Source organism: Sciurus vulgaris (genome assembly GCF_902686455.1).
Source record: "Sciurus vulgaris genome assembly, chromosome: 6".
NCBI lineage: Eukaryota > Metazoa > Chordata > Mammalia > Rodentia > Sciuridae > Sciurus > Sciurus vulgaris.
In genome coordinates, this window is record NC_136466.1 from 59,857,996 (window position 1) to 60,434,711 (window position 576,716).

The 576,716-nt window shown below is 35.3% G+C and overlaps 1 protein-coding gene across 1 annotated transcript; it reads left to right on the forward strand.

Moving 5' to 3' along the window:
* The first annotated feature begins 21,214 nt into the window (after nucleotides 1-21,214).
* CHSY3 (chondroitin sulfate synthase 3) lies at nucleotides 21,215-290,903 on the forward strand. The gene is made up of 3 exons (XM_079145974.1): nucleotides 21,215-22,353; nucleotides 24,755-25,038; nucleotides 288,508-290,903. Exons 1-3 carry the CDS (start codon nucleotides 21,546-21,548, stop codon nucleotides 290,068-290,070), a joined length of 2,655 nt encoding a protein of 884 aa, XP_079002100.1. The 5' UTR covers nucleotides 21,215-21,545; the 3' UTR covers nucleotides 290,071-290,903.
* Nucleotides 290,904-576,716: the final 285,813 nt, after the last annotated feature.

The following is a 576,716-nucleotide window of genomic DNA, read 5'->3' on the forward strand; positions in this document are numbered from 1 at the left end:
ATGTCAAACCCTAAATGCAAAAAGCATTTTAGAATTCTCTACCCATCCTGCAGTCACTTCAAGGGTTTGATATGTTATCCTAAAGGCAGGATGTCTGCACTTCTGAATATATTCTTTTTCTTAGCCTGGTTTTGCACTGGCAAACTGCTAACAGTTGCTGTTATGGGGACTGTGCCTTGCCTTCAACCCTCATCCCATGGCCCTTGCTCACACCCCTGTAGCCTCTGTACCTGCAGTGACATAAAATATCTCATACAGGGATATATGTCCAAGACCATGGATGATCTAATTTATAGACAATTAAGTTATTTTAATTTTTACTCAACCTAAGGGTCCATTTGTTTTCTAAACCAATGTCTTATAAAATGTAACCCCAATTTGCACTAATTTTAACCCCCATGTGATTTCAATGTGCCTTGTTTTCACTTGGAGCGTCAACGGCCATATCTGTTTATATTTGAGCAGTTTGTTAAAGAACCTTGAAGAAAAAGGTCGTTCTTCACCTGACTTAAAAATTCAAGCTCCTATGTATCAACTAACCAAAGACTGCAGCAGCAAACTGACCTGCTCTGAGCCTGCTCCTAATAGGCACAGTTGTTCAAGGTGCCATCATAAGGATACACTGGGAGTGTTAAAATAGAGCCAGCTTTATCTCTCTTTCCAAATTGTTGGTGCTTCTTGTCTGATTGCTATTTTGATGATGAGAGCTGTTTTTTGATGGTGTGAGTAAAATCAAATTTTCTATTTCTCTTTTAAGAATTTTGATCAGTGTAATTTTAGAGAGTCCTAGGATTGCAAGGTGAGCTGTTAAAATTTGCTACTATTTATAATCACTTATCTGCTTGAAACATGATTTTATTTTTTGAACTAGTCCATCAAAAATCCATAAATTGTAGTCTGGATCTTCTCTTAAACTATAATTGTCATCTACAGTCTCCAATGTCAAAATCATTCTTTCCTTTTGTCTATCACATTCACCAAAGCAGACTCCTTACTCCTGATTATTTTTAGGAAGCAATCACTAAAATTTTTAAATTAATTTAAATAAATATACATTTATTTGTTTTAAGCAAGTAGTTTGGAGCAAGATGTTTCTCTCTCTCTTTTAAAGTTCTGCTACTGAAAATAGTTTGAAAATCACTGCTGTGCCCAGGATTTTGTCAACTTTTTATAAAAGAGCCAAATATTAAATATTTAAGGCATTTCAAGCAAAGAGGCAAAATCAAGGCAAAAATCAAGATTTATATAATATTTAAAATATGAAAAATGTTGGAAATAAAAAATTACTTTAGAATGCAAAAATCATTCTTAATTTGTAGGTCATACAAAAAACAGGAGAAGGCATGGATTTGGCCTGTGGACTATCATTTGCCAATCCCTGCTCTAGCCCAATACCTCCCCTTGTACAGGTGAAGGAATTCAGAGTAGAACTGCATTTTCTGTGAAAGATTCAGGGATCCAGTAGCAGCCCTAAGGGAAGAACAGGAACTGCAATATAGGGTTCTTGATGTCTGACATCTCTGGATCATTAATGAATCAGCTAAGAAGAAGAGAGGCACAGATACAAATAGCAAGAGATGCCAAACCATAACTGAGGCCAAAACCACATAGAAAACAACCACATAGACACTCACTGTAAAAAGGAACCATGTTTAGCAGGGTTTTTCCTTTCTCAAATTCAACTCAACTGAGTGCAAAGCAAAATTTCCTATAATTCATAAATAATTCATATGTAACATACCAGAAATTCCAGATGGCTAAAAACTGTGTGTGTTTTATATATATATATATATATATATATATATATATATATATATATAATATCTTTATATATATGTAATATCTTTAGACCGTACCTTAATATTCTGCTTATTTCCAAATTTTAGTTCAGCAATGCAACTTATTGATTGCAACAATAAAAATACAAAGGTAAATTTTAATTTTTTTTTCAGAGTCATAACTTCATATCCTAATATGTAGTTCTGAATACTAGCGATATGACTAGGTGTCACATAGAAGAAAATGATACTGTTTCTAGTAGGAACAAACTTCCATTCGGAGATTATTTCAATTAGTCTTTCTGAGCAAGGCTCACCACCTTTTAAAATCTCTGGCCCAGCATACATTAAGGGCAAAGGTCAAACTATGTATCTTGACTTTTAAAAGACTGTACCAATAGATAATAGTAAATTTTTGTAAAAAAAATAGAAGTGTTCCAATTAATAAAAAAAAGAACAATGGCAGGATTAGAATATGGCTATTTGTAATATTTAATGAATTAATAAATCTAGGAATGCAATATCAATAGCTATTTTCATCAGAAACAGAGACAACGATAATATTCATGAAGTACTTCTGTTCAAAAAGAAAAACTGAACCTATATTCACAATTCTCTAGATCCTGCTACCAATTTACCAATTCATAGGGTGTACAGAATATAGAGAAGCTTGTTAAATGACACTACAGAGGTGGAATCTGCAAACTCTCGTGGTGTGGGAAATCCCACAGGGCAAATGACCCAGTTTTTTCTTTTGTAACCAAATATAATACAAGGGAAATAAGAGAGTAGGCAGAACCTATTAGAGATGCTTAAGAGACATCTCAAACCATACCGATGATATGGAATGGACGGGACTATTAGGGATTTGAATAATTATTTCATAATATTAGGTAATGTTTATTGAATTTTTATACAGTTTTAAAACCTTGTTTATTTTTAAGTCCTTATCTTTTACAAAGTCCTTATCTTTTAGATGAAAGCATTTGTGGGTAAATAATACCATGTTTTTTGTTTGATTTTAAGTTGTCCAGTGTGATTAGGTGGGTAGCACCACAGATAAAACAAGATTGGTGATCAATTGAGATGTTTTTAAACTGGATAATGGGTACTGGAGGTTCTAGTCCATGTATGCCTTGTATATGTTTGAGATTTTCCATACTTTAAAAAAATGAAAGAGTCAAAGTTAATCCCTAAAACTAAACTGGCCATAGTGGTCCCCCCACAAGAATTCTGGAATTTTAACACAGATGGCGAAAGGAAAACATCAACAACTCCTTTAGCTCCATAAAGAAGATCCTTTATATAAGAGAAATTCCTCAATTAAAAGAAATCTGAATCTTCAAGATATATTTTTTAAAAATATCAATTGATACATGTGGCTCACATCTGTAGTATGATATAAATTCCAAAAGTTTGGTTTCAGGTGTGACAATTACCTCCAACTTGTGGGTTAGAACAGTGACATCCAGAGTCCCATCCAAGTCTCCTGCCTTTACCACTTCAGTACGTGCCAATGGCCTATCGTCCAACTACTGGCCCCTCCAAGACTTTACCAAAGGGCTTTCACTAGCAGCTGGAGTGCACTCTGACTGTGTAAGGGGCAGGCTGGAAGTGTTGGGGAACCAGTGTGCCCAGGGAGCAGCCCTGATTAACATTTTTTTTTAACAAATGCTTCTATCAGTGCATTATAGTTATATACAATGGGTTCATTTTAACATAATTATGCATACATAAAATTTAATTTGCTCTATTCCAGTCCCTGGTGCCCCTTACCATCTCCCCTCCTTCTTCCCCTATCCCTCTTCCTCTACTCTACTGGTCTTTCTTCTATTTATTCATCTATTTATTTTTAATTGATGCTTTATAGATAAAAAGGTGGAACCCACTGTGGTGTATTTATTTACACATGCCCATAGGGTAAATTTGTCAAGTTCATTCTGCATTTCCTTCCCTTTCCTGTTGCTCCTCTCTCCACCTCAGTCTCCTTCTTTTCCACTGGTCTTCCCTCTACCCTTATGAAATCTGAGCCCCGCTGAGTTTTCCTTCACTTTGTTCTAGCTTCTCCATATGAGAGAAAACATTCAAACCTTGACTTTCTAAGTCTGGCTTATTTCGCTTAGCATGATGTTCTGCATTTCCATCATTTACCAGAAAATGCCATAATTTCATTCTTCTTCATGACTGAGTAAAACTCCACTGTGCATATATATCACATTTTCTTAATGAATTCATCTATTAAGGGTACCCGGGCTGTCCCATAACTTGATTATTGTGAGTTGCACTGTTATTAATATTGATTTGGCTATATCACTGAAATATGCTGATTTTGGTTCTTTTGGATAAATACCAAGGTGTGACATAGCTGGGCCATATGGTGATTCCATTCTTCATTTTTTGAGGAATTTCCTTACTGCTTTCCAGAGTTGTTGTACTAGTTTGCAGTTCCAACAAAAAAGTGTGAGTGTGCCTTTTCACCCACGCACATGCTCACCAGCATTTACTATTATTTATATTATTGATAATTGCCATTCTGATTGTAGTGAGATGAAATTTCAATGTAATTTTTATTTGCATTTCCTTGATTGCTAAGGAAGTTAAACCTTTTTTTTTTTTTCATTTTTGTTAGCCGTTTGTATTTCTTCTTTTGAGGAGTGACTTTTTATGTCTTTTGCCCACTTATTGATTGTGCTATTAGTTATTTGGCATTGAGATTTTTAGTTCTTTCTTTATTCTGGATATTAATCTCCTCTCAGAGGAGTCACTGGCAAAGATTTTCTCCCATTCTGTAGGCTATCTCTTTACACTCTTCATCATTTCCTTTGTTGTGCAAAATTTTTAATTCGATCTCATCCCATTTATTGACTTGGTTTTATTTCTTGAACTTTAGGGGTCTTGTTGAGAAAGTTGGTATATATAGGAGGGTTGGCCATACATTTTCTTTTTCTTTTTTTTTTTTTTTTGTTGTAAACAAATGGGATACATGTTATTTCTCTGTTGGTACATGGCGTAAAGGCATACCATTTGTGTAATCATAAATTTACATAGAGTAATGTTGTTTGATTCATTCTGTTATTTTTTCCCTTCCCCCCACCTCTCCCACCTCTCTTTACACTCTATACAGTACTTCCTTCCTCCATACTTGCCCCCCTCCCTAACCCTAACTCTAACCCTAACACTAACCCTTCCCTCCCCCCCATTATGTGTCATCCTCCACTTATTAGCGATATCATTCGTCCTTTGGCTTTTTGAGATTGGCTTATCTCACTTAGCATGATATTCTCCAATTTCATCCATTTGCCTGCAAATGCCATAATTTTATCATTCTTTATGGCTGAGTAATATTCCATTGTATATATATACCACAGTTTCTTTATCCACTCATCAATTGAAGGGCATCTAGGTTGGTTCCACAGTCTGGCTATTGTGAATTGAGCAGCTATGAACATTGATGTAGCTGTGTCTCTGTAGTATGCTGATTTTAAGTCCTTTGGGTATAGGCCAAGGAGTGGGATAGCTGGGTCAAATGGCGGGTCCATTCCAAGTTTTCTAAGGAATCTCCACACTGCTTTCCAGAGTGGCTGCACTAATTTGCAGCCCCACCAGCAATGTATGAGTGTACCTTTCTCCCCACATCCTCGCCAACACCTGTTGTTGCTCGTATTCTTGATAATCGCCATTCTAATTGGGGTGAGATGGAATCTTAGGGTGGTTTTGATTTGCATTTCTCTTATTACTAGAGATGTTGAACATTTTTCCATATGTTTGTTGATTGCTTGTAGATCTTCCTCTGTGAAGTGTCTATTCATTTCCTTAGCCCATTTGTCGACTGGATTATTTGAATTCTTGGAGTAAAGTTTTTTGAGTTCTTTATAGATTCTAGAGATTAGTGCTCTATCTGAAGTATGATTGGCAAAGATTTTCTCCCATTCTGTAGGCTCTTTCTTCGCATTGCTGATAGTTTCCTTTGCTGAGAGAAAGCTTTTTAGTTTGAATCTATCCCAGTGGTTGATTCGAGCTTTTATTTCTTGTGCTATGGGAGTCCTGTTAAGGAAGTCTGATCCTAGACCAACAAGGTGAAGATTTGGACCTACTTTTTCTTCTATAATCTGCAGGGTCTCTGGTCTGATTCCGAGGTCCTTAATCCATTTTGAGTTTAGTTTCGTGCATGGTGAGAGATATGGGTTTAGTTTCATTCTGTTGCATATGAATTTCCAATTCTCCCAGCACCATTTGTTGAAGAGGCTATCTTTTCTCCATTGCATATTTTTGGCACCTTTGTCTAGTATGAGAAAATTGTATTTATTTGGGTTTGTGTCCGTGTCCTCTATTCTATACCATTGATCTACCTTTCTATTTTGGTACCAAAACCATGCCGTTTTTGTTACTATTGCTTTGTAGTAGAGTTGAAGATCTGGTATTGCAATACCCCCTGTTTCACTCTTCCTGCTAAGGATTGCTTTAGCTATTCTGGGTTTCTTATTCTTCCAGATGAATTTCATAATTGCTTGCTCTCTTTCTGTAAGGTACACAATTGGGATTTTAATTGGAATTGCATTGAATTTGTATAGCACTTTAGGTAGTATGGCCATTTTGACAATATTAATTCTTCCTATCCAAGAACATGGAAGATCTTTCCATCTTCTAAGGTGTTCTTTAATTTCTTTCTTTAGTGTTGTATAGTTCTCATTGTAGAGGTCTTTCACCTCTTTTGTGAGATTGATTCCCAAGTATTTTATTTTTTTCGAGGCTATTGTGAATGGGGTAGTTTTCCTAATTTCTCTTTCTGAAGATTCATCACTTATGGATAAAAATGCGTTGGATTTATGGGCATTGATCTTGTAACCTGCTACTTTACTGAATTCACTTATGAGTTCTAAGAGTTTTCTGGTGGAATTTCCGGTTCCTCTAAATATATAATCATGTCATCAGCGAACAGGGATAGGTTGAGTTCTTCTTTTCCAATTCGTATCCCTTTAATTTCTTTGGTTTGTCTAATTGCTCTGGCCAGAGTCTCAAGAACGATGTTGAATAGAAGTGGTGAAAGAGGGCATCCCTGCCTTGTTCCAGTTTTTAGGGGGAATGCTTTCAGTTTTTCACCATTTAGAATGATATTGGCCGTGGGCTTAGCATAAATGGCCTTTACAATGTTAAGGAATGTTCCCACTATCCCTATTTTTTCTAGTGTTTTGAGCATGAAGGGGTGCTGTATTTTATCAAATGCTTTTTCTGCATCTATTGAAATAATCATGTGATTCTTGACTTTAAGTCTATTAATGTGGTGAATTACGTTTATTGATTTCCTGATGTTGAACCAACCTTGCATCCCTGGGAGGAAACCAACTTGATCATGGTGCACTATCTTTTTAATATGTTTTTGTATGCGATTTGCTAAAATTTTATTGAGAATTTTTGCATCGATGTTCATTAAGGATATTGGTCTGAAATTTTCTTTCCTTGATGAGTCTCTGTCTGGTTTAGGTATCAGGGTGATATTGGCTTCATAGAATGAGTTTGGGAGGGTTCCCTCCTCTTCTATTTTATGGAATACTTTGAGAAGTATTGGAATGAGCTCTTCTTTAAAGGTTTTGTAGAACTCGGCTGAGAACCCATCTGGTCCCGGACTTTTCTTTGTTGGTAGGCTTTTGATGACTTCTTCTATTTCAGTACTTGAAATTGGTCTATTTAAATTGTTTATGTCCTCCTCATTCAGTTTAGGCAATTCATATATCTCTAGAAACCTGTTGATGCCTTCAAAATTTTCTATTTTGTTGGAGTATAGATTTTCAAAATAGCTTCTAATTATGTTTTGTATTTCCATCCTGTCTGTTGTGATATTTCCTTGTTCATTCCGAATTTTAGTGATTTGGGTTTTCTCTCGTCTTCTCTTTGTTAGTGTGGCTAAAGGTTTATCAATTTTGTTTATTTTTTCGAAGAACCAACTATTTATTTTGTCAATTTTTTGTATTGTTTCTTTTGTTTCAATTTCATTGATTTCAGCTCTGAGTTTAACTATTTCCTGTCTTCTACTACTTTTGGTGCTGTTCTGTTCTTCTTTTTCTAGGGCTTTGAGCTGTAGTGTTAGGTCGTTTATTTGTTGAGTTTTACTTCTTTTATTAAATGCGCTCCATGAAATAAATTTCCCTCTAAGTACTGCTTTCATAGTGTCCCAGAGATTTTGATATGATGTTTTTTTGTTCTCATTTACCTCTAAGAATTTTTTAATTTCCTTCCTAATATCTTCTGTTATCCATTCATCATATAATAGCATATTGTTTAATCTCCAGATGTTGGAATAGTTTCTGTGTTTTACTCTTTCATTTATTTCTAACTTCAATCCATTATGATCTGATAGAATACATGCTAGTGTCTCTATCTTCTTGTATTTGCTAACATTAGCTTTGTGGCATAATATATGGTCTATTTTAGAGAAGGATCCATGTGCTGCTGAGAAGAAAGTGTATTCGCTCTTGGTTGGATGGTATATTCTATAAATGTCCGTTAAGTCTAAATTATTGATTGTGTTATTGAGATCTATGGTTTCTTTGTTCAATTTTTGTCTGGAAGATCTGTCCAGTGGTGAGAGAGGCGTGTTAAAATCACCTAGTATTATTGTGTTATGGTCTATTTGGTTTCTGAAATTGAGAAGGATTTGTTTGACATACATGGATGAGCCACTGTTTGGGGCATAGATGTTTATGATTGTTATATCTTGCTGATTTATGCTTCCCTTAAGCAGTATGAAATGACCTTCTTTATCCCTTCTGACTAACTTTGGCTTGAAGTCCACATTATCAGAAATGAGGATGGATACTCCAGCTTTTTTGCTGAGTCCATGTGCATGGTATGTTTTTCCCCATCCTTTCACCTTTAGTCTATGGGTATCTTTTTCTATGAGGTGAGTCTCTTGCAGGCAACATATTGTTGGATCTTTCTTTTTAATCCAATCTGCCAGTCTATGTCTTTTGATTGATGAATTCAGGCCATTAACATTCAGGGTTATTATAGAGATATGATTTGGTTTCCCGGTCATTTGGTTCATTTTTTAAATTTTATTTATTTATTTGTTTGACACAACTTGTTTCCTCCTTTATTTGACAATTCCTTTAGGATAATTCCTCCCTTTGCTGATTTGCTTCTTTGTTTTTCATCTCTTCCTCATGGAATATTTTGCTGAGAATGTTCTGTAATGCTGGCTTTCTTTTTGTAAATTCTTTTAGCTTTTGTTTATCATGGAAGGATTTTATTTCATCGTCAAATTTGAAGGTAAGTTTTGCTGGGTATAAGATTCTTGGTTGGCATCCATTTTCTTTCAGGGCTTGAAAAATGTTGTTCCAGGCCCTTCTAGCTTTTAGGGTCTGGATTGAAAAATCTGCTGATATCCGTATTGGTTTCCCCCTGAATGTAATTTGGTTCTTTTCTCTCACAGCCTTTAAAATTCTGTCTTTATTTTGTATGTTCGGTATTTTCATTATAATGTGCCTTGGTGTGGGTCTGTTGTAATTTTGTGTATTTGGAGTCCTATAAGCCTCTTGAACTTGATTTTTCATTTCATTCTTCAGATTTGGGAAATTTTCTGATATTATTTCATTGAATAGGTTGTTCATTCCTTTGGCTTGTTTCTCTAGGCCTTCCTCAATCCCAATAATTCTTAAATTTGGCCTTTTCATGATATCCCATAGTTCTTGTAGATTCTGTTCATGATTTCTTACTATCTTCTCTGTTTGTTCAACTTTGTTTTCAAGGTTAAATATTTTGTCTTCAATGTCTGAGGTTGCGTCTTCCAGGTGTTCTATCCTATTGGATATGCTTTCTATGGAGTTCTTAATTTGGTTTATTGTTTCCTTCATGTCAAGGATTTCTGTTTGTTTTTTTTTCAATATCTCTAACTCTTTATTGAAATGATCTTTTGCTTCCTGTATTTGCTCTTTTAACTGTCGATTTGTGCGATCAATCAATGCTTGCATTTGCTCTTTCATCTCTTCATTCAGTGCGTGCATTTGCTCTTTCATCTCATCGTTTGCTTCTCTGATCATTTTAATTATGTACATTCTGAACTCCTTTTCTGTCATTTCTTCTGCCATGCTGTCACTGGGTTTTATTGATGTAACATCTGGATTTGTTTGCAGCATTTTCTTTCCTTGTTTTCTCATATTGTTCAGGTATCAGAGGACCGCTTAGATATTGCAGATTTCCTCTATTGACTTACAATGTCCCTGAAGATTTCTATATATATCCCCCCTTAGCCTTCAGTAGGCTGAAGTCTTGGAGGAAGTTGATAATGCGGTGCTCCACAAGGAAGCTGCCTCTCTAGAAGTGGTGGACTTCAAGTGGGGTATAATCCCTGCTAGTGGGCAGAGGTGCCTCCACTTGTTGACCAATGGTCATCCAAAGGGGACCTAGGCTGTGGGCTGAGGCAAGGCCTGTTTGGGCCTGAGTCTCTGGTTTTACCGTCCTTGTGGGGAAACCTCACCCAGCAGGGAATACTCACCCGGTGGGGAGGTCTCGCTGGTCAGTTCCCTCCTAGAGGTTCCCCTCAATTTACAGCTACTGCCTGGGCTGGGCTGCCTTCCTCTGCAAAGTTCCCAGGGGCCCGGCCCTACCTCCTGGGCCTGGGAGCCTCACCCTTTGCAGATGACTCTCCTTAGGCTGCCCTTCCTCAGAGAATCTGCCCGCAGGCCTGGAACCTTCGCTCCACCCTAAGCCTGTTTCTGTGCGGCTCTTCCACCAAGAAGCCTCCTAGATCCTGGGACCCTGCTCTGCACCTAATCGCCTGGCTATGCGGCCCCTCCTCTGAGCAGCCACCTGGGGCCCCGAACAATCGCTCTGAATCCCAGAGACCCGCCACACGCCTCTTCCTCCAGACAGCCGCCCAATATTCCGGTGGGGTCACTAGGAGTCCAAGAAACTCACTGCGTGCCTCCACCTCCACCAACCACCTGTAGCCCTGGGCAATCAATCACTCTGAGTCGAAGTGACCCTCCCCGTTCCTCCTCCTTCTCCAGATAACCCCCGGGGTGTTCAGGAGCGGTCGCTCTGAGTGGCTCTGAGTCCACGTGACCCGCAGCACGGGTCCTCTGGGCAACCGCCCGGAGCTCTGGTGCGGCCACTCAAGACCAAGCGTCCCACCACGCTTCTCCTCCAGGCAGCCCCCCTGTGTTCAGGAGCTGTCCCTTTAAGTCCAAACAACTCACCACTCGCCTTCTCCTCTGAGCAGCCGCCTGGAGCGCTAATGCAGTCACTGCGAATCCAAACGACCCGCCGCGCTCCTCCTCCTCCTCCTCCTACTCCTCCGGGCAGGCCCCGGGGTTCAGAAGTGGTCTGAGTCCAAACAGCTCGCCACACAGCCCCTTCTCTGGCAACCGCCTGTAGCTCTGGTGTAGTCACCCCGAATCCAAGCGGCCGCGCTCCTCTTCCCCCTCCTTGTCCTCAGGGCAGACCTCGGGGTTCAGAAGCGTCGTTCTGAGTCCAAACAGCTCGCCGCATGGCTTCTCCTCTGACAACCGCCTGTAGCTCTGGTGCAGTCACTCCAAATCCAAGTGGCCACGCTCCTCCTCCTCCTCCTCAGGGCAGACCCCGGTGTCCTGAGTCCACACAGCTCTCCTCGCCACTCTTCCCCTGGGCAGCCGCCAGAGCCCCAGTGGTGGCTCCGAGTTCCAGCGCTGTGCCGAGCGGCCTCCTTTACGGTGCTCCCAGCTGTCCGAGTTCACTGCTCCAGCGGGGGGAGGGGTGTCTCGCCGGCAGTTCTACTTCACAAAGTTTCTTGCGTTCCGGGACCACCGTCCCATCCGGGATGCCTCCCCAGGGGGTGAGAGTCACCCGGCTGCTTTGAGTTGGTCCCAAGCGTCTCAATATCTCCTCTTTTGAATCCTGAGTCCTGGAGCAACATGAAATGCAGTCACCCTCTAGGCCGCCATCTTGAAACCACATTTTCTTTAAGTAGTTGCATAGTTTCTGATCCAGTTCCTGGGTCTTTGATCCACTTTTATTTGACTTTGTGCAGGGTGAGAGATAGAGGTCAACATTTATTCTTTTACATATAGATTTTCAGTTTTTCAAGCAGCAGTTTTTAAAAAGGCTATCTTTTCTCCAACAAATGTTTTTGGTGCCTTGGCATAAGTTTTTGTATAAATACTTATTCAACTCTTTCTCTTCCAGTAAGATAAGCCTAAGGGCCATGGCCTACATTGATTATGGGAATATTCTGTGGAATAAAACTGTAGCTATATATAGTGGTAACAAACTTCAGAATTTGTCCTTTATTGGTTCCCCTAGCTTCTGTTTTTCACTCTCTCACTCTTCTACCAATTTTTCTAAATAGGTACTTGCTCTCTAATTCTTGTCTCAAGCTCAGCCTCTTGAGGAACCCAAACTGAAATGCAAAGAATTTCACATGCATTCAATTTGGGGAAAAAAAAAAAAAAAAAAAAAAAAGGTGAATGAAGGTTCTATCAATTGGGGCTGGAGAACCCAGAATTTAGACATCTATCCTTTAGTTTTATTTATGTCAATATAAGAGTATAATGGTTGTTTTTTAATGCTTATTTAATTTAATTTAATGTTAAGAATTTGGATTATTCTGGTTATCAAGAAATATTTGAACAGTAGTTCCTAAACTTTAATATGCTTAAGAATCATGTAAATGTTGTGTTATAAATATGAATTCCTGGCCCCGACCCTCAGATTATGATTCACTAGGAATTCAGATATATAATGAATGGTTGTGTCACAATATAGCATTAACAATCCATATGTAGGTATTCTGAGGATATCACATGAAGAAGTAATGACCTTAGTGCCAATATTTTAGTTACTTATAAGCTATCATGGCCAATTGGGTCCTACATGGGTACAGAAGGTTGAGCTGACCCTGATGACTATACCATGTTCTGGAGTCCCAATTCTGTGCTACTAATACTAAAATCTAAATCTAATTTTAATATGATTCAGATGGCACTGTTACTATTCCTGTCTGCTTTTCTGTAAAGGTGAATATCTGAAATGCAATCTGAAAAAAAAAAAAAAAAAAAAGCATGGTGTAGAAAGGAGGGTGTGGTGAGCAGGATTGTGGCCCTGGCCTTAGGAATGTCATGCTCCACCCCTCACTTATTTCTTGGGTGTGCCTCAGTCATGTGTCCTTTCCATTTCTTTGCTGCCAGGTTGGGAGATGAAAGATCACTGGCGAGAAATCACATAGTTATGAGGCTAACACTTGCCCCAGTTCCTCATTTGAAGCTTTTCTTCAGGTCCTCTTTGCCCAGTACAGATTCAGAGGTAAGATCACAGGGACCCAGTGAGAGAAAATATCACCTACCCTCTCCCCTGTTCCATATTTTTAATCCCATACAATATTATTGTAACAATTTTCAAACAATGACAACCTTTAAATTCTTCTGGAATTTCATTTAGGAGAATCAGTTTTCCTTTTTCAATTAGTTCAAACAATTTTATTTGGATTTAGTATTTGGCATTCCCTCTGTTCCTAGAGCTCCAATTGGTATCAAAGGCAAATGATTGTTCCTCAATTTTATTGGTAAGGCAATGTTCTCTTCTTTCCTCACTAAATTGCATGATTCTCCAACTCTAGAATTAACTTGCTATTCTTTCTTGGATATAGTAATACAAATTTGGTAGGAAGTTGAGAATGATGAATTGTCCATTAGTTTACTTTTGAGGAAATGAAAATATACCCTAAATGTGTTTTAAGATGCTAATTTATATCCAGATTCAAATTAGACACAAAAATATCTGAAATGATTTACATTATATTTCTCTCTTAAGATTAATTTCCTTTCAATATAGCCTTTCTGCCAGTTCCTTTTAATAGCCATACATGCAAAAACCAAAAAAAAAAAAAAAAAAAAAAATAAGTCAAGCTTGAATTCCTAGACTATGATAGATGTGGATCTAAAACCAGGGAGACATAATGCACTTTAAAACATTTCAAGTGATTTGGGAGGCTGAGGTAGGAGAATCACAAGTTCAAAGACATTCTCAGCAACTGAGCAAGGCTCTAAGAAACTTAGTGAAGTCCTGTCTCAAAATAATAAATAAAAAGGGCTAGGGATATGACTCAGAGGTTAAGTGCCCTGGGTTCAATCTTCAGTACCATTTAAAAAAAGTTTTAAAATTACAAACTCAAAGACAGTTACTTTCATGTCATACATGTCATCCCAGACTGTAAGGGATCCAGCATCAGTTGGGCATTCTAACTTTTGACTAATCCTGTAGAATGTTTTGTGATACTTCTAGTAGAAGGAAAAGAAAAATGAAAATATTTCCTTGGACCATTATTCTCAAACATTTTGTCATCGAGACCCCTTTACATGCTTAAAACTTAGTGATCATTTCAAATATCTACTATATGAAAAATGAGAAAAAAATAAATGTTCATTCATTAATTGATGAGTTAACAAATGTATTATATGTGAACATGAACAAATAAAATATTTTATGAAAATAAGTATATTTTACAAAACCTAACAAAAACCAAGAACAGTACTATACACCTGTAACCCCAGATATTTGGCAGGCTGAGGCAGGAGGATTGTAGGTTTGAGGCCAGCCTCAACAATTTAGGAGGACATTAAGCAACTTAGAGAGACCCTGTCTTAAAATAGTAAATAAAAATAAAAGGGGCTGGGGGCTGTAGTTCAGTGGTATGCATCCCAGTGTTCAATCACTAATACCACAAGCAAAAAAAAAAAAAAACCCAACAGAAAAAGAGTGGCAGAAAAAAATTTCTGTCCTCCCAGTGTTAACTTTCAAGAATATTAAAAGACTTGAGTTATTATTAGTTTACCATGGACTTAATAAAAGCCCATGCTATATGCATGACTTAAATGCAGCAGTCTTAAAGTAAAACATAAAGTATACCTGCCTCACTGAAGGCACAAAATCTTAGACTACTCAATTTGCTACATCCAAGGTATGTCCACTTGACAATCAGTTGAGAGATATGATACCAAAACTCTCCTACATCCTAGTAAAATAACTTGAAATTTATTAACAGTGATGATATTTATTTTGTAATGATAGTGTGGCTATGAAGAAATACAATAGCACATGCATGCATATGTATCACATTTTATATATCAGTATATAACATATTTATTCTTATGAAAGCAGGCCAATGAATTCTGTAAACATTCTACAATCCACGTTTTTGTTACTTAAAAAGTGTGCTTTAGGCTTAATAGGACTAGATATATTAGTAAAACAAAATATATTATTCAGATTAATTTCACCTATTTTTACTTTTTTCAATGTATAGTAAAAATTTTATATTAAATAGGTGGATAATATATTCCTATTCAGCAGCAAGTAATCCACAGTGATCGAAAACTAAATAAAAAAAGAAAGGTTGCCTGTGCATTTTAAGTTTTCTAAGGTAGAAAATACTGAATTGGAGTTTCTTAATATTTTAGGAGAGTAGTGAAAGGAGAAAATTAAAAGTAAAAACTTTTTCAGAATACATTCAGATCAGTGATTAAGAACTCTAAAACTTTTTCTGTTCCCTGCTGAATCACAGACTATTACTAGTTGAAGAAAATCCTCAAGTTGTAAATAGTGCCTCTTTATTTTTAAAAGAGTGACTGGGCATTTTGTTTATGTCTGAGACTGTCATTGGGCCAAAGAGTATGGAGGGAGTGGAAGTTTTGGTTTTGATATGGTCACCACTTGACCCTAAGTGACAGCAGTGGTCTCATTTTCTACTCAAGGGATCTTCTTATTCATCCTCTGGAACATTGGACCTTCTCTTGGTCAGATAAAGCTATAGAAAATAAATGTTGAATGTATGCTAAACTTAAATAAATAAAATACTTTTAAAAATATTTAATTATAGAGTATTACACATTTATCCAAAGGTTATCACCCAACCTACTGTTAGTCAATGCCCGGGGAATCAGCCTTCACACACCAACATCTGCTTAGCCCACACTCCATCCCATTTTATTGGCACCCCAGACATCATACCATTTCATCTATAAAAATTACAATGTGAATTTGTGAAAATAAGGGTTCCTTTAAAAATTCATATCTTTAATACCATTACCACATATAAAAAAATTAAAAATCTCTTCACAGCATCAAATTTCCAGTCAGGGTAAAAAAATAACTATGACATTCTCATGGTGATTACCAAAATATAGATTAATATTAGGTCCTGAAACTTAGCAGGTTTTATAATCTGCTTTAAACAATTACCTTTTCTTACTTTAGTACATCTACCTTGATCATCTCCTCATGTGCTGATTTCTGAAGAAATAAAATATAATCAAATGGCTATCTCACTGTATTGCTATGGTTATAATATTCCTTGGTAATATGGAAAAATACTTATAGCATAATTTATCCCTCAGAAACAAACTGAATTACCATTATGGTTATTAACCACTAGATGCCACAGTTGCTTCACACAAATGAAATCAACTCAGCCTTGATCTGTCAAGAAAAAATAATATTCAATGTAGCTCAATAAAATCCTGAATCCAAGTATCTGTATCAGCTTAAACATGATTATACTCCCTAACAGATGCATATGTTGAATGTTTTCTCTAAATATTTATTTTCACTTTTCACAAGTGATCAAACTGTGATATCCCTCCCTTTAAACTCGTTTGTACTTTTTTCTGTGATTTTAAAGTTATGATAACTCTTGCCAATCAGTTAAAATACTCAATGTAGTACCCTGAGAGCAATCTGCCAAAGGGTTCTCTGTTGTGGTAGACTTGGTCTCAGGCGTTTGACATTAATGTCATTCTGAGGCCAGGAATCAACCCAACCCTGATAGGATGAGCTATACATGAATCCGATGACTCTCAAGTTTCAATGGCTTCTGCTCCATTTATATGCAAAAATAGCAAATATAGATAAACTTCAAATTGTTAAAAGATTTGACGGGGTGGGGGTGAATAAGGAACCAGTTTTGCTGCATTGTAAACTATTATAATTTTAGGTGTAGTTACTGCTTTTCTATTGTAACATCCATATCTATTGTATTCTAGGAATACAAGTTTGACTTTTGTGCTTGCATTTGTGGATATGGAAAGGAAATGGCAGGAATTAATCTTCAGAGAGACAAATATAATGTAAACAATTACAGCTATCCCTGAATCTAATTTGAATCTCTTAATACATTAGCATCTTAAAACTTCTTTAGGGTATGCTGTTCATTTACACAAAATTAAACTGCAGGACAATTCATCATTCTCAACTTTCAACCAACTTGTATTATTGCATCAAAGAAAGAATGTCTCAAGTTAATTCTAGAGTTGGAGAATCGTAAAGTTTAGTGAGGAAAGAAAGAGCATTGCCTTACCAATGAAATAGAAGGAACAATTTGTGAAGTGGTTCACAAGTTTACTTACTCAAACGTTCTTGTTTAGATAAGAATAACAATTATATTTATGTATTCTCTTCTTAATTACAGTATACAGATGTGAATATATTTGGGTATGTAATTATCATTCTTCTCCTGCAGTGATAGTTTCCATACAAACTTATCTCTCAATGCATCTCTTATCCAAATGAATTTTTTTCTTAAATTCTTTCAAGACTTTATTACTTAAAAATTTTTTAAAAAACAGTCCTTGGTAGAGATTGCCCAGAAAGTTATCTACCCGAAAATTTATACATCTTCAAAATCAAAGTATGAGAAAATTATTTCACTCACTGGGAAATACCAAATAAGTAACTTCAGGAATCTCAATCAATAATCTCACATTAAACAAAACCTTTCCAAGACTTTTACTTATTGCAAATGAGAAAGAGGCATAGACTCGGTGAGGGAAGAAGAAAAGGATGTTTGTTTTTCTTCTATCTCAAAAGGGCAGGGTTACTTCAGTAATGTTTTATTGAAGTAATTGAATATTGCTTTCCTGATTCCCTTCTTTTCTACCCTAGTTTGTTTCTCCACATAGGCACTAGAGTAAGCCCATAAAATATAAGAAGAGCAATCCTATTGTAAAATATTTTAAAAACTATTCTATACAACACCTTTTTTACCACTCAGAATAAAAAGCAAAATCTTTACATATGTATTCAAGGCTCTGAGTAGGCACTGTTCAATTCAGTAGCCACCAGCCACATGAATCTATTGATCTTCTGAAACACAGGTAATGTGAATTGAGATTTGCTGTTAGCATGAGACACACAATGGCTTTGAAAAATTAGTGCCCATAAAAAAGAATGTAAAATACTTCAGTATTAGTTTTATGTTGATAACATGTTATAATGATTTTTGGATATATTAATTTGAAAGTATCAAAATTAATTTCACCATTTACTTTATTAAAGTGGCTTCCAAAAACTATTAAATTATACATCTTGCATTGGTGGCTCACATTAAAGTTTGATTTAACAACTCTGAACTACTAAATTGTCTGTCATCAGCTCCCTCTTATCCCAAACTACATTGGCTTCTTCTGTCCCTAATATGCCCTGACTGTCTAAAAGATTTTGTGTTGATTATTTCCTCTTCCTGGAAAATTTCCCTTGGATATTCTCATGGTTAGATTACTCCCTTTTTCCAGTTCTCTGATAAAATTATGAGAAAGAACTTCCCTGACCAATTTTAAATGATCTCATTCAATATAGGTATATTCCAATACACTGTCCCTTTCTATTTTTTGAAAACACATATCCAAAATATATGTTGATTTTTCTATTTATATAAATATATTTCACACATGTAAGAGGATATATGTGTGTGTAATCTTCCCTTAGTATAATGTAAGCCTTGGGAATTCTGGGGCTTATCTATTTTGTCTAGTCCTGTTTCTTTATGAGTACCTGGTTTATGGTGGATACTAAGTAAATATTTTTTAAACAAATGAAAGGATGAAATATTTTTTAAAAAAACCAAGAGTATAACTAAGAATTTTATCACGAAGGGAAGGATTGGAAAATGAGAACTAATATTTCCTGTATCTCCAACAAACTGTACGCTATACTAAGCACTTACATTTAATATCTTAATAAATAAATTTTCACAGAAATATATTTATAGATGAGAAATCTAAAACTCAGAGAATTTAAGGCATTTTTCAGGGTCATCCAGCTAGTATCAAACATCAATCACTTCAATACTTTGCCTTATTTCAATGTCTTCCTGGTTCCTTCTCTGATTTCCAGACTAATCTAGAAGCTCTTTTACACAGTCTCTCAGAGTACTCTGTATTTTCCCTTCATACCACTTATCAACAGTGCAATCACTTTGACTATAGTGTGGTGTTTAATGTCTGGCTCCATTGCACTACAAACTTCATGATGGAAGGCAATAAATATCTTACTGACATCTCCATGTCTAAAGCTGTCAACCTCCTCTAATGTTAAATCTCTAATACAAATCTTTAAATAAATTAGTGAATGAGATGAACTTTCTTCTCAAATATTTTAAACAGTTTACAAATGGGTTGCTTGTGTCCAAAGATAATACATGATTTTGTAGATCAATTGCTTGAAAGGCACCCATTAAAGTGGAGCCCAGTTGAATACTGGGGTGAAGAGTATGCTGATGTTTAGGACTATGTGTTCTTTATTATTGGTCATATCTTTTGGGAATCATCAACCTTAAAACACATGGGGTTCTTTAAATCACAACTAATTAAAATTAAATAAGACTGAAAAATTTATTTTCTCAAATTACACTAGCCACATTTCAAGTCCTTAATAATCATATGTGACTCGTGGCTTCTTTCTCAGACAGTGATAAAGAATATTTCCATTATAGGAGAAGGTCTATTGAATAGACTGTTGTAGAAGAGTTATACCATTCTTGGGAAAATGTATTTTTAAATGAGAAGGTTCCTGTTCTTAGTTTTGTATCTAACTAAAATTCAACTTCAAGAAAGAGTCCAATAATATTTATTCCCACGTGTCTCTGGGCAAGACTTAGACATGGAAAAGGAGCTTCATTGTCCAGCAGATGAAACATTTAGTCAGACGTGTTCATGCACAGCCAGTGACTGGTGTGGAAAGAACCACTCCTCCAAGGGCTCCAGGCAGGCCTGCTGTTCCAGGGATGCTGCCAGCACCTTGCTGGATGGAGCCATTATGTCTAATGCCATTCAATACCATCCCTTTCATTTTGATGTATAAAACAGAAGACTTAAATTTGAAGAGGAGGCAAGGGTTTGGGATGCCACATGTATCTCAGACATAGACACACATTTGGGAGAAATTTTTAAATGCTACCTTCATCAAAATGTCACACATCTTCATGTAATTTCTTCACTTAAATTATTTTTGGCCAATGCAATTTAACTTTTCTAAGACTCCATTGCTGACGATTTGATTTTTCTTCACTTATTGGAGAGGTAACATGTCTCCTGTCATTGTCTTAAAATTAATAAACAAGAGTAAAAACTGTATCTTCTATTTATTTTCTGATAAAATTCATTTGAGTAAGAATTTCCTTAGTTTAGATTTTCAGAGTATTGACCCCATGAGTTTGTCCACATTTTGCCATCATTTGCCAACAACCTTCTGCTAAGACTGAAAATAGTTCATGGTTCTTACTTCTAGATGAGGGACCACCAGAGCTAAAGAGGGGAGGATTAGGCAGCCCATTTCCCAATTCAACAAGTGGAGAACATGGGACGTTTATCTTCTTTGAGGACTGAGTCCCTATTCACTTTCATCTCCCCTCAGACTTTCAGAAAAGGTATTTTGAATTTCTCTCAGAATTGAAAAACCCAGTGATGGTGATGCTTAAGGGAGGGGTGATGAAAGATGCCATTTGGGACAGGGGAGTTAGGCTGGGACAGATGGTTGGTTTCCTGAGCAGTGGGCGGGACAAGGAGTGGAGAGAGAAAGCTAGGAGTGGCAGCGGTAAGCTCAACGTGAAAAGGACAAAAAACCGCCAAAGTGGCGGACAGACGGACCTGGGGCGGGGCAAGTGGGGAAGGGTCAAGCTAGGACATAACCGGCTGTGGACCTGGGTAGACGAGTCCCGAGGAATATGAAGGTGCTTTCTGGGGGCTCAGGGACCCGAGCTCCGCCGATGAGGTCAGCGGAGCCAAAGCGTCGGGAGGAGGGCAGTGGAGCCTCCGGACACTGGTGTCTGGAGGCCGGCGAAGGGGCGGGACGGGACGGGAACTGGGATGGAGAGTAAGAGCCTAGGGAGGAGGGACGAGGGGGCGTCGGCGCTGGAAGCCGGAGGCGGCCCGACAGGCATCGTTTCCTTCCGGAGAGGAGGCCGGCTCAGGACCCAGGCGCAGACCAGGGGCGTGCACGGGCGGGTGACGGGGAAATACCGCGGCCCGCGCGCTTCCCCGGGCTGGCAGCAGTGGTGCTTGTGGCTCCTCCTTCGGGCCAGCTGGGAGCGGGGTAGCGCGGGGAGCAGAGGCGGGGAGGGAGGGCGGGGGCTCGGGAAGGAGGGAAGAGGGAGGGGCCAGGCGCGCCAGTGACAGGGTGGCAGCCTAGGAGCGGACGCGTTGCCGCCGCCGCTGCTCCTCCTCCTTCTCCTGCAGCTCCTCTCGCTGCCGCCGCCGCCGCCGCCACAGCCGTTGCCGGGAGAAGTTTCACTCCTCACCCTCGCTCTGAGCCCCTGCCCAGAGCGGAACAGGGAGCTTGGCAGGCAACTGCAGCCCACGGCAGGCGAGGCGCCACGAGCGCTCGAACCCCGAGCCGGCGTCGGCGCCTAGGCGTTGTGCTGAGGCCGGGGTTGGGGGCTCGAAGGCGGAGGAGGGGCGGGTGTGAGCCCCGGGACCCGCGCGCAGCGTCGAGGCCGCCCAGCGAGCGCCAGTGTACCGGGCAGCCACGATGGCCGTGCGCTCTCGGCGCCCGTGGATGAGCGTTGCATTGGGGCTGGTGCTGGGCTTCACTGCCGCGTCCTGGCTCATCGCCCCCAGGGTGGCCGAGCTGAGCGAGAGGAAGAGACGGGGCTCCAGCCTCTGTTCTTACTACGGCCGCTCGGCTGCTGGCCCCGGCGCCGGCGCGCAGCAGCTGCTCCCTCAACCCCAGTCCCGGCCGCGGCAGGAGCAGTCGCCGCCCCCCGCGCGCCAGGAGCTCCAGGGGCTGCAGATGCCGGAGGCAGCGCCCGGAGTTACCAGTTTTCGGAGCAGCCCCTGGCAGCAGGCACCTCCGCTGCAGCAGCGGCGGCGAGGACGCGAGCCTGAGGGAGCCACAGGGTTTCCAGGCGCCCCAGCGGCCGAAGGGGAACCTGAGGAGGAGGACGGGGGCGCGGCTGGTCAGCGAAGAGGCGGCCGGCCGCGGAGTAGCCACAACGGCAGCGGGGATGGGGGTGCCACCGCCCCGAGTGCCAGACCCCGGGACTTCCTGTACGTGGGTGTGATGACCGCGCAGAAGTACCTGGGCAGCCGTGCGCTGGCGGCGCAGCGAACCTGGGCGCGCTTCATCCCTGGCCGCGTGGAGTTCTTTTCCAGTCAGCAACCACCCAATGCTGGGCTTGGCCAGCCCCCGCCACCCCTGCCTGTCATCGCGCTGCCGGGGGTGGATGACTCCTACCCTCCCCAGAAAAAGTCCTTCATGATGATCAAGTACATGCACGACCACTACCTGGACAAGTATGAGTGGTTCATGCGCGCAGACGACGATGTCTACATCAAAGGTGACCTCCCAGCGCCGGCTGTCCCACCTGCCCACCCCCCGACTTCTTTCTCTGCAACAAGCCCCAGCCCCTGCCCAGCCCTTTAAGCTTCTCTTCCAGCACGTGCTCCGCGCTCCCTCAGCCCCCGGCCCCCGTCCACACCCCTCGCATCCGCCTACCATTATCTAGCCCGCTCCTCCTCTTCTCCTGCAATCTGGACCCTCCTCATACCTGTCCAGCTTTATTTGCCTTGCAGACTCTTGCTGTTTCCACCCGGCGCTCATCCCTACCCTTTACTGTGCGGGTGAGGTGAGGGAAGGGACCTTAGAGCTAAACCAAAAGCCATTCCTATTCTGCCCTCCTAGGAAAGCCCCCAGTGGTGGTGGTTTACCAAATCTGCCCAGAGGGGCGTGTCTTCGGTAGAAGGCAAGTAGCAGGACGCTGGCCAGAGCCAGGCTGGAGATCCCATGTTCTTTATTCCTCTTTTGTTTCAGCTGAATCTAGCGCAATTTAGGAGGTGTTGAGATTGAAGAATGAGGTTCACTCTTTCGGACCCTACCCTATACATTTCCCTCCCTTTTGCACAACTTGTGGCACACTGGGAGTCCTTGAGCAATCCCACAATCCCAGCGCACCTTTTCTTCCAGCCACAAAAGTGCATCGCCAAGGTGTTCACCACCCCAGTTACATCTCAATAAAACTCCATGGAGTTTTATTGTATTGTCAGGTGGGGAAGAGGGGAAAAGCATGTTTGAATTATACAAACCCTCAGAGCTCCAGGCTTACTGTCGCGAACTCGTATTGGATCTTTTCCAGTGTATTTTGGTGGCTGTGCAATAAGCAGAGACTGGAAGTCCTTCACAGAACCACATGCAGCCACAGCACGAGAAAACTTTGTCGGTTCTAAAGGAGGCGCTTTCCTTTACCCAGAGTATGGGTCGCTCTGGCCAGAGAATTTCTACACTCAGCAGATCTAAGTTCTGTAGAGTACAGGAGTCAATCTTTCCAGTCCAGAGAGTTGCCGAGATGGGGAAGGACGCAAAGGAAGTAACTTGTACTGAAGGAGGTTTCTGTGTTTTCCACATTTCCTAGCTTCTTGGTCAAAGGGGGGCAGCCCTTCCTTAGTTTATGCCTCACTATCTGTAACCTCATTGCTTTCTCCTGATCCAGATAGTGCTTTTCACATAATGCAAGGGAAAACAAACCAACGGACACGTTTTGACACAAGGAGTCAATGTTTTGTTAATAGAGATTGCTTGAGTTTGGGTTGAGAGGAGGAAAATTGCTGTAATGTTGGTTGGAATAGGACATTTTGGTAATTGGACAAAAAAATAAAGAATGGTGTTCTTTGTTTGCATTTTCCATATGTACTATTTAGGATTGATTCAAAGAAAAATGCTTCCACTGTCTTATGATTCCCTTGTCTTCTGTGTCTCATTTTAAAAAGTCACAATGCTTTCCTGGCATAAGTGTCAAACTTCCCAGAGAATTTCTAAAATGTATTAGCAGCACCTACATCTATCATTTGCTTTAATGCTTTAAAAGGTTGTCCTTCAGAACTTTGAAAGGCCATATTCTTTGCATTTCTATTAGAATGAGATAACATTTTTATAATTAAGAACACAATAATTGTCAGCTGAAACTCATTGAGACCCAGGCATGGGATCAAGATAATGACTGCAGATGCCCAGCTCCTCAAAATTGATAGTAAAGATGCTGACTGAGAATGTGAAGACAGAGACTCTCAACTTGTTCTGATGTATCACTTTATGGAATGCCAAATGCTTTGAACTGTTTACGCTGTGTAATTTTATTTTTCAGTTGTTTTCCTGGTGAACTTAACAACTGTGAGTGAAATCAATTCATCATTTAATTTTTACCAAATGTTTTTTTCTAAAATGATGTCTTCCTATATTAAATTTCAAGATATATTAGATTTAAACATTCCTTAAAACAATATGGGTTGTATATGATTGAGATTTGCTTAACACAGCACCTAACTAAATTAATTATCAGGAAAAGTAATCATCGGACGTGAAAAGGTCTGTCAAAACAACACTAAATTTCAATACTGAATATATTTTATATTTCTGGGATTTTTGTTATCCCATATATACCAGGGATATATTCTCATTATATCTTTTACTGAAAAAGTGATCATTGTTAGACTTATTACAGTTTTACAGTGACCTTGATCATGAGTCAATAAAAATCTTATTAAGATTTAATAAGTAACTATGAGTTAGAATTTTTAAATAATATGATATTCACTCTTTCAGTTGTTACAAGGAGGGTTATCAGAGATTAAAGGGTTAGGAGGGATTTAAGAACAATGTTGAAAGTTCTGTCCTCTACTTTGTACATTATAAATGATTGTGAAATTAAAAAAAGAAAGTAGTGATTATTTTCTTTCTCCTTGTAGGTGATAAATTAGAAGAGTTTCTTAGATCGCTAAATAGCAGCAAGCCTCTGTACCTGGGACAGACTGGTCTTGGAAATATTGAAGAGCTTGGAAAACTGGGGCTGGAGCCAGGGGAGAACTTCTGTATGGGAGGACCTGGCATGATCTTCAGCCGAGAAGTTCTCAGGAGGATGGTGCCGCATATTGGTGAATGCCTAAGAGAAATGTACACCACTCATGAGGACGTGGAAGTAGGAAGGTGTGTTCGCCGTTTTGGTGGAACTCAATGTGTCTGGTCTTATGAGGTAAGCCTTGCACTCTGATGAAAATGTTCATATGTTATAGGTTTCTGCCATTTCACAGTCTGGGCCAGGGTTTTTGTTTATTCTCTCTGTTTCTATTTGTTTAAAAAAGTCACAGTAGCAACCTTTCATGGATATGTAGGTGATTGTGGAGGATAATTTCTTATTTGATCTGAGCCTTTGTTATTAACATGATCTTATCATTAAGTAGCAGCCTAGATATATTGTCATGGTCACCTCTCTGAAAATACTATCCTCCTTTATTTGCTTTATTGATGTTTATATTCATTAGGTATCTCTAACAAGAGGACTATTTTTTTCCTTCCTCAATTGTAGCTTTTATCATTTGATATCGTGCCATTGCCACTTCTTTCCTTTTCCTTTTTTTTCTTTCTTTTCTCCTTTTCTCTATCTTTTTCTTTCTTTCTTTCTCTTCCTTTCTTTTCTTTCTTTTTCTTTCTTTCAGTACGTGATGACATCTCTTTGTTTTTACATAGTTAGAATCTGAAGTTTCTTTGAAGGTTTTCAAGTGGAAAGTGGACATTTAAGATTTTTAAAAGCACAGGAAGAACTAATAATGTATCTCATATGATAGATTTATTCACAACATTTTAATTCCTCTATTTGATCATTTGCTGGGCATCTTAAAGGCATGACTTATCTGGGGAAAAAAGTTCTGAAGGTGTTATGTAACTTCTTAGTATTTTGACTAGTTCACTAGACTGTTTATGTCTGCCCTTGTGCCAAATCTGAGCAGCAATCATTATTTAAATAATCTGAGTTGTGAAGTGTTATGTTATTGAAGGAATTAGTTTTATGAAATACTCTGGTTATTGCAGTGATTAGTTTTATGAGATACTTTGGTTATTGCAGTAATTAGTTTTTATGATATCTTCTGGGATTATTTTTTCCTTAGGGAGTTGGTTTGAAACGAAGTAAAATTTTATTTAAAATTGATTTCCTAAAAGATAATCTTAGTAAACATTGATTTAGCAGTTTTAGTATAGTTGATTTTCAGGTGTTTGGAGTTTAATATTATTTTAGCTACCCAATACACACTTTTATAAATTATATTTGAACTTGCTTATCTTTTCAAATTTTTTATGTTACTTATTTTAGAAAAAAAAATTTCATGAAAATGTGTTCTCTACGAAATCATCATACTGCAGTTATACAGTTCTATTTATTTTTCTTTCAGAAGTGTGATATCACTTTAGGTAATTTTGCTTTTTGTAATATGCTTTACAGTACTTATGCTTCAAAGAAGTATTTTGTATACCTATTATAGAAAGTGAAAATTATTGACATCTCTTTACTTACAGTATGTATTATGCATATTAAGATGATTTCTTTTGACAATGAAATAGTAATTTTTCTTTTATAAAACTATCCTGCAGCTACTTTATAGAATAAAAATTAACATAAACTATTATAGTTTAAAATAGGTAGTTTTTAGAATAAGTTCAATAAAAAAGATTTCTCTTAATATAAAACTCTGAGAGACAAATACTTAATGCACAAAAGACATTCAGCTGATTTTGTTTACATGAAGGTATTATTTTGCACACTACTGTGTTTTATTTGATAATTCATTGTCTTGAGGCTGGGGAGATAGCTCAGTCGGTAGAGTGCTTGCCTTGTAAGCACAAGGCCCTGGGTTCGATCCCCAGCACCAAAAAAAAAAAAAAAAGTTCTTTATCTTAACAACACATATAAAATTTTAAGAAGCATGTCTAAATGGCCCTCCTTCCAAGTATTCAGTGATTCTGCTATGAAAGTGCAGTATTCATCTGGTGGTCTACTTGTTCATGCTCCAAGAGTTGGAAATATGCTCAAGTGACCTACAACCTCAAAAACTGATTTAGTGTTTTATATATGGACATTTGTTTTAGTTAAAAGGAAGCAGTATTATCATAGGGGGCACCCTCTCCTTTAGAAAAATTGGAATCTTAGATACTTTTATGAACTAAGTCTTATAGGTTGTAACTTTGTGAACACAAAATTTTGAGTAACTTTTAGACTGATGCTTGTCCACCACTGACTTTAGAATTTGTGAAAAATAATTTATTTCAACATTTTGCCTGGTATTAGAAAGTATCTCCTAGAGGAGCATGGGAGGAGAACACTGGCTTGATGTATTATTAAGCTTTCATATAACACTCTGATTTGAAATTTGGTCTTCAAAGTGCTATTTAAATAGTATTGATTTTAAAGGAGGCATTGTTTTAATCCTAATTCAAACTTTCAAAATCTTATTTAAAGGAACAGTGGCAAATTTCATTACCCAAAGATATCAAACATCATCAGTTAATAAAATTAGTAAAGTAAAATATAAAGAAATTACACCCAAGAATTTGAATATGAGGGGTGTGTTTTATGTTTCCTGAAACACCTGAGTAGATCAGTTGGGGCATAGCTAAAATAAGGGAGGACATGTGCAGATTCCATATATCCTTTTCTAATTTGTATTTTAGGTTAGTTGAAATGGTAACCATATATATTACTGTTCACGTTTTATAGAAAGATTGATCTATTCCATTTGGGGTTGGCATCTTCACTGAAGTGGAAATTTCACATCTGGTGATTTAAAAAAAAAACTATGGTATTGACCATTATTTGAGTTTTCATATTTCTTTAAAAAGAGCCATCTGTGACAGAATTTTCTTAAAATTTTAAATTTCCTTCCTCTATATTCTTCACAGATTTCAGAATTTTGTTTGGCCTCTCCTCCAGAAAGATGTTCTTTCAGAGTTGAGAGGGCCATAATAAAGGTCTATCCATGGTTTTCAAGTTTGTAATAGGTGAAATATTCGTGCTGAAATGTTCTTTTAAAAATGGTGAACAGACTTGCAGATCTTATGGGAAGAGAATTGTATACATTGTTAAAATACATAGATTTTCCAGTTTTCCTTGAATATATAATATTTTTATAAAACCTTTTCTTTACAGCTAAGTCAAAGTTCACCTTCTCTGTATTGTATGTAGTATGAAGAATGTATTGTGTGAAATGGAGTGTATAGCAGACCACGAAAGGGGTGTACTTGAACTGGGTTTGAGCCACCTTTATACCACTTGTTGGCCTAATTGTCTTTGGCAAATTACTTCTTTAAGTTTTATTGAATTCAACTGAAGGAAAATTGTGACAGTGTTTGCCTTATAAATTTCAGGGAAGATTAAGTGAAATGGTGAAATAATCCATATAGAGCTCTTATTTAGTGTTGCTAAATAAGTTGTCAATAGATATGATTTATTCCTGTCCTAATGCTAGAAAAATTATGTACTATATTATAAAACAAAGATTCATAGATTTCGCTTACCTAATCATTACAGATAATGGTGATTCATCTAAATAAAAAATATGAAACTAAAAATAAACTTTTCAGTTAGAGATTCCAAGTGTAAGTTGTTTTTTGGGAAAAGAATAAGAAATGAATACATTACAGTATTTCAGAAATATGAAGAGCCCAGCCTAGTAAAACTTCCTATGAAACATGAATGTCTTTTTATAAAAAACACATTACAAATATTCATTTTATTCTGTCCACATTAAGTTAAATAACTGACCTTAAAGAGATTATATGGAAAATGCTATTTAACAAATTAAGTGGTATACATATTTAAGGAATTCCAGACAGGTTCGACTCTACATAAAGAAAAAAGAATTGCCATACAGATTCCTAGATTCATTGCCACAACAATGACCCATTTTGCTGAGTTCTGCTTCCATCTTCAGTAGGAAATGAAGTTAGTTGTGTCCCATTCTGCATTCAACCCACAAGAATGCCTAGGGGCTTGTCTCTTAGGCAGCTGAAACCTTCTCTTGATGTACCTCAGGGCTTTGAGGCAATGATGTGTAACTCCATCTCTTCATCACAAGCAAGTCCTGGTGGTCTGGGGAAATATGTCTCGCCTATTGGCCTCTTGCTGTGTTTCTTTGTCTTCTCCAACTGCTTTCCCCCACCCCCACACCCCCCCACCCCCGCCCTGCCCTGCCCCATGTTGCACCTAGATTACAGTTAGGCCTGCTTGTCTTCTGATTAGAGAGCTCTTTGGCTGCTGGAAAGACTCAGAAAGAGTGGTACTGTCTGCCTGAGATCACTTGAAGAGTCTTAATTGAGATTCTCTCTTCCCTACCTGGTTTCAAGGCTACATGGTTGATGATATTAATAATCAACAGAATCCATAAGTTGCCACTGTTATAATCATGTATACCTCATATTTTATATGTGAAGAAGAGTGCTAATTGAAGCATGCTTATGAAAAAAAATCATTCTATTCTATTCTCTCTGTGAGTGTTGGAATTTATTGGCACCTCCTGTTGGCTAGGATCACAGTTTTGGTTGAGATCTGTCTTGGCTACTGTTTTTCTAGAGCTGCAAGCTGGCAGCTTGGGAGGCTGCATATGGCTCTCAAACATTGTTTGGCACATCAAGTGTTTTAAGGTTTTTTTGTTTTTGTTTTTGTTTTTTGTTTTGATATCTTTAGCAGAGGCAGACAATCTTCAGTTTCCTTCATGTCCTATTTTACATCAGGCTACCCTTCTACTTTCATTTTAACTTCCTGGCCCAGTCAGATAAAAAAAGTTTTGATTTTTGAATCATATCATCCTTCTGTTGCAAATTAAATGAAAATTCTCTCTGTGAAATAAAATGATTTTCTAGTGAGAATTAAATGTATATTTCAAATATTTTAATTTATAGAACATTAATATTTTTCAAATTGTCCCACAAATTGTGTATTATATAATATGCTTTATTATAAATATGTTTTTAGTAAATAATAAGAAATTCCTTACAGTTAAAAACTTGTTCATACATTTGTGTTCAGTTTCATATGAGCAGATTTGGGAAAGTTTTGCTTTTTTTTTATTTGAAGCAAGAACACTTATAGTCAAGTAGTAAAATAATTTTAATTTCAATTATTGTTCTTCTCCCTGTGAGTTTTGTATCTCACTTATCAAGGAATCATTTTAAGACTAGTTTATATTTCTCATTCTAATGTTTGCTGTAAAATGGAATCAAGGAATCAATCTTTCTTCTTTCCTTCTTTCTCTTTCTTTCTTTCTTTCTTTCTTTCCCTTCCTTCCTTCCTTCCTTCCTTCCTTCCTTCCTTCCTTCCTTCCTTCCTTCCTTCCTTCCTTCCTTCCTTCCTTCCTTCCTTCCTTCCTTCCTTCCTTCCTTCCTTCCTTCCTTCCTTCCTTCCTTCCTTCCTTCCTTCCTTCCTTCCTTCCTCCTTCTTTTCATTCCTCTCTTTTAACTTAATGTTCTTTCAAGAAATCCAGACTTTGGCATTGGTAAAATATTTATCTGTGACTGGTACAAAATGCCTCCTATGACGAACCCAGTTTTTTTGTTCTACTCCTTAAAGACTTACCTTCAGCTGGGCACCATGGCACAAGCATGTACTCCCATCACTTGGGTGGCTAATGCTGGGCAGTCCCAAGTTCGAATCCCAGCCTCAGAAATTTAGCAAGGCCCTGTCTCAAAATAAAAAGTAAAATGGACTGGGGATGTAGCTCAGTATTTAACTAACTCTGGGTTCAAAGTCCAGTAACAAAAGGGGAAAAAAGCAAAAAAGAGTTAATATCAGAATGTTTTATGTTCACTCTTTATCCACCAAAGGCTAAAGGCATCCTAGTAAATTCTGATGTTTCACTAAAGGAAACAGTGTTTTTTCTGGGCTTCTAAGTAGTACCAGAGAGCCATATCATAAGAAATTAGGCTGTATATACTGTCTTCATAACATACCGATTAAAGCTAAGATTTGTGTTTTTTCTCATAGGACTGCTATTCATCCTTCTTAGCTTCTTGCTGTTCTTTATAACTCTTCTCTAATGCTAGTTTTGCTCTATTATGAACATTGTTTATGCTTTCAAAGTATATTAATATATGTGATAAAGTGTAAGACTTGAATTTTGATCTAAAATTCAGTCTTTCAAAAATCTTTTCTTGGTCTGATTCAGTCACAATTTGAATTTAACTTTACTAAAGCAGTAAGCTTCTCACACCTACTCTTTCCGCCCCCGTCCCACTTGTCAGATGAAATCATCCTGCATGCTTTTATGAAATTCCTTTGCTGCCATACTGTTTTCTTCATCACACAAAATAAAATTGCATTCAGGGTTAATGGAAAGGACCAGAATAATTTTTGTGTATTTTGTAGGTTTCAGTGGTTCATTGTCATTGCTAACCGATGCCTGATCACCTGAGCTGTGATAACTTATGCTTTCCAAGAAGATGATTTCCAACAGTTGTGGAAAATGTTGAATTAGAAGGTTGCATTCAGACAATTATAAATAAACTCCATAATAACATAAATACTATATTACTTTTAAAAGTTTGAATGCTTTTTCTCCTCTTTAGTTGATCACAAGTATTCTAATCTTCTGAAAGATTTCCAAGTCAGTTTTCCTGGTTCCTTTCATTGTCTTGGTCTCCAAAAGGCTTTATTTTGAGAAAAGAGTTATTTTAAGCTCTTTTCTACTTAGTGACTTAGTAGTCAAAGAACAAAAAACAAAAAATCTATTATATTGCATTTTATTTAGATCATAGTATGTTTCTTTTGCACAAAGATGTATCAACGAAACATTTCATTTACAAATTGTTAAAATTAGAAACAAATCAGTATCTTGAGTCTTATGATTCATTATTTGATATTTCTGAATAAGATGGAAACCCAAGTAAACTGATAAATTGAGGGGTTGCAGTTCCTTACAAACCTAGTATTCTTATTTAGAGTTATGACCGTTAAACACACTCTAGTTGGATTTAACCACATAGAAATCAATTTAAGTCATAATGAGCATTTAAAGTTACTCTGCTTTTGAAAATATTGGACAGTAATATATTGCAAGTTTCTAAATTAAATATAAAATACATACACAACTCTGTAGTACTATTTTAGAAGTAACAGGTGAATAAAATAGATTTCTTAATTGAGATTCTAAACTTTTATTTACTATTTATAATTTTGAAAGCTGTGTCTTCATTAATCAACAGTATCTGATCTTTATCTTATGCCTTTCAGTTTCATTCATTTTTACTATAAAGTTATTTATTTATAGAATTCTCATATTTGCAAAGAAGAAATTTAAATAAATGTGTTAATAAAATGTAATAAATAAAATTTTAATGTGAAAAATCAGAGGAAAAGAGAAAATGCACAAAATATGATTAATCTGAAAAAAAAAACATATGGAATTCCTTCTTGCTTTCTTAACATTAAAGAGAGTTATAACATATGTTGATGCTGAGACCTAGTAAAATCTCCTCCATAGGACAGAAAAGAGCCTTGAGGGATATAGCTGACCACATTCTCAGTACCACATCTGTAATAAATTGAATTGTGTGGTTCACTTGGATGATTATGCAACTTCCCTCAACTTAAGTCAGGCTACCACATAAGGGCAATTCTGTACAAGGAATTCAACTTGGAGATAATATGATTTTTGTCAAGTACACCATTGTTTGATGCATTTCTTGACTTTACTTTAAAAGTTAGAATTCTCTTCAGAGAACCTTCATGCCTATTGTGTATCATGCATGTATTTTAGATCAGACTGTCCAACAGGAAGTTTGAGATAATACTTCTCTGGTAAGAACCTAAATTGCAACTGTTGTGTTGTTGGTTAAGGTGAGATTCTGTTTTTGCTTTGCTAATCAAGAGGAGACAGAAATACCAACTGGAGAAATCCTGCAAAGATAGAGGAGAGGATGACCATCCCCACCCAAGGAGCAATAAAGAGGTTCAGGAGGGTTTCAAACAGTTCCCTAGAGTTCCAAATGTGGTTACATAGATACTGAACCAGTTATTAGAAATGTCTGTTCTCATAAATAGTAATTTATTTTGAGGAAAACCTTGGCATTCCCAGATTAAAATATGAAAGGACCAACATTTAATTAAAATAATATATTTTAGTATCTATATTCTATAATACAGAAATAAATTTGATATAAAATAAGGATATTTATGCTACCATGAGTATCTCTCATATAACAAAAGAAAATGTAGTGTTAAAATAATGTAAAATTCTGCCTTGAAATTCAATCATATCATCTTGGAAATAACCACCTATTTAATTGCTGAAGTATATTTATGTAGGCAATGAATGACATATATGCCTTCCTTGTCCTTGTGGAGTGCACAGGGAGAAGGGGTAAGGCTCTTTCTATCTCAGATATCCTGAAGTCATCCATCCATCCATTGATTCTTTCTTTTTCTTGCTTTCCTTTTTTCTTTCTTTTTTGTATTCTATATCATGAAAGTTCTGTTAGGGTCCAAAAGTGGAACAAGTCTCAGAACTAGGATTGAATTATTCTAATTTCAATTTTCTAAAGTTAGCTTCTATTTTTATTACTATTCCTTGAAGAAGAGAAAATAAAGGCATTTATTTTGTTGTATACTTATATATTTTGTTACCGTTGCTTACTACAAATCATATGAAACCCTAGCTAGACTGTATATCTGCAGATCTTGGTTTCACCATACTAGCTCTATATCCATAGACAAGTTATTACTTTCCTTAGCCTTAGTGTCCTCATTTATTGAATGGGTATAGTAATAGTATTCATTTCATAGAGCTGTCCTGCACATCTAATGCTAGCATGTCTAGTAATTCTGAGTATTCTAGACATTCTGAGTAATGTCCAGCAGTGGTAAGATTCTACATTGCTAGTGACTATTGCAGAAGCAGAATGACATAATATAGTGCCAACAGAGCCATTATGAAGAATAAAAAGGTCATAGATTAGAAGCTCTTAGAATACTGCTTGACACATAATAATTGTGTGTTAACTATTATTCATATTTTCGAGATCACAATGCTCACCTTATTTCTTCCCCTATGGGAATGAGATTATGCTGTTTGGAAAGGGTTTAATTGTGATTTCTTTTAGCAATATGGGCTTTGCTTTAGTAGGGAAGATGTTGATTTAATGCACAATGGGATCCCCTGGGAACTTTGAAAAAATTCTGATGTTGAACGTATCCTCTAACCCACTGTATTGGAATCTCTTACAGGTGATGCCTGCAGCATGGATAGTGTGCAGAATTTCCTAGTGACTCTGATTTGACTCTAGGGTTTAGATCCCTGTATACATTTAAAATTAATTTTCATATTTAAATATCTAGGTCTGTTTTAATTACTTCTTAAAAATTATATTTGGGGGGGAGGTCACAGGGGAGGCAATCAACACTTTTGCATTTCTGTTGTTATCTGTACTCATCTGCTCCAAACTGCTTATCACTGGATTACGGCTATCAATATAATGCATCACTCACAACTGTCTGTTTTCTCTTGGTCTAACTTTTGTGTTTCAAAGCTTGCTCTGCTAAAAATTCATGGTAGAGTTTAATTATTCTTAGAATAGTATTGCTTTTTACATATTCAAGGCTTAAGATATTTAACTGTTTTGAATTCATCTGAATGATATAATAGAGTTATGCAAACAGGTGAAATATTTTTGTTGATTTGATTGCTCTAATATTGACTCATTGACTTGGAGCTTTAAAAATAAGAAGATATCAGAGTGATCTTATTGATTGCAGAAATGATGTTTTTAGACTTAAAAATGCAAATAGGTAGCTTTGATTCATCAGTCATTGTCACTAATATTCCATGACCACTGCTATAGCTGACTGCTATAATGGAGGAAAGCATAAGGCACACAGGGGAAGCAAAGCTGGAGAAGAACTGAAAAATGAATTGCTTCCTTCACACCTAAAGTAATGCCAGGTTATCACTGGATGATCCAGGAATCACGGGCAGGCAGCATGGTAGTGATTTGGTTCAAGCATATGTAGAGGCAGAAGAAATGAGGATGGAAGGTAGAATTCAATTATGTAGGTAGAAGTCAGTTATGAAGGAGTTGTATATTGTGCTCAAGGATTTAGATTGTATGGTGTAGATCAGTGATTCTCAGAATGACCTGGGGTGGTGTAATTAGTCTAGAAGGGAGCCCATGCATAAGGTCATTAAAAATATTCCTGGATGTTTCTAATAAGCAGTTGGCATGGAGAATCAGTTCTGCAGATAATGGAAGCTTTGAAGAGTTGTGAGCAGGTGAATACCCTTGAACAGCTTGCCTCTAGCAACTGAAACATGGAAGGATACATTTGAGGCCCTTGCGCTTAGGGATAGAGACACATGGCAGTAGTGTTGCCCTAAATCCCAAGTGAGAGATGAGTATTGATGAAAGGGTCAAAGAATCAATAGAAGTGAGGAGATGCACTTAAAAGTTTATGAAGAGAGTGAATGGATAGAACTAGTGATAGCTTATGAATTTAAGAGTGGATTGGGGAAAACTTTATGGTGATAACCTAGGTTTTGGGCTTGAAATATAATAATTTTCATAGAGATAAGTATATGGGAAGAGTAAGTTAGGGTTATTGATATATTTGAAATATTGGTAGAGGATATGGGAGATTTTTGCCTTGGGTATATTGAGTTTCTTTTCATTATTTGTTTATTCAACAATTACTTATGGAGTGTCTAATACTCCAGGCATTGTTCCAGGTACTGGAGTTTTAGCATTCAAAAACATACACAAGAGCTCTTTTCCTTATTTTCTAGAGGGGAAAGAAATAAGTAAGCATTATAGGGCTAAGGAATGTAGAGTGATGGATGTGCAGTTTTAAATGGGTGGTCAGGTAGACCTTACTGAGAAGATGATGCTTGAGCATGCAGATAGCTAAGGGAGAAGCTTTCCAGTCAAGGAACAGAAAGCAGACAGGTCTCTAGAGAAATGCACTTGGAAGATCAAGAATTACCCAGAAGGCAAGGGAAACAAGTTGAGTAGGGGGCCAGAAATTAGAAAATGTGAGATTGGGGAGGAAAGAGGATGGGAGATGTGGGCTGATACCCTATAAGTTGTTGCAACCCTTGGTAAGAACGTTTTGGGGCTGGGGTTGTGGCTCAATGGTAGAGACTTGCCTAGCACATTTGAGGCACTAGATTCCATTCTCAGCACCACATAAAAATAAATATAATAAAGGTTGTGCCCTTCTACAACTAAAATAAAAGAAAAAAGAAAGAACTTTTTAGTAGAAACACGAGGCCCTCAGAGCTTGTACAACTTTCCAAGATTAGGGAGGCAGAGAACTGATCCATAGTATTATCACACCATGTAAATGCATTTAAGAAAACTTCACTCATATCAGCATCAGATACCATTCCCATTCTTTTGTTTTAGTGCTGCCTAACATTTCAAAATAATTGAATTATTGTTTTAAGAGAAGCACATGTACTTCTGGGAGAGTGCAAAAGAAATGGACTGCACAATTTCTAAGGATATTGTGCAAATATGCAAATTCCTACCCTTGGTAAACTTATAAAATATTTTTCAAAAAGAAGTGAGATAAGCCAATCTCAAAAAGCCAAAGGATGAATGATATCGCTAATAAGTGGAGGATGACACATAATGGGGGGAGGGAAGGGTTATTGTTAGGGTTAGAGTTAGGGTTAGGGAGGGGGGCAAGTATGGAGGAAGGAACTACTGTATAGAGGGTAAAGAGGGGTGGGAGGGGTGGGGGGGAAGGGAAAAAATAACAGAATGAATCAAACAACATTACTCTATGTAAATTTATGATTAAACAAATGGTATGCCTTTACGCCATGTACAGAGAAACAACATGTATCCCATTTGTTTACAATAAAAAAAAATAAGTTTAAAAAAAAAAAGAATAGTCAATTCCCCACATACTTATCATTCTTTGACAAATGTATTCCAGATTTATTGCGTACCTACAAGAAAGATACTTTGCTGGGAGGTGGGACAGGTGAATTCTCTTGTGGAATTTATAGTCTCATGGAGGGAGATACACAATAAAGAAGTAAACAAATACAAATGTGTCTTCTTCTGTGAAATTGAAATTTTAGATTTGTTAACCTAATTTTTTTGTCTTTATAATTATGTTGTAGGTGTGTCTACCATGAACTGATTTAAATCAAGATGAATTAAGATTATTTGCAGTCTATAAATCCATCATCCTTCATTTCCTACTCAGAATTGCTTATATAAAGGTTCTTGTGACTTCCCACTGGTTGTTTGAATTCTCTGCATTTCTCATATTTGACCTTCATCTTGTCTTGGTTTCCTTTTTTTTTTTAAATTAAATAATCCTAAGGATTTGTGAAATGATTGTAAATCAAATTTCAGTAGGATATCATCTGACTTTGGAAAGTTGATGGCAAGAACCTTTGTTAATAATTATTTGCTCCTCTGAGAACATATTTTATAGTAGTTTGTAAATATTTTATTTTCATTAATAACACATATGTACCAGATGATTACTCTTGCTAATGTATATGTATGTTACTGTAGTAGTTATATATTCCACACAGTAAATTTTGCATATGGATTATTTAATATCTGGTCAATTGTAAAAGTCATTTCAAATCCATTAAAATTGATTTGTTGTCTCATTTGCAGAACACTTAATAGAGTAGTATTTCTGAAAGCTAGGAGTCTAAGGAATGGTATTGTTTGAATTAAAATATGTAATCAAAATTATAAAACAATTATGATACTTCCATCATAAAACAAAATTACTTAAAGCAAAATATGCATGTAAATATTTCATTAGACCCTGTAAGGCCCTGATTTAAATAAATGTTAAGATCCCATCTTTTCCTCCCTAAGTTTTGACTTACTTAATTTTAATTAAATTTTCATTTTCTGTTCTTTATTCCTTAATATTTCTGCATTTTTTTAGTGTTAATAGTGTTCAGTGCTATTATCAGATTTTATTTTACCTCAGTCTATTTTGGAAATAATTCCTTGGCTGTCAAACACAGACTCATTGCCCTACTATTTATGACACATTATGAATTTTGATTGCACTTTCCTTGTAAAACTTTTGACACTTCTAACAAATGGTCCCATGAACTAGGCTTTGTGTTTATGGTGCTTGTTCTTAGATTCCAAATGCAGCCTACTGAACTCTCCCTGGCTTGTAAAACTTAAATCTTATTTGAATTACACCAAAGTTCCATTTCATCAAGTATGTCCTTTGGAGAATTGCTTGAAACAGTTATAAATAAATGAATTGATTTGACTGGATTTGGAGACAGTTGTAAAATGTGTCTGGGAATAATTGAAAGAAGGCGTTGTTTTGTAACTTTCCAAGTTTTCTTGTAGAATAGTAATTATCAGATTTTTTTGGTATGAGATTATAAGTAATGATATCAACAATTTCTTATTAGGTAAAACATTTGTACATTTGAGTTTCAAAAGAACACCTGCTTTCATCATATTATTTGCCCCCTACTCTTAGAAATTGAGAACATCACATTAATATTTTTTCAAGAATTGGGATAGTTAATCCCTTTTTTCATTTCTGCATGCTAGCATTAAATTCCAGTATTTCACATAGTTTCTGTGATATCACAGCTTCCATAGCTTGGAGGGAAAGAGACTCAAGTTTTATGATAGTGACATATGATCTTACATACATATAAGTCACATATTTTAGAATATAAGGTAACTACAAAGATGCTTTTTTTTAACCTCTTATAGGTGTATAATATTTTTATTCTGTTGAATATAATTAAGGTGTCTTGGGTAGATTAATCTGGATCTGAACTAGATCTGGGATCTAACAGATTTTTTTTTTTTTTTAAATTGCTGGATGCTGGGCATGGTGGCACACACCTGTAATTCCAGTGGCTTGGGGAGGCTGTGGAGGGGGAGCACAAGTTCAAAGCCAATCTCAGCAAAAGTGAGGTGCTAAGCAACTCAGTGAGACCCTGTCTCTAATAAAATACAGAATAGGGCTGGGATGTGGCTCAGTGCCCAAATGCCTCTGAGTTCAATCCCCAGTATCAAAACAACAAAACAAACAAAATTGGTGGATAATGCTGGCATCATAGTATAGATCTGTTCTGGTTAACTTTGTTATTTTTAAATGTTTTACTTACTATTGAAATAAATTTAGATGAGTGAATTATTTTAACAATTAGGGTATTATGAAACTTGTAGATAGATTAGGAAGCTGGAGAAAAGACTTATTGTAGCATAAAAAGCAGTGTAGACACTCTGACCAAATGTTGATTTTTAACTTGGTGTGGTTCTGTAAATTTCTGCTTTCTTTCATTATAGAATTTCCTATGCTAGGAAATTATGCTTATGATGAACAATAACCTAAACTTCTGAACATTTCTGAGTATATAAATATAATGGCACCAAGTGTCATATTGATGTATATTGATATATAGCCCCAAACTATTATAATATACTATCATATATAATAGTTATTTAGCTATTATATAACATTAAATATTTACAACATATCATATTATATAATAATTATGATATATAACCATAACTATTGACTATTAGTTAAATAATAGGCCCTGCTCTGAGTGTTTTGTACTGGGTGCTTTTCCGAGCTATAAGCACAATAAATGAGATGAAATTTCTTTTGCCCTATGTTACAAATGAGGGAGCAAGAGCATAGAAGTTTAGTAACTCGCCCAAGGCCACACAACTAGAGATTTGTTAGGGCCCTTTTATAAACTCTGATTTATTTGGTTCCAAAGACCATATTCGTCTCAAAATGTTGCATAACATTCTGCCTATGAATTCAAAGGTTTGCATTTGATTTTTGTTTTAAAACTATGTCAAATTGGAATAGACAAGTTAGAGTTCATACAACAGGAGGAAATTAGAAAAGAGGTATGTGACACAGGTCAGACAGTAAAGACTCTGCATGGGGCACTGTTGTCATCAATTTTAGCCTTCTCGTCACTAGACATGTTTACCTGTTGGAGATAAAGAATCTCTTTATCTTTCCAAGAGAGCTGTGAGGTGTGGCAAGAAACCCAAATTATAGTCCTTCTAGCCCTTAGCATGTTTACAAGAAAAACTGTGTAAGAATAAAGTTTTTCATTTTCAGTGGAAACAAAATTATTATCTTTCACTGTGCTTCAGGGCAAGAATAAAAAAATAGGCTGCCAATTTTATCTAAAGTAATTGTTTTCCTTTCAGCTGTACTGTTAAAGAACAAAGTGCATGTAGACATATCATACTAGAATGTCATACTAGAAGTATATTTGGATATACTCTGAGAACTCATCATTTCATCTGAAAAATATTTCTTGTTCTGCTAATTAATTTATGATACAACCAATGATTCTCATTTACTGCTCAGAAATACAGAGTGGAAATTTCTTAGAAATATTTAAATAGTAAAACAAAATAACAATGGCTACAACTTTGTAGAAAATCTTTTTGTTTTAGAATTTTAAATATGGGTATTTCATATTATTAGTTTCTATGAGTACCTTTTGTATTGGTAACAATATATTTTTAATTGATCCTTGTGAGAATTCCTATGAATAAATGGGATTATTACCATCTTTGTTATAATTATCATAGCAAGCAGGCTTGTGCTGAGTGCCAGCCATATGCTTAACTGTTGAAAGAACATAAAAATAGACATGGTGCTCCAGATAACCCTTTTGGAAAGGTACAGCCATTTCTAGAGTTTGAACAAAATATGAAGTCAAACTGTGCAAATATCAGGACATCAGACCACCTGGATGAGCAGAAGGAAGCACCTACCAAATATAAGATGCCATGCCTTATTTTCTAACAGACCTTTTTCCTTGAAGAGTATAGCTAGGGGGAAAGTTTAGGCAAGTAAGAATATGAGTAACATAGTAACAAGTCCAGAATTGTGAGTCATACAGAGATAAGTGATGCAGATGTTTAAAAGAGACCATCATTGGAGCTTATGGAGTTTAGCAGAAAAGTTTCATAGATTAGTTTATCTAACTTGGAAAAATAAGGAGGTAAACTTCCCAAGCATAGAGATGAAGTGACAAGATGGACTGCACATGATGCTCTGAGGGCAGCTCTGTCCTGCTAGCTTTCTCTAGGTGAATGCTATAGATAAGTGGGTCCCAGAACCAAAAAGAAAAGCAGAGATTCTCAGCCACACAGGGCTGACTGTGTTACTGACTACCAGAGAGTTGAACTGTTGGCAGAAAGTATGGAAAGACTGCACGAAGATGACAGCCACAGAGGGGACCATGGAAATCATGAGAGAGAATTTTATCTTCTATCCCAGGTAAAGTAAGGGCCTGGATTCTGGGAACCTTAAGGCCACTAGGTTAATTTTAGTCTCCTTTGGAGAATAGCTTTCTTCAAATTTGTGACCAATGTGCTTCAGTCTTTCCAGTCTAGCTGATTTTAAATTGCATCTATCTCAGCCTCCTTGATTTCATAGCAACCTGCCTATAGCAAAATTTATAGGCATTTGTAGAAGGAGACTTTTTTTTTAAGGAAATTGGCTCACATTATTACGGGAGTTTTTTGAGTTTTCAAGTTTTGAAATTTCAGGGCAGGCCTGCATATTGGAAACTGTAGCAGTAGTTGATGTTATGACTCATTTCTGAAGACAGTATGGAGGCAGAATTCCTTTCTCTTTGAAAACATCATTCTTTTCATTTAACGCCTTCAGTTGATTGGATGAGGCCAACCCACCTTATAGAGGACGGAGGATAATCTACTTTATTCAAAGTCTACTGATTGAAATGTCATCACATTTTTAAAATACCTTTATAGCAACATCTTTGAACTGGTGTTTGACCAAACAAGTGGACATTATTATCTAGTCAAGTTAACACATAAAACTAACTGCCACACCTACATTACCTACTAAGGTTTGGAAATAACCAATTGTTTAAAACTCTTGGTTACTAAAGCTTCACATCAACTTCTTTGGCATCTTTCTGAATCATGTAGTAGTTTATGTATACTAAGTGCAATGGCGTTTCCTTGTATCCCAGAAAATTCTTATGTTAATTCTGAATTTGAATTAAAAAATTGACAAATATCCATTTTAATATTAGGAAGATTTTTTTTTTTTTTAAAAAAAAGGTATAATGAGATTCTTAGACTCTTATTTGGTTCCATGGTGGTAAATGGCTTATAACATTTGAGCCCATTGTAATTACTTTTACACAATTGAATCAGAGACTGTAGGAAGCAGAATTGAAACATTGACTGATCTGGAACTGAAGACATGTGGGTTTTTATATCACTTCTGACATTAGCCAGTTTATCACCTAGCTTTCTGAACCAAGAACTAATCGTAGAGGCTGGTATGTAGCTCAGTGGTAGAGTGCTTGCCTTGTAAATTCAAGGCCCTGGGTTCAATCCCCAGCACTGCAAACAAACAAAAACACCCAAAACAACAACAATAAAAAATAATAATAGATCCTCAACCTTTCCTATCAGATTGTGACTGTGACATAAGAAAATAGATCTAAAAAAATGTTTCAGGGAGCAGGGAGTGTTAAGTGTATGAAGAGGCACTAGAATGTAAAGATTAATGTCTCAGATTAGCTGGTCTGGGCTGGAGGGTGGCATGGCTGACAAACTGTCAAGGGTTAGAGTTGAACATGGAATCAGAAATGATCTGTTTCAAACTCTGAACCTCGGTGATCTCAAAGGAACATCCACCATGCCTCCGATAGTAGTGTGATTCTGCAGAAAGAAAGATCATTTCTTGGCAGAAAGAGGAATGTTTTGAAACTAGCGATAGACTCTCAGGTTTGGTCAGCATGACAGCTATTTCAGTACATGATTTTTAGATGCCTGTCTTTGGAAATGTATAAACAGTTATTCAACTAATATTGGGAAAAATCTAGTTGAAAAATATTTCATTTTAAGAACAAACTTCTAAAGCTAAACATTATTTAAAAAAATTGAAGTGGATAGCAGAAGTGTCTGTGTAATGTACTTGTTTATTTATTTATTTATTTTAGTTGTAGATGGACACAATACCTTTATTTATTTATTGTTTTAAGTGGTGCTGAGGATTGAACCCAGTGCCTCACACGTGCTAGGCAAGTGCTCTACCACTGAGCTACAACCCCAGCCTCCTTTAAATAGTCTAAAGAGATTTTACTTAATTTACTCATATGTAGCGTAATTAAGCACAACTGAAGCAATTTCTTCATTTATTGAGCTAGCATTTTAAGCATATTAAATCAGCAAAACTTCCAAAAATAATTGATAATAAATATATCCATGCAGTGGGACTTATATAATCCTGAATACATACAGTATTTCCTCTGAATTCTTTCATATAATTCTAAAAGTCTTTGGGAGAATTATTTGTAGTTGTACCCAGCAATTTAATTCCTTTAAAGAATAATAATTTTGAAACTTAAGCACAGACTGTTAGCAATTTTTCTTCATGTGCATGTGAAGCAGACACCTAAAATTTCGGTTTTCCTTTCAGGTTTTTGGTGTTGTTTATGTGTAATTTATTTTTTGACCTGGCAATCTCATTTTAAGTCATTTATCCTAAGAAACCTGAGATGATTTTAGATTTGTATGTCATGATATTTATCACATGAGACAACCTAAATTATAGAGGGAAATGTTTACATAAACTATGGTACATCTATTTGACAGAATTATAGATTATTATTAAAAATTATTTTCTACATTTACTATATAGAATGGAAAAATCCTGTGACACAATATTACATAAGAGAATGGGATGAAAATAAAATATAAACCATTATCTCAATTCAATATGCAATTATATACTGCAATATAATTAGGACATGAAAGCAGTATCTTGTATTCTGTTATTCCTGATATATGTATATATGTTTGTATGTGTATATATGTGTATATATTTGTTTAACTATTTGTTTATATATGTGTATACATGCACACACACATTTATAAATACTGTGGGTGCTTTGCCTACTGTAATTCAAATTTCTTTTTGATGTGAGGAAATGAAAATCTGGGATAGTTGGGTTTATTGTCAGATGATAGGAGTACAGTAGACTTAGAAAAATTCATTTGAATTTGATTTAAGAGACACTGAAGGATGTTGTGCAGTAGTAAGTGCTGTGTTTATGATAGCATTTTAGAAAGATAACTGTAGTTTGTGGAAAGTTCTGGAGGAGTAATTCTGGGTTTGCAAAGGTGAAAAGGAAGTTTTTGTTATTAGCCAGGATAGCTGGCTCATTTGCGCTGAGTGTGAACAGGAAAGGCTAGTGCTGGTCCTGGATGGAACTGGTCATTAAACCTAAGTATCTCAAGAGCACTTAATTTCAAGTTATCACTTCAAATGCACAAAGTAATTCTTACTCATAGCAAGAATTAGACCCTTACATTAAATGAGTCATACTAAAACTGGGCTGTAAAAGGAAGACAAACTACTAAAAGGAGATGTTTTAATTACTGTGCTTAGAAGTATGCCTCTCCTAAAGATAGATAAATGCCATTGGTTACAAAATGTTTTCTCTTATGCACTCATTCTTTTTTATTATTGTAAGAAAATTTTAATTTACATATCCAAATATTCAAATTTACATTCCTGAGGTAGACTTTCAAACATATTTTGTTTTGAGCAGTCTGTTTAGTGTTAAATAAGCTCTCTTTCTGAACACAAACTTGAGAAGGGCTATAAAATTACGTATCATTTTTTCCTAGTCGTCACATAAAGTCTTATATAAAGTCTTATGATATGAAATAGATGATCAAAGACATTTCCTGTTTAATTTTGGTAGCCTACATTTTTATTCATTGTCCTAAGTTAAACTTACTACACAGCTGAACCTCAGAACACAAGTTTTTCTTGTGCCAAATAAAGGGACAGACTTTACTCTGTGGCCTCTATGTTCATCACCCAATTGGAAGATTGGTTCTTGAGAAGTTATCATTTGGATAAAATATTAATTTGGCACAGTTTGCATTTTCAAGTTCATTTATCCATAACCAAGATAACCTATAATCACATAAGAGGGATTATTCACAAATGGAATTGTTTTGAATACAAAAGGAAGAATAGATGGAAAAGAAAATTTTAAATTACTTCACTTTGGAATGAAATGTGTGTACTCTAGATTTATTTACCTTACACAAAATTCTGAGTCAATCACATGGAAATATTGCATTTTTAAATGAGTGTTACAGTACAATATTCATAGCTCTCAAACTCTAAGCTAAAGCTGCCACGTTAGGTATTGACTTGCATAGCTCATAAATCACTGTCCCTTAACTAGACAGTTTTCATCTACAAAGTTGGTACAGGAAAGTGGCCTGCTCAATGGGTTTTAAACCAGGTTGCTGCAGAGTATTTTCTGGCTAGCCTTATCTGGAAACTGGACTAGGATAACTCTTATCTCTTGATTCAGAAGATAAATTTTGGCAAAAAGTAACTTGAAGGTTAAAAAAAAATCAGGATTTCAAAGCTGTCGCAAGTACTAATTACAGGATAATCTATGTTCATAGTATTTATAACCACTGATTAAATAATATATATGTCCTATGGAATAGTTGCGGGGAACTTGATAGGCTATGACATTCATTAGAGGATTAAAAAGGATAAACTTTTAAGTCAAACACAGATATGGAGAAATTAATTTGTCTAAAATTGACTTTTGATTCTATGTATCCTACAAAGTAAAGGTGATTCTGAAAAATTTCATGGCATATTAGTCACGACTCTTGGTTGAAGGCAAAAGGACCAAGTCTCACTAATTTATAGGGGATTCATTAATGGATCTTGTACCTAAGAACCTGGTTGGGTTTAGGCTGCCAGGGATGGGGTCCAGGATTATGCTCCAGCTCCTAACTGGTGTGAGGTCCAGTGCTACAGACCTCAGTTACCAGTCACTCTCCCTCGAAACACTGGAAATCAGAGGTAGCTGCCTGGGTGCTCAGCATCCTTGTAGGGAAGCAGCCTGCACTGCTTTTGCTACTGGGGCTCCAGGGTCTGATCAGGCATCTCAAGTTAACTTTTGTACCCTATCTGTAAGGAAGGTTTTGAATGAGTATTCTGTTTTTGCTTCTTTGACAAAAAATGGGAATTCCTCAAAACTGAGAGTAAAGTATAAATGATGAGAGTCCAGAAAGACAATTAAAATGTACATGTCATATAAGACCTTTATAAGAATGTTTTAATTTAGGACATTATAGTTTTACATAGTAATTGGATTCATTCTGGCAAAATCATACATTCATGGAATTTTATTTCAGTCCCCTTTGCCCTTTTGTCCCCTCCTGTGCACCCTGGACCTATTCCCCTTCCTCTACTCACTGATCTTCCTTTTGCTTATTCATCCAGGATCATAAACTACCAGCTTTATAGCTTACTCTCTTCCACTCTCACTTCACCCCCATAGCCTGCATCCTGGCCACAGGCTCCTTCTCAATGCTTAGGTATCCCTGGTTCTTTTCTGACCCTGTGGCTTTGCTCACATCCTTCCCTTGGCCTGCAGTCCTCTCCTTCATTTATAAAGAATGTCCTTCGACAGTTATCTCAGTACTCCATAAAGTCTTCCTTTATCACCTCGGTGGAAGGAATGTCTTCCTTCATTTGGAGTTTGCTCTCTTTCACCCTTATTCTATTTTTTTTTTTTTTTCTCCTGTCTCATCTCCATTGAGCTAAGCTCTTCGGGGTCATCTCCTAGAGTTTCAAACCATCCTGAACAGTAGGATGAATTCATTTAGTCTCTTGTCAAGAGATTTTTTTCTGTGACTTTTTAAGACTCTGGTTTTGTTGTATATGAATTGAAATTTTCCTTTTGATTTATTTTCTCCCAGCACTGTTTTATAGATAGCCCTAGGTACTATCTCTATGCATAAATTGTGAAGTTAAAAAAAATAGAAATTAAGTACTTCAAAATTTTCTCTCTAAAAAAACATGATATTAAAACATTGTCTTGATTTACGAAGTATGACTGCTACTTTCTTATCTAAAAGTAGATTTGATTGTATTAGTAGGTGATCATATATAGTTTTTCAGATTAAAAATAAAAGAGAAATAAGAAACCTAGACTTTTGCCAAAGGAAGACTTAGAATATGGAAAGCTTTATTTTTTAAAATTTTATTGATGCATAATAATTGTACAGAATTGTGGGTTTTATTGTGGCATATTTGTACATGCATATATATCTGTGACCATATTTACTCCCCAAGACCTCTCCTTCCCTCCATGATACCCTTTCTTTACCCTAGTAATTCTTCTTTTACTTTCCTGGAGTCTTTTTCCCCTCTGACTTCCACATATGAGAGAAAACATCTGATACTTTTCTTTCTGAGTCTGTCTTATTTCACTTAACATGATAGTGTCCAAATTCAGCCATTTTCTTGCAAAGGACATAATTTCATTCTTCTTTATGGCTGAATAAAGATCCATTGTGTACATATACCATATTTTCTTTTTCCATTCCTCTGTTGCCAGGCACCTAGGCTGATTCTGTGTCTTTGCTATTGTGATTGGCAGCACAATAAAGTTGGGTGTGCAGGTATCTCATTTGTATACTGACTTCATTTCCTTTGGATAAATACCAAGGAGTGGTGTAGCTGGGTCATATGGTAGTTCTATTTTTAGTAAAGTCTTATTCTATATGAATGATGCTTTGAATTTGTGCCAGGTAGCCAACTTTATTTCAGTGAGTACAGATTTACACTTGAAACATGAATAATCTTCACTAGGGTTAAAAATGATGGGCTAAAAATATTGATGCTCATAGTTTTTTTAATACAGAGCCTGTAATATTGATTAACACTTTTTAAAAATTTGCCTCAAGATGAGATAACTTAGAGCCTGAGGACGTAAGAGACAAAGATCAAACATATCTTAAATTCTGACTATTCTGTTTCATATCATAGTGGAAGATATTCTCATTTACTAGGGATTATTGTGTTTTGAGTTATAGAGCTGTTAAAGAAATTATGATCTCAATGCATTGTCTTAGATTCTATAAATTATTATGCTAATCAGATATAATGTTATTGAAGTGTTTTTTAATGGCTTGACATTCAATAGAAATTTTCATAGTTCTCTCTCTCTCTTTTTTTTTCCTGTTTGGATTACCTTACTCTCTCAGGACATGGGAGAATATGCTCTCATTACTTAACTACACCACACAGGATCTGTGTATAAGAGTCTAAGAGTGGAAACCTATTTTTTTGATCTAAGGGGATATGAATAGGCATCTTGCTAACTTTTTTTTTAAGCAAGCCGAATTCTCTGTTTGCTATAGCTGTGAAGTAAATTTCTGATCTTCAGATTATTTAAGATGTGGAGAATCTTCTTTCTGTCCTTGCTAACTGAACTGATTCTTTGCATCTGCAGTGAAGCCATAGATTTGAATCAGAAATTAAAATTTTTAGAGGAGGTAGTTGTCAAAAATATGTCATTAGATTTCTGAGGAAGTTTTATTTTAGAAATTTATCATTAGATATTATCTTAACCTTTAAAAATATGCTGAAAACAAACCCACACATTAGTAATTCAATACAGATTCTTAAAGATGTGAGAATTTGTTATTTTATGTTTTGGAAAATTACATAAATTGATGTCCCTCCTTTTTTATTTGATATTTATGTTATATGTTATTATATACAGGTCAGTAGATCCATGTGAGAGTTTTTATGCAAATGGCATATATATGTGTGTGTATATATATAAACACTTATACACATTTATGTATATATTTTCATTGACCTAAATAATAATTATAGATACATATACCTATATTGTGTGTGCATACATGTATATATGCATGATTTAGGTAAGTGAATATAAGAAGTCTACATTATTGGTATTTATTTTATTAAATTATATGAAATAGGGTCATACTAGTATATTTCTCCCATTTGTAAGTAGCTTTAGTGGTAAATAAATTTATGTCAGTGCTTTGTTTATGATTTTTATATGATGTTTCTTGGTATTAGTGCACTTTCCCATACTGGGTGCACTTTTGATGAAGCCTGTTTAAATTCTCATAACATAAATACTAGCTCATAAAATCCATCTACAATGAGGATTTCCACAGAGTAACACTTACCAATATAATAAAACAGTGTTAATTTATTTTAAATGAGTACATTATTTTCTTAAATATGTTAGCCTCTAAAATTTCTACTACATATTTAAAAAATTAACATTTGTCAAATTTTTTAATTATTCTTTTTTGTAGATGGACACAATACCTTTACATTATATATTTATTTTTTTATATGGTGCTGAGGTTCAAACCCAGGGCTTCACACATGCTTGGCAAACACTCTACCTCTGAGCCACAACCCCAGCCCACATTTGTCAACTTTTGATAAATTTCTTAAGATTAATTTTACCTTATGTTGTTGACTATAGATTTCATTCAGGAATAAAATAACATCAAATAGTTATTTTTTATTATTTTAAAATTACATTTCAAAATTTATAGTCCTATTTAGCTAGAATAAAAGAAGTGACACTTATTGTTTCGGTGGTCATGTAAAGCTTGATCTAGTTACTTTGTTTTAACAATAATCCCAGGTATATAGTTTTATCTCCATTTTTCAGATGAAGAAACTAGTACTTAGAAGGGGTTAAATAATCTTCCTAAAATCTAACTTCAAAGTGTTTGATCTTTGCATTCTATGTCACCAGATCAGGAAGGGAATGCACACTTTGATTTTAATGTTGAAAGGTATCTTTTGTTTGATCATGGATTGGAGACATTCATTTTAGCATTTTCTTTACTTGTATTGCACATTGAGTAGTTATTAACAAATTTATATGAGATTAACTTTAAATGAGTCTTACATTTATACTGTATCCAGTGGAAGTTTTCACGGGGATATTTTCTTGGATCTCAAAGTGTTGAGGTTCAGGAATACGTTTGTATTCTTTCCCTGCACCTTTGGTACTGGAGATTGAATCCAGGTGCGCTTTGCCACTGAGCCACATACCCAGCCCTTTTTATTTTTATTTTGAGACAGTGTCTTACTAAGTTGCTTAGGGCTTCACTAATTTGCTAAGGCTGGCCTGCAATTGTGATTCTCCTGCCTCAGCCTCCCTAGTTGCTGGGATTATGGGTGTGGCTACTGCATCTAGCTGCAAATTTTTATTCTTACAGGTCTGAATGATTTTAAGTAAATTATTCTGTGTCTTTAATGATTGACTTGAAATGCAGTATCAGCATCCATATTTGTGCCCATTTTATTCTTTATTGGAGCCAAATAGAACTCTTTTCATTAGCATGAGCTAAGAACTGCAAAAAAGTCAGACTAGTATGCCCATAGTATGTTAGGACCAAAAGAAACATTAAAATATAATTAATGCATTCTATGAGAACTGTTAGAGGAATCAATTACTCAAATGCAGAGATTGTATATTCACACTGAAATCAAAAGCCACCTAAGTACCCTAATGAAATTGCGAAACAATTGCTATATTAAATTATGCTGAAATTAATGTTAATTCGTTAACAGTTTTCCCGGTTGGTGTTTAATTTGTTAATTACATATGTATAAATAAAACGCTGTTATCACACAGGATATAAGTCTACCAATTTTATACTTAGTGATATGTTTGTTCATGTGTAATATATTGTACCATAATGTTGAGTTTTGAAGGTTTTTAGGGTTAAGTACTACACATTTTCACAAAATTTGGAAGGCATTACCTGGAAACCTCCACAAAGAGATAAATACTAGGGAAGTTGCACGGAGCTGTGAAACACACAGGTGTGAAATTTTCAGGAAAGTAGCTGTCAGTATCCTTTCTCTTCCCGTTCTATTTCTCTTTCCTAATCGTAGCTCTTCAGTGTTTCTTATCAAACTTAGAGTGTCCACTTGGAAAATGATAGTCATCGGTGACTATCATTTTCCCAGAAGCTTTATTGCTCAGTCTACAGTATCTCCTCCTGTGGTACTTGGAAAAGGGCCATCTGAAATGAATCTCATTAATCTGAGGAAGAGTCAGCATAGCACCCTGACCTAGAGGTCCCTTTGTTTTTGTGTAACCCATCTGAACATCCAGGAGAGTTACTGGTGGGACGGGAAGGAGGGAGAAGAGGGATCACCCTAGCCTGCTAATGTAAGTTGTCAACAAAGAGTTCAGTTCCAATTTGCTCGAACAGAATTACAAAATAAGTGCGAAGATGGGTTAGAGATTGCCTATGGTAAAAGGCCTTTAAATCACTCATTTGAGAAAAAGAAATGGATTTAGTATTTTGAACTGTTGACTGAAGTGTATATTTCTAACTGTTTGATCTAATTTTTTAAATCAATATACTTTTGAAAGTGTTACTTTAGAAAACAAATCTATATTGCTTATTGATGAAAATTCCAGATTCTGTAGTTTCTCTTCCTTTTTTAAATTATAAAAAGAATGTATGCTTCTTATAAAATAACAGAATAATACATAAAGGTAAGGAGTACCAAGTAATAGTATCCTTTTTTCTATAATCTTTACAATGTGCACATTCGTATTTCATCAAGAAATGGATTTGGGATTAAAAATGTTTGCAAGAGACTGGAAAGGGTATATGGTAGGGCTGATGCAGACTGGTAAATGCAGTTACATATGAGGAATAATTCTAATAATAATGTCCTGTGGCACAGTAGGGTGATTGTAGTTAACAATATTGTAGTACGCATCGCAAAATAAGTAGAAGAGAGAAATTCTGAATGTTCTCATCACAAAGAAAGAATAAATGTTTGAAGTGAAGAAGATACTAAATTCCATGATGTGATTTTTACACAATATGTATATGTATCAAAACATTGCACTCTACTCCATAAATATGTATAATTATGATGTGTAAATTAAAAGCCAAATAAAACAAAAATCAATATATGTCACTTCCTTAGTAAATGCTGATGTCAAATGATAATTTTAGCTCACTAATATTACATGCAAGAAGTATATTATTTAAAAATATTGTTTTCATTTATTGCAATTAACTAAACTGGATATTAAAATGAGTCAATATGTTGGACCCTTGTGCTTTAGTAAAAGCAGATGTCAGTTTAAATACCTGATTACTCCAATATTCAAAGACTGTGAATCATTCTAAAGCCTTCTGTAAGCCCTGGCTGCTGTAGGTGAAGATGGCATTAGAGACCCTGTAGGTCTAAGGAATGTGGAACGTGACACATGTGTCTGCAAGGACAAAACAAAAATTGCTAGTTTATTCTTTTCAAATTGGCCTCACCCCAAGAAAGCCCACAGAATGAACATGGTCACACTTCCCGAATTATCAACTTGCTTTAAGTTTTGAGGGGAAGAAGTTGTAAATAGACAAATAAGGTTATGTGAGGGAATAAAATTAAATGCCTAATTTATAGGAGTTTTAAAGTTTTAACATGAAACAAACTTATTTTTAAGCATTAAGTTTTTACTGTCAAGTACCTGAAGATGTATATTTCAATTCCTCTTCCAATAAGGATACTCATGTTTGGGAAAATTCGTCTATTAAGGGTGTAGGGAAAGAAGAGACAGAAGAGACTTGTGGGATTTTCCTTTTTTACAGTATTGGAGGAGAAACAGGTACATGAAAATTGAGGATTTCTCTTTCATTTATTTTTTATTCCCTGCAACATTTAGCATAATACCTTGCAGATGGTAGGGCATGTACAAATGCTTGTGGCTTTTTCAATTCAGTTTTTCTTCTTATTAAGGAAAAACTATGCTGTATTGAACACCAACTCCCAAACTTTGCCAGTAAATTTTTTATAAATAAAACTTTTCAAATAGCTAATATGCTCTTTCTTTTTCTTTTTAATTCTGTAGATAGAAATTCTGACTCTCTCAGAAAAAAAAGGAATAAGACTTTAAGAGGAGTGAACCTGTAAAAATATTATTCTAACCACAAAACTTATTTTTAACAGTCTTCCCACACTTGGCAGTGACTTGAATAGCAGCAGAGAGTGCAGCTTGACTAGGTGAAGTACAATGAGGTTGCAGGCTGAATCTTTCACCTTTGTGAATATTCCTGCTTTGTTCATGACCTGTGTTTCTGCCTTTTGGTATGTGGGTTGATGTTAAGTAGTGTAGTTGAACTAATTTTTTTTTTCTTTTAGAGAAAATAGGCATTTCCAGAAATTTTTATTTCTCATTTCATAGCAGCTTCTAAAAGAATAATTTTGAGGTCAGATTAGGGAATTTATGAAGTAAATATATTTTCAAAAAAGATCTTTCCATGTAATGAATTATCCAAAGTTAGATCAAGTTAAAATTTAAGATTGTAGGATTAGGAAGTTTTTTAAAGTATATGTTTTAAACTCAACAATTCAAACACAATAAATTTATAGAAATGTTTTGCTTAGGTTGAAATAATATTAAGTATTCATGTATAATTTTGTTTTAATGTATATTTTTGCAGTTTTTAAAACCGTAACACCATAGGGTACATTAGGTCTCCAACCTTTCTTCATCTTATAGCTAAAGATTTCTACCTTCTGAACAATAGCTCCATATTTCCCCCACTACCCAAACCTGGGTAACCACCTTTCTATAGTCTCTATGAGCTTATTTATTTATTTATTACCGTACTGGAGATTGAACCCAGGGGTACTCTAACACTAAGTTATATTCTCAGTTACCCCCACCTCACCTTTTTTATAATTTTTAAAAATTTGAGACAGGCTCTCTCTAAGTTGATCAGGCTGGCCTTGAAATTGTGATCCTCCTGCCTTAGACTCCTGAGTTGCTGGGTATATAGGCATGCCCAGCTGTGCCCAACTGAGTTTGACATTTTAAAATTCCACATATAACCTAGATCATACAATGAAATCATCTATGCTTTTGCAAATGATAGGATTCCTTCTTTTATAAGACTAAATAATATTCTACTAGTTGTCATCTTTTGAGTCTTTAATAATAGTCATCCTAACAGATATGTGGGGAGAGCTCATTGTGTTTTTGGTTTTCATTATCCTGGCAATTAGTGAAATTTGGCACCTCTTAATGTAACTATTAGCCTTCGTATGTCCTCTTTGGAGAAAGTCTATTTTGGTACTTTGTCAATTTTAAAATCAGATTGTTTATTTATTTTTTGCTGCTGAGTTATGTATGAGATTATTATATATTTTGAATTTTTTAACCTTTTACTGAATTAATTATTTGCAAATTATTTTTTCCTGTTCTCCTGGTTGACTTTTTATTTCCTTTATTGTTTCATTTGCGGTACAGACATTTTACATGTGCATAATGTTCTGTTTAGCAACAGCAGAATACACATTCTTACACACAGAAAATTCTCCAGGGATGATCATGTGTTAGACTATGAAAAACTCTTAACAAATTTAATACCTTTGAAATCATATCAATCATCTTTTCCAAACACAAAAGTATGAAATTAGAAATCAATAGTACAAGGAAAACTGGAAAATTCACAAGAATATGGAGTTAAACACACACACACACACACACACACACACACACACACACATATCCCTGAACAACAAGTAGGCTAAAGAAATAAGCAAAAAGCTTTTTAGTTTGAGTCCGTCCCATTTATTAATTCTTGATTTGATTTCTTGTGCTTTCCGAGTCTTGTTGAGGAATTCTGATCCTAAGCCAACATGATGAAGATTCGGGCCTACTTTGTTTTCTATTAGGTGCAGGGTCTCTGGTCTAATTCCTATATCTTTGATTCATTTTGAGCCGAATTTTGTGCAGGGTGAGAGATAGAGGTTTAATTTCATTTTACTGCATATGGATTTCCAGTTTTGCCAGCACCATTTGTTGAACAGGCTATCTTTTCTCCATTGTATGTTTTTGGTTCCTTTGTCTAGTATGAGGTGACTGTATTTATGTGGTTTTTGTCTCTGTGTCTTCTATTCTGTACCATTGATCTGCCTGTCTATTTTGGTGCCGATACCATGCTGTTTTTTAACTATTGCTCTGTAGTATAGTTTAATGTCTTGTATTGTGATACCTCCCATTTCACTTTTTCTACTCAGGATTTTTTTGGCTATTCAAGGTCTCTTGTTCTTCCAGATGAAGTTCATGAATGATTTCTCTATTTCTATGAGGAATGTCATTGGGATTTTAATTGAATTGCATTGAATCTGTGTAGTACCTTTGGTAGAATGGCCATTTTGACAATGTTAACTCTGCCTATCCAAGAATATGGGAGCTCTTTCCATCTTTTAAGATTTTCTTCAATTTCTTTCTGTAATGTTCTGTAGTTTTCATTGTAGAGGTCTTTCATCTCTTTTTTTAGATTAATTCCCAAGTATTTTATTTTATTTATTTATTTATTTTTTGAGGCTACTGTGAATGGAGTGGTTTTTCTAATATCTCTTTCAGAGGATTCATCACTTATGAGTAGAAATGCATTAGATTTACGCGTATTGATTTTATATCCTGCTACTTTGCTGAATTCATTTATTATATAATGGGGCTTGGGGGTGGGAAGGGAGAGAAGAATGGGGGAACTTCAGATTATGTAGAAGGAAATGAGGGGAGGTGGGCATGAAAAATGGAGGAATGAGACAGACATCCTTACCCTATGTACATGTATGAATACATGAATGGTATGAATCTACATCATGTACAACCATAGAAACGAAATGATGTACCCCATTTGTGTACAATCAATCAAAATGCAGTCTGTAAAAAATTAAAAGATAAATAAAAAATAAAAAAAGAAATAAGCAAAAAGGAAATAGATATATAGATATTTCGAGACAAACAAAAAGGGAAATGTAGCATACCAAAAATTGGAGCAGCAAAAGAAGTTCTAAGAGGAAAGTTTATAGGTATAAACATCTACATGAAGGAAAAAGAAAGATCTTAGTAAACAACTTAACTTTCTGCCTCAACAAAGTATGCAAAGAAGAACAATTTATTTATTAAAAGTAAGTAATTGGCTAACATCAAAGTAGGAGTAAATAAAATGGAAACTAGGAAAATAATAGGAAGATCAACAAAACTGAGTTGTTTTTTTAAGTGGTCAACAAAGTTGACAGACTAAAGAAAGGAGAAAGACAGAGGACTTGATAAAATCAAACAACATGAGGAGATATTACAGCTGATACCCAAGAAAGACAAAAGATCATGAGACTCAATAATTATACACAAATAAATTGGATAATCTAGAAGAAGCAAATAAATTTCTAACCCCATCAAGACTGAATAGTGAAGAAATAGAAAATCTAAGTGGTTCAATGACCAAAGAGATTGAATCAGTAATCCAAAATGTCCCCAAAGAGAAAAACCCAGATCAGAATTCTTCCCTGTTGAATTCTTCCAAAAATTTAAAAAACAACTAATATCGATCTTCTCAAGCTCTTTTAAAATACTTCCAAACACATTTTATGAGGCCCAGCATTTTTCTGATTCCAAAGCCTGGTAAGAGAGAAAATTTCAGATCAATATCTCTAATGAAAATAGATGACAAAATCCTCAACAAATCCCCAGGAAACAAATTTAGCAGCATTACAAGATCATTCACTATGGTCAAATGAGATTTTTTTCCTGGGATACAAGGATGACTAGAGAACAAAACTGGAGGGATAATATTTCCTGATTTCAAACGGTATTACAATTTATCATCATCAGCACAGTGTTATACAGTCATAAGCACATATATGTAGACCAAAACGGTAGAATAGAAAGGCCAGAAATAAACCCAATCACATGTAGTCAAATAATCCTGGACAACAGTGCCAGGAAAGCATTAACTCTTCAATGAAATATTGGGAAACTGGGATATCTACACATAGAAGATTGAAATTGGAACATTATTTTACACCATACACAAAATCAACTCAAAATGGTCTAAAGATTTAGTTGGAAGTCCTGAATTATAAAATCCCTAGAGGAAAACATGGGGAAAATTCCTATGACATTGCTCTTGGTAATGATTTTTGGATATTACAACATAAGCACAGGTAACAAAAGGAAAAATTAAGTAAGTGTGACTACATCCAGCTAAACAGTTTCTATATTTTAAATTAAAAAGGTAAATTTAAATAATGTAAAATTTTTCTATTGACATTCAGTATGCTCTATATTAAATATCAAGCCATCTTATGTGTAACTTGCTTTTCATTGTTTAGTATCAGTATGAATAGTTACATTTAAGCAACTGTATAAATAAATGTGATCAGATAGAAAAAGTGGTATAAAAATGGACTCAATATTTGTAATTTTTATAATTTCTATGTCTTGAGAGTTCATCTTATTTCTTCAAGTTTTTATCAAATCTCATAAATTCAAATTTGCAATATTGGCAAATAAAATAGCATGTGGTGCTTTCTCTGTGGTTAACATTTTTGAGAAACAGTTGAAAGCGCATATGTAGAAAGCAGAGAAATGTATACTGTTTAATTTATATTTATATATGTTAGAGTATCATGACTACTTTGGGTATAATTTTTATAATATACCTCCATTCAGGATAGTTAAACTAGTACACAAAAAATACACAGGTGTTCTAAGTATATTTTTTACATCTTATTGAAAAATTTTAAATCAAATCTGAAAATTTTGTATGATTTCCTACAGATGTTAACAGCGAAACTATGAGTCATCTTTCTCCTGGATGTTTCATTCTGTAAAACTCAGTGTTCTGGTAGGGAGGAGAAGAATGGGAAGGCAGACCCCTTTCAGAGATTCTGGGGAGCAATGTACATAACCACCAGTCTAAACCATTAGCCCTCTGTGTAAATACTTGACTTTGCCATTTGCATTTTCTTAAAATTCAATATCCAAAGATTAATCTAAAGGCAGTTGTCTGAAGGCATAAAGATTTAAATAGATATATCCATTTTGGCAAAGAATGTAATTTTTGCCTTTTGCTTTTACTGTTTTTCTGGCTTACATTACTAGCCCAGGTACTTATTGAACATCTACTGAGCACTGGGTGCACAGAATGAATGATACTGTCTGGACAGGAAGAGGGGCATCCATGTAGAAAAATAAGCAATAGCATAATAAACTTTAAACTAATTACCACATATGATATAGGCAGTAGGAACACATCAACATTCGGGAAGGAGGCGAAGGACAAAGAGCTAGGAAAGTTTTAACAAACAGCCATTTCTTAAGTGATGTTGGAGGAAGGGAATCTGTATTGAGTAAAAGTAGAAAGAATTATGAACATCTTGGAACAATAAACAGAACCTGCTGAACTGGAGGGTTTTGATAGGAGTGGTAAGCACTATCTAGTTGAAAAACTGAAATGAAACCAAATTTTAAAAGAATTAATATTGGACTTTGAAAATTTCTGAAAAGCATTTTAAGATATAGTAAGATATATAGGTTTAGTGACTTCTTATTAATAATTATGTATTAATGTGTAAATAATGTGATTTAAAAATAGAATTATATTACTTTTACTTTTGAATATTTCCAATGAATTTGTAACCTAACCTGTGATTTATGTTGTCAGCATTTTCCTAGTAGCTACTTTTCTGTTTGGCTAATTCCAGTCCTTTCTCTCATTTATGTATCTCATTGATTTGTTTGTCTTCCCTAAAACCTGTTATAATTGTCCTTAGTTTATAATTTGCCAATCTGATTATCTGTATTTCCCCTTTCTCTTTAAAAATCTTTGAAAATATTTGATGATTCTTATTTTCTACCTAATGTCTCTAATGAAAATGTCCACTTCATTCTTTAAATTCTGTGATTTCTTCTTTTGGGGCTTTTTCTTGCTTATTTCCTGAGAGAGCATTTTATTTCTACTTTAGTTCTGATCATGAGATATCTTTTGCATCCTTTGGGAAGGCATGCTGTGGTAGTTGCCTTGGAAACACCAATAAAGGTAGGGTGTACTGAGATAAGAAGGGGGAAAAGGAACTTTTAATGCCTATTGTATATCAAGGCTAGGGCTGGCTGTTTGGGATATATTGTTTCATTTAATCATCCAACTCTGCAAGGTGAATACCATTGGCCCCACTAGACTATTGATGACAATTATTGATGTTAAATTTCTTCAACGTGGCAAAACAGCTAAAAACATAATTCATACCAGTTTTTCCACAAAGTATCTGTAATTTCCAATTATAATTGAATGATAGCATAATTGTACATTTTGGAGAATTGTGCTGAGAAACATTTTTGTACATGTTATATTGATATTCAGGACTTCTTTCTGTTGCTGTCCTTTGGTTTCTTTTACCAGGTACATTCAGATATACTAATGAATCATGATACTATTACTATATGTACCGGATTAAAATTAATATAGATAAGTTGTATTCCTGAACATTGACTACTGAGCTCTGATGTTCACAGAAGTATTAAATAAATTATATTTCAGAAAATATGGAATTATATGAAATTTGCAAACTAGAGAACTTCATTTGGTAACTAAAACTTAGTGTCAATCTTCCCTATTTAAATAATCACTCGTTTCTTGATCACTATGAAAAATTCAAAAAAATTTGAATTGGGAAAGTTTTCTTTCTTTCATTTACACATTTTTCATTTTTTGAAGTTAAATGAGGTTTTCTAATATATTTGTTTGATATTTTAATTTTATTCCTTTATTATTTAGCCAATTGTGCTCAGAAGTTCGGAAAACTCACTCTGGCACTCAAAAGAATGTTCAGAAATTCTGATTTACATTTTTAACAAATCTGTGGCAAGCGTTTCTTTCAGATTTGAAAAAATGAACAAAGTTAAAAATAATTTTTTAACAAAGTGACCTAATATTGTATTGCATCCTATATCTTCTTACAGAAAAATTTTAAAGAACTTTTTGGGTACTTTAATTTTTGCAGAACTTTTATTTACACAGTTTTTTTTTTTTTAACCAAATTGTATCAAAATTAAGTATCTTCACTGGATGTGGTTGTGCATGCCTATACTCCCAGGGACTGGGCGGTTGAAGAAGGGGATTACAAATTCAAAGCCAGCCTCTGCAACCTAGCGTAACTTGTCAAAAAAAAAAAAAAAAAAAAAAAAAAATTAAAATAAATAAATAAATAAAGGGCTTGGGATGTGGCTCAGTGGTTGCCCCTGGGTTCAATCACTGATACAAAAAAAAAAAAAAAAAAGTATTCTCACCTTTTCCTGCATACCTCTACACCTCTCCTGGAGCCCTGCATCCTCTTGCATAAATCTATAAATCTGGATCTGCTCTCTCAGCTGGCCACACAGCTCTTACCAAGGGACCTGCCTTTATCCTTTTTTTTTTTTTTTTTTTTTCTTATTTGTTTTTTTTAATATTCTTATTTAATATTATGGCAGAAGGTTGCATTGCATCCTAGAGCCAGGCACTCATGGAAGTTAGGCTCCTACCCAAAGACACTGAGAAGTTTATATTCCAAAGATAGGGCTCACAGTTCCTTTTTTTAGAAAATGTTTTATATTTTAATTGATTTAGTTCTCGTACATATTTGTGAAGAACAATGTGACGTTTCAGTAAAGAACATTGTGACGTTTCAGTACGTGTATACAAAATGTGAGGATCAGATCACAGTAATTGGGAAGTTCGTCACCTCAGACAGTTTTTGTCTGTGTTGGGAACATGCCACAATTTCTCTACTAGCTATTTTGAAATATTCAATTAATTGTTGTCAGTCATGGTTCCTCTGCTGTGCTGTGGAACGTTGGAAGTTATTCCTCCTAGAAGTCATTTCTGTCCCATACCCATTAAACATTTCCTCTCAGCTCTCCCTCCTTCACGTCCATCCCAGCTCTGGTTTCCACTATTCTTCTGTCTACTTCTTTGAGCAAAACGTTTTAGCTTCCACACACAAGTGAGAACATGTGGTATTTCTCTTTCTCTGCCTGACTTATTTCATGTATCATATCATAATGTTCTCCCATTTTATCCATGAAAATATCTTTATTCTTTCCTCATCCTTAGTATTTCTGCTTTGCATAGAATTGCAGGATCCAGTCTTTGTTCTTCTGGATTTGAAGGTATTTTTCTACTTCATTCTATTGTTGCAGTGGTCTGAAAATCATTCCTTCCTGGTACCACATGCCCTCAGGAGGTGTTAGATTCTCTTTGTACCAAACTCTTTAAAATTTTGTTATTCATGTCTGGATATTGTGAATTCACATTCACTTCAATATAAACACAAGTACCTTTCAGATTTGGGATTTGTCTTTTCCTAAGTAGCCTCACCTCTGTCCTCTGCTCCTGCAGCTGCCCCTACTCTTTCCTGGGGGAAAAAAAAAGTCCCTGGGTCAAATATTTTACCTGCTGTGTTAATCTGCATACTTTCATCTTTTCTTTCATATTTTCCTCCTCTTTAGTTTTGCATCCCGGCTGATGATTTCACCTTCATATTCCAGATGTTCTATTAATTTTTAAAACTAATAATATTTAAACTTTGTCATATTTTAATGGTCTTTGCTTCTTTTCAGAGCATTCACTTATTTTTATGGATATGCTACCCTTTTTGAATATTAGGGAGCCAATGGTTTGCATATTCAAGTTTTCTTCTCTGTCTTGGATTATCAGTTTTCCTGTTCCTTCCTGCTCTTGTTTGCTTGGACTTTTGGTGATGCTTGTTTGTCTGTTCATACTTGAGTGAGAGCTGTGTTTGATTATTCTAATTGGGTACCATGGATTTTTTCTATTGATGTATAACCAGGGCTCTTTCCTGCTGGGCCTTTTTTTGGAGTGGAGGATCTCTCTGGGATCCCTATGTAGGAAGTATTGAGTGGACTGAGAAGTGTCACTTAAATTAAGTGGGCAGGGAAGCCACTGCCAAGCTGTTTATGCCTGCATTAGAAAGCCTTTCCCTAGGCCACTTTAACATTTTTTTGTAAGTTATGTCCTTCTATTGAGGTTTTTTTTTTTTTTTTTTGGTCATCCATTAAATATCACTTAACTCATGTTTCTTCAAGGGCAATCCCACGTTTTCACAAATAAGAGACACTATACTCAATCTGCAAAGCAGAATCCAAAGTAAATCCAAAAAAAGGACATGTGATTTCAAAGTGTCTGCCACAGAGACGTTGAGGAAAACATGAGCTTCACCACTCACCCTTCATGCAGTACTCTGTTGATTTGTAGGTCTCCCTGGTTCTATAGCAAGTTTGCTTCCTTGTTTCTATATGCATTGAAAAGAGAGGCGGCGGGAGTGGGGGGAAGAGGTATAGTTAGGTGTAGGTGATTTGCTGAAGATGGAAAGCAATGTCAAAGTTAAACCTTGTTCATTTCCTTCTGTTTAGGAAGATAGGAAGAGTTTCTTTTAGAGAGATTATTTTTGAATGCCAAAAATTTATAAAGATTAATGCCTCCAAGAACAAAATACAGCACTCAATGTTTTCCTCCTAGCCCAAATAAATGATTTGTTACTCAAGTTTGTTAGCTAAACATAGCTCAGTCTGCTCTTCATTCAAGTTTCAGCTTGAATCTTGTCCTTTTTAATGAAGTCTTGGATAAACTCCTGCTGAATGCACTTTCTCTAGTCTTTTTGCTAACTCATAGATTTATTTCTCTCTTTCCTGTGATAATTTCCATATTTTGTGTGCTAATGTTATAGTTACTGCTAGCTGTTAATTTTGTCATGAACAAGATTTTAATATATATTTATCTTTGTTCTTTCCTTGGATACTTTTTCCTAATAGATAATATAAACAATATTGGCCAAGTGATTAAGATGATGCCAATTTCATCACCATATTTCAGTAGTAATTTGTTGCTTGCTTTCTAAGCAAAATACACTGCTCACATATCCAGAAAGTTGCTTTCCTTTCACATTTCCTAAAGGTATCTCTAGGATTGTAGTTGGTATTTTAATTTATGTTTTATATTTTAAAACTTCTGTATTGAATTAACATTTGAACACAAATATTATCTTCTCTTTTCTCCATGTTTATATTTATTATAATTCAGTAGATCAAAGAAATTCTTAATTTGCACATAAAAATGTGGGATGCATCAGTTTCATGATTGTGAAATAGGGATAACTACTAATAAACATATATTTATGACCTGGCATAGTTGTGTTCATTGTTATTCAGTTTGACTATGTACCTAAACTGGCAAGGTTATAAGTGGTTTCCATAAATAACATTTTTAGATTTATTTGTATTAAAATTTCTATATCACCAGCATGGTAAATATGCTGAGTGCTACCATAAATTTGTGATTTTTCTTCATTTGTGGTTTTTATTTTGTATATTTTGTTGAAGTTTAATATTTTCCTATTTAATTGATATATTTATTTAAATTTCTCAATAGGACTGGAGCACTTCTGATATCATATTTGATTATTATATTGCTATGAAACATTTCTTCGTGTTGCATGTGTTAGGTGGTGTTGAATGTTTAAGCATTTCTGATGCAGAGTATCTTATCAGACAAACCTTAGAAATTCCCTATCCCTGAGAACTCTGAGGAATCTTAAATTAGTGGTATGAGAACAGATGACCATTTGATAAAATTAGACAAATGGCTTTTCCAGGATGCCCTCAGGTTTTCCCACCCTCCAACCAGGGATATTGTCCAGTTTTCCCCTGCTCCCAAAGCTCCTGGCCTGTGCTCTTTATGTGCCCTATGAGCCTGTTTGTGCTACCTTGTCCACAGAAAGGTGGATGGACCCTCACTGTGGATGAATCAATGAGTGACTGAATTCTGATTCTCAAACTTTGGAGGATATTTGCAGAACTGGGGCCAGAATTAACATGGTGAAGACAATGTCTCCAAATTTTATTTCCTGATACTCTTTTAAATGGTAATTAGTGTGCTCATTTTTAATTACTTGGTAAAAAATCTTAATAAATTTTTAGAACTTTAAGGATTGATATGTTTTATTATAGAATGGCTCAAGAGTTTTAATTTTGTACCACTTACAAAAGATAAATACAGTGAGATGAACAAAGATTTAGACATTTACTTGAATTTATGATGAAATTGGAAATTATAAAAAAAAGGTTATTAAACTCCAATTTTGGTTTTAATTAGACCTATTTGTTTTAAAGTTTTAAAACTCTTAATGTAATCACCCGTTAATCTGTCAAATAAAAACTTTGTATCAGTTGTGTTTTAGTCAATTGTTTTACATATTAGGATATTAAAAAAATAATGACTTTGTTTCATTCTTTAAGACGTAACATAGATTTTATTTTACCTAAAATATATTTATCAGAATTTTATGAAACATTTTATATTCACCCTTAAATGTTAGCATAAGTAGGGAAGAATGTTATAAAGGACTTCCCTTGTGTTTATTTAACTTTGTGTTGAATGTTCTGAGTTATTGAATTACAATTTATTTTCCAAGCTACCCTGAATGCTGTGTCCACCAGTGAATATGATCAAACCCGTAGAAAATTTCCACAGTAGGTTCTGGGCTTAAATTTTTCCCAGAGTGATTTGAACTGGAATGTTTGTTTGATTGCGGCAAGTCTGACTTGCTTTGCACCATACATGGTCTGGACGAGTGTTCTGAACATTGACAATGGAAATTACAGCTAATGCATGGCATCCACCAAAAGGGGTAATTGCTTCCTTCCTTCCCTCTTTATATTCAATATTTCTGACATTGCTAAAATTGCTCAAAATGCTTATTTTCCTAAATGAACATATCAAGTTAGCAGGAAAGGTATAAAATAGTGATAAAATATTTGAATTGAGAGGAATAAAAGGTGTGTCCCATTGGCCTATTATCTTGTAAAATAGTTTTATGTGAAACCATAGCAATATAAAGAAAACTATTCCTTGAAATTGTCTGAACTTTTCAAGTTGAAACCTTTCACTTGAAAATAAAATTTTAGATCATTTACTACCTGCTTTTAAGTAATGCTAATTATGACTAATATCTGAACACACTGTATGCAATATACGATTAGCTCTGGGGATTATTCTTGTGATACCCAAGACTCTGAAACCACCCCAGAGCTTCCTAACCCCCCTGTGTTTCTAATTTCAGTTTAGTCTGTATCATAACTCCCTTTAAGCTCTGACTTTCTTATAAAAATACAAAATAGCATCAACTTGTACAATTATACTATTGTTTTTCCTTTAGTCAGGATTTTAAGCTTTTAAAAACTATTTCAAGCCTTCTTAATCTCACACTTTTATTTCTCACTTCATTCTCTACAGACGACCTTGCTTTCTTTATCCCAAAGAAAATAAAAGTCACCATTTGGAAACTCTCCTTTCCTTAGCCAAAACTAGGAAAGTATCCATATCTGCAACTATCATTTCAACTCTCTGCCCAGTTACATGTATAAGAGGGGTTCTGCTCATCTTACCAATCCCTGCTTGTGAGTTTTGTTTCTTGTATCCCCAACCCACTCAGAAAATTCAACCATCAGACACTTTCTTTTATCATCTATCATAAATATTCTATCTCAAATAAATCATGCCAGTCAGAACTCATACTCAGCAGCTCTGTGATTGAACACATTACTTTCAACACCAATTCTTTCTTTTGTGATTCTGATTTCAGCAAATGACTCTTCTCCAAGTTGCCTGTCAGAAACTGGAGTCATTCATGAGATATCTTCCTCTCTGACCCCGGATTCAGTCTGTCCGAAGTCTTTTTGATACTGCCTCCTAAATGTCTCCAGCATGTCCACTTCTTTACTTTTCCCTTCTAAACACTTTCTTCTGTGCTAGCATCATCTTACCAGAGAGAGTATAAGAGCCTTCCAATTCATTAGGACTGTTTGCTGATTCACAGCTATATGTATCTTTTCCTATTATAAATAGAACCTGTCACTCTTCTGCTTAAAATTCTTAGTTGCTTCCATAACACATAAAATGGAGACTAGACTCCTTTTTTAAGATTATGAGGTCATGCATGGTGAGGTCCTATGTACATGTGCAGCCTCACCTCCTTCATCCTGCTCCTTGATCTCTAGTCATGCCAGCCTCCCCTTTATTTATTTATTTAGTTAGTTAGTTACTGGGGAATTGAACTCAGGGGCACTTGACCACTGAACCACTTCCCCTGCCCTATTTTGTGTTTTATTTAGAGATAGGGTCTCACTGGGTTGTTTAGCACCTTGCTGTTGCTGAAGCTGGGTTTGAATTCTCAATACTCTTGCCTCAGCCTCCTGAACTTCTGGGATTACAGGTATGCACAAGGATGCCTGGCCAACCTTCCCTTTCTAGTGAAGGAAAGAAATTCTGTTTCCTCCTATTTGATGATGACATTAAGGCCTTGAACTTGGATATTTTCTACATATTAACTTGGTAGCAAAATTCTAGCTTGAAGGAGTACTTTCAAATGATAACTCCAACAGAAGAGAGGAATTACGTAGAAGGAGCAGTTGTCTCTCAGAGAGGTCCAAACACCTGGGTTATGATCTAGAATGCATCTACTTTGGGTTCATTAGCCTATTTGAGAGCAGGTACATTCATGTTGTACACTGTGCTGCTAGAGTTCTGCTAACTTTAAGGGCTTTGCCAGGAACCTTTAGGTGATTTCTGAGGTTCCAGTTGCAGTCTTGAGGTCAGAATGACCAGAATTGATAGTTACTTATTACCTGTCTTGCAAAATTATGGTGTGAAGAATACAATCTTTATGCTGATCCAAGGGCTAAAATCCTATTGATTGTTAGAGAAATATGGCCTCATGTTAATTTTCAGGGTAGGGCAGTAGGTAATTGCTATTAACAAATACCTTAAACTTCTATCCTTTTAATGTTTAGGAAAGTATTTTCATATACTACCTTGGTTGACAGCTCACCAGATCCTTAAGTTTGGCATGACAACAATTTTTAAAATTTCTTCTTAAATGAAGAAACAAAAAAGTGATGGCTTGTCCATTTTACTTGAGTGTTAAGGCCAGGATGGCACAGCCTCATATTCTAATTCTAGGCTGCCCTTCATGGGCTTGGTATAATATTTAGCACTATCCTGGTCACAGTCTGTACTATTAACACATTAGTGAAGTGTGATTTAGTGGGAAAATAACAAGCAGATGACATTGAGGAGTCAATTCTTGGCTGCTTTAGACAATGCAGCCCTCTATCCAACAGTCAAATTGACCTATTTTTAGTCATATTTGGGACCAAGCCCAGAGTAGTACTGTACAGAGTCTACAGCCTTCTATTGGGTGTTACTTGCCCTTAGTCATCAATTGAGTGTCTCTCATGTATTCTGACTCAGAAATGCCATGTTTTCATTTTCTTCCACATTATTGGCTAAACTGATCTTGGAGCCTATATAATGCCAGGATTTTCTTACTTTTAGCATGTGAAACAAACCTCTGTGTGTGTGTGTGTGTGTGTGTGCGTGTGTCTATATATGTGTGTCTTGTCAGTGACTTATGAAGAGAAAGGTCTCAGTCCACGCTTACACTTACTTCTTCCTCCATCTTCATTTGAGAAGGGTAGGTGTTAGTCAGGAACCTCATGGGCATCAAGGAAGGCCAAACTGGGTGAGAATAAATAATGGCTTGTCTTCTTCCTCCAACCAGGCTTTCTAATGCTGGCTGGAAGTTGCTTTCAGTGAAGACACTCTGCAGTGCCTGCCAGCCATGGGATCCTGAAGTAACTGGTCACAGATCTGTTTGATCCTGAATTTACACATTTCTATAGGAGAGCAAGTGGGTAAGGTGGAATCCCCAGGATTGCCGCCATAGCTTCTTCTGCTCCATCAGTTGGGGCTCTTGCCTGGCTTGGGAGGGAGAAGTTGGGGGAAGGCAAAGGGAGCCCAGAAAAGAGTAATTTTAACTTGTCCTGAAGCTAGAAGCTACCATAGCCCAAGCTGTGTACATCTACAGAGGAACTGGGGGAGCTCTCAGTCCATCCTGGCCAGTGTTATGTACCTCTCTTTGGTGTGGGATTGCCAGCTGGAAACAGTGCACTGTTCCATCTCTCTTTATTTTAACAGACACTATTTAATAGTCTAGGATTGAATTATTCAGGATAATTTCCCCCCCTGTGTATAACAAATAGTTTGCACAGAATCTTAATCACTTTGGAAATAATCTTAATTAATGACAAAAGACAGGTTATTAGTAATCCTGGTGTGTTTAAAATTCAAATGAATATGAAGAGTCTTTATTCCTTCCTGTGAAAACTCTGGAGCCAGGAAGCCTCTCACAGTGCAAACCTTTTATTGTTTTTTTTTTTTTTTTTTTTTTTTCTTTTTTTCTCTTTTAGAGCTGTGACTGAAAACACTAAAAGGTTCTTCATCTTTCCTTTTCTTCCTCCATCTGTTTTCTGTCATTTGTATAGAAATATCTTATTTGAAATATGTTTAGTCTGCTACCACAAAATATGGGTTGAATCATTTAATCATTTATAGTCTTTCATTTCTATCAATTTGAACATATTTTTAATTAAAAGGCATTTTTAAGTGCTTTATGGGAATGCTGTATTAGTATCTACTTTATTACTAGCGTAAACAAATTAAAAAATGGTGGTCTCTGCCCCAGGGACTGTGGAAATGCTTTTTGCTTTATCATCAGAGCACTAGCCTATGAGTGTATTCTTGGCTGCAGTTTAAAAAGTAGATGCCACTGCTGGTGGCCACCCCGTGTCAAGAGTGTGTGTGTGTGTGTGTGTGTGTGTGTGTGTGTGCATGTGTGCATGTTCACATGAGGGTGCATGTGTTTGCATGTCTGTATGTGTGTGGTGGGGGATGGAAGATTGGAAGATGGGCAGTAGGTACCCCTGTCAGACTGCCAGACCATGCCCATGTCAGGACCCATCCATCCCTGCTGGTACCTGTTTCTTGTTGTAATTACATTATTTTAGTTAAAAGTAATACCTCTCATCTCACTAGAGATTTAAGTAACTGAGATGGTAACTATTCTTTTAGAAAATTTATACAATATAAACCCACGAGGAGAATTTTTTAATCTGTTTTATTCACTCTGTAGCACCTACAGTCATGTGTATGCAGAACACAGTAGGCACTCAACTAACTTCAAGGAGTGAAGGAAGTGACTTGAAGGAATGAGTCAAATACCCTGGAGCTAATCTCCTCTGTAGCTAGAGCACAAACAGATATAGGTTATTTCCTTCTAAAATTTAATTTCAATCTAATTTTCATGAGTATATTAAGATCATTAACCAAAGCTTTGCATATTAAACTTATTTATTCAAAATTTCAAGTGCCTATTATAGGACAATAAGTGTTTTAAGTGATAGAGATTCTGAGATGAACAAAACCAAATCCCAGCTCTCTTGGAATTTACATTTTAGTTCAGGAGCACTGACAACAAACCAACAAACAGATTAACAAGTGCTATAAAGAAAAAAAAAATCAAGAAAGCCCTCTCTGAGGTGACATTAAGCAGAGAGCTAAAGAAAGTGTAACCCTGAACACTGTGACTGTCTAAAGAAAAAAGGTTCTAGGCAGAAAGAGCACAAAGGCTTTGTGTGAACAGCATGCTGGGTGGACCCAAGGTTTATCGAGAAGTGAGACTCAAGAGAAGGGACCATGGCTGAGAGAAGTCGTGTGGGATCTAGAATATTGGGGTGGGGGCAGATCATTGTAGGCTTTAAATCCATTATGATGATGTTTTTTTATTCTACCTGAGCTGGGAAACCGAGGGCGTCTTTCTGAATAACTTGGTACTGGAATCAGCAAGAGGAGGGAGTAGTACCTTTTCATTGGCTATGCGGTTGATGGACTAATGTAGCAAACCCATCCCTGTATCTGTTATAGACATCTGTGGTGTTATTATAGTTACCCAAGACAATGTACTTATAAACACAACTAACACTAGAGAGATATAGAGGAAAGATAGAGGGCATCCCTGATGACTCTAATTTCCAGCATGCACTTATTTTAAAAACTTTTCCATTTAATTTTTTGTTTCTCCAATTTCTGAGATCAGTAGGAGTTTTCTTGGTGTGTGTTCAGTGGGGAAGTGTTTTTTTTTTTTTTTTTTTTTTTTTTTTTTTTTTTTTTTTTTTTCCCCAGGAGTAAGAGACAGAGTTTTGGGCAGTGGTGAGGTACATGATATTTTATGGAAAAAAGCTCTGAAACAGGTATCAGATATCTGGTACTCCTGAATTTCTAGTAAACATTGCCTTTTGACCTTGCTCAAATGATGCTACCTCTTTAGAATTTAGACTCACCATCTGTAAAATTGGCAGAACATGGCTAGATGTGTTCTAAGGACTTTACCAGCTTTAAAAATCTCTGACACGGTCACATTTTTCTTCATTTTATTGCAGAATTTCCACCTTACTTTTATCTATAATATATTTTGTTAAAATACAGCTGATCAAAATTTTGCTCTGACAGTCATGGTGGTTAAATAAATATCATATGCAGTTTGCTGTGTGGACTCTGATTTTAGTTATTACATGCTATTTTGGTGCTGCAGTGCACCTTGAGGTTACTTCATTTAGACACAGTGCATATTAAAACAGTGCTTCTGTGAGTCATTGAAGAAAAGCTTTCATTGTACCTATTGCTGCAATTAGATAAATGACAGGTTTCAAAAATATACTTGGAATAGTAGAGAGATTACTAATTTTTAACATTGAATAGATGAAGATAATTGTCTTTCCACATTTGTGAGAAGTTTCTTCAGTAATTATTCTTTCAGTAAGAGGAAAGGAAGTATAGGGTGTTCTCGTATTGAGTCACCAGAGATTTTTTTTTTTTGGTAACGGAGATTGAACCCAGATGCACTTAACCATGGAACCACATCCCCAGCCCATTTTTCATATTTTATTTTGAGACAAGATCTTGCTGAGTTACTTAGGGTCTTGCTAAGTTGCTGAGGCTGACCTTGAACTCACTATCCTTCTGCCTCACTATCCTCCAGAGCTCCTGGAATTACATGCATTTGCCACCACCCTTTGCAAGATTTTTGTTTTATATTATGAAATATTGATTCATCAATTTGCCCCTTGTAGATTTGCTCATCGAAAAGCATTTGATTAGTAAGACCAGAATTTTAAAATTTTGTTCTCAAAGTTATTGGCTAAGGAACAGGTGACTGAGTAACTGTCCTTTCTTTCCATCTGTTCTGGCTTCTTTCCACTAGAAATGTTCTGTTGGGGGAGATCTGTACATTCATGCAAAGATGAAAAGGTCTGTCCTAATATTTGGGACAACATGCTTCATTCCAGGTGACATTCTATATTTGTATTGTACGCTATTAGAGAAACAGTCTCTTTAAAATATGAGAAACGCCACAGATGGGAGAATAACAGCAACTGAATCATCAAGGAGTGTTTGTGTAGTGGAAGCAAAAGTAGGAAGATGTCTCTTATTTAATCTGTGTACCCAAATATACTTATCCTTGGAAACAATCCAGTGTCTTGTAGAAAACTGGAACTCAGTAAATGATTGGTAGGTTGAAATAATCAGTGAACAGTTCAACAGATAGGTGATTCATTTTGTAAAACCTTTGCACCACACAAGTTTGCATCCTGGCTCTTCAACCTTTATCTCTCTGAGATAACCTTTATCTCTCTGAGCTTCTGTGTGCTGAACATGGGGACAATATAAGATTCATGTTATAAACATTCATTTGGACAATAAGATGTTAATAAAATAATAAATTTTGATAATATATAAATAATACTTTTATTTTTGGCTTAGCACTGTTTGGAGGTACAATAACTAAGATATTCCCAGGATATTCCTAGAAAATTAGTTTGGAGTTTATAGAGTCTGCACATTCAACAAAGGTACTTTTGAATGGGTGCTTTTCAAGTTCCAAAAAATGTTGTTTTGTCTAGTGACTATCCGAGAGAAAAACTCTTACTGTTTGAATATTAGTATTTGCTTTGTAATGGGTTTAGTTCAGACCTAAAAAGAGAAGATAAAAAAAGGCCTTAAGAAGTAACAATAAGGGAGCCAATGCCTGACTTTATTTTCTTTCTCAGTGACCAAGTTGTCCCTCCTTCACTGAGGATACTGTAAGTAACTTTATACTTAAAGTCAAAGGACTCCTTGTGTAGGGTCTCAACGTGTCTAGTGTTACTTGTGCCTAAAGCAATTTAAGAAGGCAATAAATGAATGATTCTGACCATCTTCTATTTATATAACCAATTTGGAGTGACAGGGTTGTAATGGAAAAAACACTCATAATCAAAGGTCCTTGTGTTTAAAATGAGACTTCACTATTTAACTGACCTCAATGTTCTCATCTGTAAAATAAAATAATATACTAATCTCATAGACTCTGTGGTTTCATGTGCCTTGCCCACATTTATATAGGGTTGGAAAGAGTTTAAAAATTTTTGTACCTATCTAAAAGGTTAAAATTTGATCTGAAAGGAATTAAGAAAAGTGAATAGATTATTTTCAAGTGCTTCCACTTGATATAAAAGTAGTATGTGGAATACCATTATGTTTGGATCTGCAATGTCCTCCAAAAGCTGCTATGTTAAAGGCTTGATCTCCAATGAGTTAATAATCATTGATGAATTCATAACTGACTGGGCTTTTGGGAGGTGATGGGAAATTTGAGAAGTGACTCTCAGTTGAAGGGAGTAAGTCATTGGGGGCATATCCTTTAAGTGTGTATCATGTATCTTGTCTCTGGTCCCATCCTTTCTCTCCTTCTGCTTCCCGGCCCCCATGATGTGAGCAACTTTCCTCTCTCCTCTGAAACAGCAAGCCAAAACAAATCTCTTCTACCTTCCTTAGGTAACAAATCTGACTAACACAAATATAATCATAGCTATGTACATACACGTTTGCATCTTGCTTTCTTTTAAATGTCCCCTAAAGAGAATAAAATAAATTTATTTCTGTAGAAATTGAAAGGTAACTTCTAACTGTTCTTTTTCTGGCTAATATGACATTTATTTAAAAGGTCTAATATTTACCAGTCACTGCTACTATTTGGTTCCATAAAAGCTTTACTAATTATCTGAGAAAGCCAAATGTGATCTGGGCTTTCTTGGCAAAAGGATATTGACTTTCATTAAGACTGGATTGCAGTGCAGACCTTTAAGCCTGTATCTGCATCTTATTAATTGGCATGTGATTTGGGAGAGTGGCTATTAATTATACAGAAGATGGTGAGTGAATAGAAAGGATCATTCAAAGGCAAACCACGCTTAAACCTGACTGCGTCTGCGAGCATTATGCACTTCATCTGGCAGCCATTAATTTGCCTAAGTGTTTGGAATCAGCCACAGTAAGGGGTTTTAAAGGGCACATCTAGAAATAACATTAATGTCTAGATTTTTTCACTTAATTTAATTTAATGCTAAGTCATTTTATTTAGCTTGCATGACTACTTGGTTGAAGTAGCAACAAAGGAGAATATATGATGTAATAAGAATAAATCCTGAGAAGCTACAGATCAATTTTTATTAACTCAATTCCTCTTTCTTCACCATAAACCATGATGGTGTGCTTTTCTAAAATCTGTTGTAACTTGAAATGTTTCCTTAGTATGAAGTCACAAGAAACAAGCCTCACACCTGTTTTTAAGATTTCAGCACATAAATTGTGTCTTGTTAAATATAAACCAGAAATGTACATTCTGCTTCCAATTCTATTACAGTGACATCTTATAATATACTTTGATAAATACACATATAAAGTCCACATATAAATCAAAATGAATGATTAATAAATTCTATGTGAATGCTTAAATATTTAGTTTTACTTGCATAGTAAGCATTTTTGAAATTGGTCCATGTATTTGCAAGATTGGTGTCTTCCTTTCATAGTTTGTTCTTAAAATTTAATTGACATATAATTGTACGTATTTATGGGCTCTAATGTGACATTTCAATACGGACACATAATGCACAATGAGATTAGGGTAGTTTAATTGGCATACCCATTACCTCAAACATTTATCATTTTCTCAGCAGCCTCCAAAATCTTCCTTCTGAGCTATTTTGAAATATTGCCAATCATAGTTTTCCTCCTGTGCTATAGAACATTAAAAGCTACTTTTCCTATCTAACTAGACCCTGTACCTGTTAACCAACCTGTCTCTGAACTCTTCTTCCCCACCCTCTTCCCAGGCTCTTGTAACCACTATTCTACTTTCTACTTCTATGAGGTCAACTTTTTAGCTTCCACATGTAAGTGAGAACATGTATTATTTATTTTTTGTTTGGCTTCTTTGTAAAGTCTAACATTTGTGTGCGAAATCTATATCATTTCTAATATTGAATTTGTTTTCCATGATGAATTCATTCAGCTGACATTAAGTATTAAGCATAACATTCACTGTGCTACCTTCAGCCATTTAGACAGAGAACTTGGAAATTGGTACTCCAGCATTTACCTTGGGAAAAGAAGGGTAGAGGACTTTCCAGTTCCACTGACGATGCCAACAGTGTTCAGTTTCTTACTAGTTTCTTACTAATTGTGGTGCAGCTGTGTCTGTAAAGGACAGATATTTCTCACATTTTGATGGATCAGAGACAAATAGGAACCAACAAGAATTCTGTGACAGAATTACCCAGCGAACTGGCCAATGTGTGTTTAAACATTATTTCTAAAGATTTTCCCAGCTCTAAAAGGAGTTGTTTCCCAAAGGGCAGACCACAGATAATCCACCTGCATCTGAAAAGTATGGGATATTTGTTAATGCAGATTCCATGCTACTCCAATACTTAGAACCAAGTCAAAATCTCCAGAAGTGGAACCTGGGGATCTACATTTAACCCACTTCTTGGGTGATTATTAATCACAAAATGATTTAAGTTGTTTTTCTGGAATTTTGCAAAAGTGATTTTTATCTATAAAGAATGTTTATAATTAATGTGTATCACTTGATAGTTAAGTTAGTGTTATATAATGATATATAGTTTACAACTTTCATACCTTTGCTATTTGCATGTATGAATATACCACCCTTAATCTTACCACTGTGTACATCCACAAGACTGGGGTCCTAATTAGAATAAGATATATTCCAATTCTAATTATGATATATAAAATTCTAAGTAAGAAAATATCTAAGAACTTAATACTAATCTCCTGTCATTTTCATAAAAACTGTGAAAGGTAATGCAATTGTCATTCTCATTATATGGAGGAAATGGCACAGAATGCTTGTTACCAGGTAGTAAGAAATGGAGTTGTGATTTGAATATTGGGGAGATTGACTCTATTTCTCTATACTTTTATGCTATTTTAATTTTTTTTTGCAAAAATCTTTTTTTTTTAATTTTTACAGACTGCATTTTGATTCATTGTACACAAATGGGGTACAACTTTTCCTTTCTATGGTTGTACACGATGTAGACTCACACCATTTGTGTGATCATAATGTACATAGGGTAATGGTATCTGTCTCAGTCTACTATCTTTCCTTCCCCTACCCCTCCCGCCCCATTTCCCTCCACACAATACAAAGTTCCTCCATTCTTCTTTTGCCTGCCCCCTGCTACTGCTCCCCCTCATTATGTATCATCATTCACTTTTCAGAGAAAGCATTTCACCTTTGGTTTTTTGGGCATGAAGTTGGGCAAGTTCTGTAAACTGTGCCTTGTTCCTCTTTGCAAAAATGGGAATAATAGTATCTATGACATGGAATTGTTGTAAATATTAAATAATTTAACACTTTATATCCCTTAGAATACTATCTTGCTCAAAGTTACTATGAATGTAATTTTATCTGTTGTCTCATTAACTTCTTAAATTTTGTCAGATCCTTTTGTCAATTGTATTCCATGTGAAAGTATTGCAGTTTTGCAGGATACCAGTACTTCTCTAGGATAGTTCAGTTTTAGGCTAGTCTAAATATACATAATACCCAGAATTTGTATTCACGTGGCCTGAACAACCAATTATCTATCTTCCCAAAGGAAGAGAAGTATTAGATTAATTAGATTAAGAAACTAAGACTAATTTGGAAACTCCTGAAAAATCAACTGAGAAAAAAAAAAAAATCTGCAGAGCTTTCAATTCCTTCCACAAGCTTATATAGCTTACCACTTTTTTCATGTCTCTAATATTTCTTTGTATTTATAGTTTCTTGAGTTTAGCAGTTTCATGTTCTTAAATCTTGCCTATGTTTCTTCTTGCCCTGTTTCTTTCTAGCTAGAAATTCCCATTCTGAATTAGGATCAATTTGGAATTTTTTCATTGCTTTGAGGAAGTAGAAATACTACTACTACTACTACTACTACTACTAAATCTGCATTAAGACATAAAAAAGATATATTCCATGCTTGTATAATTATATCAAAATGGATTCTACTTCATGTATAATTAAAAAGAACCAATAACAAAAAATAGGTAAATGTAGGTCAGTGAAAGTAAACTGATACTCTTCTGATAAATTCCTTTCTATTTTCCTATAAAATACCTTTTTTTAAAATTTTTACGTGGTGCTGAGGATTGAACCCAGGGCCTCACATATGCCACGTAAGTGCTCTACCACTGAGCTACAACCCCAGCCCGTATTTTCCTATAAAATAATACTTAAAACTTGGTACTTGAGCACACAAATACACCCATATACACAGAGTTAAGAGAGCATAGGTAGGTTTAAATAAATTGGTACAAATCTGGAACAGTGTCTAGAATCAGGATAAATACTACTACATTTAAAATAAATGATATTATGTCCATCAGTAGTATAATGATTTACTCATTAATGTTTAATGATGAAACATTATTTAATGTCAATAAATGGGTTATGTTTTATGATGAATATTTTCTTTAGCTCAGCATTAGCTAATTGTAGTTAAGTCATTAAGAATACTGATTGCATACTAAACACATTTTCTTGCTCTCTACAGTAATTTTAAACACTTTCTGTGTGAAAATCAGTTATTTTTCTTTACTCCTGATTTATCTCAAGCCTCAATCGAAACTTTTAAAGAATTTATTTATTCTTTTTACACAAATAATATGTATTTTCAAAGTATCATGTAAATATTTTTGTAAGATTCTTTGAAGAAATAATTAGAAAATATATACTATTCCACCATTATGAAAATTTAATTTTGGTTTAGTGGTAGAATTGTTTTATTAAGTTATTCTTTAATGTTATATCTTCAATAGTTGAAGGTCAGGAAGAAATAATAAGTTTGAGCAGAATTTTCTACTTTAATTCATGAATTAGGGTAGTTCCTGTTGAATATAGAAGAAAGAAAACTTTTCAACTGAAAGACTAGTGAGGTATTATGCATGTATTATTTGCTGAATAAATACACTTCCGTTTCTCCAGCATCAAAACATTTCCTGTCCAAGGGTACCTGCCACACTCTATCCCTCTGAGTGTAAAGAGTCCCCATTCGAAGTCTGAAAAGCCCCTCTTTCTTCTCCTTTAGGTTCCCACTGAAGGAGGTCTTCCCATACTACCCTTATCTTTCTACTGTGTTTAACAGCAATCTGCACTTCAGCCTTTAATTTGCTTCTTTCTTAAGACTTATCACAACTTCTAATTGTTTTATTTGTCTGTTTACTCATTTCTTGTTTGTCTTTCCCACTGGGCTGTAAGCAACTTATGATAAAAGAAAATAATTGTCTCATAAACATTGACATTATTAGAACCTAACAAAATGCCTGGCATATAGTAGGAACTCAGCATTTTATTTTTGTTTGACTCCAGGTGTGTGTGAATGGGCAGATGGACAGATAATACAATTCCTTTGAAGAGAGAGAAATGTCATGCTAACATGAAATAATATGTTCATTTGCTCATTGATGAGGAATGAATAAACTTTTGATTCATTTTATACTTGTCTAAACCATTTAAGTAGAATTGTACTAATCAGGCTGGAGAATTTTGTAGCTCACATTGCTCTTTTGAGAAGCTTGTATTTTATTTACACTGTGTGTGTGACTTGATTGATATTGTAGATATAGTTTTCTTTGTGCTCCTGTGAGCATACTTTCTCTACTATTTGTAAAAAAAAAAAAAAAAAAAACACATGATTTGTGGGTATAATTTGATTAATAATGCCATCAACTATACTGTAAGCTGCAAAACTATGGCACCAGAAGTCATGTTGTGTTTTGAATTTGGTAAAGGTTCAAACCTGATGGAGTATGTGATGACATAAGGAAAAAGTGAGTTACTATTTGCAATTCTAATTTTTATAGTGAAATATCAATGCATTTGCCTCTAAAATACAGGGAAGTAACTGTATGTATATATATTTTTTTTATTTTTTATCTGTTCTAATTTGTTATACAAGACAGTAGAATGCATTCATGCATTTTGATAAGTCATACATAAATGGAGTACAGTTTCTCATTTTTCTGATTATACATATTGTATAATCAGATTATACATATTGTATTGTATTGACATCAGTCATGCAATCATAGATGTACATGAGGTAATAATGTCTATTCTACTATCCCTCCTATCTCCATACCCCTTCCCCTCCCTTGACTCCCTTCTACCTAATTTAAAGTAATTCTATTCTTCCCTAGTGCCTTCCACCTATTGTAAATTAGCATCAGCATATCAAAGAAAACATTCAGCCTTTGTTTTGTTGGGTTTGGCTTATTTTGCTTAGCACGATATCTCCAACTCCATCCATTTACCAGCAAATGCCATAATTTCATTCTTCTTTAAGGCTGAGTAATATTCCATTGTGTATATGTAGCACATTTTTTTTATTCACTCATCTGTTGAAGTACATTTAAGTTGGTTCCATAGTTTAGCTATTGTGAGTTGAGTTGCTATAAACAGTGATGTGGATGTGTCACTATAGTATGCTGATTTTAAGTCCTTTAGTATAAATCGAGGAGTGGGATAGCTGAGTCAAATGGGGGTTCCATTTCAAGTTTTCTGAGAAATGTCTACACTGTTTTCCATAATGGTTGCACCAATTTGCATTCCCACCAGCAATGTATGAGTGTACCTTTTTCCCCACATCCTCGCCAACATTTGTTGCTGCTTGTATTGATAATTGTCATTCTGATTGGAGTGAGATGAAATCTTAGAGCAGTTTTGATTTGCATTTCTTTAATTGCTAGAGATATTAAACATTTTTTCATATATTTGTTGATTGATTATTTATCTTCTTCTGTGAAGTGTCTGTTTGATTTCTTAGCCCATTTATTGATTGGGTTATTTGGGTTTCTTTGGTGTTAAGTTTTTTGAGTTCTTTATATACCCAAGAGATTATTGCTCTATCTGATGTGTGTCTGGTAAAGATTTTCTCCCAATCTGTAGGCTCTCTATTTACATTATCAATTGTTTCTTTTGCTGACAACAAGCCTTTTAGTTTGAATCCATCCCATTTATTGATTCTTGCTTCAACTTCTTGCATTCTGGGGTCTCATTAAGGAAGTCAGATCCTAGGTCAACATGGTGAAGATTTGGGCCTAATTTTTTCTTCTAGTAGGTGCAGTGTCTTTGTTCTAGTGCCTAGTCTTTGATCCATTTTGAGTTGAGTTTCATGCAGGGTGAGAGATAAAGGTTTAACTTCATTTTGTTAAATGTGACTTTCCATTTTTCCCAGCACCATTTGTTGGATAAGCTATCTTTTCTGCAGTGAATGTTTTTTGGCACCTTTATCTAGTATGAGATATCTGTATTTATGTGGGTTTGTTTCTGTGTCTTCTATTCTGAATCACTGGACTACATGCCTGTTTTGGTGCCAATACCATGTCATTTTTATTACTACAGCTCTGTAGTATAGTTTGACATCTGGTATTGTGATGCCTCCTGCTTCACTTTTCTTGTTAAGAATTCCTTTGGCTATTCTGGGACTCTTATTTTTCCAGATGAATTTCATGATTGCTTTTTCTGGTTCTATAAAAAATATCACTGGGCTTTTAATAGGAATTGCACTAAATTTGTATAATGCTTTTTGTAGTATGGCCATTTTGACAATATTAATTCTGCCTATCCAGGAGCATAGGAGGTCTTTCCATCTTCTAAGGTATTCTTCAATTTCTTTGTTCAGTGTTCCATAGTTTGCATTATAGAGGTCTTTCACCTCTTTTGTTAGATTGTTTCTCAAGTTTTTTTTTTTTTTTTTTTTTTTTTTGAGACTACTGTGAAAGGGGTAGTTTTCTTAATTTCTCTTTCAGAGGATTCATTACTGATGTATAGGAATGCATTTGATTCATGGGTATTGATTTTATTTCCTGCTACTTTGCTAAATTCATTTATTGGTTCTAGAATGTTTTTGATGGAATTTTGTGTGTCTTTTAGATATTGAATCATGTATTGGCAAATAAGGATAGTTTGAGCTCTTCTTTACCTATTTGTATACTTTTAATTTATTTCTTCTGATTGCTCTGGCTAGAGTTTCAAGGACAATGTTGAATAAAAGTGATGAAAGAGGGCATTCTTGTCTTGTTCCAGTTTTTAGAGGGAATGCTTTCAATTTTTCTTCATTTAGAATTCTGTTGGCCTTGGGTTTTGCATATATAGATTTTAAAATGTTGAGGTATATTCCTATTATCCCTAGTTTTTCTAGTGTTTTGAACATGAAGGGGTGCTGTATTTTGTCAAATGCTTTTTCTACATCCATTGAGATGATCATATGATTCTTGTTTTTAAGTCTATTGATATGATGAATTATATTTATTGAAATTCATATGTTGAACCAACCCTGTATCCCTGGGATGAACCCCACTTGATTGTTGTGAACTATCTTTTTAATATGTTTTTGTATGCAATTCACCAGAATTTTATTGAGAATTTTTGTATCTATGTTCATCAGGGATATTGGTCTGAAGTTTTCATTCCTTGATATGTCTTTGGTTTTTGTATCAGAGTGATATTAACCTCATAGAATGAGTTTGGAAGGGTTCCCTCCTTTTCTGCTTCATGGAATAATTTGAGGAGTATTGGTATTAATTCTTCTTTGAAGATCGTAAAGAACTCGGCTGAGAATCATCTGTTTCTGGGCTTTTCATAAATGTTAGGCTTTTAATGGTGTTTTATTTCATTACGTGAAATTGTTCTATTTCAATCTTGTATGACCTCCTGATTCAGTTTAGGTAGGTCATGTATCTCTAGAAATGTCTTCGATATTCTCCATTTTATTGAAGTATAATTTTTCAAAATATTTTCTAATTATCTTCTATATTTCAGTTGTATTTATTGTGATATTTACTTTTTCATCATGTATTGTAGTGATTTGGGTTTTCTCTCTTATTCTCTTTGTTAGTGTGAGTAGGGGTTTATAAACTTCATTGATTTTTTTCAAAGAATCAGATTTTATTTTGTCAATTTTTTTAAATTGTTTATTTTGTTTCAATTTCACTGGTTTCAGCTCTGATTTTAATTATTATTTCTTGTCTTCTACTGTTTTTGGTGTTGATGTGTTGTTTTTCTAGGGCTTTGAGATGTAATGTTAGGTCATTTATTTGTTGACTTTTTATTCTTTTAATAAATGAGTTCAATGCAATAAACTTCCCTCTTTGTACTGCCTTCATAGTGTCCCAGATATTTTTGTATGCTGTATAGGTATTCTCATTAACCTCTAAGTATATTTTTATTTCATCCTTGATTGTTTCTATCCATTGGTCATTCAATAGTGTATTATTTAGTCTCCATGTTTTAGAGTAGCTTCTATTTTTTATTTTATAGTTGATTTCTAATTTGAGTCTCATGATCCTATAGAATGCATGTTATTATCTCTATTTTTTTTTATTTATTAAGAGTTGCTTTATGGCATAATATATGGTCTATTTTAGAGAAGGATCTATGTGCTGCCAAGAAAAAAGTGTATTTAATTATTATTGGATAAAATATTCTATATATGTCTGTTAGTCTAAATTATTGATTGTATTATTTAATTCTATAGTCTCTTTATTTAGTTTTTGTTTGGAAAATTTATCCAGTAATGAGAGAGGTATGTTAAAGCCACCCAGTATTATTGTGTTGTGGTTTATTTGATTCTTGAAATTGAGATGATGTACATAGATATAGATGCTCCATTGTTTGGGGCATAAATGTTTACAATTGTTATGTCTTGCTGCTGCATAATTACCTTCAATAGAATGAAGTGTCCTTCTTTGTCCCTTCTGATTAACTTTGGCTTGAAGTACACTTTGTCACATATGAGGATGGAAACCTCTCCCTATCTACGCAATCCATATAAGTGATAGGTTTTTTTCCCATCCTTTCACCTTCAGTCTATGGATGTTTTTGGCTATGAGTGAGTCTTTTGGAAACATCATATTGTTGGGTCTTGTTTTATAATCCAATCTGCCAGTCTGTGTCTTTTGATTGATGAGTTTAGGCCTTAAATATTCAAGTTTATTATTAAGATATGATTTGTATTCCAATCATTTTGGTTTATTTCTGCTTTTTAATTTGTTTTAGTTTCTCCTTTGATGATTATTCCTCTAGTGTAGTTCCTCCCTTTGCTGGTTTTCACTTTTTTTTTTTCACTTCATGGAATATTTTGTTGAGAATGATCTATAGTGCTGGATTTCTATTTGTTAATTCTTTTAACTTTTGTTTCTCATAGAAGGTTTTTATTTCATCTTCAAATCTGAAACCTAATTTTGCTTGATATAAAATTCTTGTTTAGCATCCATTTTCTTTCAGAGCTTGAAATATGTTGTTCCATGACCTCCTAGCTTTGAGGATCTTGGTTGAGATCCAGATTGGTTTCCCCATATATGTAATTTGTTTTTCTCCTCTCACAGCCTTTAAGATTTTATACTTATTCTGTATTTTAGTCAGGCTTATTGTAATGTATCTTAGTATGTGTCTGCTATAATTTTGTACATTTGGGGTCCTGTAAGTCTCTTGTATTTGATTTTTCCATTTCATTCTTTAGGTCTGGGAAATTTTCTGATATTATGTCATGGAAAGATTATGCATTCATTTGGTTTGTTTCTCTGTTCCTTCATCTATCCTGATAACTCTTAAATTTGGTCTTTTCATGTTATCCTATAATTCTTGGAAGTTCTGTTCATGGATTCTTACCATCTTCTCTGCATAGTCAACTTTATTTTCAATATTAAATATTTTCTCTTCATTACCTGAGGTTCTGTCTTCCAAAAGGTATAGTCTATTGATGATGCTTTCCATTGAATTTATAATTTGCTTTATTGATTCCTTTATTTTGAGGATTTTTGCTTGTGTTTTTTTCAGAATCTCTCTTTATTGAAGTGATCTTTCACTTCCTGTAATATCTCTTCGATTGCACTCTTTATATCATCTTTTATTTGCAGATTAGTTTAACTGTGTGCATTCTAAACTCCTTCTGGGACATTTCTTCTACTGTGTTGCCAGTGGATTCTCTTTTTAGGGCTTCTTGGTTTAATTGGAGTGCTTTGTCCTTGTTTTTTAATGTTGCTTGTGTGTTTTTCCATCTAGTTGTATGGATCTAACACAGTAGATCCATGTAGACCTATATTGTCCCTGAAGATTTCCAGTACTCCACCTTAAGAGGAAGACCAATATCAATGGCACCCAGTGTAAACAACATAACCCTTAAATCTAATAGCTCCCACCAAGGTATCTATTGCTTTCTTGCTATAAAAAGAAATGATGAGTTCAATCACTGTCTACAATATAAACAGGAAATTTGTTAAAAGGGTTTACAATTTCAAATAAAGGAAGAGAGAACAGAAATAGTGTAGGATGTGATGTTCATGAGGAAGAAAGAGAGAACCTAGAAGTAAAAATACACAGGAAGAGTGGAAGAGGAACTGACAGAGATTGGCTGTTAGGTGGAGAAAAGGTAGAAAGGAAATCCAGGAAAACAAACAAGTGAGAGGAAGAATACATATAAAGAGAAAAAAAATAAAAATATAAGAATATACAACAGAACCACAAAACACCATGCATATATCGCAATCCTGAACAAACTGATATATGAAAAATACCTTGCTCCAAATATGGTGGAGAGAGATGATAGAGAAGAAAAAAATAAAATAAATTTCAATGGAAAATTGAAGAACTGTCTCTGTTGTCATTCAAAACTTTCTCAGCCCTGTCTTCGACTTCTCATGGGATTGCCTGGCCCTTACCAGCCATGGCAGACCCAGTCACTATCCCACCAATCTGACCTTAAGATATCCTGAGTTTGGCCAGTTTGCAGTTCCAAGATCTCAGTGTCACTGGAATTTGAAAAAAGACAACCAGGGATGAGAAATCCTGAGAAACATTAACTACATGGCAGCCACCAGCGCTCTCAGGAGGAAGACCCCAGGTGCAGCCAAACCTGCAGGTACCTTGACACTGAACCTCCAGGTCCTGGCCAGCTTCCCCAGACAGGGGTGGCTGTGCATCAAGATGGTGGTGGCAGCAAACCTGCTGGCACCTCAACCCTCCAGGCCCTGTCCAGTGTCTCAATATGAATGTGGCCATGTGCAACCAAACCTAGAGTCTCCCTGGCAGTGGACCTCTGGGCGGTGGTAGAAGTGGTATTGGTGGGGTTTGGTGGCAGCAGGCAGTGCTTCAGTGGTAGCTGCAGTGTGTCGGTGATTTGGCAACAGGTGGGGGGTCAGTGGCAGCGGCCGCACTCAGAGAGAAGACCTTCAGGTGACCTCCAGGGACTGGCAGCAGCATTGGTGGCATTAGTGTTCGCAGCAGAGGTGGTGTCAGCAGTGTAGAGAGCAGCCACGCCCAGGGGCATGACCTCCAGACGTCTGCAGGATCGTGGACAGCGCCAGCTGCCGCACCCCAAGAAAAGACCTCTGGGCCTGACACTCTGAGAAAAGTATTAATTTTAATAATAATGTGGGGACTATGAATTTCAGAGTTGGCATAATTTTATAGCAAAAGATAGTTATATTCAATATACTCAAGTCAAAATAGAGTGAGTTGTCTTAAGACATACTGTTGTTTTAAAAAAATTTTTTAGTTGTAAATGGACACAGCATCTTTATTTTACTTATTTATTTTTATGTGGTGCTGAGGATTGAATGCAGTATCTCACATGTGCCAGGCAAGCACTCTACCACTGAACCACAACCTCAGTTTCTCAGATGCGTTTTAAGGATATAAATTATTAATAACAAATATAGGGGCTGGTTCCTAAATTCATTTTTATACAATATTCATTTAGCCCTATTATTCTTCAAGCATTGAGTAATAAAAGTCTAGCATCAGAATACTCTGTACTGTAGGTTAAATTTTTATTACTAGGCATTAAAGTAGGCAATTTTTTACATACCTATCTTTATAGCAATTCTGCAAGTTAATATTACCTCTATTTTAAGAAAAGAAATTGTATCTGAAGTTAGTCTAAAGCCATTTTGTTAAAAAGTTGCTGAGTCAAGTTTACAAGTTTATCTATTTTCAGACTCCAAATACTTCAAGCTGTATCACATAACTTCTAGAAAATAGCTTCAGTAACTTACTATAATATTCACAGATATTACTAACATAGGCTGTATTTCTCATTTGGTCAATCAACAAGCATTTATAGTGTGTGACTAGTCACTAAACAGAACTTGGGATGGTGGAAAATTAGATATGAGTCTTGTCCCCTGAGACCTTATTGATGTAAAGCAAGAAAATTGTTGGTGGATGTAAATATCTTCACATGCTTGGATTCTACTAGGAATCCACCTACAAAACTTTATGTATCTATTCATCTCTAGCTACTTCAAAACATTGAAAGTGCCTCTTCCCTAGGGCAACCTTCATTGGGCCTTGTTCATTCGACAGTGTGCTAAATTATTCTTGAAAGAGACAAATTTTCCCTTATGAATCAAGTTGGAATTTTGACTGAATTAAAGCTGGTATTTTCAACATATAAAACTTCAATGCTGCCTGCTACTGACAGAGTAAATCAAATTATTTAAAGGAACATCAGAAATATGTCATAATCAGTTTCCAAGATGAAAACCATTCCAGATTATTTCCATTTTTATCTTTCTGAATATCCAAGCCCCAAAGGTCAGTTATCTTACACCATATTCCTTAAATTTATCCTTATGATCCTTGACAATGTGTTTGGCCAAAGGGTTCTCTTGCTAGGAGTAATTTTGTTCTTGGCAAATCTTCCTCATATTTCTTATTTGGCTCCAGTCAAATTTCCTGGCAAAGTATTCTCAACTATGCCCATCCCTATCAATCATCCCTTCCCAGAAACTCTTTCAGCCCATGTTGTTTCACGGTTCTTTGTTCCCTAATCCTTTGCATGGTCATTTATCTCTATCCCCAGTGTGACTGTATATTCAAAAAGTCTGAAAACATCTGATGATCAGGAAATCATATCATACATTACTTTTTTGTTATTGTTCTTACAACACCCAACTGGGGCTGTATACAAACCTGGTATTTAATGCTTATATGTTTTCATTAATAAACCCAATTACTAGGTGAAGATTTATAATTTCTAGGGAATATTAGCTTTAGTTATTTAACTTCTTTCAATTTGAGACATCATTCCACTAAAACTAATTCATCAGACTGTTTCAGTATGGAGAGATTTTGCTTGTGAGAATAAGGAAGAAATCCTAAGCAGAAATAACCTGCTTATTACCACTTATTACCACTGTCAGTCATAGGAGACAGAAAGCCAAGGGCACAAAGTTTTATTTGCAGAGACTCTACAGTGATATAATTTGCACTTATATTTGGTTTGATACTTTAATTTTGAAAATCCACAAAAGCTTAATTGATTCCACTTAAAAAAGAACTCCTCATGTTGCAATCCATTAAAAGCTTAATTGAACATAAAATGTGCATATAACATCATCACTACCAACATGTGGACTCTCATCTTGTTCCATTTAGCCTAATTGTCTTTCTGACAGTGTCATCATGGGCTGTATGTCTTTGTTTTTGTTTTTGCCTTTAACTAGATAATAAAGCTTAAATGTGTCTAATTTCCTTTAATAACTCACTGCCAGAGTACAGTCTGCAAACTTGTATACATATATTTTCATCTTTTTTTTAGTCTTTTTTATAACAAAATCCATATACAATATTTATGACATAGAATAATATTTCCTTTATTTAATCTAATACTGAGATTTAGATATTGCAATATCTAAATATTTAGATATTCCAATACCCTGTGGTAGGTGGGGTGGCAGGAGGTGTCCCTGAGGACTGAGGTTAATAGTGCTCACCTGTGATCTTGCCTCCCACATGGGATAGCCTTTTGCCATCCATTGCTCAGCAAGAGTGAGTTGGATTAAATTCCTTCACTAGACCTTTTCTATAAAGGAGAAGTGCTCCTATGCCCATGGTTTTCTCTGTATTTTAGCACAAATTACCTATGTGAAAACCACAACAATGTTTTTTTTTTTTATTTCTGTTAAGAATTTATTGAAAGGTCAAGTCATAACTAGATGAAAACCTCCTAAAAAATCTCCATGTCTCAACAGGCATCAGGGTTCCAGAAAGAAAAAAGGATGAAAAAAAAAAAAAAAAAAAAAAAAAAAACAAACAAACAAAAAAAAAAAACTCAGAAGAATGAGAAGGAAATGACCTAAAGACCCTGAATCCCCTTCCCTGGAAGGCTTCCCTTTTGGATTTCCATTTGTAATGTTTAAGAATGTGTGAAAAAAGCCCAGGTTAGTCCCTTCAGCCTGCAGGTATAGCAGGAAGCATCCCTGTGTTGTTGTATAACCTAAAAATTCTTGATAGTAGTAACCCTTCATACTAAATGAACTCTTAATGTCTGTTTCAGAAGCCCTCATCCGACCTATCTGAGTCATGAAAGCAGCTCCTGGCCTTCTCTCTGCCCTGTGTGTGTGTCTGTGTGTCTGGATGATGTGGGGGAAATATTCTGCTCTCCTCCACCCACGAGGCTCTCAGAACCAGACCTGTAACAAGTGAGAAATGAGCAAGAAAGCCCTGCTCCTTGCTCGTCCTTGAAAGCCCAGTTCTCACGCTTCGCCATCCTCAGTGCTCTCTGTCCTCAGATGCCTGTGTCTCAGTTTTGCGCCTTGTTCCTGCTCATGGCTCTCATCTCTGTTCCTTAGGCCTATTTTGCCTGCTCTGCCCTTTTCCTTCTCACATGGTCTGTAGCCCACTGACCAGGTCCTGTGCCGCCCACTCCTGCTTTCTCATCCCATGAGGAGTCTCATCTTTTCTGTTGCTCTCACACTGTGGTTGGCGCTCTCTCATGTGACACTGCTGGCTTCTCCAACCTTTTTGATGCCTGTCTTGTCAGTTGTGTTCTAGTTGTGCTGTTTAGGGAATGCTCTGTCATGCACTCTGTCTACACTGATCATGCCTTATCAGGGATTTAGTCCCATCAGCCGTGGTGGTTGATGTATCACATTATTCACTGCCAGATTACAGGCTTTCTGAAAAGAACTCAGTCCTGTTTTATTTATTTTAATTACACGTTTTATCGAGAATTTTAGAAAATCTAGAATTCCGTACATAGTCCAAACTTAGCTACTTCTAATTGCATATTCAAGTAAACTGAGCAAATTTTGCTTATTTTTGTCTTTGAATTATATTCCTGTATGACTAGCTATTTTCTGCATATAAAACTCTCATTCCTATCCTAATGAATGTAAAGTGTTCCTGTTTAAATTGCTGCTGAATTATTCTAGATAATTTCAAGTGCAATTCGGTTTCTCCAGGATTTCAAAATGATCATGAATATATATATTTGTGTGTGTGTGTGTGTGTGTGTGTGTGTGTGTGTGTGTATGGAGAGAGAGAGAGAGTTTCTTTCTAATACCTACTGTTGTTAGTGATTTCTTTTGGAAATTTTGAGTACTCTATTGTCATTTTGTAAAATTCCCCTTACTCAATTTTTTTGGCAATTCCTTGATTAGAGGCCTATTATGTCTCCTAGCAGGAATGATGAGCTGTATCCTCACAGGCCATCCCCTCTCCAAGTGATTGCTTCCAAAGCAATCTCTTTAAAACACTTCATTCTGCATAAGACACTTTTATGCTTAAAATTCTTCACTGTCTTGACCAAAACCAGATTCTATAGCAAAATGTGCTCCTGCTTACTTTCTCAGTAAAATTTATCCCACTCTCAATAAACCCCAAATACTTGTGGTATTTTTTTTTCCTACAGTGACATTCTATTTCACAATACCATGACATTTCTTGGTCTGGAATGCTCTTATTTTATCTGTCTGACAAATTTCTATCTGTCCTGCATTCTTAATAGATTGACGAACCCTAAACTTCTATAATTGTAGAAAAATAGCTTATCATCTCACATAACTTAATATGAAATTTAGACTTTCTTCAGATCTATTTTGGGGCAAATGGGATTTTCTGGCAAAGAGCTTCTTTCTAGTAGCCCTTAGTTGGAAAGGATGCCTTTGAACAGTTCAGGCCCATTACACTGAGCTAGTTACACTCCTGCGTAGTCCTGCTTGTGAATCATGCACAAGGAATGGAATGTGTTGTGTAAATCATGCACAAGGAATGGATGTGTACATTATCACCATAGGAAAGGGAAGCTAACTGGCTCTTACATGGACTGATCCTGGCTTGATGATATGAGTTGTACCTGTCAGAAGAACAGTAATTCCAGTTGAAATATTTAAAATGTGTTTATGCTCGCCCTTACCTTCCAGTACCTCTGATATAGTTACTAACTAACCTTTGACCTAGGATTGTAAAATACCAGAATCCTTTCAATTGCCTCTGATGAAATAAAATACCATGGTTGAGGATAAAAAGCATAGACCCCTGTGCATTTTTGGTTCCTCAGAGCTGTCAAGTATGGGTAGGTAGTTGGTGCACTGCATATTTCCAGAGGCGCTTCATTTCACACTGGTGAGGGTTGGTGCACAGAATGAGCTCCAGAAGCATAAATGTGAGCACATTTTCTGGTAACTGGATGTTAGGGTAGGTAGCACAGTAGAGAGAGAAAAAGTCACAGCTGCTGATATCAGGTAACTATAGAGTGTCCTTTGTGTTTTTCTGTAGAAAAGATTTAAGTTGATAATTTATATTGGAACATTTCAGGATAAAATACAGTGTAGAGAAGTAATGTTAGTCATGATGATGTGTTCCGAAGGTCTTGTAGAAAATGGCATGGTGGCATTCCAAATCTGGGTCTCTATGCCTCACAGATTACAAGCTCTTCATTGTACCACACTAGTCCCCAGGGACAAAATGAATCCAAAGATAGGTATTCCAAGGATAGTTTACACTTTAATTACTGATTAGCCACAAAGTGATAAAGTTAAAGCAAGCTTTATATGGACAATGCTTTATATGGGATTAACTATGGGATTACTTGGGATTAACTATGCCCTTGTGAATCTTTGCTGTTCACCACTGGGACAGATCAAAACAAAGCAGTCTTTTGGACACATAATACCTCTGTATTAAATGAGTTGAATATACACTTACCTAACACCACCCTAATCTGGTTTAGGTCATCTGTAAAATAGTTTTAACATCATAGGTAGACAATAAGGAGCAAATGCTTGCAATTCATTGAGATGTATTTAGAAGGAATGCAGTAGCATTTAACCTGGTATAACCATCTCAGCGGTAATTATTTCCCAAGAGTAAGTTATCTTTTACTTTGAGGGAAAAAAATAACAGAATGAATCAAACAACATTGCTCTATGTAAATTTATGATTACACAAATGGTATGCCTTTACGCCATGTACAAACAGAGAAACAACATGTATCCCATTTGTTTACAATAAAAAAAAAATAAATAAATAAAATTATGATCCAGGTTAAAATAAAAAAAAAAAAAAAAAAATGGAAAGATATCAAGTCTTACCATGAATATAAATCTATTAAAAGATTAATGGTGCGATTATTAGAATTCTGATTTTAATTTGAAGTAAATTTTTAAGCACATGTAGAACTATCAAATCATTTGACTTGCTCAGTATGACTTATTATAATAAGTAAAAAAACAAAATAAAGAATTACTTCAAGAGAAAAGAAAATAAACCAGACATGGGTATCTAAATGAGGAGTTTAACAAGCAAGGACAGAAAGAATTCTATCTGAAATTCACCTTCACCTAGTCTCATCTGTCCTTTTCTTTTCCCAGGCTCCAGTGGGGCTGTTTTCCATTTCGAACAGTGTCCTGCCTTTCTAGAAAATACATGTGTTAATTACTAACACAGGAGCTTACAGTGCTGTGAATTAATCCTTAACGTCCCTTACTTTTAGATGTTCTTTTAATTTTAAACTTGGATGTTTTCTCATTATTTTGTTGGTTTTCAGCACAGTGTTTTGCTTTTGAAAAAAAGATTGCTGTGGTTCCGCTTCCAGTGACATATTTTAAGTAATATTAATGGCATGTCTTTGATCTTGAAACAGTTTTAACTTATACTAATACCCAATAAAAAGATTCATTTTACTGGTATCTTAATTATTTAATATATGGTGCTTTGCCAATGAAAATTATGCTGTTTTTTAAAATAACTTAATCTTTTTCTTAAGTTAGATACATACAAATATGTATCTTTACAAATGTTCACACTCAGACTTTAGGAGATATATATAGATATATGTAATTCATAACTTTTAAATACTCTGACCATGTGCAATTTAACAAACATTTGAGGATCCTCTGCCTCTTAGAGATTATACTCATTTCTGAAGATATTAAAAATAAATTATGTTTCTTGGGATCAAGGGTTTCCACTTTATGCATTTCTGTGTACAGATAATCATGCAATGAGTAATTGGTCTTTTTTCATTTAGGCTTTTATAAATTTTCTGTAGTGAGTACCTATTATTTTAGTTTATCTCAATATACAAAATATTTTAATTTCCTGGGAAAACAAAAAGCACTAAATGTATTTGATAATTTATTTTTAAGCTTGAAATTATGGTTAACTTTCTAACTAAAATTGGAATTATTTACTTATATATTTATTTAGTTATCTACAAGGTCAGAGAAATGTCCTTTAGCTGTATACTATCATTCAAAAAAATTGATACTGCTTTACCTATAAGCAGAATAAATAAAAAAGTAATGGAGATGAGAATATTATATTACAAAGTTAAAATAATAAATGGAGTTTAAAAAGTAACTTAATATTTAGATAATATACTATATACTCTTTTGCTATATGCTATCATGGAGTAAACTTTTCAGTTCATAAGAAGTTGTTAAATTAGAGTGAGATTCTGGTTTGCCTTTCTTTTTTATTAAGACTTTATTGTTTTAGAGCAGTCTTATGTTCACAGCAGAATTCAGAGGAAAGTACTGAGATGCCCCCTCTGCTCCTACCCCATGCATGCATAACCTCCATGCTGTCAGTACCACAGCCCAGAAGGTGCATTTGTTATAATTAATACACCTCCATTGACAGATGATATCATCCAATCATACAAAGTCCCTAGTTTACCCTAGACTTCACTCTTAGTGATATACATGCTGTGAGTTTAGACAAGTATAGTGACATACATCCCTCACTTTTGTACCTTAGAGTATTTTCACTGCTCTAAAAGTCCTCTGTGCAATGCTTATTTATCCTTCATTCACCATTCCCAGAAAACTGCTCTTCTTTCACTATTTGCCTAGCTTTTCCTTTGCCAGAATGTCATATAGCTGGAATCATAGAGTACATAACCTTTTCAGATTGACCTCTTGCAATTAGAAATATGTATTTAGGGTTCCACTCTCTCTTTTCATGGCTGAATAGCTCAGTTTTTAAATGATGAATTATAGTCCATTTTTGGGATATAGCACACTTTACTTATTCATTCACTTAATGAAAGACATCTTGGTTGCTTCTTACATTAAGTACAATGGTTGATGTATGGATTTTTTTTTTCATAGATACTCTTTAACAAGTTGAAGAAGTTTCCATCTTTTCCTATTTTACTGAGAGTTTTTATCATGAATGGAGGTTAGATTTTGTCAAATGGTTGTACCCTATCTATAAATATGATATTGTGATTTTTCTTTAGCCTGTTGATATGATCAACTTCAATAATTGATTTTGAATGTTGAATCAGCCTTGCATACCTGCAACTCCCACTTGTTTGTGTCATGTAATTCTGTTTGTTAATATTGCATCAAGGATTTTGTGTTTGTAAGAGATAATGATCTCTTTTAATAAGATTTGCCTTTTAATATGATTTGAATGCCATGTATATTTTTAATTCTACTGATGTGTTTGACACCATTAGATTATTTATAATGCATTATGCATTTTTGTGAAAAGAATTCACTCTGCAGGGTTTCTTCTCAACATCATTCTGTAATTGACTGTTTTCTTTTGACATAAAAACAGTCCATCAATGAACTCTGCTCTGAAATGCTTGCCTTGATTTTCCCTATAATCACAAAATGTTTTTAAACATAGGAATATCAATGTATTTGTTACCCATCTAACAACATGTGCATTTTTGGACCCATTACTATCCTTTTACCTGTCTTTGTTGAAAGTGGAATGATATATTAAGAGCAGTTATATAATTTGATCACAATTTTTTTTGGGTTGTTATCTTGATTCTGTAGTTTTCTTTCCAATAACTTAGAAGTATTTTTAAATGAAAAGATAAAGAAAAATTATTCTGTTTTCCAAGAACTTTCATTTGACCTTCCCAATGTATTTCAGATCTATCATCAAATTTAAATATGAATGAAACATTTCATTTCTCGACTTAACATTAGTTTAAGAAAACTGCCAGAAGCAGCATTCATAGCAAGTTGTATAAACATTGGTAGAGTTAAACTCGATCATAGTGTATACACTTTTAGTGACTAATTTAAAAATGTAGTTTATTTCACCTGTTAACTGCTAAAATAATAGCTACTTCAGAATAGAGTTTTAAGAATTACTTGAATCAATGTGAATAAAGGGCTTAAGGTAGCACCTGTCATATAAGAAATGGTCAATATATGGTGGCTTTTATTTATGGGTAGAGTCAATTAGAATTTTCTGATTGAGATTCAAATTTTATTCTTTTTTTTTCAGTATGCTAACCAGTTTGTATCTTTCCACTGTTGTACTGAAGCATAATGTTTTCCATTTTAGATAGAAATTGGACTCGTAAGGTATACTTTGAAAATGACTGTGTAATATGTCCACCATGTAAAAAAAAATAAAGCGGTCTAATAAAAACTAGGTGCCATGTAGCACTTTTGTGCTATTCAGGACTTGAAGACGGGGGATCGCATGTTTGAGTTCAGTCTGAGCAACCTACTGAGACCCTGTCTCTACATAGAATAAAGGAAGCCAGGGATGTAGCTCAGTTGTGGAGCACTTGACTGCATATAATCTGGGTTCAATCTCCAGGATGCCACTGCCCCAAAAAAAAAAAAAAAAAAAAAAAAAAAAAATATATATATATATATATATATATATATAGTAAAATACACGTTTTGTGTGTTTTTAAGTTTTACTTTTGTCTCAACTGTTTTTTTGTATTATCCTAATAAATGTTCCTGAAATGGGAAGATTAAATCACTAGACATTGGTGTCTCATTTGGGTTTTTTAGTACTGTGGTAAGTTGCATTTCTTTAAAAATTATAGCCATGGAGACAGTGTGATCACATCTTCTTAATTTTTTAACTCAGCATTTTTGTCCTCCTAGAGTCATCTTTGTCTATTGCTTATAAATATAGGCAATGCAGTGTTACTTATTATGATTCATTAAATTTCTAATTTGTTCCACTTTTGAAGCATTTCTGTTGTTTTATTCTACTTTATGCCCTTATGTTAAGCTTAAATATTCTTTGATCTTGGAGGAAATTAAGGAAAGAGGGCTTTTCCTTTTCATTTTTCTCTGATATAGGTCATGGATGATTCCGTTCCACAGGTTTATTGAATATCAACTATACAAGGGTAGGGTAGATGTTAATGATAAAACTGTGCAAACTGCCTTTAAGATGCTCGGGCACATGCACATTTATTTCAGTCATAGTTTATTTATTTTATTATTGAAGTATGCATTAAATGTGAGGTGAATAGTGTGTCAGAGAAGCGCATGACCCAGTTCCAGGAAATGAATTCAGCCCAAACAACTCTTCCTAAGGTAGAATGGTAATTATGTTCAGAATTATTCCTCTAAATTATCACCAAGCCCTCATTTATCAGTAGCAATTCAATTGTGATCATGATAGTTTCCTGAATATTAAGCAAAACATCCTGATGCATTTTAGTAAAAAATTCAAGTGTAGTAAATACAGAGCTTTGTCTGTCTGATGATTAACTAGACAGTAACCATAGCCTCCACTCTTAAGATTACTACTAATCAAGGACTCACACCTTGTTTGAATATCTTTCATCTTCTAATAGATTACTGATTTTAAAATATGAGCATGATTAGTTTATTACCATTTTTTATATTTCCAAAACATTTTCTTATGAATGAATTTCCTTTGATTAAAAACAGATTAAACATACTTGGGAAACTAATTTCATTGTAAAATCATAACATTTAAATATTTTTGTTTATTTTATAATTATTTAAACTGCTAAAAATTTGGTTTTATCAAAGGTATACACTTTTGAAAAAAATAGTATTTGTATTAGACCTTGATACTTAATTTCATCAGTCCCTAGAATCCAATATAATATAATCCAATTATGTTTATTCATCTATTAATAAAAATCTTTGGGTGATAGGTAGGGAATTCAACACTATGTTCCTGGTAAAGCTTTTTGGAAAATTAGAGGAAACTCACAATATAACATTTGCTTCAAATACACATCCCAGTTAGTGTAGTAGAGAATACCAAATGTTGTTCTTATATGAAGTGAATGGCAAATGTTTGTATTATAACGGATTCTGTTAAGCTAATTGGATTTTAGGACAGATTCTGTGTATTTAATAATAGGTAATGTTTCTTAATTCATGATATTAACTCCTTTATAACCATACTTTGGAGAGTTATTTCCTAATTAAAATATACTGGGTTTCTAGCATAGATTTAAATTACTCATGTATTTTAAAAATGACTTCTCATGGTTATGATCTCATACAGAGGTATTAGACATTTGTTACTGTTCTATAGCTTATTTTCCCATTGTTCACATGCAGAAAATGGTATATTATGTATTGTTAGAGTATATGCTTTATTAATAGTAACTGACCAGTAGAAAAAATTGATGCCTTTAGAAAAACCATCTTCCATTTGGACCATTTCTTTTTATTGGTGCTAAATATGTAGAAAGATTTCCTAACTCTTCTAATAGCAGTTGAAATGCTTAAATAATTTCCTTTTGATTTAACATCAAGTGAAGATGTTATGACTGCCTGTTTCAGATCATTCTGAAAATCTTTATGTGCTTCCATTGTTCCATGATATCTATAAGCAGTAAAAAAATTTAGATAGCTTAAATAATCTCTGTATATGTTTGTTTAGTGAACCAAGACATGCAATAAAATTAATTTATAGAACACTTATAGACATAAGGTGACATTTGCTTCAAAATGGCATCTGGACTCAGGGTTAAAAACAGGTTATTTTCCTTGCAGAGAGAAATGTATTATTCTTAAAATGACATATTGTTTCTGGATTTGGGATAATAGCACTAAATCCATTTTATATGTAAGTATGTCCAGATCTCTTAGGTTCTTTTAATCCTATTTAATCACTCTGAAGGTGAATATACAGGATGAAAATGTTATTGATAAAAGGCACATGTTGATCATTTATCTCAGAGGTCATCACTTTTTTTTTTCCTACCTATCATTCAAATTGACTTTTCAGAAGCAGACCTACTTATGAATACTATTCAATAATCAGGCAAAGGTAAGCATTTCCTGTAATTGGTGATAGACAGTATTGGCCTTTCCCATTTCAGAACATGAGTAAATGAATCCATGTGCATGTGAGCAAGGAGGACTGCCCTGAGATCTGCCTTTCCCACACTGCAGGCCCCGTGCTTTCTCTACTGTGTGTTTAACTCTGCAGTCAGTGTGCTGCTACTGAATCCACTTTCATAGATTATGTCATTTCCCCCCCAACTTATAACTTTTACATGAAAGAGGGAGCAGATTAAATATTAGTATTTTAAGAACATCTGTAAAATTGCCAAGGAAAAATCTAGTAAATGGCAACATATAAAGCCAGAACGAAAGTAATATCTATTGGAAGGAATCTTACAGTTTAATAGCATGAATGATAAAACTTTTATTCTCTTTGTTTTGAAAGAGATAAGTACACATTCACTATAATTTTTCTTAAAATCAGATCGGGTTTTTATTCACAGCTAATTTAGGCTGTAGTTTAAATGAAACTTTAGGACACTAAGCAGGAATTCTTATCAATTTTGTTCACTGCTATATTCCCAGTACCCAGAAAAATGACTAGCACATAGTGAGCACTCAACAAATATTAATGAATAAATACATCTTGTGATAATATTCCATTCATTGTCCTTTGTGTGGGTCAGGTAACTTTCATTAGATTATTGAGCTAATCAAAGCAAAGATGTAGCCATAGGGAGTTACTGACTTTTCAAGAGAGAACTGTGATCTTTTTCAATAATTTTGTAACCCTTCTTTAAGATAATAACAAATGTGATTTTGCTGGATGTATATAAATCTATGCTATAGAATTTAAAACTAGGAAGAAACTTCAAACCAGTACTTCTGTACCAGGATTATCAAATGAGCCCATTAGCCTCCTGGAAGGGCAGCTAGGAATATTTCTCTGTGCTGCTTTTCACATCTGGTTTAGTTCTTCACATAGCTGTGTTCCAGTAAGGGATGGCTTCAGAATGAAAGAGGGTGCACAGGAAGGGGTTTTTGAAAAGCATTCTTTGCTCGGTTCTTGTCTTGGTTCACTTGTGTTGCTATTACAGAAAACCATAGACTCTGCAATGCATAATAACCAGAAATTTAATGGCTCACAGTTCTGGAGACTGGGAAGTCCCAAATTGAGGATCTGGCATCTGGCAAGGCCTTTTTGCTGTATCAGCCCATGGTGAAAGAGCAAAGAGAGGTCAGAGAGAGAAAGAGGGAAACAAGTTCATCCTTTTGTAAGGAATCAAGAATGCAGTGTCCTCATGTCCCAAACACCTCCCATAAGGGTACACCTCTCAACACTGCCTCATTGGGAATCAGGTTTCCAACACATGAACTTGGGGTACACATTCAAACCAGAGTAATTCCTTTGTACTAAGTTAGCTTGACAGGTGAAGATTAAGACATAGCTTGCAACCAGTGTGCCTTTGTCCCTGCTCTGCCACTTACTAACTATGATATTGGGCAAATTACTTGACCTCTTGGCGCCTCAGTGTATTTTTCCTAAAATAAGGATATTTCTAGCACCCACTTCATAGAATTATTTTTGTGCTTTAGTGGGCAGGTTCAGCAAACTTATTCTGCAGAGGGACAGATGGTAAATATTTCATGCTTTGTAAGCCATATGTCCTTTATACAACTACTCAGAGTATTGTTGAAGCATGCAAGCAGAATAGATGATCCATCAACACGTGATTGCAGTTATGTTACAGTCAGGCTCATTCACTCATGCAGGCACTCGAGGACCTGAGGTTTGCTGACCACTGGTCTGAAATATTACTTCATATATAATCATATATAATGAAGTTTTAAAAGGATCAGTTTCTCTCATGTATTAGAAGTTTGTCATTGATTAATACATCATGGACACATAGAATTATTCAATATATAAAAACTACAGCTTATTTGAAACTATAATTTTTAACAAAAATAAAAATGATTATAATTATATGAAAGAATGAAAATTTCTTTTGTCTTTTTAAATTTGATCTAATGAGTAATACATGACAGTGGAATGCATTTTGACACATCCTACATAAATGGAATGTTTCTGATAGGAAATCCTCAAATTAATTGAAGGATTGAATTAGAGAATATTCTAGAAACTGGTAATATAGCTCAGTAGTAAAATACCTGCTTAGCATATGTGAAGCCCTGCACATAATCTACGGCACCATTAAGTAAAAAAAAAAAAAAAGAAGAAGAAAAAAAGGTAAGTAAATAAGAGAATATAAATAGAACAGCTTTAGAGGCACTCAATGATTTCAAGTCAAGCAGCTGGAAGGATCAAGACTAAGGACTGAAGTGGTGTGGAAGTATGTGTGTGTCTATCCTGCTTTTTGGTCTTTAGTTTTTTCACATGCTAATCATAAGAGTGATTAAATCCAGAAGGTATGTTTACTTTTAGGCCATACAGAAATTGAATGTGAATCAATGTGCATATGAAGATGACTAGGTAATATATTATCAACCTAAAATTTTGATTTTATAGAACTTTACTATCTGATTATAACTAACCTAATGCTAGAAATATTATCCTACTTACATTTATGTCCAGGTTTGATGACTATGATCCTATTACATTTGTATTCTGTAGCAGTTTTTACTTGTATTCATTCATTTGTGTGTGTGTGTAAAACTGCATTGTTGTTTGTATTAAGTTCTTATTTTTTTCAATGTGCCTCTGACAGTTTTTGTGTCTTGTGCCCCAAACCCATTTTCCATGCGTTTGCAGTTTTTTGTTAACACATGGTACATTTTAATGGGATTCCATATACCTGGGCAGTGTGCATTGAACATATCCATCCACCCTTCTTCCACTCTCACCCACCCCCTCACTTCTTTCTTGATTCATTTGTTTATTTGTTCATTTATTTAGTAACCGTTTCTCTAGGTTTAAATCTGAGGAGAAGAAAATGGAAAAAAAAAAAAAAAGTCTCAGGGATCAAGAAGTTCACAGTAGAACAGGGTCAACAGAGAAGAGAACACAGAGAAGTGACAACAGAGCAGTTGGCAAAAGTAGCATAGAAGGACTCAGAGGGAGATGAGAATGTGCAAAGCACATGACTTGGTCTTTCCAAGGAAGTGACACTTAGGCCAATACAGTGGAGGAGGTTAGTAGATCTAGGAATGCCGTGAAGGGCATTTCAGACTTAGCACCCATGTGAGACGGGGAGAAACCTAGCAGATCATTAGGAGTGAGAAAAGTGAGAGTCCGGAGAGGTCAAAGGTCTTTGTATAACATCAGGGTTGGTGACTAAATAATTTGAGAAAGAGCATGACTGAATTTCCCCTTGAAGAAGAACCATCTAGTGGTAAGGAGGAGAATTAACTGGAAAAGAATGGGATTGGAATTTGCAATGAGGAAGTTCTGGTAGTAGTAATCCAGGTGAAAGATAACACCAATATGGAATTCTTGAGGAAAATTTAGAAGGTAGAGTTAAAATATGTGAAGATTGGTTAAAAATGGGATATGAGAGTCCAGAGGGAAGCGGCATGACTTCAGGGATTTTTGTCTCTTTTGCACTAATTTGTTTGGCAGCTCAAATGTGACATTTCTTCTATACATTCTTTACCTTTTGGTTTCGTTTTACAAAGCAGTAATTGTATTGCTATATTTAAGGGTTCGTTCAGTTATGATTGTAATAGTAAAGCTAAACAACAAGTAGGGTTGTTGTATTTGATCAAGAAGCTTCTGAGCTTTTTAAAACATCTTAAGCTATGCTTACCATGACCAGTGTCTGTCATTGTTATAATTATGAAATTCAGGTCCTAATAAGTGATGTAATTGGGAGGCGGCCATGTAGTGCATTAAAAACAGCATGGGCAATCCATCAGTGGGTGGAGAGGAGTAGGAGGAAGAGGAAGAGGAAGAGGAGGAAGAGGAGGAGTCTTCTTTTGAATCTGAATTTTGGTAAGCAGATACTTTAGCTCTTTGGATTTAAAAAAAAAAAAAAAATCCAAGGAATATTGTTATCCCAAGAGATTTTAAGGGAAACAAAGTTGCTTCCTGCACTGGTTGAGTGCCCATTCTCTGTATAGGATGCATGGATAGACTCATCCAATAATATAAACTATTTTTTGTTTGTCTATTCAATTCTCACCAAGAAGCACTGGGGGTAATCAAAGATGAAGAAAGAAGCTTTTAATTAATTCAGGTTGTTTTGTAGCTTTCCCTTTGGATTTTTTTTCCCTATTTTTCTAGGATCTCCTGTTACACCCTTGCTGAGGCACTCACACTTGACCTTTCAGTCATAGCAGTTAAGTGTAAACTAAAATCTGCCTCGAGTTCTGATTACTCTACCACCCAAATGATTTCCTAGATTAAACCAGTATAATTGTCAGAGAGAATATGAACATCTTCCTGACTTGTATTTGTTTTAACAGCATTTTATTTTATATAAACTTTTTAGTGAAAACTTATGTCACTGCATTTTTCGATATTTCACTAAAATGTAGAGAAACATGCTACAAATACAAGATAAAGAATGAAAGAAATTGCCATTCTTTGGTACTTTAAAATTTTGTAAAGTCTTGAACATTTCAGACATTTCACAGACAATCTAAAGATACTTCACAGTCTTTTGATTTTCAGGGATATTTTTTTTTTATATTGTCCCTGTAAAACAGGAGAACAATCTTGATGTCTGTTATTGGCAGTGCTATAAGCAAAGGAGATGGATTTTTACCACTTCTGCAGTCCTGTCCCATCGATATGTGCTGTTTTATGGCTGGAACAACCATTTATAGTGTTGTCACCTTTTGTGGATCTGGCTTTTAAATATTTGATTCACCTAAAGGTTTTGCTTAAAAGAACCATTTCTAATGACAATATGCTGGTCTATTTGAGGCAATTGCCTGGTCATCAGTCATGCTATGTTACATAAACTTGCACCTTAGAGCAGTAATTCTTGGCGTAAATTCTTATACATACTTGTTATTACTGTTGTTGTAATAGGCAAAACACTAACAAACTATTGCTCAGTGTTTGGAGTATTTTGAATAAGAAACTTTTGTTCTGTGCTTTGGCACTCAAAATACTGTTTTGAATGCTTTACAAATATCGTTGTCTAATTTTCCTTCCAGTTCTGGGAAGTAGGTACTGTTATATGCTATTTCAGATGAGAGAAATTGGGCTCAGAAAATTTAAGGGACTTCCTTTGGTACTAGCTTTTGTTCATTTGGCAAATTAGTCTATGTTGAAGCCCAGATCCTACTTCTAGTCATTTTTCTAATTTCAACACCTACACTGTTACCCACTGTTCTCTCTCTTAAGGATGATCCAATTCCAAAGCATCTGTGTATACTGGAACAAGCAAAAAGTACTGCAATGCATTAAGGTTCTTCTTTCCCTCTCTTCTCTTCCTTCCTCTTCTTTCCTTAATTTATTCAACTTTTTACTTTCTCTCTCCCTTTCCGTCTTTCTCATTCAATTTCTCGATCCAGAATATGTGGCTTAGAACCAATTTTCTCTTATTATAAAGCCTGGTTCTGTCACTTGCCAGCTACCTCTGAAAAGGTTAGTGACCTTCCTCTGACCTTGGTTTCTCCATCCTAAAAACAAGGTACCCATGCCCTGATTGGAGTGATTTCTATTTAAATTATTTTGTGTCTGGGAAGTGTGTCTATACACAATAGCTGTTGTTATTTTGATGAAATTTTGTTGTTATTGTTCAAGTTACTTCTTTAAGTCACCTTGGAGTGATTTTCTATGCTGGTCTCATCTATACATCCAGTCAGTGCAGGGTGGTTGCATTGACATGCCTTTAGAACTGATGGGATAGCTTGCTTGTAAGATCTTTTGAGAAACTGTTTTACTTCCTACACCATCTGTGAGTGTCCTACCACTCCATGCATGAATTCCAGCAGGACACTGTGGCATTTTTGCCTCTCAGAACCTTGGAGCTGCTTGGAAATATAGATGTGTTTATTTTTACAACATTCTGTACAACATTTAAAAATGTTGTAGAACTTAATGCCAGAAACAGTTTCGGTCTTCCAAAAATATACTGAATTTCTTGATTTGCCTTCTCTGTTCATTGTTAGAAAGAACTGGTTTTAAAGGTGGACTGCCAAATTCCATCTAAAAAAGCTATCATAGGTAAGTTTCATGCAGTGCACTTTCTGTGGGAGAGGCCTTCTAAACCAGGCTAGATGCTTCAAAGAATCTTATTATCGTAATGTTAAACACATTGCAATTCTGAGGTCCACCACACGGAATATGTAGTCACACAAACATACACACATGCGTTCTAACAACATTGGCATTCTTTATAGCATTTATCATATTGTAACAATTTATTTATTTGCTTGTTTATTACATGTCTTTTCTGCCATACTTAAAATCCAATAAAGGTAGAGATATTACTTGACTTGCTTTTAATATCCCTAGTGCCAAACACAGTTCCTCAGTGTATATGAGTCTTTTGAACTAAAGAAATAATCCATGTAAAATGCCAACACTTGGCCTATAACTGTGCCTTCTGTAAATGTTTGTTAGTTTCTTCCTCCTTCTTGGATCATCTTTGCAGGAACTTCTGATGATCGAAGTTTGCCGATGGGCACAGTCTTAGATGATTCAAATCGTGTTAAAAACCAAAACCAAAAACAAAAACAAAATACTCCAGCTCTTCTGTTTCATTCTTCTGGATGACTTTTTGATCAAGTTAAAGAAAACTAGAGCAATTCATTTCTGTGCTTATTTTATCAAAACAAATATATGATACCCATCTAATTTTCCTTTTGACAATAAAGTTACAGCAGTACTGTTATGCAGTGTTTAAGCCAACATTTTCCAAGTTCATTATTTAATTGATAAAACTATATTTGCATATAGTTTTAAAAGTCAAACAAAAATATTTGTATATCAACATGTAAGTTTCCTTTTCATCTCAGACCTCCTGACTTCATGCCTTGTTTTAACTTACAGTAATTTAACAGTAAAATATTCAGAAATATTTCACTCTTATGCTAGCATATGTGTGTGTATATTTAAATAAGTACAATGCTCACCGTTATAACCCCTAGGTTATTGTTCCTCACTTAAAACTGATATATTTAAGATTTTTCTAGTTTAGCAATAAGAATTTAACAAGAGCTTCCCAATGTGTTTCATTATATAGATATAATTCCATAAATTTGATCATTAATCTCCCAGTGAGATTTAAGATTGTTTTCATAGTTAAAATTAGTACTACAATACAATAATAATGTTGTATACACATTTGAATATCTCTGGGATAAATTCTTGAAGCAAAATGTTGGATCAGTTTGTACTTTCTAAGTGATAATAGATCTTGCTAAATTTTCCTCTTAGTTGGTTGGACCAATTTATAGTCTTGAGAAGAATCTATGAAAATGCCTTTCATGCCAACAGCTGGTCAATAGTATTTCTGATCAATCCTTTTGAATTTTATTCATTTTGGTGAAAATGGCAGATTCAATTTAAACCATTTTAACTTGCATTTTTTAATCATATAAAAACCTCAAGATCCATACAATTGAAATCCATTTATGTTTCTGTTTTGTTGTTGCCCATTTTTTTTTTTTTTGTGGTTTTAAAATTTCTTATTGATTCGTAGGAGTATTTCATTCAGTACAGAAATTGGTTCTTTGTCTACCATATGTTGAAAATTATTTTTTAAATTTGTAATTTGGCCTTTTATTTTAACTTATTGTAATATTTCAAGCAGTTCTTTTGAATGGAAAGTTATTAACCTTGTTAATTCTTCTGTGTTTTTTGATTTACTGAGAAGGAACTTTTTACATAGATTAAATGATACTATTTTATTCTAAAATTTCTCAGGCTTTTCAGAATGTTTCAATCCTTCATCCATCTGAAACTTATTTTTTTGGAAAGATTAGGTAGAAATGAAGTCTTCCTTTTTGTTTACACCATGTGGGTTAGCTAGTCATCCCAACATTATTTATTAAATAATCCATCTTTTTCTTTCTAATTTAAGATGGTACTTTCATCATGTACTCAATTCCCATGTATACTTGTACTTTTGAAGTAAAGAGAAGAAAGAAAAAGACATTGTTATCATTGAAAATAATGTCAACTCCTTGCTTCTTTTTACTTATAGTTATGCAGAAGTGGCTCAGAGAGGACCAGGACAGTTACAAAATACCTGAAAGCATTTGCATTCTGTGTGGTCACCATGGTGTGCATTACAATAGAACTGAGACCCCAGACAGGATTTGCCTAAATGGTGGCAATGGCCATGATGAGGTGTCTGTCCTCCTTCTTTGGGAGGTCCTAAGAAATATAGTGATTACTTTAGAGAACAGGGTCTGTGAACACTGCCAGTCACAAAGAGGATGAGGAATTTTGTCTTACAAGGTTTCACATTATCAGATCCTTCCTTTCTGTACAGTCCACATTGTTCTCTCCCTCACTCAAGGGCCTTCCAGCCACCTTGAGTACTTTTAGTTTCTTGAACACACCGGTTTTCCTGCCTTTGGGATTCATCACTCTAACTGAAAGAGTTTTTCCTCCTGCTCTTAGGAAAATTTGCCTTAAAATAAAATTTAAAATACATCACATAGCTACATAGTATTTTAATTTAAAAATGATGCAACTGCAAGATATATGTGATAAACTAAAGACTATAATAGGTGGATATATCTTTGTGGCAATAACTAGGTTAGGAATTAGAACCCCGCAGTAGGATAGAAGTATACTAGTCCCTTATTCTGAGTCCATTCTCTTTTCTTTCCCTCAGAGGTAGCCATTATTATTCAGAAAGACAAAATACATTTTACCAAGAAATCCCTGATGAATTTCAGCATTGTGTCTTAGAAACAGCCACCTTTGAAACTTAGTGAAAAAAAAAATATGGTTTTAAAGATGATCACCTTATTTAAAGAACACATAACTACAGGGAATAGACATTATTTTTATAAATGATTATAGATAATGTGTATTTTACCTTCTGTGGCTTTTTATGAAATCTGGGGAAGACATAGTAAGTATGCTTTTCCTTCTCATAGTTAAAAAGCATCTGGACTTTGGCATAAAATTTTGAAAAGCTGCACTATGAAAAGAACATTTTTGATAAAATAAAAATGTAGACAGAATAAGAGTATATAATTTTATTCCACTGTCAGTTTCTGGAACAGTTAATGACTAGAATTATCTCTGATTTTAAATTTCACCTCAACACAAATTTATTTTAAAAATGTATTTTATTTATGGGTTTAAAAGATCCTTCTGACTTGAGCTACACTGTGCCTGTTATCAAGGATGATTTCTTCATGTGTCCTCTCTCTTTTGTAGTCTCTTTCTCTCATGTAACGATAAAAGCTGACAATTATTTTACAGACTGTTGTAGAATCAGGTACCCTCATCACCTTCCTTTTTATGTGTGTGCTCATTAACTTAGGCAAAAGGGCACCACTTCTCAGTTGTTGGGTTCCTTGGAGATTGAACTTATCCATATTCAAGGAAAATAAAAAAGAAATTCAAAAAGTTTTAGAATCAGGGTCTGGCTGCAATTCCCCCTTTCTTTAAATGTCTGCTTCCTCTGCTTTTTTCTTCTCCTTCTCCTTCGCACTGAAGTGGGTCACCAAAGAAATTACCAGATGGTGGAGGTGCAGCCATGAGCACAGTAGGTGTTTTCTCTTTGTGCCTGTGGCAGACGTTGGTACCCGGGTCCAATGAAGGGCCTGGGAAGGAAACCATGATAGCAGGGCTCCACTGAGAGTGCCCAGCCTTCCTTGCCTTTATTCCTTAAGAATAGTACTAAGTGAGCATTCTGTAAGAATTTATGTATTATTGCTTCTAGTTAGGGCATTGACGATATACAAATTGTTTAAGGAAAATAAGTGTCATCATTTTCTAAATATCCCCATGTGCATATAATGGCACCTTCTGTTCTGAACATGATCTCACCAGTGTAGTTTCCTGAATGTCTAGGTTAAATAAATATAAAATCTTATAGTCTTATAATTAACATTTAGAGATTTAATCCATTAACACAATCTCATTACACCAAAAGAGAAAAAAAAATTCACTGAGACAATCTTTTAAAGTTCTGTCTGATTTCCATTAAGATATTGATTAACATAGAAGCCAAAACTCGTATTTACTTCTGAATTACTGTCTAAGTCTTCGTTCGGTCGTTCTTGACTCATGATTTTAGTGATAGATGAAATTCTCTTGCCTGTCTCTGAAGTCGGTACCAGATGGCTTACTTCTGTGTTTCTGTATGTTTTTGTTTGGACCAAATCAGCAAGGTTTTTCCCTTTTATGCCACACAGTTCAGGACAAATTCTGTGGTGCTTACACAATTAAGGAATATGCTCTGTCAGAAAAAAAACTTGGTAGCTCAGGAGTTGCAAGAGAAGAGAAGATGTGCTTGCCCATGATCCTCTATCTCATAGAGAAACATGGCCTGTTCAGGGCGCCTCTGGGCCCAGGTATAGTGGGAGGATACAAAATCTGATTTGTGCCAGGCAGTCTGGGTTTAGGATGCCAGCTATTGAATAGCCCTGTCTGAAAATGCCAGCTGCTCTATGCTTGCAGATCTTACAACCCATGGGAAGCTACTCTTCCCTCTTCCAGTAAAGGTGGAACCTGAGCTTGGATGGCCCCTCCTTCCAGGATGCGGGACCCCCAGCTAGCTACCTTATTGTCCAGGAAACTAGGATACTCTTAGTCATTTTCAGGCAGTCCTAAGCCTCATACTAAAATGAGGGAACCACTTACAGCAAATTAGACTCTACAGAGACATAGAATCTGAAGAGAAATAACAACGTTTTAATAATTAGAAACTAAGATACCTATTAAGTTTGTTATTATTACCCTTTTTTGGGGAGTGGATGAGGGGCGGGGGTTTTATTACTTGGAATCACATAGTCACACTTTCAACCCAGTTGCTATGCTCCCAAATGGCTCCAGAAACTTTTCATTGCTTTGTTTTTGAGTTACTGTTTCTTTCTACCTTTTTAAAAACTTCCCGTGCTCCACGCCAGTTTCCTTGGGTTGCTTTGCACGACGTGTATATTATCAGGGCTTCTCGGATGACTTCCCTACTCAAACTGATTTGTTGTAAGCTGTTCTTCAGCAGCTGCAGATCAGATGTGCTTGTTGTCAGAAACTTGTCCTGTTTTCCGATCTTGCTGATAGGGTTGTTGCTAATTAAATTGTTAGGACTCTGGATGGGATATCGATGACAGTTCAGGTTCTTGTTATCAAAACCATAACATGGTTGGGAGCGTTATTATACAAGTGATGAGTTTTTCATGAGGTACAACGCCATGCTGTAATGGAATTTGCTAGTATGTAGAAAGGATGTCTAGCATCTTCGTTTCCTTTTGATAAACAAGAGGCTTTCAATGGAGTGGCAGTTTTAGTTTCTTGTGGGGTTTATTATGGTCAAAGTGCTCTTTCTGTTCTGGGATTAATAGATCATCTGCCTCAATGCTAAATTGATTTTAAAAGAATTTACCCTAAGCCTAGTTGTAGGGACCATCCATAGGCTAACGTTAGGTTTAGTAAAAGACAGTATGTGTACCTCCAGGGTACAGTTGTAGCTACACAAAGATTCCGTTTGCTTCTGTCCTTTCCATAACTACAGGTTTGCAAGTTCAGTGTACGTATGTGTAAAACACACAGGGTAATGTAATATTAATTAAAAAATAATAACAAAGAATGAGAAAAATTATCCCAATGTACAAGATGAGTGACATTTTAAAGTGACAGTTTAAGACTCTGTGGTCTGATTTTATCTAAGCTTTCTACAATGAGCAAATTAAATGTCTGGTTGTAAAACTGGCCTATGTACTTTGAACAACTCAGAGTTAGATTCTGATTTACATAAAACCTGGTAGTGCCCCATATGTTTTGGGGAAATAATCAGTCTTTTAGATGTTATGAGTTTGTTTTTGTTATATCTTTTAGAATTGTCCTAAATATTTCGTATTATGTAGGTTTTTATGTTACATTAATTTGACGGGATAGCACCAAGCCAATTTTTTTTTTCCCCTTTGAGAATTTTACTTATTTGAAACCTCTATCTAGAATCATTAATAAATTGTATACTTTTCAGAATCTATGCGATTTTTAAACCTAATCTAATACATTCACACTACATGTAGTTCTTAAAATTCATTCAACTATAGGAATGAAGTTGTCATGCATTTGTTATTGGATCTTCCATAGAGTAACCATTCAACTCACTTTTCTTAACCAAAACTATTTTTTTCCTAACTGAACCACACAACATGAAGTTGACTATAATGTGGCCAATAATGCAATCAGTGTCTTTCATTAAATGTTTGTATTTTATAATATTCAAGATACTTATATGTTTGAATCACAATGATATTGTTTTGTTTACCCTGAAATGTTTTTAAGTTCTCAAATGTAGATTGGAACTTGATCTTTACTTGTACTGGCTAAAATTAAAAGTAAATACATAGAAGGTACAGTTGTCCAGATATTTGCATTTGTCCTGTTTTTATTGGTTAATAATATCTGCTTGGACAAGGAAAGTCAGTAATGAGGCAAAAATATGAGGTTTGTTAAGGGTAAAGAGAAGCCCTAGAAGTAACCTAGTTTTAAAAATTGTTGTTTGGGCATTGAAGTGACTCTGAGTTATTTGCCTATCTAAAAATGTGATCATTTTAAAAGTGAATTTCCAGAACTAATTGGAATATTGTTTAGGAGACTGGGAAATAATATTCACAAGACTGAAAGATAATGAGGTATGTTTGAATCGTCTTGTCACTTTAAAATTATATTTACCTGTGGTTTGATTTATTTTCTTTATCACCTAATATCCTCATATAATTTCAATCTTATTTTATCTGTGACAATTTTTATGTTATCTTAAGTAAAGTTGTACCATTATATCAAATAAAATAATGGGCCAAGTAAATAATATTCAAATATTATTCAAAGGTGATAATTTGTGTGTGCTTAACAGTATATAATTCTATTTTAATAACACTTAAATTCACTATATTAAAGTGTTTTGAGGTAACATAAAGTTAGTTTGGCAAAAATACTAATTTCTTATCTAAACAAGTACATAATTACATTCTTTAGATAAGGAATCAGTTGAGACTTTTAAAAATCACCACTCTAAAAAATTATTGTCACATAAAGTTTTTAAAACTCACCTTTATGATAATACATTGCTATATATAAGCCAAAGCAATACTGAATTCCGGTTTAAATTCAGTGTAATATTGTGAAGATATTGTAAAGTTTTAAAATCTATGACCTTGAAGAGTTGCCTGTTTATTTTTTATTGTATTTTCTATCTAAGAATAATTCCAGTAAGATCTTGAAGGTAATTGCATGTCTAGGGGTGCTTTTTGTGGTAGATTACTCACTTAGAAAGCATGAGGCCCTGGGTCTAAAAACATGCAATCTTTATTTTATTCTTTACCTGAGATATACAGTAAGGCAATAACAAGCAACTTCTGTCCTAACCACTTTAGTAATCTCAACTACAAATTTTAAATGTCAACTATAAAATATTTAATGGATAGAGGGATAGAGGGAGTAATGAACATATAATAAAGTCTATTTAACTATAGAACATGTTCATTCATTCCTTTGCACTTTTCGATTTGTTTTCAATGTACTATCAACAGCAAATATTTCTTGCTTCCATAGTCTGTTGCCGAAAATAATAGGAATCCCAGAGTTCTCAGATATGAAACTTAGCCTACTGAGCAAATTGTACATGAAAAGATGGTAAATCCAGAAAAGCACATACTGTGTTAAATGTGTGTCCTAAAATTAAAAAGTTGGAGTGTATGTGGGCCACCAGAATCTGAAGGTAGTTGATGAAGTTGGTTTATACTTACATACAACTTTGTTTTAAGAGGAGCAAGGAGTAGTGTTTTCCAAGCAGTAGAAATTTGGGTAAAGCCATGGACTTAGGAATGTGCCTGGAATGTTGAGGCTCAGGAAGAGACACACCTGGAATGGAAGGGGTAGATCCCGTACTGTGTCCCAGAACACCAGGAGGAAAAAGTATCAGGTTGAAGAGCTGGCATCACATAGCTCCTAAAGGTCTCTGAGCTGAGAGTGACAAGACCCTGCTGTTTTGGATGATCAGAGAGCATGAACTCTATGAGGATCTGGGTTGAGGAAATGTGTTTAAAAAGGCTTCATATAAATGATAGTTTGTACCTCATATTTCTATTGCTAGAACTCATAATATTTAAACTATCAATACAATTTTATCATTTTTAAATGCAGTATCGGATTACCAAGGAAGCAGATGAAGCAAGGTGCACCACATAAGTAAGTGCAGATACCCCTCAACAATGTCATGTGAAAGGATTTGATGTTTTTTAAGAAATCAAAATAATCTTAATGGGAAAATCAGAGTGTTGTATTAAAAAATATCCATTTTCAAGTGCTTATATGAAGGGGGCATATTTTCAGTGCTTAGAGCCTCTAAAGAATTTATTTAATTAAATTCACATTAATTAAATTTCACATTATTTACCTGGAAATCTTGTTAAAACATAGATTCTGAACTCAGTTGGTTTGGAATGGAACCAGAGGTTTTGTATTCCAGCAAGCTCCTCTCAAGTATGATGTATGTCCTTGGATCATACTTTGAGTAATAATACAATGAGATTTTCAGTAATTTGTTCTCAATAGACATGGACAACAACTTACACCAGGCTGTTTCAGGTTAGTTTGCACTTAAAGAATTGTTCTCAGATTCTATCCAAAACCTCTGACTACTAGTACGTATTCAACATTCTCTTACTCTTTTCTTGATGCTATTTTAGATTGCCTCCGCTGTGAAGGATAAAAATTGTACAAGATTATCATTGCCCTCAGGAAATTTCCATTTAAAAGGGGAGATAAGACACAGGATTAGGACCTAAGGCTATGCATAGATTTTATGATAGATGGTATCTGGTGGAGTAATCAATAGAGCAATGTGCCACAGCTGATTATTTTATCAGTTCACTGTTTTGGAGCATTAATAATAATAACAATATTTAAGGAAAGAAAGGGGCCTAGAATGCCTGAAATATAGAAACCATGTTGAATACTCATTAGGAAACAAAAATGGTACATTAGACTTGGAAGTTCAGTTTGGATTTCGTTTAGTGGGTACTGACCATTAAAGGTTTTTGAGGTAGCAGAGAAGATTGGGAATGTTGGACATCACCAGTCTCACTGATAGGGAGACTCCCTGCTCCAGAAACATCTGGAGTCAAATTGTTGGGAAAGAAAATAAATTTTAAGGCTGGTGTTGTAGCTCAGTGGTAGAGTGTTTGCCTAGCATGTGTGAGGCACGGGGTTAGAGCCTCAGCACCACATAAAAATAAGTAAGCAAACAAATAAATAAATAGAGGTATAAAAATAAGTTTTATTCAAAGCCCACTTCCAAGAAAGATAGAAGAAATTTATTGTTTGTAAAGTTCCATCGATAGAGCAATGAAATCTCTAAAGGTGAGCAGAACTTTTAAAGGGGAAGAGGCAGTGGCAGTGAAATGAGACAGAAGGTAGAAAATGTCCATATGTAAGGTTTAGTTGGCCTGTGTTAGGCCTGAGGAGGGAGCAGGCTCTTCTCCCAGCTTCTGTGGTGCCTGTCAGGGTGTTAGAGTTGCAGCCCTTCAGTCTCCATTCTCTAAAGGAGGAAGTTGCTCCCCAATCCAGAGGAAGGTTCCCCATTTCCAGTATGTTTCAAATCCTTCATTTAGTTCATCCCCCCATTCTTGAGAGAATCAGGTCTCTCATGTCAACTGGCTGGCAGTTCCTTGTTGGATGGGCGTGCAGAACATGAACTTAAGAGGGCAGATGCTTATTCCTGAAGGAGGCAGAGTCTGAAATATTTATTAACTCTGCCTAAAGGAAAAACTTTAATAATACTTTGCATAAGAACTCTCCTTTACTCCCAGCTCTGTATCATTTTGGTGGGCTTTGACAAGTAGCTCCACATGATTTCTCTGTCTCCGAACAGTTCCCTCTGAAGATTCTGTTGATCACTTGCCAAACATCTTGGCTTCCACATTGTGGGAGCTTTGTCCTTTTTTTTCATCTGAGTCGTCCCACTTCAGAGAGGAAGTGACAGAGTTTGAGTCAGCATCAAAAGATGCCTTTTTAGCCAATTTTAAGTAACGGAAGGTTTTGGGAAAGATTAGTCCTTAGGAAAGAAAAATACTAAATGCTAATCCAGTCTATATAATAGATTTGAACTAATAAACACAATCTCCTTAGTTTTATCATCTTTACCCAAAGAAAAGTAACTTGTCTGTTAAAAAGCAATCCTGTCAGAGCTGTATTACAATGCCTGTCAGCTACAGTCTTCCTCCTGCAAATCAAGGTTAACCAAATGGACATTCAGTATTAACCCACATTTCGTGTTTAGAATTTAGGTACATTTTACAGAACTGTACAAAGTTTGAACACAGATTACATGAATTAATGTCATACCATTAATTAAGAACATGCATATTTACTGAAATATTCTTGGTATATGAAATCACAATGTAAACAGTTAAATTGAGAAAACCCCTTTATAAAATAACCAGTCTTACACATACCCTATAGTAAAACCTTTAACTTTAATCTGTCTTAAGATGGAGGATGAACAAAACAGAAATTCTCTTTATTTACTACAGAGACAGCTCACATTATGGAAAAAATGACTACAAACAATATTGAATGCATTCTTTTTACTGAGAGAACTTAGCAATTTCTTTGACAACTTAGTTACCTATACCATATGTGAGGACAGCAATCCTGATTCCCATCATTAGATTCAGGTTGTCAGATTTAAGAAGCTTTAGAACATTTGCATCAATGAAACATTTGACATCATTGGAAAAAATAGTACTTCATTTAACTAGAAGTTCAAACCAATGAACTATCAGAACATTTAACTCTTGTAGGACTTAATTTTCTTTTAAGCAATAATAAAAAGAATAACTAACATCAAAAAAGGAAATTTTCTTAATAAAACTAAAATCTTTGTTCTTTAAGCCAGTTCTTTTGTAAACTTTACTAAGATACTAGTCATTATCAAACTGTTAGATCTTACGTATAAATCAAAAGTCACTTTTAGTTCCTCTAGAAATTAAAAAATGACCATACTACCAAACGTTTTATACAGATTTAATGCAATTCCTATTAAAATCCCAATGACATCCTTCAAAGAAATAGAAAAAGCAATCATTAAATTCATTTGGAAAAACAAGAGACCCAGAATAACCAAAGCAATCTTTAGCGAGAAGAGTGAAGTAGGAGACATCACAATAACAGACCTCAAACTATACTACAGAGCTATAGTAATAAAAATAGCATGGTATTGTCACCAAAATAGACATGTAGACCAATGATACAGACTAGAAGAAACAGAGACAAACCCACATAAATACAGTTATCTCCTATTAGACAAAGGCACCAAAAACATACATTGTAGAAAACATAGCCTGTTCAACAAATGATGCTGAGAAAATTGAAAATTCATATGTAGCAAAATGAAATAAACCCTGTATTTCATTTTTGTACCCTGTACAAAGATCAACTCAAAGGGAATCAAAGACTTAGGCACTAGAACAGAGACCCTGCATCTAATATAAGAAAAAGTAGGCCCAAATTTTCACCATGTTGGCTTAGGACCTGACTTCCTTAGCAAGACTCCTAAAGCATAAGAAGTAAAATCAAGAATCAATAAGTAGGATGGATTCAAACTAAAAAGCTTCTTCTCAGCAAATAAATAATCAATAATGTGAAGAGAGCGCCTACAGAATTGGAGAAAAGCTTTACCACATGTACCTCAGATAGAGCACTAATCTCCATGATATATAAAGAACTCAAAAACTTAACACCTAAAAATTAAATAGCCAGGGCTGGGGATATAGCTCAGTTGGTAGAGTGCTTGCCTCACAAGCACAAGGCCCTGGGTTCAATCCCCAGGACCGCAAAAAAAAAAAAAAAAAAAAAAAAAAATTTAGCCAAATCAATAAATGGGCTAAGGAGCCAAGTAGACACTTCACAGAAGAAATACAATCGCTTGACAAACTTATGAAAAAAATGTTCATCATCTCTTGTAATTAGGGAAATGCAAATCAAAATTGCTCTAAGATTTCATTTCACTCCAGTCAGAATGGGAATTATCAAGAATACAAGCAATAATAAGTGTTGGCGAGGATGTGGGGAAAAAGTTATGCTCATATGTTGTTGGTGGAACTGCAGATTGATGCAACCACTTTGGAAAGCAGTATGGAGATTCCTCAGAAAAGTGGGAATAGACCCACCATTTGACCCAGCTCTCCCACTCCTTGGCTTATATCCAAAGGACTTAAAATCAGCATACTATAGTGACACAGCCACATCAATGTTTATAGCAGCTCAATTCACAATAGCTAAATATGGAACCAACCTAGATGCCCTTCAACTGATGAATGCATAAAAAAAATGTAGTACACATACACAACGGAATATTACTTGGCCTTAAAGAAAAATGAAATTATTGCATTTGCAGGTAAATGGATGGAGCTAGAGAATATCATGCTAAGCGAAACAGGCCAAATCCCCAAAACCAAAGGCCAAATCTTTTCTCTGATAAGCAGATGCTGATCCATAATTGGGGGGGCTGGTAGGGAAGAATGAAGGAACTTTAGATTGTGAAGAGGGAAGTGGGGGGGGAGGGGGTGTGGGAATGGGAAGGAGGGTGGAATGAGATGGACGTTATTACCATGTATAATAGGGAATATGCGTAGTTGTCACATTACTGGTGTGACTCTGTACCATGTTCACCGAGAGGAATGAGAAGTTATGTTTAATTTGTGTATCATGTGTCGAAATGCATTCTACTGTCATGAATAACTAATTAGAAAAAATTTTTAAAAATAGAGTTGAGTTACAAATATAAATACCATATTCGAGCTTTATTACAAAACTGAAACTAATAAAAACTCGAAACTTTAAAAAAAGAAACCAAACATTACTAGACTTTTCACGTCAGCCATAGCACAAAATCCATTTGACATTTTTAGAAGGCAGTGAAGTACTTTGTGTATTATAAACAATAAAATGTAGGCAGTTCATGTAGAAAAATATAAAATCATAATTAGAAATTACTTGAGTTGTTCTGTAAGCTATACCATATAAAATCATTTTTAACTCTAGGTTAGTAATGTTAGTTCACAGAGAATTGTAAGCAGGATTTTAATTTGTTTTTGACTGAAGGATCATTAACATTTGATTTTAGTTTCAACAATCCCAAATTTAGGATCTTTATATCATTGTGAAAATTTTTGAACAGGACTATTGTGAAAATTAATTTTAAAGAGGTAAACTGGTTTCATAACATTTAGGTTACTGAATGAAGATATAGGCAGATAATTAGTTTTTGAAAGTACTGCTAGGGCATATGATCAATTAAAATTTATGAGCCTTGGAAAAACCCCAAACACCAAAGGTTTGCTAAGTTTGGGTGACCATTCTTTTATTGTACATCTTCCAAGTGAACTTCCCAAAGTTTCTTCCAGGGCAGGAATGGAGTATGTTCTTCTGAAATGGAATTCCCTTTGCTAGTGTCTAAATCTTTTGCTGTAGTCATCAGGATATAGCCTGTTGAAGCCAGTTGTCAAGTTGATAAACCATAGGAAATGTTTATCCTAACTCAGCATGTACTTTTGGATGTATAGGCCACATTGTAGTCTTCCAAATTAAAAACAAAAGAACATTCAACCAAACCTAGATAATTGCTGGAAATTTTTTACATCCTCTGAATTTTATGTCACTGACTAGTACCTGAAAAGCGAATGCTCAAGCAAACACCAAGCAGCTTAAGTTTCGCACAGTTCACAACAAATCCAAACAACTCATTCAAGCCCAGACAATTGATAGCTGATATCCACTCAAGACCCAAATTGATGCAGATAAAATCCTCAGTGTGCAACCTGATGGGACTACCAAAGTGGCCTGTTGATCACTTCTAAAACCCAGTTCTTGCAAATGAAGAAATTTTTAAGTAGCTGAGACTGCAGCAGGAAGGAAAGAAAACATGCCCTGGAATTTACATATTTCTCTGGGCAGCTGTTGAACTTCTCGCTGGTGCACCATCTGCAGGCTTGGCTAATTTGTAAGAATGTGTTAGCCCTGCCACCTCTCCTTCTTAGAGAACTTTGCTTGCCTGAACTATCCTGCAGAAGGGCAGGACATTTACTCCTGGCTGGCTTGCCCAAACTGTTACCAGTGAGCACCTGATAGGGGAGACTAGGCTGTAATGCTTGCTATTTCAGAAATATCTGGCATTGGATTGGTAGGAAAATAGGTTTTGTTCAAAGCTGACTTTCAAGAAAGAGAAGAAACTTACTGTTTGAGAAGTTTCATCTTTGAAATCCCTGAAGGTGAGCAGAACTTTTAAAAGGAGAGGAGACAGGGGAAGAGGCAGTGGCAGCGAAGTGGGACAAAAAGGTAGGAAATGTCCATATGTAAGGTTTAGTTAGCCTGTGTTTGGCCTGAGGAGGGAGCAGGCTCTTCTCCCTGCTTCTGTGGTGGCTGTCAGGGTGTCAGAGTTGCAGCCCTTCAGTTTCCATTCTCAGAAAGAGTGGAATCCCTCAAATTCAGTCTGTTTCTTGGAAGAGGTGCTAACTGGGAAAGGAAGATTGCTTTCCTTATGGGGGATGGTGTGGTAATACTGGTGGTAGATTAAAGATCGTTGCCCATTATGGGATACTGCTGTACCCTCCAGTTAGGAGATAAGGTTAAGGACCAGGATGAGAATAATGACCTTGGGACTGAGAGTTTTATTTATTTTTTATTAGTTTATAAAATTGTAATGCTTTGAAGTTTTTTGAGGATAAGGATAAGTGTGGGCAGTTTCTTTGTGGGTATGTTTTGTGTTTAGGCTATGTAGGTGTGGAGGTCTGAGAGGAAGTAGTCTGCCTGAAGATATTCTGAATCTTATCATCTGCACTCCAAGTGGCAACCTGCTGCCTTTTCCTGCTCTAAACTTGAGATCCCCTGACAGACCACTGCCCCAGGCTTTCCTGAGTCATTAAAGTTCCCACTGCCTCTCCACCAAGGTCTTTAGCAGTCCACAGGCAGTAAGAGGGGAAAACTTTCCCATCATGATGTTGGTGGGAGGTAAAGAAAGAGGAAATTTTACTTGGCTGAACTGATTTCCTGAGAAGTCTTTTTTAAAAATCTTATTTCCTCCAAAAAGTAAGTTTGACAGGCTTTCAAAAATATCGTTTTATGAAAATCTCACTCTAGATTCCTTCTTTCTGAACAATGTTTACATTTCCTTGTTACTTCCTTTAGACAAGTAAAATGCTAACACATTGAAGTAAAAAGTTGCCAAACCACAGCTTCTAAACACATTTAAATAAAGCATCCTGAAGATACTAAGTAATGATATTAAGTGGAATCAACATAAGAACTCTAGAAAGTAACAGAAGCAGTTTGTTTACACCTGCTTTTATGATATCCCTGGGAGATGAGGTAACTAACAAAACCCTCTTGAAATCTTTTGGAACAAAGAAACTTACTCTTGGGAGAATGAGCTTCTGGGATTTGTGATTCCTTTGTAGGGACAGCAATGTTTCCTGTTAGGTGACCTGGGGTTCACAGATGAGTGCCACTACTTGGCAATCATATGTGGGAATGGCAATGGAAAAGAACCAAAGTAGATTACAGAGTTACATACACCTTTAAGTCCTTTTTTTGTTTTCTAGTAGAAAACTTTTTCTGGTTCAACTATTTTATTATTCTTTTTAAAGTGAGAATGTGATTTCATAGTCTTCTTAGAAAATAAAAACATGAAATCATAGTAACTAAGTGGAAGCATAGTAAATCCTTATTTACTCAATAAATCATTGTGCCTCTTGCCTAGATAAATATCTCCTTGTGTTTTAATAAGTATCTAGAAATGGTACTGTTTAAATTAAAATCAGCCATGTGGCTCCATCTATTTAACATACTTAACAATTAACTCTGAAATGCTGAGTACTTGAGACAAGTACTTTTGCAGAACTGTACTTCTGATTCTACCTATTCAATTACTACTTTTGTAACTTTGTACCTGTGAAAATTTTCTTCTTATGAAGAATTTTACAATGATAATATTACATGGAACAGATTTCTTGGAGTTTTGCTATTTACCAAATGGTTTAATACCTTAGCAATTGACCAGCCTTGTTGACTCTTTATGGCTCCACCCTAATCCATCATATAGAATATTTCAATAAAATGTGTTATATTCACATTTAAATAGCTGTCCTTATATCTGTTAAAGAATAACTCCTCTTAAAATTACCATCATCATGGTAATATTATTAGGCTTTACCAGATATTCCTTAACATATTTTTCTTCTTAGTCTTTTCCCTTCTCTTCTCTTGTCTTCTTTATCTCTGTGATTGGCAACATCACCTACCCACACTCCTTAGAAACCTGCTGGGCAACCATCCTTTGCCTACAGGTAACTCACTCATTTCCCCATATTATTGTTATATGTTATTGTTATAAAACTGATATCTTTATTTATTTATTTTTGGTATTGAGGATTGAATTCAGGGGTGCTTTACCTCTGAGCTTTGTTCTACATTCTCAGACCTTGTTTTTCTTTTCTTTTCTTTTTTTCTCTTCTTTTTTTTTCTTGTGAGATAGGATCTATCTAAGTTCCTGTGGCCGACCTTGAACTTGCTATTTTCCTGCCTCAACCTCCTGAGTATCTGGGATTACAGGTGTGTGCCACTGTTTTCAGCCTCATATAGTCAACCTTATTTCCTTAGTACCTCTTGATCACCTCATCCTATCTCTGCTTCCCCAGTTGACTTCTCCTTAGTTCAAGCCTTCATTTCTTCTTACCTACCTCACTATGTTTTCTACCTAACTGATCCCCCATGTCCCATCCACTTGTTTCTAACACAGGATTACACGACAGAGTAATGACTGCTTCTTCCTTCTCTGTTAGAATGCCTCTTAGTTTTTGTTACTAAAACTTCATAGAATATTTTTACTTGATTGACGCTTGTATCAGAACATTTTATTTATCTTTTCAGTCCTGGGAATTGAACTCATGACCTCACACATGCTAGGCAAACAGTTTAATATTGAGCTATACCCTCAGCGCAAATGTTATAATTTTTTAAAATTTAGCATAGTTGCATTGGTTTGAGCATCAACTAATAGTTTATGCATCTCAGGATCTAATAGAGGTCCTGTTACTCTTCATAAAGCAGTGTGGTTTAATCATATTGTTTGATCAGGAAATACTACTTTGTAGCTATTTGTTTTAATCAGCTTGATATTACTGTTACCAAAAGACCTGAAGAGAACAACTTAGACAAGGAAAAGTTTATTTGGCTCATGGTTTCAGAGGTTCAGTCCATTGTCAGTGGCTTCAGAGCCCTAGGCCAAGGTGAGGCAGAACATCATGGCAAAGGGGTGTGACAGAGGAAGGCAGCCCAGGACATGGCAACCACAAAGCAGAGAGAGAATTCTGCTTACCAGGGACAAAGTAAAAATCCCAAAATCTTGTTCCAAGGACCAACTTCCTCCTGCCACACCCTTTTGGCCTAAGTTACCACCCAGTTAAACCCTATCAGTGGATTAATCTACTCATCAGATTGCAACTCTCATAATCTAATCATTTCCCCTCTGAACATTTTTGCTTTGTCTTATACATGAGCTTTTGGGAGACATCTCATATCTAAACTATAGCACTATTTTAGATATGCTTTAGAAAAATGTTAGGGATTAGGGTGATATATTATGCAGTGTAATTCTTTCCAACTAAAATAATGTACAACATACTCCATTTGACACTTTGCCAAAGGACGTTAAAACATTTTGTTTTCACAAGTTATTAACATTAAGAATGGGATGTATATACTTTCTTAACAGTGTTTTCTTAGAGATCTTATTAAAAAACAAATTTGACCCTCCTCTTCCACAGACTAATTTTTTTTTTTTTTTCTGACTCTCTCACATCCTTTTGATTAAAGTTTCAACTTCATCTCACTTGGAGAAAGCCTTCTAGATACCTTCCCCATGAATTTTCACGCTATCCTTTATCCATTTATTTTTATTGTATGAACATGTCAACCCTAATCCCTAACATTTTTTCTAAAGCACATCTAAAATATATACAAGCTATTATTTCCAGATCAACATGATTGCTAAACCACAGTCCTCTTTGTGAAGAGCAACAGGGCCTCCGATAGGCCAGGGTATCTGAGACACCTGAGATTTTTATTAAATGTGTGGGTCCTAGACTGTCTCACAGACATACAGAATCAGAGTTTGGGGCAGAGTCTCTGCACCTTCTCAACAAAGCTCATAACTTTAAATCTGAAGACCTTCACCCAGGCAATGAAGTCTTTGTCTAGTGAAGTGCTGTGTCCTTAGTCTGGGAAGCCTGTCTCTTCTCCCTTTCTCCCCTACTTAGTCTATCAAGATGATTTAAGTCAGTGCACACCTTTATCTAACCCCCTCCATAGCAGTGTATTCCAGTTATTTAATTTTTTTAAAAATTCTCAATAAAGATTCTCAAAAGAAGGAACCATATTTACATCTGCAATATTTGGAATAGCAAATGTCTGTATCTATTTGCTTTACAAATACACTTTACCTGCCCAAGTGATAAACCTTATAGGTGGGTCCTCTGTTTATTTGCTGTTACGTTACTAATATTTAAGTAGCTTCTGCTCTTACATTTTATTATTATGTGCTCACTGTGGTGGTTTTAGTTACAAGAATTTTCTTCTGATTCACAACTCCACTAAGCAGATATTAGCATTATCTATACACTCTTAGCCAAGGGGTCATGGCTGATATTGTACAAAGTATCTTCTGGTTTCTATACCTACACTTCTGATTGTTTTGTTGCCCTTTCTAGCACCACAAATAATGTTCTCTGAATACCTAATACCTAACTAGCAGTATTGGAGTGCTTTTTTCTTACTGATTTTATTTATAACTGAATTCCTTTTTTTATTGGATCTTTTCTTCATATAATGCTAAACATGGGGAGAAAACACGCACACACACACACACACACACACACACACACTCACATTCTTTTTCTGTCAGTTTCCATGGTAATGGGGCTTTTATTTGTTTAATGAGGAAAGAGCACTAGCACACCTGTTTTATTTCCTACACACACACACACACACACACACACACACACACAAACACATACACATACACTCATATACATATAAACACCACAAAAGTTTATTCTGTCAGAGCTTGCCAAAACTAGAATAGATTTTAGTACCTCTTTCTGCTCCATTTATTTTGTCTAACCCATTGCTATTTCCCTTATCAGAAAAGATAGACACTATGTAAATTCATGTGTATGCTAAATATTGAGAAAGAAGCAAATGTGTCATATTTTCAAAATTATATATTTAACTTTCAGGGTTAGTTGGGCTTTTCTAATTACTGAGATTTCAATAAAATTAAAAAGGAATTATTCTTCACGTCTATGGTTTACTCATTGTCTTGCCAGTATATGGACCATGTAACATCCACTGGAAAGGCACATATCATAGCACATTTGTTCTATAACAGCACTGGTCAGAACAGAAGTACAGTAGTACTATACAGAAGTAATTAAAAGACTGCATTCTTGTTATTTGCATAAATGAATTAAGTCATTTGCTGGGAAATAGATTGAATTTTTTGGTCCTCTAAAAGACTGACGATTTTTCAAAATAATCCCCAGTGAAGGATGAATGAATTTGTTAATTTGATTTATAGTATTGACATAAAATAATTTAATTCTATAATTATGAGTTTGGTGAATACCTATTTCCACCTATACCAGTTTGTTTTTCTCAGTAATTTGAATTTACCATGGCTGCTATTTAATTTGTATTCTAACGTGTTTATGAGTTACACCCTTCAACATATTTACATTGTTAGCATGCATTAGCACTGTCTCTACAGGCCTTGGCACATGATGATCACTAAGTATTGTACTAAGAAATTCATTTGGTTTCCATGGCTGGGTTTTTCTTTTGGTTGCTGCTGTTAATATCACTCCTAATCATGTGCAGCAAGTATAAAGAGTCAATGATAGATAAGCTGGCATTTGATCCCAGGAAAATTGAAAATACAAGAAAGTCAAGAGCAGTACGAATCCTGTTTCTGTCCATGACATCTTGCCTTATTTTTTTTAACCCTGTTCAGTCAGCTCTAATTTATCATTTGCTCTTTAAAATCCTTTTTTTCCTAGGGAATGGAGTGGTAAATTTAATGAATGATACCCTCAGTATCATTATTTAATGATACAGTATCAGAATTTAATCATTTTACATTCAGGCATGGTCATTTGTTCAAAGAAGCCTTCCATGAAATCACATTATTTAAATGTTGCCTCTTTAACTTTCATTTTACTTAGGATATATTTCAAAATTAATAGTAAATATATTATGTTGAATGTAAGTACAGTGTAGTTTCTTTTCTCCTTCCGTTGGTGTCTTCAGGTTTTTAGAGAGAGTGTGTGAAGCTTCCAGTAAAATGTGGAATTTAATTTACTTGAAATTCAAAGCATAGAAATATGCTCTATTGCTCTATTTGGGGAAAGGATAACTTTGAAGTTAAATAATGATGCACTCATGCACTGGAGATAGACTGTGTCCTTGAATGTCCTTGAATATTCCTAGAGGAAGACTCTCAAAATTGTTGAAAATTTTCTTAATACCTCTAGAATTTCCAGAACAAAGTGCTTTTCATGGTACACTCTTCCTTTTGAAATGGACATATATCTATAGAGCAGTACATGGTCTTTGAGTTGTTTTTGTTTTCTCCACACTTTGAATAAAATAAAAAAGAGGTTGTAGGTGCTACAGATGTTAGTAGACTAAATTATATAGTTTCTAATAAATAGTAAGAGTTTTTGGTGTACATTTTTTCCTATAGAAATTATACGAGGCAAAAGGGATCATAATTTAATACTTGATTCTGATTATGCTAAAATTTTATTTCTCCAGAGATCTGTTTCTCAATTTTTCTCACAATAACTATTATGAAGATAAATGTAATGAGAGTTATAATATATGCAAAATATAATGGGAAACAAGTGTTTCAAAAATGAATATAGGGTGTTTATGAGAATTTTATCAACTATTTAAAACTGTTGGAAACCAATGTGTTTTAAACTCATACACTTGTAAACAATGTGTTTTAAACATACAGAAGGAAAGAGCTTGACCAAGGTTCAGTGAAGACTCATCACTGAGCTTTGTGCTTTCAGATTTGCAAGCGCTCAGTGAAGTGTGTATAAGCAGTGGGTAAAGAATACTGAAGTCTAAAACCACCATCAGAGGGTTAGCAAGTCCTGAGAATAGTGTTGTAGAAATAAGCACCAGAACTTCCCTATAAACCTCTCTGTCTTTTCTCTTTCTCTGGTCATTGTATTAATGAAGTGTACAGAGAGGGTGCATGAGTCAGGCACTTGAGAGTCCGGAGGAGGAAACACTCTTTTTCCTATGCAGCATTCCAGAACATTTTAATTAAGCATAAAGCAACAAAACCTTTTTTTAATTTATATTTTCAAAATGCCCTTTAAAAGGAAATGCAAGATTTGGGAGCATGAATTACCACTGTGTTACATTTTTTTAATATCAGGTATCAGAGCAATTCCTGAGAGTTTTTTTGGGTGGGAGGGTACTGGGGATTGAACTGAGGGGCACTCTACTACTAAGCCACATCCCCAGCCCTATTTTGTATTTTATTTAGAGACAGGGTCTTACTGAGTTGCTTAGCACCTGGCTTTTACTGAGACTTGCTTTGAACTTGCAATCCTTCTGCCTCAGTCTCCCTAGCTGCTAGGATTACAGGCGTGTGCCACCATGCCCAACTTTTGAACTTTTGAGCAATTTATTACACTTAAATTATGCAATTAATTCAGACACTTCTTCTACTACTTATATCTCCTATTTAATAACTCATATACTTTCCTCTTTCATCTCTGGGATGGATGGCAAAAAGACATCAAAAACTTGTCCCCCGTGGGACTCTCTCCTTGCCAGTCTTATGAGTATACAAGTGTGTGACCCCACCATCAGAGAGAAACAAATTATTTCCACATCAGGAATAATCTGTCTTCAAGACTTTTTCTAGCTTTTCCAGTATTGATATAACCTTATTTAAATAATCATAAGATTTCTTATTTAAACAATCGTAAGATTTCAAAATGGTGATAATTTATCTAAATATGCAAGTCCACTGTAGCAGTCTGTATTTTATTAAGTGTTTACTTAATTAATTTAAGAAGAGTTTCTTGCCTGCTTTGAATATACAAGTAATTAATTTGTGGAGAGTTTATTTATAGGAAAAAAATTAATGTGCAGCCTTTGACAAGCAGTCTGCAGTGTGCAGTGGTCTCAGGGCCACCAATCTCCATCGTAACCCACTGTAGGGACCCAATACAAGATAGCCTTAATCAGAATGTTTGACAAAATTTACTTTTGCTGATTTCTTACTAACAACCTGGAGAGTTAATTTTCTTCTACCTGCCTGGAGAAATATTGAGAGGTTAGAAGTTCTTTATAACCATGAATAACATGAAAAAAATAGACAAAACACTGAGGTGGTATTCAGAGAGAATCTGCATTTTGAGATAAGCAAATTCCAAGTGGTACCTAATGTTACTTTCTAAATTACCAGGTGTAAATATAAGCTGGAGATGGAATATTTCAAAAGGTAATTGATAATTATTGAGCACAGAACTGGACCTCCCAATCCCAGTTTTAATACTGTCTGACAAAAGAAATGTGTAATTCTTGGGAATTACCTGAATAGATTAGTGATATTGACAAATATTAAAAAGTATTTTGCTGAGTACAATGGCGCACACCTATAATCCCATCATCTAAGGAGGCTGAGACAGGAGAATGGCAAGTTCAAGGTCAGCTTCAGCAACTTAACAAGACTGTCTCAAGATAAAAAAAAAAAAAAAAAAAAAAAAAATATATATATATATATATATATATATAAAGAATGGAGGATGTAGCTCAGTAGAAAGTATTTTACAGGGTTAACTCTCATATTTGTAATCTCATTTAATTATTTGGAAAACCCTGTGAAGAATGTTGGACAACTATTATTTTAATTCTAGATTTACAAATAAGTTACTTTAGGTTCAGAGTTGAATAGGATCAAAACTATGGTAGTAGCACTAGAGTTGAGTTTTATTATTCTACATTCATTGATTCAGCAAATATTTGATGAATGATTAATTTATAGCCTGGAGCAGGTTATGCAGCGGAAAATAAAAGAGAATTCTTCCCTTGAGAATTTTTTATAAATACACATTTTTTTTCACCATGTAACACTCATTTCAGTGTCATATTCAGGCCTTTTATGGATTTAGTGCTATGGGCATCTCCCTGGCTGCTCAGCCCCTTAATTTGGCTCTGCATGAGCGAATAATAGAAGGGATCTAATTTGGATTTGATTTACGGATCAGTGAAATCCTCTCTAAGGAAGTAACCTTCAGGTTGAGACCTGGTGAAGTGAGCCATGAGAAAAACCCAGCGAAGGGTGTCCCAGGCAAAGGAGCAAGTGGGGGAAGGCCCAGTGGTGGGAGTTAGCAGCTTAGGAAAGAATGAGGCTGAGGTGAGGGATTCAAGGACTAGGTGGGCATGTCAACAGTCAGCAGGAGCCATATCACTATGGCCTTGTGGGCTCAACAAAAAGAATTATCTTTTAACCAGAGACAGTAAGGCATCAAAGAAGGAAAGTGACATTGTCTTAGACTGTTGGGGCAACTACATACCATAGACAGAGTGGGTCCAAAACAACAGAAATTGATTTCTCATAGATAGTTTGGAGGCTGGGAAGTGCAAGACCAAGGTGTCAGCCAACTCAGCATCTGGTGCTTCTTGGTTCATAGACCACTATATTTTTTCTCTGTCTTCAAATGGCAGAAGGGCAAGGAAACTCTCCCAGGTCTCTTTTCTGTTGGCACTGATTCCATTCAGTGACCTCTCTGCCTTTAAGACCTAACCTCTTCCCAAAGGCCCCACCTCTTAATACCATCATACTGGGTATTAGGAATTATCAAATGAATAGGGGGCATAATCTATTGCATATACAATACAGTTTATTTTTAAATGAATAATTTTGGCCACCACAATGAGAATGGATTGAGAAGCCAAGAAGAAAGTGGGGGAAGAGTAGTTTCACTAAAATCTATGAAACCTCACAAGCATTCAGGTAAGTAATGGAGGGATTCTGAGGACCAAGGAGAATGAAAAAGAGAAATGAGGTATGCCAACAGAATCTTAAGTCAAAGAAGTGTTGCCTCAAACCAAGAAGGGTTTCTTGCTCATCTTTTTTTCTGATATTTCCCATCTCTGCAGCTCAGCTTTCCTTTCCTTGAATTTCTGTATGACTATGCATGGATGTCTTAACAGTTCCTTACAAAACACATAGATAGAAATTATATAGAAATTACTGTAAGTCTATAATATCTCCTCTTAATTCACAATCCAGCATTTCGATGAACATCACATTTTATTTGGACAAATATTAAAATATGAGTAATGAAGTGATTAAAATGTACACTACACTCACAATAATTAAATTCTGTAGTAAAGAAGATAATCATTTTTTAAAGTAAATTGCTTGCAGAAAACACCAGTCAACAGGATTTCCTTCAATACAATTCATTGCTTCATACCAGCAAAAATGTTACTGTAGACTGTCCAGTGGGACCTATAAATAGGAGGGATATATGTTAGTGATACAGATTTAGATGGATTTATGCCTTGTAATTTCATAGCCAAATTTTCCAATTTAAATTCTTATAAGGAAATTTTGTTGAATAACCAGTGTCTTGAACCAATTTTCTGGAAATGGGGTTTTGTGTCCTTAAATTTGGGGAGTGAGTATTTATATTGGGTTTTGTTTAAAACTTAAGTCATTTCAAACAATTTATAATAAAAATTTACCTTCCTTCTGAAAGTTTATTAGATTAACTTAGTAATACTTTTAACTAAGTAAGAACATGGTGAGTTGAAATGCTTATAATATTTTATTCTGCTATCACATTTTTAAGAAAAATACTCATTTACTTTTTTGTAATTTGAGATAAGAAAAATATTATTTTTCCCAAAGACTGTGTGTGTTTACATGGACATTCATGTGTAGTTAAATCTAATTTGAAATAGTGGGGAGTCAGGTGCTCCTGCTTGTTCCCTCTGTTTATGACCCTCATCACTAGGGTGTCAACTGGGAATGTGACTTGCCCTTGAGGACCCTGGGTAACACTGAGGAAACCTTGGCCAGTCACTCTGGTAAATGCAGCCTTTCCAGTTTTCTAACTGTGGTATTTCCTGAGACATGGGGAAGGAGACTTATGCTGGCATTAAGAAGCTCTGTTTTGGCATTGAACTTAGCAAATTTTATAATGAGTCTAACAAATGTAACACATAAAGGATCTACTTTTTTGTTGTTGTTGTTGTTGTTTTGATATTTAGAAATGTCCAAACCCTAAACAACTCTTTGAAAGTAGATTGTAGTTAAGAAGCAAAATAGCCATGTCTCTGCTGGTCATTAAACCAAATATGATCTGGGGAGAGCTCTTCAGCTGAGCAGTTATTTTATCTGTAAAAATAAATGTGATAATAGCCTTCCTGCAGGGATTAAATTAATCAAGGTATGCAGCCAAATATCTGATAGAAAATGTCAATATTTATGAGCCATTATTGTTTCACTTATTATTCTTTTGGTTAAGGATCGGGCATATTATCTTGTACATACTGGCTGCTTGAAATAACTGTATTGAAAATGAAAATGTATTATCTTACATACTGAGAAGCACAGGGGTGGTCCTAGTTCTGGGCTCATTTACTTCCCTTGGGAGGGTGCTGGGGTAATCAATCTCTATGCTCCCCTTTCTGTCTCCTCTATTACTGTCTACTTTTTCATTTTCTCATTTGTTTCCATCTCTGTTTCTCTCTCTTTGTACCTCTAAAACATTGTGTCTTTTTAACAGGTCTTCATTTTTTAAAAAAAATGAATATAACTAATTGATGATAAGCGGTAAATGGTGTAATATAAAGAAGACCAGGACTCCACTACTCTTAATGATTTCAGATAGGTCATTAAGTTCTCTGTATGTTTACTGACACAATAGGGGGCTGAAAGTCTATTTAAGGACGGATATCATTAGAATATTCATTTTATTCATCCAGTAAATATACTCATTTGCTGGCATCCCATCATTTAATGGATGTTATGCAAATTTGTATGATATACAATATTATTGTAAAACTATATAACCAAAGTATTTCATAGAACAATACCCAAATTGTCTTTTCACTCATTCAAGAATTATAAAATTTCAAAGATTTTTGTGTACTTTGTTTACAGCATTCCATGTGACAACCTAGCTTTGCCTAGTAACCAGTGAAACTGTTGTTGGTCATCAGGATACATGTGACATACACAAATTTTGAATTGGCACAGGTTTGCAGAGGAGATAGCTTGAATAAAATGTGAACATGATGTACATTATTCTGTACATTATTTTAAGAACCATTCATGGTTTGAAAATAGTTAATTCAGCCCAGTGTACATGAGTGCCTGCGTTGTATAAGATGGTAGAATATGAAAGATAATCATATAGACATGGTATCATTCCACACGAAGCAGGAAGGATAGTGTTGAAACCTGTCATTTGGGTAAATATGTAAGGATCTTCTATTTTTAGTTTTGAAAATAAATAACTTCTGTTGAAATAAACTTAGAAGAAATATGTCCCAGCCAAATGTTTTTGATATTTCACCAAGGCAGGATAGAAATTTGTAGAAGGAAGAAGTTGTCTTCAACTTTGGCTTAACTTGACAAATTTACAGTTTGATTAATTAGAGAACATAGGCATTTAGGGAAACATCAAGCCAATTCAAAGTATATCTGTCACTTGCGTTTCATTTGTGGTTAATTATTCTATGTGTTGTCAATAAATCCAACTTCATAATTGCAGGCATGTGAGTTTGAAATTTATCTGTTGAATTCCTACCTATATAGTGTGTTCTGCTCTATTCCCTGTGGTTATGGTCTGCTCTGAGTGCCATCTGGACCAACAAATCATTCCCCCCATATATTAGAGGTATGAGAGAACATTGGGCAATAGGAAGAATTTTCTCCCAAATTTTTATTGTTTGTAAGATAGTATTCATCATATCTAGTATGTGTGTTATTATTTCCACTAATGTATTAATATTTTGTTAGACTGTGCTTATTTGTGTGATGGGGTATTAAAATAGACACTTTGGCTGAGACACAGTGTAAAGGCAAATTTTGTCTGTTTCCTTCAGTGAGAACCCTGCTGTTACTCAACACCCTCTTATTTCTAAAATTAGAAGGACACAGGATGCTATCATAGACCTGTACCCTAAGCCTAATTAGAGGGTCTTCATGGAGACTTTTACAAAATTCTGCTGTGCATCCCATCCCTGCACCTTGCCAACTGTGCTACCCACCTTCACCTCAAATTAAGAGAGAAAGGATTTAAGGAGAACACTCTAGGGGGTTTAAGATGAGTCTCCTGAGATCAGTCATATGCCTGGGAAATCAAAGCTGAAGAGGAAAAAAAGAAAGAGAGGGGTACTTTGGGAGAAAATTGCACTCCCAACATCTATAAGGGTTTCTCAAAATGAATCTCAGAATGATCATACAGCTTTAACCCCTGTGAAGGAAGAAGTAGGAGGCAGGACTAGTTGGACAATGAAAGTCATCAGACAGTCATGCAGAACTGAAAATCTCTCCAGCTCAACCAGGAGCATGGAGCAGAGTGCACTCTGGAGGTGGTCTAGCCCTTGTACCAGTCTCGGTCATAGACTGAGGCCACCCCAAGAAGAGCCACGCCAGACTTTCTGGAGTTGGTCAGCTATCCACACTCCTCACAGGTGGGTATCTGTGATTTCATGAAAGAAATTCTGGGTGGGACATCTCCATTTGTAAAAATCCCCTCCCATTCCTGTTGATATACATGTAATAAAAATCTTTTGTGCACTTTTAATCATTAAACAGTCTTGTTTAAGTAATTAAAATTTTCCAATCTAGTGTAATAGATTCAGTTTTCCTTCTTCCTTGAACCTCAGCACATATTTAACTCTTCCTCTCTTTGTTCATTAATTTTTCTTTTCTTCACTAGACGGAGGTAGTTTCTAATCCTTCCAATTAAGGACTAGATAGGAGAGGCATTAGTGGAAATAAAAGATACTATTGGGGTCTCCTGACACAGGCATGCTACTATCTCATGACAAATGAAATTTTATTGAATAATAAAGATATCAGATGTTTTCATTAGTAAAAACAATCACCACTTATTTGGCAGGCACTGTACCAAGCACTTCACTTGCAAACTCTATCTCATTTTAGTGCTTACACTAATTTTTTATTGTTGTTTGTTTATTAGTTTTGGTACCGGGGATTGAACTCAGGGGTTCTTGACCACTGAGCCACATCCCCAGCTCTATTTTGTATTTTATCTAGAGAAGGTCTCATTGAGTTGCTTAGTGCTGTCTTTTGCTGAGGTTGGCTTTGAACTTGCAATCCTCCTGCCTCAGTCTCTGGAGCTACTGGGATTACAGGCATGTGCCACTCTGCCTGGCTCTTATACTAATTCTTATATAAAAGAAACAACTGAACTGGTTAATGGAAGAGCTCTATCTGATGTCTGAGGATCACAGGGTTTTGTTTTTAGGCTTTGCATAAATGTGGAAATTTTAAAATGTTTTCAGTATTCCATACTTCTTAAAAAAATTTAAATTTTTAAGAAACGATTTAATTTTTTTCTCCATGAATCTCTTGTTTGATTATATTTACCTCTTAATGATCTTACTATTAATACAAATCAGTTCAGTAAATACAATTAACCATCTCAGAACAAATTAAAGAAGTTTTGCTTGGTTTTTGGGGATTGGCTTATTTCCCTTAGCATGACATTCTCCAATTTCATCCATTTGTCTGCAAATGCCATAATATTATTATTCTTTATGACCGAATAATATTCCATTGTGTATATATACCACAGTTTCTTACAAACATCATAAATGAAATGTAAGCAAATTTCAGTTCTTTTTACCATGACTACCTCAGTAGACTTTCAGCTTTTAATCCTGGATGATGTTTTTTTTTTTTTTTTTTTTTTTTTTGAGATGTGACATTTCAAATTTTTGTCGGAGACAAACATTATAAACTTAAGTTACTCAGAATTCATCTTTTGTTTATTTACGAAAAGTACAGCTTCCCATTTGTAAATGAATGGATCACTTCTCTAGGTAGAAATCTGAGCACTGACCATTTTATCAACATTTTACGTAGCGTAGTTTGCACCATTCCCATCAACATTTACATGGATTTCTTTCAAAACCAGAAAAGGTCCCATTTAATAGATCTTTATGGTTCAAGTACAGTTTGTAAGAGCTGTGGATCAAATGATGAGAAAAACAAACAAAATCCTTCACTTTACCATGCTCACGTTTTGAACATGTGAGATAAACAATTAAAAATAACCAACTAAGGGCTGGGGCTGGGGCTTAATGGTAGCATGATTCTGTGTCATCTACAAAGCCCTGAATTTAGTCACAAGCACTGCAAAAAGAAAAAAAAAAAAAAAAAAAAAAAACACAATATCTAGCATATAATATACTCTGGTAATTAATAAATACTATAGTATAAAAAAATGAAGCAGGATGTCAAAGTAGGGATGGAAGTAGGCAATGTGTTGCAATTTTAAATAGTTATCACAGAAAAAAGTAACATTTGAGAAAAGACTTAATGGAGTGAAAGAAAGGAGGTAGAAAATGTCTAGGGTGTGAATATCCTCAGTTAGGAGAAGACCAAGTGCAAAGGTCTTGAGACAGGAACTTACTCAACATGAGTGAAAGAGCAAGGGATCAATAAGGCTAGAAGAGTGACTAGAGAAGGAAAGGATAGAGAAGAATTAGGCACACAGTAGGTAAGGTCTTATGAGTCATTTTAAGAATAAAAATATTTACAATGACCATTTATGAATGCACAGAAGTATTTTAACTATAAGAATGACAATGATCTAAGTTTCATTTCAGTTTATGTTGAAAAAATACTGTGTTGCACTGAGGACAGAAGCAGATTAGGTAGAAGTCTGTTGCAGTCATTCAAGAGAGAGGTGGGAGTTGTTGGGACCAACATGGAGGTGGTATACATGGGGAGGAGAGGCAGTTTTCTCAGTGTTTTGAAGACCACATGGGATTTCCTGAGTGACTGGCGCTGGAGATGAAGGGCATAGAGGATGAATTTAGCTTGACTTCAAGATTATTGGCATAAACAATGAAAAATATGGAGTTGCCACAATATGTGAATATTTACATTTCAGTGAAAATCTTGTGTACATTCGGTTTTTACTTGTCATTGTACAAAGCATTTCTAGAAAAGAAAGGAAAAATACAAACTAAACTGGCAATAGTAGAAGCAACATGAATCCTACAGATGGCCCCAGAACTGTGCATAGCAGTAAAAAATGTGGGTAGAAATGAGTGATAGGACACATATACCTCAAAATACAGGAAGCAGAAAGAACCTGGGTCAGTAGCCAGGTGAGAATTACTGTGTTAAAGGGGGTAATCAATACTCTTCATGAAAGTTCTTTGAAAGAAAACACCTCTAATGAAATTTTTTTTCCAAATTCAGATGATAACTTAAGATTTCTGAAGGTGAGTCCTATGACATTAAAATTAAGAGTAGGATATGTAGTTGATCAGGATATTGGCATTTTCTGAGTACTGGTGACTGGTGTTCTCTGCAGCATGTGCCTATGGTCTGATCATTCACTTAGTTGTCAATTAGTTTTGGTTTAGCAAGTTGTTTATAAACATCTGTGTCAGTCATGATCATTAGATTTCTTAATTTTAAAACTATACATTTTACACATCTCACCCTGATGTGTATTCACATGGCACTAATTAAGAACAAAAACTACATGTAAATAGCACAAAGATCAATAAAGGAAAGGGAAAGGAGAAGGGAGGCAGGGAGGGGAAGAGGAAATACTGGGGACTGAATTAGAGCCAATTATATTCCATGCTTTTATAATTATGTCAAAATGAATCCTAATGTTATGTATAACTAATTTAATTTATACTAATTTCATAAACAAAAACTATACATGTTAAAAATGTGACATGGCACTTTATATGATCCTGGGCAGTGAAGAGGGTAGCTTTGGTTATACTAGCACTGGCTGTCTTTAAAAAAATGAAAGGAAGATGGATTAGCATCTCAGTGTTTCCACACTCTACTAGTATATGACAATAATTTGTGCACACTGTTCTACACTCTCTGTGATGTTGCTGAGAATAAGAGTGCGTAAGAGTGTGCACTCTAGGGGATATGCCAAGCAAAAAGAGGAGCCATAGCTCGCCATAGCTCAATATCCTTTGTTAAGTGTGTCTTCTCACTTTGTCTTTTTCAGGGAATTACCCAATTTAAAATCTTGTTTGCATTTTAAAATTCTATAGATATTTTCCTAGTCTATCTCTTTCATTTTTCTGCCAAGGAATCATAAGGCATCATGAGCATCCTGTTTAAAAAGTTTTGAAAAGGCACAAAAATTGCTCTAGAAACGTGTAGTAATTACATTGACACTGGGTGGGTATGTTTTAGCCACTCTCCTTGTTCAAGGCTTAAATATCTTCTTCTCTGTTGAACTGCCAAGATTGCTGAAAAAGTGGAAAAATGATGTGAATAGCTATTGAGGAAAGAGCTCAACCAGACTCTCTGCTGATGAACTGAGGTCTGGATTAGAGCCAGGAAAGACGCCAGAGGAAAAAGAGATCTACTAACTCAGACAGGTTGGAGACTTTCTGACAGAGGGTCCAATGGCAAGCCCAAAGTTGCTTATTGAATACACAGCAGTGAAAAGTGAGAGAGAGAAAGGTGCACAGCAGCAGAGAGGGTTTCACTAGGTGGGATAGCAGAGGAGGCAGACTTGAAGAGAAACTGTCAACACAAGCTGTACTTTACCTCTGGAACTCATTACCTGCCACCACCTCCTGCTAGAGAAGAGAAGGAGAGCACAGTGAACTTCACCACCTAGATGGCTGAGGACAGTGATGGGCAAATGACACATCCCAGAATGCAGGGGCCCCTTCTCACACCCTCATTCCCTTTCTGCCAAGGAGAATACAGAGAGAGGGAAACTGATGGCCAACAGGACAGAGTAGTGGTTACCTCTGGAGAATGAGATGGAGAGGGGACTTTCACTTCATAAGCACTTATTTTTTTAATTTTTAAAATTAAAAATAAGACTAATTTTCTCATATTATTTAAAGTTATAATAATGAAAAACAAAGTTGATATCCCCCAAATGTCCAGCACACTGCTGGTTAAATCTTGGTAGGCAGCAGGGGTTATCCTAGACCTCAGTTTCCGAGAAGAGATAATCAGCCTTCTTGGAATTGGGTAGTTAGATGGTTCAAATCCTACCATACTTAAAATCAGCCATTTGATCATGTAGAGGAAAGAATGCAATTTAAAAAATTCAAGAATCATTGCTATTGGAATGAGATATTTATTTTTAGAATCACCTACCCTCCTGACCCTTAATTTGTGGTGCTATTTGACTATTGAAAAATGACTGTGAGAGGATGGTGAAATAAATATTATTAACCTGAACTTGATCTTTCACTGGCCCCTGTGGTATGCATTGAGAAGGACTTCAAAAGATACCTGTTTAAGAGGTTAATTTCTGCCCCAGGGGAAGTTGCTGAAATTTACATATGGCTTTGTATTTAACTATCTGTAGGAAATGACTTTAGATAACTCTGCTTAGGAAAAGGGCAGAGTATTAATGTTGTATAATTACCCTTTCATTTATGTTCCCAGGATATTTGTCCCTTAAAAGATTTAGGGGCAGTGAAAAAGGCACCTCTTTTTGCTTGTCTCCTGGAAAAGTTAAAAGGAGTACCTTCTTGTAATAGTATAATTATTATTAAAACTGAAGTAAAATTCTTTAACTTTCACTATTTATTCTTTGTCATAGTTATGACTTATAAAAAGACTTGATAAATGTTCTCTTTTATATAGTCATGAATTTGTATTTAGTCAAAAAGAGCAATTAATGTAGGTTTTCATGTGTGAATCCATACTCTGCAGACCTGGGTTGGGAAGGGGCAAAGTACATTCATTTTAGGGATGCTGTAAAGGGGTGAATTTTTCTGTGGATGGAATCTCTACTTTCTTCTCCCATTTCAGTCTACTATTTCCTTACCAAATGCTTAGTTCTGTTTTATACCTGCGTCAAAGACAATGTATTGGGCAGGAAACGGTTTATCTACAGTAAACTGCACAATTTGTTGTTGTTAAGAGTGAGTACCTGGTTTTAAATACAATTATAACAGAAGCCATCAGGAAAGAGAAAGTGAACATGATCACTAGATTGTTTTTACTTTTTAATCCTGTCTCCTTTCCTATCTTTTTGTTCCACAGTACTAATCCCAACAATGAAAGACATGCCAAAATTTGGTCAGATGTTCCTACAACATAATTGTTTCTAAAAATTTTATTAAAAGTAGAAAAAAATTGAAAAATTAGGGAAAAAGGGTTAAATTTTTTCAAATACTTTTCTGATTTGGAATGATCTTTGATTATAGTGCCCCCCAAAACAGTGTCAAATGTGTGGCAGATTCCCTTCCTAGGACTTTAGAGTTATTTAAAAAACTTGTAGAATTCTGGGAAGAGGACAGTTTTTAGAATAAAAATAGATCAAGTAGATAATAGATTTGTGTGTGCATGTGTGAATGGGGCTGGGGGAGTAACAACTTTTTGCTTCTTAATGTTTCTGCAGTTGTGTTATCAAATGTTAAAAAATTGTAGGAGATGTGTTTTTTTTTTTAATAATTCTTTTATTTATTTATTTATTATTTTTATGTGGTGATAAGAATTGAACCCAGTACCTCACTGGCAAGTGACAAGTGCTCTGCCACTGAGCTACAGCCCCAATTTTGTTGCAGTCAGTAGGTTTTGGAATTTCATACCCCACCCCTTGCTATAAACATTTCCATCCTTAATAGTTTTTGAAGCAAAGAGATTTTTTCCTATAAAGATCTTTTATGGTACCCTATTATTTTTATAACCTTTGATTTTCCAGGGTTCCCTCTTGAAATTTTCTGGATATTAGTCCAGGTTGCTCACATTCTGACACTGACACTGTCATTTTAGGGAGGTTAGCTAAGGTAAAATTATCCAACTTCTTCCACGTGGAAAGTGAGTGGTGTTGATGGTCAGCATTTTCAACTTCAGTTCAGAGTTTTATGCTGCTGACCACAGTATTGATTGTCACTCATCATCTAAATACAAAGGACACACTTGAACAAGGGCTCTCGTGAGATCTTTGGTTGTCTTTCCTCTAAATCAGGGATAAAGCTGCTTTGAAAATAAATTCAACTCTCAAACACTAATCAGTGGCCATTTTCATGGGAATCCTAACAGTCTTGCAATTAGAGTCTAACAGATGAAGACATGTCTCAGGGAAAGATCTTTTTGTTTACCTGTCAGCTCCAGAGTACCAATTTCATCAGACTTCCAGAGTACCAATTTCCATATTGTGTGACAAAATATTCATTCTGAAATTTGGTCCCCCCAAATTGTTCAAACGTGTAATAATATGTATTTGAGACTATGAAAATGTTTGAACTGTCAAATCTTTCTTTCTCTATCCATTTTAATTTTGAGAAGTTGGGGAAGCCTCAACCTGGCCAGGAATTTACTCACTTAATGGTCTATAAAGAATCCTCTGTGGCTCAAATGCTTCCAATCTTATGTCAATCATAACATGCAACTATGGTAGTGGAAATCAGAAAGGTAAACTTTAAAATTTGATGGGCATGAAAAATGAGCTAATGATTAGGTTTCAGAGAAACTGATTCTTACGTTGAACACCTCAGTGAACAATTTGCAGCCTATCTACATTGACTGTATTTCTTGAGGAAAGAAGAAAAGTGGCTCTTTAAAGACTCTTCTTAACCTCCGCCATTGTCTATTTCACACAGATCACTTTGTGAAGCTCTGGTTAAATACAAAATGTGATTGATTTATTTCAGAAGGGAAAATAAGATTTTGTAAACTCAAGCAAAAAGAAATGTGCTTGGCTGCTTCTTTCCCAGAAGCAAACTAGTACTAATGAACAGATATGATAACAGGGAAGGCCCTATTTGTCCCAGCTTTTGGAATGAGGTTCACTGTGCCCATTGGCAAGTTGCTGCAAGTATTGGTTGTTAACAGTTGGGAGTTGTGCCCATTTCTGGATAATCACCCTTAACCCAACAGTAATTGTCTTATCTCTAGAGAAAGTTACACTCCCTTCCCCACCTACTGACTAACTTACTGGGATATAGAAAGCAGCCCCTTTGCCTCAGTGAAATAAATTCAGATATGTATTTGACACTTCTTGCTCCCCAACCAGTCAGACTGAAGTTAGACTCAGAGTTTAGCTCTTGTCCACTTCCCTGGCTTGCTTTTTCCTACGTGTACTTCCTCAGGAAGATGTACAGACCTAAAGCTGCCTCTGGGCAACCCAACCAGAACACAGGTGCTGCTGCATCCCTGCAACCTTACCTTGCATTCCTAGGATCAAATGTCGGAGTACCAGGAGTGACCAGAAAGCCATTCGTTACCTAGCTTCCTCTAATTGTCATACTAACCCGCGAATGATAACAGCAATGGGTGCTTTCTCAAGAAGATGTCCTAATTTTGGAAAGACAGTGCTCAGTGAAAAAGAGAGGGAGGAGCACAGATTATGACTATGAAATACGTTTTCCTTTTGTTGATTTTTTTTTTTTTTACTTTGCTGGTTTTGAAAGTCATGAAGATAAAATACATTTTAACATGTGAAAGATTAGCAGTGTGGTGCTGGGGACTAAATGCAGAGTGATCACATTCTAAATATTAAGAAATATAAAAATATTTCTTCACCCATCTTTTAGGGATGGTGGTGTCTTCATAAATTACAAACGAGGAAGCACAGAGAAATGGTGATGGTGGTAGAAGTCATAAGCGCTTCTAAGAACATTTTTTAAAGTCTGGGATTAAGATTCAACGATCTCCTTTTATCAGACAGCATTGCTTTCTTCTGTCTTTTAATTTATGTATGAATTTATTGTAGCATAGCATCTCACTAATATGAATTTCCTTCCAGACAGTAATTATTCAGGAAAATCTTTAATTTGATAAAGACAAACTAAGTATTCATACAGCCTAAGTTTGAATTATTTGCAACTTCTACTAAAATTAGAAAATGACAAATTTCCATTACAATATCAATCTGTTTTGTCCACTGGTTTTAAACAGCCAAGTCCATCATCTCGTTCGATCATATTCTGCACATATGAAAGAGAATTTCAATATTTATTTGTTCTTTGATAAGATAGTTTATGTTCTCAATTTCCTAACAGTTACCTGTAAGATTTTGTTCTTAATTTATTTAATGATTGGCATTAAATATAAAATCAATTATTTTCTTCCTGGTATATAAACATGTAACAGTTATGGTTACCAGAATGTAGTTATTATGAGACAAAATGTTATATTACTATTTAACTTCCTCACTCTGTATATTGTAAGTAAACATTAATTTAGCATTTTGTTTCCAGTCTGCAGTACCCTAGAAGAGTTTCTGCTTGTTATAATGGCATATATTATACAACCCTCATTAGTGGAAACACAAAATACATGTTCAGAAAAAAATAATTTGATTTTCTGATTCCTCTGTAGGGTCATGATGTAACTCAAAGAATTCTACCACAAAAAGTGGTGTAGCCACCTTTATTATAAAGTGTTAAGTAACTAGCCTCAGGTAGTTATCTTTTTTAAAAAATATTTTTAGTTGTAGTTGGACACAATACCTTTATTTTTATTTTCATTTATTTTTATATGATGCTGAGGATCGAACCCAGTGCCTCACATGTGCAAGGTAAGCTCTTCTACCACTGAGAAACTTATATATAGTTATTTCTGGTCCAATGCTTTGTTAAGCTAATCCTTAACTTAAGTCTTTTCCTTAATTGTGATATAAATTCCATGTTAACAAGAAGTCTTTTTGATTTTAAGACTGTTCTCTAAACTAGGTCAGAAATGCAAAAGTTTCCCAAGTTAGAAATTATTTTTTGTTCAGGAGGTAGTATTTTTGTTTTGTTTGCTGTACTAAATTGGAACATTATTATTACATGTTCAGACTACCAAGAGAAGTTACCCATTTGTCTGTACTATAATTTATAGTACAAAGTGGGTGATTCCTCAGCTCTTTTCCTGAGAATAGAATTTAATAAAAGAATAAGAGATCAGAAAGGAGGGATTTGCATGAATTTGGGTGTGTAGAGAAGGAAGGACTTAGAAATTGGAGGTGAGTAGCAGGTTACTTAAGACAGTGGCCTGTTTCACAGTCTTGTCTGCAGTGATGTGTTTGCATTCTTTGTTTCAGCAGGTAGGAATAATGCAGCATCCTCTCTAAATTAAGCGTTAGAATATTAGCCATATACCATCCTAAATGAAGGGCCTTGGCACTGCAATTATCCTTGTAGTACCACTGACCAGTATTTGCCTTCTACTTTGAAAGCAAATAAGTTATGTATAATGTCGGTTATTCATTTATTGTATTAGCTTTCACGTCATAGGATTAGCTTAACAAATCATTGGCAAAGCACCTGAGGTACATGCACATTTCATGATGATTCTGGGTTCTGTTAAAGAGAGTAGAAAAAGAATAGTTTTTAACTACTCTGGAGAGAATATTGACTTCTGGTTTTAATTACAATTTAGTTCTGAATTCAAGAGCAGATTTATTTTATGTTGAGAAGTACCTCTCACCATGCAAGACCACCTTTGCCAGCTTTGTGGTTCTGTCACAAATGAGAACTTCCAACAAGAATTGCACAATTGCATGCATTTCTTCATTTATTTTACTCATGAAGCAGCTATTTATTGAATCTCTATCCTGTGCTTTTCACCTTGATAACTGCCGAGGGCACAGGAGTACAAGATCCCTATCCTTCTGATATTTAAGGTCTTTTAAGGGAGTTAAACAAATATGAAAACAAATAAACAAGATAATTCTAAATATTGATAAATGTAGAGGATGAAAGAAATGAGATGATGTGATAGAAATTAATGGCTACTTTAAGTGAGTTGGTTAGTAAGGAACCTACCATGTCTGGGATGGTAGTTGGTGTGTTTGGGGAAAGCAAGAAATCCAGGGTCCTTGGTATGTACCTAGCCATGTACCATGCAGAGTGTTGGAGTATGAGCCCAAAGCACATAGTCAGGGCCCATATTCTACAAATCCTTATGTAAAAATGTAAGAATTTTATTGTAAGAACAGTGGAAAACCATTCATAACTTTAAAGACAAGGACAAACAGATCTAATTTGTTTTAAAATATGTCTTTGATGTTCTCTGGAGAATGAATCATGATACTCTCTCAAGAAAGAATTACAGAGGAATAAAGGAAGTATTAAGGGAATGAAAAATGGATGAATTACTGACAGATTTTGGACATAAAATCAGTAAGTCTTGCTGGTTTGGAGGGAGAGAGAAAAGAAATTATCAAGGGGATCAAGGGTACTCCTGTTTTTACTTGAGTGAAGTTGTTGAATGGTGTCATCATTTAAGGAGATGGTGGTAGTTAGAGGGAGAGTAGGTTGGGAAGGTTGCATAAAGATAGGAATCGAGACTGGGATTTGGCCATGATGAGATTCAAATGCATGTTAGCTATCAGTGTGAAAATGTCAGGCACTCAGCTGAATCCAGTCTGGAGCTCACAGAGATGAGTTGTAAATACATGTGCTAAAATACATAGTTCTTTAGCAAATATAGATAACATTTAAAGACTCAGGATCAAGTAAGTTTACTTTTAGAAGATAGTGAGACAATCTGAACAGTCCAGGACTAATTATCAAGGAACTCCATTATTTAGAGGTCAGGTAAAGGACAGTAAAACTAAGGAGTCACTAAGATAGTAAGATAAAAGCCATCAAAATGTAATGTCATGGAGACAAAGAAAGAAGAGTGTTTCATGAAGGGTAGAGGAGGTCAGCTGCATCTGTTGTACTATAAGTGAAGGCAGAGACATTCATCATTGAATTTAGCAGCAAGGGGCTTTGTAGGTGACCTTGGTGAGAAGTTTCAGAAGTGTGGTTGACAGATATCATATAGGCATGTACTGAAGCGTGAATGGTAGGAGAAAGAGTCAAGATTTTAAAGACTTTCTTTGAAGTACAAGGAAGAAAAATGGTTGCTGAAGAGAATATGAAGTCAAAAGGCAATATATATTTTTTAAAGATATGAAACTCAATCATGTTTTTGCATACTGATTAGAATGACCTAAATGAAAAAGAGAAATTCATGCTACAAGGCAAAGATACTGTCTTTTTTAAAAATATTTTTTAGTTGTCAATGTACCTTTATTTTTATTTATTTATGTATTTATATGTGGTGCTGAGAATGGAACCCAGTGCCTCACACATGCTAGGCTAGCACTGTACCACTGAGCCACAACCTCAGTCAGAGATATTATCTTTTAAGGGAAAAAAATTCAGAGGAGAGAAAAGAAGGTGGAATACAGAAATTAAGTGGAGAAATTGACTTCTTGTAAAAGAAAGGACTCTTCCTATATTGTGACAGGAGATATGGATACAGATGCACAGTTACAGATTCAGTGGTAGGAAGATGAGGGATCCTCATCTGGTGACTTCTGTTTTATCACAGAGTAAAGGTATAATCATTAGCAAGAACAACCAGGGGGAGGAATTGGGACAATTTAGGGGAGAAGAAAACGTGTTAATCATCTTGGAGTGTAGAAAGTTGAATTTATTAGGAAATGGACTTCCTGGCAATTTTTAAACATTCTTATCAGTGCATTATCATTATATATAATAGGGGGATTCATTTTGACATAATCATGCATGCATGGACTATAATTTGCTCCATGTGGTGTTTGTTTGGGTGACTACTAGGAGCCACTCAGCCCATTGCATGCTGTGCTTTTTTGCCTGCAACATTAGATGTTCAGATACAGATGCAGATAATGGCAGAAATTGTATTAAACTAGGTTAGGATTTTTATAGGGTTGTCAAGGAGTCAGAAATAATCATAAGATTATAACTATAATGATATTAAAGTGATGTAAAGAAATGAATGAACCAAAGAGAATGGTGACAGGTACTGAAAAGGTGAAAGGGTCAGTGAAAGTCAACCGAATTCTTTAATGTGATATTTGAGTAAATGAAAGGGAGAAGTGTTCAGTGAGAGTGAGATAGGTAAACTAGGTGAAGGAGGTGAGATATTTCCAGGTGAAGATTAGGACTAGGATTTTATTAAGGGATTGGGAGGCCATCAAGGAAAATAAGAAAAGGTTAGTTTTAAAAGTGACAAAGTGAAGGAATTAAGAGATCAACTATGATCATTTACAGAATATGGATCATTTACAGGCTGTTTATGTCTCCCAGAAAAATGACAGAAGTGATCCCAAGGTCTTCAGTGAATGGCCCAAGTTTGATAATGACACCAGTGAGAAAGTCTGGTAGGTAGTATATGGGTGGCATATGTAGTTTTGGTTTTTAATGGGACAGAATGGATTATGAATTGAAAAAGTAGGACAGAGAGTGCTCACTCTTACCTCCTGGACCTGAGGCACATAGAGTGTGCAAGTAAATAAATAGCTTACTAAGGAAGTCTATGAAAAAAATCCAGTGTGCTCAGGGTGCATTGAAATTTTGGTTATGGCAAATTGAAAGGAATATTTAAAGAAAAGATTTAGATGTGAGATTGGGATCAGAGAAATGCTGAGTGATCATAGACAGTCTTAGTGTCCCTCCTTGGTGAGGAGATGGTAAAGTGTTCAGAATGAAGTAGAGGAGTGGAGAAGTGGAAATGGGCAAAGAACTGAGGATGAAGGACAGACATAGTGAGTGATGTGATCCTGGAGCTTTGTTTTTTTCTGGTGACTGAGGATGTGGGAGAAGAAAAAAATGAGTCCTGAGAGCATCAGAGAAGAAATGGCACTGATCAGTTCTGTCTGTATGCCTGGAAACTCATCCAATGTAGAAGACTTGGTTCACGCCATGGGAGCGCATGATGATTCTAGGGCTGTAGGCTGCTTTTTCCCACCAGAGATGCTGAAGTGTTGTGCTTTCTCCCTTTAATCTGCCTGAATCTGCACCCTGACAAATTGGTGAGTCTTCTGTAAGACAAAATATGTCACTCTACTGTCAGCAAATATGACATTCTGAACTTGCCCAGAGTGGGTAAAATCTCTCAAAACTGCCAAGGTATACTTGCTGCAAATCTGATTGCTTTCATAACCCTGTGCTTCAATGCAGAGCAAGGAGTGAAGAGAATGAATTCTCATTGAATATCTAGGTATGCCAGACACGTGGCCACCTTGTCTCATTTATTGTGGCTGCAGTTCCCTTTTCTGCTCATTTTGTAAGCAAGAGTTTCAACTCTGCTAAGGCTAGTAGAACTGGAGCACAGGAAACAACTATTAATAACTCATGTCATTGTACCCATGTGTTTAAAACTATCATGCTAAAGGGAAAAAGTGCTGGCAAGGGAGGCACTTTATTAATATCCCACAGCATTTAAGTAGAAATGATACTGTGTTTGGAATTTAAATTTCTTGCATCCTAATTTTTTGAAGGTTATAAAACAGTGTAGCATACAAATGGAAGTGAATTATATTATCCATGACAAAAATCGGGCTGGTTTATAACCAAATGCTCTGTTTGCCATGCTGTTCTTTTAGCATGGTCTAAAGTGTAGGATGGAAGTTTGAGGAGATGCTGAATAAAGTGTCATCATGAAAAACAAACAAACCAATCTGACCAGAAATTAAGGCATTTTAAAACTTGACATTTTCACCATGGTTTGGTGTGGCCTTAAACTTGTAGACTGATAGATTTGATTTTTTTTTTTTTTGATGCCTGAAATACCTGTAGAACAACTATCTTGAGGGAACCTGTAACTTCAGAGACAGTATTAAATATAGCATTCTTTCTAATGTGAATGAAATTACCATCTAGTAAGATACAATTGACTGGTAATTATAACACCCTAATCATCTGCATTGGAAGGACAAGGAAACTAAACTTGGGGACAGGATGACCTCTCAAATAAATGAACATTTAAATAGCAATACATAATTTTAATAGATCCCATGACATGAAATGAAGAGTTCACTTGTTAATTTATACTATTAAAATGTATATACAGTCAGATTTTTGTGACCCCTTACATGACAGCAGGTTAATTATAAATTGGTTCACTGTATTCAGTTGCTATATATTTGAAAGACATGAGATTTTAATTATAAAATTGTTAAATTCACTAAATTTTTAAAAAATACTATTGTTTAACCTATCCTGTTTCAGTAGGTAGTTATTCCTGTTTTCTATAAATACAAGAAAAATAAGTCAAATTAAAAAGCAGGTTTGACAAATTGCAAGATCTGATCCTTCAAGTCTTGAGATAATAAAAGAGGAAATATTTTCTGTTTTGTCTTTGACCAACAAAAACTGTGTTCATATTCATAAGTGTATTGAAATGACTTTAGCTCACCTCACCTTTTATCTAATATATATCTCAGAAATTTTAACTGCTTTTAGAGTCATAATTGTTCATTCATTCAACAAGTATTTTTTTTTTTTTACCTGTAGTGTATAAAGTATCATGTGAGCTCTAAGAATGATATCAAGTTAAACCAGACAGGTCACAGAAATCTTAGAAATATATCTGGTCTATAATATGTCAAATGCTACATCAGAGGAAAGATTCACTTTCCAAAATATTTTAGATAAATAATTCATTGATCACCCCAAGATACTAATAATCCCTGTTCATCTTTCAGATTTTTCCTTGTCCAGATTCCCCCTCCACATAATGGAAAAATTTTGTTATGTGCAATTTATTTGTTGAGATGAATAAAGTTCAAAGAAAACATACTTCTCACATAATGTATTCTAAAAAGCCTCAATAACAACATACTCAACTGTTGCCAATGGCAAAGCCATAGTAGTATTTAATTCCACTTGAACTGTGGAAAACAGGAAATAAAGAACAATACTTTACATTTTCTCTTTTCCTAATCAAACCAAATAGAACATTGTCTTTACAATATAAATGTACATCTGAAAATATGTTTTCAGTATTTTTATGAATTCAAATTTCAATACAACTTCTCACTTTTTGTAGTTACTGAACAGAATATGTTATCAGATTTTGTCTTGTAAATCTTAGGAATGCTCATTACTTTTTTTCTATTTAACATAAAAATAAAGTATGACTTTATTTCCTTTGCCAATATGTGACTGTAAAACAGAAGGAAGCGAATAACACAATCAATAAATGGGTTAAGGAACTGAACAGGCACTTCACAGAAGAAGAAATACAATCAATTCAACAAATAAGTGAAAAAAAGTTCAGCATCTCTGGAAGCTAGAGAAATGTAAATCAAAGTCACTCTAAGACTTCATCTCACTTCAGTCAGAGTGGCAATTATCAAGAATACAAGCAATAATAAATGTTGGCAAGGAAATGGGGAAAAAGGTACACTGCTGGTGGAACTGTAAATTGGTACAACCAATCTGGAAAGGAGTATGGAGATTTCATAGAAAACTTGGAATGGAGTTCCCATTTGACCCAGCTCTCTCACTCCTCAGTTTATATCCAAAGGACTTAAAATCAGCATATTTCAGTGACACAGCCATATCAAGGTTTGTAGCAGCTCAATTCCCAGTAGCTAAATTGTGGAACCAACCTAGATGTCCTTCAATAGATGAATGGATTAAAAAACAATGGTTTACATATATATACAATGGGATATTAATCAGACTTAAAGAAGAATAAAATATATCATTTTCTGGTAGATGGATGAAACTTGAGAATATCATGCTAAGCAAAATAGGGCAATCTCCAAAGAACCAAAGGCATAATGTTTTCTCTGATATGCAGATACTAATTCATGATAAGGGGGCAGGGTATAGAGAAGAATAGAGTTACTCTGGATTTGGTAGAGAGGAGTGAAGCGTGGGTAGGAAGCATAGTAGAATGAATCTGACATTACCCTATGTACATATATGACTACATGACTGGTGTGATTCAATATCATGTACAACCAGAAGAATAAGAAATTATATTCCATTTATGTATGATGTGTTAAAGTACATGCTACTGTCATGAATAACTAGAACAAACAAAAATTAAGGAAGAAAGAAGGAAAGAAAAAAATTTTGTTTGAAAATATTTTGTAGTTGTAGATGGACAGAATGCCTTTATTTTATTTGTTTATTTTATGCAGTGCTAAGCATATAACCCATTGCCTCACACATGCTAGGCAAGTGCTGTGCCACTGAGCTACAGCCCCAGCCCCAAAAAAGTTTTTTTTAAAGGAAGGAAAGAGCAGAAAATGAACAAATTATATAGAACAGATTGTAGATTTAGTATATATATGTAAAGATGGGCTCTTTTGAAGTCCTTTATTCTCTACCTCTTGGGTCTTGGGTGCTTACCATTAGCTCACGCAGAGTCTACTTTTATTTAGTTTATTATTTTAAAATACTATACAGCCAAGAAGACCCCACATCTAAAACAAAAGGTAAGAGGTTTCTTTTTAAGGTCTATTTCACAAATTAATAGATAAAGGCTACTCCCTGAAATATATTCCTACTGTTCAATTAGTTTCTATATATTTCTTGTAAATCTTTGCCCTTTTACCATCTTTTATGATTCTCAGTGTATTTTTGAACAGTAACCAATCTCTCTTTGGTCATTATTATCATAGAAGATGCAACTCTTTTCAGTGCATAAAGTGCAGCCTGAAGTAGAGGCAGAATTGCATGGGGCAGAACTGTGTCTCCTTCAGGTCTTTAAATGTGTGCCTGTCTTCAATTATGGAACAAATCACTGCCAGATCTGAATTACTCTGGTACGTCTCCATCCCTTTCTCTGTCTCTGTCACTCTGTCCTTCCTTCCTTTTCATCTTCTTTTATTCTTTCTCTTGCTTCTCTTCTGTGTTTCTTCTTCTTTGCTCTTGTTATTTTTCTTTCCTAGGAGCTCTTCTCTTTGCTGTACCCTCTTCCCACGTGTGAGTGAGATGACGAGGATGAATATGAAAAAAGCAGAGAGTAGAATGGGGGTAACCAGAGGCTAGGATTGGGGGGGTGTGGGTCAAAGGGTACAGAGTTCCGACAGACAGAAGGGGCAAGTTGTTTGTTTGTTTGAGACGGATTGAAGAGCATGGTGACTGTAGTTAATGATAGTCTATTATGTATTCCAAAATTGCTAGGAGTATAAATTTCAAATGTTCACACCACAAAAACAAACAAGTAAACAAAGATTTGGATGGTAAGCAAAATCCACTTTTCAGCTTTACGTTTTCCCTTTCACTCAAGTGCAGGAAATGGGATAGGATAATGGTTATATAATAAACATTTAAAAGTCAACCCTAAGTCATGAAGTATATCACTATGTCTCCAAACTCTCACTTTACAACTTGATTTAGAATTTCTAAATAAAAGATAAAGTATAGCACATACTTGATCAGAGGTGGGAAGTTTGGTTTTCAGGAATAAAATTATCCCAGGAAGAAAATATCACACCAAGAAATTATTTCTGAAAATCCTTTCATTGACAAGAGTGGAGCTTCTTTTTATGTCAGCTGAAAACCTACTTGCGTAGTACCAAGAATTATTTTCTTCTCTTATGAAAGAAAATAATTGGTTAAAGCTGTGTGCCCTTACATTTTGCCTTCAGATAACTGGCACATGCCATGAAAAAGGACAAGAAATCATTCTCAGATGTTCCCTTTGGCTTTGCCAAAAGCCAAAGGCCACCATGTAGCAACTCCTCAAAATTAGAAAATTTGGGAAATATCTTCAAACATGTTTCATTTAACTCTGAATATATAGTTTCATTTAGAAGAGATGGCTATCAAAGTACTCAGTAAAAGATAAGCTTGTTCGGCTGACAAACTACAAGGATAAAATCCTCCATGAGGATGTACTTTATAAATGTCATGATAAAATACTGTTTTAATGCATTCATTAATTAGTGTGTAATTGGTGGTTCTCTTCCACAGCCAACAATCAATAATATACATTTGTCTACTATTTTTCCATGTCCTTAATTGAGGTTGTCAATAGCCATGCCCTTGCTTTGCAATTTATGCAAAAAAGCTCTATGGCTTTTATTTATTGGAAAACTTTGTGAAGGGGTTTAAAGAAGAGTCATTCTCTTAAGATTGCTTCTTCACCTTTAAAGATACCTTTGAGAAACTTTCATAGGTATGATTTGAAAGTTGTGTCTCTTTACTATTTGGATATTAATAACCACAGTATTTCAAGTAAGCCACTTGGGGTTGTAGGGTATTGTTGATTAGCTGCCCCTACCCCAAATAGATGATTATGCATAAAAGTATAATAGGATTACATTTAAGTGATTCTCTTTTGACTAGTGCATTTTCTCCTGTGTTATAAAGTACTGACAGTTTATGGCAATTGTTTTTTTTTTTTTTCACTCTTGTTAAAGATTTTTTGAGACTAATTCAAACAACTTTCATTTGTTTTATTTCCTATTTAAAAATAATTTTAATTTCATTTGTGGTATCTTCAAACAATATGGTGAAAGGGGGCATTTATAGCTGAAATTATTTGCCAACTAGAGGGGAACATAATGCTCTCTGCACAAAGAATACAAATTTATTATTATACTATGAAATTTTGATTTGACCGAATACTTTTTTAAATGGTAACAATTTCTAAAGAAATAATGCTAACTAGCATTATACTATAATTTATATATTCATATATATAAACACTACACTAGGTATTATGTATGTGTTTTATGTATATAATTTCACCCATTAGAAAGACTTTAATAAGCACTTATATTAAGGATAAAAATTTTGAAAACATGAAACCTGATAAAATGAAAAGAACATGGGCACTAGAATCACAGTTGGGTCTCAGTTGTAGATAGGAGCATTTGTGAATTGTCAAGGGAATGAGATTTTCCAGTTAGCCTGTGGAAGTGCACTCACCTTCAGTACAGACTCATATAAATACAGAATAACAAGCAAGACTCATCAAAGTTCTATTGAATTACCAAACTGCAGTGCTGTCATTAAACTCAGCTGACAAATGCAACAGTACAATTTATTTATCTTTTTCATGACAAGCATTGTTTCTGTTGTCCATCATTAAGTTAATGGTTGCTATTAACTGGTACATATCCATCTTTGGGCTATTAATGCAGCTATCACAAAAATGTGGTATATTTATGAACTGGTCATAGAAAGATGAAATATATTCTTAAACAGAAAACAAAAAAATTAAATACTACAAAGTAGTATCCTATTTTTGTTAATAGAATAAAAATACATTCACATATACAAGTAAATCTTTAGTAAATGATGTGAATGACATATATCAACCTCTTAGCAGTGGTCATTTTGTGGAGATGGGGGATGGGCCTGAGGAAGGGGATGGGTTAATACATGAAGGGAGACTCCATATTCTGTATAAATCTCAATTATTTGAATTTGTTTTTAGGACAAAGATGTGTTCACCTGTTGCTTCTGTAAGTAAAATATCAAGACTATAAATTCAAATCACCCAAAATAGTAAGTTTCATTATGAAATTCCTATAGAAGAACTTAAAAAAAAAAAAAACCCTGAAGTTCTTTAGAGAGTCTCTGCCAGATTCTGCTAAATTTGGATTCTTTCTAGGCTGGTTTCCTTTTCTAATTCAGGAAGACTTTTTTTCCATCCAAGTACTAGGGATTGTAACCAAGGGTACTTCACTGCTGACCTTCCTCCCCAGCCTTTTTAATTTTTATTGTTTATTTTTAGACAGGGTCTCCCTAAGTTGCTCAGACTGGGCTCAAACCTGCAGTTCTTCTGTTTTACCTTCATGCTTGGGATAACACGTGTGCACCTCAGTGCCTTGCAGAAGGAAATTATTTTGAAAGGAAATATAACATGTTTTACTGATTTTGAGCCCACAGTGAGCCCACAGTGCTCATAATGCCATCAAGTTACTAGGTACCAGGAGAGAAAACTGACACCACATGGATATATATGATAGAACTCAGAAAGATGATCTCAAAAACTATCACAGGATGGCAAAAATACCTAAGGGATAGGGCAAACTCATTTTCTGTGAGGAGGACAATCTTGACTACTTGGAATGTTAGATCAGAATCAAGCATTTGAAGAAAGGAGCAAACTTAAGGGCAGAAGATAAAGATTAACACTTAAAATGCATTCAGGGAACAAAGACCAGGACACATATTCAGGGGACAGAGACCAGGACACATAAAATGCCAAAGTGGAAGAAACTTTGGGGAGAAAGGTAAGGAGAGAGAAACAAGCGTTGGTAAATTGTGTATGTGTTTGGAAACCAGATATAGAGTTCCACCTATATCAAAATAGATGTTGTATATTGAAATGATAGAACAGACTCCAGAGTGGAATTGGGAATGACAGTTGTGTTCATTGAGGTCCTTTAGAAAGAAAAGAAATCTCACCTTGTAAACAAAGTGGAATGTATTCAGAGAATTAGGACAGAGCAAATCAAGAACTGTACCCCACCTCCACACCATATCCCTGGGTGTATCTGCATCATTCTTTTCTGCTAATGAGCTTTCCTTGGATGCTCACTCCACACTGCCATGGATGCTCACTCCCATAGCTCCTGCTCAGCCTGGTGTAGTTTCATAGGCATAAGTTCTTTTCCCCAAATCTCTCCTTACAGGGAGAGAAATCTGATTAGCTTAAGCTTAATCCAAGAACCTACCCAATATCCTACCAATGAGAAGGAGTGAGCAGCTCAAAAATCAGTCATGACTCCTGTGATAGAGGTGAAGCTCTGAGAGCAAGTGGGGGATGAGCTGTGGACACAGAGGTTCTCCATCTACTAACTAGATAGTAGCCATTGTAGAGATTTTTGCTTTTGGAGTAATTTAAAATAAAAATATATATATATATATACTGCTTAAGAAATATTTTGCACAAAGCTTTTGTTCCAAGGTATTGGTCATGATAGTTCACCATGAAAATTAAAATTCCTTTATGGGCTTCTTCTCTGCTCTAAGAGAAAATAAGCAGGGAGTTTCTTTGAAGAGAAAACAGGAACTTCTACCTAAACAAGAAGTGCTTATACCACCCATTAGAAAAATTTCCCTTAGTGTTCTAAGGGAGCCCATATCTTTACCTCTGGCTTTCTTCATCTCAATGTGATTTTACTATTGTAATCTGCTCATAGCTACAGAATTTGATTTTTCCTTCCTGCTTCTATTTTACAAATGGAAAAGATGAAGCATTTACATTTTCTCATTGCTATGTAAGATAGAAAAAAGAAATCAATAAACACATGACTTTCTATACTTTGCAAAAGGTTTCAGTTACTAAAATAAGAATGTCTAGAAGAAATAAGAAACTATAAACCAGGATAAGTAAGCGGTATAAAAATATAATAACTATGAAAGACAGCAAACAAGGAATGAATTGGAGAATAAATCCATGGTTAATCATAAAGTCAGTTGCGTAATGACAAATATGACAAGTTCAATATCCTAAAGATTAGAGACAACTCATCAGTTTAGGTATTCCCATATAATAGAAATATTTCCATGGAATTAGACAATAAAAGAGTTTCTTGTAGCAGCAAAAAAATAGCCATTCTTGATAGACTCAGTCCTACAAAGGAGAAAAGACTCACAAGAAGACTATGTAATTGCAATCAAAAGTAGACCATTCTAGATTTTAAGTAACAGACAGTAGAGACAGGAGAGCACAATGTCAGCAACAAAATAAGTCATAGCAACTCAAATTAATAAGGAATCAAGAACATTAAGCAGAACTTATATAGAATGAAAGGTAAGAATTAGTAAATTGGAGGTGGGAGGCCCAAAGAGGTAGATCTGTACAAGTAATCCTTAAAGCAGAACTGAATCTGTAATAATGATGGATGTTCCTATGCTTCTGATTCTCAGACCCACAGATATTTTCTTGTTTTCAGAACTGTCCTCCAGTTGCTAATTGGAAGGCTATTCTAGATATTCTGATATATTTTAGGGAGAGGTTTTTTGAAAAAACTTTTTTTAGTCTTTGATGGACCTTTATTTTATGTATTTATAATCACTGCTGAGACTCAAACCAGTGCTTCGCACATGCTAGGCAAGTGCTTTATCACTGAACCACAACCCCAGGCCTTGGATGTTTCTCGACTGTGAACTTCCACCTGATTCCCTCACCTTTACCAAACTGTTGCCATTGACTATGACTTTTATGCTGGCCTAAGTAAGTATTTTGACTATAATTGAAGGAGTCAAAGTAGAACAATAGAATAAATATGACCAGAAAAGGGAGAAATCAAGGGAGGACATTTTAGTCAGCTAGTTCACTGCTGTGACCAAAAGACCTGAGAAGAAGAAAAAAAAAAAAAATTGAGGAGGAAAGTTTATTTGATGCTCATGGTTTCAGTGGTCTCAGTGCATAGACAACCAGCTCCATGGCTCTATGCCCAAGGTGAGGCAGAAAATCATGGTGGAAGTGGGCCAAGAGAAAGGCAGCTCACGACGTGATAATCAGAAAGCAGAGAAAGACTAAACTAGGTTCACCAAGGACAAAATATACACCCTTCTACAGCTTCACCCTACTCACCTACAGTTACCTCCCAGTTAACCCACTCAAGGGGATTAATGCACTGATGAGGTTAATGCTGTCATCAACCAATCATTGTGAAATCTAAACTTCCTTGCATTCTCTCACACGTGAGCTCTTGGGGATAGCTCATATCTAAACCATAACAGAGGGCTTACCCTTAAAGCCTGGATGATTAGAAAAATATTAATATTAACAATGGAAATAGAGAAATTTAAGGCTATTAAGTTAGATAAAATCCATTTAAGGTATATTAATTTTTAATTATATTCATTTTGAGATGATCAAAAATGAAATTTAAACATCTAACCAGCCTGGAAAGTTCATTGTGGGGTGTCAAGTCATACCTAATTTTCTTGTTTACCCAGCATTCATTAGGAAACCTCAATTGGGGAACTTAAAACGTTCCTCAATTTGGGGATATTTTGTCCTATTAGTACTTCATTCTCCTTTCTTTCTGGAAAGCCTATTGTCAAATATTGGAGCCAGTCCTCCACATCCTTTGGCTCTTCTTTTATTCTTTGTATCTCTTTGTATTTCTAACTGCTTCTGGGAAAATTCCTTGGCTCATTCGTCTAGTTTATTCTTCATCCATGCCCATTCTCTTATTCAGTTCATCTGTGAGATTTAAATGTCAATGATAATTTTTTGGCATTTCTCTGAAAACTGGTTAATCTTTTATTATGGATGTTACAGTCTCATATTTTCTAATGATTATTAATTGTACTTAGTCTAAGGACTGGGGATGTAGCTCAATGGTAGTGTGTTTACCTAGCATTGTGTGAGACTCTGATTTTGATCATGCGCATACACACACACACACACACACACACACACACACACAAATTAATCATGCTTAATGTAGATTCTTGGGAAATCCTATTAGCTTTGTTTCCATAATAATTATAGAAGTCCCCTCTTATCCATGAAGGATATGTTCCAGGACAACCAGTGAATACTTTAAATCAGAGGTAGTACCAAATACCAAATCCAGTGTATTCTTATACACACACACACACACACACACACACACACACAAAATATTATGCTTTTCCACCTTAACTAAGCACTTATGCACTGTTCCATAACTTTGCAGTTTGAGGTCGGACAAGAAAACTAGTAAAATTTTTTTTGTTTCACAATTCCATGGATAAAATATTTGTTCTTACTATAGATCTTAACAACCTCAGCTTATGATGTTTTTCTTTCCTTAAGTCATGAACTTTTATCTTTTCACTTAAAGGAAGCACTTGACAGTTTCTCTTTGGCATATCTGATTTGTGAGCCTCACTACTCTTAAGCTTTGGGGCCACTGTTAAGTAAAATAAAAATTGCTTCCATGCACTTACTGTGATACTAGGACAGTGGATCTGATAATGAAGATGGCTACTGACCAGTGGGCAGGTAGTGTATACAGAATGGATATACCAGACAAAGGAATGATTCTGTCCTGGGCAAGATGGAGCAAAAAGGCACAAGATTTTATCAGGATACACAGAACAACTTGTAATTTAAAACATGGATTATTTATTTCCAGAATGTTTATTTAATATTTTTAGATTGTATTTGATTGTAGGTAGCTGATACCGTGGAAACTAACTGTGGACAAGGGGAGACTACTCTACAATGTTTTTATTCATAGCATTGGCTTTCCTCAAATGTAGGTGTTCACCTTTGTAATTGAGATTCTTTTATTAGTTCAAGAAAAAGTCTAGTGAAGTGATTGGACTGTGAGGTCTGGAGCCCCATTGCTTGTTAAGAAATGCCTGCTGTGCCACGTACTGCCCTGTAATATTATTATTACCTACCTTGTGGTTAATGGCTTCATATTTCTATGTCTCAGTTTCTCATCTGTAAAATAAAGACAATAATAACCTTCACTTCATAGGAATTTTGTGAGACTTAAATTATTAAAACATGCAAAGCTTTTAGAAGGCAAAATTACCACTCAATAAGCATTAGCCTTCAATGTTATAAGAATAATGAGGTGTTTTACTGTTAACAAATACTAACTTTTAATATTATGTGAAAATTGAAATGCTTTATTTCATCCTGAGTCCAGAAGGTATATGGGGTTGGGCTGTTAAGTGGTGTGTACTGGTAGTTTGTCCTTTGGGTGTGGAGACTTTCTGATCCTACTGAGTGCAGTCAGTCACCTGAGGCATGTACTGCTCTAGCAGGGCCAAGTGGGATCCAGGGATGGCGGTGGAGAGCCTGATATCTTTCTCACTGCTTGTGGAGGTAGACACACCCTGGCTATGCCAGTCTGATACCATTACTTTTCACCCTGCTAAGAATGTGTCTGCTGTCAGTCTTTTTATTCTCACATTTATAGGGAATTTTGATTGGGAAATGAAGTCTAACCTGTGTTCTGTTGCCCACTTTGAGTCAACTTTTAGAGATTGTTTTGAATGCCAATTGCATAATACAATTGAGCAAAGAGTTTTGTATTTTTGCCATGCCCTCCTCTCTGCCAATAGGTCTTAGAATTTGCCTGTTGGAGAAAGAAGTAGTTTTTAGCTTTGGATATGGCAGTCTAAAAAACTGCTATGAAGATAGAACTTCATTTTTATTTCCATGGTAGTTAATGGTATGTGGTCATTACTAACATAGATTTCTCCTGGTGAACTGGAGTTTTCCATAATAAGTAAATTTAGAAACAAGAGTTGGGAACAAATGGAAAGCATTTTAAGTCCTTGTTTTTTTTTTTTTTTTCTTTTGTACTGATGAAATATTAGAGGAGACATGGCAGTTTCTTCAGCCATTAGATGAGCTGTCTTAAATTTTTTCATGGAATCAAATGATATCTGTAAGGGCAGACAATGTGAAGACAGAGGTACCCTAGTAATATAGAGTCAGCTCTTCACCCTTCACATATCCCTGGGTTCTGTGTCCATAAATCCAACCAACCACAGATCAAAATTATTCAAAGAAATACTGGATCAGTACTGAGCACGTGCAGACTTATTTTTCTTGCTGCTATTACCTAAACAATGGAGTGTGACTACTATTTACATAGCATTCACTTTGTATTAGGTGCTATAAGTAATCAAGAAATGATTTAAGGTACATGGGAGGAATAGGCTATAGACAAGAACTGCTCCATTTTATTCAAGGAACTGCATCTGCAGATGTTTGTAGGCACGAGGGCCCTGGAACCAATTCCCCACAGATGCCCAGCAATGGCTGTATGTATGTACTCTACATCCTGAAGCATATTTTGAATAGGAGAGCTGGGGCACAGCAACAGCCGCCACAGCCAGAAGCACTGTGGTGGGAAGGGACTTGGTTTTCCAGGCAGGGTGCCAGTGAGGCTTGGGCATTTTGACGAGATGATGTATTCAGTGTCTGAGCTCATGCAAGGCCATGGCAGAGGTACTTTTGCCCTTCCCCCTGCAGAGCTGCCATTGTGGCAACTGGTCACCAACACCAAGGAGGAACATATTATAAAAATAATGCTGATAAAAACATTTGGATGGGGAATATAAATTGATGTTGATTCTCTTTTGCTTTTGATCACAAATATTAATGTTGCCTAGAATTTGGTGGTAGGTTTATCCATAGTGGACCAGGTGAATGCCTATAATATACCCTATCTAAGAATTGAAGTTTGTGTGACATGCCTTGAAAACCTTGAACTTTAATTTTTTTGCCCTGTACATTCTAACGTCTCTGGGTTGGATGCAATTCATTGACCCAGAAAATATCTGATGGCATGGATTTGGCACTTAAACAAACTCTCTGACTCAGCTGCCTAACGAAAGTTCTGGTTCATCAGAAATAAAAATGTTTATAAAAACCAAGCAATTCATCTGACAGTTCATTGTTCACCTCGATTTAAGATGTGCTGCCCTTTTGTTAAGATGATAACATTGCATTTATTGTTGTTCCCATTCTTAGGCTTTTTTCTTTCCTTTCTTTTTCTTTAATGAATTTTGATAGAGTCAGGTTGTAGCACTGTGGAATGTTAAGTATAGCTGTGATTTTTAAGAAAAAAAAAATAATGAATGAAAGATGAATCTTCTCTGAGATTTGTGATAGAACAAAATATAAAAGCAATATATAAGCTTGACTTTCGTAATTGTTCTTGTGATTTTACAGCTTGCTTTCACTTTAGTAAAAAAGGGGGACACTAAGAACACTGCATAATGCTAAATAAATCATAGTTTACTTACAGCATACAGTGTATAGGGTAGCATAGGTTAGTATTTTGTATCATGGGTAAAGTCTTGACTCAGCCCTTAGTAGCTATGTGGTCTTGGGCAAGATTCTTAACTACACTGTGACTCAATGTCCTTGTATATAAAGTAGGACAGGATCTACTTGATGGACTGTGAGGATGACTACATAAATTGATACTAGGAAAACATGAAAGAATGCTAACTACATGGAAGCTCTATGTATGTGTTTATTATAGCATTTCCTTTAAGTGAAACCACCTTAAATTATGGAAAATCTTAAGTTCTTATGATATAAAAATAAATTTATTTCTGAAGGTGTTTGTAAAACTGTTTTATGATGGTGCCATCTTGCACAGTAAATTAATACTAGATAACTTTCCCAATTTCTACTAAGAACAATAATTATTCTCAGTATCACTGCTTACTGAAATTAAAATATTTTTCTTTCCTTTGGATTACTCACAACATCAACAGAAATGACGTGATACTTTCAGAGGGAAAGTGTTACCAGTGATTCCATAATACTAATATTTGTGATAAGTATATGATTACTGTTAGGGCACTTTTACTCATATTTAGATCTGGTAGCAAAAATCATTTTAATCTTTTATATTTGTTGGATGATAAGAAGAGCAATCAGTGATGGAATCATCTGATTATTGGCTTATTTTCTCTGTACCCTCTTTAGTAGCAGTAACTATTGTTGAAAACACCTAGGCAAAGATTTTTATTCCACTTCCCTTCAGTATATTCTGAATTTCAGTCTTCATCATTTTTGCTTACTTATCTCTTTATCTGAGTACCACTTCTCTCAACACCTCTCTTGTTCCACCCACATTAGCAACACACACACACACACACACACACACACACACACACGCATACACACACACACACACCCCCCACCTCTGTTCAACTTCCTCATCAGATCTACCTTTGTTTTCCTGATCATCTGATTCTAAAGATTTAGTTATATTTTATGCATCATCTCTCTTCATTCTTTTCATTTAGAAAGCAACTAAATTATAATGAATCTTTCTTTAAAATAGCTCTTGTTCCTATTCCTTATTTTCTATCACCACTGTCACGGCTGCAGATCAAGCCCTCAGTTTAGGATTTTCTTCTTTCTTGGTGGTCACTATATTTAACAATCTGTATTTGTTGATCAAATTACTTTTTATTATCAAATCTGTATGCAAGATGCTCATTGCTTTTAAAATGTTGCATTGATTAGCTATTCGTTAGACATGGGCAGGTGAAAAATGAACATGAGAAAATAAACCTCATATAATATCAAAAAATTGTAAAATGATAGTATTATTGAGAAATTTAGATTGACTAGAAGTAATTGCCTGCAATAAATAAGACATCAATTTTCTGTTACTAGCTATTGCATTAGTTTCCTGTGGCTGGTGTAATATGTTACAGCAAACCAGTTGCTTTCAAACACAGAAACTTGTTCTCTCATGGTCTTGAAGGCCTGATGTCTGAAAACAAGATTTCCACAGGGCTGCACTCCCTCTGAAGCTTTAAGGAGAATCTCATCGCCTCTTCCACCTTCAGATTGTTTGAGGTTCCTTGACTTGTAATTACATCTCTCTGCTCTGCCTTCATTTGGCCTTCTCTTATGCATCTCATATAAGACACTTGTCTCCAGGTTTAGGGCCTGTGCTGGTTGATTTTATGTGTCTACTTGGCTATGGTGCCCATTGTTTGGTCAAACACTACTTTAGATATTTGTGAGAGTATTTTGTAGATATTATCAGCATCATAATGTGGCAGATCTCCATGTGAACAGAACTTATGCCATCAGCTGAGGTCCTTAAGAGAAGCAGCTGAGGTTTCTAGGAGAAGAAATGCAATCTTGAGACTGGAAGAGCAAAATCCTGCCTGTTTCTCCATCCTGGTACCCTGCTGTATAGATTTCAGACTCAAGAATATAACATCAAGTTTTACCTGAATTTTCATTTTGCCAGTCTGCCATATAGCTTTTGAACTTGCCGGCATCTACAGTTTCAAGAAGCAATTCCTTTTAAAAACAAACCCTCTCTCTCCTTCTCTCTTCTTTCTTTTCTACTCCCCTTGCCCCATCTTCCCTCCATCTCTCCCAATTGTGTTTTACCAGAGAACTCTGACTAATATAGAGCCCAACCTGGATAAACCAGGATGATCTCATCTCAAAATGGTTGACTGAGTTACATCTGCAAAAACCCTTTATCCAAATAAGGCAACATTCACAAGTTCCAGGGATTGATGTGAATATCTTTTGGGGTTGGGGGGCATTTTTCTGCTTACCACAGCTACCCTGTGAATTAGGAATTCCTGAGTCTGTCTTGGATGCAACAGTGAATATTACCAAGGATCACAAAGAATCACAGAATACTCAATACAGTTATCAACACAAAATTAATTTTATTCACATCAAAGAATGAATCCTTATGCCAGGGGGAATTTATGAAAGAAGAATATTTTAAGGTGTAATAAAAATACAGTTAATCATAACTTTAAAATCCATGTAGACAACTCTATTTGTTAATGTAATCTAGAGTCTGAGCCACACTTAAAAAATGAAATAAAATGAAATTCATTTATAAGGAACTATATCTTTATACAAACCAGAACTTCTAAGCATTAGGCCTAGAGGGTAGCACATATTATATTTTCTATTAATTTGCATATTTGCCAGATTTTATTAGGAGTTTTTTCCACTGAGTAGCTTATTCACTGGCAAGTTATGTTGCAACTTACAACTTATTTAAACTCTTTATAAGTAAATAACGACCATATTTTTAAGGTATGTATTAACTCCCTCTGCCTGCCTAAATTTTTTTAAACATGTGGGGAAAATGCATTTTTTTTTTTTCTCAAATGGGATTCAGGGTCCAAATGCAAAACAGATTTCTATATAAAAATAATTTTTCATTCAGTGAAGAGTAAACAGCTCCTGGATTCTGTTAATTGTGTCTTCTTTTAGCATATTCTTTTTATCTTCCTTGCATTTCAAGACCTCTTTTTTAAGATTTAGCAGTAGAATGTGATTTCCTATAATTAATGGCTACATCTTTTTTCAATTTTAGTATTTTCTCACTTTTTTTTGAAACAGCATAAAATTTAAAGCTTTTCTTATTAAATGGAAATAATCTCAGCAAAAATTTTGTGGATATGTCTCCCGATCTGAATCTCAATAGGTACTTGGGTCTAGGGGAGGGGCGAAGAGAAAAGATAGAAATAAAGAAAGGACTCAGCATTAGTGAATGTGCCCAATATCTTTGTAAGAAGCCTTTGGAGCCTGCCTTTAACTATACCTCTGCAGTAATTGTCAAAAGTTCCAGTTGGTAGTTTTAGTAGTGCAATTCCATTCTACTAAAATGTCCTTCATCTGATTTTTTATTGTGACATTCAGTCATACATTCCCGTATTAGTTTTGTATCTCTTCTCACTTTTTTCTCTAAATCTCCATCTTCATCCCTGTTCAGAAGCTTTCATTGATGTTGTCTATTATTAAACATCTGAAGAGGACATCCAATCTTTTTCTAGAATCAGTATTGTCCTTTCCCAGAGGTTGTACGATGCCTTAGTACATCTGTCCTCCTGTGACAGAATGTCACCTATTGCATAATTTATAAACAATAGAAATTTATTCCTCACAGTTCTGGAGTGTGGGAAGTACAAGATCAAAGCCCACACATTTGGTGTCTGGTGAAGGTCTTCTTGCTGTGTCTTCACAGATCAGAATGTGGTAAGGCAAGAGAGCAAAATAGCCCAAGGCCCTTTGAAACCTCTTTTATTAGAGCCCTAATCCCATTCACAAGGGAGGAGCCTTCACGGCCTAATCACTTCTTGAAGGCCCTTTAATAGCATCAGGCTGGCATCACCCAAATGCTGGAGTGGACATTCAAATCGTAGCCAGTGACAATTAAGGAAGAGGGACTAGTGAGACACATTTCTGACAATAAGTTTCATGGAGATATCCACAGGAGAAATCATTCCTATTGATCAAGTTTACCTCTTGTTCAGACTATACGGAAGAGGAGTCTCTGGAGTCTTGGCAGATTTACTGATGAGAACTTACAAAACAATTACTTTGCCATTTGAACTCAAGACAGTTTCTTATTTAAAAATATTTTCAACATTATCCCATAAGATAACAGATATTCCTTAACTAATAATATATTAGTGATCATTTTAAAGTACATACTGTGTGTCAGAAGCATGCTGACATAATTTCCATATGTTCACTCCTGTCCCACTGAAAGACTGCCTGTCACTTATGTATAAAGTTCATTTTACATGGAGAAGTTGAGGCTGACGGAAGTTAAAAATTTTTACACAATTATATAGTATCTGTGGTGGGCCTGGAGATAAGTCCCTTTATTGCTTCAAGTCTTCATTGATTATCCCTTTCGTGTTTGGATAGGGAAGGTGACTTGGGAATGATTTTTACTTGCTGTAGGTAAGTTTCAAAAGCAAACCTACTTCTGTGGCTTATGTTAAGAATTTAGAAAAAAGTTCAAATAATTTTGCTTAATTTGGGAAACAGATGAAAGCCTTGTCTGCTAGTCATTGACTTCACGTTTTGTATAACGAATCTGTATTGTTTAAGTTCGCATATGTCTGAATCTTTATCTAGAGCCAAATCTGAGAGAATTCCCAAGGGCAAGGGCTGCTCCCAGAATTTGTCCGAGTAAATTGCAGTGTCTAGAAAGTTAAGTCCAAAGTCATTTACCATGGGAATACAGAAAAGGCAGATAGGTCACCAAATAATCCTGCTGAGTGTGAAGCACTGTGATCTTTTCTCTTCTGGTGCTGCCTTTGTGTTAGGTTTAAGGAAGAGCTTCTCTCAGTATCTGCCTGCAGGAAATATTTTTAATGCAAACAGTCAGGGATCCATGTATAGTTTCTACTTTGCATGCCTCCATTTGGAAGAGCACTTTATTTTTCTTCTTTTCTTTACCCTCTGTGCAATGATTTCCTGCATATGCTGTGAATAGAATTTGCTTTCTGTAACTCATTCCTCTGGAAGAAGTCCATTATTTTACTACTCCTGAGTCAACAGATGCAAATGCCTCTGAACAATTGAATTTATTTAAAAATATGCTGTTGCTTTTTTTTTGGGGGGGGGGTAGTTGTTTGAATTTTGCCTTTCAGATATGAACTTAGTGTTCATTGTTCTAAAAATATAAGTTTGTTTTGAAGCAAGAACACTTACTAGCTAATAAAAATTCTGACATTTAGAACCAACTTGTAAAAGTCCTCTCTTAACAATGTTTGAAAGTTTATTAAATAATTAGTTTTAGTCCTCATCATTTGTGTAGTGCATTTTTTTTTAAAGTCTTATAGTCCAGTGATCTATCATCTGTTACTTTCCTAAGAAAATTCTGATTATGGAGATGTTAAGGCATGTCATATAAAATGAGGTTGATTGCTGGTGGTTGTGAAGAGTCCACCAAGTTCCCTCCTTTTTGTGACTCTGTTCCCTGCTTTTAATTGGGTGCATCTGAGAAACTGGTAGCAATCTACCAAAGATTGTCATTGACAACCTTCCTGATTCCTAACTAAGAAAAGCTGGCTAAGTGTAAAATATCTAAAATATCACTATGGTTTTACTAGTGTAAAAGGATCAGAAAAAGATGTATATCTAGCCTGATTTTTTATTTAGTTTGTTAATATGCTCCTAAATTTATTGTGAACATCATTGTTTAATCACAGCCATTCAATGACTCTTTCAGTTTGGTAAGATTCCAGCCCACTAAGCGAAGTGTCTGCTTCATACTGAGTCTCCTCCCTCATCACATTGGTTTAGGGCTCACAAGTTTCCTAATTCTAAACAATGTCCTTGGTCATGCTGCTTTGTATTATGTTAAGATCTCCCCAATGTGCTTTCAGTTATACCCATTAACTCATTGTTCCCGAACATATGCTGGCTCCTACCATGGAAAATAACCCCAAACTTGGACACACATGTCTGAGACTACATCAAGAAATAACAACAAAAATCTTTGCCATCATTTCAGCATGCCTCTTCAAACCAGACTTTTCTACTGCTTTGGTCAAAAAGTTCTGCTAATCATTACTTCCTTTTATTTTTTTTTAATTTGTTTAGTTATCAATGGAACTTTATTTATTTATAGGTGGTGCTGAGAATGGAATCCAGTGCTTCACACATGCTAGGCAAGCGCTCTGCCACTGAGCCACAACCCAGCCCCTCATTACTTCCTTTTATATATTTCTTTTTCTTTTATCATATACTGGAAGAAACATGATTATCAAATTCATGACAAAACTCTTCTATTCCCATTGATTTTGCACACAGCTATGCTGGATATTTTTTCCAGAATACTTTGGGCATAATCTTTTGCTACCTCCAAAATAATAAAGCATGATGGAACCAGAGAGGCTACTTGGTCAACCACACTCCTTTTGAATTCAAAGAGAACTAAGGTGCATTAAAGTTAAGGCCCTTGTCTACAGACTCATAGTTAATTAGTGACAGAGGTAAAAATTTGAATTTAGGATGTCTCACTAGACATCCAGGGTCATTTCCCTACTGCTCCATTCTCCAAACAAAATGCAATTGTTACATTCAACGTAGTAGGAGTTTTAAAGAGAAAGGGAGGACAAACCAAAGCATAGCATCCTTGACAACTCTAGGAATCTTCACCAAAAAGGTTTGCTTATTCCTGTTTGGTATTGTGATTTGCAATTAACTTGCACAGTACTTTGACACTAGGTGATTTTCAATATTTAAGCTAACTTTTCCATGAAGAAGCTGAGGAATCATCTTCTCAGAGTAGTCAGACTTACTCTTAGTCCAGGACAAAACCTAAAATGCAGGGCCAGCCAGTGAGCACAGGGGAAGTCTCCCTGCAAGGACTCTTCTCAGCACCTTTCAGAATCCAGCCTCTGATAGGCTCCTAGTGGTGACTTCAGCAGTGCCTTGGATTGTCCTGTGTGAGGGCCACTGCTACTGCCAGCCATGCCACCTGCTAGTATAGGAAATGTGTTTCATAACAGTGATTTAGAATTTTGTGAATTAGCACCTCCATTTCTTTTCCTGCCTGTGTTTCATTTTTTTGTGTGTCTTTCAAATTATTTTGTACAACACAAGCTGTGGTGACTTTTGGTAGGAAATAGTTCTTTACTAAATCATTGGGGAATCATTCTCTTCCTATTATGTAGTATAGTCATTTTACATCCTATGGTGTCTCTTTGACTTTGCCAACTTTCTTCATTTTTATTAAATTTATCATTGTAGTACTGTTCTGTACTGTGATTTGAGTGCCAGGACTGTTAGAAAAATCATCATATCCTTTACACCCTTAGTGGAATGGTTTGTAAACATTGGGTACCCAAATATTTTTTAATTGAATGGACTTTCAATTAATGATTTTTTTTCTCTTCCAGTTTCTCAAATAGCTGAGTGATAAAAGCATGGATCTTAAGCGTTCATATAAAAATATTAAGTGAGAGAAATGTCCATTTGGAAGAGTTAAAGCTGTTCATGATATAAAACTAGCAGAGATGAGAAGGAAACTGATATTTTGAAGTAACTACATGAAATAATTATTACTTGTCAGTGTAAAATTTGAAATAGTTTGTGGCCATGTTTGACCTCCTCCTCAATGTTTTTATCTTCCATGTGAAACATATGCTACTGTTAGTAAGACCAAATATGTTATTATGTGTCACTTTGCTGTATTCAATAGGGTATGTGCTGGTCTGACATTCTGTAATGAATGTGGAACTTTTCTTTGGAGACTTCCCTTTTGAAATGGAAGTGCATCATGGAGAATTGAGGTAGAGGTGACTGAGAGGTGGCTGCCAATGCAGGACCTGTAGAAGGGCTTTGTTCATGGACCCTGTATGGACAACGTTATATCAGTTGACATCCATGTTAAGTCAATGCATTTATGAGGTGTCTTTTCTTGGAACAACAACACAACAATACTCATAAAGGCTGTTACCAAAATGCCAGCTTATTGATCAAAAATAATGAATAATGTCCAACATATTTACAACAGTAGTCAGCACAATTTTTGCCTGTAAGCAAATGCCAGGGTTGCCAAATTATGACAGTAATGATGACTTATTGAGGTAATGAATAAAGAGAAAACACATTTATGTTACTAGTCCATTCTGTATCAGATGGAAAGCTTCATGAAAATCCAAAGTATGAGTTAGATATTTTCATGGGGAGCATGGAATTAAAATGAAAAGTTATGTGACTCAAATATTTAGTATTATTGAGGGCAGTCAGGGAAATTACCCTGAATCCATTGATATTTTAAAAGATATAATGACAATTAGAGAAATCCTGACTAATAGGACATTCTTTTCTGTGGGATTTCTTTGTTCATTTGTTTTTCTAGTTTTCATAGCTACTTATCCTTGTTTGGTTCATCTGGTTTTGTTCTTACCACCTAAATGGACCATCCACATGTTCTGTCATATTTTCTCTAACCGGTGTATTGGGTCCCACTTTCTACATTATAATAATGCAATTGACATCTACCCAGAGAGTGTAATCCATGTGACTACAAGGAACAGGACATTTCAGGAAGAGGAAGAGGTCCTAACTTATAGCTTATGCCTGGCTTACTGCAGAAGTAACGAAAAGTTTAATGTGGCTCAGACAGCGAAGAGGAGAGCAGTAGCAGACAATGTGTTGAAAATCGACCATGGTGGGGCAAGGAGGAAGCAGGGAGTGTCCATCCTTATTCATGATGGAGACAATGATGGGATGGATCAGCATGGCAGCAAAATAAGAGGAAGTAAGTGGTTAGAAGCTGGATATGTTGTAAAGAAGGCCAACAGAATTTTCTGGATTAGATGAGGGTGTGAAAGAAAGGCAGGAATCAAAGACAACTCTAAATATTTTGGCCTGACCAGCTAGAATTCCATCGAGATGAAGAGGATGATGTGGAAAGTGGAGTTTTCTCTCTCTCTTTTTATTCACCTTCCTGTTTGTTCACCTGTGCAGATAGAAAGTAAGTACAATGTTGGATGAATTCACAGATGTATTCGCAGATGTGTGTGTGTTTCTTTTTTAAGTGAGTAAATGAATCAAAAGAGTGGCAATTTTTGAGGCTACATTTAAAAGAATGACTACAATAATGGGCAATAGATCTTTTATTTTTGTACCAGGGGTTGACCCAGAGTACTTGATCACTGAGCAATATCCCAGATCTTTTAATTTTTTTTTTTTTTTTAAGTTTGAGACAGGGTCTTACAAGCTGCTTATTGCCTGAATAAGTTACTGAGTCTGGCTTTGAACTTGCAATCCTCCCGGCTCAGCCTCCTAAGCTGCTGGCATTACAGTTGTGTGCCATCATGCTTGACTGGACAATGAATTTTAAGCTAAGTAAGAAGAGAATAATGATTGGATCAATTGATTATTGGTTCTAGAAAGGCTGAACAATTTTGGTGGTACTCAAATAATGAATAAGAGTTAGAGAAGATGATGGTCATAGGATGGGATAATGGAAATTTTGATTATGGGTGGGATATGCTCTCTTCCAAGAGAACCTTACTTGGGAATGAAGGGCTGTGGTAAAGTGGTGGGCACATTTGTTAATCATGAGGAGGTAAAGTAGGACAGCTTTGAAGATACTGCAACCCCAGAGTAAAATTTTCAAGAGATGAGCAATAGTGGTCCAGAGTTGCCACATTTAATTGTGACAAGGAAACTTATCTACTCAATAAAAACTTATCTACTCAATAAACACGAGAGCCAATACTCTTTTTTTTTTTTACATGACCAATGTATTTCTTTTTTTTTATTGTAAACAAATGGGATACATGTTGTTTCTCTGTTTGTACATGGAGTAAAGGCATACCATTTGTGTGATAATAAATTTACATAGGGTAATGTTGTTTGATTCATTCTGTTATTTTTCCCTTCCCCCCACCCCTCCCACCCCTCTTTTCCCTCTGTACAGTCCTTCCTTCCTCCATTCTTGCCCGCCTCGCTAACCCTAATCCTAAACCTAACCCTAACCCTAACATGAAATTGGAGAATATCATGCCAATACTCTTTTTATGAGAGGGACTATGACAGGTCTGGCTATATCAACTCTGGCTTCTTATACAACAACCGAGTGGCCCAACTCTCCTTTATTTATAATATGCAGGTAAAAGGCAGCAAGGACCAGGAGGAGCTTCTTCGGTGATGCACAGGATAGGGTGGAGTTGGGGAACCATTCTCTAAGGGGGAAAATTCCAGAAGGAGACAGGGAACTATTCCCACGCAGTGCCACATGCTTCCCGGCAGTTCCCAGAAGCCAGGCCTCTGGGTCCCATTGCTCAACCTAGTTTGATTCTGCTAAATAAGGATGACATCCCACACAAACCCATCTGCCCTTTGTGATATTGAATTTTTATCAGAGAAAATAGCACTTCTGGAGAAAGACCCCCAAAAAGCAGCAGCCTTGGAAGAAAGATGTTCAGGCAAGAAGGCAAACACAGGTGAGAACAAGAAGGTGAAAGGAATGTATGTGATAGAGTTTGAGAAATTGAGTGATTATGGATGTTCGTATGTCCACTTAAGACATAGACTATATTTTATTTGTTTTTGGATTCCACACATCTCCCATAATAAAGCATTCTTGAATGCTTTTTATGTTGTATAGGTTCATAAAAATAATCCAGAGCTTTTTAAAAAATCAATCTCAGCTATAACTTAGGTATGTAAAAGTTGAATGTTAGTCTGCAGATCACAGTCCCAATGTATATAAACTGGATACTGAGCATATAAATGTTCAGGAAACTATAAATAGATTTCACATGTAACTATCTAGTATTTAAGAGGCTAACACCTCTTATCATTCTTCAATGTGGCCTGTCTTAATTCTGAATTTAATTTCATTTGTGATTCTTTATCAGTTTTCTAGCCAACAACTAGATGTCATTATCAGACACAGAGCACCACCAGTTCCTGTTAATGAGCCCTGTAATTGCAAGTGAAAGAATTGAATACACTTGAGTTTCCCATGAAAATTAAAAAAATAACATGGAAAATCCACTAATTACCTATTTCACTTTCAAAAGATTTCATAATTACTGAAGTATCTCTCTGCTGCTTTGAATTGATGCCTCTCACCATACAATATGGTCCAGGTGCTCACAGGACAGGCTGTCTACAGTTGTGTCCATTTCCTATTGCCAGCAGTCAAGAAAACACTGCAATAAAAATACTACTCTGCTAAAGCACAAAAATACTATGTGACAAATTTTTCTCTCCCTTTCCTAATATGGAAATCTTTGTGGGGCATTCACTTAACATCTCTGAGTGACATAGCAGGGCAAGGGGATGCCAATGCACAAAAGTTGGAGAAGAACCTGCAGAACCGATTGATGGGACATAAGCATCAATAATACTGTGTTTCCTCATGGAGAACACAGATTTGAATATTTTCGTTCTATAGAGCTTTAATTTGTTTATAACCCACCACTATCAGGTTCTGGCTCAAAGAGCTGGTCTTTCCCTTCCATCCACTTATATGAATAGTTCCACAACTACTATAAAGCAGCTTGTTGAGGAAAGGGATTGTTCTGATGATTTTGGCATCTGCAGAATGGAATACCATAATCCATTACCAGTCTAGACCTCAATAATTCTTTACTTTTTGTCTGTCTTTATCCCTCCCTGCCCTGCCACCCAGTACTAGGGATTGAACCCAGGGGTGCTTTGCCACAGAGTTACATCCCCAGCCATATATATGTATATATATATATATATATATATATATAAATTTTTATATATATATAAAATTTTAAGACAGGTTATCTTGCTAAGTTGCTGAGGCTGACCTCAAAGTTATGATCCTTCTGCCTCAGCCTCCCAAGTTTCTGGAATTACAGGCATGTGCCACTGCACTTGTCTAATAATTATTTTCTTGACTAAATGAATAAATAGGGGCAGTACCCAAAATATGTATACATTTCATTCTATTTGTAAATACATTGTCATAGAAATCCATATTTTTAATTCATCTATCCATGGTGTAGTAACTTTTACGTCGAGGGAACTGAGGTTGAAAATGTAAGTACTGGGGTTGGGGATTTAGCTCAGTGGCAGAGCACTTGCCTTGCATGTACAAGGCCCTGAGTTCGGTCCTCGGCCCTGAAAGAAAAAAGGAAATATGGAAAGAAAATATAAGTACTATTTCACTCATAAGGTGGCCAATGTTACTGAAGATCCATACAAGTCTAAATCTAAATTTCAGTGATGTATCACAATAATTCCTATGAATTTTACTGTCTTAAACTCATTGAATTAAAAAATTCTAAGTATAAATGCATAATCAATAATAAAATTTATGGTGCAGTTTTATAATATTTGAAATAATTAAATGCAATTAATTTTATTAGAAGTTGAAATTGGAAAATAATTTTAAGACCAATATTTCAATTATTCGGCTAAAGGCCCCTTTCTTGACTTATTTATTATAGTTATATAAAAATAAATTCAGCTTTTACTACTTTGGTAAAATATTCAGTTATTCAATACTGTTGAAGTGTTAATAAAAGTAAGATAAATCTTACTAGTGTTAAAGCTGGTTTCAGCAGCCAGAATAAAATTGGCAAGGAATAAACACGGTAAAATCAGTGAAATTTTGATTGCTTTAAAATCAGACCTGTTTTATAGGTGTTTTGGAAAGATTGGGATAATTTTTATTCATTTTCTGTTTGTGGGGAAGGATTTTGAGAATCATAGACATAACTATGTGTATCATTGTGTTCACTTATCTAAATGTCTATCCATTTATAATATGGATGGATGGATGGATAGTAGGCAGACAGATGATGGAGTTTTTTAAAGATAACTCCAACTTACAGTATGGTATCTAATATTTTGACCAACTTTGACAATACTTAATGCAGTGATCTCTTTGTAATAACACCACTGAAATACAGAAAGCTTTATGAGCACACCTGTTATAACTAATTTGGACATTAGTACTAAGGCATAATTTTATAAATGTGTAACAGGAGTAGAACTTGTTACTTAAAATATCAAATAATTCTTGGTGGCTTGGAATTTTCAATTTAGATGTTTGCATGGAAATAAAGTTTTCTGTCCAAATAAACTTTCAAATCTGTTATTTGCATATTGACAAAGAAGAGTTGCATCCATTCTCTGAAGAGTTTAGATGTTATAAGTAAATGAATGAAAACATTCATATCTGTGAGGGGGGAAAAGCAGTTTATTTTACTTCAGAGAATAGGACAAAGTATTTCTGAGTAGAAAGATATCAGTGTTGTATTTCTATACACACACACACACACACACACACACACACACACACACATACATATACACTCACATACAGAGAGCTACATTTTCTTTATGCACTCATTCGCCGATAGACATTTAGGTCGCTTTCATATCTTGGCAGATTTGAACAATGCTGAAATGAACATAGATGTGCAGATATCTCTTCAACAATTTCAATCCCCCTGGATATATACCCACAAGTGAGTTTGCTGGATCATATGGCAGTTCTATTTTTATTTTTTTGAGGAAAATTTTTTATTATTATTATGTTTTGCCTAATTAGCCAAACAAATTTATATTCCCCCAAACTGTATACAAATGTTCCTTTTCTCCACACCCTTCTCAACACTAACCACTTTTCTTTTGGATAATACCCATTCTAATAAGTGTGAGATGATATCTCATTGCAATTTTAATTTGCTTTTTCCTGATAATTAGAGTTGTGGAGTATATTTTCATATCTCTGTTGGCCACTCATCTCTTCCTTTGAGAAATGACTGTTTATTAGGTTGTTTTAAAATCAGGTTGTTCTATTTTACTGAGAGGTTTCAGTTTCTTAGATATCAGTCCCTTAGAAGAGGTATGGCTTGGAAGTATTTTCTCCCATTCTGCAGGCTGTGGATGGTTTGTTTGCTGTCCAGAAGATTCTTAGTTTCCTTCCATTTGTCTGTTTTGATGGTTGTTGCCTATTCTTTTAAAGTCCCATCCAAGAAATCATTGTCCAGACCAATGTCGTGAATCTTTCCCTTGTTTTCTTTTAGTAATTTTATATTAGGTCAAATGTTTAAATCTGTACTTCATTTTGAGTTGGTTTTTGTACATGGTGTTAGATAATTTCATTCTACTATATATGATTATCCAATTTTCCCAACAACATTTATTGAAGAAACTCTCTTTTCTTGGCATGTTGGTCAAAAAGAAATTAACCACAGATGCAAGAATTAACCATAGATACAAGACAGACAGATGATGGAGTTTTTTAAAGATAACTCCAACTGCCAGTATTGTATCCAATATTTTGACCAATTTTGACAATACTTAATGCAGTGATCACTTTGTAATAACACCACTGATATACAGAAAGCTTTATGAGCATACCTGGGGAAAGAGGAAGGTGCATCAGAAAGTAAAGATGTTGATCAAAGGGTACAAATTTTAGTTAGACTAAAGGAATGAATTTTAGTGGTTTCTTGCACTGCAAAGTGATAAAAGCTAGTAATAATATAGCTCATATTTCAAAATAGTAATATTTCAAATGTGAAATATTCTACAAATATAATAAATGTTTAATGTCCTCACCATACACAAAAAGATGATAACCTGGTCAGTTGATACATATATCAAATCTTTCCACAATGTACATATAGATCAAAATCTCATATTGTAAATATGTACAATTATTATTTGTCAAATAAAAATAAATGCAAAAAGAAAAAAAAGAAAAATACTACAGCATTTGCAAATAAATGGATGAAATTGGAGAATATCATGCTAAGTGAAATAAGCCAATCCCAAAAATCCAAAGGCTGAATGTTTTCCCTGATAAGTGCAGAATGATATATAATGGGGGTGAGGGAGGGTGGGGAGTGAGGGAAGAATGGAGGAACTTTTGATTATGTAGAAGGAAATTAGAGGGGGGGGGGTCATGAAAAATGGTGGAATGAGACAGACATCATTACCCTATGTACATGTATGATTATGCAAATGGTATGAATCTACATCATGCACAACCATAGAAATGAAATTATGTACCCCATTTGTGTACAATGAATCAAAATGCAGTCTGTAAAAAAAATTAAAAATAGGTAAATAATTAAAAAAACAAAAATGTCACTGTCAAATGTTGTTGAAATCAAATATAATAGTATTCTCTAAAATTTCCATGTTTGAAAATAAATTGTCTATACTTTTCAAAGTATATTTTCACTTATTTCTCACCTGATTTTCATGGCACGCTTCCAAGAATAGGAAAGAGAGAAACCATCTCCTTATGTCTACAGACAAGAGAAACACAATGGAGAGTTAGAAGTAATAGCTCCAAGTTTATTAAACTTGTATGTAATAAGGAATATCCCTCAAAGTGGAGATCAAAGTTTTTTCATTCACCTGTTTTTTGTTTCCTTATGTATACTACTGAAATTATATCACACTGGAAATTTTTAAAAATTCCCTTTCAACTAGAATTCAGGTATCCATGGCATAAATCTTAACACTTTTCGTTAATAGCATATGCCTACTAAAAGATATGATACACACTCATAAAATATGAACAATACAGTAGTATAAAGCTGCTATAACACAAGGAAATAAGAGGATGGATTTATTATACTCAAATGAACTATTTTAATGTCTAGAAACTGCTGAAAGTAAAATCTTGATATAATATGAAATTTCTACATGGTTTCCACAATATCTATATATAAATGTTCCAACTCTGATTCCTGGAAAATATTTGGAATATTTGTACTTATTGGTTCTAAAAATAAACAGTTTTCTCTAGCAATGCTCTTGGGGGGAAAGAGATAATTTATTAAAGGTTGTAAGGCTATTTCTTTCTTCACTTTTTTTGTTGATCTTATATTGATATAATGTTCAACAGTGCCACATAAATATATCATTACCATATTTAGGATGCAATATTTATTGACTGCAATTGGAAGCCTGGTTTTTATACCAAATAAAGAGGAAAGTTAAATTTCTGAGAGAAAAGAATTGGAGTAAAATAAACAAATGCATAATGATAATAATCTAGCTTTTCAACTAAATAACCATATGACTTCATACAAGTTAGCCCTGAGCTTTAGTTCCATCAGTCACAAATGAAATAAGAATTCTGCTGTTACTGGAATATTGTCAGGATTAAATGGAATAAAAGGCTTTAAGGCTATAGAGTCTCACAAATGTTTAGCATGATACGGCATTTGTTTTAGAACCAATGTTACTTTCCCCTCAAGAACAGAGAAGTGATCTTGTGGTTCACCTACCTTAAATGTACATACAGATTTCAGGCTTAGTAATAATATCCAACTCATTATTCTCTCTTCACTTCTATTAAAAAAATTGAATACCTTATTTTTTTTAAATAATCTTGAACCAGGCTTTTTTTTTTTTTTTAACCTTGCTTTTTAGAACATTCTGGTGTTCAGAATACTTTAAAACTGACTGAAATGTAGTGATAATACAATAAAGCAATATAACCTGCAAATAAATTGGTTGTATACATGCTACATACTTTACTCACTTCAGTTTATGCAATTGTATTCATGATACCAAAAATACTCCTGTTTGAACTTACCTAATGCCTTTCTGTTCCTTTTTATTTAGATTCCAGGGGTAAACATATTTCCTTCCCTATTCATTCACACTTTTATTATTTGAGTGACGTTTACTCAGATAAGACATTGTGTGACATTACAAAGACTACAAAGTGAAAATATTAATACATCTTGACCTTGAATTGCATAGCATCTAGTTGGTTTTTTAAAAGTAAATCAAATAAAGATGCATAATAAAATGCAAAAAGCAAAGAAGACAAGATTCCTTGGAAAAAATAAAATAGTAGTGCTTGCTATGCCATCCACAGGGAAGAAAGGGCCAAGAGTGTCTGGAGTTTAAGTCAGACACGGGCCACCCAAGATTCCATTAAGCTAGTGTAATTTATTCTTATTACTTTTAATAATTATGGTGCCTTTCCAAATACTTTAAATTCAATGGTATGTAACTTGAATTTATCGATTTTCTAAGAACCTTATTTTTGCTTTACTTCATTTTCCTACAAAGAGCATCACTACCTTCTCAGACACTAAGGCTTAACATCTTTGTAATCTTAAACCAGGTCACTGTCCATATTCAAACTCCACAGTATAGGGCTCCATGGCTTTTTGAAACTGTATCTATTCCCTTCCTGGTTCAGCTTTGCCTTGAACTAACAACTTCCCACTTGGTGAACCCACCTTCTGTCACTGCATTTCTTTGCACTGCATCTCCATCATTCTATACCTGGGATGCTCTTCCTCCACAGTTATTTTCTGAGAGCTATAAGCAACGAATTTAGGTGCAGCCTTGTTCACGAGCCTTGCCTATTCTCTATCTCCCCATGTACCCTCACCCACCATTATGTAGGATCATATGTACCAATAAAAACTTATCTTAATTTTTCAAAAAAGTTAGATATGATCATTTAAAAACTAATAGTGAGTAATAGGGATACTTCTGAATCATTATCATTGCATTCAGATTTCTCCAATAATCTCAAATTTCCATTTACCAATATAGAAGATCCTCTGGTATGTACAACATATAATATGCAATGAGAAAGAAACTTCCAGCTCCTCTCTTGCCTATTTTACTAAATTATACACAGTGCTCTGCGTAGTGGAGAATATCAATGCTGCATACAATACATAAGGAATAATGCTGGGCCAACTCTCCACAGTGAGAATGTCCTTGTTTCTTCCAGCCTCATTTAGAACTCCTGCCTTGGCTTCTGCCACAATCTAACTGTTATCTAACTACTTCCAACTGGGAGGAGATGGTAGTGCCTATAGACTTTCCTACTACTTGGTTCAAATTAAAATCACTAATGGTGAGGGGATAGGAAAGTTTTGAAAGCAGGCCTTAAGGCTCCCCCAGCCATTTGTAGGTACTATTTACGTGTCTCTTCTGACTATTCTTGGTACTATTTTTTCGAGTTTCAAAAATTTGGCTGTAAGGAAAGATCATTGACTGACCTCTACCACCACACCTAAAAAAGATGGTTATATTTAAATCTTCAGTGAAGCCATGTAGTATTCTTAGGAAGAAGAGGCATGCTTTCTTTTTTTTTTTTATTACTAGGAGTAAACTTTGAGAAAAGTAAAACCATATGTGTACATCTCTAAATATATATATATATATATGTATATATGTGTGTGTGTGTGTGTGTGTGCGTGCATATATATAAAGAGAACTTGTTAAGTGTGTATATAGAATGTTTCTAAAATATTAATATCATGGAAATGTCCATAAATCATTTAAGTGTAAATTTATCTACAATTATGCATTCATGTGTGTTGTCATTCATACCCAAACATATATTGCTATAGAACTACAGAGGACTCAAGTAGGATACAAAGTAAAAGAAATAGTTCCTTTCTGGGGGGGGGGGGGCTTTAGAAGCTATTTAATGAATAAAGTATGTTGTCAAATAATTAGAATGTAGTGTAGAATGGGATAAGGCCACAAAAGAGTTAGAAGCTAAGGGCCATGGGATTTTGAAAACAGAGATTTGAGTTTTACTAGAGGGGTGGGGAGTTCTGAAGCTAAGATATGAAAGTACATACATATAACATAATTTGGTCAAATTCATGCCTAACATTTTAATTAACTGACTTGTATGTGTATATATATTTTTGCTAGAATGTATATTGAAGTAAATTTCATGTATTTTAAGGTGTATAACAAATATCCCAGCAAGACTAGTTCTAAGGAAAGTTAAAGATGAATATGTAGTCATAACCACTAACATCTATAGAACACTTACTACCTGACAGTCATTCCGCTAAGTAATTTGTATATATTCCTCAATTAATTTGTACTTTAACACTTTGAAGTGTTATTTTCTTTTTCATAGATGAGCAAAGTGAGATTTGAAGACTTTTTAGGAAATTGATACAAGGTGAAATCGGTTGTAAGTGGTTGTGGCAGGGTTTTAAATCAGGTAGTCTGACTCAGACCCAGATGCGCCATGCTGGGGAGCCATCCCTGCAACCTCACCTGGCAGTCTCTGTGCTGCTGAATCGCATGTGCCCTTCTGCCAGCCTATCAAGTGGGGCTTCAGGACACCAAGTGTACTTTCCAAACTTCCCCCATCACCAGGCCATGATGCTCATGCCACAGGCTCACATGCTGTTGCAAGAAGACAGCAGTAAGTCCTCTCCTATCGGGCTCTAGCTGTGATCCCTCCAAGGCTGTCTCAGCTCTGTATGTATGATCACTCCAGGATTAGAAGAGAAGGATTAGAAGTCATTTCTGAGATCATTTTTTAAAACAACTATTAACAACTATTAAACTATTAACAACTATTAAACAACTAAAACAACTATTAAATGTTTAACACATCACTTTTGTCATCAATGGAAGCTTCGATTTTTTTTTATCAGATACTTAAAACCATAAATATCACTTGTACTCATTGCTCTACCCAGTCATTCCTAACCCAGACTGTCCTTCTAGTCACTGTTATAGGAATAGTATATTAAAAATTGTTTGAATGGAGGGTGCACATAGCTGATCCTTAAAAATACCACACAGAAAATGCCACAGTAAATTCCACTGACTCCCTCAAAGCAGGCCAGATGGTTTTACTCAGTGCTTGAACCTATGGTGATTCTCAGCAGGGATGCAGGGGGAGGAGGAAGAGAGGCAGTTTTCTAGGGATCTGCTGTTCCATGGGGGAGCCCCTGCAGAGCAGATGAGGATGAGGCAGTTCCATGGGACACAACCATGAACCCTGTCTCTTGCTCTCTTCTTCTCTTTAACTCCCCTCCCTCTGGGGCTCACTTGTCTAATATGCTGGAGTCATCAAAGTAGGACATTAAGCACTGAGATTTTTTTTCTTCTAAAGGTTATTATGAGGATTGATGAGATTACCTTTGTGAAAGATTCCTGCAAACTTCAAATGAAAAGCACCGCCAGCATATGAAGAGCTGCTGTGTTTGAAGCAAAACATCATTCCTTCCTTTTTTTCTCTTGTCTGCCTCAGGGACCCATAACAACATTCATTCTTCCATTTCCCCAGCCTGAATGTAAGCTGGAAAGAGGACAAAGCTCAAAGCTGAGGTCGGAGCGGCTTTCCTTTGACTTTTAGGGTTGACTTGTACTACTGTCACCTCTTCAAAGAAGAATGCTTCCTTTCAATGCATTTTATGCACTTAAAAATGTATTTAAATAAATGGAAGTTTCATTTTTTTGTAAGGACTTGAAGCCAAATCTTATAAGAAAAAACTTTTTTCCTAGCTATGATATATTTGTGTTTTTAAGTTGTAGAATGTATGTGGAAAACAGAACATTGTCTCTTTAGTTTTATAAGCAATATTTTTTGCTACTTTATGATTTCAGTGATTGCTCTGGTATGTAGACTGGAATCCATTTTTATTTCTGTAGAAAATCGTTTGAGAGAGGCAGAGTAGGATCATAGTTAAGAATGCAAATATGAATTTATGGACTTGTGTTCAAATGTTGAATCTGACTCTTACTAGTTGCCTGACTTTAAGTAAATGCACAACTTTTCTAAGTCTGTTCTTTTCTTGTAAAAGGAGAACAATAACATTGTCTGCATAGAGATGTTTTGAAGAAACCAGATATTCACACAAAGTTTTTGACACAAGTTTTAAATAAATGGTCATTGTTGATGATGTTCATGTTTTTTTAAATCCATATAAAAAAACTAAATTTGTCAGGACATTAGTATGAGAATTCAAGGGTTATCATTTATCTCACTGTCCTCCCTTTAATGATCCATCTGACCTTATAAAGTTATTTTTCTGTTTTCTGATAAGATTTGTACCTAGACTTTCTATAGAGAACGTTTTTAGCTTTTCAGAAATACACCTGAACATTTATGTACATATGCATGCATGCACATACACACACGTAAAATGTCTATCTTTCTTTGTAGAATTTAATCTATTCACTGTTTGTGGACAGGGTGTGTTCAATTGTTCACAATTGTTTGTCTATTAAATAAAGAGTTTGTCTATTAAATAAAGAGTTTCAAGTAGATGAATACCCAGTTTAAATCTTTAAGGCTTTAAAACCTGTTCTTCCTTTTCATAGTTATATAATACATACTATACTTATATAATACAGGCAACTTCACCAAGGAAACCTTCCTTTAGCAAGTCAACCCTCCAACATACACTTTCTTTATACTGTGTGTCGGTCTCTCTGTGTGACCAAGGCTTCACGGTGGGTCTGTAACTTCTATAATATCTATTCTGCCTATCACTATCAAAATGCCTATATGTAGAATGTTGACTGCAGATTTGTTTTTATTTCAATTCATTGTATGCAAACGGGGTACAACTTTCATTTTTCTGGATGTATAGGAAGTAGAGTCACACCATTTGAGTAATCATACATGTACATAGGGTAATGATGTTTGTCTCATTCTATTATTTTTCCTTCTCCCACCCTTCCCACCCCTCATTTACTCTATACAATCCATCCTTCCTCCATTCTTGCCTTCCCTTGACAAACCCCCCCCCCCACATTATGCATCATCATCAGAGAAGTCATTTGGCCTTTGGTTTTTTGGGATTGGCTTATCTCACTTAGCATGATATTCTCCAACTCTGTCCATTTACCTGCAAATGCCATAATTTTATTCTTCTTTATGACTGACTAATATTCCATTGTGTATATATACCACAGTTTTTTTATCCATTCATCCATTGAAGGGAATCTAGGCTGCTTCCACAATCTAGTTATTGTTAATTGAGCTGCTATAAACATTGGTGTAGCTGCATCACTGTAGTATGTTGATATTAAGTCCTTTGTTGATAAACCAAAGAGTGGGATAGCTAGGTCAAATGGTGGTTCCATTGCAAGTTTTCTAAGGAATCTCCCTACTGCTTTCCAGAGGGGCTGCACTAATTTGCAACCCCACCAGCAATGTATGAGTGTACCTTTTTCCCCACATCCTCACCAACACCTATTGTTGCTTGTATTCTTGATAATAGACATTCTAATTGGGGCGAGATGAAATCTTAGGGTAGTTTTGATTTGCATTTCTGTTATTACTAGAGATGTTGAACATTTTTTCATGTATCTGTTGATTGCTTATAGATCTTCTACTGTAAAGTATTTGCTCATTTCCTTAGCCCATTTATTAATTGGGTTATTTGTATTCTTGGTGTAAAGTTTTTTGAGTTCTTTATAGATTCTGGAGGTCAGTGCTCTATCTGAAGTGCGTGTGGTAAAGATTTTCTCCCACTCTGTAGGCTCTCCCTTCACATTGTTGATTGTTTCCTTTGCTGACAAAAAGCTTTTTAGTTTGAATCTATCCCAGTTGTTGATTCTTGCATTTATTTCTTGTGCTTTGAGAGTCATGTTAAGGAATTCTGGTCGTAAGCCGCCATGATGAAAATTTGGACCTACTTTTTCTTCTATTAGGTGAAGAGTCTCTGGTCTAATTCCAAGATCCTTGATCCATTTTGAGTGTATGGATTGTTTTATAACTAGGGGCTGACTCTGTGAGCTGTCAGACTAAGCCCACTAGAATCTGGTGTTTTTCTCACAATGTATTCTACAAGGAGAGTATTTTGTAATATGCTTGCTGTTTTATTTATAATGTTTTGGTCCTTTTCTTAGGATACTTGTTAAAGTCCGGGAATGTAAATAAAATTTTAGCAATTATTTAATGTAATACTTGGAAAATAACCAAGACTAGAAGTCAGGGTGTGCTGAGCTGAACAGATTGGCCTCTCTTTTAAAAAGACCATCTGTACCCCATTTGTTTACAATAAGAAAAAAAGGAAAAAACCCTGAATTTTTCAAAGCAATCAGAAAAAAAAAAAAAAATGACCATCTGAAGTTTCATTACATTAGCACCTAAACATGGTGGGCAGCACACAGGGACAAAAGAGCTGAGTGGATCCAAGATGCTTCCTTCCTTTAGAGGCTGATCTTGGTCAGTCTTTTAGACTCTCCATGTCCCTGTTTCTGAATTAACAATTATACCCCATGGGCATAGTGTGATTAGATGTGTTAGATGTGTGATACTTCAGAACAGCACCTGGCGCCCAACCTGTATGCTTTTCCTCCTCCCCTTTTAAATGTCTGTCACAAAATTTAACAGAAAAATTAAGGAAATTTTTCCCAAATTATTAAAGAAGAAATTTCTTGTACTTATATATCTATTATCAAAAGTCAATCTAAAAAAAGATGTTCTTCATTAAACACAGTCTTTATCCTACAGATACCTACAGACTGGTATGCACATCATGGGAATAAAATGAAAAGTCACATTTCTCACCCAAGTTAGACTGACTAGAATCCAAGTGTCAGATCCCACCATCTCCACTGGAAGCTCTTGGAATTTTTATAATGAGGGTTCTTATTTTACAAGCCCAGCAGAGAATCAGACTACATTACTAAATGTTGACTCCTATGTTATGTAAGGAAGGATTTTGATTTAAAAGAATAACAAGTTGTTAATGGTTGTGAATGCTTAATAACTTTCAAAAACCATGGATTCTCTGTAGAAAAATTAATACAAGGGTTTCTGGATATGACAAATTAGAGAAGCAGCCACTAGTATGTTTTGTTCAGTGGTAAAAAATCCAAACTGCATTATAGTTTGTTTCAAACCACACGTTTTATCCAGTAGAACATTTTCTCAAAATGCTTTATCATAAAACTTTGTCTTCATCAATGAATAGGTCCTCTTCTATTATTAAAAAACTTATCCAAATTAATTTCAATAGTGCTAATCCCTAGATTAAAATATCTGGCTAAATTTCTTCTCTAGGGAATTTTTAAAAATGACTGTTATCCTATTGTGCATATTGTGTTTTGTCTCCTAAGGTCAACGTGTGGTTGAGTGGGAGTGGAGTGTGGGTGAGAAAGTCATGTTGACGTGTGTTTGCACTTACAGCAAATGTCTCCACAAATGCATGATAAACACACATTTCCCAGTTAGAAATGGGGTTTGTCTAGTCACTCACACATACTTAGGTGATGGGTGTTCTGAGATGCAGGCAACATTTTACTAAGGAAGGAAATGTGTTAATGATAGTAACAGAGGTGACAGAAATAGGTAGCTTTATCTATTTTCCACGTGGTAAGTTCCCACTAAAAGTATTGTAAAAATCATACCTTCCCCAGTGCCAGAATATTTTTCTCTTTCTTTCCTAATGCAAATTATTTTTGTGATTCAAACGTACAGTTTGATTCCTTATTATTTTATTTTACATTAGGGGGTTGTACATCTGCTCAGCAGAAGAGCTAATTCATTTCTCAATTCCTCTTCTTCCTTCATAGGTACATATGGGAGAATAGAGCAATCTCTGCACTAACAAAGCTTCTTTTTTTTCCATTGCATCCTCTATTATTTTTTTAATGTGTCTCCATCATGTTAGCATTTGATGAATTTGTATGCATAGGGAAAAACATTACATTTTTCTCTTTTTTCAGAACTCATTTTCACTACTCCAAGATTAACAATATCATGTTATAAGGTTTCATTACTGAGCAATAAATATGACAAGAAAAATATTAAGCCAATTTGAATCATCAAATGTAGTGATATTTAATTTATCTAGCAGTATTTAAGAAATTAGATATTAAAAGTAAGTGAATGTTTGAGATAATGAAGGGTTTATTTCATTATGCATTTTTTCATTTTAGCAAATTGTCTCCAATGCATCTTTCTAAAATGCATTTATATTTCTATGAAATATTAAAATATATGATCCTGTATACCAGCAAGCATTTTTATACTAATGCAAGATTATTATCATAACTAAGTTCAATTTTCTGTATTGAAATATCTCAGAAAACTGAGGCATGTACTTTTCTTTTGGCCTTTTGTAAATTGACTTATTCTGGGTATTCTGTTTTTCTGATCAATCATTCCAAAATGTAAACATGTATCAAAATATCACTTTGTACCCCATACATATACACAATTATTATTTTCCAACTAAAAGTAATATTTAAAACTTAAATATAAAAAGTAATACATATTGTTGGTCAGTATGTGGATATGTTATGAAAAGCAATCTCGAAAATATCACTAACAAACTTTAGATTACATAGAGGGAAATGAGAGGGAGAAGGGGGTGGGGTATGAAAAATGGTGGAATGAGACAGACATCATTACTCTATGTACATGTATGATTACATGAATGGTTTGAATCTGCATTGTGCTATACAACCATAGAAATGAAAAGTTGTACCCCATTTGTGTACAATGATTCAAAATGCAGTCTGTAAAAACAATAAAAAAGAAAATATCACTAACAAGTGAAAATGAGTCAGCTGTGTGTCAGGAAAAATAAGGATGATGACTTTTAAGACCTGAGCATTTTCTATTTCAGCTGACATAGTTTTTATTTAACTACCAAAAAGAAAATCATTGTAATAGATGAAGTATCAAGTGACCAAAAGAAAAAATGCTGCTTTCAAATGGGTATTAACATTGCGCTTATCACTGGTTTCAATTTGCAAATGGTCTTTTATATAACTGCAACTTAAATTGTCAACATTTGATCTGTTTGAAGAGTGGACAAGTGTTGGTTGAAAAATGTTTATAGAATTGCTCTTCAAGTAGTACACTTTGGTTGGCTTGACCTTCCTGTTTGATTTCATCCCATGTATTGGAACTAGATTCCTCTTATGTATGTGTGTGTATACATGCCTTTTTGTGTGCATGCTTCCTGGCAGATAGGTAAAGGAAATGCAGAGCTCTGTAAATTTTCCCCCTGAAGCCCTGATGACAAGGGAAATGGGCGTTTATGACTGTCGGCCTGTGCCCAGATAACAACTGGGGACTAACAAATCTTGTTCATCCAACATTTATACTTGGATGTGGAAATGTAGTTGTAGCTGATTCATTGCACTTGCTGAACACGGCAGGAACACGGGTCTTCATTCTTTCACAGGACTATCTTTCCTCCATGCTCCTGGCTAAAATCTCTTACAGTTCCCAAGACTTGCCTTCACTCCAGATATTAAAATCAAAGTTTCAGTCTCTTACTAAGTGGAAAGTTCCTGCCTTCACCTAGTCAGGTCAGCCTTGGCTGCTTCTGTATTTGCCCTCCTCACTCATCAGGCTGCCTCTACTTTGGAGAGTTGTAGGGAGGAGAGAGGGAACAGAGCAGAAGTGACCTGGGAAGGTGTTGGTGCTTTCTGAGAGATGAATATCCAAATGCATATTTTTTTTTTCTTGTGAGATATCTTTGTGGGTTCTTTGGAGAGCGTTTTTCTGGGATTTTCCATTTTCCCGGCATGTGGAAGCCCCCTCCAGCAAGCTCCCTACAACTAAGTCTGCCATAGTGCCCACCTACCAAATCTTCTCCAGAAGTCCCTTTTCCATCCACCTTGTCTAGCTGGCTGGATTCACATTCAGGAAAGTAAGGCTGAATTCCTTCCTCAAGGGTCTACATCCAGTCTTTCTCCTCTCACCACTGTTTTTCCCTCTTCCCTCTGCAGGCTCAAGAAAGTCTCCTGAGTATTTTAAAACATTTTTAGCTTTGAGCAGATGCCAACCTCTACATCCCCCAAACTTTGAAGGACATGTGTTATATTATAATATTCATACACTTCTCCCCTCAGCAGTTATAGCTGATGTCCATAGATTTTAATCTACATATTTTATTTACACAGGATACACACAAAATCAAGTTGTTTGCACATAAGTATCATGCTTACTCAGTGTAATGGCACCAAAGGGAAAAAGGAAGCAAACACTTAATAAGAAGTGCCTCCTCTTCTCAGATTAACACCTCTCAACAGGGGAACATTGAAAATATTTTGAGAATAAAGGAAAATTTACTTTTGCCTATGAAACAAGTAAGTGAATATACTATTTAAGGCACATTGTTAGTAAAGCCTGCTAGAAGTTGTCTATTTGACACATGGGTCCTTTCTTCCTTCTCAGATTTATGTTTTTTTTTTTTTTTTTTAATTTTAGGATGTTCTATTTATGAAGTATTTATAATTCCTGTTTACCAGAAATGAATTTGGACCATTGCCAAAAGTACCAGGTCTGCTGCTGTTTCTGAACTTAAAAAAAAAAAAAAAAAGGTTTTGCTTTTGTTCTGTTTAATTATGTAGGCTTTTGCTTTCCTCTTATCAGGACTATGATTCAGTCCTTTTAGTGTGTAATTATCCCAAGTGTCCTCGATTTGAAAAAGTGAGAATCTCTATATTTTTGTCAGAAAGCAGAGTTATCCAGCTTTGAAAAACTTTTGTGGCTTTTTATTTTTAGTTGTGCCTTTGTGATCCTGAATGTAAACAAATGTATCTGAATCCCTACTTGGTAAAGAGAATTAATCTGGAAATAAATGAACCAAAAGAAGCTTTTCCTTCTTTTATTTTTTTGAGAAAAGTTTTAAGTATCTATTGCCTTATCTGCAAAACAACTGTGGATACCTTAAATGTCAGATGATAGGAGCAGACCAAATAGGAGCCATCTAAAGCTAAATACTCTTATATAGGACATGAACTGCTGAAAAACATTTTTTTAAATTTTTAGGTGATTTATCTAAAGGATTCAGGAAGCTACACTTCACAAAGTTCATAGGACCATTATATGACATAATTGCCACGCTACATGGCATGAAACAGGAACCAAACAAATGCTAATCGTAACATATTATGTTTAGATAGGGATAAATGGCCTTTAAAAGCTCCATTTAAAGAAAGAATGTTTTGGAAAATTTTCAAAAAATCCCAATTTTTTGACATTTTTGCAGTTAGTTGGTATTTCTAGGTACCCCATGCTTTATAAGGTTGAGAAGCCTGGAGGTTTAAAATGAGATCAAACTGTGGGTAAAGATCCTATTTTGCTGACTTTTGCCCAGGTTAAATGACCAAAGCTTGCATTGGGAAATCCCCAGAGAGGGAATCCCTCTCCCCTGGTCTCCTGAATAAGCCTAGTCAGTGACTGTTGGGGTCTCAGTTTCTTCCTATGCTCCTGACCCTTTGAGGGAGGTCTATTGCTGAGCCTTCTGAAGGCACAGGGCTCACTGACTGCTCCTCTGGCTGCTTTGCTGAAAAACTCTGCCACTGCGCTGAAGTCAACACCGCCAGGAGGAAGGAGGCTTAGAGTCCTTAAAACTCTCTGATGACCGAGTCCACTTGTGATTCCTTTTGTATGATATGGGAGAATGAATGATTTTCTCCCATCCTGCCACATTTTATCGCATCATGAAGAAGGGGTTTGATTAGACACAAATCTGTTACAAACATCAAAGTATATGAAGTTTGGGAGGTCTGTGCCAAACCCCCATGTGAATTCATCATAGTCTTGAGCTGACATCTCAACTACACTGATGCTTAGGTTTGAGAATCTGCATGACATTTACCTAGATCTTTGTTTGCAAAATAGACTCAAAAGAACTACATATTTCATTATTCTAAAATGAACTACTCTGATTCCTCAAAGAACTGAACTTTTTCAAGTCTGAGGACATTTCCTGATCATCTTTCGCTTTAAATACTAACCTTCACTATGATCTGAGCATATATTATTCAGATGAATTTAGAGGATTTTCTTATGACTAGTGTTGGAAAGCCCCAGAGTAGCAATGAAGAATTATGGTTCAGTTTCCAGGAACTTCCACAGCTTTCAAGAAAGTCAAACATACAAGTCTTGAGACATACCAGTACATAGCTCATTGTTTTTGAAACAAACACTTTATTGGAACACTGAGATTAAAAAAAAAAAAACAAACTGCATGTGTGGTTATAAATATTTAATTAATGTGTATGTAACTATTTCCATGTAACTATATTTTTCCTATCACCTAAAAAAATGTACATGAATACTACAAATAAAATAGTTATCATTAATTTGCACACTTATTTGTACTAGGTGCATCCTATGATTGAGCTTGCTTAATTATTGTAACAGCTTTGATAGTTATGTATTTTGTGGACTGTTTTACGTAGAAAGAAACTCGCGAGTGATGTACTAGGCTGCGCAGAATCACATGGTGGCTGACCCTGAATAGCTGTGAAGTCTGTGTCATAGGCATTTACCTTCTCTGCTTGGTTTCCCCTCATTGAGACAGTATCTTCTCAAAGAGTATGCTTATTTTCACCTTTGTATGTTTTTGTCACCACTGGTAGTAACTACCAAGAAATTCATTTTGAGAAATTGCTATTTTGGCATAGAAGAAGAAGTCCATATACTATAATGATCCTGGGAAATTATTTTAAATTATTTTCTCTTTCCAGTTAAAAAGTATCACATTTCTTTTATTTCCTTCTTTTAACACTCCACTAATCTCTTCCTTCCATTTCACTTGGCCATTATATACTATTAATATTCCACAATAACAGTGTCAGCCTGCTCTCTAAAGGGTCTGGTAGGGATAGGTAATGGCAGCCTTTCTAGTTGTTTGGCAAGTCCCCAGTACACTTATTTGCATGAGCATTGCTTTCTTCCACCACGTGGAAGAGAAAGACAGAAGACAGGTATGTCCATTCCTTTTCAGTAAATAGATGATGCTGAATTATGGGCTATTCAAGAAACTCAAAATGTAAGTATTCAAAGAAAAATTACCAAGAAAGATATATATGCTGTAATTTTAATTTATTTTCATCTAATTAGTTTTAAAGGCCAAGTCTGAACAAATATTAATGTAGTTTAAAACAACAGAAGCTTATAGCTTTACTGATTAAGATTTTTTTTACTGTACTGACTTTCAGATATATTCATATTATAAGATGGTTAAAATGCTCTCTGTAATTCTAATTAATTGCAAACACTGTATGCGATAATTAAGGCAAAAGGTTGCATTAGTTTGGAGTTGGGAGAAAGGGTTTTCTATACAGGGGTACCACATAAAAATCTTGAGGGTGACAAAACTGGCCTGTGTAGAACAAAGGAGGGGGTACACGTCTCCATGCCTTTGCAAAATCCATAGAATCACACACCACAAAAAGTGAATTTTACTGTGTAATTTTTTAACAAATCAATTAGGAGCTGGAGGGAAACATAAAACACAGACCTGGCAACGAATCTAATTGTGTTTTACACATGAACCAGGTAACTACATTGAAAGGAATGGGGAAGAGAGGAGCTGGCCTACCTTCCTTTGGAAAACAGTTTTGAGTGGATATTATAAGCTAAAGAAGCACTGGAATCTAGTTGGTTAATTTGTTTCTCATCAGCATGTTAATAAGGAATTCTGGGATAATTTTCTTGCATAATAGCATTGAACAAATCATAAATTTATCATAGATCGTGAGAACCAAGATTGTCTCTCAGGGTAAGAAAGGGGAAGAAGAGAATGGTTCTGGATTAGAAAGAGAAGTATCAATGTAGACATGTTTAAAAAATGTAGAAATGTAGGTGCTTATGTACGCATGAGTTAATATACATACGTATTTTTCCTAGCTCTGTTCACTGAGAAGACAGTGATTTCTCTAGTAGCAAAGAGCACACTTGGTGCCCATATCTTCGTTTCTAAAAATACCATTCTGCAATGAAAAAAATCTAAAATTTCTTGGAGAACAATTTGATTTCAGTGCTGGGATGGGGAAAATAGAAGGTGAGACTAGAGCATCCTATAATTCCAGAAAGTGAGGGGGTCAAAAAATAAAAAGATATGAGGCAAAATGAAAGCATAGGTGCCAAAAAAATCTTAAGCAACAAGATAGTGACCATAGTGGATTATAATCTGAAGAATAGAACAGATACCTATGAGACTATATCAATAGCTGAATAAATAAATAAGAAGGTGAAAAATAACTTTTTCTTGCAGAAGTATCTCAATTATGAATAAAGAAGGAAAAAATTACATAAGAGATACAAAATTGGAAATAGACGATCACTATTAGAATGGCCCAATAATAATTGCAGCAAGACAAGATCCACCAATGGATGCTAAAGCTGATAGGCAAAAGTATAAGCAAAAACAGAATATTTGCAGTGTCCGAGTATCTCTTCCAAAATATGTCATTAATTACAAGTGGAAAAAATATTAGTTTTACATTGGACAGTCTTGGCAGACATCATTTCAGCCAAAGTTAATATCAGCAATAAAACATGCTGTCATGATGAACACCCTGTTGTCATGTTCTGAGGAGAACATCGCCTGTGTAGTATCACTCCAGGCACTGCAATCTCTCAATACGATCATGAGGAAAGATGAGACACAATGAAACAGGAGAACAATCTACAAAATAACTGCCCAGTAACATCCAAAGATCTCAACATTATGAAAAATAAGGAAGTTTGAGGAACCGGTAGAGATTGGAGGTGGCTAAGGAATATCACAACTAAATGCTTCTGAATGGAATTCTGCAATAGAAAAATTACATCAGTGGAAAAACCGGAGAAACCTGGAAAGTTCTCTTCTGTTCTTTAGCTCATAGCATTGTCTCAAAACTCTAATAAGTCTTATATGGCTATATAAGAAGTTAACAGAAGGAAACTGGTAAAGTGTTAAGGGAATTCTCTGCACTCTTTCTGCAACTCTTCTGTAAATCTAAAGTGATTGTTAAAAGTTTCCTTTGATTTTTTTTCCTCCCTGCTTTTTTTCTTGAATATACAATTTTTGCCATTAGAAAAAAAATTTAAATGAGTGACCACCACCTGTGATTGAAAGCAGTTGTGCTATCTTTCATCAGTAGCAAAGTTCAGGTTTTTTCAAGTACAGAACTGATGACTTCCAAATGTGTCTTCAGGAAGAGAAGTTCTTGAAGAAAGTTCCTTCACTAGCACCCTGCATCATCCACAAATTATTATTTTCATACTTTCCTCCATTTTTATTGACAATTCTTTCTTTTGTTATATTCGAGATCGATATTTGATTTGATATTCGATATTTAACTATAGCATTTTACTTTAGTGTACTACTTTCAAAGGCTCATCTTATGTTTCCCCTTTTTGTACACACACACACACACACACACACACACACACACACACACACACAGAGTAGAGAGGTTTTGATAATCTTCTGACTTAACTGTAAGAGAGACTTGGAACATTTGATTATCTGAATTGATAGATGATATGTCATTTATAGTATAATGGGAAATGCATAGTGGGTGACCCAGAATCCTTGCTAATAAGTGGTCCCTTAGAGCCTCTAGTTCACCTACTACACCTGTCATTTTTTGAGTGCCCCTTCTTTACCTCACTACCAGCTATTAGATATATTTAATATTAAACAGGCCAGAGTAGCCAGTCAGCCAATATGACCAGAAAAGACTCAGAAGACTCTCATCTCCTTTCTTGTCTTCCTGTGCAAGCAGCCCCAGGGAGGAACAATCCAAACCCTGGAGACTCTACCATACTTTTCTCTTAGCATGTAACATAGGAACATCTAGAAGTGGCTGGGTGTCTCCTGCTACCTATGAGAATGGCTTAATTGACAAAGTGCTTCTTCTCTTCCACTACCAGCTGCTGGCTGCCTTTTGGGCTTCTCTCAATATGCAGAGCATTTCCACTCCCTGAAGAACCCCTTGAGATATCCTTTTATAGCCACCTATATTTATTCCTGCTGCCCCTTCTCCTCAACCTCTGGTAGGCTTCATTTTTTTCTCTATATCTAGATGCACTCTTTTAAAAAATAATTCATGAAGAAAGATTAATTTGCCTGCTTCCCAGTGAAAGGCAGTCAGTCTTTTTTCCTACAACTTGGCGGGTTCGTACCACTTTTACAGACTATCTTTAGAACCTTAATTGTCTTGTTAGGGGTTTGTGAGAGTTAATACTTATGACGTGGTTTGATGATAAAAACACAGGCCTTAGCACCTAACTCTCTTTGTGGTATTGGCTGTGTGGCCTTTCAACAAATTAGGAGACTTCCATGAAATAAAGTTTTCTTACCAAAAGGCGGGGCGGTGAGGGGGGAAGAGAACAATTGTGACTTTTACCTCGAAGTGTTTGGGGCAGAACTAAAAGAGTTGATTCAAATAAATTATTCAGCATAGCAACTGCTACACACCAATCATCCTGGAACTATTACCTGATGGCAGTAGCTCTGTCAAGAGTTCAGAACATGAAGAAAAGACAACTGATATCTGAAAATCCAAATTCCTAACTGTATTTTCTCAGGGGAAAAAAGTGAATTCATACAGTTTTTTGTTTGTTTGTTTTTGCTGGGTTTTGTTTGTTTGTTTGCTTGTTGTTCTTATTCTGGTGCTAGGGCATGAACCCAGGGACACACTACCACTGAGCTAATCCCCCTATCCCTTTTTATATTTTATTTTGACACAGAGTCTTGCTAAGTTTCCCAGGCTGGTCTTGAACATGAGATCCTCCTGCTGCAGCCTCCTGAGTAGCTGAGATTACAAGCATGTGATGCCCTAGCAAGCCATACAAAGTACTTTACAAAAAGTATTCCTTAAGAACCACTGAGACATTCACACAGTATAAAATGAGAATTAAAATTAGAAAGTATCCTTTATCAATATTTTAACTTTTAATGAGAAATAATAGTAAGTTAGTTTTTGTTATTAGAGTTTTAAAAATGTTTTAACTGTATTAGTATTTAACTCAGAAATACCTTTCTATTTTGCAGCACTAAACATGCACCTGGAGAGATTTAAATTCATTCTCCCCTAAGAGCAGATCCCAGGAGCAGTTGGGTAGAGCAGTGTCTGCAATTGATAGAGCATATTGGTAAATCAACACATATATTTCCCTTAGTGAGTCATTCAGCTGTATACATCTAAAATAAACCATAATTCTAACTCCCACAAACCAGTTTGAACACTGTCTGCTAATGTTTGTTTGGCAGTAGATAAAAATATAATAATTATGTTGAATTTTTTTCTTTTGGGTATTTCTGATCCTCACGTTCAAACAGCTCTCTTAGACTACCTGGGAAGCAAAGATTTTCATTTCTCCATACCACTTGGATGTGCTGATAGCAATATGGAGACAAGCGGGTGTGTTCATTCTTAGTAATATTTTCCTGTACTTAAGTTAGACTACATTTTAGCACAGATGCCAGGGATATAGTGGTTATATGAAGTCTTAGGAAAAGGCTAAAAATGTTGGGTGTGGTGGTGGCACAGGCCTGTAATCCCAGTGGTGCAGGGGGGTGGCAAGTTCAAAGCCAGACTCAGCAACTTAGTGAGTCCCTAAGCACCTCAGTGGGACCATGTCTTTAAATAAAAATATTTTTTAAAAAGGCCTGGGGAGGTGGCTCAGTGGTTAAGTGCCCCTGGATTCTATCCTAGCACCAAAAATAAATAAATAAAAAACAACAAAAACCCTAAAAATAGGGGTTTGATAATGACAATGAAATAAGAATTTCTTCTACATTGGCCCATACATGAATATGTGGAAATGATTCTTTTTTGCATGTAATTTGCTGTTTTTATGTACAAGTCATTTTCTATAAAAGTGATTTTGAGAATTCCGTCTTTTCTTACACCTATGTGAGGAGACATCTATTGTATGATAACATTTGTGAGACTAGTGTTGGGGTAGAGGCAAGTGATGATGCATGTCCCTGGGATCTTCTTTGCAGAGACTCTAAAGCTAAAATCAGAAAGTAAGCTATGGCATTAAGACCTCACAGTCTCATGAAGGTAGACTTTGTCAAGCTTTCGTTACTTCCTGGCAAATGTAGCAGAATCTCTGGCACAGTTGACTTAACTCGGCTCGTCAGTGTCTCTCATCTCCAGTGGGTTCCTGGGCACTTTCTATTCTTAATTTTATTTGAATTGTGGTGATTTCAAGAAATTAAGTTTCACAAGGAGAAACTGAGAAAATACAAACTGTATTTGGGAAAGTATCAAGGATTAGGGAGAGAATATTTTATGAACACAAAGACAAGTTATAGGAATGTTCATAGAAGGGCAGAGAAGTAAAGGAGACTTTCAATATACTTTGAAGATCTAGACTTCTAATAAATTTGTACACCTGATTCTTATATATACATATTCATTGAAGTCTCTAATTGTCAGATGATTATTGACTTTTCTCTAGATTCTACCTAAAGCTTGAATAGATGAGTCAAATTTAGGACTCCTAATGACAATAGTTAAATCACATTGCTACTGTTAATTGTTTTTTATGTTTCAAGCACTGGGATAAGAGATCTACATGAACTGTGTCATTTAATCCTAACAAATCTTATGAATTTCATGTTTCATTTTAAGTATTAAAGGAAAAGGAAACTGAGGCTTAAGGAAGTTAAGGAACTTTCTCAAATTTTAAGTTTTCAGGAAATGTATTCCTTGTAAATTTGTAATAACTACATCACTACTCACTTGAATAAGTTTTATAAACGGTACAGTATGCTGAATTTTTAATCTTATCAAGCAAACTATAGCAGTAATGAAAAAACTAACAACTTTGCCTTGAAATATAAATATGTCACTTACCTTATGGGATCTAAATTTTTCCAGTTGAATTGCCCCAGAGGTATGAACAATCTCCTTGAATCTAAATTTATTAAACAGTCTCTAAAGTACTCTTTAATTGGCAACTAAGATGACTGGTAGTTGTTTAGCAGCAGGAATATCTCTGTCGAGCTGCATTCAATACACTTTTTTTTTCATATGCCCATTTTCTCACTAGTGATCCTGCTGCTGCAGTACCTTGCTAAACATACAAGGTTCTTTGCCTTTTTTTTTTTTTTTTGTCAATTTGACATTGTTAAAGATTAATTCCATTTGGGTTAAAATGTTCAAATATATGCTGTTTTTCACTGTCTTATATCCCCCAGAGAGTAATATATTACTCATAATTACATTATCAGCTACTCCAAAAAGAATACCACAAAGCATAAATGTTTTCCTTAAAAAAAAAAATCACCAAAAAGTTAGGGAGGGGGGCAAGAATGGAGGAAGGAAGGACTGTATAGAGGGAAAAGAGGGGTGGGAGGGGTGGGGGGGGAAGGGAAAAAATAACAGAATGAATCAAACAACATTACCCTATGTAAATGTATGATTACACAAATGGTATGCCTTTACTCCATGTACAAACAGAAACAACATGTATCCATTGTTTACAATAAAAAAAAATCACCAAAAAGACATGACCATGTCAATCAAATCTATAAGGCATTTTTCAAGTTGTATCATTCTTTTTTTTAACTGACAAATAAAAATTCATTATATTTATAGCATAAAACATGATGTTTGGATATGTGTGTGTCTTATGGAATGGATAAATCAAGCAAATCAATATATGTATTACCTCATAAAGTTGTTGTGTGTGTGTGTGTGTGTTTAGTGAAAATACTAAAATCTGCTTGGAGCAGTGGTCAAGTATAGAATTTATTATTAACTACAGTCACCCGGATGAAACAGTAAATCTCCTCAATTCATTTTTCATATCCAATTGAAATTTTAAGTCCCTTGACCAAAAGCTACTCTTTCCCACTTCAAATCCCCTCCAACCTCTGGTATCCATTATTTTATCCTGGTTCTATAAGTTTAACTATTTTTAGATTCCACATATAAGTGAGATTATGATGCATTTTTCTGTCCATTTCTGGCTTATTTCATTTAACATAATCTCCTCCAAGTTTATTTATGTTGTCAGACTGACAGATTGTTTTTGAAGGCAAAACAGTGTCCCATTAGGTACATGTACCCTATTTTATTTGTCCACTCTTTCCTTGATGGACACTTCAGTGAGCTCTGTCCTTTGCCTATTGTGAAAAATGCTGCGATTCTCTCTTTAACATACGATTTCATTTTCTTTATTGTGTATTAAGTGGTGGAATTTCTGGATCTTACTATTTTCAATTTTTGAGGAACCTCCATACTACTTTCCACGATGACTGAACAGATTTACTTTTGTACCAACAGAGTTCAAGTGTCCCTTTCCTCTACATCTTTGCCAACACTTATCCTTTGTCTTTTTGATGACAACCATTCTCACAGATGTAAAGTTGTATCTCCTTGTGGTTTTGACTTGCTTGCCTTTATGATCAGTGAAGCTGAACGTAAAAAACAAATTTGTTGGACATAGATATATCTTCTGAAGAATGCCTATTTCCATCCTTTGCCCATTTTAAAATTGGCTTGTTTTCTTTATATTGAGTTGTTTGTATATTTTGGATATTAATCCCTTATCAAATGTATAGTTTGCAAATACTTTCTCCTTTTCTGTAGGTTTTCTCTTCACTCGTGTTGATTACTTCCTTTGCTTTGAAGAAGCTTTTTCATCAGATGTAGTTCCATTTGTCCATTTTTTGCTCTTATTGCCTATGCTTTGGGGAATCATAATAATTAAGAAAAAAATCACTGCCTAGATTAATGCCATGAAGTTTTCCCCTATATTTTATTCTAACAGTTTTGAAGTTTCAGGTCCTATTTTTAACTCTTTGAGTTGATTTTTATATATGTGTGATATGTCAATCCAATTTCCTTCATCTGCATTTTGATACCCTGTTTTCTTGGTACCATTTATTGAAGAGATTGTCCTTTCTCTCGTTTCTTCTTGATATCTTTGTTAAAAAAATATGGTCATAAATGTGTGCATTTATTTCTTGACTCTCTATTCTGCTCCATTGGTCTAGGTATGCGTCTCTTGCCATGAACATGCTGTTTTGATTGCAATAGCTTCATAACAGTTATTGGAATCAGGTGATGTAATGACTCTTGCTTTTTTTAATCTCAAGAGTGCCTTAGCTATTTATTTGGGGTCTCTTATGTTTCACAGTAATTTTATGCGGTTTTTTTTCTATTTTTGTAAAATATGTTATTGGAATTTAACAGGTATTGCATGGGATCTGTTGAAAATTTTGGATAGTATGGACATTTTAACAATATTAATTATTCTAACTCGTGAACATGAAATATCCATTTATTTCTGTATTTTTCAATTCTTTCATCCAGGTTTTATATTTTTCATGTATAGATCTTTTACTTATTGGTTAAATTTATTCATAAACATGTTTAATCTATTGTAAATGAGATTGTTTTATTGATTTCTTTTTTGGATAATTTATTCTTGCTGCGTAGAAATATAACTTATAACATTTTAAAATGATATAGTGATGCTCAAGTAAGTAGTTATATTTAGAAATTTACTTGTAGATAGTTATGTTATGATGTCATAAAAGGGACATTGGGGAATCATTTAATTGCAATAACTTTCTTTTAGTACTTTGATTTAGGAGGTATTTAAAATCTGCCACTGGTTAAAAAATTAGTTATAATTTTATATCTTTCATTCTTCAGTTTTTAATTAACTTTGTCATAATTCCATTACCCCCTTTGCACTAGTTTTATAGGAGTAGACTATTTGCAGGCATTATTGCACTTTTGCATTTTGTTGCTTGTAAAGGACGGTGAAACAAAGAATTATGAAAACATGGGTTTGTGGTACTTTTACATTGGAGTGTTTCCTTTTGGAAGATGTCAATTTTATTTTTTCCACCAAGAATTGGGTTCTGTATCTATCACAAATTTAAATCCCTATATATTACCATATATTAACTTATTGATAATACACTGAATTTAGTATCTGTCAATGATAAATTAAAGGAAAAAATCAACATTCTGACAGTAAGACTATGCTAGAGCTCTTAAGTTCCATTAATAAGAGCCATGTAGCCATGAGACAAATAATCACCCATACCATTTACTAATTTTGAAAGAGGACAACTTTAGAGTCAACTTTTGTTTTGCTGTGTTATTTATCTTTCTTTTGGGCATTAATCTTGAATATTGTTGCATTTAAGCAACATTAAAATGTTCACTGTTTAATAAGTCAATGTAATTTGAAAACTTTACTGGGATTTCAACTATTGAAAAAAGTTGCAAGATGCCTTTTTTTTTTTTTTTTTTTTTCGGTAACCTCTCTCCTCCTACAAAAATAAAATTGTACCTAGTGAGTAATAATACTTTCATTTGTTTTCAATGGTAATCAGGTTTGCCTTATGGCCTAGGGCAGGAGGAAGACCAGGATTTCACTTTCATATGGGCCTAGAGATTTTGTTTCTATTTTAACACATCCGTGAGAGCATGATAGGAGAGGATGTGAAATGTTGATGAACCCAAATAGAATCCTCAGACCTAAACCAAAACATGAGTTTGAACACTTTTATTGGCACTTTAGCTCCTGTACAGTGACTGGGTTGTGGAGAAGAATGTAGGAGTGCATTGCAGGAATCTTCTGGCCCATGAGATTTCAGAACTTCCTTTGTCCAACTTGTTTGTGTACCTTCTCTCCTATACTTTCCTAGAAACTTGTTTCCTGAAAAAAGGCTCTGTGACTGTAGCAGACTGTCCTACCTGAGAAGGAACATGTTCATCCAGTGACTCAGAGGTCAAGAAAAGGATCATTTACTTACCCAACAAATGAGTCTCTTGGCCTGGTAGAAAGCCAGGTCTGCTTAGTCTCCTTGTGACTGGAGATGTTGGTGCTGCCTGGGATGTGATATGTGTGGATTCAGCCAGATGAACATATGGCAGAGACTAATTAAAAGCCTCCGACTGGGAACAAGACATGTACTTTCAGAGCCATTTCTAGAATGGTGAAAATTTCTAGCAACAGCATACTCTGTGGTCTTTTTTAGCCTTCTGGCCAAATTTGCAAGTTGTATGAAAAACCTACTTATGCAGAAGATAGGTTGTACATAATCCAGAAGTGAGAGGATCTATGAAATTCTAGAATTAATATGTTCTTAAGTTTGTATTAGAATTATTCCAGCTGAGTTTTCTTTTTAAATTTTTTTATTTGTTCTAATTTGTTGTACATGACAGTAGAATGCACTCATACATTTTGATAGATCATATGTAAATGGAATGCAATCTGTCATTTTTCTGATTATACATAATGTAGAATCATATCAGTCATGCAGTCATATATGTACATGAGGCGATAATGTCTGTTTCACTCTACTATTATTCCTATCCCCATGAGTTTTCTACTTTTATGGCATTATACTACATTGAGGACAGAAAGTAATATATATGTGCCTGCTAAGTAGGACTTTTAATAAGAGTCTGGGGGTGTAGCTCAGGGATAGAGGGCTTGACTAGCATGTGTGAGGCACTGAGTTTGATTCTCAGAAAGAAAGGTACTGTGTTCACCTACAACTAAAAATTTTTTTGTTAAAAAAATAGGACTTATGAGGTTTGCACAAATATTCTCTTTATGAGTTGCAGTTTCATTTTATTATAATTATCTTCATTTTATATTTTGTTCTATTCAAGTTTCTTTTTCTGCTGAGTATTCTCTAGACCTAGAGAATTAGATTGCATTGTGTTATCAGATGTTGTAAGAGACAATATATATTGTCTCTTAAAGAATATACAGAAAATATACATATGTATATTTTTTTTGTATGAAATATGTTTCACTAAAAATATTTTTTCCCTGGGTGAACCACCCAAGAAGTATAAAACTTTTACTACTAGAAACAGGGAGTTCTTAATATTATGCATAAGTTTACCTGAGGACTTTGTCTTATTATATAGAGGCAGGCCTTGATTTTTCTATTTGCCTTTCCCTCTGCATATAAAGCACTACCCTATTTCTGGCTATCCCTAGTGTTATACATGCTTCAATGCACATTTCTCGATTTGGTGAAGATGCACTCTTTGCTCTGTGATCAATCATTAATAGAGCATTGCTTCCTGGTGTTTTATACCTTAAAAACAGCAGCTTATTCTCTGCTGAGAGTAAATACATGTAAATGTAAGCATTCTTTTGTCATAAATAGATAAATACATTTGTTGTTTTTGTTGTTAAACTTGAAAAGCCCATTTTTATGATAACTTTTTGTTGTTGTTATTTTAAGTTGATTTTTGCTTTGGGTGGCTTACATTTTATCATTTATATCACCAGCCCGGAAAACTCAGCAGAAGCATATATAGCTTGATTATTCACATTAATAATAAAAATGCTTTCCCAATGTTTGCCAGAGAATAATAATTGAACCTGTTGCTTAAACACATATGTCAGCACATCCCAGCTGTGAAGTTTTCCAATGGGAACTTTCTCACTGAAGAGCTGGCTCACATATACATGTATGGCTTCAGGAATGAATTAATACACTTGATCAAATTAATAGATGTGTTTTTCAGATCCCTACTTTCCATCTTGGTAATACGCTTTGTTTATGAAACAATGTGACTCAGAATAAAAAACTGGGGATTGGAGGGCTCAGGGGTGTGGGGAGATATTACATCTTTTTAGAAGAGATTTCATACCAACCCCAGGGCTCATCATCTAATAGCATAAGACTCCAGGCAAAAGGGGGAAGGAAGGCCTTTACCTGGAAGAGCAGCACAAGAAGTGAAGGCTCAGTGATATATGTTTAAAGTGCTGTCACAGGCACTAATGTGAGGCAGATAAGGTAAGACCAGGCTATCAAAGGCATCACGTGACGAACAGCGGTGTTTGGGTTAGTTTCAGCAGGTCAGGGAGATTGGTCTTGGTGTATGAACAAAGCAGCCTGGGTAGATTTGCGAATTATTAATTTAACAACAGTATGGTGATAAATTGGAAGTGCAAAGTACGAAGCGGAGATCAGGAAGACAAAGGGGTTCTTTCAGCACTGTAGCCCCGTGCCCATCTTCCCTTCATTCCTTTTCTTTTCTTTCTCCTTTTGATACTTATTTCTTTTTGCTCCTTTTTCTCTTGAAAATAATTTGAAAATCTGAATTTCGGAACTTTAAGGTGATATTTAATTTCAAATACCTAATGTTTAGATGTTTAGACAAAAAATTCAGAGTGGTTCATGGAGATAGAAATGACTCCTGGCTGAGTTGAGTTGGTTGTTCCTTTAAGACTTCAACTGACTTTTGCATGTGTGGTGGCTTAGAAAAGTCAATTCAGATCAACTCTATGCAAAGATGACAGACTTCTTACTCATTTGAAGAAAGCCTTGTACAAAGTAACACATTTTTAGAACAAGGTAGAGTGGAATGGAGCATAACTTCTAATCATATGCACTGTTTCATTCTGAAAATAACTTGCAGTTGTATTAGACACATTTACTATATAGAAGCTACTAATGAGATTTTTTTTCTTTTTTTAAATTTATTTTAATTAAAAATCATAAATTTACATAGGGCAATGTTGTTTGATTCATTCTGTTATTATTTCCCCTTCCCCCCACCCCTCCCACCCCTCTTTTCCCTCTATACAGTCCTTCCTTCCTCCATTCTTACCACCCTCCTTATCCCTAACCCTAAACCTAACCCTAACCCTAACGCTAACCCCTCCTACCCCCCATTATGTCTTCATCCGCTTATCAGCGAGATCATTCGTCCTTTAATTTTTTGAGATTGTCTTATCTCACTTAGCATGATATCCTCCAATTTCATCCATTTGCCTGCAAATGCCATAATTTTATCATTCTTCATGGCGGAGTAATATTCCATTGTATATATATGCCACAGTTTCTTTATCCATTCATCCACTGAAGGGCATCTAGGTTGGTTCCACAATCTGGCTATGGTGAATTGAGCAGCTATGAACATTGATGTGGCTGTATCTCTATAGTATGCTGATTTTAAGTCCTTTGGGTATAGGCCAAGGAGTGAGATAGCTGGGTCAAATGGTGGTTCCATTCCAAGCTTTCTGAGGAATCTCCATACTGCTTTCCAGAGTGGCTGCACTAATTTGCAACCCCACCAGCAATGTATAAGTGTACCTTTTTCCCCACATCCTCGCCAACACCTATTGTTGCTTGTGTTCTTGATAATTGCCATTCTAATTGGGGTGAGATGAAATCTTAGGGTAGTTTTGATTTGCATTTCTCTTATTAGTAGAGATGTTGAACATTTTTTCATATATCTGTTGATTGCTTGTACATCTTCTTCTGTGAAGTGTCTGTTCATTTCCTTAGCCCATTTGTTGATTGGATTATTTGTATTCTTGGTGTAGAGTTTTTTGAGTTCTTTATAGATTCTGGAAATTAGTGCTCTATCTGAAATATGAGTGGCAAAGATATTCTCCCACTCTGTAGGCTCTCTCTTCACATTACTGATAGTTTCCTTTGCTGAGAGAAAGCTTTTTAGTTTGAATCTATCCCAGTGGTTGATTCTAGCTTTTATTTCTTGTGCTATGGGAGTCCTGTTAAGGAAGTCTGATCCTAAGCCAACAAGTTGAAGATTTGGACCTAATTTTTCTTCTATAATCTGCAGGGTCTCTGGTCTGATTCGAGGTCCTTGATCCATTTTGAGTTGAGTTTAGTGCAGGGTGAGAGATACGGATTTAGTTTCATTCTGTTGCATATGGATTTCCAGTTTTCCCAGCACCATTTGTTGAAGAGGCTATCTTTTCTCCATTGCATATTTTTGGAACCTTTGTCTAGTAATTTTCTAATGAGCTATTTTTAAACAATGTTTACCTTTATAGCAGTTTGACTCTGGTTATAATTCTGGTAGAGTTCACTATATTCTACCTGTAATCATTACTTTTCAATTTTATCAGCACCATTGTCTTGAACATTGAATCACCCTCAAATTATGTTAAATTCAAATGTTAAACAGGTTATTAAAATAATAATAATAATAATAATTCTTGAAATAGTGGAAGTTAGCAATTCAGGTATTCTGTTTTCAAAGTTCCAGTAATTTGTCTGCATGTACCCAATTACCATTGTATCAAAACTATTTTTCAAATAAAAAAAGAAAAAAAAAAACTGTTTTCCTTACTTTACCCCAGAGAATGAAGATGCTATTTTTTCCCTAATAAAACTGTTTTTGTTTTATTTTAGATATTTTTCATTGTGAGTATATGAAAAAGTCTCATTCTGTTGAGACTCTTATTAATCTTCTTAAAGCAAAACAGCCCAAGTGGATTTAGATTCAAGTCTCTGGCGTCTTTTAGAATATAGCTGTCAGTTATGTTACTTTACTGAAGTACATGAAAAAATTAATCAACCATGTTCAATTGTTTAAGAGAATTTTATTTCATCAGTGTGAAGAGACAAAGCTGAGTCTACAGTGAATTTTCTGAGTATACCATATTGTCATGTATTCATGATTTTTTGTTAATTCACATAATTTCAGTGCTTTTGAATGGTAAGTGTTCAACCTTATCCCTAAATCCTTACTTTGTGTTTTGGGCATATCACTTCCATCTGTACAAGTGAAGCACCCAGTATCCCACAGGCAGACCTTCTTTCATGCACCAGAGGGATGCAGCAGAGAATAAAGTAGATCAAGTCCATGCCTTCAAGCAGCTTGTGCTCTTCTGTAGGGATACAGACAGTATAACCATAAATAAATTTATTTTAGATGGCTATTGAATGTTATAGAAATTAATAAAGTGGAATCGGACTGAGAAGGAATTGTTGGCAGGAAGAAATTGAATATATTTTAACCTGTCCTTGGTATGACTTAATATCATCTATTATAGTACCCATATTTTCATGACTCATAGTTATATTTGTCTATCTCTAAACAGATTCATAGTCAAAGCTGTCATTGTTCTAGGAGTTATAATACCTACCTCTAACTGCACCACTTAAAATATTTATTATTTGCATGGGCAAGAAAACCTGGAAATTAGTGTGGTTAAAAAAATTACATTGAATTGATTCACCTCTGTATAAATGCTAAAGAAGGTTCATAATTTTAAACCATTTTCATGGGATATGTGTTCTACAGTCTCCATGATTGTTTTTGTTTAAACTTTGGTTATGCTCTAGAATTGGGATTAAATAACACTTAATAATTGTTACTTTGTCCTCTTAAGGGCTATAATTTCAGTTTTACTCCCAATTCATTGAAGGATTTTAGATTGTTTACCAAAATACGAACAATATTAATATGATTATGAAATTTTTTTTGGGTGCTGGGGATGATTATGAAATTTTGATAATGATTGCTTCAGTTAATGTTAAGTTTTCAAAGCAAAATGAATTTTACTTACATAATTTGAATTGTTTGGCTCAGAGCCTTGATTTTTTTGACTCTTCATCTGTATATACAAAGATAAATCCAATCCATATTAAAGTTTTACTATCCAAGCTTTATATAAAGGATAAATTCTTCTGACCTTCTTCACAATGTTACTATAGCTGATGTTGGTATTAGTAATACAGAGTTCCCACTGGCTCAGCAATATGAGTAGTCTATGTTTTAGAATGAAGGTGACTTGCTTGGCATCCTTTTACTGAACAATTAAGCCTTCCATAGAGGGTTACTGTCTACCTACACAAGGAAATGATACTGATATTAAAGTAAACTTGAAAATGAACTTGTTTCTTTCCACTCTAGACATACATAAGTAACTTTTGCAAACGGACTCTCAGCTTAGGCAGCCCCAACTTCACTCTTCTATGGTATTTCATGTGTATTGTCAAAATTCATTTTGTCATACACATAACAGATCCTGATAGGGCTCAGAACTCAAATACTGTACTTGAATAGATACTGTGTAAACTTTTGATTGATATTTGCTCAATCAAGTTATTTTAGTTTAATGAAGTCTAATTATTGGTATTATCATGCAAAGTAACCCCTATCCTCTCCATTTCTCCCCCAACCACCACACAAATGGACTACTTACCTCTTTTCTCTTCCTTTCGCCAAAAACAGAATAGTCAATGGATTATGTTTGTTTCAACATTTAGTTCAGTGTGCTGTTCCAGAAGGCTGATAGAATCATTCAGTACATGACAATGAAAACAATTTTAATGATCAAAACAATTCATCATCTGACTAGAAGCACAACAACATTTGACAATTTATAATTCTTTATAATTTACAAGGAAACTTTCAGGTGTATTTTTCTTAAATTTGTGATGCTCCCTATAGTCTTCTAAGATAGGTGGGACAAAAATTAATATTCTCACCTAATTTTATAGTTAATGCACTTCAGTTGATGACAATTTAATTTCAAAGTACTTGCAACAATTTTATTCATAATGAAAAAAATAAAGATACATATATTTTTAAATGTGTTATTGATACGTTCAAAATTATCTGTAAACAGCATGTTCACGTTAGAATCTCCATGCAAAATTTCAGAGAACCCTTACACAACATATCCTTCTGCTTTAGTGTCTTACATAATTATTTATATTTGTGTAGGCAATTCCATCTATGAAATGTACTTTACCACAAATAAAACACCTTTTCTTTGACTACATATTTTAAGTGGTGATTTTCCATTTATCTAAGATTGAAGTTTTATTCTCTTAGGATTAATATGTGTAATCAATATTCCATGGAATGATAGAAAATATTAATTTATGCTATAATACATTGTTAAAATTAGATTATCAGAAAAATCATCATATGTACATGGAATAGTAATGTATTAATATGAGACTTAGTCAAATATAAGATTAAATCTAGGGGCTGGGGATATAGCTCAGTTGGTAAAGTGCTTGCCTTACAAGTACAGAGCCCTGGGTTCGATCCCCAGCACCAAAAAAAAAAAAAAAAAAAAAAAAAAAGATTAAATCTATTGGTCTTGCCTTGTGAATGTGATTGAACTTTATCACATTTTCAAAAATGCATTAATACTTAGGTTTCATTAGAACATCCACATCATATATTATCAACTTAGAAGTGGATTCACAAATGGAGACAATAATTAAGCATTTTTATCCATGTCTTTTTAAAGGCTTATTGACAGAATGACATTTCAGGCACCTAGAATAGTCCTAGTATGAACATCCCTTAAATATAAGACAAATATTAACATTTCCCAATTTGGGGACCATTTCTTTCACAAATAAACCCAATAATCTAAAGAATAGGTATCATTCATTTTACTATGTCTTAACCCTCAAAATTCTTGGACAGAAAGAAGATCATAATCTACCACAGTCATACTCTATAATTTGCCAATGCACCATTCTCTAAAAATAAAAATTTAAATACTTCTAAGTTTTGATGGAAATATACATTAAATTTTGAATTAGAATACAAGTCCAAGAAACTTTAGAACTGTTAATCTATTCTTATGTAAACAAAGACTCACTGTAACTTGGAAATCTACACCAACTACAAAGTGTCTCACTGGTTTTCCCTTAAGGGTGTAACCATCAATCATTCTAAGAACTATAGATTTCCTTTAAATTTTTACCAGTGGAGCACAGAAATACCATTTTATCTACTGCATTTCCACTAGGGGGTGATCTCCTATTGAAAGTACTAAGAAAAGGAGGTTTGAAAATATACCAGTAGCCTACCAATGCAAAATGGAAATTTTTGGTAGTTTAGAAAGCTCTCAACTAAACTGTTTTAAGTAACAGGAAATTAAATCAATACCTTTGAAGCTGGCTTCAGCAAAGAGAAATTCAAAATCTTTATGACACATCTCAAATCACACAATTGTGAGACTTTAGAATAAATATGTTGTTTAAACGTTCTGTTCTCAATCTCCATATTTCAGTAGTTCTATTTTCCCATTAATGTAGAATATAAGGAACATTTTATGAAAGATAATTTAACATTTGCTTTTTTTAAAAAAACAAAAGTTTTTTATTCTAAGGAGGGTAATTTAAAAAATCATGTTGTATGTATAATTCTCTCTAAAACAGTGTGCAGATAATATTGGAAAATATTAGGCATGGACTTGAGGAGTCGAAATCTGATAGTTATTGGGGATTTGCACAGAGCTACTGTCCTAGATAGAGTTCATGTGTCATCTCATTTAGTCCTTACATTACTCTTATTTAAACTCTAAATGACTAGAAACTCTGCTGAACTCCAGAAGGGGAGGTAGACTGGAAATTTAGTATTAGGTAATGCAAAGAGATGGGATAGAGAATGGGAGTTTCAAATTTGCTTGGAAAGCCATGGCTTATAATTTACAAAACACAGAAGCATGCAATTACTGGAATTGAAAATAACAATGTGACTACTCTGATAAAGAGATATTGAAAAATCCTGGGTATCAAGAGCACAACTGGCCCCTTCTGAATTTTCTTTCCTGGGACTTGGTTAAATGATAGACTCTAGAACATTGTATTTCAGTGACTTAAGAAATGAGCTTTAGCTTCTGGTGATCATGGGTTTTATATAGTCACCATTATTTCTCACTTAACTACCTGATGAAAATGTGAAGTTTTGCCTTTACTTAAAAGATGGGATCATAAAAAGCTCTGTTTTAAATGCAATGATTACCAAAATAGATTATAAAAAACACATTCCTACCTGATTTTCTTCACCTTCTTGCCATGTCCATAATAACACACACGGATGGAACAATAAACTATTGAGGGCTGAGGTTTCTTTAGTACTTGTAATTCCTAGAAAAGACTTTCTCACATTTCCCAAAGGCTAGCCCAAGCAAGTGCAGTCTGATCTATGGCTTTCATTCTGCCTAGAGGGTTTTGTACCAATAGTATGTGTAGCCTGGAGCTCACAAGATCTGTCCTCAGGCTTTGAGAGATAATCTTGTAATGAATGAACATTTATGTGCATTTTTTTCAGTAATGAAAAATACATCCAACTTACTTTCTATTTCATGCAGAGAAGTATAAAGTCTACTAGCGATGACATATAATACTTTCTTAATTTTAATTAATTTGGGAATTTATCAAATATAAATAAAACATGTAAATAAAGTATTATAAGAGAAATGTATACATTGTATACAGTGTATTATTGATGTCTTAAGGATTAATATTTGTAAGATCTTTAGAAATCCCAGGTTTAAGAACATGAAAAAGTTTGAATAGTCTTCTGATTTTGTTAGGAATTCAATTTTTGCTAGAGTAATATTTATTGCTGTCATTTCAACTTTCACTGATATTTTATTTCTTACACATTTGTTCTAATGTATACCCAAACCTCCATGTTTTTATTATTGTAAATGTGATGTGCGATGATTTGATAGCATGCTGCCCAATGGGCTAGGTCACTCACTAGCATAGCAACTCGAATCCAATTTCCCAAGCCCATGGCATGATCTTTCAAATCTGTTTAATTAAAGTACAAATCCACATAGCCATGGGCTTCAGGACAAGAAACTGATAACAATAAATCCTCATTGCCAAGAATCTGCTATAATGTTTTTAGCAGGACAGCCAGCATTGAAGCTTCCCTCTTCAGTCGGTGATTTAAAATTCCATACACACCATAGTAGATTGCCTGAAAGTATATATTTTAAAGCCCTGAATTATTTTATCCTAAGGCCTCCAACATGTCAAAATCCAGCTGTTACTAACTTTGTGAGCACATTAGACAGTCAGCCCAAGTGTTTAAAAAGCTGTGTATCACAGTCAGCCTCTACTTTCAGTATGATTCTTTAAATTGCCCAACAAAGAATCCCAAGGATGACCATTGCATTGTAGAAACATACTGTTTATTCATGGACGAAGGCATTGTTTTTCTGATCCTGAGTGAAAAGTAGAATTGTTTGGAAAACATTTATATATTTGTTATGGCTTCTGTCTTTAATGTCCTCCCAGAAATTCATGGTTTAATGCAGGAATGTTCAGAGGTGAAATGACTAGATTATGAGAACTATAACCTCATCAGTAAAGTAATCCAGTTATGGATTAATAATTTGAAAGGATTACTGGGTTGTAACTGAAGAGAGGTGGGCATGACAGGAGGAAGTAGGTCACTGGGGTATGCTCTTGGGGATTATATCTTTTCCCTGGATCTTTGTGTACTCCCTCTCTCTGTCCTCTGTCCTTTCTCCCCTCTCTCTTTCTCTTTCTCTCTCTTCTCTCTCTGCCTTCCAGCTGGCAGGAGTTGAGCAGCTTTCCTCTGCCATGCCTTCCCCCCATGATATTCTACCTCACCTTAGGTCAGAGCTATGGAGTTGGCCAACCATGAATTGAACCTCTGAAACTATGAACTCAGAGTAAACATTTTCTCCTCTATTTTGTACTCATTGGTTATTTTGGTCACTTTGATGAAAAGTTGACTAACACAGTATTCTACTAGCTAGACTTCAGCCTAGGTCAAACAAGTGAAAGTAAAGAAGTCAGTAATTTCACAGAAATTTCCAGGTTATCCTAATAATCTGTCATGATTATGACCAATGGGTTTAAATGATTTGTTTTTTGGAGCCATCTGGGAAAAAATGCTGACAAATATCCACAAGTATAATGAAATGACTGTGGATAAAATAAAATAGTCAATTTACTTCACACATTAACAAATACATACATAGGATTTACAAGATGTTAGGAAGGGTTTCAAGTGTTAACCCATTTAACTGATAGCAATTTTATGACATATGCACTAACTCGTCCTCTTTACTGATGGGGAAATTGGGTCAAAAAATTTTCCTCAAGCTCATTCAATTAGTGAGTGACTAGGCCTAGATTCAGAATCTGTTCAAATCCATTATTTCTCAAAGTGTGATTCCTGAATCAGAGACATCTGATTTCTTGGAGAATCATACTTAAAATTTACTAAAGAAAAAAGGCTAAAGTACTAGAACTGGAGATACAAAACAACTTGTGATTAATAAAGAGAACTATTGGGGCTGGGGAGATAGCTCAGTCAGTAGAGTGCTTGCCTTGTAAGCACAAGGCCCTGGGTTTGAGCCCCAGCACCCAAAAAAATAAAAATAAATAAAGAGAACTATAAGAGGATTGTGGATATCAAGGACAAAGCTGGCAGTTTCTGAGTCTTATTTGTACAAAAGAATGCTTAAGAAAGTTGTGGATTTTGTGAGTTCAGAATGAGTTTTTGCTTCCTGTGGACTTCAAAAAATTCTCAGTTATGAAATGCAAATTCCTAGACCTACAGATTTCTAGAGTGTCTCTTCATTTCTTTTCCCTTTTTTTTTTTTTTTTTGGTACTAGGGAATGAACTCAGGGGCACTTGACCACTAAGCCACATCCTCAGCTCTATTTTGACTTTATTTTAGAGACAGGGTCTCACTGAGTTGCTTAGCACCTCACTATTGCTGAGGCTTGCTTTGAACTCATGATCCTCTTGCCTCAGCCTCCTGAGTTGCTGGGATTACAGGTCTGCACCACCACACCCGGGGAGAATTTACATTTGTTTCAAGGTGCTACTGTCTCTGGTCTAGTAAGCACACTCGGGAAAACCAGGGCACTAACTATACTGCTTCTCTAATTGCCCAGCAGGTCTTACTCTATCCTCCAGCTGTGCTCCACTGTAGAACAGTCCTTTTAATCCTGAGGACAATGTAGGTGTTGAAGTCCAAGTCTCGGTAGACATAAAATATTTTTATTACTCAGTCACCTTGCTATTTGCAGAGCTATAGGCTGCTATTGTTAGGAGTCGATAAATCCCTGTGGAAATTGCACAAGTTGCCATTGAATTCTCAATTAGAGATCGAGAAAATGAGATTAAACGAATAAGCACAAAGGCAATGAAAGAGAAATGAGATAGTAGATAGATTCTCTTTTCAGTGTTCTTTTGATCAAAACCCTTCGAGGTTCTTTGTTCCATTCCATTCTTACTCCAGTTTGCTTTGGCTAAATAACTCAGTGGTTAGCAATATAATGAAAAAATTACTACCATGGAGTCATTTGTAGCTGATATTTAGAGGCAATTTGAAGTCACATTTTAAACAAGTCCTGTTAATCTTATTGTAACTATGTTGGGGTGAGAGATGTACTATATTTGGAATTCTATAATTATGAATCATGCTCTAAAAGTGATATCAGTGTGTGTGTGTGTGTGTATATATATATATATTATATATATATGAGAGAGAATTTTGGATAAGAATATGGGACAGAATAAAAATCAATGTTCATGGCAGAGAAGAAAACAAATAATGAATTCATAGATTATTTTTCTGGTAACATTTCATCACCAAAACTTCAGTGTTTGTGTAACTTGTACATAATAACCCAATATATTTTTATCAGAATTTAGATCTTTAGTATGCCCTTGTCAAATACAAGTGTGGGTTTCAATCTCTATTGAAATGTATTTTCAGTACAATTCTGTGTACTTTGCAATCTCTCACTCAATAAATGTCACAGTATGTATTTAAACTCAGAAGGAAAATAGGAATATTAAAAGCATTTTATTCATTCAATAAAATTATGCTTTCTATTATAAATAATAATCCTGAATTTAATTAGCAATTAGGAATTGTGAATATAGTTTTATAGATGGTTTTGCAGAGTACGCATCCAATGTCTGATGATCTCTGCTCCTATTATATGATCTGTCTGTACATGACTCAGTCTCTCCATTTGTAGTCATCAGTCCAGGAGGGACAGGAGAAACACATTTACAGGAGAGGCCACACCAACCAGAGTGGTTTCAGCAGTCATATCCATCAACAAATACAATCATTTTTCTACTGCTTTTTAACACATATATAAGATCAATTGTTTTCTATAAAAATACATTCCATGCAATAAGTCATTACTAAAAAACAGGAAAGTACTAAAAATAGTCTACTAGTGGAACTAATAATAATTAGAAATAAGATTCCTAAAAGTATAGTCCCATTTTGTCATCATTGCCAGAAGAACTACATTGTTTTTAGACTTGGGGAGATAATACTACCCCTCCATTTTATACAGAATCAATATATGAAACTTAATTTTTATTCACATTATTTTTCTTCATTGTTGCCATAAATTATTTGGGTGAAACAGACTAAGCACGCCCATGATTAATGTAGGTCTGAAACCTCAAATGATGGTTCATCCAAATGCAGTTATTATTGAAACTTGTTTTTGTATTTTAATTATGGTTCTTGATATTGGCTTATATGAATTACAACACAGCTAAGAAGCCTGGAATTTTTCAGCTAAAGAATTAGAAATAAAATTATTCGCATGATGATGATTGAAATAGAAGAAAGGCTTGAGAAGGATGTGTAATAGTGAAAAGTATAGTGAAAGCCTTTTGGACATTGCTGTGTTGAATTCTAAGTGAGATTAGAATTGTGGAAAAATATAATGCTCTTTAAATCTCTGCATATGGAGAACAGTAATAATAGTACCCATTTCAGAGAGGAGTTTTGAAATTTAATAGGTAAAATGTTCAGAACACAGTCTAGTACCTACTAGTGCCATGGAACTATGTGATAAATGCAGTAATGAATTAACCATAATCAGATTCACTTAAAACCTCTTCATGTGATGTTCCTGAAGCAAGCTTTATCTTCTAAATTGTCCTTGCCATTTTCAAAATATCTGCAAGTACTCTTCCAATTGTATTTCTATCTAGTTGTCCCTTTAGGACATCATCTGGCAGTCCCAGGCTGTGTGGCATGATCTTTTTTCTCCCTCTCCAGCTACCTGTTTATGCTCCTGACATTGCCTTGTGGGAGCCTCTGTCCTCAGCTGACTCCTGAAAATGCCGCTCTATGACGGAACAGTTCTCCCTAAATTAGTTTTAGATCAATTAACTATCAGAGGGATCTATAGCTATCCCTTTGAATTTTGCAACTGAAAGGTGTTAACATCCAAATAACAAAACATTATATGTACAATGTGATAAACACTATGCAAAAAATGTAGAAATAAAATTTTAAAAAACATGGAATTTCTTGAATTTTTAAGTGATTTTCTTTCTTAAATGTTTACCAATCTTCCAAAAGGTTGAGAGATTGCAGTATGAATAATTATAGAGAAGATTTTTTTCCCCTCAAGTATCATTACTTCCTCAGTTCAAAAAGAAAGTTTTGAGGTTTTTCTTTTACCTTACTTTTACTTCTATAAATACCATGAACATACCATCCTGTGTACAAAAAATCAATATTTTTTTCTTTTTTTTTATTATTTAAACAAATACGATACATGTTGTTTCTCTATTTGTACATGGAGTCAAGGCATACCATTTGTGTAATCATAAATTTACATAGGGCAATGTTGTTTGATTCATTTTGTTATTTTTTTCCCTTCCCCCCATCCCTCCCACCCCTCTTTTCCCTCTATACAGTCCTTCCTTCCTCCATTCTTACCACCCTCCTTATCCCTAACCCTAAACCTAACCCTAACCCTAATGCTAACCCCTCCTATCCCCCATTGTATGTCCTCATCTGCTTATCAGCGAGATCATTCGTCCTTTAGTTTTTTGAAATTGGCTTATCTCACTTAGCATGATATTCTCCAATTTCATCCATTTGCCTACAAGTTTACTATTTTAATGGTAATATGTTTATATTCCTAACTACATTAGGCCTAAAAAAATTACTGCAAAGCAATGCACAAATTTCACATTTACACAGTTTCCATAAAGTGTAGCTCCATTTTGTCCACATTTATTGACATTTTCACTTTATGTATACAGATTACCACAGTTAGAACACAAATTCTTCCCTGCTTCTGATGTGTCCTGAAGACGGATGCTCTGATCATCTTACCAGAGCCAGAATTCAACACGTCCCTGACCTTTCCTTCCTCTTCTGTTTTAAGTCAGTGATTCACCATTCTCTTTGTTCCTGTAGCATCTTTTACTTGCAAAAGTTCTTCTGTCCAGATCTGTCAACACTTCACTAATTGAGAGACCAATTATCCCCTTTTTGCCTGGTTAACTGTAGCATTGACTCTGCTGACTGCTTGCCTGTTTCCAGCTATCTTGGTGAATTTCAGACTGCCAGGAACAAATAACATGTAATCATTCATGCTAAATAACATTTGGTTTTAGTTCAGTTGAGTTACATGATGACACCATGTCAGAGCTGCTCTTTGGATTGGCAGCATACTGAATTGTTCTTTCGACTAGCATCCTAGGCAAGCCCAGCATGCCCCATCTTCCCTGAAGCATCCATCAGCATCTAACCATGGTAGTTCAAAGACTCCCCTTCTCTCTCTGAGCTCCCTTCCCTATTGATCGTACAAGAGGCACTCATGTCTTGACTAGGAGAGGCTTCTAATCCTTGGTTCATCATCCATCCTAAAGTGACCCAACTTAAGTGCATCAGTGTAACTTTCTTCTCAGGAATCCCTCTAGTTATTCCCTTATTTGCCTCCCAGAATTATTTCTGGAAATCTTTTCTGGGAAGTTTTAAGATACTTGACCCAAATAACAAGAACAACATTTTCAACAGTAAAAAGAGGAGGGTTATACTCCCACAGTCTTAAACAATCACCCTAATTATCTTAGAGGAGTTCACATAAATGCAACAAAAATGGAGTGAAATTGTAATGTTCACTCTCTTTTACTATCAGGCTATAAATACTATTTTCTAATGCAGAGTGAGCACTCCAGATTTGAAAACATATGTTATTAAATGTTTGTCCCTTTTTAGATCCAATATTTAACTCACCTTGCATATTTTCCTATGGACTATACACAAGAGTTCATATAAACCAAATGGGAAGATTTATGGGCAGCATTAAGTGCTGAAATTTTAGCTTGGGAGCAAGAAGCTCAATTGGCAAATGCTTTTGTTCTTCCTAATATACTGATCCCTGTAGTTGGCTCCAATGAATTATTCCCCCCATGTGGGCAGTTGGCTATTGCCAAGTGGAGTGATCCCTCCTGATTTTGTTAGTTCATCATGCCTCCTGAAATGGAGAGTTTGCCATTTGTATGGATTGTCTGTGATTGCAGAGCACATCTGTGTGCCATTGGTAGGGATGTGAGCCTAAGGCAGCACCATAAGTGAAGGTCAGAGGATATGTTATGGCTCTTCAAGCCAAGTTTATTCAGAGTGTATTCTCCTGAATGCTCAGTCAGCAGTATTCCAAGAGACTTGGCTAACTTGCCTCAAGGGAAAATCACCTTTCATCCGTGACTTAAGTCATTTGACTTTTAATGAAGTTACTGCAATAAAGCCAGAATTGTTGACTGAGTATTATTTAATTTTCATAGCTTATATAGAAAACTTGGCATCATTTCAAAGGGAGCTGCCTTTTGCAGGAGACAGTTGAGAAGGGTATGGAGAACATCCTAGTTTTTGCAATGCGTCCTTCATTACCTAGGAACTGTTTGTTACTCAAGAAGATGAATGGAAGCATGCCAAAGAGAAGTTAGAATCCTATTATAAAGGTGTGATGGGGAAGCAGTGATATGCTTGCATCTGTACCAGGAGAGTCTAGGAAACCTAGGATAATGGGGGAGGGGACAATAGAAAAATGATGATGTTGATGTGTGCAATGCAGGAAAACTGGAAGATGAGTTATGTGGTAGTAATCTCTACACTTAAGGAACCATGGGTTCATGAGGTTATGGTTGGTGATGGAAGGACTGCCAGAAATGACATCTCTCAAAACATTTATGTAATAACCAATGAAACTGAAACTCAGAGAAGTCCCCCGAGATCTAATGGCCAGACAGGTGGCAGAGCTAGGACCAAAAGCCTGGTTTTCCAATTACCAGTGCATTGCTTTTCTCTCTGAGCCCTTGGCAGCTTTCCTGGAACACTGTTTCAATAGGTGCACCCAGTCTACTCACTGGATAACTGCTTTGATTTCTATTTCTTTCATAAATAAGATATCTTAACATATAATAAGCAAATTTTAATTTTTCTGAACTTTTCTGTATGACTAAAGATTTTTTTAACTTCACTACCAAAAGTCTCTTAAAAATGATAAATGTTTAGCAACTTGTTTAGTATTAAACATTCCAGATATCTATTGAATACTGTTGTTCAGATTTTTTTTTTTTTGGTACTCATAGTAACCCTGATGCACTTCCATGAAATTCTCAGCATTAGTATTGAATATTTTAGCTATGTTATCAAAATACATAAATCAAAGCACTTTTAGTGTTTTAAGTACAGATAGATTGGCTAAAACAATTTGCCAATTTGTTCTATCAATGTACATGATTATTCTAAGCAGACAACTGATTATACACCTTGAATTACTGCATAGATTAATAATGGTAATAAACATTGGCCTTAGTCTATTAATCTCTGTATACAAAAGATAAAATGGAGCATGTGCTACCAGAATATGGTACTCCAGGTAGTATTTTTGCAAATTACCACCCATTTCCTTTATTCACATATAATATTAAAAAGAAGAAATATGCTTTTTCTTTCAATGGAGGTAAAAGTTCCTTCCTACATTACCCTGGGATGGGGGAACACTTTGCTAAAGTGATTCCATAATTAGATTCCATGAAATAGGAGTCCTGTGATGCTTTTGTATTTCAGGCGTGTCATTAGGGAAGTGTGCAATAATAACAAGCCTGCCAAATTTTCCTTATTTTATGAACAGATAGGAAGAAAAAGAATGTTGTGACTAGAAGTCCAAAACTAATTTTATACACATCATGCCATTTAATGACATGACATAATTCCTTATGACAGGGAGGAAGTATGTCATTTTCTTTCAAACTGGGACCATCTTAGAATGAAAGAGGGCACAGTTAATAATTGCTCAGGGAAAATTGATGAAAACAAAGACTATCCTGGGAACACCAGAAAATGTATTCATCCTATTTTAGATGCATAGAAGGCATCAGACCCTCTCACTGTACAGGTAGGAAAACTGAGGCTTAAGATGAATAATTTTCCCAAGGTTATATTAGAAAGTATGCATCCAGGACTCCAGCTCAAGGCTGTCTGACTCCCCAGTAGTCCTTCCTCTATGCTTTCTTTCCGTCCAGTAAAGAAGTTCCCAGTTTATACAAAGATGTCATTCTGTGGCTATGATTGCAGGAAAAAAAGGTTGAATGCTTGAAAATGGAGCTGTGGGAAACACCCTCATGATTTTTTTGTGTGTGGTTGACTCATTATGTGGGCGTTAGTGTGTGAAATTCCTTGGAAGAACATCAGACCACAGGGAGTAGCTCCCCATGACCACTCACATGTGCTCTCCCTCACAGAGCCCCATGTAGTCACCCCTCTTATTCCCACCTGTCCCCTGATATGCAGACCCTTCTAGCCTCATTCCTTGATGCCCCCCACTTCCTCAGAACACTGTTCCTCTCTCCTAGGGACTTCCTCAAATTTCATTCCCAGTTTTGCTTTCTTCCATTGCTACCAGCTATATTCCTAAAAAATAAGCTATCTCACAGTATAACTTGGACAACTGTTCCCTGTGAAGTTTCCTAGCCTATGGAGTAACATGGGATTTGTAGAAAAAGAAGAGAAAGAAGGAAGGAAGGGGAGGGTGGGGTGAGAGAGAGACAGAGAGAGAGAGAGAAAAGAAGAGCATATGACTGTCCTATGGACATCCTGTCAAAGCTGGTGGTTGCACGTGACTAAGAATGTTAGCTTTGGTCCAACATGATGCTTTGTATTCTCCTAAGTCTAGGCATGTAGATGGGACTGCCTAGAAGAACTTGCACAAAAACTTTTCCACTTAACAAGCCATGTATTCACAGGCCTTCATACATCTGGGAATCAGAATCTTCAAAAAATGTGTTCCATTGTTTCATTTGGACTGGACATGGCTCTGGATATTTCTTCTTTGTAAATCTCTAGGGTGGGACCAGATTCTTATAATGCTTCCCCAACCTTAGGGTGCATATGAGTCACCTGGGGGAGCTTTGTTAAAACGCAGGTTCTGATTCTGTTTCTGTTGATGCTACTGATCTACACTTTGAACAGCCAGGCCTTAAAATCTAGTATTGTTCTCTGCATATGGTAGAGACTACATAAATAAACATTGTCTAGATGGGTAAACAGAAGCAAGGGAGGGAAGATGAAACCATATTTCATACATGCCAGGGAATTGGAGATCCACATTTTGAATGTATTGAGAGAAAATGTCCCCAGGAAAGGTAAAATGATGGAAGAGAGTTGTGAATTTTTTTTCCATAGGAAAACATTTTCAACAGTTCAGAGCCAGGCTATGAATCCATTGGAAGAGTTCTCCTCACTTTCTCCTGGAGCTTCCAGTAACCTTAATAATAGAGTGTGGCTTCCACAGCCAGGCAGATCCATAGGTATGAGGGGCACATTGCATCTTCAATATATGCTATATGATATTTTTGTACTCTGAGGTTTACACAATTTTTAAAGAATTTAAGCCTGTAATTTTGTTGAATAGAAATAACAGAAAAAAGAAACAAGAAAGAAGAGAAAGTGGCCATTCTGTCATTGGTAAGGGACACATTATTTCTTTGTTGGGACATGTATGTCTCCAAATTGCTTATCTTGTTTTAGAAATGGAGACTGCAATGCTACTGAGAAGTATGATGCTGGCCATGAAAGAGCCAGCAATGGACTAGAAGCAAGACACTGGCCCTGTGGCCTCATGGCTGCATGATGCTGAAAAGTCCCCTTGAGCCCCAGTAACCTCAGATGCACAATCATCAATCCAGCATTGTGATTTTGAGTGCCTACTTTATGTAAAGGCCCTGTCCCCAAGGAGATATGAGTGAGTACATTGAATTAGGTTACCCCAAGTTCCCTTTTTGGGTCTAAAAGTCAGTCACATCTAAGACTTGCCAAAATATACATGAACATATAAACAAATAAACAAACAAACAAGTAAATGAGTGGATCGATGAATGCATACACAAATGCACATGCATACATGCAGAAAATCCGTCAGTGATGACATCGGTTTTAGGTACTTTTCGACTTGTTGCTGTATTTGTATATTTGTTGTTCTTCCCTTTCTGTATAATTGCTGTACCATATTTCTTCTTGGGATTGAATAAGATCTTTTTTTTTTTCATATTTTAAGTCAACACTCAGGCAAAGTTAAAGATGAAGCTAAACTGTTATTTTGTGTGCTTTTATTGTTAATGATGAGTATCATTCTACACTTAGGTTTTCTCTTGAAGAATTTCTGGGAAAAAAGTATGCATTTTTGATCTCCAGCAGCTTGTGGCAAGTAGCACGAAGGCTGCACTCAGTTTGCTAACAACAGCATCTTGAAGAAGGTACTCATGCCAGTTTTCAAAGAGAGGCTTTCAGACAATCCCATAGTGTGGGCACAGAGTAGCCAGGGTTTGCCATCAGGGTGGGACAGCACTGCTTAGGTCACTTCCAAGACTGAATAGTTCTCTTTCTGAGAAAACCAATGAATATTTTGACCTGCCTCAATATTTAACAATGAAAGAAAATGTATTATAGTTATCCAGGAACATGTTTATTAAAGTATAGGGTGTTTTCCTGCATGTCTTTTATATATGCTGTTTTGTACCAACATAGATTAGAAGCAGAGTACAATACGAAACAATTACTCACCCAGGGAGTATATTTCTGATGTCTAATTGCTCTCACTAGAGTGATCCAGAGACATGATGTTGATTGACTGCACAGTAATACTTTTGTGATATTTGGTGCTGTATCACCTTTAGATATCATATTTGTGAAATAACATTCTGGAATCCATCATATTGGCCTCTACTTGAGTCAGTAGGTATGATGCCCATTCCTATAAAGCTCAGCAGACAAAAACATCATTAAAAGGTTTAACAACAATAAGGGCAATTGATTAAAAATATTTCCATCAGATGTGTATAAAATGAGATTAATTTTATACAGTTGCCATTACATTAAAAATAAAAGTTATGCTAATTTGAAAACATCCCTATTGAATTATGAGTGGGGAGACTAAAAAAAAAGCAGGTTTTAAATTTACTATTTTAACGTTATAAATATTCTCACTTTCCAAATAAAGCTCTTAGGACACATGGGCTGCTACTCTTATTTTCTTTGTGTGCTTGCACACATGTGTGCACACACACAGTCAGGGCCTTGAAATAGTTCTATAACATAGTGGCAACTAACATAACAAAGAAAATATAAATGGGTCTAAGAGAAATGGAAGGAAAATGCAAAAACTGATTATGTGATATGAAATTCAAAGTCACATGCTGAAATTGGAGACAGAATTTTCTGGATAGTTCCTAAGCATTATTATCAGAATTTGTACCCTGGTGCAAAACAGTTGTCTTTAGACTGAAAAAAAACTTGGCATTCTCTGAACAAACTTCATCTTGTGAGCCTCACTTTAAACCCCATGTTTCTTTCCCTATTATCTGCCCCTATGTCTTCATGGTAATATTCTATTAGTAATAAAATGACAGTAGTAATTTTCATAATCATGTCTTTAAAAAAGATGAAATGATTTTGCATCTTGCTCATTTATTAATGCTTGAATTTTTATTCTTCAAAAATGCTGTTCTTTAAATTTGCCTCTAAGCCTCTCTCCTTATTCTTAAGGCATGTCTCAGATTTTTTTCTCAACACCAGTAAAAATTCTAGCAAAGAAAATGCTGGTTAGAAAAGTAAATGTGTTAAATATTAATCATGTATGCCGCAGTTTTGTTCTTTTTCACTTTATCCCCAGAGAACAAAAGGGAATGAGGTTTAGATATTAAATGCTGAGCTCCAAATAATAAAATTCCAACATAGAGGCTGTGATGAACTCTAGGATCATATCTAATTGAAGGCAAAAACAGTGGGGTCAAAATCGAGCCCCTTGATATTCATTCTGACCCCAAAGCTGTACGTGACTGGGATAGTCATGAGGAAATCTGTTTGATTGATGGTGGCAAGACCCAAAACCAAAGAGGGAAGTGATTCTAAAGAGCTGCATCTGTAGGGGAGTACTATTTCCTAGTATTTCCTTGGAGAGGGGCCTGGGGATATAGCTCAGTGGTAAAGTGCTCACCTAGCATGCACCAGGTCCTGAGTTCAATCCCTGGTAGCACATATACACACACAGAGACACAGATTTTCTTGGATATTAAGCCTCAATTTGACATCTCTTAAAAATGTGCAAACCAGTCCTGAGAATGTTCCCTTCTACTCTGTAGCTAAGAAAATGGGCAAATTTAATTAGCGGTTTCTGAAACTCTAGCCTCCCAGTTCTCAGATTGCTTCCCTAATTTTTCTGAAAAGCTTGATATTGATCATCATAATAATACCTTGGGTTTTAGCTTTTGAAAGGCCTTTTATATACTTTTATAAGGTCAGTTTTCTACTGTCTTTTGATGAATGCTATTCTAATTAATAATTATATCTTGAGGTTGCATGAGACCAGACTTCCTGTCTGATTCTAGTATAGTTTTCTTATCAATAGAGTCCCTAACACATTATGGGTACTTGATAAATACATGTGTATTGATTTCCTGTTGAATGGCTTCTGCTGAGCTCATTAACCTATCACAGGCTGAGAGGAAAGAGGCTGTAGCATTAGATAATCTTTTGAATCTACTTGTAAATCCTTATGCAACCTGTTGGGCAGTGCTTTGTAGTCATTAAGTTACCAAATCTGAATCAATGAAAACATTGTTATACTCATAGTATTAGGCAGAACTTCCTGATGAGAATGATATCTGTCTTTTAAAATTTTTTTTCTGTAAAAATAAGATTAGCTTGTAATTTTGTTATTGGGGAGAAAGCAAGAGCAAGAAACAGAGAGACTATGAACTGTCTAAAAACTGAACGATCCATTTTGATCTTATGATTTCATGATTTATATTTTGCTCTGGTAGGATAGAATCTGAATCGTCAAATCCTTTTCATTTCATTTTTTGGCTTTTCTGTCATATAATTTAGTGGTAGCATGACCATATAATCTATCATACAAACCAACACACTTTGAAAATTAAAGGGGCACTTTTATAATTATCCAGAAATGAAAAGTATAAACTCAGATGGAAGGGTCATGTTGTCATTGTTTCATGTTTCCTTTAAGCTTTTCCCCTGGTAGGGAGCCAGCCCTGTCTGACTTTCAACAGATGCAAAACAGGGTCTTGCTGTGGTTTTGTTGCTCAAGGACTGAGTGACTGTGCTAATGCATTTTGGCTTGACACCAACTGGAACATCTTTCCAAAGAGATTTGAAAGATGTTGGCATCTCCCAGAAAAAGGTAGTATCTCTTTTTCTCTAATACATACGCAAGCACTCTTAGGGAATCTATTAGGCATCAAGCAGCAGCTTTGTTTTCCAAGTATATATTATCAACATGCTGTCATAGGCAAAAATGCCATAGCACCATTCAGTGTGACTCCTGCCACATTCTCTTCTTCAGCCCATCATCATGGATTTGGATTTCTACCCCCTAAATACTAACCCATGGTTAATTACACTAATATTAATATTCTCAAATTAAACCTCTGTTTTATGCCATTTGCTGAGCCAGACACTTCCCTGCATTATCTCTAATCATCAAAACAACCTTGCAAGCTAAATGCCATAGCTCCATATAAATTCTAAAGAAAAAGTGGAGCAGAAAGACTGAGAAACTTGCCTTGTCACTGAATTGTGGATTCTGGATTTCATCTTCTGTCTGACTCTAAGCCCATGTTTCTTCCACTATATCCTGTTATCTCTTTAATCAATAATTACTATGAACATAATTTTGTTGCACTCTCCATTATTATCTAATAGCATATGTGAATAAAATTACTTTGTTTTATTTTCATGTTACCAGACCATTTTTAAGTCATGAATTAGAAAAACTAGACAGTCACTAAATTAACAAGTATTCAACTTTAAGTAAATAAGAAATTAGCGATATTGAAATTGATAACAGCATTGAATACTGAAGAGTAAACCTGCTTCATGTGCTTTTTCTCCTTGAAGATGAACCAACAAGGTTTTGTTCTGTTCTAAAGGAGATTATTTCGGAGTATGGGATGCTTTATTCTGATTTCCCACTATTAGCGTTCTTAATTCTATAAATATAGGCCTTAAAATATAGCAGTGAGGTAAAATTTCAGCACCTTATCAAGCAAGTAAGGAAGTATGTACGTAAGTCATTATCTTCTCACTGACAATTTGCAACTTTAAGTTATTCACAAAGTTCAAAAGAAATGTACCACAACTTTATGGAGTTTTTCATACAAATGTAATGTTTTTAGCTCATGCCAAGAAAGTCTTACTATTTCTAAGAACATATGCTAAGGAATGACAATAGTACAATCCAATCAAGGAATAAATGCATCTTTAAATATTCCATTCTCTAGAGCTAAACAAGATTTAAACATATTTTAAAAGTCAAAATATGAAAACAACCTAAATGTCCATTGAGAGATGAATGGATGAAGACTGTGTCATGTATATATGCAATAAAATATTATTTATCCTTAAAAGAGAAGAAAATCTTGTCATTTGTGACAACATGGTTGGACCTAGAGCATAGTATGCTAAGCAAAATGAACTAGGAATAGGAGGACAAATACTGCATGATTTTATTTATATATAGAATCCAAAATGGTCAGGCTCATAAAGACAGAGGGTACAATGGTGAGTGCCAGGAGCTGGGGAGAGGGGTAAGTGAAGAGGTGGTGGTCAAAGGCTCCAAAGTTTCAGTTTTGAAGACAAATAAGTTCTAGAGATCTACTGTATAGCATATTGCCTAAAGGTAACAATAGTGTGTAGTGTACTTTAGATTTTCACAACACAGATTACACAATAAGTATTCTTATCACATGCAAAAAACTGGGAGGTGATGGATATGTCTGTGGTCTTAATGGTGGCAATGGTTTCACAGGTACGTAGTTACCCATAAACTAATTATATATATATATATATATATATATGTGCGTGTATGTGTGTGTGTGTATAACTTACATTTGAATATATATATGCATATGTATAATACATATAGCTTTTTATATGTTGATCATACCCCCATAAAGTGATTTTTAAAATATGTTTCTATAACAACTTTTTTCTTATAAAAGGAAGGGTCCTGAATATGTGTATGTTGATGAAACTGTATTTTGGGTTTCTTCCACTTTTCAATACCTCTGCTTAGAGAAACTCAAGCAAGACTATGGCTATTCTAGTTCACCAATACACTAGGGAAATGTGCAAGGCAGACATTTATCTCTTCACTTCAACTAATATACATGTAAGTGGGTAAACACAAAAGTCCTGTGTACCAAGTTATTTCAAGTTAATCAGCAACAATTTTGTGGACAATACTTATGTTTGTTGTATGAACATCTACTATTTAATATGCCTAAAATATAACATAAAGCTATCATCAATTTAGTTTAGATCTCTATTTGAAGGGACCATGTTAGAGCAACATTTGATCAACCTGATATTGGGATTAGTTTAAAAGAATTGGTTTCATAAGGATCTCTAACCATTGTGTGACACTCTTTGCACACAGATAAAGATGTCCAAGTTTTATACAAGCAGCTGAATCACATGGCTTTGCTTGGAAATTTATAATATACAGGGATTTCATTGTCCTGTTTATTTTTCTAAGTAGCAAGACGGAATGATAATCTTCCCTTATGTGATTACACGTGCTATTTTTAAAACTAATAACACATTTGGAGACACAATGATGTGGTTACTCATAGGAGTTTTGAAAAAATAAACATTAACATTATTATTTTAAAATTTTGGCATAAGGTATTTTGTATTGGAAAGAAAAATGAATGGTGTGTCAGAAGCTTTAACTCTGAGGCCAGCCCTGCTACTTACAGGGCAGGAAAGGAAAGTGGTGGAACTTAGCCTCCTTTCCCTTATTGGTGACATGTGAATGATTCCACATTGTGTGATCTCTAGAGTCATCATGCAGACCCAATGGAGAGCACATATAGAAGCTAGAGAGCAGTATATAGATATAAACTGATGTGGTATTGTTAAAAATATAAGTATTATAAAAATAAGTTTTCAACATAGTACTTTTTATCTGAATCTTATTAAATAAAATGCAGTTGACTTTCAATGGGAAAATATTGTTCAATGACAACAAAACTAAATTTCACAAATTACTATGCCAAGAGAATTTTATATAAGTATAAGCAATTAATTACATTAATTATAATCTAACTTTTATAAAATGTCAATTCTACTAGTGCATCAGTTTGTAGATTGTTAATCAAACACGTCTTTACTTGCATGATTCAATTTTTTTATTTCCTTCTTTCAGTATTTATTCTTCCCTTAAGTTCTCTCTTTCTCTCCTACCTTCCTTGTTTCTCTTGCTGTAGCTCTTACTCTCCTGTTTCCCTGATAACAGACCCAAACACAATTGAGGCAATATGAGTCAGTACTAGTTTATGCATTTCTGACTTCCCAATTCTGTGTATCCTATTATACTTTGGATATAAGGTGTCTCCCTAAAGCTCCTGTGTTAAGACACTAATACTCAGAAGTAAAATGATTGGGTTATGGAAGTTGTAACCTAATCAGTCATCAGTTTGAATGGGCTAACTGGGTGGTAACTGTAGACAGCTGTGTCATGACCGAAGGAAGTAGGTCACTGAAGTTGTGCCTTAGAACCGTTCATCTTCCCTCCAGCATCTTTCTCTCTCCCTCTTCTTGCTAGTCACCATGAGGTAAGCAGCTTTCTTCTACTCTGCCCTTTAGCCCTGGTTCTCCACCTCACCTCTAGCCCAGAACAGTGGAAACAGCTGACCATAGACTGAACTCTGAAAACATGAGTAAAAAAAAACTTTTCCTTCTCTAAATTGTTCTTGTTGAATATCTAGGTCACAGTGATGAAGAGCTAGCTAACACAGAAATTGATATATAGAAGTGGGATTGTTTCTGTGACTAACATGACCATTTGGTTTAGACGCCTTTGGAATTGGTTTGCAGGAGGAGTTTGGAAAGTTTGGGGTGCAGAATAAAGAAGCTTTAGTCTGTTGTAAGCAGAGTTTATTAGGTGATTCTGGTGGGAACTCAGAAGACCAGAATACTGATAGCGAAGCTAACAGTAAAGACTGTGCTCAAGAGGTTTCAGAGGGGAACAAGGACTCAACAGGGAAATGGACTAGAGGACACATGTGATACATTCTGGCAAAGAACCCATCTAAATTTTTCCCTTGTCCTGAGACTTTCTGTGAAACTGAATTTAAAGGTGATGGGCTAATTAATGTTGGTGAAGGAAATTGCAAGGGAGCACAGCATTTAGGCAGTGGCATGAATATTGCCGGCAGTTTTAGCCAGGTTTACTGTGGGAATAGGGAGCAGAAAACAGAGAAGTGGGACTATGAAAGCATGAAATGTGGCCAGAAATGTGTACATAAAGTTGGGACAAAGGAAGGTGTGGTTGTTGAAGACATTACCACCACTAAAGAAAAGTTAAGCGCTTTTCAGAGAGACCATAGGAAAGATGGCTTCAGGGCAGCTGGGAAATCAGCAAGATCACTGATTTCTTTGCAGGTTCCAAGGGTCTGGAAGTAAAAACTCCTTTAACAGGCCACCAGGGCATCTTACTCACACAGGGGTTTCCAGAAAGTTGTTTCCCAGAATTTGTTTCACTGTGCTCAGCTGCTCAGGCACTCAGAGATCATTGCAGTCATGGTTTAAGGAGACCCAGCTGCTGCTCAATCTCATGGCAGATCTTGGAATTTTCTACATAGTGCTGGTTCTGCAGGAATATAGGATGCTGTAGTTAAGGGGTTGTGGAGGCTTCCACTGAAATTTGAAAGGCCTGGGAGACCAGGAAAAGTGTGGTAGGGTCAGAGTACCTGTGGGCAGCCCCTGAGAGGGTGATGCCTAAAGCTGTGAGAATAAAGCTGAAACGTGGGGAGTTATCCCCCACCTCTGAGATTAAGAGATGTCACTAATGTGGAACATCTGCTGAGGAAAGATCATGGCTATGAAGAGAGCCTGGCTGGGAAGCCACATTGGCTTCAACCACCAAGGTTTAAGGGATAGGGCTGCCCAAGCCCTTTGGAGATCAGATCTCCATGTGCCCCAGATGCTAGATATGGAACTATATGTTCACATGTTTGCCCATCTGGATTTCTGTCTGGTTTGGGTTCCATCCCTTCTTTCTATGCCCATATTTATCCCATTTTGAATATAAATGTTAACTCTTTGCCATTATATGTTGGATGGATATAACTTGCTTTTGATCTTTATGGGAGCTGATTGCCAAGAGTTTGCCTTGAGTCTGAGATGTTCAACTTGGACTTTGGGGTGATGTTGTAACTGTTAAGACTGGGGACTCTTGAAGATGGGATAAATGTATTTGACATTATGAGATTCTGAATATAAGCCTTTGGGAACTAGGGTCAGAATATCAGGGTTTGGATATGAGTTATCTCCCAAAAGCTCTTGTGTTAATGCAGAGATATTCAGAGGTGGCACAATTAAGTTATGAGAGCTCTAACTTAATCAGTCCATAGCAGTTTGAATGAACTAACTGGGTGGTAGTTCTATAAGTGGGGTATGACTGGAGGAGGACGTTCACTGGGAGCATGTGTTGGTAGGGTTTATGTTCCCTGTAGCCCCTCCCACCCACCCTATGCTTCCTGGCCACCATGAATGAGCAGCTTTCCTCTACTCTACCCCTTGGCCATGATGTTCTACCTCATCTTGGGCCCACAGCAATGGAACCAGCAGACAATGATCTGAAACTTTGAAACCATGAGTCAAGGTAAACCTTCCCTCCTCTAAGTTGTTTTTGTTGGGCATTTTGTTCGGAGCAATGAAAATATGAATACCATAGATTCTTTCCCAGGACTCCATGCCATGTAATTATTTGAAATCCCTATTAAATCTATGACATTTATTTGGAATTCTGCCATCCCCCCCCGCCCCCAGCTTTCACAGTCTCTGAGATGGCATACTCACCATATCTTAAGATTCTCATGACTTCTTTACCCCTTTCACAATTAAGCCTGCAGAAACCCTTCTTCCAGTCACATCTCTTCCTTGGAAAGAGACTAAGATTTTTCTTAGTCTTTTACAGTTTTTTTTTTTAAAGATGCCTCAAGTGCTGAAGTTCACTGTCAATGATACTTTCTGCAGTTCACTTGATGAAAGACATTAGTCATGCATCATACTTTTCTCCAGTGGACCCAGGCAATTGCAAATTATTCCTGCAGTAATCATAATTTTTTTATTGTAAACAAATGGGATACATGTTGTTTCTCTGTTTGTACATGGAATCAAGGCATACCATTTGTGTAATCATAAATTTACATAGGGTAATGTTGTTTGATTCATTCTGTTATTTTTTCCTTCCTCCTCACCCCTCCCACCCCTCTTTTCCCTCTATACAGTCCTTCCTTCCTCCATTCTTGCCACCCTCCTTAACCCTAACCCTAAACCTAACCCTAACCCTAACGCTAACCCCTCCTACCCCCCATTATATATCCTCATCCACTTATCAGCAAGATCATTCGTCCTTTAGTTTTTTGAGATTGGCTTATCTCACTTAGCATGATATTCTCCAATTTCATCCATTTGCCTGCAAATGCCATAATTTTATTCTTCTTTATGACTAAAATTCCATTGTGTATATATACCACAATTTCTTTATCCATTCATCTATTGAAGGGCAACTAGGTTGGTTCTACAATCTAGCTATTGTGAATTGAGCTGCTATAAACATTGATGTGGCTGCATCACTGATCTTAAATCTCTTGTTGATAAACTGAAGAGTGGGATAGCTGGGTCAGATGTTGGGTCCATTCCAAGTTTTCTGAGGAATCTCCATACTGCTTTTTTAGAGTTGTTGCACCAGTTTGAAATCCTACCAGCAATGTATGAATGTACCTTTTTCCCCACATCCTCACCAACACCTATTGTTGCTTGTATTCTTTATAATAGACATTCTAATTGGAGTGAGATAAAATCTTAGGGTGGTTTTGATTTGTGTTTCTCTAATTAATAGAGATGTTGAACATGTTTTTCATATATTTGTTGATCAATTGTATAACTTCTGTGAAGTGCCTGCTCAGTTCCTTAGCCCATTTATTGATTGGGTTATTTGTATTTGTGGTGTTAAATTTTATAGTTCCTAAATTCTGGAGATTAGTGCTCTATCTAAAGTGCATGTGTAAAGATTTTTCTCCCACTCTGTACGTTTTCTCTTCACATTATTGATTGTTTCCTTTGCTGAGAAAATGCATTTTAGTTTGATTTCATCTCATTTGTTGATTCTTACTTTTATTTCTCACACTTTGGGAGTCTTGTTAAGGAAATCTCTTCCTAAGCTGACATGATGAAGATTTGGGCCTACTTTTTCTTCTATTTGGTACAGGGTCTCTGGTCTAATTCCTAGGTCCTTGATCCATTTTGAGTTGAGTTTTGTTCAGGGTGAGAAATAGGGATTTAATTTCATTTTGCTCCATATGGTTTTCCAGTTTTCCCAGCACCATTTGTTGAACAGGCTATCTTTTCTCCATTGTATATTTTTGACACCTTTGTCTAGTATGAGATAACTGTACTCATGTGGGTTTGTCTATGTATCCTCTATTATGTACTATTGGTCTATCTGTCTATTTTGGTGCCAATACCATGCCATTCTTTTTATTATAGCTCTGTAGTATAGTTTGAGGTCTGTTATTGTGATACCTCCTGCTTCACTCATCCTGCTAAGGAATGCTTTGGCTATTCCGGGTCTCTTATTTTTCCAAATATATTTCACCATTGCTTTCTCTATTTCCATGTGGTATGTCACTGGGATTTTAATATTTTAATAGGAATTGCATTGATCTGTATAGCACCTTTGGTAGTATGGCCATTTTAACAATATTAATTCTGCCTATTCAAGAACATAAAACCCTTGCTTTTTGATTAAACTTTTACATTGCCATGACCAAGAGACCTGAGAAGCACCACTTTAAAGGAGGAAAAGTTTATTTTGGCTCAGTTTCAAAAGTTCATTCCATGGACAACCAACTTAGGGAGAGGGAGGGAGGGAGGGAGAGAGAGAGAGAGAGAGAGAGAGAGAGAGAGAGAAAGAGAGAGAGAAAGAGAGAGAGAGAGGGAGGGAGGGAGAGAGGGAGGGAGAGAGAGAGAGAATGTGAACAGTAGTTCTCTGCTTACCAGGGACAAAATATAAACCCCAAAGTCACACTGTCAGTGACCTAACTCCTTCAGCCACACTATACTTGCCTATAGTTACTGTCCAGTTAATGTATATCAGTGGATTAATCCAACAATTAGATTATATCTCTCATAATCTAATCATTTCACCTCTGAAAATTCTTTCATCATCTCACACATGAATTTTGGGGCTCATCACATGTCTAAACCATAACACATTGTGTCATATTTGTTGCTTCCCCTCCACCAAGTTCATAGTCTCTGTTTTACTAATTCTGTCTGGGTTTTAATTCTTCATAGCCTCAGTTTTCCCTGACAGCTCACCAAGGGTGCTTCTCAGAGTTTATTCCTCATCACTCTTTATTTTCACACTTCTCCCTATAGAGTATCATTTACTCTCACCACTTGTATAGCTCACTGCCCATTCCACATATATTCAGCCACAAACAAATAAGCATGGTCAAGATTACATTCTGTGAACGAGAGAGAGGGAGATCTCATGAAAATAGAAGGGAGACCAATAGAATAGAGAAAGGAAATTGAGGAGGGAGGGAGGAGGGGACATGGGAAGGTACTGGGAAACCAAATGTACAAAATTATCCTATGTGTACGTATGATTATACCACAATGAATTATACTTTATATATAATCATAATGCACAAATCAAAATAATAAAAATAAAAGGGGCATCAACAGACTAATTCAAGAGGATGGGGGAGGGAGGAGGGGACTTAAAGGGAGGTACTCAGGAATGATATTGGTCAAATTTTGTTTTGTGCATGTATGAATATGGCACATAAATCCCAATACTATTTATAATTATAATGCACTATAAAAAATTAAAATTAAAAAAAAATTTTAAGAGATTACATTCTAGGCTATCACCCCAAATCTGTTTCTTCAGTCATTTTTCATCTAAGGGAATTATTAGATTAGTCAAGTTGGAAACTCCAGAGTGTTCTTGAAGTCTTGTCTTTCTCTCACTTTCTGTACTTAGTGTTCCCTGACATTTCATCTGTTGGTGCACTTTCTATGTCTCAATGCCATCACTGCCTCTCACCCTGGCCTTTTGCAATAGCCTCTTAATCTAGTTCTGCTGTTCCCCCTCAACTTTCCATGTAGCAGCAAGAGAGCTCTTTTAAAATTCTAAGTTACACCATGCCAGTTGCCGCCTGAAATCCTGAATCGACTTTACCTGGCCCTTAAAATCTAATGTTTTTACCAAGTCCAAAGTTAGATGCTTATATTTAACTATATCTTTTTATTTAAACACTCAAATACCCTCTGAGGTTAATACTGATAACCTTATTAAATAAACAAGGAAATTGAGGCACAAATAAGACATGAAACCTACCCAAAGTCATCTAGGTTATAACAGCTGAGTTCAGAACTAAGACTGGGCTGTTGCCCACAGAGCCTGTACTGCAAATCAGTGCAGGTTGCTGCTCAAAGGTCCCATAGAGTTGTACATTCATTACCTACCCATTCTATCTTGCCACATCCACTAGGATGTAAACTGCACAATGAAAGAGTTGGTCTACTTGGTTCATACCATGTCACTCAAACCTGGATCAGTGTGTGTACATGGGAGGTAAACTACCTTCTGTCCGTAGACTTAATACATCTGATCCCTCTATCTGTAGTCTTACTATAGAAAACTCCTCCTTGTCCTCAAGGCTTACCTAAACTTACCCTACTCCCAGACCTACACCAGAAGACCCTTCCTGACAGCCTATTCAAGGCAAGTCCTGTTTGACTCTGCATACCTCATCATTCAGTTAATTTTCTTCAGAGCCATTTATCCCAATTTGAACTTACTGGTAACCAATTTATTCTTTTCCCTTTTGACTTACATACCAGAATGTAAACTCCACAAGGGCATAGACACATTTACTGTTGTAAACCCAGAATCTCCCACCACAGGCATTCAAGAAATATTTGCTGAATGAGTCAACTTTTCAATTTCAATTTTAAGCTCACAGGCAACCTCTGAAAAAGCAGGGTTATTCCTGGTGCATTCTTAAATTCAATAAATATTAAGTCATTTATCATGAGACCAATTCAATGTAAGAAACTGGAGATGCCACAGAGAATAAGTTAAACATAATCCTGAACTTCAGAAAGCTCACTGTCTACAAGAAGAAGAAATAATAAAAATTGCACCACCAACAAATGATTATAATGTAAGATGATGTGGTAAGTTATATAATCCATTATTCTTGGTGTCTATTTTTTATATATAAAGAATATAAATATATCATGCACACACACACACACACACACAATCGCTCTTTTAAAAACCCAATATCCTTAGGGTAGCAATAAGTGACCTGGTTATACAGTTAATCCAGTTTTTTTTTCAACCAGGGGCAATTTGCTATACACCTCAGGAGAACTTTGTTAGTGTCTAGAGAGATTTATGATTGTCAAAGGTGGTGCAGTATCTAGTTGGTAGAAGTCATGAACACTGTTAGTTTACAGTGAGCAAGATGCACCTTTCTACTCACAAGAAGTTTTTTTTGCCTCAAATATCAACAGAATCAAGATTGAGAAACTGTGAAATAGCTTAATTCTGGCCTAAGAATCAGACTTCTATAGTCTCTTCAAAGACATTATAAAAGCTGTAGTTAATATTTTCTAAGACTCTTTAATTGTTAAAATTCAGTCAGAAAATATTCATAACATTATGCTATAATACTGCAGAAGCAAAAGAAAAGCCACAGCTTTTCTCCTCCTCCTGGTTCCTTGTGGTCAAGGTGTCTTAGAATGGGCTGTCAATTTAAAGTGGAAACACACCAGGAGACAGGTGGTTGAGGTTTGATGCCAAGTGTATATTTCCTGATCTTATTACCTAATTCCCCATATCGCTTATATCTAATTCTTGATTTCCAGATAGTTCATAAAAACTATATCACATTATTTTGACTAAAACCAATAAGTATGTTACTATATTAACATTCAAGCATCAACTCTATATCATTTACTTTATATAATGTATCATTCACATTTTTCTATTAATTTTTAAAATCCATCCAGTGAGATATGTTTGCCGTTATTGAAGAGTACAATGAGGTTTACAGAAATGATGTTGCTTTCCCCAAGTCACAGGTAGATTTGGATCCAAACCCACATTTATCTAATTCCATACAGCCCATCTTCTTGATCTCTATGCTATTATGTTAGTGTGTATGATGATTTATGTTAATGTTTAAATGCTTTATTTTTGTTCCATTTGGACAGTTAAAATTTTATAACATTAGAAGGGCAGTCATAGAAATTAACTATAATATACAAAGTATAAATTTTGGTAAGGCACAAAACGTTTCAGGATCATTACTTTGACTATGATAGGTAATAGTAAAGAATAAAAATCCTAGAATACCTCTGACATATAGCATTGCTCTGAATCCTATTGACATTTGCCAACCATAATATATTATCATGAGCTTATGTAACATCCATTTACTGTGTTGAAGACATTTATTCCCTTCAAAAGGGATTTTACCTGCTGAGGGGAGAAACTTAGTTCAGTTTAAAAATGTTATTCCTAAAAACCATTGAATCTTCTTGGAAGCACTAATTACTAGTGGTACTACTACATTGATTTGTTTAAGATCTTCAGATTGGACATTGTATTTTCTATAAAAAAAATGTGTTTCCATGTTTTTTGTTCCCATCAAGTGTCTACACAAAAAGTGTTGAGATGGTTAGGATAACTGCAGCATATAATTTTCTCAAAAGTGAATAGTTAAATTGCATAATCATCCCTGGTTTTATTTACTTGTATTCTTACAGATTTTTCCCACAATTGTTAGGCCACATGTGGCTAAAACTTTACAAGTTGTGAAAGGGTAAACAATGAAAAGTGTTTTTCTCTCCCAACATCAGGCCCCTAAACCCTATTTCCTAGTCATCCACTTGTGAATATTATATTTCCTGGAATATTCTCTTTGAATATGGATAAAGTATGAACAGATATACAAAATACCTATTTGTATTCATATACTGCATGTAACTGTACTTGTATGTTGTCTGCGAATATATACTACTCTGTAGTTTATCTTTTTTTACTCATTCATATCTTTTTAAACTCACTGTACACTAAGAAGTACAGATTTACCTTGTTCTTTTAGGACTGCAACAGTGAATTGCGGAATAGATATTGAAAAGTCTATCTTTAGAAAATCAGGAAGCATGTTAACCATCTAAAATAAAGTTTTGATTCCTTTTTCACTTATTTTCATTTGTTTAATTTAACCTTGGAGCTCATACCAGTCATGTTCTTTCATGACTTTTCACACTTTCAAATTCAATCTTACTTGTTGTTACCATCATTTTTTCTCCACTTCTCCATATCACAATAAATTGGTTTCTCTGCACGTCAAAATTGTCACCAAACTACTGCTCAGAAAGCTCCCAGGCTTTGCAAGTACTGTTGAACTCATTATTCATTTCTCTGAAATAAGCTAGCATTTCTCAAGAGGGACCATGTCTTGATTATATATTTCTTAATAAAAGTAAAAGAGACAGAAGATTGTTTCCCTGCCCTCATTCATCTTTGGGCTCATAATAAATCAGAAAAATCCATTGTTATTTTGCTTATATAATTATTTACAGACTATATATATCCAATAGACCAATATTAAGAATGTTAATCTTTTTTGTTCTTTCAAATATTTATTTAAGGTCCTCTATTTCCTGGGTGGTATAACGTGATGTGTTCAGGATTCATTAAGTCCCAAGTCCTGTCTTCACTGACACTATTAAAGGAGATAGTGAATGGGTGATAAATTACAGGACAAGGTGTTGGATAATCAAGGTGTACACTGGCTACTGTGGGAATACAGGAAAGGTATCTGCTTAGCCACACAGGGGTCCAGTGGAGGGAGACCTTCCTAAGGAAGGCAATGCTTGATGAAAATCTTAGCTATAGAGGAGATGAAGCCAGATAGAGCAAGGGAGTCGGTGATGCAAGGTGCAGAGAGTGGGGAGAGGTCCAGGCAGAAGCAGTAAGTCAGCCCAAGACAAAGGCAACATGCACACTGGAGAATACTGCCTTGTGATGATGCAAAGGCATCCAGGGGACAGCCCTGAAGCCTGATCCCCAGAAGCCTGGAGCAACTGGGTTTTAAGGCAGGGAATTTTAACTCTGGCAGCTGTATGGCAGATGGAGTTGAGAAAGATGAGAATGGGCCATTTCAGAAGCTTCTGAAATTATCCAGGCAACAACTGATGCAACACAGATTTAAGCACTGGCAAGGATGATGGAAAGAAAGTAATAGTTGGAGATTTATCTGGAAATTAAACAGTCATTCAGTGAAAGGTGTTCAGGACCTACTGACCAGTAGGCTATCCCCTCAGTACTCAGGATCCATGCAGCACACGAAGAAAAGAGAAAAATTATCAGAAAGGTGCACTGCATATAGAAGTTTATACTGGGAGCAACAAGGATGAAAGGAAAGTAATTGTTTCTGCCTGCAAACTGCCAGCCTCCAACTTGCTAGAGTTCTGCATGCAGATGGCATGGGAAAGGGTCAGGAAGCAGATCCCAGAGGCTTCCTTTGTCGAAAGAAGGGTTTGGAGTTTGTCCACTTGGCAAGAAAAGCAATTCGCTGGTTTTAGATGAGATGTGCCTTTTAAAGAGTTTACTGTGAAAATCACGAGCAAGGCAGATTGGTGATGGGACAAGCGTTGAGGCAGGAAGAACAACAAAAAAACCCATTACCTTTAATTATATAGGTGAGGTGAGGGTTGCTGAAGGAATGGTGAAAATGGAGTGTTAACATAAATAAGACAGTCAGGAATCAGAGGGGTGAGTGGAAAGACTGCAGAGCTGAGGGTGACGTCCAGTTCTGGAATGATCAACTCAGTGATCAGGGACAGAAGGTAGCATGAAAGGTGCATCATTAAGGGTTCTATAATGTGTTAGTCTTTGATGCTGAGTGGTAGTACCCTGTGGAGGCACCTGTCTAGAAGTCTATTTGGCAGCTGAATGTAGGAAACTGAATGTCAGCAGTGTTGTCTGGCAAAAGATACAGAAGAGATCTGAGAATTATTAGGCATAATTGGCAATTGCTTATGTAAGGATGGGTCAGAATATGAAGGAAGAGTGTATCCTTTGAGCCCTAAAGGAGTTGATAAATAAAATAATGGAAAACTCTTCCCAGTGATGGACTAGACCACATGACTTCACCCTAAGAACCTTCCCAACCTCATGGCTTCATCGTTATGGATCTTGCTCTGTTTTTTCTAATTTTCTAGCCTTGTTCCCCCTGAAGGCTATTGCACTGGCAGTTGCTTGTTGGGTAAATACTTGGAGGACATCTCTGACCCCCTATTAAATACCCACCCCCTTCATGTTCCTGTCATCTCTATCACATTCTGCCTTGTATATTATCTTTGTAGCACACAGCACTAAGTCTTTGATTACTTATTTACCCCCTGCTTCCTATCCTAATCCCCTCCATCTTGACATTCCAAAAAAATAAGATTTTGCCAATTTTGCCTCTGTATTTCCAGATCCAAATTTGTGCCAAAGATGTAGTAGGAGATGAAGAAATAATTTAAATTATAAAAGAATACCAAATTCCTTGTACTGTTTGTGCTTTTGTTTATAGAGATGTGATAGATAAATTTCTACTTTTTATTCCTATTTTCAAATATATGTGAATTTTCAAAGAAAATGAACCACATTTTTATATTCAGATATCTCATATGCCTTTGTCTAGATAGCATATATTAATTACTTCAGTACCGAACTTGGAAGATTTTTTTATAATTATATTTCATAATCTAAGTAGAGATTTTAGTGAACTATAGATTTGAGTCAGAATCTTAAATTTGCAAAACTCAATCCATAAAAATTTTGGTTATTCTTCCAAAAGAAAATACATTTTGTTTGAGATTTTTATTTCTTCTTTTTATGTATAAAAATAATTATTTAAAATAGAATGTATAAATAAAAAAATATTCTGAAACTCACTATTCAAGAACCAGATGTCATCAAGAAGTTGATCAAGGGACTAGAGGTGTAGTTTGGTGGCACAGCACTTGTCTAACAAGCACAAAGCCTGAATTTAATTTCTAGTACCACCAAAAAAAAAAACAAAAAACAGAATTTAAAAAGTTAATCTACTCATTTCTCCCCTAATCTCAAGTGCCCAAACCTAAAATAAATACAAAAATAGATACAAAGGGCCTTGGATGTCTTTCAAACTTGTTAGTGTTTTCTTGTATTCCATTGGATCCAAACAATATCCAGTGTTCAAAACTGTGGACTTTCACTCTTTCCTGTATTTTCCCTTATGTGCATGTCTATTCTTCAAAGAGAACTTAAAAAAAAAAAAAAAAAAAAAAAAAAAAAAAAAAAACCACAAACCCACATCTCTTTCTACTATTTAAAAATAATAGACATTTGGGGCTGAAAAGTCAGAGCCTCTAGGTTCTCCTATAGTTCCTGCTACCGCATGTCCAGGGAGGGAGAACTCCTTGTCTCCTGTGGCTTTCTGTACTATTTAATATACCTGACACATGTCTCCCTACAACTCTTCTCCCTTATCAATCATGTAGAACCACATAGAACAAGTTTATTCCTCTTTTAAATAATAGCTCATCAAATATGCAGAGGTTATTATGGCATTCTAAGTTTTCTCTCTTCCAACTACATATCCAGATATTTTCAATATTTCTTGATTTTAAATCCTTCTACTATCTGATCCTTTGATCCTTTCTCCAAAGCATTCTATCATAAGGATAAAAAGTTAATGCTAACAGTCACCAGATATGTATTATAAATGTATGAATTTGGGGGATATCAGAAATGTTGCACGGTAAGCATTCTAGAATGGTCGTTGTAAAATACATGTCTTCCCATGCTCTGGTTTTCTTCTCCCTCTCCTCCCCCTCCACCTTCCCACTTTTGCTTTTCTCTTTCTTTGATTTCTGTCAATCACTTGTTTCCCACTTTAGTAGAGATAGGGGAAAAGTAATATATTAATTTATATCTTTAATTTTTGATGTAAGATTTAAATCTTTTTTATTTAAATTTCCCATATAAAAAATAATAGTATAAACATGACAATCAGAGCCACTGATACTTGGTTCCAGTGAGGTGGTCAGTAGTATATAGCAACTGTAACATCTGGAGAGCAAGCTCATACACAATCTGAAGAGTCAAGAAAATTGTGGTGTGGAAACAGATCCAACACTGCTACAACTTCCACCTGCCGGCCTCTGGAGAAATCTGATGTTATTACTTGTATTTGTTTGTTCATTCATTTTCTTTTTTAATATGAGATTTTTCTGATTTTTAAATCTGGTAGAAAGGAGGAATTGAGGGAGAGATAGAAAAAAACAAACTGTGTGTGTCAACACTGTGCTAGCCAAACAAAATACATAAACACATCTGCAGGCCAGACACAGCAGATTATAACTCCTGCTACAGATGTTGTTTTTAGAATTGAAGCCCCTTCGGCAGAAGTATGAAGTAAAAGAGTCACAGCTAGGCTAAGGGGGCTGCACAAGGGCTGAGCTAGGACAAGGTGCCATTGCAATATCTAGTGAGCTATCTGAAGGGTAGCCCCTTCTCCTGAGTCTGGGGGCAGGTGGTTCCCAGAAGTAAGCGCAGGCTCTCAGCAGAGAGGTCTCACACAGGCTTTGCCTGAAAGGCTGGTGGAATGGGCTAGAGAGAACCTTGGGCCCACAAGGGCACTGGTGGTGGCCATGGCTTAGAGGTAGGGAATTCAGAGGCAGCAAAGTAGGTGGGAAATCTGAAACTAGAATCAGCCCCATGGTGGACTGTGGACAAGAAGGTAAAACTGAAAGCAGATACTAGGATAAGGATAGACATGATGCTGATTGTTAGCCTACATTCTTTATGTCCAGAAGCAAGGTTGACTCCAGAGCTGAAATGAGGCTGGGCCTGTGAGGCACAGGAGGTGGGGGTGCTGTGAGGGTGGAGAGCTCAAGGGAGTGAGGAAGCAGGAGTGTGGTGAAAAACAGGTACATTATCACAGAGAAAATTTTAGTCCTTTCCTAAGAACCCTAGAGACTAAGTATTATTTGAGACATATGGGGGCTGGGGATATAGTTCAGTTGGCAGAGTGCTTGCCTCACAAGCACAAGGCCCTGGGTTCAATCCTCAGCACTGCACACACAAAAAAAAGTCTGAGATGTATAAACAGCAGTGTGTGTGTGTGTGTGTGTGTGTGTGTGTGTGTATCTTCTTTATTAAAGTGAAGCAAAGACGAAACTATCCAAGAAAATATTCAAATCATTGACACCATCAAGGCTAGGGAGATTTTATCTATCTATTCATCTACCATCTCTGCATCCACAAATATATGTTCAATATGGTTATATGTCTTACATCTTGTACATAGTATTTCTCAAGTGGCATTTCCTGAAGAGTTTTTCATGCTGTTTCTAAAATACCTCCCAGTTCTTTCTTTCCTGACTTGTCTTTTAAAATATTTTTTAAATTTAAAATTAAAATGTTTTTATAAGGCAAACAGGGATCCAGGAAAGGGACAGGCATTTAGGGGAAGGAAACCTAAGATCAAGGGATGGATTATAGCTATAATTCTGAAATGCTTCCCATGCAACTATTAATTTTTTCCTTGGAATGTCTAGTCAGCCAGACTATCATTATAGCCATTTTGAATGGGATATGCTAAAATAATTCTACAGGGTTAATTATGTGCAAACATTTATTTTCCAGTGATTAAGATAGGAGAGGGGTCCTGAGAATTTCATCATGTTCAATCATCACTTTATTTACTCATATGATTGCAAACCAAACTATGACAGCAAGTAGCTAATTCATTTTAGAAGTATAATATTGATAATTCTGATGAAATTCTGAAATCAACTGTATGAAAATAAAAAGAAAATAGCCTAGGGAAAACTCTGGATAGCAGGAAACAAACCATTAAGTTTGCCTTTATATCCCTAATCCAGTGGTATCTGGTGCATATTGGTGCTTAAGTAATTTTTGTTGAATGAATGAATGTTTCACAATCTGAAAAGTAACTGAATAAGTCTTCTAAGACGATGTAAACGAAAGTTTCCTCTGAATTTGTGCTTGGAGAGGATGCATTTTTCATAAGAATGATGATAAATAACAAGCTTGTAAGATTTTGTTTTATGGTAAGAAAAAAAAATAAATTTCCCAACTGTGTGTTTATTATTTCTACTTGTAAATCCAAAAGAGGTAGAATAATCCACTTTAAAATTCAACTACTAAATTGTAGTCATAAATTGGTTTCTTCCTTTTTGAAAGCTATCTTTAGGGGAGTAATCATATATAATATTCAGAAAATGGATTATTGTAGCCAATTTGGCTCCATTGAATGACTATTGGCAAGGATGATATAGAGATAATAGAAACCACATAGAGAATAAACCCTTAATCTGATTTAGCAATCAGCAGGAGATTGCTAAAATGGTGATGAATGATGAGATAAGAATATATTAACCTAAGAGCTCATACAGTTTCAATATGTTAGACTCAAATCCCTTTTGTTAAAGTACAGCCATGATAAGACTATCAGAAAATTTTAAAAATACATATAGAACATGGATTCAGTCAAGACTAGAATTATCTTGGCCCCAGGAGTTCCCTGGAGCAAGACACATCTGAAACAACCTTGAAGACAGAAGAGGAGCTAACAGCAGGCAATGATGTTTTCCCATCACAGGAGGTTCAGAAGTTCAGAGCAAGCTGTGTGGGCTCTGTCATACTTTAGCAGGATGAGAAGTCTCAGTGTGAGCTCCAGGTTCCAAAGTGTGATAACCTCACATCTTAAAACCGAGGTCTACATAGTTGGTAAGGCAAAAAGCTATCTGTCAGTCATAATAGATGAAAGCAATGCTTTGTTAGAAGATTAAATGAAAGCATTTTTTTTTTCAAAGAATAGAAGCTGCTTTATTTTAACTTCAAGATTTACCTTCTGTGCTGCTGATGGGAATAGGTGGCTGCCCTCTGAGTTTTTACAACAGTCTCTCAAAACCATGCAGTTCTATTCTGTGAATTCTACATTTTAAACATGGAGAAGAATATTCACAACAATCATTAGGAGTGCCATTACGTAGATGTTGACTCTTGCAGAGAGAATGGAAGCAAAAGCTAATGTTTTTAAGGTTTACACATTATTAGATTGCTTAATAGTATGATCTTAAAACAGTTTTAAGCCAATGATTTTGTTAATGATAGATCTAACCTCATAAGTGCAAGTACTTCTCACTACAACTAAATTTGGTTATCAAGGCAGGTGCAGTGTCAGGGTTTTGAAGCCTATTTTTAAAAATTTTAAAACCCCAATAATAAAGTTGTTTTTGAATAACCAGAGTAGCAATCAGTATCTACTGAGCTTTATTTAGATTGGCTCATATGACCAACCCCTTAAAGCCAACAACAGAAGAAATAGGATTCTCTTTTTTTCCCCCTCTCAGGGCTAGGGATTGAATCCAGGGCCTCATCCTTACTAGACAAGCACTCTATCACTACGCTGCACCTCCAGCCCAAATTTGGGGATCTTAACAGAGAACTTTGACACTCACAAATATAAATATGTGGTGATCATTTAAAATAAACCATGATATTATTTGGTTGCTATGATTTGTATGGTGAGTTAAACATTTCTTCTGCAATGTAAGAATATTGGCCTTTTGTTTATAATCTTTCTGTTCCAACTAGAAAATTGAAACCTTGCTCTTCTTAAATATTGCTTTTAGCCATGGAAGAAATAAAATATTCCAAAAGAAGTTAATATGCGAGGAAATTATTTTGTAGCAAGGCATAAAAATAATCTTTTTAAAGGTTTTATTGTTATTGTTGTAGGAATTAATTACATAATATGAAAAGACATATGAAAGTCTAAACTCAAGGTCATTAATACCTCACTTTCTAAGCAAAAATCACTCAGGCAGTTGTAGCTATGATTAAATGTGCAGGGAATCAAGTAAAAAAAATCAGTTTAAAATGCATTCAAGATTTAAATGTAAAAACTGAAGCTTTGACATTAGGAGAAAACGGGAAACAATTTAGGATATTGGTTTGGGCAAGAATATTTTGGGTATTTCTTCTAAGCACAGGCAAAAAGCAAACATGGGCAAATGGAATTATATCACACTAAAAAGTTCTGCACAGTAAGGAAACAAGAGAGTGAATAAATAAACTAAAGAAATGAAAGAAAATCTTGTGAACTATTTGTCCAATAAGGAATTAGTATCCAGAATATATTAGAAGCTCATATATCTCTACAGCAAAAAACAAATAATACAATTTAAAAATGGGCAAATGACTTAGAGAGACATTTCTCAAAAGAAGACATAAAAATGACCAAGAAGAATATGAAAAAAAAAGCGCAAAATCACTAATCATCAGAGAAATGCAAGTTGAAACCACAAACAGGTATCATCTTACTGCAATTAGAATGCTCCTATCAAAATGAAAATAATAAATGCTGACAAGGATGCAAAAAAAAAGGAAATTCTCATAAATTGTTGATGAGAATATAAATCAGTCAAACTATTAAAAACAGTATGGAGTTTCCTCAAAAACCATAAATATATATGAACCAGTAATATCCTGGGTATATATCCAAAGGAAATGAAAGCAGTATGTTGAAGAAACATCTGCTCTCATGTGTTTGTTACAGCGCTATTACAGCAGTCAAGATGTAGAATCAAACTCAGTGTTCATTGATGAATGAATTTATAAAGAAAATGTGGCATATATGAAAAATAGAATATTATTAAGCCATAAAAGTATGGAATTGTCATTTTCAGCAAGATGGAAAGAAATGGAGGACATTAATATGTCACCACAGAAAGACCAATACTGCATTTTCTCACTTATATGTATAAGCTAAAAAGTTGGTCTGATTGAAGTAGAAGGTAGAGTTGGGGCTACCACAGCTTGGATAGCAGAGAGGAGGGAGAGATGGAGAGAGGATGGTTAATAGCTATTAGGGGTGCAGTTGGATAGGAGGAACAACTTCTAAAATTCTGTAGCACAGTTAGAAAAACTATGGTTGACAACAATCAATTGTGTATTTCAAAATAAGTAATAGAAAGGATTTCAAATGGGGAGAAACTATTTAGGGAATGCCAAGGCTATTTGGTGAAGTCCCAAATCTCCCTTATCTAAGGAGAGAATCCATAGTCTTCACCTTCACAGCTGCTTTAATGATTGTTCAGTTGGACTGGAAAGGCCAGCTCCACGGAATGGGCAGAGTCAGATGAATCCATGTGTGTGTATATCTTAGAATTTCCCATCCATCAAAACATGGAAGATGGTGGGAAGGGCCAGGTGGAGATTAGGGCATCACCTCCAAAGAGAAGTACTGGTGTCTCCAATACTAATTCTGCACCCTGTCTTCTGAATAGATGAAGTTGTGTTAAGGCCTTAATTAACACAATACTCCATCACCTGTAAATGTTTGTTTTCTTGCTAATGTGTATTGCTAGGATTTCAAAGTACCTATTTGAAAAAATAAATATTTAATTAAAATGATATTTTTATGTGTCTAGATAAAAATGTATGGACTACCTCATTAAAAAAAAAGGTTGTTAGTTTTCTCTTAAGATTACTTCTTTTCTTTGATCAACTCATCTACTTGAACTAGTTTGAGTCCATCAGTTGAAATAGAAAAGGAATACACAACCAAACTTGGATCAGTATGAGAATGGTGATAGCAAGTCATAATATTGAATTTACTGGGAAAAATAAGCAGAACACAAAACAAAGTGATTTTGAAATCTAAGACAAGTCAAATTAATCTATGCTACTTAGACTTTAAATAAATAAATTCAAATAGTACATATAATCAGATATATTGTACACTGCCAATAATTTTTCAAAGTGGTTGAATCAATTTTATACTCTCAATAATGGACAATGAAAATATTTGCTTTTATATTCAGGAAAAAATAAATGTCACCAAATAAACACCAAAGAGATACCTTTACATTGCCATTTTCTATGTAAGTTTTTTTAATGTAACACTGTCATATCATTGATGATAATGAATTGTAGGTGGCCTTAGACTGCTATGCTTAAAGGACTTACCAAGTGTTTCGAAGATATCTTTTCCAAGATGAAATACAATCAAAAGTACTTCCATATTTACCATTATCAACAGTTTTAATGATTTTTCATATAAATAATGGCATTTTAGAGAATGGAAAAATGTTCCTAAAAACTCAAGTGTTTTCATATATTTTTAATTTAATGACTACTGCTTTCTGCATTCTCTGTTGGTGCTATTGAGATTCAGGGAAGCTAAATGATTAAAACCTTGATTGGACACTATTACTCGTATTGCATCTTGCATTATGATCTAAATGGGAAGTGTACCAGCTGAGGTGCCTTTCTTCCTAAATGAAGGCACAAGCCTGTGAGCTTCAGTTTTTGAAGCATATGTGAGTTGTGACTATGTAAGTTGAGCTTTATTTGTTTCAGGTAATCAATACCACTACTAATTTTCATGATAGCTTCATGGTATCCTTTAGTTAACTTTTAAAAAAATAGAAATCAAGTCATAGAAAGATCAAGTACCTTTCCTAATATTACCAGAAGATATCTCATCCTGAAAATTTCAGTGACGATGTCTTCATCTTCTGTGACACTGAACAATTTAACAGCACATTGCAATGGCAAAATGTGATGAAAGATTATTATCTTTAATGGGACTGATTGAGAATCTAAGAATGAGAATTGTATTATGTACAAAAAGTCTGGTATGATTAAGGTCGAGGATAGAGTTGAACAGAATTGCCATTGGGCATTCATATATTAACATACACAAACACACACATACACACACGTGTGTATACTCATGTATATATATATATATATATATGTATCAGTAACTGTTAAGTTTCTTTAATGACATGTAAAATTACAACAATTTTTAAAACATAAATTACACTTGGAAGTTTTATGCAACTGTTAAAATTTGTTGTTTATAAAATATTTGAAATAGTTTTAAAAGTAGATTAGGAAATTGCCTTATGATCACAACTACGTACAACTATGCAGAAAAAGACTTAAAGTGTTCACAAATATTATATGAGCGGCTGGGGTTATGGCTCAACGGTAGAGAGCTCACCTAGCACATGTGAGGCATTGGATTTGATCCTCAGCATCACATAAAAAGAAATAAATAAAAAATAAAGGTGTCCACCTACGACTAAAAAAATTTTTTAAATAAAAAAATTACATGAGTATATTTACATGTTTTTCATATTTTCCAAATTTTGTAAAATAAGTATTTGTGAAAAAATGCTTGAAAAAAATGCATGAAAGTGAAAAAATGCTAATGGAAATAATAGTTTGCTAGAGAAACCATAGAGAAAAGTATTGATAAGCAGGGAAGTATTCAACCCATACTGATTGAACCATTTGAGTACAATTGAATATATGCTGTCAATAGAATTCTAATGACAATATGATAGTTAGAGCTAATGCAGTCTCGGAAGGATCACTTTGAGTCATGCTGCTAAGGGTACTATAAATTTTCATGCTAAATGTGCTAATTTACAGGATGAATTAAGACCTTAGTCAGAACGATAAACTTTGTTAATGTTTATATCCTTGCTAACAAAAGACACATTTGACATAGTGCTGGATCTGCTTCAGTGGTTAATGTCATGGGTTTTTCATCTTGTCTGAATTTCTATGAAGAAATAAAACTGGCAGTTATATTGGTTTCTCCCTCTGAGTTTTATGTAACTTTAAGTTTTCGTAAAATATTCCCATACACCCTAGAGAAACAATAAAAGCTTTTTTAAGAGAAAGCATGTGTTTATGTGGGCCTGCCTGTCCATTACTTCTTGATCCAGTTGAAACACCACCAAAATGGTTTCAGAGCATGACAGCTAATGCAGAAACATTTCACAAGCTCACAAGTTCTGCAGGGAAGAAAAGAAACTCTAGTTCAGCATCATAAAAACTACACAGACATTTTGCTGAGGCTGTGGATGTCATATTTCTTTAATAACTGAAAGAAGACATTGGCATGTAGGTCTGATTTGTCATGATCCAGTAAGGTGCTGCAACTCCTACCAGTACTTTTTGGTTTTGTAGGTGGTCACAGGAGAAAATGCTGACCAATGTTCCAAGACTGTGAGGACCTACAGAACATCATCATTCTAAGTCCATATGTTTATTTGTTTGACACAACTTGTTTCCTCCTTTATTTGACAATTCCTTTAGGATAATTCCTCCCTTTGCTGATTTGCTTCTTTGTTTTTCATCTCTTCCTCATGGAATATTTTGCTGAGAATGTTCTGTAATGCTGGCTTTCTTTTTGTAAATTCTTTTAGCTTTTGTTTATCATGGAAGGATTTTATTACATCATCAAATTTGAAGGTAAGTTTTGCTGGGTATAAGATTCTTGGCTGGCATCCATTTTCTTTCAGGGCTTGAAAAATGTTGTTCCAGGCCCTTCTAGCTTTTAGGGTCTGGATTGAAAAATCTGCTGATATCCGTATTGGTTTCCCCCTGAATGTAATTTGGTTCTTTTCTCTCACAGTCTTTAAAATTCTGTCTTTATTTTGTATGTTAGGTATTTTCATTATAATGTGCCTTGGTGTGGGTCTGTTGTAATTTTGTGTATTTGGAGTCCTATAAGCCTCTTGAACTTGATTTTTGATTTCATTCTTCAGATTTGGGAAATTTTCTGATATTATTTCATTGAATAAATTGTTCATTCCTTTGGCTTGTTTCTCTACGCCTTCCTCAATCCCAATAATTCTTAAATTTGGCCTTTTCATGATATCCCATAGTTCTTGTAGATTCTGTTCATGATTTCTTACCATCTTCTCTGTTTGTTCAACTTTGTTTTCAAGGTTAAATATTTTGTCTTCAATGTCTGAGGTTCTGTCTTCCAGGTGTTCTATCCTATTGGACATGCTTTCTATGGAGTTCTTAATTTGGTTTATTGTTTCCTTCATGTCAAGGATTTCTCTTTGGTTTTTTTTCAATATCTCTAACTCTTTATTGAAATGATCTTTTGCTTCCTGTATTTGCTCTTTTAATTGTCGATTGGTGCGATCATTCAATGCTTGCATTTGCTCTTTCATCATTCAGTGCATGCATTTGCTCTTTCATCTCATCGTTTGCTTCTCTGATCATTTTAATTATGTACATTCTGAACTCCTTTTCTGTCATTTCTTCTGCCATGCTGTCATTGGGTTTTATTGATGTAACATCTAGATTTGTTTGCAGCATTTTCTTTCCTTGTTTTCTTATATTGTTCAGGTATCAGTGGACCGCTGACATATTGCAGATTTCCTCTATTGACATACAATGTCGCTGAAGATTTCTATATATATCCCCCCTTAGGCTGAAGTCAGTAGGCTGAAGTCTTGGAGGAAGTTGATAATGCGGTGCTCCACAAGGAAGCTGCCTCTCTAGGAGTGGTGGCCTTCAGGTGGGGTATAATCCCTGCTAGTGGGCAGAGGTGCCTCCACTTGTTGACCAATGGTCATCCAAAGGGGACCTAGGCTGCGGGCTGAGGCAAGGCCTGTTTGGGCCTGAGTATCTGGTTTTACCATCCTTGTGGGGAAACCTCGCCCGGCAGGGAAGACTCACCCGGTGGGGAGGTCTCGCTGGTCAGTTCCCTCCTAGAGGTTCCCCTCAATTTACAGCTACCGCCTGGGCTGGGCTGCCTTCCTCTGCAAAGTTCCCAGGGGCCCGGCCCTACCTCCTGGGCCTGGGAGCCTCACCCTTCGCAGATGAATCTCCTTAGGCTGCCCCTCCTCAGAGAATCTGCCCGCAGGCCTGGAACCTTCGCTCCGCCCTAAGCCTGTCTCTGTGCGGCTCTTCCACCAAGAAGCCTCCTAGATCCTGGGACCCTGCTCTGCACCTAATCGCCTGGCTATGTGGCCCCTCCTCTGAGCAGCCACCTGGGGCCCCATACAATCGCTCTGAGTCCCAGAGACCCGCCATAAGCCTCTTCCTCCAGACAGCCACCCAGTATTCCGGTGCGGTCACTAGGAGTCCAAGAAACTCACTGCGTGCCTCCACCTCCCACCAACCACCTGTGGCCCTGGGCAATCAATCACTCCGAGTCGAAGTGACCCTCCCCGTTCCTCCTCCTTCTCCAGAAAACCCCCCGGGTGTTCAGGAGCGGTCGCTCTGAGTGGCTCTGAATCCACGTGACCCGCTGCACGGGTCCTCTGGGCAACTGCCCGGAGCTCTGGTGCGGCCACTCAAGACCAAGCGACCCAACACGCTTCCCCTCCAGTCAGTCCCCCTGTGTTCAGGAGCTGTCACTTTAAGTCCAAACAGCTCACCACTTGCCTTCTCCTGTGAGCAGCCGCCTGGAGCGCTAATGCAGTCACTGTGAGTCCAAAGGACCCGCCGCGCTCCTCCTCCTCCTCCTCCTACTCCTCTGGGCAGGCCCCGGTGTTCAGAAGTGGTCAGAGTCCAAACAGCTCGCCACGCAGCCCCTCCTCTGGCAACCGCCTGTAGCTCTGGTGCAGTCACCCGAATCCAAGCAGCCGCGCTCCTCTTCCTCCTCCTCGTCCTCAGGGCAGGCCCCGATGTCAGAAGCAGTCGTTCTGAGTCCAAACAGCTCGCCGCGCAGCTTCTCCTCTGGCAAGAACCAAATGACCGGGAAACCAAATCATATCTCTATAATAACCCTGAATGTTAGTGGCCTGAATTCATCAATCAAAAGACATAGACTGGCAGATTGGATTAAAAAGAAAGATCCAACGATATGTTGCCTGCAAGAGACTCACCTCATAGAAAAAGATACCCATAGACTAAAGGTGAAAGGATGGGGAAAAACATACCATGCACATGGACTCAGCAAAAAAGCTGGAGTATCCATCCTCATTTCCGATAATGTGGACTTCAAGCCAAAGTTAGTCAGAAGGGATAAAGAAGGTCATTTCATACTGCTTAAGGGAAGCATAAATCAGCAAGATATAACAATCATAAACATCTATGCCCCAAACAGTGGCTCATCCATGTATGTCAAACAAATCCTTCTCAATTTCAGAAACCAAATAGACCATAACACAATAATACTAGGTGATTTTAACACGCCTCTTTCACCACTGGACAGATCTTCCAGACAAAAATTGAACAAAGAAACCATAGATCTGAATAACACAATCAATAAGTTAGACTTAACAGACATTCATAGAATATACCATCCAACCAAGAGCGAATACACTTTCTTCTCAGCAGCACAGGGATCCTTCTCTAAAATAGACCATATATTATGCCACAAAGCTAATGTTAGCAAATACAAGAAGATAGAGACACTAGCATGTATTCTATCAGATCATAATGGATTGAAGTTAGAAATAAATGAAAGAGTAAAACACAGAAACTATTCCAACATCTGGAGATTAAACAATATGCTATTATATGATGAATGGATGACAGAAGATATTAGGAAGGAAATTAAAAAATTCTTAGAGGTAAATGAGAACAAAGAAACATCATATCAAAATCTCTGGGACACTATGAAAGCAGTACTTAGAGGGAAATTTATTTCATGGAGCGCATTTAATAAAAGAAGTAAAACTCAACAAATAAACGACCTAACACTACAGCTCAAAGCCCTAGAAAAAGAAGAACAGAACAGCACCAAAAGTTGTAGAAGACAGGAAATAGTTAAACTCAAAGCTGAAATCAATGAAATTGAAACAAAAGAAACAATACAAAAAATTGACAAAATAAATAGTTGGTTCTTCGAAAAAATAAACAAAATTGATAAACCTTTAGCCACACTAACAAAGAGAAGACGAGAGAAAACCCAAATCACTAAAATTCAGAATGAACAAGGAAATATCACAACAGACAGGATTGAAATACAAAACATAATTAGAAGCTATTTTGAAAATCTATACTCCAACAAAATAGATAATTTCGAAGACATCAACAGGTTTCTAGAGACATATGAATTGCCTAAACTGAACGAGGAGGACATAAACAATTTAAATAGACCAATTTCAAGTACTGAAATAGAAGAAGTCATCAAAAGCCTACCAACAAAGAAAAGTCCGGGACCAGATTGGTTCTCAGCCGAGTTCTACAAAACCTTTAAAGAAGAGCTCATTCCAATACTTCTCAAAGTATTCCATAAAATAGAAGAGGAGGGTACCCTCCCAAACTCATTCTATGAAGCCAATATCACACTGATACCTCAACCAGACAGAGACTCATCAAGGAAAGAAAATTTCAGACCAATATCCTTAATGAACATCGACGCAAAAATTCTCAACAAAATTTTAGCAAATCTCATACAAAAACATATTAAAAAGATAGTGCACCATGATCAAGTGGGTTTCATCCCAGGGATGCAAGGTTGGTTCAACATCAGGAAATCAATAAACGTAATTCACCATATTAATAGACTTAAAGTCAAGAATCACATGATTATTTCAATAGATGCAGAAAAAGCATTTGATAAAATACAGCACCCCTTCATGCTCAAAACACTAGAAAAAATGGGGATAGTGGGAACATTCCTTAACATTGTAAAGGCCATTTATGCTAAGCCCATGGCTAATATCATTCTAAATGGTGAAAAACTGAAAGCATTCCCCCTAAAAACTGGAACAAGGTAGGGATGCCCTCTTTCACCACTTCTATTCAACATCGTTCTTGAGACTCTAGCCAGAGCAATTAGACAAACCAAAGAAATTAAAGGGATACGAATTGGAAAAGAAGAACTCAAACTATCCCTGTTCGCTGATGACATGATTATATATTTAGAGAAACCTGGAAATTCCACCAGAAAACTCTTAGAACTCATAAGTGAATTCAGTAAAGTAGCAGGTTACAAGATCAATGCCCATAAATCCAACGCATTTTTATACATAAGTGATGAATCTTCAGAAAGAGAAATTAGGAAAACTACCCCGTTCACAATAGCCTCGAAAAAAATAAAATACTTGGGAATCAATCTCACAAAAGAGGTGAAAGACCTCTACAATGAGAACTATACAACACTAAAGAAAGAAATTAAAGAACACCTTAGAAGATGGAAATATCTTCCATGTTCTTGGATAGGAAGAATTAATATTGTCAAAATGGCCATACTACCTAAAGTGCTATACAAATTTAATGCAATTCCAACTAAAATCCCAATGACATACCTTACAGAAATAGAGCAAGCAATTATGAAATTCATCTGGAAGAATAAGAAACCCAGAATAGCTAAAGCAATCCTTAGCAGGAGAGTGAAACAGGGGGTATTGCAATACCAGATCTTCAACTCTACTACAAAGCAATAGTAACAAAAACGGCATGGTATTGGTACCAAAATAGAAAGGTAGATCAATGGTACAGAATAGAGGACACGGACACAAACCCAAGTAAATACAATTTTCTCATACTAGACAAAGGTGCCAAAAATATGCAATGGAGAAAAGATAGCCTCTTCAACAAATGGTGCTGGGAGAATTGGAAATCCATATACAACAGAATGAAACTAAACCCATATCTCTCACCATGCACGAAACTAAACTCAAAATGGATTAAGGACCTCGGAATCAGACCAGAGACCCTGCAGATTATAGAAGAAAAAGTAGGTCCAAATCTTCACCTTGTTGGTCTAGGATCAGACTTCCTTAACAGGACTCCCATAGCACAAGAAATAAAAGGTAGAATCAACCACTGGGATAGATTCAAACTAAAAAGCTTTCTCTCAGCAAAGGAAACTATCAGCAATGCGAAGAAAGAGCCTACAGAATGGGAGAATATCTTTGCCAATCATACTTCAGATAGAGCACTAATCTCCAGAATTTATAAAGAACTCAAAAAACTCTACTCCAAGAATTCAAATAATCCAGTCGACAAATGGGCTAAGGAAATGAATAGACACTTCACAGAAGAAGATCTACAAGCAATCAACAAACATATGGGAAAATGTTCAACATCTCTAGTAATAAGAGAAATGCAAATCAAAACCACTCTAAGATTCCATCTCACCCCAATTAGAATGGCGATTATCAAGAATACGAGCAACAACAGGTGCTGGTGAGGATGTGGGGAGAAAGGTACACTCATACATTGCTGGTGGGGCTGCAAATTAGTGCAGCCACTCTGGAAAGCAGTGTGGAGATTCCTTAGAAAACTTGGAATGGACCCTCCATTTGACCCAGCTATCCCACTCCTTGGTCTATACCCAAAGGACTTAAAATCAGCATACTGCAGAGATATAGCCACATCAATGTTCATAGCTGCTCAATTCACAATAGCCAGACTGTGGAACCAACCTAGATGCCCTTCAATTGATGAGTGGATAAAGAAACTGTGGTATATATATATATACAATGGAATATTACCCAGCCATAAAGAATGATAGAATTATGGCATTTGCAGGCAAATGGATGAAATTGGAGAATATCATGCTAAGTGAGATAAGCCAATCTCAAAAAGCCAAAGGACGAATGATATCGCTAATAAGTGGAGGATGACACATAATGGGGGGGAGGGAAGGGTTAGTGTTAGGGTTAGAGTTAGGCTTAGGGAGGGGGGCAAGTATGGAGGAAGGAAGTACTGTATAGAGGGTAAAGAGGGGTGGGAGGGGTGGGGGGAAGGGAAAAAATAACAGAATGAATCAAACAACATTATGTAAATTTATGATTACACAAATGGTATGCCTTTACACCATGTACAAACAGAGAAACAACATGTATCCCATTTGTTTACAATAAATAAAAAAAAAAAAATAAGTCCATATGTGGCCCTTGCGAGGAGCACTTTGAAGCAAGCTTGACACACATGCTTTGTTTTCTGACTGTTAGTGTAGGACAGAACACCAGTGATGGGCATGCGTGTCAGTGAGCAAGTGCTGACATACTCAATTCATTTTTTTCAAAAATAGTTTTCAAATGACAGCCAAGTGATGGTCTCAGCTCTGGAAACATGACTATGAACGGAACTGGTAAAGTTCATCCCCTCATGAAGCTTCCGCTTACCAGGATCATCTCTATGGATATGCTTCAAAAGTTTTTAATTTTCTTGAAGACTCTGCTGTGGCAGTCATTAGGTGTCCTTGAGTCAGCCCAACTCATAGCCCAGCCTTATTCAAAATCTGATTCTGTAGTCACCTGCATCAGAATTACTTGGGGCATCTTTAAAAAGTCAGAATTAGTTTCTCTTAAGGAAAGCCTGGAAATCTGTATTTTAACAAGCACCCCAGCTGCCTCTTCCCACGTCCAAAAACCTCTGTACAGGCATTTGTGTTTAATATGTATTATGAGGAAAGTACAGCAAAATATTTGAACCTGAGTGATTTGCACACCTTGGGACCATAAACAAAATTGTTAACTTGCCACAAAATCTTGGTCTTCTCACCCTAACACTCTGTATTTGGAAAGAAAGAGCTGTAGAATATATTAATGATTTTCAGAATACAGATTGAAGAATTTAATAAAATATGCTTAGCAGAGTGTTTTAATACCCTACTGTTTCATTATTTCTCTACTTCCTATAATTTTTGTAGATATTTTTGTGTTGATTTATTTTGCTTACCAAAGAGCAATTCATATTTTTCTTTCCTATCAGTTCTATGATGAGTGAAAGAGGGAGAGTTATGTTCCTAATCAATGCTCTTTTGCTAAAATTGGAGGCAAATAAATAATTAAAAATCACAGATGGAATACCTACAATTAAAACTATAGATATAGCAACAGAGATAAAAGTTTCTTTTAAAAGCAGCACATAAAGGAATCACAGCTGTTGTTAAAAGCTGTTTTGCAAAGAAATAGGAAGTCAGCTTGATTGATAATATTTAATACCCTTTAAACATCTGTTGTAAGGCCTTCTTTCATATTTTGGTAATTTCTGAAGACTGAAGAAATTATTACAAACTATTTGTTAGCCTAAGTGATACTAGTTTTACATATGGTGAAATATTATGAGACTCTCTATTCTGTGTCCTTCATCTCTATAGTCAAATCAAAGGCATATCACATAAAGACACCTCTAATAAAAGAAAACTCTATGAATCTTGCCCCAGTCTGAAAAATGCTCACTTTTAGAAGAAATCCATAATGTTATTCACCGTTTAAAATAAAGTAAATTTGATTGCCTTTGTAAAATCTTCTCCTAGCCATCCCAAATTCTGATGCTTTATCAGAACATCATTGCCTCTCTCACATCTAAGTTTTGCAAGTTGAGTTTTCTCACCTGGAATACTTTCTCCTCTTATCTCTCCTCACAGCTCATATCTCATATCACAGCTCATAACTCCCACACTGGGAACCCTTTCCACGAGTTCACCCCCAGCTTCCTAAAGGTAGCTTTTGTCAGCCTATGTCAGTGTCACTCTGTGCTTCCTCTTATGGTCTCCCTCTGCAAGTGCCAATAACCTACTAAATTTTATCATTACTCTTCATTTCTGGCTTTGGCCATCATGCAGCTCCCTTGATGAGGGTCACTGCCAAAACTTCAGTCCATCAAAATACTCTATTCAAAGTTGAGGTTGCAAACTACTGGTCCTTAAAAACTTCAGCCCCTAGTGGTGTTTGATTTGGTCCCTTCATTTTTTTGCTTGTTTTATTTTTATAATTGATAACCAGTATTTAAGCATTAGGAGATTGCACATGCAATACAAATCATATTTCTGGCTTTTTATAAAAACTAGAGGCTATGATAATACCAGTTCCAATAACCTGAAATTAAGGAATAGCTGTCCTTTTCACACAGGACATATATTTTATCTCTTAATCTCTTAACCTGTTTCCTTTGGGCCTCCTTCATAGGTACAGAATATGTCTCCTCTCCCTGACTTAAATTCCACATGGCTTATAATGGAGGACAAAACATTATATCTAACTCAAAAGCATATTAACCTATGTCTCAATAAATCACCCCACCCCCATGCTCTCAATTTTTCCCCTTCAGTTTCTGGGTGCTTTCCTGAGTATAGTGTTCTCTGTGTCTATCCAACTATCCCTGTGATTATTCAATGTGGCTAGATGTTGTGAGATCTTTGGAGTAAGAGTGTGTCCTCTTCACCTCTGAATGTTATATAGCAGATAGTGAATGTTCAATAAGTAGTGATGTATTAATTAATTAACTTTGATATGGAGGTGTCTATGTGGTATTGTTTAATAGATTAAACTCTTTTCTATTCAGTATTACACTGTGACAGGAGAAATGAAGGTTATTGTTAGGAGTGTGAGATAATGCAATGGAGTGACTAAGGGAGTTAAAGATCTTCCTAGGGAGACAGAGAATCAGATAGAAACAGACTAACCCTGTGCTTCTGAAAATTTAATTTGCATCCAAATCAACTGGGGTCTTATTAAATTGCAGCTTCTGATTCAGTAGGTCCAAGTAGGCCTGACGGTCTGCATTTCTAACAAGCTCTGAGGCAATGCCCATCGTGACACCTCAGTAGAAAGTCCAACGTATGAGTCTTGAATAGACAATTTGGTGTTGGTTAAGAAGTAAACCCTCTCTCGCTAGGAGACACTGCAATCTGAAGGTGAGAAGGCATCTCTGAGTTAACTTTTGTTTTAATTATTCAGCTTGTCAAGAAAACTGAGAACTGGACTCTGGATAGAGAATTTGCAATGGGCCAACAAATGTCCTTTGTATAGTCAACATGGGACTTTTGCATATTTAGGAAGCACTCACTTTGAGGGAAAACAGAAAGTGCACATCAAAGAAGGCCCTTTGATTGTAGTTCAAGGGCAAGCCATCTGGACTTCTCCTTATGTAGTAATCAGGCTAATAGTACTAGTGGCTTCACTGGAGAAAGCATAGAATAGCACTTTAAAATCTGTTCAAGGGCTATTTTTAGTCTTTAGTAGCACAGGAATGGGGTGTTTATTTCATGTTTAATGCAACCTTCCACTTCAAACTAAAAATGTTTCTTTTCCCTCTACTGAGTTTCTATCAAGTCTCCCAAGAAACACTGCCAGCTTTGCATATCCCTATCCTCTAAGATGATTAACTGTTTAAAATTGAAAAGGCTTGAAAATGCAAATCCTGCCACAGGCCCCTTGTGTGGTAAAAAGACAACTCAAGTAAAACGCTTCCAGATGGTTCAGGCTTTATGTTCTTTATGTTCTCAAAGCAAGGGAGGATCCTGAGCTGGACCCAATGGTGAAAAGTCACAGAAAGGCATATTTGGCAGCTTCCTTTTCAGAGCCTGTGAAGGCCACTGGCTTGCTCGCTTGCTTGCTCGTGGCTCCTGGGGTGGCATACATTAGTGAGATTCTGCTAAGCAGCTGTTCAGCTCTAGTACAAGCTGCCTTGGCAGAAGGGCTGATGGCTTGTGTTGTCCCTTGTCTTGGAATCCTTTTACACTTCTAATCTATTTTACGATCTCAGAATGTTTTCTTAACCTGATGGTTTACTGTTTGAATGAGGCTTTATCTGTTAAACCACATCAATGGTTCTTATTGTTTGAGAGTGTGCAGTTACATCTTTATTAGTAATGTTGAGTTTTTATAGAACAACTGTCAGATTTCTTCCTATAGCTTATACTACCTGCAGTCATTTCTTTTTACCCCTAGCAATTTAGTCATTTCTTTTCCTGACAATCATTTAAACTATATCCTCTGCCTCTTTACAAGAAAGACATTCAAGTTACTGCTTATTTCTAGCTTTCAGTCACAAAATCCATAAAAATTGTGTCACTGCAAGAGTGTGAGAGAAATAATATGAATTTTGAGCAGGTGTCAAGCTGTTTATTTGGTTTCTCCACTCTGTGTAAGGCATTTCAGCATCTAGGACACGTTAATCCCCAGGTACACTTGGCATCTGTTGAATACACATATTTAGCATTTAAATAGCAATTTGCGTTTTCAAAGTGTTTTGTGAACATTAATTAGCATTTCTTCACAGCATGCCTAGGAGATGGGTCAATATCATTATCACTATTTTCTAGATCAGAAAAGTGGGATGACAGAAACTGAGTTACTTGAATGAAGAAATCTAACAAGTCAAAGGTAGTCAAAAATGGGTCTGTGGCACCAGCCTGGGAGATCAAATGTGTGGTACCCTCTGGGCACCAGCACCTGTCCAGTCAGTGGCTCAGCATGGCTTATTGTTAGGAAATGCAAAGAGTTTTGCTCAGACAGCAGAGGGATAAGTTATTAGAGTCTAATTGATTATTTCATGAAATCAGCTATGTGTAAGCAAACCGCTCCCCACAGAGAGCAGCTGACTGAAACTGTAGGATTAGATTTTTGACACCAATCTCTATGACAACAGCATGGTAACATTTTTTAACAGCTAGAAAATACCGTGCATTGAATATTATATGTGAAAACTGTCTTAGAATCTATAAAAGTCATTGCTTTGACTATAAGTATGGATTGTCATTCCCAGTTTGCACCTTAAGAACATTGAGGCTTATGGGTTAAATTCCTTGTCCATATCATTTGGTTGGTTTGAGTAAGGCTTAGATTCAAACACAAATTCACGAGTGACTTATCTGTGGCCTCCGAATATGCAGAGATGATGTTAAGTATCAATCTGGACCCAGGGAGCCACTAGCCAATGATTTTCCCTCTCTCATGCATGCTCTCTCTCTTTCTCTCCCCCTACTCCTTATCAATGACTCTGGTGAAGTTACAGACAGTACATACATCATGTTAAAATATCCTGTGGATATTAGTTGTATAAATATGAATTAATGAATAATGATCTACTGTATCCTCAAAAGGCCAAAATAATGAACTACATCTAATGGTAAGCTCCTCAGGTTCTACCTAGAGTACCATTGTGGGTTTACTTTTGGTTAATATTATACCTTAAGAAAACTTAAGTTCAATAGAAACATGTTTAGAGAAGAGAGGCTAGAATGATAATAGTGGCTACTTAAGGTGTATACCTACTGACCCAAGTGACCATAGCTGTCTTTCAGATGACGAATGTCACATGCAAGAAGGAAGAAAAACTGAGCACAAGAGCTCAAGGTGGGAGAATTAATACAGGGCTACAAATCAAAGGACTAAATATCTTAATTTAGTGCAGAAAATCATTCTGAGTCATATCTGTCCAAGAAGTAAGTCAACTGTGTAGAAGTAACAAATTCCAATCATCAAATTTTTTGGTCTCTGTACTAGTAGCAGGAATATGTCTTTGAAGCCTGGACTGCCAGGGTTGGAATCCCAAATTTACCATTGCTCTGATGCATTCTTACTAAAAAAACAGGTAACATCTAGGTATATCCTAGGTTTAATTCCCTAGAGTACTTTATTGCAAACAGGAGGCATCTGGTAAATACTTAATGTCAATTTTCTGCAGTGGAGGGATTGAATAGAATGCTTTTATCATCAACAAGGGATGTGTTTTAAAATGCCTATACTATACCCTGCACAACCTTTGATTCTAAGTAAGGGGAAACCATTAATCAAAGGAACAAATTTTGTAAATGGTGTTATGTTACCATATAAAGGAAAGTATAGGTGAGTGAAAGTTTGTCCCAAAGTTTCTGCAGCAGGTCTCTGAAAAGTACTACTTAAGTGTAAAGAGAGGAGAAGATTGTGGTCAGAGGGAAGAAACATTATTCCTTAATTCTGTACTCTGATAGTTGAAAACAAATTTTGCACAGAAGCTATACTTGAGACCACTCTATATTCAGCTATAAGACCTTTGCTTTTACGTATTGTATCTCCTCACCTTTGTCCTTTTCAATATTTCCAATTGAGGAATCATAATAAGTGAAATAAAACACTGAATGAAATATCTAGTACCATAATTATGCATTTCTCCTACAAATTGAATCCAGTAATTTAAAAATTCTTATTATCTTAGAAAATGGGGGGGGATTCAAGATGGCGGACTAGAGGGTGGCTGCGTTTCGTGTTGCTCCAGGACTCAGGACTCAAGAAGAGGAGCTATAGAGAGACTTGGGACCAACTCAAAGCAGCCGGGTGAGTGTCTCCCCTTGGGGAGGCGTCCCGGACGGGGCGGTAGCCCCGAAAGCAGGGAACTTTGTGAAGTAGAGCTGCCGGCGAGACACCCCTCCCCCCGCTGGAGCAGTGAACGCGGACAACTGGGAGCATTGGAAAGGTGGCTGCTCACCACAGCGCTTGGACTCGGCGCAACCCACCCGGGCTCTGGGAGGCTGCCCAAAGGAGAGGGTGCACGGTGAGCTGTTTGGACTGAAAGCGACCACCCCTGAACACAGGGGGCTGCCCAGAGGAGAAGGAGAAATACGGGCTCAGCACGTCGCTTGGACTTGGAGCAGCTGCGCCAGGGCTCTGGACGGCTATCCGGTGGAGCAACGTGGTGAATGGTTTAGACCCAGAGCATCCGCTCCTGAACACAGGGGGGTTGTCTGGAGAAGGAAGAGGAGCGCGGCGGGGTGCTTGGGCTCGAAGTGACTGCACCAGGGTTACGGGTGGTAGTCGGGACGAGAAGGTGCACAGTGAGTTCCTGGGACTCGTGGCAAACGCACCAGATCTCTGGGTGACTGCCTGGTGGAGAAGGAGGTGCGTGGTGGGTCACTTGGACTTAGAGCGACCGCACGGAACACCAGGTGGCTGCTGGAGGAAAAGGTGTGTGGCGGGTCACTGGGACTCAGAGCGATTGTAAGGGGCTCCAGGTGGCTGCTCAGAGGAGGGGCCGTATAGCCAGGCGAAAAGTGCAGAGCAGGGTCCCAGGGCCTAGGCGGCTTCTTGGTGGAAGAGCCCCACAGACAAACTGAGGGGCGGAGCGAAGGCTCCAGGACTGCAGGCAGCTTCTCTGAGGAGAGGCAGCCTAAGGAGATTCGTCTGCGAAGAGCGAGGCTTCCAGGCCCAGGAGGTAGGTCCGGGTCCCTGGGAACATTGCAGAAGAAGGCTGCCCAGCCCAGGCGGTAGTTGTGAATTGAACGGAACCTCTGGGAGGGAAACCGACCAGCGAGACCTCCCCACTGGGTGAGTCCTCCCTGTCAGGTGAGGTTCTCCCAAAAGCACTGTAAAATCAGAGACACAGGCCCAAACTGGCCTTGCATCAGCCCACATCCTACTTCCCCTTTGGATGACCATTCATCAGCAAGTGAAGGTACGTCTGCCCACAAGCAGGGAATATACCCCACCGGAAGGCCACCACCCCTAGGGAGTCAGCTTCCTTGTGGAGCACCACATTATCAACTTCCTCCAAGACTTCAGGCTACTGAAGGCTAAGAGGGGATATACTAGAAATCTTCAGGGATATTATAAGACAATAGAGGAAATCTGCAATATCACAGCGGTCAACTGATACCTGAACAATATGAGAAAACAAGGAAAGAAAATGCTGCAAACAAATCTAGATGTTACATCAATGAAACCCAACGACAGATTGGCAGAAGAAATGACAGAAAGGGAGTTCAGAATGTACATAATTAAAATGATCAGGGAAGCAAATGACGAGATGCAAGAGCAAATGCAGGCACTGAATGAACGCACCAATCGACAGTTAAAGGAGCAAATACAGGAAGCAAAAGATCATTTCAATAAAGAGTTAGAGATATTGAAAAAAAACCAAACAGAAATCCTTGACATGAAGGAAACAATAAACCAAATTAAGAACTCCATAGAAAGCATAACCAATAGGATAGAACACCTGGAAGACAGAACCTCAGACATTGAAGACAAAATATTTAACCTTGAAAACAAAGTTGAACAAACAGAGAAGATGGTAAGAAATCATGAACAGAATCTCCAAGAACTATGAGATATCATGAAAAGGCCAAATTTAAGAATTATTGGGATTGAGGAAGGCTTAGAGAAACAAACCAAAGGAATGAACAATCTATTCAATGAAATACTATCAGAAAATTTCCCAAATCTGAAGAATGAAATGGAAGATCAAGTACAAGAGGCTTATAGGACTCCAAATATTCAAAATTATAACAGACCCACACCAAGGCACATTATAATGAAAATACCTAACATACAAAATAAAGACAGAATTTTAAAGGCCGCAAGAGAGAGGAATCAAATTACATTCAGGGGGAAACCAATACGGATATCAGCAGATTTTTCAATCCAGACCCTAAAAGCTAGAAGGGCCTGGAACAACATTTTTCAAACCCTGAAAGAAAATGGATGCCAACCAAGAATCTTATACCCAGCAAAACTTACCTTCAAATTTGATGATGAAATAAAATCCTTCCATGATAAACAAAGGCTAAAAGAATTTACAAAAAGAAAGCCAGCATTACAGAACATTCTCAGCAAAATATTCCACGAGGAAGAGATGAAAAACAAAGAAACAAATCAGCAATGGGAGGAACTATCCTAAAGGAATTGTCAAATAAAGGAAGAACCAAGTTGTCTCAAAATAAATAAATAAATAAAATGAACCAAATGACCGGGAATACTAATCATATCTCAATAATAACCCTGAATATTAATGACCTGAACTCATCAATCAAAAGACATAGACTGGCAGATTGGATCAAAAAGAAAGATCCAACAATATGTTGCCTGCAAGAGACTCACCTCGTAGAAAGAGATACCCATAGACTAAAGGTGAAAGGATGGGGAAAAACATACCATGCACATGGACTCAGCAAAAAAGCTGGGGTATCCATCCTCATTTCAGATAATGTGGACTTCAAGTCAAAACTAGTCAGAAGGGATAAAGAAGGACATTACATACTGCTTAAGGGAACCATAAATCAGCAAGACATAACAATCATAAACATCTATGCCCCAAACAGTGGCTCATCCATGTATGTCAAACAAATCCTTCTCAATTTCAGAAACCAAATAGACCATAACACAATAATACTAGGTGATTTTAACAGGCCTCTCTCACCACTGGACAGATCTTCGAAACAAAAGTTGAACAAAGAATCCATAGATCTCAATAACACAATCAATAATTTAGACTTAACGGACATTTATAGAATATACCATCCAACCAAGAGCGAATACACTTTCTTCTCAGCAGCACATGGATCCTTCTCTAAAATAGACCATATATTATGCCACAAAGCTAATGTAAGCAAATACAAGAAGATAGAGACACTACCTTGTATTCTATCAGATCATAATGGATTGAAATTAGAAATAAATGAAAGAGTAAAAAACAGAAGCTACTCCAACACCTGGAGATTAAACAATATGCTATTACATGATGAATGGATAACAGAAGATATTAGGAAGGAAATTAAAAAATTCTTAGAGGTAAATGAGAACAAAGAAACATCATATCAAAACCTTTGGGACACTATGAAAGCAGTACTTAGAGGAAAATTTATTTCATGGAGCGCATTCAATAAAAGAAGTAAAAATCAACAAATAAACAACCTAACACTACAGCTCAAAGCCCTAGAAAAAGAACAGACCAACAGCAAAAGTAGTAGAAGACAGGAAATAGTTAAACTCAGAGCTGAAATCAACAAAATTGAAACAAAAGAAACAATACAAAAAATTGACAAAATAAATAGTTGGTTCTTTGAAAAAATAAACAAAATTGATAAACCCTTAGCCACTCTAACAAAGAGAAGATGAGAGAAAACCCAAATCACTAAAATTCGGAATGAACAAGGAAATATCACAACAGACAGGATTGAAATATAAAACATAAAAACTGAAAGCATTCCCCCTAAAAACTGGAACACGGCAGGGATGCCCTCTTTCACCACTTCTATTCAACATCGTTCTTGAGACTCTGGCCAGAGCAATTAGACAAACCAAAGAAATTAAAGGGATACGAATTGGAAAAGAAGAACTCAAACTATCCCTGTTCGCTGATGACATGATTATATATTTAGAGGAACCTGGAAATTCCACCAGAAAACTCTTAGAACTCATAAGTGAATTCAGTAAAGTAGCAGGTTACAAGATCAATGCCCATAAATCCAACGCATTTTTATACATAAGTGATGAATCTTCAGAAAGAGAAATTAGGAAAACTACCCCGTTCACAATAGCCTCAAAAAAAATAAAATACTTGGGAATCAATCTCACAAAAGAGGTGAAAGACCTGTACAATGAGAACTATACAACACTAAAGAAAGAAATTAAAGAACACCTTAGAAGATGGAAAGATCTTCCATGTTCTTGGATAGGAAGAATTAATATTGTCAAAATGGCCATACTACCTAAAGTGCTATACAAATTCAATGCAATTCCAATTAAAATCCCAATGACGTACCTTACAGAAATAGAGCAAGCAATTATGAAATTCATCTGGAAGAATAAGAAACCCAGAATAGCTAAAGCAATCCTTAGCAGGAAGAGTGAAACAGGGGGTATTGCAATACCAGATCTGCAACACTACTACAAAGCAATAGTAACAAAAACGGCATGGTATTGGTACCAAAATAGAAAGGTAGATCAATGGTACAGAATAGAGGACACGGACACAAACCCAAATAAATACAATTTTCTCATACTAGACAAAGGTGCCAAAAATATGCAATGGAGAAAAGATAGCCTCTTCAACAAATGGTGCTGGGAGAATTGGAAATCCATATGCAACAGAATGAAACTAAACCCATATCTCTCACCATGCACGAAACTAAACTCAAAATGGATTAAGGACCTCGGAATCAGACCAGAGACCCTGCAGATTATAGAAGAAAAAGTAGGTCCAAATCTTCACCTTGTTGGTCTAGGATCAGACTTCCTTAACAGGACTCCCATAGCACAAGAAATAAAAGGTAGAATCAACCACTGGGATAGATTCAAACTAAAAAGCTTTCTCTCAGCAAAGGAAACTATCAGCAATGCGAAGAAAGAGCCTACAGAATGGGAGAATATCTTTGCCAATCATACTTCAGATAGAGCACTAATCTCCAGAATCTATAAAGAACTCAAAAAACTCTACTCCAAGAATTCAAATAATCCAGTCGACAAATGGGCTAAGGAAATGAATAGACACTTCACAGAAGAAGATCTACAAGCAATCAAGAAACATATGGAAAAATGCTCAACATCTTTAGTAATAAGAGAAATGCAAATCAAAACTACCCTAAGATTTCATCTCACCCCAATTAGAATGGCCATTATCAAAAATACAAGCAACAGGTGTTGGCGAGAATGTGGGGAGAAAGGTACACTCATTCATTGCTGATGGGGCTGCAAATTAGTGCAGCCACTCTGGAAAGCAGTGTGGAGATTCCTTGGAAAACTTGGAATGGAACCACCATTTGACCCAGCTATCCCACTCCTTGGTCTATACCCAAAGGACTTAAAATCAGCATACTACAGAGATACAGCCACATCAATGTTCATAGCTGCTCAATTCACAATAGCCAGATTGTGGAACCAACCTAGATGTCCTTCAGTTGATGAGTGGATAAAGAAACTGTGGTATATATATACAATGGAATATTACTCTGCCATAAAGAACGATAAAATTATGGCATTTACAGGCAAATGGATGAAATTGGAGACCATCATGCTAAGTGAGATAAGCCAATCTCAAAAAATTAAAGGACGAATGATCTCGCTGATAAGTGGATGATGACACATAAGGGGGAGGGTGGGGGGAGTTAGTGTTAGGGTTAGGGTTAGGGTTAGAGTTAGGAAGGGGGACAAGAATGGAGGAAGAAAGGACTGTTTAGAGGGAAAAGAAGGGTGGGAGGGGTGGGGGGACGGGAAAAAATAATAGAATGAATCATACAACATTATCATATGTAAATTTATGATTATACAAATGGTATGCCTTTAACCCACGTACACACAGACGAACAACATGTATCCCATTTGTTTACAATAAATAAAAAATGAAAATGTATACACATGATGGAGGTATGATCAGTGGGAGATTTAGGGTAGCAATAATAATTGAAAGGGCGGGAGCGGAGATGGGCATCAGCAATTGCTGTAAACCAGCCAAGAAATGCACCCAAAGTAATCAACTGCTGACGGTACATAACATAGGCCAGCTTCTTGGTAGAAGCGCCCACAGAGTGTGACACAAACTATTGCTTGCTTAAATTTCTCAATAGTAGCATTTTTTGAAAAAGAAGATCAAAGGCAGCACAGTAGATTGGAGAAAAGGGAGCCATATGTTATTGGAGATACTCTGTTTTGAGACTCATTAGCACCATTTAAAGATTATTTCATCTTAGATGATTTCTGTCAAATTTTGCATTCCAGTTTGGATCTAAATCTGGAGCAGATTGAGTATTTGCATCCTATTTTTATTCATAGAAAGATTATGTAAATCAGAACCACAGATTTACTCATTTCAACCAGGCAAAGCTAAATAGGGAATAAGCAAGTGCCTTGTCCATCTGATTCTCCATACCTGCCTTACTTAGAAATAGTCACTTAGAAGTCACATTAAAGGGAGCACCTTGTTTCCCTGCCACCAAATCTTCAGTCCTGCTTGCATCTGCATCTACTCCTCTACACTCAGGAAATGTATTTTTTTTCTATCAAAGACTGGGGCATCCTCTGATGCACTGGGCCCTGTTTCTTCCTCAGAGGCCTGACTCTTCCTGTTTGTAAATCTCTCCCTTTATCTAGTATTTTATTCTTCCCTTTCAAAATCCAATAAACATGGAGCTAGGGATATAGCTCGGTTGGCAGAGTACTTGCCTCACAAGCACAAGACCCTGGGTTCAATCCCCAGCACTGCCAAAAAAAAAAAAAAAGCAAAGTCCAATAAACAGTTTACTTGGCACTTATTCTATGCTTTTCTATTATTGTCTATTCTGGGAGATGCTTCCTGGCTGTGAGCTAAAGGGGGTTTTTGATTCTTTCGTTGTCACAATGGGGAAGATCCCTGGTAGTCTTTTTCCCCAGTAAAATGCAATGCTCTACCTGTGGTGATAAGGGACCTACACTGCTTCCAGCTCTATGGCAATGGAAATGGGTCACCAGTTGCCAGTCTACCTTAGACAGTTTTTCCCACTTGGCAATTGAGGGAGGAGAGGGTGCTTGATCAGCAGAGGACTTTCATCCTTGCTGGAGCCAGCCCTCTCGAGAGCATAGCAGGGAACACATCCAGAAGTGCAGTGAAGTTCTGGCTCTTGTGTATTGCCCTGAAGTACAGGTTATGGGCTGGCAGTGAAATCCATTTCACCATGTTGCGGGTATTAATACATGCCAGAGATTCTTTGAAATACTTTGTGTATACTAATTTAATCTTCATGACAACACATTTACTGATAAGAAAACTGGGACACAGAAATATGAAGTGGTTTGTGCCAGATCACATTAGGTAGAATAGGATCCAAACCCAGGTAGTCTGACGCCAGAGACTCAACCACTATGGCAATTGAGTACGACTTCATAAATGTCTCTTATTTGGAATAGGTGCAAATAAGTCTCTGTAATCTATTTAGGAAGACAACATAAAATGTCTAAGCAAAGATGTTTCTTCAGGAAAATATACTCAGTCAATTTGGTCTACTTGAATTTAAAAAGAACAGAGTAAACTGATTAATCTAAGTCTTTCCTTTTGAAAACAAAGATCCAAAGTGGGAGAGATGGAGAACTCTCTAGGCCCACTTGGGAAATGTTTTCCCATGTAAACTGAAGTATTTGCACTTTTTTCCTACATAAAAAGTTTCCTTTCATTCAAAGTATGGTGTAAAGTGTCTACTTTTTAAGGAGAGAGAAAGGAGAGAAGGGTAGAGAGAAAGATATCTAATAATGTCTATGGTTTTATATTTTTACATACATATTATTAATGCTTTAGAGCTTATTTTGTGGTATATTCTAGATAAAGAATCAAAGCTATGGCCAATTAGCTATATCTAATCAAATTAACTATGGCTAATCAAAGCTAAATTATGGACAATTGTCCTAATACATTTGTTGACTAATTTATTCTTTACCCACTTATTAGAAATGATCCTTATTATAAATTTATTAAATATATGTATATGCATAAAACTCTTTCTGTATTGTTCATTTATTTCTATTGATCTATTTATTCTATTAAAATCACTCAAAGAAATCAGATGCCTTCCCTTTCAAAATTTTAATGACTATTTTTGTGTAACCATCATACATATTTTAGGTAAAGCCTATATTTGCCACTTCAAAGTTGATATACTTTATGGATTTACATAGGCATTTTATTTAATTTATTTAGAAAGTAATTTTTAAAGAACTGCATCCTCATTCAGGATTGTGATAATTTTTGCTGTTTATTCAGAGTTTGCTCTTGTGTTGGTCTGGTTATTTCACAAGGTGTATCAGTTGATCATACAAGCATTACAAAATTGATACAGTGAAAGAATGCTTATTCCATCCCTTTATCACTTTAAACTTTGATTTTCTTTTTCCTTGATAAATTAAAAACATTTTTGGATAATGTTTCAAACTTATACCAGAAAGGGATTTTAAATCATTTTAATTATTACTTTGTCAATTGATATTATTTCTCATAGATTCTTTATCTATATACTTCTATTATGTAACAAATGTCATTACTTGATTTGTTGGGGCTTTTTTAAGATTTAACATTGGAGCAGTGATATATTTTTTCTTTTATCTCTTAACAATGCTCATTTTAATACCGTATCATATATAAATATATTTTAATGATTTCATGTAACTTATTTTTTTACTTTAATTATATTTAATAGTGAGAAGAGTATCACAAAAAATGTGCTGTGCCCACCATCACATAATAAATCAATAGACTCTCAGCTCACAGGTCTTCCTTATAAGATCTTCTACCTAATAGTCCTACTTATAAAGCCTTCTATATAACCAACTCCCTAGATTCTTATCTTTTTTTTTATTTGTTTATTTAGTATGGTAGTTCTCATTTTGCTTCCTGTAAGCGACAGCTTGGAAGCAGAGTTATGAGGACACCCAAAGGGATTCTTGAAGGGTGACAGAAAAGTCACACACTGAGTGAGTGTGAATCTCAGTGCAAATGGGTTAGATTTACAGAACTGCAATCAGCTCAGATCTAAATCCAGGTGATATGAATGTAGCAATATTGTGCCTCCTCTACATAATTGCAATTACCTTCAAGTTTATTTTGTCATCAAACAAGCAATTTTTCAATCAGTGCAACTTGTACAAATCAGCACTCTGGAATATGAATTATTTATTCATTTTTCATGTACTTTTCAATGCCCAACCCCACCACACCCTGGAAAAAGAAAATGAAGCTCAGGTAATATTACATGGAAAGCAGACATGCAGAGGACAAAGGTAATATCTGAGTTGGTTTTCATTCTCCAAAAAGCTGTGAGAAGAGTAGAATAAAACTGTTAGCAAGGCACATGATTTTATTTAATACAGAAAAAAAAAAAGTGTTTGTCAGAAAAGAACATAAAATGTATGTTATTGCTGGATAACTTCCTCTTCCTTATTAGAGACCCCAAAAGATGTTAAATGAAGAAGACGTTTTAGCAGGAAGAAGGTAGCTTCCCATTTCACTTCCTTACATAAATCCCAGAACTGTGGGATTCACTTCCAACTTGTCTTGGCATTTTCTCACCTCTTGTTCGGGATCTTCCTCAACTTGGAGCCTCAAAAAGTTGCTCCCATTTGATATAAATTCTTCTATAAGAAAAACGACTATTTGTTTTTCTTGAGACAACATCTTTCTTTTTCTTCTTCACTAAAATCAGAATCACTTAATTAGATTTTGTCATTCTCAATTATCCCAGCACTAGTTATGATGAACTAAGTGAAAATTTGTTAGTACATTACCAAAATAAATTTACAATTTAAGTCTTGTGGAAGGTTGACAATAACTAATAAGTAATTAGCTAGCTAAGTAGTTGATTAAATAATTAAATCCCTAATTGATTAAAAAATAAATTCAAAAGCTAATTATTAACATAAACACTGAACTGTGTTATGTGGAGGGAGTTGTGATACCTTGAAGAGAATTGGTGTTCCATAATTAGTAGAAGTCGCATCTGCATGGTGGGACTACAGCCAGATTTAAAGGGAGGCATAGCATTTGAATTGGCAGGGCTGGGAACAAAAAGGACAAAGTGATTAAGAACAGTGATTTTCAAATATCTTTCCCTTTTGCAGAACTTTTTCTTTAAGTGCACTGTTATTTGAAAACCCAATACATAACTGCTTAACGCACAATTACTCTGAATGAAGGAAAGAGAAAGGTGGGCTCCAGAGTCCCGTTAATACGTTCTCCTGGTTTTTCCTGGTCCTCCGATTTTGAAAAATTGCTCATTTGTATCCACATCTCCTATGACTTTTTTGAACATTGATATCTCAGTCCAATAGGAAACACATTTGCAATAATTCAGATTTGAACAAGGATCCAGGTAATAAGAGAGGAAGAAACAAAGAGATAATTAGGGAGTAGTTATAAAAAAGAAATACAATTGATTCAGACACTGGAAAGAGGAGGGAGTGAGGAGTCGGAACTTTTGCTGAAGTAATGAGTCTATATATCAGAAAGAAAAACAATTGTACAGGTAAGGGATTAAGAAGTCAGAAGAAGAAATTATGTTCGTTTGTTTTAGTATGTGTATGTTTTATTTAGTGTTTCTTCTCGTTCAATATATAATTGTGCTGAGATGGGCTTAAAGTAGGGATTTAAGGACAGATTTATTCTGATTGGTAGTCAAGTTTCTATCTTTTCTGAAAATCTGGTGTCTGCTCATGAGGATATGATGTACAGTGAGACTTTCTTCCCCAGACATCTCAGCCCTGCACCCTGTGAACATGCCAGGCACTGGAGGTAGAATGAGGAGAAGATGAAAAAGTCTTAGCCAGGTTTGTTGGTGCACATGCATCTAGATGAATAAAAAAAAAAAAAAGGTAAAATTAAAACTGGATTAAGTACTGGGGAAGAATGGCATCCAGTACCAGGAGAACATATACCAGTCCTGGTCTAAACAGAGAAAGTATATTTGTGCCAATGATATTTAAACTGAGTAAGAGTTAAGTAGGGGAAGAAATAAGACTGAAAGATTGGAGATGAAAACAATGTAGAAGAAAAGTCTTGTGAACAGATCAATACGACTGGAGCATAGAGGGTGAAAGGTAACAAAAAGAGAATGGGGAAGGAATGCAGCAACCAGATCTATGAGCTCTTTATTCTAACAGCTCTGGAAGGCATTACAGGGAAATGGGGTCACATGATCATACATGGGTTTTGGGTCTTGGAAATGTGACTCATCACATCACGGAGAACTGATTGGAGAGTGTCCTGATGAGCCCTGGGCAGACAGGCAGCTATTGCAGAGAAAGTTCTTAGAATCTTGGGCCAGGGTAACTGCACCAAAGATAAAAAGAAGAGATTAAAGAGTAGGCAAAATAGATTGGAATTGGCAATGAAAGTAAAAGTAGAGCAATGATAGAGTAATGATTCTGTATAATGCCTTTTTATTTTTAAAATATTTCTACTTGTAATAACTATATTTATTTTTCTATGTGGTGCTGAGGATCAAACCCAGTGCCTCACAGGTACTAGGCAAGTGCTTTACCACCAAGCCACCACCCTAGCCCTCTTTTTTTATTTTGAGTAAGGGTCTGGCTAAGTTGCTTAGGGCTTCATTCAGTTGCTGATGCTGGACTTAAACTTGCATTCCTCCTGACTCAGCCTTCCAATCTGGGTCTACAGTTGTTCTTCCCCATGCCAGACCAAGGATAATATCATTTCACATGATGTGATTATTTTGCAAAAATTGCTTTACCAATTTAATGTTTGCCTTTCAAACTTTTATCGTGCTTTTGACATGGAAAGTTTTTAATGTTAATATACTATTAATATCCATTATAATTCCTCTTTTTATAGATGAGTTTTTGCTTAAAAGGAACTTCCCAATGTGATTAGAAAAAGTAAATATTTACTTACATTTTTGCCCTTTCTCTTATATTACTTAGTCCTTTTTGTAGGGGTGATACTAATAGAATTTAGGTCTTTTATGTATCTGAGATTAGCACACATACATGTATATACATAATATAAATACACATACATGCACATATATATGTATATGCATATTGAATATAACACATCAAGTAGGTATTTATATAAATTTATTATTTTCCTTGTAAATAGCTAATTGCCCTATAACCACTATATGAAATTGTGATTCTAAGTCATTTACCTTTTTGCAATGAATATACCACTGAGCTTACCCCTATAATGTATAAAAATTTAAACCTTATATTTATGTAAAGGTTTTGGTTTCAGTACCCTGTTCAAAAATAAATAACCCTGCAAACATTTGTAAAATGAATTTAATTCCCACCAGCATTTGAAGCAATAGTGCTGAAACACAGTCACGAAAATAAATCCAAACGCTAGTGGGATTTGGAATGTGCAATTTTGTTTGTTAATAAAACACAACTATTTAGCTCATTGATTTGTACTACTTATAGTTCCTCAAATATTATCACTTTCCTCTTGAGTTTCTACATTTGCTTTTTAGCACTAAAGAAGCTTCATTTATTTTATCTGTTCAGAGAGAAAAACAAGAAACTCATTTTAATCTATTTTTAAAGGTAATTCTGAAGACTTGAAACCCAAATTACCCCTCCCTATTTTACTAGAACTATCTTGGAAATGAAGAGCGCACTGTGAAACCTACTGGACCTCATGGAAATATTTTATTAATCTTTAAAATACCTGCCCTTTTCTGCTGTGATAACTTTGTACATGAGAAATAAAGATAAATATGTCCAGTCTCAAGTAAGGACACAGCAATGTAATTAGAAAGGTTAAAGTAACTCCAGTCATAGAGTCTTGATTTCCAAAAAGCTTAGCTTTTAGAAGAGGAGGCTTCACTTATTTTTAGTTATCTCCATCTTAGAAACACCCACCTGTTAATTAGACCTGTGGCTCCTGACCAGTCCCACAGCAGGGCCCTACCCATGGAGAAGTCTTACAGCACTATAATTAGGATTTTTATTCTAAGAAAAACATTATAATAGACATCCTGCCACGCTTATGTTATTATAATTGGGTGTTTAGCTCTAGGGATCTTCATAATTTATCATAAAACTTTAATGTTAATAAAATCAGCTGGAAGGAAGCACTACTTATCTCCTTGATTACACCGTAAGGAGTGGGATGTTAATTTGAGTCTTTCTTTTTTTTAATTTAAGGAGAATAAGAAGTTTAGGTGGATTAAGGGATCTAAGCACTGCAGTGCAATGTTTCGCCAAACATTGTCCATGACCCACATTAAAGAAAAACTATAGGAGTTAAACAGGCAAGAAAGACATTATTCAAGACTAATGCAACAGCGGAGAGAGTGAGCTTTTAACTCCCACTGAAACAAAAGGCAAGAGAGAGTTGTTGTTTTGATTGTTTTGCTCGTCTTTCTCTCCCTCTCTCTGTTTCTCCTACCATCAAAATTTAAGGTGTACAACGTGACATTTTAATACTATAATAGAGAAGTGACTACTTGCATGAGTTTGTAACTGCTGGGGTGACACAGTGGGAACATTAGATGGAAGCTGCTCAGTGTGACTAGGCCATCTGTGTTTGCTAGTCCTCCCTTATCCCACAGAGCCTGGGAGAGAGGGCAACATTGTTTTTTTCTCCATGATTACATTTCAAAGAGCTCTGGCCAGGTTCTTAAGAAACACACTCTTAGAAAGCAGTGTGGAGAATCCTCAGAAAACTTGGAATGGACCCACCTTTCGATCCAGTTATCCCACTCCTCAGTTTATACCCAAAGGACTTAAAATCAACATACTACAGTAACACAGCCACACCAAGGTTTATAGCAACTCAGTTCACAATAGATAGATTGTGGAATCAATCTAGATGCCCTTCAACAGATGAATGGATAAAGAAACTGTGATATATATATATATATATATATCACAGTTATACACACACACACACACACACACACACACACACATACAATGGAATATTCCGTAGCCATAAAGAATAATATTATGGCATTTGCAAATAAATGGATGGAATTAGAGAATATCATGCTAAGTGAAATAAGCCAATCCCAAAAAACAGAGGCGGAATGTTTTCCCTGATAAGTGGAGAATGATATATAATGGAGGTTGGAGGTGGGTGGGGAGTGAGAGAAGAATGGGGGAACTTTAGATTATGTAGAAGGAAATGAGGGGGGTATGAAAAATAGTGGAATGAGACAGACATGATTACCCTATGTACATGTATGATTACACAAATGGTACGAATCTACATCGTGTACAACCATGGAAACAAAATAATGTACCCCATTTGTACACAATGAATCAAAATTTAGTCCAAAAAATTTAAAAAGAGGAAGAATACATAAAAAATAACACTCTTGGATGGCAAGCTGGCAAAAGGCTGAATGATCTATATCTTAAAGGTGCAGAGAAAGAAAATTGCTAAACAGTTGCAAGTTATCTAAAGTAATTGCTCTGAAAAAAGGGAGTTAGGGGCCCATGGTTGGAGAGGTATCTGTCTAAAGCTTATTTAAGCTGAGGGTAATGTTGTGAAAGTTTCTTGCTCACCTACCAGGGCACTACTGGATTTTGTCTGATGATCTGATGGTGATCTAAAAGTTTGAGCCCTTCCTTATAGGTAAATGATATACAAACTTAAAATCTTTGAACTTTACATATAACTAAAGGTTACTCATTAGTGAACTATTTAATTAAATATTTGGACGCAGCAAGGATGTTTTTGCAATATATGTTAGAGTGCAATAAATTTAATCATCTAAGAGTTACCAAATAATACTAATAGCAACTCTTACTCTGTGCTGGACAGTTTTAAGCATGTTGCATATGACATAGAGAACTATCTAGAAGCTCTCTTTTCCAAGAGGATATAACTTGTCCAAGGTCAAACTGGGAATGGAAGGAATCTGAAAACGAGGCTTGTGATTCCAGAGACAGATCTTATTCCAGAATAGATGTTCATTAGCATATACTGAAAGGGCAGGGGAGGAATGTGCAGGTGTTCATTTTTCTTTATTCTTTCAATAAGCAATTGAAAGAATAACTTCACACCAATTTAACAATACCTATGTCAGCCCGGGTTTTGTCCTGATTCTTGAATGGAAGACTACCTGGTCTCCATGCAGGTAGAAAGGCCTTGGGCTCCGCAGTCACTCTCAGTCACCATACTCTCTCAACAGTACTTCATTTATTTGTGCAGAAATTATTAATGTGATAAATTCCAGCCTGACGTAGAATCAGTTTAAATTCTGACAATCATTTCACATCCCAGTGGCACAAAGCAGGAATGATGGTGGCTGTCCTCGACCTCTCTCCCTGCCTGCATGACTGCATCAATTATAAAAACAGTAAAAAGATGTATGACTCTCATCAGTCAAGGTACAATGGTCCTGGACTCTGAGTCACTACTTAAGAAAGATATAAAGCTTTCAGATATGTGCCAAAACCTTACAGATGTGTAAAGTCTTAAGTTACATTTTACTTTTTAACTTAAACATTGAGAAGCTGAGAGATAATGCAGAATGTAGAGAATTGTCATTTAGAGAAAGTTCTCATGATAAACATTTGCATTCTTTTCTGATTATAAACTATTTTAGGATGAATGTATTGATTTATTAAAAATTAATTATAAATATTTTAAGTATTGGGTCTAGCCTCCCTTCTTGGAGTCAGTCATCTAGAAAAGCATGCAGTTCAGTAAAGCAGCAAGTACAATGTGGTACAGACAATGAACATTTGTCACAATTATACAGATGTTTATGAATTTATGTATTTAGTACTGTCTTCCGCACTAAACAGCTCCATGAGGGCAAGGGCCATCATTGTTATTGTTTCTCTATGCATCGTAATTGACACATTTAGAACTCAATAAATATCGTAATTGATTGAATGACTATAACTCCAAGTGAAAGAGGTAGCCAAACTGTTGGGAGGAACAAATCAGGAAGAGTTTGCTCAGGCTGTTACTGAAAGAAATTGTCATAGGACCTAGTATTTCATCCCTTTCATGTGTTCACTCTGTGTTAGAGTCTCTTCAACTTCCTCAGCACCTACTATGTAAATGGCACTATAGTATGTCCCCTACCTAACTTGTCCTACAAGACTGGATTCTGTAATATGCTGACAGTTGAAGCCCAGATCCAACATAATTAACATGAAATGTTCACTCTTAAAGCTTGGGAATATATCTTATTTTTATTTTTAGAATATATTTGAACATAGACCTTCTGTTGACACAAGAAACTCCACATAATTCAACTAACTTGGAACACTGCTTATGGCTCTCTTTATATTTATATTGTATATACGGCACTCCAAATTGCCCTAAAAAACTGTCATGTAACTGAAGCTTATAATCACAGAACTATTTTTTCTTTAAACAAGAAATGAAGTCTACTGCTGTTCTTATCTGACCCATTCTTATACTTTCTAATATTAGTGAATGACAAAATGTTCAGCCCAAATTATGTAACTTTATGCTATTTCTTCCATGAGGCTAATGGTTGGTCACTGGAATTCTGGAAAAGTTGATTTTGTTTTTTAATTCTACCAGTAAAAATAACAGAGAAAACTTTTGTTTTTAACTTTAGCACCTTAGTTAAATAAGAATCTACTTGTGGGGCTGGGACTGTAGCTCAGTGGTAGAGCACCTGCCCAACATGTGAGGCACTGGGTTCCATCCTTAGCACCACATAAAAATAAATAAATAAATAAACAAAATAAAGGCATTCTGTCCATCTACAACTACACACACACAAAAAAAAAAAAAAAAAATTAAAAAGACCACTAAGAATCTACTTGTGATTTAAGAGCTTTCACAATGTGAATAAAATCTATGAACTAGAAGGTCATTTTCTAGTTATTATTTTTAATCTGAAAAGTGAATTATAATTTTAAGCATGACCTGTGCCATCATTTAGTCACTACATTTCCTCCAAGGTACACAATACATTCATTATTTCTGTTTTTGTCTTCTGAAACACTATGGCCAACATTACATTTTGTGTTTTATAGGTTTCCAACCTCTCTCTTTCACACTGATTATTACTACTTAGGGTGTGAACCAACTATTTAGAAGAAAATGAAACCATCAGAAAAGGGAGTGGTTATGTTATCTTGGATTCATGAATGAACTGTGTATGTGTGTGTGTTTGCAAAATGGCAACATGATAACCACTTCTTCTCTCTTCTCTGTAATAAACTGTGATTAGACAAAAAAGGCTTAAAGGAAACAATGAATGTGAGATTTTACTTGACAATTTACCAAAACAAAATCTTCAAGTCTGCTGGGGAAGTGAATTATGTAGGTTTGGACAATCAACCAGTTTTAAGTTCAGTTACCATTACTTGTTTTAGTTTTGTTTTGTTTTAAAGTAATAATTGGTTTACGAGAGAATAGTTACAATTAAGGCATAGGGGTTTAGTTAAAGTAGCAAATGATTACAGTAGTCCCTCCTTATCCAACAGTACCTATATTTCAAGACACGCTCCCCAGTGAATTCCCATGTTTTAGTCATATTTTTTACTGCTGTGACTAAAGGACCCAACCAGAACAACTGTAAGAGAGGAAAATTTCTTTGAGGGCTCAAGGTTTCAGAGGGCTTAGTCCATAGAAGGCTGGCTCCATTCCTCAGGGCTCCAGGTGAGGCAGAGGAGTGTGGCAGAGGCAACCAACTCACATGGTGATCAGGAAGCAGAGAAAGAGTCTACTCACCAGATACAAATATATGCCAAAGCCATGCCCAATTCCCACCTCCTCCAGCCACACCCTACCACCTCAGTTTCCACTCTGTTAATCCGTTTCAGGAGGTTAAATCACTGATTGGGTTAAGACTCTTACAACCCTATCATTTCTCCTCTGAACCTTCTTGCATTGCCTCACATGTGAGCTTTTGGGGGACACCTCACATCCAAACCATAACACCCTGATGCCATGGATAGTGCTGAATTCTATAATTTAATGCCTTTTTTAATCTTCACTAAGCACTTATCACTCACTGTGGCCACACCCTTTACCATTTGAGGTGCAACAGCAAAACTCAGAGGAACTTTTCCCTTGCTCAAAGTTTCATGAATAGAAGATTTGATCTTATCCTAGATTTTTACAATAGCAACATACAATTTTTTCCTGCTCTTATTGAAAACTTAAATCTTTTCACTTAAAGAAGTTACTTTATGACTTCTCTTTGGCATATTGGATTTGCCAGCATCACTATTCTTGTGCTTTGTGGTCATTACAAAGTAAAATAAGGATTACTTGAACACAGGCCCTACAATACCTTGAGAGATGACCTGATAACCAAGAGAGATACCAAATGACTAACAGGTAGGTAGTGTGTACAGTGTGAAAATACTGGATAAAGGGACAGTGCACATCCCAGATGGGGCAGAGTCAGAGTAGGACAGAATACGATTTTATCCTGCTACCTGGAACAGCATGCAATTTAAAACTTATGAATTATTAATTTCTGGAATTTTTTATTAAATATTTTTGGACCATAGGTAACTCAAACCATGGAAAATGAAACTGCAGATAACTTTGTATGTGCCATTATACTGTTATAAACTGAAACCTGATGTACTTGGTGTTTTCTCTCAGATTTTAAATCTCTGTTTTTGAAAAGCAAAAATTTTTTGCCTAAGATATCTGATGTCCAGAATAATATACCTTGCTGAGAAATCTATATGAGTGATTCGGAGTTAATATCTATGAACTAATTTCTATGATGCCTGAAAGTATTTTTAAACCATATTGAATATATACTGATGGGAAATCTTCGTCATATGTAAAAGTATCTGCAAGCTATCCACTGTGATGTATGATAAGTTGTTTTTCTTCTAAAACTAAAATAGCTAACAACATGAAATTAAATAGGAAAGAATATCAGTTTTATGGCACAAATCACTCAGGTGAAGTGTCATTCAAATTTCAACCAAGAATAAACTAACTAATTAAACAGGAGACAAACCCATTTTGAAAATGTACAGAGCTTTAGTGCAGTGCTGAAATTAAAATTCATCAGTGTAAGTAATTTTATAGGACTCTTTTGGGTGAAAGTGACAGAACCACAACTAAACCAGCTAAAGCAAAGTGGAAGACAGAGTCCAGGGAAACTAGAAACGGGCATGAGTGGAGGAAGCACTGTGCCTGTGCACAGGGCTCTCAGAAGCTCTTCATTTTTCCGATCTGTGCCTTGAGGTCTGTTTCTTCTTTCTGTAGGTTACAGTGTGAAAAAGGTGAACCTATACCAAAGGGAACTTTATTTTATTTTTTTTTTAATGAGAGCTCTTGTCCATGAAGGAAGCCAAGGGCATGGAACCATTTATTGCACAATATGTCCATTGAGTAGAGTGTGGCATACCTATTAGGGAAGGTGAGGAGCATGTAAAATAAAAGGAGAAAACACTCAAATATGTTTAAGGGTCCAGTTTAGTAGTGTCGACTATATTCACATTTTATACAACAGGGCTCTAGAATTTTTCATCTTGAAAAACAATCTCTGTATCCATCGAATGGCAGCTCTCCTTCTTGTCCTCCTCCAGCCTCTGGCATCCACCATTCTTTTCTTTCTTTCCTTTTTTTTTTTTTTTTTTTCTATGCATTCAAATCCTTCAGATACCTTGCATAAGTGGAATCAACAATATTTGTCTTTTTGTGACTGTCTCATTTCACCTGGTTTAATGTTCTCAAGGTTAATCCATCTTGAGAAACAGGATTTCAAAAAGAAAAAAAAGAATTAAGACTATTTTGTTATTTTAAAAGGATCTCTATAAACACAAATGCCCTTAGGCAACTTAAATTAATAAAACAAATGTGGTAAAAGTTGATGAAACTAGTAAAAGCACTGTGTACTTAATACTTTTCAAATTAAAATTCATCAAAATGCTAGAATCACCAAGATAAAAGGACACCAACAAAATCACATCTGAAGCCTTTGAACTGCTAGTTTTTAACACCTACTTTCAATGTGTTATAGGCTGATTTCCTTAAAAAAAATAAGGCAAAATATCTTATTTTCAATTTTTTATATTTTAATTTAACCTGAGATAATTATTGATTCAAATATAGTTATAAACAATAATGCAAAGAGATACTTTGTACCCCTTCTACATTTTTCCCCAGTGATAATGTCTTGCAAAACTCTAAGTTCATTTTAACAAACCAGGATGTTGATATAATCCACAAGTCTTACTCAAAGTTTTGTAGCTTGATTTGTACCTATCTGTGTGTGTGTTCACATGCACACAAAATTTAGTTCCATGCAATTTTATTACATGTTGCACAGTAAATTTTGAAAGTAGATTTTGTGGATTAAATATTTATTTCCAAGCTGCTATTACTTTCACAAATATTAGTGGTAAGATAATGGCTCTTAATTTTATGTGAAAAACATACATATGTGATAAGAAAAAGGCATATATTATTATTCCACACTAGGTCATTGCTTTCAACCATTCAGTCAAGCTACATGCTGCATCATTTTTTCATTCTCTCTCTATAATTATGGAATGAAATATGTGTATTTGGTTCCCCCCCCCAAATTAGTTTCCTTAAGATTTAGAATCAAGCTATCCCATTATGTCATTATTACCAGAGAAGTAGGACACACTTTAAGAACCTTAGTATTAATATTTGAAGACCATAATTGGAGGAAAATAATAGCGTTAATTAGAAAATCCACTTTTTCTCTTAGAACTTCTGTATTTTCTAATATAAAACACAAGGAACATCATTAAGTATTTGCATTAAAGGCAATAAGACTTTCCACTTAGTTACATAGTATTACATAACTAAATCATGGAGAATGAGATGAGTTTAGATACTCACAAGGCAAATTGCCAAGGCCTTCCTTGGGTACACATCCACCATTACATTTTATAATACATTAATGATTTATTTTTGCCTTACATATCTTCATAATTATTCCAATTTGCAGAGACTCTGCTTCCTAGAACAAGAATGTCTCATTTTCCCATATCCCCCTTAATCTCATATTTAAGAGATTCAAGTAGAATTTTCCAAGTTAGAGGAAACTTACTCTTCAGGAAAAAAAAGTAGTACCATAATGACATCAAAAGAACTTGCACCAGATTGAAATATTTCTTTACACAAATGAATTAAGCAACTTTTCTCTGTAATAGAGAAAAAATTAACCAACGATATTCATGAACATCTTTCCCAATAATAGCATAACCTTGTATCTCCTGTGCAAGAAAGACCTCATGAAGATAATTCAGTTTCTTAATTTTCAGATGATAAATAAAACAGTATCTATAATAAGCATTTTTAACGCTATTCTAAGGGAAAACATGATCAAGACCATTCATATTACTTATTCAACACTTAAATTAATAGTATCAATGAAAACAAATTACAACCACAATAATAGTAACTCATATAGTCATTACTCATCAACCATGGTTTTTCTTAAGTGCTTCAAGTGTAAATACTCATTTAACAATAACAGTGTGCTGTGAACTAGATTCTGTTATATTCCTCACTTTATAAATGATTAAAATGAGGCACCATAAAGTGATGTAATTTTTCCAAGGTCATATGGTCATTAGATTTTAGTTCCGTGCTCTGTTCTCCATAGTCTAGCTTCAGAGTCTGAGGCCTTCATCACAAGATACCTTCACCCTCTGAGTTATAGTGAGACAGAGAGAAAGGACCCGCCCCCCCTTTCAGGATATTTACAGTCGCACAGGCAAGAAATAATATAGTACAAGACAGTAGGAGGTTGGAGTCATTAGGAAGTACAGTGGGGATTTCCCAGTTCTTTAGTAAGCTGTCTTACATGCAGTTGAAAAAGGAGGCAACATTTGTGATGGGATCCTGAGTTTACAGTGTGTAAAGAAAGGGAAAACAGAGTCCTGGCTGGGGAAAAGTGGAAGAGTGCTGGGAGAGAAGGACCTGGGCTTCCTGAAGAGAGAACAGGTTAAGGAAACTGTTTCTGCTTCGCCATGTCATGTCCCTTTCTGAAGATACTGGAAACTTTTTGACAAAATGTAGGTCTCCTGGATATGGACAATACTTATCAATATTTATATGTATGGAGATTATTTATTGGTTTAAATTCATTTATATCAGATATAGGTTAAAAATTCTAGTAATATTTTGAGAGTTATAATGAAAAAACCCTTCCTGCCTTATTTCTCCCTAACCCTTGATTTCAACATTAAATTTTTTTCTGTCACAGTTTTAGTTTCTAAGAATTATTTTTTTTTAATTTTATAGCATCTCATTTTTATTTGTGTTAGTGCCTTTTATTCTCTCTCTCTTTGGAAATTTTTGTTTTTATTGTTGGCTTCTTCTATTTTCAATATTATCCACTTAAGCCATTTCATGTTTAAATTGTTTTTATCGTTCTCCTTTATTTTACAGGCATTTCTCAAGTGTTTACTGATCTTTATTTACAACTTAATTCAAAATTAAATTCACTTTTGAATAAAGTCCATACAAGCTTATTAAAAGATTTGTGTGAATGGACTCAGATAGTCACCTTTTGGAGGGGAATTGTTAGGGAAAAGCCAGTTTTCTTGGGTCATCAAACAGCACTCTTTGTAGGTTTAGGTTGAAGTAAGCAAGCTATCTGCATGTGCAAATTTGCTATGAAAATGTTAAATTTTTGCATTTGCCATCATTTTGTACATTAATTTTGATTTTTTAAAATGTTGGATAAGGTAGTTATCTTGATTATCTTGATATAGTTATCTTGATCTCTGAGGAACTCTTGTGTTGGGTGTTCCTTATCTTTCATTTTTGGTCATTTTCTATTGACTAAAAATTCTAAATTTCTTCCTTCCTCAATCACACATTGTAAATCATGCCCTGTATACTCTCATTATGGGGCATATAATAATTTTAATTCAAATATGCATTTATTGTTTATGCTTTACAAATTGCTTCTCCAGGATCACCACATGTCCATCAATTCCATTTCCTGAAGAATCCTTTCCTTAAGACTCCTACCTGCTCCAATCTGGATTGATTGTCTTTTATGTTCCTGTTTGTACATTCTCATTTTCTTTCTTGGTTTTCTCTCAGTTTGTTAAAACTAACTTGTTAATTGTGTTATGAAAAATGTGCTTGAGAGATAATTCTTTGAGGTAAGGACATGACCTTATCCCCCCTCAACACTTTATTGATATCTCAGTTAAATGTAGAAGTCTTATTGGAAATCATTTTCTATCCTACTTTGAAATGATTATTCCTTTGTTGTCTTACTTCCCATTGGAATGAGAAGTCTAAACATTCTGCTTCCCTTTCTCACTCCCCTCCAAAGAGTCTGCTTTGGGGGTCCAAAATATCACAGTGATACACTTCCTGTGAATTTAATGTTATCTATTTGGGATTTAAAGTAATAAGCACTTTGATTTTGGAAGCTTAAATCCTTCATTTGTTGCATTTGGGAGAAATTTTCTTGAATTATATTGTTGATAACTTTTCCTCTGTTTCTCAGTTCACTTTTTGTGGAATTGTTATTATTAGGATGTTGGGGTTCATGGATGAATTCTATGACTCTTTAAACTTTTCTCAACCTTTTTTTCCCATTTTTACTTAACTTTCTAAGAGATGTTTTATTAACTTTATTTCTAGATCCTTCTCTGAATTTTTAAATTTCTATTATGATATTTTATTTTCTGAGGACTTTATGTGTGCTTTTCTATGTATGTGTGTGTGATTTGTTTATGTGTTTAGATAATGATTATAGGCCAGTATGGATAGACATAGATGTCATCATGACCTTATGTCCTGTTTTTAATATCTTTTCTCATCTTTTTCCTGAAATAATCAAAATTTATTTTTTCTTTAATTTTCTTGTTCCTGATGTCTCTACTTCTATACAGATGAGTAGCGTTCTTGATATTTTTTAGGGTTAGGCATAATAGATGAAAAATCTGATTAGAAGCTCTGAAAAAGTGAATGACTCATCTGCTCTCACGAGGGTATCCCTTAAACTGTAGAAAATATATGGGTTTGTTAATTTTATTTTCAGGCCCACTGAGGGACAATTATTGGATCTCACAATCTGACTATTTTTAACTCTCTTCTTTCACCCCTGCTTCTACAGATTCCTCTAGGAGTTTCTAAGGTTCAATAAAAGTTGATTCTTGGTTTTGCCCATTGCAATGTGATCCAATGGGTTTTGTTTTGCTTAGGTTGTTTTTTTATTTGTTTGTTTTGTTTTGGTTTGGTTTTGGTTTTTCCTTCAATGCTGGGGATTGAACAGGATCATGTTACATTGCTGAGGCTGGCTTGGAATTTGCCTCAGCCTCCTGAGTCTCTGGGATTACAGGCATGTGCCACAGGGCCAAGATCCTATGGTTCAGTACTCTGTAACCTCCAAATCAATTATCACTTATCTGTAGGCAATAAGCTTCTTCAAGTACATTATTGTGCTCTTCATTTTTTCTTTCCCTTATGTATATACATTTAAATAACCACTTTATTGTTCTTGTTTAGTTCAAGAAATAGTAAATGTGGGTCTAGGGCTCTAGCTCAGTGGTAGAGTGCTTGCCTTGCACCTGTGAGGCACTGTGTTTGATCCTCAGCACCACACAAAAATAAGTAAGTAAAATAAAGGTATTATATTCATCTTCAACTAAAAAAAAGTTTAAAAAAATAAATAATAAATGTGGAAATCACCGCTAAATCTGTCATTTTTACCTAAAAGTTGAATCAAATTTTTTGTATATTTTCCAAAAGGTTTTGTTCTTTTATTGAACATTCTGGGACAATTTCATTGGCACATAGTAATCGCATTTCATGCATAAATGCCATACTTTGATTTCATTTTAGGAACATTTCCTTAAATTGTATCTGAAAATGAGTCTCCTCTTGCCATTTTTGTGATGTTGTCACTCTAGGTATTTTTATTGCCCTTCTCAGTCTATCAGACTACCTCCTATCATAATATTTCTGAAATCAATCATAACTCTTTATTTCTATTTAATTTTTCTTAGCTTTCTTAATCTCTCTCCTTCCTATTCCTTCCTGAGAACTTTCCACCATACTTAGTTTTTTCTTCTGATTTTATTTTTAAGTCTGTGGTAGTTCGTGTTTTGTTCTTTTTTATTTCTAACTTCCGTGGGCTGACACTTCATCTTACCATCACATCTCTAACATCTTATTTCTGCTTTGTTATTTTTGAAGACAGAAGAAAACTTTTTTTTTTTAATGTTTGTTAAAAACAGTTGCTTACGTTAAAAAGAGTTTCTCAGTTCCATGACTTCTTTTTTGTTTTGTTTTTGTTTTGGGGAGGGAGGTGATATTTTTTCATCTAATCTGTTTTCTTATTGAGACTTTGCATCTGCTATACTATTTTTCTTTTTTAGAAAAATTTTTCTCATCGCAGAGAAAAATGATTTTTCCTGGACAAGCCATTCACCATAGATTTATTTTGGCGGGGGTGTTTGTTATGGTTCTAGGCTTGCTGATTTCCACAAAGAAAAGGCATTGATTTTCTTTGCTGCCACAGATTTAACCTGCCTCATGAAAAAAAAAAAATGGTTTAAGTGCTTAATTTTTTTTTGTCCCTTCTACCTCTCTGAAACAAACATTGCCATCAGGGGCTGATTGTACCGGCTGGCTCCCTGCACCCACAGTGATAAACATAGCACAGGTTTTATGCCCCACATTTTCAGACTGTGTATTTCTTGGTACTTTCTAAAATCTACTGTCTGTGAAATCTTTTACCACTGACATTGCTCTGCTTGGCCTTTTGTTTCCACTTGCTTCCAGACCAGCAGGATGATCCTAAACAACCTCAGCAAATTTTGGAAATTCTACACTATTTTGGTGACTAATACGAATCCAATCTGCATTTTTAAGCTGAGTTTGGCTATATTTTATTTTGGACACTCCCTATTGTTTTTAAGAAAATATCACAGTATCATTTATATTCAACTAAATTCTTCCTTTGTAAGTGTACAGTTTAATGGAATCTAATACATTTATACAATTATGGAACAATTCTCAAAATTGAATATTACAAATGTTTTATTGCTCCAGAAGTTGCATTATGCCTGTTTGCAACCCAATTCTTTACTGTATTTTAAAAAGATTTCAAAGCTTCTAATTTACATAGCTATAACCACTTCATTAATTACCTAAGCCATATTTTCATTATTAATAAATCTAAGGCAATAAAAGAAGTTTAATGGTAATAGAGTAATAATAATAATTTAACATAAAACTATTTCTTGGAAGTTATTCTTTCTCTGATTTTTTTTTTTTTTTTTTGGTAATAGATTTTTCCTTAGTCTCTCAGATACATGTTCTTCTCAGAGGTTGAGGTTATGAATGACATACAAAGTACCAAGGTCAGCCAGAACACATTGATGTTAATTGCTGCTATAAATTTGTTATTGTGAAGTGATTTTCTTTTTCAGCATAAAAGCTCAGGAAAAGCCATGAAATCAGCTGATAATTCTTTAAAGGAGAGGAAACTAACTTAAATTAGAAGTTCTGAATTATTTCAGACAAGTCAGTATAATTTTAAAAGTAAATTTTACACTCTTCTTAAAAAAGCAATTTTGCTACATTCAAAATGTATCGTGATAAGTTTCAAAACTGACAAAAGAATTTTGGTTTTAGACTCTGGACTGAATTACATAACTTGGTGTTAATGGCATGGAGGTATTGTGACCAAATTTATAATTGTTCCCAAGCATCCCCAGAAATACAGAAAGGTGAAGCAAGACCACTTAAGGGATCAATTCTCATTATCTAATGATTCCCACCTGAAGTCTCAGGAAAAGATTGACATATTCCTGAAACATTATTTACACATAGCTGTCATTACTGCATGCTTTCTGTGTGAGAAATAAAATGCTAAGCACCTTATGTTCCTTTATCTTATTTAATAACATTTGAATAAACATTGTGTAGTTGATATTTTTCTATTTTATAGAAAAGGAGATAGATAAACTGGCAAAGAAATGACTTAGAAATGATGGAGCCAGTATTCAAATTCAGACCTGCAGAATGATTCAATCATAGCCTAGCTCTCAAACTGTCTTCTGCCTCTCCTGTTTAGATTGGTCCTCCCTAGACATAAACTTGAAAATGTGGATGAGTCTGTGCTTCTTGATGAAAAGTGTGACATAAATTCAAGAGGCTCTCATCATTACTCTGTTGCCTGGAGTGTGTATAAATGTGCTGCTTTTAAGGATTCTCCCCACCACTGTCACTGCTTATTATACTTATTCAAATAAATTCATTTAAAGATAAGCACCTTATAGGCAATTGGGTCAAAGTGATATGTTAATTACACATTTCAATATTATGATATTATTTGTTCTATAGCAAAGTATCACCTTTATCAAATCATACAGCATTACTCTCTTCACTATCACTAAAGAAGTTGGATAAGTCTACAATTTAGAAGGTCACCTCTGAGCAACGTTTCTTAAATTAACATATTCTTTCATTTTAGGAATATAAAACACACCATAAGAAAATAGTTTCAGATGGCTTAGACCTTTTAATGATGTTATAATTAGTGGTCTATATGTGATCAGAAATTGTTTTGTCTTCTTGAATACAAAGAAAAAAATCCATGAAAAATTACTGAAATTAGAATACTGAAGCAGTATCAGGGACAAATAATAATACTGCATAAATGGAGGTATATTACCCCACCTCAGATTATGGATTTAATTTGATTTAACATTGACCACAGAGTATCATATACAAATTGGCATGCGTTTTCAGAAAAAATATATTGGATGCAACCAAACTACTTCAACTTGAATCAAATCCAAAATCCTTCTCAAAATATCCACAGTTATATTCTTCAAAGTCAAATAATGTTGATGTAAAAATTTGAGTTTGGAAAAAGAACCAGGTAAAACACTGGAGATAAAGGATCTGCCAAGTTATTACTCTATACCCTTCTAGGTCACCTTCTTTAGGAAAACTTCTTTTATAACCTTTCTCTCTCTCTCTCTCTCTCTCTCTCTCTCTCTCTCTCTCTCTCTCTCTGTCCCCTCTCTCTTCTTCCCTCTCTCTCCATCCATATATCCACATACAATTTTGTACATATTTCAGAAGCACATACTTATACATGCATGCATGTGCATGCCTTTAAAGTGTCTTATATTAATGGGAATAGAATAAACAAGTACATGCTAAGTCACAATTCAATGAATTTTCAGGGATGGAATTCACACTTGTAATCATGTAATAAAACAGCACTCGAGAAGCTCCCCACTGCTTGATTTTTTTATCACCATTCACAATAGTCTCAAAAAAAATCTTACAAGAGTTGAAAGATCACTAAAATGAAAACTAATGAAAACTACAGAACACTGTGCAAAGAAATTGAAGGGGATCTTAGAAGATGGAAAGATCTCCCCTGTTCTTGGATAGGCAGCATTAATATTGTCAAAATGGCCATACTGCCCAAAGTGCTATACAGATTTAATGTAATCCCTATTAAAATTCCAATGATTTTCTTCATATAAATAGAAAAAGTAGTCATGAAATTCATACAGAAAGATAAGAGGTCCAGAATAGCCAAAGCAATTCTCAGCAAGAAACTGTTCACATTTGTATATATAAAAAATAATCCATCCATTGTGGAATGCACAGGATGAGTTTTCATTTTTTTTATATAGATATCCATCTGCTCTAGAAGACATTATTTAAAAGATCACATTGTCTTCATTTTCCACTGTGATATTTGTCATAAGTCAAGTGATAAGTCATGTGGAGGTCTATTTATGAACTATGTATTTTGTTCCATTTTCTATTTGTTTATCCTTGAACCAATAACATACTGTCTGAATTTCTGTAACTTTATATCTTAGTGTATCTTCATTAAGATTTTTTTGATAATCCTGGCCATTTTTATTTCTATATATATGTTTAAAATCAACTTTTCAATATCAATAAAACAACTTAAAAACAACACAGCCTTTTGCATTTGGATTGTATTGAACTTATAAATGAAATTGGGGAAGAATAATATCTCACAATAAATTCCAAACAAAATATTTGCAAACATATCCCAGCCATATATAAAAACTGCAACATACCAAATTATGTTGATTTTATTGAAGAGATACAATGGTAGTAGTATAATACTATAAAATTAATCAGTAATGGCTGGAGTTGTAGCTCAGTAGAAGAGTTATTACCTGGCAAGCCCAAGGCCATGAGTTCAAATCCCCAGCGCCACAAAAAAAAAGGGAAAAGAAATTGACAGGAAAATCAATCAATGCAATTCATCTAGTTAAGAGGAAAAAGAAAAAGAAAAGTATGACACATTATGTAATCCTTTCAGTGTATGCATAAAAACCATTCAATCAACTTCAAAATCCATTTATGATTTTTTTTTTAAACAGCAAACTAGAAATAGAAAGAAACTGCTTTAATGTATACAAGAGAAATACAACTTTTTTCTTGACTCTGGGATTTGAACAAGGATTTTGCTATCACCACTTTCTTTAAATTTCTTAATGAATTATAGTTAATAGTAGATTTTATAAATGCATATGACAGTTTTCTCCATTTTAATTCCCAGTACTTCCATTTTCTCCACTCCTCCCTCCCCCTAACTCCCTTCCTCTACTCCTATTTATTTTATTTATTTTTAATTGATGCATTATAGTTTTATATGAAATTGGAATGCATTGTGACATATTCATTCATGCACCTAGTTTAAAATTTGATCAACTTCATTCCCCAGTTCTTCCCCTTTCCTGTCCCTCCTTCCTCCTCCTTGGCTCCCCATCTCTATTATATTGATCTCCCTCTGATTTTCTGGAGATCTCTCTTTTTAAACCTTTTTTCTCTCCCACTTCCATGCATAAGAGAAACAATTGACCCTTGACATTCTAAATCTGGCTTATTGCATGATGTTCTATTTTACCAGCAAATGACATAATTTCATTCTCCTTTTTATCTGAGTAGACCTCTATTGTGTCTATGTACCACATTTTCTTTACCTGAGTTGAGTAAAGCTGCTTCCACAACTTGGCAATTGTGGATTGTGCTGCTATAAACATTAGTAGTCATGTTATCACTATTGGAATGGAACCATCATAGAACCCAGTTTTCCCAATACTTGGTATTTATCCAAAAGAACTGAAATCAGCAGACTATAGCGATACAGCCACATCACCACATTTTTCCTGAAAGCCCTAGACAGTGCGAGATGGAAACTAACTCAGACTTTACTTAGAACCTGGCTTCTGCAGAATGAGAATTAGAATTTAAAAAAAAAAAAAAAAAAAAAAAGATAAGAAATAGAAGCTACTAATCTTGAAATGGGCACAGTCTACTTCTATTAGTTAAACCAGTCACAAAGCCACCCAGATTCAAGAGAACATAACACAGACCCAGACTTTCAATAGAAGTGTCTAAGAATTTATCAACATAATCTGTTGCAAATTCTTATGTTAGAAGCTGTTTTTATTGTTGTTGGTGGTTTCTTTGTTTTTCAATACAACTTGAATTCTACTGTTTGAAGAGAAACTTGAGCTCTAGTTTGATTGAACATAAAATTATGAATCATCCATTTGCTACCTTGGGGTCTTCCTAGATGTCACTCTACAGTTATTCAGGATTAAATATTGCTATATATGTTCTGGCAAGAGTAACTATTTTTCTATTTACAGCCAAATAGAGTGTTGTTTATTTTGCTTTTTTTCCCTCTTGGCCTGATTGCACAAGCTATGCACCTTCTTTGTTTTAAGGAAAATGTGTCTTATTTTACATACCAGATTTTTTTATTTTCTTAATTATCCATTTGTATTAAATATATCTACATGCATGTAGATACACACAGGGACACAAACTTTTAACTGCTATTTTATATTTGTTACTTTCCTAAATTTTCTCATCTTTTCTATGTTTTCTATAATTCTTTTTATGCTTCTTGTAATATGACTATAAATTAATTTTATTTTTTCTCCATTTCTTTCTTTAGCTTCAACAGCTTACATTTATCTTCTTTAAGCTCATTTATTTGAGTTCTTTAATTTTTGAGAGGTTATAATTTTGTTAATTAATTTTTTTGATAAACTTGAACTCCAGATTGAACATAACATCATGAGTCATTAATTTGCTACCTTGGGATTTTCTTAGGCAGCACCCTACAGCACTCTATTTTCATTAATTTATTTTATTTTTAATTATGCAATTGGTCTATAATTTTTACCTGCTGCTGATTTGTACTCTTCAGTTTTCAGTATTTTTTTGTTTATTCATCAGTATATTTGCAACCATTGCTTGTTATAGCTGGTCACCCTCCTCCTCCTCCTCCTCCTCCTCCTCTTCTTGGTACTTGTCTTGAATGAGTATGAAAAGGAAAAGATCACCTGGTGGAGGAGGAAAAGTCAGCTGGCACTTTGAGTACTGATCTTTTAAATTTTTTTTTTTTTTTTTACTTTTGTTTCTGAGTTAGGGAATTTGTTCTAGACTAGTAGAAAACCTTCCTAGCATAAGGATGTCAAGCATGTCTAATCTGGATAACTAACTACTTTAATAGTGTAGATTGGTATAGTTTCTGTTCTATATTATCTAATCACTAAGTTGCTCTGTAAACCTGGTACATCAGAATGCTAAATAAAATTTGAGTCTTATTGGCAAACTGCCTATTGTTGCCATTCCAAGCAATAAGTCATCTGTTTATTCCTCAGGGTGAACTTTTTTTTTTTTTTTTTTTTTTTTTCGGAAAATTCATGCTACCCATTGTGAGTCTTTTCTTCTCAGTGATCTGTTAAAGATTTGTGGATGTATTCAATTTTTGTTTTATTTTATACTTCGTGTTGGCTTTAGAATGAATAGGGAAGCAGAGATTCCCAATTTCAGAATATATAGCTGGAGGTTAGTTTGTTATGTCTGCCTGTGAATTTGACCTGTATGATGTCACTCATATGGAAAATAAAAATGTTGACCTCATAGAAGTAGATAGTAAAATGGTGGTTACTAGGGGTTAAGGAGATGTGGTAAAATAACACAGAATTTCAGTTCGACAATAGAAAGAAAAAAAATTAATAAATCTATTGTACAATCTGGTAGCTATAGTTAATAACAACATATTATATTCTTGAAAAATGCAGAGAGAAGTATCCTCACCACAAAAAATGATAACTATGTGAGATAATGAATATGTTAATTAACTAAATTTACTCATCCCACAATGTCAGTATACTTCAAAACATCATATTGTACATGATAAATAAATGCAACTTTGTCAACTTTAAAAAATAAATCTTTTAATCTATTTTAAATGTGAATTTTACAAACCACTTTATTATGCAATATCATATAAATAAATTTTCTTAGATATTTTAATTTAATATTTTTGTTTAATGCCAGCTTTCTTTTTAAATTAGTCTAATGTTCTGTTTTCCTGTTACTTTTCAGATGCAGCAACTCTTCCACGAAAACTATGAACACAATCGAAAGGGTTATATCCAAGACCTTCACAACAGCAAAATCCATGCAGCCATAACACTTCATCCCAACAAAAGGCCTGCATACCAATACAGGCTGCATAACTACATGCTCAGTCGCAAAATTTCTGAACTTCGTTACCGCACCATCCAGCTCCACCGGGAGAGTGCTCTGATGAGCAAACTCAGTAACAGTGAAGTGAGCAAGGAGGACCAGCAGCTGGGCGTGATGCCTTCTTTCAACCACTTCCAGCCTCGGGAAAGAAATGAAGTGATAGAATGGGAGTTCCTGACGGGGAAGCTCCTTTACTCTGCTGCTGAGAACCAGCCTCCTCGACAGAGCATCAGTAGCATCCTAAGAACAGCATTAGACGACACTGTCCTACAGGTGATGGAGATGATCAACGAGAATGCCAAAAGTCGAGGACGGCTCATTGACTTCAAGGAAATTCAGTATGGATACCGCAGGGTTGATCCCATGCATGGGGTGGAGTATATTTTGGATTTACTACTCTTATACAAAAGGCACAAAGGAAGGAAGCTGACTGTGCCAGTGAGGCGTCACGCCTATCTTCAGCAGTTGTTCAGTAAGCCTTTCTTCAGAGAAACGGAAGAGCTAGACGTCAGCAGTCTTGTGGACAGTATTAACAGTGACACTCAGTCATTCTCCTTTATATCTAATTCTTTAAAGATTCTGTCTTCTCTTCAAGGAGCCAAAGAAATGGGAGGGCATAATGAAAAGAAAATACACATTCTCGTTCCCCTCATTGGAAGGTATGATATTTTCTTGAGATTCATGCAGAACTTTGAAAGTACTTGTCTGATCCCAAACCAGAATGTAAAGCTGGTCATTATCCTTTTCAGTCGGGATTCTGGCCAGGATTCCAACAAGCATATTGAACTGATACAAGAATATCAGAGCAAGTACCCTCAAGCAGAAATGACCCTGATTCCAATGAAGGGAGAGTTTTCCAGAGGTCTTGGTCTTGAAATGGCTTCTTCCCAATTCAACAATGACACTTTGCTGCTATTTTGTGATGTTGACTTGATCTTCAGAGGAGACTTTCTCCAACGATGCAGAGACAATACAATTCAGGGACAACAGGTGTACTATCCCATCATCTTTAGCCAGTATGACCCAAAGGTAACCCACGGGGGAAATCCTCCCACTGATGATGATTTTGTATTCTCAAAAAAGACTGGATTTTGGAGAGACTATGGCTATGGAATCACCTGTATTTACAAAAGTGATCTTCTTGGTGCAGGTGGATTTGATACCTCAATACAAGGCTGGGGACTGGAAGATGTAGATCTCTACAATAAAGTCATTCTATCTGGCTTACGGCCCTTCAGAAGTCAAGAAGTGGGAGTGGTGCATATTTTCCATCCAGTTCATTGTGACCCTAACTTGGACCCTAAGCAGTATAAGATGTGCTTAGGATCCAAGGCAAGTACTTTTGCTTCAACGATGCAACTGGCTGAACTCTGGTTAGAAAAACATTTGGGTGTCAGGTATAATCGAACTCTCTCCTGACAGTCCAGGCAACACATATTGCCTTTTTAAAGGGGAGTTTACCTCATTATTGGTTATTGTTATTTTTATTTTATTATTGTTATTATTATTATTGTTATTATTATAATTTTATTTTGTTATCATGGTCTGAAACTACTCTTGGTTGTCTTCCAAAGGGTGTTTGTGGACCTCAAGCAAGAAGAGTCTGCAGTTCACTGATATTTCAGAGTTCTACTGAAGTCAATATATGTATTACTTTTCTATATTTTTATTTCAGATTGAGTTAAATCATGGCAATCTAATGACTTTTGAAGCTCATTCATCACAAGAGACAGCTTAGAAGAATGTTGTCTTAGGGCTTAAAGATGCAATATTGACTTTTATTTCATTTGTCAACTTCAATGTGATACTTACTGGTGAAAGGTACCACAAAAGTGCTTTATGCTTCCTATGGGGAAGGGACTCTGTAACATAAACTTGAGTTTTGTAATTTATACAAGGACTTAAATATATAGACAATAATTTTCTTCATCTTTAGAATTTTTAAAGTAAATGAACACCTATGATTGTATGTTTATTTTTTAAAAAGGTTTTAAAATTGAGGAGTTTTGTTCCACAAGCAACCGGTACTGGCTACCCTGGTCTTATGACAATTATGAGCTCCTCACAACTGTCTGCTATAAATGCGAATGAACTTTATTTTCTCAAGGAAATATGATTTAATTAAATATTCATGTACATTTTAGAAGCTTTATGAAATAATGTCCTTCATTTGCTGGCAAGAAGATAAAATATGACAGAACCTGTTTATTTATAATAAAACACAGGTATAACAGTATTCTTTTTCAAAAACACTGAAAGAGTTTTGTTGTTTCCTTTTAGTCATGTGTAATGTATCTCTTAATGGTCACATTCACCGAAACATGCTTGATGCAAAGGCTAAAGAGTTAACAGGGAATTGTGAGATGTTGTCTGTATTATCCTTTGAAACCTTTGTAAGTGATAAACCTGAGCAGTTTCCTTATTCAGTAATCTAGAATCTCAGAGAAGCATTTCCCCCTCAATCTTGGGTCAGGCATGGGATCCAGGTGACCCCAGATCACTACCCCAGAAACTACTCTTAATATGATCTGGGAGATATCTCGAAGATATAACAATCATTGGGAAAAGTATGAATATAAAATTAATTTTACAATTCTAAAAGACACATAGAAAAATAGCCTGCCTAATTTCATATGTCATTCTTTCTTCGAACGGAATTAATGGTGTCCAGTTTGTAGAAAATATAATTGTGTTCAAGAAATGTAAGAGAAAATGAATATCCATGAAAGAAGATCTCATGAAGGTATATTTAAAAAATTTCAACTATACATTTGCATGTTTCCAAAGTCCAACAAAATTTTTAAATGGTTGTGCTTAACAGCCTCTCTCTCCATCCATCCAGATGTTCCCCCTACTACATGTTTTGAGTGTATGCATTTGTGTGCATGTCTTTCCAGAGTTTCTAAAGCAGAGAAAATACATATTTTTTCACCCTTTGTGCACAAAAGATAGCACTTTTTCTTTTTCCACCTAATGAGAAAATAATTTGCATCAAAGTTAATGTGAAAGTGATTATGGTTAATTGTTGCTACTATTTGGAACAGAGGGCAACAAGGCTACAGAACATTTGTCTTTAGTGATGGGTTCCTTACATGCTAACAGCCTCTTTTAGTGAGGATATTTTCAGGGTTTCAAAAAATAGCACTGCGTAATGTTGAGGAAAGCATGATGGCAGTCTCCTTGACTATAACATATAATCTTAATGTCAAATTCATTAAAAATAAATTAGTGGCATTTTTGGTTGTTAAAATGCTCATCTTGACAAGGCCAACAATTCAGAATTGATCTTTGCTCCAGTATTGTCTTGGGCCTTCACAATTCATCCTTAAATAGCTTATTTTTCTACATTACATGACTCTTCTCTTTGGAAGGTTTTATTTTCCTAAACAGTACATATATTAACATTCAGTAACAATCAACATCTGGGAAGATCTAATAGCAAATAATAATTTTTCTGTTAATGAAGAAAAAAATCAGAGTTTGCTTTTTTCTTTAAACAAATGAAAGAATTTTACTGAAGAATTCATGTAAAGGTCTAGATTAAAACATTGCCAGTCCTAGAGAGTCATGAAGCAGCTGCCAAAGGATGAAGTAGCTGTGCTAGTATATTGAGGGAGATATACTGAAGAAACAAGGGAAGGCAGAAATCTCATTTGAACTTAATTTCACATTTGCACACTGTACTGAGGAGTTACTATAGGTGTGTTTAAAAATCTGTATAAGTTTGCATTTAAACTTTCTATAATTTTTTTCAGGCAATGTGATATTCCCTGACTGAAAATACAAGGCGATGATGTTAGTAAAATTTAAAGTTCTTCTATCTGGGTAATATTTATTCCCTAAATGCCCTTAAGTTTGAAGGGCAACACACTGTGACTATAACTCGAAGCACTATATATGCAGGCACACTAAACTATATGTCATTAGCATTACTTTATTTGGATAGCTATGAATGACCTGTTTAAACATCATCCCAATAACAATTTCAATGACCTTCAAAGGCATCTTATTGATCTTGTCTATTCAACATCACACTTCACTTGAATTTTCCTTGTAACTTTAATCTTCACCACAGCTCTCAGAATATTGATATTATACTGTACATGCAACAAAAAAGGAATGGAGGCCCTTAGGTCATTAAGGAATTTTTCCTGAATTCACAGTTGGCATGCCGTAGAGTTAAGGTTTAAACTAATGACTGTATGGATGGGAAGCACCTTCTGCACACTACTCATGACTTCTCTGCTGATTGTGGGGCTGTAGAAAATAATGGGACAGAAAATGTCTAACTGACACTACAGGCATGTTTGGTCCATCATTGAATTTCTGCCAAATGTTCATTTTGAATAGAGCTAAGGCTGCTGATGTTAACTCAGATAGACCTTCCTTGGGGTTTAATCTCAGTTTTCTACCACTTTGCTAGATCCTTCCTGTAGCACTGTGCTTGAGAAGAGAAGGAATTTTCTACCTGCTCACTCATCACTTCAGCCTGGAAAAATATGCTAAAAATTTCTGATGCCAGCAGTAGTCATTTTACATTTCTCATCCAGCTAAGTACAGAGCTGTCCACACTGATGAATACCACCACATAACTGCTTGGCTCTTTATGTGACTTTACCCACACAGACAACATAAGCAAGTTTGCTGATACTGAAATATATCGGTACTTAAGAGTTGAGCCCATTATTCCAAGTTTGTATACAGGACTGAAATACCCAAAGGTGTATGAACTCATAAACCATCAAAGGGAATAGATGCTCACTGGAAAGAATAATTATAAATGTTAGCACAAGAAGACTGGAAGCCATCTCTAGATAACAGCCCTGTGGCTGAGCCAAACTGGTTTCAGTTTTAGATCAGCCCTGAGCATTCTCTTCTTACAGAACTAGGATCCAAAAGATGGGGTTCCCTTCTGACAGTTTGAATTGCTCAAATAAGAGGCTGTCGTGTTGAACCCACAGCAGGGAGTAACCACCTTGTCCTGGAGAGAAGATTCTAATCCTACAGCTAGAGAGTTTTTGTCCCTGTTGTTTTCTTCTCTCCCACCCCAACAGAAATGCCTCTGTGGATGTAAAATATACCAAGACAAGTCTCAAGTAGCCTACAACACATATGTAGCTCTGTTTGCCTTGAGGACATTTATATAGAGAAATGGAGCCTCCCACACATTTTATATGATGTGGCCAGGCTACTTGTTTCCCTGCTATCTCTTGCTTTCTGTCACTGCACCTGTTGTCCTGCAAATCATAGGAACCTAGTGTCCCTTGCCCTAATGATATCTCTAAGAGATATGAAAGTAATCTGGAGATTCGTTCACCTTATCTCCATTTGAACTTAATTATTGAAGGTGAATAGTCTATAATATGGCTCTTATGGGGTAAATGGAAACCATGATGTCCAAAGGGAATATTTTTGTCAGTCCTTAGTGCTGCTGACTTGCTTGCCTTCCTCTTTCTCACTTATTAGCATCCTGATCATCTTCAAACATACAGTAGAATTTTCTAGCTGTACTGAAAGCAGAGAAGTCTCCTAGACCTTCAATTTTCAAACAGTGGCAATAGTAGAGCCAAAGTAGAGTCTGTGAATATGCCAGTGTGGTCCTGCCTCTGTCTGCCCCACACCCTTGTTCAGGTGCCAGCCAGGCTGCTAAATTTATGGTGACAGATGGTAAGGATGATGTGAGACACCAGCAATGATTCATGCCCCCAGGTGGTGATACAGTCAGCATCTGCATCAAGCAGCAATCCACCTGGCACTGGCACAGAGCTGCCAGGACATTCTCGTGTCAACTTCAATTTGACATCCAATTGTCCATTTCCCTCTTCCTTTCTGACCTCAGAAACACCAAGTTCTGAGTCTCGGATTCTGATCCATAACAGTATTTTGTTTTAATCGAATTCAACCTATATATTATGCTCGTAAGTTGGCATAAAAATTGAGATTATTGAGTTTGTTTAACCATTACATAGGGTTATTTCACTTTTTCTTTACCTTTACCATCCAACCCTAGTTATTATAGGATCAATTCTGGAGGACTTGGGAAAAGTCTAACTAGGGTGATAATTTAGAATGATGAAATTTTAAGTAAAAGGTCCTCTTATGAAAAGAAAGACTTCTAACAGAAAAAAGAAAAATTCACAACAATGATGCTATAACACTTATTCTTATCTGTAAAGTTAACCAATTGACAAACGTTTATTGAGATCTTATCTGTGAACAATACCTCCTATTGCTGTTGGGCCTCCTTCTAAGGGGTGTTCTCCACCTCCTTAGTTCTTCCTAGACTCCTATCCTAGAAACTCCCTCCAAAACCCCATTTTCTTCTTTTATCCAAGTTAAGAGAAGATATCTATAGATATTAAACACACTCTGTCTGTGGGGCAGACAGAGGCAGGACCACACTGGCATATTCACAGATTCTACTCTGGTTCTACTGTTGCCACTGTTTGAAAATTGAAGGTCTAGGAGAATTCTGCTTTCAGTAGAGTTATAGATAGGCATTTAATATCTATAGATGTTTCACATACAGGAATGTGAATCTGTCTCAATTGTTATGCTTTGATGTTTGCATCAAAAAGTTGAACTTGAATTACTGGATATTAGCTCAGGGCCAAAATTTCATATATAAATGCAAATTAACACTCCAACCTTAAGTTTTGCCACCATCTCCAATAAACTTCAATGTCTAATCTATTAAACATTATTACCACAATCATCCTCAAATTTATTTCTTTTTCTCTTCCATGCCCATGATATGGGCACCCAGCATCTGTTTCTTAAAGGAAACACTTCAGTTGGAGATAAATAAAATGTTAAAAACATAGTAATGTAAAAATGCATTATTCTTTTTATTTGTCTCCTAGTTTCATAACATTCTAACATGTTGATGACTTTTTCCCTTTTCATATCTTCCTTCCTTTTCTGTGCCACTGAGTTCCTCCCTGTCTTCCACATGCAGGAACTACTTGATGGAAGCTACATACACTTTAGAATACATGTGTCCAGTCTTGGTTTGAGAAGGTACTGTTGTATAATTCATAAACTTGAGTGATGAGGGTAAAATAAAAATTTTAACCCTTTCTCCACTAGCAACCTTGGTCTATGTAAAGTGCGTTGGAATTTATTTTCCATCCTTGTTAGTTGGCTGGAATCCCAGAGGATTTTACATTGATTGCCTCTTCAGTATTTAGACCAGAAGCTGAAGACAAAGATGTTTGGAACTCCGATTCCCCTCCTGGTACTTCCCGTTTCTTAGTCTGTTCAACTTTAAATTCAGATTTTACTGGAGTAAGCATTGCATCAAAATACTTACTGAATTAATTATTTATTCATTAAAAGGAAGAGAGTTCATGAATAAATCTCACATTGTGTATCTTTTTAGAAACTCTTTTGCTTTTGAAAACAAATTCATATTAAAAGATCAGTTTATACCTATATAATATTTATATGTAATATTTATATATATAATGTTTTTCTGGTAAGTCATTGTTATTATATTGGACTTAATAATATCAAGAAATTATGTTTCATGTAGTTATCACTATGCCCTCCCAATATCAATAATGCTTATATTTTCATATTCTATATGAGACAAATATTTCTTTTAATAAGCTCAAGAGCTCAGATAGGGCATGTCCTAAAAAGAGAAGAAAACTATTGTTGCTCATAATCAGTCTTTTCTCTTAATACCTGCTCCTTATCCAATGTGCAGTTAATTTAAAGAAAGTTCTCTGTGTCTGTAAACACTTCTCCTATTTGTCCTTTCATCTAAAAATGACTTTAAGAGCTGGGAATATAGTTCATTGGTAGAGCACTTGCCTAGCATGCTTAAGGCCCTGGGTTTGGTTCCTAGCACTGCAAAAAATAATTACTTCAATAAAAATGGGGGAAAGCAAAATTGTGAATTTATGTTATTTGACTTACTATAATAACAGCTATTGTTCATTAAGTACTTACTCAGTTTGCACCATTGCTTCCGAAACATCTCTCCTGAGCTTCATCTAATTGAAAATAGGTATCATTAGCTCCATTTCTCAGATGAGCAAAATGAATCAGAATCTTGAGATTCAGTTTGTTCTCCAAAATGAAAATGTCTGTGTTTCAGCTGGGACTCAATTCAGTTCAGATGGATTTCATCCACCTGTTATAGATAATCCAGAGCACATCTTTCCCTAATGCACACTAAGTCAGGCTGGATGGAGTGTGTATCTACCTTCCTACCTTGAAAGATTCCCCAGGGTACCCTTTGAGCAGGATTGAGATGCATTTATACAGGTAACATGTCAATTATGGCAGAATATTTCTGGGAGAAAGATTTTCTTCCTTCCTCCATTCCCTGCCATCCTCCTTCCTTCCTTATTTCTTTCAGTAATGCCTTATACAGTAATGCCTTATTAGAAACGATGTGCCAGGATACCAGCTCATTTTGTTTAAGCCATGACCACCATACCAGCAATCTACAGAAAATGACTGAATTATTCATGATGCCACAGTGCATGATTTGTTCACATCAGAACATCCTAAAAGAGGGAATTAGTATATTATGCAAAAGAGACTCACACTGGGACAAAATCCTATAAGAAAGACCAGAATTCCATAGAATTCATATCATTTGGAATAAAATCATGTTTATGTTTTTGAAATGCATAATTCACTGAACTTCTTAAATAATTATAAATAAGTATATCAAACTTATTACTTTGCATTTTTCTGCATGATCCATTATTTACACTCTAATAATTCCTAGGTATTTTTTAAACTTATTCTTTTATTATTATTAGTTCATGAAATAATTTTTCACTCTGAATCATATGGAGAAATACCAAGTCATTTTTGAAACAACAAATATTCTTGGATAATTCATAAGAACACATTTTGATAAAATAAAATCAAGTTCTGTTGTAAATTGGTTGCTGCATTATTTCTCTGAGTAGTCTCTACTCAGAAAAGACCATTAGCTTTAAATTCCTTTAAAAAAATTGTTAACTATATGGAAATCAAAAGTTTTTCAGAAGAATTTTCCAGGGAGGGAATTAGTCTCTTCCCTCCTGCTTCTTCTGTGCTATTATATCTTTTTCTGTGTTCTCTTTATTCCTTGATGCTTTTCATATTGGTTCCTCTTTCTTTAGGAGGGACTGTGTTCCTAAACTGGAACTTTAACCTGTAGATCTTTTATTTCTATTATCCTGAGGGACCATCTCCATGTCTCAGGGCAGAACAGCTGAGTTCATTTCTCATTCACTGTGATTTCTTCAGAATCTTTAAAAACTGAAGGCAATAATAGTATTATTTCCTGTGGATATTCAATAAAATGATCTTAAACATTAACAATGTTTTAGAAAAAAGCTCGTGTCAAATTAGATCAATAGGGGCACTGTACCAGCTTCCTTTTGCTTTCCACATGGAGCCAAATGCAGTTTAAATTTTAAGGTATTTTTAAAAACTGAAAATTTCCCTAGAAATAACTGGATTTAGCCTCTTTCATAATATTGTCTAGGAATATTTTGTCTCCATTCAAGAAGCTACACTGACTTTTGATGACTAGCTGTTAGTAATGTTACGTATCTCCAGAAATATGTAGGGTTTGTATCATGTATAATTTCATTCTTAAGTCTCTTCTTACAATGTCTAAAGTTTTTCAATGTAACTACAGTGTAAGCTCAACTCTTTACCCTGGCATGTAAAACCTTCTCCTGTGATCTGCCCTGACTGGTCTCTGTCCTCTCCCCTCAGTTTCACACTGGTATGTTCCAGTCCTATTACTCTATCCTCTGCCTGGCCTTTTAAGCACACTAAACTTGCTCCTACCTTTGGGTTTCCTGAGCTTGGAAAATTTGTGCTTAAGGTATTCTTATGGTTGGATCCTGTATGTTATTTGGGTCTCACCACAAATATCATCTCATCAGATGTTCTTTTGGTGGCCCAATCTTTACCTTTTCCTGACACCTCCCCCTTTGTTATTTTCTTTCACCTTTATGTTGACTCACATCAAGTAATTGTTATCACTTTCATGTAGGATCTCATATACCTCTATCAAGGGTATTTAATTTATATTAGGCCTCGTGTATTCTTTGCTATATATATATATAAAATATGTATATATATAAGCATATATATATATATACATATATATGTATATATATATACACACACATACACACACATATAGCTACTTGGCTCCTTCCTCTCTAAAATAATATGTTCCATAAGAACAGGAACACTTACAATGCATTTTGTTCAGTTCTGCACCCTCAGGTTCTAGAAGAGCCTGGCTAAACTTAGGGACATTATGCCAAGTGTATGAACTTGATTAGAGAGGGCATCTCAGGCCCAGTTTATTTTTCTTCCTATTTTTGTCTTCTCTACTCCCTATCTTCTTCAATACTTCTTCTCTTTACTCATCATTTCTATTTAATTTAGTCTTGTGAATTTGGAGATTAATCATGGTGTCATTCATCATTTTACCTCCACCCCTTTATTCCTGACTCATGCTATAAGCTGAATATTTGTGAAATACTAAGAAGCATAGGAAAAAGGAACTCTTTTCATACATAATATTAATAACACACACACACACGTACACACAAACACAAACACACCTCAGTGTCCTTTATGGTATCAACAAGGATACTATTCTTATTTTCTTCTCTAGTCAAAGCAATAGTAGGCACAGATTCCTTTTAAAACTGTATAAAAATAAACAGTGTCTCTGGGTGTCCTTGTACTGTCCCCTAACCCATACTCTCAACTCTCTCCTGTGTTTGAAGTTTCAGGACGTGATTTAGGAGATTCTGCCTTTTTGTGGAGTCTGGACAGCACTGGGTCGATCTGTGACTCTTGCAGGCTCAAGTCTCCAACTTGTCAAGTAGTCTAGAGCACATTTTGAGATGAATTGATCTGTATTATAAAATCTTACTGCATACAGAATTCCAATTAGTTCCTTAATACAAAGATAACAGTTTCTAATTAATTCATAAGGACACATTGGTTTGCTTCATGTTATTATTTTTCTATATCCAAAGCCTGCTTGGAAGCCAAACATAGGAAAAAGGATGGTCCAACAGCACAGGTTTAGAGCTAACACAAATGGATGTCTTTAAACCATACTGCCATCAAGGTGTGTGGGCCTGATACAAGAACCTTTGCCAAGCAGGAAACTAGATTACTTTTTACCAAGGGTAAGGAGCTCCCTGGAAAGGACAATGTAGGCCATTCACCCAATATTTCTATTTCATTCACTAGTGTCGTTTGGATAATGGAACTAGTGTGAATTTATCATTATTTTCTGAGGGTAAAATATTCTTGCTTGTTTCACTTATAGCATTTATTAAATTATATTTTGTAAAATATCAACTAGGGCAAATTATGAAAGCCTACACTCTCACAAGTATGTGTTAGTGACTAATGGTCCCTCTAAAAGGTCAAAAGAGGGTGATGATCAAAGGTCTGCAATGTCTTGCTCTCATGCAAGCTATACAATTTTTAAGTCAACTATTTGAAGTATGAAATCATTTGTACTTTGCAACTAAAATAAGCATGAAGGCTGTATCTTTTAGGTCATCAGTTGAAAAAGTGACTAGTCACAGCTGATAACAAATGGCTAGTTACTATGTATAATCCATCACCTATGTATATATACATAAAAGAGAACTGAGTCATATAAAAATCACATAGTTTGAAGTATGACCTTAACTCTCACCTTTGCTAGCTCCAGGCCCACTCTGTCTCCTCCACTATGGTGTGCAATTACCAATCGGTCCATATGACTTCAGTCTACGAGTCTGCCAAAGGACAATAGAGTGCGTCCTCTTTTGGCTCCTGCTTTGGCCTCCAGACGGACCCATATTCCTCTATCATGACCACATGCCCTCTTGTTGGATCTACCAAATACCATTGAACTACAAGTTAGTTTTATATTAGTTTCACCATGAATCACCTCTCTAATGAGACTTGGGGATGGCTATCTAGTCCCAAATCCCACACACAAGGACTCTGTTACTGTTACTTACTCTGTTGAAGTTTATTGAGATCTAGCTAATAGAAGGCATTGCCAGAATTGCAGATGTAAACTTGGCAAAACTGCACATCACCCCCAACAATTTCACCCATTTCAAAGAAGTGACAAATGGTTTCCTAAATTTAGCCCTTATTCCCAAAGAGTTTGGTTGTTAGCTAAAATTTGACGTAATTTTATTTTTATTTTTATTTTTTTTTATTGTAAACAAATGGGATACATGTTGTTTCTCTGTTTGTACATGGCGTAAAGGCATACCATTTGTGTAATCATAAATTTACATAGAGCAATGTTGTTTGATTCATTCTGTTATTTTTTCCCCTTCCCCCCACCCCTCCCACCCCTCTTTACCCTCTATACAGTAGTTCCTTCCTCCATACTTGCCCCCCTCCCTAACCCTAACTCTAACCCTTCCCTCCCCCCCATTATGTGTCATCCTCCACTTATCAGCGATATCATTCGTCCTTTGGCTTTTTGAGATCGGCCTATCTCAGCATGATATTCTCCAATTTCATCCATTTGCCTGCAAATGTCATAATTTTATCATTCTTTATGGCTGAGTAATATTCCATTGTATATATATACCACAGTTTCTTTATCCACTCATCAATTGAAGGGCATCTAGGTTGGTTCCACAGTCTGGCTATTGTGAATTGAGCAGCTATGAACATTGATGTGGCTGTATTTCTGTAGTATGCAGATTTTAAGTCCTTTGGGTATAGGCCAAGGAGTGGGATAGCTGGGTCAAATGGTGGTTCCATTCCAAGTTTTCTAAGGAATCTCCACACTGCTTTCCATAGTGGCTGCACTAATTTGCAGCCCCACCAGCAGTGTATGAGTGTACCTTTCTCCCCACATCCTCGCCAACACCTGTTGTTGCTCGTATTCTTGATAATCGCCATTCTAATTGGGGTGAGATGGAATCTTAGGGTGGTTTTGATTTGCATTTCTCTTATTACTAGAGATGTTGAACATTTTTCCATATGTTTGTTGATTGCTTGTAGATCTTCTTCTGTGAAGTGTCTATTCATTTCCTTAGCCCATTTGTTGACTGGACTATTTGAATTCTTGGAGTAGAGTTTTTTGAGTTCTTTATAGATTCTGGAGATTAGTGCTCTATCTGAAGTATGATTGGCAAAGTTAAAATAATAAATGTTTAATTTTTTCTTGAATGATATTTTTCAACAAATAGTATGATTTTTTTTTTTTTTTTTTAATTCTCGGAAATCACAGAAAATGAGTAAGGCTAGAAACCTGATTAAGTAGATTCAAGGAACACCAAATCCCAAACAACATCACATTTCCACAAGGATGGGGGTTTTACCTTGTAGACCACATGTAGGAGATCTATGGCGCAGTAAACAGACTCATTATTTGCTTATAGAACTTCTAATTCTGGCTTGCCACACTCTGAACCACTATTGTGGTATGCACAGTGGGGAGGTCTTTACCACAGGAAAAGAATACCACCAAATGATGAATCCCTGAGCTTTCATAGGATACCTGGTACAGTTGTCCATTCTCCCTCAAGATAAGGAGAGGACTTATCTTTCTAATACAAACATTCTCTCTGGGGAGAGAAAGCAAAGATTTTCGGAACCATTATTCTTTATAATCTAAACGAAAGTTTCCAGGGAAGAAAAATCTGTAAATCCATCCTTGGGGCATCTAAATTTAACTTCCAAAGTGTGCTTCCAGTCATTCATCTTTTCACCTGGATGCTAGCACTCTCTACTCAGAAAGTTCAGACCTTGAGGAAATGTGAAAATACAGTGAACCCTTCTTTTCCACCACTCCACTATTGTCCTTTTGAAGAGCAACTCTCAGGGTTTGACAGTCTATGACATGCTCTGGTGGCATCCAGAGCTGAAACTGGGAACCAACCACAATTTCTCCCAGTCCCTGTTTCAAATGTCTTACTTCCTTTTAATCCTTGGTTATTGGATGGTAGTATTGCTTTATTCCTTACAATTCTCTAACCTGTCAATAACTCATGAAATTAGGGTTTCTGAAGGCTTGTTTTTATATTGATTGAGAAAAATGAAAAAAGTAATATAATACTTGATAAAAAAAATAGTAAAAGTAAAAAAATTTTAAAAAAAGAGTAAAACAAATCTGAGTGGATACTTTTGTCCACAGAACTTTTAGAAACTTTTTCCTGAAAAATGTCTGCCTGTATGTGCGTGTGTGTGTATGTGTGTGTGTGTGTGTGTGTGTGTGTGTGTAATTTATTTCCTCATGTTTCACTATTCAATCAATATCCACTCATTGAAATTTTATTGTTTAGACAGAATTGTGACATTTTAATGATAAATGTCCATACTTACAAGTTAAAAAATTATTTCATTCCGAATGAAAGCTTAGCTACTAAACTTTTATCTTCATTTGGAATAGAATTTCAACATTAAGATTTTATTTAACTTATCCTTCAAATGAAAGGTCTTCTCCTGACAGAGAGATTAATGCATCCCATAATGACAGAAGCATTTGTCATTTTTATGAACTCAACATCCTCTTCTCTCATCAATTCTCTGTCAGGTCAAAAAGGCACAAACTGTTCAGCTGAAATTTTTAGGTCGCTGTAAATGCTGACCCTTTATCATTGCTCAGAGAGAAAAGATGGATGTGAAAAGAATCTATTTTTTGTTATTGTTATTTATATAATAAGGAGTTCTGTTTTGGATAAATTCTCTGGAAATCTTAATACATGTAAATGAAATACCTTTTCTTGCCTTTACAACGTAATTTTTTTTTTTTACCAAAATGTTCTAGTGAATGGTTTCCTTGATAAAAAATGCTAATGTGGGAAGCAACTTTGATTTTTACAAATGTATTCCAAAAAATGTTCACTAACCTTCCATTGGTTTGGGTTAACTATTGCTACATAGCCTACTATTCCCAGAACTTACTGACTTAAAACCAGCATTTTTTATTGTTAATCATTTTATAGGTCAGGAATTTGGGAAGAGCTCAGTTCACCCATATTGTATCTGCTGGGATGGATAGGAATAGATGAGCCATTTCCAAGATGGTATCTTCACTCCCATACCTAGAACTTTGGAGTTCCTTACTACTACCACCAATGCTGTCACTGGCCCACCCCATTGTCTCCCTTCACTGATGCACACAGGTACACACATGGACACATGCATGGTGTCATACTCTCAAGGGCTTCATGTGATGTGGACCTCTCATAGCATGGCTGCCCAGGGTAGTTGAGCTGCTTGTATGGCAGCTTAAGTTTTCAAAGCAAGTGTTCCAGAGAGTTAAGCATAGCCTGAAAGACATCTATGTAACCTAGCTTCAAAAATCTGTCACATACTATGCATTGGGTAAGTCACTAAGGAGAATTTCACTCTTCCACTTGAAGTTTAGATTTTAAATCTTTTCTAAAGATATGTGTGTTAGAGGTTTGATGCCCAAGGTGGTGCTATTGGGAGATGGTGGACTGAGAGAAGCAACTTAGCAGGAGGTCTTTAGGTCATTTGGAACATGCCCTTGAAGGGGATTGTAGGGTCCTGATCCCTCCTCACTTTTTTGCTTCCTGGCTCTGCAGTGAGAAGTTCTGCTCCTCCATATGCTCCTGACAAAGATGCACTGCTTTGCCAAAGGCCCAGAAATGAAGGGGCCCATCAATCCTGGATTAGAATCTCCAAATCTGTGAGACAAACCCCTTTTCTCTTAATAATGGATTGTCTCAAGTATTATAGGGACAAAAAACTCATATCCTACTTCTTATAATAATTGCAAACAATTAGTGGTCATTTTTAATCTATCATTTTTAATTTTCCATGCTTGGAAAATTCTTTCATCTCTTCTTCTCCTGAATACTGGGAGTTAAAACAGGGAAGGGCTGGGGCTGTGGCTCAGTGGTATAGTGCTTGCCTAGCATGTGTGAAGCACTGGGTTCGATCCTCAGCACCGCATATAAATAAATACATGAAATAAAGGTCCATCGACAACTAAAAAATTAAAAAAAAAATAAAATAAAAAAAAAAATAAATAAAACAGGGAAAATGATATTGACACTCTTCAAAACTTGAAATTTCAGTCCTGGCAGTAGACCAGATTGTCTAATGGTGCACTAAGGTATTGCAAAAAGGACCATCTGTTGCATCTTTTTGTTGTTGTTGTTCAAGAAGAGGTGGATGTTCTCATAACAATAACAAGAAAAAGAGTTTTAAAGGGCATGTAACTAAACACTTTTTATAAAAGTATTTTTATCACCTGTCAAAATCACGCCTGGAATTCCAGTGGCTCAGGAGGCTGAGGCAGGATGATTGAAAGTTCAAAGCCAGCCTCAGCAAAGGTGAGAGTTTAAGCAACTCAGTGAGACCTTGTATCTAAATAAAATATAAAATAGGGCTGGGGATGTGGCTCAGTGATCAACTGGCCCTGAGTTCAATTCCTGGTACCCACCCCCCACCACCAAAAAAAATCTCATAGAAAAACATAAGGATTCCTAGCATGTTGCAAAGGCCATGACGTGGAGACATGTCAATCAAAACTTTGATTGGACAAAAGTATTAAATTGACACAAAAATACTCCTAAAGTCTCAAAAGAGTGTATTAAAATAGATGTTTTTTCTCTAGCAATTTTCTAAAACACTTTAAATATCTTAACACTTTCACACAGTAAACCAACATTAGTTCACAAAATAACTTAAGAAAAGAAAATCTTCTTAGATAAAAGAATGCTAGTTATAGTTATAATACTTGTATAAAATTTTCCTACAACCAAACAAAATCAATGATACTCCAATAGACAATACACACATGTTTTATAATTGTGGCAATTTTTCATCCTGTCATCATTTCCTTGTTATCTGTCACCCTCTTTTCTCTGCTTTTAAATTTTTTATTTGCTTTTCTTAATGCAGAACAGTTCCAATTTATATGCATTCCAATATTTCTGAGGTTCGGAAATTTTAATTTTCAAGAATGGAATTTTATAATTATTTTCCTTTCCTGTTTCCATTATAGTAAAAATATTAATAATGTCTATTTTTAACCTGAAGTCCATCATACTTCATCGTCTTTTTCCCCTTAAGTACTCTTTGATGAATGGCTCTAAATAGTTGCTTATTGCTCTGTAAATGATAAACAAAATCTGTTTCTCTATTTTTTCAACATTCTTCCCTTAGGCAAATATTGACTCTCTTGCCCTTCATATTATATACTGAATTGAAGAATGCATGCTACTAATAACTTCAGACAGCTGTGTGAGCCTTGTCTTCTATTGATTCTATACTCGTTTAGTCACTCTGAATGGTTTCAGTGTGTCCACTGTATTCCTCCCATTATGGCACTAGTTTCTAATATTAAGTTGATTAAAATTGAACTATTGCTTTGAAGGAACTCATGGTTTAGAAAAAGAGGAAGAAAAGCAAAGAATCTGTACAAAATATGTAAAATTCCACTTTATAAAAATGCATTGGTGGTTCAGTGAAGTCAGAGTAAATTCTTTTTAGGCACAAAAGAGCAGGTAGGAATTATCTTCCCCATACAAGACCAAATAAAGAAGATGGGTCACACTAAGGACTGTGGAATTTGTTCTGTAAACAAGTGCTAGGTGGGAGCAATAATGTCATAAGCCTTTCAAATTTTTTTCCATAATCAAACATTCAAGTTCCTGACATTTATCTTCAATTTTGGTGAAATTTTTCAATATATTGTTTATAAAATTTTCTCTTTGCATGCATCTGTGTATAAACTACTTTCCCTTTCCCAGATTTTCCAATGTAGGAAGTTCAAGTTTGCCTGTTGTGGTTTAGATATGAGGTATTCCCCAAAATCTCATGGGCAAAACAATGCAATAAAGTTTACAGGTGAAATGATTGGGTTATGAAAGCCTCAACCTAATCTGTGTCTTAATCCACTGATATGGACTAATTGGTCTGTAACTATAGGCAGGTCGGGTGTGATTAAAAGTAGATCACTGGAGTGTGCTTGTGGGGTTTATATTTTATTCCATGTGAGCAGAACTTTCTCTGCTTTCTTATTTCCATGTCCTGAGCTGCTTTCTTCCTCAACACTCTTCTGACATGATGTTCTGTCTCATCTTAGACCCAGAGCAATGGAGTTGGTTATCTATGGACTGAGACCTCTGAAATTGTGAGTGCCAAATAAATTTCCTCCCCTCATATTGTTCTTGTCAGGTCTTTTGATCTTAGTAATGAAAACTGACTAAAACACTCCCTACATATGTTTTCCCTTTTTAGAATAAATTCTCAGAAATATTTTACTGTGAAATAATTATTCATTATTTCTGGCCTTCTTTAAAACAGATACTAGGGCTATTTTCAAACTATATTTATATCTGAAAAGGATACAGGATTGAATAATACTAGAAATAATTATAAACATATATTGGGGTCTATTCATTTTCCAGACACTCCACTAATTACAGCACAAATATTTTCTCATTTTGTTCTATTATAATCTTATAAAGCACATATTATTATTTCTATTTTATAATGATGACATATAAATATAGAAATCAAGCTCTGGTCCCAGGTTCCATAGCTGGGAGGTGAAATATCAAGGATTGTGCAAGAGGTGCTAGAATTCCAGAGTGTATAAACCACATTAGTTAATTAAAAGACCTCTAAACTAAGGTAAGAGGGGTCACTTAATAAATATTGTCCCATACCCTGTTAATTCCTTAAGCACATCATATTTATTATTTTTTCATTAGTTTATTTTTTTACTATTTTCATTTAGCTCTATGATCATAAATTTTCCAGATACATCTTTTCTGTATTGTAATGACCTATGCTACAATGTATCCTCCTTTTATTTCTTATAATGTAATTTGCCTGTAGTGAAACACAAATCCTAGTGTGCAGTTTGATGAGTTGTTGCATTTGCATTTTTCTTCAAATTACCACCACCCAGACCAAGGATGTATTCCTCCTCCCCAGTTGTTTCCAGATAGTGCTTCTCAGTAAATAACCAACCATTCACCCAGAGTTAGCCACCATCCTAAACTCCATCAACATAAATTTGTTTTTCTCATTCTAAGTTTCATATAATGGTACATTCGTGAGTCCAATTTCTTTCCTTAACATTGTATTCTGACTTATCCATGTAGTTACATATAGCAGTAATTTTTCTTTTCATTGTTATATAATATCCCATTTTATGAATATATCACATTTTTAAAATCAATTATATTATGGGTAGACATTTGAGTTGTTTGAAGTTTTGAGATATAATGACTAAATCTTACACATTCCTTTTGTGAATGAATGTTCCTGTATATCTTGGCCACAACAGCAATTGCTAGAACATAGAATAGTTACATGATTAACTTTACTAGTATATGCAAAGCATTGTTCCAAGTTATTTTTCTATTTTATTAATACTCTCTCCATCTGAGAATTCTTTTCCTCTGCAATGTATCTGACACAGGCTAGTTTTTCTTATTTTTTTCTGATAATTTTGTTTTTAACATCCATTTTACTCAGTTATCATGGATCATGACGTACCAAGCAGATTGAGCACTGTCCAGAGTTGGGGGGTGGAATTCCATTATAATTTTTATTTCAGTTACTGAAATTTTAAGATCTAATTTTTTCACTTCTTAATATCCCATATTGTGAATATCATATTAAAGTATCTGCCTACTAATTCCAATAACTTGTTTATCTGTGAGTTTGTTCCTACTTACAGTTCCTCTTGATTCTTAGTAACATTGTCCTGTGTCTATATTTTATAGTTTTTGCATTCTGTGAATTGCATATAACAGAACATTGGAAAATGAATATGTGTGCTTTGTTTATGTCCCAGAGTGCAAGTCCCCCTGTGTACCCAGAAGCTTGGTTCAAGGCTACCATTCAGATTCCATTCAGCTTATGCTGAGTTGTAACTTAGCTGAATCTATAAATGGATTGAATTTACCTGTGATTAACTCAAATCCCAATCCCTGAGGTTCCATATGTTTTAAACATTTGTTATTTGTATAGGGACAGGATTGACAGAAATTTTACATATTTTTAGTTCAACTTAAATTTAACTCTAGCTAGGCTGCAGAATTCAATCACTTTCTTCCTGATCAGTAGCTCTTCCTCTAATATTTTCATAGGAAAACTAAACACACTGAGGATTAAAAAGGAGAAAACTACACTATATGCACTTATGAATATATCAAAATGAATCCACTATTGGTATGACCACAATGCACTAAAAATAAAATTAAAAAAGAAAAATAGACAATGGTGGAGAATTTTTGACCCAATATTTGACCTTGCATTTGACTCTTTGTCAAAGACAATACATCCTGCTATTCTATAGTACTGTTCAAAATTCAGGTGATTTCATTTTTCGCGTGTAAAATTTCTCCAAAGTTCACTATATCCTGACCTGTACCCAAACCAGGCATCTTTTCCCAAATGTGAATGGTTATATGACTCTGCTTACTTATAAAAAGAAAGCTTTTCTCTGAAATTTAGTCTATCACTACTTTCTTGATAGTTACAACCATTCATGGTTCTATTCATAAATACAAAGATGAGACTTACATCTTTAAAATCAATTATTTACATAATGCATTATAATTTCTATTAATGATAGAAAAACCTACATATCAATTCAACTAATGCAGTCATGTTTGCTTTAAAGTTCAATCATTTTAGATAATATCCAGTCCAATTCATGAACCAACCTTCTTCCTTCTCATCCCCTCTCTTTGGTAATACATAACAGCATTTAATATGCCAACTGTCATACTGGAAAGGGAAGACAGTTTTGATGTCACCCTACCACATTCTGATCAGCACATGAACAGACCCTGCCATCTTAAACTAGCAGGTAATAGTAAGACTTACAGACATCAATCCTTGTCCTTTGCATCCTCTGTGCCCTTCTTGCTCTCTTAACCATATCTCCTTCCCTCTTGGGACCCTGTTCTCATGCTTCCATCACTGCTATGGAGTATAAATATCTCCAGGAATCTTCCCTCTGAACTGTCTGCCTAGACTACTGCCTCAGCCACTCCTTGGGTACTTGTTACCTTCACATCTCCAAGGTTCAAAAGTGTTCTTAGACTAAACAAAATGAAGAACAAATAAGTTTAACTTCTCTCAGATTCCCATCCCAAAGTTTGTGAAATTTCCTTCATCCTGAGCCTTGGATCTCAGCCTAATGGGGAGCAGAAGAGAGGAATTTCACATTTGCATTTGTGCTCTTTTCTGCTTCTAGCAAATGTCTGTCTCCAAAACACCAGCTTCTACTCCAACCATTCAAAGTAAGTCTACTGGAAAGGAGGCCGCTCGGCACAGCGCTGGGACTCGGAGCAGCCACTGGAGCTCCGGCGGCTGCCCAGGGGAAGAGTGGCGAGGAGAACTGTGTGGACTCAGGACACCGGGGCCTGCCCTGAGGAGGAGGAGAGGAGCGTGGCCACTTGGATTCGGAGAGACTGCACCAGAGCTACAGGCGGTTGCCAGAGGAGAAGCTGCGCGGCGAGCTGTTTGGAATCAGAACAACGCTTCTGAACACCGGGGCCTGCCCTGAGGACGAGGAGGAAGAGGAGCGGCCGCTTGGATTCGGGTGACTACACCAGAGCTACAGGCGGTTGCCAGAGAAGGGGCTGCGTGGCGAGCTGTTTGGACTCTGACCACTTCTGAACCCCGGGGCCTGCCCGGAGGTGTAGGAGGAGGAGGAGAAGGAGCGCGGCGGGTCCTTTGGACTCGCAGTGACTGCATTAGCGCTCCAGGCGGCTGCTCAGAGGAGAAGGCGAGTGGTGAGTTGTTTGGTCTTAAAGTGACAGCTCCTGAACACAGGGGGGCTGCCTGGAGGAGAAGCGTGGTGGGACGCTTGGTCTTGAGTGGCCGCACCTGAGCTCCGGGCGGTGCCCAGAGGACCCGTGCAGCGGGTCACGTGGATTCAGAGCCACTCAGAGGGACTGCTCCTGAATACCCGGGGGGTTATCTGGAGAAGGAGGAGGAACGGGGAGGGTCACTTCGACTCGGAGTGATTGATTGCCCCGGGCTACGGGTGGTTGGTGGGAGGAGGAGGCACGAAGTGAGTTTCTTGGACTCCTAGTGACCGCACCGGCATACTGGGCGGCTGTCTGGAGGAAGAGGCTTATGGCGGGTCTCTGGGACTCAGAGCGATTGTTTGGGGCCACAGGTGGCTGCTCAGAGGAGGGGCCACGCAGCCAGGCGATTAGGTGCAGAACAGGGTCCCAGGATCTAGGAGGCTTCTGGGTGGAAGAGCCGCACAGAGATAGGCTTAGGGCGGAGCGAAGGTTCCAGGCCTGTGGGCAAATTCTCTGAGGAGGGGCAGCCTAAGGAGATTCATCTGCGAAGGGTGAGGCTCCCAGGCCCAGGAGGTAGGGCCGGGCCCCTGGAAACTTTGCAGAGGAAGGCAGCCCAGCCCAGGCAGTAGCTGTAAATTGAGGGGAACCTCTAGGAGGAAACTGACCAGCGAGACCTCCCCACTGGGTGAGTCTTCCCTGCCTGGTGAGGTTTCCCCACAAGGACGGTAAAACCAGAGACACAGGCCCAAACAGGCCTTGCCTCAGCCCACAGCCTAGGTCCCCTTTGGATGACCATTGGTCAACAAGTGGAGGCACCTCTGCCCACTAGCAGGGAATATACCCCACCTGAAGGCCACCACTCCTAAAGAGGCAGCTTCCTTGTGGAGCACCGTATTATCAACTTCCTCCAAGACTTCAGCCTACTGAAGGCTAAGAGGGGATACATATAGAAATCTTCAGGGACATTGTAAATCAACAGAGGAAATCTGCAATATCTCAGCGGTCCACTGATATCTGAACAATATGAGAAAACAAGGAAAGAAAATGCTGCAAACAAATCTAGATGTTACATCAATAAAACCCAATGACAGCATGGCAGAAGAAATGACAGAAAAGGAGTTCAGAATGTACATAATTAAAATGATCAGAGAAGCAAACGATGAGATGAAAGAGCAAATGCAAGCATTGAATGATCGCACCAATCAACAGTTAAAAGAGCAAATACAGGAAGCAAAAGATCATTTCAATAAAGAGTTAGAGATATTGAAAAAAAAAACAAACAGAAATCCTTGACATGAAGGAAACAATAAACCAAATTAAGAACTCCATAGAAAGCATATCCAATAGGATAGAACACCTGGAAGACAGAACCTCAGACATTGAAGACAAAATATTTAACCTTGAAAACAAAGTTGAACAAACAGAGAAGATGGTAAGAAATCATGAACAGAATCTACAAGAACTATGGGATATCATGAAAAGGCCAAATTTAAGAATTACTGGGATTGAGGAAGGTCTAGAGAAACAAGCCAAAGGAATGAACAACCTATTCAATGAAATAATATCAGAAAATTTCCCAAATCTGAAGAATGAAATGGAAAATCAAGTTCAAGAGGCTTACAGGACTCCAAATACACAAAATTACAACAGACCCACACCAAGGCACATTATAATGAAAATACCTAACATACAAAATAAAGACAGAATTTTAAAGGCTGTGAGAGAAAAGAACCAAATTACATTCAGGGGGAAACCAATACGCATATCAGCAGATTTTTCAATCCAGACCCTAAAAGCTAGAAGGTCCTGGAACAACATTTTTCAAGCCCTGAAAGAAAATGGATGCCAACCAAGAATCTTATACCCAGCAAAACTTACCTTCAAATTTGACGATGAAATAAAATCCTTCCATGATAAACAAAAGCTAAAAGAATTTACAAAAAGAAAGGCAGCATTACAGAACATTCTCAACAAAATATTCCATGAGGAAGAGATGAAAAACAAAGAAGCAAATCAGCAAAGGGAGGAATTATCCTAAAGGAATTGTCAAATAAAGGAGGAAACAAGTTGTGTCAAACAAATAAATAAACAAAATTTTAAAAATGAACCAAATGACCGGGAATCCAAATCATTTCTCTATAATAACCCTGAATGTTAATGGCCTGAATTCATCAATCAAAAGACATAGACTGGCAGACTGGATTAAAAAGAAAGATCCAACAATATGTTGCCTGCAAGAGACTCACCTCATAGAAAAAGATACCCATAGATTAAAGGTGAAAGGATGGGGAAAAACATACCACGCACATGGACTCAGCAAAAAAGCTAGAGTATCCATCCTCATTTCCGATAGTGTGGACTTCAAGCCAAAGTTAGTCAGAAGGGATAAAGAAGGTCATTTCATACTGCTAAAGGGAAGCATAAATCAGCAAGATATAACAATCATAAACATCTATGCCCCAAACAGTGGCTCATCCATGTATGTCAAACAAATCCTTCTCAATTTCAGAAACCAAATAGACCACAACACAATAATACTAGGTGATTTTAACAGCCTCTCTCACCACTGGACAGATCTTCCAGACAAAAATTGAACAAAGAAACCATAGATCTCAATAACACAATCAATAATTTAGACTTAACGGACATTTATAGAATATACCATCCAACCAAGAGCGAATACACTTTCTTCTCAGCAGCACATGGATCCTTCTCTAAAATAGACCATATATTATGCCACAAAGCTAATGTTAGCAAATACAAGAAGATAGAGACACTAGCATGTATTCTATCAGATCATAATGGATTGAAGTTAGAAATAAATGAAAGAGTAAAACACAGAAACTATTCCAACACCTGGAGATGAAACAATATGCTATTATATGATGAATGGATAACAGAAGATATTAGGAAGGAAATTAAAAAATTCTTAGAGGTAAATGAGAACAAAGAAACATCATATCAAAATCTCTGGGACACTATGAAAGCAGTACTTAGAGGGAAATTTATTTCATGGAGCGCATTTAATAAAAGAAGTAAAACTCAACAAATAAACGACCTAACGCTACAGCTCAAAGCCCTAGAAAAAGAAGAACAGACCAACACCAAAAGTAGTAGAAGACAGGAAATAGTTAAACTCAGAGCCGAAATCAATGAAATTGAAACAAAAGAAACAATACAAAAAATTGACAAAATAAATAGTTGGTTCTTCGAAAAAATAAACAAAATTGATAAACCTTTAGCCACACTAACAAAGAGAAGACGAGAGAAAACCCAAATCACTAAAATTCGGAATGAACAAGGAAATATCACAACAGACAGGATTGAAATACAAAACATAATTAGAAGCTATTTTGAAAATCTATACTCCAACAAAATAGAAAATTTCGAAGACATCAACAGGTTTCTAGAGACATATGAATTGCCTAAACTGAACCAGGAGGACATAAACAATTTAAATAGACCAATTTCAAGTACTGAAATAGAAGAAGTCATCAAAAGCCTTCCAACAAAGAAAAGTCCGGGACCAGATGGGTTCTCAACCGAGTTCTACAAAACCTTTAAAGAAGAGCTCATTCCAATACTTCTCAAAGTATTCCATAAAATAGAAGAGGAGGGAACCCTCCCAAACTCATTCTATGAAGCCAATATCACACTGATACCTAAACCAGACAGAGACTCATCAAGGAAAGAAAATTTCAGACCAATATCCTTAATGAACATCGACGCAAAAATTCTCAACAAAATTTTAGCAAATCTCATACAAAAACATATTAAAAAGATAGTGCACCATGATCAAGTGGGCTTCATCCCAGGGATGCAAGGTTGGTTCAACATCAGGAAATCAATAAACGTAATTCACCATATTAATAGACTTAAAGTCAAGAATCACATGATTATTTCAATAGATGCAGAAAAAGCATTTGATAAAATACAGCACCCCTTCATGCTCAAAACACTAGAAAAAATAGGGATAGTGGGAACATTCCTTAACATTGTGAAGGCCATCTATGCTAAGCCCATGGCTAATATCATTCTAAATGGTGAAAAACTGAAAGCATTCCCCCTAAAAACTGGAACAAGGCAGGGATGCCCTCTTTCACCACTTCTATTCAACATCGTTCTTGAGACTCTGGCCAGAGCAATTAGACAAACCAAAGAAATTAAAGGGATACGAATTGGAAAAGAAGAACTCAAACTATCCCTGTTCGCTGATGACATGTGTATATATATTAGAGGAACCTGGAAATTCCACCAGAAAACTCTTAGAACTCATAAGTGAATTCAGTAAAGTAGCAGGTTACAAGATCAATGCCCATAAATCCAACGCATTTTTATACATAAGTGATGAATCTTCAGAAAGAGAAATTAGGAAAACTACCCCATTCACTATAGCCTCGAAAAAAATAAAATACTTGGGAATCAATCTCACAAAAGAGGTGAAAGACCTCTACAATGAGAACTATACAACACTAAAGAAAGAAATTAAAGAACACCTTAGAAGATGGAAAGATCTTCCATGTTCTTGGATAGGAAGAATTAATATTGTCAAAATGGCCATACTACCTAAAGTGCTATACAAATTCAATGCAATTCCAATTAAAATCCCAATGACGTACCTTACAGAAATAGAGCAAGCAATCATGAAATTCATCTGGAAGAATAAGAAACCCAGAATAGCTAAAGCAATCCTTAGCAGGAAGAGTGAAACAGGGGGTATTGCAATACCAGATCTTCAACTCTACTACAAAGCAATAGTAACAAAAACGGCATGGTACTGGTACCAAAATAGAAAGGTAGATCAATGGTACAGAATAGAGGACACGGACACAAACCCAAATAAATACAATTTTCTCATACTAGACAAAGGTGCCAAAAATATGCAATGGAGAAAAGATAGCCTCTTCAACAAATGGTGCTGGGAGAATTGGAAATCCATATGCAACAGAATGAAACTAAACCCATATCTCTCACCATGCACGAAACTAAACTCAAAATGGATTAAGGACCTCGGAATCAGACCAGAGACCCTGCAGATTATAGAAGAAAAAGTAGGTCCAAATCTTCACCTTGTTGGTCTAGGATCAGACTTCCTTAACAGGACTCCCATAGCACAAGAAATAAAAGGTAGAATCAACCACTGGGATAGATTCAAACTAAAAAGCTTTCTCTCAGCAAAGGAAACTATCAGCAATGCGAAGAAAGAGCCTACAGAGTGGGAGAATATCTTTGCCAATCATACTTCAGATAGAGCGCTAATCTCCAGAATCTATAAAGAACTCAAAAAACTCTACACGAAGAATACAAATAACCCAATCAACAAATGGGCTAAGGAAATGAATAGACACTTCACAGAAGAAGATCTACAGGCAATCAACAAACATATGGAAAAATGTTCAACATCTCTAGTAATAAGAGAAATGCAAATCAAAACTACCCTAAGATTCCATCTCACCCCAATTAGAATGGCGATTATCAAGAATACAAGCAACAACAGGTGTTGGCGAGGATGTGGGGAGAAAGGTACACTCTTACACTGCTGGTGGGGCTGCAAATTAGTGCACCCACTCTGGAAAGCAGTGTGGAGATTCCTTAGAAAACTCGGAATGGACCCTCCATTTGACCCAGCTATCCCACTCCTTGGCCTATACCCAAAGGACTTAAAATCAGCATACTACAGAGATACAGCCACATCAATGTTCATAGCTGCTCAATTCACAATAGCCAGACTGTGGAACCAACCTAGATGCCCTTCAATTGATGAGTGGATAAAGAAACTGTGGTATATATATACAATGGAATATTACTCAGCCATAAAGAATGATAAAATTATGGCATTTGCCGGCAAATGGATGAAATTGGAGAATATCATGCTAAGTGAGATAAGCCAATCTCAAAAAGCCAAGGGACGAATGATATCGCTAATAAGTGGAGGATGACACATAATGGGGGGGAGGGAAGGGTTAGAGTTAGGCTTAGGGAGGGGGGCAAGTATGGAGGAAGGAAGTACTGTATAGAGGGTAAAGAGGGGTGGGAGGGGTGGGGGGAAGGGAAATAATAACAGAATGAGTCAAACAACATTGCTCTATGTAAATTTATGATCACACAAATGGTATGCCTTTACGCCATGTACAAACAGAGAAACAACATGTATCCCATTTGTTTACAATAAAAAAAAAAAAAAAAAAAAAAAAAAACTAAGTCTACTGGCTCTACATTAGTGAAGAACTGTTCTGAAACGGTCATCTGGAATACTTTTCCTATGTATGGCTTATGTTATTAACTCTATATTTATAGTTCTCTTGTTTCTGACACTTGATATGAGAAGTCCATCATCTGGAATTCAAGAAAGCCTTTTCTCTGACTCTTGAAATTGAGAGATGCTGCTTTTAAGACTGTCATTTCTATTAAGAGCCTAATTAACATTTTTGTTCCAGCTATATTTATCTTTCACATTAATCAGGATATACATAAAGGTAGTCTGCTATCAAAAAAGCAGGGTAAGTTAATGATGCAAAGATACATAAGAACACAATTCATAAATCTCACTATATTGCTTCTGCTGGTAAGGTTCCTGACAGGAAAGGGAAGGCGCACTCAAAATTCAAGAACTGAGAAAGTTTAAGGAAGGAAGCATTACTAAGCACATTTGAAGTATGGAATGAAAGAGAACTATCCTCTTTATATAAAAATTCAGTGACTATTTTTTAAAGTACAGAGAGCAACTCTGTGTATTTATTTATTTATTTATTTTAGTATATTGTGTTGTTCATATATACTTGCATGTGTATATATGTATATGTATTTAGATATACTCATTTGTATAGCTGAGGGATTGCTTATAAGTAGTAAACAGTTCACTATAGCCAGAACGTGGTCTTCAAATGGGATTCGTGAACTAATGGAATCATATTAAGACTCTGAAAAATATGAGTACAAAGTAAATACTAAGGAATTTAGTTCAAGATCCTCATGTTCTCTGAATTTGATTTCATGAAGATGATGAGTCGGTAGGTAGAGATTCAGGCTATTATGTCCTGCATTGGAATGTTTTAAATTTCAGTTTTTCTTTTAGTGGGACAGAGAATAACAACTGTAATTTAAAGAATTTATAAGACTTTCTATAAATGTATCATTCTGAGGGAAAGAATTAGTTAGACATAGCTGTGTCCTTAGCTAGAAGAACACAGCAATTGTTGAGCCATGTCCTAGTAGGGAATAAACTAGAGGAACCAGATATTCACCTATTTATTTACTGCCACTCCCTGGTCTGATGCTAGTTCCTGGTCTCGACTGGAACTGGTCACAATCCATAGGTTAAGAAGAATAGTTGACACCATTCTTAAATAACATCTTTTAAGACAAGAGTAGGGAGAAGAGAGGAAAGACCTACGGGGGACTGGCAAGACAATACAGCAAATATAACAGCACAGTTACAACTTCTTCTTTTCCAATTATATTTTTTCTGATCTTCAGGGCAGCATAATTCTTGCTTTACTGTGTTGTCATGTGTGTGTATATACATATGCCTATATATTTTTTCCCTTTCCATAATTTTCCTTGAAAAAAATTGTATTTCTTTTTTTTGAGGGAGAAAGGTAGCCAGTGACCTCAATCCACCATATATTCCAGTTGTATGCCAACTGTAACCTTCAATTTCTTCTGTCCTTCATCTTTCTAAATAGCTATTATTCATTTTAATAGGAATTATTGTATGATATTGTTAACTATTGACTAAATTAATACATAAATGAGAGAAAAAAGCTCTTAGAAAGTATTTCCTGTCTTTCTTCCCATGCGATCTTCCTTTGTTTTCTCAAAGACCCATATTTTAACCTCTATACATACGATCTTCATCCACTCTGTTGGTCAAAAACAAAACACTACAGACTGAGTGGCTTATAAACAGCTGAAGTGTATTCCTCACACATTCAGGAGGCAGGAAATCTAAGACCAAGATGTTGGCTTCTTACGAGGAACTGTTTCCACATAGGTGGTCATCTTCTCACACTAACCCGACTTGGCAAAAGAGCTGAGGGAGCTCTTTGGATCTATTTTATAAAGAAACCAAACCCTCTGTGAGAATTAGACCTAATCACCCTGCTGACTTAATCACCTCCCCAAAGTTCCACGTCCTAATACCATCCCCCTGGATGCAAGGCTTGCATATGAATTTAGAGAAGTCAGAGCACTCAGCACATAGAAAAACACTTTCACTCTGCATTATAATTGTTGCCATGTATTATTTATTTCTTTATTTGAGGGATTTAGCAAAGGTCCTAGCACATAGTAGGTACTCAGTAAAGGTTTACTCAAGTAATGAATTCCCTTTCCTCATAAGGAATATTTTATCCCTAGTAAACAACATAGATTATAGGCTTGTTATATCTAATCCAATGATCAATTTTCAACTTGTAAACAGCATGTCTATATTCACCTCTCCATTCCCAAATGGCCTTGCTTTCAGTTGAATATAAATGACTACTTTACTTTATTACCCATTAAGTTTTCGTCTGAATTCTCACATTTCTTTCTGATTCCTCTTATTTTCTTGAGTGTTTTCTCCATCTAGTCAAAAAATTATGACCATTCTATGTTTTTGCTCCATTAATCTCTCTAGATACCCTTAACTTCCTTCACTTTTTTTTTCTTCTATTGCTTTCCTCATATATCTTTCATCTGGAGCTTTGTCTTCTTATCTCCATATAAATAATTAATTGTCTATGTTGATATTAATATTGTCTATGTTGATATTAATATTGTCTATGTTGATATTGCATTCTTTGTTCAACCTTACACTATATCTACCTTCTTTCTTCTTCCACTAGAACATCTTCACACTATAATGTACTTTAATTACTTTCATGCATTTTAAAAGGGGATTCTTACTGTAATCCAAATCACAAGAGCTAACATTGATTTAACTCTTTCATGTACCATGTACCGTCATAAATCCTGGGTTTTCTTTTAATGTACTAAGGATCATTACATGCTTACACACACACACACATACACACACACACACATACACATATATATATTATATAACTTAATTCTCAGCTCAATACCACAAGGTACATACTATGAATGTTCCTTTTTTTTTTTTTGGTACTAGGGATTGAACCCAGGGGCACTTAACCACTGAGCCACATCCCCAAGTCCTTTTTATTTTTTCTTTTGATACAGGGTTTCGCTAAGTCAATTAGAGACTAGCTGAGTTGCTGACTTTGAACTAGCCATCCTTCTGCTTGGGTTTCCCAAGTGACTGGGATTATAGGCATGTGCTATTGTGCCCTGCCTGTGTTACCATTTTAATAGTTAACAAATATGAGTCCCAGAGATTTAACAGTCCTGGGTCACCCAGTTATTAAGTGGTTGAACTGGGTGGCTATGCCTTTGGAGTTCTCCTCTTACTGCTCTGTGGCACTATTTCATATATTTTCTTACCACTCTGGGAAGCTCATTAATCAGATAGACAAATGGTACCAGGCCAGACATTTCTCTTTCTAATTTTCCCAAATCCTTATTTTTCTATAATGCTTTGTGCTGTTTGTTTAACCAATGGTTCCATTTCCCACAAAAGCTGGCATGCATAATCCTTCTAGAAAGCACTGTACGCTCTGATTACCCATTCTAACATTTCCTCATTCTAAGAACCAGGTTTTGTTGCCCATGTCCTCACTGTGTTTCCAGTGTGCTCTAAAAAAAACACAGATAAAAACAACTGCTTTTCTTGATATATTTTAATTTTATAGCTACTGTTTTTTAAGCTTTCAAAATGCCCATGTTTTATTAAAATGATTAATTCATCTAGTGTCTTCTGACCTGTCACACTATCACTGAAAGAGATTTATTTCAGTCTCTACAATGATAGACAAAATTATTAATATTACACTGCATTTATGAAAAATTGCAAACTTCTGTTAGTAATCCAGCCCACTTTTTCCATAAATAGAATCCCAGTAATACACAATGTACATGTTTGGAGAAGAAATTTGATTATTTGTCCAAATTGGTTAAAAGAAGAGCTAAAATATAAAACATCTTACTATAAAAATAGAATATTAATAGATGGGTTGTTCCATAATACTAAGCATAGATCTCTCCAAGTAGCTTTAGGGTTCCTATGCAAAACTTATTAATACTGCCAAGTTAAAAATGTTTTCATTCTGCTTTTGTTGTATGCAGAAGGAAGCATGGAAAATTCTAATTCAGAAAATCAACTATATCAGACAACAGAGACATAGCTAAGCCTGTTTCTCCCATCCAAGTTTTGGGGTTCAGGCCCTACATCTTTGTTAAAGTTCATCTCCATGTGACATGTTGTCCTAGGTCTGGGATCTAAGGTGGGGTCTAAACACCTGATCTATACCCCAAACTACATTTACAAATACTTATCATGAAAAAACAATCTCATTTCCCTTTTTATTATATCTAATTGTTAGAAACCTGTTGGGAAGACTCTAGGAGCAAGATAATAAATCTTTTGGACTTTGTTATCATGTTGCATTGTGAAGTTTCTGGTTTAGACCAGGCTGTGTTAGAGGTGACTAGATGGTCCTAGCTCAGTGTGAACAGCCATTTAGGAATGTTCCATCTCGGCTTTTAGTTTGGAATCTCTAGAAATGGTCTGGAGACAGAGATTTCAGCATAAGCAGTTTACTAGAGAAGTGAAGTGGAATTGAAAAGTACTACAGAAAGAGAAGGCAGGTAAAGAATGTGATATTCGGCCACCTACCTCTGGGCAGCTGAAACTTATTTTGGAAGTTAGAAGTGAAATGGGAATGACTGGGCTTAAAAAATTTTAAATGAATTTAACAGTAACATTTTTGGTATTCTAAGAATAGCGATTTTCATTCAAGATGTGCCAAAATAGTAGTTTCTAGATATTACAATAGTCTGGTGCATAATGGAATATTCCTTCCAGTATGACAGACAGATAACTTATTCTTGCACCCTCTATTGTAAAAAGAGGGACAATGTTTGGTGGGCCTCTTTGGGTTTTGGATATATTATATAGCACATTTTATATAAGGATCACTAGTGAGTAACTGATGAAAGAGAATTCGTTTGGCCTTATTATCCAATATAATGTTGCTTAAAATGTCTGTGTCAGTGGTGATAAAAACCCTTAAAGATAATTATTACATCACATCATCACATGCCCCTAGGTGGTCATGCTTTGATATATATATATATATATAAAACACATATATGTCTATTATTATATATGTGTGTATATGCATATGTACATACATATTCACATATATATGTATTTTTTCTTTTTTTCCTTTTCTTTTTGAAATAGCTATTGGGTTTTGTTCATGACAAAACATCAAATCAGAGTACAAAATAATCATGCTATCTTAGCTGTGCTTCATGAAATAGGCTTTAACTTTTCTATTAAGCCAAAATGTTTGGCACCCAGGCTAACATTCTGCCAGGTGGTATTGGTAGTGGTACATTTAAGACTGGCCTTAAGTGGATCTCAAAGTAAATTGTCTGAGCAAGTGATTGATGATACTCTAGGTACATCTTCTCCTGCACCTCTCTGCTATATGTCCTTCAGCATGCACCTATGGACACACCACAATCTCTAAAACAGAACAGACTAAGGAAAGTTTTAGCTCCCATCGATTTGCAGGTAGGTGAGTGTTAAATGCTGGCCCCAGCCTGATATGAATTGCCACATAATTGCTGTATCTCAGTGTTATCCTTGGCCACTGATGAAGCAGAATTACACCCTATTAGCTCTGTCTTCAGATGACATATCTGGATGACCTGGAAAGGATGGAAAAGATGGAAAAACTATGAATGCAAACTGATTAACATATAATAGCCAAAGTTTGGGTGAGACTCAGATAATTTGAAGAAACATGACTTGAGGACTGTGAAAAAGATTTTAGTGCAGTTTAAGTGTGATATTCTCAGAATGAGCCCAGAGCCTAAGAAAATATGTGTCCCATGTGAGTATTATTAGGAGAACTTACTAAAGATAATTATTTTTGGGGTACTTGGGATTGAACCCAGGGGTGCTTATTTGCTCAGTCACATCCCTATCCCTTTTTATTTTAATTGTTATTTTGAGACAAAGTCTTGCTAAACTGCTGAGGTTGGTCTCAAACTTGCAATCCTCATGACTCGGTCCGAAGATGAGATTTTAAATAATCAGATGGACAGTAGAACAAATTCTATGGATATCTTTGAGCCTCTCTCCCAATATTTTACTGCTTGTTTGCTCAATAGGTAGATAAGAACAGTGGCCTCATAAGCAAAACTGGAAGTTGTATGTAGACTCAACCATTTTGACTCTCTCCACCATAGCTGATTTGGCTAATCACACTGCCAAGTGCCTTGTCTATTAAGAGCAGAAGGAAAAATTCATGTTCTTTTACCAGTTTAGGGGGAATGGTAGCACAGTCAGCAGTGTCATCATGGATGGAGAGAAATTTGCACATGCTGAGATAAATACTTTCCAGTTATGGATTCATCATTCTTAGACAATCTGAAACAATTCTGAATGCTTTACTTTCACTTATTATTTATTTCATATGTTACCTTTGGCAAAGAAAATTTACTGTGTAATATTGATAAAAACTGATACTTAACATTCATCATAAAATTGTGCAGTTGTTCAAAAAAAAGACAACAGCTGGGTGAAACAACTTGCAAATTTGAGGTGCTATCCAACCAGAAGCTCTATATGCTCTAAATCAAAAACCTATATCTAATTTCTTTTTTTCCATAGCCAGAATAGAGCAACTGAAGACAAGTTACTTTTCATTATTTCTCTGAAGAACCCTCTCATAAACATTTGCTTTCACTCTCTTCAGCTATGCTTTGGCTGATTTTAGAAGTTTTGGTTTCCAAAGGAAAAATGCTTTCACCAGGGACTACATAATGGTTCAATTGACCTAATGTTGCCATCTCACCATAGATACTCCTCTTGCCCCTGAACCAAAAGCTAAGAAGGGGACTGATGACTGTGATGTCTGTTCTCTGAGTGAATATGACTGATGCTATTTATTATATGAGAGACAGAAGCATCAGTCTTAAAAAAATATTTAATTTGTTAACTAAAAATGACATTCATAATAAAAATTAGAACACTAAAAAAAAAAAAATGAAATTATGGCATTTGCTGGTAAATGGATGGAGCTGGAGAATAATCATCCCAAGCAAAATAAACCAATCCCCAAAATCCAAAGGCCAAATGTTTTCTCTGCTATGTGGATGTTAACTCACAATTAAGGGGGCAGGGATAGGGAAGAATAAAGTCACTTCAGACTAGGTAGAGGGAAGTGAAGGGAGGGGAGGGAATCTGGGGGTAGGAAGGATAATAGAATTAATCAGATATTATCACCCTATCTACATCTATAACTCTATTACCAGTGGGATTCTATATTGTGTACAACCAGAAGATTGAGAAATTATACTCCATTATATATGATGTATCAAAGTGCATTCTACTATCATGTATAACTAATTAGAACAAATAAAGAATTTTTTAAAAAGGGGCAGCAGTGAGAAGTACCTTTGAAAACTCAGGAGTTTCTATGAATTACCTCCTCTCATCTCCACATCCAGTTGGAAGTGTTCATGGAAGTTTCAAACAAATCAATACAAAAACTGCAAAAACTGAGTCCTCATAGAGAGAAAAGTCTGTGTCAATAAATCTAACCAGCTGAGAAACATGGGACTTATAAATCCCTGTCATAGCCTTATGACCAATTGTAGAAACAACTATAGCAATTACCCAGGGTTGTTCGATTTTTTGGTTTTGTAATTTGTACATTTATGTATATCAATCAATTTTCAACTTTCTTTTCCTTTTTTATTTATCCAGAATGTGTTGGTAATGATAATTACTTCTTTAATTTTCAGTATGTCAGAATTGGATTATGATTGAATTTAGAGAATGAAAAATAGTTACAGATGTATTTACTAATGGCATAAAGGATGTATTTGGATAGTTAGCAAACTGATAGATGGAACTGATGAGTTTTATTCAAGGAAAAAGAGCTACATAAAAAGAAGTCACCTCTGGGGCTGGAATTGGAGCTCAGTGGTAAAGTGCTTGCCTAGCATGTGTGAGGCACTGGTTTTGATCATCAGCACCATATAAAAATAAATAGATAAAATAAAGGTTAAAAAAGTTTAAAAAAAGAACTCACCTCAAATAATGAAGCATGCATTTTCAGATAAGAATAAAAATTCCAAACATCTTCATTCTCCAATTATCACACCACAAAAATTCATTAAGCAAAACATACTAGTACAAAAGCTGTTGGTGAATTTAAAGAAACTGTCAGTTCATTATTCTTGATGCAGACCAAAATATATAAAAGTGCAGGCATCAGAATAAATCATATGGTTGACATAATCAATATATCTCAATCACAGCACTCTGACAACAGCAAACAGGTTTCCTTTATATATTCTCACAAACCTTTAACAACTGATTGTGAGGTTACTATGAAAATCTCAGTAGGTTTTTAAAAATATAAATCATGTAGATCATATTGACTTGTTTTCCACACTAAATAATTTAAATATTTATTTTTGTTTCATATTCACGTGACTCCCCTTTTCTTTTAGTGAATGTTTTGCTGCTAAAATACTTCATAGAGTACTTGGAGTAAAAAGAATGGAAATGCTTAGGAGAAAATTTCTTCTGGTTTCTACAGTGGAAAGAGAAGAATCAAGTTGCTGCATATTTTCCCCCAAGGGAATAAAAATAATGCATTCCTAGGCTTACTTAAAACAAACAGAACCATTTACAAATCTTTCATTTTCTCTTAATAAGCTTTCAAGATCAACTCAGTCTGGTACTAACAAGCAGAACTTTCCCTGGGGAAAGATATTCAGGAAAATTATTACTTCATTCTATTTTGTTTTTACATTATTTTATTCATTAAAAACCAGGTCTCAGAATATCCTAGACTCAATCTAAAAGGCCTCAATTATAAAGACAGAACTTTCCAACTACTAAGTGTAGCAGATACAAAGATTACTCAAGTCCTACCCAAATCTCAATTTATTTGTTATTGTTACAATCAACATTGTGATTGCTTAAATAGAAGATATAACTCTACATTTTTGATGACTCTATAAAATGTTTATTCTTTATTCCTCTAAGAATGCTTTTTATTATCACCTAAAATAACTCATGTCCTATGCAACAGTGTTCATTTATTTACTTGTTCTATACTTATGTACTCATATCAGGATTTTGCATAATCTCATTACTCAAAATCTAGCAATGTCAGGCTGGGGATGTGTTTCAGTGATAGGGTGCTTGCCTGGCATGCAAAGTCAAGATTTTGGTTCCCATCCCTGAACAAAAGAAAGAAATAATGAAAGAAAGACTAATAAAAATCTGGTGATGTAATATACAAAAAGAAACTGGTGTGACCATGAACTACAGTGAAAGTCTAAGTACAATGACCAGCACAGGAGTAGTACCAAATACCTTATGAGAAGTATTGCAGCAAATATTTAATGAGGGGCTGGGGATATAGCTCAGTTGGTAGAATGCCTGCCTTGTATGCACAGGTCCCTGAGTTCAATCCCCAGCACCAATAATAATAGTAATAATAATAATAATAATAATCTTAATGAGGGATAAAGCAGCAAACATGCTAGGGGATGAAACAGAAAGCCAAGGGAACATGCAAATGTACAACACTTCAGATTATATTGTGCATAATGAAGAAGATTAAAGAATGATAAGGAAGAAAGTTAGTACAGGACTGAGAGGAACTTGCATATTATACATGGCAACCTGGGAAGGTCCAGTGGCATCAACTGAGCAGACACTTGAGTTAAATAAGGGTAGAAGCGTGTTAATATGTTAAAGTGTTTTTGGTAAGAAGAATGGCAAGAAGAATATCAAGTGCAATATTTTAAGGTGGGAGTGGACTTGAAGTTAAAGAACCAGTAAAAAGACACATGTGGTTGTAACAAGCAGTGGGGGTTGAAGGTGGTAAGAGATGAGGCCTTGGAGGAGTGTGAAGCTGGGTCTTTGAGGCAACTGTAAGATGTACTGACTGTGACCTTCACCCTTAGTGAGATGGGAACCTTGTGAAGAACATAAGCAGAGCAGTATGTGATGATTCCAGGGGAGTACCCAAATATGCAAGAAAATAGACAGATATTCTAAGTTTGCCTAAAGCTGTCACATTGAACAAACAAACAAAAAATCTACAAAGAAAAAAGCAGTGTGCTCCAAATCACTAATCATGGAAATGCAAATAAAAACCATAATGAAATGTCATATCTCTTCACTCCAATAGGAATGGTTATTGTTATAGAGATGACTGGGGGTAAGGATGTGGGGAAAAGATAATTTTTGTTTGCTTTTGGTTGGAATGTAAATTAGTGCAGACATCATGGAAGACAGTATGGAGGTTCCTTGAAAAATTAAACATGACTACCACATGATCCAGCAGCCCCTTGATTGGGTATATATCCAAAGAAATGAAATTGATATATTGAAGAGGCATCTGCACACCCTACCTTTTCATTGCAGCACTACTCACAATAACCAAGAAAATGAAATAACAAAGTGTCCATCAACTACTGAATGAATAAAGAAAACATGGTACCTATACACAATGGTATACTGTTGAGCCATAAACAAGAATGAAATTCTGTCATTTGTCACAGCATGAATGAGTATGGAGGATATTAAATTTAGTGAAATAAACTAATTGTGAAATAAACTGCATGAGCTCACTTATTTGTGGAAATTAAAAAAGTTGATCTCATAGAAGTTGAGAGAAAAATAGAGGTTACCACAGACCAGGGAGGGCAGGAGTGGAACAGTTGCCAATAATGGGTACCAATTTGCAGTTAGAAAGTACTGAGACATTCTGATATGCTACTGCACTGTAGGATGACCAGAGATACCAATCGTGTAATGTACATTTCTAGAAGCTAGAAGAAAAGAGTCTAAAAGTTTGCACCATAGAGAAATGATGAGAAAATAGATGGTTATTCTCACTTACATATCACACTTACAGTGTATCCATGTACTGAGTCATCACATGGTAGTCCATTAATGTGTATGGCTTTTATATATCAGTTAAAGTAAATTGAAAAAGGAAAGCAGTAATTTTAGTGGAAATAATATGTGCCCACTAGTTGTTGGATGAAACAAATAAGAAAGACTAGAAAGTTGTGGCAATAACTGAAGTCCTGGTTCTAGGACTGAATGTTAGAATCACAGAACTGGAACTTGTAGTAATGCTGTGTTAGAGGCAGCTCCAGCCTGGGACCCACCAGGGGATAATCAGGAGTGTTCCCTCCCTATTTGTGTAATAAAAACTAATTCAATTACTCACCAACATACATAAGCAGATGGAGGACTGATTGAAAAAGTAAAATTGAATAGTTCATTGAGCTAAATATCAGTGAAATTATTACCTGTGATTGACAAACCCCAAGAAAATGAAGCAGCCTTATCTTATGAAAAACGTCATCTAATGTTCAGGTTGGCAATGTCTCTCTCAAACTTCTCCATCATCTCAGTACCATATACAATTTATAGAATAAATTTGTTACATGTCTTCATTTGTATGTCTCTCTCTCTTTCTCTCCATTATATATGTATAATGTGTGTGTGTGTGTGTGTGTGTGTGTGTGTATGTGTGTATGGCTGTGTTACTGAGGATTGAACCCAAGGGATATCACTGAGCTATATATGCACGCCTTTTAATTTTTCATTTTGAGACAGAGACTCACTAAATTGCTGAGGCTGGTCTCAAACTTGTAATCCTCATGTCTTAGCCTTCTCAGTCACTGGGATTATAGGTGCATACCACCATGTCTGCCTTCTACATATATATTTTATGGTATTCTCTTTTAACACAGCAGAAGAATGAGTAGTATTCAATTTATAAACAGACAATTCCATTTTCAAACTGCTCTGATAAAGAAAACAACTGAAGTTGGGGATGTGGCTCAGTGTTGGAGGGTCTTCCTGGGGTGCAAGAAACCCTGGGTTCTATCCCTAGCACTGCGAGTAAACAAATAAAGATATACAACAGTGCTTCTTGCTTTGTGTAGGCACCTGTAAATAAACAAGTAGGAAAAAATTGAATAAAAAGAAAGAAAAAGAAAAAAACTGGTTTTTCCAAAGCATTTCAGAAGGTAAAACCAAACCAGGTAAGACTACCACAAACACTGAAAATTGTCCTTTAAATGTAGGTATGGAAATAGTTGCAAACGTGCTAAATTTAAGCAAATGAAATCCATAGCATACTAGGAGCACATAAGTGTAATTGTGGAAATCCAATGATGGCTCAATATTGGGAAATTTGTTAATATAATTGATCATTATTAATGTAAAATAATAATTACTAGAAAATTAATAAAATGGGCAAAATACAATAAGCCCTAATCTGACACATGGGTAAACAAACAATCACTCAGCAAGCTGAAAGTAGAAGGAAACTATTTTATAAATTGTAAGAAACCTGTGAAAAACCTCATAACTAGAGATAGAACGTTGGAAACATTCCCACCAAAGCCAGATATAAGCGATGAACACGAAAACTGTGCAACCTCACTTTCCATTGTAGCCACCATGGAAAGATAACAGAAATGATGAATAAAAATATTGGTAAAAATGTCATGTTGAAAGGTGTACATTATTATCTAATCCACATTTCCCGCAAAGGTAAAATATTAAAGAATGGATACTGGTGTCCACTTTATACAGTTTTTAAATATACTGAGGACATTTTCCCTGTAAAGCATCAATAAGGTCTTACACAGAATGTGCCCCCGGTTACTTCCTATCAATATCATCCTCACCATCACCATCACCATTCATTCCTAAGTCTGCAGACTAAAAAACCAACCAAGATACATCAATTTTGTGCATTTCAGAGGACTGGTCTGCAAATTCTAGTAAAGATGGAACTGAAACATATCCATCTTTAAGAGGTATGAACTCACAGGACCTGGATACTGAGAGAGGAGACAAAGTATCAAAAATTTAGAAGCTGTAAATTACTTAAATAAGTCGTACACATTTAAGAAAAATAGAAAAATTCTTCCCCAATTTAGGAGCTTTTAGTTCTAGGAACCACTGGGAGAGAACATGAAATGTGTAAAAATGAGGTAAAAAGAATTTGGTTAGTCTTTCTAAAAAGCAATATTTATAAATCTCCTCCCTATATTGCATAACCAGAAATTTACCCCATTCCTTCCATTCCTCCACAATCCCCAAATAGGATGTTGCTTTTTTCTCTGTCTCTCTCTTTCTCTCTCCCTCCCTCCCTCTCTCTCTCTCTCTCTCTCTCTCTCTCTCTCTCTCTCTCTCTCTCTCTCTCTCTCTCTCTCGTTTATACTAATGAGGGTAATTCACTTGGGCGACACTGCCAGGTTTCACTGGAAGCAATTTATTGAAAACAGGGATAACTCCATGTATGTAAACACAATAAATACTTCTGCCTCCTTTAGCAGGAAGCCAGGTCCTAACCTTCCAGGCAGAGTTTAGAAAAATTTTTCTTTGATAAATTCATGGTAAAGTTCTAAAGATATTTGACAGTATAAATTTTCCACAACTAATATTTCTTTATGATCACATTGACCACAGGTGACGAAATCCATTCATGCTCAGAATGTCCAAGCAAATTTTATGCTACCCATTACTAACATAAACAGAAATCCAAGGAGCAGCAAGCATCTACCAGAAGGCTCTGTCCTACAGAAAAAAAGGGCAGGAAAAGAAATCAACGAAAGGAAGAGAAAGAGAGAGAGAGAGAGAGAGAGAGAGAGAGAAGAAAGGAAGGAAGGAAGGAAGGGAGGGAGGGAGGGGCTAACTGGAAGAAAGATGCAGGGAAAAGGAGAAGAAAGCCACATACCACAAATACAAAGAAAGCCATAACAACAAAACAAAAACTGCAGCCATTAAATAAGACAAACTGAAAAAGGAACATTTAAAAGTAAACAAACTCTTGGAAATTTAAGGTATTATAGAATGGCTAAAATAACTCAATAGAAGGTCAGGAAAATGAAGTTGAAAAGAAATTTTATTAAGTAAAGGTAATGAGATGATTCTATAGGCTCCCATACAATGAAAATTATGATCATTATTACAGAATGACAGCATGCAGCCCAGATAGCAATTCATTCAAGTTGATGAAAGTTAGAAAAAAGTTTTTGGTATATTCAGTATACTTCAAGATATTAAGAAACCTGGAGGAGACTTGGAGGGTGAGCTGGCAATTAAGAAACCTGGAGGAGACTTGGAGGGTGAGCTGGCAACAAGTAAACAAAAAACTCAGCAGAGTCTGTGTGAAGCCACATGGGGGCACAGGTCTCTGCTCTGCAGGAGGTTTGCTGAAGTTGTCATGGAGAAGGCCTATTTCAAGAGATCAAAGTGCAATTCAAAGGAGACAAGAGGTAAAGTTGATTACTATTGTCATAGACACTTAGTAATCTAGGATAAAAATACAAGATGCTCAAATCCAGGATGATAGTTCATTTAATGAAGAAAGATACCATTCATCAGACTAAATATGCCAGTATAGAAGGGAGCATGATAATCTGTGCAGTTTATGCACAACCTGCCAAGTTACAGTGGGAAAGATGGCAGGACAAATCATGCTGCAGGGTATTGCACTGGCTGGCTACTGGACCACAGGCTTCTCAATAGGTCTGGTGTGGCCAAGATTTTGGGCCTCTGAGGGAGCAGTGGATGGAGGTTTATCTTTCACTCCCAGTACTAAATAATTCCCTACTTATGAATCTAGAAGCAAGGAATTTAAGGCAGCACATGGAAGCACATCATGGGTATTTTAGTCAGTTTTTTCACTGCTGTAACTAAAGGACCCAACCAGCACTATTGTAGAGGAGGGAGAGTTTCTTTGAGGGTGCACAGTTTCAGGGGGCTTAGTCCATAAAAGGACGGCTCCATTCTTCCCAGTTGGAGACGAGGCCAGGCACCATGGCCGGAGAATGTGGCAGAGGGAACCAGCTCACATGGTGATCAGGAAGCAGAGAAAGACCTCAACAAATGTGTACACAAAACCATGCCCTAATTCCTACCTCCTCCAGCCACACCCTATCACTTCGATTACCACTCAGTTAATTCTTATCAGGGGATTAAATCACAGATTAAGACTCTTTCAATCCAATAATTTCTCCTCTGAACCTTCTTGCACTGCCTTATACATGAGATTTTGGGGGATGCCTCACATCCAAACCTTAACAATGGGTCAGAACATTGCAGATCATCTATATAAATGAAAGACAATGAAGATGCTTATAAGAAATGATTCTCCCAGTACATAAAAAACAACGTAATTCAGACATGACGGAGGAGAGATAAAAGAAAGGTGCTGTTGCTCTATGAGAAAATCAAGTCTATGAAAAAAAGACCAAGAGAGAAGTTAAAGAGAAGAAAAGTGTCCCAAAATGTTCCTTGTCCAGAAAAAGGATCAGATAGCTTTAAAGAAGGGAAACCTCAGAGCTCAAGACTCCATTGCTAAGAACTATACCAAGCAGTAGTTTCCTATGAAGATTTTTTTTCACAAAGACAATAAATGTATTGACAAAGCATCTTCAAAATAAAACTAAGCAAAATGCAAAAATAAAAATTATGAATTCCAGGGAAAATTAAAAAATTATGTAAGAAAGAGAAAGTAATCATAGAATACTGAATGGCTCAGGTACTAATAGCATTTATATATTCTTAATATTTTTAATGTAATTCTAATTATAAATATGGAGAATAAGGGGAAGAAAAGTTTAGACATTCAAGTGTACTTTGCAAGAATGGGATGGGTATAAGGTATATAAAGGGTTAGAGAATTTCCATGGTAGGAAGTCAGTAGATGATGTCTAGAACTGAAATATCCTGAAATCACATCAACTGCCACATTTTATACATAAATAAATCAAAAGTCAAATACAAAAAGGAATGACTAAACTAGTTTGGAAATAGTTTTCATTTGTGGACCATGAAATGGTAATGAGCTTGAGGAAGGAAACTGATGCTTTTCACAGTATAATAAATCTTTTTCTATTATTCTACTCTTTATATTGTGTGCAAGAATATCTTTTATAAAAATAAAAAAATGTTTGCATTTAAAAAAGAGACCTTGGCATTCAAGTCCATCAGCAAACAGCCTGCTGGTAATTCCCTGGTGGTATCTCCCTAATGAATTTTCATATTCATTTATTAACGTTTAGACTAGTGGCTTCACATTCAAAGTCCAAAGTGTACACCTGGTATACAGATATGTTTTCCATGGTTTTTAGAATGCTGGTCTAAATGGAGCTGTTCAAATTCAAATTAGATGTCATCTTTTAAAATTAGAGGTTTCACATAAAAATATGATTTCCAGTTTCTGTGGCAAACTGGAATCCGGCAGCAGTTGGATCAGATTCCAGGGTGGCATAATTAGCTGGAGTTGCATGGTGTGCCCATTTTAGCTCAGTCGTGTTCTCTCTAGTTTTCTGCAGCCCTGACTAACTCTCATTGCTTCTTTGGAAATGAAATAGTGTGAATTGCCATTTGTCCCTGTATTTGCACTCTTGTTTTCTGGTAAGAAAAATATTTCTCTCTCAAAATTGGGAAATAAAAATGAGAAGGCAATACATTTTTAAGAGAAAAATGAGATAGCACATACTTCATACTAGAATTGAAGAGGACACTATTCATTGTGTGTATAAAACCAACATGTTGGTGTCAGAAAAATTCAGAAGAAAACATTATTATGAAACATAATTGATTTGGTTAGAATTGTGAAAAGTATTTGAGAAGATTCGTGATAAAAAAAAAAAAGGAACATCACCAAGGTTAGAAAAAAAACTACAGTTTAAACAACTTGTTTTTGTTTTTTCCCCTGCATGTTTGTAACAGAAACACTGTTCCTATTATGGAATGCAGTTTGTCTTAAGTAAAATTATTGTATGAATATTTAAAATGCTTGGAAGGTAAGATCTATTAAATGCAGCAGAAATGGTGAATCTGAAACCATTAATGATAATTTCTAATTTAATTCTTGAAAGCAACACTACTTATCAGTATGTGGAAGATTTAACAGAATTTCCAGAAGAAGCTACATGAGAAAGGTAAATCATTTGTGTCTTTTTTATATGATCAGCATTGAGAATCCAGACATAAATATTTCTACTTAAGGACAGTATTTATTTTGACAAAATTCTTACATGATAAAAAAATTTTGGACATGACAACCATGACAAACGCGGCATCAGAAACTGACTACATCGTTGCTTTGAAAAGTTTCTTGTGAATGTTAATATAGTATTGGTAAAAGTGTCTACAGATGACCTGGCAAAGGGATGGTCCTTCTAAAGCTGGATCTACTACTGTAATTAAATGTAAGGGTTCAGCATTTTGCTACTCTTAATGAATTGAAGTTCATTTCATTATTCAATAGGATGGAATTCTGTTCCAAAGTTCAAAGTGAAGCTCTTCACCGATCATATAGGATTCTTTCAGGTGCATGAAATAGAAAATTCCAACTTGAATTGACTTAGAAGTAGGAAAAATAATGCTTCATGCAGAAAGTCCAGAGAAAGAGAGAGTTAGGATCAGTGCATTCAGTACTTCATATCTTATTAAGTACCAGAGGAATCCACAATGTCAGTTTTATACCTAGGCATTAGCAACTTGACTGATTAATGAGGTCCTGAACACATTTTTTTACTTCAGTAAAAGTAAGAGAACTTTCCTGAATCTAATCACTGGAAAGAATTATTTTTAGATTAGCAAATCCTGCCCTGGAAGCTGGAAGTTGGGTCATCTTCTTTGAGGTTCATAAATACTTAGAAGTGGATGATTTTATAGGTAGAGGGCACAGTTCTATTATTGCAAGGAAGGGGAGGGAAATAGGTGCAGGCCAGAAGGGATACTGTTCTTGAAGATGTGTAGCCCTGCCTTGGGCCAAGGGCAGTTCAGTCTTGATTGATGAACTGCAAGCACAACGTGGTAGCTGGCACTCCTAAGCTGAGGTTAGGTGGTTTTATTATGAAGTAGTGCTGAATCCTTTTATGGAAATGTTCAAACAGAAAATCAGTTAGCTGACAAAAATTGAACAAAAAAGTCTTGAATGAACTTCCTTATAATCTATTGAAATCCTCTGAATATTTCTTGGCAAGATTCTTAAAAGAATTTATACCAACGTATGCTGTAATTTGCACATTCCTAGTGAAATTGGGACTGAGAAATTCATTTGGCACAGCACAGTTTGGTCTGATTTCCTGAGCTGAAGTTAATTTTCAAAATGGAAACAATAGCCGGAGCCAGATTTCAAAATTTTGAGGTTAAAGACCAATTTAAAAAAAAAAAAAAAGTTGCTTTGATTTCAAATTTTATAAAAATAAACTATAATTCCCCTGTTGAATTTTCTCTCAGAAATTTAACAACATGAATAAAAACTACAAATGGATGTTATTGAATTATAGGACACTAAGACATATTAATAACCAGAATTCTACAAATATCTTAGAAGTTGTTTCCCTAAAGATACAAATCATTCTGCAAGGTTTTGTTCATGTTCATGACTACCTTTATTTGAGTACTACTGTCTTAAACTAAGAAACTTCTGAAAAAAATATTTTTTTTCTAAGATAGAGGGTCCCAAATAAGATAATTTCTGATTTTAATATTTTGGTGCCAAAGATATATGTTTGATTTCAGATTGGAAATCTGAACATTAAGGACAAATTTAATACTTAAAATTTAAAACTACAAAATCCCATATTACCCATGTTTTATCTTGCTAAATGCTTGCACTAAGTTTATATTTCTGGAAGTAGTTTTTTACTCATATGCTCTGATTTTTGCATTTGAGTTATCTGCCTGAAGGTATTATAATCTGCATCTCTTTGAGATTTAAATGAGTCATTTTCTCTTAAAACCATCTAAATGTTGTATGTAAATCTAAGAAACAGTTCAGCATTGACTCTATGAAGTTTACCTTCTTAATCCCAAGGTTGAGCTGTGGCTAGTTCTTCAGTGACTTAAAGTTACATTTTATGATGGACATACATTCATTTAGTTCTGGTTCTTGCTCCATGTGATAGCTAATTCTATGTGTCAATTTGAGTAGACCACAGTATGCCTGGATAGTTGGCTGAACGGTATTCCAGATGTGTCTGTGAGGGTGTTTCTAGATGAAATTAGCATTTGAATCAGTTCACTGAGTAAAGCAGATTGCCCTCTCTGATGTGAGTAGACCCCATTCAACCCATGCCATCCCTTGAAGGGATAAAAAGGCTGAGTAAAAGGGATTTTTCTCTTGCTTCACTGCCTTGAGCTGGGACAACAGGGAATTTCTGTTCCTGGATCTCACAGCTGCCAGATTTTGGATTAGAACAACACTGTTGGCTCCTCTAGTCTCGAGCTTGCTGACAGTAGTAGTTCTTGGAACTTATCAGCCTTCATAATCACATAAACTAATCCCTTCTAATAAATCTGTCTGTCTCTGTCTCTCTTTTTCTTTCTAAACACATTCACACATACACACACACATTCACAGCACAAGACATACTATACTGGTTCTACTTCTCTAGAAAACTCTAATACATATGATGGAAACCAGTTTTTCTTATCTCTGCATTCAGCAAATAACTCATGCTGCTTTTCTTGATTTTAGCTAGGTTCAATATTTCTATATTGTTTGTAAAAGCATTGTTTCTCAAGCTTAGGAACCACTGTTAAAACACAGGCCCAACAGAACAAATCTGGAGTAGGGCATTAATTTCTGCCTTTCAAGCAAGCTGTTAGCTATACCTTTGCTTCTCTAGATGAAGGTGTTGAGGAGGACAATCTCACAAATCTTTGACTTGGCCCTACACTTTGAAAATATGTTGAGGATCACTTTTGTAATCATTGTCTCCAAGACTGCATCTTGACATCTGAAAAGTCACCTAAAACTTAAATGTATTTTTCAGAACCATCTATTTGCTATCTAATGATAGCTTAGAAAACCAGTGAGTACTCATTAGAAAGGCATAACATATTCATAAAGTAGCTGTATTATACTTAAAAAATTATCAAAACTGATTTCCACAGATGTTCATGACTTCAATAGAACTGTTAGATATTCAATTTTTTTATTTTTACAGTTAAATTTTCATTTTTTTAAATTTAAATTTTTTGAACTTATAAAACATAAATGATACATATTTATGGGTTACCATATTTGTATACATTGCATAACACATCTATGTCCTCAAACATTTATGATTTCTTTAGAGTGAAAACATTCAAAATCTTGTCTTTTTAGATTTTTGAAATATACAGTACATTGTTATTATCTATATAGCTACTGTACTATGAAATAGCACACCAGAACTTCTTATTACTGAATGTGATGTAATGAAATTTACATATGTATTAGCCATGACTTAGGGAAATAATCCAATTCCCTTGGACTTTAGTTCACTTTTCTACCAACTGAAACATACCTTTTACTATATATAAGCCCTCTTCTTTTCGAAGTCCTTGCTCAAAAATGTAAATCTGCAAAGCAAAGGCAAAAGTTTGTAGAAAATGACAGATGTTTTCATTTCTTCATGGCTTTCCCAAATTAAAGGAAGTAAAAAAATGTCTTAAACCAACCCTGAGAAGAGTTGAAACGATGATTCTTTTACTATAGTATAATTCTTCAATTCTTCTTTCACTTCTTATTTTACCCTCTCAAGCAACTGTCTTTCCAATTACATCTATATAAGGAGAACATAGGATAAGTAAGGCAGATGAGACCTCATCAGAAGATGGTTACCATTTATGCTTTGTTCTGAGAACTTTCATTGAATCTGATTCTTTTAGGATCATAGCACTTCATAATATTAGTATCTGCCCATAAACTTTTAAGATTCCTGGCTTGTTAAATATCTTGATGCCTTGAATGAAGCCTCAAAAATTAATTTCAATATTATACCTCACTATAATTCATATTATGTAATTACTAATTTAACTCAATTGCGATCTTTTTGACATTTAAGAATATGAGAAAGATTTTATTTTCAAAGAAGAAATTTAAAAATCTGACATTTTATTTACACAAAGACACTGTATTTGCTTTTATAAATCCCAAATATATGCACAATTTTTATTATTATATATATTTGTTAGAAAGATTTATTACTGCCTTCATGTGAGTCTTCTAGAAAGTAGAGCTGGACGTAAGGTTATATTGTCAATGATTGGGAGTATAGAGGAATGCAAGTCTACAACAGGTCTCTAAGCAGTCGTGTTCATTTGTCAAAGAACTTAGAATAATCTACAGGAAATAAAGAAAAAAGGGAGGTGGGCATTTATCTGTCTAGCTCCTTCCTTTTTCTCACTGGTCAAGATTTACCCCAAGGGGTACTAAGGTTTCTGGATTGCATCATCTGACCCTCCAGCAGCCATTCAAGGAATAAAGTGCAGTGAGCTGTTTGATCCAAGTCTGAAAACAGTAGGGTTCAGGTGAAAGACTAGAGAAAGAATGGAGGAAGCAGTTTCATGAAACCTACTGGAAATTTTGCATTAGAATTTCCAGGTATTATCCTCTGTTTGGAATAGCAATATATATAGCAATTTAGTAACTTATCTAATTTTATTTAGAATCAAGTACTTTAATAACAAATTTTAAATATCATTGCCTTATCCAACCTTTAAAAAATATTTTAATTGGTACAAATTTTTTCATAGAGTATGTATACAATTTCTGGGGTAATCTTATTGAAACTGTGATTCTGTAGGCAAGTGTGGAAACATACTTTTGGTCATCACTATGTAACAAATAAAAGTCATTTTAAAAATCCATCACATAAGAATGCTGAAAGACCTTTCAGGTGCAGACTCATTTCTTGCTAGATAAATGTTTGCAGAAGTTTGCACATCAGTACAGGTAAGGTACCACACAGAAAATGACCTTGAGGCTTTGTTTAGTAAGCAAATTATTAAACTAAAAGGCAGAAAGACCACAGAAATAATACTTTCAACCTACCTAAATCCTATGTCATTCTAATATCTCTGGGATATATGGCTAAGAATAATTTATGCATACTTTGGGTTCCAAAATGTAGGCCTCACAATTTCACAGGCAAAATTGTGATTTCAAACGAACGTTAAGATTTCACAGTTGGCGTTTCATTGTGTTTCTATAATATTTCAGATAGTGAGCAGTGTCCACAAGAGATCTCTGAAAAATAAAACAAATCATTCAATGCAATGAGACAGACAATAAGCACATCTATTACCTGCTTATAGAATGGAACACTGTTTTAAGAACAGATAAGACTTTTGTAAAAATATATGAAACATAGACACAGACTTTGATGAAATAAAATATGTAGAATTAGAACAGTTGATAGTACTGTCACATACAATAGCTGGGAGAATATTTCGTCCCACTTCAGAGTCTGCTTAAAAGTGAATAGATCTAACTTTAGGAAAAGAAACTCCAACCATTTGGATTCAGTGTTCATCTAGGCAGAGCAAATATATGAGATTTATTCTATCAGGAATTTTTAAACTTTAATCACATGATCTTATGCTCCTGACAGAATGATAGTCTTTAAAGGAAAAAGAAAATCTGAAATATAAAGAAACTGGCAAGAAATACAATGTAAAAATATAACATTGCCTATTGTAAGTGATGATTGATTTTTCCAATTATATTTCTAACTTCTACTTCATTTATATTCTCCTTTTTGCTGATATAATAATTTTATGCTATATACATGTCACATATATTATTTTCTTATTTGTCCTATTGCATTTTTAAGTATAAAGAGCAAAAGGAAGAAAGTCACATATGTACATTTCATAGTATTTCAACCTCTAGATAGAGAAAATATTAAGTATGGTGATTAATTGAGATCCCATTCATTCACCATTTATGATAACACGACTTTAAGCTATCCACAGTTCATATGCATATTTTAAGTTATAAAATATTATATTCAATTAAAACACAATGGATAGGATAGGGGAAGAGTTACTTTGACAATGAATTTCTTCAGAGATTTTAACAAAACTGTGTCCATGTTTAACGATGCTGTGAAATTCTAAGACTCTTGTGGAAAGAAACTTGGCAAGTGGGTCAGGACTGTGTGCAGGGAGAGGGTGAGAGAGCGATTTGAGTTATTCTGTCAGCTGCTTGAAAGTGTCAAGCATCTGAGCATGAAATGGGTGATGGGCTATAGGAAAGGAGTTGTAAAAGAGAGATGAAGAATCGCCTTGAAAAACGCTTTTGCCTTGTACTTCATCCCCTTAACACACCAGGAACAGAAGGTAGAGAAAGACCATCCTACTTAATCCATCTAGCAGAAGGGATTCAAAGCAAAAGCAGACTATTTGATCTCCCCCATTGTCAAAAAAATCTATCATGCATAGGGACCAAAAGGAAAGGGATGTGACTTCTCTGTGAAGGGAAACATTTCTGAGCATAGGGCAATTAGTGCAGAACTCACGCTGAAAAGAATTGGAAGACCAGATGACTTCTCATAGGAAAAATATGCTGTAAAGATTATCAATAATTGTTCTAGATGTTACACTTTCCCAAGGCTTTGGACTTAGTTTTTTCTAATTAAACACCATGATAGTAACTAAGAGTTTCTTTCTTAATTCACACTTTAGAAAATAATTATATTATTCAATTTGCCCTGAATGGCAATTTTGTTCTTGCTATGTGAATGACCCTTATTTTGACTTTGCAGCATAAAAAATTAGGCAATTTTTGACAAATACTAGCTATTATTACTTAAATAGGTAAAAATTGATATATATTTCTGAAAGTTAGCAATGTCCTATCCTCATTTTGTACATGGTAAGCACATATTCTTACCAGTTATTGTCTTAAAGAATGTGATTGATACATTGGAAAATAGATTTGACATAGCCTGGAGTGTGGCATGTAAAATTGAATCACCTTTGTAATTTTCTTTTCTTATTCCTTTATTATATGGTTTCCAGGAAATGATAAAGTAGAAACATTACCCATTACTACTATTTAATGATTAATAAAAATTAAAATGAGTCAGCTAAAGATCTAGAATGAAAGTATCTCCAGGCCAAATATTTTGAGCCTTGATACAAAAATAAAATAAATGATATAACTATTTCTATTTCACTTTAAACACTTGTATCACAAACACAAGCATATCTGCAATATCCTGGTTCTATTTCATAAACAAACAGTAAGACTTTATTAAAGGTATTGTGCAAAATCATAAGCAGACACACACAAAATCATGTAAAAATATTGTTATGACTTTCAGGAAGTAATTTCTCATTTTGGATGAATATTCTTAGCTTTAAACTACTAGAATAGTAAAGACTTTCTTTAATTTGTGTCAATTATTCATTGTAATGGGAAGTAGCATCCGAAGTTAACAGAAATTCTGTTTTGGAAAATGACTATATTAATTTTTCAGGGCTGATTTAAGCAATTGCCTTTAACTGGATGGCCTAGCACAACATAAAATTATTTTCTCATATTTCAGAAGACAGGAAGTCCAAAACCAAGGTGTCAGTGGGGACATACTTCCTCTGAAGACTCAAGAAAAATCTTGCCCTGCCTTCCCCTTGCTTCTGTGGTTGCCAATGACCCTGAGTATTCCTTGCCTTTGCTTCATCACTCCAGTCTCTGCCTCTGTCTTCACATGACCTTTCTCCCTCTGTGTGCTCTTGATGTCTTCACATGGTGTTTTCATGAGGACATCAGTCATAGGATTTAGGATCCTAATCCAGTATGATCTCATCTCGACTGTTTCCAAAATAAAGCATAGATATGGGAGTGGATCCTGAGGAATTATGAATAAGGGTAGGAGGAATATGAACTTGGGGACCAGGCTGAATTTGTTAATATGGATGCACTAGGTACAGATTCTAGATTTAATGTGTTAACTTGGGTAACTCAGTATGCCTCTAACATTTGACTCAATTGGTTGACTCACTGAAACTCGAAATTGAAATTTGCCCTGACTCTAAAAAAGTTGAGTGGCAAAGTTAATTAGCATGCCATGGAAGGAGGCATCTAGAGAAGTAAGAGAATTCTGATGTTCTGATATTCTGTAGAGATACCAGAATTCTAAACTTGATCTATCATGTAAATCATAAACCTACCTCCTATGTGTTCCAGAAGGGCCCAGAGAACAATTCTTTTACCAAGTTTTGAGAAATAATCATTAAAGTCCTTGAACAACTCTGTCATGGCTATTGTTGGCAGATGAGAAATGATGGTAGGAAATGTTTGTCTTCGAACTTGACTTCTAATTTCAGGGTGCCACAGCCAAGTGGTGGCATGAAATTGCCAGAGACCAGATGAGTATATTAACTGTAATGGACAGCAGAGGAGGAGGAAGAGTAAACTGAATGATTCAACACACAGAGATTGCTGTGTGTGTTGAATTGTCCCTAACCATCCCTGAAACTTAAATATATGAAGCAACCATTAAAATATTGATTTGAGTAGCCGACAAGCTCTAGTTTAGTGAGCAGAAATATGAATTGAATTCTTTCAGTCAATTCACAGACTTAGCCTGATTTACCTACACTAGAACTTTTAATGGAAAAGGCTGAGTTTCCTTGAAGAAGGACCCTTTTATTTAGTAAAAAGAATGTATTATGTAATATTTACACTCTTAAACTAAGATAGAATCTGACTCTGCCTTTACATGATTCAACCTCATTAGCCTTATTCAAATCCCTATTGGATACTCTCTTTATTTAAAATTTTGATATTTTGTTCATGGGATTTTGCATTAATTTTGACATATTCAGTAAAAATATCATGTATCTTGATTAGCAAGTTGACACCCCATGAAATATTGGGCCAGGAACTAGTATCCAAAGAAATAATGTCTCACTCAATTCCCAGCCCTGTGTATAGCTCCTGACAAATCTCCAGCTGCTTGGAGTTCTGAAAAAGACATGTGCAGCTCCTGCCAAAGGGTACCTGTTTCTTCTGGAAGTCTCCCACATGGTTGAGGTTGGCGGTAGTGGTAGAAGGACAAAAGTATATTTTGACCTTGTCATTCTCATTTGTTACTATGGGTTCCTGGTTCTCATTTGTCCTCATTCTCTGCTGCTTCATTTTCTTTGCCTCACCTGTGGCCCTTCTGACCTACAGCAGCTCGAGGGGCATCATCAGACTCAGAAAAAATAGCTTTACACAGATTTATTTACCAAATTCTGGGGGACTGTGGGGTTGAATATCTGTAGTAGACCCCATATTGCATATCCCTGGAGTGATTTTCCTTTCCTCTTGAATCCTAATACACTCTCGGAATACATAGTTGCTTTTCCTTGGAGATTGCCCAGTATTCCCTGAGTACAGAAAAAAATTTTTTTTTTTACTCCACCCTGCTAGCTTGCCAGAGATGTACAAGAGTGCTTGAACTTTAGCAGCAGATACTGCTTGAGTTCTTTGCCAGCAGAAATCTCAGCTCCCATTTACATAAGCATCTCACAGATCCTTCCAGCTGGTTCACCAGATGCAACCAGACTTATCTGTCTTTCTCTTTCTTAAGCAGTAGCCCCAGAGTACCTATTTTATAAACTTTTGAGATATGATCCTGGTTAATATAACCTAGGATGTGGTCTCCCAAACTAACCACATATGTATACATCCTCTTCAATGTTTTGCTCTGCCAAGGAGCTGAAAGCCAGTTTTAAATCATACTACTAATGCAGGTATTAAGAAGTACTATTCCTCAAAATACATATTTTTCTAGACTTACCATCTGTATCGTCAGTTTCCTAGAGCTCTAATAACAAAGTGCAGCAAACAGGTTGTCTTAAAACAACAGAGATTTCTTGCCTCACAGTTCTAAAGGTTATATGTTCAACATCAAAGGGTTATGCTTCTTCTAAAACCTGAAGGGGACTGAAACCTGAAGGGGACTATTTTTGCCTCTCCCCAGCTTCTAGTGGATTGCCAGCAGTCCTCGGCCTTTCTTGTCCTACAAATGCATAATTCCAATTTCTGGCTTCATAATCACAGGACATTCTTCCACTGTGTGTGTGTGTGTGTGTGTGTGTGTGTGTGTGTGTGTGTGTGAGAGAGAGAGAGAGAGAGAGAGAGAGAGAGAGAGAGAGAGAGAGAGAGAGATAGAGAGAGAGAGAGAGAGAGAGAGAGAGAGAGTGAGACTTAATGCCTACTTCATGTTATCATCTTATAAAGATACCAGTCATATTGGATTAAGGGGTACACCTTACTGCAGTACAACCTTATGTTAATTAATTTCATCTGCCATAATCTCACTTCCAGATGAGGTCACATTATGAAGTACTAAGGGTCAGAACTTTGTCATAACCTTTTTGGGGGAAGACACAATTCAACCCATGGCACCATCTTTGCCAGCCTCCCCTGGTTCTATCTGGTCTATGTTTTTAAAATGTGAAGCTGAATAGTAAATAGACTACCCTGAAAAGGTTTGATCAGAACAGAGTGTAGTGGAAAGACTAATTTCTTCTCAGACAATATTTCATTATTTTTCTTTACCTTACAAATATGAGCTTACATTCTATGCCCGACATTCTGCTTGTGCTAGGAATACACAAGTGGAGTGGAAAAGAGACAAAGTTGTTAGTCTATGCAGTCTGCATTCTTATTGTAGGAAGTAAACAATAAGCACATAGACTTTTAAAATATATATCTATATATATATTTAACTGTAGGTGTTTTATTCTTATGTGCTGCTGAGGATTGAACCCAGGGCCTGATGTGTGCTAGACAAGCGCTCTACTGCTGAACCACAACCCCAGCCCAGCACATAGACTTTTGCTTATTTTTTACCTCCCCCAATAATCTGTAGTTCTATGAAGAAAAATAGAGCAGAGTAATTAGAAAGAAGCAATGGAATTTTTTTAAGCAAGGATTCTCTTTGAGAGAACAGGTAGAAAGACTCTGAGGTAGGAGTGTTTTTGGCTAACAAGGTAGAGCAGAGAGGTGAGGATGTTGGGGGACATGAAGAAATAGGGACATTAAAGGAAGGCAATAGATAATTAGAAGTCAGGAAGCAGGGCTGTGGATTTTGTCCTATTGTGAGCTTAATTGAAGGCTTTCGAACATCAGAGTCAAATGATGCAATGTACTTTGCCTGTTGTATTGGAAATAGACCATTGTAGAACAACAGGAAAAACTGAGACACCTCTTCTGGAGCTATTTACAATAATAAAGGTGAGACATAGTAGAACTATGGCTCATGTAATAGACAGGGTGGTGTAAGTGATCAGATTTGGGATCCAGTTGTGAGTCAGAGATTTTCAAGATTGGCTTACTGACTGAAGCATAGGGAGATAAGAATATGAGCTGTGAGATGCTCTAATACTCAAAGGTTTAGAAGAAAGAGAAGTCCATTAAAGATATTGAGAAAAAGTGACTTATAAATGGCAGACGGGGGGTAGGGGGAGATCCAAAAGCCAAACTTAGAAAGTAGTTAAGAAGTAAGTAATCAAGCCAGGCATGGTGGCTCATGCCTGTAATCCCAGTGGCTTGGAAGGCTGAGGCAGGAAGATTGGGAGTTCAAGGTCAGTCTCAGCAATTTAGCAAAGCCCTAAGCAACTCAGTGAGACCCTATTTCAAAATAAAATATGAAAAATAGACTGGGAATGTGGCTCAGTTGTTAATCACCTCTGGATTCAATCCCTGGTAATCCTATCCCCCCAAAAAGTACTCAAATGGGGATATTGGTCATTACAGGTCATTGGTGAAGTGGCGTTGAGCAGTTTCAGTGGAATTTGAAGAGAAAATGTGAGCTGATATAAAATTGTGAATGAAGACAAGTCTCACCACAACCGCCATTGCAAATCAAATGTTATTGAAACTCATAGCCATCCGTTTTATTTCCAGAAGTCAACTCCTTTCAAGTAGTTTCACCAGCTGTTTTTGAGGTTTTCCAGATGGCTAATGGGCACATTCCCAGGAGCAATTTCCGAAATGGTTGTCCACTCAGCCTCCTTATCTCTTTTCTGCTGACTAGTTACAAATATCAATTTTCATAACAAAGCAGTGTAGATACAATATTTTTCTTGAGAATTTTATATGAGTTTAACAAAAACTACAAAACTAGATTCAGTTCAGTCTGTTTTCCTTTTTTAAAAATTTTTCAAGATGTGTTATATATTTCCTTTGGGAGGTACATGGTATTTGGTCATTTTTCTTCATAAAGGTCACAGAAAGTCAGATTTAAGACCTATTTACATTTTATTTTTGTGGTTTTGTATGTGTCTGAGAGTCTTATATTAGTACCAAATTTTAGATGTATTTCTACTAAGTATTATGTTTTTGTTCAAGTTTGTCACTCTAAAAAGTTAAAACTTGGGTGCATTAATGACACATTTCTCTATTTTTGTCCCAGTGTCTCAGCAGACAACTTTTACAAATGCTTTAATAAATCTAGATAATGTATTTCAAAAATTTTTCAACTATTTAGATAACCTTGCCCTAATGAATCCATGAGGGTGTTCAGTGATAGTGCATTCTTTCCAAAAAGTTTTAGAGTCAATCTACTTAACTTAAAAGTTTTTTCAGATTGACACAAAATAACTGTACTTATTTATGAAGTACAGTATGATATTTCAATACATGTATGCAGTGTGCAATGATCAAATCAGAGCAGTTAGCATACCCATCATCTCAAATATTGACCATTTTTTGTGTTGAAAATATTCAAAATCTTCTCTCCCAACTATTTTGAAATGTAAGACTTATTGTTGTTCTCTATAGTCACCCTACTATGCACAGGACACTATAACCTTATATTCCCATCTAACTGCACTCCTGTGCTCATTAACCAATCCTGTTCTATCCTCCTCTTCTTCTTACCCTTCCCAGCCCCTAGGAATCACCTTTTAGTTTCTACTTTTACTAAAATCAACATGTTTTCCATTTTTCATTGATTTTTTTAAATTTGTGCATTATAATTATACAGAACAGTGGGAATTGTTATGCCATGTTCATACATGATCATGACAATTTGTTCCATTTCATTCCCCAGTACTCCCTCTTTTCCTTCTATGGATCCCCTTACTTTCTACTCTAGAGGTGTCCCTTCTATTTTTCTTTAAATTGGTGCATTATAATTCTATATAAATGTGTGTCTCATTGTGATACATTCATACATGCACACAGCATAATTTGGTTAATGAATAAATTTTTTATGTTCCAGATATGAGTAAGAACATGTGATATTTTTCTGTGCCTCACTTACATCACATTTTATTATGTCCTCCAGACTTATTCATACTGCTGAAAATGACAATATTTCATTATTTTTATTACTGAATAATATTCCATTTTGTAGATATACCATATTTTCATTATCTTTTCATCTATTTCATCTATTTCGATTTGCCTTTCCCTGATGATTAGTGATGTTGAGCATTTTTTATATGCTTTACCATCAGCTATCTGATTGCTGATAAAAAAAAGTCAAGAGCTTACATTGGAGAAAGGATAGTCTCTTCAATAACTGGTGGGAAAATTAGATATCCACATGCTAAAGATATCATGTGAATATCTCACCTTATACAGCCAACTCAAAAATGCATCAAAATTTAAATGCAAGTCTTGAAGTTATGAAAATAGTAGAAGACATATAGGGGAAATACCTCAGGACATTGATAGATACAAATACTTTTTGGATAAGTACAGAAGACAATAGCAAAAACGGACAAATGGGACTATATCAAACTAACAGACTTATGCATAGCAAAGCAAACAATCAACAGAGAAAAGAGAAAAACCACAGCATGAGAGAAAATATATGTGAATTATCTGTCCAATAAAGGATTAATACTCAGAATATACAAGGAACATAAACAACTTAATGTAAAAAATGTAGCTAAGGATATGTGGTTACATCTGCAAATTCTTTCACTACTGCAAAGTACAATTTGGGGGAAGTTCACTTCTAATCTGCAACTTCATCTCTTCTGAGTTATAACTTGGTCTTTACGTTTTCTCTAGCTTTTCCAGTTTGAATATGATTTTCCTTATAAAAGAAGGAAAAAATAAACAAACAAAACTGAGTTGTGCTCATCTTTCTCCATCTACCCCAATTCTGATGTACAGAATTATCTCAGACATGTATTTCTTTATGGCTCCTGCTGCTTGCCACCCTTCTTCCTTCCCCCGCACTCAATTAGTGTCGCAAGTGCAGGAAATTTGCTTCACCTCATGTTGTACTCTCAGCACCTGGATCAGTCCCAACCACCAGCCAGAGTTAAAAAAAATTCCTGAAGGAATGTTCTTAAGGTAGCCTCTTGTGCTTTCAAACACTTATTTTAAGTTTGTATATTTTAGGTTATTATTTTATGTTATGTAAATATAAATGTGCTTGTATAGCCAAGAACTTTAACAGTAAAATCTCCTTTATTTTTTTTGTTGAGAAGAAATCTTGGAAGTTTGAGTTGCTATTTCTAATAGTTATATATCATAATTCTTATATGTGAGTCTTTTCTATCTTTGTTAACATTTTTATTTTAAAATTCGTAACATTTTTCAATTGTTAAACATTTAACAGCTCATCTCAGTTTGATTTAACATACTTCAAGAGAGATTTATAGCATAGTTATGTACCATTGCAGAAAATTACTAAGCTGTACATCATGAAAATATTTAGGTACTTCTAATAGAATAATAAAACTATTTATATTTCTGTTTCTAAAAAATTTCACATGAAACTAATGTCTAGGTTTCCAATATCTCATTTTCAAAGTTCTTGTTCATAATCTATAAGTATCTTATATCACAACAATATTCACATACATTAAACTTCATGAAGATTATATATTCTTATTAGATGAGATGTTTGTGCATTTCTACTCTATCTAGTGTACTCTATTTCACTAAAGAATAACAATGATCACAAAATGCAACTTAAACAACATAATATGGATAATTTTGAATAATTTTATCAGAAGAGTCTTTGCTTACGGAGAAAGCACAAATAGCAAAGTTTGAAGCAGTTTAGCAGTTACTTCTTGTGCATGGCCAATGCATCAGATACTGCACTGATGAGTATGCAGAAGCTGGAATGAATGTAGTTCTGCCCATAGCAGACCCTATCAGCTTTATTTTCCCTTTCCTGTCACCATGTCTTGGTATACAAAGCCCTTAAGACTCACACTAACTACATTATCCCCGTGCATATCTTCTGACACTTCAAAATCATTGCATCTCATTAACAGAAATTCAAAGACCTCCAGAGATTATACTGTGTTATTTCATACAGAAACATCCCTACCCTTTTCTATGTGACTAGCATGGAGCAGATACTAATAATAATTTATCGTGCTCACTTCATTCATAATATCTTGTAAGGTATTGATGATCACCACCTTTAGGGAGATTGCTTTATTTAGAAATCATAGATCTCCAAATGTTGCTCCTCCATACAGTTTTCACAAGCACAAAATAAAGTGAGAGATAAAGACAATATGCAGCCAACTTTTCATATGTGCAGATTCTGCACCAATTCAACTAACAACAGATCAAAAATATTTGAAAGAAAATTGCTTCTGTACTGACACTGAATTTTTATGGTCATTTTCTCCTAAACAACACAGAAGAAGCATTTACATAGCATTTACATTGTATTAGGTATTATAAGTAATCTAGAGCTGATTTAGAACCTATGAGAAGATGTGTATAGCTTATATGCAAATACTCTGCCATCTTGGATACAAGACATATTCCTGGAACCAACTCCCCACTGATACTGAAGGATATGTGTAGTAGCATTCAGATAGAGATAGATGTATTCAATTTAAGGGAGAGTTCTTTACATTGTGGTTATTTTCTTGTTAGTTTTTACTTTGTTATGTTTTAAAAATGTAATTTAAAAATCTTGTAACTGGAATAAACTGTCCTCAGTTAGAAAAAAAAAAAAAAAGAATAAAAAAAGAAAAAAATATGTTGATCACTTGGACCTCCACAGTTTGAAGGTGGGATGGGTATGGGTATGATTGCTTTATTTATACAGGGGAACATAAAGATCCTGAAATGTAAGTTTATCTGTCTGTCAAAATTCCTCAGTGTCCTGCCTTTGACATCGGTGTTCTCCAGGGTAGGTGATGTGTATTTATGCTGCTCCCTAGAGACTTAGCTTATTTATTTATTTATTTATTTATTTATTTATTTATTTATTTATTTATTTATTTATTTATTTATTTTTGGTATCAGGAATTGAATGAACTCGGGGGCTTACTGAGTAACATCCCCAGCTGTTTTTAGTTTTTTTTATTTTCAGACAGGGTCTCAGTAAGTTGCTTAGGGCCTCACTAAGTTGCTGAGTTGCTGAGGCGGGCTTTGAGCTTTTAATCCTTCTGCCTTAGCCTCCTCTAGTCAAGCAGCCTAATATGTGAGGGTCTGTTTTAATCAGTTATTTAGTTGTTATGACTAAAGGATTTGACCAGAACAATTTTAGGGAAGGAAAAGTTTTTTCGAAAGCTAACAGTTTTAGAGGTCTTAGGCCACAGAAGGCCAGCTTCATTCCTCAGGGTCGAGGCAAGGCTGACCATCAGTAGGAGAGTGTGGCAAAGGGAACCAGCTTACATCTTGATCAGGAAGCAGAGAGTCCACTTGCCAGATACAAGTATAAACCTGAAGCCATACCCTACCGCTTCAGTTACCACTCATTAATCCCTACGAGGAGATTAAATCACTGAAAGGGTTAAGACTCTTAGAACCCAATCATTTCTCCTCAGAACATTCTTGCACTGTCTTACATGTGAGCTTTTGTGGGACTCCTCACATCCAAACCACAACAGGGTCTTTGGTTAAGTTTCTCTGGGGATTGTAAGTTTGACTTCTAACTCAAATGTTAATTCATTTGGGTGTTTGTCTCACTACATCTTTTGTAAGACAGTTTTTTGTGAGTCACATATTCAGATTCCAGTTGTATTGGAAATATTGTCAACACTTTAGACTACTTATCAAGTGAAATCTTCAATTTCACTGTGCAAACTCAACAGTGTTTCTCCCTTTCTATCCATTTATTCACACATAGAAACAAGGGCAGAAATATTTATTTATTTAAGTCCTGTTTTTGCTTTACAGTTTCATATTCTATAATTCAGACATCTGAAATGTGCTCATGTTTTTGGTGAATGATTTTCTCCATTATTTTATATATCCTAGAGTTGATGCATTATTAGTTATTAAAAATATAGAAATTTCTAAGTTGAATCAATAAGAAAATGCCTACAGTCATCCCTGGTTGATAACTACTGATCTAGTCCTATTCTATTTATCACCCCTAATATCTCTAATCTCTCATGATGTGTTCTGTGTTTTGCAGTACTGGGGGTTGTACACCAGACTTCCTGCCGGCTAGACAAGTGCTCTGCCACTGACCTACATTCCTGGATTTCATTTTGCTTTTCTAATAATAAGCTGTACTCACTTCTAACTTGGTTTAAATGGTTCTTTTCTCTCTCTGGAAAGTTGTCTTCCTTCTATACATGTATAAATTCTTTTATTTCATTCTGCTTTAAGAGCACCACTGATTTTCAAAAAATATTTCATAGGCCTTAAAATTGCAGGTTTTTTCATCATTGGCAATGGACTAATGTATTTTAAAATCATTCAGTTTGCTCCACCAACTTCAATAAATCTGTCTCTTCAGTTAATTATTCAAGCTGATGACTCAGTTGCTACCATGATATTAACTTTTGTAAATATTCAATCATTTTTTGCTAGTGATTCTCACATATATCATTGAAATATTTTGTTACCTGAATTACTTCAGAGTAATCAAAATTTATTCTTCATCAGACTATTCTTCTGCCTTTATATATATCCTATTTGTATTAAAAATTTTTTTAAATTTGATTTAAGAGCTGGACAACTGTCTACCTTTTTCCCTAAAATTATTTCATATAGTTTTAATAGGATTTTCTGCTAAAGATTAAAATTTGATTAAAAATCCTGTGTAACAGGTTCTTTCTTCTGGGATCTACCAATTTCCCTCTGTATTTAATATGCTTACTTCTCCTTTTCCTCCGTTTTCAAATAAATCCTAAGCAAACAGATTAAAATGGATATTTCTCTTGTCCTATCACCATCTTAACTTTTTTTCACTACCAAACTTTATTAAAAGGCGATATAGCCTACATATCAGGCAACTTCTTCAAATATTAATAGTCATCATAAAATGTGAAGTGTAAGTGTTCTCCATTCATTGCCAGAGAAGCACATTTTAAATAAAAGTGATTTTGCAAAGTGAGCAAAGACTTCCTAATTGATAACTCCAGTGGTTTTCTTTAAGTTCTCAAATAAGTCATTAAGTGAATTGTCTAAATCATCCCCCTTTTTTCTCTTATAATAAAATCCCATTTTGCTTGACTTTCACAAGGCAAGTTTTGCAGAACAGTTAATAATTACTTCAGGAACTCCTCACTCTCTTTTCAGATAGGACAGAAACTTGAAGTTTAAACACTTGAAGAAAGGTAGGAAAGGGCCTTCTTCGTTCTTCCAACTGCTATTGACAATCTTTTTCACATCATAGCTTCTCACACTAGATAAACCAATAGTTCACAGATGTGTCTACTTCAACTTTGATACAATTGATGAGAATTTATCTACAAGATTACTGCACTTTTTATTCCCCCAATTTTATTAATTTAGGTCCCATCTTTTACTGAGACGATTCTGAAATCTATTCAGTAACACATTCTTACCTATCTTCTCTGACCTTCCTTCTCTCTTCATATAATTACACTTTTAAAAGTATGGGTATATTCTTATCCTCAAGTAATTCTATGATTAGATTGTTCCTCCACTCTTTGTCCCAGTCTTGCTTTGTGTGCCCTCTTATCACTTTTCTTTGATTGTATATGTATAATATGTTAGGGTCAGAATTCTGGCATACTCCTGCTTCTAAAGGGTAGTAGGGGCTGTGGCATATCAAACATCTGATCTTAGGTCCAGTCTCCAGTGGGCTTTGGGGGAGGCTGGGACAGCACTTATGGGACTGCCTACTGATTTTAATTTGGATAGAATTAGGGTCTTTTGTTCTAGAAATTTTCACTTAAAGTAGGCTGATTCTCAAATAGCAGAATCAGTAAAATCACAAAAACATTTTAAAAAGAAGGATTATAATGTATTGCTTCCAGAACTCAAGGGGTCTAAGAATGTTGAATTCATGTGCCCTAATGAGCATGTCAGATGAAATTCCTTGGAGGAGGATGTCATTCATGTATGTCATACCTATGCTCCTGAAGAAAGGCAGATGCAGTAAGGTCTTGTATGCTTGCAGGCAAAGTTGCTAATGTTCCCATGGTAGACTTGTAAAGAGATGCCTGCTGCTAACCTCTAGCCAGGACCTCAAAACAGACAAGTCAATGCTTGAAAACAAAAAAACAAAACAAGAGAAAACCTTTACTACACTAGTTAAAAGGGTAGGTTCCTAAACTCCTCTCCAGATCTCCTGAGATGACTTTGTTGGGCAGGCATCTGGGACTCTGCAGTTTCTAAGTGAAGCTAATTTACTGGAAGTGTTTCAAGAACACAATTGGGCTGTGGAATTAACTTGTTTGGGTTAGAAAGCTAAATCCACTGGTTGTTACTCCTGCTGTAAAAATTAAATACTTTTAAACATTTCACTTTAAAAGACTGTAAATAGTTACATCTGATTTAAAGAAACTCTAACACATAATTCAATCCAGTATATTTATCAGTTTTATTTAATTTTAGCAGTCCCTAATGAGGACAACCAAAAGAAACCCCTCTTCCATCTAGTCCATCTTAATTTGAAATAAATATCTATAATTTTTTTGGAGCACTTATATCTTCCTGAAGCTTGAAAAAATTGTGTTGCTAGTACATGTTTTATAGGGGTAAAAGGCTTTCTTAAAAACTTTAATCCTCATTCCATCAGGAAAAAATTGATTGCTATCTGCCTGCAACTTCAAAAGCTAAAAAGACCTTATTGGCATTTCCAAGATCTATTTTCTACTTTCACCTCTTTGCCACAGTGAAAGCAAAATTGCCCTGTAATATGATGTTTGCAGTGCAGTCTATAAGAAAATCTGAAATATCTTTTTTCCATTTATAACACATTTATACTGAATTATTGTCCTGAAGAATTAAGTCTCCTTAACCATTGAAAAATACCTGAGTTTTTCAAAATTAATTTTATAAGCTTCCAGCTTCATTGAGATAAATATTGATAAATAAAATTATATGTATTTCATGTCTATGCTGTTTTATATATGTATACATTGAAAAATTATTACCATAGTCAAACTAATAAACATATCCATAATTTTACAGAGTTAACTTTTTGTGGTAAGAAAGTTAAAATCTACTCTCTTAACAAAAAAGTAAATTTAAAATAATGACAAGATTTATACTTTTTGTTCTCTTAGCAAAGGGTTTAGTGGGCTTTCACCTGTCTTATTAAGTTAAAATTTTAGCTTATTAGAATGTAATTGTTAATAAGAAGAATATAATTTTATATCAATGCCCACTGAATAAAAATAAGTATAAGGCTGCATTACCTCCCATCTAATTAATTAAATTGCAAAGATTTTTTTTTAATTTTTAGTTGTCGATGGAGCTTGCTTTATTTATTTATTTATTTATTTATTTATTTATTTATTTATATGTGGTGCTGAGAATCAAACCCAGTGGCTCACACATGGTGGGCAGGCACTCTACCACTGAGCCACAGCCCCATCCTCCAAAGATATTTTTAATAAGAAATTTTTATATCCTTTATTTATTTATTTATTTATTTATTTTTTCAGAAGCAACAGCCTTTAATATTACAGGATTTGGCCCTCTAATTAAAAGAGAGAAGCATCTATTCAGCTACCTTACTCACCGAAATTATAAGAATAGGAAACATCTGGTTTGTTAAATCTTTCCTAATTTCAGAGAGTTGATTGATTTCAAAAGAAAGACTTTGAACAAATTTTATTGAAGTGATCTCTACTTTTGGGGGGGCATCGTTTGCAAAATTTAAACATTTTATGTTATAAGCTTTTAAAATGCTTTTAAAAAAGAGGACCTTTTTCATAGCTTCATAAATAAATACTGAGACTTTATTCTACCTTAGAACAGTGTCAGGAGTTATAGTCACAGTTTTTAAAAAATTATTATACTTTATTCAGAACAGCACCTGGAATATGACAAATGTTCAAATAATATGTTTGGTGTACATTTTATAATTTTCTATTATCCTAGGTATTTATCATCATTTATCACATCATAATCCCTTTAGGTGTCTAGTTCATACATGTCAATTGCAAGGCCCCCAAAAAGGAAACCCCAACTCTGTCCCATGGATCCACGGCAACCCCAATCAACCGCAAGAGGTGTTTATTCCAGCGCACTGGGACCCAACTCGTGACTCACGCAGGAGTCGAGTCCCGAGCAAAAAATCTTGTAGGTTTATAAAGGCAGAGACCACACATTTGGAGGGGTCGCACATGAAAGGGAAAAGGGGAACAAAGCTGCCGGGAAATTTCAAAGGGTGTCTGGGTTTGCTGATAACATACAACATGTTTCACAATGTTTTACAACAGGGTGTAGATTCTGGTGTCTTAACTGCCTGAATACTATCTTGCTCCAATTACTCTTTTACTCTCTGTTTGGGGCTGTTTCCTGGAACAGCTTTGAGGGTTTTGTTCCCATCACTGGGAGGGAGACCTTAGGGAGTTGAGATAAAACAGACAGCTTAAAAAAATGTCCATTCTTTCACAATAATCACAAAATCAAAATTCCAGCAACATAGCTAAGGTTTACTCTCTACCTACTGTTACCAATGTAGCAGTATGGGTGTTTTTATGTAGCTATTATTTCATTTATTCCTCATAACACTTCTAGGAAGAAATAGTATCATTATCATCTTTTTTACAAAAGAGAAGTTTGAACAATTAGAGAGGTTAAATAAATTATTCAGTGTCAAAAATTCTCTTAAGTGGAAGACACAAAATTCAAACCCTTACCCTTTTAATTCCAAAATGTTGTGCTAAAAAAAAATCCTCTTCTCCAGAAGCATACCCACGTCAGAGAGGTAAATCTCCCACCTTTATTCAAAAGTCTCTGTGGTTGAGTGCCCCTGATTTCAATCCCAGTACCAAAAAAGTCTTGCTCTTCTTTCTGGGCTGTGGTCTGAGTGGGCCTGGCTTATAGTATTTCCAGTAGAATTACAAAGCATACTACACTTGGAATTTAAAACGTTTTAGACCCCGCCCCAGCCCCACCACGCCGCCTTGCTCACCTCTCCTAGCACGTTGCCTGCACCGGGACCGCCTTTCTGGCTAAACAGGCCTTCCTCTGTGAAGCCTGCTTTAGCTTGGATCGCTCGGTCCAGCGAGGGTAGATGGTCTCTCCCGGGGGCTCTTTGTGGCGCCGGACTCAGTCAGGGTGAGGGGCTGGAGCTTTGCAGGCTAGCCGTCGTGGGTTCAAGTTTTGATTTAATCACTTTCCAACTTTGTGACAGCTGTGCTTACTTCCTCCCCAAATTAGATAGGTCGTCTCAGACCCTTGGACACTGGCTGAGGACCGGGACCCATCTGGGTAAAGCTGGGGATTACTGTGTCATCTAGATCATGGGAGGAAGTAAACTATGGCTACTTCAGCAAGGGAAGCCTTGTCGCAGTTAGGGAGGTGTGACCATGCTGGCCTGGAACTAGCATGGTGGAGCACACCCTGAGGACCTTTGCTTAGAGAACAGCAGCGTTGCAGGCACTGACCAGGAACTGAGGCAGGCAGAGCCAGGGGATCCCAACATCAGCGTGGATCATGGCCCTCCCTGGAGTGACTTTCCCTTGCCTCCCCTCGGGTGTGGCCTCCCTTGTTAATGCACATTCAAGCAGAGAAGACAGTCTGGAAGCAGAAGGACAGGGATGCCTGGAGGGGCGACTTGGGGAGCTCCCATGAGAGAGGGAGAGATGTATCAAGAGCTTTTCATTGCTCCTTCCATCCCCTCTTGAGATTCCCTTGGTCCTTGCCCCAGGTTTCCACAAGACAGCCATTTTAAGACAGTCTTTTAAGCAAGCTAGAGTGGATTTTGGTTTAGTTTTTTTGTTTTTGTCTAGCATCATGATCTTCTCCTTTCAGACTTAGACCCACGACTCCCGTGATCCTTTACTCAGTGAGACCCTGCTGCTTTCCCTCTTTTTCACCCTGCTCCTCGTTTCTGCTGCCTTGCCCCCACCCTGGCTTCCATGTTTTCTGTGGTCTCTGAACTGAGTTTTCAAGTGCCCATTGCCCTCTAAGGTCTCCAGCTCTCCTGCCTTCTTTTCCTCAGTGCCCACAGCACTGTCCCTGTCACTTTCTGAGGGTACAGCTCCCCAAAAATTCTATTTATGTTCTAGTTACTCTTAGCTTTGCTCTGAGTGCCCCATACCTCCTTCATGTTGTATCTGGCACAGTAACTGTTTGTCATGTGAATGAATGTGTGTGATTTTAATAAATAGAGCAATATTCATTGGAAAAAAATAAAATGTTTTAGAACACATTTAAAAATAAAACAAGCAAGAAAAAGTAATTTTACCAATATATTTTGATTAACAAAACATATTTAACATTGTCATTTTAGAATGTGTCACTGATCATATTTCATGTTCATGTGACTAGAGACTACAGGTTTAAAATTTCTCGAATTATATCGAAGGATTGTTTATATAAAGAGTCTTATCATGGAGATTAAAAATTCCAAATGCTCTTTTTTTTTTATTGTAAACAAATGGGATACATGTTGTTTCTCTGTACATGGCGCAAAGGCGTACCATTTGTGTAATCATAAATTTACATAGAGTAATGTTGTTTGATTCATTCTGTTATTTTTTCCCTTCCCCCCACCCCTCCCACCCCTCTTTACCCTCTATACAGTACTTCCTTCCTCCATACTTGCCCCCCTCCCTAACCCTAACTCTAACCCTAACACTAACCCTTCCCTCCCCCCCATTATGTGTCATCCTCCACTTATTAGCGATATCATTCGTCCTTTGGCTTTTTGAGATTGGCTTATCTCACTTAGCATGATATTCTCCAATTTCATCCATTTGCCTGCAAATGCCATAATTTTATCATTCTTTATGGCTGAGTAATATTCCATTGTATATATATATACCACAGTTTCTTTATCCACTCATCAATTGAAGGGCATCTAGGTTGGTTCCACAGTCTGGCTATTGTGAATTGAGCAGCTATGAACATTGATGTGGCTGTATCTCTGTAGTATGCTGATTTTAAGTCCTTTGGGTATAGGCCAAGGAGTGGGATAGCTGGGTCAAATGGAGGGTCCATTCCAAGTTTTCTAAGGAATCTCCACACTGCTTTCGAGAGTGGCTGCACTAATTTGCAGCCCCACCAGCAATGTATGAGTGTACCTTTCTCCCCACATCCTCGCCAACACCTGTTGTTGCTCGTATTCTTGATAATCGCCATTCTAATTGGGGTGAGATGGAATCTTAGGGTGGTTTTGATTTGCATTTCTCTTATTACTAGAGATGTTGAACATTTTTCCATATGTTTATTGATTGCTTGTAGATCTTCTTCTGTGAAGTGTCTATTCATTTCCTTAGCCCATTTGTCGACTGGATTATTTGAATTCTTGGAGTAGAGTTTTTTGAGTTCTTTATAGATTCTGGAGATTAGTGCTCTATCTGAAGTATGATTGGCAAAGATATTCTCCCACTCTGTAGGCTCTTTCTTCCCATTGCTGATAGTTTCCTTTGCTGAGAGAAAGCTTTTTAGTTTGAATCTATCCCAGTGGTTGATTCTAGCTTTTATTTCTTGTGCTATGGGAGTCCTGTTAAGGAAGTCTGATCCTAGACCAACAAGGTGAAGATTTGGACCTACTTTTTCTTCTATAATCTGCAGGGTCTCTGGTCTGATTCCGAGGTCCTTAATCCATTTTGAGTTTAGTTTCGTGCATGGTGAGAGATATGGGTTTAGTTTCATTCTGTTGCATATGGATTTCCAATTCTCCCAGCACCATTTGTTGAAGAGGCTATCTTTTCTCCATTGCATATTTTTGGCACCTTTGTCTAGTATGAGAAAATTGTATTTACTTGGGTTTGTGTCCGTGTCCTCTATTCTATACCATTGATCTACCTTTCTATTTTGGTACCAATACCATGCCGTTTTTGTTACTATTGCTTTGTGGTAGAGTTGAAGATCTGGTATTGCAATACCCCCTGTTTCACTCTTCCTGCTAAGGATTGGTTTAGCTATTCTGGGTTTCTTATTCTTCCAGATGAATTTCATAATTGCTTGCTCTATTTCTGTGAGGTACGTCATTGGGATTTTAATTGGAATTGCATTGAATTTGTATAGCACTTTAGGTAGTATGGCCATTTTGACAATATTAATTCTTCCTATCCAAGAACATGGAAGATCTTTCCATCTTCTAAGGTGTTCTTTAATTTCTTTCTTTAGTGTTGCATAGTTCTCATTGTAGAGGTCTTTCACCTCTTTTGTGAGATTGATGCCCAAGTATTTTATTTTTTTCGAGGCTATTTTGAATGGGGTAGTTTTCCTAATTTCTCTTTCTGAAGATTCATCACTTATATATAAAAATGCGTTGGATTTATGGGCATTGATCTTGTAACCTGCTACTTTACTGAATTCACTTATGAGTTCTAAGAGTTTTCTGGTGGAATTTCCAGGTTCCTCTAAATATATAATCATGTCATCAGCGAACAGGGATAGTTTGAGTTCTTCTTTTCCAATTCGTATCCCTTTAATTTCTTTGGTTTGTCTAATTGTTCTGGCCAGAGTCTCAAGAACGATGTTGAATAGAAGTGGTGAAAGAGGGCATCCCTGCCTTGTTCTAGTTTTTAGGGGGAATGCTTTCAGTTTTTCACCATTTAGAATGATATTAGCCATGGGCTTAGCATAAATGGCCTTTACAATGTTAAGGAATGTTCCCACTATCCCTATTTTTTCTAGTGTTTTGAGCATGAAGGGGTGCTGTATTTTATCAAATGCTTTTTCTGCATCTATTGAAATAATCATGTGATTCTTGACTTTAAGTCTATTAATATGGTGAATTACGTTTATTGATTTCCTGATGTTGAACCAACCTTGCATACCTGGGATGAAGCCCACTTGATCATGGTGCACTATCTTTTTAATATGTTTTTGTATGAGATTTGCTAAAATTTTGTTGAGAATTTTTGCGTCGATGTTCATTAAGGATATTGGTCTGAAATTTTCTTTCCTTGATGAGTCTCTGTCTGGTTTAGGTATCAGTGTGATATTGGCTTCATAGAATGAGTTTGGGAGGGTTCCCTCCTCTTCTATTTTATGGAATACTTTGAGAAGTATTGGAATGAGCTCTTCTTTAAAGGTTTTGTAGAACTCGGCTGAGAACCCATCTGGTCCCGGACTTTTCTTTGTTGGTAGGCTTTTGATGACTTCTTCTATTTCAGTACTTGAAATTGGTCTATTTAAATTGTTTATGTCCTCCTCATTCAGTTTAGGCAATTCATATGTCTCTAGAAACCTGTTGATGTCTTCGAAATTTTCTATTTTGTTGGAGTATAGATTTTCAAAATAGCTTCTAATTATGTTTTGTATTTCAATCCTGTCTGTTGTGATATTTCCTTGTTCATTCCGAATTTTAGTGATTTGGGTTTTCTCTCGTCTTCTCTTTGTTAGTGTGGCTAAAGGTTTATCAATTTTGTTTATTTTTTCGAAGAACCAACTATTTATTTTGTCAGTTTTTTGTATTGTTTCTTTTGTTTCAATTTCATTGATTTCAGCTCTGAGTTTAACTATTTCCTGTCTTCTACTACTTTTGGTGCTGTTCTGTTGTTCTTTTTCTAGGGCTTTGAGCTGTAGTGTTAGGTCGTTTATTTGTTGAGTTTTACTTCTTTTATTAAATGCGCTCCATGAAATAAATTTCCCTCTAAGTACTGCTTTCATAGTGTCCCAGAGATTTTGATATGATGTTTCTTTGTTCTCATTTACCTCTAAGAATTTTTTAATTTCCATCCTGATATCTTCTGTTATGCTCACTTGCAAAATCACAAATAGAACCAGACCTGGTGTCAAATATCTCTAATTTCAGCAACCCTGGAGGCTGAGGAAAAAGGATTGCAAGTTTGAGGCCAGTCCCAGCAATGTAAGTGAGACCCAGTCTCAAAATAAAAATAAAAAGGACTGGAATGTAGGTCAATGGTAGATGTCCCTGGGCTTCAATCCCCAGTGCTGCAAATAAATAAATTACTAAATAAAATCACAAACGAGTTTGATAATCCATTAATTTTCATAAAGAAAAAATGTGTATTTTAATATAACATTTATTTATGATGAAAGAAATCATTTCTCCAAATAAATGCTCATCACTGTGGATAGAAATCAGGGATGATACTTTGGAACAAAAGCTATGAGAGCACTCACCTTGTTCTCACCTGTCCTCAGGGTATGCTGCACTAGGCTCATGCATGAGAGGTGGCATCATTGTCTTTGGGGTTATACTCGGAAAAACACAGGCTTTTCAACATTTACAGACCAAAGATTTATCATTCGTTTATCTTTGAAAGTGACTTACTGTGCAGTTAGCATTAGACATAAGGGAATTAAGGAGGAAATTTATTTTCTTAAAATGTTCTATATGGAGAGTAACAGTTTGATAATTCATACACTAGTAATCTTACAAACAACCTATTATATTTTGTTTAAAATTACACAGACTCCAGATGGTTTCACCATCTTTAGTTTATCTTTTGTATGATGTGGTGTGTATTAACCCTATTCAAAATGCCAGCTCTGGTAAAGCACACATATCTCAAACCAGTTTTTTGTCCTCCTTTTCCTTCTTCATGATCATCAAAGCTTTGAGAGTGAAAGACTGCATGGAATGCTGTTATATTTTAAATTATTAAATTTACAGTGTCATAAATGGCATTTAGTATGATGATCTGTGCTATTGGTTGCAATGAATTAAAACCGACTTTATCACTATATTGTGTTTACATTCTAGTGCCAACTTACATGTATTCTATATCCCCTTTCTCTTCCCTTAATAATCTGTAAAAATCAGGAATCAATTTTTTGTTTCCCTAGGGCTTAAACTTTTAAAAAAATGTCAGTGGAGTTAATATATTTTCAAAATATTAAAATAGAGATAAAAAATTTGTTCTTTCATGTATTATAAATTTGACATGTAGGGAGAAAGTATGAAAGGGAATAATTTTCTAAAGGAAAAAAAGCACACCAGATTTATACAGATTATCCTTTTTTACACTTTATGAAACTAATTCTTTGGCATTGGAGTTCCTCAACCTTACTTCAACTTGTATAGAGGGGTTGTTTTTGAAATTAAATAAAACTATGCATATGAAAATTTGTGCATTTCAGGTAATGCAAACATCTCAAACCAGTTTCTTGTCCTCCTTTTTCTTCTTTTTCATAATCATAATCATAACTATAGTAAAATGTGCCTATTTGACCAACATTCAGTTCAGTATTATGCCACCATGGGTAACAGGAGACAATTTTTAAATTTCTAGGAATTTCATTACTCAGTTTTAAAACACAGGTATTATTATAAAATTAAACTGTACAAACTCATAAATAATCATATATAAAATATAAATGTAATAAGTACATGTAAAACAAAATAACTTTCTAATTTTTCAGCTCATTTTATATTATCTATATTCTTGAGCTTATTTACAACCAAGGCAGCCCTGTGGTTGAAAAAACTTCATACTGGTGAACTATTGTGCATCTCTTCCCAACTCTCCATTCAATAATTTTATGTTCTAACTTGAAACCAACCATGGTGGAGTATTTGTATCATATATATGTCAGCATATTCCATAAATTAAGGCCTCTCGTACACATCTATCAGACAATCATTCCATAAAATTTAGTTGGGGCAGGAAATATACAAAATGGTCCTAGAGCACTTTGTATTCACATAGATTAAAAGTTTGCTAGAGAGAGAGAGAGACCACAATGATAGAGTCATGTGCAAATGAAGGCACCAACTAAGACAGCCCAATGGCCAAAACTATAGAAAGTTGCAGAAATCTAAGTACTGTATTACAGCCCAATGTATAAAATAAGTACTCATGGGTCCATAGTGATAATAACAAATGGCTGAACAAATGAATAAGTGGGGATAATCAAGAAATCTCACCTGAGAAGAATTCCAGATAACTTACTTAAGGGTCTTCACTTGAACCTTAAGAAGGTGAAAGAGAATTCCCCATTCAGCTGTGGGCAGCACTCAGTGACTGTGGAGTAATATATCCCCATTGGTGCAAAATACAAGACCCTCAAATGATTGGTGGTTCTAGGAGACCAAATGATTGGTGGTTTCAAGTGGTCTGATGCGCTAATTGATGCACTGATTGGATAGGTACTCAATAAAAGAAGCAGCTTCGGCAATAAATGAGTCAGCAGCTACAAGCTCGCCTGCTCTTTCCTGGCTCCTGTGTCTGTGTGGTTATTGACACTGCGCCCTTCACCCCGCATTACAAGAGCCCCTGTGGTAAACGATATTTTGCACCCAACGTGGGGCCATCGCCGCTGGCCGGCCCCTTTCTTCAGCTCTCCGGTAAGGGCCCCTATCAACACTATATGTGTCTCTCGGGGGTTTTGTTCTATGTTTTGTGTTATATGGAACCTATAGAGTGAGATAGGTTCGTTCTTTTTCCCCATTTTTGTTTGTCTTGTTTGTCTCATCATATTCACACTAGTTTCATTGAGCTACACTTTCGGTTGGTCCGGGGCGTTTACTTGGGCGCCGATCACGCCTAAACGCTGAACCACCCTTGCCTGAATTGGCTTGGGAACAATCCGAGACACTGTGGCAGGCATATAGGCAACACCTAAAAAACGTTGCAAGTCCCCAACTAAAGCATTTACATTGATCCATCACATTTTTAGGGCTCCCTTCTTTGTCTCCCTTTTTACTTTCACTTTCTCTTATGATTTCCTTTCACTTTTCTCTTCTGTCGTGCCTCTTCTTTTTCTTAGCTCTTCTTTCCCTCTATTCTCTTCTGAGTCCCCTCAACATGAGCAACCTCCTTTCTACCCAGAAAATGCCTCAATCATCTGCTTTACAAATTCTTCGGTCCCAGAGAGGCCTTAAAGTATTCGGTATTCTTAAGGCCTGCTTATCTCCTGGTCAATTTGTACAGTGGAAAGCCATTTACCACATGGAGGCTGATTCACAAGCCAGAACGGGTGCTGTCAATGGAGAGCCTATCTCCCTTGATTGGGCCACAGTGATTACACACACCCTAGGAATCAAGCCACTGTGGGCCATCACCTTTATTATGATCAGGTTAAAGATCTCGCTTTTTGAAGTCACTTAAATGGCTTAGTACTCCTAAATCTTCTGAACTTCTGAGAAACCGTATTCAAGGCCCTCATGAGTGGTTTCCGGACTTCCTCACACGTGTTCAGACTGCTGTTGATCGCACTATTTCTGATGAGCTCGCTAAGGATATTCTTGTTAAACAACTTGTTTGGGAGGGAGCCACTACCACTGTTAAAAATGCCATTGCTCCTCTCCATGCTGAACCTATAGCTAAATGGATTCTAGCTACCAGAGAAGTTCCTCCACTCCCTTCTTCTGACCCCGGTCTCTCCTTTTCTGCCCAGATCTCTGCTCTTGCTGCATCCATGGAACCCTTATCTGCTTCTCTGCAGTCTGCCTCTTGCCCAGCCACTTTTGCTATTTCACCTAACGGGACTCCCTATCTGCTGGGGATGCCAGCAACCTGGTCATATCTTATGCTTCCATCCCCTTCTCTCTCAAGGTAAGGGTTATGCTTGTCTCTCCAGAAACCAGCAAAACTCTGGTGTGGGTACCTGCGAGGAATGTCAAACCTGTGCTTGACTAAAATGCTTCTAATAATATACCTTGCTATGCTGTTAAGGAAAATTCATTACAGGTTCAAATCGACAACATCAGCAAATTGATGGCAATGTTGGTAAGCACCGAGCCACAATATGTTCGTCTACAGGAACCAGAACAACCTTCTGATGAATATCTCCAAGACACCAAGCATAAAAAAGGAAAAAATCATAAAAAACAGAGGACGCCCAAAAGCCCCTACATCAACATGTTACCTTTATAATATGTGCTATACACTCGGGATTGATGATAGCTGGTAGTCAATGATGGGTAAGATCTCCAGAGGGAGACAACCTAAGACAGGCACAGCCGCCTATCTCCTGCAGTGTCCACACAGGTTGGCCACCTGGTGGTGTTATAGTGTTACTCCTGGTCAGAGGACACTTAACAGTGCACAAAAAAAAGGGGGTGGGGAATGTGGAGTAATATATCCTCACTGGTGCAAAATACAAAACCCTCAAATGATTGGTGGTTCTGGGGGACTAAATGATTGGTGGTTTTGAGTGGTGTGACACGCGATTGGATAGGTACTCAATAAAAGAAGCTTCAGCAATAAATGAGTCAGCAGCTACAAGCTCGCCTGCTCTTACCTGACTCCTGGTGTCTGTGTGGTTATTGACACTGCGCCCTTCACCCCCCATTACACGAGCCCCCGTGGTAAACAATAAGTGGCCACCTTCCAAAGAGTGCAGTATAAAACTAGGAAGCAAAACAGTAACTTTGAAGTTGAGAAAACTGACAAATACTTCTTTTGCCTGGTGATCAGTGATGAAGTTCAAAATCAATAGTAGTAAAATATATTGGTAGTATGCACAATGTGACATCATGAAAAAGTTTCCTTCTGTAGATTCCTTCCAAATCCAATAACTCCAGTCTAATCATAAAAAAAGCTCAGATAATCCTGATTGAAGGACATTCTGAAAAATGACTATTACTCCTTGCAACTGTCAAGGTCATCAAAAACGAGAAATGTCTGAGAAACTGGCAGTCACATCCAATGAGAGCCTAAGAAGACAGGGTGACTGTGTTAGCTTTCCTTTGCTATGACAAAATAGCTGAGATGAACATTTAGAAGAAGGGAAAGATGATTTCTAGAGGCTTGAGCTCATGGGTTCTTGGTCCAGTGCTTTAAGGCCTATAGCCCATTGTGGTGGAAACACTGGGGAGGAAAGCTGCTCACCTCATGGTGGCCCAGAAATAGGAAGGGCCCAGGGACATAATACCCTTCAAAGGAAAGTTCCCCAGTGAACCACCTCTTCCCACTAGCCTCACCTCCTAGAGTTTCTACCACCTCCCTATTGCCACCAGGTGTGGACAAGTCTTCGACACATGAGCCTTTAGATCTAAACAATAACTAACTCAGTGAAAGAAGTAACTTGGGAGGGATCCTGGAGTAGTAAAAAAAATAGTGGATAAAAACTAAGGAAATCCAGGTGAGGTATGGATTTTAGTTCTTCATAATTTGATACTTGCTCACTACTTGTGAAATATGCACCAAACTAATGGCAAATGCTCTTAATAGGGGCAATAAACCATGTGGTATATGGTAACTATCTGGACTATCATCTGAATTTTTCTGTAAATCTAAAATTCTAAAATAAAAGGTTTATTTAAAAAAGTATTGACACAAAACTGATTAGTTTCTACCCAAGGTGCCACCTAGTGAAGTACTATCCAGTGTGACAACTCAGGAACACTGTGGGGGACACCAAGTCATGTTGTTCACATGCCCTTGGCCTTTAACCCAGGTACCCCATGCTGGGAGTAAGGGAGAACACTTAACCAGGAAATCATCAATAACTTCTACTAAATAATTTACACATCCACATCAATAGTTTCCAGTCTCGTCAAATCACACTTACTCTGAAATACATAATAAACCTAGTCTGGATTATAAATAAGAAATAGAAATAGCAAGTCATTTGTTTGAATATACAAGTTAAAATCTTCTGCCTTTTCTTTGCATAATTAAATTTTTCTTTGCATAGCAAGAATAGAATTCTAAACTAGAGATGAAAAACTCAACCTTCAGGGTTAGACTGTGAAGTGAGTGTACTGTCCAGGTGACAGACCATACAGCATGGTGGAACCCTTCATCAAACTACAGAGTACACGTCTGACCTCAAGGCACACATGTTAAAAAACTGGTAGAATGGTATTGTAGGTCAAACAAAAGTTGTCTGTTCAGCAGAAACCTCTGCTCTAAATTATCAATTAAATTTCAAATAAATTCCTCTGACAGTCGTGAACTGGTTCTGTTTTGTTTTGTTCATAGTCTGTGTAGAAAAGTAGGTCCTGAAAAATTCAGTTTCTCAAATTTAAAAGTAAAACTTATTCAACATGCTAACAAATAATACATATTTTTGCACCAAATAACTGGGGAAAAGGAAATAGTCTACTTTTTAATAGCTTCATCAAAGTCTATCTACACACACACACACATGTATTTTATCAGTAAAATGATGTATTCAGCTCCATATTTAAAAACATCAATAGTTTTTATGTCTGTTTAGTTGAGACATTCTTTGAAACTACATTCTCTAATATACACTGATATCTGAACATATTTATTAAAAATCTTAAAATCAATGAAAAGTAAATACATAACACAAAATGCATGTACAAGCTTTTAAGAATTGAAGTTCTTATGTAGCTTTTTGCTTTCTTTGTTTTATTTGTATTTTGGCCACTTCCCGTTAGTTTTTTCACTGCTGTAACTAAAAAATCTGACAAGAACGATTTAGGGGAGGAAAAGTTTATTTGAGAGCTCAAGGTTTCAGAGATCTCATTCCATAGAGAGCTGTCTCCATTCCTACCCATTCAAAGTGAGGCAGAATTTCAGGGTGGAAGAATGTGGCAGAGGGAAACAACTCACAGGATGATCAGGCATGGGCAAGAGAGGTCTCCACTTGCCAGATACAAAATATATGCCCCAAAGACACACCCCCAAAGCCCACTTCCTCCAGCCATTCCCTACCTACCTTCAGTTACCACTCAGTTAATCCACATCAGTTACTCATTGTTTGAAGGAAGGTTCTCATAACCCAACCATTTCTCCTCTAAACCTTCTTGCATTGTCTCACACTTGAGCTTTTGGGGGACACCTCAAATCCAAACAATAACAGCCACGTTGTTAAGATTGGAGGTATTTTATTGATCATTTTATTGTGTTTCTCTGCCACTAAAGTGTGTATGTAAATTAAATGAAATTTTTCTATATGACTAAATATATTGTGACAAATTTCATAATTTCCTTAACCAGGAACACACTTTTTTCTTCACTGAAATGATATTATTGAAATTAGTTAAGGACAATGGTGAACATAAACCTTTATTAGAGAAGACTGGAACTGAGACTTCTAACTATGGCTCAGTTCAAAACTTTTCATAGAAAAGAGAAGTTCACTGACCAGATTGCTTTAGGCTAAAGCAATTTTCTGTTATAGAAGCTGTACATAAAACATAAGAAATAAAGATGTAAGGTGCATACAAAAATAAATCCCTATTAATGCTGATATTGAACCACTTTTTTTGTGTTTTAGGGCACAATTGCTCAGATATTTTACTTTCCTAGCAAGAAGAACTTTTAAAGTTCTTTAGCAATTTAATAGAGCCCTATAATTTAAAAACTGGCAATGACCATCTTGTTGTTAAATTCAATATAATTTTTACAATACAAGTTTTTACTTACTTTTCTCACAGAAGCATTTGATAGCATTTTATTTTTCTTTTAAAAATACCTCAATCCACAGCTTTCACTTATAATTTACCTCCCATGTCTCTGATTTTTGTCACTATTAAATTTTATGGCTTGGTTATTTCTTAGTTATATATAAAAATGTTCTTCTTAATTCCCTCCTTTACTTTTCCACACGTTATGGCCAGGTTGACCTCACCCAATTTTTGCAGTTCTCCTACAAAATATGCTTAAAAGTTGAAATTTAATTTTAAGTTTCATGTTACCAAATCCTTTAAAAAAAATAATAAAGTATTTTATTTGCAACTAAGCTTGTTAAAACTATATAATGAAAATGTACAAAGAATAATGTTGCAGTTTTTGGTTAGATTTAAGTCAAAGACATTCATTAATAAGAACTCTTCGAATGTGAATATTCCAGAAATTTCTTTAACTCATCTAATCAGAACAATTGTCTCTGAATATTATCTTACTTTGGAAGGTATTGGTGTACATTTTAATTAAACTCAAATTTTCAAAATAAGCCATAATTTAAAAAACTATTCTGTATTCAAACAAATCCTTTTAAGAGTTAAAATAATTATTATTCACTGAGCTAGAATTATAGCTGTTGGTAGCATATACATGAAAACAACATATATTGGTAATAGAGGGATGGAAAAATGGTCAGAGCAGAAATAATGAACTAGAGACAAGGAAAACAACAGAAAAGATCCATGAAGCTGAGCTGGACTTTTTGAAAAGATAAATAAGATGGGAAATGCTTTAACTATCTAAGAAAAGCAGAGAAAAGACTTAAATAATCAAAAATGAAAGAAGAGACATTTTAATTGATACCATAGAAATACAAAGGGTCATACAAGAACAATAACAATTTACATGCCAACAAATTGTACAACCTAGAAGAAATGAATTATTAGACATATAAAACATACCAACACAGAATGAAGAAAAATAGAAAATCTGAACAGATCAATAATGAATAGACTGATTAAATAATAAATAATCTCAAAGAAAAGTTCAGGACCTGACTGCTCCATGGCTGAAGTCTACCAAACTTTCAAACAACTAATAATAATCCTTCTCATACTTCTCAAAAAATCTGGAAAACAGAAAATAGTTCCCAACATTTTTATGAAACCAGCATTACCCCAATACGAAATCCAAACAAATATACTAGGAGGAAATATACAGGCTGATATCCTTGAAAAACAAAGGTGGTAATAGGATCCAACAAAATATGGCAAACTGAATCCCAGAGCTTATTAAAAAGATTATTCAACATGACCAAGTGAGATTCATACCAGTGAGGAATGCAAGGACAGTTCAACATGCACAGATTTATAAATGGGACACACTGCATTAAAACAAAGGGACAGAGGCACATGATCACTTTGATGGATGCATAAATATATTTGAAAAAATTTAGCTTTCTCTTATGGTGAAAGCTCTCAGGTTATATATGGAAGGAATGTACCTCAGACCAATAAAAGCTGTGTATGACAGTTTCATAGATAACATAATTCTCAATAGAAACATATTTCTCAAGCTGGAAATCTTTAAGATCAGGGAAAGGTAAGGATGCCCACTCTTACCCATGTCTATTGAATACAGCACAATACATTCTGGCCAAAAAAACTTGGCAAGAGAAAGTAATAAAAAGCATCCAAAATAAAAAAAGAAGTTGAATTGTCCCTGTTCCTAGGTATTATGATTTTATATATAGAAAACCATAAGATCCCACCAAAACAACTGGTAACATTAATAAATACATTCATTTGTCATAGGATACAAAATCAGTATATGAAAATCATCTACATTTCTATACAGTAACAAGAAACTATCCAAAAAGAAATCGAGAAAACAATCCCATTTATAATACCTACTCCCCCACGCAAAAAGCAAAACCAAAGCCACTTAGGAATAAATTTAATCTGTACACTAAAAACTATGAAACAGATGAAAGAAATTGTATATACTGAAATAAAAGAAGAGGCATATTGTGGTCATAGAATGGAAGGATTAGTATTTTAAATGAACATAATATTTATCCAAAGCAGTCTACAGATTCAGTGCAATCCTTATCAAAAGATCATTTTTTACAGAAATAGTAAAAATGATAATGAAATTTCTTAAAATTCACAAAAATCCTTGAACATTTAAGAAATTAGCAAGAATAAAGCTAGAGATATCCTAGTCCCTGACATCAAAATATACTATAAAACTCCAGTTATTAAAATGGCATGGTTCTGACCAATAGGTTAGAGCAGAGCACCTAGAATAAGCCCACTTACAATCAACTGATTTGTATTAATGCATTTCAATTATACATAATATATTTCACTGTGGCATGTTCATATATGCATGTAATACACCTTGCTCATATCTCTCTATTTCCTTTCCTTTTCCTCCTTTTCTGCTCCTGAGTCCCTTTCCTCTTCTCTACCAGTCTTCCTGTTACTTTTGTATAGTCTTCCCTCTCTTCCCCAGATTCCATATATGAGAGAAAACACAATGCTTTTCTTTCTGAGTTTGGCATATTTCATTTAACATTATGATTTATAGTTCCATCCATTTTCCTGGAAATAACATGGTTGTGTTCTTCTTTATGGTTGAATAATATTTCTTTGCATACATAATACAATATTTTCTTTATTCATTCATCCTTTGAAGGGCACTTAGGCTGATTCTATATATTTGGCTAATATGAATTGTGAGGCAATAAATAATATGCTGACTAATGTCTTTAGATTTATATCAAGGAGTGCTATAGCTAGATCATATGTAGTTCCAATTTTAGATTTTTGGAGAAACTCTATACTGATTGCCTTAGTGGCTGCACTAATTTGTATTCCCACTGACAGTGTATAAGAGTTCTTTTTTCCCTTATTATTGCCAGCATTTATTGATTTTTATATTTTTGAAGATAGTTATTCTGACATGGGTGCAAAAGAATATCAATGTAATTTTGATTTGCATTTTATTGATGACTAAAATTATTGACTTTTTTTATGTATTATTGATCACTCATATTTCCTCTTTGGAGAATCATCTAGTTCATTTGACCATTTATTGGTTAGGTTATTTGGATTAGGGTGTGTGTGTGTTAAATTTTGAGTTATGGATATTAATCCTCTGTCAAAATAATAACTGGCAAAGATTTTCTCCTGTTCTGCAGGTTGCCTTTTCACTTTTTTCTTTCCTTTTCTGTGCAGAAGCTTTTTAATTCAATGCCATCCCACTTGACATTCTTGTTAAGTCCTGAGCTGTTGGAGTCCTATTCAGGAAATCATTGCCTATAATTGTTTATTTTTGACCAAAGTGTCAAGAACACATAATAAATACTGTAATAAGTAGTATTGGAAAAACAGAATATCTATATACAGAAGAATAAAATTAGGCTCCTGTCATTCACCAAATGCAAAAATTAACTTTTATCAATGCAAAAATAAATTAAAGACCTAAAGAGCTCAAACTATAAAACTACTGGAAAAACATGCAGGAAAAGTTCCACGACATTGGTCTGGATAATGATTTTTGAAGATGACCCCAAAAGCACACACAACAAAATTGAATAGATAAACAGTATTACATCTATCACAATACTTCTTCCTAGCAAAGGGAACAATCAACAGAGTGAAAAGACAGCCTACGGAATAGGAGAAAATATTTACAAACTGTACATTTGAAAAACGATTAATATCTTTGAGTTAAAGAACTCAAATCAAGTGTTAAAAAAAATCAGAAATGGGCAAAGGAACCGAGCAGATATTTCATCAAAAGAAGGATACAAATGGCCAATAGATATATACAAAATAAAAGTTCAACATCTGCAATTATCAAGGAAATGCAAATTGAAACTACAATGGGATTCACCGCTCATCTATTAGAATGGCCATTTTCAAAATGACAAATGATAGCAAGTGTTAGTGAGGAGGAGAATGTGGAGAAAAGGGAAGCCTTGTACACTGTTTATTTAGGGCATAAAGTAGTATGATTACTAAATACAACAGTATGGAGGTTTCTCAAAAAAATGAAAAATAAAAATATCATTTGACCCAGAAATCCCAATTCTGGGTCTATATCTAAAAGAAATGTAATCATTATGTCTAAGAGCGATCTGCATTCCCACATTCCTCATGGTAGGCAAGATTTGGAATCAACCCAAGTGTCCATCAGTGAATAAATACACAAATAAAATGTGGTACATATGCACAATGAAATAATATTGGAAAAGAAGTTACAAGAAGGAATGCTGTCATTTGTTACAACATGGATAAACCTGGAGGACATTATGTTAAGTGAAATAAACCAGGCACAGATAGTCAAGTACTGCATGACCTTGCTTATATGCAGAATCTAAAAGGGTCAAACTCATAGAAAAAGAAAGGAGAAGAGTAGTTGCCAAGAATTGGGGGTGTGGGGAAAGGGGTTGGGAAAATGAGAGCTGTTGATCAAAGGCTAATGTCTCAGGAGAAACTATGCAGATCAATTGTCCAGCATGAAGATTACAGTTAATAATGATCCATTGCATTCTTGAAAATTGAGAAGAGAATAGATTTCACCTGTCTTCACCACAAAATGTATGTGAGGTAATTCATACATTAATTATTCAATCTAGTTTTTCCACGATATATACATATTTCAAAACAGCACACAAATACATACTATTTTTATTTGAGAATTAAAACTTGATTAATACCAAAAATATCCTGGATAGTTTGAAACTATTTAGTTAAATAAGTTGTAGAAAATCATCCTTTAAATGTGTGGATCACATTACTTTTCTTTCTATAGATATACAAGCTTTACTCTCATAAATAGTAGATAGTATGTAAACTTTATTAATCCCAAGTCATTTAATTTTTGAACTCTTGAGTTATGTCACAACCATCACATTGCGATCTATCATGAAAATTATTTTAATAGTTGACAATTTGATTAGACTTCCTTCAAGTATGTTAAATGCAAAAAGAAAAAAAAAATTGAAGCTACCTAACCTGAAAAATGGTGATTATTATGTTATTAGAGTCAATTAATTTTTTCAGTTTCTTGAAAGTTATTGAAAAACTTTTTATCAAGACTTATTAAATGATAATTTATTTTGCTTGCTATGCTTTCATTTGAAAACACATTGTTTATGGAGTGAAACTGTAAAAAAGCTATTTGTGCATTGTAGAATATGTCTTCTTCCCTCACTATGAACAAAGACCTCCCGTATTCGGGCTCAAGTTCAATGGTTTAGTTATCTAGCAGGACCGTGTGTAGACATGGCATGTAGGCTCGTTACAGACACTTTATAGTTAGATTAAACTAACTTAGATTCTTAAATTTCATTTCATGGTTAAAAAGCCTTTAAAATTATAAACGTATTTTAACAGTACTATCATACTATATTGATGTGCAAGAAGGAGGACTTAATCATAACTAAATAGGACAGACTTTCAAACCTTATTTATTTAATTGAATTTTGGGAACATTTTTGTCTTACAAGTAAGTATATGCACAAAGATTTTCTCATTTTTCAAAATGAAATTAAGCCTACTGGTTGAAATTAACAACCAAAGAAGAGAAGGTACTGGTCCACTGGTATATGAGGGTGTCAAGATCCTCTTAATGACTTAACAGATTATTATTTAAAGTAAATTCACAATATTCTGATAACACTAATTTGCATCTCAAATGCATTTGACTCGAAGGAGTAAATAAACAGGAAGCATTTGACAAGTGACAAGGAACAGTATCCTTTCATTTGAATGAAAAATGAGAATGACTTTATTTATAGCTTTCAATAAATCTCCTGGCAAAAAGTAATGAAACTGTTTCTTCAATGAATCCAAATAAAATTTAGAGAATATTTTAAGCATTAATTAGATTCTTTGATAAGTTTTCTTTTCTTTGAAAATGTAACATTGATCTGTCAAAAGAAAGTTTTTAACTTCATTAATATTTGCAAAATCTTTGAGACATCAATGTATTAGTTTCCTTAAGTATTTTCTCTTATAGAGAATGTAGCAAATGCCTACTTCTCAGAGGCTAGCTATTTACAAATCTTGAGAAATCTCATTCTAAGATACAGGGGTAAGTCACAGAACTTAGCTGTGGACTTCTCATCAGGAGAAAATTAAGGCTCTGCTAGTTTCAATATTTCTTACTAATTCTCCTCCTCAGAAGTGATGCAGTTTTAGAAAATCTGAAAATACAAATGGCAAGACCTTGATATTAAAATTATCATTCCCTCTGCCAACCACACAATACATTGAATTTAGAATGTCCCAATATAGGTCATGATATCCCAATGTTCCATTCACTGCTGGGCCTTAAAGAATGCACATCTGTTTTATTAAAACAAATTTAGAGAACTGAGGATCTTCCTTTAATATTTACCATGTGTGCATACGTTTTTGTAGTTTAAATATTCTGCCAGCAGTATGCAAATCAGATTTTCAGGCCACTGTTTTAGCTACAGTACAATACTTGCTTGAGGTTTATGAACACGCTTATCTATTTTCCATGGCTATATAAAAAGCACAAGCTGTTCTCTTTACTTTAAAAGTCAATCACTTCATCCTCATATAACAAATTTCTACTCTCCCTTCATGTACTTAGCTCACATATCTTCTGTTGTGAAATGATCTCTTACCCTGGGGCAAGAGGAATGGGAGTGTTAGATAATTTCATCTTCTTTATTGTTCTCAATAATCTTTGCACATAAATCTTTTTGTAGTTACCGTTACTGTATTATAATCATTTGTATGGATGCCTCTTTCCTCCATTGCATTTAGAAAATTTCTAATGGGAGCCTGAGTGATGTATGCCTTCCTATTTCCAATATTTTCATGATAATATTGGTGCCTTAATATTGGTGTTCTATAGATTAATAAGAGTTGCATAAGTGATTATGGCCACTACCATAGCCCCCAAAATAATCAAACTAAATTACACATCAATAAAATCTCTTTTAAAACATTCTATCAAATGTTGCTTAACTTTTGCCTAAAGGTATTCAGATATAATGATGCTACTACTTCCTTTGGCAGTCCAAAACTCTCAGAATATTACCTTTATTTAGGGACCCACTGTAAATCAAGTAATTTCAACACTGTGTCTGTGTTCTTCTATCTAGAGAAGCAAAATGCACCAACAGGTGCTGTTTCATGACAGTTCTATTTTCTTTTTATTCTCCTCCTCTTCCCTCTTTTTCCCTAATTTTAAGATCAGATATTCCTTACCCATTTCAGATATCCTAAATATGAAATAGTACACAACATTGGAAAATTGTGGACATTTTTATGCATTTTGTATGCCTCTTTTGAAATATGACCCCTGAACCAAAAACAATTATTTCAAATACTAAGCAATTAACCCAGATGTACTTTATTAGCTACATGGTCCCATCATTTTAATGTAATAATTCTATAATAGATCCAAATGATGAATATTTAACTTATATTATTATTGCTTAAAATTCTATTAAACCTTAACTATACTATCTGTGCCCGTGCTGATGCCTACTAAACCAAAATGTTGGTGCCATTTTTGATCATAACCCCTCTCTGATCCACAAATCCCAGAAACTATTGATCAGATTTCTTTTCCTATAGCTTTTCCTATTCCAGAATGTCATATACAAGTAGTTATAACAATACCGTGCCATTTTTGTTACTATTGCTCAGAAGTATAGTTTAAGTTCTGGTATTGTGATACCTCCTGTTTCACTTTTTCTGCTCAGGATTGTTTTGACTATTCAAGGTCTCTTATTCCTCCAGATGAAGTTCATGATTACTTTCTCTATTTCTATGAAGAATGACATTGGGATTTTAATTGGAATTGTATTGAATCTGTATAGTGCCTTTGGTACAATGGCCGTTTTGACAATATTAATTCTACCTGTCCAAGAACATGGGACATCGTTCCATCTTCTAAGGTTTTCTTCAATTTCTGTCTTTGGTGTTCTGTAGTTTTCATTGTAGAGGTCTTTCACCTCTTTTGATAGATTGATTCACAAGTATTTTATTTATTTTTTTTTTTTTTGAGGCTATTGTGAATGGAGTGGTTTTCCTAATTTCTCTTTCAGAGGATTCATCACTTATGAATAGAAATAGTAACAAAAATGTCATGGTATTGGCACCAAAATAGGCAGGCAGACCAATGGTACAGAATAGAAGACACAGAGATGAACCCAAATACATACAGTTACCTCATACTAGACAAAGGAACCATACAAAACATACAATGGAGAAAAGATAGCCTGTTCAACAAATGGTGCTGGGAAAACTGGAAATCCATATGCAATAAAATGAAATTAAACCTCTATCTCTCACCCTGCACAAAACTTAACTCAAAATGGATCAAGGACTTAGGAATTAGACCAGAGACCCTGCACCAAATAGAAGATAAAGTGGCCTGAATCTTCATCATGTTGGATTAGGATCAGACTTCCTTAACAAGACTCCCAAAGCGCAAGAAATCAAAGCAAGAATCAATAAATGGGATGGACTCAAACTAAAAAGCTTTTTCTCAGCAAAGGATACAATCACTAATGTAAAAAGAGAACCTACAGAGTGGGAGAAAATCCTTTCCACATGCACTTCAGATAGAGCACTTATCTCCAAAAATTATAAAGAGCTAACAAAACTTTATACCAAAAACACAAAGAACCCAATCAATAAATGGGCCAAGGAACTGGACAGATACTTTACAGAAGACATACAGGAGATTAATAAATATATGAAAAAGTGTTCAAAATCTCTAGTAATTAGAGAAATGCAAATTTAAACAACTTCTAAGATTTCATCTTACTCCAATTAGAATGGCTATTTTCAAGAAAACAAACAATAATAGATATTGGCATGGATGTGGGGGGAAAGGCACACTTTTACATTGCTGGTGGAGTGGTGCAATCACTCTGGAAAGCAGTGTGAAGAATTCTCAGAAAACTTGGAATGGACCCACTTTTTGACCCAGTTATCTCACTCCTTGGTTTACACCCAGAGGACTTAAAATTAGCATACTACAGTAACACAGCCACATCAATGTTTATAGCAGCTCAATTCACAATAGCTAGATTATGGAACCAAACTAGATGCCCTTCAACAGATGAATGGATAAAGAAACTGTGTTACATATACACAATGGAATATTATTCAGCCATAAAGAAGAATAATATTATGGCATTTTCAGATAAATATATGGAATTGGAGAATATCATGCTATGTGAAATAAGCCAATCCCAAAGAAAACCAAAGGCCGAATGTTTTCCCTGGTAAGTGGAGAATGATACATAATGAGGGTGGGGGTGTGGGGGGTAAGAGAAGAATGAAGGAACTTTAGATTATGTAGAGGGAAATGAGAGGGGGGCGTATGAAAGATGGTGGAATAAACAGACATCATTACCCTAATTACATGTATGATTACATGAATGGTATAAATTTACATTGTGTACAACCACAGAAACAAAATGGTGTATCCCATTTGTGTACACTGAATCAAAATGCAGTCAGTAAAAAAAAAAAAAAAAAAAAAAAAAAAAAAAAAAAAAAAAAAAAAAAAAAATTTTAGTTATACAGAATTTATGCTTCGAGTCTGCCTTCTTCCTTAGCATAAAATGCTTGAAATTCATCTATGTGAAATGGATAGTTTGTATGTTTCTATTGTATGAATAAGACACAGTTAATTCATTGATTTACCAATCAAAGAACATTGGAGTACTTCCAGTTTTGAGCTACTATGAATAAAGCTTTTATAAACATCCACTCATGGATTTTCCTGTGAACTTAGGTCACATTTCACTTGAGTAAGTCTCTAGGAATGGGACGGATGGGATCCTTCAGTGTGTATTTAATTATACTACAAGCTGCCAAGCTGCTTTCCATTTGCCTTCTCATTAGCAATGTTTGATAATTCTAGTTGCTCCGTTTGGAAATTCTTGTGGCACACATCACTCTCACTAACAATTTGTTCTTATTTTACTAATTTCATTCTAGTCATTCTAATATGAGTACAGAGGTGTATCATTGTGTTCAATGTACATTTCCTTAAGGTTTAACATTGTGGAACATCTTTCTAGTGCTTGTTTGCCATTTGTAGTCTTTTTGTTCACATCTCTTACCCATTTGAGGGGATACTGGAGATTGAACCCAGGGCCTCTTGCATGCTAGGCAAGTGCTTTACCACTGAGCTTCATCTCAAGTCCTCCTTGTGTTCATTTTTAAATTCAGTTATTTGTTTTCTTATTAATGAATTTTGAGAATTCTTTATATATTTAAACTTACATTTGTAATTTCAAAAACACGTTTTGCAAATATATTCTCACAATTTGTGGTTTATATATTCATTTTCCAAATAGTTTCTTTCAAAGAGAAGTTTTCAGGTTTTCATGAAGTTTATCTTAAATTTACCATGTTTTTTCTTTTTTGTGAATTGTACTTTTGGTATTGTACCAAAATGTGATTTTGCTTCATTTTTCTCTTGAGGTTTTACAATTCATTTTTAAAAATAGACCTACGATCCTTAGAATGAGATTCACTATTTATATACATGACTATCTAATGTCCAGCACCACCCTTTTAAAACTATTTTATCCATTGAATTGACTCGACCTTTGTTAAAGACCAATTGCCCAGATACATGTGAGGTTCACTTCCTGATGCTTTTCTCTTCCACTTACCCACCCGTCCACCTGTGCCATTGTCACACTGTCACATACTGGAGATTTAGGGCAACAGCTGACATCTGATGATGCCACTCCTCCACCTCTGTTCTTTTATTTCCTTTTTTGTGTGGTGCTGAAAACAACTTTATTTTTCTTTTTTTTCAAAACTATTTTCACTGTTTTAGGTCACTTGTTTTTTATATAAATTTTAGTATTAATTTTGAAATTTCTCCAAAAATCTTGCTATGATATTTTGTTGGGATTGCAGTGCATCTGTTCAAGGAGAAATTGACATTTTAACAGAATTGAGTTTCAATAGGTGAACACAGCATATTATCTCTTTAGCTCTTCTTTATTTACTTTAGGAGTTTTAGGGGTTTTGTTTTGTTTTTTTCCAGTGTAAAACACTATATATGAACTTGATGCTCTTAAGAACCTCAATTTCTAGATTACAGTATGTATAAACTCAGAGTTAAAAGGGGAGAAAAAACTTGAATGTTTTCTTATGTGAATTTCTCTATGTAGTGTAATATGTGAGACAAATTACCTTGTTTTTGAAATAAATATTGTTTTATTAAAAATAATATACTATCACAATTAAAATACATTTTTATAATTTTAAAGGGTAAAATTATATTTATCCATTATAATTTGAAAATTATGGAATTATCTAAGAAAGTCAGATGTTTAAAAACACCACTTTTATCCTTTAAAAAATGTATCTGCTCTGAAATTTTACTGTTCTAACAAAATACGGACATAAATTTTTAAATTAATTACACAATGGATGTCCAAATGAAAATTTCTCATCACACAAATATTTTTAAACATAACAAGTCCTTAGAAATGTTAATAATGTACAGTGTGGACATAGCAAAATATTTAAATTGAATTTGCTTGTGATTCCTATTACAATGTATATAAGAAAATTTTGTATATTGAGAGACATGTGAAATATTGATATGTAAACATCATATCTTAATCGGCAGCATATTAATTATTTAATTAAACCATTATTTAGCTTTTGGAAGTGACTTTAATCTAAGTCTTACAGATGGTTTCCTACCACCTTTAGTAATGGAACCCTATCTGAAGAAAACCACTGAACATTTTTGATTGTTCAGACAATCACAGAGTGTATATGGCTAATGTTCCTATTGAATTTCCCTGGTTTTTGACACTAAACACAAAGGAAAGAGAAACATTTCCACTTCATTGAATATATTATCTAAATCCTTTTAAGTCTGGAGATATTTTGGGGTTTGGCTCCAGTGGGAAGAAACATGTATTATATGTTAATAAAAGAGATATTCGTGTTTTCTTCAAGAAAAATCCTTTGTCCTATAATACTGTATAATGCTGCAGATTAGTATTGTCATTTGAGTGTTTTCCTGTAAGTTGTGTGATACAATAGTCATTTGCATACACTTTTCATGAAAAATCTTGCATTTGCAATGTGAAAAAGCATGGAAATAGCACAGAATGTTTTTCTTCTTATCATTGCTCTTTAATTTTATTGTTGGTCTTTTTCTATTTAAATTATAATAAATTGTCTGAGTTTCTTAAAAATGTATCTATTAAGGAATTAAAGTATTTTCCCTCACTGGCATATTTGTACCTTCTCCATAGTTTGAAAAGCTCAATAAAATGAGAGAAATGAATTGTTGATTTATGTGATCATGTTGGATTTTTAGTAACTACTTTAATATTAATTCTTATATTGTCATTTGCATGTCTAATTATGTGATTTGCCATGTAAATGCAAATGCTTGATAAAGTAATGAATGAAATGTTGAAATACAATAGCTCGGAATAGTGCAGTATTGTTAAATATTTCACAGTTGGCTAAATATCCAGAAAGAAGATGAGAACAGAGGCAACAGATGCATGTGTCATGTATGGCTTTCAGTTCAGCTTGCACTATTTTATGGTTGGATTTTGTATGTTTGGAGGTGTCTATTGAGTGTTGGTGTATTGTCCAAGACTGCCATCATCATCTCCTGATTCTCAGTTTCAAATTTTGTTTTGATTTGTTCCATTTAATCTCAGGAACACTGTCACTGGAAGAGCTAATTCAAGGAACATAGAAAATTTTCAAACTGTATTAATTTCTATACTTACATTCATTAATTGCTTAATATATGAAAATTATTTTAGTAGGCACATGGAAGATACAAAGTAGGCATGCATACTACTTAATATGCACGCGTTTGTGAAACTATAGAAACTAGCATTGTAGTCAACAAGGCACATATAAAATGTATTAAGACTATATTAGAGTGATTACCTATAGCTAAGAGAGTAAAGAGGGTTAAAAAGAACATAGAACATCCTTATAAGTTTGATTGGTGATTAAGGCTATATAATATAATGTTATACATAATTTTGGTATGTTGCATTTTCCATTCAAACATGGAACTAATTTTGCATATCTTTTGATATTAGACTGTTTTCCAAAAATTATCTAATACATTGTTTGTCTATCAAATTTGTTTATTCATTCTGCCTACTTCCTGTGATACTTGCTGTTCCCAAAGCCTGAACAGAGATCTTGGAAATTGCAGCAAAAAGTTCTTAAAATAAAATTAGAACAATTTACATTTGAAGTTAATGAACATTGAAGGTACCAGCCCTACTCATTCATTCAGTTCAATGTAGAGAGATCTAACCACTTTTCCACAAAGAAAAAACAATTGTAATATTACCCCCCAAAATGTTTAGATTTCAAATATCATTGAAATGCATTCTGTGGAGAAAATTGTCTGTCAGAACACTGGCAAGGGCAAGCCCTCCCTAAATGGGAGCTGTCAATACTCTGCCTTTAGCACACTTCACTGTGTGACATTTGCAATAAACTTAGTAAAAGAAAAATAATAACAGGGTGTTCAAAAAGTCTTTGTACTGTGTGTCTAAAAGGTTTTCAAGAACACTGAGCAATTATAGCCTTATTATAATGTATATTATCAAATACACTTAAAACTATCCTAAAATATCATTAGCATATTAGTTATTGCTCCACACTTGTAAAGGATTGCACAACAGACCTTTTATGCAGCTATTTATTCTTTTATCCTGCTATCTACATACAAGTTGACAACCAAAATGCATTCAGGCATTCTCCAACATCCATGCACTTAATTTCCCCAAAGTAAAACAAAGTAGAGAAATAGTAATGAAGTGTTAAACTACAAAATCAGAAAATGTACAGGAGTAGTTCATGATTAAGACCATCTTTACTTTTTTAAAATGTATTTTAAAATAAATTATTTTGGAATAATTTTACATTTATAAGAGAGTTGCAAAAATAATGCAGCAAGGACCCACATACCCTTTAGCTTGTTTCCCCTTATGTTTGTATCTTACATAACCATATTACATTCATCCAAATTAAGACGTTGATGTTGGTACATTACTCCTAACTAAAGAAGTTATCTGGATTTGGACAGTTTTCACAGAAACATTCTTTCTCTGTTCCAGGATTTAGTCCAGGGTACAACACTGCCCTTAGTTGTTTGGTCTCCTTAGTCTTTCCCATAAGTGTCAGTTTCTTGGAATTGCCTTGTTTTTCATCATCTTAACGGTTATGAAAAATCAAATAAGATTCCATGTTTTTATGAGTTTGACAGCTTGAAGAGTCAACTTTGCAGAGTATGTCTCAATTTGGTATTGTTGGGAGTCTTTCTTAAACTGGGCTTCCAAGGACTCAGGGATCAATGGTACTGAGGTGAAGGTCCTTCTTACATCAAATTAGGGGATGTCCAATATGCCTGATGATGTTACATGAGTCACTTGGTTTAGATGGATTTTGACCAGTTTTCTCTACTTGAAAACAACATTTTCTCTTTCATACTTTATTCTTTGAAAGAAAATCACTTATTCCAGGCTACAAAACACATTTTTTTTTTTTTTTTTTACTTTGAATATCCCAAGAACTTCACAAAAATTAGGCAGGTAGGTCAATGTATTCCATATTTTCATCTGAAATATGACAGCAGCAACACACCCAGGATTCCTGAAAATGAAGATATCTTTCCAAAGCAAGGAAAAACTAGAATTTGAGTTCCACAATGTCTCTTTTTCATTATTCATTTCTCTGTTTTTAGCCACACTTCTAGCGAGTGTACTGATACCTCAGAACTTCTAATGTGTACTAGGATTGAACAGTTTCCATTTACAAGAGTGTCTGTCACCCTGTAAACTTTAAATGAATAAGCAATTATATTATTCATTCACTCATTTGGGGTGATACTAAGTGTGTGACACAAACAGCAGAAATTTACCTATCTGTAAAGGAAATTCACAAAGTTAAATAGAATTGCCTTCTGTACTAAAAGAGCACATATATTTTTATTAGAGCAGAGGTTTATAAAACAAAAAGTAGTGTATCTGGAAATTTCAATTGCGTGTGCAAGGTGTTTTCATAGCTGTTTCTTTTCCCAATACACCTACCAAATATCTGAGAATATGGTAAAAAAAATCACTGAAAATTAATAAATAATATCATGAGCATTTTTCAATCATAATTCATCCAAAGGATGAATTAATATATAGGCTAGACATAAAAATTCATTAGTTAAATGATTTTATTTTAAAATCATTTTAGTTAATGGTTTTATTATTATATTCCATAATAATACTCTTTTTGTAAAACAATTGTCTATTTAAATTAAAGCTGGAATTAAAATAATTGGTTTGCAAAATTGAGTAAAATGCATTAATAACATGAAAATTTAATAATTCAGAATTCTATGAGCATTATGAGAGGGATACTGGGAGCTAACTGGTGTCAGTGATACTTGTCACTAATGATGGATCTCATTTATTTCTCCATTTCTCCATTTTGCTGAGTAATAATTATTTGTAAGCATTGAAATTGTTCAAATATATATCATTACCCTTTCTTAATCGTTATTTCAAAATTCAATTAGAAAACTTTCAGAAGCTTTGCAATTATTATATTCTTTGATAATTAAGATATATAACTTCTAAAAATGTTAGTATAGCACAGTCTAGTGTTTCACTAATTGAACTATTGGTGTGCTGGGCAGAAGCAAGAGTCTTGGTTGACACAAACTACTTTATTCACATCACATCTAAAGTAGGTCATTATAAGAGGAAAAACACAAAGTGATTGTCAAACTTGTTCAGTTTACACTCTGCTTTTTCTATTACCTACTCCACCTTGATACCATGAGGAATACTTGCCTTCCTTCAAGTTCATGCACTAGACCTCAGCTAACTGTCTCGTACAACAGACATCAATCTATAGTGTAGGCTAAGATAATTATATACTCCCTCCTGAGATTTGGAATAAGGACACAAGGACTGATTCACTTATTGATCAATTCAACAAGAAAGTTATGTAAGTTGGAGTCTGAGTCAACCGTGTTTGTCCATGAGCAAGAGAACCAGAGAAATCAGCTCCATTATCATCATCCAGGTGTAAACCCAGGGCACCTGTAGGCTAATGACTGAAAGGTTTTAATGTGTTGTTTCAGATTTGAAAAAGAAATATTGAAACAAAGGATGGAAATTGCAATTAGATAGATCCAGGTTGAACATAATGTAAAGTAATATGAAAACAGTTTTGGAAAAAAATAGCAGTTGAAAAATGAATAAAAGCTTCCTTACTGACTTCAGGTTTGTTCCTTACTAGAAGTCTTCCAGAAAGGGCTGCATGCACCTATCCTTGAATGGATTGCATTGAGAAGCTTACCTCAGTGCCTCTCAGTATGCCACAATTCTGATAATAAAACGATTACCTGTTTGGAGCATTCCTGGAGGATGCTTAATGATATTCCACAGGAAAAGTCATGCTACTTTCCAATGAGAAATATATTCAGACTACAAGTAAGAAAAGATTCTTTCCTCTGAAAGCACAGTTTCCATTATGACTGTACAGACAAAATAATGAAGGCTGCTTATAATAAAACTCTGAGGCCAGAGAGTCAGAACTGAAACAAGGTGCAGTCATTTCTGGTGTGAACAATTAAATCTTCAGTCTGTAAACATATCCTTAGCAAGTCCTTAAAAATTTTCTGACATAGTAAGTAATAAGAGCTGTGAGAATGAACTATGCCAGTTAAGTCTAGAGTTCATAGGTCATGATAGAACCTACTACCTATCTCCAGAAGAGAATCTAGAGACTCATCATTCAGCAATTTCATGTAAGGATTGTCACTAATTTTTTTGTAGGATGCCTGGAAGTTAATATTAGAATCTATTGGGTGTTCTGCACAGCTTGAGCTCATTCATATATATATCAAAATATCTATGTCGCTCTTCCTCCATAGATGGATTTTGTACATCTAATCAATTATTCACAGACTCCAATGTCAATGAACCATTGTAAGTTATTTAAAAAAAAATACCGTCTGTTGAATAAACAATATACCTGTCGATTAGATTAAATATGTGGTCCCAAGGATGGTCCTAATCATATAAGTAACACTCACGTGGGACCTTTGATTCTGTCTGTTAAAATTAAAGAAGACTCTAGAAAAATAAAGAAAAAAATGTGTTAAGACAAATTCTAAGCTAATGAGTTACAGGGAAAGCTTAATTTAATACCAAAGAAATTATTTCCAAGACTGTTGCACTTGGAGATGCTGATTTCTTCCCCAGGCACTCTTCCTTGGAGAACTAGTCCTTGAATGAATTCTGTTGAAGCAGACTCAACTTTTTGTTGTTTTACATAAGTTCCTTGATGATAATATTAACCTCACTTACTCCAATTTTTTTTTTTTTTAATGGAATACATTACACATCTCAGGAATATTTACCTTCACTAGGTTGTGACAGACTTGATGTGACTGTGGTAAAAATCTATTTTTTAATAAATGTGTTGAAGAAGAGATGTGCAGTTTTCTGGAAAAAATAAAATTGGTACTATGAAAGAGAGATTTTCAGGAACTTCTGAAACCACTGATTCAAAATCAGAGAATAAGAGGGCATTTCTATGAATTTGATGCATAGAGATATCAGTTGACATTTAAATAATACAATGAACCTAATTTGTGTGGAAATGATACCGCCATTTACCGGTGACGAGTTCTGCTCCTTCTAATATTGAAGTTTGAACACTAGAGAAGCACGCCAACACAAGCATATTAAGCAGGTTTATTTAAAGGTAATAATACAGACTTCTCCCAGGAGGAAGAAGGGAAGGGGACCATGGCTGATGTTCTAAAGTCCCAAGAAGTGAGCACACCCTACATCTTTTATAGGTTAAAGTCTCTTGTTCTTCAGTTCTTCCCCCCTTATCTCTCCTTCCTGCCTATGTAACTAGGCTTGGGTTTGCATTGAGTGAGAAGCCACGGGCAGGGGGAGGGCCAAGGTGATTCAGGCAGATAAGGGCCCAGAGGGCATTAATTAGCAGCTCCATGCTTGCAGTCCTTGATAAAGGCAGGTAAATTTGGTAATCAATGGGCTCCGAGATCCTTGACATTCCATTCTTCCAGGGGCAGTCTCCAACTTCCAGAGCCAGATGGCTTCATGGCTTCATTTCCTCCATTTGACCTGATCCCCTATTTCTACACTAACTACCTATCCTTAATTCTGGCTTTAGAAATATGTTTTAATTCCTCCGAAAGATCATCATCAGTTGACTGAAGAACTCCCACTGATCCTGGTGATGTTGAATTTGAAGACTTCTCAGCTTTTCTCTACTCAAAATTTCTGTGATTTTCAAATTTGCACAGCTAATTGTTTTTCTTTCTAAACCAAATTTCACTCATTAGGCACTCTGACAATCCTGGATAACAGGAAGAAGCCTAGCAGGAAAGAATTTGTTTATTCCCTCTTGCTCTAGGCTGCAGCTTAGGCACAGAGTTTTAGAATAGCCTTTTCAAGGTGAACACAAACTACAGTTTTCAAGATTCATAGTGAATAAACTCACATTTATTAACTTTAAGCTATTATTGATGCTTTATCATCAATTTTTAACAATAATCTCCTAATAAAAAAATCACATTGGTGTTAGGGGTCGCTGGCTCAGTTGTGGCTCACCGGTAGCTCCCAGAAAAATGCTCCGCAGACACGAGAACTCACGCAAAAGACTTTATTTTATGGGGACAGATAAGGTCCGCTCGGGGTGGAAAAAGAAAAAGAAAAAAAGAACATGGCGTATGGCTTCTCCCAGATATTGGAATTTCTCAGGCTGGGAGGAACCAATCGCGGAGGAGAATTCTTGCAGACTGACTGATGAACCAATAACATGTTAGAATGTAATGTAGGAGGCAGGAAGATGGCGGAAGTGTAAGACAGAAATTCCTATAATGTAAGAGGTGGGCAGAATGCAGAATGACAGGTGGATGGGAGGCGGGAAATTCCTGTAATGGGAGAGAAAGGTGGCTTTATACCTTACAATTGGCAATTTAGTATGACATTTATTCTTAGGCTTACTTTGTTTTTTAAAAAACTTTCTTAAAATTTGTTCTAATTAGTTATACATGACAATAGAATGCATTTATACATTTTGATAAATCATACATAAATGGAGTATAATTTCTTATTTTTCTGATTGTACATACTGTAGGATCACATTGGTCATGCAATAATATATGTACATAAGGTAATAATTTCTGTTTCACTTTACTATCCTTCCTACCCCCATACCCCTTCCTCTCTTCACTTCCCTCTACCTAATATAAAGTAATTCTATTCTTCCCTAGACCCTGCTGCCCTTACTGTGAATTAGCATCTGCATGTCAGAGAAAACATTTGGTCTTTGGTTTTTTGGGTTTGGCTTACTTTGCTTAGCTTGATATAGTCCAACTCCATCCATTTACCAGCAAATGCCATAATTTCATTCTTCTTTAAAGCTTAGTAATATTTCATCATATATGTATATATATATATGTGTGTGTATATATATATATATATATATATCACATTTTCTTTATCCATTCCTCTCTTGAAGGGTACCTAGGTTGGTTCCATAGTTTAGTTATTATGAGTTGAACTACTTATAAACACTGATGTGACTGTGTCATTGTACTATGCTGCTTTTAAATCCTTTGGGTATAAACTGAGGAGTGGGAGAGCTGGTTCAAATGGTGTTTCCACTCCAAGTTTTCTGAGGAATCTCCATACTGCTTTCCATAATTGTTGGATCATATTGCACTCCCACCAGCAGTGTATGAGTGTACCTTTCCCCCCACATGCTCACCAACATTTGTTGTTGCTTGTATTCTTGATAATTGCCATTCTGATTGGAGTGAGATGAATCTTAGAGTAGTTTTGATTTGCATTTCTCTAATTGCTAGAGATGTTGAACATTTTTTCATATATTTGTTGATGGATTGTATGTCTTCTTCTGTGAAGTGTCTGTTCAGTTCCTTAACCCACTTACTGGTTTTTTGTATTAAGTTTTTTGAGTTTTTTATATGTCCTAGAGATTAATGCTTTATCTGAGGTGCATGTGGTAAAGATTTTCTCCCATTCTGTAGGCTGTCTCTTCACATTATTGGTTGTTAATTTTGCTGAGAAGAAGCTTTTTAGTTTGAATCCATCCCATTTATTGATTCTTGATTTAACTGCTTAAATTTTAGGGGTCTTTTTAAGGAAATCAGATCCTAGGCTGACATCCTAGGTAAAGATTGGGACCTACTTTTTCTTCTAGTAGTTCCAGGGTCTCTGGTCTAGTGCTTAAGTCTTTGATCCACTTTGAGTTGAATTTCATGCAGGGTGAGAGATAAAGGTTTAATTTCATTTTGTTACATGTGGTCGTCCATTTTTCCCATCAGCCTTTGTTGAATAGGCTATCTTTTCTCCAATGAATGTTTTTGGCACCTTTGTCTAGTATGAGATAACTATGTTTATCTGGGTTTGTCTCTGTATCTTCTATTCAGCTTACTTTGTTTCAAACACACAATCTTTCACAAAAAAATTATTTCACGATCTAAATATGACACCTCTTGAAATTTCCATCTTTAAGTATTGTATTACAGTTCAATGTGAATCAAAGTGTTAGGCCTTCTGCAAAACTGAGGTAGCATGAAGGTCCCTCTTCAAACCCCAATTTTTGCCATCATACCAGATTTCAGATATGTTGCTCAGAATAGCAGGCATGAGTTTATTGAAGGGATAGGAAAAGGGTAAAGGTGATACTCTGAAGGGAGAGAATAGATTCTCTCAGAGAGAAAAAGGATGGTGTGTCTCTCTTGCCCTCCAGTTTTATTGGGGGGTCCCATGAAAATTTCTATAGAGTCTCACACAAATCTACCTCTTGACTTTTGACTGACACCAGGATGACATCAGACTTCTGAGACCCAACTGCCATGACAACTCTAGGTCCCTTTGACCATGCTGATTGTTTCTAACTAAAAACCTGATCTCAAAAACTTCATGGTTAGAGGGAATTATCCTTATCTCCATGAGTTCTGGGATCTGGTCTATGTTAGGGTCACAAAAGTCACCCCATCAAGGTAAATTGTGCTCTTCTTATTTGCATTTTGGAGCCTGCATTTCTCCTGCAGGTAACAGGTAGTCTGCTGAGGAATGTAACTGTCACTCATGTCTCTCTGTTCTCTATCAGAGAAATTAAGTCTGAATGTCTGTCTGCTAGTTAACTGTTAAGTAAATTCTTTAAAGCACGGTACATCTTATCTTTTTTATTTCCTCAGAACCATTGAATTCCTAACAGAGTATGCATTTATCGGGAGTAGGCATTTATTAGCATTTATTAGGAATCTCACTAAAGAATATGATAATTATTATCATTTCCATTGCCATTTTATTGAATACATGTAAATTTTCAGAAGTGCCCATTATTACGGAATTTGTAAATTCTCTCTTAACTCTTTACAGCTAGGATTGCATCTCAAAATTTATTCTTGTGCGACAATAGAGAAAGAAGTAGTAGCATTAATACGAGAATGAGAATAAATCTTTAGCTAAGAAAATAACAAAGTGTGTATTTGTTGGCAAGTGACGAAACAAAAGGAAAGTGGCAGAAACTAAGAGAAAGAGTGCAGATGAAATGAGCTTAGATTCCAGCAAAGTTTCTTTCCAGCCAGCTACTGAGTCTCTGAAAACAAAAGCAAAAGTATCATGACATGAAAAAGTGATCTTTTGAGCAGATCCCTTACTAGGAAGCAAAAATTAATGAATTCTGATAACATAATTATATTTTTTAATTTTAGCAAAAGATATATCTTAACTATAGTGGTTGCTGGGACTTAGAAAACAACCCACCCAAAGTATGGCATGGGTCAAACTGAGTGCTTTAAATTAAACAATCAAGGTCTTTCTGGCCTTCCACTGCCTTCCCTCTAGTCCCTCTTTCTCCCCCCAAATGAATGGGGAGGCTTTCCTTGAATTTCCTTTATCTCCTTTCAGACTAAATACTCCAGAAAGACAAAATTGAACTTCTAATCTGGAAATCATTGTATTAGTGTGAGGCTAAGACAAATTTTGGTGATATATTAAAATAAACATACAGATTTTAAATACCCATAAAATAAAGCTTGGTTTTTCAATGAAATCAAAGTGGAACCAAACCACTACCTAACACTAGCCTTTAAGTAAAATGAAGTACACCAAGTGTTCTATGGCCTTCCTGTTGGACGTGTGTATAGCTTTGTATTAGACTTACTTGGAAGGAATGGCTAGAATTCAGATACTACTCAGGACATAGGGTCAATAAAGCCAAGATGGTGCAAGATGGTGAAGACTCATAAGGAGATGCAGTGAGTTCAGTCCTAGAAATCAATTGGAGGTCTTGTGAAGGAGAGTCTGAAGTAGGGAGTTACCTGAATCTGAAGGAAGGAGGTTGGGATGGAAGCAGATACAGAAGCATGTGAGGAGGTAGAGCCATGCAGTAGTTCACGTCTGAAGACTCCCACACTCACATGTGTTTGCGTGCTTGGGGGTGGGGAGTTGGGGACTTAGCAAAGATCTAGCCCACTCAAGGTGAGGAATGGGATTAGAAACAAAGGGATTACCTAATCTAATAAAAGATTCACTCATAACTGACTATTCGTTTTGCCATTATATGCATGTTTTTTGTCACTTTCATTGGTTGTGCTTGGCAGTTTAAGCAAAACTGAAAACAAAACAAAACAAAACAAACAAAAAAAAACAACCAGCTTTGGGGATTGGTTCAGAGTTCTGTTTTATAATTATTTACTGTGTAGGAATGGTATGTTATAACAAAGAATGTTTGGTGAGGAGAAGTTTATCTTACTGATTTCAGTCTACAAAATACATGAAACTGAGGATAGCAGGGAGATAAGGAGTACTGAAGGATGAAGATAGCCATCATTATGATGCAGAACATGGAGCACAATTTGGAACATAATTGAACTGGAAAGACAGAAATCAATAAAAGAATAATATGTTGGAATTTAAAAATTTTCTGAGATGTGTTTATTTAGTAATACTTGGTTAAGCAACAAACATGCATTAGATATTATATTAATTGTTAAAGACATCAAGTTTAACCCTAAAGAAACTTTGCCGTGTCCTCATAGAGCTTATTCTGTAGAGTATTCTGGATAAGAAGCAGAATGAGTTTTTAATAATCAGAGTGACGCCTTATTTGAATAAGAGTAAGTTATTCAAATAAGTAATTTGAATAACTCCAAGTAATTAAACTTGGAGTAAGGCCAAGTTGAGAATGTGTCATTCAAGCAACACTAATAGGAAAGAGAGGAGTATTGAGCCATGTGCCCCCAATATAGGGTATGTCCAGGAGAGAAATGGCAGAGGCTATTGTGCTGCATAGCTCAATAAGGAGATCTTATAATTATAGGGAGTTTAGCATAAAGTATGAGCAGCAATCTAGAAAGAAGCAGCAATGCTAAGCAATGGTAAGCAAGACCACCAGTCTAGTCCCAGTCTGGCCCTTGAGGTAAGTAGGGTGTAGAAGGTTGAGCAGAGCAGTTACTTCTGTACAAAAATTGCAGAGTAAGTCATGTTCATTAACAATAATGAAGGCATAAAACATTCACCAAGTAAATAAAGATGACAGAAAGGAATCATGGGAGGATAGAAAGGAGAACTAGAGAACAATGTCCTCTGTCCTCCATAATAAACCAAGAAGTGCTGGATTTTTTTTTTTTTTTCTCTACTATCTTATATTTTCAGCTTTGAATAATATGAATATATTTAGTTGACTCAGTCCTCTTAGTCAATGGTGAATTGAATCCTAAGAGAGAATTTCTTTCTTAAATTAAAAAAAAATGTTTTCTATATCTCTTATCAAAATTTCTATCAAGTACATTCCTAGCATTTAACAACTGCAAATAGAATTTTAAAAGCTGAACAATTTTGAAGTCTAGGTGATTATTCAGAACTTTTTAATAAAGCGTGACTATTTTAAGTATAACAAAATCTGCCTTTGACATTTTGAATATTTTACTATGCCCTTGTCCTTTTCAAAATGACTATTCATTTTTAACTCCAAAAGTTAGCTTGAACAGAGCTACATTCTTGTGTAGTACACCCCACCCTTGTTGAGGCAAGCTTAGAATCTTACATGTTCTGAACTTCAAGGCACTTATAAGGACCAATTAAAATTACAGTACTATGAAATTTTACCTCAAATTTATACCATCTCCAAAAATAATTTTAGGAAAGTGAGAAGTTTGCTATGGATGTTATTTTTGTTTTTAGATTATTTTTTTCTTGTAAAACAAATTTTTTTTTATTTTTACATGTGCTATAGATTAAATGCTGATGTCCCCTTCAAATTCCTATGTTGCAATGTAGTTCCCAATGTGCTGATATTTAGAGGTGAGACTTTTGGGAGACAATCAGGTTTGAGGACAAAGCCCTAATGAGTGGAATGAGTGACTTTGTAAAAGACACCCAAGAGAGTTCTTTTGCCCAATCTGTCAAAAGAAGTTACATTGAGACAATGGCCTTCTCTGAACCAGGAAGTCTTGCCTCGCCAGACACCAAGCCTATAAACACCTTAGTCTTAGACTTCCTAGCCTCTAGAACTGTGAGAAATAAATCTCTGCTATTTATAAGCCACCAAGTCTATAGTATTCTGTTAGAGCATTCTGAATGCACTAAAGGAAAGTAAAAATATGTAGAAAAAAAAATCTGCTGTTTATTTTAAATTCGTCATATTTCAGTTTAATATAATGAATTCACTTTTTATTTTTTTAGTTGTAGATGGACACAATACTTTTTTTTTTTTTATTTATATGTGTTGTTGAGGATGAACCCAGTGCCTCACCTGTGCTGGGCAACCATTGAGCTATAACCCTAGCCCTAATAAATTCACTTTAAGGTTATTTTATAAACTATAACTGCAATGACTCTTCATCATCAAGAAACTTCTGGACATAGTGGTTAGGAGGACAAATCTGGAGACACAGCCCTAAGAGTTAGAATATCAACTTCATCTTTACTTGGTGTCCCCCTTGTCAATGTCTCTATTTCCAATTTCCTTCTGTGATAAATCTACTTAATATCTCTATCTCCAATTTACTTCTCTATCAAACCATGATAATAGTACCAACATCATGGATCTTTTATGAGATTATTTTTTCCTGGTACAGAGGAGTATACCTAGCGGGACTCTACCACAGAGCCACATTCCCAGCTCCTCTTCCCTTTTTGCTTATTATTTTGAGACAAGGTCTTGCTAAGTTGCTTAGGCCGATTTGAACTTATGATCTTCCCCCCTCAGTCACCTGAACCTCTAGGGTTATAGGTCTACACCACCACACCCAGCTCTTAAGAAGTTTGAAGGGTTACTTTCATAGGATATTTAGCCTAGCACATGATACCTACAGAAAGCTGTCACATACACACATACATGTGTATTTGCTATTAATATACAAATATTTTAAGACTTCAGGAATTAAAAGCTCTTCACTTTCTACAAAGTACATAATACTATAAAAATCAAAGTTTATGTATGAAAATAAGGAGCCAACTTTTGCTTAATGTGCATGAAATATATGCATGTATTACATTGTTTAATCTTTGATCAGTTTTCAAGGTATGATTTTTATCATTTTATAAATTAATAAAACAGAGTAAATGTTTAAGTACTTTTCTCAAGGTCACAAGTTAGTGAGTAACCTAGACAGAATTTAAATCACTATGTGAAAGACACTAAAATGGATGTTTTTTGCATTGGTCCTCATTAACAAACCTTGGGCATACACAACAGAACTTTTCTAAAGTATACACTGAACATTAATTAGATAAAATATCATGGTTGCTTGTTCAGTTTCTGTAGTTGTTTGGGAATGAGGTGTTGCCCCAAAACTCCAGCATTAATGCAAGAATATTGAGAGGTAAATGATTAGATTACAAGAGCTATAAACTATAATTAGTTGATTGACCCATCTAATGAATTAATCCACTAGATGGATTAACAATTTGAATGAAATAACTGGGTGGTAACTTTAGGCAGGTGGGACATGACTGAAGGAAGCAGGTCACTAAGGGTGCGACTTTGGGGTTTATATTTTGTTCCCAGTGCTTCAATTCCACTCTCTGTTTCCTGGTTGCTGTGAGCTGAGTGGTTTTCCTCTGCCATGATTTTCCTTCATGATGTTCCACCTCACTGCAGGCTGATGGAGTCATTCACCATGGACTGAACCGCTGAAACCATGAGCCCAAAATAAATTTTCCTCATTTAAGTTGTTCTTATCAAGTATTTTGGTCATATCAATAAAAAACTGACTAATACAGTTTCTATTCCATGCTAGTACTTTTAAAACAGAGGAGATATTCACAAAGGAAAGGTTTCTTTTCTGTTCTCCAGTTAATGTTCTCCAGGTTTTTCCTTAAATTTCCCCCCAAACTGTTATTTCTAGCCAGGTCAGGGACAGAGGGAATGGAAAATTTTTGCTTTCCTTTTTCAATGTCACCTTCATGGTAAAGTAGAATCATGCAAATCGAGAAAAATGCATTTGGGGATGGGAGTGTGGATTTAATCCCCAGTACCAAAACAACAAAACAAAACAAAAAAAAGAAATATGCATTCAGCCTGGTGCTGTAGCTCAGTGGAAGAGTGCTTGCTTAGCATGAGTGAGGTATGGGTTCAATCTTTAGCATGACATAAAAATAAATATATAAAATAAAGGCATTCTGTCCTTCTACAACTACAAAAAAATTAGAAAAGGAAATACGCATTCTAGATTAGTGAATGGATGGAGAAAAGTTAATCACATGAAGAAATAGTTTTTCTCTTCCCTGTGAATCTAGGAAAGGTAACATATGAGTTGGACTCATCATAGGACATTAGCAAACATGACTCAGTCAGAGGAGTGAAAAGTGCCTGTAGATTCCACACTTGCTGCTCGGAACATTTCTCCCATGCTATGGATAAGTTGGACTTACCTTTAGGAGACTGAGAAAACACAGGAGAAAAGCCATTCCAGCCTTCTCTGATGAGATCCCATAGACCAAGCAACAAGCTGACCACCAGATATGTGAGGCCATTCTAGACCAAGTCAGCCAAGACTGAAAAGAAGTGTCAAGTTGACCCACAGAACTGTGAGCAATAATAAATGTTTACTGTTTACTGTTTTAGCTGCTAAGCTTTAGGGTGGTCTGCAATTTAACAAAAATGTTATGATAAAACAGACGCTAGATCCATGGCTCTTTGGGGTGTTCAACGTGAGTAATTTCTTGTCATTACTTTGTCACTAGCTTTACAGAGTCTGTAGTCAAGACAAAGTCAAGAAAATATGTCATAAAAGGTGTTACAAAAACAATTGATTGAATAACATTGAATCCTATAACTCAGAAAGATATCACAGTAAAACACATTAAGAATCACCTTGAAGTTGAGGAGTTGTGGAAAAAAACATCAATCTCCAAGTCAATCTAAAGGAAGGAACATGTTTTCAAAGGATCTTAGAAGCTTCTTTTAGAATCATAAACAATTTTATTCTAATTTCCACTATTTATTTACATGGGGAAATGGAAAGTCAGGGTAGTTACAGCTGTTGCAGAACCCACACCTCTAACAGTGGATTTCTTTATGACAGCATTCCATCCCACCCATAGCTAATCATCAGGAAGCCATTAGATGGCAGCTGTTGAATGAAAGGAGAGACCTTTCCCTTTCATCCAATTCCTGACTTCTTGAAAATATTATTAACACATTCTTTCCTTCCTTCCTTCCTTCCTTCCTTCCTTCCTTCCTTCCTTCCTTCCTTCCTTCCTTCCTTCCTTCTTTCCTTCCTTCCTTCATTCATTCTTTCATTCATCCTATTCAAAATCTTTATCAAGATTATAGATTTTCACCTGATCTGGTTCCTGCTCTCCTCCTTAGTTATTCTGTCAGTCCACAGAGTGTTTGGACTTGCCATTTTCTCTGCCTGGAGCACATTTTCCAACCATCTTTGATTAGCTTCATCCTGAGATTTATTTACCATAAAGCTGGTGATCCTTAAGGTCCTCTCAGGGTCCCCACACATGCCCATGTTTCTTTCAGGGAATTGCACATAACTTTGGATTTATAATTCTGTCTTTTCCCTAAAGAGATCTCTGTGAATTGATGAGGAAAAAGGCACTACTGCTCCTGTTCAACACTTGACATCCCAGCCTAGGAGAGGCAAGAAGAATCAACATCATCCTCAGCAGTTTTGGCAGTTAGGGGTGGGGGATAAGAAATGTGGAAATTAGAGGTAGAAGTATTTGAAATGGAGATTCTGCAGTCCAGCTTTTTTTTCTTATACAAGCTATCTGGCCACTTATTCCATTCTATAAATCTACAACTCTTCACCCTATTGTTTAGTAGTGATTTGAAGTTTGAATTAAAACATAAAAAACAAACATTATAAAAATCAAAAGCATGGCTGGGTAGGGTGGTACATGCCTGTAATCCCAGCAGCTGGGGAGGCTGAGGCAGGAGGATCGTTGAGTTCAAAGTCAGCTTCAGCAAAAGTGAGGAGCTAAGCAACTCAGTGAGACCCTGACTCTAAATAAAATACAAAATAGAGTTGGGGATGTGGCTCAGTGGTTGAGTGCTCCTGAGTTCAATCCCCAATATCACCCCCCCCAAAATAAAAGCATGTATTTATGAAAGAAAATAGTATTGTTGTTTCTTAGGAATATTGATACTGTATGTTTTGATTTAAAATGTTTGTAAACATTTGCCATCCACCAAAAGAACAATAATGGTAATACCAAAAATATAAAAAATAGAGAACACGATTATGCTTAAGATGCCTCACCATTTTGAAATTTAATAGTTCATTTAGAACTCGATCAAAGAAAATGATTAAACACATGAAGCGACAAAGGTTAATGTGCATATCACTATGGAACATGACTTTACATTTAGAATACATAGCTGTTCTTCATCTATACTAGTTGTACTCATGATTTTAGATTTCCTTGTATACATGCAAAGAGTGAAGTGATAGCTAATAATGCATTAATGAAAAGTGAATTGTTCAACAATGCCTGTTTTATGTCAATATCAACAACTCAAATGAGAAATTAGTTAATTCTAATAATGAATAAATTTGTTTTCATTCAATTAATGAAAGGCAAAAACCTTCCAGAAGTTAATTCTGTCAAAAATTAAATTATTAGAAGAGATGTTTTCAATTTATTCAAAAGTTAAATGAAATTAAAATAATTTCTTTTGGGTTGATAATGTTAATACAGATTTTGATGGCTCAGAGTGTAAGGGATCCCACGGAAACCACACCGGACATGGGAAATCACATAAGGGAGTTTATTAAGCAAACAGAGTGTCTCCCTGCAGGGTAAGAGAGAAAATGAGAGGAAAAGAAAGGGAATGAGAAAGGGTGCGTGCAAGAAAGTGTGAAAGTGAGGAGGATAGAGAAAGTGAGTAGGAAAGAGAGAAAGATGAGGAAAGATGGTGGAGTAGCTATAGTAAAGCAGTTGAATTCTGCTGGACTAACGGGACCAATATCGGAGAAGGATACTTGCAAGCTGACTGATGAACCAATAGCTAGCTAGGATGTTCACAGATTGACAAGTGGTTGGGAGGTGGGGAAAATGACTGCACCGGAAAGGTCAGGGGGAGCAGCTTTGTACATTACATTCCCCCGTTTCTATTTTTATAAGAAAATCTTTTGTTCTGCAGTTCTTTCTGAAGCCTTCTCTCTCCTTCCTGCTTAAGTGACTGGGTCTGGTTTTGCAGGTGAGATGTAAAAAGTCCATTCTCCCAGGGGCAGTCTTCAACTTGCAGACTTCCAGAGGCAGATAGTTTTCATAGACTTCATTTCCTCGATTTGACTAATCCCCCATTGCTACACTAGCTGCCTGTCCCCAATTCTGGCTTCATTCACCCCTCTAATTTTAGGAACTCCTTTGCTGTGGGGAAAGCGGGGGTCAATGACTGCTCTGGCTTCTTTGAGCTGGAAGGGGGCAGCATGGGGCAAGCAGTTTGGAGTTCCCTTTTAGAAACTGGGTCAATTGAGGGGTCCAAGGAAGAAGTCTGGTTGGGGAAGAGCAGGTTGTAAAGGCATCTGGGGATGGGTGCTTCTATGAGAGAAGAACAAAAAGACATGAGTACTGAAATGAGATTGATACAATATAAATGTTGCAGAATCTGGAACATGCCAATGCATATTATAAAGATGACAGAAGTCAATAATTCCTCACCAGGGATTGGAAGAACTGAGAAGTTGTTCCCATAACAAGGTCTAGCAAAGGCTGGAGAGGACAAGGCCTTTATTTGGGAACTTTAACATTGTCCAGGTTTTCAGAAATGTAAACACAACATTTAGTAGAGATCTCTATACTTCTGTTACTAGAAAACATAGATTAAGCCTACCTGTGTCTGTAGGCCTTAAACTGACTAAAACTTCTGACTCTGGCAGTTTCTTCTGATAGTTATCAGGCACATTTGCCTAAGAATCTCTTTTATAGCTTTTAGTCTTTGTTCTAGTGGGCTAACACAAGTGTACATCTTAAGTTACATTTAAGTATTATTTCTTTTTAATGCCCAAGAATGGCTATTTTTTGGTTTTAACTGTTTTGCTAGGTGTTTAAGATCAAGCTGGTCAAAGTGACTTGTTCCTGTCTGTTAAAGAGTCAGCTGAATTCCCACAGGGGTCACTCATAGAGAACTTAAGAGCAGCTTCTTAGCTCCATTAGTGCCATTGGTTAGGCAGGGTCTCCTCAATGAGGTGGCTTCCCTTGAAAGCACCAGGGATGTCTCCCTTTTTCCTTGACCCTCCTCTGCAGCAGGTGTACTGAGTGGCTTTTCCTCTAGTGGCCTCATCAATCTCCTTGGTCAGGAGGTTGTGTGATCCAGAGTTGCAAATCTCCTTAGAGAAGTCCTCTTGTTCCCTGGGTTCAGGCTGACTTTGAGGGCAAGACTCAAATATGGATTTTTCTTGATATCTGTATTTAATCTCAATCTCTAAGTTTGATCTTAATCATCAAGCAAGTCAGTCTCACCAGTCATAAAGTAAAAGTACTGGGCTTTAACTTCAATGTCTATGACTTTACAGTTATTTACCCCCTTTTATCTAATTGGGGTTTACATTATCTGTCCTATAGGTGATGGCTTACTATTCCAAGTTAATTTATGGTGTTCGCTCTTGAAGCAGTACTTCTACAAAATATTGATTAGGCAATAATTAGAGTTTACAAGGAAAGTACAAAATGGAATTACCAACAGTAAAACATTCAGTTTGTGCAATAGCTATCTTGAATTTTGGCTGAGTTATTTATTATATCCCCTGTGTGAGATTACAGTAATCTTTATAACAAACATCAAACTTTTGAACACAACTTTAAATGAGTTAACACGACAAATTCCATTGATGGTGGTGGTTTGGGGACAATTGTGTATAAAAAGCACATTCTTTTAAATATCTGACTCACACTTAGCCCTACAGAATGCTTGCTGGGTAAGAGGCAGATGTGAAAAGATGATGACTGAAGCAAGAGCAGATGCACAGTACTGGTCCAGGTTCACTTGGGGGCGTGCATTCAAGTTAGTGGCATTGTCACAAGGCTTCATGTTATTTTCCCTATGGATTCCTCTTGACTGGCCTCATGTAATCAGTTATATGTGTCTTTGATATAACTCCAATGGACATCATACATTCATATTTTGAGTAGCAAAGGATAAAACCATATATGCTACTTGTATGTATGTGCCACAAATGGGCATTCACTGAACACAACTTTAAATGAGTTAAAGTCTGGCTTACTTTGGAGCCATTCCAATGTGCAGCAGGGTTGTGAGGCAGAGCCTTATCTCAGGTAAGGTGGGGCTTTTCACAAATCTTAGGTAAAATGTTCTAATCTTGAAGCTAATTTTTCCTCTTTTGTCATGACCACCATGACCAAATTCTCAAGTTCAGTGAGGGGCAAAGGAATCTTAGAAATAAAGGTTTATAAACACAGATTTTGAAGATTAAGCTGAGATTAGATGGAGCTCTGTTCTCTGATGGAAATGCAGATCTAAAGAGTTATGTGAGTAATCTTTATATATGTATGTAAGCATTATTCTTTCTTTGTTTTCAGGAAACTTACAGATACTAGGACATTAACATAACTTTTTTCAGAGCTGCAAAGTGCAATGTTAGGAGCTCTGTGTAGCTCTTAAGGAAGTCCACTGTTCAAAGTTACTGTAAGGTGGGCAGGAACCAGAGAAGGGAGCTGATGAAACACTGGTTATCTAGCAAAAGAATCCTTCCTGCCCAAGAGCTGTGTGCCTGAGATCAATGTCAGAGATGATAGGATTCCTGTATAGAGCCTCCACAGGGAGGGGACTGCCACAGCAGTTATGCATCTTGTGCCCCTGCACAGGAGCACTCCCAGGCACCAGGCATGTCACAGCCCTCAGGTCATCAGAGACCCCAATCTCAGTCACTGTTGTCCCATTTTTGCTACTGCGCATTACACTCTTTCTTAAATGTCATTTTAAGAAGTTTACATATATTGACTCCTGAGTCTATATGAACATTAGTTAACACAATTTAACATTATATCTAAAACATGAATTAAAGAAAGGCTGAGAGAGCTTTTAAGTTTCCTTTTGTATGGCAAAGTGGCAAAATGCTTTCATGTTTAACCTTTAAACAAATCAGGTTCTCAATAACTTTTAGAAATACATTTAACAAATTTTACATATACCCTATTGATGACAGGTCCTATATAGAATATTAAATGATAGGTTTACCATTACAGACAAGTTTAATTTAGAGAATAGCAGCTTGATAAATTTTCTGCTTTAAAGGCTTGTATACCTGGAAAATATGAACACATTTAATATACAAAGAATAATCTTTTTAAGTATGTTACTCCATGGAATAACTTTGTAAATTAATTAGATGTCTCTAACAAACACATTTGAGTAATCCCATACATGTCAACTCTAATTCATTCATCTTATTGTAAAAAAACCAAGATATCAGACAAGTATACCAACAGTATTTGCCATCTCTTTCCTGTTGAAGAAAAGTCCTAGAAAAATTGATGTTAGACATTTTATAAACATCAATATTTTATTAGTGTGACCACCTAGAGACTTGTGAATTAATTTTACTTCTATTAGACATTTTACTTCTATTAGTTTGCCCAATTTAAATTGAACCTCTTTAAATCACGTGAATTAAAAATATTTGGATCCATTTCTAAAATTTTAATTTTTATGCACGCTTATATTTAACACAAAAGCAAAGGCCTTATAATGCTTATCTCCATTGCAAAGTAATGGATGTTCAAAAATAACTCTAGAGTTGGATAAAAAGAACTGATCAAAAATTATTAACCTAGGTATGTAGGATCAAAATTGTGAGCTCAAAAATATAGCATTTAAGAAAAACAAAAGTCCTAGAAGAAAAATGATAATGGTCATTAATGGTCATTAATTTCTCATAATGGTCTCATTATGAGAAAATGAGAAAGGGAGAAGAGGTGAAAAGGAGAAAAAGTATTCTGAGTTGCAGCCCAGGAGAAATTTAAAATGGACACTTTTTTCCTTGGGTTTGAGACTGGTTTCCCACTGAGCATTCTGGTCTCCTCCATTTACATTTCAATGTAAGCCTTGACTGAGATCTGGATCTGAAAGGGGCTAAAATGTTCTAGCAGAAACTTGATGCTTAGGGCCTTTTAACCCTTTTTCCTGGTTAGTAATTAATTTAGGTTTGGGCGCAGAAAATTGTCAAAAAATTATCTCCCACTACTTGTGGGGAATGGGGCTGCTTATATTATATGAGGAAGCAGGGGAAGATGGAGAAGCAGGGTCTGGAGGTGCTTGAGCCTGCAGGAAAAGCCAAGAATCAAGAAAGAAGAGACTTGAAGATAAGGAATCCCTTTCCATCTGCCCACTCACTCATGGAAGCTGTGTGCCATTACACAAATGGATTTTGATGGCTTTAAGTCGGGGGTCGGGTGAAGGGTTCCCAGGGTTGAATCTGCCAGATTGGAGGATCCAGATTCCATGGTTGGGACTGATACAGCTGAGTCTGTGGCCAGGGTGTACGTGGTCATTTTGGATTGATTATCTAAAGGGTACTGTGGCCAAATATAAGCCGGGAGTCAGGCACAGGGTTCCCAGGGTTGAATCTGCCCGATTGGAGGACCCAGATTCCATGGTGGGGACTGATACAGCTGAGTCTGTGCCCTGGTGTCCCAAGGCCACAGAGTAGTCAACTGGAGACGAGAAGGCGGCATATAGATGGTGTCATCACACAAACATCAATGTGGGGCCAGACAAAAGCCGAGAAGAGTTGAGGACCTGCTATCAGGGTTTTTGATTGCGAATGCGAGTATGAGATAAGCCTCAACCCTGAGTGAGAATCTCCACCATAAAATCAGGAATCTACCCAGCAGATAAGACCAAGGGGCCAGCCATAACTATAAATGTTGTGGCTGGGGTACCCCCACTCCTCAGCTGCCTCAAGGGTCCCAGATAAATCAGCCTAGGGGAACCGGCCTAGAGGACTCACCAATCTGAAGTCTGGTGAGGAATGCAGAACAGAGTGTCCGGGCAGAATGGAAGGTGGGGCTGTGTCCGGGGGGCACTGGGGCTCACATGGGGTTCCACTAGCTTAAGAGACAGTGGAAGATCCCATCCCAAATCACGGTACCAATGTAAGGGATCCCACGGAAACCACATTGGACAGGGGAAATCACATAAGGGAGTTTATTAAGCAAACAGAGTGTCTCCCTGCAGGATAAGAGAGAAAATGAGAGGAAAAGAAAGGGAATGAGAAAGGGCGCACACAAGAAAGTGTGAAAGCGAGGAGGATAGAGAAAGTGAGTAGGAAAGAGAAAGATGAGGAAAGATGGTGGGGTAGCTACAGTAAAGCAGTTGAATTCCGCTAGGCTAACAGTGGACCAATATCATAGAAGGATACTTGCAAGCTAACTGATGAACCAATAGCTAGCTAGAATGTTCACAGATTGACAAGTGGTTGGGAGACGGGGAAAATGGCTGCACCAGAAAGGTCAGGGGGAGCAGCTTTGTACATTACAGTATCTATGGAACACAAACTTACGTGAAATTGGTTGAGGTACACTCACAATTCACAATGCATTTAAACAAGCTGAAGTGCACAAGTAACACTAAATATATTTACATATTACATATCAATTTATATTATGTACTATACTATATATTTTATTAATACATTATATATGTATATGATGTTTCTCACACATTTTAATTTCTTTGCTTCTATTTAGATTGGTAGACTACTCTCTATTTCAATCTTAATTTTTTCTCCTGTGTAGATTAGTAGAGCACTGTGAGTGTGTGTGTGTGTGTGTGTGCTCATATGCGCGCGTACATGTAGAGAGAAAGGAGAGGGAGGAGAAGGAGAGAACGAGTGAGAGAGTGAGACTGGATTTCAAATAGTCTCCTAACAGAATTTGTTGAATAATAACAAATAATCCTCCATTCATATGTTGATGGTCATTTAGGGGATTCCATATCTTGGCTACTGTTAATAATGCTGCATTGAAAATAGAAGTGCAAACACATCTTTGACATACCATCAAAGATAATACCATTTCCCTTCGATTATATCCATTTATTTTGGATTATACCCAGAACTGGATTCTTGCTAGATCATTTGGTCGTTTTGGTATTTAATTTGTTTGAGCAACCTCCATACTGTTTTCCTTATGGCTATAATAATTTATATTCCACCAACAGTCTGTAAGAGTTAACTTTTCCCTACATAACGTGGGCTGGAATAGCTATTGCAAATACTTTGCAAATTGGACTACAGAGTATAATGTCAAGCTTTTGAAAAGTTGACCATCCAGCAATACATTTCTGAAAGAAGTTGGTCTATGGTGTTGAAGAGAAATTATACCAGAGTGAAAGAGACAAGAGGATTGTATTCAAAACTATTGCTGTAGATGTCCAGATGATTGTAGTAGGAAAGAGATTGAACCCAACTCCCACTGGAACAAAGGCAGGAAAGTTTTTAAACTCTGAGGTAAGCTAAGGTAAACTATTGGAAACATACTAGTGGATGTTGATGGGAAGGCTGCTCAAGGTGATGAGGCCATCTGTGTTTGCTAATTGGTGCTTACCGAAGTTGGGCTTCTACCCTCCCACAGAAATTAGGAGATGGGCACTGTCTTTCTTTTTCCTTTCTTTTTAAAAATTGGTGTCTTTTAGTTATTCATAACTTTAGGATGCATTTTTACATAATTATAAAAGCATGGAATATAATTTGCTCTAATTCAATCCCCAGTATTTCCCCTTTCCCTCTCCTACTCCGATTTTAGTCCCCCCCGCCCCCAAAGACTACATTTTAAAGGCCTGGCTTCCAGGTCCTTGAAAATGACATTTGCAGGGTGTAAAGCTTGCAAGAGGCTGAGAGAAGATTCATATTTCAAGAGGAAAAAAAGAATTTACAACTTAAGTTTTATAAAGTAAATATTCTTAAGGAAAGGGAAGTCAGGAGGTTGCAGTCAGGAAGAAATCTGTCTCAAGTTTACTCGAGCTGAAGGGAAGCATAAGGCCATCGTGGTTAGTGCATCTGTGAGCATCACTCTATATCTGACTTGAAGATAGAGGCACATAAGGAAAATTCAATTATGTACAGTCTCTCCCCACTGATTCTTATAGTTGGGGCAGTTTATTCTTATCTCAAGGACAGAATCCTGATGGTGCTTGTTTGTCCATTTAAAGCCTGATCGTGGGACTAAAGATTCATTTTGAATAAATAATTTTAGTGTTGCCATAAAGTCATGCAGACAATAGACTCTTTCCCTTGGATAGAGGTCTTCCAGGTTCCTCTGTAGGAAGGATGCTACTTTTTGGCATATTAAAGACAACGAAGGGACTGAGGTTGTGACTCAGAGGTAGAGCACTTGCCTAGCATGTGTGAGACACTGGGTTCAATTCCTAGCATCGTATATAAATGAATGAATAAAAATAAAGGTCTGTCAACATCTAAAGAATATTTTTTTTTAAATGAAGCCAATGAAAATGATGACAATGACAGGATACGACATCTGTTTTACTAGAGACAGCTGCATACAGAAGCTGCACACTGAGCTTAATCTAGCCACTGAACCCCAGCTGTGGTCCTTCAGGAACTCAGTTAAAACCACTGCCTCAGCTCCTTCCCAAAGACGGGATGTCCAATAAAGATGCCAAAAATATTTTAATATTATTTTTATCTTTGACATTTCAGAGCAAACCACACTTACTGATGAAAGTTTGCTTAACATCTTTACTAATTGCCTTCAGTATGTTAAAAATGTTATCCTTCTAACCATTATATTTCCTTTTCAAGGTATTTAGTGCCAATTTAACACTGAAGAAAGAGTAAAATGTATAAGAATAAAATGATGCAAGGTTGTTTTCAAATCACACTCCTTGCTTTCTTTAATAGGAGAGTTTGCTCAATTTCTTTAACCTCTACAAAGTTCATATTTTTCCCTTATAAAATTGAAATAAAAACCAGTCACATGCATTGCTGTTAGAAAGATTGAAGATTTTGTATGTGAATGCTTGACACATGGTAGGTACCCAGTAGTATGATATTATCTATATGAGAGATTTATGTACAGTGTAATCATAAGGAGGGAATACTGTTGTTTCATACCTGTAAAGCCATTTTGCATATACCCACAAGATATTCTGAGCTCAGTTATAGTCAGTTTTCTCTATTTCTGTATTTCACATGCTTAAAAGAAAAAAAAAAATTGAAGATGCTAGTACTAAAACAGAAGATAGAGAAGTGATACTATTGCATAATTGATTGGTGACTTCCTTTTTAGTAAGTTATGAGATCAGATCCTGCTGCTATGGACTCCAAAGCCGAAACTATTTCAAGAGTACCCAAGAGACAAAGCTTACTCTCTTGATGTAGGACTAACAAAGCATTAATCCTTGGCTGATTTTTGGCAGGTGATCTCAAAACTTGAATAACTTGGAGGTAATGAAATCAGAGAAGATATTAGGATAACTCAAGAAAATTTAATCATTTATTAATTCTTTCATTTTTCCATGAATGCATTTATTCAAATAATATTTATCAAGTATCTGTTACTTAACCAGCACTTTTGCAGGCATTAGGAACAGATTTAGATAATACGTAATCTTGATTAAGTCCTGCTGCTACCAGGAAAGAGTTTCAATACTCTGTTTTATCCATTGAGTCCTCACTAGCATCATGAAATAGATATTATTGTTATCCTCTGTGGAGGGTTCTCCTGCCACATCCAGCATGGATGAAGGAAAGGGTTTCTAATGGAGGATGGTGCTGGCTATTGATTCATCACTAAGAAACTTATTTAATTAAATAAACATAAGAGCCAAGAATCTTTTCAAATGATGCAGTCTGACTCAAATACCTATGCTGTTGAGCATTGTTCCATATTTTTTCTTGAACAATGACCCAAATAGATATAGTACTTTCTAGTCACACATCCAACTTGGGCAAGAGAAAGAGTTTTTACCAGAGGGATGAACTGACTGTAAATTAATCGCTAATAAATTTGTTTAATAGAAAAAAACACAGGAGACAATTATCTCTTTTATTGGGGGGTGGTGCGAGGAATTGAGCCATATTAAGATCTGGCTCTAACAAGAAATGGAGACTGTGCTGAGACCGTGCTTGGTTTATTTATAGTGGTACAGATCAAACAAGGACGGGTAGGAGCTTCTTGCATGAGATACAGGATGGGGTGGAATTAAGGAAGCCGTTTTGCTCTAGCGGGTCATGTAACACAATTAGGGCATGCAAATTTCCACAGTGAGCCACTCTGTATTGAAGCCACATACTTCAGACCATCTGAAACAATCTATCATGACTGCCCAGTTCCTGAAAGCCAGATTTTCATGTCTGATGGCTCAACAAAGACTGATTTTATTTGCTAGTCATGGATGACTCCCCTCAGTACTTGGCCTTACCTAGTAAGAGAAAAAGAAATCAATTAAATAAGTATGATAAGCCTATCATAAATTTTATAATGGGCACAAACAGAAGTTGGGACATTGAGTGAGAGAGACCTGTGTTCCATTCCCAGTTCTTCCATTTAAAAACTGTGTACTTCAGCAAAGGAGTGAATCTCTTTGAGTTTATCTTAAAAGTAAGGATAATAATAGGATATACGTACCCAAACACGGTGGCACTTGCCTGTAATCCCAGCAGCTGGGGAAGCTGAAGCAGGAGTCTCCCAACTTCAAAACCAGTCTCAGCAACTTAGTGAGTCCCTAAGCAACTTAGCATGATTCTGTCTTAAAATAAAAGGGTTGGTTCAGTGTTTAAACATTCCTGGGTTCAATCCCTGGTACCAAAAAATAAAACAGTAAGCGGATATACCTCACAAAGTTCTGAAATGAACAAATGAGATATTTGATGTGTGTCACTCAGTGTAGTGCCTGGCACATGTAAAGACTAAATAGAGCTTAATTATTATCTTAATTGTCTTAAATTTAGAATACTTACACTTTCAATTCCCCTTACTGAATCTAATTATTTTCTTTAGCTTGAATTAATTTTCTATAATTTATAGTATTAATATCAGTAGAGTGGGATGTGAGTTAAACTCTTCTGCTTTCTTCAGCAAAATTTAGACTAGAAAAATCTTTTCAAAGATAGTTTAAAATAAGAAATATGCTAATTATCCCAAGAAATTATTATAACTCAACTCCACTACCTACATATGGATATACAATTTTTTTGCCATATAGGAGTGTGTGTGCATGTGAGAGTATGCCTCTGCATACTATAGTGCAGAGAGCACTTCTACATGCCAGCTGGACAACACCATTAAATTTGACATAATCCTGGTCACCTAGGTTATTCCCCAGAGCACAATTAAATTGAAACCCCAAATCACTGACTCCAATGCTCCAAAGTTGCTGAAACAACCCAAGGAAAACTAGACAAATGAATGAATTTCCAAATTTAGCCTTAGTGATTGCTAAGAGCAATGACTCTCTTTCTAAGGAATGCAGTGGGTTAGTGCAGTGGACTGCCAAAGTAGGTGGCAAATTTCCTCCTTACACAACACCAGGGTAGTTAGTGGGTTTGTAAAAACTCTGTAGAAATGCAGTTCTTCATTTACTTTGCTCTCCATGAGTTAATAAAAACAGGAGACCTTCTCTTTTCCTGTTTGTGATCAGGAGAAAGGAACAATTATGCTAGGAGCACCTCTGAAAAAAAACAAATGGGCTGAGCTGGTCCAGGGGCAGAGATAGCACAAGTCTACTCAGCAACCCCTGAGAAAGACCTTTGTCAAGGGATGGAAAAACCAGAGAAGGGACTTTTTGTGTGTATTATCACCTTAATAAGTCCCTGCAATGAACACTTAGGAATAATTGATGGGTAGTCAGCATAAGCAAGAATATGTGGAGACTGCTGATTGAATAGGTAAGGAAGAGGCTTGAGGAAACAGGATATACATGAGAGGGAAGAAGTGCTAACCAACAGGGAAACTGGGAAGATGCCATAACAAGAATTTTCCCAGCTGTGTCATTAAAATTGTAAGTGTCTCCTGTGGCAAAAGTCTTTCATTTCCTTATCCTTCCAATCAGCCAGGCTAAGTTTCTGGTGAGTCTGATACCATTTTGGATAGTACTATGACCACTATGAAAAATCTAATATATATAATAATTATCTCTAATTAAGTATATAGTCTAAAGAAGCTAAGCAAGTTCAACAACTTTGTGATGCTACTGGGAAGACTTGCACGTGACTGAAGCCTCATTTCCCTCTCCATCTTTATATCTTGGGTTTAGCACACAGGTGTTCACATCTGCCTGTTTCTTTGTGCTGCCAATCAAGCCACTGAAGAAGAGGCAGCATGACTGAAAACATGCCTGTGGCCCTTCAGTAACACCTCAGGGAACTAGCAAGTTGATGCTCCTATTTAGAACAGCCTACCAGAAATTCAAGATAACTACTTTAAATAGAAAACTTTGTGAGAATCTTGGCACGGTTGCAAGGAAGTGTGCTGTCATTTATTTTGTTCAAGGTGAATTTTCTTCCCCAATGTGTTTCCAAAAATTTCTGATCATTGTGTTTAGCTATCCAAATTATCAAAGTCAAATAAATCAGCCTTTTTCTATAGTTATTAGAAAACAGATACATGTGAATTTTAATAGCTAATTGCTTTTCAAACTATTTGAGAAATAGCTATAACTTTAACAGAAAAAAATTCTACTGTTGGTGATATGTAGAGTTTCATTAAATTGAAACTAAGGTAAATCCTTATTTTAAAAAGGGTTTCTAAGTCTTGAAGATTTGAATTACGTTCTTATGGAAATGTGACTTACAATTGATTCAATTTTGAATCAAAGTAATTTATCATTTTTATAAGTTCAGTGATTTTCCCTTTTTCACCCAGTAAGGCCATTAACCTAATGGTGCTGCAATGTAATGATCTCTCTCAAATGAAAATACCAAGTAGCTTTATTCTCATGTTTCTTTGAAAACTTAGGAAACTTGATTAATTTACAGCATTTATTCAAGTGATGTATAAAATTATGAAGAATAAAATATTCTAATTTGCTAATGTGGCTGTTTTTATTTTACCCAAAAGTTCCCTTGAGCCAGATACGATGTTGCATGCCTATAACCCAGCAACTTGGGAGATGAGGCACATGACTTCAAAGTTTGAAGTCAGCCTGGGCAATAAGCAAGACCTTGTTGATATGTAGCTACTAATTCACAATGAAGGGGGCAGTTAGGGAAGAAGAAGTACTGTGGATTAGACAAAGGGGAATGAAAGGAAAGGAGGGTGAATGGGAATAGGAAAGATAGTAGAAAGAATGGGACATTACTTTCCTATGTGCATATATGATTACATGACCAGTGTAATTCAACATCATGTGCAACCAGAAGAATGAGAAGTTATATCCATATATGTACAATATGTCAAAATGCATTCTACTATTATGTATAAGCAATTACAACAAATTTTTTAAAAAAACATTTGCTTACCTCAACAAGTAAAGAAAAAGTATTTGGAAAAATTTGGCACCCATTGAAAAAATAAAAATAAATAGGGCTGGGGATGTAGATCAGTGACAAAGCACAGCTGGGTTTATTACATATATAAAGGAAACACAAAAGATCACTTGAGTTGTCTTGATAATATTATAAATAAAATATCAGGGTTTTTGTGTTTGTTTTGATATTTTTTTTTCTTGGTAGTACTGAGGAATGAACCCAATGGTGCCCTACCACTAAGCTACATCCTCAGATCTTTTTATTTTGAAACAGAGTCTCCTTGAATAGCAGAGACTGACCTCAAACTTGGGATCCTCCCACCTCAGTCTCCCAATTTGCTGGAATTATAGGTATGTACCATTGAACTGATACAAAATAAAATATCTTTAAAATATCTTTATTGACTCTCATCATGACTCAGTGTTCCTGATGATTTTGCTTCTTTTTAAAAATGTTAGCATCATAGGAACAGAAAAAAACAATCCTAAAATACCTATGGAGCCATAAGAGAAACTGAATAGCCAATGAAATCTTGAATAAAAAGAATATTTCACAATCTCAAAGTATAACACAAAGCTATAATAATCAAAACAACATTTTGTCATAAAAACAGACATATAGAATAATAGAATAGAGTCCATCCATAAATCCAACAAATGACAAAGTGTTAACACAAATTCAAAAATAGAGAGTCACTTCAAAAAAGGTGTTAGGACAACTGGATAGTCATATGCTAGAATGAAGTTCCTTATGTCATACCATGTTCAAAATTCAACTCAAAATGGATTAAAAATTAAGCATGAAACTAAAACTATAAAACCACTATCACAAGCGAGTTGTGGTGGCAAACACCTACAGACAGAAGGCTGAGGCAGGAGAATTACTAGAACCCAGAAGTTTGTGGCCAGTCTGGGCAAAATAATGAGATCTTGTCTCAAAATGAAACACAGGTAGATAATCCATGACATCTGGATAATGAGATTTTGGATATGACTCTAAAAACACAGAAAAGAAAAGGAATAATAGATAAATGGAAATACATTAAAATAGGAAGATTCTCCTCAGGGGGAAAAAAATCAGTAGAATGAAAAGATAATGTACAGAATGGGAGAAAATAATGGCAAATCATGCATCTCATAAGGGGTCAGTATCCAAAGTGTAAAAAAATTCAAACAACTCAATAGCATGACAACAAATAATGCAATTTTAAAAACAAGTAAAGGACCTGAAGAGACATTTCTCATAAGAATACATACAAATGGCTAACAAATATGAAAAAAATACTCAATGTCACTAATCATAATGGAAAGGAAAATTAAGAGTGTGAGTAGAACAACTATTATCCAAAAGACAAAATATAGTTAAGTATTGGTGAGTGTGTGCAGGAAAGTGTACTCTTGACCACTATTGCTGGGAATATAATTGAGCATGGCCATTAAGGAAAATGGCAGGGAGATTCCTGAAAATAATAAGAGTACATCAAATGATCCAGCAATCACAGCACTGTGTATAAATTAAAAATAAATAAAATCAAAGGATGCATAAAAAATGTGAAAGGAGAACCTACAGAGTGGGAGAAAATCTCTTCCACACACACTTCGGATAGAGCACTAATCTCCAAAATTATTAAGAACTTACAAAACTTTACACCAAAAATACAAAGAACCTAATCAATAAATGGGTTAAGGAACTGGACAGACACTTCACAGAAGGTGGTTAATAAATATATGAAAAAGTGTTCAACATTTCTAGTAATTACAGAAATGCAAATTAAAACAACTCAAAGCTTTCATCTTACTCCAATTAGAATGGTTATTTTTAAGAACACAAACAATAATAGATATTGGCGTGGATGTGGGGAAAAGGGCATACTTTTACATTGTTAGTGGAGTTGCAAATTGGTGCACCCACTCTGAAAAGCAGTGTGGAGATTCCCCAGAAAACTTGGAATGGACCCACCTTTTGACTCAGTTATCCTACTCCTCGGTTTATACCCAAAGGACTTAAAATTAGCATAATACAGTAACACAGTCACATCAATGTTTATAGTAGCTCAGTTCACAATAGCTAGATTGTGGAACCAACCTAGATGCCCTTCAACTGATGAATGGATAAAGAAACTGTGGAATATATACACAATGGAATATTATTCAGCCATAAAGAAGAATAATATTATGGCATTTGCAGAAAATTGTTTGGAGTTGGAGAATATCATGCTAAGTGAAATAAGCCAAGCCCAAAAAACCACAGGCCAAATGTTTTTCCTGATAAGTGCATGAAGATATATAATGGGGTTGGAGGTGTGGGGGGGTGAGAAAAGAATGGGGGAACTTTAGATTATGTAGAGGGAAATGAGAGGGAGGGGGTATGAAAAATGATGGAATGAGACAGACATGATTGCCCCAGGTACAAGTATGATTACACGTATGGTATGAATTTACATTGTGTACAACCATAGAAATCAAAAGATGTATCCTATTTGTGTACAATGAATCAAAATGTAGTCTGTAAAAAATAAATAAATTAAGAATAAATAAATAAATAAAATCAGTGTGTTGAAGAATTATTTGTGCTCTCATGTTCATTGAAGTCCTAGTCACAATAGCCTAGATTTGGAATCAACCCAAGTGTCCACCATCTGATATATGGGTAAAGAAAATGCGACATGAACACACACACACACACACACACACACACACACACACACAGACAATGGAATACTACTCTTTCTTAAAAAGAAAATAAATTCTGTCATTCGTGAAAACATGGTTGAACCTGGAAACTGTGAGAGTACATGAAATAAGTCAGGCACAGAAAAAAAAGTTCTCACTGTTATCTCAAATCTAAAAATGTTGAATTTCTAGAAACAGAGATTATCATGGTGTTTGCCAGGGGCTGGAGAATGGATAGATGGGGAAATGAGTAATTATTGGTCAAAGGGTACAAAGTCTCAGACAGGATAAGTAGATTATGGACACCTATTTATAATATGGTAAGTATAATATAATAATGTATTATATACTTGAAAATTGCTGAGCATAGATCTTAAATGTTCTCACCACAAAAGTAATACATACGTGAACTAATATGTTAAAGAACTTGATATAATGATTTCCCAATATATGTATAATGTGCGTATGTGTATGTGTGTATGTGTATATATGTGTAAATATATAATTAAACATCATGTGCTTCACCATATATGTATATATATGCATATAATATATATACACACACATTGTACAAACATTGTATCTGTCAATATATCTTGCTACAGCTTGTATGTGGTTTGTGCCACATAAAGGTGCATATGTTAGGAGCTTGACTTCAGAGTGGTGTTCTTGGAAGTTCAGTCAAGAGATGGGGCCTAGCAGGAGGTTCTTGGGTTCCTGGGCATGCCCTCCAAATGAATTAAATTTTCATGGAATCCTGGTTAGTCAGATCAAGAAGATGTTACAAAATCCTGAGTCAGGTCCACCTAGTATTTCTCTGCTTTCTGTTTCAAGAGGTGATGCTGCTTTTCCCACCCTCCTGCCACTACCACCTAACATGAAATGAAATGGCCTAGGGAAGCCTTTGCCAGGAAAATGGTGCTTGAACTTTCAGTCTCCAAATCTGTGAGCTACATAAACTCTTAATAGATAGGTTAACCTTCCTATTTTGGTAAAAACAAAAACTTAGCTAAAACCTACCTTCACACTTGTAAGGAAAAATGCAGCTCAGCTCCGGACCCGCGGCAGTTCCAGCCCTTCTGGTGGAACTGGTGCTCCATACCCCGTCTCAGTTGCAGCTCAACAATAGCTCCCAGAAAATCCACAAGGGACACAGGGCCTCACGCAAGAGACTGTATTATGCAGATGACTAGCATCGCTCCAGGGTTGAAAAGAAGGGAAAAGAGAAAGATGGCGTGGACACTTCTCCCAGATACTGGAATCTCCCAGGCTGGAAGGAACCAATAGTGGAGGAGAATACTTACAAGCTAACTGATGAATAGCTAGCTAACATGTTCAGACTGACAAGCTAGGATGTAATGTGGGAAGCAGGAAATGGCTGATGTGTAGGCTGGAAATTCCTGTAACATAAGAGGTGGGCGGAGCACAGATTGACAAGTGGTTGGGAGGTGGGGAGAAATGGCTGCACCTGAAAGGGCGGGTATCAGCTTTGTATTATAATACTCAGGGAGAATAGTAATGATGGAAATAATAGTGGTCAATTTTGAATAATTACTTTGTTTTATACTATATTTAGTAATTGAGATAGAGGAGCATTTAAATATATTGGCATTGTATTCACACAAACTCTAATTTTTATTTCAACTATAATGAGCCAGCTTTATTAAGGTATATGACCACCAGAATGTAGCTGTTTCAGGAAAAGTCTTTTGTAACCTCTTAGAACAAAGTCTCTTTCTCTCTCTGAAAAATGTAAGTAACAATACATATCATGTAGAATTGCTATGATAATGGATAATTTATGCATAGAACTAAAGTTTTTAGGAAAAGAAATTATTAAAAATATGAATGGTCTATATTTTAAAAATATTTGAAATTAAGTTTAAAAGCCATTATTTGTGAATATGGATCATAGAAAAAAATGATGTTTTACTTGAAATGTTCCAATAATTACACTAATATTCCATTTCAATTATTTTACTTACATGTGCCATTTGGCAAGTAAGCAATTTTAAATTATTAACTTTTTTCCTAGAATTCATTTGTGCCTAATGAAATGCTGAAAATTTATCCAGCTCAGTAGGTTATAAGTTGGTTGACTATACTCTATTATCTGAAATAAGTATTATATATTTTGGACAATAATTTGTTGACTTGATCATATCACATCCTCATTTCCTAAAATCCTTTCTTCACTTCCTCTGGCCAACTTTAGGTTGGAAATTGGTGCAATCCTTTCTCAGACAGTTGTTAGCATCGTAGTCTAGAATTTAAAGCAAAATCTTTTCTGGTGCTAGAGAAACATTACCATGGTAGCCTTATATGGTTGGTGTTGTTATGTTCATTGTTCAAAGAAAGAGAAACTGAGTTCCAAAGAGGTTACAAGAGGCTTTGCCTAAAACAGTCATAAATAATTTTTGTTCAGTGTGTAACCATCATTAACATTTTTTAATTAATTATTTGATTTTTTAATTGATGAATTTGTGTTTATTAGCAATAGAGTTAAATTCCATGAAAAAGAAAACAAAAATACAGAAAGTGGGCGATACGTTGGGTGAAAGTATCTTCAATAAAACAATGAGTCACACTGCCATCAAGACATCTATGGAAAGATACAGGTCCTTTGATTCTATTCACATGCTCCAATTAGAACAGAATTCCTTTCCCATTCCCTTTCCTTCCCTTATGATTCAATTATAGATGGTGGTTGAGCTAAAACTCAGTGGTGCTTAGCATAAATCTTTTTTTTGTTTGTTCTTTTAAAAAAATATATGACAGTAGAATATTTTTGACACATTATACATATATGGAGTACAACTTCCTGTTCTTCTGGTTGTACATGATGTGGAATTACATTGGTTGTGTATTCATACATTATAGCACAATAGCCAGATGACATTCTAGCCTTTAGGTTTCCTTTGATTTTATGACTTTTGACTTTCATAATGACTTAAAATTTTTATTCGAATATCTACTATACATTAACAAAATCAGGGCTATCACTAAATAAATTTTACCACTCATTCATAATTTTTCCTAGTACTGTCTCTTTTTCTTCTTGTTTCTGTCATACTCCTGTTGAACTATTTTGGATTTAGTCTTTTATCATATGGGAGTAGAATTTGTCTAAAAAGAAAATGCCTTCGTATTTTAAAATATGACAATATTGAGGGGAAAATGTTGTGTTTTTGCAGCTCAAGGAAAGATTTTGCCTAATGACCAACTGTAAACTGGAGGCCATGGTACTGTCAACTGTCTGAAAAGGACTGTACCAATTTCTGAACTGGAGTTGACCTGTGGGAGTAGGGTAGGTGCATCAAAAAGCCAGGGGATGTGACAGAGTCAGAGCCAAGAACTAGAGGGATTAAGGAAACACAGTCATGGTTTTAAATCACTAGACTTGAGGTGTGTTAGTACATAACATGTGAATTCTAGTGAACTTAGAGTTTTACATGGTCTTGAATGCCACCTTAAGAAACATGAAGTTGTTACCAGAGTCGTACACCAGAGACCTGACTCTGGATCCAATAAATCAGAATTGACCACTGACCCCCACCCCCCAAATCAAACAGAAAAGGTAATGGTGAAAGTATGAAAGGAATTTTAGTCAAATATAGCTACTGGGGGACCAGGGGCCCCGTGTCCTTAACCCTTTCTTCAAGGGACTGACAGTGATTTGGAGGTTTTATAGAAAGCAGAATGAAGTCATGAGATGTACAGCTGGAGGTTTTTCACAGTTCCAAAGTAGGTAATCTAGATGGGGTGTGGTCTGTCCACCAATATCTCAGGATTGGTCAGGTGGCCTTGTCCAGATAAAAAAGTTGTTGTTGCCTGTGGGGAGCACTTTGACTAATCACGATAGGTCTATCCAATCAAACCTTGTTCCTGGAACAGAAAGTGATTGAGAGCAAAGAAGATAGATGCAAAAATGGAAGCAAAGATGCCAAGTCTTTAATTCTGCCATTAGCCACCCATTGCACATATACAGGCAAAATCAAAGAGTCTATGTCCTTTGGACTCTGTCTAAAATGTAAGAAATGCAGTGGATCTGCTATGTTAAGGAAAGCAGGAATCCAGCTGTTAACTGTGTCTATAAGCATCTTGCTATTCATATGCATTAAAGATTGTGGAAGTATTTGTATTGTGATGGCCTTTCTTCCTTACCTGAGAAGAAACTCTATAGTAAAATAATTAAACTAAGTAGAGTTAAATAAAACTTTAAAATGAGATAAAACACTTTAAGAAATTAGAAAGAAAGGAACAAACAAAATTCATGGTTCCATAGCACAGCATAGATTGCTTTTGGTTATTTCTCCTACTAGTAACTTAACTGAACTTGAGGGTCAGTGGGGTTTTCTGTAAGTTGACACATCATGATACTCTTTTCCTTTTGCTTTCCCATCTGGTGGTAGTATGTTCACTTCAGTTGTATCCTGGGTGAAGGATATATAAGCAAGATAAAGTGCAGCTTTGGAGAAGCAGTAAAATGTTCAATAATTTAATTAGTTTAAAAAAATCTGCCAAGTGGGATACAAGCAATGTCATCATTTCATGTGGTTAATCGCTCATCAGCTGTGTTTGATTCATTTAAATTTGGGCTACAGAAAAAGCAAATGAGATAGAAACCAAGGGAGAATTTCCATGTCAAGGAAAGAGGTAAGTAAATGCAGTAAACACAGTAAAGTTACCAATGTCTGGAAAGGGCATGAAATGGACAGTTTTGCATAACATAAGGAATCCTAGAGAAAGCTTTACACTTTATAAAAATAAAGCTTACCACAAAATGTGTAAATTTATAGGGGTGGAAAAGTGAAAATAAGGGAAATATGTGTCATTAAAGGTACCAGCTCATGAGTGTAAGGAAAGAACTGAATGAAGGAAATAGAGAGAGGCAGCTCAGCAGCAAGACAAGTTTATTGAGGACAAACCTGCAGAGGGGGGCCCAGTGGAGACTGAGACCCCCCTCTGCTTACAGTTATTGCCTGGGGTAGGTACAGGATCATGAGGAGGGGATATTTTTTCTAGTTGTGCAGTTGCTAGGGGGTTGTCCTGGAAGGATTCTCCTGGTCATTACCTCCATTCTTTGAGGGGGTCACTGTTCCATGTTGAACCAGGTGTTTTCATTCAGGATTTCAGTCCCAGATAGCAATTCCTTTTTTTTTTTTTTTTTTTTTTTTTGTATGAGGTTGAAGTATTGTCTGGTATTTAGGTCAGGCTAAATCAGAGTGACCATGAGGTGATTCTTGTTCTAAGACGGAGGATGTTTCAAAATGGCCTTGCCTATGTCAATTTCTTCCTTTAACTGAGGAATGTTTCTGTGAGCATTTTCATGTATTTCTATCAACAGACTGTAATTTATGTTATATCTCTTTGGTCAACTTTGATTTGCAAAATTGTGTGCTAAATCTTCTCAGTTTATCACAATAGTATGCAAATTTCATGTGATTACAAATTTTAAATATTTGTACAATATTTTCGTAAGAAAATCCACAAAGGTAATTTGGCCATTTCCTTATTATTTAGATATTTTTTCTCATATCACAAAGATAAATAATGATACCCAAACATGTAAGATGAATTCATTGGGATAAATACCAAAAGTTTTTTTTGCTGTATTTGTTCTTGACACTGTGATAGCAATTTGGGGATATGGAAAAAGAAAGATATACCGAATCTCCAGAAAGAGAAGTGCCCATGAGCAGTTGGAATGCAGGAAATGCCTAGAAACCTTTGAAACGCAAAAATGAACATTTCAAGCTACCCAGCACACACCTTTAGCCTGTGCCCTTGACCTGTGCTCTTGATGCATGCCCTTGTCTACGAAAACATGAGGACAATGCCCACGCACTGGAAAAACCGGCACCTCTCATCCAGACCCTAGCATTGTCCTCACCCTAAGGAGCTTCTTTTTCCTCCCTCTGTAGGTGGCTCACATTCTCCCTTGAGCATGTGTTTCTTCCTTTACCCACAAAAGCTCCTCTCAAGATAGTCAACATTTCCCTTGAATGTGTATTCTTACTTGCTCCAAAATGTCTCTTCCTGGAAATAGCCTGCGGTCTTTCTTGAATGAATATAATACTTTCCTAAATAAGTCTGAGTATCTGGCATATGCTGAAATTCTTTATCACCTATCTATCTCACTTTTCCTGAGTTGAGGTCCCCCTCTCTGGGAAATTCTTAGAACTTTGGTGACAATACTATGGTACGATGTGTACTATCACTACCAGGAAATGAGAGTGTCTATATCATTTAACATTGTGACTTTTTATTTTTGCTAATTCATACAAAAAAGCTGAAGCATAGATGATTAATTTAATGATTAGATCACAAGGGCATTTTCCTTCCTTATTTATTTCTCATCCTGTTATTCTTTTTTTCATTCAAAAATAGTCTGTTTTCTCCATCAGTCTAGATGTTCCTAGAACAGTCTAGGAACACTGTTAATGTCCATGTTCACATTTCCCTTTCAATTATATTGTGAGAATTTATCAGGGAAACTTGAGTTCATCTTCTCCATCTGCCAGTAGATTCTCATTGATACTAGAAATGGAAACTTTTTACTCAATGTAGAGAAAAAGGAACACCAACTCAAGAGAGCAGGAATACATAAGTAAAACTTTAATCTGGAAGAGAATGGGTGGGGGGGCTTCACCTTTAGCTGAAGGGGACAGTCTTGGCAGAGAGTAGTCAAAATTGCCCAGGAACAAAAGAACAACTCAGTCTTTTTTTGAGTGACTGGTGAAGAATATGGAAAACAACAACCCCCAGAGAAAAAGGGGAACAACAACCCCCAGGGAGAAAGGAGGACAATGGGTCCTGGGGAGAGAAGGCAAACAATGGGCTCTGGACTTTCACCATTTCCCAGCAACAATGGGCTTTGAACTTGTACAACTGCTCCTACTGACCACTGCCCAACCAATGCATTCAGCTAAGATTCAAGTTTCACTTTCACCCTACAAAAATCAGACCCTTCATATAACCAATTGTGATTTTCTTTCCTGAAAATGTGCCATTCTACTGCTTAATAAAGAAAGCCTTGATGATCTGTTGAGTTCTGTCCCCGTTTCGATTATGTTTGCTTTCAGCTGGGGCCAGAAGGGCCTGATATTTTTATGGTAATTTCCTTAGGGAATCTCTTGGCATGGCCTTACACCAGGTGTTTATGAGTGATTTAATTAAGAATAAGAGAGTAAGAATAGGTAGGTATATTGCACACATTGTAGAGAGAGGGAGTAGGAAAAGACATTTAACAAGTAAAGATTATAAATGAAGTTCTGATTTTTTTCCCCCTATTGGGTTCTTGACTAATATTAATATGTATTAATTGAGCTTCCACTTCTTCCTCCAGAACCTATGTGCTCCATTTTGTTAAACTCTTCTTAAACCGATATAAGCCGGTACTTTTCTACTGTTCTAATCTATGTAGTCAAATTGATAGATAACTGAATGAATGGGGGAAACCTGAGGTTACAGGGAGAATTCCTGTAACCAGTAGGCAGACTGGGCCTACTTTGCTGACCCTCCACAGGCTTTCTTTGAAAAAGCATTTACCTGAGTCTGATCAGGGCAAATATTTGTGACTTTTCTACCCACCAGTGAAGGCAGGACTCAGGAATACAGAATTTCACAGGTTTTGGCTCCTTCTTAGTCCCTGGAAACTTCCTTATCACATCAAAAGGGAGCAAGACATCTTGATTTCGGAGTAGGAGAGTTTCAAACTCAGCTCGTTTCAAAACCCTCTAAACTCTCCAACTCTGAAAAATAAACCATTCTCTCTGGAGATGGTCAGGGACATTCTGAGGCCTGAACTTATACTTATCTCTCTTATCTCATGCTTGTTACTCATGAAATCTGCTTGAAATCTCTCCTGCGAGTTTGCAAAAAATGGGACACCTTCAGGATGAATACCTGCTTCCCAGTCACTTTCCGAGCTGTGGTTCCACATTGACTCTGTGGTTGACTCCCATGCTACCAAATCTTCCCATTTTCTTTTCACCAAAAGAGGGAAGTCAAAGAAGTTCTGTTTTGATCTTCATATCACTTTGTTTTTTTTTCATTTTCATCTCTTTTTAGAGAATACCCACCTACAATTAATAGCAATAATACTCCTACCCAAACTTCTCTTTAAGTTTTTCATTTTTTCATTAATATCTTTGAAAACTTCAATTTGGCCACCTGAAAGAAATTTAAGAGACATAAAAAGAAAGGATCTTTGATTTTTAAAAGTCACTGGACATCATGTGTTCTTCTAAGAACAATTTTTATGGTGCTATTGAAATAAACATTCTGCTGAAGTAGAGAAACTTCAACAAATAACAGCAAAGAGATCAAATTTCAGCAAATAAAACTAGAATCAAAGTCTAATTGCAGCTAAATTCAAATTGTACTGGTGGCACCAGTGACATTTCTTTGGCCCATTCTGAAAGGCAGTGAATGACTGTGGCACAGATAGTCCTAATTTGTTCAAATGTGTTTTTATTACCAGTTGGTACAGAGGTGGCAAAGGGAAACAGATCCTGGAGACAGAAGAGATGGCCAAATGTGTTTTGACTCCTTTCCAGTGGCAGCCAGTTAGATATCCCCAAGGAAATATTTCTTGACAATAATTATAAGAAAAATATCAATGTTTTATTTCCAAGTTTGACAAAATGGAAACTTTTGTATTTGCCAGGAAAATAGAACTAGTGGACCCTTCATTCAGTATTTAATGGATTCTTAAGAGAAGGCTATAAAGGAGAGAATACATGAATTGTGCTCCAAATAGGCTATAAAGTTGATCTAACTAACAGACACTCTGTATTTATCAAGACCTACATTTTTTGTTTTCTCAGTTTTGTTTGTTTGTTGGTTTGTTTGTTTGTTTGTTTTTATCTTTCCTGTCCTTTGCTTACTCATTGGGTTATCTTTGTTCTTTTCCCCTTTTACTAGTATGGAAATTCTGCACTCAAAAAAATTCTAATGATTACTAGAGACAAATTAAAATGTATTAATTTTGCAATCAAGTTTGCCTAGAATTTTAAAATCCCCAAATTATTCAATAAAAATAAATTTAATATGTGGAACTAAAACTCCTGTTGCCAATTCTTACTTGGAGTCTATTCTTTTTCCAAGTAAATCTTAATGAGAAGAGTAGCAGGAAAAGAAGAGAGCACAACAATTGGCAGATCTATTTATTTTTCTAGCTTTTAAAGTTTATTTTAAATATAAAAGGAAGAAATCTAGGCTCCATACAAGCACCACCCAACCAATAAAGCACATTTAGAAAAATCTTGTTGACTTTGTCCTTTCTTGCTTTTATTCATTTTGCCCCATTTTCTTTTTTTCCCTTCTCTATAAGCAGTTAAAAATAACAAATAAATAAGATATGATATATGCTAATTGATGGAACTCAAAATTTCCTCCATAAATTATAATCACATAACATCATTCTGCAAACTTCTTTCATATGCCTTATCTAATTAACATCTGTCTGTGAAGTAGCATTTTTATAAGTTTGATAATAGTTGAGATCAATAGGAGATTTAGTTTTAATTCTTATTACATTAGAAATTATCAACTAGTAGATGTTCATTTAGCTAGGTAATCCACATGTACTTAGTTCAGTTTACATTAGAAATATTGATCAGTAATCATAAATCTAGGTTCTGCTATTGCCAAGTTTCTTAAGAAGACTTTAAGTTTATAAATTCAGGTCAACCAGTAGGTCTTGCAGTTCTGCTTTTCCTCCTGTCAATGTGGTGTAGAATCCAGCCATGGTCTTCCTTTACTTTTAATTTCATATTGGGTGATGCTTCTGTGTGTAAAGACAGACTATAAAAACAAAACAGAACGAATATTTACTGCAATTTATATTTGGATGTTTTCATTGTATCCAAATTCAATAGATGTAACATGGGGGAGACTAGTAAATGGTATCATTAGGCTTAGGGAAAAAAAAACACTGGTTAAAATAACTAAAAACAACACAAGCCAAAAAGGAACAAAAAGGGTAATACTTTCTCACAATCTCGTTTTGGCAATTTCTACAAAAAAAATATTCTGACCATTAGTCAGCATTCTAGTGTTTGTCTTTTTCCTTTCTTTTTTGAATACTTATACATGCAATAAAGTCATGACTTTATTTTTTTTGAAATTGGTACATGATTACAGGTTTGTACTTCTAGCAGGGACAATATTTTCCTGGAGTCTGTGTTCCTTCACCTCTTATTACTGTCTTTTGTAATTATCAAATAAGTACCAGGTAAACAAATATGACTGAAAAATTATTCCAAGGAATCATATTTGACATCCTGAAAATATGGATTAATTTGTGGGACATATCTAATTAATTTTCTGTTGATATAACAGAATACCTGAAATGGAATAATATAAAAGAAAAGAGATTTATTTAGTTCATCGTTCTGGAGACTGGAAGTTTAAGTTCGATGACTTCTGGTGAGGGTCTTATGCTGCTGTTTGCATGGCAGAAAAGCTTAAGGGCAAGTGGGTACATGTGGCAAAGACCACATGTTGAGAAAGGAAGCAAGAGTAAACTAAACTCATATCACACAATCCAGTCTGGTGGTGACAGATCCGATCCTATGAGGAGAGAACTCGCCTATCCAAGATGGCTTTAATCTATTCATGAGATCAATACTTCCCATAACCCCCCAACACTCCATTGAGGAATTAAGCCTCAGCATGAGTTTTGGGGGACAAACAATATCTAAACCTTAGCAGGCTATAAACATGGGCATGCAGATTTCTCTTCAATGTACTGATTTCATTTCCTTTGGATATATATCCAGGAGTAGGATTGATGGATCATAAGATAGTTCTAACTTTAATTTTTTGAGGCCCTTACATACTGTTTTCCATAAAGGTTGTAATAATTTACATCCCCACCAATAGCATGTGAGGGTTAACTTTTCCCACATGCTTGTCAGCACTTATCTTTTTTATAATAGCCATTCTAACTAGAGCAATGTTATAGTTCAATGAGATTTTAATCCACATTTCTCTGATGATTCATGATGTTGAAAAAAATTTTTTTCATATATCTTTTGGCCACTTGTATGTCTTCTTTTGAGAGAAATTTATTTAAGCCTATTTACCAGTTTTTAATGAAATTATCAGTATTTGCTATTGATGTTTTTGAATTCCTTACATATTCTGGATTTTTATTGCAGCACTATTCACAATAGTCAAGAAATGCAACAAGGTAAGTGCCCAGCAACTGATAAAATGAATAAAGAAAACATTTTAGGTACACACAGACACACACAATGCTAGAATACTAATAAGTCATAAAAAGAATGAAATCCTGTCATTTGAAACAACATGGGTAGAACTAGAGATTGTTAAGAACTGTCATCGAAGAAACCCAACTGAGTGTCAATACCAGCAGTACACATGGAAAAATTCCTATCTGGTGCTCATATTTTAGATTCTATTTTGCTCTATGTTAAGGGTTATTTGAAGTTTAACCCTGATTTCATGTGTTTGACCAGGAAACATTAAAACAAAAAGTGCTTGAATTATCTTATTGGCAGCAAGTATGCTTTAAAAATGTCTGGAGCAATATTGAAAGATGCCATTTTGAAGATGTTATTAACTAATTTGATACAAAGTAAGACTCAAAAGGAGAGGAATCATCCTGGCTAATTAGAACAAATTGAGTCTGTGAAAATGTACTTCTTAATGATTCAACAGGAAAAATTAATTGAAATACATAAATAGTTATAATACAAAATGATTCATTTTACATTTTTTAAATTAGGGGCGGGGGTATAGCTCACTTGGTAGAGTGCTTGCCTTGCAAGCAAGCACAGGCCCTGGGTTCAATCCCCAGTACCGTAAAAAAAAAAAAAAAAAAAAAAAAAAAAAAAAAAAAAAATTAATTAAAAGAAAAATTTTAATGTTATTTTTCCATGTTTTTAATTGATGCATTATGATGCATTATACTTGCACATAATGCTGTTACATGTTAGTACATGCACACAATATAACAATATAATTTGGCCAATTTCATTCCACAGACAGTAAATAAATGTGTAGTTTCAGTCTGTCATCTGGACAATACCTCTAAGGGAAACTGTTATGTTATAGTTGTTATTTTCTCTCTTCCTGGCTCTACAATGCTATCAAAAATATTATGCAGCTTCTAAATCTCTTACCCTCCTCTTCTGCAATCATCAGATATCAACAGAAGAAACACAGTCCCAAATGCTAAATAAAGATTCTGCCTTTTATTAAAAACTGACCTCAGAATTCAGTACTTGTTAAGAAGCTAAACCCAGCTTCAAAAAAACCTCAATATGTAGAAAGGAATTAGATGATCTTTGATTGCTGTGCTCCAAGTCACCCATTAAAAACTCTAAATCATTATGATATGTAAATAAGTCTTTCATGAGTTTCTATACTGTTAACTAATGTGATAAATACATATTGATGTAGAGCAATAATTAGGCAGATCAAGTAAAATTTGAAGAATTTTGCAGTTGTAAAGAAAATACACTTTAAGAAACTTATTTGAAAGAGTTGTAGTTAAAAGTCTCATTTGTTTGGTTAGTGATGTATAATTTTTAAAAATATGCATCTCACTGGGCCTGTAACCCTAGTGGCTCCAGAAGCTGAGACAGGGGGATCATAGGTTCAAGCCACACTCAGAAATTTAGCCAGATAAACAATTTTTTGAGATCGTCTCTCAAAATAATAATGATGATGATGATAATAATAATAATAGTAATACTAAAGTTCTGGGGATACAACTTAGTGGTAAATTGTTCCTGAGTTAAGTCTCCAGTAGCTATAGTTTGAATAACTGGGTGCTGCTTCAGAATCAAATGTAAAGAGTTTATCTGTATCCTGTAATATTTGTTACTCACTGACATTCTTATTAGATTACTTTTACTTTGGAAATACATCAAAATAAATATCAGTACCTTGATAGGGATTAAAATAATTGGCATTACTGAAATTTAAGGTATAAGAATCCATAGGGACTAAAACTCATGGAATTATATTTCAAAATGGGTTTACCTATTAATCTGTTGGGTTTTATGATCATTGAGCTTCTGTATGTTCTATCTTCTTTTCTCTTTTAGATGTCTGAAGTGTTTTAAATAATATAATAATTATTTTTTTATTTTTTTATCTTAAACCTTTAAAATCATTTAATTTATTAACCCTATAAATTATCTTTTGAAGATATATCTGTGTGTTATTTATTCAGTATACAGTTTTCCCAAAAGGAGCATAAATTTCCTCAAATCAGTAGGCAGAATTCCCCTTTGTATTAATATCCTTGAGACATTAGAAAACACCTTGGAATCCTGGAATTTTGACATGTCTGACTGTGTCTGGCCAACTGCTAAAAAAAGTCAACAGAGGACTAAGTATAAAGGCTTTCCAAGGGGAGAAGGCAAGCCAAAACAGCTCTCCCAGTTACAAAGCCTATATCATTACAAAAGTGGTAACCATTCCCAGTACACCATGGTATATCACCATTCTGGGTCACGTGTTTGGATTTGTGAAAGAAGGTGATGTAAAGTAAAACAATAGGACCATAAATGAAAAATGCACAAGCAAAGATTCTTCAGGATTCTTCACACAGAATATGCTGTAAAGACATCTTTTTCATCTTGCTGCAGATCAGTGGGTAACTTTGATGCCATAAGGGCACTAGTGCCTCAGCCATACCTAACAGCAATCTTAGTGCTTATGACAACACTGGTACACCTGCCAGAAACCAAGGTCACTGAAAGAGCACCTGGAAGATGTGTAGACAGAGCTGAGTAAGCAGCAGTGGGACAGTTCATGGGCAAATGTCAAACGTGCCCTGGTAACATGTGGGCTGCACTTTGTAGGGATGAATTTGTTTGGAAGCATGATGCTGGTAACAGTGAATGTCAGTTAATGTTAATATGACCTTACTTGAACATAGATGCCCTTGATATCTGGGGCAATTTGTATTTCACACTTGACTTTCAAATAGATTTTGAGGTTATAAAATTTTAACACTACTATTCTAGGAGAAATTCTGATTGAGTTTAAAAATAAAGTAGCTCTTAAAATTGAAGTATAAAAACTCAAGCATAAATATTTCTTCCATGGTAAATATAAAATTCAAAAATAGCTTTTAAATATTGCAATATCCAGTGAAATTCATCTTATTACTAAGATCAAATACAAATAATTTTATATAAAGTATTAGTGCAGTTGCATTGCAAATTTCCATTAGTTGTGATGAAAACCCACCTGCCCTAATAACAAAGAACCTGTTTTTAAAAATTGTTTGTCAGCCTCAAGCATTTTTGGTCAGTACTCTAAATGTTTAGCCTGAAACAAAGAATAAGGCAGAGAATGTCTGTGCTCTCTAGCTACCTACCTTGTTGGAGAAAGAAATATTCAAACAAGAAACCAAGTGATAACTCTTGTTACAGAATATATCTTTACTTATTAGAGAGAGAATTTCATATATAAGAAAGTGTCAAGGACATAGCCACTTTATGACCATATGACTTACTGCGTGAACCGGGGTACTTGGTACAGAGGAATGCTCAAATAATTGAAGTAGTTTCACTTTAAAGTATTTATGTAGTGACTGAGAAACTAGTTTGATTATATTTGTGGACTTTTAAAACACTTTTTACTCAAAAATTACACTTAAAACTAATTTTCTTAAAATGAAAATACCATATATCTATGCACACTAAAGCAAATTTATAAAAATGTACATGGATTATCTAATGTTAAAAATAGCATATGTTTTAATATTGGTACATATCCACCTGCTTTAATCAGTTATCAAACGCATTATAAGTGATATAGTCTCTAATGCTGTATCATTGATAATTTTCTGAAAGATATATTTTTTCAGCTGGTCCTTTTAAAATATTTTCTAAGTAATTACAACATTTTATAAAGTTTTAATTTATAGTTAAAGTTTTTGAAATAGTTTAATTTTGAAATTAAATTTTCTCTGAGGCCATACTAATTTCAGAGGAAAAAAATATTTCTGCACATGATTGAGGTACCTGGTAATCTTCAATAATTTTTTAAAATATGTGATAGTTTCAAATTTTATTTTTCTCATATTGCAATATATAAATTTTTTAACCCATATGTTTTTTCCAGGTAGTCTTTTACCTCATCTAGACCTTTCTCTGATAAATATTTTTTCAGGCCAAACTCATAAAATAACTTCTATTTGTAAATTCTTTGGATGCAAATTGTAGGGATTCTCGATTTAATCCTACTCTACTATACAATGCAACTTATCCAATTAAAAATAGGAGTTCTGTCAAGAGATTCTTCCAAATCAAAATACTTCAAAGTGTAATTACAGAATCTGAAGATTAAATCTTGTTAATTTTTGATCTTTCATTGTTCACTTTGTTCAGTTCCACACTTGATCTTGTAAGAATTATTTTCAGTTTCTTGTAGTTTGCAAGCTTTGTCTTTCAAAGGAGATCAATATAGTGGTTGAGGGTTGACTAAAGAGACCAAACAGGAATTTTTAGGGTAATGGGATTGTTCTATAACTCAGTGGGATATGGGTTACAGAAATGAATGCTTTGATCAAACTCATCAAAATCCATACTTCAGATCTGTGCATTTCACCATAGGTAAATATTACTATGATAAAAATTCAAGTCAAAAATAAACAAAACCGGAAATAGTTAAGGAAATTTAAGAAATGAAATACAATAAGTTATAACATCCAACACCATTTGCACATCAAAAGTGTATATGCACAAAGTTTTACATGTTTTTTAAAACACCCAGTATAGATTCATGACTTTCAGAACACTCATAGAGTAGAATGGATGTTGTGGGTGGGTGGGAGGAGGGGAGGAGAGGCATAAAGAAATTGGGTAAACAGTGAAAACTGTAATTTTCTTGCACAGACCTTTAAGTACATATTACTTTCAAGTATAACCTTCTGTACTGAACTTCAAAATTTAAAGAAGATATGTTATTAGAATTATGTGAACAGTCTTGTTAAAGGAAATTTTATATATTCATGTTGTGAATTTGTTTCTTGGCTATTTCAATCTACTTGAGAGTAAAATTTCACTAAAGTCATACTATTAAAATTCTTCTCAGTGTAGTAAAAAGTAACAATAGATCCACAAAACATACTCTGAAAATTCTAAAATAGAGATGATTTTTTAGTAAGATAACAGAATGATAGAAAATAGGCCTGTGGCGAAGCAATTGAACTCCAATTCTGTTTTTCACACTTATTGAATGATAGATTCACACATACTGTTTATAGAATCAGTCTTCACAGAGTGTTGAATATCCAGCTTCTTTTTTGGACAGTTAAGGAATGCAGTTTTGCAAATAGAAAGAATATTAAAAATACAGATTATTGATTTTAAAGAGAATATTTACACACGAGCATTATATGTTAAGATAAAATTAGCATTCTTTATGGCAGAGATCATTTCCAACGTGAAGATTTTCATTTTTGGATGGTATTTCAAATACCCCCTAACTAGAGGGTTTGTTGGTTCCAAATTAGGATCACAGTCTAGATTTTAATCTACAGATTCAATATCATGGGGTTATAAACATGACGCTCCAAAACACCAGAATGTTCTAATGCATCATTAAACCAACAGCAAACACATTTGTAGACTTTTGGCTAAAGTATGCAAGAAAAATTATGCATTCTACATCTTTCTAATATGCTCTTTGCAGGCTGCTTGGTATTGTTTTAGTAATAGTATGAAATACTTTTATTCATTTATTTTTGTAAACATTTTTAAATGTGTTCTCAAAATAGCAAATATTGTGGTATATTTCTAGCAAAGTAAAATTCCTGCAGAACTATTAAGTGATAGAACCAAAGGTTAGTCTACCAGTTAGTCAAACCTTTATTTAAACTGTGCATTACTTTTGAGAATAGGTGCTAATAACATGCAGATGATTCAACAGGTCATTAATTTAACATCTCCTGATGTTCTCAATAACATTTTCCCAAAATCACACACACAGATTTCCACCTACTGATTAATGGTAGGTGAACAAATTTGTATGATTCTGTATATATAATTTTAATTTAACCTATAATGTATGTTCAATCATAAAATTCTGTTGAGAAATGGACTGTGTCAAATATTTTATTTATTTATTTATTTGTTTGTCTGATTATTTGAGTACTGGGGATTGAATCCAGGGGCTCTTTACCAATGAGCTACAACCCCAGTCATTTTTTTTTTTTTTTTTTTATTCTGAGGCATGGTCTGGCTAAGTAGCCCAGGCTGGCCTTGAACTTGCCATTCCCCTGCCTCAGCCTCTCAAGTCTTTGGGATTATAGGTCTTTGCCACTGTGCCCCGCTGGAAAATAATTTGAAAGACAAAAATTTTATAAATTCATTTCTTAATTTAAGAACACACAGTACCATACAATGGAATTCAGACTTTTTGCATTTAAGAGAGTGCATTAGGATCTATTCTTCAGAACATGGAAAGTTCACATGCACTGTTTAGGACAACATTAGAGAAAGTTAGTAAAAAGAAGAGCAGAATCATGCTGGTAGGTACCCTGTGATTTATACTCTTTCTCAAAAGAGATGTGATTACTCAAGTTTAGAGAGAAAAGGACAATGATTTTCCTAACAGTCTTATTTCCTAGCTCTACCATCTATAAGCCATTATTTCAAGCTTTCAGATGTAGGTAGTCATTTGATATAATACATTCTCATCCAAGGCACAAATAAAAGAATGATATCAATTTTCTTAGATGAGTTCTTGAATACTATTTTGAAGTGAAAATATGGACTTCATGGTAAAAAGAAAATTTTCCCATTCCATTTAAAAATGCAAAAATTATAGATGACTTCTGTATCACTTGTATTCTCAAATGATATAAACAACTCTGTCAAAGGTTGTGTTAATCCTTTCAAGTAATAAGAATTTCTGTAAGACTTGTCCTCACACATTAAATTGAACCACATATTTTTGTGACTCTTGAAAGTTGTCGAATTGTTATAATAATCAGAAGTATGTGAAAGTGTGGAGTAGCTATATGACAATGTTATGTAAGCTTTCAGGGCACTATTGAAACAGATTTCAACCTTAAAAGACAACCCAGTCAGAGGTCTTTGAAGTAAATTGTTTACATTGATTTGCAATTCCATAAGCCCTTATAGTAAACTATCCTTTTGAATTTACAACCTTGCTTAATTCAGCAGAAAATTGCTTTCTGACTGGGTGAGAGACCTATTTGGATGACTTGAGCAGAATTTAAAGAATCTGTCCCTGTGATGAGATTAAAAAAAAAAAAAAAAAAAAAAAAACAGAACAGACTGAGAATTCCTTCAACTGGCTAGACAAAAAGAATCAACTGCACACAGAACAGCCTCTGCTTTTGGAGAACTTTGCTCCACACCTCTGACTGAAGGAGGTTTGGAGGCCAGAAATCACCTACTACAGGGAGGGCCTGGCACAGGGTCTGCATCCAAAGGACTGTGCTCATGAAACAGCAGCACAGAAACTCACCTAGTCAATAACTCTCCTCTCCAGTGAATAGGAAAGGAACTAATATTCTTCCTGTGCTTAAGCAAGTTGTAAGGAGCACTTTACACACTTTCAAAAGGGAGACTATATTCGAGTAGCTTTAGCTTGAGAAGCAAAAAAGGGAAGTGAGCAATATCTTAAGCATACTTGGTGACAGCAATCAGTCCTTATAAAACCAAGTATGCAAATGGAGAGATTTTTAAAAACAATTGAAATCCTTCTGATTTCAGTGATTAGGAAAATACACAAAGCCTCTATTTTTTTCTTTTTTTTTTTTTATCATGCCTGTATTTCCTGGTATATTTAACAATTCTGAAAAGTTATACTTAGAGCAATGATAGGCTGAAAAAGGCTGCAGACAGGAGAAAATCACATTCAGGTACCAACTAGATGTCTAAGTCTAAATCCCGGCTCTACCCTATACTAACCACATGATCTTTGTCAGTTTTCCAGTCTCTCTGTGTGTCATTTTTCTCATCTCTTAAGTGGGAAAACTAATAATAGTTATAGCCTAGAGTGGTTGTGAGAACTGAGCAAGTTGATATATGTTAAGTACTCAGAACAGAGTCTGCAAATAGTGATTGAACACTCTGTGTTGACTTAATAGGATTTTTATTATTTTACAACTACTAGTTTTCTGTAAACAAAGAATGGAAGAAATAAGCAAAGTATATCCTCAAGTTCATCATGTATTAAACGTGAAAGTCTAGAGAGTAGATTCTCTTTCTTTTAAACACAAAGGAAATAACTGACTTGCATCAGGTGATGTCTGTCATTGATTTAGTTACTTTCAGAGGTTTCTTTTTCTTCCCAACATGAGAATGTACTGTTTTATCTACTAAAGATGGCTTCTACTTCCTTCTGGTAAAAGCATGCAATTTCCTTTCAAAATTGCCCCTCTGACAAGGATGCCAATCATGTTCCACCAAACCTAACTGGGGTCATTGACCTGGGCCTGGCCAGGCAGCCAAAGTATTAGCCAAATGATACAAAAGAAGGGCTGCTGATCTTTTATGTGGAGTTTAATGTTTAAATGTTGTGGTGTAGAGGCACTTTACTCTGAAATCAGTAAACTGGGATCACATAAGCCTAACACTGTCTATTAATATGCCCCATCCACATTTTGTCTTCTGCAAGGGAGAAACTTGGGAGCAGTGAATGAAGCCAATAGCACAAAGAAGAAGGAAGAGTTCATAGATATCATTTTAGCCTAGATTCTTATAGTTCTCTCCACCTTCCAATATCCAAGGTATATAAACTTATAGATGGATTGTTTTCTCTTAATCTAGTTTTTACTTGCATTTCCATTGATCGTGGTGAGCGATTACCATCTTACACAAAAATATTGTGAACAGAAGATTCTAAAACACACATCTGACCAAATAGAAGAGAGAGTAAAGGAAAATATGACTCTCATATTTACAATAGCACAATAGCAGAGCAGCTGGTGGATCTGTCACTAATTGTATTTGGGATCTTGTCATGGTTTGAGTATGAGGTGTCCTTCCCTAAAGCTTATGTATCAATGCAGGAGTTGAAATGATTAGATTATAAGAGCTGGTCTCTGACTGTGGATTAGTCCATTTGAGGGATTAATAATTTCAGTGGAATACTGGGTGGTGACTGTAGGTGGGGGATGTAGCTATAGGAAGCAGGTCACTGGTGACATGTCATGGGGATTATGTATTTTATTATTGGCTCCCTATACTCACTCTCTGATTCCTGACCACCCTGAGCTGACTAGCTTTCCTTTGCCATGCCCTTCCTTCCATGATATTCTGCCTCACCTCAGGCGTCATACATGGAGTTGGTCCACCAGGGACTGAAATTCTGAAACCATGAGCCAAAATAAACCTCCTCCTCTGAGTTGTTCTTGTTGGGTATTTTGGTCACAGGGAGGAACAGATGACTAACACAGACTGTGTCAACCATGGTGGGAACTTCATGGGCTTGGTAGAGAAACATCAGATTGTTGATATGTTTATTACCTCTTCTAACTTCCAGTAATATCCAAATGGTAGTTGTTAAGTGTTCCCTGTAAGTTGGACTATTTGAGAGCAGAAGAAGAAAATATAGAGCTTTAGGAAAGGTCCCTGGACCACAACTGCCAAGAATTAATTAAAATCTTTACAGAATTGCAAAACTTGAATTCCCTCTTCTAGACTCAGTTTGGACGTTTTCGTAATAGGTTAATACAAACAAATCTAAAATGGAGACCCAGTGAGAAATAAGGTTGGACATTAGAATTCAGGACATTGGGGTGAGGGTGGGGGTGGGGTGCTTGATCCTCTAGGTCTCTTCAAACCCCAGGTGCCCTGAAATCACTGTGTATCACAAGTCTAATTTCTTACATGAAAATGTGTTTTCCTGAGAATGAAGCTTGAAGGCAAAGGAGAAGTAAGTCTCCCTTCAACATCTTGTTTGTGATTGTCTATTGCTAATAGGCAGAAGCTAACACTGCCTTTAAAGTTGAAAATCAGGGACAAGGATGAAACTCACATGCCAATTACTAAGAAACAGAAAATACTCAGGTATCGCCTCAATTCAAAATTCTGATTAGTACAAATTCTGGCCTTGATTACTAGTTAATGGAATCCTTAAAAGCCAGCCATTGAAAATTGTATGAGAGTTGAATTGTCAGATAATTCTAAGCATGGTATCCAGGACACTCTGATTGCTCAATATCGCTCTTAATTTAGGCCATAAAACTGACACAAAAAGCAGCTGGACAACTGGAATAGCATAGTCACCAGCAACGCCAATTTTTCTGGTTTACCGGGAAAATTGCATCAGAGATGACAAGGCAGACGGAGGAATCATGAAGTAAGCCCAGTTTCTGGCAGTCAGACAGACAGAACAAAAGCTTGAACTCAGTCCATGGTGGGAAAATTTTGCTGCTCCTGTTCATCTGGAGAGGATATAAATTCGGACCAGTCAGTACTGTTACAAGTACCGTTTCCTCTATTTCTAAATTGAAAGTACTCTTCAGTCTCCCACTCTATTTTGAATAAGCTAATCACATTTTATAGGATCCTGAGAAATGATTTCTGAATTTGATCAGAGATTCTGAATTTGGAATTGTTTAGAGTAACTAGCTACTATCAGAGAGTTACTAGATCATAGGAAAAAGAAGCTAGATGCTATTCATGGGTGTAGGAATAATTTCACTTTAGACATTTTTTAGCGGGGGCACCGGAGATTGAACTCAGGAGTACTTGATCCACCGAGTCACATCCCCAGCCCTATTTTATTTTATTTAGAGATGGTCTCACTGAGTTGCTTAGTACCTCCCTTTTGCTGAGGCCGACTTGAATTCACAATCCTCTTACCTCAGCCTCCTAAACCACTGGGATTATAGATGTGCACACCTGCGGCTGGTTTAGTGGATGCTGTTAGGTCGGAAATTAGGCGACTGTAGGGGGCACAGCTGAGCAGCTAGAACAAAGACCAGCTCGCCAAAGGAGACCAGAAAGTTCGCAGCAAGGTGGATGAAAAGTTCCACTGACCCTTCACACCCACCTGTCACTCAACAAGACCCCCTCCCATCCTCTAGTCTATAAAAACCCTGGGCAGCCAGGGCCACTTGCGATTTTCTCTGGGTCCCTATACCCAGGGGGTCTGGGAATTTCGCCCAAGAGCCAAATTCCAATAAAGCTTGCTTCGGTCCCTTTCTGTTCCATTTTATTTGGCTGCTAACTGTGCCCGCCAAGCCCACCCAGTTTACATTTAGTCCTGCCGTTCACCCCGCCGAGCCCGCCCTAGCTTACAGACACATTTTAAAAATTCTAGGTATGGATTAAAATATTAAAAGACTAAAGACAAAAAGAAAACAGAAAAGTTACAATCTCAGACAATTAGACTATTTTAGAAGCAAATAGGATACACCCGAAGAACACAGAATCAAATTTACAAATGTCAGTTATTTCTTATATTATACATACATCAATGGAATACATAGGGATTACAATACAATTTGATAAGTTAATTCTAAAATGTACAAGAAAAAGGTAAATTTATTTTAATTTAAACACATTTTTTCATTTAAAAATTGGTTGAAATGTATTGGAATACAATGAACTACACATAGATAGGTAAGTGTATATTTTGATACATTTTGATATATGTATATGCCTCTAAAATCACTACCACAGTCAAGAAAGTAAACGTATTCATCATCCCCAAATGTTCTTTGTGTCCTTTGTAATCCTACCTCTTGAACTTTCTTGCCCCTTGCTGGGCATAGTTTCCTGAGTTAATGTTATTTTTCTTCTGTCTTTTTTTCTTTACAAATGTTGTTCCACTATCTTTATGGTCACATTGTTTCTGATGTTTTCTGTCCTTATCTTTGTTCATTTATATAATGGAATGTGTCTTTTTCCTCTGGATATTGTCTTTGTGACTCACTTTAACAGTCTGATCATGATATGGTTTGGTGAATTTTGAAACTATGTACTTTGACCTTCAGGTTTGCTTAATTTCTCACTGTAGTTTTAGTGAAATTTGTAAAATTTTAGACATGACTTCTTCAAATGTTTCTTTTCTGCTCTATTTCTGTCTTTTCCTTGTTGGACCAATGTATATATGTTAGACTGCTTGAAGTAGTGTAACTCATCAATTCCTGCATTATATTTAGTTATTTTCTGTTTCACATTCTATAGCTTTTATGTCTATGCCTTCAAGTTCATCAATAATTATTTTGGTACAATATTTTATCAGTTATCAATTCCATTATTTTTCCTTTCTGAAACTAACTTCTAATTCTGAAATTTCAATTTAGAACTTCTTTATATCTTCCATGTCTTTATCTGACATGTTCAGTCTTTCCTTTAGCTTTTCAGTCATATGAAATCCATCTATACTAATTATTTTATGCTAAGTTCTGGTTTTATCTGACCAATTGACTTTTCATCTGATTTAATGCTATATTTTCCTGCTTTTTATATGCCTTTCTTATAGAATGGCAGACATTGTGAATTTTACCTTTTTAGGTGTTAGGTATTTTTATATTGATAGAAATATTATTGAACTTTGTTCTGACATGCAGTTAAGCTTCTTGGAAAGAGTTCCTACCTCAGAGATTTGATAGGTAGTAACAGAGGAGTAATTATTTTAGGGTTATTTATACCCATCTTGGATTTCTTTGATTTCAGCTCTATTATCTCATCAGAAATTCTATCAAATTGTTTAAGAGTTTCATCCTGCTCTATTGTTTGGAATAGTCAAAAAAGTAAGTAAGCTCTGGTAATTGTATAGATAACCTTGTTTATTCTAGTATATTAATGATTACTGTCTTTTTCTCCCTGACATACAAAGTCATGTGTGGAAAATTATTGGTTTTCTCTCTTTTTTTCTTTCTTTTTTTTTTTTTTTGTACTGGGGATTGAACCCGGGGACATTCTACCACTGATCTCCATATTCAGTCTTTTTAAATTTTTATTTTGAGACAGAGCCTTACTGAGTTGCTATGGCTGGCCTCAAACTTGTGATCCTCTTCCTTCAGTGTCCTAAGTTGCTGGGATTATACGCATGAACTACTGCACTCAGAGATATTTTTTCCAAATTTTTAGTTGTCTTCTGCTAGGATAATAAATGTGGTTCCATCTCTGTTGGTAGAAATCAGCAAAGATAAATTTAGAGCAAAAATGTGAGATGATATGCTCTAGGAAAGAAAATCTAGGTACTTAATATGGAATTCAAAAAATCATCTATTGGAAAGAAATGACCTATATGTATACAGAAAATTAATAACCAATAATTATAACTTTTTCAAATTAGTAGAGAACCTATAGATTACTTAAAAATGGTATTGGAAATATTGACAAGTATTTGATGAAACTAGAGTTACATACTTTACTTCAGTCACACACACATACAAATTGGATTAAATACCTAAATGTAATAAATATAAAGGTTTTAAATAAAAATAGAAGAATGATATTATGGTGGTAGGTAATAAAAGCTCTGCATAAATCAAAATTATAAGCCATAAAGCGAGGATTATAAATCTGATTATATTAAAGTTAAAAATATCTCTCCTGCCAAAAACTGTACTGTCTGTAAACAGTATTAAAAAGTAAGTAATAGGAAGCCAGATGCAGTGGTGCATGCCTGTAATCCCAACAACTCAGGAAGCTGAGGCAGGAGGATCACAAGTTCAAAGTCAGCCTTAGCAACTGAAAGAGGCCCTAAGCAATTTAGGGATACTCTGTCTCAAAATAAAAAATAAAAAGGGCTGGGGATTAGTCTCAGTCTTTGAGCACCTCTAGGTTCAATCCCTACTACTGGAAAAAAATGTGAAAAAATACATCTATCACATATCCCAAGTATTATACTACCAGATATTTATCCAAGAGTAATGAAAGCATATGTCCACTCAAGAACGTGTTCAAGCAAGTTTTCAAAACAGCTTTATTTGTGATGATCAAGAAATGGAAATAATCTAAATTCATTAATATGTTTGTTGAAGGGGGGAGTACTGGGGATTGACCTCAGGGGCACTCAACCACTGAGCCATATCCCCAGCCCTATTTGTATTTTATTTAGAGACAGGGTCTCACTGAGTTGCTTAGCTTCTCCATTTTGCTGAGGTTGGCTTTGACCTTGAGATCCTCCTGACTCAGCCTCCCAAACCACTGGGATTACAGGTGTGTGCCAGGCACTCTCCATTAATATGGAGTGTCAGCTTCATTAGGAATAACACTACAATGGACCACTACTTAGCAATTTTAAAAAATGTCAATACACAGTCAATATGAATTAATCTGAAAATAAGTATGCTGAATTAAATTATCCAGACAAAACAAAATACATATAATATGATTTACATCTTCCTTCTTTTATTGAGGTGGGGAATCTCACTATGTTGCCCAGGCTTGTCTGGAACTCAGGGCCCAAGCAATCCTTCTGTTTCAGCTTCTGGGGTAGTTAGGATTACAGGTGCCCACCATCATTTGGGGTTTGTTTTCCTTTTTTAAAAAATAAAATTCTGGAAAGTGACTGCTATCTATTGTGACAAGAAACCATTCGGTATTTTTCTGGAATTGAGGATGAAACAGGCAGGAAGGACATTGAGGCACTGTCCAGAGCATGAGGAAACTTTTGGGGATAATGGGTATATTCATTATCTTGATTACAATGATAGTTTTATGAGAGTGTACATGTCAGAACTTGTCAAATTTTGCACTTGATTTTAAATGTGTGCATTTTAGTACATGTGAGTCAGTTGTGCCTTAATAAAGGTGCTCTCATGGGAGCCTTCACTTTACAAAAAAGAAAAATAACAGATGGGGCAAGTATAAATACCATAGACATTGAGTTAATATTAAAATATGTGTTGGCGAGGATGTGGGGAGAAAGGTACACTCACACATTGCTGGGGGCACTGCAAATTAGTGCAGCCACTCTGGAAAGCAGTGTGGAGATTCCTTAGAAAACTTGGAATGGACCCTCCATTTGACCCAGCTATCCCACTTCTTGGTCTATACCCAAAGGACTTAAAATCAGCATACTACAGAGATATAGCCACATCAATGTTCATAGCTGCTCAATTCACAATAGCCAGATTGTGGAACCAACCTAGATGTCCTTCAATTGATGAATGGATAAAGAAACTGTGGCATATATATACAATGGAATATTACTCAGCCATAAAGAATGATAAAATTATGGCATTTGCAGGCAAATGGATGAAATTGGAGAATATCATGCTAAGTGAGATAAGCCAATCTCAAAAGACTAAAGGACGAATGATCTCACTGATAAGTGGATGATGACACATAAGGGGGAGGGTGGGAGGAGTTAGTGTTAGGGTTAGGGTTAGGGTTAGGGTTAGGGTTAGGGTTAGGGAGGGGGGCAAGAATGGAGGAAGAAAGGACTGTTTAGAGGGAAAAGAAGGGTGGGAGGGGTGGAGGGAAGGGAAAAATAATAGAATGAATCAAACAACATTACCATATGTAAATTTATGATTATACAAATGGTATGCCTTTAACCCATGTACAAACAGACAAACAACATGTATCCCATTTGTTTACAATAAAAAAAAAAAATGCAACAAAAAAAAATATGTGAAGGGTTCACCAAATAATGAAAAGAACCCACCAATGGAAAATAAAGCAGGGAATATAAACAATTTACACAACAGGAAATGCTTATTGTCTGGGAACCTATGAACATGGTGAGGCACTTTTTCAATATTGTATTGGCAAAAATTAGTTTGTTAACATCAAAGGTTGTAGAGAGATATGTGAAATAAGTAATGTCCCCAAATTTCAAAATCATGTCTTGTGACTAATACTTTCATTTCTTATCATATTCTCAAGTCAAACACCACACTTACAAACAAGGAGAATAAACAGAATTTTTCATTAAAATATTGTTTATTATTATAAAAAATGCAGAAGTAATTTCACTTCCATTAGCAGGAAAATAAAGTACAAACCAATTGTGGTGTGCACACACTATGGCAGACAATTTATCATGTTAAAAATGACATGAAAGGTCTCCAGGGGGATGATTCTGGTGAAGGGGAGGTTGGGAGTATATTTCATAATGATATATGTACTATAAAATCTTTTCTGCTAAAAACACACATATAACACATAGCAATGTTGTGTATTTCTCTAAATATTTGAGAGTATATCTGCATGTGTACTTAAAGCATTAAAAAACCCTGAAATATACTCATGAATCTGAGAACTGGGTTAAAAATTGGCATTACCTAATAGTCAAAGGGATAATAATTTAATATATATTTCAGTCTTGAGCAATTTTATATTCCTTGTATAATTGAATAAAGTAATGTTAAACAAATAAATCTAAAAAATAAATGATCTATGTAGGAAGAAGTACATGTGGGGGGTTTATGTGTGCCTACTGGAAGGTCAATCAGTGGAATGCATTGGGTACCCGACATTTTTGTAGATAGTGTCCCTCCTTGTATCCCAGTTAATAGAGTCATGTTCTTGTTGTGGTTTTATTTTGTTTGTTTCATTCAAACCAATTAAAATTGAGTATGTATCACTTATAGCTAAGCAAGTTCTTATTTTCTTATCAGTTTTCTGTTTATTGCCCATTTTGTTTTTAAAACATAAAAGCAACACATTCCTGTGTAACCTCCTGCTTCTCTTCAAGAAATGAGTTGCTCACCAAGTGTGAAACATGAGTGTAATCTCAGGAGAGTAGACAGGCAGACTGGGAAAGGAATGATGCTTAGGAAATTTACTTTGGAAATGTCTACATGATTAATCAGAACTAATTTTTCATTTCCGTATATTTTCTGTGAGGCTGTTCATCTGAACCACATGGGATTAAAACTTTGGACTAATATATTAAAAGATAACAAATATAGGATTAAATAAAGTGTATCCAATTCTAACAATAGGGAATTTGATAATGATTTGATGCCTCTTGTTTCCCTTCTGTAAATAGCCAAACTTCCAGAACCCAGCCTGAGGGGCCCTGGAATCTGGGAAAACTCTCTTGACAGACTGCTCTGCTCTTGTGCATGCTGTATAGACTGCAATATTGAGAGTGACAACCTGTAGTTCCACAGTATACTCTTTTCTTGTCTGCTCTCTCAAATATTAAAGTGTCTGAAGAAATTATAACAAATTGCTAATTTTTACCAATCAGTCACGGTTCTCCATAAAAATAGAACCAATTAGATGTATGCGTAAATAGATGATAGACAGATGATGTAGATAGATAGATAGATAGATAGATAGATAGATAGATAGATAGACAGATAGATAGATAGGAAGGAAAGAAAGATGGGTAGATAGATAATAGTTGACTGAAAGGAATTGCCACAGGATAGTGGAAGCTTGGTGAGTCCAGAATCTGTTAGGCAGAGCTTGCAGGCTGGAGATTCAGGAAATAACTGCACTTTGAATTCAATGCCATGTGATGGTGAAACAGAAAGATCTATCGAAGCCTGAAGGGGTCTGCTGGAAGAATATCTTCTTGCTTGGTAGTGTTAGTCTTTTGTCTATTCAGGCTTTTGACTGAGTGAGTATGGCAAACTCACATTATGGATGGTAATGTGCACTACTTAAAATCCGGTGACTTTCACGTATATCTCACTCAAAAATGCTCTCATAGACACATTCAGAATATTGTTTGACTGTTATATTGGCACCATGGCCTGGCCATGTTGACACATAAAAATAATCATCACACTTAGTATTACATTTGTGAGTATTTACAAATGACTCTTAATTAACTGGTGGACCTATGACTTACTTCTATTCCAAACTTAAAAAAAATTATTTTGAAAAATAAAGATAGCATAACTATGTATATTAAAATAAAAGAAAACTTCATATTAATTATTGGATTATAAAAATTATATTAAATGAATAATTTTTGTGATATGTATTGACAATTTAAATCTTTCTTAGCCATATCTCTAGTATGACTTAGAATCCTTTTGAAGAATTGATCTTCCATAGTAAAGCCTATTTTACTTAACCTTTCCAACAGGTTTTGTAGAGTTGCATTTTTGTGGCTAATAAATCCCTGAGTAATTCAGAGCAAATTCTACTAAATGTAGAATATAGGGAGTTTTTGATTTTTTTCATATTGAGCTGTAAATATTTTAACATGGGTATTGTCACAGTGCTGTCTTTGGTCTCCATGCAGATTTTAATTTTTGAAAATATTTTTAGATGACATCAAGTCATTTGTCATTATTCAGGATTATTTTTAATGTTTGTCAGATGTAAGTGCTAAAATGGCTCCTGTGTTATTCCACTTGAGTGGAGAATATAAATATATCTATAAAAATAGAAGTGGCATTCTTTTCATAAGTCATGACACTTCAAGGTACAATTAGATTTCTTTTTTTTTTTTTTTTTTTTGCTGTGCTGGGGATTGAACCCAGGGCCTTGTGTGTGAGGCAAGCACCAACTGAGCTATATCCCCAGCCCTGCACAATTAGATTTCAAATTTAAATTTCATACACTATTTGAGATCTATTTACTTTTTTTTGTTCTTATATGGCTTTTATAAAAAAATATTTTTAGTTGTAGATGGACACAATATCTTTATTTTATTTATTTTTTTATGTAGTGTTGAGAATCAAACCCAGTGCCTCACAATATAGGCGAGTATTCTACCACTGAGTCACAACCCCAGCCCTCTTGCATGACTTTTTAAAGTAAGCTTCTTTGTGGCATGCATACATACTGGAGAGTGAACAAATTAATTTTAAGTTGTACAGTTTGGTGAAATGTCATTAAGTGACGAATCCCAATGTAACTACCATTGAGAAGAAAATTATTGTGTCCCCAGAAGTTCCCCCTGATATCTCATCAGTAATTATTAGGGGTCTACAGTTGTTTTGGTGGTTGCTGTTTTAGCTGAGAAAATCACCCATATCTACTATCAGTTGTATTAAGAAATGAAATATTTAAGTAGTTCACTGTGTGTGTGTGAGAGAGAGAGACAGAGAGAGAGAGAGAGAGAGAGAGAGAGAGAGAGAGAGAGAGAGAAAGGGAGAAAAAGACAGAGAGAGAGAGACAGAGACAGAGAGAGACATAGTACATTCAATATCTATTTGATTATATTTTGCTATACCATCCACAGAAAGAAATACCAGGAGTAGACTGCCTATTAGTATATAACACTGGATCTCCTGTTTTGATTTGAAGAGGATAAAATAGTTGAACTCATCTTGATCTGTTCATTTGTGAGAATAAACAGTATAAAAACTAGGTGCTAGCATATGTGTAGATGCTTCACACAAAGTCAAAACCACCACTTGGAAAACTCAGTGCCAATTTTTCACAGAGAAATGCAGTGAAGTGGGTTTGCCTATGTGCATGGTGCAGGGAGTCAGATGTCTGGAAATCTCATCAAGAGAACAAGATAAGAGGCAGGAAGTAATGTTAATGCATGTGGGGAAACCAATAAGTCATCCTGTTTTTCTGTCCTGAATTTAGAATAAATTGAGAAATAAGATATAGAAGATAGACTGATGGGGATAAGGCACTGACTTTAATAATGATAAAGCTAATGGCATATATAAATTTGGTTTCGAGGCCAAAGAACTTGGTAAATTCACCCCAGGGAAACTCTGGTTCTGCTAAGCAAATGTACTGACCTAGGACAACTGCCTTGAATGAGTGGAGATGAAATAACAGAAAATTAATCCCCAGTGTTTGTGGATGTTTAATAGATGAGCTTTGCTTATTAAAATCATGGATCAATGACTGACAGATCCTTGTCAACCAACAACAAATATTTCACTCCTTCTGTTTGGAGAGGAATAGAGCAGAAATGAGAAAAGAGGCCTGGACATTACAGGGTCATTGTCATTCTGCAAAAGAAAACAAGAATCATAGAAATGGAAGTTCTTCTCAACATTCATCTTTACTGTAACCTCTGTACAAAGATTGAGTGAATGTATAAATGCTGCCTTGCACCATGATCAAGACAAATTTAATTTAATGTTTAAAAACCTTATGGCAATCACATATGCCTAGATGAGAGTGACAATTATAATCAGAATATAAAAAATCAACTACTTGGATAACTTAACCTGCCTATGATTGGTGGTCTACATAGCATTAAATTATTAAATTTTAATTGAATAATTTATCTATTTAATAATCTATTTCAAATAATAGATAGATCTTGATTAATAATTTGACCTCAGATTCCCAGAAATTACACATTTTTCCCATTGATAATGCAAAATAATTCTAAAGGATTATGCAGGAACCAAAAGACAGGAAACAATGATTGTAATATGTACAGTCTGTAATCAAGAAAACTCAATCTTTATTCCAGATAATAATGTTTATTCCTATCTATTGAGTTTCTACTACATAATTTAATAGATGTCAACTTTTGGGATATTTCTTAATAACAGTAAAAGCTCAAAAATAGAAGCTATTTTTATGATCAGTTTTGTTTTTATTTTTATAAGAAAATTTAGGTAAATTAAAGTATACCAGGTATTCATTAAAATAATTAGAAAAGTTTTTAATATTGCCTAAATTGACAAATTTTGATGGATTGGAACAGGTATTTTATAAGAAAGTTGCATGCAATAAGTGTAAAAACTCATTTTGACTCATAATAAGAAGCCATAGCTAAAGAGCTTAAAACCTCGTTGAAATCACAAAGTATGGGAAAGGGAATCATTCCAGTTTGGTAGAACAGCATGTGCCAGCCCTCTGGTAGAAAGAAAGCAGAATAGGATGAGTAACAAAAGGGCAAAAAATCAGAAATCCTAGAATTTTTTTCATTTTAGAACAACAGGATAGATAGAATAAGATCAAACAATAGGGAAAATTGAAGAATAGTATTCTTAAGTAAAACAGAAAGACACACATACACACACACAAATCCCTGTTCCTGTGCGTTAAGGCAGAGGGCATTATTTAGTATGAATATTATTGGGAAGAAAATGCTTAAGTACTAGTTGAAAAGTTAGCTCATCATGAGTCAAAGTGTGAAATAACTTTTCAACAAAACAAAGCGGTCCTGAGCTTCATTAAATTCTATTTTTTCAATGTGTCAGAGGTATGTTATAGTATGAGAACCAATTGGAAGAAGTAGGGGAAAACCAATTTTTTTCTCAATCACTAAAGTTAAACTTCCTAATGATCAATTGACACCATTCAATGTGGATTTCCCAGTTTGGAGAAGTAACTTAGTCTCAATCCTTGAATTTGGGGGCAGTAGCGGGAGATCCTGTAGAGCCAGAGTTTTAAAATCTAACATCATAGATAAATAGGGAGATTGTTTAGAAAATATGGGTGACTGGAACCCTCTCTTCAATATTCTGATCCAAGAAGCCTGCAGCAAATAGAGTGTATAATCTTGTTTTGTCTTTTCTTTACTGTTCTTTATTCAAAAATATTCCTGCTAATGACTCAGGATTGGGCATCTGACTTTGATTTTGAGTAGTGTGAGGCTTTGCAAAAGTACTTAACGGTTGATTGATATCTGAAATCTAAGTATGCAAAAGGGGACTAGAAAGGGTTCTAGGCAGATGGAACAGCATGTGTAAAGTTTCTGTGGCAGGCAGAAAGTAGAATAGGATGCATAGTTAAAAGAGCCAGAGTGGGAGAACTGGGGGCATAGAAGAAGAAACAGCAAGATGAGACTGGAGAGAGAAGCAGAAGTAGGACAGCATATGGTCTTGTAGCCCACGTTCACAATTTTGATCTTTGTTCAAGAGCAACTAAACAGTATAAATTAGAAAGGTGACATAACCAGATGATAGTTTTAAAAGGATTGTCCAGTCTTCAGGGTTGATAATAGATTAGAAAGGAACAAACATAATATCAGAAATTCAGATCAGATTCCATTTCAGTGGTCCAGTTAAGAGACTAATGGTAATTTAGGTTGGAAAGGTGACATGGGAAATGCAAGAAAATTGATGAGTTCACATTTATAAATTAATATCAACAGAACCTGGTGAAAGATTGGATATGGGGTTGGAGAAGAAGAAAATGTCAAGATCTTAATTTGGTAATCACTTATGGGCTTTCATTTCAGAAGCTGAGGCTATACCAGTGAACAAGGTAAAAAGGACCCTGCTCGTGGGACATTTACACACCAGGGGAGGAGACAAAAGAACAACAACAAAAAGAACTATATAAAAATGGCATGTAGGGGCTGGAGTTAATATAGCTCAGTGGTACAGCACTTGCCTAGCATGTGTGAGACACTGAATTTGATCCTCAGCACCACATAAAAGTAAATAAAGCAAAGGCATTTTGTCCATATCCAACTGAAAAAAATATTTTAAAAGAATGGCATGTACATTAAATAAATAAAATGCAGAGGTGTAGTGAACAAAGACTCTTTTGCTTAACAGCATCTAGAAAACATGCCAAAAACTAATTAAGGATTGAATTGAAATCTCAATGACCAGAAGGAATCAGACACAAGAATTAGACTTGGAGTTTTCCAGACTAACAGAAAGACCAGTGAAGATGCCCTAATACAAAAATAAGTAGTGTTTTCAAGGAAAGAAAAAAAAAAAAAAGCTTCTCTGAACAGAAAGAAACTAGCAAGGGGTGGTAGGAGGAATGAAGCTGGAGAGATAGGCAAGACTATATTGTTGAGAACCTTGTGGGTCGTGATGAACACTTACAGTTTTATTCAATGTCCATGGAAAGGTATAAGGTCATTAGAATCCTATGTAGCGAAGCAGTTGGGTTGATGATGGTGCTTTGGATTGGTTAGTGAAATAAAGCCAGAAAATGAATATATTTTGGGATTATTTTGAAGGTTAACAAGAAAGAACTTGGATTAGATGTAGAGGTTCAAGAAAGACACCCTTCCAAGTTTCCAGCTGAACAATCTAAGTAGATGGGCATTTCATACAATGGAGAGGGAAGGTCTGGGGGAGTAGGTTTTTCAGGAAGGGAAGGAAGAATAAAGTATTTTAGATCATCCACATTGCATAAAATGCCAGTAAATATCCAAGTGTACATATGACCATTTAAGACAAGAGATGCTATCTAATTTATACATCTGGAGAGAGGTTGAAGCTATTTATTGATATTAAAAAATTCTGTCTTATGTGCAACTTAGGGACATCATTTGATCCAAGGGGCTACCAAGAGGTACAAAAACACAGTAAGCTGAATTTATCAACAGCAGCCCTGAAATGGTGCCATTGACTTTCCTAGGGAAAGAACACTCTGTTCCTCTGGAAATGTTAGCTGATACCAGAAAGGAAAGGAGTATCTACTTTTTAAAATTCATTTTATTTTTGTAAACTGAATTAATTTTATTACTTCAGTTATGATTATTCTTTTTCTGCATAATTTGTTTTGATTGGATGTCAGGATATTTTTATTTAACACTTTTACATAAGTTTTTTTTTTATTGATACATGATCAAAGCTCATTTAAACTCCACAGCAAAAAGTGATTTACTTACCAGATGTATTTAATATGCAGTTACTTTTTAGCAGCTATATTGAGATATAATTTATTGTCATGGTTTAAATATGAGGTATCCCCCAAAAGCTCATGCATGAAACAATGCAAGAATGTTCAGAGGTGAAATATTAAGATTATGAAAGTTGTAACCTAATCAGTGGATTAATCCACTTATAGGGTTTAACTGGGTGTTAACTGCAGGCAGGTAGGATATGGTTGGAGAAAGTAGGTCCCTGGGGGTGTGCCTTTGGGGTCTCTATTTTATCCCTGGTGAAGACAGCACTCTCTCTGGCTCCTTGTTGCCACGTCCTGAGCCCATTCCCTCCTCCATGCCTTTCTATACTGACATTCTGTGCCATATTGGGTCCAGAGCAATGGAGTCAGCCCTCTATGGATTGAGAATTCTGAAACTGAAAATCTCAGATAAACATTTCCTCCTCTATGTCATTCTTGTCATGTTTTTTGGTCATAGCAATGGAAGAACTGACTAAGACACTCACATATTGCAAAATACTCTAATTTAAAGTATGTAAACAATGATTTTTACTTATATTCCTAAGTTCCTTCTTCATCACACATTTAGAATATTTTCATAAACTCTGAAAACAACCCCATTTCTTAGCACCTGTTAACTGTTATATATCTACCCTCCAGCTCAGCCCTCCCATATCACATCCCTCAATCACTCCAGGCAACCTATAAACTACTTTCTTCCTATAAAATTCCCTGTTCTGGATATTTTATATGAATAGAATCATATATTATATGGTGCTTTGGAACTCATTTTGCCAAGCATGCATGTTTTCAGTTCTTTGAGCAATTTATTTAGGAGAATTCTAGGACATAGGCATAGTAGTCCTATGTTTGTTTTAGAAACCACCACACTCATTTCTAAATGGACTGTGTCATCAACAGCATATAAGGATTCCAATTTTCTTACACCCTTCCCAATACTTGATATGATCCCTTCTATTATAACCATCCTATAAATGTACAGTGACATCTCATGATTTTAATTTTCTTGAAATGATGTTTGCCATCTTTTCTAGTACTTATTGTCTATTTATACCTATAATCCTTAGAGAAATGTCTATTCATATCCTTTGCCCATTTTTAATTTGTCTTTTTATTGTTAAATTATTATAGCTGATTATGTATTCTAGATACTAAACCATTATCAGATATATGCTTTGCAAATACTGTCACCCATTCTGTGAGTTGTCTTTTAAGTTTCTTAATATACCCTTTAATGCATCAAGGTTTTTAGTATTGATAAGTTCAAATTATCTATTTTTCTTTTATTGTGCACATTTAGTGTCATATCTAAGAATTCTTTGCCAAATTCAAAGTCATGAAGGTTTGCTCCATGTTATCTTTTAAAAGTTCTGCAACTTTAGCTCTTACATTTAGGTCTTTTGATCCATCGTAAGTTCATTTTTGTATATAGCAAAAGATAATTTTTCTTTTTAAAATTTATTCATCTATTTATTTTTTGTGGATGTGAATATCCAATATTCACATTATTGTTGAAAAGTTTATTATTTCTACATTAGATGATCTTGTCACCCTTGTTAAAAATCGACCCAGCTATCCCACTCCTTGGCCTATTCCCAAAGGACTTAAACTCAGCATACTACAGAGATATAGCGACATCAATGTTCATAGCTGCTTAATTCACAATAGCCAAATTGTGGAAGCAAACTAGATGCCCTTCAATTGATGAGTGGATAAAGAAACTGTGGTATATATATACAATGGAATATTATTCAGCCATAAAGAATAATAAAATTATGGCATTTGTAGGCAGATGGATGAAACTGGAGAATATCATGCTAAGTGAGATAAGCCAATCTCAAAAACCAAAGGACGAATGATCTTGCTGATAAGCAGATGATGACACATAATGGAGGGTGGGAGGGGGGCAAGAATGGAGGAAGGAGAGACTGTATAGAAGGAAAAGGGGGTGGGAGGGGTGGGAGGGAAAGGAAAAAAATAACAATGAATCAAACATCATTACCCTATGTAAATGTATGATTACACAAATGGTATGCCTCTACTTCATGTACAAACATGATGTATCCCATTTGTTTACAATAAAAATAAACTAAAAAAAATCAATGATGTAGAGATTAACTTCAATTAATAATGATTAAAGTATTCATTGCTGATAAAAAAAATCAGTTGACCATAAATGAATAGGTTTGTTTCTGGACTATCAATTCTATTCCATAGATCTCTCATATTTATATAATCTATTTTTATGCCAGTTACTAAACCATCTTGGTTAACTTTGTTTTCTAGTAAGTTTGAAGCCAGAAAATAAGAGTCCTCCTATTCATTATTCATTAAGATTGTTTTAATTATTTAGGGTACCTTAAAATTTTTGAGTCAGGTTGTTAATTTATTAAGGAAGCCAGCAGGGATTTTGATAGGGATTGCATTGTGTCTGCCAATCAGTTTAAGTAATATTGTCCTCTTATATGAGATACTTTTTGTGAGGTCTTTCTTTGCCTTTCTTGGTATGGAACTTCTGCCTTGGGATGATCAAGCTCCATTCTTCTCTGTTCATTTTGGCCTATTTAAAGCTGCTTTTTCATGTGTGGGAGTTCAGAGACAATGACACTCAGAAGTTAGCCTCAGCAAAAGGTAGTGGGGAAAGGGATGAGAAATGCTGACATCCTATCCCTCCCAGAGGGGGAAAAAAAAATAAAGTTTTCCTTCTGGGAGCTGGGGAAGAAAGGAGCCCTATGTTCCTGGCTGTAGTAACCTAGAGTGGAGTCCTCCACTGAATTGGGAGAGGGTAGTAGGGATTGGTGTTGCTTCAAGTGTCACAGACTTGACATCTCTTTTCATAGATTTTCTTTCTTTCTTTCTTTCTTTTTTTCCATATGCTATTTGTCCTAAGAATCACATCCAGAAACTTGAATTGTGTGAATTTCTTTGGAGTTTCAAAGATTTCAATGGGGGAGTGGGTCTGTGGAGCTTTCTACTCTTGTCTTTTGGGCAATCTCTAATGACGGAGTTTCAATTTTTTTAATCTCTTGTGCTCAGTGTTTGTGACTACAGTTCTTTAACTGTTATTTGAATAAGTGACGTTTAGTTCTCCAATGAATTTGGAAACAGTTTTTGTGTTTTCAGAAATTCAAGGTTAAAAGAAATCTCTTTTGATTAAAATAAATGAAATTAAATGAATTAAATAAAATCTGTGAGTGATCATTTAATACATGTCCTGGAGGATTTCATACTATTCGAAATTCTGCCTTAATAATTTAATGCAACAGATATATATCTGCTTTTTGTCAGTTGTCAAGCAGGTTGGTAAAAGGTGCAAATCACAGTGAAAACAATCCTTTCTTATTCATCCTAAAGCTCTTTCTGAAATTGACTTGTCTTTCTAGATTTTTGTGGTTTGTGCTTGCAATGCTATTCTAGACTGGTTTCTATTTTAGTCCTTGAATGTAAATACTAGGTAGTAAATAATCAGTATGTTTGAATTATCAATAATCTATCACCTCTATCAAAACCGAGGCAGAATTGGAAAGTTTTCCTGGCAGAGAGTTAGTAGCAACATCTTTTAAATGAACAGCATCAAGTTTAGATCATCCCAACTCTTATGTGCTGGAAAAGGAAGACTCCTCCACACAAGGGGCTTATCACTGACTGCATGGGATGGTGCCATCATCCGAGGCTGTACAGCACAGCAGAGAGAGCACTGAAGACCTAGAGTTTTACCCTCAGTTTCTGTGACTTTGAGAAAGCCATCTAAACCTCTAGATTTAGTTTGCTCATCAATGGTGTCAGTGGTTGGATGAGATGATCTTGTCCAGCTCCTATGCCCATGACTACATGTGATTTAGGTGCTCTGTTGGGACATAGGAAAGTAGAAACAAAAATGGTTCCTGCCTACGAATTTTGAGACAAAATATAATAATCAAAAGAATATTTAAATGTTCAAAGGATTATGGCAAATGTTAAATGAGCAGTATAGAACATGATTCTCTCAAGGTCAAATAAAGATATTTCCTGGATATAAATGAACTATAAATTTCAGTTGTCAGTTTAGCTTTCATTAGCTCTAAATGACTAAACTGTAGAAGGGAGAAGTCACTTTTTCAATTGAAAAATGTAAGGTCTGAAGAAATCTCCAGAATAGGGATACAGATTTATAACAAACTCTTTTATTTCAGACTATACAAGAGAACTAAGATATCGAAATGTAGAGCCTTTGAAAGCAGCATTTTAATTCAAGATTCTACTAAATGCAATGAAATATCTAGTTGCAATGTAATTCAATACCGACATCTTAGCCAATAACCTGCTTAAAATGAAACAGCAGAAAAATTGATTTCTAGCTGCAACTACCTTGGGTTTCTCTTTTATTGCTGTAATGATGCAGGTACAACAGAATCAAACAAGTAATTGCTGACAGCCTCTATCAGCCTCAGCCGATATCTCCAAGCTGTCAGAAGTGGAAATAGTTGCTCTTAGGGTAATGGCATATATGGGACCATTTGTCTACTTCTGAAAGCTTTATGAATCATTTTCCAATGATTTCCCTTGATACATTGTAATATCGGCTATTACAGCCTTCTTTTGCTTCCTGTTAACTTGTACCTCTGTGTTCCATGGTCTTACTCATGTCTAAGTGTCTCATAGTAACTCACTTTTCATAATTACCTAAGTTGAGGGTATAGGTTTTATTTTTGTGACTTTCCCTATAATTTATGCTCTGAATAATAGGAGAAAGAGAATTGAATGTATTACACAAATTTTAAATGCTAAAATTCAGTTTAGTTGACTCGTGTGGTTAGATGAATTTTAAGTTGAGCCGATGGAAGTTTTTATTGCACCTACACTATGATTTCCTTAACAACTTTTTGTTGAACTGATATCTGCATTATAATATCCCATAGGTTTGAAGGCAATTAGATTAGTGCCAAGAAAACTGAGCTAGAAACAATGAATAAAATCTCTCTTTTAGTAAAAACTTGCCCACAGCTAGTTTTTATAACTATTTGGCAATATATCATCATGAGGAAAAAAGCCAACTTAGTTGAAAATGAAAAATTCAATCCAACTAATTATTCACTATTCAGTAGATTTTTTAAAAGAAATATCATTTTAAAGAAAATTCAATGGATTGGATTCAATTGGATTAATGTGTTTTGAATATGAAGCGAGCTTTTTGTTTTGCAGAAATTCAGAGTGCAGAAACTCAGGCAAATACATTGTTCCAATGATCTGCAAGATAAAATGTCTCAATATGAAATTTTATATACTTTATAATTAATCCCTAACCTGACTTTTTGCAGGCAATTTAATCTAGATGTTTCTAAGGAATCCTTTCCAAGTTAGAGATTTAAAATTCTATTTTGAATTTTACACTCTTTTGCTAAATGCGTACTATATATTTTTTTGTTTGATGCTATTTTAAATGGAATTGTTTTCTTAGTTTATTTTTAATTGTTCACTACAAGTTTATAGAAATGCAATGATTTTTTTTTTTTTGTATATTAAGCTCCTATTCTGAAACCTTTCTGAATTTGTTTATTAATTCTAATAGATTTCTACAAAATTCCTTAGGATTTTTCAGATCGTGTTATCTCAATTCTTTCTTTCAAACACAGATGTCTTTGATTTCATTTTCTTACCTACTTGCCAGAAAAGAAACTTCAGCACAAAATTGACTACACTGGAGAGCCTTGCCTTGCCTTGCTCCTGATCCTAGGGGAGGGCATTCAGTCTTTCAGCATCCAGTATAATACAAGAAAGCACTGGGATTTCTGTACAGATTATTTATCAGATGAGGAGGCCACCCTCTATTCCTAGTTTGTTGCATATTTTTATTATTCAGGAATTTTGAATTTTGTCTTTTCCTGCATTTTTGGAGAAAACCTTTATTCTGTTGATAAAACATATAAATTTTGGATGTTAAATTCACCTTAATTATGGTGTAAACTCTTTTAGAATAGTTTGGGGTTCACTTCTCTAGCACCTTGTTGAGAATTTGTGTGTCTATATTCAAAGGAAGTATTAATCTGTATTTTAAGTCTTTCTGTGTGTGCTGCTTTTGACTAGTTCCAGTTTTAGGTTAATACTAAAATGAGTTGAGAACTACTCTTTTTTCTTCTATATTTGTAAAGGTTTGTGAAAAAAATAGGATTAATTGGGCTTGAAATTTTCTGTAGAATTCACCTATTATGTAATCTGAGTCTGGATTTTATATGGGGAAAGTTTTTAATTAATAATTCAGTATATTTGCCTATTATATGCTTATTTAGATTTTCTATTTCTTTCTGAGTCAGTTTTGGCACTTTATGTGTTTTGCAAATTTTCCATTTTCTTAAGTTTATCAATTTTTTTGGCATACAATTCTTCATAGTATTTCCAAATAATCTTCTAAATTTCTGTAAAATTTCTTTTAATTTGAATCTTCTCTTTTCCCTCTTGGGGTTCAGTCAGTCTAGTTAAAGATGGTCAATCTTTTTTTTTTTTTTTTTTTTTTTTTTTTTTTTTTTTTTTTTTTTTGGTACCAGGGATTGAACCCAGGGATGCTTAATCACTGAGACAAATCCCCAGCCTATTATTATTATTATTATTATTATTATTATTATTATTATCATCATTATTAGTTAAATTTGAGACAGGGTCTCACTAGGTTGCTTACAGTCTCACTAAGTTGCCAAGACTGAATTTGAACCTGCAATCCTGTTGCCTCAGCTTCCTGAGTCACCAGGATTATAGGTGTATGCCACCATGTCTGGCAAGTTTGGTCAAGTTTGTTGATTTTTTTTCAAATAACTAATTTTCAGCTTTGTTGATTTTCTCTATTGTTTCATATACTTTACATCACCAATTTTTGCTCTAATTTTTAATATTTCAAATTTTTCTTGATTTAGGTTTGTTTTTATTTGTCCAGTGTCTTAAGACGGTAAGTTAGGCAATTCATTTGATATCTTTCTTCTTTCAATAATATAGATGTCTTCAAATATAAGCATCCTTCTATGGATTGCTTTAGGATTAAAATAAGAAATAAGAACACTACTAGTCCACGTCATGCATCCTGGAATTTTACTTGTAGTCACATATAATGAAGTAGCTACTGAGAGCAATGCTCTAGCAGATTGAGTTATTGCCGCAACCAAAAATTTTGACAGGAGTAGAAAATATAGTGACTTTCTTAAAGACTACTTGCTTTTGGCTGCATGGATACCCTGAAGATAGAAATGTCAAGCCTCGGTTGAAACTCTTAGAGAAATCCAAGTCCAACTCTTATTTTTATTGTTGTAATAGGATTGAAAAAATACAATGAAATGTATAAAATATAATAAAAAACTTAATATTGTTTGTTACTAAATAACAAATTGAGCTTACATTCTCACTAGTGAATACTAATGAATACTGTTACTGATTTAGAGTCAGTGGGACACTGAGGATTAGCATTGGGACATTTGGAAAAATCAGATGACTCTTAAAACCTTCAGCTTCCAAATCTCACTGAGACTCCCCTCTCAGTAGGTTCCTCTTCTTCCTTCCTTTTTAATAACCACGTCACTGACTTTCTCCAGAACTTCACTGGAGTCCATCATACCCCAGGAAAGACAATTGGAAAGAGGGGCTAAGACTTAAATGCCTAAGGAAATCCAAAATTGTGCTAAATTATTTCTGCAAAAACAGGGAAAGGTGAATGCAATCATTTCTAATGATGCTTGACCATGAAAGAAAAAAAGAAAAACAAATAAAACCCAGATGTATTAAGTGGGTGTCCTTTCTACAGATCTTAGATTTGATGTGGTGTTTAAGAGGTTGGAGGGCAAGACAAATTTTTTTTTTTTAACTTTTGCAATACTAGGAAGTTTTTTGCAGTACCCAGAGCCTCAGTCATACTAGAAAAGATGCTCTCCCACTGAGATATAACCCCAGACCTTTTTTAAAAAAACTTTATTTTGAGACAGGTTCTCAATAACTTGCCCAGACTGGTCTTGAACCTGTGTTCCTCCTGCCTCATTTTCCTGAGTAGCTAGGGTTATAGGCAAACACCACTGTACCTGGTTCCAGGGATAGTTCTGTTCGCTGTGTTGACTGAAACCTAGATTTAAAAATGATTAAGATGCCATAATACCATAATAGTTTTGTATAGCATAAGAAGTTATTGAAACACTTAATAAATAAGAATGTTCAAGATTAAATTTATCATAGAGTCTCCCTTACCTTCCTTGCTCAGATGTACAACTGACTAATCTTCAATTTATTTAGTAGAATCAGTATAAGTGTGATTAATGGAGTTTTAATTAAAGGTATCAAAATGAAGAATCATAGCTCCCCACTCAAATTCCAGACCTAAGTCATTTTAGATACAAAATACTTGAATAAACTGGAAGCCAAATATGCTTCAAGAAGCCCATTTTAACACTATGGTACTTTAATATGTACATATTTAAATTTTAAATATTTCAAATATGTGCTTTAAAAATATTCCCCCTAGTGTTTTACAAAGGAATCTGTAACTGTTCCCCACAGTGCTTACACCTTGAAGAAAGGAGAATAATCACAGATTATGGAAATGGCTGCTCTTGTCTTTTATTCAAAGTACACACACCTCTGGAGATAGTGTTCCACTGGGGTCCTCAGGTATGAGTGGACACACTTATGAAGATCTGCTAACACTGGAAGATTTGGTGAAACTCAGTCTCACAGTGGCTTAGTGGATTGTGGAACTTGTGCTCTTGCTATTTCCCCTGCTTACAAATGTAGAGTGGAAAATATGCTGACAAACTGGAAGAGCTTCACTCAGTTTCAGAGGGCGAAACAATACATTAGAGATGACAAAGTAGAGGTCCAAGAACTATATTCCATCCAAGACAGTCGATCAAAAGCAACGGCACATCTTACAGGGAATTAGTCCCACCACTGTGCAGTAGATTGCTAGATGTATAATCAGTGATGACTACAATTGCAGCTATTTATCCATGTGTCGTCTATCTCCTTGAGGAAACTAAACATTTTGTTTTCGACACCCCTATCAGCAGGACACCTTCAAAGCTTTACCTCAGAGAGTGGCAGTTCTCCAGGGTTATTTCATAAATATAACCAACAAAAGCTTCATTACTTCACCATACTACAGATGATCACAATCAAGTTCCCAATGTTGATGACATATGCCATTTGGATCTAGGCGTTTGCTCTCCTCGTTGTCTTCAAAAGATATCAATGTATCAGAATTCATATGTGAAAAGGAAACCCAGTGAAAAATTAGGTGCCTGCTACCTCAGTAAAATGCACAAGCACACATTAAGTATATCCATTTGGCACTGAGACAATTGACTATGCCTTTATGACCCACTGTTAATTGGTATTTATGGATTTTGGATGCAGTTTCCACAATATGTAAGTGTGCTGCTTTGAGCATTTAATAATTATAAGGCCACTATCTTAGAATAGGGCCCAATGTGATTGAGTGAAGCTGCAGGTCAAGGAAATATGCTATAAATCTTTATAATCTAGTAGATACAGTGACCTCTGATGTTTCTGTGGTAGACCAGGACATTGTATGAAGAATTTGGAAAGCTTCAACGGGAGAATCACAAAGCAGCTCTCTTTAATCTTGGAACTAAGTCATGTTGTTTTCAGCAAATACTACTCTCCTTTGTCAAAAAATGTGTATCTTCTGGCTTGCTAGTTGACCTCAGAGGTAGAAGCACCCTGTCTGGTTTTTATTATTCTTGGAGTTATCATGGAGATCCAGTTTACAAGCTTATAGGCAGCTCCTTCAGTTCTTCTGATGAAATTGTAATTCCTTATATTAGAAAAACATATTGCTATAGAAAGTATTTGTATGTGAATTAATTGGCCAGAAAACTGTCAGAGAATTGTAATAAATTCAAATTACCTATGCAGAAAGATCATGATTCTTTAAAAAAATCAAGCTGTAAAAATTCTAGTATAATTATATCTCTCCATATGCTACTTTCCCCACATCCATTAGTATGGATAGAAAGTAGGATTTATTCCCATTTTTATTTTCTAATTTGTATCCTTTTTTCCATACAACAAAATAGATTTCCAAGATGCATGTTTAATCCTTTTTCAGCTAACTTTATCTCATCCTCAATGTTATTTTTCTCTTTTTGTCTTTGGACATTGAAGTGATGGCTTTCTCTTATGATCCACAGAGACCCTCATCAGGTGCCATTTCAGATGTGGATGATACACTCAAGAACTCATTTCTTCTTTTGAAGAATTTGTTTTAATCAACACAAAACACTTAAAACCTGCTACACTGAAATCTATTTTATGTGATATAATTATTGTAATTATAGATTTAGTTTTGTTTGCTATGACTGATGTATTTTATATAAAGATATTTTCATCTACCTTTACATCATTTTATTTAAGGCTATTATTGCAAATAGGATATGAGTAGATTTAGATATAGTCTTATGAAATTTAAGCCTTCTTACTGATGACTTTCAAAGTATTTTCATCTATAGGCATACCTTGGAGATATTGCAGGTTTGGTTCCAAATAATAAGCATAACTTGAAGTTATCACAGGTTTAGTTCCAGACCACCACAATAAAGTGATTATTCAGTAAAGCAAAGCACAGATATTTTTTTTGTTTCCCAGTGGATGTAAAAATTATTTACACTATACTATTGTCTATTATGTGTACAATATCATTATGTCTAAAAAGATGTGTATAATTTAATTAAAACACTTTATTGCTGAACTGCTAATGATTATCTGAGTCTCAGTAGGTCACAGTCATTTTGCTCGTGAAGAGTCTTGCCTCAATGTTGTTGACTGCTGACTGATACACAGCCTGGTTAGAGTGACTGTGGAAATTGCTTAGGATAAGATAGCAATGTACTTCACAGAAGAAATATTAATGGTTAAAAAATATATGAAAGAAAATGTTCAACATCTCTGACAATTAAAGAAATGCAAATTGAAACTGTTAAGATTCCATCTCATTCCACTCAGAATGGCAATTATCAAGAATACAAGTAACAAAAAATATTGGTGAGTTTGTGGGTAAAAGGTACACTCACACATTGCTGCTGGGACTGCAAGTTGGTGCAACCACTATGGAAAGCAGTATGGAGATTCCTCAGAAAACTTGGAATGGAACCACCATTTAATCTAGTTATCCCACTCCTTAGTTTATATCCAAAGGACTTAAAATCAGCATGTTTTCATGATGCAGCCAAATACAATGTTAATAGCAGCTCAATTCACAATAGCTAAGCTATGGAGCCAAGCTAGGTGCCCTTCTAGAGATGAATGATAAAGAAAATGTGATGTATATATTCTATTCTGTGTGTGTATATATCTATATATCTAATACACACAATGGAATATTACTCAGTCATAAAGAAAATAAAATTATGGCATTTACCAGTAAATAGATGGATCTGGAGAATATTATGCTAAATGAAATAAGCCAATCCCAATAAACTGAAGATAGAATGTTCTTGCTAATGCACAGATGCTAACACACAATAGCAGGGGAGGGCCAGGGAAGAATAGAAGTACTCTGGATTAGACAAAGGGAAATGAAGGGAAGAGAGAGGGGATGAGAATGGGAAAGAGAGTAGAATGAATCAGATATAACTTTCCTATGTTCATATATGAATACATGACCAGTGAAACTTCACATTATGCACAACCACAAAAATGGGAAGTTATACTCCATGTATGATAAGTCAAAATACTTTCTACCATCATGCTTAACTAAAAAAAAAAAAAAATTAAAATAAATAAATTAATTAAAGACAACAATGAATTTTGCCATATCCATTAACTTTTCCATTCATAAAAGATTTCTTTGTGGAATGCATCTTCTCTCAAAATAGAAGTCAATCCTCCCAAACTTTGCCATTATCTTATCAAAAGATTATGGAACATTTTAAATCCTTTATCATTTTGACAATGTTCACAGTAACTTCATCAAAATTGAGTTCCATCTCAAGAAAATCACTGACTTTGCTTAACCATAAGAAGCAATTCCTTATTTGATAAAATTTTTTCATGAGGTTGCAGCAATTAAGATCCATCTTCAGGCTCCATGAAGTCTTGAATTCCACAAAGTCATCTATGAAGGCTGAAATCAACCCTCTCCCAAACTCTTGTTAATGTTGGTATTTTAATCTCACCTCATGGATCACAAATGTTCTCAACAGATTCTAGAATGGTGATTCTTTAACAGAGGGCTTCAATTTACTTTGCCCAGATCCATCAAATTAATCAGTGTCTATAGTGGCTATAGACTGGGTTCTAATTGTCCCATAAAAGACCAAATGAATAAAAGCTAGAATCAACCACTGGGATAGATTCAAACTAAAAAGCTTTCTCTCAGCAAAGGAAACTATCAGCAATGTGAAGAAAGAGCCTACAGAGTGGGAGAATATCTTTGCCAATCATACTTCAGATAGAGCACTAATCTCCAGAATCTATAAAGAACTCAAAAAACTCTACTCCAAGAATCCAAATAATTCAGTCGACAAATGGGCTAAGGAAATGAATAGACACTTCACAGAAGAAGATCTACAAGCAATCAATAAACATATGGAAAAATGTTCAACATCTCTAGTAATAAGAGAAATGCAAATCAAAACCACCCTAAGATTCCATCTCACCCCAATTAGAATGGCGATTATCAAGAATACGAGCAACAACAGGTGTTGGCGAGGATGTGGGGAGAAAGGTACACTCATACATTGCTGGTGGGGCTGCAAATTAGTGTAGCCACTCTGGAAAGCAGTGTGGAGATTCCTTAGAATACTCAGAATGGACCCTCCATTTGACCCAGCTATCCCACTCCTTGGCCTATACCCAAAGGACTTAAAATCAGCATACTACAGAGATACAGCCACATCAATGTTCATAGCTGCTCAATTCACAATAGCCAGACTGTGGAACCAACCTAGATGCCCTTCAATTGATGAGTGGATAAAGAAACTGTGGTATATATATACAATGGAATATTACTCAGCCATAAAGAATGATAAAATTATGGCATTTGCAGGCAAATGGATGAAATTGGAGAATATCATGCTAAGTGAGATAAGCCAATCTCAAAAAGCCAAAGGACGAATGATATCGCTAATAAGTGGAGGATGACACATAATGGGGGGGAGGGAAGGGTTAGTGTTAGGGTTAGAGTTAGGGTTAGGGAGGGGGGCAAGTATGGAGGAAGGAAGTACTGTGTAGAGGGTAAAGAGGGGTGGGAGGGGTGAGGGGAAGGGAAAAAATAACAGAATGAATCAAACAATATTACTCTATGTAAATTTATGATTACACAAATGGTATGCCTTTACGCCATGTACAAACAGAGAAACAACATGTATCCCATTTGTTTACAATAAAAAAAAAAAGAAAGAAATACTAAAATACTAGGCTCTAAAAAAAAAAAGACCAGATGAAATTTCAAATTAGAATTATAAAATTAATCTATTTGTAAAATCAAAATTATAATTGAATTTTTAGTTATTTTGGCAATATGAAAGCAAGGGATTATAAAGTTTTTAATAAAGTCATAGAATGTCCTTGGTATTTTACCATGATTTGATGTAGGGATTTAGAACGTAGAGTTTTGTCAACCTGTTTCTTTGAGCTTTCCAGTGCAGAGGAGTCTTAAAGTCCTCAATATTATACTTGGGCAGTGACTTCAAAGTGTTAGACGTCTTGACTTCAGTCTGTGCTGGGGGCTATGCCATGCGGACTACACCAAGATGGCTCCTGGCAGCCAGCCAGAGATTATTTTGATCACATCGGTGGTGAGGAGATTGATTAACATAAGCACACCCAGGTGATTTATCATTGGCCGTATTCAATTCCACGCACACAACGCGTGCACAGGTGTTCCCGAGTGCTCCTGCTTGTGCCTGCTCCTTTTTGACCTTTTCCATGATTGACAGCTAGCTCCTCGCCTAATCTTCACATAATTGGCTTCAGCCCTACCCTTCACCTCTGGGAGGGGATACACACCGGCTCTCCTCGATCGCTGGTTCCCGGGTTTCCTGAATCTACAATAAACCATTCGGAATTCAAGAGCCTTGCTACTCATTTGTCTCCCCCGCCAAATTGACTCCGCTGGATGACGTCAAATGGTGGCCCATATGGGGCACCGTAACATTTTATACAGTCATCAGCACCACAAAGATAAGGTAAGTAAAAGACAGTTTCGCTAGCGTGATTAATGAGAAGGTTTCCTGATTTGAGGAAACAGTGGCCTTAAGGTTTAACGGAAGGCTCCCCTAGTGAGGGAACTTAACAGAACTTAATGTCCTATAGTAAATGAATGTGTTTAAAGTATTAGTTGTGTTAGTATTTCTATTGCTTTTGTTTGCTTGGTTACTGTTTGTTAGTTAGGCACTCAGGATAGCTGGCCAGGTGATGAAATATAAAGAGGATGATAAAGGAGCTCCGGAGTGCATGTATTTTGTATTGTTTGTGTGTTTGTACTACTGTTAGTGTGGTCTTTGTTCATCATGTATCAAACTTATTTAGCAGCAAAAGATGGGTTTGGAAATATCACGGAATCAGTCTGAAAGGATAATTCAAAAAGGAGGCTTAAAACATGTTACAGGAGGGAAGTGCTAGAAGACATTAAAGAGGAGGTTAGATAGAATGGCCAAAAATGGGAAGAAAGTTCTGAGGAGGAAGGAGACACTGGGGAGGAACTAGAAACTAAGCCAGGGTTTACAGAGGAAAGGCTGCTCAAGGGTCACAATGGGAAAGAGAACAAAGCGAGGAAGAATTGAGTGGTAGTAACCTAGAAAACAATTACTCAGAAAACTTAAGAACAAGGGAAAAAGGTAGGAGAAAGCTAAACCTAAACCCCAAAAAGGAATAACTGAGTAGTAGTGAAAATTTAAAAACAAGGGGAAAAGGTAGGAGAAAGCTAAACCTAACACAAAGGACTTCAAAATTCGTGGAACCTGCCCATATTTGAGGACCAAAATAGGGATACCATCAACCATTAGAAAAACTTTAAAGAGGCAGTTATGACTGATTGGAAACAGCCATGCAGATCAGTGTAATCTGGAGGACAATATCTGAATTGGAGAGCTCAGTGGCAGGAAATAGCTGTTGAAACTGCTTGCAGAAACACAGTAGCAAGGTTACCTGGTAGAAATGTTGATATGCTAATAGGAGAAGGCCAATACGCTTCAATAGATATTCAAAATCAATATGATCCTGGAGTGTATGCACAGATAAATACAGCGGCAAAGAGACAATGCCCTGACAAAAGACAAGAGATGACTACAGTAAAATCTGTTACACCTCGTGCCTCAGCTCTTTGCCCAAAGTGCAGAAAAGGAGAACATTGGGCTAATGAGTGCAGATTAGTTACTGATGTTGAGGGCAAGATGTTACCAAATCATTTAAGAAATGGGGCACAGGGCTCTTTGACTCAAGGCTCACAAATATACGGAGCTTCAGAGGGGAACAATGTTCGATCATGAATTCAGATGGTTCCTTGACACAATCCTTTCCTAAGGCCCTGAATGTTTCTCCTAATGGTGCTGCTGCAGTAGTTACTCACCAAAATACTGTTATTCAGATTACATCTCAAAAATCGGCTCAATTAGTGGAAATGGAAGCAGCTGTCATAGCCCTTGTAGAGTTTAAGGAGTATTAAATCTTTTTGCTCATAGTGATTGTATCACTTGGGCGATTCCCAAATTAGAATTGGCTGGACCCATAGCCCCTCATAAGCTGATTTAGCCACTCAGATGGTTTTCATCTTTTTCTCAGTAAAGCAAGCTGCTTATTTTCATCCTGCGTAACTCACTTTCTAGTCCCTCATGTTAGTGCCTCACCTTTAAGGAGGGTATATAGGTAAAGGGAAGTGCACTGATCAAAAGGTTAATGGAGTTAATGCTGAAATATGTAGAGAGAGTGAAACAATTTTTTTCATATACTCCTGTGTGCCTAGCTCTCCCTTTTCTTTTGTGACCTTTAATGAGAACTTCTCTAGACAGTTATTTTCACAGATCGCACAACAATGGATGGATGGATTCGACGAACTGGTAACAAGGCTTCGAAGGCAGATCCTTGCCATGAATGCCACTAAGGTGGAGGTCAAACTGGGAGGGCTTATCATGGGAGCATTAGATAAACTAACACAATTTGGCACCAAATTTGGGGGATTCTTAAGTCCCACACTGATAAGCTTGGGTATGCTTGTGTTAATTCTATTCTACATTGAGCCAGTCAATAGGCTCATAATGTGATCATAAAACAGGCCATGGCTGCCCTTGAAGCGGAATAATCTCCCAACATATGGCTTAGTATGCTGGGTCGGTAGTCAAAGACGGGTAACCACGGGAAAACACTGTACCAACCTAAGACAGAAGGGCCAACTCCGCTTTGATATCCTTTGATGACGGTAAGGACAGGATGTTGATTCCTGGGACCTAAGACAGACACGATCCCTGCCAGCTTCATTTTCATTTCATATAAGGAAGGGGTAGCTGCTGGGGGCTATGCCATGCGTACTACGCCAAGATGGCGCCTGGCAGCCAGCCAGAGATTGTTTTTATCACATCGGTGGTGAGGAGGTTGATTAATATAAGCACACCCAGGTGATTTATCATTGGCCGTATTCAATGAAGTCCACGCACACAACGCGTGCACAGGTGTTCCCGAGTGCTCCTGCTCGTGCCTGCTTGTTTTGACCTTTTCTGTGATTGACAGCTAGCTCCTCCCCTAATCTTCACATAATTGGTGTCAGCCCTACCCTTCACCTCCAGGAGGGGATATAAACCAGCTCTCCTCCAGCGCCAGGGTTCATGGGTTTCCTGAATCTACAATAAACCGTTCCGAATTCAAGAGCCTCGCTACTCATTTGTCTCCCACACTAAATTGACTCCGCTGGACGGCGTCAAGTCTGTACTTTCTTCTATAAAAAGGCACTTTGATAATTCAAATAGTTAATTTATCTCTTTCAGTTGTAGTTTGCCAGAGTTTTATCCCCAAACACTAGTGAGATTTTCACTCATGTTAGATAACCAACTGTTTATGCTCATTCCTACAAGTTCTGTTTCCTGAAACTCCTGTTGGTCTCAACTACTATTGGTCAATTTTCTAAAAATTTCAAATGACACAAACTATCTAGATAGTTTAGGCAAAATATAAGTGCATTTATAGATGGTAGGTCAGGGACAAAAAATCAGGTTTGGGGACAACTTAAGGAGCAACAGTGTCAACATGGAAACAATCTAGTGAGGACCCACTGTCACCACCCAAAGACAGTCACTAGAGTACTTCTCTGCATCCTGGGAATGTGCTGTTCAAACTGCTGCCTCTTCCTCTCTCTGAAAGTTGGACACCTCTGCCAAACCTTTTTCAAAATTATGCTTGCTTCTTCACATCTTCTACTTTTTATGCAAGACCTTACAAAGTGCATCTGAATGGCAGAGGGTCACATAAGTGACAGAAAAGAAAGTTGGAGAAGTGAGGTTGAGGTGTCTGGGAATCCAAATTCAGGGACAAAGTCGCCTCAAGCATAGAAGATATATGTAAAAGGTTTTTGACAGAGTGACAGCATAATACTTCTCTTCTATATGTACTATTTTCTATTGTGAAATTAATTACTAAAAATTGTGTATTTTGATTATAATATCTTGTACAAATCTTCCCATTCTTAACTCCTAGAGTTTGTATTGACCTTTCTTTTGTTTTTCTTGATGAAAATAAGAGGGTGTTACCAGATATTCCAATACTGGCCTGGGAAGGAAGAGGCTAATCTGCAATGCTGGCTGCTCCAGAAATTCAGAGTCCAAATGGTGGAAAAAAGGTTTGATTTAAAGTCAGTTTTGAAAGAAATAGAAGAAATTTACTGTTTCAAAAGTTCTATTTTTGAAATCTGTGAAGGTGAGCAGAACTTTTAAGGGAGAAGAGGAGGGAAAGTACATGTGTAGATTTAGGTAGGCTGTGCTAGAAAGACCTGAGGAGAGCTGACTCTGCTCTGAACTTCTTTGACATCTATCAGGGTGGGAGTTGCAGCCCCCAGCCTCCATTTTCTGGAGGAGGAAGTTGCTCTTAATTCAGAAACGGGGCTGAGCAAATTTACCCTGTTTCAAGGACAGGAGTTCATTTTAACTAATTTTAGTTTAATTCATTTGTTCACTACCTTCATATTTTTTGTTTGGGTAACTGCACTTTCTTCCTAAGAATATTCTTGAAACACTGAGATGTTCCCATTCATCTTGGGTGTGTTATTTTTCAGGTTTACTGCCCAGCTATCTTTCTTTTTCCCATTTGCTTGTGTAGTTGAGTTGTCCTGTTGTTTGTATTCCTTTTTCTCTTTCTTGGATTTCTTTTGCTTTTTAATAGAATACACTCTTATTTTTCCCCAGAAAAAAAAGCACACGTGATGTGAACTTTCTGGAGTTTTTCTATTACTGAAAATGTTTTTTTGTTTCTTATCCTGATTAAAAATTTGAGATGATGCATCAGTGTTAGCATCATGAGTTGATGTTAAACAATATATAAATGTACTGAAACATCACACTGCAAAATGATATACAATTATATTTCAATTAAAAACTATAAACATGCTTAAAGCTTAGCTACCTTTAGAATTCTTGATTCAGATACATGAAAAAATGTTCAACATTTATAGCAATTAGAGAAATGTAAATTAAAACTACACTGAGATTTCATCTCAGTTTAGTCAGTAGGGCAATTATCAAAAATACAAGTTACAATAAACATTGGTGAGAATGTGGGGAAAAGGTACACTCATATATTGTTGGTGGGATTGCGTTGTTGATACAAACCCTCTGGAAAGCAGTATGGAGATTCCTCAGAAAACTAGGAATGGAACTACCATTGGATTCCACTCTTGGATATATATTCAAAGAATTAAAATCAGCGTGCTACAATGATGCAGCCATATCAATGTTTATAGCAGCACAATCAACAATAGCTAAGATGTGAACCCAATCTAGGTGCCCTTCAACAGATCAATGGATGAAGAAAATGTGGTATATATAAACAATGGAGTATTACTCAGTCATTAAGAAGAATGACTTTATGACATTTTCCAATAAATGGATGGATCTGGAGACTATCATGCTAAGTGAAATAAGCCAATACCAAGAAAGCAAGGGTCCAATGTTTTCTCTGATATGTAGAAGCTAACCCACAATAAGTGGGGGGGGGGGAGAATGGAAGTTCCCTGGAATAGATAAAGGGGAAAGACAGGAATGAAGAAGAGATAGGAAAAGGAAAGACAGTGGAAGTAATCTGACATAATTTCCTATGTACATATATTAATACACCACAGTGAATCATCATTTATATCCACAAGAATGGAATCCTTGACTGTATGACTGATGTGATCCTGGAATATGTATAATCAGAAAAATGAGAGATTATACTCTATGTATGATCTATAAAAGTGTATAAATGCATTCTACTGTCATGTACAAATATTTAGAGCAGATAAAATTTAAAAAATAAAAATAAAATAACAAAAGAATGAGATCCTAATGAGAATAAAATACATTCCATGTTTTTATAATTATATCAAAATGGATTGTACTGTAATGTATAACTAAAAAGAAACCAATAAAATATTACTTTGAACTTAGAAGACTTTAGTCCATTTTCTTCTAGCAATTAACTGCTAAATTATCAGACTGATTTTAATAATTCTAATTTCTTTGGGGGTAATTTTGTGTAGCCAGGCAATAACCTTATGGACTATCAAGCTATGATATTTCATGTATGGAAATGGAATTTTATCCAGTGTGAGAAAAGGAAGCAAAGATAAATTTAAAACATACAACTCATTTGTTAGTGAGAGCAGAATTTTGTCAATTACAGAAAGACAAATAGCATGCTAAAAAAATGAAAATAGGAGGATCTTTTATACTGATTCCATGTACTTTTACCATCTACAATCTCCTAGTCTTACCCCATATTCTGTTCCAGGAATAGTCATCCCTCTTTGATTGAACACAAAAGAGCAATACCTTCCACAACAATGTAGAATCCATCTATTCTCTTTAGCTAGGGCCAGGTCTGGGTTAAGCATTCTGTATCAGCTACGATTTAACCAAATACTACTACAACTACTACTACTACTACTAATAATAATATAATTTTATATACACATAGATATGCGTACACATATTTAATTCTGGTAGTTGGTCTACATAATCTTGAGAGCTGGCTGAGCAGTCTTTTTCAAATCTATGCTTCTACATCTGTTGCCAAAATTTGAAGTTCATAGGCAACAAGGAAGGGAAAATTGAAAGCATGACCGGGAACCCCACAGATGTGCCTGAAACCCCACAAAGATGATCGGACACCCATGTCCATTTTTGTTACCCTCACCTCAGTGAAAAGGGTATCCTGCAGAAACCTTTATCTCAAAGAGAAACAGACACCTGGCTTAGGAGTCAGAAAAATCAAAGATAAAATCGGAGAGGGTGGAGAAATTGCAGATGCAGACACTGCTTCATGCCAGTGAATTGAGTCAAAAGGTCAACAACAACATGGGTTAGCCACAAAATGTTTTCTTCTTTTCCTACATCTTTCAAATCTTGCAAGAATTACCCTGAGGCTCATCCTAAGTAGGAAACCTTAAGAAAGGGAATTCTGGGTAATGTAGTTCAATCTACCCAAGTGACACATTACAAAACCATCATGGTTTCCCCTCAAATAGTAAATTTTTTATAAAAATAGTTTTATCCTGAAATTTTATTCATCAAAACTAGAAAAGAAAATCTTTGGCAATTCTTTGAGGAACTTCTGGTTGCCATCAATATGCTTTCCCATGCATCTATCAGACTAAATTAAACTAGAAATGAACTTCACAGTGGTTGTTTTATATGTATTTGTTTTAATACTGGCTCCTTAAATGTCTTCCAAGAAAACGCTTCTTTGCTTATTCTAATTTTAAGTCAATAATTTTTTAGTTATACAGCCCTCATTGGTCCATGAACAAAATCATGACATTAGCAAATACAAAGATTTTTCTCTATTTTTATTTGCTGTGGCAGAAATGTTATTCTTTGACCCATCTAAAAGTGGCATCACACTATTATTAGATAATTCAAATCACTTTAAATTATAATCTGTTTAGTTAAGATACAAGTACTGATTTCTTTAATGGTGTCATAAGTAGCAAGACTTTACAGACGCATTAATAATCAAACTCACAGCTGGGTCTTGTCAACACAATCAAAGTATATTAAAGCCGAAAGTAATGGTTGGAACAGTTCTGAAATCATTCTGCTGCTGCTTATATAGCCAAGGCCATTACATGGTGCTCCAAATGCATAATCCAAAATGGAAGGGAAATGAGATTCAGCTGGTCTCCAAGAGACACAGGGGACCTGATGGAAGCTTAGCAAACAATCGAGTGAGCTCCATCTATCACAGATTGTAAGCCATTTTTTATTAAAACAAAGGACCTGGCAAAGAAATTTCCAAAATTCCGTGCTTTAATAATGAGATGGGACTGATGGTTTGTTCAATTTACGCATCTATTTGTCCAGAAGCTTTTTGGGGGAAACAAACATGCCTGAATACTAATCACTTTATACTTGAGGTTGCCAGCCAGAGTGTATTGTAGAGATATTAAAATGTTCTTATTTTAGTAGAGGTTGGTTGAATTTATAGCAACGAGTTTGGCAAACTGAAATATAATCTTTTGTGGATAAGCCTGTCTTTGAAATAGAAATGCCCTAGGTATCCACAAGATGGGGGGGGGGGTTTGTTTGTTTTTGATTTGTTTTGTTTTTGGTACTGGGGTTTAAAACAGGGACACTCTAACACTGAGCCACATCCCTAGCCCTTTTTGATTTTATTTTTTTTTATTTTGAGAAAGCATCTCTTTAAGTTACTTAGGGCTTCGAAACCTGCTCAGCCTGGCCTCAAACTTGTGATCCTCCTGCCTGTTCCCGAGTCACTGGGATTACAAGCAGGGGCCACTGCACCTAGCTCACGAGATCATTTGAAAGCTTTTTCTTTGTCACACTTTGCATGATTTTAATGGCACAAAAAAAAGATTTTTTTTTTCTAATTCTGAGAGCAGTTACTAAACTTACTCTGCTCTGAATAAATTCAGTTGTATCAAAATACATATTGCCCTTATCAAAGTGTTTTAATGCTCAATGTCTAAAGAGATATCTATTTTGAAGTTATCAATCAATATTTCTTGGAAAGCCCCTTTGAAATTTCTAAAATAATAACTGATGTATTTAATTAAAAAAAATGGGAGAGCAAACCAGGGATCGAACCTTATTTAAAATATCTGCCTGAGAGAGTGAACTAATTCATTAGTCTAATTAAAAATGCAAATTATTTGTATATGTGTACTATTGTCTTGATAATTAATTTCATTTATTAATTTATTATATCTATTATATACTTTGATTTCTTTTTTACATATTCTATTATTTCAATATTTTTGTGAATAATGTTATGCTAATGATTCAGGTGCATCAGGTTTCTAGACATAAATATAGGATTTCATAAAAAATATAATTAAAATTAAAGCAAAACTCTTAAACTATTAAAATGTATGTAAAAACTCAAATATGTTAATATAGCATAGTTTAGAATATTAAAGATCTGTATGAAAACTTTATGTCAAATTTCTTCATATTTATGCAGTTTTCAAGGAGAAAAATCTTTTCTTGCCAATTCAGTATAACTGTAGGATATCCTAAGATTTCAGGACAAAGTACTAAAAACATTTTTCTGTACCCATCTACTTGTCCACAAAAATGAGACTTGGATGCAGGTAATAGATTTAACCATTGCCTAAGACTTCAAATTTGATAACTGTATTCATCTAATACCAAACATTTTAATCTACTTTTGAATAAGTAAATGTATGTTTAATCTTTTACAGCAAAATGATGTTAATTAATTCTGCTTTTCCTCTTCATTTTTTGAGATCACCTTTAACATTTCTTAAGAAAAGGGTTTATGCTGCTGAAAACTTTTAAAATTGATGTCTTAAACTATTATCAATGTTGAATAAACCACATATCCCTCTTTGGGCTCAAGGGAATGAGAAAGGCTGACCTCTTTAACTATATACATATTCAGGCAGTCATTATATCTCCTGCAATGGACTGTATAGCTCCACCTTTATAGCTATGTGATAATTAGACCAACTAACTAGAGCCAGCGTATTAATTTAGAAAAACCAAGAGGTACAGTCAGAAGGGGAGGCCATAGTCACTGGAAATCTCTTTTTCGTAGGCCTCTAACTTGTGCCCATCAAAAAGCAGGAGGTCGAAAAGAGCACCCCATGGTGCTCAAATGATTTGTGACACAAAAGAGGACCAACTGTCACAGACAAGATACACTGATTGCTCTTCTGGACCCTATTCTCACGTGGTATGAAAGCACAAGGGACTTGAGAGGGGATTCAAATCTCAATCCTAAAACCCAGATAAAGATCCAGGGCTTCTGGGGAAGGGTAATGCATAAGCTCTCTGCCCCAAGGGAGGAACAGAAAAATCCTAGGGTATGCTTGGATGCAAAATAGAAATCTGTTACAGCTTGGGAATGAACAGGAAACCCTCCTGCCCAAGGCCAACTTAGATACAGGTAGAGCCCAAATGCCACACAAAGGAGGGGCAGGGGTGCTTAAAAGGTGCCTTACCAAGGCCCAAGCTCAGAAACCACGCACGATATTGAAGCAAACCGAAGATCTTAGCAGTTCCACTACCAAGAGCCCAGTAACCTGTAGTGAAGGAAGAGCAGGGAAATGCCCTTTCTATGGCTCAAACCTTCTGGAAAACTGAGGGTAGAACACAAATGCTGAGAAAAATACTCTGTCATCAAGCACAAGGTAAGAGAAACCTGTCACTGGAGGAATCTGAAGCCTGTGAGCACAAATGAGCTGGAGGAAAATGCCAGAAAGCTTAACCTAGATGGGATTAGAACTCAAAAAGGAAAAAATAAAATAAAATAAAAAACAGAAGAAAGAACAGGGCAGAGGAATATTTAAGGAGATAATGGCCAAGAATTTCCAAAATTATTTAAAGAAAATATCTTCAAATATTTGCAAGCCCTGGCAAAACAGACAAGTTGAAAACAAAACAAAACAGAAAAGAAAATCAAAACATAGACAAATTGTTGTCAAACTTCTGGACACAAAATATTAAGAGAATATCTTGAAAATATACAGAGAAAAGAAGACTAATTATATACAGAGGAATTAAAGTAAGAATATGGCATACCTTTTATTAGAAACTATGCAAGTCAGAAAAAAAAGCAATATTTTTATGTTCTGGAAAAAAAAATCCCCAAAACTCATTTATATTTCTGTTCTCAATGAATACATCTTATGATGATAAAGACAAAGTAAAGATTTTCTCATTAAAACAAAAGCTGAGAGAACTCATTACAACACCACCAGCAATGTAAGAAGAATTAAAGAAAATTCTGCAGGCATAAGAAATGGTGTAACAGAAGGAAATATGATCCACACAAAGAACATGAAAGCACTGAAGAGGCTAAAATTAAGAATCTTTTTCTTACTTTTAATCACTCAAAAGTAATTGGCAGTTTAAGGCATAAAGAGAAGAACATATTTGGGGGTTTTATAACATCCATGGAGGAATTTCTATTTAGTGGCAAAGTTAGTAAGACATACAATGTATTTGCTGGTTGCTTCATCCCAAGTTAATTCCTCAAAACTTCATCTTCTGAGCCAGACACTGAATTTTAGGTAGGCTTATCAAACAGTCATCATTTCTCATATTGACGACTTAAACTACTCTTTCCTGCAATTCACTTCCTCCTTTGGAAATGCCATCACTAAGACAAATTCAAAATGGCATGTTAAATTATTCTTGGTGATTATCAATTCCAAGTTGGTACATATTTGATTATGACAGAGCAATGGACTTAATGTTCCTGATCCCCACCCCAAATTTATATGCTGAAACCTAATCACCAGTATGTAGTATTAGAAGTTGGGAACTTTGGGAAGTGGTTAGGTCATGAGGATGGAGCCTCCTTGAATGACATAAAAGCTCCCTAGTCCTTTTTACCATGGGAGGATATAGGCAGGAACCAGAAAGCAGGCTGTTACCAGACTAATCTGACTTCCTAACCTGCAAACCTATGAAAAATAAATCTGTGTTATTTCAAAACCACCCATTCCATGTTGTTTTTATTATAGCAGCCTGAAAAAGCTAAGATGGTGTGATGATGGATTCAAGTATCCATGTGGCAACAAACACACATACATACTGAACGTCATTCTAGGAAAAAACAAAAGTGGGGGCAGATTATGAGGGATTCTGAAATAGAAATGGAAAGGAAGCCAATTTCCAAGCCTATCATAGCAAGTTGATCAAATTGCCCTGTTGTACTTCACAAGCCCACCTGAGGTAATAGGGAAGCCACTGTTTTCATCTGCTTAGTCTACTCTGTTTCCAGAAAGTTTGTTTTGAGTTCTGGTCTGACAGGACTATTAGAAAGAGGGTTTCCCCTTTTCCTCCCCATCCTCCTCCCCCCGCCCCTCCTTCTCCTCCTCCTCCTCCTTTTCTCCTTCTCCTTCTCTTTCTTTGTCTTTTGCAGTGGATACTCTTTAAGCTATCAGGCTGGAAGCCTCACCAGTTTTCTCAGTCTGGATGATGTGCAAGCATGAAGCTAGATTTTGTCATTGACTCCTTTTTCTCTGGAGGTGGAAAGGTTCAAACAATTGGTGCATTTTTCCTACAACAAGAATATGAATTTTTCCCCTTTTCTTTCCGCTAAACACACTACATCTTTCATAAATGCTAGGGTAATTTTCTTTGTCAAGTTTAAGTTGTTCCACTCACTTAGTCACATATTTTCAGCGAAGTGTGTGATTCTGCTTTAGAGATACCATTGACTAATGGTCTGGTGATTGGATAGGCCCTGTGATCAGAATCCTGTTTCCCTCTTCCTGGCTCTTTCTGGTGCATTTTCAGCAGTTTTATTTCCCACTCATTATTTGTCATGTATTCTACTGAGAGAATTAGAAACTATTTTCAAAATGTACTTAAACCTTAGATATCTTATAAAGTATTGAATATTGTCATCTGCATTTAACAATTGGAAGTAAGACATGAACAGGTTACATCTTCACCAATATCTAGTGACTTATAAGTGGATATTCTGTGATTTTCTCTTCATGTATTAATAATGAGAAAATTGTCTCATATGAACTTGAATGCTTTCAATGTGACAATTTACTGAGTAATTGCAAATGTAGTAGGTAGCTTCTAAAGAGATAACCCATATTACGAATGAACTTTTCATTACAAAGGCCGTTATGAATTTTCTGTAGACTTGAGGCATATTTTACTTGAAAGTCTTTGGTAAAGAGAAATCTTAATATCACTATTTTCTCTCTAATATGTATCTTTTCTTCCCCCTGGTAGAATTACATAAATATTTTTAATAGAAGTCACACATATGATCCATCTATTTTACTTCTTTTTAGTGTCAAGTCAATACGTTCTAGTGACAGGAAAAATGGCTCTTTCCTCCTCCTCCCCCCCAACTGAAAAGGAAATCACTTCACCTGATTTAGACTTTTCAGACCTGACCACACATTTAAGCTGTCAGGATGAATTAGAGTCAAAGGAAAAATGACTGTTCTTAAATACACAGCTTCTAGCAAGGCTGATGAAAGATTTCTTTTTCACTTGGCATATGGAGAATTTGCTACTCCTTGTGCTGGATGAAAACTTCGTGTGTGCTGATTTTTTGAGTGATGCTCATACTCACTGGCTCTGAAATGAATGAAGGCCCTGTGATTGTCAAATGTCCATTCATTCATGCCCTTGGCACAGAAATGCTCGATAGTAAACCTCGTGCCTCCTATACTATACCTATCTTGACCTCACGGGTAGAGTGTTCTTGTCTATGGCTTCTCTGAATTTAGTGCCAACCACTTACTGAGCTGGAATATTTCTCACTGAAAACAAGACAACAACATAGAACAGCTGTACAGAGATCTTAGAAAACGTCCCAACACACAGAGATGCCTGATGAAGCAGACTTAGCAAGTGGCCTTGCTTTCATTTGAATTCTTCATTTTTAAAGACCTCAAATATTTCCTCATTGTTGTTCCAGGCATCAGTTCTGCCTCCAATGAGACTGAGGAGATGTTAAACAGTATTTTCTATATAGAGAGAGATTCTGACTTTGCCTTGAGGTCTTTTAAGCATGATGTTTTTCACTTAAGCCAACATGAGATACGGAAGTTGATAGGGAGTCAAGGAAAGCTCTAGAAACTCTGCAGGATTGAGTAGAGGGCAAGAGTCCAAGACTTATTTATGCAAAAAACTGGCGGGCATTTAACGGCCTTCAATTTTAACTCTGTGCTTTCACCCAAAGGAAAGGAGAATAGTATTCATTCATTAGCTTATTTTTTGATCTTCTGCAATTATCAATCACTATAAGCAGTAGAAGCAGTTAGGTGAAGGTTTAGTAGGTAGCACAGAAAAAAAAAAAACATTAAAATGAGGTTTCCATTTTTAAGGTAATCACAATGAGATGAAAATTGAGGATAAGAATTTTTTCTCCTAAAATCAGGACTAAATATTACGAAACATAATCTTAGAAGTCAAAAGATGGTACAGTTACTTTGTGTAATCCTCTGTGGAAGCATAAAATCCTCTTTGATACCGAAGGCAAAATAGCTATTCACCACCTGTTTGAAATTTTTCTTGAGGACAACCATACTTTCCAAGACATGCTGAATGACTAATATTTGCTGAAATTTGACTGAAGTTTCACAGAACTACCTACCCATCTTCCCCATGGCAAAACTACAAACACTCGTTAAGAGTCTTCTTTGAGGGCTTGGTCAAGTTTGGCCTTTCCATAGTGTTACACAGTTTCAAATCTCTTCATGGTTCTGGAGCTCAGAAGGAAAAATATAAACATCAAATAGATCATTGTCTTATTCAGGTGCTAATGGAAATGTGTGTGTGTGTGTGTGTGTGTGTGTGTGTGTGTGTGAGAGAGAGAGAGAGAGAGAGAGAGAGAGAGAGAGAGAGGGAGAGAGAGTGTGTAAAAATGAAAGAGGTGGAAGTAGCATTTAGTGAAAAAGGTGACTTTCTAATGATCTGTTCTGGACGAAGCTGGTGAGACTCTATTACATGTGTATATCAGGACTCTGCAGTTTACTTATGTAGGAATGGGGAATTTCTTATTAAAAAGTAAGTTCAAAGTGCTAACCTCCAGTATATCTAGGAACGTCATCTTTGGTAATTACAAACAAATGAAAATACAGGCCATGTCATTCAGTACATAAAAAGTCCAAGTAATTTTGAATAAAATTACTACTTAGCTGAATTTGTTGGCAATTTTGGATTGCTGGAGTGAATCAAAGACTACTTATAATGTATATTCATTAAGTTCATAAGAGAGATATACTGATTTAATTCAAGTGTCCTCCAATTCATTTGAACCTCACCTTCTTTTCTTACTTTGGATTACTAGGTCCTTTGTTAATCCCATTTGGCAAGCTGAATCTGGTCTCATAAATGTAACCACTTTGTAAAATGTCTTTGCTATTAAAATTTCTATAACTATAAATCTTTCAAGTTACATGGAGTCATGAAAAATGCCTTTTCCTTAAAAGTGCATATCTTTCTTTCCATCTATAGTATCTCACTACATATAAAAATAGAGACATATATGATTTTAATATTTATAATGGCTTAGAAGTCATGTGTGGTGGCACACACCTGTAATCCTAGCTACTCAGGAGGTTGAAGCAAGAGGATCATGAGAACAAGGTGGTCTTGGCAATTTAGCAAGGCCCTGTTTCAAAATAAAAATATAAATGGCATGAGATGTAACTTAGAGGTAGTTTATCTGGATTCAATCCCCAGTAGCATGCACAGTGCACACACACACACATACATACATACTTACATATATTTATTCGGTTAACACTCGTCAGCTTACACATGATTTTCAAATGTAAAATGAGTTAATTATAAAATTCATCCCACAAGTAATAGAGAAGCAGTTGATATTTTGGCTCAATCTTGATTTTATATAATTATGTACTCCTATAAAAGAATTAGGAGGAAACCTTAATCTTTTGTTCTGTCATGTACTTCTTTCTTTCTTAAAGGAGTAGGGAATGCTTTTCAAATTACCAACATTGCTCTAAAAGAGAGTTCCCATTTTTTTCTTCGAAATTGTACAAGTTTGCACTGAGCAGGGTTAAATATTATGTATTTATCCTCTGGGTTTAAGTTTTTAAAAATTTTCTTTATTTTTATTTATTCTAAATTAGTTACACATGATAGTAGAATGCATTTCAATTCATTTTCCACAAGTGGAGCACAGTTTTTCATTTCTCTGGTTGTACACAATGTAGAGTTATACCATTTGTGCAATCGTACAAGTACTCAGGGTAATGTTGTCTTAAGACCCTATGGTAACTCTTTCTAAATCTACTTAAGGAAAGATTTATTCCTCTGTTTAAGAAATTTTCCAGGATTTTTCAGTAAACAATAGTATGGTAATGGATGTATTTTATCACCTTCATCTCTCACTTTTGCCTGTTTACATCACGGGCATATTTTGAAAATAAATCATGACAGTATATTCAATTGTTCAGACAGATGGAAGCTGTGATCCACACTGCCTCAATATGTCCACCCCCAACATATCAGAACTGTAGTGAGATGGGCCTGAAGTTGGATGGACCAACAAAATTTGCCACTTCTAAGTAGAGATGATAAAGATCATAGATAACATCTGAATATGGTTTATACATTCCTTCTAGCAGTAAATGGAAATATCAAAATCCTTTAACAGTTTTCCTGAAATTTTTAACTCATAGCAAGTAGAAAAATCACATTTGTCCCAGAATGAGAAGCTGTACCAAACTAGAAATTAAAACTCAAAATGCGTAACTTTCAATAATGTAACCTGATGATTATAAACTATGTTTTGCTCATACAAATACAATTGTTCACTAATGTCCATACCGAAGTGAATAAATTTATAAATGTTAAGATTTATCCCATTTCATACCTCATCTAGCATGGTTTATTTTCAAATTACTGCTAACATAGTCTTTTTGGCTGGTACTCTTCCCCCAAGAGATTAAATTGTAGAGATAACATTGGTTGGAATGAATTTCTGTGTTTTAATTAAGGACAGCTTCATGTGTATTATAATAATGGTTAGATATAGGCCATGTATACACCAAAACAAAGCAAGCAAATGCAATCTTGGGGATATTTGTGTTAAAATATGTTTTCTATTTCAATTATCAGAAATTTAGCCAAAAAGAGAATTTTAATTTTAAGGTCTGAATTATTTCTCACTTGATCTACACATCAGTCTATATATCATTTTTACTTTAAATATCTATTTGTATGTTGAGGTGTAGATTTACTTTATATATACATAGAAGATCTAGTATATAGTTAAAATATTAAACCAACTGCCTTTATATCATAGCAGGATTGATTTTTATCTATTTTATTGTTTAAATCAAACTTTAAAAAACAAGCTTGTTTACAGTACCATTTACCTTTTCTCAGAATAAAAGCTTGACTATTATTTTCATGAAATTGCAAAGAATTGCAAAATTCTTTCACACCTCTTTTACTCATTTAAAAAAATGAACACAGGATATTTATAGACACGTTTTCAATAGATACTTCATTGGCAAATGGAAATCACTTTTAAATTATAAGGCAAAATGTGAAATTTGATAAATTAGATGAAATTTGACATTTTAAGAGCTTCATCTTCCTCAGATACAGTAAGAATACATCTACCTTGAAAATAGCAAATGCTTTTCACTATCCTTACGGTGGATGCTTTGGAAATCCTAGGCTTCTTCTTGTGGGGACATCAAAGATTACTGAGGACTATAGAATAGTAGAATATGGAATTTAAGACTTTCACTAACTAAACTTAAAATCATGTTGCTTGATTGTTCTTTGTTCCTATATTTATAATATATCTTGTTTAAATAAAAAAATTGAGTGGAAAGCATCCATATAATTTATAATAAAATATTTTCCAGGGTATTTCAAAAGGCCATATTTTGCTAAGTCTACCAAAAGTCCATGTATTTTTATCAACAAATTTTGAGTACCTAAGATTGCACTCAGAATTACAGTAGGTAATAGAAATACAGTAATGAATCAAGTAGATGTGGTTCCTACTCTCACAGAATAAGAAAGACATAAATCTTAGTAAATTGTGGTAGATGCTATGAACAAAAATGAAAAGGAAAGGAGAATATAGGTGTTCTCTGTTCCCTCTTAGAAAGACCGTGATTCACCTGTAGTCTCCAGTCCCGAAAGCTTCCCTTCCTCTTTCAACTATTTAAATCCTAGACATCCTTCAATACTCAGATAAGCATTCATCCTTTATGAAACCAATCACCAACCTTCAGCTTACACTCAGGTCCTTACTAAATTTTCCAAGGTCTTTACTGAATACTCACCTTATTCTCTCCTTTTTATTTCCCCAAATGTGTTTAATCTGCAAGGAAGTCCTCAGGATTTGAAAGATGACTTACAGTTCGTTATATTTATGTCAGAAAATGCATAGGAGCTGGGCATGGTGGCATATTTTGGGGAGGCTTCGGCGGAGAGGATCACAAGTTCAAGGCCAGTCTTGGCAATTTAGGAAACCCCCATTTCAAAAGAAAAGAGTTTAAAAAGGGCTGGGGAAATAGCTCAGTGGAAAAGCACCCCTGGGTTTAATCTCCAGTGCCAAAAAAGAAAATAAAAAAGAAGAAAGATAAAAAGAAAGAAAGTGCAAAGGAATTCTGAGTTATAGAAGACTTTCCACAAATGGTAACTGAAAAAACATTAACAGGTACTTAATGGAGATGTTCAGAGGAGTTACATTTGAGTAGAAATTTCAAATCAATGTTTTTGGTGGGAATAAACATTTAGAGATCTATAAACTTCTTAACATTTTTTAATGTATTTATATTTGTGGTTCCTGAATAAGTGTTTCACAAAGACAATTTCACATAGAATTATAAAGAATAGAATAACACAGTTTACCACAGAGTAGTGAAAGACACACATGAGGGAGTTTTCCCTTTTACTATGAATTGTCAAATTATGCTACCAAATATATAATCTTCATGGAATTGCCCAGAAGAGAAATCTCCATCACACCATTGCCTTTATTTCTAATAGTAATCATTATGTTGATTTATTGATTACTTATTGAGTTCAACAATTGATCATAACTTTTTAAATTGTGAATTTTATATTAATTCTAGCTGCATTTTGTTTTCCCTTCTGCTAAAATGCAGGTTTAACAGATGGAATATCATATCAACAAAAATCCCTCTCACTCCAGCAATTCCACAATAACAAAAATATCACACAATAAATTTGTTCATAACCTGAATATAATATCATATTTTGTTGAAAGAGATGATACTTAGCTCAAAAGCATTTGCTAACATTTATTATGTGATTATGTAGTTCACACACCATAACGTGATAAAATAAGTTATCATTACTCATAATTTATCATCACCCATGAACTAAAGTAAGCAAAGAACTACAATGTAAGATGATTAGGGCAATGCCAGTATGATCTATAAATTGGGCATTTAGGGGTATGCTTGAGAAAGTTGCTACTGGGGAGTCAGAATTCACCAGAGCAAGGAAGACTTCATGTGGAGAGAGCAGCACAAGCAAAGCTTCAGTGGTGACCACAGGGGTAGCTGGTCCCTGACCCACCTAACTTCCTTCCCCTCTCCCACCAGCACACCAACCTGTTCAAGCTCCATTCTCTCACAAGGTCTTAGGTTCCAGCAGCATGGTTCAAGTGCAGGAAGCATACAGCACCCCAGTGAGTTTGTCCCTTAGCTTCCTGACTCCTAGTCCTTAGGTCATATTCAGGGGAAGACCAGAAGAGGGCCAATTAAGAACTGCTGTCATGCCAAAGGTCTCTCTTGTCCATGACTAGTGGTGGTAATGGCAGCAACTGCCCACATCTTCTCTGCTCTTGAATGGGTCCTTGTAAGTGCGGATTCTCAGTCCTCTAGATATGTTTCCAGGTCCTAATACTGGTACAGTATTCTCCATGGTAGGAAGGTCAGTGATGGTTACCTGGCTGAGGTGATGAATAATGAGCAAAATCATTAAAAATAAATGAAAAAAAATATATAGTCAGGTCAGCAGTTTATCTTCATTTAAAAATTATGCTTAGCTTCCTTTTGTAACTTCATAAAACTAAATATAATAAGGTGGTTTTCCTAACTTTTACCAGGAGTGTGACACTTCTCTTTGCAAGTTCTGATGGTTGATATTGTCTGTGACCTTCCGTATGAACAACTTAATTAACTGTTGTATTAAGAAGTCATTTGCTGTGAAAGAGAGCACTCAACTTGATTCCATCTCATTTTCATAATCCTTTGAAACACCTTACACATAATGTAAAACAAATAAATATGCCAGACAATGTATTGAGCCACGTAGCATTTTGTCCCCTTTTCTCTCTCTTATTTATCTCACTATTTTTGCTGAAATATTTTATCCTCTGGGTGAATGCAGTATTTTTTAATTATTTTGAAGAAAGCTTAACAGAGATAGGAATAATCCAATTAAAATGGTCTTCCTCCTGCAGCTTTGTTACCTATTGTAGAAATTTAATTCTTGCCATAACTTTGGCTGATAAACACATTAATAAGAGATTTAACTGAGAAAAATTAAAGCTTACGAAATAAATAGTCTCTAGACACAAAAGTGTCCTCTGCAAATGAGAATTTCTTACTTTTTTGCAGTGAAAATTTTAATGTGTCCCCACTGATTAAAGCCCATAGTCCCTTAATAAAATAATTTATCTTCACTTTGATATGAATAATCAGAAAACCCTGCCAATGCACTATCTGTAAGTTTCTTCCTCTTAGTTAATATTTACTTTTCAGATAATGGCATTTGTGCTTATTGGTTTTACATATCTGTGCATTGTCAAACAATAACTATCTTCTAAATTATTATTTTAAAACCTTGGTTCTATGTGAAATAGAATTTTTAATATTAACTTACAAGTTTCTCTTCAGATAAAATTGATAATTTAATGAAAATTATTAAAAATATTGCAAATTTACAGATATATTTGGGGTATGAACAGCAAACCAGAAACACAGACATACATGATCTTAAATAAGTTTGCAGAAAGCAGGCTGCCCACTCTGCAAACTTATCAGTTTTGATTTATAATTTTTACAGTATTTTGTTGCTTTTCCTTTTTTTCATCTATTAATGTGAAATGCCCAGAATTCCTGGCAAAAATATGCTGTACCTAGCTGCCACTCTTTAGTACAAAGTGGTTGGAACATCTATAAGCTATATATATATTGGCAAAAAAAGTTTGCAAGAAGGAACATCATTTATTTTTCTCTGGGTTCATTCCCACATTCTGGGTGGAGATTCGTCCATGATTTCAGACTTCACCTTGGGGAAATGAATCCTATTTTCAGTTCACAATGTGATGATCTGGGCAATGAATCAATCTGGATAGACTTATAAATAGATATTGTTTTATTTCATGGGCATGCATCACTTTTGCTGTGATCTTTAAAGCTAAAGCAGAAAAAAAGTTTAAGATTTCTCAAAGAGTAAAGATAAAAAGAAAGGCAGAAAGCCTGAGGATCCATATCACACAAAAGGCAAGCTGAGAAGGAGGAGAAGACCTCCAAGAGAGTCATGAAACCAATGAAGGGAGGTCTATGGTAAGGAAGAAATATTGAACAGTGTGAAATGCAACTGAATGGTCAAGGAGGAGGGGCTGAAGCCTTTTCTTTTTTGTTTACGAATTTGGAAATTTGGGTGACTTTACAGAGATTTAAATAGAATTATAAATAGCAAATACAGAACTTCCACATGGTTAAAATGAGAGAATTGTTATGAGAAAGAGAATACAGGTCAAGAGAGATTTGTTCTATAAGTTTTAAAGAGTTAGTTCTTTGAAAAGATTAGTTACATCAAGTCTTTTAAAATGCATAATCTGGTATATGGCTTTAATTTTTCTCAACAAGTTAAATGAGAAATTTGTAATAAAAAATATGTACTTGTATAGACAACCATATTTTCTTATTCAACTGAGTTGATGAGCAGGACTTTTCTCATATAGGTACTTTTTCCAACAGTGAAATATTTTCTAAATTTTGAGTTTTAAGACATACCTTTGATTCAATGTACTTTATGATTTGTTTGTTGACTTATAATGATGTTAGTGTAGTAAAGATCTGAATAATAATAGAATCATATTTCTAGCTAGGCATACTTTTTATGTGCATTTTACTTAGAGTTGCGGAGATTAGCAATGTGTATAAACTCATTCCAATATACCAGTTATTCTTAAGAAAGATGCATATTGGAATTTTGCCCTTGCCCACAACTCCAAAAGCTTCTGAGAGTTGGATTTTTATGACACTAATAATCTACATTTATTTACTCTAATTCTCCAACATTTGCCTTAATTCATAAAAAGGAAGAAAACATAATTCAAAAGCATAAACTAGACCTTAAGTGGTGGAGAATTTCTTGACGTATATTCCTTACCTTTATCTTCAGATAGTAAATTATTATTTGGTAATGTTAAAGTCCATAGAGTCTCAGATGGACATCATTGATGCATGAGGTCCCTGGAGGTGGAAGAGAGGAGTGATTAAGGCAATTTGTGAACTCTCTTAGTGTGTTTATGTCTGAGCCCATCCAGCTGTGTACAGGGGAGTTGGGGCGTGGTGGAGGGTGGGCAGCCATCATGGGAAGCTGTAACTACCAGCTACCTCCAGAGCAAAAAACCCGAAGTGGTTTGATCCCAAGACCCAACCTTATTCTCTCAATGTATCAAAGGGAGAAGAAAACAAAACATATTAAGGCATAGAAATTTACACTGAATAATGTAGCTAAGGAAGTGGTGAAAAGGGATGGTTTGTAGAGAAATGCAACTTTTTACAGGGATAGTCTCAAGCTGTTGTAGACTAGCAAACTAGACTAGATAAAGTCTTGGCTACGTGTCAAGAGAGCACTCGATGGGGATGTACAGACAAAATAGAATGCAAAGTGCTTGCATTTGGACAATATTCCACCATAAACAAAGATATTAAAAAAATGAGTCTATACAAATTTAAAGTCATAGATTTCCTCAGGTCTCCTGATTTCATATTAAGGGTAAGTCTTATTTTGCTTTATCCTGAGTTACACAGTGTGTTCATCAAATGGCATTGGTTATTATACAATGAGAAGAGCCATGAGACTTTCCAAGGGTGTTTTACATTAAATTTCTATATGATTTAGGCCTTAATTTTGCTTATGTTATTTCCTAACACTTGATAAGTAATAAAAATAACACTACCTACTCTTTGTTAATTGTTATTGTTTCCATCATTTATTTCATCTAACCTAAATGTTCATACAAGTGAAAAAGAGCAACTTTATAATATGGGAAGGAAATGAGGAAACTACTATATATGCATTCATACATACCCATAAAAATTCTAAGTACCTACAACTTGACCTTCCTAGAATTAGATTCTGATGATATATTGAAATCCACAATCTTATCACTACTTCTTACTACTCTTTTTCCCCTTAATTTAACAAAGTGGTATAAAAGAAGCAATTTTAGCACTATTTGGATTTTGGCTTAATTTTAGCCTATTACAAATAAGTTTTTACACATGTACACACTGCATATGACTTTGCACTTCTCATCTGTAAACCTGGATTCCCTGTGATGTTTTATAAACCTGGACTCTTATACTAATCAGGTATTGAAATCTACATGAATAGAGTATTCAGACTACTTCTTATTGTTACATTTCTATTTAATAGGAGAAAATCTCTGGGCTTTAAGAGATTTCAACTGTTTACTGAGAGTGACAAAAAGTAACAATACCTGGAAAATTGTGTGTGTGTGTGTGTCTTTTTCACATCTTTCATAGTAAAATAAATATCGAAGGAGTATTACTATTAGTATTCTCTTTAGAACATATTTCTAACTTTCCAATATGGCCCACTAACTTTTAACTTCTGTTTTCTTGAAAGAAATTTCACTGTAGGAGACCAAGGAAAATTTAATTGGTTCTCAAAAACTCAGTTCTCTTATTGTTCATGTCATTCTCCTGAGCATAGCTTTTGCACTGAATGTAAGTAACATTTCCAAGTAATTAAAGCACTGCACAGTATCAATTTCACCTAGTTAAAAAGAAAAATAAATTAGAACATGAATTCATACACTTGAAAGAAAAAATACATTAATAATGTTAGTCTAGAGGAATGTTTTCATTTTCATTATTCATTCCTTAAGAATCTTTATTTTTCTACTAGATTTTCTGCTAGATTTTGGGTGATTGTGTAGCAACTGTGTTCCCCAAACTAGCAATATGTTGGATGTTGTTCAAATTTATGATCTATAGCTCCAAAATTCATATTGAAAGTTTTAGTCTTTGAAATAATATAATTTTCTCATAAACTTTATGTGTTACTTGAAACATATCAGAAAGATATTCGAAAATACAGCCATATTTATTGTTGTTCTGGGAGTAACTTATGTATGAATATTTACAGAAATTGAGATTTCTTTAGAGAAATTTAGAGAAGTTAAAAGTTGATGGGTCATAGTAGAAAGTCAGAAATATGTTCAAAAGACAACACTAATAGTAATACCTCTTAAATACTTATTTTACTATGAAGTATGTGAAAAAGATAAACACACATATACACAATTTTCCAAATATTGTGACTTTTTGTCACTTTCAGTAAACAGTTGAGCTCTCTTGAACCTCAATTATTTTTTGCTTTTAACTAGATTTATAATAGTAAGAAATAGTCTGAATATTCATGTAGATTTCAGTGCTTGATAGTTATCAGAATCCAGATTTTGGAGACATTATAATATTTGACGACTTAAGAAAAATGGGCCATAAAATTTTCCTAATAATCAGGTTTTATCTTAAAGGTAATCAATTACCTTTGTGATCACAGTATGAACAACGAGCTGTGCTATCTGAAGTAAGAAGTAAATAGTGAAAGCACAATACCATTTATGCTGTAGTTGGAGTATTTTGTTACTTTTTCAAAACATTTTTCATGATGACTTTTCTACATCACTTTAAGCTATTGCATATAAAAGGACACAAATGTCCCAGATACCTTAATGTTAGTTACTGGTAGAATTTGAATTGTCACCTTCATTTTCCATTAAAACATTCATGAAAATGTGCAGACATTTGGAGTATTGTTAGAGTTCTAAACTTTTGGTTTAAATTTATTTATCTAAAACATAACAAAGGAATATTCAATAATCAAATCAACCACAGGCTGAAATAGGAAAATATTTTCACTACTTCTTGGAGATATGTGAACTTCAGAAATCAAAAAATAATATTAATAACCTTTTAGACAGGATCTTGACAAGAACTAGTAACAAAACAAAATAAGCCAAAACCTAGAAATGAAACCTACTTAACAAAAACTCTATCCAGATAATTACTGTATATATGTTTATAAAATTTAATATAAAGAAAACAAATAATGCTGGCATGGTGGCACATGCCTGTAATCCCAGCAACTCAGAAGGGTGAGGAAGGAGGATAGCAAGTTGGAGGTCAGCACTCATCAATTTAGGCCCTGTCTCAAAATAAAAAATGAAAAAGATCTGGGGATGTAGCTCAGCGTTAAAGTGCCTCTGGGTTCAATTCTCAGTATACCCCCTCCCTAACAATAACAAATAATAATAAAATGTAATAGTTACCTATATATAAAATTCCAGATTTTCTTTTCAAAATGTCAAGTACAATGGTTGATTGGGGTCAAATAAAATCTTGTTTGATTTTTCATTTTATTTAATTAAAATATAAATGGATAAATTATTCTTTATACTTACTTATTCATGAAATCCATGTTCTTTTTCAGAAACAAAGCCAACTACTGGTAATGAGAAGACAATTTTTCTAAATCATTAGCAGGATAAAAGAAAAATATACAGGAAAAGACTGAAAGAGAGCAAAACTCGGAAACTGAAAATTGGAAGGAATCTTGAAGATGACAATATAGCCATAAACAAACATATATAGAAATATATGTTAAAAATATATACATATATATTAATATGTAAAATATGATATGTAGATATATATGGATGCATATAGACTCAACTTAGCTTTGATTTGGAGATGAAATCTTGTTAAATGTTATTCCTTGTTGAAAACACAATATAAAAATAAAACACATGAAAAGATACGTAAGAAAAATCAGAAACTTGAGAGTTTTTTAAGAACACCTCTTCTAGAAAAGTCATATTCATTTATTATTTTAACCTGAAAAATCTTGAGGTAAAAATTAGGAAAGATTCTTTGGTAGGAACATAGAAATAATTTTCATCAGAAATGATCTCCTATAAAAAGTAACAGACCATGTAGTCATGATCTTGCAGGCGCACCTAGCAAATTTAACAAAGAAAAAAATTTTAAAAATGTCCTTATAAGGTTAGTATTCTTTTTTGTCACTGTTATTGCAAACAAGCACTAGGTTTTACTCTGAAAAGGTTGAGACATATATCTAATATTCCATTTATATAAAGGAGTTTATACATATTTTTACTGATGGCTTTTATATTGCTTTATCTCCTTTTATGAAGCATGCAATTTCCAAGTATATAGCACAATACAAAAAAAGATTATCATCCATGTTTATCAAGGGAAGTAATGTTCACACAAATTACTTCAAGGACACAGAGACCCTACTGAGAATTAAAGAGGGTCATGAATATAAATGGAAATGAAGCACATTGATATGATCAATTCAAAATTATCACAGTGCAGTAGAAAAAGCAGTAATTTACAAGTGAGGATAACTTCAGGAGGCTTTATTGCTAATTATGCACTGGACAAATTGTTTTGCCTCTTGCCTTTCCCAGGTCCTGTATTCCAGAGGTGCATGATGCAATCTGACTCCAATATATTTTATTTGGTTAAAAATTAAGGATTTTAGTGGGTGCTTCTACAATAAAAATAAATAAATGTTTGCGGGCATGTCATAATGTGGTAATAAAGAAAGTGGAAAATGCCGTGATCATGAATTTGCAGGGAATTAAGAATTAAAATGAGTAACTGTTAAAGTGTGATACTTTATAGTAATAATATGAATTGTACTTTAGGTTACAATTATTTATTACAATTATTTTGTAATAAAGAATACAGGTTAAATAGAATAAATGGTATCATGTAAAATACAAACATGGTAAAACATTTTATAATTGATAGTAAAGGAGATAAAACTATGGTATAAAGCACAGCATGGCACTCTGTAGTCCTCAGGCCAAATCTAGTCTACCTCCTAAATTTGAAAGGACTTTCTATGGGAACACAGCACTCTCATTAGGTTATATATTGTCTGTGACTATTTTCCACCACAACCACAGAGTTGAGTAGCTGCCACAGAATCTGCATGGTTCACAATGACTAAAATATTTAGTATCTCACCCTTTATAGGAAAAGTTTGTCAGTACCAGTACAGAGGAGTTTGAAGGTGAAGATACTAACTCATGCTATTTTAAGAATATAACCCAAATTAACTAATTCTTAGTTTGACAAGAGTATTTGGGCTTCATAGTAAACAAAGAAACTGCTTCTGACCCAAAAGATGTAAACATCTTAGTATAGCATTGACGATCACAAATTTGAGTTTCTAATAATTAGAAAAATTTTAAAAGAAGTTGCTCCTTGCACAATTTATCATTACTCCACATTTAGATCAACTTTTTGCAGCCCTTTTGATTTTTACTATTAAAAATCCAAAGATTTTATCTTATTCATGGTGAATATAAGTGGTACATACTTGGTACATTTCTGAAATGTTTTATAATCACAAATTATAACAATACATTCTTTGCATTACAAAGTCTTCACTTATATTTTTCTCCCACTGAAAACCCCTCTATTCAGACTGAGTCCTGGTATTTTTAGTGACTAGTCTGGCAAGTAATAAGAGCCCTATTAAAAAAGTTAAATAAATTAATCTTTATTGGAAAAAAATTTTGTAACCTTTGTCTTTTGTTACCTACTGGATTGTGAAATGAAAATTTTGGTAGTTGTTCATTTTTTCCGCAGACATTTGGCAGGGAAATAAAAACAGGCTGAGTAAACTATATTAAGCATAAGCACACAAATTCCAGAGATTGCATTTTACTTGAAGATAATGAAACAGCTATGGCTTGTTAACTTTTGATTTACTTTAAGTTTCTATAGCTGATCTTTCCATTTGAATAGATTTGCGTTTCTTCCTTAGATATTGAATTTATTTAGAAATAGTTTCTCTTTCCATGGTTTTAAATGAATATTGATTTTTCTTTTAATTTTAAAAGCTATTAATGGAGTTTTTAAATGTATCAGTGATTATTATGAGAATTAAATAGCACAAGTAAAATGACCCACTTTAATTATTCTAGTTGAGCAACTAGTTATTCTTTCTTTCTTTCTTTCTTTCTTTCTTTCTTTCTTTCTTTCTTTCTTTCTTTCTTTCTTTTTCTTTCTTTTTTTCTTTCTTTCTTTCTTCCTCCTTCTCCTTTCCTCCTCCTCCTCCTCCTTCTTTTTTTTTTTTTCATGAAATTCTGTTCATTTCATTAATCCAGTGGCATTTCATCAGGAGAAATACAATAGGAAAAATGGTGTCAGTTATCTCCCTACTGATCTGATCATAACACATAGGTCCTTTAGATGGCCATTTGAGAAGCCAATAGAAGACAGCAAGAATGAAGATAGGGGCCTGGCCCTTAAGAATAAGTTAAAATTCAGGAGACAGTTTCTTTGCCTTGCTGTTAAATGTTTCTACATTTGAAATTAAAGAGAAAATTAACCAACTCCTGAGAAATATGCCATCATTATTGCCATACTTTTTTAAGTTTTTTTTTTTTTTTTTTTTTTTTTTGCTGTGCTGGGGATTGAACCCAGGGCCTTGTGTATGCAAGGCAAGCACTCTACCAAGTGAGCTATATCCCCAGCCCCATTATTACCATTTTTAAATGAAATAAAAACATTTTAAATTTTAATTTTTACACAGTCATCTCTATTATTTATATATTCAAATATTTGCTTCTATTTTTTTTCCTGAGAAACAGATTTTCTTGCCTTTCTATTTACTTAAACACTGAAATTTATTTAAGTACATAAAGAACTTTTATTCCAAAACTAACATGGGATCAGATCAAGCCATAGGTGAAAATGAAAGACCCTTTGATAATACTATGGGAAAATTTAAAGCAACCACCCTATAATTTCTCAGCCAGAGAAGAGCATTTCCATGACATCAAGGGTCTTGCCTCATAGCTCCTTGACTTTTCATCTGCAATAAATACAAGACTGGATATAAGATATACATAGGGGTAGCTTTTGTCTACCAGAGCGGGCTATGTTCTAATACAAAAGAAGACCCCGAAACTTGTAAAGGATTATATCATCTAGGATTGAAAAGAGGCTTATAAACTCTTATAAAATGAAGAGGCTTTTTGTGCCCTATGTTTCCATGAGGAGGAAGTAGATTGGGGGAACTCCAGGGATGTAATCATGGTCCAGTTTTCATAGAACAGTGACTCACAGGAGGAAACGAGATTACAGAAAGCAGAGCCAAAAGCCCTGGAGAACTCTTCTCAAGGAGCCAAACTGGGTTCTAATCAAAACATTTCTTATGCCCAGGACATGGGGAATGGGTCAACAAAATAGATGAAGAAAAGACATTTGATAAAATTCAATATGCAATGACAAAACAAATAAACACTTGGTAAATTAGAAATGGATGGGAACTTTCAAAGCTTAACAAAGAATTTTCATAAAAGTCTAGAATAAATTTCATCTGGACAATTTGTGGTATTAATTGAAGCAATCCTGTGAAAAATGGGGTCAAAGATGACCACTAACACTGCATCTGTTTTATTGCAGGTCCTCGATAATATAAGGAGAAAGAGAAAAGATTTTAGGAGTACAAAGTAAGAAAAAAATAGAAAATAATTTTATCATTTACTTAGAAAATGCAAAAGAATATACCAATCTAGAAAAGAACTGAATACAAAAATTCAATACCATTTAATAATCACTAGAAACAAACCCTTAGAAAAAAGAAGAGAAGAACTGGTAAAGTTAATCAGAAAACTAGATAAAATTGGAAGAATATTTCCATGTTATCAACAACTGCAAAGAGGATTTGCACTCATTTTGAATTATTGAATATAAATATGAGTTCTTTGGCATGGAGAATTCTTTAAGTGGTCCCCTACAGATCAATAAGGAAAAACAAGGCAAAATTAAATAGAAATGGTTGAAAATTATAAATAGTAATTTTTAAAGTGAAAACCATGTGTGGCAATAACAATATAAAGAAATATAAACTTATTGGTGATTATGAAGATACAAGGATATTTATAGCAGCACTGTTAACAATCACAAAAAAATCCTTTAGGAGTTTAAGTTAGAAATATCTTAAGTGAAAATGAATAAATTGGGGGTACATCACACAGTAGATGGTATAAAGTAGTAAAAATGAAAGTTCTATGTAATCATAAAAATATATTTTAGAAAAATATTGAGTTAAAAACAAATAGTCCTTAATAAGCTTAAAGTAAAATAAAAATATACTTAGGAATATCTAGGTGTAATAGGAGGCCATAAAATGAATGATGAATATCAAATTCAAGAAAATGATTTGTTTAGATTGAGGTGGGTAAGAAAACAATACAGAATCCCTAAAACTTACTTTTAAAAAGCAAAGGATGCTTTAAATTCCCTGCCATTTCACCATCCAAGAGCATGCCCTGCGATGGACAAAACCTTGGAGACATGAAACTGGTGATCCTTCATGTGTATCAGTTTCCATGACCCTTCTGTTATGAGGATCCAAACTTAATGGATTCTTCCTTATGATGGAGCATCTGAACTCAAACAAGTAGCTTATCTGGAACTCATCTGGAAGACCAGTCCCCAGAGAAAGCATTGTACTTCCTGAACATCAGGAACATTTTACTTTAAGCTTTATTAAAGACTATTTGTTTTTAACTCAATATTTTTCTAAAATTTATTTTTATGATTACATAGAACTTTCATTTTCCCTACTTTATACCATCTACTGTGTGATGTACCACCTATTTATTCATCATCAATAGGGCAGTTTCTTGAGATGCATGTGAGGTTAATTTTACTGCATGTGAGGTTAATTTTACTGTGGATAGTCTTCATGGCACTAGATTCTTAATATATACACTCACTTTATATTCTAACTTTACTGTGAGTAAATTATTTTTCCCTTAAATATTTTTTCTCCCTTAAACCTTTCCAATTTTCTTTACCACATAGCATTAAATTAACTTGAAGTAAATTACAATTTTATTCAGAATATGAAGAGATTTCTATAATGGATTTTGCATACCTGACTCTTGTCCCATTTGAGCTTCTTAATAATATCCTAACATTTTTGTGTCTGGTACCAAGTGCCATAAGTTCAGCACACAGTGGGTACTCGTAACATTTTTGTTGAGAAAATGAATGAATACCCGGTGAAGCAAATTTGCACAATGATCAAGAGTAAAAGCTTTAGAGTTAAACCCAGGACCAGGGCTCAAGTCCTCCTTCCTCTTTCAATAGCTATATAAATTTGCAAAATTTAGTTTCTCTTATTTAGTCAGTAGATAATAATGACACTAAGCACCTCATGGAGTTGTGTGATTATTAAATGAGTACATGTGTGTAAAGTAGTTAGTAGTGTGCCCGACACATATAAAACATTCAATAAATTGCAGTTGTTACTGGCATCACTATTACTGAGAATGTTTGTTTAACCAGAACTTTTCATTACTTGATGATACCCAATTAAAAGAATTTACTGTAATATCTAAAACTTAGCAAATTTATTATGGTCCTGAAGCTATTAAGACTAAAATATTACATTAAATCTTTATTATGCACTAAAAGATTTTCATCATAGCAATGATCTTTATGTTTCAGAAAAGATCATATAAACAATATCTTCAATTTTTCTTTCTATGTAGAGAATGTTGAATGTAGATTGTTTGTCTCTTCCTATCTTAACAAAATGAGTAGTCAACTTTCTAATAAATTGCACAGTGCTAGGCCATCCACACTCCTTTCCTTGTTGTAGCATTATTCCAAGTACTTTAAAAAACTTCAGATTAACCTTTGAAGAAAAGAATGTACCATTATATATATATATATATATGTATGTGTATATATATGTATATATTTATATATGTATGTATCATCTTTTAGTTGCAGATGGACACAATACCTTTCTTTTATTTATTTATTTTTCTGTGATGCTGAGGATTGAACCCAGTGCTTCATATATGCTAGGCAAGCACTCTACCACTGAGCTACAGCCCCAATCCCCCAAAAATGTGTCTATAGCATACTGAAAGACAGTGTCAACTACTGAAACTTGGAAATGACTTTCCTTTGGTTCAGTAATAAGGAAGAACCAGTGTGTGTCATTAGATGTTAGAGAACATTCTAGTGGCCAGAGAGCTCCATTCTCTGGTTGACTGGAAAGGTGACGAGCAGGGTGGCTTGAATCCACGAGCAAACTAAACACTGGCGCAGTGCCTTCCTCTGGGCAGTTCTCCAGGCAGGACTGGTTTAGGCACTGAAGACCTTGAAGCTATCCACTTAACAGAATTTTGACTTTTAATATCCTGTAGTTTAATTCAAATTTCAAAAGAAACATACAAGTTCAAAATAGTCTAAGTTAACCAAGTGGTAAAAGTGGTGGGAGACAAATTTAGAGGGATGGTTAAGATTAGCATCTGGGAAGATAAACCTGATAAGAAGATTAAATGTTTTTTGATCTCATATTTTATTGAAAATTGAGAAGTATACATTATAGACAGTGGAATACAGATTTAAGTGTTCAATTTGGTGTTAACAGACATATATTCCCATGTTTTGAGCATGCCAATGAAGATACAGAACATTTCTATCACTCCACAAGTTCTCTGTGCCTTGTCCAAACAATGTCCACCCCCACAGAATAATGATTCTAATTTCTATCATCATAGATTAGTTTTGCCTGTTTTGAACTTCATACAAATGCAAGCATACATTATTAACAATATGTTCTCTTTTGTTTCTAGTTTATTTTTCTCACAACACTGTTTTGGAGATGTATATCTACTGTTGAATACACCAGTAGCTTCCTTTTGTGTTTCCTGAAGTACTTCTACGTTGCAGGAGAGTACCATGAATTGTTCATCAAATCTCCTATCGGAGAACATTTGGTTCACAGTTTGGTGCTGATATGAACAAAACTACTGGTAACATTGTGAAAGTCTCTGTAGACATCTTTTCATTTCACTTGGATAAAAATCCAAGAGTGAAATTTCTGGGTCACAGTAAATGTAGGCTAAATTTTTTAAAAATTGCTAACCAGATTTCCAGAGTGGTTGTTTCAAATTCCAGTAAGAATGTCTGAGAGTTTCACTTACTACACATTCTTATAATACCTCATTTGGGCATTTTTTAAAAATTTTATTCATTCTAGTGGCTTTGAATTTACATTTCATTTTAATTTAATTTTAATTTTAATTTACCCCCAAATGTGCAATGGTGAAGAGCTTTGGATGTACTTGCTAAGCATGACTTTTTAAGTTCCTTGACAATTTTTATTGTGTTACTTGTTTTATTATTGGTCTGCAGATACTCTTTGTATATTTAGGACACATGTTCTTTGTCATATATATGAATTTTCTTTTGTAAACTGAGTATTGGATTATAATTGACATAAACTGAAAACTTTTGTGGTATACAAGTTGATAAATCCAATGCACATGTGTACCCATAAAGCCTTTACATCAATCAAGATAATGAACATTCCCACCACCAAAACATCTCTCATGAACTTTGCAAGCACCCAGACAAGACCACTAATCTGCTTTCCATTTTTGCCAGTGAGTTTGACTTTTTTTACAATTTTACATAAATGAAATCATATAGTATATAAACTTTTGTGTCTGAATTCTGTCACAGAGTATAATTAGAAATGAATTCATGATATCATGTGGGAAGCTATCCATGGCTCCTATGAGAACCAAGCATAGTTCAAGCCATTAATCAGGAATATCTGGTCTCGGGAACTCACAGCTGGATGACTGAGAATGCCTGAGTCATATGGTTATCCTGCATTAACTCACCACTCAAGTTCAAATACAAGCATTGGATGTGGGAGTGACCTGCTAAAACAGAATGGCTTGTGTACCTCCAACCCCCCATCTGTTTTTCTTGAAGTAGTTCCTACCTGTCCCCTTTCATCTATACTGTTTAATAAATAAAGCAAGCACGGGCTCCTTCCATTGTTAGAGCCAGACCCTTCTGGACTGCTCAATCAGTCACGCCTTGCTAATTTTGCCATCTTTCTTTATTTCTGAAAAATAAATTCCATAGCTTTTATTTCATAGCCAGCCCATCCTTCCCACAGGTACCCTTTTCCTTGCCCATGTGGGATGTGCATGAGAATATCAGTTGTTCATTCTTTTTTTTTTTGTAAGAAGGATTTCATTGTATGTATATACTGCAAACTTTATTCATATATTGATGGACATATAGGTTATTTCTAATTTTTTTTAGTCTTACAAATAAAACTTCTATGATCATATGTACAGACATATGCTTTCATTTCTCTTAGATGACTAACTGGGCGTGGAGAGACCATATGACATAGTAACTTTATGTTTGGTTATTTAAGAAAATGCCAAACGGTTTCCCAAAATGCTTCTCACCATTTTGCATTCTCTCCAGCAGTGAATGAGAGTTTCAGTTCCAAAATTTTCCCGCTAATACTCTCTGTGATCAGTCTTTTTAAATTTAGCCTTTCAAATGGGTATTTACTGACCTCTTATTATGATTTTTATTAGTATTTATTAATAATGAACACTGTTGAAAATCTTTTCATTTACTTATTTGTCATGAGAGTATCTTCCCTGGTAAACTGTGATCAAATCAATTGTACATCATTTTCATTGAACAGCTTGGTATCTTAATATTGAGTTTGGAGAGATTTTTAAAAAACAGTTTGAACACAAGTACTTCATTTGATACACAATTTGTAAATATTTTCTATTCTTTGTGTAAGTACTTAATCTCTTAGAATATTTGATAGAGATAAAGGTTTTGCATTTTATGAAATGCAAATACATATACAGTTGTCCCTTTTTATGCATGAGGAATGGTTCCAAAAGTCCTCCATAGATACCCAAATCCATGGTTACTCAAATCCCTGATGCACAAAAGTGTAGTATCCTGCATAGATCCTACACACTTCATCCAGTTTAATTTAAATCATCTCTATATTATTTATAATAACTAGCACAATTTTTAGGGAATTATGAAAAGAAATAATTCTGTGCATATTCAGTATAGATACAAATTTTTAAATTTTTTTTTCTATATCAGTTGAATCTGTGGAACCCAAGATACGGAGGGCCAACTGTCTTTCTCTTAAGGACTATGCTTATGGTTTTCTATCTTAGAAATCTTTGACCCAAAGTTATATGAGTTTTGTCCACCATATTGTTTTCTGAAAAATTATTATTATGATTTTTGCATTTAGTTTAACACTAATTTTTAAATTTTACAAATAGTGCAAGGTATAGAGTAAAATGCATGGTCTTGTGTAGAAATATCTAATTGTTCTAATGCTATTTGGTTAGAAGACTGTAATTTATTCACTCAATCACTCTTGACAACTATGTCAAAAATTAGTTGTCCAATTATGTAAACATCTGTTTTCTGAAATCTCTATCCTGTTCAATTAATTTATGCCAAAACAACCTGTCTTGATAACTGCACTGCTATAAAAAATATTAAAATCAGATAGCACATTAAGTTTCCAAGTTTTAGAACTCTTTTTTTTTTTTTTTTTGGTATAGGGGATTGAACCCAGGGACACTCAACCACTAAGCCACATCCCCAGTCCTTTTATATTTTATTTAGATACAGGGCCTACGTTGCTGAGGCTGACTCTGAATTGGACATCCTCCTGCCTCAACCTCCTGAGTCACTAGGATTACAAGTGTGTACCACTATGCCCAGCTAAATTTCTTCTTTTTAAAACAATTTTCAACACTGTGTTTTCTTTTCATTTCCACATGAATTACAAAATCAGCTCAGTATATGCAATAAAAATACTCTGAATAATCTGTCAAGATTGAATTGATTCTATGCATCAGTTAGGAGAGAACTATCATATTAGAATATTGAGTTTTTTGAAGACAGTATATCTTATTTTACTATTTTCTGCAACTGAATACAGTAGAATTTGGAAAAATTAAAAGTTAAAACCATTGATCAATGATGCTCTATATATTTGAGATTAGAACATCACAGCTTTATGACTACCACCTCATATTTCAAAATAGCTAGAAGAGAGTATTGAGAATGTTCTCACCACAGAGAAATGAGAAATGTTGTAAGTGATGGATATGCTAATTGCCCTAATTTGATAATTACACAATATATGGATGAATTTAAACTTCATATCATGCACCATAAACATGTAAAAATACTGTGTCAATTAAAGATAAAATGAAACATGAAAACCAAGAAATAAATATATATGTGCATATATATATATTTAATATATATATTTATTTGTTTATGTTTCTTGTATTTGTGTTTTCTCACAAAGGATATTTTGGTAGTGTAGTGAAAAGGCATACACATTTTTTTAATGTTTCCCTAAACATTTTCTAATTTTTGCCCTGTTAATAAATGGCATATTTATGTCAACCTCAAATTTCTTTTTATTATATAAAAATACAATTAACTTTTGCATTTAGATTTTATATCCTGTAGGTTTGCTAAAATCACAAATTAGCTCCTGTGTCTTTAATGTATATTCAATAAAGTGTTCTATGTAGATAATTTTCATTTGTGAATAATGGCAGTTTTAATTTTTCTTCTTCAATTTAAAGGAATATATTTTATTCCTTTATATAAAAAAAATGTATTTTATTCCTTTCCTTGCCTTACTGCACTGGGTAGTACCTTGAATATAATGTTAAACAGAAGTGTGGCATTGGCTTCTCTTTGACCATAAGGAAGAACTATGAAATCTTTTACCATTACCAAGTTAGCTGCAATTTTTCTTTTTTCTATAAATGAGGAAGTTCTCTTTTTTTAAATTCAGGAATGAATGGTGGAAACATTCTTTTTAGAGATGATTATACAACTCTCCTTTTAGTTTGTTATTATGGTAAATTAAATTGATAATTTTGAATGTTATATTAAACTTTCATTCCTGAAACAAACCACACTTGTAAAGGATATAATTTTACATATTATATTAAATTTCTGAACTTTTTAAAAAGAATTTGCTTTATTTCCAAAAAAGATATTCCTCTTCAATTTCCCTTGCTTTTAACAGCTTCTGACTGTGTCAGGTGGGTAGTTATCTGCTTCGTCAGAGTAATGTGTCCTGGACTCATAGAATGAGTTCCAAATTCTTTCTTCCTCTTTAATTTTCTGGTAGGGTTTCATGGAACTGATATTGTTTCTTCCTGAAATGTTTGGTAGAACTCTCCAGTCAAGTCATCTGGGCCAGAAAGGGTTTTCTGTTGTTGTTTTGGGGGAAAATATTTATTATACACATAGATTAAATTTCTTTTATAGTTATATTGCCACTCTAATTACCTGTTTCTTTTTAGTGTGCTTTGTCCATTTGTCCTTCAGGGTGTTGGTTCATTTCGCATAACCTATCATTTATTAGCATAAAGTTGCTCATAATGTTCCCTATTTTCCTTTTAATATCTGTCTACCCTATAATGACCTCACCTTCTTTATTCTTGGTATCTTTAAATTTATGACTTATTTTTTCCTTGGTCAGATTGGCTAAAGGTTTATCAGTTTTATTGGTCTTTTTATCAGAATGAGCCTTTTCCCCTCTATTGTTTCTGTTTAATATATCATTGATGTATTTTCTTTTATGAGCTTACTTTATGTTTAATTAACTTTTGTTTCTATTTTCTTAAGGAGAAAGCTCCAGGTATTGATTTGAGATTTTTATTTCACGTAATGTAGGTGTTCAGTGTCATACATTATCTTCTAGGGATTACTCACATAAGTTTTATGATTTATGTTCTCCTTTAATTCTCATTCATTTCCAAATACTTTCTCAGAGAGGTAGGACTTCAGAATAGTTGAATGAAGTGCTGAGAAATCCTTACATCAAAAAGCTTTGAGAAACTTAATGCTTTATCGTTGGACAAAAGTTATATTATATTCCGAATTTTGAGGGGCATAATTATAAAAATCACAAAGACTACAATTGGTAGGTAAATTATAAAGTCAACCATGTTAAGATTCTAAGTATTAACAATGGCTTCAATAAGTTGGGAAGTGTTAATTTAGGAAAAACTATTCTTGTAGTACAAGAACTTTTTTTTCACACTTTTAACTTCATAGTGTGGTAATTCTATTAGAACTAAGATAGCAGTGAGGACTGACAGTTTTATTGTCAGAGGAGGATGAACTGATTCAGAGCAAAGTTTGAAAAAAGTCCTGTCTAGAAGTTCTATCAAAAACAATAGCAAACTAGGGGATAATCAGGGAAGGTAAAGATCATAGCTAACCATAAATTATGATGTTGGTTATCCAACAAACAGACTGGGAGATCAAAAAGAAATCCAACAGGAACATCTGGAGTAGGAGACAGCTCTATGGGCCTTTATGAGCTACGCGTATCCCAGGGGTACTGGAAAACAGAAATGCACATAACTTCCTGTATGCTGAAAAGATTCTGAAGAATGCCTTACTTATTACCACCTCTCACTGAGTTTAGGTCATTGTGTATATAGAATCCAAACACAGGAAAGTCTTGTAAACTGCCCAGACTTTTAATAAATTCCCAATGCACACTCATCTTTCAAAGACTACAAGACTTACTTTCACAAGGTGCATAATCACAACCTCTAACCAATTGTTGTTTATGCTATTAATCTATATTGATACATAGGTAATCCTTAGACAACTAGGTTTATGAATAAAGACAAGAAAAGCTGAGTAGATCATCAAAGCTGCACAGAATGACTTCAGGCAAGTAGAAAACCCAACTTTAGGGCAAAACCACCCTGTAGAAGGCAGATAAAATACAGAATTTGTATAATATATTATCTAAAATATTCAGTTTTTAGCACAATTTATAAAACATTAATACATAGACAAGTATGAACTTGGGAAATAAAGAGTCAAAAGACACTATCTTTGAGAGGACCTATATGTTAGGACACAAAGACTTAATGGAAACAATTGTAATTACATTCAGAAAACTAAAGAAAGCCATGTTTGAAGAAGTAAGTGAAAGCTTTATGCTTTTATGATTCAGAGAATGTCAACAAAATATGAAAATTATTTTTAAGAACCAATGGAAATTCTAATTTTTTGAAGTACAATAACTGAAATTAAAAATTTAGCATTGAGCTTCAACAGATGATTTAAACTAGCAGAAGGAAGAATCTATTAACTAGAAGTTAGAAATTAAGAGATTATCCAAGGGCTGGGGAAGATAGCTCAGTTGGTAGAGTGCTTGCCTTGTAAGCATAAGGCCCTGGGTTCGATCTCCAGCACTGCGAAAAAAAAAAAAAAAAGAAAGAGAGATTATCCAATTTAGGGGATAAAAATAAAACAACACATAAATAGAGCCTCAGAAACCTATGGAATATCATCACATATACAAATGTTTATAAAATAGAAATCCCAGAAGGAAATAAGAGAGATAGCTAAAAAATCAGAAAAAATATTTCAAGGAAAAACTTATCCCCAAACTCCAAATTTATGAAATATATTAATTTGCCATTCAAGAAATCAATAGGCTCCAAGTGGAATGAACATAAAGACCTAGATACATCACAATAAAAGTACAGTAAGACCAAGAAAAAATTTAAAGAGGCAATGAGGAAAAAAAAAATAAAACCAACAACCCTAACTTATCACATGGGGAGAAATAATACAATTAAAGCTGACATCTTAACTAAAACTGGAGACCAATAATGCATTGGAATCATAAAGTGCTGAAAGTAAAAATCTGACTACCAAAGCTTCTAAATCCAGAAAAACTATCTTTTGAAAAGAACGTAATTTCAAGATAAACAACAATTGAAGAAGCCATTGCTGGAGTGACAGCATCAGGGTTTGAGCTTTTGTAGTCTGACTCCCTGGTGCACGTTCTTGGTTCCTGTTATACCTTCATTTTTACTGAGCATTCAATGACTGATGCGTTTCCCTCGGGTTAAGGTAAGCCATCTGACCTTCAAGTCTAATCTTCCAATACTTACAAAAGAACATATAAGCACCTCCTTTCCAATCTTATCTCATATTTTCTAAGAATGTTTGTTCATTCCAAATCCAGTTTTTGGTAAAGATTAAATCAGCTTCAAAATATTTAAAAAATTCAATTATCTACTTTATATTACAGACTGAAGATCCATTAAGCTCCCTGGAAACCATCTAATAAAACTACGTTTTATCTTTTGATTAAATGTCATCTGGGTCACCTATCCTTTGGTATTTACATAAAATTGTTTCAAATTATTACAACTATTTCCACATATTTTATGAAGTAATATGTTCTTCCCAAGATATCTGTGAATTGAAGGAGGACTATATTCTTAAGATCTTTTCTTACACACTGTCTTATTGATGTTCATTTATTATTTACTCATATCTCACATTGTTTGGCTGATTTCTTCTCTTGTTCTACAGACCATAGAACAGAATAAATCTCCCCAGAACTCTAGAGAACACCACACACACCAGCCATTTGTGTCTAGCAGGTTTTGATAAAGATATGGTATAATGGAAGAGGAACTATGTTACTGCACTGAAAAAATCATTAACCAAGTCAACAGGGTTCTACAGTCATGCAGAACACTATTCCTCAGTCAGGTTGGTATTTATGTCCTTCTTAGTCTTTGCTTTTCCTCTATTTTTTGAGTGCATCTTCTTTATTCCTAGTCTCCTCTTAACTGAGAACAGCAAGATTATCCTCTGTTTTGCTCTCTCCTTATACAGCATGCTTTTATCTCTGCTTGGTCTGGTATGCTCTAAGACAAAAACTGGCATCCTCTAGAAAGAAACGATGCCATTTCCAGGGGATCAGAAGCGGTAGTCATTGCTTGTTTTTATATTAGAATCATAATATTATGCATTTCATTTTATATCCATTTGTTGTGCACAATAAATATCATCTTATTTGCCATTATTTTCATGGGACTTCCTACCTTCCATCATACTAAGTATCATAAAGAAAATATGTCGGGTTTTCAAGATGGCGGCCTAGAGGGTGGCTGCATTTCGTGTTGCTCCAGGACTCAGGATTCAAGAGAGGAGATATTGGGACGCTTGGGACCAACTCAAAGCAGCTGGGTGACTCTCACCCCCTGGGGGGGCATCCCGGATGGGACGGGGGTCCCGGAACGCAGGAAACTTTGTGAAGTAGAACTGCCGGCGAGACGCCCCTCCCCCCGCTGGAGCAGTGAACTCGGATAGCTGGGAGCTCCATAGAGGAGGCCGCTCGGCACAGCGCTGGGACTCGGAGCAGCCACTGGGGCTCCGGCGGCTGCCCGGGGGAGGAGTGGCGGGGAGAACTGTGTGGACTCAGGACACCGGGGCCTGCCCTGAGGAGGAGGAGAGGAGCGTGGCCACTTGGATTCGGAGAGACTGCACCAGAGCTACAGGCGGTTGCCAGAGGAGAAGCTGCGCGGCGAGCTGTTTGGAATCAGAATGACGCTTCTGAACACCGGGGCCTGCCCTGAGGACGAGGAGGAAGAGGAGCGGCCGCTTGGATTCGGGTGACTACACCGGAGCTACAGGCAGTTGCCAGAGAAGGGGCTGCGTGGCGAGCTGTTTGGACTCTGACCACTTCTGAACCCCGGGGCCTGCCCGGAGGAGTAGGAGAAGGAGGAGAAGGAGCGCGGCGGGTCCTTTGGACTCGCAGTTACTGCATTAGCGCTCCAGGCGGCTGCTCAGAGGAGAAGGCGAGTGGTGAGTTGTTTGGTCTTAAAGTGACAGCTCCTGAACACAGGGGGGCTGCCTGGAGGAGAAGCGTGGTGGGACGCTTGGTCTTGAGTGGCCGCACCTGAGCTCCGGGCGGTGCCCAGAGGACCCGTGCAGCCGGTCACGTGGATTCAGAGCCACTCAGAGGGACTGCTCCTGAACACCCGGGGGGTTATCTGGAGAAGGAGGAGGAACAGGGAGGGTCACTTCGACTCGGAGTGATTGATTGCCCCGGGCTACGGGTGGTTGGTGGGAGGAGGAGGCACGAAGTGAGTTTCTTGGACTCCTAGTGACCGCACCGGCATACTGGGCGGCTGTCTGGAGGAAGAGGCCTGTGGCGGGTCTCTGGGACTCAGAGCGATTGTTCGGGGCCACAGGTGGCTGCTCAGAGGAGGGGCCACGCAGCCAGGCGATTAGGTGCAGAACAGGGTCCCAGGATCTAGGAGGCTTCTGGGTGGAAGAGCCGCACAGAGACAGGCCTAGGGCGGAGCGAAGGTTGAAGGCCTATGGGCAAATTCTCTGAGGAGGGGCAGCCTAAAGAGATTCATCTGTGAAGGGTGAGGCTCCCAGGCCCAGGAGGTAGGGCCGGGACCCTGGAAACTTTGCAGAGGAAGGCAGCCCAGCCCAGGCAGTAGCTGTAAATTGAGGGGAACCTCTAGGAGGAAACTGACCAGTGAGACCTCCCCACTGGGTGAGTCTTCCCTGCCTGGTGAGGTTTCCCCACAAGGACAGTAAAACCAGAGACATAGGCCCAAACAGGCCTTGCCTCAGCCCACAGCCTAGGTCCCCTTTGGATGACCATTGGTCAACAAGTGGAGGCACCTCTGCCCACTAGCAGGGAATATACCCCACCTGAAGGCCACCACTCCTAGAGAGGCAGCTTCCTTGTGGAGCACCGCATTATCAACTTCCTCCAAGACTTCAGCCTACTGAAGGCAAAGAGGGGATATATAGAAATCTTCAGGGACATTGTAAATCAACAGAGGAAATCTGCAATATCTCAGCGGTCCACTGATATCTGAACAATATGAGAAAACAAGGAAAGAAAATGCTGCAAACAAATCTAGATGTTACATCAATAAAACCCAATGACAGCATGGCAGAAGAAATGACAGAAAAGGAGTTCAGAATGTACATAATTAAAATGATCAGAGAAGCAAACGATGAGATGAAAGAGCAAATGCAAGCATTGAATGATCGCACCAATCGACAGTTAAAAGAGCAAATACAGGAAGCAAAAGATCATTTCAATAAAGAGTTAGAGATATTGAAAAAAAACCAAACAGAAATCCTTGACATGAAGGAAACAATAAACCAAATTAAGAACTCCATAGAAAGCATATCCAATAGGATAGAACACCTGGAAGACAGAACCTCAGACATTGAAGACAAAATATTTAACCTTGAAAACAAAGTTGAACAAACAGAGAAGATGGTAAGAAATCATGAACAGAATCTACAAGAACTATGGGATATCATGAAAAGGCCAAATTTAAGAATTATTGGGATTGAGGAAGGTCTAGAGAAACAAGCCAAAGGAATGAACAACCTATTCAATGAAATAATATCAGAAAATTTCCCAAATCTGAAGAATGAAATGGAAAATCAAGTTCAAGAGGCTTACAGGACTCCAAATACACAAAATTACAACAGACCCACACCAAGGCACATTACAATGAAAATACCTAACATACAAAATAAAGACAGAATTTTAAAGGCTGTGAGAGAAAAGAACCAAATTACATTCAGGGGGAAACCAATACGCATATCAGCAGATTTTTCAATCCAGACCCTAAAAGGTAGAAGGGCCTGGAACAACATTTTTCAAGCCCTGAAAGAAAATGGATGCCAACCAAGAATCTTATACCCAGCAAAACTTACCTTTAAATTTGACGATGAAATAAAATCCTTCCATGATAAACAAAAGCTAAAAGAATTTACAAAAAGAAAGCCAGCATTACAGAACATTCTCAACAAAATATTCCATGAGGAAGAGATGAAAAACAAAGAAGCAAATCAGCAAAGGGAGGAATTATCCTAAAGGAATTGTCAAATAAAGGAGGAAACAAGTTTTGTCAAACAAATAAATAAACAAAATTTTAAAAATGAACCAAATGACCGGAAAACCAAATCATTTCTCTATAATAACCCTGAATGTTAATGGCCTGAATTCATCAATCAAAAGACATAGACTGGCAGACTGGATTAAAAAGAAAGATCCAACAATATGTTGCCTGCAAGAGACTCACCTCATAGAAAAAGATACCCATAGATTAAAGGTGAAAGGATGGGGAAAAACATACCATGCACATGGACTCAGCAAAAAAGCTGGAGTATCCATCCTCATTTCTGATAATGTGGACTTCAAGCCAAAGTTAGTCAGAAGGGATAAAGAAGGTCATTTCATACTGCTTAAGGGAAGCATAAATCAGCAAGATATAACAATCATAAACATCTATGCCCCAAACAGTGGCTCATCTATGTATGTCAAACAAATCCTTCTCAATTTCAGAAACCAAATAGACCACAACACAATAATACTAGGTGATTTTAACACGCCGCTCTCACCACTGGACAGATCTTCCAGACAAAAACTGAACAAAGAAACCATAGATCTCAACAACACAATCAATAATTTAGACTTAACGGACATTTATAGAATATACCATCCAACCAAGAGCGAATACACTTTCTTCTCAGCAGCACATGGATCCTTCTCTAAAATAGACCATATATTATGCCACAAAGCTAATGTTAGCAAATACAAGAAGATAGAGACACTAGCATGTATTCTTTCAGATCATAATGGATTGAAGTTAGAAATAAATGAAAGAGTAAAACACAGAAACTATTCCAACATCTGGAGATTAAACAATATGCTATTATATGATGAATGGATAACAGAAGATATTAGGAAGGAAATTAAAAAATTCTTAGAGGTAAATGAGAACAAAGAAACATCATATCAAAATCTCTGGGATACTATGAAAGCAGTACTTAGAGGGAAATTTATTTCATGGAGCGCATTTAATAAAAGAAGTAAAACTCAACAAATAAACAACCTAACACTACAGCTCAAAGCCTTAGAAAAAGAAGAACAGAACAGCACCAAAAGTAGTAGAAGACAGGAAATAGTTAAACTCAGAGCTGAAATCAATGAAATTGAAACAAAAGAAACAATACAAAAAATTGACAAAATAAATAGTTGGTTCTTCGAAAAAATAAACAAAATTGATAAACCTTTAGCCACACTAACAAAGAGAAGAGGAGAGAAAACCCAAATCACTAAAATTCGGAATGAACAAGGAAATATCACAACAGACAGGATGGAAATACAAAACATAATTAGAAGCTATTTTGAAAATCTATACTCCAACAAAATAGAAAATTTGGAAGACATCAACAGGTTTCTAGAGACATATGAATTGCCTAAACTGAATGAGGAGGACATAAACAATTTAAATAGACCAATTTCAAGTACTGAAATAGAAGAAGTCATCAAAAGCCTACCAACAAAGAAAAGTCCGGGACCAGATGGGTTCTCAGCCGAGTTCTACAAAACCTTTAAGGAAGAGCTCATTCCAATACTTCTCAAAGTATTCCATAAAATAGAAGAGGAGGGAACCCTCCCAAACTCATTCTATGAAGCCAATATCACACTGATACCTAAACCAGACAGAGACTCATCAAGGAAAGAAAATTTCAGACCAATATCCTTAATGAACATCGACGCAAAAATTCTCAACAAAATTTTAGCAAATCGCATACAAAAACATATTAAAAAGATAGTGCACCATGATCAAGTGGGTTTCATCCCAGGGATGCAAGGTTGGTTCAACATCAGGAAATCAATAAACGTAATTCACCATATTAATAGACTTAAAGTCAAGAATCACATGATTATTTCAATAGATGCAGAAAAAGCATTTGATAAAATACAGCACCCCTTCATGCTCAAAACACTAGAAAAAATAGGGATAGTGGGAACATTCCTTAACATTGTAAAGGCCATTTATGCTAAGCCCATGGCTAATATCATTCTAAATGGTGAAAAACTGAAAGCATTCCCCCTAAAAACTGGAACAAGGCAGGGATGCCCTCTTTCACCACTTCTATTCAACATCGTTCTTGAGACTCTGGCCAGAGCAATTAGACAAACCAAAGAAATTAAAGGGATACGAATTGGAAAAGAAGAACTCAAACTATCCCTGTTCGCTGATGACATGATTATATATTTAGAGGAACCAGGAAATTCCACCAGAAAACTCTTTGAACTCATAAGTGATTTCAGTAAAGTAGCAGGTTACAAGATCAATGCCCATAAATCCAACGCATTTTTATACATAAGTGATGAATCTTCAGAAAGAGAAATTAGGAAAACTACCCCATTCAAAATAGCCTCGAAAAAAATAAAATAGTTGGGAATCAATCTCACAAAAGAGGTGAAAGACCTCTACAATGAGAACTATACAACACTAAAGAAAGAAATTAAAGAACACCTTAGAAGATGGAAAGATCTTCCATGTTCTTGGATAGGAAGAATTAATATTGTCAAAATGGCCATACTACCTAAAGTGCTATACAAATTCAATGCAATTCCAATTAAAATCCCAATTGTGTACCTTACAGAAATAGAGCAAGCAATTATGAAATTCATCTGGAAGAATAAGAAACCCAGAATAGCTAAAGCAATCCTTAGCAGGAAGAGTGAAACAGGGGATATTGCAATACTAGATCTTCAACTCTACTACAAAGCAATAGTAACAAAAACGGCATGGTATTGGTACCAAAATAGAAAGGTAGATCAATGGTACAGAATAGAGGACACGGACACAAACCCAAATAAATACAATTTTCTCATACTAGACAAAGGGGCCAAAAATATGCAATGGAGAAAAGATAGCCTCTTCAACAAATGGTGCTGGGAGAATTGGAAATCCATATGCAACAGAATGAAACTAAACCCATATCTCTCACCATGCACGAAACTAAACTCAAAATGGATTAAGGACCTCGGAATCAGACCAGAGACCCTGCAGATTATAGAAGAAAAAGTAGGTCCAAATCTTCACCTTGTTGGTCTAGGACCAGACTTCCTTAACAGGACTCCCATAGCACAAGAAATAAAAGGTAGAATCAACCACTGGGATAGATTCAAACTAAAAAGCTTTCTCTCAGCAAAGGAAACTATCAGCAATGCGAAGAAAGAGCCTACAGAGTGGGAGAATATCTTTGCCAATCATACTTCAGATAGAGCACTAATCTCCAGAATCTATAAAGAACTCAAAAAACTCTACTCCAAGAATTCAAATAGTCCAGTCGACAAATGGGCTAAGGAAATGAATAGACACTTCACAGAAGAAGATCTACAAGCAATCAACAAACATATGGAAAAATGTTCAACATCTCTAGTAATAAGAGAAATGCAAATCAAAACCACCCTAAGATTCCATCTCACCCCAATTAGAATGGCGATTATCAAGAATACGAGCAACAACAGGTGTTGGCGAGGATGTGGGGAGAAAGGTACACTCATACACTGCTGGTGGGGCTGCAAATTAGTGCAGCCACTATGGAAAGCAGTGTGGAGATTCCTTAGAAAACTTGGAATGGAACCACCATTTGACCCAGCTATCCCACTCCTTAGCCTATACCCAAAGGACTTAAAATCTGCATACTACAGAAATACAGCCACATCAATGTTCATAGCTGCTCAATTCACAATAGCCAGACTGTGGAACCAACCTAGATGCCCTTCAATTGATGAGTGGATAAAGAAACTGTGGTATATATATACAATGGAATATTACTCAGCCATAAAGAATGATAAAATTATGGCATTTGCAGGCAAATGGATGAAATTGGAGAATATCATGCTAAGTGAGATAGGCCGATCTCAAAAAGCCAAAGGACGAATGATATTGCTGATAAGTGGAGGATGACACATAATGGGGGGGAGGGAAGGGTTAGAGTTAGGGTTAGGGAGGGGGGCAAGTATGGAGGAAGGAACTACTGTATAGAGGGTATAGAGGGGTGGGAGGGGTGGGGGGAAGGGAAAAAATAACAGAATGAATCAAACAACATTGCTCTATGTAAATTTATGATTACACAAATGGCATGCCTTTACGCCATGTACAAACAGAGAAACAACATGTATCCCATTTGTTTACAATAAAAAAAAAAAAGAAAAAAAAAAATATGTCCTGTGGCCAAACTGTGGACCAGGTGCTGGGAATCTGGACTTATGACCATTATAATGCCACTTACGCTTCCTCCCTCGAGACTCAGCAACATCAATGGCTGGAAGTCTGCTCTGTGGTTCAGGTGCAACACAATTTGAAAATTAACAACATTTCATTAAATATGCACTTTGAATATGAAAATATTATGTAGGTATTAAGTTCTCTGATATTTCTCATCCATTCTTTTATTCAAAAATTCCTAAGGAGTGTATGAAATGGTGCAATAATTCTGTTGATCTTATAAGTACTTAAGATATAAAGGAAAAATTCCTACCATCTTTGGACTTATATTTTTCATATGTTTAGGAGAAGTTTGTATTTGGGGTTTATTTGGTAAAACATAAAATGGCTGTTATTTTCCCTTCTGAGTAAAATGGTAAAGAATTGGCATTACTCCTTTCTGTGGAATACCTTTAGTCAGAAAATACTACAGATATTGAGTAAAAGTTGCTATAACAATTAAACAACGCCTCAATGAACATGGCAACAATGAGAACCTGCACAGGATGCTCTAGTTGTTCAACTGTACTGAACCTAAGGAAGACGTAAACTGTATGGGAATAAAATGTATGCATGTTTTGGTATCTGAAAAGACATTTCGTTTATGAATGATCATAGAAATGGGGATTGCAAAGCAAAGTACAGAGGCCATGGAAATAAGAGGTATGAACTGTTTCATAATGAATCAGAACCAGACCCAAAAGGCCAAAGATAGAAGCACTTACTTCATGACTTATATTCACCGTAAATGCCAGCATTACATACATATTAGGTTGGGTTTTAAAAATTACAGCTTCTGCTAATGTCCCAAATGATCCCATAAAATCTTCATTCCACTTTATAATAAAAAAGGACAGTTTCTGAATAAGAAGCTAGAGAACATGGTTCTGTTCAATCTATGGCACTAATGCTATTATTGCTCACATAAATCACAGGGCAGCTTCTTCATGAGTAGCCACGAAGTCAATTTTTAAAACTCTTTAATTTTCAGGCCCATGGAAGTAACACCCTTTCTGTGATGCTTGTGACAGTGGAAATAGGGTACACATATTTCAGTTTCCACTGCAAGAATGATTAGCTACTAGACAAATTATAACATTTGGAATGTTGCTAAATATGGAAATGTGAATTCCTCATGTTTTTGCTTGAGAAAAGCTGATTGTAAAAGAGAAAATGAAAACAGAGAAGAAAACTTCATTTCCTTTGAAAATAGGAGACAGCCACAACTTTAAATCACAATCTGTGAACCATTTTTGCCAAAAGGAGTGAAAGATAAAGTTGGAGAAGGGAAAACACCTGCTTATGAAGATAAAAATTATTGTGCAGAATTCACTAATGGGTGTGGGCACAGATTAAGAATCCAAGTCAGTAAATCCTTCCTTTTAATAGTGATACCTAAATGTGCAGAAAAGCCACAACTTATGTTGCCCTTAATAGCAGATAAGTCATATCTTAAACTTACACACAAATGCGCACACGTGACTTTGCAATAATCAGCGTCTGTCAATATAGCTGGTGAATAAATGACAATTAGCACATGTTATGGTTTGAATATGAGATGTTTCCCCAAAACTCCTATTTTAATGCAGGTATATTCAGAGATGAAACGATTAGATTATGGTTGCTATAATTTGATCAGTGAATTAGTTCATTTGCTGGTTTAATAATTTGAATCGACTGTGTCATAACTGTAAGAAGATGTGGTGTGGCTTGGAGTTTACATTTTTTCCCTGGTGATTTGCCCTCTTCCTCTCTGCTTCCTAGCTACCTAGATAGCTTTCCTCTGCCATGCCTTCTGCCATGGTGCTCTGCCTAATCTAAGGCCCAGTGCAGTGGAGTTGGCTAATCATGGACTGAACTTCTGAAATTATGAGCCAGAAATAAATTTTTCCTCCTCTGTGTTGTCCTGGTGAGGTACTTTGGTCACAGTGTCAAAAATCTAATTCATACAGAAATTGTTAATAAACTTGTAGTTGTTACTGTGACTGAACTGACCATAGGGTTCAGAAGCCTTTGGAAAAGGTTTGTGCTAGGAGTTGGGAAAGTTTGGAGAATAAAGCTGGAAATATCTTAGAATGCTGGAAGCAGAGCATCTTGGGCAACTCTGGTGTGAACTTAGAGGACCAGAATAATGATAGAAATGTGGATAGTAGAAATTGGGCTCATGTGGTATCAGAGGGAAATGAAGACTGTTTTGGGAATTGGACTAGAGGCCATTCTTGTTGCATTCTGGTGAAGAATTTGTATACATTTTGCCCATGTCCTGAGACTCTGTATCAGATTGGATTTAACAATGATTAACCAAATAATCTGGTGGAGGAAATTTCAAGGCAGCTCAACATTCCAGTAGTGGAATAGGTGTTACTGGAAGCTTTGTGCCAGGGTAATTGAGAATCAGGAACAAAGGTTCCTGATGTTTATTAGAATGGAAATACTTGAAAAATTTGCAGTTTGGCTAGAGAAAAAGCACTCATAATATTACAGCCAAGGAAGTTGTGGTTACTGAAGATATTACTGCCACTAAATACAAGCTAAGTTCTTTGCACAGAGACAATAGGAAAGATGTTCTCAGATCATCTCAGGAATCAAGACAACACCCATTGCCAGCTCAGTGGTATAGAAGTAAAAACTCATTTAGGAGATCTTGGGTTCACCCAGTTTGCACAGAGTTACCTAGAAAGCTATTTTCACAAGTCTTGTTTATCATTCTCAGCTGCCTAAGCACTCAGAGGACATGGTAGCCATGGTCCAAGAGGCTCTGGTTACTGTTTGAGCTGGTGGCAGACCTTGATATTGTCTGCGTAGTACTGGTTCTGAAGAAAGGTAGGGTGTGTTCTAATTGGTAGGTCATGGAGACATCCACTAAGATTTTAAAGAGGACCTGGGAGTCCAGGCAATGTGTAGCAGAGTTGTAATATCTGCAGGCAGACCCTGAGACAGTGATGCATGAAGGTATGAAAAGGAGCCAAAGTTACAGTAAAGATTCCTGGAATTAAGAAATCCCAGTAACATGGAACATCTGCTGACTAACTGGGTGGAAACTATATGCAGGTGAGGCTTGACTGCAAGAAGTAGATCATTGGGGCGTGACTTTGAGTTTTGGATTTTGTTTCTGATTGCTCACTCTCTCTGCTTCCTGGTTACTACGAGGTGAGAAGCTTTTCCACCTTTCTACCATGGCACTTCACCTCACCTTGGAGTGATGGAGTTGGGTAACCTCTAAATTGGCATGGTCAGGTACAATGAAAACCTAACTTATACAGTGCTATAGTTAAAAATTGGTCAGAAGAGAAAAAATAAACATACAAATACCCCACAATGACCCTGTGATATACAGGTCTTCCTTGGAAGCCTGGCTAACTTTCTGCTAGATCATGGAAGATCATATCCCCAAAGTGAAGTGTTAGTCAAATAAACTAACTTATTTTATCCTAAAACTTTCTACCATATGGAATTGATTCTGAGTTGGTCACCAAAACAACTCATTCTTTAACATACCCACTCCATAGAATGGAACCATATAGATCCAGACCTGGTAAAACACTGTAGTCAAGAAATGTTTCCTAATCCTGACATCTTCATTCTTAGATTGAATCTATTGAATTTGTCTACTGCTTTTTCTAGAGTGTTAGATGTTCTGTTCACAAATTCAACTTTTAACTACTTGCAGAGTTTCTGTAGTTTCCTGAGATTTAGCATCTCTCCATTATCACAGGTAAGCCTTCTGTAGGAAAAAAAAAATCAATACACAATATCATTTTGATAGTATACTATAAATACAAATCAGTTTCATTTACAATTAACTCATCTTATTTTATGAAGATTTTCTTTTCTTCAAGATCCATATTCCCCAATCAAGCTCACTGTCTCTGATTTTCTAACTTGAACATTGCCCTCATATACTCCTCTTGGAAGATAGCATTATTTTCCCATGCCTGCTATGAAAAAAATCATCACATACTAGTAGCATAAAACAGAAATTTATCATTTTATAGTTTTGGAGGTAAGAAGTCTGAATCAGTTTCACCAGAGTGAAATCAAAGTGATGAAAGGGGCACAGCAGAAGTTCTTGAGGAGAATTTATTCCTTGTCTTACCCAATTTCTGAAGGCCACCAGCATCATTCCTACCTCTTCCTCTATCTTAGCATAGCTTAATCTGTGTCAAACTCCCTCTTCCTCATTCTTACAAAGTTTCATATATTTCCATTTAAGGCCTATTTAAATAATAACTTCCCCATCTCAATATCTTTTACTTACTGACATCTGCAAACATTCTTTTTCCAAATAAGGTAGCAGTCTTGGGTTCCTAGGATTCAGGCTGGATACTTTGGGCCACCATTATGTCTATCAGAGATCTAAATATTTGTTTGTTGTTCAAACATCAGGAAAAGAATCAGTCTTTCTCTGCTTTAAAACCCATATTCTTGATTAATCAACATTTTCAAAATTCAATACTGCAATCTTCTATGTAATCATAGAAGAACTTACCTATTGTTTAAAAATATTCCCATTACTAAACCCCTTGTAATTTATAGCCAGATTTAGACTTTCATCAATCAACATTCAAACTCATATTCTATATACTTAGTGTGATCATACTTGACTCTCTTTTTTAATTTGTTTCATACCTTAAGGCTTCACTCAGATTCTTGGCTCTATAAACATCTTGTTCATACTTCTCTCCTGAGATAACCACTATAATAAAACAAACTCTGAAAAACATCATGTATTGTTCATTGATGTTCTTGGTCTTCCTCACTCAATTTTTTCAAAATCATGTGATGCTATTTCTCTCTCATTTTTTTTTTTTTTTTTTTTTTTTTTTTTTTTTTTTTTTTTGTGCTGGGGTTTGAACCCAGGGCCTTGTGCATGCAAGGCAAGCACTTTACCATCTGAGCTATATCCCCAGCCCTGATGCTAATTCTTATAGCTATATTATATTTGTCTTTAAGGGATTTTCAAATGGCACATATCATTCCTATTTCAAGTTTTAAGAGGCTGACTTTCAAAACTTTCTTTGATTTCCTTTTGGGGAAACAACTAATATACTATAGGTTCACATTTTCTCTTTTAGAATATATTCATTTTTATTTTTAATATGGCATGAGACTGTCTCTTAGTCATCTCTCTTTGTTGATGACCTGATAATCCTCTAATTTGCTCTTATTGCTCTGAAGTTAATTTGTACCGGGGGACTAGTTTTTCATTCATGTTAAATAATATCCTATTGTCAAACATCCTAGTCTCCTACTGATCAAAGTGTTCTAAATGGATTTTAAATAATCAGTATTACTTGGAGATCTTTTAGGAATGGAAATTTTCAGATCCACTGAAGTTAGACCTTTTTAATCAGACCTGAATTTTAGCAAGTCATCCAGAAGAGTCATAGTAACATTAAAGTTAAAAAGTGCTATCCTCACCAAATCAATTTTGTCATACTTAAATTATCTACAAGTAATTGTTTTCCTATTTATTCTTGTAGTAATTTAATATGGGTTTTTCTCAACCTTAATCCAATTGAAAATGACCAATTATATTCATGGCACAAGTACTTTCTCTTAATTTGAGGAAGAAAGTGTAGAATGGGGTGGAGAGACTAGTAGTTCCAACACACCAGAACGTTGGAGGAAAATTAAAGGATGCCAGCTTGATATTGAATGAATAAATTATTACAAAATCTGTAATAGATGTAGTTGTAATAAATGTTGGGTAAATACATTAAAAATTACCTATTTTATTTTTATTGGTACATTATAATCATATATATTAGCAGGATTCAACATGCTTTATTCAGACATGCACATAATTTGCTCAGTCTCCTTCCCCAGTACCTTCCTTTTCCTTCTCTTCCTTCCCTCTGATCAACTAGCTCTATTCTACTGACCACTCTTCCATTATTGTTTCAATTATTGCATTATATTATATTATATTATATATGATTGTTGGGAGCTGTGAATGAATTATGGGTTTGTTTGAGCCATCTCAAGGCAGGAGGGTTGCTTTTCTGAGAACTCTCAGTAAAATCCCACTCAATGGAGACTGCTCAGTTCATGCTGACCCCCTGTCCATTGCCTCAGACAGCCCAGTTTCAAATGCAGCAGGTCTGGAAGTTGAGGAGGTGGGAATAATCTGCTAAGCCCCAGACAAGTTGTCTTTGTCATCCTCATCCTATTTTTGTCAGGAAGTCCTTCACTCTGAACCCTATTGGTGTTCCTATCCATTTAAATAAAGCCTGCAGGCTCCATTCTGGGGTTAGGTCCAGTCTCCACCAGGCTGGATCATCCCACTGCGCCCCCACTTTTTACTTACTTCTGTGCCTTTCCTTTATTTCTTAAATTTCTCATACCTTTAATAGTTCTAAACTGACTCACCACCCTAGTTCAGGGAAACTGAGTAAACGTCATGGGGGTTGTGACCCATGATTCATGGTAGTATATTTTTAGATGTAGCCAAAGCAAAATCTGGTAGATTTTGTTCCCCAGTACTCCCCATGCTCTTCTCTCCTCCCTTCTTCCCCATCTCCTTTCTCTTTTTGTCTCGCTTCTATTGTTTTGAGGTTCCTCCCTTTTAATTCCTTTCCCCTTCCCCTCTCTATTAAGCTTCCACATATGAGAGAAAACATTCGACTCTTGACTGTCTGAGTCTGGCTTATTTCACTTACTAGGATGTTCTCCAATTCCATCCATTTACCAGCAAATTATAAATTTGTGTTATTCTTTATGGCTGAGCAAATTTCATTGAGCATATATGCCACATTTTCTTTATCCATTCATCTGTTGACAGGTACCTAGGCTAGTTCCAGAACTTGACTATTATGAAATGTGTTGTTAAAAACTGAAAAATTAGTGATATACGAAGACATGGTGAATAGGTATGGTATAGCAGTTATCAGTTCAGTAAACATATTTACTTATTGTTTCCTAACCTTGCTAAATGACCATATCCGTCTACATCAATTTATCTTCCATTTTAGGTCAAAATCAATTTTTAAATAGATTACATTATAAGTTAACCATCCATTAGCTTGGTTGATGTATCAATTCAATTCTCAGTTGCATTGAAATATTTTCAGGGATTTTCCTATGGAAAGCACCTCAAAAAACAAACAAACAAACAAAAAATAAGTTCAAGAACTTAGATAGTGATTTAAATATTCCGTGCCTAAATCATTGACTATAAGAGTATTCTCAAAGTCATAAATAAGGAAAAAAAAAACCTGTATATCACTTAACATGAAAGAGAAAGCACCATTGCTTTTCATTTGATCTTTCTTTTCCCTGCATAGTCAATATCAGTTTCCTCACAGGGAATTATAAGATAGGAAATGAGACGGGAAATGCAGTCAACATTAGAAAGACTCCATGGAAAGTTCAGTGTTTTACTTATTTTCCACTTATAACCTTTATACATTTTAATAGAATGTTAAATTTGAGTTGGCCAGTCTGAATCAGAAAAAGGAAATGAAAAGATTTTGCCAGATTTACTTATAACTCAAACAATAGGTTATTAATAACTATAAGCATATGTTTGATTTTTTTAAATGGCAACTATACTCAGGCTGGGATGTTGATTCTACTTTTGTATTTTTATCTTATTTTAAAATAATTTTGCTAGACAGGGAGGTGCACACCTATAATGTCAGCTACTTGGGGACCAGAAGAAGGAGGATGGCAAATTCAAGGTCATCTGAGGCAATTTTTTGAGCTTCTGTCTCAACACAAAAAATAAAAGAGCTGAGTATTCAGTTTAATGGTACAGTGCCCCTGTGTTCGATACCCAGTTATCATAAAAATAAAATTAAAAAAATAAAAGATAAGATAAAATCACTTTACCTCCTAGTTTTTGTGTGATCACTTAGTATCAAATCTTTTTAAAATCTATTTTAAGCTCGGCACAGTGACGCACACCTGTAATCACAGCTTTTTGGGAACGTTCACACTAGTTAAGTTCACAAGAGATGGATGATTGAACCAGAATGTGAGTACATTAATTTATAATAAGAAATACTGGTTTTTAAAAGTAGGTCCTGTTCTTATATGGAAACTTATTTGGGAAGATTAATAAAATTGCTTCAGAAGGTATAAAGAAGCTTGAAACCAGGGAAGGAAATAAAAAGAGTCACAAAAGAGTACCCTCTGAATTAAGCAAGATTTCATCTTCCATATTTGTATGAGCAACTATGAATCTTAAGAGTGGCAATGAGAAAAAAAAAGAAAGATAAAATGAAAAAAAAAATACCTTAGATAAAGATCTAAGATAAATACTAATAAATTGAATAAATCTGTATGTTAAAATTAGAGTTGACCATGATTAGACACTTTTTTTCCAAGGAATACTAAGAAAGTTATTTATAGCACTGAACATAGCAAAAGAAAATTATAGGTCTCTTAATAGTTCTCAAAAAAAAGTGTATGACATCAATCAACTGAAAAAAGAACTCCTTGTAAACTTATGAAAAAATACTCTTTCTCAAAAAGAATAACTAATATTCACATCATGTTTATTTATGATATATTAAAGTTACATTACTTCAAATTAAGAGAAAATTAAGACGCCACTGTTTTGAAAATTATTTTGGTATTTAATTAATGTAATAACCCAAGAAAATAGAATAAGTGGTGTAACTATGCAAGAGAGAAAAAAAAATCCTTTTCAACAATGAATTTGTCTGCAAGTTCAATCACAGAACTAACTGAAAGTGTGCATGTGCATGTGTGTGTGAGTGTGTGCGTGTGTGTGTATGCTTATGTATCACTTATCAGTATTAAATGGGAAGAAAATTTTAATTTAAAAGTTTATGTAACTAAAAATATAAAGTTTTCATGAACAAGTCTAACAAAAAAATGTGTTTAAGACTTCCCATCTCTATTTATACCCTTGTCCAATACAATTTTTGGTAGTCACTTCTGTATTTATTAGAATCATACACAGCCCACAGCCATGATAAGTCAGAATGCACTGGCCCATTCCTAGCACAGCAGAAGTCCTCTCTGGGCTAGAAATGCTTTCTATTGAGCTACAGTGCTCTCTTCTAAGAAAGTCTCAAAACTCTGCTCATTGTGTCAATCATTTACTGCCCAAAGTGTAGGCACTTTTATCTATATTTTATTTTTCTACCAACCTCATTATCTGTATTCCTTTTCCTCTAAATAAAATCCATTGTCTTTCTCCTTTCTGATAAGTCTTTCTTCTGTCTTATGTAATTATATCCCTGCTCTGAATGCTTCTTCTGCTTCCTGCTTCTCCTGTGAAATCACTGCTTCCCCTGAAGCTCTGTTAGGTAAAGGCTGTATCGTCTCTCACATCCTACCTACTTCTGTTCCTCCCACATAGTGCCACTAAAAGTAAAAATGGGAAATGAACCAAACAAAACTACTTGCTTCTTTAAGCTCATATCATCCAATTAAATTTTTAATTTCCTTCCTCATTGCTTTCACTGGTTAAACTCCATATCATCCTTTTTAAGTATATTTAAAATACTAAAACCAGGACAGTGATATTCTCCTTTGTTACTACTCTTAGACACATCTTAGAAGACGAGATTTAGGTGACAAGCAGATGGTGGTGGTGAATGACCAGGAGACATTTCTCCCACCCCTTTCAGAAATTCTTTGGCAAATGCTTGGCCATGCAGTGTATAGGATGTAGTTGAAGAGTTTTTATAATATAAAATAGAGAAGTGACTTCAAAGATGAAAGCACTTAGAGTGATCTGGATTAGAAAAATACACATACGGGATTTGCTGAATTCAATGTTCTCCAGGAAGTCCCTCAGATTGGAAATTCTGTGATGGAATGACTTCCAAGTTATCCAAATTTAGTTTCCATTTTAATTCTATAGACTCCTTGTTGAGAGGTTCCTTTCAGAAATGCAGAATCACTCTGGACTACGATGGTATGTATCTTCTGCTCACCTTTGCCTGGCAGAACTTACTGCCTAGGCTGTTTTTTTTTTTTTTTTTTTTTTTTTTTTTCCTTTACGGAAATGTTTTTAGGAATCTATTTTTGTTTTAATAGCTTTTACTTTATGACATTTTGAATGTTACTTTCCATTCTTTTGGGGTCAAGATTGTTTGTAAACAATAGAAAATGTACAAGGGTTGTTATACTATTTTACAGATAGAAAATTGAAACATAAAACAGTAAAAGTGCACATTACCTTCATTAAGAAAAAAGAGTAAAAAGGAAAAGAGGACTTGGGCTATCTAATGCCAGAGATCATATGCAATCCTAAAGGCCATTTCTCTTCACAGTAACAGTGTAGTTTTAATTTATTCTCTTAGATTTGTCATTCCTGTGACTCTTAGTGCTCTCTTGATAAACTTGGTCACATAAAAACATTCTGCAGCGTTGCCTCAGATCTTCATACACTGCTAACCCACTTTATCCTTCTAATATTTAATGAGCATAAAATCTCTCCTATTTGTATTATTTTACTTATCCTTTATGTTAGAAGATAAATATACTTGTTACATACACAAAACCATACACATACAGAGATATGCATGTATACATATTTATGTACACATTCATTTCTTTGAATGCATTTTTATAATTTCTAAACTATATATTTAAATATACATCTGTATACACATACCTATAAACATAAATAAGTGATTTATCACAAAATAAATACACATAACCATGAGGTAAAGAAATAGAACATTAATGGCACCTTTAAAGTTCCTCACAGACAGCCTCTTCCCACTCCCACCATTGTTATTACCTTCTTTCCACTCTCAAAGGTCTGAATTTTTTTTTTTTTTTTTCCCTCATGGTTCTGAAGACACACTAACTTTTGCAAAGTATGTGATATTCTAGAGATTGTATAGCACAGGTTCAGTGCTATGTAGGAATTCTGTACTAAACAATGACTCAGACTGGGTGAATTTTGTTCTCCTTGGAAATGTGTGAGATAATGGGAAAATCACTTTTGTTATTCAGTTCACCAAGTGAAAATTAAAGCATCAAGGAGATGACAGAGGGACTTATGTCAGTGTGACCTGAAAGGACCTAGCACTCAGGTTTCAAATCAGTGCTCTTTGTTCTCCCTGGCAGTCATTTATCTCTCCCACTTTGACCCAGAGTAGCCTTGTTATCTTTGTTTTCTCATGATTCCAGGGCAGGGAGGAGAGAATAGTTTCTACCCCAATTGACCTTGTCTGCCATATTTTATTTTATTCCCAGATTTAAAAAGGGAAGACTGGCTGGCCAGAGTTCTGATTCTTCTCCCAAGTTTTGATAGAAAATGTATGCTAAAGGGAAAAGAAACAAGGTAACAAAAGAAATCAGAAAACAAATCATTCAGTGATGAAAAATTCCCTTTCCCTTTCTGCTAGTGATTGCAGAATCCTTCCATAAGATGATGGAGAATTTACACGAAAATCTTATTTTTGGGCAATGTCCGAAAATCAAGATGAGCAGTTAAGTTTTAGAACGCAATGGACAGAGCACAGATCCACACTCATCATGGGGAGCGGTTTCATGAAAATGAAATATTTAGGGTAATGAGATTTTAATGGTTGAAATATAGAGAATTTAGGAAAGGTTTTCCTAAATCAATAGTCAACAAAATTCTAATTGATGCTACTAATAACAAATGAGAAATTATATATACTCTAAATTGAAACTTTTTAGAAGGGGCAGTTAGGTTTTCAGATATAAAGTTCAAATCTCAGATGAAAAGGAAGTGAGTAAGAATCACATAGGACAGAATTTCCTGTTGTGGTAGCATAATTCTAAGGGAAGTGTGATTTATTATGCTATGCTCAAATCAGTTCTGGCAAACAGTTACAGAAATACGTAAGTCTTATGTCAGTTATGATTCAGAAAAGTGTTTTTTTTTTTTTTTTTTTAAGGATACCTATTTTTACTCAGGTCACCAATAGTTAGTAAATAAGAATTTCTTAGGAAAATAATATTTTCCACGAAGCACTTTGAGGGTTAAGTTTTAACCAGGAATGATATAGCTCTGCCTGGGAAAATACTTCAGAATCCTGTTTCATTAGATATTACCACTTTTTTAGAAATTACAAAGTCAAGATAAGTGTAGAATGTTGTGATGGTTAATCTTGGTTGTCAGTTTGATTAGAGAGAGAGACACCTAGAGAATTAATGTTTCTGTGAGGATGTTTCCATTTGTCATGTGGGATAGTGAACTGAGTGGGGAAGATCTGCCTTGAATATATATGACACCACCCAACAGGCTGGGGGCCCAGATGCAACAACAACAACAACAACAACAACAAAAAGGTGAAGCTTTCATGTCCACACACACATTGGACTCTTCTTAAGTGAGCACTTTTTTTTTTTTTTTACTGCTGTACTGCCTATGGATATCAGACTAGATTGTTCAGCCTTTGCACGTGGACTTGTGCCATCAATTCTCCAGTGGGCTTCTAGGCCTTCAGAATTGGACTGGGCTGCATCATGTTTCCTTCTCATTCAGAGGCTTCCAGCTTCTTGAACAGAGCAGTTATAGGTTTTACTGGCTCTTTAGCCTGGAGACAGCCATAGTGGGAATATTCAGGCTCTGAGTGTGAAGTAAATCTAATAAATCCCCTCTTCTAATTATGTATACATTCAGTTGGTTCTATTCCTCTGGGAAACCCTGTCTAATATGAATATTTGATCTCTTGCTTTCTGAAAAGCCCCTGAAACTTAGGACTTCATCTGATTCAGAGGAGCTTTGAGATGTCATGAAGACTTTGGTCCTATGTTCCTAGATCTGGTTTCTCTGTGTTGTAGTGACCTACACTTACCTTGGCATTCATCTGAGCAACTGTGCATTCTCCATATGGGTGAACGTGCACTGTGTGATACTCATGCTTGCATGATGGAGAGTGACTGGGTAGCCTCTTTAGTAATTTATTTAGAAGACTTCAACTTTGCACAGCAGGTTTGTATAGGGCTAGGCTTATTGTGCTGACACTGTTTCCAATATTTGATACAAAATAGGCCATCAGTAATTGGTGAGTGTTGTATTATACAGAGGGAGGATGGCTAACCTCCCCTCCAATTCCCCACAACTGTCTTTTCTAATTTCTTATATATTCCACTGAATGACTTAGAAGAGAAAAAAAAAAAAGGGAAATTTTTACTGTAAGGAAGGCATTTTTAAATTTATTCTTCTTTATGACTGAATAATATTCAATTGTGTATATATACCAGTTTCTTTATCCATTCATCTATTGAAGGGCACCTAGGTTGGTTCCACAATCTAGCTATTGTGAATTGAGCTGCTATGAACATTGGTGTGGCTGCATCACTGTAGTATGCTGATTTTAAGTCCTTTGAGTATAAACCGAGGAGTGGGATAGCTGGGTCAAATGGTGAGTCCATTCCGAGTTTTCTGGGGATTTTCCACACTGCTTTCCAGAGTGACTGCTCCAATTTGCAACTTCACCAGCAGTGTACAAGTGTGCCTTTTTCTCCACAACCATGCCAACACCTATTATTGCTTGCATTTGCAGGTAAATGAATGGAATTGGAGAATATCATGCTAAGTGAAATAAGCCAATTCCAAAAAATCAAAGACCAAATGTTTTCTCTAATAAGTGGATGATGATACATAATGGGGTGGGGGGGCAATTGGGGGGTTAGGAGAAGAATGGAAGAAATTTGGATTGTGTAGAGGGAAATGGGGGGGGGCAGGGGTAGGAAAGATGGTGGAATGAGACAGACATCATTACCCTATGTACATATATGATTACACGAATGGTGTTAATCTACATCCTGTACAAACATAGAAATGAAAAGTTGTACCCCATTTGTATACAATGAATCAAAATGCAGTCTGAAAAAATAAAAATAAATAAAATTTTAAGAAAAGAGGTCATATTTAGGTGTGCGACTTAGCTCTTCCTCATCACTTTGCTGGTTTTGTAAACTTTAAGAAAAAAAAATTATACAGATGCAAATTGTGTTGGGAAGTTTTCTTATTTTTATTGTATTTTGTGTGTATATGCATGCAATTTTCTTACTTAGATGCCTGTTAAGTCTTTCTTTTAGATTTCTTTAAATTTGTATGTGCCAACATATCAGGGGATCCAATGTAGGTATTTTTGAAGATGATATGTAGAACAAAAAATGAAGACTTGTTCTAAGGGACAATTCTGATAAGTTTAAAGATAAAAAATGCCATCTTCTGGATTACTTTACTGTATCATGCAACATGGGGCACTGATGACAGGTATGCATGCGATGAAGGCCACCTATCAATACATTGTAAATGGGTTTGTAGCTTAAGCTGTCTTCTTCCATTGTGCATCATTTGTGGCAAACTCAAATGCACCAATGACTCAAGCAAAATTAAAAAGTCTCCTTCACACTCACGTAATGAAAAAAGTTTCAAGCTGTGTTAAATGCTATCGCAACCACAAAGAAATGAAGCAAAGCTTTTTTTTTTTTTTTTTTAAAGAAATTGTAATGAAAGATTCAAGGTTTAAAATACTTACTAACATATTTAAGCATAGTGAAAGGAAAATTCACAATGTTTATAGCAGCACAATTAACAATAGCCAAGTTAAGAAACAAGCCTAGCCGTATATCAATAGATTAATAGATTAAGAAAATATGGCATATATGCACATTAGAGTCTTTCTCAGCCACAAAAAAGTAAATCATGTAATTTTCAGGGAAATGGATGGAACTGGAGAACATTATACTAAGTGAAATGAACCAGACCCAGTAAGTCAAGGGTCATATGTTTTCTCTTATATATGGAAGTTAGGGGATAAAAGGAATACAAAAGGCATTTCATAAAAACAGGAGACCAGTAGAAGAGAGGAAGAGGATTGGGGAAATAAGGAGGGGAGCTAATGGGTATTTAAATTAAACAAATCATGTTATGAGCATGTGTGAATACATCACGGTGAATCCCACTATCACGTATATTATAGTGCACCAATTAAAAAAACAGAAGATTCACAAAGAGGTGAGAATTCAAGAACGCCAACATGACAAACTATAGTGACTGAAATGTTTGAATAAGATGTAGAAGATAAAAAATAGAAAAGACTTCTTTCCCCAAAAGTAGAATAAGTCAATACATTAATATTAAAGTGCTTTTATGTAAAAATTTTCAAAACACAATTTTTCTATCCAATTTTAATCAGTCATTATATTGTGCCAAGATGTATTATGCTGAGACAATGGTAAGATTGGTAAATGGGGTAAAACTAAAGAAAAATTACTCTGCTATAAAAAAACTGCCCCATCTAAGCAAAGGTCATCATAGTGTGTTTGGTGTTTTGATTTGTATCCAGTACTCAGGTCTCTCTGGGAGGGACTGTGCTGTTGTCTATAAGTAATTGTTTCCATGCCAGCTGTTACCTCCCTTTTAAAAAGAGAATCACCTTTGTTTTCATGGCCCTGCTTTCTTCACAGTGAGGTGGTGGTATCAAAATCTTTTGTAAATGAAATCAAAGGTGTGTATGAGGCCACAAGAATGATGTCATTAAACAAACATCAGTTCACCTTGTTGGGGGCTGTGCCATGTTCACCGCGCCAGGGCGGCACCTGATCACATCGGCAGCGAGGAGGTTAATTGACATAAGCACACTCAGGTGATTTATCATCCACGCACACAATGTATGCGCATGTGTTCTCAAGCACTCCTAATTGTGCCTGCTCGGACATCTAGCGTTTTGTTAATCTTTGTGTAAGGGGCGTGGCCCTGCTCTCTGCCTCCTGGAGATGATATAAGCGTAAGCAGAAGGAGACAGCACGGAAGCAGCAAAACACACGCAGCAGCAGCCAGAAGAAAGGAAGTGGCTAGCCGATAGAAGCAGCGAGTAGGTCGGAAGGCAGATGGCAGAACGGAGAACTGAGATGCATCACTAAAGCACCTTAGGTAGACACACCCTTAGTTCACAGGATGCAGGACGCACCAGTAAGAAGAAGCAGACCTTAAGTGAGGCGTAGCAAGTCTCTCTTCCTCTAAGCTCTAAGCAAAGCCTGTCCTTCTCTCAAAGTCTCTCTTAAGCAAAGTCTCTCTCTCTCTCCTCTCAAAGCAAGGAAACCTCATTTCCTCTATCTTCTATAAACATGCAAGAAAGCAGTGCACTAAAGAGAAAGATAGAAGTAGCTCAGTTTCCAGTCCACCACCCATAAGACCTGTGCAAGTTGTTGCTGCAAGTGGTGACAAATATCCACGGATTTTGTACTGCAAAGAGCCAGCGACACACCTGAGAAATTTTTTCTTTCAGAAACCATGAGAAACCTACACAAAGAGCACATAAATTTTCTCTGCATTCCAAGATCTGGTGGCTTACCAGAATTAGAGGGTTTAAGAAAGTGCTTGAACTGAAAGTGTGAATTAATGATGGCCAAATCTAGCAGGAAGAAAATCAGTATGCAAGTTTTTCTCAACAACACCATTGATCAACTAGCTATAATTGGCACCTATTGACTACTTCATGGAGTAAAAGAAGAACACACATTCTTCTCAAGCTCACAAGGAGCATTCACCAAGATATACCACATGCTGGGCCATGGAACACACCTTGACAAATTCAAAAGAATAGATACCACCCAGTGTCTGCTCTCAGACTGCAATGGACTTGAACTTGAAATCAATAATAGATTGATCATGGAAAATCATAAAATATGTGAAAATAAAACAGCACTTGTTTAAACAACATAAAGGTCAAAGAACTCTCAAAAGAAATTTTCAAAGATTTTTAATTGAGTATAAATGAAAATGCAATTGTGAAAATTCATGGGACATAGCAAAAACAGTTCTGAGAGTGAAATTTATGGCACTGAATGTTTATTTTAGAAAAATAAGGAAGTTTTAAAATTGATCACCTTCATAAGCTTCTACCTTATGAAGCTAGACAAAGAAGAACAAATTAAATCCAAAGTGATTTGAAGAAAATAAAAAATAAAAATTGAATCAGAAATAAATGGAATTAAAACCAGGAAATCAGTAAAGTCAATAAAACCAAAAGTTATTTCTTTGAAAAAAATCAGTAAAATTGATAAGGTTTCATTCAAGCTAAGGAAAAAAAAAAAAACACACCACACACACACACACACACACACACACACACACACACACACACAGGACACCAATTACTAATATCAGAAATAACAAAAGATACAACACATAAAATCAATTATGCATCATGATTAGGTGGGATTAAACCCAGGATTACAAGGTTGCTCGACCAGAAAAATCAATCACTGTTAATGCACTACATTAACAAAATAAAGGACAGAAATGACTTGATTATTTCAATATACACAGAAAACACATTTGAGTAAAATCCAGTGTGCCCTTTCATGATTAAAATTATTAAAAAATGCATGGAATTTCCTCAGCCACCAAAAATGGGAATACTGCCATGGAAAATCTACATCTGCTATAGTAGCAAAAGAGTAAATGCTTTTTGCAAAAAATCAGGAATAGGACAAGGATATCTCCTTACCCACCCATTTGCCCTGCTCTGCTGGTCTTCCTTCTATTTTTCCTTCTATTTTTGTGACTTTGCTACTCCTACTCAACTTTCTACAGGAGATTCTAGCCAAGGCAATTAGGTTAGAAAGTGAAATAAAGGCTTCCAGGTTAGGAAGGAAGAAATAATACAACTATGATATGACATTATTTTGTACAGAGAAAATCCTAATAAATTGACAAAATATAATATTATATATAAAAACATAAAAATGTGTTAAAATTGTATATTAATCATAATTAGAATTAATAAGCCATTCAGCAAACTCATGTGATGGAATATCAATATAATCAACCCTCTGTATCTATGGGTTCCACACTTTGAAAGTCAACCAAAAACACAGAGGTGAATTTTTTTGACCATGGAAAGATGATTTTTTTTTTACATATCACCATAAAGTGCATGTGAGGAAAAAAAAAAACAGATAAACTAAGTTTAATCAACAGTGTTTCTGTACTGAAGAACAACTTCAATAGAGTAGGTTTAGATTAGGTAGAAGTGAGTGAAGGAAGGGGAAGAGGAAGGGGATGGGAAGGAAAGTAGAATGAATCAGACATTATTATCCTATGTACATATATAACGATATGACCAGTGGGATTCTACATCATGTATAGCCAGAAAAAATGAGAAATGTACTCCATTATATATGATGTATCAAAGAGCATTCTACTGTCGTGTATAACTAATTAAAATAAAATTAAAAATTAAAAGAAATAGAATGAAAAGACAAACTAAAGAATGGAAAAAACATTGCAAATCACATGATATATCTGATAAGAAACTTGTATCTAGAATAGATAATTCATGAATCCCAACAATGAAAGGATAAATCACCCAATTTAAAAATGGTCACTGAGTTTGAGTTGATATAGCTCCAAAAATGATATGCAACAGGTCAACATACATATAAAAATATGCTCAATAAATTGGTCATTTGGGAAATGCAAATCAAATATATGATGAGTTACCACTTCACACTTCCTGGGCTAGCTATAATGAAAGAGATCTGCAGTAACATAACATGTTGACAGTGATTTGGAGATGTGGAGGACAGAAACCCTCATGTGTTCCATCCAGTGGAACCGGCACGGAGAAAGGAGACACCACTAATCTTTAGTTTGATGAGATTTATTGTGTCCTCCCTGTTTCTCTGTCTCCTGCCTTCTTCTTTTTCCTTCTCTCTCCCTGTCTTTCCTCCCCTCTCCCCCGCTCCTAACTTATCAGCCAATTATAGCAAAGTTTTCTCTCATGCAGGAGAGCACGTAGGGGAATGCCAGCATAACACTGTATAAATCATGAGCTGTTCATGCGGGGCATGATTTTAGATAGCCAATCCTTGAACCTGGTGTTAACACATCATAAGTCTCCAAGGAACTAGTAACAGCAAACAGCCTTTTTAGTTACTACCTCATTTTTGCAGCTAGTGCCCTTTGGCTCACTGTCAGGCGCCATCTTGTCCAAGATGGCCCTCAACCCTCATGCACTGTTAATGGGCATACAAAATGGTATCTATGCTTTGGAGGAGTATGGTAGTTCTTCAAAAGGTAGAGACGGTGACCCACAATCATGATCCAGCAATTCCACCTCTAGGAATATAGCCAAGATAACTGAAATTAAATATCAGCACTGAAACTTCTACATGAGTACTCATTGTAGGTTTATTTATAATTGCCAACAATGGAAACAACCCACATGTCTACCAAGGGATAAATGTTGTACGGCCCCAAAATGGAATAATATTAGGGAATGAAAAAAATATTAATTGAAACTATAACATGAATGTAACCTGAAAACATGCTAAGTGAAAGAAGTCAGTCACAAAATGAATGATTCCACTTACATGAAAAATTTACAATAGACAAATCCACAGAAACAGAGAGATTGGAGATTATTAGAAGCTGAGGGGAGGAGAGATATGGGTTGACTTTTAATAGGCATAGAATTTCTTTAAGAAAAAGAAAAATATTCTGAAAGGAGACAATGATAGTAGTTGCCCCAACTCCGCAAATGCATTCAAAAAGAGGAACACTGAAAGTACATCTTAAAATGGTAAGTTTTATGTTAAGTGGATAATATTTAATAATACTGTTATTTGAAATAATTTTGAAAGGGCTTTTAATTTATCTATAATTTTTTTTAAACTGAGAAGGGTAGTGGGTGAGAATATCTTTTGCATTATTTTTATATTAATGATATTCATTTCAATATACTATTTCTGCATACTTGAAATTTTCAAAAGAAAACATTTTAAAATAGGTCTTATTTTTAATTCTGTGTTAAAATTAACTATATGCTAAATACTATTTTAAAATTTTCTCAAACCACAAATAATTTTTGCATTTTTTCATCACTATTCAATGGTAATCATGAAGACATTTGAACAAAACCACTCATGGCTCTAGAAGAGTAGTAAACAATAGCAAGATAGGACATAGTTCCTGTCTCTAGTTGTCTATATCCACTAAAGATAGAGAAATGCAGAGATGCAATGATATTTTCTCTAACAGTTTTTGGATTTTTACATCATATTGAAATTCCTTGAAGGCACGGATTTTACCCTCTCAAGTTCTCAGTGATCAGAGGACTCATTTTTGTTTTCACACTGATGTCAGCTGTTTTCAATCTTTGTTTTAAAAGCTCAACCCAGTCTTTGTTTCATTAATATTTTATAATGTGTTCCATTTTATTGTGATAAATATTTCTCCCTGGAAATCAGAATAGCACAATCAGTATAGATGACCTATTTTTAAGTTTTTAATTAAATTGTCATTTATATAAAAAGTATTTATATAATATATGTGAAGTACAAAAAAGCACAATGTAAAGACTGCCCATATACACCATACTCAGTTGTTTTAAAAGAATATTACTGTAGCCTCTAGGGTTCCTCTCATCCTTCCCAATCCTATATTTTCTCTGATTTTTTAATATGTATTAAATTTTTGTGCAGTATTTAAAATAGCCTTCCTTTCCCTGGTCCTTGAAGGTAATCTCCTGCAGAAACTTTTAAAGATTATACAAATACATTTTTACATGCAGATATTTAATTACCCAGAATAGATTTTTGTGTAGCTTATGTAGTGTGGGACCTGACTTTATTTTTTTTTCTCTAAACAACTAGTCATCTTTTTCCATTCTCTTAATTAATATAACTTTAAAGAGATTTTATACCTGATAGAATAATTTCCCCACACCTTCAAGAAGGTCTTGACTTCTTAACTGCCTTCATAATATTCATAAGGTTTTTTCCTTAGGAATATTAAAAATCAGCTTCTCATTCTACTTGAAAGCCTCAATGAAAACACTCTCTTCAGATTTGAATTGAAGTTAGATTGTATCTACATAGATCAATTGAGAGTAGATTCACGGGAAAGAATTTATATCCCTGCTTTGAACACTCCAAAGCATCAAACATAAAATGACAGGTCCTCATTAACTTAGGACATCTTCCATGTTTGGGGAGGAAGGTTAGGGTTTAATCTATATAGGTCTCACACTTGGTTTATGTATATGCACCAAAGAACTTTATAGTCATTTTCTACTATAAATGGTAATTTTTCAATTACATTTCTCAGTGCTTATTGATGAAGTTTGAAATTCAAGTGATCTTTATACATTGATCTCATGTACAAAATTTATATTTTAATCTATTTTAATTAGAGGTGAACTTATTTATTCCAACTTATTTTGCTTTCTATTGTCCCATATTTTCTGTTTCTTCTCTACTGTCTTCTTTTGCATTGATTGCCTTTTTGAAATTCCATATACATTTACTAATCTCATAATATACTTTGAAAAAAATCTTTGCTAGATCACACTAGGAATTTAAGTGGAGATTCATAAGGGTTCATTAACTAAAATTCGTAACTTTATCTTCTTCCTGAAAACTGAAGTTATTGGAACACTTTTATCCAGACCCCTTTGTCTCTTTATATGATGCACTACTAATTATTTTATGTCTAACTTGAGTTTTGTCTCTTAAGGTATTTATATTTCATTTCATACATAGATATCAATGTTTGCATAGGTTTATCCACACATTAACCACTTTCTCAACTCTTCCTTTTTATTATCTCTCAGCCCTTCCATCTGGGAATCCCTGTTCTGCCAGAAGTATATGTTTAAATTATCTTTTAATGAGAATTCCCTAGGGGAACATAATTTTTGTATGTCCAAAAATGTCTTTTTTTCTCTCCCAATATTGAAATATATTTTTGTTGGATAGAGTATTCTAGTTTCAACTAGAACAACTATTCTCAACACCTTGAAGATGCCATTTCACTGTTATTTACCTTCTAACTGGTAATGTTAAAGTGATTTCTCCTTTATCTCTAACTTTATATCTTTGCATTAGAATTTTTGTAGTTTTATCATGGCTTGCATATATTGATTTTTCCAGCTTTCTGTATAGGGTTTTTAAATTCTGTAGTTCAGAGAAATCCTCAACCATTATTATTCCTGTAGTTTTTTCTCTTCTACTGATGAAACTACAACACCATGGTATTGGGCAACCTCCAGTTCACAACCAACTGACAAACATTCTCTCTTTGAGGATCCTCCCAGCTCATTTCCAACTATAACATGTCCTTAGAATATCTTTAAGAGCTTAATTTTAGCAATAATCTACTAAGATTAGCCAATATCCTCTGTCCTCTATGTCTGAGCAAATTCTTTTCCTCACCTTCTCCTGGTGATGACTAATCAATCATCCTAAGCTGCCATTAGCAAGAATCCCATAGGTCAGATCAGGCAGAATTCTCCCTTAACTCTCATGATTCCTTTAGTAATTTTCCATTGACCTACCTCATAACTCTGCTTTGTGGATGCAGGATCCCACTTTTTTTTTCTTATATTCAGTATTGAGCTTAATTTCCCTATCCTACTGCAAAACCTCATTGTAGTAGCCTTAAAATCATGATAATGCTTAATAAAGTCCTGCCTTGTTATTTTAACAAACTGTCAGAATGAATTTTCTTTAACAGTTATGGACTGTGATTCAGAGAGGATTGTATTTATCACTGAACCCATGGACCACTCACCCAGGACCTCACACGTGTACCTTTGAAGATCGTGTCTGCACTCCTGACCAATGAGGGAGTCACTAGAGAGTCCAACTCCTAAGCCAATGCTCCAGAGGATATCGGTTGAAACTGGAGAGAATACACTTCAATTCTTAGATTCTAATAATATTTTCAAAACTGGGTTAGAGTTCAAGCAGGCAGCTACCTGTAAGAGACTAAGTTAGAAACCTGGGCAGAGACTAGGCTTCAGTTCCTAGGCTTCTTTGTAAGAGGTTAGTCTCAGAAGGGACAGAGCTGGCGTAGGACCCATAATGTCTATTCATAAGTATATAGTTTCCATTACTTAAAAACATCGGAGATTCTCAATTGAACAATCTTCTTCTCAAATCCTTACTGACTTTGTACTCCACCAGTTTTGTCTGCTTCCCTTCTTGTTGGTATGATTTCACCAATAGTAATTTGGAATACAGTGGCCTTTGTGGAAAAGTTAAGATACACCCAGATGAACTCCTTTAAATTCTCTCCCTTCCCATCAACTTTGTTCTTTCCTCTTTACCATTTTCAATCTTTTCTTCAGTTAAAAATATCACAGGTGAGTCTATTAAAATTTTAGAATGGAAAGCTACATGGTCTGACCCTTGGATAGTTTTACCTGTTCATTTACATATCTATCTATTAAAGAATATCTATTCAAATTGCTTTAGAGATAAACACATATAATTAAATATTCCCCAAAACTGACAGAAACATAGAAATTGACATAAATGCTTCTCAAGTATGTATGATTTGGGATGATCTTTGATAAATCAGGCTATTTTAATATTGTTTAAAGTAATAACAAGTGTATTCATCATTTTTAGCATCAAATATAATGTATATTTGTGATTTTACTTTAGCAATATTTCCTAATAAGTTAACACTATGTTAACTGGATGATTAAAACTTAGAATTATAAATTCAGATTAAAGGCAAATGTACAAGTAAAGATGCAACAAATATGAATTGTTTGATATCTATTTTCATGTATATTAAGTCCAGCAGTAAAACAAGCACCCATGTGTTTCATGATTTTACTTGGGGATATTTTGTTTGTTTGTATTTTTGTATTTTGTTTGTTGTTTGCTTTTGTAATATGCATATGCTATAAAAATAGTTAATAGAGAAATAACATGTTGGCTAACTTTTTTGGTGTTATTATATATGTACCTCAAAAATATTTCCAAAATCTTTTTGGTAACTTACAACCTTAACATTATGCTAAATAGAGTCAAATAATACTCATTAAATATCTTGACTATTTTGAAATAAGATATTACATAAACATCTATTACTAAGCATCAACTTATATAATTTTAGTTTCTTATTTGATATAGCATAAAAAGGCTAAATATTTGAGTCTGTTAATAAGCATGTTCTTTTTCCTTCATTGAAAAATTGTATTATAAGGAAACATACCATCTATAAATTATAAAATATAGAGTTTTAATAAAATTTTCTGGTTTGTTACATAATACTATAGATGAGAAAATTCACAATTGTCTTCTTCCTAGTTTTTATGCCCCCACCCCCACCAAAATAGTGACAATATGAAGAGGTGGGAACCTTAGGGGAGGGTTATAAAACAGGTTCGAATAACCCCTTTGCTCCTTTCACCACATGAAGGCACAATTAGATGGTGCCACCTCTGATCCACTGAATAGGTTCCCACCAGACACCTTCCAGTGTTTTCTACTGAACTTCCCCCTCTCTAGAATTGTGAGAAATAAGTTTCGGTTTATAATATACCCAGTTATGGTATTTTGTCTAGCAACCTAGACTTACTAAAAGCACTCTGTAAAATCAACTTTGCTAATAGTTGAAATGTATAATGAATGCATTCAATTGATGCTACTAGAAATAATAGACATGAAGTGGAAAAACTCTATGCAAAGCAGGCTAGGAAAGTACAACGTGTTTTTGACAAGAAGTATACAAGATATGAAGGACATACTTTTTTGAGGGAAAAAAGAGAGTAATTTGTCCTAAATTACTAGCTGCTTCACAATGAGAAAGAAAGAAATGTATGACAAAACTTGAGAATATACATAAAGCTGTAGAAGATTTGCTGAAGAAGAATTTTAAGTGTGGTTAAGCTAGTCAGATTGAATGGATTTATGTTTAAAGACTTTAAAAATGATCCTCAATATCAAAATTGCACTGGTACAAAACTAGAATTTGGTGTTATCTCCTTTAAAATGGCAAAATTTTCTTGGAATACTGGGTTGCTCCCATTAAGAATTATAAAAACTTTTCTTTACCTGTGAAGTATGCTGCCAAGGAAACCATAATTCTGTGTTTATCAGAACAACTTCCTGTGCCTTCCATTAACCTTTCTCATGCTCTTGATCGTTTAAGAGAACCCAAATATTGTTTTATAGTGTTCCATGATCCTATTTCAAACTTTGACATTTTTTGCATGGGGTACCAGGGATTGAACTCAGGCGTACTCGACCACTGAGCCACATCCTCAGCCCTATCTTGTATTTTATTTAGAGACAGTTCTCACTGAATTGCTTAGAGCCTTGCTGTTGCTGAAACTGGCTTTGAACTCTGGATTCTCCTGCCTCAGCCTCCAGAGCCACTGGGATTATAGGCATGCGCCACCACACCTGGCCTTTTTGACATTTTTGACACCTTTTTCAAAATTAAATTTCAAATTAAGAACCCTTGTTCTTGAACATGCCTTGAGATTTCTTGAAAGTCCCCTGGAAATCCTCAAAGGATCTGTTTTCTTACCTTGTACAGAGAGTTGTTTAGCTAATTCAGTCTATTAGGTATGTCAGATTGCATGAAAAGGTGTGGTCAGATAAGAAGGGATGATTAGCCTTTTCTAAGTTATGCTCATATGATAAATGTTATTCATATAGTTGTTTCAGAAGTTGCATAAAATTCCTAGAAATTTTCCAATATCCTTACTACTCACTATATGTCCTGGTATAATGTTACCAGTCAGTTATTATCACCAGTTATTATTTTTAAATATAGTGTGTCAGAAAAACAATCAAATTTCCTTATCAGATGAACTCTCATTGGATATTAACTATGGTCATTTTATGTCTTTGTCAGTCACAAATTATTATTGTTTTGCTCTCATGCTTTCCTGAAAGCTCTTACAATCAGCTACAGATCAGAATACTTCATAAAGCCATTACTTAAATAAGTGTGAGATCATACCACTGGACTAAGGACTTGCAGAATACCAGTGAAAAAGCTATTGGGTTCATGAAACTGTAAACCCAAGATCAAGGAGAACACGATTTAATTATATGGGACTGATGAATTAATAAAGGATGACTGCAGTTGTTGTTTTGGAACATTGCTTTTGTTTGTTTTCTGGATTTAAGCACTCTCCCTTTTCTCTTAAGCATAGGACTCATTCACTCAACTTAATGCAGTATATTTTTGTAAACAAAATATGAAACATTTATGTTTTTTCTCTATACCTAATCCCTCCAGATTTAGAAACAATGAATATTCTTATTCCCATGGCCTTACTTATTTGATAAATCCAATAAGAATTGATTCTCCTTATAAGAGGACGTAAGTGGGAAAATTGACCATGTAACCAAATATATGACTATGATATAGGAATTAGTTAACTTTATTAAGGCAATGCTTACTGAGTGTTTTTGGAACCTAGTTTTAAGGAACCAGTTAACTAAATGAAGGTAATGCTTACTGAATGCTTTTGAAAACCAATCTGGTACTTAATCTAAGTTTTCCAACCTTATAGATGAAGGAAAATTTCTTTCTGGCAGGCCCAGGAAAGTGGGATGTCTTGGAGACCTCAAAAAGAAAGAAATTCACCCAAATCTAAAGGTATCAAAAGTGAAGTCTGGTGGTAAGCTCCTGGGTTGTCTTTCTATATTCAAGAGGCTTTTAAAAAGCCTAATTTGATATTTCTTGTGAAAAGTTTCAGCAAAGAAAACTCTAAAAGGTCTAGGTGATCAATTACCTTCTTTTTGCATTCTGTCAGTAATTAGACCAAATCTCATGGGGCCAGACTGATACTATAAACATGAATTAAAATGGGAGTGATTGTAAATGGAAATTTCATGCTTCCATGGAAAATTATAGTACACCCTTGTAGATTCCATCTTACACATTTTTTTCCAGTTCTTACCAAATTATCATTTCTAGTTTCTTTCAATATCTTCCAAGACAAGTTTCCAGTTTTTCTCTGGTATTTCTAATTTGGAATCACTGAAAACTGAAACTTTCCTGTTCTCAAAGCCCTGCATGCTGAAACTGGATGAGTTGATGTGAAGTTCAGATAAATTACCACAGTGGAACACAGATGGTCAACATTAATGCCTGCTACTGTGTGAGGCAGTCAGAGAGTTTATCAGAACACCAGATTCCAGCTCCAGAAGACAGCAGAATCATCACACTCAATGAGCCCAATGTCTGGAAATCTCAGCTGAGTTCCCTCTAGACTCATAAGGTTTCCAATTATTAATTTCTGTTTTTCTTTTACTTTCATATAAAATTCCCTTATTGAATATATGAGCACCATGTAGTAAATATCCTCTACTATCAAGGTTCTGCAGTTTATCCTTAATGAACAATAGGTGACTGAATGATAACCTTTTGTTCAAAGGAAGCATGAATGTCTCTTCTTTCTCCAGATAAGGGAGGGTGGGACTGAAAGAGACTCTTTTCTTGACTAAACTCTAGGCAGTCTCCTCTCAGCTCTTCTTCAGCTCTGTCCTTGAGCATGTATTCAAGAACACACGTCCAGTAAGAATCCTGTCATGTCAGTGTTGCTCCTCTCTTGTTATTTGGTCACACTTAACACCCAACCAAGTTCCTTATCACCCACTTTCACTCAGGTCCAATCTCAAAGGCTTACCTTTGCCTTTGACAAGAATTAAGTTGAGTAGGTCTAGCAAAGTCTGCCTTTATCCTTATACTTCTTCTTAATTTTCCACCAACACACACAAACACACACACACTCTTTCTCTCTCTCTCACACACACACACACACACACACACACACACACACACACACACACACACCCTTGGCTATAAATTTCCAGTTTTCCTTATTGTACTTTGAATTGAATCTAATTTTTTTACCCTACTGCAAAATCCCATTTCAATAGGTCCTGTGATCATGACAGTCCTGAATGAAATTGCCATACCATTTTAACACATGGAAGAATTGTTTTACTTAAAATACTATCCATGTAGATTAAATTTTGGTAAGAACTATGTGATGAGCAGCTTGTTGTTATAAATTTGGGAAAAGAAATATTTTCCTCCTACATTCAGTACCAGAGTGTGAGACAGGCAAGATTCTTAAAGGGTAAAATTTACATTTAGACTGTAGGTATAGCCTTAAGTGTATTACTTCAGTGGTGTTGATCTTTCATTAGACATCTCAACTTGGGTAAACTTGAGCTTGGTCTTCTAAATTCTGAATTCTAAAATGCTTCTAAACCTTTAGAACTAAGACCAATGTTATTCCATTTTGTTAGACTTCCCTAAGGAAAAGAAAATCAGTTTTATTGTATTCCATGTACCTTGATCAACCTCTGATTATTGCTTTCTTTAAAAAAAGTTAGTGAATACATTTAATATAAAATATTTTATTTAGCGTTTTAGTTGTAGTGTTATGTCTGTCTAGAGAATATACTGTAATGCTTTTGAACACAATATCCATTATCTAATCTTAACTTCGTGAAAAAAAGTTGTCTTATTGAGTCTTTCAGTTAGAGATCATAGAATCGATATATAGATTGATCTATAGGATTGAAATACGAAGCATGTAACTCTATAAGGAATACCTTATGTAAAAACCATGTATGTGGCTTAATATTTGACCTGACACTATTAGTTTCTTTTTCCATTTGTGTCTCAAGCTATTTTGTTTTTAATCAATGTTTTCTGTGTTTTGCTATTCTTAATCAACTCCATCCAAATAAAGAAGGAAATAAAAAGACAGCAAAGAGTAGTAGTTGCTAGTCAGATTCCAGTCTTGGTTTTCCTACCTACTAGCTGTGAGACCTTGGGAAATTATTTTTAACTTCTATATCTCAGTCCATTAATTGGTAAGAAAAAATAATGATGGTGTAAGCCATAGAGATATTTTGAGGAATAAATAAGCTAATTAGTAAAGTGCTCAGAACAATGCTGGCACATGGTAAGTATTACAAAAATATATAATATCATTGTTTCAAGGAAGAGTATTTAAACATCCTAGGTACAACCTTTTAAACCTTATGGAATAAAAGAAAAGAAAAATATAAAATAATAACTTAGAGAATGTTTTTGGTTTATCTTTAGATTCTATTATTCATGGTTTTCCTCCCAATAACAAACACAATCAAAAGTTAACTACTGGAAATTATCTTGTATTTGTTTATAAATAATTCCCCAGCCCTAAAGAGGCCACGTGTTTTGGTATTGGAGGGAATATTGTTGGTTATTTCTTTATTCAACTTCCAAATTTGGGCATTGCTTTTAGAACACTAAGAGATACTCAGTAAGCTTCATATTCACCATCATACCTCAAGGGATGGAAATAATATTGCTCTTAAGGCAGTCCACCATATTGTTGATTGATAGCTATACTTTTTATGAGGTTCTGTTTCATGACATACCAAAATAACTCTTCCTAGAACTTCTGTGCTTTGTTTTTTGTTCTATCCCCAATGTAGTACATCCACTCCATCTTCCTGTCAAAATGGATACATATCACTTTCTCTACAAAATAAATGAATCAAATATTTTAAAAGTACCTAGAATTTTAATTTTAAAAGTACCTAAAATTCTTTGTGGGTTAGGGGCGAATGCATTTAAAATGTTAGTTCCCTTTCTTCAGATTTCTTCTTTTTTAAACATTTCCTTCACTTTAGTCCTCCTTATCTTTCTCTCTTCTTCCCTCAGATCCTTCTCTCTTCCTTTTTCCTTTCCTTATTCCCATCATAGTTTTTAAAATATATGTCATATATCTTCAAGTGTTTTCTTACTTACAGTTTCCCTCAAACCTTTCCTTTATGATGTGGCTTCACAGTTCTTCACCATTAAGACCATTACTGTAATCATTTCAGTTTTCCAATTATCATATTAAAATGCAGTTTGAAGTACTGAAGACATCACTAATCCCATTTCCCTCATTTCCATAGCCATCTTATTGCTAATACTATAAGCCTTCTCTGAACTTCAATGCACCAAGTCAAGATTGGCTCACGATAAGGTCGAGAGCCTTCAAAATCCTCATGAGCTTTCTATATTAATAGCTTTTAATTAAAGAACATAACATTCAATGATGATAACTGCACAATAAACTATTGGCCTAAAGTCATTTTATATTTATTTCTGTTAAGTCATATCTTGTACTTTCTGCTCTCATTTTGACTTGTCAATATGTTTTCCATCTTTATTTGACCATTTTCCCCAAGATGAGTCAAGAAAAATCAAAAACTCTGTTTTCCATTATTTTTTCTAAACGATTGATCAAGTTTTTCACATATCCTTTCAGCACCCTTTCAGATAATAAATTGTTAATAAGCATTATAATGCATGTGTTAAAATTATCAACTCCCCAAACCTTGTTACTATATAACAAACAATTTTCCATACCTTTAGTAAAGATGTGTCCAAAGGCTTTATCAAATACCAGACAAAATTTAGGTATATGGTGTTCATCTGATATGTGAAACTGGAAACTACCTTGACAAAACAATTTAAATTCCATGACAGTATAACTCAATTCATTCTCATTCCTAGAAAAAAACATGTATTTTTATTTAAATGTTTATAAGCCATCTGTACAAAAATCTTTTCTAGAATTTTGCCAAAGTATATTTTAAATGTGCTTAACAGTAGCATATGCAATCCCCTTTGCCATGGCTAAAAGTCTGGAACAACATGTGCTATTGTTTAGATATCTGGCAGATCTGTGCCCAGTGAATTCTTAAAACTTCCAGAACATGCTTTACATTCACATCTGGGGAATATGTGTTTTCTCAATGCTTTTCAAATTAAATCCTTTGAAAACAGGTGCTCGAAATTCATTTATTGAAGTCAACTATCTCTTTTTATGTGGTATTACATGTTTCAGTCACTCTACAATATTTGTAATATCTGTACTACCCTTCCAGTGTGAAGGTAATTATGCTAGTTGGAAAAGAAAGAAGCAAACTCAGATTATGTAGCATTATTTGTTTTTTTATTATCTGCCTTCTCTGACTTTATGAAACATAGAGTTGATCTCTTTTACTTTTTCACTTTCATTTTCTCTATTCATATACTGTATTTGGTTTATATTTTGGGGGGTAGGAGGGGACCAGGTATTGGACATAGGGACACTCAACCACTGAGCCACATTCCTAGCCCTTTTTATTTTTTATTTTGAGATAGATTCTCACTAAGTTTCCTAGGCCTCACCTAGCTGTTGCAACTGACTTTGAACTTGTGATCCTCCTGCCTCTGCCTCCCAAGTCACTTTGATTATTAAGTGTATAGCACCACATGACTCATACATTGTAAAATTATCTTTATTCTCCTGAATACCTTTTCATCCTTCTGTACGTTGTTATCATTGGTTTAGTGAATTTTAACCTATAATTTTGTGATCCTTCTTAACGATGTTCCCTCAATTTTCTAATTTTAAATTTTAGTTTATCAGTTATTTTCTCAAGTGAGCAATTTTTAAATTAACTGATCACTTCTTATTTTCATTTAAGTTTTACAGAACTTCATTTTAACATTTCATCATTTTGGGTCAAAATATATTTTAGATAATAAAAGACTGTAGTTTTCTCATATCAAAACATTAATTGGATGAGGTTTCTGCTTTGGAGCTAAGCCAATCATAGACTGAATCTTCTGAAACTATGAGCTAAAATAAATCTTTACTGACTGTGAAATGACAGATTAGAGGAACCCATGATAAGGTAGTAGCTCCTTAAGATTAAATTTAAAAAAAGAAAGAAGAAAACAGTCCTGTGGTGGCACATTGAGGTAGGAATGCCAGTAGGCATCTCAGAGCTCAGAGACTTAGCACCCAGGTGGAAACCAAGAATATTGGTTTCTATAATAGGGAGAGCATTAATTAAAGGAATAGATAGTGGGAGCCCTGGATGCATGATGATCTATTCGGGGACAAGAATCTCACTTCCAATAAACCAAAAGAAATTCTCCCACCAAGTTTAAGATACAACAAACTTGCAATCTGGGCAGAAAATAAGCTTAGATACTAGCAGCCAAACTGACACAGGAAAAGGTCTCAACACTCTCCAAGGGAGATAAGGAATCAGTGACAGCTTAAAATACAAATTTTAGACTTCTTGGGTAAGAGACGAGAAATTCAATAAGCTTATCTTTCTTTCTCATACTTCACTCTCCATTATTCAGTCTTTTTCTTGGTATTCTTGTTCTCTGAATACCCAAGACCAAGGAGCCACATAAGCTTTACTTTTTTACTGAATCAGTGGGTGCTCATGCCATGAGTGAGTCTAGGAACAGGGGAATGTAACACAGACTTGGAGAGGCTCAGGTTGGCTTCTGGAGCTGCATCTGCCACTCTAACAGTCTGTAGGGTGGAGAAGAGGGAAAGGCACTTTCACTTGAAATTGGCAGTCTGATCTCCAAGATAAGGAGTTTGGCTGACAGGGGTTGGAACTGGCAGAGAGTAAGATTGGTCTACAAGCAGTGCATGCGAGAGCTGGCCAGGAGCCCAGCCAGACTTATACTCCCACCCTTGGTAACAATAACAAAGCCATTTTGAGGGTGAAGTCAACTTTGAATCACATACTGCTCTCCCATTGAAGACTGTCAGACATGGCGTAGGGAAGAGCTCATCATACAGACTTCCCTAACAAGTTTGATCAGTTATGATTAGAACTGAGAATAAACAATCAGAATGGTATTTCTTTCACACAAACTTCCTCATGTCTTGGAAATTCTAAAATTAAAACTGCAGGGAGAAATGTCTCCATTTAAAAACCCTCAGCAAGAAGAAAACTGAATTGCTTTATGACAATTATTGCATTAACAGACGAAACTGATGAAAACTGATTCCATGTCTCCCCACAGTTTGTTTTTCAGTTCTAATTTTGTACATTTTGTCAATTAATTGAAGACTGTCAGTACATTTTCCTTTTCTCTCATTTCCATTTCCTTCCCCTCTCCTCATCTTTATTTCTTTCTAGATTTTATATTGTTTCACTTCCCTCCACATCCTTTTGCTTTCATTTTTCCATTTACTATATTTTGTTTTATTTATTTTTATCCTTCTTCAAATTCAATCTATTATTCTATCTTGAATTCTTAATCTTTTTACCTTATTCTATATCATTTCTCATCAACATTTCTCTTAGGTTAATAGAATTGTAGAGGTCATTAGTAATGCCCTTTATAGCATGTGGCATAGGAGATGGTTTGCTCTTAAGTTATCAATATTATTGGTGATAATCCTCTTCTCTCAAAATGGTACTAGTGGTTGAAATTAACATTATGATATGCTGACTTGATGTGTTGAATCAAAGATTATCATAAAGAGATAATAACTCACTAAAGGACCCAAATAAAAGAGAAAGAAAAATGTGCAAATAAACACATTAAATATGAGAAAACTTGTAAACAAGATGCCTCCAAAAGGTTATAACACCCCAACAATTAAATCCACAAATACAGAAGTGGATGAAATCTTAATGAAATAAAAAAGATGATTATTAAAAGGATCAATGATCCAAAATAAAATCTAATGAACGAAATAATAAAACACAGTGTGTGAAAGATAATTTCAATAGGAGATATTCTGAAAATGGACTGTACAGAAAAGCCAGAAATAAAAAACTAATTAAATTAAATTAAAAATTTGCTTTAAAGTCTCACTAGTAGATTAGATCATGTAAAAGATAGAATTTCAGACTTTGCAAACAAGATATGAGAACCTGAACAATAAGTCATCAATAAGGAACAAAAAAGAAGGAAAAGTAAAGAAAATATGATCCAAATATACAATAACTCTAAGAAAACATGAAGGGAGCAAACATAAAAATCATTGCAATTGAAGAAGTAATAAGAAAGATACAGGATAATGAACTGATAATCTTTTCAGATAAATAAAAACAGAAAATTTCCAAACCTTGGGAATGGTATGAAAATCAAGATCAGGAGGCATTTAAAATAGACAAGATCAAAAAAAAAAAAAAAAAAAAACCCTCTCCGAAAACATTATAATTAAAATGCCAAATATGCAAAATAAGGACAGAATTTTAAAAGTCTTAAGAATAAAATGTCAGGTCACATTTACAGGAAAATGAATTTTAAAAATTCTGATTTCTCAACAGAATCTCTAAAATCCAGGAATGCTTGGATCCACAGATCTACGTATTTCAAGCCCTGAGAAACAAAACATAGCCAACTCAAATCGCTATATACAATCTATCATTCAGCACCAAAGAATAAAAAAAAAACTTTCTAAAATAAGCATAACCTAAAAGAATTCATGACCACTAAGCCAGCATTTAAAAACATACATAAAGAAATCTTACTCCCTGAAGAAGGTAAAAACCATCACCAGACCTTGGGAAAGGATGAATGTCATTAGCAAAAGAGAATTAAGTCCAAATAACATAGAAAATAAATCAAATGTCAGTAAATGATAAACATATATCTAAAATATCACCAAATATTGGGTTAAAAAATATGTACTGAATGACTGTATTTAAAAATAAGACCCACCTGTATGTTGCTTGCAAAAGACACACCTGTCAGGCAGATAGTCAAAGGCTGAAAGTGAAAAGATGGAAAATGATATTCCATGCAAATGAAGTCTGAAAGCAAGCAGGAGTAGCTATTCTCATAACAGTGAAAGTAGACTTCAAGTCAAAATTAATCAGAAGAGACAAAAAAGGTCATGTCATATTGCTAAACTATAACGATCCTAAAATATATAAAAAGTATGTTAGAAAACTTGGAATGGAACCACCCTTTAACCCAATTATTCCACTCCTCAGTTTATACCCAAAGGACTAAAAATCAGCATACTACAGTGATGTAGCCACATCAAAGTTTATAGCAGCTTAACTCATAATAGCTAAACTATGGAACCAACCAAGGTGCCTTTCAACAGATGTTGGATAAAGAAAATGTGGGGTGCATATATGTGTGTGTGTGTGTGTGTGTGTGTGTGTGTGTGTGTGTGTATCACATATATATATGATGGAATATTACTCAAATTTAGAGAAAAAATAAATTATGGCTTTTGCTGGTAAATGAATAGAACTGGAGAATATCATGCTAAACAAAATAAGCCAAAACCAAAAAAAGCAAAGGCCAAATGTTTTCTCTGATATGAAGATGCTAATTCACAATAAAGGCAGGGGCCTAGTGAAGAATAGAGTTACTTTATATTAGGTAGAGGGGAGTGAAAGGAGGAGAAGGGGTATGGGGATAGTAGAGTGAAACAGACATTATTACCTCATGTACATATATGACTGCATGACTGATATGATATATCCTGCAAGATGTATAATCAGAAAGATGAGAAGTTATACTCCATGTATATATGACCTATCAAAATGTATAAATGCATTCTACCATCATGTATGACAAATTAGAACAAATTTTAAATATTTTTAAATAGTAAGTTATCCTCCATATATGCATAATATGTCAAAATACACTCTATTGTCATGTACATCTAAAAAGAACAAATTTTTGAAAAATGAAAAAATATAGTAAGAGTAAATGTTTATGGCCCAAATATCTGTGCTCCCATTTAAATAGAATAAACACTGCGAAACATAAAGTCACAGGTTGACCATAATGCAATGATATTGAGTAATTTCAACACGCCCCTATCACCAATAGGTAGGAAATTCAGAAATAAAATCAATACAGAAACTTCACCTAAGTGACACTATGAATCAAATAGATAGAATACTTCCTTAAACAGTAAACTTACTTTCTTCTTGGCTGCTCAAGGAACTTTCTCCAAAATAGACCATATTTTAGGTCACAATTCAAGTCATTATAAATGCAAAAACATTCATATAATTCCTTGCATCCTCTCAGAATATAATGGAATGAAACTAGATATCAACACAAAGAAAAGATTAGAACTGATATAAACACATGGTGATTGAACAATATATTTTTGAATGAATGAGGAATGGGTTATAAGGAAATTAGTAGAGAAATTTAAAAATTTTCAAATTAAACAAAAATAGAAATACAACATCACAGAACCTCTAGAAAAATATTAAGGCAGTTCTGAGAAAAAAAAAGTTTATATCTATGAGTCCCTGTATAAAAAAACAGAAATATACCTGATGTGCAAACTAATAATCAAGGTCCTAAACAACCAATAACAAATTCCAAAACCAAAATCATAGCCTGATTAATAAAACAGAGAATTTTTAAAAAATACAAAGAATCAATGCAGAGATAAGTAAGATTGAAAATTTTAGTGAAACTAACTAGAAAAAAAAATACAACTCTAAAACTGATAAAAGTTTAGAGATGAAAAAGGAGATATCACCAGATATCATTGAAAGCCCAAGGATCATTAAGTACTATTTTTAAAACTTTAAAGTTTTTAAATAAGTTGAAAATCTAGAAGATGTGATACATTTCTAGAAACATATGACCTACTTAAACTGAACCTAGAGGACATAGGAAATATAAATAGAACAAGAATAAGCAATGGAATTGAAGCAGTTTTAAAATGTCTTCCAAGAAATAAAATCCAAGGATCTGATTGATCTCAGTCAAATTATAGCAGACCTTTAAAGAAGAACAAATGCTAATCTTCCTCAAATTTTCCTTGAAATAGAGAAGAGGAGGAAACTTCCACATTTATTCTATGAAGTCAGTATCACCTTGATTCCAAAAGCAGATAAGCACACATTAAGAACACTGTACAACAATATCCCAGATGAACATAAGGATATATAGAAAAATTGCTAATAAAATATTAGCAATCTACATTAAAAACACATTAAGGAGACTGTAAAACATGATCACATTGGTTATATTCTAGGCAGGTTCCAAGAATAATTCAATATATTTAAATCACTAAAGGTCATTCATCTCATGAATAGTATTAAGCACAAAAATCGCAATATCATGTCAAGAGATGAAGAAAATGCTTTTGACAAATTTCAGCATCCAATCATTGTAAAAACACTGAAAAAACTAAGATGAAAAGAGTCTCACTGCAACATCATATGGGCTATTTATGACAAACCAAAAGCAAACTTTATGTTGAATGAGGAAAATGTGAAAGCATGTACTCCAAAACCAGAAAGAAGACAAGGATGCCTACTCTTACCATTTCTATTTGATAAAGTGTTTGAAAATTTAGTCCAAGCAATTGGCAAGAAAAGTAAATAACAGGGCCGCAAATAAGAAAGGAAGAAGTCAAGCTATCATTGTAGATGGTAAATCCTCTACTTAAAAGATCAAAAAGGTTCACTAGAAGATTTCTAGAACTGACAAACAAATTGAGCTAGGTGGAAGGATACTCAATCAACATATAAAAATCAATGGTTTTCTATATAGCAATTATGAATGCTGAAAAAGAAGTCAGATAAACAAGTATATTCATAATACCCTCAAAAATATATCTACTGCTTTAGACAGATTTTTGCTGCTATGACCAAAAGACCTGACCAGAACAACTTTAGAGGAGGAGGTTTATTTGGCACTTACAGTTTCAGAAGTCTCAGTCCATAGACAGCCGACTCCATTGCTCTGTGCCCAAAATGAGGCAACTACATCATGGCAGAAGAGTGTGGTGGAGGAAAACAGCTCAGGATATGACAATCAGGAAGCAGAGGAAGACTGCTCCACTCACCAGGGACAAAATACATACCCAAAGTCACGCCCCAAGGGACCCACTTCCTTTATGCACACCCTAATTGCCTTCTTTTACCACCCAGTTAATTCCTATCAGGTGATTAATTCATTGATTGGGTCAAAGCTCCCATAATCTAATCATTCACCTCTACATTCTCTTGTATTTCTCATGCATGAGCTCTTAGGAGACATCTCACATCGAAATCATAACACCTTGGAATAAATCTAATCAAAAAGGAAGAAGACCTCTACAATAAAAATTACAGAACATCAAAAAAAAAAAAAAAAAAGAAAGAAACTGAAGAGGACACTAGAATATGGAAATGTTACCCACATTCTTATATCAGTAGAGTTAATGTCATTAAAACAGCCACAATACCAAAAGTGATCTACAGATTCAGTGCAATCCCCATTAAAATACCAATGGCATTCTTCATAGAACTAGAAAAACCAATCCTAAAATTCACATGGATGAACAAAAGATTCAGAATAACCAAAGCTCTTCTGAGTCAAAAGAGTAAAATTTGGAGGCAGCACAATACCTGACTTCCATTACACTATAGAGCTATTGTAACAAAACAGCATTGTACTGGCATAAAAACAGATGTGTAGACCAATGGAATGGAGTACAAGACACAAAGACAAATACACACAACTTCAGTCATCTGATCTTTAACGAAGGTGCCAAAAACATACACTGGATAAAAAGACAGCCTTAAAACAAATGGTGATAGGAAAACTGAATAACAATATGTAGAAGAATAAACTTATTTTATCCTGCACAAAAGCCATCTTGAAGTGGTTTAAAGACCTAGGAATTAGACCTGAAATTTTGCAACTTCTAAAAGGAAACAAGGTCAGCACTATTACATGTAATCACAGGCAACAACTTCCTCAATAAGACTTCTGTAGTCAAGAAATAAAACAAAGATTTAACAAATGAGATGGCATTCACATAGCAAAGGAAACAATGAAGAATATAAAGAATGACCCCATGGAATGGAAGAAAATCTTTTCCAATTACTCTTCTGAAAGAGGACTAATATCCATAATATATGAAGAAGTCAAAAAACTTAACACACACACACACACACACACACACACACACACACACACACACACACACACCACACAATAACCCAAACAGTAAATGAACAAAGGAACAAATGAACTAAACAGACATTTCTCAAAATAAGAAATTTAGATAGCCAACAAATTCATGAAAAAGTGTTCAACATCTTCAGAAATTAGGGAAATTCGAATCAAAACTACACTGACATTTTTTATCTCATTCTAGTTAAAATGGCAATCAGCAAAGTACAAATAACAATAATTGCCAGCAAAAATATGGAAAAATGTAACACTTATACACTGTTGGTAAAATGGTAAATTAGTACAACCACTATAGAAATCAGTTTGGAGGTTTTCAAAAGACTAGGAATGAAACCACCATGCAAATCACCTATACCACTCCTTGGTATTTATCCTAAAGAATAAAATCATCATGCTATAGCCATACCTGAATAGCCATGTTTCTAGCACATAATTCACAATACCCAAGATGTGCAACCAGTGTAGGTGTATGTCAACAGATGAATGAATAAAGAAAATGTGATATATATACAAATGAAGATTACTCAGACATAAAGAAGAATAAAATTATGTCATTTGCAGAAAATGGATGAAACTGTAGAATATCGTATTAAGTGAAATAATCCAGACACAGAAAATCAAGGTTCCTATGTGGAAACCAGGGAGTAAAAGAAGAAAAAAGTCATCTCATGAAAATAGAAGAGAATTGAAAAATGGCATTGGGGGAAGGAAAGGAAGAAGGAAGGGAAAGAGGAGATACTGGAGAATGAACTTGACCAAATTATGTTGTATACATCCACCAATATCACCTGGAAATTCACTATTATATACAGTTATAATGCACCAATAAAAAATTTAAGAAAAGTCTTTCACTCCTTCTCTAAGAAATTTAAAAAATAATCTGATTTCCTAAAACCCAGTATACATGTGCCTATCTGAAAGTACAAGTTTCTCAATTCCTTTATGGTGAAAATCATCAAAATTCTGTATTTTTTTTTTTGTTGTTGTTCAACTTTCTATTACTGCTGCATCATCAGTCACTTCTTTAACTCCAGGAACAAGTTGAAATTAACATTCTTTTTTCCAACTTCCAAAATCAATATTCTCCAAAAATTATCAATAGATGTTCTGAGAGTCAATGTTTTTTAAATCACAGAATTGTTTTGATGCTGTAGTTATCAATATTTTCAGAGCATCTAGAGAATACTTTCAGCAGTTTTGTTTTATCTTTCTTTTTTTTCTAATGGTGATTGAACCCAGGGGCACCTTATCACTGAGCCACATATTCAACTCTTTCAATTTTTTTTTTGAGACAGTCTCACTAAATTTCTTTTTTTTTGTTTATTTTAATTAATTAATTTATTTTTATTTTTTACAGACTGCATTTTGATTCATTGTACACAAATGGGGCACATAATTTCATTTCTATGGTTGTACACAATGTAGATTCATACCATTCATGTAACCATACATGTACATAGGGTAATGATGTCTTAATGTCCCACCAAGTTGTAGAAGCTAGTCTCAAACTTGTGATCCTCCTGCTTCAGTTCCCCAAATCACTGGGATTACAGATGTGCACCAAAATGCCCAGCTTTGTAGCTGTTTTATTTCCCCAATGATATTACTTTTTTCTTTCTTAAGGTAAACTTGCCTGTAGCCTATCCCATGAATATTCTAAAATCATTATGGTTCAACAAATCATGTCAATATGTGATTTTGACTAGTTGGTATGATCATAAATTAAAGTTATTAATCATCTCTTAAAATTCCAACTCCTCTATATTTGGTATTTCTTTCAGCACGCTTATTAAATATCACTTGAGATGGATGAATAATATGGAAATTTCCATGGTTTTCCCAATTTATCAATATTATAGGGTTTTTTTTCAAAATTAATATCTTTCTTTCTTGGTACAAATACTGAATCAATTATTTCTCTGTATAATAAACACTAGAAAAGTCATTCTTTTATAGCTTTGGAGGTTTCGTATAAGATCTTGATGATTATTACCGTTTTGCTATGATGTACTGTATATTATTTTCTTAGGTATTGTCAGTGAATTTTAGTGTTAAGTAAAACTTTCAGTGAAATAATAAAGTAGGTTATCTACTATTGGGAGATTAATAATAGAAAGTTATGAAGTTTAATGTTTCCCATTATGAAGGAAAAAATAAATTCAATTAGCCATTCAATTGTATATTTTTTAAAATTAATTCATTAATTACTTTTGCCTCGAGCTTTCTCGTCTTTTCAGAAAATCTGGCTTTATGACAGGCAAATATACATCTGTAGAAAAAATTGATTTATTATTTATTTTACATGCTATTATCTCTCAAATTTCCCTATTTTAGAAGCACAAAATAGCATATCAAAGTAGCTAGTGTTCAAACTAGCATATCAGAATGGTCACTAGAGAAGACAGGATGACTGAGAATTCCTCTGGCATTTTAGGGGGAACAGTGTGCAGGAGATCTTTCTGTAGACCATTATTTTTTAACTCCAAAGGCGGCTTGCATAAATTCTAACTTACCTTCCATGCTCCCCTTTATTTAGCTAAGTACTACAAGAACTATATGGTTCCTGTGGGTCAAAAAGAACAAAAGCAACAGGACCTAACAGGCCACTACTTGAACTGAAATAGTGTAAAATTTCTTCTTTGGTAATGATGATTTTCTTAATTTTAAATAAGATGAGAAAATAGCATGTACATATTAATATTTTATTTTATACTCATGTAACTTGATCAAGGTAAATTGTCCTTTATAGAAAATTAGAAATTATACTATGAGTAAAATGAAAAAATTAAAAGATACAATATTGCCAACTAAAGATGTATCATGTAATATTTTAGTGTATATTTATAATGGACTGAATATATATGTACCCCCAAAAGTCATATTGAAATCCTAACCCCCTACAGTGATGATATCAGATGACATTTGAGGCAGGATCTCTGGGAAGTGATGAGATCATGGAAATCTTCATGATGTGAATTTTGAAAAAGAACCTAATGGTAGCCCTCTGCCCTTCCACCATCTGAGGATACAGTGAGAAAGTGTGTCTATTTCTATCAATCAAAAAGTAGATCCTCAAAAGATATTGATATGCCAATGCCTTGGTCTTAGATTTCCCAGACCTTAGAACCTTAAGAAATATGTTTATAAGTGGCCAGTTTACTCTATTTTGTTATGTCAGGCTAAACAGACTAAGACAATATTTTATGTAATTTTTAAATAAAAGTAAAAATGTTCACCGTGAAGTTATATTTTTGTTTTATCCTCATTTTTTCTCCTTTTTTCTCTTTCATTATAAAATGGTCACAATAATAGACCCTAAAACATTTTAAGCCACATATTACATTTACTGAAGAGATATTTAAGAATTACTGTTCATAAACCTCTTAGGAATGGAAGCCAATCAAAAGTTCATGCATTCAACTTATTCTCTATTCATGTTTGATTCAATAATTTGAGGGACCCTTTGTAAAATTAACTGCTCTAGGTCTTTTATACTTCAAACCCATCAAAATGGTGATGGTTCGGGTAATAATATAACATTCTTAATTTCCAGGCACAAAATATAATCTTAGAGCATGGTCATTTTATCTTTAAATAATAAGTGCCTTCCTTTGTAGTGTAAAAGTCAGTTCAGGTCCCTTATTACTAGGCACTGAGAGAAAAAAGGTTTTTAAACCCAGAGAAAAAAAAATAGCCAATAAGCAAAATCTATGTGCTCTACTGGTCACAGAGCTTTATGAACGTTAAAACAATTCCTTCAAATGTCAAAACTTGAGTATCAGAATTATCACCAAAGAATGCATCCAAGAACTTGCAAACCAAATTGTAAAACAGAAAATTATCTGCACCTCATAAACCTCCTCATGACTTTTCCCAATCAGCAATAACCCTGATAACTTCTCTCCATTCTTCAGTTGTATTCAAGATCAGATCCAAAGATTAGTTCTGAGCTTTGTAGCACTAGAACCATGGAGTATGTATTTTTTGTCTTATTTCTTTTTCTCATATTTTGTGACAGAATTTCATCCAAGTTTATCCAAATAGGAGTAGGAATGGTCTATTCATTTTCATTTCTGTGTATGATTAGAGCCTCATTTGTTCATTTATTCCAGTGCAAATATGTTATTAAAATTCTAGTATATAACTTTTTAAAAAATATTCATACATATTTTAGTTGTAGGTGGACACAATTCCTTTATTTTATTGTTATATGGTGCTGAGGATCAAACCCAGGGCCTCACACATGCTGGTGAGTGCTCTACCCCTTAGCCATGACCCCAGCCCCTGGTATATATTTTCTGATCCACACATGCACTCATTTCTTAAGTATTTACATGGTGGTGAATTTTTTAAAACATAGATGATATATACTCAACTTTGATAGATTCTGTCAGTTTTCCAAACTAGTTGTACGAATTTATACCACCATAATCAGTATAAGAATATTGCAGTTGCCTGACATTTTTAATAACATTTTGGTTAGTATTTCAAAATTTTAGTCATCATACTGGGGTAAAGTTATACTTCATTAGATTTCTATTATCATTTTTGATAATTAACAAGGTTGAGTGTGCTCTCATATGTTTGTTGACCTTTCTGTTACGTTTTTGTAAAGTATGTATTTAAATATTTTCCTCTTTCTATTGGGCTTGTCTAATTATTATTTTATATTGATCTGTAAGAAATCTTTATATAGTTATATATATATTTTTATAATACATGTTAAGTTTATTAACATTTCTATGGTTTTTTTATTGTAAACAAATGGGATACATGTTGTTTCTCTGTACATGGCGTAAAGGCATAATAACATTTGTGTAATCATAAATTTACATAGGGTAATGTAGTTTGATTCATTCTGTTATTTTTTTCCTCCCCCCACCCCTCCCACCCCTCTTTTCCCTCTATACAGTCCTTCCTTCCTCCATTCTTGCCCCCCTCCCTAACACTAACTCTAACCCTAACACTAACCCCTCCCTCCCCCCATTATGTGTCATCATCCACTTCTTAGCGATATCATTTGTCCTTTGGTTTTTTGAGATTGGCTTATCTCACTTATCATGATATTCTCCAATTTCATCCATTTGCCTGCAAATGCCATAATTTTGTCATTCTTTATGGCTGAGTAATATTTCATTGTATATATATACCACAGTTTCTTTATCCATTCATCAATTGAGGCACATCTAGGTTGGTTTCACAATCTGGCTATTGTGAATTGAGCAGCTATGAACATTGATGTGGCTGTATCTCTGTAGTATGCTGATTTTAAGTCCTTTGGGTATAGTCCAAAGAGTGGGATAGCTGGGTCAAATGGTGGTTCCATTCCAAGTTTTCTAAGGAATCTCCACACTGCTTTCCAGAGTGGCTGCACTAATTTGCAGCCCCACCAGTAACGTATGAGTGTACCTTTCTCCCCGCATCCTCGCCAACACCTGTTGTTGCTTGTATTCTTGATAATCGCCATTCTAATTGGAGTGAGATGGAATCTTAGGGTGGTTTTGATTTGCATTTCTCTTATTACTAGAGATGTTGAACATTTTTTCATGTTTGTTGATTGCTTGTAGATCTTCTTCTGTGAAGTGTCTGTTCATTTCCTTTGCCCATTTGTCGATTGGATTATTTGCATTCTTGGTGTAAAGTTTTTTGAGTTCTTTATAGATTCTGGAGTTTAGTGCTCTATCTGAAGTATGATTGGCAAAGATTTTCTCCCACTCTGTAGGCTCTTTCTTCACATTGCTGGTAGTTTCCTTTGCAGAGAGAAAGCTTTTTAGTTGAATCTATCCCAGTTGTTGATTCTTGCTTTTATTTCTTGTGCTATGGGAGTCCTGTTGAGGAAGTCTGGTCCTAAGCCGACATGTTGAAGATCTGGACCTACTTTTTCTTCTATAATCTGCAGGGTCTCTGGTCTGATTTTGAGGTCCTTGATCCATTGTGAGTTTAGTTTTGTGCATGGTGAGAGATAGGGGTTTAGTTTCATTGTGTTGCATATGGATTTCCAATTCTCCCAGCACCATTTGTTGAAGAGGCTATATTTTCTCCATTGCATATTTTTGGCCCCTTTGTCTAGTATGAGAAAATTGTATTTATTTGGGTTTGTGTCCGTGTCCTCTATTCTGTACCATTGATCTACCTTTCTCTTTTGGTACCATTACCATGCCGTTTTTGTTACTATTGCGTTGTAGTAGAGTTGAAGATCTGGTATTGCGATACCCCCTGCTTCATTCTTTCTGCTAAGGATTTCTTTAGCTATTCTGGGTTTCTTATTCTTCCAGATGAATTTCATAATTGCTTGCTCTATTTCTGTAAGGTACATCATTGGAATTTTGATTGGAATTGCATTGAATCTGTATAGTACTTTTGGTAGTATGGCCATTTTGACAATATTAATTCTGCCTATCCAAGAACATGGGAGATCTTTCCATCTTCTAAGGTTTTCTTTAATTTCTTTCTTTAGTGTTCTGTAATTTTCATTGTAGAGGTCTTTCACCTTGTTTGTTAGGTTGATTCCCAAGTATTTTATTTTTTTTCAAGGCTATTGTAAATGGGGTAGTTTTCCTAACTTCTCTTTCTTAAGATTCATCACTTATGAATAAAAATGCATTAGATTTATGATCATTGATCTTATATCCTGCTAGTTTACTGAATTCACTTATGAGTTGTAAAAAATTTTTTGGTAGAATTTCCAAGTTCCTCTAAATATATAATCATGTCATCAGCAAAAAGGGACAGTTTGAGTTCTTCTTTTCTTATTCGTATCCCTTTAATTTCTTTGGTCTGTCTAATTGCTCTGGCTAGAGTTTCAAGGACAATGTTGAATAGAAGTGGTGAAAGAGGGCATCCCTGCCTTGTTCCAGTTTTTAGAGGGAATGCTTTCAGTTTTTCACCATTTAGAATGATATTAGCCATGGGCTTAGCATAGATGGCCTTTACAACGTTAAGGAATGTTCCCACTATCCCTATTTTTTCTAGTGTTTTGAGCATGAAGGGATGCTGTATTTTATCAAATGCTTTTTCTGCATCTATTGAAATAATCATGTGATTCTTGACTTTAAGTCTATTGATATGGTGAATGACATTTATTGATTTCCTGATGTTGAACCAACCTTGCGTCCCTGGTATGAAACCCACTTGATCATGGTGCACTATCTTTTTAATATGTTTTTGTATGTGATTTGCTAAAATTTTGTTGAGAATTTTTGCGTTGATGTTCATTAAGGATATTGGTCTGAAATTTTCTTTTCTCAATGTGTCTCTGGTTTAGGTATCAGTGTAATATTGGCTTCATAGAATGAGTTTGGTAGGGTTCCCTCCTCTTCTATTTTATGGAATACTTTGAGAAGTATTGGAATAAGCTCTTCTTTAAAGGTTTTGTAGAACTCGGCTGAGAACCCATCTGGTCCCGGACTTTTCTTTGTTGGTAGGCTTTTGATGACTTCTTCTATTTCTTTACATGAAATTGGTCTATTTAAATTGTCTATGTCCTCCTCGTTCAGTTTAGGCAATTCATATGTCTCTAGAAACCTGTTGATGTCTTCGAAATTTTTTATTTTGTTGGAGTATAGATTTTAAAAATAGCTTCTAATTATGTTTTGTAATTCAGTCATGTCTGTTGTGATATTACGCTGTTCATTCTGCATTTTAGTGATTTGGATTTTCTCTCGTCTTCTCTTTGTTAGAGTGGCTAAGATTTATCAATTTTGTTTATTTTTTTCGAAGAACCAACTATTTATTTTGTCAATTTTTTGTATTGTTTCTTTTGTTTCAATTTCGTTGATTTCAGCTCTGAGTTTAACTATTTCCTGTCTTCTACTACATTTGGTGTTGGTCTGTTCTTCTTTTTCTAGGTCTTTGAGCTGTAGTATTAGGTCATTTATTTGTTGAGTTTTACTTCTTTTATTGAATGAGCTCCATGAAATAAATTTTCCTCTAAGTACTGCTTTCATAGTGTCCCAGAGATTTTGATATGATGTTTCTTTGTTCTCATTTACCTCTAAGAATTTTTTAATTTCCTTCCTAATATCTTCTGTTATCCATTCATTATAAAATAGCATATTGTTTAATCTCCAGGTGTTGGAGTAGTTTCTGTGTTTTACTCTTTCATTTATTTCTAACTTCAATCCATTATGATCTGATAGAATACATGGTAGTGTCTCTATCTTCTTGTATTTGCTAACATTAGCTTTGTGGCCTAATATATGGTCTGTTTTAGAGAAGGATCCATGTGTTGCTGAGAAGAAAGTGTATTCACTCTTTGTTGGATGGTATATTCTATAAATGTCTCTTAAGTCTAAATTATTGATTGTGTTATTGAGATCTATGGTTTCTTTGTTCAATTTTTGTTTGGAAGATCTGTCCAGTGGTGAGAGAGGCGTGTTAAAATCACCTCGTATTATTGTGTTATGGTCTATTTGGTTTCTGAAACTGAGAAGGATTTGTTTGACATACATGGATGAGCCACTGTTTGGGGCATAGATGTTTATGATTGTTATATCTTGCTGATTTATGCTTCCCTTAAGCAGTATGAAATGTCCTTCTTTATCCCTTCTGACTAACTTTGGCTTGAAGTCCACATTATCTGAAATGGGGATGGATACTCCAGCTTTTTTGCTGAGTCCATGTGCATGGTATGTTTTCCCCATCCTTTCACCTTTAGTCTATGGGTATCTTTTTCTACGAGGTGAGTCTCTTGCAGGCAACATATTGTTGGATCTTTCTTTTTAATCCAATCTGCCAGTCTGTGTCTTTGATTGATGAATTCAGGCCATTAACATTCAGGGTTATTGTTGAGATATGATTTGTATTCCCCAGAATTTGGTTCATTTTTTAAAAAAATTTATTTATTTATTTATTTATTTATTTATTTTTTTACATGACTTGATTCCTCCTTTATATGACATTCCTTTAGAATAATTCCTCCCTTTGCTGATTTGCTTCTTTGTTTTTCATCTCTTCCTCATGGAATATTTTGCTGAGAATGTTCTGTAATTCTGGCTTTCTTTTTGTAAATTCTTTTAGCTTTTGTTTATCATGGAAGGATTTTATTTCATCATCAAATATGAAGGTAAGTATTGCTGGGTATAAGATTCTTGGTTGGCATTCATTTTCTTTCAGGGCTTGAAAAATATTGCTCCAGGCCCTTCTAGCTTTTAGGGTCTGGATTGAAAAATCTGCTGATATCCATATTGGTTTCCCCTTGAATGTAATTTGTTTCTTTTCTCTCACAGCCTTTAAAATTCTCTTTATTTTGTATGTTAGGTATTTTCATTAAAATGTGCCTTGGTGTGGGTCTGTTGTAATTTCGTATATTTGGAGACCTATAAGCCTCTTGAACTTGATTTTCCATTTCATTCTTCAGATTTGGGAAATTTTCTGACATTATTTCATTGAATAGATTGTTCATTCCTTTGGTTTGTTTCTCTAAGCCTTCCTCAATCCCAATAATTCTTAAATTTGGCCTTTTCATGATATCCCATAGTTCTTGTAGAATCTGTTCATGATTTCTTCCCATCTTCTCTGTTTGGTCAACTTTGTTTTCAAGGTTAAATATTTTTTCTTCAATATCTGAGGTTCTGTCTTCCAGTTGTTCTATCCTGTTGGTTATGCTTTCTATGGAGTTCTTAATTTGGTTTATCATTTCCTTCATTTCAAGGATTTCTGTTTATTTGTTTTTTTTTTCCCAATATCTCTAACTCTTTATTGAAATGATCTTTTGCTTGCTGTATTTGCTCTTTTAACTGTTGATCGGTGCGATCATTCAATGCCTGTATTTGCTCTTTCATCTCATCATTCAGTGCCTGCATTTGCTCTTTCATCTCATCGTTTGCTTCCCTGATCATTTTAATGATGTATATTCTGAACTCCTTTTCTGTCATTTCTTCTGCCATGCTGTCATTGGGTTTTATTGATGTAACATCTAGATTTGTTTGGGGCATTTTCTTCCCTTGTTTTCTCATATTGTTCAGGTATCAGTGGACCACTGAGATATTGCAGATTTCTTCTATTGGCTCATAATGTCCCTGAAGATTTCTAGTATATCCCTTCTTAGCCTTCAGTAGGCTGAAGTCTTGGAGGAAGTTGATAATGTGGTGCTCCACAAGGAAGCTGCCTCTCTAGGGGTGGTGGCCTTCAGGAGGAGTATATTCCCTGCTAATGCACAGAGGAGACTCCACTTGTTGACCAATGGTCATCCAAAGGGGAACTAGGCTGTGGGCTGAGGCAAGGCCTGTTTGGGCCTGTGTCTCTGGTTTTACCGTCCTTGTGGGTAAAATCTCACCTGGCAGGGAAGACTCACGCGGTGGGGAGGTCTCGCTGGTCGGTTCCCCTCCTAGAGGTTCCCCTCAATCCACAACTACCACCTGGGCTGGTCTGCCTTCCTCTACAATGTTCCCAGGGGCCCGGACCTACCTCCTGGGCCTGGGAGCCTCACCCTTTGCAGACGAGTCTCCTTAGGCTGCCTCTCCTCAGAGAATCTGCCCACAGTCCTCGAATCTTCTCTCTGCCTCTCAGCTTGTCTCTGTGTGGCTCTTCCACCAAGAAGCCGCCTAGGCCGTGGGACCCTGCTCTGCACCTAATCTCCTGGCTATGTGGCCCCTCCTCTGAGCAGCCACCTGGAGCCCTGTGTAGTTGCTTAGAGCCCCAGCGACCTGCCGCATGCCTCTTCCTCCGGGCAGCCGCCAGGTGTTCTGGTGCGGTCACTAGGAGTCCATGCAACTCACTGCATGCCTACTCCTCTCGCCAACTGCCTGCAGCCCTGGGCAGTCATTCTGAGTCCAAGTGACCCGCCGCGCTCCTCCTCCTCCTTCGGGTGTGTTCAGAAGTGGTTGCTCTGAGTCCAAACAGCTCACCGTGCAGCTCCTCCTCTGGGCAACAGCCCAGAGCCCCAGTTGTTGCTCCGAGTCCAAGCGCTGTGCTGAGCGGCCTCCTCTATGATGCTCCCAGTTGTCCGAGTTCACTGCTCCAGCGGGGGGAGGGGTGTCTTGCCAGGCAGCTCTTCTTCACAAGGTTCCCTGCGTTCTGGGACTGCCGCCCCATCCGGGATGCCTCCCCAGTGGGAGAGACTCACCTGGCGGCTTTGAGTTGGTCCCAAGTCTCTCAATATCTCCTCTTTTGAATCCTGAGTCCTGGAGCAACATGAAATGCAGCCACCCTCTAGTCCGCCATCTTGAAATCCCCCATAGTTATATATTTTGAGTTGCAAGTTTTGCAAGTATCTTATCCCATGATACAATTTGACTTTTTGTTGTCTTAAATGTGGCTCATTATGAGCAGCTTTCTCTGATTTTAATGTGTTTCAGTTTGTCGGTCATGATTGCTGTGTTTTATGTTTCATGAGCACTGTTTAAGAACTCTATTGGTATCCCCAAATGAAGAAGACACTTGCATATGTTTTCTTCTAGGCACATTCATATTTATTTTTATATTTACATCTAATTCTACAATTTGCTTTTGCTTATATATGAAGAATATTCTGTTTGAATATGAAAGCAACCCAGGTTTTTATTTTTTAAAAAATTTCTTTGTTTCACTGGTTTGCAGTACTACCTTTATAATAAATCAAATGCCCATAAATGTGTTAGGTTATCACTAAAATATATTCTGACCCATTGGAAAATTTCATCATCCTTGTAGAAATTCCAGAGCATTCTTAAATAATGACTTTACAGTAAGACTTGATATCCAATAGCATACATAGCTCTAATTTTACTCTCTTTTAAAAATGTCTTCATAACCCTTAGTTCTTGGTATTTCTACACAAAGCTCTTTGTAGTTCCATATAGATTTTTTTGCTAGCTTCCACAGAAAATTTGCTCAAATTTTAAATGGATTTGCATTAAATATGTAGATTAATTTTCAGATATTTTACCATTGAGTCATTCATTCCGTTAACAAGGTGGTCTGTCAGGTAGAGCCCAAAAATGCCACTTTGGATAATTTTCTGGGCAATCACTGTCCTTTTCACTGTGTACTAGAACTTGTCTTTTCAGAGGCATTTGTCCTCGTGTTCAGGACTGCAAATATTAAATGCTGAAAGGGAGCATCGTCTGCCTCCTCTGTGCAATATAATTTCATTCTTAAGCAAACTTTACAAGGGCAAACATTGAATTACAAAATCTGTCATTTCAATGGGTTAAAGGCTAGAGAGAATTTCAGACTTTCAACATCAGAGTAATTTTCCCTGTATTAATTTCAAATGTTAAAGTTATTTGTATAGTTCAAAATGGTTAGCTATAAAAAGCAAATGACATGATTAGGTAATCTGTTTGTCTGAATACATAAGAGTTTTGCTCAAGAATCATGGACTCTTTTTTTTTTTTACTATTCTAAGCAGTATTATAGCACTATGCCTTGTCAATTTTGTCATGCAATAAATGATAAACTAAACAAAGACACTTGAAAAAATCAACTTTGTTTCAAGTGCAGCAGTTTCCTCAGTTCCTGACCTTGAAATGTTATTTCATTCATATATACAACAAATATTTATTGAGTACTTAAACCAATCCTGGCAGTATATCATATAATGAAAAGGTGGTTTCTGTTGCATGTATGACATGAATTTTCTATGCATAAAAATCATCACAAATTATTGTGTTTAAATCACCTCATGTTGGTTTCTCCTTTTATTTTTAGAAAGATTTACCCACTGCCATGGGAATGGGTAAACTACGATCATTACTATCTGCATACTTGTACACAGTGCCTCTCATTTATATTTCCAAAGTGCATTTCACCACCATCTCCGAAGTACTGAATTCAATGAATCTACTTATTAGCATCTTCTTTGCTGAGTTCACTTCCACATATCCACATGCTCATTGGTCATCTCTACCTAGAAGCTACACAATAAATGCCAGAACCAACTCACTGTATTTGCCCTTGGACTTGCCCACATCCTATAATTTCTATGTTGGTTCATAAGAACATAATCCAAATAATTCTGCAAACCAGAAATTTGGGTTTGAATCTGAACTCTTCTCATCTTGTCATTCTAATACTACTGAACTGATGGAGTACATCTTCACTAATGTTTTTCTTTACTACTGAATATGTGCATCTCTGTAGACAGAAACAGGTACAGCTTGAGAATGCCCTTTCACCATTTAACTCTGGTTCCAATTCCTTCTAGCTCCCAAGCTTCATCGTCACAGGCATCCATCCTAGATCTTCAACATAAGCTAGTTAAGGTTGATTTCTCTTATTTTAAATAACCCAACCAATTCCACATTTCAAATATAATGAACTATAATATTTCTCTATTACACATATTAATTACCTATAAAAGACCTGCATTTTCTTCTTCCATGTTTCTCTATCCCTAGTAAAATTCTAAGATTCTTGCAGATAGGCAATAAACCTTATTAATTTTTTTGTTCCCAGAACCTGCTGCAAGGTTCAGAAAATATTTGTTTAATTAATTAAAAAGCATATGAATCTATAGATGAGTAATTCAATTTAAAACTTTTTCTAGAATCCTTCCTTACCTTTCCATAAATTCTTGTATTTAATATTTGAACAAATAATATATATACCATCATTTTATATATATATGTATATAATATATATACTATCATTTCTTTTCATCAAATAGCATCTTGTGTCTTTTGCTTTATTATATTGCCTCAGCTTTTTACACTATAAGCACAGAATATAAAGCAAAAAATATTTCAGTCTTTCACAGTGATTCAGACAGCATTTATATACTGAAGAATTATGTAATATTTATCAAATAATTCTTAGATCACTAGATAATAACAACAGAACTAAATTCTTAGTCATGTTATAAACATTAATAATGGATTCCAGAATGTTGAAACATTTGTATAAAGAAATAGAGATACTTCATAGAGCTGAGCCAAGAATGATAATCATTCCAATTCAAGACTGATAATTAGAGGGGAGGGACAGTAGCTCAGCAGCAGAGTGCTTGCCTAGCATGGATGAGCCACTGGGTTCGATCCTTAGCACCAGATAAAAATAAATAAAATAAAGGCAAGCTGTCCATCTACAACTACGAATTAAAAAAAAAAAAAGATTGATTATCAGCTAAAAAAAATTCAAATATAGGTTTTCTTTATGATATTATTCTACAGTTTATTAATTATGCTTCACACCTTAATGTGTGCATCATGTGAATTATTCTTGACATTTAACAAATAGCTTGATAGGAGATATGAAGTTAAGGTGCTTTTATTCAGGGGAAGGAGTGATCTGGTGAATATATAAAAATCGATTGTCTTAACTTACAAGAAACTGAAGAACAGAAGGAAAGTATAGTTTATGAAGGTAGAAAATCAGAAAGATGAAATGTGTAGAAAATTAACAAATTAAAGTCAAGAAAAAAAATTCTCCTTTAAATGAATTAAAACACCCCAGGTAAGGTGCTCATATGTAGTCCATGAAGATTGGCTATTACCAATTTCCAAGTGCAGTTTTTTTGTTTGTTCATTTTGTTTTGTCTTTTGTATTTTTGGTACTAGGGGATTGAACTCAGGGACACTCAACCACTGAGCCACATCCCCAGTTCTATTTTGTATTTTATTTAGAGACAGAGTCTCACTGAATTGCTTAGCACTTCACCATTGCTGAGGCTAGCTTTGAACTCATGATTTTCCTGTCTCAGTCTCCGGAGCCCCTGGGATTACCAGCAAGCGCCACCATGCCTGGCCTGAATCTAGTTCTTGATGGAAGGAATTTGAAGGGCCCTGAGGTTGCTGCTTACAATAAATTGAAATGAATTGCCAATAAATTCTTCACTATTCATAAATTAGCATAGTCCTGCAGGCTCAAAATAAGAAAACATTATTTTAGGCATGAGAGAAATCAAATTGCAGGCACGAACAGTTTTCAATAATTGAAATTACAATTCACAAAGTATAACAGACCTTTGGGCTACTGATGTTTGCTGCCAAATTATCTGTCATTTTTCATAGAACTGATTTGGTTTTTTCAATTGGAAGAGCTTTTACATTTTTTAAAATATAGTATAAGGTAGATGTGTGAGCAAAGTTTAATTTTTAAAAATGTGTTAGAAAGTGATAACTACTTAAAAGAATAAGCTGTCCAATGTGTCATATGACCTTACTGATATTTCAAAATGTACTTTTGAAAAACCATAACCAAGTGTTAGGAATAAATCTGCTGGAAGGATTCTGACACTGAAATTTCCTTTGAAGAGTCTTACATTTTCCTTTGCACTCAGTTCTCAGGATTTGTCTGCTATTCACTTCTGTAAGATCTGTGGGTTATTATCAATGTTTGCTCTTTGAGCCTTCCTCTAGTTACCATATGGTCAGCAAATAGGATCACTTGCTGCTCAAACTGGATGCACTCTGAATATGACACAAGGAAAAAGAAGTATTCTCTCACTTCTTACTCCATCGCCCTTTTCCTTTAGTATCTGCTATACTAAATGTGGTCAGTGAATGTGGTTCTCCTGATTTTCTTTTGCAACCTCTTCACAAGTGCACAGCCTGGCTCATTGTGCTTCCCTAGGGCTCAACTTAGGATGTGAAAGAGTGAGTGAAAATAAAAAATACTATGAGTTATCAGATCAAGGTGATAAACTCAGTGCATATTTTTTCCTGTTCCCCCAGCACAGATTCCTTTGGGATACAGGAAATGAGAAGATATAAGAAAAGATACAGAATCTGTATCATTGCTAGAAAAAAAAAAGTGTTATCAGAGAAACAGAAAATTTGAGGATTACAACTGGAAGATAGTTCTGGAAATATCACTGACTAAGCTAATGAATGACTTCTTGTCATAAAAAGACACATAGAAATGGTGGTGAAAATATTTCTGAAACATTTTATATGTCTATAGTTGAACTCAATAAAAGAAAATCACATAGTACTAGAATTAAAGAAGAAAGTGTTAGCAAGGAAGAGTTAGTGGTCTTTCACCTTACCACCAAATCAATGTACAGTTATCTTAAGGAAATGTGAAGCCATTTACATACAGTGATCAATCTTCTACTAATGTGGTAATATAAATTCCGTTGGCAGTTTGGAGAATATTCCACTTGACCTTATTCCTCTTCACATTTGGTAGCGTTTCTATTCATTTACTCAAGTACAAGAATTATGCTTTGGGTCTGGGTGCAGCTCAGTGGTAGGATGCTTGCTGAGAATGTGCAAGTCCTGGGTTTAATGGCTAACTCAAAAAAAAAAAAAAAAAAAAAAAAGAGAGAGAGAGAGAGTACACTTTATAGTTTTTATAATTCCATAAATGTAGAATTCAAAAAGACAAAACTAGCTTGTCACAGAAACTAATTTCCAAATATATCACACGATATATATCTCTTTGCCTCTTAATCTTTTCATATAATGATTAGATTTCTTGCCACATATCTCCCTTCGGAGCTGCAGTATTATTTTTAACACTTATAAGGAAAATTATACATCAACATACTTTCTTTTAATTTAAAATATCTGTTGGATTTTATTTGCTATGCTTTCATTATTTAAATTAGGATTAACATTATAAAAATTATTCAGTGAAAGATTTCTCATTTTCATATGTTTAACTTTTCAGTTATCTCTTGTGACATTCCAAACCAGTTGATTTCTTGGAAGGTATAGATACAAACTGAAATTTTACGTAATTTTGATTTCTTTTTTAAGTAAACATTCTATCAATGTAAAATGTACATGCAAATGAATACTTAAGTTATAAGTGTTCAGTAAGTGAAGTTTTACAGCAGGAATTCAATTATGAAAGTCACCTCTAAAGAAACAGAATTAACCAGCACCCTGCCCAATAACCAGAAAGTTGACTATAAAGTAAAAACACTAATTCAGTCATATCTACAGTCATTTTTAATTTGAACAGCTGAGAATAAAAAGCAGAAGGAAGCTTCCAGATACCATTTTATTTTGATAAGCATGCATTTAATAATGAACAGCTTTAATGACTGTCCAGAAGAATCATTCTCAGAGCTCTCTATAAAGTAAGAGAAATTACAGAATCCACATGTAGAGAGATGCCAGACCCAGGAAGAACAACCTGTGATAAAACATTTTGGTAGCAGGAATAGATATATAGTATAATGATGTTCAAAATAGTTTTAGTTGATACATTATCTTTTCAAAAATTATATGAGTGGACTAGATGAAACATCCAAGTTCAAGATAGTACAAGGAAGTGTATGTCTATCCCTCATTTCTCCTGAAATCACCTTAAAAACACAATAAAATATATAAAGAGCCACCCATTTCAAGTCTCCTTTGTCTTTACAATGAAAGAATTGTTCTACATAGTCTCTAATGACCTTCTTTGCTTCCATGTTGAATTTTATTCTTCTTTCAAACACTGTATGACTTATATGGAAAATAACTAGAAATTATCCATCTTCTGTAAGTAGGTAGAAGTGTTGATGGCAACAGAAGAGAAGCAAATGTAGTGTTGAATCATTGCATGTATATGACCAAAACGAAAAGATGACTTTTCCACAGATTTTAAAATCAAAATTAAAAACATTCATCATTACCTGAAAATGTACATATAATTTCTAATTTTAAGATGAATGTGCTTCTATTTGTCCATTAATAACTGGACAAGAGATTTCAGTGTTCACTGTGTAAGACACTTAACACAGAAAGAGGTGACTGGTGGGGGAGAAGTGAGGGGAATGTTCTGCTGAATCATGTTCATAATATCACCTTTAATTTTACAGTGAAAGTATAGAAAAGAGAGAAAGAGATGGAAACAGAACACAGAGAGAGATCCTCCCGAAAAGTGTGCAGCCGACATATCTTTTCTAGTTCTCAATAGAAAGTGTCACACGATCTAAAGTTTCTAAGTTACTCTCTGTGTAGTTTTTCCCAACGAACATATATACTCACTGCTTTATATGCACGTTCACTTGTTCATCACAAGAACCGATGGAATGGGCCTCTGTTTAGAAACTGAAGAAACTAGAGGAGCCGCATCAGAAGTGGCAGAATAGCACCCTCTAGCATTCCTCTCCCTGCAGAAACCTAAATTTGAACAATTCACAGAAAATAATGCCTTCACAAGAGTAAGAATCCAGGTGAAAGAATTCAGGACTTGAATTTAGTGCAATAATTAGAAAAGATACATTGAAGAAGGTAGGAAGGACAGATTCACATGACCTGCCTTGTCCCTCACCCAATCCCAGAGAGCACAGAGAGGACAGAAATCCTGTGTTGGGGCCGGGGAGTGAGGTAAGCACCCAAATTTGCCATGGACACCAGAATCAGACCCTAATAAAACTTGGTGGCAATTCAGCTTCAGCAGAACAGGGCTCCAGATTAGTACCTGCAGATGATGCCGACTTGAGGCCAGCCCCAATGGACATTGAGGCAGATCCTGTGCCACGTCCACTGTACCATGCTTCAGTGGGCCCAGGGTCCAGGGTCCAGATCCACTCCAGCACACTCCTGCAATTTCTGCAATCTAGTCTTCGGGCCAGCCACACTCAGCCTCTAGTCTAGTATCCTCAGTCTCAGACTCCAGGCCTTGTGGCACCACCAGATTAGCTCCAAAGATTCAGGCTCCAGGTTGGCCTCCTGAAACCCAGGTTCCAGGTTCCCTCTAGTGGATTCAGGGTCCAGTCCCTGATAAACCTCAACATAGGGCTGGCCCTGGTGGATGAAGACTCCAGCACTGTACTGATGAATTCACTGGAGAATTCTATCAGACATTTTAAGAATTAAGACTGATCCTCCAATGATTCTAAAAAACTGGAAAGGAGGATATTATGAAGCCATGATTACCCTGATACCAAGAGAGAAAAGGACACTTAACAAAAAGAAAAAGAAAGAAAAAAGGAAGAAAGAAAAGAAAATTATAAGTCAAAATATTTCATGATTGAAAGCTCTCAACAAATAAGATAGAAGGAATATATTTTGACAAACAGCCATATATTATATGCTTACTGTTAACTGCTCATGTTATTTGCTTCAGCAAAGATCTGAAAGCTTTGTCTCTGTGATCACAAATAAGGCAAAGATGCCTACTTTAACCATATCCATTCAACACAGTACTAGAGTTATAGCCACAGTTGTGAACAGCAATAAAAGGTATCCAAATTATAAAGGGAGAGGTAAATTTTCTCTGCTAATGAAAAAATACATATATATAGAGACAACCTTGAAGACCCCACCAAAAAGTGTTAGAATAAACAAATCTATCACAGTTTCAGGATTAAAAAATAAACTTGCAAAACAGTATCATTTGTATCATCCAAAAAGAAATGAAGAAAATAATTCTATTTACAATTGTATGAAAAGAAAAAGAGCTACTTAGGCATAAATTTAAATAAGGAGATAACATCTGGTATACTGAACCCTATAAAATACTGATGAAAGAAATTGAGCAAGGCACAAATAAAAAGATAACACATATTCATAAACTGGAGGCATTAATATCGCCAACATACCCATAATACCCAAAGCAATATACAGGTTCAATGCAATCCCTAACACAATTTCAAAAGTTTTTTTTTTTTTTTTTTTCAACAGAAATAGTTAAAAAATATTCACAAAATCCATGTGGAATCAGAAAAGACCCCAAACAACAATAGCAATCTTGAAAACAAAGTACGAAACTGAAGGCACCATATTACTGAATTTCAAAATATACTATGTATTGTTCAGATGTGAGGTATCCCCCAAGAGTTCTTGTTAATGTAGGGATGTTCAGAGGTGAAATGGTTAGGTTATGCAAGTTATAACCTGATCAGTGAAAAGCACTATTATACTGTTGGAGGTGTGATGTGGCTGGAGGAAGGAGGTGACTAATGACACAATTTGGGGGTTTATATTTTGTCCTTGGCTCCTTTGCTCTCTCTCTCTCTCTCTCTCTCTCTCTCTCTCTCTCTCTCTCTCTCTCTCTCTCTCTCTCTCTCTCATGTACTCTCTCTCTCATTTCCCCCATCCTCTGCTTCCTGACTGCCATGCAGTGAACAGCCTTTCTCTGCCATGTCCTTCTGCCTTGAAGTTCTGCTTTCAACTTAGGCTCAGAGAAATGGAGTCAGCTGACCATGGCTGAGACCTCTGAAATCATGAGCCAAAATAAAGTTTTTCTTCTCTAAGTTATTCTTGTCAAGTATTTTGGTCAGGGTTACAAAAAGCTGACTAACACAGCATCCTAATAAAAAAAAAAAACCAGTATGGTGCTGGCATTAAACAGACACCTAGACCAATGGACGAGAATACAGAGCCTAGAGATAAACCTATGCATTTTCAGTCAACGGATTTTCAACATAGGTGTCAAGAACACAACAGGGAAATGACAGTTTCTTCAATCAATGCTACTGGGAAAACAGGACTTCCCCATGCAGGAAAATGAAATTAGGCTTTTAATTCCTGCAATATACAAAAATAATCCCCCAATGGATTTAAGACTTAAATGTAAGTCCTGAAACTATGAAGCTACTAGAAGAAAATATTGGACAAAAGTTCCATGACATGAATCTGGGCAATGATTTTTCTGTAACTAAACCTAAAAGTACAAGCAAGAAAAGTAAGAATAAATAAATAGGACTGTTTCCAACTATAAAGCTTTTGCACAGCAAAGAAACAATCAACAGAGTGAAATGACAGTCTACAAAATGAGAGAAAATATTTATAAACAATATGTCTGACAGGGGTTAATAGCCAGAATATATAAAGAACTCAAACAACACGTTAGCAAGAAAACAACCCAGTTAAAAATGGATGAAAAATCTAAATAAACATTTCTGAAAAGGAGACACATAAATAACCAACAGATTTATTTATACAAATGCTCAATCTCATCAGCACTACAACATTCATTGTAGTATTTTTCACAGAAGTGAAGAAATCAAATTAATCTAAGTCCGCCGACAGATGAACTGATAAAGAAAATGTAAATATATACAAAGTGGAATACTATTCACCCTTTTAAATGAAAGAAACACTGTCATTTGTGGAGTATAGATGAACTTACTGAACACTATGCTAAGTGAAATAAGCCAGACACAGAAGGAAAAATGCTTCAAAATTTCACTTACATGTGGAATCTAAAAATACTGAACTCACAGGAAGTGAGTAGAATGTCAGCTATGAAGGTTGAGAGATGGAGAGGACTGGGGAGAAGACGGTCGAAGAGTATAATGTTTCAGTGAGCTGTGTTAAGTTCTGGAGACCTATTGTACAGCATGGATACTACAGTTAATAGTAATTTAGTGTACATTTGAAAATTCCTGAGTCAATATTAAATGTTTTCATAACAAAAAATGTATGTCAGACAATGGATATGTTAATCAGCCTGATTTAATCATTTCACAAGGTACACATATATTAAAATATCATGTATATTGTATATATATATATAAATATATATACACGTATGTGTATATATAACTTTTAATTGTCAACTGAGTCTTATTATAATGGGGATAGGTAAAAAATGAAATAGAGCCTTAGAGAGGTCAAATATTCCAAGGTCATGTAGTGATATCTCATTGTTTTAATTTACATTTCCCTGATGACATATGATGTGGAGCATCTTTTCATATGTGTCAGTTTGACAAGCTAAAGATACTGAGGAGTTTTCAAAACTCAAAACTGTTGGCAATCAATGGTGCCCAAATTGAACATAATTTGCTATCAACTGCACTGTACTTCAATATTTATTCAAAATAAGGACATTTCTGGTAAGACAAAACTTCACAACTAATGTATTAAGGGGTTTGTAATATCTCTTTAGTGCAGAGTTTTTACACTTATAAGACCTGTAACCTAAATGTAATTTATTTTAATGATTGTGGGAATATAAAATGGTACAAGCAGTTTGGAAAACAACTTGGAAATTTGTCTGGAGAAATGAAACCATAAAAAAAGACTTGTATACAAATGTTCATAGCAGCTATATTTCTAATAATTGAAATTAGAAGAAATCTAAATATCCACCAACATGTGAATGAATAAACAACTGGGATATTAATATATGCTGAATTTCAAAATAATTAAGCTCAGAGAAAGAAGAGTAACACTGCTCACCCCCTTCCCAAATGGTACACACTATATATTTTCATTATATAAATGCTAGTGGATGAAATTTAGTGAATAGTGAGAGAAAGAAAATCCGCAGTTGCCTGGAGATGAGTGTAGGAGTTAGAGACCCACTTTTTTGTTAGATGACAAAAACCCATGAGCAACCGTTTAGGGATGGAGGCCATGTTCCTACCTTGGTGGTGGTGGTGTTACAAATCTCAGTATATGTCACAGTGTTTCAAACTGTACTCTTCAAATATGTGCACCTTCCTCTAAGTGACATAAAGTAATTATGCCAACCATAAAACATTTTATTAAAAAGCTCTCCCAAAGCTGCATTATTTAAAGACTTTTGTCTTTTTGGAATAAAATACAAATATCTGGAGTAAATACCTTCCCCCACTCCCTTTTAATATTATTCCAGACTGCTGAAATGTACATATCACAAAGAATAAATATTGCTTTCTGTAAAGTAGAAGAACTCTTTAATATGCCAACAATTATTGCCACCTTTTTTTTTAAATCTATCAACCAATCCTAACCCAGACTCTGCCCTATTATTAACATATTATTTATAGTCCAGAAGGATAGAAAAAACAAGAATAACATGTTTTGTGGAAATTTAACCCATTCTAATGACTCTCTAGAGTGGAAATGAGACTTTAGGTCCCATCATCCAAGACACTCTGAACTCTGACATAGCTGCCTTTTCAACAAACCAATTGGCCTTCCTGGCATCCCCCACTAAATGAGCAGGAATGCGTCCCCTCTTCTCTCTGACCCCGTTTTGAGCACAGCTGAAGAGGAAACAGAGACACTGAGAAAACAGGACACCCAGAATATCATTCCAGTTCCAGCATAAACTGATGGTCTCTTGGTGAGTCCACTAATCCCTGTGGGTCAAATGGAGATGGCAATACTTGCTCCCTACAACTTCACAAGTTTGGTTTGCTTTCAGTGAAGGTACAGAGAGATGATATCTTTCTTCAGAGTTTCATTCTCTTTGCTAAAGCACTAGGAATGCCTAGGACCTGCTGTGCTACATCTGTAAACTTATCATGCATCTCTTCTTGATTTCTTACATTAAAACTTGTTTTCTCTGGCACAGGTAGATATGTAACAAATTCAAATGTAATTTTATTCTCTATAATTTTTCCTTTAAAGGTCGTATATACATCTATGACTTCTACTATCACTGCTGTGCAATTGAATTAAAATGTAATGTCCCAGCAGCGTAGAATTATACTTGTGTTTTTCAGTTTCCCAGGTTTTCCCTTAGATGTCTTAGTGAGGTTCAAGTGTAACATTTCAGACATACTTCTTCATCTAAGTTATTATTCTTTACTTTCCTATTTCAGGTCATAAAACATAACTGCCAATTACTCACACATAGCACCTCAGCAATAAGCATTGTGTTAGGCCCAAAAAAGAATCTCAATAAATATCTATTAATTCTGTGAACTTCTCCCCTATCTTCAGAGCTCCAGAATGGTTGAAAGCATCACTTTCAATGTGACTGAAATGCTGTTCAGGGAAAGTTAAGAGTAAAGTCAAGAGTTCCCAGGACCAAAGGGTGTGATTAAGAGAAAGCCTGTATCAGTGAATGGAGAGCTGGGACTTGCGTCTGTCCAGACGTTCCACACAGCTTGTGGGTACAGTTACATGATGTTACAATCCCTGGTAAAGTCCACTAAGTACAAGTGAATGTTAAGAAGGGCACCCTTCTCATTGTCAAATCCCTGGAGGGGCCACAGAGGAAATGAACATTGAACAGAGTCTGAGAGCAAAATTGAGAATTTGGAGAGAGGCTGTCAGCTGCAGCAAAGAGGAAAAGATGCTGGAGAGGGAGGGAATATTTCCTGAACACAGAAGAAGCTGGAATCCAGTTGAGAGAACTCTACTAATCTGGCAGGCTACATAAATTTTGGTAGTCCAGATGATTTTTAAAGGCTATTTATAAAGCTGGCTTTAATATACCTTAATAGGAATTCATTAAGGAAATGGCTTGTTACCATTCATGTGTTTAATGATTATGGCATATTTCCTTAACTAGACAAGCAATAGATTGCCTTAAATATCCAACTCTGCAAGGCTATTTGTATACTTCGCTGCGTAAGATAAGCTTACTGAATAGAAATGTTTCTGCTTATTGGGAAGAGCTAATATGGAAACACATGTAGATTATAAAATAAAAAGATAGGGCATACATTAAATACAAAACTATTTCTTTTTGTTAATACCGTGATTTTTTTCAGTGACATTGCATTTTATTATGGTTGCTTAAGTGCTGAATGTGCATGGGTTCACAGGAGATACATGTTTTAACAGTAGCAGGGATTGTATCTGGGACCAGCAAAGGTAGGTGTGGGGGTCTCTATCTCTTAGCTATATCCCCAGCCCTTTTATAAATTGTATTTTGAGACATGATCTCTAAGTTGCCCAGGTAGGCCTCTCACTTGCAATCCTCCTACCTCTGCTTCTCGTACATCTGGAATTACAGGCATGTGACACTTGTTTGGTTTATAGGAGATTACATAAATTATGGACCCAGTAAAGATTCAGATATTTTTCAAGGCTAATATATTTTTATGTTGTTCTTACCTCCTTCTTGTTCTTATTAGCATGACTACTTTAGTTTAATTATTTCAATTTTGCTCCTAGAAAAAGGGATTTAGTGATGATTTATTTAGTGACTTCTTCAATGAGCCTGCCATGGGCAGTAGACATCTAACTTCTTAATGTCCCTGATAAGTTACAGGGAACTATCTTTCACAGTCCAGATTTACTTATTTGACAAAACCAAAAGACCTAGAGAGAGTATTATGAAGTGAGAGAAACCAAGGCTTGGAGTCAAAGATATTAATTCCAGTTCGTCCTCTGTGTCAGCTTGAGAGATCATTGAAAACTATTAAGCCTTTGGTTCCCCACCTGTAATGCAGTAATAACACTTTCACTATCTCACAAAGTTGCTGTAAGTTACATTAATTTCCACAAATATTTATTCTTCTATACTTGCCATGAAGTCTGGCACTCACTATCCTATAGGAGATACATCACGTAAACCAAAAGACGTACTTTGGCATCATGTTAGGACACTATTTTTCTCTAGGCTTAAGGTCTATTATCTAGGGACCTTAATTCTTTCTGACCAGAAAAAGACATTTTGATTTGCAAACCTAAAGTTTCTATGTTGTTCCTATAATAAAAAGAAAGATTGAAAGTTAAAATATGGAAAAATACCAGACTAAGGTAAACAAAACAAAAACTAACATAAAAGCAGAAGTGAGTATTTTAAATATTTTTATTTTAGTAATGTTTAAAATTATATATATTTAAAGGTGTATGACATATTTTTATACATAGTGAAATGATTACTATAGTCAAACAAATTGATATATTCATCATCTTCTGCTTTTGCTCTTTTGTATGTTCTAAGAGAACCTAAAATCTACTTTTTTTTTGTTGTTGTTGTTATGACACCTAAAAAATTCCACATGATTTTATTTGATTAAACTATTTTACATTACTTTTTTATATTCATTTTTATTGTAAACAAATGGGATACATCTTGTTTCTCTGTACAGGAAGTAGAGGCATACCATTTGGGTAATCATACATTTAACTAGGGTAATAGTTTTGATTCTGTTATTTTTTTCTCCCCCTACCCTTCCCACCCCTCTTATCCCTCTATAGAGTCCCTCCTTCTTCCATTCTTGCCCCCTTCCCACTCCCTATATGTGTCATCATCCACTAATCAGTGATCATTCGCCCTTTGGTTTTTTGAGATTGGCTTATCTTACTTAGCATGATATTCTCCAAATGCATCCATTTGCCTGCAAATGCCATAATTTTATTATTCTTTATGGCTGAGTAATATTCCATGGTATGTTTATACCACAGTTTCTTTATCCATTCATCGATTGAGGCGCATCTAGTTTGGTTCCACAATCTGGCTATTGTGAATTGAGCAGCTATGAACATTGATGTGGCTGTATCTCTGTAGTATGCTGTTTTTAAGTCCTGTGGGTATAGGCCAAGGAGTGGGATAGCTGGGTCAAATGGTGGTTCCATTACAAGTTCTCTAAGGAATCTCCACACTGCTTTCCAGAGTGGCTGCACTAATTTGCAGTCCCACCAGGAATGTATGAGTGTACCTTTTTTCCCATATCCTTGCCAACAACTATTGTTGCTTGTATTCTTGACAATTGCCATTCTAATTGGGGTGAGATGGAATCTTAGGGTAGTTTTGATTTGAATTTCTCTTTTTACTGAAGATGGTGAACATTTTTTCATATGTTTGTTGATTGCTTGTAGATCTTCTGTGAAGTATCTGTTCATGTTCTTAGCCCATTTGTTGATTGGGTTATTTGTATTCTTCATGTACAGTTTTTTGAGTTCTTTATATATTCTGGAAATTAGTGCTCTATCTGAAGTATGAGTGGCAAAGATTTTCTCCCACTCTGTAGGCTCTCTCTTTGCATTGCTGATAGTTTCCTTTGCTGAGAGAAAGCTATTTAGATCGAATCTGTCCCAGTTATTGATTCTTGCTTTTATTTCTTGTGCTATGGGAGTCCTGTTAAGGAAGTCTGATCCTAAGCCAACAAGTTGAAGATTTGGACCTACTTTTTCTTCTGTAAGATGCAGGGTCTATGGTCCGATTTCAAGGTCCTTGATCCATCGTGAGTTGAATTTTGTGCAGGGTGAGAGATAGGGGTTTAGTTTCATTCTGTTGCATATGGATTTCCAGTTTTCCCAGCACCATTGTTGAAGAAGCTATCTTTTCTCCATTGCATATTTTTGGCTCATTTGTCTAGTATGAAAAAAATTGTATTTATTTGGGTTTGTCTCTGTGTCCTCCATTCTGTACCATTGATCTACCTTTCTCTTTTGGTACCAATACCATGCCGTTTTTGTTACTATTGCTTTGTAGTATAGTTGAAGATCTGGTATTGCGATACCCCCTGCTTCACTCTTCCTGCTAAGGATTGCTTTAGCTATTCTGGGTTTCTTATTCTTCCAGATGAATTTCATGATTGCTTGCTCTATTTCTATAAGGTACATCATTGGAATTTTAATTGGAATTGCATTGAATCTATATAGCACTTTTGGTAGTATGGCCATTTTGACAATATTAATTCTTCCTATCCATGAACATGAGAGATCTTTCCATCTTCTAAGGTTTTCTTTAATTTCTTTCTTTAGTGTTCTGTAGTTCTCATTGTAGAGGTCTTTCACCTCTTTTGTGAGATTGATTCCCAAGTATTTTATTTTTTTCGAAGCTATTGTGAATGGGGTAGTTTTCCTAACTTCTCTTTCTGAAGATTCATCACTTATGTATAAAAATGCGTTGGATTTATGAGCATTGATCTTGTAACCTGCTACTTTACTGAATTCACTTATGAGTTCTAAAAGTTTTCTGGTGGAATTTTCTGGTTCCTTTAAATATATAATCATGTCATTCGCAAATAGGGATAGTTTGAGTTCCTCTTTTCCTATTAATATTCCTTAAATATCCTTGCTCTGTCTAATTGCTCTGGCTAGAGTGTCGAGGACAATGTTGAATAGAAGTGGTGAAAGAGGGCATCCCTGCCTTGTTCCAGTTTTTAGGGGGAATGCTTTCAGTTTTTTACCATTTAGAATGATAATGGCCATGGGCTTAGCATAGATGGCCTTTACAATATTAAGGAATGTTCCCACTATCCCTATTTTTTTCTAGTGTTTTGAGCATGAAGGGAATGCTGTATTTTATCAAATGCTTTTTCTGCATCTATTGAAATAATCATGTGAATCTTGACTTTAAGTCTGTTGATATGGTACATTATATTAATTGATTTCTGGATGTTGAACCAAACTTGCATCCCTGGGATAAAACCCACTTGATCGTGGTGCACTATCTTTTTAATATGTTTTTGTATGCGATTTGGTAAAATTTTGTTGAGAATTTTTGTGTTGATGTTCATTAAGGATATTGGTCTGAAATTTTCTTTCCTGGATGTGTCTCTGTCTGGTTTAGGTATCAGGGTGATACTGGCTTCATAGAATGAGTTTGGGAGGGTTCCTTCCTCTTCTATTTCATGAAATATTTTGAGAAGTATTGGAATGAGCTCTTCTTTAAAGGTTTTGTAGAACTAAGCTGAGAACCCATCTGGTCCTGGACTTTTCTTTGTTGGTAGGCTTTTGATGACCTCTTCTATTTAATTACTTGACATTGATCTATTTAAATTGTGTATGTCTTCTTCATTCAGTTTAGGTAATTCATATGTCTCTAGAAACCTGCTGATATCTTCGAGATTTTCTATTTTGTTGGAGTATAGATTTTCAAAATAGCTTCTAATTATGTTTTGTATTTCAATCATGTCTGTCATATTTCCTTGTTCATTCCAAATTTTAGTAATTTGGGTTTTCTCTCTTGTTCTCTTTGTTAGTGTGGCTTAGGGTTTATCAATTTTCTTTAGTTTTTCAAAGAACCAACTATTTATTTTGTCAATTTTTCCATTGTTTCTTTTGTTTCAATTTTGTTGATTTCAGCTCTGATTTTTAACTATTTCCTGTCTTCTACTACTTTTGGTGTTGCTCTGTTCTTCTTTCTAGGGCTTTGAGCCATAGTGTTAGGTCATTTATTTGTTGATTTTTTTCTTCTTTTATTGAATGTGCTCCATGAAATAAATTTTCCTCTAAGAACTGCTTTCATATTGTCCCAGAGATTTTAATATGTTGTTTCTTTGTTCTCATATACCTCTAAGAATTTTTTAATTTCCTTCCTGATATCTTCTGTTATCCATTCATCATGTATTATAGTGTATTATTTTATCTCCAGGTTTTGGAGTAGTTTCTGCTTTTCACTCTGTCATTTATTTTTAATTTCAATCCATTATGATCTGATAGAATACAAGGTAGTATCTCTATCTTCTTGTATTTGCTAACATTAGCTTTGTGGCATAATATATGGTCTGTTTTAGAGAAGGATCCATGTGCTGCTGAGAAGAAAGTGTATTCGCTCTTTGTTGGATGGTATATTCTATAAATGTCCATTAAATCTAAATTATTGATTGTGTTTTTGAGATCTATGGTTTCTTTGTTAAATTTTTGTTTGGAGGATCTGTCCAGTGGTGAGAGATATGTGTTAAAATACCTAGTATTATTGTGTGGTGGTCTATTTAATGTCTGGCATTGAGAAAAATTTATTTGATATACATAGATGAGCCACTTTTGGGGGCACAGATATTTATGCTGATTTATGCTTCCCTTAAGCAGTATGAAATGTCCTTCTTTATCCCTTCTGACTAATTTTGACTTGAAGTCCACATTATCTGATATGAGGATGGATACTCCGGCTTTTTTGCTGTGTCCATGTGCATGGTATGTTTTTCCCCATACTTTCACCTTTAGTCTATGGGAATCTCTTTCTATGAGGTGAGTCTCTTGCAGGCAGTAAATTGTTGTATCTTTCTTTTTAATCCAATCTGCCAGTCTATGTCTTTTGATTGATGAGTTCAGGCCATTAACATTCAGGGTTATTATTGAGATATGATTTGTATTCCTGGTCATTTGGCTCATTTTTTTTTTTTTTTTTTTTTTTTGACACAACTTGGTTCCTCCTTTATTTGACAATTCCTTTAGGATAATTCCTCCCTTTGCTGATTGGCTTCTTTGTTTTTCATCTCTTCATCATGTAATATTTTGCTAAGAATGTTCTGTAATGCCGGCTTTCTTTTTGTAAATTCTTTTAGCTTTTGTTTATCATGTCATGATTTTATTTCATCGTCAAATCTGAAGGTAAGTTTTGCTGGGTATAAGATTCTTGACTGGCATCCATTTTCTCTCAGAGCTTGAAAAATGTTCTTCCAGGCCCTTCTAGTTTTTAGGATCTGGATTGAAATCTGCTGATATCCGTATTGGTTTCCCCCTGAATGTAATTTGATTCTTTTCTCTCACAGCCTTTAAAATTCTGTCTTTATTTAGTGTGTTAGGT

Bases quoted from the DNA above. Each gene is read 5' to 3' on its own strand.
- CHSY3 (XM_079145974.1), top strand. From the start codon at position 21,546: ATGGCCGTGCGCTCTCGGCGCCCGTGGATGAGCGTTGCATTGGGGCTG. The intron at 22,354-24,754 runs GTGACCTCCCAG...TTCTCCTTGTAG, and splicing joins CGACGATGTCTACATCAAAG to GTGATAAATTAGAAGAGTTT. The intron at 25,039-288,507 runs GTAAGCCTTGCA...GTTACTTTTCAG, and splicing joins AATGTGTCTGGTCTTATGAG to ATGCAGCAACTCTTCCACGA.